At 46.5% G+C, this 576,716-nt stretch overlaps 25 protein-coding genes, 1 non-coding gene and 3 pseudogenes across 38 annotated transcripts in view; 16 read left to right on the plus strand and 13 right to left on the minus strand.

Moving 5' to 3' along the window:
- Positions 1-12,194: 12,194 nt before the first annotated feature.
- On the plus strand, positions 12,195-17,187 carry LOC144485685 (uncharacterized). Of its 3 annotated transcripts, none has more exons than XM_078203798.1 (2): positions 12,195-12,369; positions 13,772-17,187. In XM_078203798.1, the coding sequence occupies exon 2, from the start codon at positions 14,130-14,132 to the stop codon at positions 14,886-14,888; it is 759 nt and encodes a 252-aa protein (XP_078059924.1). In that variant the 5' UTR covers positions 12,195-12,369; positions 13,772-14,129; the 3' UTR covers positions 14,889-17,187. The 3 variants fall into 3 exon arrangements, with proteins under 3 accessions (XP_078059924.1, XP_078059925.1, XP_078059923.1); XM_078203799.1 differs by having other exon boundaries at positions 12,195-12,289; positions 13,519-17,187; XM_078203797.1 differs by having other exon boundaries at positions 12,195-12,289.
- Positions 16,718-87,780, plus strand: LOC144485652 (uncharacterized). Its single transcript, XM_078203751.1, has 4 exons — positions 16,718-16,864; positions 24,548-25,216; positions 39,863-40,440; positions 87,339-87,780. The coding sequence occupies exons 1-4, from the start codon at positions 16,718-16,720 to the stop codon at positions 87,778-87,780; spliced, it is 1,836 nt and encodes a 611-aa protein (XP_078059877.1).
- LOC144485689 (uncharacterized) lies at positions 52,154-311,158 on the minus strand. Of its 3 annotated transcripts, none has more exons than XM_078203804.1 (2): positions 311,061-311,148; positions 52,154-53,694 (listed from the first exon to the last, which is right to left on the minus strand). In XM_078203804.1, the coding sequence occupies exon 2, from the start codon at positions 53,341-53,343 to the stop codon at positions 52,837-52,839; it is 507 nt and encodes a 168-aa protein (XP_078059930.1). In that variant the 5' UTR covers positions 53,344-53,694; positions 311,061-311,148; the 3' UTR covers positions 52,154-52,836. The 3 variants fall into 3 exon arrangements, 2 of the variants coding, with proteins under 2 accessions (XP_078059930.1, XP_078059929.1); XM_078203803.1 differs by lacking the exon at positions 311,061-311,148 and adding an exon at positions 57,267-57,344; XR_013496184.1 differs by lacking the exon at positions 52,154-53,694 and adding an exon at positions 203,154-203,370 and having other exon boundaries at positions 311,061-311,158.
- On the minus strand, positions 60,902-67,554 carry LOC144485673 (uncharacterized). The gene is made up of 2 exons (XM_078203770.1): positions 67,479-67,554; positions 60,902-63,449 (listed from the first exon to the last, which is right to left on the minus strand). Exon 2 carries the CDS (start codon positions 63,264-63,266, stop codon positions 62,061-62,063), a length of 1,206 nt encoding a protein of 401 aa, XP_078059896.1. The 5' UTR covers positions 63,267-63,449; positions 67,479-67,554; the 3' UTR covers positions 60,902-62,060.
- Positions 68,283-79,272, minus strand: LOC144485692 (uncharacterized). Its single transcript, XM_078203807.1, has 4 exons — positions 79,198-79,272; positions 78,735-78,822; positions 74,003-74,827; positions 68,283-69,817 (listed from the first exon to the last, which is right to left on the minus strand). The coding sequence occupies exons 3-4, from the start codon at positions 74,716-74,718 to the stop codon at positions 69,160-69,162; spliced, it is 1,374 nt and encodes a 457-aa protein (XP_078059933.1). The 5' UTR covers positions 74,719-74,827; positions 78,735-78,822; positions 79,198-79,272; the 3' UTR covers positions 68,283-69,159.
- LOC144485684 (uncharacterized) lies at positions 80,295-90,650 on the minus strand. 2 transcript variants are annotated; one of them, XM_078203794.1, is made up of 3 exons: positions 90,491-90,650; positions 85,885-86,009; positions 80,295-81,534 (listed from the first exon to the last, which is right to left on the minus strand). In XM_078203794.1, the coding sequence occupies exon 3, from the start codon at positions 81,174-81,176 to the stop codon at positions 80,364-80,366; it is 813 nt and encodes a 270-aa protein (XP_078059920.1). In that variant the 5' UTR covers positions 81,177-81,534; positions 85,885-86,009; positions 90,491-90,650; the 3' UTR covers positions 80,295-80,363. The 2 variants fall into 2 exon arrangements, with proteins under 2 accessions (XP_078059920.1, XP_078059921.1); XM_078203795.1 differs by lacking the exon at positions 85,885-86,009.
- LOC144485679 (uncharacterized) lies at positions 89,478-92,761 on the plus strand. Its single transcript, XM_078203788.1, has 2 exons — positions 89,478-89,877; positions 91,336-92,761. The coding sequence occupies exon 2, from the start codon at positions 91,694-91,696 to the stop codon at positions 92,672-92,674; it is 981 nt and encodes a 326-aa protein (XP_078059914.1). The 5' UTR covers positions 89,478-89,877; positions 91,336-91,693; the 3' UTR covers positions 92,675-92,761.
- LOC144485687 (uncharacterized) lies at positions 100,123-101,183 on the plus strand. The gene has a single exon (XM_078203801.1). The coding sequence runs from the start codon at positions 100,511-100,513 to the stop codon at positions 101,180-101,182; it is 672 nt and encodes a 223-aa protein (XP_078059927.1). The 5' UTR covers positions 100,123-100,510; the 3' UTR covers position 101,183.
- On the plus strand, positions 109,930-147,982 carry LOC144485654 (uncharacterized). Its single transcript, XM_078203752.1, is given in 5 exon segments — positions 109,930-110,600; positions 124,569-124,934; positions 130,875-131,160; positions 144,015-144,033; positions 147,456-147,982. Coding segments are annotated over 5 exon segments (1,869 nt in total).
- LOC144485655 (uncharacterized) lies at positions 154,316-155,389 on the minus strand (annotated as a pseudogene).
- On the plus strand, positions 186,003-202,923 carry LOC144485656 (uncharacterized). Its single transcript, XM_078203753.1, has 3 exons — positions 186,003-186,916; positions 195,815-196,454; positions 201,863-202,923. Exons 1-3 carry the CDS (start codon positions 186,234-186,236, stop codon positions 202,763-202,765), a joined length of 2,226 nt encoding a protein of 741 aa, XP_078059879.1. The 5' UTR covers positions 186,003-186,233; the 3' UTR covers positions 202,766-202,923.
- On the plus strand, positions 209,224-226,301 carry LOC144485657 (uncharacterized). The gene is made up of 2 exons (XM_078203755.1): positions 209,224-210,146; positions 225,965-226,301. Exons 1-2 carry the CDS (start codon positions 209,224-209,226, stop codon positions 226,299-226,301), a joined length of 1,260 nt encoding a protein of 419 aa, XP_078059881.1.
- LOC144485694 (uncharacterized) lies at positions 218,896-220,035 on the minus strand (annotated as a pseudogene).
- On the minus strand, positions 230,536-233,500 carry LOC144485681 (uncharacterized). Its single transcript, XM_078203792.1, has 3 exons — positions 233,399-233,500; positions 232,594-232,691; positions 230,536-231,670 (listed from the first exon to the last, which is right to left on the minus strand). The coding sequence occupies exon 3, from the start codon at positions 231,561-231,563 to the stop codon at positions 230,694-230,696; it is 870 nt and encodes a 289-aa protein (XP_078059918.1). The 5' UTR covers positions 231,564-231,670; positions 232,594-232,691; positions 233,399-233,500; the 3' UTR covers positions 230,536-230,693.
- LOC144485658 (uncharacterized) lies at positions 233,231-250,376 on the plus strand. Its single transcript, XM_078203756.1, has 4 exons — positions 233,231-233,314; positions 238,423-238,728; positions 240,052-240,866; positions 249,422-250,376. The coding sequence occupies exons 1-4, from the start codon at positions 233,231-233,233 to the stop codon at positions 250,374-250,376; spliced, it is 2,160 nt and encodes a 719-aa protein (XP_078059882.1).
- Positions 266,585-270,625, plus strand: LOC144485651 (uncharacterized; annotated as a pseudogene).
- LOC144485691 (uncharacterized) lies at positions 291,160-294,294 on the minus strand. Of its 2 annotated transcripts, none has more exons than XM_078203805.1 (2): positions 294,203-294,294; positions 291,160-292,705 (listed from the first exon to the last, which is right to left on the minus strand). In XM_078203805.1, exon 2 carries the CDS (start codon positions 291,804-291,806, stop codon positions 291,399-291,401), a length of 408 nt encoding a protein of 135 aa, XP_078059931.1. In that variant the 5' UTR covers positions 291,807-292,705; positions 294,203-294,294; the 3' UTR covers positions 291,160-291,398. The 2 variants fall into 2 exon arrangements, with proteins under 2 accessions (XP_078059931.1, XP_078059932.1); XM_078203806.1 differs by lacking the exon at positions 294,203-294,294 and adding an exon at positions 293,633-293,681.
- LOC144485688 (uncharacterized) lies at positions 308,502-310,624 on the minus strand. The gene is made up of 2 exons (XM_078203802.1): positions 310,297-310,624; positions 308,502-309,857 (listed from the first exon to the last, which is right to left on the minus strand). The coding sequence occupies exon 2, from the start codon at positions 309,533-309,535 to the stop codon at positions 309,002-309,004; it is 534 nt and encodes a 177-aa protein (XP_078059928.1). The 5' UTR covers positions 309,536-309,857; positions 310,297-310,624; the 3' UTR covers positions 308,502-309,001.
- LOC144485680 (dehydrogenase/reductase SDR family member 1-like) lies at positions 310,947-333,525 on the plus strand. Of its 3 annotated transcripts, none has more exons than XM_078203791.1 (9): positions 310,947-310,994; positions 317,511-317,667; positions 321,135-321,278; positions 321,934-322,013; positions 324,609-324,741; positions 325,736-325,879; positions 327,628-327,697; positions 330,690-330,770; positions 332,379-333,525. In XM_078203791.1, the coding sequence occupies exons 2-9, from the start codon at positions 317,518-317,520 to the stop codon at positions 332,513-332,515; spliced, it is 939 nt and encodes a 312-aa protein (XP_078059917.1). In that variant the 5' UTR covers positions 310,947-310,994; positions 317,511-317,517; the 3' UTR covers positions 332,516-333,525. The 3 variants fall into 3 exon arrangements, with proteins under 3 accessions (XP_078059917.1, XP_078059915.1, XP_078059916.1); XM_078203789.1 differs by having other exon boundaries at positions 310,966-311,093; XM_078203790.1 differs by having other exon boundaries at positions 310,974-311,093; positions 317,514-317,667.
- A 31,157-nt stretch (positions 333,526-364,682) lies between these two features.
- Positions 364,683-364,755, minus strand: trnar-acg (transfer RNA arginine (anticodon ACG)). The gene has a single exon. It is a non-coding gene; the product is annotated as a tRNA-Arg (tRNA).
- A 16,488-nt stretch (positions 364,756-381,243) lies between these two features.
- On the plus strand, positions 381,244-421,085 carry LOC144485659 (uncharacterized). The gene is made up of 7 exons (XM_078203757.1): positions 381,244-381,255; positions 383,693-384,520; positions 417,960-418,015; positions 418,299-418,799; positions 418,968-419,250; positions 419,392-419,486; positions 420,800-421,085. Exons 1-7 carry the CDS (start codon positions 381,244-381,246, stop codon positions 421,083-421,085), a joined length of 2,061 nt encoding a protein of 686 aa, XP_078059883.1.
- LOC144485674 (uncharacterized) lies at positions 391,798-409,034 on the minus strand. Of its 5 annotated transcripts, XM_078203775.1 has the most exons (4): positions 408,963-409,025; positions 401,919-402,011; positions 396,294-396,405; positions 391,798-393,326 (listed from the first exon to the last, which is right to left on the minus strand). In XM_078203775.1, the coding sequence occupies exon 4, from the start codon at positions 392,974-392,976 to the stop codon at positions 391,798-391,800; it is 1,179 nt and encodes a 392-aa protein (XP_078059901.1). In that variant the 5' UTR covers positions 392,977-393,326; positions 396,294-396,405; positions 401,919-402,011; positions 408,963-409,025. The 5 variants fall into 5 exon arrangements, with proteins under 5 accessions (XP_078059901.1, XP_078059898.1, XP_078059900.1 ...); XM_078203772.1 differs by lacking the exon at positions 401,919-402,011 and having other exon boundaries at positions 408,963-409,034; XM_078203774.1 differs by lacking the exon at positions 401,919-402,011 and having other exon boundaries at positions 408,936-408,997.
- A 3,824-nt stretch (positions 421,086-424,909) lies between the features above and the next one.
- Positions 424,910-454,563, plus strand: LOC144485660 (uncharacterized). The gene is made up of 4 exons (XM_078203758.1): positions 424,910-425,130; positions 433,887-434,690; positions 447,024-447,241; positions 454,514-454,563. The coding sequence occupies exons 1-4, from the start codon at positions 424,910-424,912 to the stop codon at positions 454,561-454,563; spliced, it is 1,293 nt and encodes a 430-aa protein (XP_078059884.1).
- A 228-nt stretch (positions 454,564-454,791) lies between these two features.
- Positions 454,792-456,263, plus strand: LOC144485661 (uncharacterized). The gene is made up of 2 exons (XM_078203759.1): positions 454,792-455,174; positions 455,313-456,263. The coding sequence occupies exons 1-2, from the start codon at positions 454,792-454,794 to the stop codon at positions 456,058-456,060; spliced, it is 1,131 nt and encodes a 376-aa protein (XP_078059885.1). The 3' UTR covers positions 456,061-456,263.
- A 50,515-nt stretch (positions 456,264-506,778) lies between these two features.
- Positions 506,779-516,628, plus strand: LOC144485663 (uncharacterized). The gene is given in 3 exon segments (XM_078203760.1): positions 506,779-507,732; positions 516,088-516,494; positions 516,496-516,628. Coding segments are annotated over 3 exon segments (1,425 nt in total). The 5' UTR covers positions 506,779-506,847.
- Positions 516,629-524,629: 8,001 nt separating this feature from the next.
- On the minus strand, positions 524,630-538,926 carry LOC144485664 (uncharacterized). Its single transcript, XM_078203761.1, has 3 exons — positions 538,847-538,926; positions 536,025-537,424; positions 524,630-525,218 (listed from the first exon to the last, which is right to left on the minus strand). Exons 2-3 carry the CDS (start codon positions 537,233-537,235, stop codon positions 524,630-524,632), a joined length of 1,800 nt encoding a protein of 599 aa, XP_078059887.1. The 5' UTR covers positions 537,236-537,424; positions 538,847-538,926.
- A 208-nt stretch (positions 538,927-539,134) lies between these two features.
- On the plus strand, positions 539,135-541,442 carry LOC144485671 (uncharacterized). Its single transcript, XM_078203767.1, has 2 exons — positions 539,135-539,184; positions 539,753-541,442. The coding sequence occupies exon 2, from the start codon at positions 539,814-539,816 to the stop codon at positions 541,158-541,160; it is 1,347 nt and encodes a 448-aa protein (XP_078059893.1). The 5' UTR covers positions 539,135-539,184; positions 539,753-539,813; the 3' UTR covers positions 541,161-541,442.
- A 19,319-nt stretch (positions 541,443-560,761) lies between these two features.
- Positions 560,762-561,487, minus strand: LOC144485665 (uncharacterized). Its single transcript, XM_078203763.1, has one exon. The coding sequence runs from the start codon at positions 561,485-561,487 to the stop codon at positions 560,762-560,764; it is 726 nt and encodes a 241-aa protein (XP_078059889.1).
- Positions 561,488-564,681: 3,194 nt separating this feature from the next.
- Positions 564,682-576,716, plus strand: part of LOC144485666 (uncharacterized) — a 41,620-nt gene continuing 29,585 nt past the window's right edge. The window contains exons 1-5 of the mRNA XM_078203764.1: positions 564,682-564,738; positions 567,702-568,154; positions 568,317-568,568; positions 568,653-569,531; positions 571,246-571,265. Coding sequence (XP_078059890.1) covers positions 564,682-564,738; positions 567,702-568,154; positions 568,317-568,568; positions 568,653-569,531; positions 571,246-571,265 — 1,661 coding nt within the window. The remainder of the gene's footprint in view (positions 564,739-567,701; positions 568,155-568,316; positions 568,569-568,652; positions 569,532-571,245; positions 571,266-576,716) is intronic.

Genomic DNA, 576,716 nt, shown 5'->3' on the forward strand with positions numbered 1-576,716 from the left:
TTGTGAACAGAACTCCCACTCACCTGATGAAGGGGCAGCGCTCCGAAAGTTTTAGTGGCTTGTGCTACCAAATAAACCTGTTGGACTTTAACCTGGTGTTGTGAGACCTCTTACTGTGTTTACCCCAGTCCAACGCCGGCATCTCCACATCTTGATGACAGAAGCCAGAGGGTAGTTGTAGAAAGTTGTTGTTCAAACTGGAGAACTGTGACCAGCGATGTGCCTTAGGGATTGGTGCTGGGTCCACTGTTACTTGTCATTTACATTAATGATTTGGATTAGAAATAAGGAGGCTTGGTTAGTAAGTTTGCGGATGACACCAAGATTGGTGGCATAGTGGACAGTGAAGAAGGTTATCTCCGATTGCAACAGGATCTTATCAATTGGGCCAGTGGGCTGACGAATGGCAGATGCAGTTTAATTTAGACAAATGCGAGGTGATGCATTTTGGTAGATTGAACCAGGGCAGGATTTACTGAGTTAATGGTAGGGCATTGGGGAGAGTTATGGAACATAGAGATCTCGGGGTACATGTTCATAGCTCCTTGAAAGTGGAGTCACAGGTGGACAGAGTGGTGAAAAAGGCATTCAACATGCCTGGTTTCATTGGTCAGAACATTGAATGCAGGAGTTGGGACGTCTGTTGAAGTTGTACAAGACATTGGTAAGGCCACACTTGGAATGCTGTGTACAGTTCTGGTCACTCTATTATAGAAAGGATATTATTAAACTAGAAAGACTGCAGAAGAGATTTACTAGGATGCTACCGGGACTTGATGGGTTGAGTTCTAATGAGAGGCTTGATGGACTGGGACTTTTTTCTCTGGAGCGTAGAAGGCTGAGGGGTGATCTTATAGAGGTCTATAAAATAATGAGGGGCACAGATCAGGCAGAAAGTCAATATCTTTTCCCAAAGACAGGGGAGTCTAAAAGTAGAGCACACAGGTTTAAGATGAGAGTGGAGGGATACAAAAGGGTACAGAGGGGCAGTTTCTTTCACACAGAGGGCGGTGAGTGTCTGGAACAAGCTGCCAGAGGTATTAGTAGAGGCGGGTACAATTTTGTCTTTTAAAAAGCGATTAGACAGTTACATGGGTAAAATGGGTACAGAGGGATCTGGGCCAAATGCGGGCAATTGGGACTAGCTTCGGGGTTTAAAAAAAGGGCAGCATGGACAAGTTGGGCCGAATGGCCTGTTTCCATGCTGTCAACCTCTATGATTCTGTGGACACAGAGGGATTTGGGCCAAACATGGGCAATAGGGACTAGCTTAGTGGTTTCAAAAAAAGGGGGCAGCATGGACAAGTTGGGCTGAAGGGCTATGCTGTAAACCTCTGTGACTCTGTGACCTCAATGACTGAACTGTGTTCATTGGGGTGAGTTTCTGTTGATAAACTTCAGAGGCTAATGTTTTTGATAATCAAATTAGTCATCTTTATGTTAATGAAGTTTGTAATATATATAAATGACTTGGAAGAAAATGCTCTGATTAGCAAGTTTGCAGCAGATGATACTAAGCTTGGTGGAGTTGCGGATAGTGATGAAGATTGTCAGAAAATACAGCAGGATATAGATAAGCTGGAAAAATTTGGAATACTGTGTCCAATTCTGGTCACCACACTACCAGAAGGACGTGAAGGCTTTGGAGAGAGTACAGAAAAAGTTTGCCAGGATGTTATCTGGTATGGAGGGTATTAGCTATAAGGAAAGATTGAATAAACTGGGATTGTTCTACTTGGAAAGACAGAGGGCGACTTGATAGAAGTTTATAAAATTATGAGTGGTATAGATAGAGTGAATAGTTGGAAGCTTTTTCCCAGGGCAGAAATGACAATTACAAGGGGGCACAAGTTCAAGATAAGGGGGGAAAAGATTCAGTGGAGATGTGCGGAGGAACTCTTTTACACAGAGGTTGGGGGCCTGGAATGCATTGCCAAGTGAGGTGGTTGAGGCAGTTATGTTAGTCACACTTAAGAACTTATCTTGATAGGCATATGAACAAATGAGGAATAGAGAGATATAAGCAGTTGGTCTCGATAGGACAATGTGATTGGCGCAGGCTTGGAGGGCCGAAGGGTCTGTTCCTGTGCAGTACTATTCTTTGTTCTTTAAACATGCTGCATTGAGTCTTTTTAATATCTTATTATGGACTGGCTTCAGATATCAGACGAACCAACTGTGCACCAGCACTCACACACTAAGGAGAGATCATTCACCTGTACCATGTATGGGAATGGATTCACTCTGTCATCCACTCAGCTGAGACACCAGCGAGTTCACAAGAAACTACAATGATTGAATTCTGCTGTTAATCACATCCAGGAGCGCACAATGCTTATTGGGATTGTAAAATAAAAGCAGAAATACTACAGTTGTTGGAAAGCTGAAATAAAACCAGAAAATGCTAAAATAAAATCAACAGGTCTGGCAGCATCCATGGAGCGAGAAACAGAGTTAACGTGAACTCTGGGTGAACTCTGAAGAGCCAAATGGACTTGAAATATTAACAGATAATGTCAGACCGCTGTTTTTTTTCCAGCACTTTTCTGGTTTTATTATTGCTTATCATGGTCTGTTTCTGCTGAAGTTAATAAACTCCAGACCACTTATGAATGCTAATATTCTGGGTAAAAGTCAAGTAAATAAGCTTTGTATTTAAACACATTGTAAGGTGAGTTTTTACTATCCCAAACACGGGTTAGTTCATCTTGAAGCAATCTCCTTCCTCACTGTCTCCTCAACTCCAACAAACAGTGCAAGGAGGTTATGAACTTTTTTTTCTTTTTTTGTGTGTGAACTACCACAAAATTTGGAATCAAATATCGAATATTTGGGCACATCACAGGCATCAGCACACCCAGAGTGCAATGGGATAGCCTCGTCCTGGACAAACCACCTGCTTGATCATGGTTTCACCCCTGCCAGGTCCCTGGAGAGGGAGCATGCAGTGTCCACAGGCGCGGTTGACGCCTCCCGTGCCCGTTGGCACCGCAGGGGTTGGGGTGTGTTATTGACCCTGATAATCACATTTTAATTTGATGCCTTTAAGTTTCATTTGTACTTTGATTTTTGTTCGGGCTGTTTCCCCCTCCTTTTGGGGAGCTGTCCCTTTTACTTTGTCCTCACTTAATTTGAGTTTGTTCATTTGGTTTGATCTAAAAAGAGGTCACCCCTGCCAGGTTGTGGATTTAGTTGTGGACTCCAAAGAAAATATGGCGCGGGTGAGGGTGAATTGTGCCCATCAGGGAAGTTGGTTCAGGTTTAGGGGTTTCCATATGATATAAATACTGATTTTGTAATGCGCTTCTCCATTGGGAATTCGAACCGAATACGAATGTTTAAACTGTCCATCATCAACCTGAGTCATCAATGCCGGCGGGTTTACCCAGCGTCCCCCGCGCTGTAGAATGTCCTCTATCAGTGAGTGCAGGTGCGCAGGCGCAGTGTGCACTCTGACCATGCTCAGTGTCAGTCATGGTACCAGGGAAGGTTCGGGAGGAGACAGCGAGCACAGGGTCGGAATGGAAACCGCGGCACCAACTTCTGGCCCAGGCCGCAGGCCCCGGCTTTACTGCGGGGACAGGCCCAGGGGGGGGGGGAGCGCTGGAGCCGGCGGCTGGACACTGGGGAGGATTTGGAAACACTTTGTGGATCCGCAAACCCTTCAGAATCATTGTCAGCTCCCTGGTTTGCAGCTGCGGGGTTTCTCCCTCCCTCCCTCCCGGGAACAGGCCCAGGTTAACGGCCCCATCCTGGCTCAGCCACTGGAGGATGGTTCACATCAGAGGATGGGGGAGGGGGACAATAAATAAGAGGTTACACTTTGGCTTCAAATCAATGAGGACTCGGATCTCTGGGAAGGAAGGAAACCCTGGGAGGTGGGCGGGGAGGATTCACAAACACCCGCTGGAGGCCCCAACACCTCCAATAAGACCCATTGGTTTTACTGTCAGTCAGCAGACAGGAGCTGGAGAACTGAACCCAGACAGAGGAGAGGGAGGGAGAAAACTGGGAGTGGAGGAAAGAAATGGTGAGATGGGTTTGGATTTCAGCCCAGGGAGGAGGGAGAATGTGTGGGACGGGGATTTACAGATTTGGGGGAATGAGAGAGGAAAAAAAGTTCCAGAGAAACTAGAATTGTCTGTTCAGAATTTCATAGAAATCATAGAAACCCTACAGTACAGAAAGAGGCCATTCGGCCCATTGAGTCTGCACCGACCACAATCCCACCCAGGCCCTACCCCCAAATCCCTACATATTTACCCACTAATCCCTCTAAACTACACATCTCAGGACACGAAGGGCAATTTTTTTTTTTGCATGGCCAATCAACCTAACCCGCACATCTTTGGACTGAATTTCTATCTCGATTGACTGTGACGATTTTTGTTAACTCCTTTTACAGGTGAGGTGAGGAAACATCACATAAAAATCAGACTGAGTATCGATTTATTAGGACCTGAATATCCTGAGACTTTGAATGTGGAAGGAGAAATGTTTGTCTGTTCTGCCTGGAGGAGAAGATTTCAAACATCAGTGTGACTGGAAAAGCACTGAGACACACACACACCCGAGTGAGAGTGTTCCAGTGAACTGACTGTGGAAAAAGCTTAAACCAGTTACACAGCCTGAAAAAACATCACACCATTCACAGCTGGGAGAAACTGTACATATGTTCTGTGTGTGGACAAGACTTCAACTGATCATCCAACCTGGAGAGACACAAGGACACTGGCACTATGGAGAAACCTTGGAAATGTGGGAAGGGATTCAATTATCCTTCCCATCTCGAAACTCATCGTCGCAGTCACACAGGAGAGAGACCGTTCATCTGCTGTGTGTGTGGAAAAGGTTTTGTTCAGTCACAACACCTGCAGTCACACCAACGCTCTCATTCCAATAAGAGACATTTAAAATGTTCCAACTGTGAGAAGAGCTTTAAGAGCAAAAAGCACTTGAAACAACACCAACACACACACACTGGAGAGAGGCCATTCATCTGCTCTGTGTGTGGGAAGGGATTCACTCAGTCAGCCACCCTGATGAGACACCAGCAGACTCACACAGGAAAAAGGCCGTTCACCTGCTCAGTGTGTGGGAAAGGATTCATTCAGTCATCCACTCTGCTGAGGCATCAGCGAGTTCACACTGGGGAGAGGCCGTTCCCTTGCTCCAAGTGTGGGAAGGAATTCACTCGGTTAGACACTCTCAGTTTGCATCAACATGTTCACACTGAAAAATTACTTTTTAAACATTACGAATGAGAGAAAAGTGAGTTGCAGACACACCAATGCATTCGTGTTGAAGAGTGGATGCTCACCTGCTCTGTCTGTGGGAAGGGACTTATTCAGTCACCACACCTATTGAGACATCAGTAAGTTTCTGTGCAAGGGTGGGATTCTGTCAATCACTTCCATTGTGTGTTTCTGCTCATGTTAAACTCCAACCCTGTTCTAGGAGTTATTGATATTCTAGATAAATGTCACTAAGTCAGTTTTTATGGAAATGCGCAGTGCTGTGTTAATATTTCTCCAATGGAAGAGGAGACTTGATGTCCTGCTACCAGCTTCATTTTGGGGCCTTTTCTCATTTCGAACTCTAGATTATTTCAGTTCTCACGCCTTTGGTTATTCTCATGGACAATTCTAAGCTCCCATATTTTCCAGAGTGTCTTTCCTGGCGCTGGGATCCAGGGAAGTTATCGGTCACAGTCCTGTGATCAAAAAAGCCAAAAACAAGTCTGCTTGGACTTCACCCCTGTCCCAAAACATCTCTCTCTTCTTTGATGTGTGAATGGAACATGATGCCTGCAAACCTGGTTTAAATTGAAATCGTCTCAGCAAATTTAACAGGAGCCTGCAGGCTGATGAGTCAGTGTCACACGGTCAGTGTGTTCCTGTGCCGCTCTGTATTTAACAGGAGCCTGCAGGCTGATGAGACTGTGTTACACTGTCAGTGTGTTCCTGTGCCGCTCTGTATTTAACAGGAGCCTGCAGGCTGATGAGACTGTGTTACACTGTCAGTGTGTTCCTGTGCCGCTCTGTATTTAACAGGAGCCTGCAGGCTGATGAGTCAGTGTCACACGGTCAGTGTGTTCCTGTGCCGCTCTGTATTTAACAGGAGCCTGCAGGCTGATGAGACTGTGTTACATTGTCAGTGTGTTCCTGTGCAGCTCTATTTAACAGGAGCCTGCAGGCTGATGAGACTGTGTTACACTGTCAGTGTGTTCCTGCACTTCTCTGTTTTTAACAAGAGCCTGCAGGCCTCTGAAACAGTGTTAACTGTCAGTGTGCTGATGTACTGCTCTGTACTTAACAGTAGCCTGCAGACTAATGAGACTCTTACACTGTCAGTGTGCTGCTAGAACAACAAAGAACAGTTCAGCACAGGAAACAGGCCCTTCGGCCCTCCAAGCCTGTGCCGCTCCTTGGTCCAACTAGACCAATCGTTTGTATCCCTCCATTCCCAGGCTGCTCATGTGACTATCCAGGTAAGTCTTAAACGATGTCAGCGTGCCTGCCTCCACCACCCTACTTGGCAGCGCATTCCAGGCCCCCACCACCCTCTGTGTAAAAAATGTCCCTCTGATGTCTGAGTTATACCTCGCCCCTCTCACCTTGAGCCCATGACCCCTCGTGATCGTCACCTCCGACCTGGGAAAAAGCTTCCCACTGTTCACCCTATCTATACCCTTCATAATCTTGTATACCTCTATTAGATCTCCCCTCATTCTCCGTCTTTCCAAGGAGAACAACCCCAGTCTACCCAATCTCTCCTCATAGCTTAGACCCTCCATACCAGGCAACATCCTGGTAAACTTTCTCTGCACTCTCTCCAATGCCTCCACGTCCTTCTGGTAGTGCGGCGACCAGAACTGGACGCAGTACTCCAAATGTGGCCTAACCAGCGTTCTATACAGCTGCATCATCAGACTCCAGCTTTTATACTCTATACCCCGTCCTATAAAGGCAAGCATACCATATGCCTTCTTCACCACCTTCTCCACCTGTGTTGCCACCTTCAAGGATTTGTGGACTTGCACACCTAGGTCCCTCTGTGTTTCTATACTCCTGATGACTCTGCCATTTATTGTATAACTCCTCCCTACATTATTTCTTCCAAAATGCATCACTTCGCATTTATCCGGATTAAACTCCATCTGCCACCTCTCCGCCCAATTTTCCAGCCTATCTATATCCTGCTGTATTGCCCGACAATGCTCTTCGCTATCCGCAATTCCAGTCATCTTTATGTCATCCGCAAACTTGCTGATTACACCAGTTACACCTTCTTCCAAATCATTTATATATATCACAAATAGCAGAGGTCCCAGTACAGAGCCCTGCGGAACACCACTGGTCACAGACCTCCAGCCGGAAAAAGACCCTTCGACCACTACCCTCTGTCTCCTATGGCCAAGCCAGTTCTCCACCCATCTTGCCACTTCTCCTTGTATCCCATGAGCCTTAACCTTCTTAACCAACCTGCCATGTGGGACTTTGTCAAATGCCTTACTGAAATCCATATAGACGACATCCACGGCCCTTCCTTCATCAACCGTTTTTGTCACTGATGTACTGCTGTACTGCTCTGTATTTAACAGGAGCCTGTAGGCTTATGAGGCTGTGTTACACTGTCAGTGTGTTCCTGTACTGCTCTGTATTTAACAGGAGCCTGCAGGCTGATGAGGCTCTTATACGGTCAGTGTGCTCCTGTACTGTGGAGCCTTTGCTGTTATGAAATGTGGATGAATAGTAATGAGCCTCACATCCTTGCTCATGTTGCTGTGGTTGTGTAGAAAAGGAGTGTGTAAAGGGCTGGTATTTGTGTGGAGGTGTGAACAAAGGAAATGGTATCTGTTTGTGACAGTGACACGTTCTTGTGCTCACACTCAGAACAATGCACAGATATCATTCTGGTTACAGTTTGAACAGGGTCAGATCACAACTGTAGTGAACAATTTAAACATAAATATCTCCAGTGTAACTGCAGCTTGTTCGATCAGAGCTGGGGAGGAGAGAGTTCTGAATCCACTGTATTATCTCTGTTCTCCAGACTGGGTAAATTTTAAGTCGAATGATATTTCATTCAAGGAACAGGCTCACAGCCAATAGGCTGAATTGCTGTGTAACTTGCATTAAAAAATCATAAAATTCAGGTACAGACTAACTAATCATGTTAAACACATGGAAACTGTGACAATCCAGTGATAATAACAATTAACAAATTCATCAGGTAACAGGAAAGTGGTAGACAGGATATTACAGAAGGAATATTGAATTAGATTGTTAAAATTACAGACCAATACACCATTACAGGCTCGGAGATGCATATAAATTTCATATAAAAGGCAGGCAGTGGCGTAGTGATATTGTCGCTGGACTAGTAATCAAGAGTCCCAGGTAATACTTTGGGGACCAGGGTTCGAATCCCACCACGGCAGGTGGTGAAATCTGAATTCAATAAAAATCTGGAGTTAAAAGTCTCATGACCAGGAAACTGTTGTCGATTGTTGTAAAAAAACCCCATCTGGTTCACTAATGTGTTTAGGGAAGGAAATCTGCCGTCCTTACCTGGTCTGGCACATCTTTGACTCCAGATCCACAGCAATGTGGTTGACTCTTAAATGCCCTCTGCAATGGCCCAGCAAACTACTCAGTTCAAGGGTAATTAGGGTGGGTAATAAATGCTGGCCAAGTCAGTGACATCCACATCCCATGAATGAATTTAAAAAAAGTACTTCACTGAGTACTGGAACCATGTGAGGAATTACTCTGTCTGTATTATTGCAGTGCTGTTAATAAAGTCAATAAAAGACAATCTGTTGTTGGGAATTTGATTACCTGGTGTCTGAAACCACAAGGCTCAATATTTAGAGTCAATAAGATGAACAAAGAAACACATCAGGGCCAAATACTCCAGCTGGATATTCAAGGAGAAAGTCTGTTATCTAATACCCTGAGTGGACAGAACAGAGAAAGATCCCAACTGTAAAGAACCCTCAAATTATTTATAAATAGTTTTCTAATGTTGACAGATTTCAACAGTCAGTTTCTATCACTATTTTCAGACTGTAAAGTTAAACCTGCCGTTTTACTTTTGATGTGGAGATGCCGGCGTTGGACTGGGGTGAACATGGTAAGAAGTCTCACAACACCAGGTTAAAGTCCAACAGGTTTATTTGGTCTTTAACCTGGTGTTGTGAGACTTCTTACCATTTTACTTTCAGTCAGGAACAGATCCCAGTTTTACACCAATCTCTGATTTGACATCATGTTTCCAGCATTCTTCCTGACTCTAAACATAGTTGTAAAGGAGCTTCTGTTCCATATCTAGGAGCTCTAAACCATGGAAGAGAGTGGCTTTCTTACACACATCAAGATTAACCCACACATTTAGTCTTCAATATGATTAAAAGCAGAATCTAATTCTTGCAGTCATTTGTGAACTTGCTGGTGTGTCACAGGGTGTGATGACTGATTGAATCCCTTCCCACACATTGAGCAGGTGAACGGCCTCTCCCCAGTGTGAACTCACTGGTGCCTCAGCAGATGGGATGACTGAGTGAATCCCTTCCCACATACGGAGCAGGTGAATGGCCTCCCCTTAGTATGAACTTGTTGGTGCACCAGACTGTCTGATGACTGAATGAATTCATTAGCACACACTGAGCAGGTGAATGGCCTCTCTCCAATGTGAACTCGCTGGTGCAACAGAAGCTGGTATGACTGAGTGAATCCCTTCCCACACTCAGAGCAGATGAATGGTCTGTTCCCAGTGTGAACTCGCTGGTGTGTCACAAGGTGGGATGTCTGAGTGAATCCCTTCCCACACACACAGCAAATAAATGGCCTCTCCTCAGTGTGAACTCGCTGGTGGGGTTGAGTGAATCCCTTTTCACACACACAGCAAGTGAATGGCCTCACCCCAGTGTGACGTCACTGGTGCATTAGCAAGTCAAATGACTGAACAAATCTCTTCCCACACTCAGAGCAGATGAACAGTCTCTTTCCCAGTGTGAAGTCGCTGGTGTATTTGCAGATACTTCTTGCTTTTCAAGCTCTTCTCGCAGTCAGAACATTTAAAAAGTCTCTGATCACTGTGTACATGTTGATGTTCAGTGAGCTGGCATGACTGAGTGAATCCGTTGCCACACACAGGCCTGGTGAATGCGCTCTCCTCAGTGTGAACTTGCTCATGAGCCAGGAGGTCATATGAGTCCTTCCCACATGTGGAACATCTGAACGGCCTCTCCTGGGTATGAACTGGCTGGCGTGTCAACAGACTGGATAACTGAGTAAATCCATCTCCACACATGGAGAAGGTGAAAGGTCCCTCCCCAGTGTGACTGCATTGATCATGTCCCAGTTTAAAAGGGAAAATTAATCCCATCCCACAATCACCATATGTCCACGCTTTCTCCGTGATTCAATTATTAATTTGTCTCTCCAGGTTGGATGATCAGTTGGAGCCTCACACAGAACACATGTACATTTCTCCGCACTGTGAATGGTATGATGTTTTTTCAGGCTGTGTAACTGGTTAAAGCTCTTTCCACAGTCAGTTCACTGGAACACTCTCACTCAGGTGAGTGTGTGTCTCAGTGCTTTTTCAGTCACACTGACGTTTAAAATCTTTCCCCACAGATAGAACAGACAAACATTTCTCCTTCCACATTCAGAAGTCGATGATATTCAGGTCCTGATGAATCGAGTGATTCTGTCAGATTTTGACATGATGTTTGTTCTGACTTTCCCATCTGGAACTTCTCTCCCTCGAACTCCCTGCAAAAGGAGTTTACAGAAGTTATCAGTGTAAGTACAGGACAGAAATTCAGAGCTAACAATTCTGTGCCCCACACACGCTTTTCCCTCTCTGCTCATTGCTCCAGATTCAGTTTCTAGCCTTCTCCTGATTCTTTTCTTCTCTCCAGATTCTCTCCCCTCCTGTCCTCAAACTGGTGACACTGGCTGTGGATCAATCCCACTCCGTCACTCTCATTCTAACAAATAATGCAGCTCACAACAATTTAACGAAGGGTCATCTGGACTCAAAACGTTGGCTCTTTTCTCTCTGGTGTGGAGATGCTGGCGTTGGACTGGGGTAAACACAGTAAAAAGGGGTAGGGCCTGGGTGGGATTGTGGTCGGTGCAGACTCGATGGGCGAATGGCCTCCTTCTGCACTGTAGGGTTTCTATGATTCTATGAAGTCTCACAACACCAGGTTAAAGTCCAACAGGTTTATTTGGTAGCAAAATCCACTGGCTTTTGGAGCGCTGCTCCTTCGTCAGGTAAGTGGGAGTTCTGTTCACAAACAGGGCATATAAAGACACAAACTCAATTTACAAAATAATGGTTGGAATGCGAATCTTTATAGGTAATCAAGTCTTAAAGGTACAGACAATGAGAGTGGAGAGAGCGTTAAGCACAGGTTAAAGAGATGTGTATTATCTCCAGACAGGACAGTTAGTGAGATTTTGCAAGCCCAGGTAAGTCGTGGGGGTTACAGATAGTGTGACATGAACCCAAGATCCCGGTTGAGGCCGTCCTCATGTGTGCGGAACTTGGCTATCAGTGCTGAACAGAGACTGATATCCAAGTTCCGCACACATGAGGACGGCCTCAATCGGGATCTTGTCACATTATCTGTAACCCCCACGACTTGCCTGGGCCTTGAAGACTTGATTACCTATAAAGATTCGCATTCCAACCATTATTTTGTAAATTGAGTTTGTGTCTTTATATGCCCTGTTTGTGAACAGAACTCCCACTTACCTGACGAAGGAGCAGCGCTCTGAAAGCTAGTGGATTTTGCTGCCAAATAAACCTGTTGGACTTTAACCTGGTGTGAGACTTCTTACTGTCTTTCCACTCTACACAGATACTGTCAGACCTGCTGAGATTTTCAGCATTTTGTGTTTTTGTTTCAGATTCCAGCATCCGCAGTATTTTGCTTTTATCAATTTATATTTAATGACTTCATTACTGATTTTAAACATGCGGAAATATTCACCTTTTCCCAGTTGGGTCTTTGGTTGAAGTTGCTGCTGGGCTGAAGCCGGAAGCGGCAGAGTGAGATTCCAGAACAATGAGAGTGGGCGGGGCTGGAGGACCGAGCGGGAGCGGCTGGTCCTCCAACCAATCGGAGTGAAGGAGGGGCGGGGTCGTAGTCTGACTGATGGTGCCCGCTGCGCAGGCGTGGAGTGGACGCTGTAGGCGAATGGAATGGAGGCGGTGTCGTGGTGTTTGTGAGGAGACATGAGCTCCGGACAGGAGAGGAACAGAGCCGGTGAGTGGACTGGGAAGTTTCATAAACACCTTCTGGAGGATTCACAATCCAAATAAGAAGCTATCAGTTCTACGTTGTCAGTAAGAGACGCTACGACTTTTTTTAATGACAGACCCGGGACACGGCCGCCATCTTGGTGGCAGCAATGCGCATGCGCAGTGACTCTGTCTGTAGAAGGTGAGAATCATGAGTGGATTTTAGGACTGAAGAGAGGTAGAAATGTCACGGCTGTTATATTGTTGGAGAGGGTGGAGCAAAATAGAAGGTCAGTGAAAGTAGATCAGGAGAGATTTAACAAATATGTCATGGACACAAGACAACGGAAGTGCTAATGGTAGTGTTAAAGACTAAGGCAGTCTTAATAGTGGCGTAAAGGTCAGTTTGCAGACTGTGTTCATCAACGAATAAAGGTTAATGTTCTCTCAAAGCAAAACATGCAAAGACGTTAGAGACTGGTGCTTGGGCGGGGAGGTAGTGGAGGGAAGGAGGAGCTTGAAAAAGTATATATCAAAATGGATTTCCGCTAGGACAAGAGGTATGGCCTTCCTTGGGTAAGGAGACCAAAATTGCACACACTACTCTAGGTGAGGATTTACCATTGCACTGTAAAATTGTAGTAAGACGTTTTTACTTAAATCCGTATGCACTTAGGAAATATGAGTATGATCAAACAAGTAGCATGGTATTACAAAAGCAAAATTGTGCTTGATAAGGTTCTTTGGGTTTTTTGAGGCTGTGACTCATCGGGTAGATGAAGGGCGACCAGTGGGTGTTGTGTACTTGGATTTCAAAAAGACATGAGACAAAAGGCATGCTGAAGGTCCACCGTCAATAACTCCAGGAGCCTAGTGCACCAAACTGGGATGGCACTGTGCTCTGAGCACGCTCAGTGAGGTTGGTGGAGGTGGACTGAGGAGGAACAGGTGGCTCAGATAGTAGGAGGAGATTTTGGTGCAGGGGAGGAATTGGAGCTGTGGGTCGGCTGGGAAGCTTCAGAAACACGTGATGTATGGAACTTGCAATAAGAATATCAAATTCCTGAGTTTACAGCGCTGGGGCTTTATGGGGACAGGCCCAGGTTAACAGTTACCATCCTAGTTTGATGACTGGCAGAGCGCATGCACAACTTTCTTGGTGTGGGAGTAGAGAGTGGGTGGGACTTCATGGTCCCAGTGATCGGAGAGATAATTATTCACTCATTGATTTTATTCTCATTCTTCACTCAGCAGCTGGAGAATTGAACCCAGGCAGAATAAAGGAAAGGAGAAAACTGGGAGGAGAAAGGAAATGATGGAGATTGCACTGAAATCCAGTGAATCACATTGGGAGGAGGGACAGTTTGTGGAATGTGATTTACTTTGTGAGTTGTGTCAGCAACTTGGAGAACAAGAGAGGAAAAAATATTCCAAAGAAAGTAGAGTTGTCAGTTTTGCATTTATGCCTGCACTTTCAGTGAATCATTTGTGTAATCTCCTTTTACAGGGCATTCACACTGGAGAATTTTCAGACAGGAAATCCAAACCAAACATCACATTGAGATCTGACAGAGTCACTCGATTCATCAGGACCTGAATATCTTCGGCCTTTGAATATGGATGGAGAAATGTTTTTCTGTTCTATCTGTGGGAAAAGATTTCAAACATCAGTGTGACTGGAAAAGCACCGACACAGACACACCCGAGTGAGAGTGTTCCAGTGAACTGACTGTGAAAAGAGCTTTAACCAGTTACACAGCCTGAAAAAAAATCACACCATTCACAGCGAGGAGAAACGATACATGTGTTCTGTGTGTGGATGAGGCCTCAGCTGATCATCCAACCTGGAGAGACACCAGGGCACCATGGAGAAACCGTGGAAATGTGGGGACTGTGGGAAGGGGTTTAGTTGTCCATCCCACCTAGAAACTCATCGACGCAGTCACACTGGGGAGAGGCCGTTCATCTGCTCCAACTGTGGGAAGGGATTCACTCAGCCATCCAGCCTTGTGTCACACCAACGAATTCACACTGAGGAGAAACCTTTCAAATGCTTTGACTGTGGGAAAAGCTTTAGGAGCTCTGGGTGTTTAATTCAACATCAGGGACTTCACACAGGAGAGAGACCGTTCATCTGCTCCATGTGTGGGAAGAGATTTGCGTCTTCATCGCAACATTCAAAACACCTCCGAGTGCACACGGGGGAAAGACCGTTCACCTGTTCTGAATGTGGGAAGAGATTCAGGTGTTCATCCAACTTCACTGAACATCTCCGTGTGCACACAGGAGAGAGACCATTCACATGCTCTGAGTGTGGGAAGGGATTCACTTGTTCATCCCACCTTGCTGAACACAATCGTGTTCACAGTGGAGAGAAACCATTTGTCTGTTCCACGTGTGGGAAAGGATTCACTACGTCATCCCAGCATCTGACACACCAGCAGGTTCACACTGGGGAGAGACCGTTCAGCTGCTCCACGTGTGGGAAGAAATTTAGTCGTTCATCCACCCTGCAGAGACACCAGCGGGTTCACACTGGGGAGAGACCGTTCTCCTGCTCCGAGTGTGGGAAGGGACTCACTCAGTCATCCCACCTGCTGAGACATCAGCAAATTCACAAGTAATTACAGGGGTTGGATTCTGCTGTTAGTCACCAGTAAGAGACACTCTAACTACCGGCCCTTGACATTCAATGGTGTTACCATCACTGATTTCCTCACTGTCAACATCCTTGGGGTTACCATTGACCAGAAACTCGCCACATAAACACAATGACTACAAGAGCAGGTCAGAAGCGAGTAACTCACCTCCTGACTCCCCAAAGCCTGTCCACCATCTACAAGTCAGGAGTGTGATGGAATGCTCCCCACTTGCCTGTATGGGTGCAGCTCCAACAACACTCAAGAAGCTCGACACCATCCAGGACAAAGCAGCCCGCTTGATTGGCACCACATCTACCAACATCCACTCTCTCCACCACTGACACTCAGTAGCAGCAGTGTGTACTATCTACAAGATGCACTGCAGCAATTCACCAAAGATCCTTCGACAGCACCTTCAAAACCCACGACTACTTCCATCTAGAAGGACAAGGGCAGCAGATGCATGGGAACACCCCCACCTGCAAGTTCCCCTCCCAGTCACTCACCATCCTGACTTGGAAATATAATCGCCGTTCCTTCGCAGTCACTGGGTCAAAACCGTGGAATTCCCTCCATAACGGCATTGTGGGTCAACCCACAATAGGTGGATTGGCTATGCTAAATCACCCCTTAGTGTCAGGGGGATTAGCAGGGTTATGGGAATAGGGCCTGGGTGGGATTGTTGTTGGAACAGACACGATGGGCCGAATGGCCGCCTTCTGTATTGTAGGAATTCTATGATTCTATGAATCCATAGCATGTGGACTACAGTGATTCAAGAAGGCAGCGCAGCTCCACCTTCTCAAGGCAAATACGAATTGGGCAATAAATGCTGCCCAGCCAGTGATGCCCATGTGCCACGAATGAATTTTAAAAATCAGACCCAGGACTGAACTATGTTCAATCTGACTGAATTCTGAGTTTCTGAACATTGGGTTTGGTGTCCAATGAATCACTTTTGTTTCCATCATTTTATCCCAACTCCTTGATTTCTCCAAGATGAGAGGAGACTAATTCATTTCCTGTTACTGGGATAGAAAGCTGACAAATCCCCTGGATCATACGGTCTGCATTCCAGGATCTGGGAAGAGGTGACTGCACTGATACTCGAAGCACTGCCAGTGATTTTCCAAAATTCTCTAGATTCTGCAGTGGTACCAATGGATTGGAAAGTGGAAAATGTAATCCCAATAATAAAAGCAGGAGAAAGGAAACAGGGGATGACAGGCTATTTAGCCTGACATCAGTCATCAGGAAAATATTGGAATCTATCATGAAGGAAGTGGTAAAAATACAATTAGAAAAGTAGAACATGATTGGACAAAGTCAATATTGGTTTATGAAAGAATTTGACAAATCCAGTAGGATTTGTTGAGGATGTAACTAACAGGTTAGATAAAGGGGAACCAGAGAATATTGTATGATTGAATTTCTAAAAGCTATTTGATAGGGTGCCAAACACAAGGTTGTTGCACAGGATAAGGGCTCAGGTCACTGGGGGTGAAATATTAGCATTGGTAAAGGAGTTGTTAAAGGACAAAGAGAAGGGATTGATGTGTCATTTTCAGGTCGGCAGGCTCTTATTATGGGGACAGCACAAGAAGCAGGACAGGAGTTTATTAACAATCCATATTCATGACTTATTTCAAGAGACCAAGTCCAATGTGTTGAAGTTTCCCGATGGGAGACTGTCTCAGGGCAAACAACATCAAGGTGGTCAATACAAATGACACACGGACCCCGTAAAATATATCCTCACAATCTTCTGCACTGCGGACCATCTCTCTGGAGAAAACACTGTGGTGACCGGCATGTGTGGAGGCAGCACTGAAATTTGGTTCAGTTTCAAGGACCATCATCACCAAACTCTCAACATCCGAGGTATCGAGAGGAAGATCAGAAGTGGAGCGGTGGCAGAGCAAGACCAGAGGTGGAGCAGCAGCAGAGGAAGACCAGAGGTAGATTGGCTGCAGAGTTCACCCCCCGCCCCCACCCCACGCCACGAGCACTATAAAACAACATCATAAACTGCCAGTTCTACGGATGTCCATGTTGATCCCACGTCTGTCAGTAGAAGATCCACAGAAAACAATAAAATCATTGACAGCTTCGACACACTCAAACCAGGAGGAGTCTACCCCAACATTCTCCCTGTTCTCTGAATGGGGTAACTATACACTGTAGTTAATAAAGTCAGTAAAAGACAATCTGTTGTTGGGAGTTTGATTATCTGGTGTCTGAAACCACAAGATTCAATATTTAGAGTCAACAAGATGAACAAGGAAACACATCAGGGCCCAATACTCCAGCTGGATATTCACAAGAGAAAGTCTGTTATCTAACACCTCGAGTGGACAGAACAGAGAAAGATCCCAACTGAAAGAAATCCTCCAACTATTTGTGAATATCTTTCAAATGCTGACAGGTTTCAATTCACAGCTTCCATTATGCTGAATCAATGGGAGGTGAGAGAGCGGTTATCCTGGAACTATTAAAAAAACTAACTAGAGTACTCAGCATCTCAAAGGGACTGCAGAGTATTTCAAACTGTGTAGTCATGCTATAGTTCACGACCTTGATTTGCAGAGATAGAATTCGGACTGGATATTTTGGAATGTTGTAGAGACATTGATCTAACAATCGTGAAATAACAGCTCATGAGGAGACACATCATGTCAATGCCAGCTTATTTTCAAAGAATTATGCAATTAGTCCCAATATTGTTCCCCTTCATAAAAACACGCATATTTCTCCTTTCAATTCTCTTTTTGAAAAATCTGAGTTAACAAAAAACAATATCGGAAGAGTTGCAGAAGCCTCTGCAGTATTCATGGACATTTTTAAAATTAACAAGTTTCTTGACCCAATAACATGAACAGTCAGGTGGGAATTTTCTCCCAAAAATTTTGGAAGAAAAACTATTCAATTATGCAGTTGATTTCATAGCATTTCAAGGATCATAGAATCCTACAGAGCAGAAGAAGCCCATTCAGCCCATCGAGTCTGCACTGACCACAATCCCGCACTGACCACAATCCCACCCAGACCCTATCCCCGTAACCCCATGCATTTACCCTAGCTAGTTCCCCTGGCAATTTTTAGCATAGCCAATCCACCTAACCCGCACATCTTTGGATTGTGGAAGGAAACCCATGCAGATACGGGGAGAATGTACAGACTCCACACAGATCGTGACCCAAGCCGGGAATCGAACCCGGTTCCCTGGTGCTGTGAGACAGCAGTGCTAGCCACCCTGCCGCCCCTCAATGTTGGTCTTGGAAACAGGGCAATGCTGACCCAGCAGAATGTCAGTTCTGGAATGTAAGTGGTCAGTTACCCTATTGACAGCAGCACAGTCACACCAGAAAGAGACCATTCAGGTACATTATGTGTGCAAATGGATTTATTCAGTTTCCCCTCCTATTAACATACAAGCTTTAAAAGTTCGAAGGAATTGATCAACCATGAGTTCATTCTTATTGTCAAGTCCGTGTGTGTGTGTGTGGAGAGGGGGTGGATGGTAAATCAATCAGTTTGTTACACCAGCTGACAGTCCAAGGAGTTCATCTTGATGTGCGGGTTAGGTTGATTGACCAAGTTAAAAATTGCCCCTTAGAATCCTGAGATGCGTAGGTTAGAGGGATTAGCGGGTAAAATATGTGGGGGTAGGGCCTGGGTGGGATTGTGGTCGGTGCAGACTCGATGGGCCGAATGGCCTCCTTCTGCACTGTAGGGTTTCTATGATTTCTATGATCTTCAGGTGTGGACGTTTGTTCCGCGATTAATTAAACTCAGGACAGAACTGTGGTGCCTGTTGACATTAGCTGCTGTATTATTTTCATTTTATACCTTGGTGCTTTGGCTTCAGTTGTAATTGAATCACAAAACATAATTTTTTTAAAGCAATAACATACCTCAATGGTGGCTATCTTACCCAGCATTCACAGTGAATCAGAATATGATCTATCCTTACAACAGACTTTGCGCATGCGTACTGTAGATCCAAAGTGCATGCGCAGTGGATGTTGCTCCCGCAGTAGCAGGAGGGCGGTTATATCGGCTCCGGGTTTCCAGGGAAACGGCTTATTCTGGAGGGTAATGCAGGCGGCGGGGTGGGTGGGGAGGCTTCATAAGCACCCAGTGGAGACAGGAGAACCCGAATAATAACTGCTCAGTGCCGCGTTCCTACCATTCGGGGCCGCGACCGCAGATGCCGAGTTGGAGGCCCCGAGTTGATGGAGGCCATCTTTCTCGGGGCGATGGGCAATAGTGCGCATGCGCGCTGCTCCCTGTCAGCAGGAGGAGAGAATGTTGTGAATTTCTCTCCTGGACTGACAGGGATGGACTTTGGAAACTCCTTTTACAGGGAGTTAGAAGGGGAGGATTTACACACAGAAAACTCAACCCAAGAGAAATGTTTCTCACTTAATTTCTATTCTTGACTGACAGTGATGATCTTTTTTTTTACAGGAAATTTGATGACAAAATTTGAAGGGAAACTCAAACCAGACATCAGATCAAAACCTGACAGAGTCACTCCATTCATCAGATCCTGATTGTAAATGTGTCTGTAGAAAAAGATTCAAACATCTGTGTGGCTGGACACAGGGAACAATAATGTCATGGAAGGATTTGCAAAAAAAGATGCAATGTTTTAAATTGAGTTGTTTAACCGGGAGCCTGTGTGGGTCAGTGTTTTAAAGTTTATTTATTAGTATCACAAGTAGGCTTAGCCTACATTAACACTGCAAGTTGCTGTAAAATTCCTCTAGTTGTCACACTCCGGCACTTGTTCGGGTCAATGCACCTAACCAGCAAGCCTTTCTGACTGTGGGAGGAAACCCATGCAGACATGGGGAGAACGTGCAGACTCCACACACACAGTCACCCAAGCCATGAATTGAACCCACTGTGAGGCAGCAGTGCTAACCACTGCAGCCCCATGGTGAGGACATGGTGATAGGTGAGTGTGTGGGACTTGATGCAGAGGATAGGGGTTTATATACACCAAAGTTTTTCATGGGTTAAATGAGGGACGCTGACAGTCAAGTCTAAAGAAAATAAAGGAATGAATGAAAGTTCTAGAAACCTCAGCTGAGACAGGGATTTAGCGAAACTCAAGTTGGTAATGAATAGATGAGGCTGTCCGGTCAAGTCAAGAGGGAATGCATGAAATTTTCAGAAACAATACTAATATTCTGATGCAGCGAATGGTAATGACCTGAAACTCTATGTTCTAAAAAACTCAATCAAATTTGTGAGACATGATTTTCCACTCACAAAGCCATGCTGTCCCTAATCAGTCCTTGCGTCTCTAAATGCCTGTAGATCCTGTCTCTCAAAATACCTTTGAGCAACTTACCCACTACAGATGTGAGGCTCACCCACCGGCCTGTAATTCCCAGGCTTTTCCCTGCAGCCCTTCTTAAACAAAGGCACAACATTTGCCACCCTCCAATCTTCAGGCACCTCACCTGTGACTATCGATGATTCAAATATCTCTGCTAATGGACCCACAATTTCCTCCCTAGCCTTCCAAAATGTCCTGGGATACACTCCATCAGGTCCCAGGGAATTATCTCCCTTGATGAACTTTCAGACTTCCAGCACCACCTTCTCTGTTATATGTACACTCCTCAAGACATCACTATTCATTTCCCCAAGTTCCCTAACATCCATGCTTTTCTCACCAACGGATTTCTCAAAGGATTGTGAATGAAGTCCAGTCCATTGCGCAAACCTGCCTCCCATCCATTGACTCTGTGTACACATCCGGCTGCCTCGGAAAAGCAGCCAGCATAATCAACCCTCGCACCCCGGACATTCTCTCTTCCACCTATTTCCTTTGGGAAATGAAACAAAAGTCTGAGCTCACGTACCAACCAACTCAAGAATAGCTTCTTCCCTGTTGCCATCAGTCTTTTGATTGGACCTACCCCGCACAAAGTTGATCTTTCTGTCCACCTTAGCTATGACTGTAACACTAAGAACATAAGAAATAGGAGCAGGAGTAGGCCATCTGGCCCTTCGAGCCTGCCCCGCCATTCAACAAGATCATGGCTGATCTGAAGCGAATCAGTTCCACTTACCCGCCTGCTCCCCATAACCCCTAATTCCCTTATCGATCAGAAAACTATCTACCCGTGATTTAAACATATTCAACGAGGAAGCCTCCACCACTTCAATGGGCAGAAAATTCCAGAGATTCACTACATCCTGCACTCTCTCCTTTCCTTCTCTATGAACTGTATGCCTTGTCTTGATAGTGTGCAAGAAACAATTTTTTTCACTGTATACTAGTACATGTGACAATAATAAATCTAATCAAATGCATCCTCTGATCTTGTGGAAGGGTGGGGAAGAAATTGCAGAGGCTCTTGCAGAGATATTTGCTTCATCCCTTTCCACTGGTGAAGTTCTGGAAGACTAGAGTGTGGCTCATGTTGTTCCATTGTTTAAGAAGGGTTGCAAAGCGAAGCCTGGTAATTACAGGCCGGTGAGCCTGATAACAGTGGCGGGTAAGTTACTGGAGAGGATTCTGACCAACCTTTGGATAGTCAAGGTCTGGTGAGGGAGAGTTGTCAGAGATCCTGGGTACCAGCAACTTTAGGCATTCTTAGTCGACTTGAGTACAAACAGCACTGGACACCACGCATAATCCAATGTGGGGCCTTTAATGACTTGTGCACAAGGAGAAACCCTGTGCAGCTGTCCCGCAAGTGGTTCTGATGTTACAGAAAAATAACTTGGCAATAATAGTCAATTACAGCAAATCAGAAACCAGGAATGTTTCCAATCCTTCATTGATGGACATATTTGCCAATTAAATCCTCGCTTTTTGCCCTTTCGCATTCGATGAAAAATTGACTTCTGCTAATCCTTTATTTGCATAGCATATCCCCATATCTCGCCTTTGGTATTTGTTATGGAGAAATCTGGCCTTGCTCACCCTCTGGTGAAGGCCGAAAAGCAGAATGTTCTGGGGCCTACGTAGGTGAAGATTATCCTGTTCATGCTGAAATAGCAGACACTGACTCCTTTGAAGGTCTGCAAGCCGATAAACATTTTCACTCGCTGTTGAAGAGAAGGCAGGAAACTTTAATCTGAGCATTTCCACATAGTCAGCACTGCTTCGTGCATGTGTTAGAGTGGGCCAAGGCTGAGGCAGCTGTCCTATATATATTTATAGAGAGAGAATAGACTAACATTTCGAGTCTGGATGACCCTTTGTCAGAGCTCTGATGAAGGGTCATCCAGACTTTAAATGTTGGCTCCATTCTCTCTCCACAGATGCTGTCAGACCTGCTGACATTTTCCAGCATTTTCTGTTTTTGTTTCAGATTCCAGCATCCGCAACATTTTGCTTTTATCTGTATTTATATATCCAAATGTGCTATGTGAACAAAATGGACCGTTACTAACCGAAATATAAAGCATCATGTGATTTAGCTGACTTGACCATATTCCTATAGTTATTCAGTCATTAAAGACACAGTCATGGAGCATTAAACTTGCCGAGCAGGGCCCCTTGTATCAACACACAGGCAGCTGCTTTGTGAGACTGCCAGCAGTACAGACAAGTCAGAGATAAGAATGTCCTGAGAAGAGAGATTCATTGTGAAGGCTCAGGGACGGTTGATAAGATGTAGGAATTCTATGAGTCTGATGAACATTCTAATTCTAATGGTAACTAGTGGCGTGCCACAGGGATCGGTACTGGGGCCTCAACTATTTAACATTTATATAGATGATCTGGAGGAGGGGACTGAGTGCAGGGTAACAAAGTTTGCAGACGACACAAAGATAAGTGGAAAAGTGAATCGTGTGGAGGGCGTAGAAGGTCTGCAGAGAGATTTGGACAGGCTGAGTGAGTGGGCAAGGATCTGGCAGATGGAGTATAACGTTAACAGATGTGAGGTTATTCACTTTGGAAGAAATAATAGCAAATTGGATTATTATCTAAATGGAAAGAAATTACAACATGCTGCTGTGCAGAGGGACCTGGGGGTCCTTGTGCATGAGACGCAAAAACCCAGTCTGCAGGTGCAACTGGTGATCAAGAAGACAAATGGGATGTTGGCCTATATCGCAAGGGGGATAGAATATAAAACCAGAGGTCATAGAAGTCATAGAAACCCTACAGTACAGAAAGAGGCCATTCGGCCCATCGAGTCTGCACCGACCACAATCCCACCCAGACCCTACCCCCATATCCCTACATATTTTACCCGCTAATCCCTCTAATCTACGCATCCCAGGACACTAAGGGGCAATTTTAGCATGGCCAATCAACCTAACCCGCACATCTTTGGACTGTGGGAGGAAACCGGAGCAAACCCACGCAGACACGAGGAGAATGTGCAAACTCCACACAGACAGTGACCCAAGCCGGGAATCGAACCCAGGTCCCTGGAGCTGTGAAGCAGCAGTGCTAACCACTGTGCTACCGTGCCACCCAGAGATGTCTTGCTGCATCTGTACAGGGCATTGGTGAGGCCGCAGCTGGAATACTGTGTGCAGTATTGGTCCCCTTATTTGCGGAAGGATATATTGGCCTTGGAGGGAGTGCAGAGAAGGTTCACCAGGTTGATACCAGAGATGAGGGGTGTTGATTATAAGGAGAGACTGAGCAGATTGGGTTTGTACTCGTTGGAATTTAGAAGGCTGAGGGGGGATCTGATAGAGACTTATAAGATAATGAAGGGGCTGGATAGGGTAGAGGTGGAGAGATTCTTTCCACTTAGAAAGGAAACTGGAACTAGAGGGCACAGCCTCAAAATAAAGGGGGGTCAGTTCAGGACAGAGTTGAGGAGGAACTTCTTCTCTCAGAGGGTGGTGAATCTCTGGAATTCTCTGCCCACTGAAGTGGTGGAGGCTACCTCGTTGAATATGTTTAAATCATGGATAGATGGATTCCTGATCGGTAAGGGAATTAGGGGTTATGGGGATCAGGCGGGTAAGTGGAACTGATCCACTTCAGATCAGCCATGATCTTATTGAATGGCAGGGCAGGCTCGAGGGGCTAGATGGTCTACTCCTGTTCCTATTTCTTACGTTCTTATGTTCTTTCCTCTCTCATTCCCCGAAAGCTGTGAATCTCCATCCCACACACTCTCCCTCCATTCTCACTCTGCTGTATCTAATATTCACCCGCCCAATTCTCCTGAAGGTGCTGATTGAGGCTGATTGGCAGATCCATGCTCACTGCTTCCTGTCCACCACACACAAATCATAAGAAACAGGAGCTGCAGTTGGCCATTCAGCCCATCGAACTGCCTCAACCATTCATTGAGAATTGGCTGATCTACCGCAGAATCATTTCCCACGCTATCCCCCAGATAGAGAGAGAATAGACCCAATGTTTCGAGTCTGGAGAGAGGAAAGAATGTTCCATAGAAACTAGAATTTCTATCCTGCACTGACACTGATGATCTCTGTAAACTTGTTTTCCAGGATATTGAAAGAGGAATCACAGGCCGAAATCTCAAACGTCACATCTCGATATGACAGAACAGTCTTCAACTGAAGAGAGAGGCAAGCACACCTGCACCATGGAGAAACCATGGAAATGTGCGGACTGTGGGAAGAGATACAGAGTCCCATCTCTGCTGGAAGCTCATCGGCGCAGCCACACTGGGGAGAGACCATTCACCTGCTCTCAATGTGGGAAGGGATTCATTCGGGTATCCAACCTGCAGAGACACCAGCGAGTTCACACTGGGGAGAGACCGTTCACCTGCTCTCAGTGTGAGAAGGGGTTCACTGATATTTCCACCCTGCGGAAACACCAGCGAGTTCACACTGGGGAGAGGCCGTTCACCTGCTCTCAGTGTGGGAAAGGGTTCAGTCAATCATCCCACCTGCAGAGACACCAGCAAGTTCACACTGGGGAGAGACCATTCACCTGCTCTCAGTGTGGGAAGGGATTCACTGATTTATTCACCCTGCGGAGACACCAGCGAGTTCACACTGGGGAGAGACTGTTCACCAGACTGTTCACCTGCTCTCAGTGTGAGAAGGGATTCAGTCAGTTATCCAACCTGCGGATACACCAGCGAGTTCACACTGGGGAGAGACCATTCACCTGCTCTCAGTGCGGGAAGGGGTTCAGTCGATTATCCACCCTGTGGATACACCAGCGAGTTCACACTGGAGAGAGACCATTTACCTGCTCTCAGTGTGGGAAGGGTTTCAGTCAGTTATCCAACCTGCAGACACACCAGCGAGTTCACACTGGGGAGAGGCCGTTCACCTGCTCTCAGTGTGGGAAGGGATTCAGAGTTTCATCCCAGCTGCTGAAACACCAGCGAGTTCATGAGTGATTCCAGGGGTTGGATTCTGCTGTTATTGTTTCTGCTCTCAATTACATCCAGGACTGCATTTTGTTCATTCTCACAGTTGGTCAATGGGGAGGGTCGGAGGGTTTCTTTCTGCTGGACTGGCCGGTCTCATGACTTTGCCTCCAGTGGGATGATGCTCTATGAATCTTGTTGCAAATACCTGGTTTCAAATTTCACACGGATCACAGAGTGACAGGGTGTGAGGAAGTTCAAAGATAATTAGTAAGGATTTCTGTTTGAAACCCCCCAAATGCCCATCCAATTTCCTTTGTAATTTTTTTGTCTCCAGTTCCTCCACCCTCGTAGGCAGCGAGTTCCAGCTCATTACCATTCGCTGCATCAAAATATTCTTCCTCACATCCCCCCCTGCATCTCTGATCCAAAACCATAAATCTGTGACCCCCTCGTCCTTGTCCCGTCAGCTAATGGGAACAGCTTTTTTTTGTCCAGCTTATCTAAACCTGTCAGAATCTTGTCCACCTCTATCAAATCTCCCCTCAACCTCATTTTCTCCAAGAGGAACAACCCCAGCCTGACATTGACAATAAAGGACAAACAAACAGAAATACCTGAAATCAAATGGGAATGTTTAATTTCTGTTTTAAAGAAATCATGAATATATTGTCCCGTACAATAAAGGGATTTGAATAACTCAGCTTGGGTGCAGTTGAATGAAATGTACCAATCTCGTATCCACCCACAGTCTAGAAGAAGTGTGGAATGTGTAGCTGGAAATCCCTCCCTAACAGCACTGTGGGTGTACTTACACCTCAGGCATTGTAACAGTTCAGGAAGGCAGTGTTGGCGCTGATCGTGGCCGAAGCAGCTACATACAGCCACATATTCTGTTATAACTGAAGGACTGCAGATTAAATGTGAGGCATTATGGGACTGGACTATCTTGACCACATTCCTGTGACTGCTCAGTTTCTGCAATCATGAACCATTAAAGCTGCTTAGCAGGGCTCTGAAAGAGGACCTGGTGAGAATATTTACTCAGAATGAGCTAGAATTAAACTTATTCCAGGACCAGCTGGTGTTCAGTGGCTGAGATTCCTGAATCTGTAAAAAGGGGGTCTGACCAATCAACAAACAGTGGTCGGTAGTTAGTTAAGAAGCGTTCTCATGCATTGTTTAAATTATTTTATCATAAATTTGTGATCAGACCTGTGAGGGACTTGTAACCCAATAGTTGTTGAATTGACGGTAAACTCCAAGTAGCACTGGACTGAAAAGGGGGTCTGACCAAGAAGTGAAGTGATCTCAGCCATTGTTTAAATTACATCATTGTTGGCCAACTTCCCCTTTGTGATGTCACAGTGGAGCCATCCTTGAATCAGCCAATAGGAATCTCTCCGCGCCGCGGTGACGTCTCCGGGTTCCAATCGCAGGCCCGGGCGCGCCGACCCGGGAGCCCCGCCCCCACCTATTGTTCCCCTCCCCCTACACCACATCGAGCCAAGGTTTCCAGGCAACCGGCTGGCGGCTCCAGCCAGAGCGAGAAGCTGCTCGGTGATCTCCCCCTCCCCCCGGCCGGGGACTGCGCATGTCCAAGGGAGAAGGAAGCTGTGAATTGCAGGGCAGGTCCCACCCCCTGACCTTCTGAGGTGTTGACTAATAGGAAGAGTTGGAGGACCGGAAGGACTCTGGTCCTCCAGCTGATCAGAGCGCCGGCTTTGTGTGAATGAAGATTGAGCTTCAGACAGACTGAAACTCCCTCCCGTCGCCAACATCTGTGAGTGGGAAAGATTGGATTGTCCAGCCAGTCCGCCATATTGGCCGTTCGCTTTGCGTGTTGGCCAGTATAGTGTGCTCCAGGCAGGGGGCGGGCAGAGGATAAGGAGTTCAAGGCGGGCTTAATGCGCGCCTTGCGGTGAGCTTTTGGAAATGTGGCCGCTGGGAGGAACGCCTTGGTCGGCGTGAAGTTTCTGTTTCAAGTGCTTGGGTTCGTGACTTGTGCAAGAACTTTTTGTTTCGGCTGGGGCTTGTTGAATGCTGCTCTCGCTGGGATTCCTGTGCCTTGAAAGGCGTGGCGCAGGTAGATGCAATCTCGGAAGACCCAAGCCAGGGAGGAGCCATTTGGGAACTATGGTTTCGGAAGGTTCAGCCGCGGAAGGTGTGACCCCAGACGGTGCAGCCCCAGTGGGTGTGATTTTGGAAGATCTGGCCCGGAGTGGTGGACTTTGGAGGACTGTAGTTGAGCGTTGTCGACTTCGGACGGTGGAATGTTGATGGGCGAAGCTCTGGAAGGCGGTGCCTCCGAAATGTTTCACAATTGTATGGTTGTTCATGGATTGTTTGTTATTGTAATATGTGGTTTTCCTGTTATGATAGTTGGTGGTTTGTTCCGGCCCCCGTCTATTTTCTTGTGTTATTTGTGGCCTGGGGGGCATCCCCCCCTGGATGGAGTCACCCCCGGGGGGTGTGACATCCACTTGGGGAAAGTTCTGGGTGGTGAAGCCCCGGACATAGTAACACCAGAGGGATTTTATTCTCCGGGAGAAAATTTGGGAAGGCAGGCCGAACTGAGTACCCTGGAGAGACTCTCCCACCGCCCCGGCTGAAATTCCGGAAGGGATTCCGGATTGAGTAGGCGGGGTGGTTTCCCCCATTTCCCCATCCGGCTGAACATCCGTAAGGTGTAACCCCCGGATATGAGTACCACTGGAGGGTTGCATCCCCCGGCAGGTGGACAAACCCAGGAGACAGTGCCCTTATGCTTCAGTGTTTATTTTTTGTTGTGTTCAGTTGTAGTGTTGTGTTAATGTTTGTAGATTTGTAGATTATGATTTGTAAATGGAGCTGTATTTTGAGGGCAATGCCCTGGAAAACTGTAATTGATGATGAACCCTTCCGAAATGGAAGGTAGTAATTGATAAATGGATGGTGTTTAGCCATCGGTAATGTATTTTTCATGGATTGTTTGTTATTGTAATATGCGGTTTTCCTGTTCTGGTAGTTGGTGGTTTGTTCCGGCCCCCGTCTATTTTCTTGCGTTATTTGTGGCCTGGGGGGCATCCCCCCCCTGGATAGAGTCACCCCCGGGGGGTGTGACATCCACTTGGGGAAAGTTCTGGGTGGTGAAGCCCCGGACATAGTAACACCAGAGGGATTTTTATTCTCCGGGAGAAAAATTGGGAAGGCAGGCCCGAACTGAGTACCCTGGAGAGACTCTCCCACCGCCCCGGCTGAAATTCCGGAAGGGATTCCGGATTGAGTCGGCGGGGTGGTTTCCCCCATTTCCCCCCTCCGGCTGAACATCCGTAAGGTGTAACCCCCGGATATGAGTACCACTGGAGGGTTGCATCCCCCGGCAGGTGGACAAACCCAGGGGACGGTGCCCTTATGCTTCAGTGTTTATTTTTTGTTGTGTACAGTTGTAGTGTTGTGTTAATGTTTGTAGATTTGTAGATTATGATTTGTAAATGGAGGTGTATTTTGAGGGCAATGCCCTGGAAAACTGTAATTGACAATGAACCCTTCTGAAATGGAAGGTAGTAACTGATAAATGGATGGCGTTAGCCATTGGTAATGTATTTTTTCACATTTGTTCTTTGTGTATTTGTAATTGTTTTGTATTAACGTATTTGTAATGAACAAAAAGAAACCAACATCTGTGAGTAAAACACTTTCTTTTCTCCCCCTTTCCATTTCTTTTCTCATTCTGGGGGAAATTGGGGACTTGCAGCAACTGAAGGGAAAGGAAGTGAGTCCAGGGAGCGGCAGACTCTGGAAAGGTTGGCCCAGGTCTCTCTCTCTCTTAAACCAGAAAATGATCCATTTCTGCCCACTGTTTGCTGTTAGCCAATCTTCTATCCACGCCAATATGTTATCCCCGCAGCATGAATTTTTATTTGCTGCAATAACCTTTGATGTGGCACCTCATCAAATATCTTCTGGAAATCTAAGTACAACGCATCCACCGGTTTCCCTTTATCCAATTCCCGATGGGGAATTTTAGAAAATTGAACAACACACCAACTATCTCACTCTGTTAAGACCCGAGAATGAAGCCCAGCAGAACCCGAGGACTCATCAGCCCACAGCTCCAACAGTTTGCTGAGGACCACTTCCCTGGGAATTGTGCTTATTCAGAGTTCATCCCACACTTCTGTTTTCTGATTTCCAGCTGTTTCTGAGTTTTAACTGTATCCTCTATTGTGAACACCGAGGCAAAATACTTGTTCAATTCATCTCCCAGCTCCTTATTTTTCATTATCAATTCCTGGACTCACTTTCTGTTAGACAGTTAAGAAATGAGGTCGAGCAAGTGACTGAAGTGTCAGTCAGGGAGCACTATTGGGAGCACCAATAGTTTCAAAATAGTTCTGGAAAAAGATAGGACAGGTCCACAGGGCCACTTTTGTGGGCATTAGGCAGGATCTAGCAGATGTCGATTAGGTGAGTTTGTTTGAAGGGAAAGGAATGACTGGCAAATGGAAGGTTTTAAAAGTGTGATATCAAGAGTCCAGGGGCAGTATATTCCTGTGTGGACTCGCTGGTGTCTCTGCAGGTCGGATAACTGACTGAATGCTTTCCCACATTGAGAGCAGGTGAATGGCCTCTCCCCAGTGTGGCTGCGCCGATGAGCTTCCAGCTTATATGGGGCTCTGTATCTCTTCCCACAGTCCACACATTTCCATGGTTTCTCCATGGTGCAGGTGTCCTTACCGTTAGAATCCTGAACCCCACACTGGATGGTTGTTTTATTAAATACTTTTTATTTATTAATCATCTGTTGAAGAAAATATTAATTTGTTTTGAAAAATCATTTTATAGCATTTGTGAAAATGCCCATTAAAATAGCAATTCTCCCAAAGTATTTCATAGAATCCCTACAGTGCTGAAGGAGGTTATTCGGCCCATCGAGTCTGCACCAACAACAATCCCACCTAAGCCGTCTTCCCATAACCCCACATATGTAACCTGCTAATCCCTCGAACCTGCTCATCCCAGGACACTAAGGGGCAATTTAGCATAGCCAATGCACCTAACTGGCATATCTTTGGACGATGGGAGGAAACCGGAGCATCTGGAGAAAACCCACGCAGACATGGGGAGAACGGGCAGACTCCACACGGACAGTGACCCAAGTTGGGAATCGAACCCAGGTCCCTGGAGCTGTGAGGCAGCAGTGCTAACCACTGTGCTGCCGTCATTGCTGATGAGAATTTTAATTCACTGACTTGGGAATTAATTCTTGGGAATAGTCATTCTGAAAATGACCATTAAAATGTGTTTTAATTTACCACATAATGCCAGATTTCAGTTTGCATTTCAAAATTGAATGGAGAATGTCTGGGAGCAAATGGTAAAATGAGGTTTGAGACACCAGCTGCAATTATTTTCTGTGACTGATGATACCTTTGTGCCTGTGCAGGAGGTAATTCCCCTGGTGCTGTGGCACAAATAAAATGGAGCCTTTCCTCGGAACAGGCCCATGTTAATGGTCACCGCGGTGTTTCATTGGTGAGCAGAGCACATGTGACTATTGTGGTAACAACAGAGTCAGTGGGGCTGCACGTTCCCTGACTTGGAAGGAAAATAATTGACTCCTTGATTGTACTCTCAATCTGCACATGGTCTGGAGGACTGAATCCAGCTGGAGGGAGAGGGAGCTGAGCTCAGAGTGGAGATGGGGCAATGAGTTTGATTTCAGCTCAGGGACAAGAGAGAGTGTGTGGGATGGGGATTACAGCTCAAGATAAATGAGATGGAGAAATGTTTCGTGGAAACTGAAATTGTCAGTTCTGAAGCAGTTTTTTAAAACTCTTTTTGCAGGAAACTTGATGAGGAGGATTTACAGACAGGAAACTTAAACTAAATTTCAGGTCAAGTTCTGACAGAGCCATTTGATTCATCATGACCTGAATATGATTGCTTTTGACAGTGGAGGGAAAAATCATTCCCTGTTTTGTCAGTGGAAGAAAATTTCAAAATTCAATGTGACAGATAAAGAACTGAGACACACACACACACACCCAAGTGAGAGTGCTCCAGTGAACTGACTGTGGATAGAGTTTTAACCAGTTACACAGCCTGAAAAACATCACACCATTCACAGTGGGGAGAAACCATACACATGGTGTGTATGTGGATGAGGCTTCAACTAATCATCCAACCTGGAGAGACAGAAGGACAACAGCACCGTGGACAAACCGTGGAAATGTGAGGATTGTGGTAAAGGATTCAATTATCCATCCCGGTTGGAAACCCATCGACACAGTCACATTGGGGCTGGGAAAATGAAGAAACCATGGAAATGTGATGATTGTGGTAAAGGATTCAATTATCCATACTTGCTGGAAAACCATAGACACAGTCACACTGGAGAGCGGCCATTCATCTGTTCTGTGTGTGGGAAAGGATTCACTACCTCATCCCACCTGCTGTTACACCAGCGAACTCACACTGAGGAGAGGCCATTCAGCTGCTCCACCTGTGGAAAGCGGTTCTCATGTTCATCCAACCTCAGTGCACATCAGCGAGTTCACACTGGGGAGAGATCGTTCACCTGCTCCTTGTGTGGGAAGGATTTTGCTGGGCCATCTGGTCTTTGGTCACACCAGCGAATTCACACAGGAGAGAAGCCATTCACCTGTTCTGTGTGTGGTAAGAGATTCACTCTGTCATCTAACCTGCTGTCACACCAGCGAGTTCACACAGAGGAGAGACCGTTCAGCTGCACTTCCTGTGGAAAGAGGTTCAGGTCTTCATCCAACCTCAGTGCACACAGGCGAGTTCACACTGGGGAAAGGCCGTTTACCTGTTCCACGTGTGGGAGGGAATTCACCAATTCATCTGGCCTCCTGTCACATCAGCGAATTCACACGGAGGAGAAGCCATTTATTTGCACATACTGTGGAAAGAGTTTCAGGCAGTTATCAATCCTCACTGCTCATCAACGCACTCACACAGGGGAGAGACCATTCACTTGCTCCATGTGTGGGAAGGGATTCACTCAGTCTGGCAGCCTGCATTTACATGAGCTCACCCACACTGGGGAGAGGCCATTCACCTGCTCTGTGTGTGGGAAGGGATACACTCGGTCATCCCACTTGCTGACACATCTGCAAGTTCACAATTGCCTCCAGGAGTTGGATTTTGCAGTTACTGCAGCTGTTAATCACATCCAGGATTGATAGTCTGACAATATTTGGTTTGTTTCTGCTGACATTAACGATCCCTACAACTGGCTGAAGTTTAATATTCTGAAATGTCACTGATTTTCAGGGCTGCTGTGTCCCTTTTTAAAAGCACCATCTGTGATTTTTTTTAAATTCAGGAACTCTCAACAGGAACTTGTTTCTCATAAGTTTATGAACTTTTCCTGCAATCTTAAATTGATGTTTGGTGCAAACTGTACAATTCAGTGTCTGAAAGGTTCCACTGCTTAAGATTTCCAATTAGAAAATGCTGACAATTCTTACTGACTTGCACATTATTCACAGTGACACTTCCCCGATCACATTTAATTATCAAGGAACATAAAACAATGCACAGATACTTGTTAGAACTGAACTTGAATATTGCTGAAAAGAGAGACCTGTTGCTGAATCTCTTCATCATGCACTCATCAGGACAAACAGAAGAATGCCAAATTTCAAATGATCACAATTGGTGGACTCTCATTGACTTGAAGCATCACCATGGAGAAATCAATAGAAGACTGTAGGTTTCTCAAGCTTCTGGGAAATTCAAAAAAGGTGCAAGACTTGAAAATTCTCCTTTTGTTTGCAGGGAAAGGATCGCTGCATATAAATGTAAGTTGCTTCTCACAACTACAACTGAGCCGTATTATGAACTCGACTGATTATCTTCAGTTGATTATGAGTGTAGCTATTGACACACTCAGGATTGTTCAGCAAGTGCTGCCCAATCTGTATTCACAGTAAACATTGTATTTTTGGTTTGGTGAGTGTTTCCTGCTGAAAAAATCACTACCTATTCTGACAGAATCAAACAGCATGTTCCTTGATTTATCAGCCACTCACTGGGATGTACAGCCCAGTACCCGGCACTGCACTGGCAAAGATATTCATACCCAGCCTTGCTCATTTGTGTGGGAGGCTGAATGCCTTTTTGGTGCTGGCAGCTAATTAGTGGAAAGTATCACTCGTGTAACCACGACATAGTCGCAGAACGAAACAGATTAGTGTTCCCTCTGTATTGTGCAGCCTTGTGATTGTGCTAAAGGCCATCACTTTCAGATCTGAAAAGTGCCTGGGTCAAGGTCAAATTACCCTCTCTCAAATCTGAAGCAACAGGTGAAGCAAATCATTTCACACTGAAACACATCTTCAACGTTGCGGTAGTTTGTTCAGTTACACACTTGGTGGTCACGTGACTCTGGTTGTAGCATTCCTGAGCCTCATTGGAGGGATTCCTCACATGAGCCGAGTTTGAGGAGAGTATCTCTGGCCTCCAGTGATGCAGCCGCTGAATCTATTCCTGGAAAAACCACATTTGGAATATTGTGATAATGCTGTCTGAATCCATCAGGACAATTTTGTATTCAAGTGGGGGGGTGGATAATGTTCACTGTTCTTTATTTGGTTCTGGGGGATAATGTTCACTGCTTTATATTCGGATCTGGGAGATAATGTTCACTGTTTTATATTCGGGTCTTGGGGGGGGGGTAATGTTCATTGTTTTATATTTGGGTCTGGGGGATAATGTTCACTGTTTTATATTCGGTTTGGGGGATAATGTTCACTGTTTTATATTCAGGTCTGGGGGGAGAATGTTCACTGTTTTATATTCGGGTCTGGGAGATAATGTTCACTGCTTTATATTCGGGTCTGGGGGGGTTAATGTTCACTGTTTTATATTCGGGTCTGGGGGGGATAATGTTCACTTTTATATTCGGGTCTGGGGGGGATAATGTTCACTGTTTTATATTCGGGTCTGGGGGATAATGTTCGCTGTTTTATATTCGGGTCTGGGAGATAATGTTCACTGTTTTATATTCGGGTCTGGGGGATAATGTTCACTGTTTTATATTCGGGTCTGGGGGGGATAATGTTCATTGTTTTATATTCGGGTCTGGGGGATAATGTTCACTGTTTTATATTCGGGTCTGGGAGATAATGTTCACTGTTTTATATTCGGGTCTGGGGGATAATGTTCACTGTTTTATATTCGGGTCTGGGGGGGATAATGTTCACTGTTTTATATTCGGGTCTGGGAGATAATGTTCACTGTTTTATATTCAGGTCTGGGGGATAATGTTCACTGTTTTATATTTGGGTCTGGGGGGGATAATGTTCACTGTCTGGGGTTTGTTCGCTCGGGTTGATTCTGCTGACGGTGCATTCTCGGTTGTCAGAGCTCTCATTAAAAGCCCTAATTTCCAATCAGTGACTCAGTTGTCTCTGATGGGATGGGGAATCAGAGTGGGGGTAATGTGCTCATGAACAGCGATGGGTTGGAATGAGTATAAAATAAACCCGGACTGCACCAGGTAATTGTGAGAACATTAAAACCATCACAAAAAATCATAGCACCATGTTGGAAAACAGAATACTTTGGCTCAATCTTTGATCAATTTTGTTTGATTCAATATTTTGAGTGGCTTGTTGGATTGCTGGTTATTTTCTAACGGCAGCTCAACACCATCATTTTGACCATAACTCGGCCCTGGTGACTGCTGCATTTTTCCAGCACCTTCTGTTTTAATTTTAAGTGGAACCTTAATATCTGCTTAGTACACAGGCCAGTTTATCTTTCCAGGGGTGAGTGTGTCTGAGAGGTATGCAACTGGAAAACATTTTCCATTCATCTCCTATCTTGCTGCAGTATATAGATATTGTTCTCACTCTGCCAGCAGGGCTGTGGGATTAATTGGATAGATCTTAAAGACAGCCCGACTGGGCAGGATGAGCCAAATGGTTTCCATCTGTGATGTATCATTCCATAAAACATTCAGCATCAGGAGAAAGAAAATGAAAGAAACCAATCTCTGTGGGATTTACCCAACCTGTGTGAGCACCTTCAGGGGAGCAGAGAGAGCCCTTCCATACCCTTGACTTTCTTGTGGATCAAAACCTCAGCTTTGAATATATTCAATGACCTGCCTCCAATCCTCACTGGTGAAGACAGAGTTCCAAAGATCAACAACCCGCTGAGAGAAAAGATCTCTCTTCATCTTCATCTTAAACCAGTGGGAAAAGTTTTTAAAACTCGGGGTATTCCCACAGGAGAGCACTGGTTTAAATCAATTTTAGAAGTAGAGAATGGCAGCGCACAAATTCCGAGGAATGCATTTTTAAAAATTAATTGATCTTCATTGAACAAGATAATTTCGTACTATCGTCTTTGACAATGACGCCGTTAATTCCCAGGTGCCCTTGCGGGTGTGAAAGTGTCCTCTTCATTCCACAGGAGCCTATTGCGCAGGCGCAGTGCTATGTCTCGCGCGTGCGCAGTGTCACTTTGCCCGGAGTCCTGCGAGTGCGGGAGACGCTTTTATCCCCAAGTGAGTCGGTGGGGCTGCGGGAGAAATGGAACCGGGAGTCGGGGGAGAGAGGGAGTGAGCTATGGCTTCACAAACATCCGCTGTAGGCCGCACGGCCCGAATAAGATCCTGCAGGTCTCGGGTTTACAGCTCCCAGGCGTTTATCCCGGGAACAGGCCCCGGTTATCGGCCGCCATCTTGTTTCAGCGGGGAAGGAGAGCGCATGCGCTGCTGTCGGTTATGGGTCACAATGGGCGTGGTTTCAGGGGCTGGTTCAGAACCTCGATCTTCAGAGGGACAATAGGTAGCAGGGCGCATGCGCAGCTATCCAAGAACAGGAGCCAGTCATTCGGACCATCGAGCCTGCTGCATCATTCAATAAGATCATGTCTACTTTGCTATCCCCAGCCCTTCCATACCCTTGACTTTCTTGTGGATCAAAACCTCAGCTTTGAATATATTCAATGACCTGCCTCCAATCCTCACTGGTGAAGACAGAGTTCCAAAGATCAACAACCCGCTGAGAGAAAAGATCTCTCTTCATCTTCATCTTAAATTTGAGATCCTTTATTTTTACTTGATTTCCACACCAGAGGAAACATCCTCTCAGCATCTACCTTGTCAAGCACCTTATATCATATGAATCATAGAATCCCTACAGTGCAGAAGCAGGCCATTCGGCCCATCGAGTCTGTACCGATCGCAATCCCACCCAGGCCCCATCCCCACAACCCCATGCATTTGACACTAGGGTCAATTTAGCATGGCCAATCCACTTGACCCACACATCTTTGAACTGTGGGATGAAACCGGAGCACCTGGACGAAACCCACACAGACATGGACAGAAAATGTGCAAACTCCACACAGACAGTGACCCAAGGCTGGAATTGAACCTGGGACCCTGGCACTGTGAGGCAGCAGTACTAACCACCATGCCGCCCTTAAATTCCCAGATGTTTCAATAACTTCTCAGTCTTTTAAACTCCAATGAGTACAGGCCCCAGCTGCTCAACCTGAAAGATAAAACTCCTCATTTCAGGAATCAACCAACTGGATCTTCCCTGAACTGCCTCCACTGCAATTTTGTCCCAGCTAAAGTAATTCTGTGCCAGGTTAAAGGAGGAGAGAATGTTTTGAATTTCTGTTCTGGACAGATGTTGATGGATTTTGGAAACTCCTTTTACAGGGGGTTAGAAGGGGAGGATTTACTCGCAGCAAACTCAGACCAAAAGAAATGTTTGACTGTCTTGAATTTCTAACCTTGAATTACACCGATAACTTTCCTCATTTACAGGGACACGATTTGAAGATTGCAACATTTTTCCCGGACACCAATCTCTCTGAGATCTTTTCAGCTGCAGCAGATTTTAAAATTGAAAACAGTGAAATTGTCTTGAGGTGAGTGTTAGTGAGCATTAATTTAAATTTAGAGCATGCTCTGATTCCATGGATTCGGGCTATTATGACGCCTTCACCATGGATGGGGAGGCAATGGTGCAGTGATAGTGTTATTGGATTAGTAATACAGGGATCCAGGCAATACACTGTGAACCCTGGGTTCGAATCCCACAACGGCAGATGTTGAAATTTGAATTCAGTACAAATCTAGAACTAGAAGTCCATTGATGACAATTGTCGTAAAAATCCATCCAATTTAATAATGTCCTTTTAAAGAAGGAAATTACCACTTCCCCCAGCAATGCAAGCCACTCAGTTCAAGGGCAATGAGTTGTAGGCAATAGATGCTGATGCAGCCAACACATAGAGTCATAGAGCAATACAGCACGGAAACAGGCCCTTCGGCCCAACTGATCCATGCCAACCATGGTGCCCTCCCAGCTAGTCCCAATTGCCCATGTTTGGCTCATATCCCTCTAATCCTTTCCAATTCATGTACTTATCCAAATGCTTTTTAAATGTTTAAACCTGCTGTTTAAACCTGCCTCAACCACTTTCTCTGGCAGCTCATTCCATGTACACACCACCCTCTGCATGAAGAAGTTGCCCCTCAGGTCTCTTTTAATCTTTCCCCTCTCATCTTAAACCTATGCCCTCCAGTTTTCAATTCCCCTACCCTGGCAAAAAGACTATGTGGGTTCATCCTACCAATGCCCCCCATGATTTAATACACCTCAATATAGTCACCCCACATTCTCCTACATTCGAAGGAATAAAGCCCTTGCCTGTCCAACCTCTCGTGATCACTTAGGCCCATTAGTCCCAGCAACATCCTCATAAATCTTCTTTGCACTTTTTCCAGTTTATCAATGTCTTTCCTATAACAGGGTTACAAAAACTGTACACAATACTCCAAGTGCAGCCTCACCAACGAATAATACAGCTATAACAGAATGTCCCAACTCCTATACTCAGTGCCCTGACTGATGAAGGCCAGTGTGCTAAATGCCTTCTTCACCACTCTGTCTACCTGTGACATCACTTTCAACGAACTATGTACTTGTGCTCCTGGGTCCCTCTGTACTCCTGGGTTCCTCTGTTCCTCAACACTCCCCAGGGCCTTACCATTTACTGTATAAGTCCTACCCTGGTTTGACTTTCCAAAATGCAACACTCACACTCAAGACCATAAGACATAGGAGCAGAATTAGGCCAATTGGCCCATCGAGTCTGCTCCACCATTCAATCATGGCTGATATTTTTCTCATCACCATTCTTCTGCCTTTTTCCCATCACCCCTGATCCTCTTATTAATCAAGAACCTATATATCTCTGTTTTAAAGACACTCAATGACCTGGCCTCCACAGCCTTCTGCGGCAAAAAGTTCCACAAATTCACCACTCTCTGGCCGAAGAAATTCCTCCTTATCTCTGTTTTAAAGGATTGTCCCTTTAGCCTGAGGTTGTGCCTCTGTACTCTGTATTATCTGTACTAAAATCCATTTGCCAATCATCGACCCACTTCCCTAACCGATCAACTGATCAAGATCCCCCTATAATTTTTGATAACCTTCTTCGCTATCAGCGATACCTCCTAATTTAGTATCATCTGCAAACTTGCTAACCATGCCTTGTACATCCATGAATGAATATTTTAACGGCCATCCATTTCTCTGTTTCACCTCTGCCCTCCCTGATCAGCTCTCTGACATTGTCTACCTTCCTCTGCCTCTAATAATGGGTGTATTTTAACGATTATTTTGGCAAGCTATGTCTTGATGTTTTTACCACTTCACAACTCTATTCACTGCTGATTTACCAGCTTAGTCTTACAATGTTCAGGAATTGTTTCTCTTCCACTGGAGATCATTTCCCTTCCACTTCTGAGCTTATATTGACCAACAAAATCAGATACATTTTTATTCCCTGTAATTCATTCTGCCCACCCTGAAACGTTAATCTTCTTTCTGTCTAAAAGGATGGTCTCTTTCCAAATGTTCACAATTAAAGGGCAGGAGATGGCTGACATTTAAGGGGACAGAAGGTTAATATAGGACAGAGATATGTCTAGTGTTATTATATGGTACCCAGATTAAATATATTATTTATGTTTCTGTAATAAAATACATTTATTATTATTTCTTGCATTGTAATATAATGCTGCAGCGATGTTATACATTTCGAGCCATAACGTCATTACAGCACAGAAGGAATCCATTTGGTAACTCGAGTCCATGCTGACTCTCTGTATAACATTCCAGTCCCATTCCCACTCTATATCCCCATTCTCCTGAAAGTTTATTTCCTTGAAGTGCCCATCCACTTTCATTTTTAAATAGAATCCTGTTCTGAATTTCTATCCTGCACTGACACTGATGATATGTGTAAACTCATTTTACAGGATATTGAAAGAGGAATCACAGGCCGAAATCTCAAATGTCACATCAGATCTGACAGAGTCATATCCCTTGGGAGCTGAATATCATCGGACTTTGAATCTAGAAGGAGAAATGATTGTCCAGTCTGTTGATTTGAAAAGATTTCAAACATCAGTGTGACTGGAAAAGCACCAACACACTGCCACACTCGAGTGAGTGTGTTCCAGCGCACAAACTAAAGAGCTTTAACCAGTTACACAGCCTGAATAAATATCACATCATTCACAGCAGGGAGTGACTGTACCCTTGTTCTGTGTGTGGATGAGGCTTCAACTGATTGTCCACCCAAGACAGAGGCAAGGATACCTGCACCATGGAGAAACCATGGAAATGTGCGGACTGTGGGAAGAGATACAGAGTCCCATCAGAGCTGGAAGCTCATCGGCGCAGCCACACTGGGGAGAGACCATTCACGTGTTCTCAGTGTGGGGAGGGATTCACTCATTTATCCAGCCTGCGCAAACACCAGCGAGTTCACACTGGGGAGAGACCGTTCACCTGCTCTCAGTGTGAGAAGGGATTCACTCGGTCATCCCACCTGCAGACACACCAGCGAGTTCACACTGGGGAGAGGCCATTCACCTGCTCTCAATGTGGGAAGGGATTCACTCGGTCATCCCACCTGCAGACACACCAGCGAGTTCACACTGGGGAGAGGCCATTCACCTGCTCTCAATGTGGGAAGGGATTCACTCGGACATCCCACCTGCAGACACACCAGCGAGTTCACACTGGAGAGAGGCCGTTCACCTGTTCTCAGTGTGGGGAGAGATTCACTCAGTCATCTGCCCTGCGGAGACACCAGCGAGTTCACACTGGGGAGAGGCCATTCACCTGCTCTGAGTGTGGGGAGGGATTCACTCGGACATCCCACCTGTTGAGACACCAGCGAGTTCACGAGTGATTCCAGGGGTTGGATTCTGCTGTTATTGTTTCTGCTCTCAATTACATCCAGGACTGCATTTTGTTCATTCTCACAGTTGGTCAATGGGGAGGGTCGGAGGGTTTCTTTCTGCTGGACTGGCCGGTCTCACAACTGCCTCCAGTGGGCTGATGCTCTTTGAGTCTTGTTGCGAATACCCGGTTTTAAATTTCACACGGATCACAGAGTGACAGGGTGTGAGGAAGTTAAGAGTCACTATTTCTGTTTGAAACCCCCTCAAACGCCCATCCCATTTCCTTTGTAATTGTTTATTGTCTCCACTTCCTCCACCCTCGTAGGCAGCGAGTTCCAGGTCATTACCATTCGCTGCATCAAAATATTCTTCCTCACATCCCCCCTTCCTCTCTGACCCAAAACCATAAATCTGTGTCCCCCCTCGTCCTTGTCCCGTCAGCTAATGGGAACAGCTTTTCTTTGTCCACCTTATCTAAACCTGTCAGAATCTTGTCCACCTCTATCAAATCTCACCTCAACCTCCTTTGCTCCAAGAGGAACAACCTCAGCCTGGCATTTGCAATAAAGTACAAACTAACAGAATATGTTAATCCCTGAAATCAAATGGGAATGTTTAATTTCTGTTTTAAAGATATTGTGAATATATTGTCCTGGACAATAAAGGAATTGGAATAACTCACCTTGGGTGTGTTGAATGGAATATATCAATCTGGAACCCACCAACAGTTAGTGAAAGTCTGGAATGTGTAGCTGGAAATCCCTCCCTAACAGCACTGTGGGTGTACCTACACCTCAGGCATTGTAGCAGTTCAAGAAGGCAGTGTTGGCGCTGATCGTGGCCAAGGCAGCTACATACAGCCACATATTCTGTTATAATTGAAGGACTGCAGATTGAATGTGAGGCATTATGGGACTGGACTATCTTGACCACATTCCTGTGACTGCTCAGTTTCTGCAATCATGGACCATTAAAGCTGCTCAGCAGGGCCCTGACAGAGGACCTGGTGAGAATATTTACTCAGAATGAGCTCGAATTAAACTGGGGCGGCACGGTGGTACAGTGGTTAGCACTGCTGCCTCAAAGCGCCAGGGACTCGGGTTTGATTCCCAGCTTGGATCACTGTCTGTGTAGAGTTTGCACATTCTCCACGTGTCTGTGTAGGTTTCCTCCGGGTGCTCCGGTTTCCTCGCACAGTACAAAGATGTGTGGGTTAGGTGGATTGGCCATGCTAAATTGCCCCTTTGTGTCAGGGGGACTAGCTAGCGTAAATGAATGGGGTTATGGGGACAGTGTCGGTGGGATTGTGGTTGGTGCAGACTTGATGGGCCGAATGGCCTCCTTCTGCACTGGAGAGATTCTATGAGATTATTGCAGGACCGGCTGGTGTTCAGCGGCTGAGGAACCTGGAATCTGTAAAAATGGGGTCTGACTAATCAACAAACGGGGGTAGGTAGCTGACTAAGAAGTTAAGAAGTGTTCTCAGGCATGTTTAAATTATTTTATCATAAATTTGTGATAAGAACTGTGAGGGACTTGTGACCTGATAGTTGGTGAAGTGACGGTATACTCCAAGTAGCACTGGACTGAAAAGCAGATCTCTGAGAGTAGATTCTAATGGTTATAATCCTACCCAAGCATGGCCAGTGAAAAATCAGAGTGGGGACCGGACAGGTCTCTTACCTGCCATTTGGAAACTAAGAACAAGAAACTTATCGATTAAAATTATGAGAGAATAGAGGCAACCTTTCGAGTCTGGATGACACTTCATAAAAGCTCTTATAAAGGGTCATCCAGATTCGAAACATTGGCTCTATTCTCTCTCCACAGATGCTGTTAGACCTGCTGAGATTTTCCAGCATTTTCTGTTTTTGTTTCAGATTCCAGCATCCGCAGTATTTTACTTTTTTGATAAAATGATTAGTTCTGATTGGAATCCCCACAACTCTACCGCAAAACAGAGGGAGTGGTGGCAAAGGGAGAAAAAGGATCAGGATGATAAAGTCTGGGTTCTGATTCTCCGAGCCCATGTTGAATGAACAAAATGAGTGAATCAGTTTATAAAGAACAGAAGTTACCCATCCCTAACAAAAACTGATCAAATTAAATAGGTTGAGGAATATAACAAAAAAATTAATAGATGAAGTTTAAAACCATTTGTTTTGTTTTAATCTTGTGTAAAGTGATGTAATTGTGTGCCAAGTTTTTGCTGCTCACTCCCCATCCCTTTAGGTTCTGTAGAAAAGTTAACCCTTTCAGCAGACAGTTCATTTGTTTTTAAATCACTTGAAAACTCGTGTCTATTTTAGTTCATAATTGAAGATTTATGGGAATTGGCTAAGATGGGCTTTTTACATGTTTTAAGTATAAAAAAGTGGTCTTGAGAAGGCAATTTGGTAGAGAGAGGTGGAGGGAGAGATGTTTACAGAGAGGTGTGGAGAGCTGTTGGTTTTACAAGTTATCCATGTTTTTGGAGCAGTCACTTCATGTCCTGGTCTGAGAGGGATGGAGAGAAGTCTGTTCAATTGTTAAAGTTAAACTTTCTCTATTAACTGTTAATCAACACTCTGTTTTTTATCTTTCTGACTTGTTACATTTTTAATGATTAATAAACTTTCTGAATTCACCATTTAAAGTATTCTTTCTTGCCATATGGTTAAGTCACTGGAACCTGGTGTGATTTACGATTAGGGAGGTTATTGTAAACAAGAGAACCTCATAAATCTTAGTTCAAATAAATCAAAGTTCTGACAAATGGAATGTTATCCTTTATTATTCCGGACAAATGTGAGGTAATGCATTTTGGAAGGTCTAATACAGATAGGAAATATACAGTAAATGACAGAACCCTTAAGGGTATTGATAGGCAAAGGGATCTGGGTGTACAGGTACACAGGTCACTGAAAGTGGCAATGCAGATGGAGAAGGTAGTCAAGGAGGCATACGGCATGCTTGCCTTCATCGGCCGGGGTATTGAGTTTAAAAATTGGCAAGTCAGGTTGCAGCTTTATAGAAGCTTAGTTAGGCCGCACTTGGAATATAGTGTTCAATTCTGGTTGCCACACTACCAGAAGGATGTGGAGGCTTTGGAGAGGGTGCAGAAAAGATTTACCAGGATGTTGTCTGGTATGGAGCGCATTAGCTATGAGGAGAGGTTGGAGAAACTTAGTTTGTTCTCACTGGAGTGACAGAGGTTGAGGGGGGACCTGATAGAAGTCTACAAGATTGAGAGGCATGGACGGAGTGGATAGTCAGAAGCTTTTTCCCAGGGTGGAAGGTTTAAAGGAGATGTTCGAGGCAGATTTTTTACAGAATAGCGGGTGTTTGGAACTCGTTGGCAGGGGAGGTAATGGAAGCGGATACAGTAGTGACTTTTAAGGAGCGTCTTGACAAATACATGAATAGGATGGGAATATATATGGTCCCCGGAAGGGTAGGAGGTTTTAGTTAAGTTGGGCAGCATGGTCGGTGCAGACTTGGAGGGCTGAAGGGCAGAATTTTGCCTTTATACTAATTCTTGTTGGATAAGGACATCAAAAGTATCGGGTATAACACGAGAACGCAACACAAACAGATCAGCCATGATCTAAATAAACGGTGGAGCCGACTCAAAGGGCCAAATGGCCGACTTCTGCTCCGATGTCGAATGTTGGTCACAAATTCCTGAGAATTGTGAAACAAGACTGGAAGATTCGCCTTGCTTGTGTTAGTGGGAAAATGTCCAGGAGAACCGTCTCTGTGAAGGACAGTTCTGGGATTAAAGGTTGCCAGACTGGAAAAGGAGGAGTAAAGAATCACTTTGGGCTGGTTTTTGGAGAAAGTATGTCAACATTCCAAGGCAGAGTAAAATATATCCATTGAGTGGATATTTAATGGTGTTAAGAGTAAAAGGGCAAAGTTTAATTGTACAGTTTAAGGGCGATGTTCCCTATAAAAAAGTGTTTAGTCATTGTTGCCTCCAGTTTGTTGGAGTAAACATCAGAAAACTTGAAGTTTTGTCATGTGAATCTTTAATTTGTTTACCGAACAGTTCATTTAAAGCCACACGTTTCGACTTCCCATTTGAGCCTGGGGCACCTTTCTGTCTCTCTATTGCTCGTGTTAATGACAGCCAGGCGACGGAGCTGAGGGCTGAATTTAGCCAAGAATAATGGGGCCTGCGCCCCAGTCAGGACACTGCCATGGGCGTCGCACTAATAGAGAGACAGGAAGCTGCTGGAGGACTGAGTGGGAAATGGGCCTCCAACCAATTGTTATATCAGTCATTCAGAACTAAAGAGAAACCTGTCTCTTTAAATACATATACAGGGAAGAGGCTGCACTGAAATCTGTTCCTTTTAACCTGCACAAAAGCAGGAGGCTGAGATTGACGGGCTGCAGGAGTCCATTCAGCCCGTCATGTCCCTGCTATCTCTTTGCAAGAACTCTCTGATTCATCCAACTGCTCTGTTCTTTCCCCACAGCCCTGCAAATTCTTCCCTTTCAAGTCTTTACCCTTTGGGAATATACTATTGAATCTTTCAAGCAGATCTGAACAACTCGCTGTGTCAAAAAATAAAATCCCATCTCCCCCTCTGGCTCCTTTGCCAATTACCTTAGAGGGACTCACTTTCTGTTAAAGAGCCTGCCAACCCCTCTCACCCACTTTCCCTAAAGTGCATCAATCTCATCAGGAAAAGTCCAGCAAAATCAAATATTTTTACTGATAAAAGTTTATTAATGAAACAGAACATGGTTAAAACAAACAGAAAATGACTTGAGGATCAAAGACAACCAGAGTAAAAGGATGTTCACAACGTTCTGGACCCAAATGGTTTATCTTTAATTCATATGTAGCCTGTTCCCTGCCCTCTTTGTGGTAAAGGCAGAATTCTCTGGATAGTAAATTTAAAAAGAAGTTTATTGAATGAAAAAGGTTTACTGAATACGGTGGTACAGTGGTTACTGCTGCCTCACAGTGCCAGGGACCCGGGTTCAATTCCCGGCTTGGGTCACTGTCTGTGCGGAGTCTGCACATTCTCCCCATGTCTGCATGGGTTTCCTCCCCGTCCTCCGGTTTCCTCCCACAGCCCAATGATGTGAAGGTTAGGTGGATTGGCCATGCTAAATTCTCATTCAGTGTACCTGAACAGGCGCCAGAGTGTGGCAACTAGGGGAATTTCACAGTAGCTTCATTGCAGCGTGAATGTAAGCTGACTTGTGACTAATAAATAAACTTTAAGACATTGACTTTTACAGCTTCATGCGGGTGATCAGTCTGTAGAAGAGTAACCCTCTCTGGCTCCTTCTTTGACAGTAATTTCCTTGGAACTCAGCCTTGGGAGGCTTCAGAATTTGGTTCACAAGGAAAACCTTCAGAACCTCTACTTTTATCCCCAAAGTGACCGTTACTGGTGGCACGGTAGCACAGTGGTTAGCACTGCTGCTTCACAGCTCCAGGGTCCCGGGTTCGATTCCCGGCTCGGGTCACTGTCTGTGTGGAGTTTGCACATTCTCCTCATGTCTGCGTGGGTTTCCTCCGGGTGCTCCGGTTTCCTCCCACAGTCCAAAGATGTGCGGGTTAGGTTGATTGGCCAGGTTAAAAATTGCCCCTTAGAGTCCTGGGATGCGTAGGTTAGAGGGATTAGTGGGTAAAATATGTGGGGTGGGATTGTGGTCGGTGCAGACTCGATGGGCCGAATGGCCTCCTTCTGCACTGTCGGGTTTCTATGATTACCACACGTCAGAGTTGGGCCTGTTGTAACATGACAATTGGTCAATTTGGTCTCCAGATTAATTGAATTGGATCCGCAATTACTGACACCACTTTCTCTTATTATCTTAGACAGGAATACAAGAGAACTGGTTCATACTATCCCTTTATCTGATTCTATACAATACCCTTATTCACACAGTTTCAAATGTTGAGGCTAATCAGAGCTTGAAGATCTCTCTCGCCAGTACACTATGCCAGCTGCGGCACAGTGGTTAGCATTGCTGCCTCACAGCGCCAGGGATCGATTCTCGGCTTGGGTCACTGTCCATGTGGTGTCTGCATGTTCTCCCCGTGTCTGCCTGGGTTTCCTCCAGCTGCTCCTGTTTCCTTCCCCAGTCTGAAAGACGGGCTGGTTCAGTGCATTGGCCATGCTACATTCTCCCTCAGAGTAACCCGAACAGGCACCAGAGTGTGGTGACTAGGGGATTTTCACAGTCACTTCATTGCAGTGTTAATGTGAGCCTACTTGTGACACAAATAAATAAACTTTAAAAATGTATCTTCATTGCACATTCGTTACATACACAACAATTAAGATTTTACATTTTAAAAGCAAATAAAAACTCAGTCTTTTACTATAACGACTGATTCATTAATTGTAACTCAATTCAGGGTCACTGCTTATTCAATCACCATGATGCCCCCTCCGTGGCCAATTCCTGAACGCCCCCCCGTGCACATCCACCCTCCTTGGCAGAGATTCACCCCCCGCCGTCCCCCCCGATCACCCTCCCCCCCCATACAAAGCTCCCCCCTTGGCATCCACCCTCCTTGCATAAGCCTCCAGTCATTATAAATACCCCTCCACTAAGCCCCACCCCCACCCATCCCCTTGGCACTGCCCATGGTACATTTATGGTACTCAACTGGGCACTGCCAGGGTGCCAGGAGGGTACTGAATGTGGCACTGCCCCATGGGCACTGCCCCTGACCACCATGGTGGCTTCAATGGCCTCCGATCCCACCCCCCCCCCACACCCCCAGTGTGGCCCAAGCACCTGGTCCCCGCTGGTGAAGACCAGTAGTGATTCTCGCCGATGTGACGTCTCGCCAGTGAGGGGGGGAAGCAGCCATGCTGAACCCACCAATCACATTGTAATGTAGGCAACTCTGTGCAAATAACCTTCACTCACTTTCTGGGAATGAAGCCGGCAAAACACGGGCCGGGAAGATAGCAATCCTTTAGTCTCGCACGCTATCCTCCTGGCTCACCGGTCTAATCGAGCGGCGAGTCAAGCCGGTAAGATCGCCCCCTGTATCTTTCTTTCACACTCAGACTGAACAATCAGCCTTATTCTTGAGGCAGATTTCACAGAATATAATGTCCTCTCGCTGATCAAAATGAAAGAAGAAATTCTTAGTTTAAACAATTCCTGCTCGCTACACAGATTCCACAAGCATTGAGGTGAATACAGTGTGGTCACAACAAAATGACAACAATACAGTTCAGTAACAACAAACTTTTTTAAACTTCATCTTTTTTTAATTATATTCCTCAACCTAATTATTTTAATTTGATCAGTTTTTGTTAGGGATGGGTAACTTCTGTTCTTTATAAACTGATTCACTCATTTTGTTAATTCTGCATGGGCTCGGAGAATCAGAACCCAGACTTTATCATCCTTATCCTTTTTCTCCTTCTGCCACCACTCCCTCTGTTTTGCGAGAGGGTCGTGGGGATTCCAATCAGACTGAATCATTTTATCATAAAAGTAAAATACTGCGGATACTGGAATCTGAATAAAAACAGAAAATGATGGAAAGTCTCAACAGGTCTGACAGCATCTGTGGAGAGAGAATAGAGCCAATGTTTCAAGACTGGATGACCCTTCATAAGAGATCTTCTGAAGTGTAATCCAGACTCAATGTTGGCTCTATTCTCTTCTCATTGTATCGATATGTTTCTTGTTCTTAGTTTCCAAATGGCAGGTAAGCTCTGGTTTTTCACTGGCCATGCTCGGGTAGGATTATAACTATTAGAAGCTATGCTCAGAGGTCCACTTTTCAATCCAGTGCTACTTGGAGTATACCGTCACTTCACCGATTATCGGGTCACAAATTTATGATAAAATAATTTAAATAATGCCTGAGAATGCTTCTTCACCAACTACCTATCACCGTGTGTTGATTGGTCAGACCCACTTTTTACAGATTCGGGAATCTCAGCCGCTGAACACCAGCCGATCCTGGAATAAGTTTAATTCTAACTCATTCTGAGTAAATATTCTCACCAGGTCCTCTGGCGGGGCCCTGCTAAGCAGCTTTAATGGTCCGTGATTGCAGAAACTGAGCAGTCACAGGAATGTGGTCAAGATAGTCCAGTCCCACAATGCCTCACATTCAACCTGCTGTCCTTCAATTCTAACAGAATATGTGGCTGTATGTAGCTGCCTCGGACATGGTCAACCCCAACACTGCCTTCTTGAACTGCTACAATGCCTGAGGTGTAAGTACACCCACAGTGCTGTTAGGGAGGGATTTCTCGCTACACATTCCAGACATTCACTGGACTGTAGGTGGATACCAGATTGATATATTCCATTCAACCACACCCAAGGTGAGTTATTCAAATTTCTTTATTGTCCAAGACAATATATTCACAATATCTTTAAAACAGAAATTAAACATTCTCATTTGGTTTCAGGTATTAACATATTCTGTTAGTTTGTTCTTTATTGTCAATGTCAGGCTGGGGTTGTTCCCCTTGGAGCAAAGGAGGTTGAGGGGAGATTTGATAGAGGTGGACAAGTTTCTGACAGGTTTAGATAAGGTGGACAAAGAAAAGCTGTTCCCATTAGCTGATGGGACAAGGATGAGGGGGGTGCAGATTTTGGTTCAGAGATGCAGGGGGGGATGTGAGGAAGAATATTTTGATGCAGCGAATGGTAATGACCTGGAACTCGCTGCCTACGAGGGTGGAGGAAGTGGAGACAATAAACAATTACAAAGGAAATTGGATGAGCATTTGGGGGGCTTTCAAACAGAAATGCTGACTAAATATCTCTTAACTTCCAGCCTGGGCTCGATTCCCGGCTTGGGTCACTTGTGTGTGGAGTTTGCACATTCTCATCGTGTCTGCATGTGTTTCCTCCGGGTGCTCTGGTTTCCTCCCACAGTCCAAAGATGTGCAGGTTAGGTGGATTGGCCATGATAAATTGCCCCTTAGTGTTAGGGGGACCAGCTAAGGTAAATGCATGGGGTTATGGGGATAGGGCCTGGGTGGGATTGTGGTCTGTGCAGTCAATGGGCCAAATGGCCTCCTTCTGCACCGTCGGGATTCTATGATTCCTAACACCCTGTCACTCTGTGACCCGTGTGAAATTTAAAACCAGGTATTCGCAACAAGACTCAGAGGGTATCAGTCCACTGGAGGCAAAGTCATGAGACCGGCCAGTCCAGCAAAAAGAAACCCTCCGACCCTCCCCATTGACCAACTGTGAGAATGAACAAAGCGCAGTCCTGGATGTAATTGAGAGCAGAAACAATAACAGCAGAATCCAACCCCGAATATCACTCATGAACGCGTTGGTGTCTCAGCAGGGCAAATGAAGCTCTGAATCCCTTCCCACACTGAGAGCAGGTAAAGGGCCTCTCCCCAGTGTGAACTCGCTGGTGTGTCCGCAGGTTGGATAACTGAGTGAATCCCTTCCCACACTGCGAGCAGGTTGCGAATACCTGGTTTTAAATTTCACAAGGATCCCAGAGTGACCGGGTGTTAGGATTCATAGAATCCCGACGGTGCAGAAGGAGGCCATTCGGCCCATTGACTCTGCACAGACCACAATCCCACCCAGGCCCTATCCCCATAACCCCATGCATTTACCTTAGCTGGTCCCCCTGACACTAAGGTGCAATTTAGCGTGGCCAATCCACCTAACCTGGTTTCTCCCCGGTGTGAACTCGCTGGTGTCTCTGCAGGATGGATGAGTGACTGAATCCCTTCGCACACACATAGCAGGTGAACAGTCTCTCCCCAGTGTGACTGCGTCGATGAGTTTCCAGATCAGATGGGACTTTGAATCCCTTCCCATAGTCCCCACAGTTTCTCCATGGTGCGGGTGTCCTTGTGACTCTACAAGTTAAACAATCAGTTAAATCTCACACAGAACAGTCTCTCCCGCTGTGAATGCTGTTATATTTTTTCAGGCTGTGTAACTGGTGAAAGCTCTTTCCACACTCAGTGCACTGGAACACTCTCACTCGAGGGTGTGTTTGTGTCTCGGGGTTTTTCCAGCCACACTGATGTTTAAAATCTTTTGAAGCAGAAAGAACATGGAAACATTTCTCCTTCTAGAGTCAAAGGTCGATAATATTCCAGTCTTGATTATATGATATATTATATTATTATGATTATATTATTCAGATTCTATGATTCCGATTTAAAAACAAATGAACTGTCTGCTGAAAGGGTTAACTTTTCTACAGAACCTAAAGGGGTGGGAAGTGAGCAGCAAAAACTTGGCACACAATTACATCACTTTACACAAGTTTAAAACAAAACAAATGATTTTAAACTTCATCTATTAATTTTTTTTGTTATATTCCTCAACCTATTTACTTTAATTTGATCAGTTTTTGTCAGGGATGGTAACTTCTGTTCTTTATAAACTGATCCACCTATTTTGTTTATTCGACATGGGCTCGGGAATCAGAACCCTGACTTTATCATCCTTATCCTTTTTCTCCTTCTGCCACCACTCCCTCTGTTTTGCGGGAGGGTCGTGGGGATTCCAATCAGAACTAATCATTTTATCATAAAATACTGCAGATACTGGAATCTTAAAAATAACAGAAAATGCTGGAAAATCTCAGCAGGTCTGACAGTATCTGCGGAGAGAGAATAGAGCCAATGTTTCGAGTCTGGATGACCCTTTATAAGAGCTCTTATGAAGTGTCATCCAGACTCGAAAGATTGGCTCTATTCTCTAATCATTTTAATCGATAAGTTTCTTGTTCTTAGTTTCCAAATGGCAGGTAAGAGACCAGCCCGGTCCCCACTTGAGCTCTGATTTGTCACTGGCCATGCTTGGGTAAGATTATAATCATTGGAATCTACTCTCTGAGATCTGCTTTTCAGTCCAGTGCTACTTGGAGTGTACCATCACTTCACCGACTATCAGGTCACAAGTCCCTCACAGTTCTTATCACACATTTATGATAAAATAATTTAAACACACCTGAAAACGCTTCTTAACGTCTTAACCTCCCCCCGTTTGTTGATTCGTCAGACCCCTTTTTCACAGATTCCAGGTTTCTCAGCCACTGAACACCAGCCGGTCCTGCAATAATCTGATTGAATCTCTATAGTGCAGAAGTAGGCCATTCGGCCCATCAAGTCTGCACCAACCACAATCCCACCGACCCTATCTCCATAACCCCATGCATTTACCCCAGCTAGTCCCCCTGACACTAAGAGGCAACTTAGCATGCCCAATGCACTTAACCTGCACTTCTTTGGACTGTGGGAGGAAACCGGAGCACCCGGAGGAAACCTACACAGACATGGGGAGAACGTGCAAACTCCACACAGTGATCTAAGCTGGAAATCGAACCCGGGCCCCTGGCGCTGTGATGCAGCACTGGTAACCACTGTGCCACCGTGCTGCCCCAGTTAATTTTAACTCATTCTGAGTAAATATTCTCACCAGGTCCTCTGTTGGGGCCCTGCTAAGCAGCTTTAATGGTCCGTGATTGCAGAAACTGAGCAGTCACAGGAATGTGGTCAAGATAATCCAGTCCCATAATGCCTTACATTCAATCTACAGTCCTTCAATTATAACAGAATATGTGGCTGTATGTAGCTGCCTCGGCCGTGGTCAACCCCAACACTGCCTTCCTGAACTGCTACAATGCCTGAGGTGTAGGTACACCCACAGTGCTGTTAGGGAGGGATTTCCAGCTACACATTCCAGTCTTTCACGAGACTGTAGGTGGATATCAGATTGATATATTCCATTCACCCACACCCAAGTTGAGTTATTCCAATTCCTTTATTGTCCAGGACAATATATTCACAATAACTTAAAACAGAAATTAAACATTCCCATTTGATTTCAGGTATTAACATATTCTGTTAGTTTGTTCTTTATTGTCGATGTCAGGCTGGAGTTGTTCCTCTTGGAGCAAAGGAGGTTGAAGGGAGATTTGATAGAGGTGGACAAGATTCTGACAGGTTTAGACAAGGTGGACAAAGAAAAGCTGTTCCCATTAGCCGACGGGACAAGGATGAGGGGGACACAGATTTATGGTTTTGGGTCAGAGATGCAGGGGGGGAAGTGAGGAAGAATATTTTGATGCAGCGAATGGTAATGACCTGGAACTCGCTGCCTATGAGGGTGGAGGAAGTGGAGTCAATAAACAATTACAAAGGGAATTGGATGGGCATCTGGGGGGTTTCAAACAGAAATAGTGACTCTTAACTTCCTAACACCCTGTCACTCTGTGATCCTTGTGAAATTTGAAACCATGTATTCGCAACAAGACTCAAAGAGCATCAGCCCACAGGAGGCAATGTTGTGAGACCGGCCAGTCCAGCAGAAAGAAACCCTCTGACCCTCCCCATTGACCAACTGTGAGAATGAACAAAATGCAGTCCTGGATGTAACTGAGAGCAGAAACAATAACAGCAGAATCCAACCCCTGGAATCACTCGTGAACCCGTTGGTGTCTCAGCAGCTGGGATAAAAGACTGAATCTCTTCTCACACACAGAGCACGTGAACGGCCTCTCCCCAATGTGAATTCGCTGGTGTGTCAGCAGGCTGGATGAATCACAGAATCCCTTCCTACACTGAGAGCAGGTGAATGGCCTCTCCCCAGTATGAAATCGCTGGTGTCTCTGCAGGTGGGATGACTGAGTGAATCCCTCCCCACATCGAGAGCAGGTAAAGGGCCTCTCCCCAGTGTGAACTCGTTGGTGTTTCCGCAGGGTGGATGAACAAGCGAATCCCTTCCCACACTGAGAGCAGGTGAATGGTCTCTCCCCAGTGTGAACTCGCTGGTGTCTCTTCATGTTGGATGAGTGAGTGAATCCCTCCCCACACTGAGAGCAGGTGAATGGCCTCTCCCCAGTGTGGCTGCGCCGATGAGCTTCCAGCAGAGAGGGGGCTCTGTATCTCTTCCCACAGTCCCCACATTTCCATGGTTTCTCCATGGTGCAGGTGTCCTTGCCTCTCCCTTGGGTGGACAATCAGTTGACGCCTCGTCCACACACAGAACACGTGTACAGACTCTCCCTGCTGTGAATGGTGTGATATTTATTCAGGCTGTGTGACTGGTTAAAGCTCTTTAGTCAGTGCACTGGAACACTCTCACTCGAGTGTGGCAGTGTGTTGGTGCTTTTCCAGTCACACTGATGTTTGAAATCTTTTCAATTCAACAGACCGGACAATCATTTCTCCTTCGAGATTCAAAGTCCGATGATATTCAGCTCCCATGGAATATGACTCTGTCACGTCTAGATGTGACGTTTGAGATTTCGGCCTGTGATTCCTCTTTCAATATCCTGTAAAACAAGTTTATAAAAGTCATCACTGTCAGTACAGGATAGAAATTCAGAACAGACAATTCTAGTTTCTATGGAACATTCTTTCCTATTTCAGTCCCAAAAAGCTGTAAATCTCCATCCCACACACTCTCCCTCCATTCTCACTCTGCTGTATCTAATATTCACCCTCCCAATTCTCCTGAAGGTGCTGATTGAGGCTGATTGACAGATCCGTGCTCACTGCTTCCTGTCCTGGACACTGAGACCATAACAAATAGGAGCTGCAGTCGGCCATTTGGCTCATCGAGCCTTTTAAACTATTCAATGAGATAATTCGTTCATCTACCTCAGCATCATTCTCCCCACACTAAACCCATATCCCTTGATCTCCTCAATATCCAGAAACCAATCAATCTCTCTCTTGAAAATAGTTGATGACTGAGGCTTCACTGTCCTCAGGGGTTGAGAATTCCAAATCTTCACCACATCCTTGAGTGAAGAAATCCCCTCACATCTTAGCTTTTGCTCCATCTTCTTGTCTGTTCCCCATAACTCTTGACACCCTTGTCAGTCAAAGATCTGTCTAACTGGAATATATTCAATGATCCTCAGCCTCCACTGGTCCCTGTGGAAGAGAAATCCAAAACCTCACAACCCTCTGAGGGAAGGGATGTCTGGAAATATATAACGTAGCTACAGTTCCATATTACAAGATATTCAGATCCCAACAAATATGACTCTGTCTAGATGTGACGGTTGAGATTTTTGCCTGCGATTCCTCGTTCAATATCCTGTGAAATGAGTTTGCAAAAGTCATCACAGTCAGTATAGGATAGAAATTCAGAGCAGACATTTCTAGTTTCTCTGGAACATTCTTTCATATTTCATTCCCAAAAAGTTGTAAATCTCCATCCATATCTATGGATTCTATTTACAAATGAAAGTGGATGGGCACTTGAAGGAAATAAACTTTCAGGAGAACGGGGATATCGAGTGGGAATGGGACTGGAATGTTATACAGAGAGTCAGCATGGACTCGAGTTGCCAAATGGATTCCTTCTGTGCTGTAATCATTTTATGACTGGAAATGTATAACATTGCTACAGCCTTATATTACAATGCAAGAAATAATAATGAATGTATTTTTTTACAGAAACATAAATAATATATCTAATCTGGGTAGACATATCTCTGTCCTATATTAATGTACTGTACCACTTAAATGTCAGCCATCTCCTGGGGAAAGCTGCCCTTTAATTATGAACATGATGAAAAAGACCATCCTTTTCGCCAGACAAATAAATGTGTCAAGCTGAGGGAGCAAAGGATGTTCACCAGGCTGATTCAGGGAATCACAGGACTGATGTAGGAGGAGTGATTGACTAGGTTCGGATTGTTTTTGTTGGAGTTCATATGAATGAGGGGGAATCTCATAGAGACTTATAAAATTCTAACAGGTCGAGACAGGATAGATGCAGGGAGGATGTTCCCGATGGAGTCCAGAACCGGGGGTCACAGTCTGAGGATTCAGGGCAGACCATTTAGGACGGAGGTGAGGAGACATTTCTTCACCCAAAGAGAGGTCACCCTGTGGAATTTATTACCACAGGAAGTAGTTGATGCCAAAACATTGAATGTATTCAAGAGGCGGCTGGATATAGCACTTGGGGCAAATGGGATCACAGGTTATGGGGAAAAAGCAGGATTAGGCTATTGAGTTGGATGATCAGCCATGGTTGTAATGAATGGCGGAGCAGGCTCGAAGGGCCAAATGGCCTCCTCCTGCTTCTACCTTCTATGTTTCTATATCAATGTCTTCAAGAGAGAGAGAGAGAGACCTGGGCCAACCTTTCCAGAGTCTGCAGCCTCCCTGGATTCACTTCCTTTCCCTTCAGTTGCTGCAAGTCCCCAATTTCCCCCAGAATGAGAAAAGAAATGGAAAGGGGGAGAAAAGAAAGTGTTTTACTCACAGATGTTGCCCTCTTTTAGGTCAAAACAAATAAACAAACTCAAGTTAAATCAGGACAAAGTAAAAGGGGCAGCTCCCCAAAAGGAGGAGGAACAGCCCGAACAAAAATCAAAGTACAAAGGAAACTTAAAAACATCAAATTAAAATGTGATTATTAGGGTCAAAGTACAAAGGAAACTTAAAAACATCAAATTAAAATGTGATTATTAGGGTCAATAACGCACCCCAACCCCTGCAGTGCCCAACGGGCACGGAAGGCGTCAATCGCGCCCGTGGACACCGCATGCTCCCTCTCCAGGGGCACCCGGCCGCGAACGTAGCTGCAGTAGAGGGGAAAACAGTCAGGATGGACGGCCCCCTCGATCGCCCGGTGCCTGGACATGTAAATGGCGCGTTTCGCCAATCCCAGGAGCAGGTTCACGAGGAGGTCGCCATCCCGACCCCAACAAAAAGAGAGTGCAACCTAAGACACAAAACATAGACATGGTCCACGGACTCCACAAGGCCACAGAAGGGGCAAGCTTCATAGCCCGTGAACCAGTGAATCCTACGGTTGTGCGGAACTGCTGCATGCATCACCCTTCACCCCAGGTCCCCGATGTAATTGGGGCAATCCCTCCGTAGAGGACCTCTACGGAAACAAGGCCCGCCAAGGTGTATCTGGGCGACAGGCGAGGAGGCGGTAGTGGAAGGTGTGCAGCAGCAGCCCGCACAGGAGACGCCTCCGCGCGGTAGAAAAAGACACGGAGGTGGAGAGAATGTTTATCCTTCTACCCTGACCTTGACCCGGGAGCCGTAAAGGTTGGTGAGAGTCATAGCGGACATGCCAAATTTCCTTAGTCTTCTGGGAAAGTTGGTGGGGCTTACTTATCTACAGTGTAATTTTTCGTTAGAGAGAAGAAGGTTAAGAGGTGACTTAATAGAAGCGTACAAGATGATCAGAGGATTAGATAGGGTGGACAGTGAGAGCCTTTTTCCTCGGATGGTGATATCTAGCACGAGGGGTCATAGCTTTAAGTTGAGGGGTGATAGATATAGGACAGATGTCAGAGGTAGGTTCTTCACTCAGAGAGTAGTAAGGGCGTGGAATGCCCTGCCTACAGCAGTAGTGGACTCACCAACATTAAGGGCATTTAAATGGTCATTGGATAAACATATGGATGATATTGGAATAGTGTAGGTTAGATGGGCTTTGGATTGGTTTCACAGGTCAGCGCAACATTGAGGGCTGAAGGGCCTGTACTGCGCTGTAATGTTCTATGCTATCAGATCTGCAGAGATTTTCCAGCATTTTCTGTTTTTATTTCCCTTTCTTTTTCCTTCTCTGTCACCGCTCTGTCTCATCAATAAGACATTGGGACTCAAAGGGTTGATGCAGTTTGATGGACAAGTTGTCTCTATTCTGAACACTGGGGAACAAGCTCCTCCCACTCATTGACAACATTGCCCTCCACAAACTTGCACATGCGCACTGCTGCATATTGCCCCCAATAAAGATGGCAAACGTTAACCCCGGACGAACATGAGGAGCTGCAGCCCTGCTCGGTACAAACTGGGTCCGGGAAGTTCTCTTCCGCGGTTTGCGGCTTACACAACATGCTTACGCAGCGTTTCCACCCACCCGGGCGATCCATTGCTCTCTCCGTACCGCCAATCACCTCTAACAGATTTCCGAGCCCAAAACAAACGCCGTTTTCCATCGCCATTACTCACACTGCGCATGCTCGAGTTAAAGTTGGCCCCGCCCCTCGTTCGCTCCTATTGGTTGGAGGACCGACCGCTCCAGATCGGTCCTCCAGCACTGCCCCCTCTTCCCATTGGTCCGCGCTGCCGTCAATCAGCCGGGCATTGTGACGGTGACTTGCTGTTTGTCCAATAATCACAGTGACAGAGTCTCAGTGTAACAATGACACACACAGGCTCCAATACAATCAGAGTGGGGATGGAGCACAGAGACAACACAGCAAAGCACTGACTTACTCTGAGTGTAACAATGACACACACAGGCTCCAATACAATCAGAGTGGGGATGGAGCACAGAGACAACACAGCAAAGCACTGACTTACTCTGAGTGTGACAATGACACACACAGGCTCCAATACAATCAGAGTGGAGATGGAGCACAGAGACAACACAGCAAAGCACTGACTTCAAATCAGAAAATGCTGCAAAACCTCAGCAGGTCTGACAGCAACTGTGGAGAGGGATTCCAGACAACTCTTCAAGTCTGGATGACCCTTCGTCATGGATTGGCTTGATTTACTTTGGATTGACTGACTCTGAGTGTGACAAACACAGTGTTTGTTCCAATAATAAGAGTCAAGCTGCAGTGTGTTAGTGAATACAGTATTGGATCTAATGTAATGATAGTACAGACGGTTTAGAATCCCTACAGTGCAGGAGGCCATTGAGTTTATACCAACAGTGATCCCACCCAGTCCACCCATGTAGATATCCTGCTAATCCCCGACACTAAGGGCCAATTTAGCATGGCCAATCAATCTAATCTGCACATTTTTGGAGTGTGGGAGGAAACAAGAGTACCTGGAGGTAACCCACACAGATACAGGGAGAATGTAGGTCGGTCCATGGGAGATGGACCCCCTTCCGGAGGAGCTCAGGCCTTTCACCTGTAGCAGGACCAACCGCCTCTGCTTGGGGGCCCATCTCTGCCCCGCCAAAGAATCCTGGCCGATGAACTGGCGGGAGCTGGAGGCCAAGGTCTCCGCCCACCTGAATCGCTGGACAGGACTGCTCCGAGTGCTGTCCTCCGGGGCGCGAGTTCTCGTCATAAACCAGTTGCTCGCCTCCATGCTGTGATACCGGCTGGTCCCTTTGACCCCTCCCCCTGGCTTTGTCACCAATCTCCAGAAAACCCTCCTGCGGTTCTTCTGGGACAACCGACTGCACTGGATCTCTGCCGCAGTTCTGCATCTCCCGCTTGCGGAGGGCAGTCACACAGGTGGCGACCTTCCGCCTTCAGACCCTGCAGAGGTACCTTTACGTTGAGTCTTCTTCACGATGGTGTGCCATGGCGACGTATTTCTTCCATCAGTTGCACGGCCTGAATTATGACGTGCAGCTCCTGCATATAAATCTGGGACGTTTCGACCGCCCTGCAGGAGTTGCCTGTCTTTTACTAGGACCTCCTCACTGTCTGGAACACGCTTGCCTCGTGACGCAGCTCTCCCCCGTCAGGAGTAGCGGCTGTCGTGCGAGAGCCGCTGCTCAGGAATCTGCTCCTCCAGCTGTATAACTTCAGGTGGCTGGCGGAGAGGAGGGCTGTGGACGCCGGAGGGACCAGGATCGGGGATGTGCTGGATGGCAGAGGAGCAGGCTGGATGAACCCCCACATGCTGGCTGAGTGTGCGGGGGTGCCCGTTTGGCACACGGCCAAAGCCATCCAAGATCTTAGGACGGTTGTGCTCGGCCCCGAATGTGCACATGGTCTCGAGGCGGCGCAGGCGTGCGGTGGGATCCCGCCTGAGCATTCCCCTGTTCAGACAGAATTCCACATTGGCCCAAAGCCTATGCCCCCCCTCCCGGAACAGGATGTGCTGCATCACGGAAATGTCCTCCGTGCCTTTTTCCACTGCGCGGAGGCGTTTCCTGTGCGGGCTGCTGCTGCACACCTTCCACTACCGCCTCCTCGCCTGTCGCCCGGATACACCTTGGCGGGCCTTGCCGCCGGGCGGCCAAGATCCCCAGTGGAGGGACCTCTACGGAGGGATCTCCCTCAATTATCTTGGGGACCTGGGATGGAGGGTGATGCATGCAGCAGTTCCACACAACCGTACGTTTCACGGGCTCTCAAGTTTGCCCTTTCTGTGGCCTTGTGGAGTCCGTGGACCACGTCTACGTTTTGTGTCTTAGGCTGCACTCCCTTTTTGTTTTCCTGAAGAATCTTTTATTTATGTTTTGTTTGCACTTCAGTCCCATGTTCCTGATCTACGGACACCCGGTGCGGAGAGGGGAGGGTCGGGATGGCGACCTCTTCGTGAACCTGCTCCTGGGCCTGGTGAAAGGCGCCATTAACAGGTCCAGGCAGCAGGCGATCGAGGGGGCCGTCCATCCTGACTGTCTGCCCCTCTACCGCGGGTACGTTCGTGGCCGGATGTCCCTGGAGAGGGAGCATGCGGTGTCCACGGGCGCAGTTGACGCCTTCCGCGGCCATTGGGCACCGCAGGAGCTGGGGTGCATTATAGACCCCGATAATCACATTTTGATTTGATGTTTTAAGTTTCCTTTGCACTTTGTTTCTGTTCGGGCTGTTCCCCCTCCTTTTGGGGAGCTGCCCCTTTTACTTTGTCCCTGAGTTAATTTGAGTTTGTTTATTTGGTTTGCCCTAAAAGAGGCACAGGGAAAATGTGCAGACTCCACACAGTCAGCTGAGGCACGAATTGAACCTAGGTTCCTGGCGCTGTGAGGCAGCAATGCTGACCACTGTGCTGCCAGGCTGCCTGTGTTTTGAGAAATCTCATTAAAATCTGGAACTCAGATGGGGATATGGGTTGGTGTTTGGTGGGAATCAGATTTACAGAATTTCAGAATGGATTCCTGTAATAGCAGCAATCCAATTGCTATATGTTGGTAAGACTGAGGGAAGTATTTAAAGTGGAGACCATCGGTGTGTTTAAAGGTCGTGATGGAATTTATGAACTGAGAAAATATGTGAGAGCAAAGAAATCAATCTCGAAAATTGTAGTCACTTCACGGTGTTCCAGGAGAAGTGGCGTCTGGTTGTGGAGATGTCAGGTTTTACACAGCACATGGTCATTCTGAATGGAGAATCTCTGAGTTGTACAATTCACATCATTCAGGGGCCAGATTGTCTGCTCAGAAAGAGGAAGGTTTCTGTGACACCAATGAAAAGCAACACACGGACTCACAGACACCCTCACACACACAGAGTCTCACACCCTGCAAATTATCTCCTGTCACTTTATTGTTTTTAGTCTTTTTGAAATAAATCCTGAATGAACTATAAAATCATACATAAGTACTTGTTGAGATTCCCCTGAAAGGCATCGACACTGTTCATTTCACTCCCTGTAGTTGTGATTTCCATATTCTCGCCACTCTTTGTGAAGAGAAATTTATCCTGGATTTCCGATTGGATTTCTTAGTGACTGTTTCATATTGATTGTCTCCAGTTTCCCAGTAACTTCACTGCAGTGTTAATCTAAGCCTACTTGTGACTAATAAATAAACTTTACTTTTTGCTCTTCCCCACAAGAGGAAACACTATTTCTGTATCTAAGCATTTTATAAATTTGAGGACCTCTGCTCAGGTTACCCCTCAGCCTTCATTTCTCAAGAAAGAAGAACTAGCCTGTCAATCCTTTCCTGATAAAAAAACCACACACGTTTTGAAAATCATTTATGGGATGTGGGCATTGCTGGCTTGGCCAGCATTTATGGCTAATCCCTGATTGCCCTTGAGAAGGTGGTGGTGAGCTGCCTTCTACATTAAAATCTCATCATTAAAATCTTCTCTGCACCCTTTCCAGTGCCTGGATAGGGATATTTTTTAATAATACGGTGACCAGAATGGTATGCAGTAGTCAGGAAGATTCTTGATCAGAGAGTCACAGATTTTCCCAAAGTGGTTTGAGCTTATCCATGGTTTTAAATTAGATTCTTAGGAAGTAACAATTTAAAAATGATGCATAATAAACAGGGGGAAAAAAACAAGACCCATGGCAGGTGAGTAACCGAGGCCCCAGCACTGATCCTGCGTTACCCAAATAGTCACTGCCTGCCAGTTGGAAAAAGACCCGTTTAATCCTACTCTTTGTTTCCTGTCTGCCAATCAGTTTTCTACCCATCTCAGTACAACAGCCCCAATCCCATGTGCTTTACTTTTTGTGAAGAAGTTGCCGAGTTGGCGGACGGGGGGAATCGGGTTCACGTTATCTATCTCAGGGCATAATCATCAACAACTTGTATTTACACAGAGTGTTGTGGGGCTGGAGGAGGTTACTGAGATACTGAGGAACTTTTTAAAGTTCATTTTTACGGAATGTAGGCGTCACTTGCTGGGCCAGCATTTCTTTCCCATCCCTAACTGCCCTCCATTTCAGAGGGCATTTGAGAGTCAACCACATTGCTGGTCTGGAGTCACATGTAGGCCAGACCAGGTAAGGGCGGCAGGTTTCCTTTTCTAAAGGGCGTTACTGAATCAAATGGGTTTTTACGACAATTGATTAAAGGTTGAGGTTTGTCATTAGACTTTTAATTGAAGATTTTAATTGAATACAACTTTCACCATCGACTGTAGTGGAATTTGAACCTGGGTCCCCAGAGCCTTACCCTGAGTCCAGTGATAATTCCACTGTGCCGCTGCCTCCCCTATTCATCCAATTGTTATTGTTTATCTCAGGGCGCAGAAACAACAGAATCCAACGTTGCCGGTCACACATGAAGTCGTCTATGTTTCAGCAGGCTGTAATACTGATTAAATCCCTTCCCACACATGGAGCAGTTGAAAGGTTTTGCCCCAGTGTGAACTCGCTGGTGTCTCTGCAGGCGGGATGGATCAGTGAATCCCTTCCCACACAGGGAGCAGGTGAAGGGTTCTGTCGCAGTGTGAGCTCGCTGGTGTTTCAGCATATAGGATGAATCAGTGAATCCCTTCCCACACACAGAGCAGGTGAACGGCTTCTCCCCGGTGTGAATGCGTTGGTGTCTCAGCAGGCCAGACGACTGAGCGAATCCCTTTCCACACACAGAGCACAGGAACGGCCTCTCCCCGGTGTGAATGCGATTGTGTTTCAGCAGATCATCACTTCTTTTAAAGGTCTTATTGCATTCTGAGCATTGAAAAGGTCTCTTGTCAGAGTGAATGTGTTGGTGTTGATTGCAGTAGGAAAACTGAGCAAATCTTTTGCCGCAAATGGAGCAGGAGAACGGCTTCTCCCCTGTGTGAATGCGGCGGTGTCTCCGGAGGCTGGATGACTCCGTGAAAGCCTTCCCACACACGGAGCAGATGAATGCCTTCTCCCCGGTGTGAATACGCCGGTGACTCAGCAGATGCTGCAAACAAGTAAATGTTTTCCCACACACAGGGCAAACGTATGGCCTCTCCCCAGTGTGAGTGCCCTGGTGTCTCAGCAGACTAATCCTTCTTTTGAAGGTCTTCTCACATTTAAAGCATTTAAAATGTCTCTTCTGAAAATGAATCTGTTGGTGAACGGTGCAGTGGGAGGACTGAGTGAATCTCTTCCCACACTGGGAGCAGCTGAATGGCCTGTCCTTGGTGTGAACTTGTTGGTGCTCAGTGAGATGCACTGAGTCGCTGAATGACTCCCCACAGTGAGAGCAGCTGAACGGTCTCTCGTGTGTGTGAAGGAGCTGGTGCTCTGCAAGGCGGGAGGACTGGCTGAACCTCTTCCCGCAGTGGGAGCAGCTGAACGGTCTCTCGTCAGTGTGAAGGAGCTGGTGTTGGGCCTGTTCCTCAGAGGTTTCAATGCTTTGCCCAGAGTCAGAGCTTTGAAGAGGCTTCTGAATAATGTGATCGAGTTGGTGAGCCAGCAGGTTGGACGAACACATGAATTTCTTCCCACACACGGAGCAGGTGAATGAACTCTCACTGTTGCGAGCTCGCTGTCGTGTCAGCATGTTTTCCAGCTGTATCAATCCCTTCCCACAGGAGGAGCAAGGAAACAGATTCTCACCAGTTTCCAACTGAGATGGTCAATTAAATCCCTTCAGATGTACAAATCTTCAGATCCCAATGAACCGATTGACTCTGTCTGACGTGAGATTGGTTTGTCCAGACTGCAAATCCTCCTCTTCTATTTCCTGCAAAATAAGTTTACAAAGAATTACGTGGCTGGCACGGTGGCACAGTGGTTAGTCCTCCTGCCTCACAGCGCCAGGACCTGGGTTCGATTCCGGCCTTGGTTACCTGTCTGTGTGGAGTTTACACAGTAAGGAGTCTAACAACACCAGGTTAAAGTCCAACAGGTTTATTTGGTAGCAAACGCCACTAGCTTTCGGAGCGCTGCTGTGTGGAGTTTGCACATTCTCCACTTGTCTGCGTGGGTTTCCTCCGGGTGCTCCGGTTTTCTCCCACAGTCCAAAGATATTCAGGTTAGGTGGATTGGCCATGCTAAATTATCCATTTTCTCCCAGGGTGTGTAGGTTGGGGAGATTAGTGGGGTAAATAAGTTGGGTTATGTTGTTGGGGCCTTGGTGGGATGCTCTGTCGGAGAGTTGATTTGATGGGCCAAATAGCCTCCTTCCGAACTGTGGAATTCTATGAATATATCTATCCTGGACTGACAGTGATGACTTTTGTAAATTCCCTTTACAGGGTATTGGAAAGGAGGATTTACAGCAAGAAAACACAAACCAAACATCACGTTGAGATCTGACAGTCACTCGGATCATTAGGAGCTGATTGTTATTGTCTTTGAACAGGGAAGGAGAATTGTTTGTTCTGTCTGTGACAATACACAAACAGGCCATTCGGTTTATCGAGTCTGTACTGGAGTTTATCCTCCACATGAGTCTCCTCTCATTCTGATCACCACATCTCAGCTGTTCAGTTGATTTTTCCAATCCCTTTTTTCTCATAGGCTCGTATATTTTCCTTTTGAAAGCATCTAAAGTATTTGTGTCAACCACTTCCAGTCGCAGTGAGTTCCAAATTCTAACAACTGTCTGAAGAAAGAAACATCTCCTATTTTCCTGTTTGATTTATTTGTTGTCTGTTCATGGTTCCCAGTAATGGAAGAACCAACAAGTGGAAACATTCCATTCACATCTACCTACTTGTCCCATTCAGAAAGCCCGTATCAGAAGAGACAACATTTTCTCTTGGTTTGAGCTTGTTGTGTGTAAATCCTCCCTTTCTAACCCCCTGTAAAAAAAAAAGTGTTCAAAATCCATCACGATAGAAAATCCAGGTACAAGTAATTCAGAAAGCTATTATTTGTTATGAGGGGAATGGAGTAAAAGCAGTGAAGTTATGTTTCAGTTGCACACAGTGAGTCTGTATCTGGAGCAATGTCTACATTATCGATTTCCTTATTTAAGGAAAAATATAAATGCATTAGAAGTTCATAGTAGGTTTAGTAGACTAATACCTGGAATAGGTGGATTGTCTGATGAGGAGCAGTGAGACAGTCTCTGCTCGAGTTTAGCTTTTGCTCGAGTTTAAAAGAGTAAGAGGCAACTTAATTTAAACCTTTCACATCCTGAAAAGTCTTGGATGTGGAGAGGTTCATAGAGTCATAGAGGTTTACAGCATGGAAACAGGCCCTTGTCCATGCCGCCCCTTTTTTTAACCCCGAAGCTAGTCCCAATTGTCCGCATTTGGCCCATATCCCTCTAAACCCTTCTTACCCATGTAACTGTCTAAACGCTTTTCAAAAGACAAAATTGTACCTGCCTCTACTACTACCTCTGGCAGTTTGTTCAAGACACTCCCCACCCTCTGTATGAAAATATTGCCGCTCTGGACTCTTTTTATCTCTCCCCTTAAACCTATGAACTCTAGTTTTAGACTCGCCTATCTTTGGGAAAAGATATTGACTATCTAGCTGATCTATGCCCCTCATTATTTTATAGACCGCTATAAGATCATCCCTATGCCTCCTGCGCTCCAGAAAAAAAAGTCCCAGTCTATCCAGTCTCACCTTATAACCATCAAGTCCCGCTAGCATCCTACTAAATCTTTTCTGCACTCTTTCTCATTTAATACCATCCTTTCTATAATAGGGTGACCAGAATTGCACACAGTATTCCAAGTGTGGCCTTACCAATGTCTTGTACAACTTCAACAAGATGTATCCTGTATTCAATGTTCTGACCAATGAAACCAAGCATGCCGAATGCCTTCTTCACCACTCTGTCCACCTGTGACTCCACTTTCAAGGAGCTATGAATCTGTTCCCCTAGATGTCTTTGTTCTATAACTCTCCCCAATGCCCTACCATTAACTGAGTAAGTCCTGCCCTGGTTTGATCTACCAAAATGCATCACTTTGCATTTATCTAAATTAAACTCCATCTGGCATTCATCAGCCCACTGGCCCAATTGATCAATATTCCGTTGCAATCAGGGATAATCTTCTTCACTGTCCACTATGCCACAATCCTGGTGTGTACAAACTTACTAACCGTGCCTCCTAAATTCTCATCCACATCATTCATATAAATGATAAAAAGCAGTGGGTGCAACACCAATCCATGAGGCACACCGCTGGTCACAGGCCTCCAGTTTGAAAAACAATCCTCTACAACCATCCTGTCTTCTGTCATGAAGGGGCAGTGCTCTGAAAGCTTGTGGCTTGTGCTACCAAATAAACCTGTTGGACTTTAACCTGGTGTTGTGCGACTTTTTCTGTCATCAAGCCAATTTTGTACCTATTTGGCCACCTCACCCTGGATCCCGTGAGATTTAACCTTATGCAACAACTTACCATGTGGTATCTTGTCAAAGGCCGTGCTAAAGGTCATGCAGAGAAGATCAACTGCACTGCCCTCATCTACCTTCTTGGTTACCCCTTCAAAAAACTCAATCAATTTTGTGAGATATGATTTTGCACTCCAAAGCCATGCTGTCTCTAAATGCCACTCACATGACTGTCTCTAATCAGTCCTTGTGTCTCTAAATGCCGTAGATTCTGTCTCTCAAAATACCTTCTAAAAACTTGTTAGAACTGTTGTTTACTCTTATGGGAGAATCTTGGGGTCACGATTCATAAAACAGTGCTGCCCATAGAGACAGAGATGAGATGTTTTTCTCTCAGTGGGTCATGACTCTTTGGATCTCCGTTCCTCAAAAGTGGAAGTAGAGCCTGATTTCAATTCGATATATCTCTTGGGGCTAAAGGGATATTATGGGATGGGGGATGGGATGAGGGTATTGAATTTGAGGATCAGCCATGACTATAATGAATGGCAGGGAATGCTCAAAGAGCTGAATGGTCTACTTCTGCTTCTATGTAAACATGAGGAGCCTGGGGCTGAAGTGTAACCAAAAGACTATAAGACATAGGAGCAGAATTGGGCCATTCGGCCCATTGAGTCTGCTCCACCATTCAATCATGGCTGATATTTTTCTCATCCCCATTCTCCTACCTTTTCCCCATAACCCCTGATCTGCTTATTAATCAACAACCTATCTATCTCTGTCTTAAAGACACTCAATGACCTGGCCTCCACAGCCTTCTGCAACAAAGAGTTCCACAGATTCACCACTCTCTGGCTGAAGAAATTCCTCCTCATCGGTTTTAAAGGATCATCCCCTTAGTCTGAGGTTATACCCTCTGGTTCTAGTTTTTCCTACTACTGGAAACATCCTCTCCACGTCCACTCTGTCCAGGCCTCGCCGTATCCTGTAAGTTTCAATAAATTCCTCCTCAACCTTCTAAACTCCAACGAGTACAAAAGCTGTGTAACCGCTTCATGTCAGTACTCTGGGATGCAACTCCTCACACTGAATATGTACATGACCCATAAACTTCTCTCGGCTGCAAACGTGAGGTGCAGCCTGGGAGTGGGTGAAGCTGTTTGAAAATCTATTGCTCATTGTTGGTATGCATAAATACCCGAAGGGTACACTAGGACCCGGGGGGAGCAGAAACACAAAGGCCCGCCCACTCACGGTTGCGTCACCAAGACACCAACGCATGCGCTCTGCTCCCCGCTGAATCAAGATGGCGGCCGTTAACCTGAGGTTCGTCTCGGGAAAAAGACCCGAAGCTGCAATCACGGGACCTACGGGCTCATATTCGATGTTTGAGGCCTTCACCAGATATTTAGAAACCCTCTACGTCCATCCGCCGGTTCCATTGCTCCCTCTCTATTTCTGAATCCTTACCGGCTGCTGATGAGACACAGGAACTTCTCTCCAATTGCTGTCACCCGCACTGTGAACGCCGTTGCTTACTGCGCATGTGCATCTCTCCGACGCAGTGAATAGGGAACGCTTCCTATTGGTCCGGGCCCTCATTCACTCCGATTGGTTGGAGGACCAGCCGCTCCCGCTCGGTCCTCCAGTCCCGCCCCTCATTCACTCCGATTGGTTGGGGGACCAGCCCCGCCCCCTCTTCCTATTGGTCCGGAGCTGCCGTCAATCAGTACCCAAACATTGTGATGTGGAGCATGCGCAGTGTCATTGCTGTCCTTGGCGCTTGTTTGTCCCGGAGAAGCGGAGTCAGCGTTAGGCGGTGGCTGGGAGGATTTGGAAACACTTTGTGGATCCGCAAACCCTTCAGAATCATTGTCAGCTCCCTGGTTTGCAGCTGCGGGGCTTCTCCCTCCCTCCCTCCCGGGAACAGGCCCAGGTTAACGGCCCCATCCTGGCTCAGCCACTGGAGGATGGTTCACATCAGAGGATGGGGGAGGGGGACAATAAATAAGAGGTTACACTTTGGCCTCAAATCAATGAGGACTCTGATCTCTGGGAAGGAAGGAAACCCTGGGAGGTGGGCGGGGAGGATTCACAAACACCCGCTGGAGGCCCCAACACCCCCAATAAGAGCCATTGGTTTTATTGTCAGTCTGCAGACAGGAGCTGGAGAACTGAATCCATGATGTGGAGATGCCGGCGTTGACTGGGGTAAACACAGTAAGAAGTTTAACAACACCAGGTTAAAGTCCAACAGGTTTATTTGGTCGCAAATGCCACTAGCTTTTGGAGCGCTGCCCCTTCGTCAGGTGGAGTGGAGAAATGCTCACTAATAGGGTATACAGAGACACAAACTCAATTTACAGAATAATGATTGGAATGCAGTCTTTACAGATCATCAAGTCTTAAAGGTACAAACAATGTGAATGGAGGGAGCATTAAGCACACGTTAAAGAGATGTGTATTGTCTCCAGACAGGACAGCCAGTGAGATTCTGCAAGTCCAGACAAGCTGTTCGGGTCAATGCGTCTAACCAGCACGTCTTTCAGAATGTGGGAGGAAACCGGAGCACCTGGAGGAAACCCACGCAGACACGGGGAGAATGTGCAAACTCCACACAGACAGTGACCCAAGCCGGCAATCAAATCTGGGTCCCTGGCGCTGTGAAGCAGCAGTGCTAACCACTGTGCTACCGTGCCTCCCAAAACATTAAATCTGTTTCTCTCGCCAGAGGTGCTGTCAGACCCACGTGTTTTTACAGCACTTCCTGTTTGTATTTATGAGTTCAAGAGTCAGGCCAGAAGGAAATTTAAAGACAGTTTGGCCCGGTGGGCGAATGGAAGAGAGGGAAGGAGCAGAGACAGCTGATCAGATTGTCTCAATCTTGGTGACAAAGAAGCTCCATGAGCTCCTCACACTTGTTGGAGGTGAGGATGGAGGAGACGGGAGAGGGGGAAGCCCTTCAAATGGAACTAACATGTTTGAGGTATTAAAAGCATTCATCACACTGTGTTGAACATAAAGCTTGTGTATTTAAGTTCCACCCAAAATATAAACCTTCCAACTGGGCTAGGATTTATCAGCAGAAACAGACACCAATGAAAATAGTCAGGACCTTGACGTGATTAAGAGCAAAATCCGGTCCTTGCAGTCACTCGTGAACACGCTGGTGTTTCAGCAGGTGAGGTGACTGAGTGAATCCCTTCCCACACACGGAGCAGGTGAATGGCCTGTCCCCAGTGTGAATTTGCTGGTGCTTTACCAGGTTGGATGATTGACTGAATCTCTTACCACACTCAGAGCAGGTGAACGGCCTCTCTCCGGTGTGACCTCGCTGGTGTTTTAGGAGGTTGAATGATTGAGTGAATCTCTTCCCACACTCGAAGCAGATAAATGGCCTCTCCCCATTATGAATTCTCTGGTGTTTCAGCAGGTCGGATGAATCAGTGAATCCCTTCCCACAATCAGAGCAGGTGAACGTCCTCTCTCCAATGTGAACTCGCTGGTGTTTCAGCAGGATAGAAGAGGTAGGGAATCCCTTCCCACACTCAGAGCATCTGAATGGTCTCTCTCTAGTGTGAACTCTCTGGTGTGTCAGCAGGATTGATGAGGTAGCAAATCCCTTCCCACACTCATGACAGTTGAATGGCCTCTCCCCAGTGTGAACCCACCGGTGTTTCAGCAGATGGGATGAACAAATGAATCCCATCCCACACTTGGAGCAGGTGAACGGTCTCTCCCCAGTGTGAACTCGTCGGTGTGTCAACAAGATGGATGAGGTAGTGAATCCCTTCCCACACTCAGAGCAGGTGAATGGTCTCTCTCCAGTGTGATTGTGTCGATGAGTTTTCAGTTCAGATGGAAATCTGAATCTCTTCCCACAGTCTCCACATTTCCATTGTTTCTCCCTGTTGTGACTGCATTTATGTTTCAACAGGCCAGATGATCGGCTGAATGTTCGTCCACACACAGAACACGTGTACGGTTTCTCTCCACTGTTAACCGTGCTTTCCCCTTCCATGTTTGAAACCCAATGATATTCAGATTACACTAATTTAGGCGATAGCGTCAGATCCTGATGCGATGTTTGGTTTGAGTTTTCTCCCTTCCACTCCTGCACTTCTAATATCCTGTAAAAAAAAAGTCCAAAGTTAAAAATTGAAGCAAATATTTCTCTTGGTTTGAGTTTACTGTGTGTAAATCCTCCCCTTCTCACCCTCTGGAAAAGGAGACTCCAAAATCCATCAATGTCAGTCCAGGATAGAAATTCACATTTTCTCACAGGGACAGTGATAACCGTGCCTGTGTCCTGCCCCCGAGAAAGATGACAGCCATTAACCCAAGTCTATCAGTGTTTCTCCTTCACTATTTCATGTGATGTGGGTTTTATTGCCAAGACCAGAATTTATTTCCTGCCCCTGAGGAGGGCAGTTAGAGACTGAATCGCATGTTGACAAGTCTATGGAAAGACAGCAGATTCCCATGAATAAACAGGATGGGTTTTTAAAATTGTTCACAGCTGTAATGGTTACTCAAGTGAAATTATATTCCAGATTTTCCAGCGTTTTGTGAATTCTATTTAAACCCCCCCAGCTCCATGATGGGACTTGAACCCCTGTCCCCAGAACATGAGGCTGTGTCACTGATATTACCACCACCTCCCCGATTGTAGAGGTGCTGCAATTACCCCCCGGGTCGGTGCAAACTCGGGCCCGGGGGTTCCTTATTCTGGGTTTGAGGCCTCCTCCACTGGCTGTTTCTGAAGCCTCTGCACCCACTTCCCCGCCTCCCTGCAGCTCCAGCACCCACACTGCGCATGGGCCAGTCCGAATCCGCACAGCGCATGCTCCACTCAGAATCAGGTACTGCGCCTGCGCAGGCGGCTGCTATTGTGACAATACGGCACATTCTCTCTCGCTGCGAATGCTGGGTAAGAGGACCGCCATAGGAAGGAGATAATGTTCAACACAAAATTGTATTTTGTCATCCAATTACGATCAGAACTACAGGGTTAATATATAAAATTATTAAATAAATTGATACATCTACCAATGTGCATGGTGGGATTGTTACTGGACGAGTATTCCAGAGACCCAGGGTCCTTTTATAGTCTACCCCACTCTGTTGTAGGTTGCAGCAAGATATAGTTGGGTTGGTCACATGGGCAGAACAGTGATAGACTTCGAAATATATCACCATTCCTTCACAGTCACTGGGTCAAAATCCTGGAATTCCCTCCCGAACCGCATTGTAGGTAAACCCACAGCACATATACTGCAGCGATTCAAGAAGGTAGCTCACCACCACCTTCTCAAGGGCAACTAGGGATGGCCAGTGAGCGACGCCCATGTCCCACAAATTAATAAAAAAAATATGGTATTTAATCTTGATAAGTGCGAAGTAATGCACTTTGGAATAAGTAACAAGACAAAGAAATAATGAATGAATGGAAGGACACGAGGTAAAATCAGAGGAGCAGATGGGGATCTTGGGGTACTTATTCACTTAAGGTAACAGAGCAGCTGAATAGAATAGATAAGAAGGCATATGAGACACTTGCTTTTATCAGTCATGGCATACAGTATAAGAACAAGGAGATAATGTTGGAGCTGTACTGAATGTTGGTTAGTCCACAGCTGGAGTATTGTGTGCAGTTCTTGTCACCTCACTATAGGAAGGATGTGATTGCACTGGAGGGGGTACAGAGGAGATTCACCAGGATGTTGCCTGGGATGGAACATTTGAGCTATAAGGAGACTGGATAGGTTTAGAGTGTTTAGAGCAGAAAAGGCTGAGGGGGACATGACTGTGGTGAATAAGATTATGAAGGATATGGACCGGGTGAGTAGAACCCTTGGTTGAGAGGTCAATCATGAGGGGACATAGTTTTAGGGTACCTGGCAAGAGATTCAGAGGGAAGTTGAGAAAAAAAAAATCAGAGGGTGGTGGGAATCTGGAATAAACTGCCTGGGAAGGTAGTGGAGGCTGGAAACGTAACAACCTTTAAAAAGTATTTGGATGAGCACTTGAAATATTATAGCATTCAGATAAGGATATGGGACAAGTGCTGGAAAATGGGATTAGCATGGGAGTTAGTGGTAGCTATTGGTGGTGCAGACTCGATGGGTCGAAGGGTGTTTTCTGCACTGTATGACTATGACTGTAAATCTCACTCAGTCTCTTTCACTCGAACAGTCTTTGTCTCTATCTATTTCCCTCTTTTGGTCTTTGTTCTATTTGCTCACTGTCTTTGTGCAACTAAATTTCACTGGATTGATTCCTGAGATGAGGCGGTTGTCCTTGGAGGGCATTCAGTGGGATGAGTCTGTCCTCTCTGAAATTCACAACAATGAGAAGTGATATAATTGAAAAGGGAGGGAAAAGGAAGGATCAGGAAAGCAGCAAACACTTGATGTTGTTCCAGGAAAAGTGGGGTCTGGTGGTGTGGATGTCAGGTTTTACACAGCACACGGTCAGCCTGTGGATTCACCCAGGATGAAGAATCTCTGAATGATTCTGTTCAAATCACCCAGAGAGGAACCTTTGAGACAAACCACCTAAGAAGGAGCAGCACATAAAGATATCCAAACACAGAGATCCAAACACACTCTCTCTCCCCGTCTCTTACACAGAAATGGGCAAACATAGAGACACACCCACAACCAGACAGACATCTTCATTCATAGACACACACCCACACAGATAATTCCAGCCCTATCACGTGGAGAATACAGCCCATTCTGACTAATACTGGAGATGAAATAACAGTGTCTTTACAAACCACAATGTTTGAGAAATTTAAGTAACCATTACCCTCCAGGGACTGTGAGAGTTCTGATTACCCATTTCCACTCCTTTCTCTAAACTTGAGTCTACGTTGAACAACATCTGGAACAGCAGCAATGACAAATCACGAACACTGAGCTGCCTCTTGTCAGCCTGGGTGAAGAGCCCTGCTGGGGGATAGTGTAAATTACAGAACAACATCCCTGGGTAATCAGTGTCTCTTGGTTCTGGAATTACAGAAGATGCTAATTCCCCTCACATTGATGGTCCAGTTAATGAAGAGAATTCTAAGACAGGTTTCAAGCATAAAGAATATAATGTTGTTTTGACTCTGTCATCCTGGCCTCATTCATTACTGCTCCAATGTCCTGGGAAATGTGCTGCACCACATCCAGCAGGTACCACAGACACTATTCATCTTTTTCAAAATGTGGATTCGAATCCGGGTCCCCAGAACATTAGCTGGGTTTCTGGATTAATAGTCTATCGATAATACCATTAGGCATCGCCTCCCCCAAATTTGTTCCCTTTGGAACAAAGAAGCTGAAATGGAGATTTCATGGATCTGTTCAAGATTATCGGGGTGGGGACGGGTGGTTTGATAGAGCAGGTCGGGAGAAACTGTTCCACTGATGCGGGTCAGTAACCAGAGGACTGGGATTGAAGATAATTAAAGAAAGACAGACTGGCATTAATATCGCACATTTCCCGACCAGCAGGAATCACAATGAGATCATTGTTATAATGAAGGCTGAATGGCCGAATGCTGCTCCTACGGCTTATGGTCTATTCCTTAGTTCCCTCGAAACGGGGATAATCCCAGCCTCCCAAATGAAGATGCAGTCATTCAAAAATTAAAACAAAGTTGATTTTTAAAATTTTTTAAATCCAGAATACTAATATCTAAATCTGCACTGGATATTGTTAACATCAGACCCCAATAAATATAGTTCAGTTCTGGATGTGATTAACAGCAAACTCCAATCTGACTGGTGTGTCAGCACGTTGGATGACTGATTGAATCCTTTCCCACACTTGAAGCAGATGAATGGTTTCTCCCCAGTGTGAACTCGCTGGTTTACAGTGAGAGGAGATGATTGTCTGAACTCAGTCCCACAGTGAAAGCATCCGAACGGACTCGAGTGTGAACCCGTTGATGGGTCATCAAGTTCCCAAAACTTTTAAAGCACTTTCCACAGTCTGGGCATTTAAAAGGTCTCTCGTCAGTGTGAATCCGTTGATGGCAGATCAGGTTCGAAGAGTTAGCGAATTTCTTCCCACATTTGGAGCAGGTGAACGGGTTATCCTCAGTGTGAATCCGCTGGTGTGTCAACAGTTCTGTTGATGTAATGAATGCCTTCTCACACTCAGAGCAGGTGAATGGTCTCTCTCCAGAGTGAATTCGCTGGTGAATCAGAAGGTGAAACGACCGGCTGAATTTCTTCCCACACTCGGAGCAGGTGAATGGTCTCTCCCCAGTGTGAACTCGCTGGTGTGTCACCAGGTGGGTTGACTGAGTGAATCCCATTTTGCACTCGGAGCAGGTGAATGGTCTCTCCCCAGTGTGAACTCGCTGGTGTGACACCAGGTGGGCTGACTGAGTGAATCCCACCTTGCACACAGAGCAGGTGAATGGTCTCTCCCCAGTGTGAATTCGCTGGTGTCTCACCAGGTGGGACAACTGAGTGAATCCCTTCCCACACTCGGAGCAGGTGAACGGTCTCTCCCCAGTGTGACACCGTCGATGAATTTCCAGCTCTGATGGGGAACTGAATCCCTTGCCACAATACTCACATTTCCACAATTTCTCTCCGTTGTGACTGCATTTATGTTTTGACAGGCCAGATAAACGGCTGAATCCTCGTCCACACACGGAACACGTGTACAGTTTCTCCCCACTGTGAGCGGTGCTTTTTCCTTCCATGTTCAAAATCCAATGATACGCATATTACGATAAATTGGGCGACTCTGTCTGATCCTGATGTGATGTTTGGTTTCAGTTTTCCGACTGCAAATCCTCACCTTTGAATATGCTGTGAAATTGATTTAAAAAAGAAAAAAAGAGAGTGAGAGAGAACCCACAAAAACACAAAGGCAGGTTGTGAAATTGAGCTGAATGAATCTGGTAATTTGTGGGGCCGGCACTGGGAAAAAGAGACCAAGAAAACTGATGGATTGTCACAAAAACCCAACTGGTTCACTAATGTCCTTCAGGGAAGGGAACCTTTGAGCCAGTCTGAACCTATACAAGACCAGAGCTTCAATGTGAAGAGGCAGCGGATGGGCGGGATTAAGAGATGTGGGAGGAGAAGAGGTGAAGGAGTGGATACATCTACAACCAGACAGAAACTCCCAAACCCTCAACCTCCACCATTTAGAAAGACCAGGTTCACAGGTGAATGTGAACATCATCACCTCAAAGTCACACAGCATCGCGACTGGACTGAGATCCTGTCCTGGATTAGGAGAAGTTTCCTCCATTTAAAGAGTGAGAAACATGAAACAATTGTCTTCAGTCCACGCTACAAACTCCACCCCGTGGACACTGACACCATCCCACTCTGATGCTGAAGCAGGCTGTTTACAACCAGGTTCAAATATTTATTTTCTAAGTCTGACTTTGCAGGGTCGACAAGGCTGTTTCCCGTGCCAAGGCCTATGCCTGGTCTGCCCATTTCCATACCTTTTTAGTAACTTTGTACCAGTTGGGTATAACTGAGTGGCTTGCTGTGTCATATCAGAGGGAATTTAAGATTCAACCACATTGCAGATCTGGAGATACATGTAGGCCAGACCAGGTGAAGATGGCAGATTTGTTTTTCCCTAAACAGCACTAGTGAACCCAATGGGCTTTAATGATAATCAATAATGGTTTTTTGCTCATCATTAGCTTTTCAAATTTAAACTTTTATTAAATGTAAATTCCACCACCTGCCGTGGCAGGATTTGAACCTCGGTTCCCAGAACATTACCCTGGGTCTCACCCCCTCGATGCCCTTCCAACCACACACCTGTCCCATCTCCAAGAATGGGTTTCCATCGGTGAGGGGGCTGGGACCTCACACTGCATACTTCTTTGAAAACATGTATTGATATCCTCATAGCTATTTCTAAAATTATTAAAATGGGAGAAATAGCTGAATCTGTGAGTGTCTCTGACCCCTGAACAAATGGAGCAATCTGGGAGACACAAAGAAACTCACACCTCATTCTCCCAAAAGCGACATTTTGATTCTGGATCATGTGAAACACAATTGTTCTCTGTGATCTCTGCACTGTAAATCTTTCCTTTCTCTGTCCATCTTCTATGTATGAATGTATCCATCATTATGAAGTGCTTCAAAAGGTTAGTCATGGCACAAATCAGTCCGGCCTCCCAGACTGCCTGGATCCACTACAGTTCACTACTGCCACAACAGGTCCACAGCAGACACCACCTCCCTGGCCCTGCACTCAACCCTGGAACCACCTGGATAACAAAGCACCTATTTCAGACTCCTGTGTATTGACTACAGCTCAGCCTTCAACACCATTATTCCTACGAAACACATCTCCAAATTCCGTGGCCTGGGGCTTAGCTCCTCTCTCTACGACTGGATCCAAGACTTCCGAACACACAGACTGCAATCAGTAAGAATAAGCAACAACACCTCCTCCACAATCATCCTCAACACCGGTGCCCCAGAATGCTGTGTCCTCAGCCCGTTACTATACTCCTTATACACCTATGACTGTGTGGCCAAATTCCCCCGCAACTTGATTTTCATGTTTGCTGATGACACCACCGCAGTGAGTCATTTCTCAAACAATGATGAGACAGAGACAGGAATGAGACAGAGAATCTGGTGAACTGGTGACAATAATCTCTCCCTCAATGTCAACAAAATGAAGGAGATAGTCATCAACTTCAGGAATCGTAAAGGAGAACATGCCCCTGTCTACATCAACAGGGATGAAGTGGAAATGGTCGAGAGCTGAGTTTCTAGGTGACCAGATCCCAACAACCTGTCCCGGTCCCTCCATGCCAATGCTACAATTACGAAAGCCCACCAATGTCTCTGCTTTCTCAGGAAGCTAAGGAAATTTGGCATGTCCGTTATGACTTTCAACAACTTTTATAGATACACCATAGAAAGCATTCTTTCTGGTTGTATCACAGCTTGGCGTGGTTCCTGCTCTGTCCAAGAACGCAAGAAACTACAATGGGTCATGACCGAAGCCTAGTCCATCACGCAAACCAGCCTCCCAACCATTGACTCTGTCTACACTTACCGCAACCTCAGAAAAGCAGCCAGTATAATCAATGACCCCACACACCCCGGACATTCTCTCTTCCAACTTCTTCCATCGGGAAAAAGATACAAAAGTCTGAGGTCCCGTACCAATCGACTCAATAACAGCTTCTTCCCTGCTGCTGTCAGACTTTTGAATGGACTTACCTTACATTAAGTTGATCTTTCTCTACACCCTAGCTATGACTGTAACACAACATTCTGCACTCTCTCCTTTCTTCCTCTATCTATGGTATGCAAGAAACAATACTTTTCACTTCATACTAATACATGGTGGCACAGTGGTTAGCACTGCTGCCTCACAGCACTGGGGACCCAGATTCGATTCCCAGCTTGGCTCACTGTCTGTGTGGAGTTTGAATATTCTCCCTGTGTCTGCATGGGTTTCTTCCGGAAGCTCTGGTTTCCTCCCACAGTCCAAAGATGTGCAGGTGAGGTTAATTGGCCGTGCTAAAATTCTCCCTCTGAACAGGTGCCAGAGTGTGGCGACGAGGGGATTTTTACAGGACCTTCATCGCAGTCTGAATGTAAGCCTACTTGTGACTAATAAATAAACTTTGTGTGACAATAATAAATCAAATCAAATGGTGCAACATTGAGTTACCACATTTGGAGTGTCTGTGAGTAAACTAAAGTTAATTCTCACTTAGAGTCATAGAGGTTTACAGCATGGAAACAGGCCCTTCGGCCCAACTTGTCCATGCCACCCCTTTTTTTAAACCCCTAAGCTAGTCCCAATTGCCCGCATTTGGCCCATATCCCTCTATAGCCATCGTACCCATTTCCTTCCCTAAAGGACATTAGTGAACATACATACGGATGTATGAATTACGAGCAGGAGTAAGCCTTGAAGTATTGGGCCGTATGCCACTGCTTATAAAGGACGAATCAAATCAAAAACATCTTTCTGGTCACAGACAGATGTGAGATGAGAAATCAATGTGGAATAAGTTACCTTCCACCCCTCCTGTAGATAACATATCCCCCTAACATGGCTCACCCTGGCCCTGTCTTAGTGTTGTTTCTGAAAATTTCATGCATTCCCTCCTGACTTGACTGGACAGCCTCATCTATTCATTACCAACTTGAGTTTCGCTAAATCCCTGTCTCAGCTGAGGTTTCTAGAACTTTCATTCATTCCTTTATTTTCTTTAGACTTGACTGTCAGTGTCCCTCATTTAACCCATGAAAAACGTTGCTGTATATAAACCCCTGTCCTCTGCATCAAGTCCCACACACTCACCCATCACCATGTCCTCACCATGGGGCTGCAGTGGTTAGCACTGCTGCCTCACAGTGGGTTCAATTCATGGCTTGGGTGACTGTGTGTGTGGAGTCTGCACATTCTTCCCATGTCTGCATGGGTTTCCTCCCACAGTCAGGAAGGCTTGCTGGTTAGGTGCATTGACCCGAACAAGTGCCGGAGTGTGACAACTAGAGGAATTTTACAGGAACTTGCAGTGTTAATATAGGCTAAGCCTACTTGTGACACTAATAAATAAAGTTTAAAACACTGACCCACACAGGCTCCCAGTTAAACAACTCAATTTAAAACATTGCATCTTTTTTTGCAAATCCTTCCATGACATTATTGTTCCGTATTTCCAGTCACACAGATGTTTGAATCTTTTTCTACAGACACACTTACAATCAGGTTCTGATGAATGGAGTGACTCTGGCAGGTTTTGATCTGATGTCTGGTTTGAGTTTCCCTTCAAATTTTGTCGTCAAATTTCCTGTAAAAAAAGATCATCACTGTCAGTCAAGAATAGAAATTAAGTGAGAAACATTTCTCTTGGGTTGAGTTTTGTGTGTGTAAATCCTCCCCTTCTAACTCCCTGTAAAAGGAGTTTCCAAAGTCCATCCCTGTCAGTCCAGGAGAGAAATTCACAACATTCTCTCCTCCTGCTGACAGGGAGCAGCGCGCATGCGCGCTATTGCCCATCGCTCCGAGAAAGATGGTCTCCGTCAACTCGGGGCCTCCAAATCAGGCATCTGTGGTCGCGGCCCCGAATGGTTGGAACGCGGCACTGAGCAGTTATTATTCGGGTTCTCCTGTCTCCACTGGGTGCTTATGAAGCCCCCCCCATCCACCCCACCGCCTGCATTACCCTCCAGAATAAGCCGTTTCCCTGGAAACCCGGAGCCGATATAACCGCCCTGCTGCTACTGCGGCAGCAACATCCACTGCGCATGCACTTTGGATCTACAATGCGCGTGCGCAAAGTCTGTTGTAAGGATAGATCATATTCTGATTCACTGTGAATGCTGGGTAAGATAGCCACCATTGAAGTATGTTATTGCATATTAAAAAATTATGTTTTGTGATTCAATTACAACTGAAGCCAAAGCACCAAGGTATAAAATGCAAATAACTAATACAGCAGCTAATGTCAACAGGCACCACAGCTCTGTCCTGAGTTTAATTAATAGCGGAACAAACGTCTACATCTGAAGATGAACTCCTTGGAGTGTCAGCTGGTGTAACAAACTGATTGATTTACCATCCACCCCCTCTCCACACACACACACACACACACACACACACACACGGACTTGAAAATAAGAATGAACTCATGGTTGATCAAATCCTTTGAACTTTTAAATATGTTAACAGAAGGGGAAAATGAATAAATCCATTTACACACACAACATACCTGAATGGTCTCTTTCTGGTGTGGCTGTGCTGCTGTAAATAGGATAACTGACCACTTACATTCCAGAACTGACTGGGTCAGCACTGCCCTATTTCCAAGACCAACATTGAGGGGCAGCTGTTTCACAGCGCCTGGGACCCGGGTTCAATTCCCAGCTTGGGTCACTATCTGTGTGGAGTTTGCACGTTCTCCCTGTGTCTATGTGTGTTTCCTCTGGGTGCATTCACCATTGTTCTTCCTGACTCTAAACACAGTTGTGAAGGAGCTTCTGTTCCGTGTCTCGGAGCTCTGAACCATGGAAAAGAACGACTGGGACACATTTCTTACACTCCTCAGGATTCACCCACACGGGGACTTTGTTGTCAGTGAAAAGTGACGAAAAAGAACAAAGTGCTGTTTGTCCCTCTCAGCGTGACCCTGAAGGACTGTGTCAAGAATGAAGTTCTGTTCCTACTGTATGATCCTCCCTCAGATTTCCCTTTCTGAGCTCCAGCCTGGTGACGTTAAACACTCAAATGGAAAAGACAAAAATTGACAACAATGATTCAATCAAATGTCTATTTCACATTTATTCAGAATATCAAACCTCAACAGAAGAAAAAAGTCAGAGTGAACATGATTCAGACCTGGATATGATTAACAGCATCAATAAGTGTAGAATCCAAACCTTGCAGTCGTTTGTGAACTCGCTGGTGTGTTAGCAGGTGGGATGACTGAATAAATCCCTTTCCACAGACGTTACAGGTGAATGGCCTCTCCCCAGTGTGAACTCGCTGGTGATTCAATAGATTGGATGAACGAGTGAATCCCTTCCCACACACGGAGCAAGTGAATGGCCTCTCCTCACTGTGAACCTGCTGGTGTGTCAGAAGGTTGTATGAACGGGTGAATTTCTTCCCACATCCAGAGCAGGTGAACGGTCTATCCCCTGTATGGAGCTGCTGGTGTATCAGAAGATTGGATGAATTAATGAATCCCTTCCCACAGTCTGAGCAGGTGAAGGGCCTCTCCCCAGTGTGAATTCTCTGGTGGTTCAGTAGGCCAGATGGGCGGCTGAATCCCTTCCCCCACACACAGCAGGTGAATGGCCTCTCCCCAGTGTGAGTATATTGGTGCGTCAGCAGATCTTTTTTGCATTTAAAACTCTTCTCACAGTCAGAACATGGAGACAGTCTCTCATCAGTGTGAACAACTTGGTGTGTCACAATGTGGGATGAGCGAGTGAATCCTTTCCCACAGACAGGGCAGGTGAACGGCCTCTCCCCAGTGTGAACCCGTTGGTGAGTCAGAAGGTTGTATGAATGGGTGAACCCCTTCCCACAAACAGAGCAGGTGAACGGTCTCTCTCCAGTGTGACTGCGCCGATGAACTTCCAGTTGTGATGGGAAACCGAATCCTTTCCCGCACTCCACACATTTCCACGGTTTCTCCATGGTGCTGGTGCCCTTGTGTTTCTCCAGGTTGGATGATCAGTTCAAGCCTCATCCACACACACAACACACACGTAGTTTCACCCTGCTGTGAACTGTGATGTTTTTTCAGGCTGTGTAACTGGTTAAAGATCTATCCACATGCAGTTCACTGGAACACTCTCACTCGGGTGTGTGTTTGTCTCGATGCTTTTCCAGTCACAGTGATGTTTAATTTCTTTGCCCACAGGCAGAACAGACAAATATTTCTCTTTCCAAATTCAAAGACCGATGATATTCAGCTCTGAAGGAACTGAATGACTTTGCCAGTTATGATGTTCGGTTTGAGTTTTCTGTCTGCCATTCTTTCACTTCCAATATCCTGTAAAAACAGTTCAGAAAAGTCATCACTGTCAGAACAGGATAGAAACTCTGAACAGACAATTCTAGTTTGTCAGAAACATTTTTTCCTCTCTTGTTCCCCCAAATCTGTAAATCTCCGTCCCACACACTCTCCCTCCTCCCTGGGCTGAAATCCAAACCCATCTCACCATCTCTTTCCTCCACTCCCAGTTTTCTCCCTCCCTCTCCTCTGTCTGGGTTCAGTTCTCCAGCTCCTGTCTGCAGACTGACAATAAAACCAATGGGTCTTACTGGGGGTGTTGGGGCCTCCAGCGGGTGTTTGTGAATCCTCCCCGCCCACCTCCCAGGGTTTCCTTCCTTCCCAGAGATCAGAGTCCTCATTGATTTGAGGCCAAAGTGTAACCTCTTATTTATTGTCCCTCTCCCCCATCCTCTGATGTGAACCATCCTCCAGTGGCTGAGCCAGGATGGGGCCGTTAACCTGGGCCTGTTCCCGGGAGGGAGGGAGAAGCCCCGCAGCTGCAAACCAGGGAGCTGACAATGATTCTGAAGGGTTTGCGGATCCACAAAGTGTTTCCAAATCCTCCCAGCCACCGCCTAACGCTGACTCCGCTTCTCCGGGACAAACAAGCGCCAAGGACAGCAATGACACTGCGCATGCTCCACATCACAATGCCCGGGGACTGATTGACGGCAGCTCGGACCAATAGGAAGAGGGGGCGGGGCTGGAGGACCGAGCGGGAGCGGCTGGTCCTCCAACCAATCGGAGTGAATGGGGGGCGCGACCTGAAGCATGCGCAGTGCCGGTAATGGCGACGGATGGATGGTTTTGACTCGGAACCGAGATCAATACGAGGTAGAGGGCGGCGTGCGGGGAATGATAAATGTGGCGGGTGGGTGGAGAGACTTTGTAAACATGTTGTTCAAACCCAAACCCCGGAAATGAACTTCCCGGTTCCCCCCCTTTGTACCCAATGGAGCGGCAGCTTGTAGTGTTAGACCCGGGCTGACTGCCGCCATTGAGGCTGCATGTGGGAGACCGGCAGGGATTGTGATCGGAGAGTGAAGCCCTGACGTCACAATGGAATGGGTGAGGGTGTGACATCACAATGGAATGGGTGAGAGTGTGACATCACAATGGAATGGGTGAGAGTGTGACGTCACAATGGAATGGGTGGGAGTGTGACGTCACAATGGAATGGGTCGGAGTGTGAGGTCACAATGGAATGGGAAAAGATATTGACTATCTCGCTGATCTATGCCCCTCATTATTTTATAGACCGCTATAAGGTCACTACAAAGCCTCCTACGCTCCAGAGAAAAAAGTCGCAGTCTATCCAGCCTTATAACTCAAACCATCAAGTCCCGGTAGCATCCTAGTAAATCTTTTCTGCACGTTTTCTTGTTTAATAATATCCTTTCTACAATAGGGTGACCAGAACTGGACACAGTATTCCAAGTGTGGCCTTACCAATGTCTTTTACAACTTCAACAAGACGTCCCAACTCCTGTATTCAATGTTCTGACCAATGAAACCAAGCATGCTGAATGCCTTCTTCACCATTCTGTCCACCTGTGACTCCGTTTTCAAGGAGCTATGAACCTGTACTCCTGGATCTCTTTATTCTATAGCTCTCTTCAAGTCCCACCATTAACTGAGTAAGTCCTGCCCTGGTTCGATCCACCAAAATGCATCACCTTGCATTTATCTAAATTTAACTCCATCTACCATTCATCAGCCCACTGGCCCAATTGACCAGGATCCTGTTGCAATCCTAGATAACCTTCACTGTCCAATATGCCACCAATCTTGGTGTCATCTGCAAAATTAATAACAATGCCTCCTATATTCCCATCCAAATCATGAATATAAATGGCAAATAACAGAGGACCCAGCACCGATCCGTGAGGCACACTGCTGGTCACAAGCCTCCAGTTTGAAAAACAACCCTCCACAACCACCCTCTATCTTCTGTCATCAAGCCCATTTTGTATCCATTTGGCTACCGTACCCTGGCTCCTGTGAGATTTAACCTTCTGCGACAACCTACCATGTGGTACCTTGTCGAAGGCCTTGCTAAAGTCCATGTAGACAACATCAACTGCACTGCCCTCATCTACCTTCTTGGTTACCCCTTCAAAAATATAATATCAAGGGTAAGACTCTTAGCAGTGTAGAGGATCAGAAGGACCTTGGGGTCCGGGTCCATAGGACTCTTAAATCGGCCTCGCAGGTAGAGGAGGTGGTTAAGAAGGCGTATGGTGTGCTGGCCTTCATCAATCGAGGGATTGAGTTTAGGAGTTGGGAGATAATGATGCAGCTTCATAAGACCCTCGTCAGACCCCACTTGGAGGACTGTGCTCAGTTCTGGTCACCTCATTACAGGAGGGATGTGTAAATGATTGCAAGGGTGCAGAGAAGATTTACAAGGATGTTGCCTGGATTGGTTGGCATGCCTTATGAGGATAGGTTGAGGGAGCTCGGTCTTTTCTCCTTGGAGAGTCGAAGGATGAGAGGTGACCTGATCGAGGTGTACAAGATGTTGAGAGGTATAGATCGAGTGGATTCTCGGAGGCTTTTTCCCAGGGCTGAAATGGCTGCTATGAGAGGATACAGGTTTAAGGTCCTGGGGAGTAGCTACAGAGGAGATGTCAGGGGTAAGTTCTTCACTCAGAGGGTGATGGGTAGTGGAATCGGCTGCCGTCAGGGTGGTGGAGGCAAACTCGATAGGGTCTTTTAAGAGACTTCTGGATGAGTACATGGGACTTAATAGGATTGAGGGTTATAGGTAAGCCTATATATAAGCCTAGGTAGGTAGGGACATGACCGGCGCAACTTGTGGGCCGAAGGGCCTGTTTGTGCTGTATTTTTTTCTATGTTCTAAGTTCTAAAAAACTCAATCAAATTTGTGAGACATGATTTTCCACTCACAAAGCCATGCTGTCCCTAATCAGTCCTTGCGTCTCTAAATGCCTGTAGATCCTGTCTCTCAAAATTCCTTCAAGCAACTCAGCCACTACAGATGTGAGGCTCACCCACCGGCCTGTAGTTCCCAGGCTTTTCCCTGCAGCCCTTCTCAAACAAAGGCACAACATTTGCCACCGTCCAATCTTCAGGCACCTCACCTGTGACTATCGATGATTCAAATATCTCTGCTAGGGGACCCACAATTTCCTCCCTAGCCTCCCACAATGTCCTGGGATCCACTTCATCAGGTCCCGGGGATTTATCTACCTTGATGCACTTTAAGACTTCCAGCACCTCCTTCTCTGTTACATGTGCACTCCTGAAGACATCACTATTTATTTCCTCAAGTTCCCTAACATCCATGCTTTTCTCAACAAAGGATTCCTCAAAGGATTGTGAATGAAGCCCAGTCCATCACCCAAACCTGCCTCCCATCCATTGACTCTGTGTACACATCCGGGTGCCTCGGAAAAGCAGCCAGCATAATCAACCCTCGCACCCCGGACATTCACGCTTCCACCTATTTCCTTTGGGAAATGAAACAAAAGTCTGAGCTCACGTACCAACCAACTCAAGAACAGCTTCTTCCCTGTTGCCATCAGACTTTTGAATGGACCTACCCCGCACTAAGTTGATCTTTCTGTCCACCTTAGCTATGACTGTAACACTACATCCTGCACTCTCTCCTTTCCTTCTCTATGAACTGTATGCCTTGTCTTGATAGTGTGCAAGAAACAATTCTTTTCACTGTATACTAGTACATGTGACAGTAATAAATCTAATCAAGTGCATCCTCTGATCTTGTGGGAGTCTGGGGAAGAAATTGCAGAGGCTCTTGCAGAAATATTTGCTTCATCCCTTTCCACTGGTGAAGTTCTGGAAGACTAGAGTGTGGCTAATGTTATTCCATTGTTGGAGAAGGGTTGCAAAGAGAAGCCTGGTAATTACAGGCCGGTGAACCTGACAACAGTGGCGGGTAAGTTACTGGAGAGGATTTGGCCAACCTTTGGGTAATCAAGGTCTGGTTAGGGAGAGTTGTCAGAGATCCTGGGTACCAGCAACTTTAAGCATTCTTAGTCAACTTGAGTACAAACAGCACTGGACACCAGGCATAATCCAATGTGGGCCCTTTAATAACTTGTGCACAAGGAGAAACCCTGTGCAGCTGTCCCGCAAGTGGTTCTGATGTTACAGAAAAATAACTTGGCAATAATAGTCAATTACAGCAAATCAGAAACCAGGAATGTTTCTAATCCTTCATTGACGGACATATTCGCCAATTAAATCCTAGCTTTTCGCCCTTTCGCGTTCAAAATTGACTTCTGCTAATCTTTTATTTGCATAGCATATCCCCATATCTCGCCTTTGGTATTTGTTATGGAGAAATCTGGTCTTGCTCACCCTCTGGTGAAGGCCGAAAAGCAGAATGTTCTGGGGCCTACGTCAGTGAAGATTAGCCTGTTCATGCTGAAATAGCAGACACTGACTCCTTTGAAGGTCTGCAAGCCGATAAACATTTTCACTCGCTGTTAAAGAGAAGGCAGGAAACTTTAATCTGAGCATTTCCACATAGTCAGCACTGCTTCGTGCATGTGTTAGAGTGGGCCAAGGCTGAGGCAGCTGTCGTATATATATTTATAGAGTGAGAATAGACTAACATTTCGAGTCTGGATGACCCTTTGTCAGAACTCTGATGAAGGGTCATCCAGACTTTAAACGTTGGCTCTATTCTCTCTCCACAGATGCTGTCAGACCTGCTGACATTTTCCAGCATTTTCTGTTTTTGTTTCAGATTCCAGCATCCGCAATATTTTGCTTTTATATATATTTATATATCCAAATGTGCTATGTTAACAAAATGGGCAGTTACTAACCGAAATATAAAGCATCATGTGATTTAGCTGACTTGACCATATTCCTATAGTTATTCAGTCATTAAAGACACAGTCATGGAGCATTAAACTTGCCTCGCAGGGCCCCTCGTATCAACACACAGGCAGCTGCTTTGTGAGACTGCGAGCAGCACAGACAAGTCAGAGATAAGAGTGTCCTGAGAAGAGAGATTCATTGTGAAGGCTCAGGGACAGTTGATAAGATGTATTAATTCTATGATTCTCATGAACATTTTTTCCCCTCTCATTCCCAAAAGCTGTAAATCTCCATCCCACACACTCTCCCTCCATTCTCACTCTGCTGTATCTAATATTCACCCTCCCAATTCTCCTGAAGGTGCTGATTGAGGCTGATTGACAGATCCATGCTCACTGCTTCCTGTCCACGACTCAGAAATCATAATAGGAGCTGCAGTTGGCCATTCAGCCCATTGAACTGCCTCAACCATTCATTGAGAATTGGCTGATCTACCGCAGCATCATTTCCCACGCTATCCACCAGATAGAGAGAGAATAGAGCCAATGTTCTGAGTCTGGAGAGAGGAAAGAATGTTCCATAGAAACTAGAATTGTGTGTTCTGAATTTCTATCCTGCACTGACACTGATGACTTCTGTAAACTTGTTTTACAGGATATTGAAAGAGGAATCACAGGCTGAAATCTCAAACGTCACATCTAGATCTGACAGAGTCATATTCCTTGGGACCTGAATATCATCGGCCTTTGTATCTTGAAGGAGAAATTGTTGTCTGGTCTGTCAGTTTGAAAAGATTTCAAACATTAGTGTGACTGGAAAAGCACCAACACACGGCCACACTCGAGTGAGAGTCTTCCAGTTCACAGACTCAAGAGCTTTAACCAGTTACATAGCCTGAATAAATATCACACCATTCACAGCGGGGAGAGACTGGACACGTGTTCTGTGTGTGGACGAGGCTTCAACTGATTGTCCACCCAAGAGAGAGGCAAGGACACCTGCACCATGGAGAAACCATGGAAATGTGCGGACTGTGGGAAGGGATACGGAGCCCCTTCAGAGCTGGAAGTTCATCGGCGCAGCCACACTGGGGAGAAGCCATTCACCTGCTCTCAGTGTGAGAAGGGATTCAGTCAGTTATCCAACCTGCAGAGACACCAGCGAGTTCACACTGGGGAGAGACTGTTCACCTGCTCTCAGTGTGGGAAGGGATTCACTAATTTATCCACCCTGCGTAGACACCAGCGAGTTCACACTGGGGAGAGGCCGTTCACCTGCTCTCAGTGTGGGAAGGGATTCAAAGTTTCATCCCGGCTGCTGAGACACCAGCGAGTTCACACTGGGGAGAGACCGTTCTCCTGCTCTGTGTGTGAGAAGATATTCAGTCTTTTATCCCAGCTGCTGAGACACCAAAAAGTTCACGAGTGATTCCAGGGGTTGGATTCTGCTGTTATTGTTTCTGCTCTCAATTACATCCAGGACTGCATTTTGTTCATTCTCACAGTTGGTCAATGGGGAGGGTCAGAGGGTTTCTTTCTGCTGGACTGGCCGGTCTCATGACTTTGTCTCCAGTGGGCTGATGCTCTTTGAGTCTTGTTGCGAATACCTGGTTTCAGATTTCACACGGATCACAGAGTGACAGGGTGTTAGGAAGTTCAGAGTCACTATTTCTGTTTGAAACCTCCCAATGCCCATCCAATTTCCTTTGTAATTGTTTATTGTCTCCACTTCCTCCACCCTCGTAGGCAGCGAGTTCCAGGTCATTACCATTCGCTGCATCAAAATATTCTTCCTCACATCCCTCCTGCATCTCTGACCCAAAACCATAAATCTGTGTCCCCCTCGTCCTTGTCCGTCAGCTAATGGGAACAGCTTTTCTTTGTCCACCTTATCTAAACCTGTCAGAATCTTGTCCACCTCTATCAAATCTCCCCTCAACCTCCTTTTCTCCAAGAGGAACAACCCCCAGCCTGACATTGACAATAAAGAACAAACTAACAGAATATGTTAATACCTGAAATCAAATGGGAATGTTTAATTTCTGTTTTAAAGAAATCATGAATATATTGTCCCGTACAATAAAGGGATTTGAATAACTCAGCTTGGGTGCAGTTGAATGAAATGTATCAATCTCGTATCCACCCACAGTCTAGAGGAAGTGTGGAATGTGTAGCTGGAAATCCCTCCCTAACAGTACTGTGGGTGTACTTACACCTCAGGCATTGTAGCAGTTCAGGAAGGCAGTGTTGGTGCTGATCGTGGCCGAGGCAGCTACAGACAGCCACATATCCTGTTATAACTGAAGGACTGCAGATTAAATGCGAGGCATTGTGGGACATGACTATCTTGACCACATTCCTGTGACTGCTCAGTTTCTGCAATCATGAACCATTAAAGCTGCTTAGCAGGGCTCTGAAAGAGGACCTGGTGAGAATATTTACTCATAATGAGTTAGAATTAAACTTATCCCAGGACCGGCTGGTGTTCAGTGGCTGAGATTCCTGAATGTGTAAAAAGGGGGTCTGATCAATCAACAAACAGTGGTAGGTAGTTAGTTAAGAAGCGTTCTCATGCATTATTTGAATTATTTTATCATAAATTTGTGATCAGAACTGTGAGGGACTTGTAACCCAATAGTTGTTGAATTGACGGTAAACTCCAAGTAGCACTGGACTGAAAAGGGGGTCTGACCAAGAAGTGAAGTGATCTCAAGGCATTGTTTAAATTACATCATCATTGGCCAACTTCCCCTTTGTGACGTCACAGTGGAGCCATCCTTGAATCAGCCAATGGGAATCACTGTGCTCCGCGGTGACGTCTCCGGGTTCCAGTGCGCAGGCCCGGGCGCGCGGACCCGGGAGCCCCGCCCCCACCCATTGTTCCCCTCCCCCTACACCACATCGAGCCACGGTTTCCAGGCAACCGGCTGGCGGCTCCGGCCAGAGCGAGAAGCCGCTCGGTGAGCTCCCCCTCCCCCCGGCCCGGGACTGCGCAGGTCCAAGGGAGGGGGAAGCTGTGAATTGCAGGGCAGATCCTGCCCCCTGACCTTCTGAGGTGTTGATTAATAGGAAGAGTTGGAGGACCGGAAGGACTCTGGTTCTCCAGCTGATCAGAGCGCGGGCTTTGCGTGAATGAAGATTGAGCTTCAGACAGACTGAAACTTCCTCCTGTCTCCAACATCAGAGAGGTTGTTTCTGTCGTGAAGTGGTTGTCATGTTTGCCTGACACGCAAAAGGTCCCCGGGTCAGAACCGGGCAGGAATGTTAATTTGTTAATTCCAGCATCTGAAAGTGGGAAGGGGGAGGAAGGTGAGCTGTTGCCTGCCTGCCTGCTGTCGTCTGGCCTGCCTGTCGTCTGGCCTGCCTGTCTTCCGTCCGTCCGCCCACTGGAGGGTGCTCTCTCCCTGGAGGGAGAGAGGACACGGAGTGACTTTCTTTCTTTTTTCTTTCCATCTCTGGGAGGGAGGACTGCACGTTTCAACATCGAGGGACTGAGTGGTTGGGCTGGTGCCCTCATCATCAGAAGGTCGGTGCCTGAAAGGGATGGGGGGGTGAAGTAAATTCAGACTGTTTTTTCCATCGGCGGGCGGGCGGGCGAAGACACCCCGGACTTGAACTGTTTGCGCCCAAAAGGGCTGGAGGAGTAAAGTCCCCCACCCACTGCTGCTGCCCCCAACACCGGCACCCCCTCCCCTCTTTCCCCCTGACTGGGGCACCGGCCCCCCCTCCGTGCCTTGTCCCTCGTCCTCCCTCCTGCTCCTCCGACCTCCTCTCTCCTCTCTCGCTCCGGGGAGAGAGCACCTAGATCCCCATCCACCTACCCTACCCTCCCTTATTTTTCCCTCCTCTTATACGCCCTGCCGTGGCAGAGCCTTCTCGGCCCACCTATGCGGGCGTGGCAGCTACCAGAGCCCCCGCCGCTCCCAAGGCCCTGCCACCTTTTTCGTTGCTCACGCGGCAGCTCGGGGTTAAGTGCTACGCCCACCCCGACATGTCCATCGAGGCCTGTGTCAAGGCAATGGCTGGGGTTGTCGGCCCCTCAGCCATTGTCGCGGCCTCTAAGATGTACGGCCGGGCCGTATTCTTTTTGAAGGCCACCCACCCGCCACATTTATCATTCCCCGCGCGCCGCCCTCTACCTTGTATTGTTCTCGCTTCCAAGTTGAAACCGTCCGTCCGCCGCCGCCATTACCCGCACTGCGCATGCTTCAGGTCCCGCCCCTCATTCACTCCGATTGGTTGGAGGACCAGCCGCTCCCGCTCGGTCCTCCAGCCCCGCCCCCTCTTCCTATTGGTCCGGAGCTGGCGTCAATCAGCTCCCGGGCATTGTGATGTGGAGCATGCGCAGTGTCATTGCTGTCCTTGGCGCTTGTTTGTCCCGGAGAAGCGGAGTCAGCGTTAGGCGGTGGCTGGGAGGATTTGGAAACACTTTGTGGATCCGCAAACCCTTCAGAATCATTGTCAGCTCCCTGGTTTGCAGCTGCGGGGCTTCTCCCTCCCTCCCTCCCGGGAACAGGCCCAGGTTAACGGCCCCATCCTGGCTCAGCCACTGGAGGATGGTTCACATCAGAGGATGGGGGAGGGGGACAATAAATAAGAGGTTCCACTTTGGCCTCAAATCAATGAGGACTCTGATCTCTGGGAAGGAAGGAAACCCTGGGAGTTGGGCGGGAAGGATTCACAAACACCCGCTGGAGGCCCCAACATCCCCAATAAGACCCATTGGTTTTATTGTCAGTCTGCAGACAGGAGCTGGAGAACTGAACCCAGACAGAGGAGAGGGAGGGAGAAAACTGGGAGTGGAGGAAAGAAATGGTGAGATGGGTTTGGATTTCAGCCCAGGGAGGAGGGAGAGTGTGTGGGACGGAGATTTACAGATTTGGGGGAACAAGAGAGGAAAAAATGTTCCAGACGAACTAGAATTGTCTGTTCAGAGTTTCTATCGTGTTCTGACAGTGATGACTTTTCTAAACTGTTTTTACAGGATATTGGAAGTGAAAGATTGGCAGACAGAAAATTCAAACCGGACATCACATCTGACAAAGTCATTCAGTTCCTTCGGAGCTGAATATCATTGGTCTTTGAATATAGAAAGAGAAATATTTGTCTGTTCTGCCTGTGGGCAAAGAAATTAAACATCAGTGTGACCGGAAAAGCATCGAGACAAACACACACCCGAGTGAGAGTGTTCCAGTGAACTGAATGTGGAAAGAGCTTTAACCAGTTACACAGCCTGAAAAAACATCACAGTTCACAGCAGGGTGAAACTACGTGTATGTTGTGTGTGTGGATGAGGCTTGAACTGATCATCCAACCTGGAGAAACACAAGGACACCCGCACCATGGAGAAACCGTGGAAATGTGTGGATTGTGGGAAGGGATTCGGTTTCACATCACAACTGGAAGTTCATCGGCGCAGTCACACTGGGGAGAGACCGTTCACCTGCTCCGTCTGTGGGAAGGGATTCACCCATTCATACAACCTTCTGACTCACCAACGGGTTCACACTGGGGAGAGGCCGTTCACCTGCCCTGTGTGTGGGAAGGGATTCACTCGCTCATCCCACATTGTGACACACCAACTTGTTCACACTGATGAGAGAATGTTTACATGTTCTGACTGTGAGAAGAGTTTTAAATGCAAAAAGGATCTGCTGACACACCAACGAATTCACACTGGGGAGAGACCGTTCACCTGCTCTGTGTGTGGGAAAGGATTCATTCAGTCATCCCACTTGCAGACACATCAACTTGTTCACTCTGATAACAAACTTTTTAATTGTTCCCACTGTGAGAAGAGCTTTAAAAATAAAAAGGATCTGCTAACGCACCAATATGCTCACACTGGGGAGAGGCCATTCACCTGCTGTGTGTGTGGGAAGGGATTCAGCCGTCCATCTGCCCTATTGAACCACCAGAGAATTCACAGTGAGGAGAGGCCCTTCACCTGCTCAGACTGTGGGAAGGGATTCACTCGTTCACCCAACTTATTGAATCACCAGCGAGTTCACACTGGGGAGAGGCCGTTCACCTGCTCTGTGTGTGGGAAGGGATTCAGTCAGTCATCCAACCTGCTGACACACCAGAAAGTTCACAGTGCGGAGAGGCCATTTACCTGCTCTGTCTGTGGGAAGGGATTTTCTCATTTATCTTATCTTCTGAAACACCAGCGAGTTCACACTGGGGAGAGGCCGTTCACCTGTAATGTCTGTGGAAAGGGATTTATTCAGTCATCCCACCTGCTAACACACCAGCGAGTTCACAAACGACTGCAAGGTTTGGATTCTACTCTTAATGATGCTGTTAATCATATCCAGGACTGAATCGTGTTCACTCTGACAGTCTTCATCCGTTGAGGTTTAATATTCTGAATAAATATGAAATAGACCAGCTTTGTTTTTTAAAATTGTTGTCGATTTTTGTCTTTCCCACCTGACCCCACATCACCAGGCTGGAGCTCAGAAAGGACAATCGGGGGAGGGTCATATGGCAAACAGGACGCAGTCCTTCAGGGTCACAGAGAGGGACAAACAGCACTTTGCTCTTCCTCATCTCTCTTCACGACAGCAAAGTACCCGTGTGGTTTAATCCTGAGATGTGCAAGAACCTCAGTCGCTCCCTTCTATGTTTCAGCGCTCCTAGACCAGGAACAGAAGTTCCTTTACAACTGTGTTTAGAGTCAGGAAGAACAACAGTGAATGCTGGTAGGATGCTGCTAAATCAGAGATTGGTGCAAAACTCGGACCTGTTCCTGACTGAGAGTGAAACGGCAGGATTAGATTTCCAGACTGAAAATGCAGAAAAGTCTAAAATATTTTAATGTGTTTGTGTCAGTGCCAGTTTATTGAACAGAAACCAGTTTAAAATAAATTGGTTAAAGTCTGCATTAAAGTAGCAGCTGGAGAGTTCAAAGGAACCTGTTATCTGCTGGGACAATTAGACAACAATTTGATTCCCAGATAAAAAGGAGTTACAGCGTGTCCAAGAATTCCCAGTTTTATTGATGAGGCTTCCCACACACTGTCCTTTTAAATAAACCTCACTCCTATCAACCTTTAACCATTATAAACAGAATAGAGAGAAGAGTGAAGCTGTGCCTGTCCCTTTAACTGGAAACTGAACAGCATCAAGCCCCAACTGTCCCTTTAAGAATGAATGATGTGTTCAGCTGAAGATTCCTATTGGTAGTTTTCTGGGTGATCTCCTTATTTTGGATTATTCTCAGTGATCCTCAGTTGTGTGAACCTCTTCTCACTCACTTAATATCTCTCCTCTCTGTCAGATACTCACTTAATATCTCTCCCCTCTGTCAGGTACTCACTTAATATCTCTCCTCTCTGTCAGATACTCAATATCTCTCCTCTCTGTCAGGTACTCACTTAATATCTCTCCTCTCTGTCAGATACTCAATATCTCTCCTCTCTGTCAGATACTCAATATCTCTCCTCTCTGTCAGATACTCAATATCTCTCCTCTCTGTCAGATACTCAATATCTCTCCTCTCTGTCAGATACTCACTTAATATCTCTCCTCTCTGTCAGGTACTCACTTAATATCTCTCCTCTCTGTCAGATACTCAATATCTCTCCTCTCTGTCAGGTACTCAGTTAATATCTCTCCTCTCTGTCAGATACTGACTCACTTAACATCGCTCTCCTCTCAGACACTCATTTCACTTACCTTCCACCTCTACACTCAATTAAACACGCTCCTTTCACTCCCTTACCTCTCTCTCAAATACTGTCTCAGTCACGTAACCTCTATCTTTCTCTCAGACACTCATTCATTTAACTTTTTTATGTCAGATAGTGCTGAAACTCACTTAATTTTTTTATTCTCTGGTTATCTCTCTCTAAAAAAGCACCAAACACCTTCAATCTCTCTTCTCTGTCTGAGACAACATCGAATTTACAGAGACTCAATCTTCTCTCTCTGTTTTTTTTATTCATATGTGGGACACAGGTGCCGCTGACTGGCCAGCATTTATTACCCATCCCTAGTTGCCCTTGTTCAGAGGGCAGCTGAGAGTCAACCACATTGCTGTGGCCCTGGAGTCACATGTAGACCAGACCGGGTAAAGACAGCAGATTTCCTTCCCTAAAGGACATTAGCGAACCAGATGGGTTTTTCTGACAATGGTTTCATGGTCATCACTCGATTCTTAATTCCAGATGTTTTGAATTGAATTCAAATTCCACCATCTGCCATGGCGGTATTCGAATCTGGGTCCCCAGAAAATTTGCTGAGTTTCTGCATTAACATCTAGCGATAATACCACGAGGCCATTGTCTCCCCACTTCTCTCTCCCACTTCCTCTGACAGGCCCTGACTCACTCTCATTTTCTGATCACCCTCTTTGGGGGAAACTCATTCCTTTCTATAATTTCCCCTCATCTCTCCCAGTGATGACCCTCAGTCCATCTCCCAATTCATTGACTGTTAAAAACCCAAATAATCTTTGTTTATTGTTTAACATGGGAATGGAGATGAATGTAATGCTGAGAGCGGCAGCAATCTGTGTGGTTGTTCTTGATGCTGTCAGAGTGAGTTCACCCTCACAGACAGGAAGAATATTCACGGTGATAACATCTCAAACTGATGTCGCCTGTTTCACTCTCAGGAAATACAACTTCCTGTTTCTCTGCTGCCAGTTGCAAACCGCGCATCTCACTTCTGGGCAAAAAATAAATCCAGGGGCCACAATCTGGTGAGAACATGTATCAGTGCGGCCTATATCCATCCACAGAGACAGGGCAGAGTCACACAGGATCACATTGCAGTGACATTTACAAATGAGTCTGTTATTTCTGTTCAGAGTCTCCATTCCCGGATATAACGAGCTGTATTTGTGGATCAGTCACTGAGTTCCCTCTGCTCCCCATAGCTGGGGACTGATAGCCTGCTCCCTTATATTGTATATCATTCTCTCTGTATTGCTTGTTTCCTCTGTTTCTCAGCTTTTATCTCTGACCACCTCATCTTTCTGTTTTTTAAAATCTCTCTCAATGTTTCTGTCTTTCTGTCTCTCCTCTGGATCTCTCTCAGTCTCTGTGTGTTCCTATTTAACCGAGATGTTCAGCATCATGAAGGGTTTCTGATTGATTATAGAAGGAAAAACAGGGAAAAAAGCAGAAAAACTCAGCAAGTCAGAGAGAAACAGTTAACATTTTGAGTCCATATGATTCTTCAGGGCAGGAAAAACATGGGCTTTTCTGTCTTAGATCAGGGTACGTGATGGGGAGGTTTAATAGAGATGTTTAAAATGACAAACGATTTATGATAGTGTCAATGGAGAGGAACTGTTTCCCAGAAGCAGGAGGGTCTGTCGATGGGGAGAAACTTTCCCAGGTGCAGAAGGGTCTGTCGATGGGGAGAAACTTTCCCAGGTGCAGAAGGGTCTGTCGATGGGGAGAAACTTTCCCAGGTGCAGAAGGGTCTTTCGATGGAGAGAATCTATTTCCCAGGTATTGGAGGGTCTGTCGATCGGAAGAAACTGTTTCCCAGGTGCAGGAGAGTCTGTACACAGAGGGGATACAGAGATTTAACATTATTGACAACTTAACTGGAGAGGGTGATGAGGATGATTTTTTACACAATAATTTGATGCAATCTGGAATGTACAAACTGACAGGTGCGAGAAGCAGATTTCAAGTAAAGTTTATTGGTCACAAGTAAGGCTTACATTAACACTGCAATGAAGTTCTGTGAAATTCCCCGTGTCACCACAGTCCGGCACCTGTTTGGGTCAATGCATCTAACTAGCACGTCTTTCAGAATGTGGGAGGAAACCGGAGCACCCGGAAGAAACACACGCAGACACGGGGAGAACGTGCAAACTCCACACAGTGACTCAAGCCGGGAATTGAACCCGGCGCTGTGAAGCAGCAGTGCTAACCACTGTGCCGCCGTGCTGCCCAGCCACCGTGCTGCCCAATTTAATAGTAAATTTCAAAGAGAATTGGATAAATACTTGCAGAGGGAATTTGGCAGAACGATGGTAAATGGGATTAATTGACAGTTCACTCGTCTTTGTGACATTCTGAATGTTTCTCTCCTGAGGTTTTAACATTTGATCTTTTCACAATGTGTCTCAAACAGAAGATCAAAACATTGGGTTTGATGAGCTGTCAGATCTGTTTCCCATGTGACTGTAACTCAAGAATTGCAGATAAGCATGAGAAGGAACTGATTATTTTCAGTTCCTCTCACAGGTACACCTCAATATCAGAAATCTCTGGAGTTCCCCATGTCCTCATTATTCTCCCCTTGAGCATAACAGCTCTCAGTCAAGTAGAGTCAGTAACACATGTCTCTGCCATGATGTTTGCATTCCTATTTTACCACTCACCTCCCAGTGACACTCAGCATAACACACAAACCTCAAACTATCATTGCCCCCTTACATCTTGTCCTCCTCTTACAAGCAAATATTTGTTGGGCCTCTTGTCTCCCTTAATGTCAGGTTACCTGCAGGCAAAATGACCTCAGCGACACTGGAACCGATCTTTGTGATTATCATTGTTACACCAGATTCCAATCAGCCCCAGGACCTGCAGTTGTAAAATGCAGTAACATTTTAATATCAGGCAGGTTATTGTCAAATAGTAAGTGGCAGAGTGACAAATAACAGAATTGGAATATATTATATCAATAGACCATGACTCACTCGCTATCAAATGAGACCCAAACTTTGGTTATGGTGCACGAGATATTGACTGTATTATCATTACATTGGATCCCCGGGCCTAGAATACCCGACGCTAAAATGCCACCCTGACTACCTTCCATGGGAGTTCACCTCTGTTAGCCTGACAGCAGTTTACGTCCCACCCCATGCAGGCGTGAAGACGCCATTGGATGAAATATACACCACCACAAATAGCCTTGAGACGAGGCCTTGTCCTGAGGCCTTGTTCATCGTAGCCGAAACTTCAATCAGGCCAAGCTCAAGGGTGTTCTACCAAGGTACCTGCAACACATCTCCTGTTCCATCAGAGGCCCAAACATCCTAGACCACTGCTATACAAATATCAAAAATGCCTACTGCTCTATCACCAGCCCACACCTTGGAAAATCAAGTCTGTGCTCCTGCTCCCAGCTTAAAAGCAAAAACTGAAATGGGAGAATCTGCCAAAGAAAGTCGTGCAATATTGGTCTGAGGAATCGGATGATCTCCTACTAGACTGCTTAGAGTCAGTAGATTGGTCAGTATTTAAAAACTCTGTGACCAGCCTGAATGAGTCCTCCACTACAGTAACTGACTCATTAGTAAGCGTGTAGAAGACTGTGTGCCAAAGAAGCAAATCCATGTGTTTCCCAACCAGAAACCATGGATGAACAGGGATATCCACTGTCTGCTGAAGTTTAGATCTGAGACGTTCATGTCAGGCGACACTGACCTATACAAGACAGCCAGATATGATCTATGAAGATCCATCAAAGATGCCAAAAGACAGTACCGGATCAAGCTAGAATCCCAGGCTATCCACATGGATTCCCGTCGACTATGGCAAGGTCTGCAAGACATAAAAGGCTACGAGATTAAGGCAGGTAAAATCACCGGCTCCAATGCACCCCTCCCCACTGAGCTTCACACATTCTATGCCCGTTGTGAGCAAGAGGTCAGCGAGAGCACGCCCTCCATCCCAGAAGCCTCGAATGATTCTGTATGTTAGGTCACCAGTGCAGACATCAGAGTAGCCTTCTCAAAAGTCAACCCATGGAAAGCAACTGGCCCAGACGGGGTACCCCAATGAGCACTGAGGTCCTGCGTGGATCAGCTGGCAAGGGTATTCACAGACATCTTCAACCTCTCATTACAACAATCTAAGGTCCCTACCTGCTTCAAGAAGAGGACCATCATCCCGATACCAAAGAAAAGCCAGGGCAGCGTGCCTTAATGACTATCATCCGGTGGCTCTGACAAACCATCTTTTTGTGATTCATGCACAAGGACACCCAGGTCCCTTTGCGCAGCAGCATGCTGCAATTTATTACCATTTAAATGCATGGTTGGGGACCCCGCGCACCCCCGACATTCTCTCTCTCACCTTCTTCCATCGGGAGGGGGATGCAGAGGTCTTGGGGTCGCGTGCCGACCGACTCGAGAGCAGCTTCTTCCCGTGCTGCTGTCGGACTTTTGGGTGGGCCTATCTTGCATTGGGTTGGTCTTTCTCTGCACCCTAGCTGTGGCTGTGGCACTGCATTCTGCGCTCTCTCATTTCCTTCTCTATGAACGGTATGTTTTGTCTTTATAGCGCAGAAGAAACAATACTTTTCATTGTATGCTAAAACATGTGACAATTAAAAAAAATAGTCCATTTTGCTGTTATTCCTACCAAAATGGATGACCTCACATTTACCAACATTGTACTCGATTTCTGTTGGCAAAATAGGTTGCATGCTTACTTTTTAATTATACAATGTTCAGAGCACTAAATTTGACACACAGAATCATAGAATCCCTGTAGTGCAGAAGGAGGCCATTCGGCCCATCAAGCCTGCACCGACAACGATCCCATCCAGGCCCTATTCCTGTAATCTCATGCCCCAACATGAAAGGGGCAATTTATCATGGCTAATCCACCTAACCTGCACATCTTTGGACTGTGGGAGGAAACCCACGCAGACACGGGGAGAATGTGCAAACTCCACACAGTAACCTGAGGCTGGAATTGAACCCAGGTCCTTGGCGCTGTGAGGCAGCAGTGCTGACCACATGTGACCAATAACCAAGGACATGGCAGACATGACCAGTGTGTGAATTGCTGATGAATGGTCTTGTCCCTGTTGTTCCAATCTGTGTCCACAAAGGTACAATCCAATGGCAGAGCCATTGCCCAGCATTCACTGCGGGAGCTGCTGCGCAGGCGCACTGTTAGGTTGTGATTGGAGCATGCGCGGTGCGGGTGCTGCAGCTTGATGGAAGGGCGAGGCGGTCGTGTGGCTTTCGCAACGGGTGAAATAAAACACCCAGTGTGGATGGGGAACGGAGCCGGTGGGTGGAGAGATTTCATTAACACCGGACTCAGCTCGCAAAGTTCGAGTAAAAATCTAACGGTCCCCAATTTGGACAGAGAGGATTGTTCGGTAGTTCTCTCGGTGTGGGGCCTGGCTCACCGATCGCCATCTTTATAAGGGGCAATGTTCCGGTAAGGACGCTGCCATCTTTATAGGGGGCAATACCAGTAGCAGGAGAGAACTTTATGCATTTCTATGTTAAAAGCAAAATACTGAGGGTGCTAGAAATCTGAAATAAAAACCGAAAATGGTGGATTGCTACCCTTGGCTGACAGTAATGCATTTACAGGATACGCAAAAGAGAGAATTCACAATTCAAAACATTGCATCTAGATTCAGTCGATTCATCAAGATCATTGACCTTTGCATGTGCAAAGAAGCTGTTCTGTCTGTGGGAAATGATTTCAGCTATCAATGCGTCTGGTATTTGAAAATAAGAATGATAATTTCAAAATCAAGATTCCGCTTGACTGGAAATCATGGCAAAGTACTGCAGATGCTGAAATCTGACGAAGGGTCATCCTGACTCGAAAAGTTGGTTCTATTCTCTGTCCATGGATGCTGTTAGACCTGCTGAGAGTTTCCAGCATTTTTTGCTTTTGTTGTGACTGGGAATCAATGTGGGTGAGCAGGCACTGAGATCTTGGGGCTAACTGGACTTGCTGTCATAGAGTCACACAGCACAGAAAGAGATTCTTCAGCCCATAAGGGAACAAGCGAAGAAAAGATGTTCCACAGAATCAGAATTGTCTATTCAGAATTTCTGTCCTGTACTTACGAGGATTAATTTTATAAACTCCTTTTACAGGCTCTGAGAAAGGGAGGAATTCCAAACAACAACATCAAAACAAACATGACATCCAACATCTACTCACTTGATTCATCAGCGCTTGAATATTGTGGACCTTTGAATGTGGAATGAGAAATGTTTCTCTGTTTCTGTCTGAGGATTTCAAACTGAAAGTTTTGAAACAATTGACTGGAAAAGCACCGAGTGAGAGTGTTCCAGTGAACTGACTGTGGAAAGAGCTTTAACCAGTTATACAGCCTGATAGAACATCACAGCATTCACAGCACGGAGAAACCATACAGGTTTCAACTGATTGTCCAACTTGGAGAGTCACAAGGACACTGGCACCATGGAGAAACTGTGGAAATCTGGGGACTGTGGGAAGGGCTTCAATTACCCAACGCTGAAAACACATTACCATTGTCACACTGGGGAGACACCATTCACCTGCTCTGTCTGTGGGAAGCGATTCACTCAGTCATCCCATCTCACTGACCATCAACTTGTACACAGTGATCAGAGACCTTTTAAATGTTCTGATTGTGAGAAGAGGTTTAAAAGCAAGAAGCATCTGGTAGCACATCAGCTTGTTCATACTGGGGAGAGGCCGTTCCTCTGCTCTGTGTGTGGGAAGAGATTCAATCGGTCATCCCACCTTCTGACACATCAGCAAGTTCACACTGGGGAGAGACCATTCCTCTGCTCTGTGTGTGGTAAAGGATTCATTCAGTCATCCCAACTTCTGAGACATCAGCGAGTTCACACTGGGGAGAGGCCATTTACCTGCTCTGAGTGTGGGAAAGGATTCAGTCAGTTTTCTGACCTTCTGGTACACCAACGGGTTCACACTGGGGAGAGGCCATTCACCTGTTCTGTGTGTCGGAACAGCTTTGCTCAGTCATCTACTCTTCAGAGACACCAACGAGTTCATACTGGAGAGAGGCCATTCACCTGCTCTGAGTGTGAGAAGGGATTCATTCAGTTATCCGACCTTCTGAGACACCAGCGAGTTCACAAATGATTGTAGAATTTGGAGTTTGTCATTGTTGCTTTTAGAGACATCCAGGACTGAACATGTGGCTGTGTAAGCTGAGGTGTGTAAGAAATGTGTCCCAGCCACGCTCTTCCATGGTTCAGAGCTCTTAGAGACAGAACAGAAGCTCCTTTACAACTGGGTTTAGAGTCAGGAAGAACAACGGTGAATATTGGAAATGTGATGTCAAGTCAGAGATTGGTGTTAAATTGGGATCTGTTCCAGACTGAGACTCTGACAATAAATAGAAATGTGGAATGAACATTTAAAATGTTTGTGTGATATTCTTGATCAGACAATAACAGCACTCTACATTTTTATTGTCTCTTTAACACAGTAAATGTGAGAACTGACACTGTTTTCAGATGATGTCATTGATGGGAATATGTTCATGAGAAATAAGAGGCCAAGCCTCTGGAGACACCAGAGGTAAGTGTGGGAATGGGAAGCGAAGATATTATCAGTGATTCTCTGACTCTGATTGAAGAGAGAATAGTTTTAAAGTTTACTTATTTATTAGTGTCACAAGTAGACGTACATTAACACTGCAATGAAGTTACTATGAAAATCCCCTGGTCGCCACATTCCTGCACCTGTTCAGGTACACTGAGGAGAATTTAACATGGTCAATGCACCCTAACCAGCACATCTTTTGGACTGTGGGAGGCAACCAGAACATCCGGAGGAAACTCACGCAGACAAGGGGAGAATGTGCAGACTCTGCACAGACAGTGACCCAAGCCGAGAATCATACCCGGGTCTCTGGTGCTTGTGGCAGCAGTGCTAGCCACCGTACCACCCATATAGATCCAGGAGAGAGCAGCCCCACCCAGCTGCACAACAGTGGAGAGGGATGGAGCAGGATGATGTGGGCGACCTTGTCAAAGGCTGCAAATAGGTCGAGGATGAGAAGGGAGAGTTTATCTTTGTCGCAGTCACATAGGATGTCAGTGCGGACTTTGATAAGAGCTGTTTCAGTAATGTGGCAAGGCAGAAACCTGATTGAAGAATTCAAATATGGAGTTCTGGGAAAGATGGCCTTGGGTTTTGGGACATGACAAAACATTCAGTGTGAATGAGGGGGCGGGGCTGGAACACCAATGAGAGCGGCGGGTCCTCCAACCAATCGGAGTGAATGAGGGGGCGGGGCTGGAGGACCGAGCGCGAGCAGCGAGTCCTCCAACCAATCGGAGTAAATGAGGGGCGGGGCTGGAGGACCGAGCGAGAGCGGCTCGTCTTCCAACCAATCGGAGTGAATGAGGGGCGGGGCTGACGGCGAGTTGCACTGTGGTGATCTGGAGCATGCGCAGTGCCGATCACTGAGGATTGAGGCGGTTGTGGAAATATTCAGTCCACGCGATAAAACGGGTAAATCAGGAATGAGTGATGGAGCCGGTGGGTGGGCGGGCTTGGAGGCTTTATAAAAATCCCGTGTACGCCTCAAGTCCCCAATAGGAAGCTCGGATTCGATATTTGAACCGTTGACAACTGCTCGGGCTTTTTCCCCGATTCAGGCCCGGGTGAACGACCGCCATCTTGACAGTGTGTCGCCGAGCGCACGCGCAGACAGAGGGAGCTCCAGGCTCAGCCCCGCCCCTCATTCAGTCTGATTGGTCGGAGGACCAGCCACTCCAGCTCGGTCCTCCAGCCCCGCCCCCTCTTCCTATTGGTCAGAACTGCCGTCAATCAGTCCCCGGGCATTGTGAGCTGGAACAAACCCTTCAGAATCATTGTCAGCTCCCTGGTTTGCAGCTGCGGGGCTTCTCCCTCCCTCCCGGGAACAGGCCCAGGTTAACGGCCCCATCCTGGCTCAGCCACTGGAGGATGGTTCACATCAGAGGATGGGGGAGGGGGACAATAAGTTATACAATCCCGACAGTGCAGAAGGAGGCCATTCGGCCCAGTGAGTCTGCACCGACCACAACCCCATCCCTCACTGTTTGTATGTTCCCACAATTCTGGGAGACGCCAGCCTTACACAGCCTGACCTCAGTTCTGGCAAGACCCAGAGTTGCTGAGCAGAAACTGATAGCCAAGTTTCGCACACATGAGGACGGCCTCAACCGGGATCTTGGGTTCATGTCACACTATCTGTAACCCCCACGACTTGCCTGGACTTGCAAAATCTCACAAATTGTCCTGTCTGGAGACAATACACATCTCTTTAACCTGTGCTTAACCCTCTCTCCACTCGCATTGTCTGTACCTTTAAGACTTGATTACCTGTAAAGACTCGCATTCCAATCATTATTCTGTAAATTGAGTTTGTGTCTTTTTATGCCCTGTTTGTAATCAGAACTCCCACTCACCTGACGAAGGGGCAGCGCTCCGAAAGCTAGTGGCGTTTGCTACCAAATAAACCTGTTCGACCTTAACCTGGTGTTGTGAGACTTCTTACTGTTTTTACACCAGTCCAACGCCAGTATCTCCACATCATGACATTTAAGGGGACAGTAAAAAAAAAAAAAAAAAAAGACGGGTGGCACTTGAATCCCAGGGGGACCAATATCCTGGCGGGAAGGTTGGCTAAGGCTACTGGTGAGACTTTAAACTAGAAAGGTTGGGGGGAGGGAATCGAAATGAGGGGACTGAGAGCGAGGAGGTTAGCTCGCAAATAGATAAGGAATGTAGACAGGGTAAGAGGGAGGTTAGACGAGTGAGGGAGAAGGGAAGTGCTCAGGCTGAAGGTCTGAGATGTGTCTATTTTAATGCCAGGAGTGTAGTGAATAAAGTGGATGAGCTTGGAGCGTGGATTGCTGCTTCGAATTGTGATGTGGTGGCCATTACGGAGACTTGGATGTCTCAGGGACAGGACTGGGTGCTTCAGGTGCCGGGTTTTAGATGTTTCAGGAAGGACAGGGAGGGAGGCAAGAGAGGGGGGGGAGTGGCACTGTTGATCAGGGATAGTGTCACGGCTGTAGAGAAGGTGGACGCCGTGGAGGGACTGACTACGGAATCTCTGTGGGTGGAGGTTAGGAACAGGAAGGGGTCGGTAACTTTGCTGGGTGTTTTCTATAGGCCGCCCAATAGTAACAGAGATGTTGAGGAGCAGATGGGGAAACAGATCCTGGAGAGATGTAGGAATAACAGAGTTGTCGTGATGGGAGATTTTAATTTCCCAAACATAGATTGGAATATCCCTAGGGCTAGGGGTTTGGATGGAGAGGAGTTTGTTAGGTGTGTCCAGGAGAGTTTCCTGACACAGTATGTGGATAAGCCTACTAGAGGAGAGGCTGTTCTTGATCTGGTGCTGGCTAATGAACCTGGACAGGTGGAGGATCTCTCGGTGGGTGAGCATCTTGGGGATAGCGATCATAATTCTATCTCCTTCACGATAGCATTGGAAAGAGATAGGGTCAGGCAGGCTAGGAAAGTGTTTCTCTGGAGTAAAGGGAAATACAGTGTCATCAGGGAGGAAATTAGACGGGTAAATTGGAAGGAGGCATTCTTGGGGAAAAGTGCCGAAGGAAAGTGGAGGATTTTCAAGGAATGTTTGTCTGGAGCTCTGCATGACAACGTTCCGATGAGACAGGGGGGTGTTGGTAGGGTACGGGAACCGTGGTGCACGAAGGTTGTGATGAACCTGGTAAATAAGAAAAGAGAGGCGTACAGAAGGTTCAGAGAGCTAGGAGGTGTTAAGGATTTAGAGGAGTATACGCGATGTAGGAAGGAGCTTAAGAAGGAAATTAGGAGAGCGAGAAGGGGTCATGAGAAGACCTTGGCGGGTAAGATTAAGGAGAATCCCAAGGCTTTCTACAAATATGTCAAGAGTAAAAGGATGAGATGTGAAGGCATAGGACCCTTAAAAGGTGAAGGGGGAAAAGTTTGTGCGGAACCGTTAGAAATGGCGGAGGTGCTTAATGAATACTTTACCTCGGTATTCACGGTGGAAAGGGATCTGGGTGGTTGTACTGCTGGATTGCGGAGGACAGAAAGGATCGAGCATGTGGACATAAAGAAAGAGGATGTGTTGGAACTATTGAATGGCATCAAGGTTGGTAAGTCGCCGGGACCGGATGGGATGTACCCCAGGTTACTGTGGGAGGCGAGGGAGGAGATTGCGGAGCCTTTGGCGATGATCTTTGCATCGTCGATGGAGACGGGAGAGGTTCCGGAGGATTGGAGGATTGCGGATGTGGTCCCTATATTCAAGAAAGGGAACAGGGACAGCCCGGGAAATTACCGACCGGTGAGTCTAACCTCAGTGGTTGGTAAGTTGATGGAGAGGATCCTGAGAGACAGGATTTATGATCATCTAGAGAAGTTTAGTATGATCAACAGTAGGCAGCACGGCTTTGTCAGGGGCAGGTCGTGCCTTACGAGCCTGGTTGAGTTCTTTGAAAATGTGACCAAGCACATTGACGAAGGAAGAGCGGTGGATGTGGTCTATATGGACTTCAGCAAAGCGTTCGATAAGGTCCCCCATGCAAGACTTCTTGAGAAAGTGAGAGGGCATGGGATCCAAGGGGCTGTTGCCTTGTGGATCCAGAACTGGCTTGCCTGCAGAAGGCAGAGAGTGGCTGTGGAGGGGTCTTTCTCTGCATGGAGGTCAGTGACCAGTGGAGTGCCCCAGGGATCTGTTCTGGGACCCTTGCTGTTTGTCATTTTCATAAATGACCTGGATGAGGAAGTGGAGGGATGGGTTGGTAAGTTTGCTGACGACACCAAGGTAGGTGGTGTTGTGGATAGTTTGGAGGGATGTCAGAAGTTGCAGCGAGACATAGATAGAATGCAGGACTGGGCGGAGAAGTGGCAGATGGACTTCAACCCGGATAAGTGTGTGGTGATCCATTTTGGCAGATCCAATGGGATGGAGCAGCAGTATAAAATGAAGGGTACCATTCTTAGCAGTGTAGAGGATCAGAGGGACCTTGGGGTCCGGGTCCATAGGACTCTTAAATCGGCCTCGCAGGTGGAGGATGCGGTCAAGAAGGCGTATGGCGTACTAGCCTTCATTAATCGAGGGATTGAGTTTAGGAGTCGGGAGATAATGCTGCAGCTTTATAGGACCCTGGTTAGACCCCACTTGGAGTACTGCGCGCAGTTCTGGTCACCTCATTACAGGAAAGATGTTGAAGCCATTGAAAGGGTGCAGAGGAGATTTACAAGGATGTTGCCTGGATTGGGGGGCATGCCTTATGAGGATAGGTTGAGGGAGCTTGGTCTCTTCTCCCTGGAGAGACGAAGGATGAGAGGTGACCTGATAGAGGTTTACAAGATGTTGAGGGGTCTGGATAGGGTGGACTCTCAGAGGCTATTTCCAAGGGCTGAAATGGTTGCTACGAGAGGACACAGGTTTAAGGTGCTGGGGGGTAGGTACAGGGGGGATGTCAGGGGTAAGTTTTTCACTCAGAGGGTGGTGGGTGAGTGGAATCGGCTGACGTCGGTGGTGGTGGAGGCAAACTCGTTGGGGTCTTTTAAGAGACTTCTGGATGAGTACATGGGATTTAATGGGATTGAGGGCTATAGATAGGCCTAGAGGTGGGGATGTGATCGGCGCAACTTGTGGGCCGAAGGGCCTGTTTGTGCTGTGGCTTTCTATGTAAATTAATATAGGACAGATGTAGGACACTGCGGGCGTGCGGTGGACTGAAAGGATTGAGTATGTGGACTTTAAGAAAGAGGTTGTGCTGGAATCTTTGAATGGCATCAAGATAGATAAGTCGCCGGGTCCGGATGGGATGTACCCCAGGTTACTGTGGGAGGCGAGCGAAGAGATTGCAGAGCCTCTGGCGATGATCTTTGCGTCGTCGATGGAGACGGGAGAGGTGCCGGAGGATTGGAGGATTGCGGATGTGGTTCCTATTTTCAAGAAGGGGAATAGGGATAGCCCAGGTAATTACCGACCGGTGAGTCTAACCTCAGTCGTTGGTAAACTGATGGAGAAGATCCTGAGGGACAGGATATATGAGCATTTAGAGAGGTTTAGTATGCTCAAGAATACTCAGCACGGCTTTGTCAAGGGCAGATCGTGCCTTATGAGCCTGGTGGAGTTCTTCGAAAATGTGACTAAACACATTGACGAAGGGAAGGCGGTAGATGTGGTTTATATGTATTTTAGCAAGGCGTTCGATAAGGTCCCCTATGCAAGGCTTCCAGAAAAAGTAAGAGGGCATGGGATCCAAGGGGCTGCTGCCCGGTGGATCCAGAACTGGCTTGCCCAAAGGAGGCAGAGAGTGGGTATAGATGGGTATTTTTCTCAATGGAGGTCGGTCACCAGTGGTGTGCCCCAGGGATCTGTTCTGGGATTCTTGCTGTTTGTCATTTTCATAAATGACCTGGATGAGGAAGCGGAGGGATGGGTTGGTAAGTTTGCCGATGACACGAAGGTTGGTGGGGTTGTGGATAGTCTGGAGGGATGTCAGAAGTTACAGAGGGACATTGATAGGATGCAAGACTGGGCGGACAAGTGGCAGATGGACTTCAACCCAGATAAATGCGTCGTGGTCCATTTTGGTAGGTCAAATGGGATGAAGGAGTACAATATAAAGGGAAAGACTCTTAGTACTGGAGAGGATCAGAAGGACCTTGGGGTCCGGATCCATAGGACTCTAAAATCGGCCCCACAGGTGGAGGAGGTGGTTAAGAAGGCATAAGGTGTGCTGGCATTTATCAATCGAGGGTTTGAGTTTAGGAGTCCGGGGATAATGATGCAGCTATATAAGACCCTCGTCAGACCCCACTTGGAGTACTGTGCTCAGTTCTGGTCGCCTCACTATAGGAAGGATGTGGAAAAGATTGAAAGGGTGCAGAGGAGATTTACAAGGATGTTGCTTGGATTGAGTGGCATGCCTTATGAGGATAGGCTGAGGGAGCTCGGTCTTTTCTCCTTGGAGAGACGAAGGATGAGAGGAGACCTAATAGAGGTGTATAAGATGTTGAGAGGCATAGATCGGGTGGACTCTCAGAGGCTTTTTCCCAGGGTGGAAATATCTGCTACGCGAGGACACAGGTTTAGGGTCTGGGGGGTAGGTACAGGGGAGATGTTAGGGGTAGGTTTTTCACACAGAGGGTGGTGGGCGAGTGGAATCGGCTGCCGTCAGTGGTTGTGGAGGCGAACTCAATAGGGTCTTTTAAGAGACTCCTGGATGAGTACATGGGTCCTAATAGGATGGAGGGTTGTTGGTAGGTCTAGAAGGTAGGGATGTGTTCGGCACAACTTGTGGGCCGAAGGGCCTGTTTGTGCTGTAGTTTTTCTATGTTTCTATATGTCTAGTGTATATGGTACCCAGATTAGATATTTATGTTGCTGTAATAAAATACATTTATTATTATTTCTTGCATTGTAATATAAGGCTGCAGCGATGTTATACATTTCCAGTCATAAAGTCATTACAGCACAGAAGGAATCCATTTGGTAACTCGAGTCCATTCTGACTCTCTGCATAACATTCCAGTCCCATTCTCACTCTATATCCCATTCTCCTGAAAGTTTATTTCCTTCAAGTGCCCATCCACTTTCATTTTTAAATAGAATCCATAGATATGGATGGAGATTTACAACTTTTTGGGAATGAAATAGGAAAGAATGTTCCATAGAAACTAGAATTGTCTGCTCTGAATTTCTATCCTATACTGACTGTGATGACTTTTACAAACTCATTTCATCGGATTTTGAAGGAGGAATCACAGGCAAAAATCTCAATCGTCACGTCTAGACAGAGTCATATTCCTTGGGATCTGAATATCTTGTAATATGGAACTGTAGCTCCGTTATATATTTCCAGAAATCTCTTCCCTCAGAGGGTTGTTAGTCATTTGGATTTCTCTTCCACAGGGACCAGTGGAGGCTGAGGATCATTGAATATATTCCAATTAGACAGATTTTTGACTGACAAGGGTGTTGAGGGTTATGGGGAACAGACAAGAAGATGGAGCAAAAGCTAAGATGTGAGGGGATTTCTTCACTCAAGGATCTGGTGAAGCTTTGGAATTCTCAACCCCTGAGGACAGTGAAGCCTCAGTCATCAACTATTTTCAAGAGAGAGATTGATTGGTTTCTAGATATTGAAGATATCAAGGGATATGGGTTTAGTGTGGGGAGAATGATGCTGAGGTAGATGAACGAATTATCTCATTGAATAGTTTAAAAGGCTCGATGGGCCAAATGGCCGACTGCAGCTCCTATTTGTAATGGTCTCTGTGTCCAGGACAGGAAGCAGTGAGCATGGATCTGTTAATCAGCCTCAATCAGCACCTTCAGGAGAATTGGGAGGGTGAATATTAGATACAGCAGAGTGAGAATGGAGGGAGAGTGTGTGGGATGGAGATTTACAGCTTTTTGGGACTGAAATAGGAAAGAATGTTCCATAGAAATTGGAATTGTCTGTTCTGAATTTCTATCCTGTACTGACACTGATGACTTTTATAAACTTGTTTTACAGGATATTGAAAGAGGAATCACAGACTGAAATCTCAAACGTCACATCGAGATCTGACAGAGTCATATTCCTTGGGAGCTGAATATCATCGGCCTTTGAATCTGGAAGGAGAAATGATTGTCCAGTCTGTTGATTTGAAAAGATTTCAAACATCAGTGTGACTGGAAAAGCACGAACACACTGCCACACTCGAGTGAGAGTGTTCCAATGCACTGACTAAAGAGCTTTAACCAGTTACACAGTCTGAATAAGTATCGCAACATTCACAGCGGGGAGAGACTGTAATCTTGTTGTGAGTGAAGACGAGGCTTCAACTGATTGTCCACCCAAGAGAGCGGCAAGGACACCTGCACCATGGAGAAACCATGGAAATGTGGGGACTGTGGGAAGAGATCCAGAGCCCCATCAGAGCTGGAAGCTCATCAGCGCAGCCACACTGGGGAGAGACCATTCACCTGCTCTCAGTGTGGGGAGGGATTCACTCAGTCATCCAGCCTGCAGACACACCAGCGAGCTCACACTGGGGAGAGGCCATTCACCTGCCCTCAGTGTGGGAAGGGATTCGCTTGTTCATCCAACCTGCGGGCACACAAGTGGGTTCACACTGGGGAGAGGCTGTTCACCTGCTCTCAGTGTGGGAAGGGATTCACTCGGCCTTCCAACCTGCGGACACATGAGCACATTCATTCTGGGGAGAGGCCATTCACCTGCTCTCAGTGTGGGAAGGGGTTCACTCGGTCACATGACCTGCAGAAACACCAGCGAGTCCACACTGGGGAGAGGCCATTCACCTGCTCTCAGTGTGGGAAGGGATTCACTCAGTCATCCCACCTGCACAAACACCATCGTGTTCACACTGGGGAGAGGCCGTTCACCTGCCCTCAGTGTGGGAAGGGATTCTGTGATTCATCCAGTCTGCGGATACACCAGCGAGTTCACACTGGGGAGAGGCCGTTCACCTGCTCTGTGTGTGAGAAGAGATTCAGTCTTTCATCCCACCTGCGGAGACACCAGCGAGTTCACAAGTGATTCGAGGGGTTGGATTCTGCTGTTATTGTTTCTGCTCTCAATTACAGCCAGGACTGCATTTTGTTCATTCTCACAGTTGGTCAATGGGGAGGGTCGGAGGGTTTCTTTCTGCTGGACTGGCCGGTCTCATGACTTTGCCTCCAGTGAGCTGATGCTCTTTGAGACTTGTTGCGAATACCTGGTTTCAAATTTCACACGGATCACAGAGTGACAGGGTGTTAGGAAGTTAAGAGTCACTATTTCTGTTTGAAACCCCCTCAAATGCCCCTCCAATTTCCTTTGTAATTGTTTATTGTCTCCACTTCCTCCTCCCTCGTAGGCAGCGAGTTCCAGGTCATTACCATTCGCTGCATCAAAATTTTCTTCCTCACATCCCTCCCCTGCATCTCTGACCCAAAACCATAAATCGGTGACGCCCCTCGTCCTTGTTCCATCAGCGAATGGGAACAGCTTTTCTTTGTCCACCTTATCTAAACCTGTCAGAATCTTGTCCACCTCTATCAAATCTCCCCTCAACCTCCTTTGCTCCAAGAGGAACAACCCCAACCTGACATCGACAATAAAGAACAAACTAACAGAATATGTTAATACCTGAAATCAAATGGGATTGTTGAATTTCAGTTTTAACGATATTGTAAATATCTTGTCCTGGACAATAAAGGAATTGGAATAACTCACCTTGGGGGGGGTGTGGTTGAATGGAATATATCAATCTGCTATCCACCTATAGTTAGTGAAAATCTGGAATGTGTAGCTGGAAATCCCTCCTTATGGGTGTACTTACACCTGAGGCATTGTAGCAGTTTAAGAAGGCAGTGTTGGGGTTGACCATGGCCGAGGCAGCTACATACAGCCACATATTCTGTTACAATTGAAGGACAGTGAGAGTTTTAACAACACCAGGTTAAAGTCCAACAGGTTTATTTGGTAGCAAATGCCATTAGCTTTCAGAGCGCTGCTCCTTCATCAGTTGGAGTGGAAATCTGCTCCCAAACAGGGCACAGAGACACAAAATCAATTTACAGAATACTGATTAGAATGTGAATCTCAACAGCCAACCAGGTCTTAAAGATACAGACAATGTGAGTGGAGGGAGCATTAAGCACAGGTTAAAGAGATGTGTATTATCTGCAGACAGGACAACCAGTGAGATTCAGCAAGTCCAGGAGGCAAGCTGTGGGGGTTACTGATAGTGTGACATAAAGCCAATTTATCTTTCAAGGGGTGAGTGTCTCTGAGAGGTATGCAACTGGAAAACATTTTCCATTCACCTCCTGCGTTGCTGCAGTATATGGATATTGTTCTCACTCTGCCAGCAGGGCTGTGGGATTAATTATTCAGATCTTAAAGACAGCCCGACTGGGCAGGATGTGCCAAATGGTTTCCATCTGTGATGTATCGTTCCACAAAACAGAATATTCAGCATAGAACAGTACAGCACAGAACAGGCCCTTCGGCCCACGATGTTGTGCCGAGCTTTATCTGAAACCAAGATCAAGCTATCCCACTCCCTATCATCCTGGTGTGCTCCATGTGCCTATCCAATAACCGCTTAAATGTTCCTAAAGTGTCTGACTCCACTATCACTGCAGGCAGTCCATTCCACACCCCAACCACTCTCTGCGTAAAGAACCTACCTCTGATATCCTTCCTATATCTCCCACCACGAACCCTATAGTTATGCCCCCTTGTAATAGCTCCATCCACCCGAGGAAATTGTCTTTCAACATTCACTCTATCCCCTTCATCATTTTATAAACCTCTATTTAGTCTCCCCTCAGCCTCCTCCGCTCCAGAGAGAACAGGCCTAGCTCCCTCAACCTTTCCTCATAAGACCTACCCTCCAAACCAGGCAGCATCCTGGTAAATCTCCTCTGCACTCTTTCCAGCGCTTCCACATCCTTCTTATAGTGAGGTGACCAGAACTGCACACAATATTCCAAATGTGGTCTCACCAAGGTCCTGTACAGTTGCAGCATAACCCCACGGCTCTTAAACTCCAACCCCCTGTTAATAAAAGCTAACACACTATAGGCCTTCTTCACAGCTCTATCCACTTGAGTGGCAACCTTTAGAGATCTGTGGATATGGACCCCAAGATCTCTCTGTTCCTCCACAGTCTTCAGAACCCTACCTTTGACCCTGTAATCCACAGTTAAATTAGTCCTACCAAAATGAATCACCTCACATTTATCAGGGTTAAACTCCATTTGCCATTTTTCAGCCCAGCTTTGCATCCTATCTATGTCTCTTTGCAGCCGACAACAGCCCTCCACCTCATCCACTACTCCACCAATCTTGGTGTCATCACCAAATTTACTGATCCACCCTTCAAACCCCTCCTCTAAGTCATTAATAAAAATCACAAAGAGCAGAGGACCAAGCACTGATCCCTGTGGCACTCCGCTAGCAACCTGCCTCCAATCCGAAAATTTTCCATCCACCACCACCCTCTGTCTTCGATTAGACAGCCAGTTACCTATCCAATCGGCCAACTTTCCCTCTATCTCACACCTCCTCACTTTCATCATAAGCCGACCGTGGGGGATCTTATCAAACGCCTTACTAAAATCCATGTATATGACATCAACTGCTCTACCTTCATCAACACACTTAGTTACCTCCTCAAAAAATTCAATCAAATGTGTGAGGCACGACTTGCTCTTCACGAATCCGTGCTGACTATCCCGGATTAATCCGCATCTTTCTAAATGGTCTAAATAAAGGGTCTGAAGGCAGAGCTGGTTAAGCCACACAAAATAAGGGACATTTGATATTTTGATCTTTGATTTGTTTTGAATTATTGTTATTGCATATTGTTATGATCCTGGTTGGGACTGTTGAGAGAGAAATTTGAACACCCAGTGAGTAACAAAGAATTACGCCACAAAATTCTATGCATGTAAACAAAAACAAACTTTATTGGATATGAAAAACAAAAGAAAATTAAAAACCAATACGACAAACAGAACACTGTAGTTTAGAAAGACTACATTATAAACTCAGTTCTACTTTTTAACTTCTACCCCCAAGATTTCCCTTCTAAACGATATCTTGAAGGTTCATTCAGTTCTGTTCCTGTGAACATATGGAAGGTACGTCAAAGCTCCCCAGAATTCACTTTAATTCTCCTCAGTATTCCAGCTATTTTCCAAGATTTCATGGGGGTCTTTTCATTAACTTTTGACTGAACAACCCTCCAACTTTCCTTCAAGGTCTCAAAACTATGGAACTCCTCAGTCCAAGCCTGAGCTTCACTGCCTTCTTGCTGAGGGATTTAAACATTCGGAACAGCCCTGGTCCCTCATGATCCTCGAGGCTTCTAGTCCCACAGCTGGTTCACAGCTCCCGCTCCCACAGCTGGTTCACAGCTCCCACTCCCACAGCTGGTTCACAGTGGGAGTGTCATTGGCCGAGTAATGCAGAGACCCAGCAAAGGATCCGGGGACAGGCAGCTGGTGGGATTTGAATTCAGTGAATCAATCTGGAATTATATAAAGTTAGTCTCAGTAACGGTGACCATGAAACTATCATCGATTGTTGTAAAAACCTGTCCGGTTCACCCTATTAATGCTCCCTATTAGGGAAGGAAATCTGCCATCCTTACCCGGTCTGGCCTACATGTGAATCCAGACCCACACAGCGATGTGGGTGACTCTTAACTGCCCCTCTGAAATGGCCGAGCAAGTCACTCCGTTCAGGGGCAATTAGGAGCTGAGCAACGTGTGCTGGGGCTTTGCCAGCAGTGTCCACATCCCAGGAAAGAATAAAGAATATTCCACGGAAAGTGATGGGTGATTTGAAATGAATTGAAAGTAGGTCAGGAGGTGCTCGTATCGTCCAGAGCTGCTTTTCAATGGATCCTCCTGTTTAAAATAAAAACACATCAGTGTGCCCCTTTCCCAGACACACTGACCTTGGAATATCACAATGCTGTTTTTAAACATTCCTATGTTAAAGAATCAGTCATTTAGAATTGTGAAACAGACAGAAATTAAATGTTCCATTTTTCCTGGGATCCTCCTGTGCCTGGCACCGGTGTCCTGAACAAGGTTATTAACATTCTCTGGGTTAAAGGTTCCTCCTGGTTCTTGCTGTCTGTTGTGTCCTTTGTCACAGTCGGTACCAGGACATTTCTATTGAAAGGTTGTTAAGAAATTCCAGTGAATTCCAGCCCCTTGTGTAACGTTCCATTTGGTGTGCGTCAGATTCAGAGATGTCCACGTGTGTGTGAAAAGGGTTCTGGGTAAGGGTTTTAACCCTTCTTTCCCCGTTAGTAACAATGAGCCCTGTATTCAATTCTAAAGTATAAAGTCCTCATTAGATATCAATTCTACCTGTTATCTACATTTCACCAACCAGTCTATATTTTCATCACAGGACTGCAGTGGGAGCACCGTCAACATCTTACTGACTGGATCGATTTTATCGAGGAGGTGACGAAGGTGATCGATGAGGGTAGAGCAGTGGATGTTGTGAACATGGATTTTAGTGAGGCTTTCGACAAGGTCCCTCATGGTCGGCTCATCCAGAAGATTAAGATGCATGGGATTCACGGTCACTTGGCCACTTGGATTCAGAATTGACTTGCCCATAGAAGTCAGGGAGTAGTGGTGGAGGGTGTTTTTCTGACTGGAGGTCCATGACTAGTGGTGTTCTGCAGGGATCCGTACTGGGACCTGCGCTATTTGTGATATATATAAATAACTTGGATGAAAACGTGGATGGGTGGGTTAGTAAGCTTGCAGATGACACAAAACTAGATGGAGTTGTAGATAATGTCAAAGGTTGTCAAAGGATACAGTGGGATGTAGATCAGCTGTAGATATGAGTGGAGAAATGGCAGATGGATTTTAATCCGGGCAAGTGTGAGGTGCTGCACTTTGGGAGATCAAATATTAAGGATAAGTATGCAGTTCATGTACAGAGGTCTTGGGGTTCAAGTCCAGAGCTCCCTGAAATTAGCCACACAAATATTTATCGGTAAAGAAGGCATATGGCATGCTGGCCTTTATTGAGTACAAGAGTCAGCGTGTCATGTTGCAGCTTTATAAAACTTTGTTTGGGCCGCACTTAGAATATTGTGTTCAATTCTGGTCGCCACATTACAGAAAGGATGCAGAGGTTTTGATGAGGGTGCAGAAGAGGTTTCCCAGGATGCTGCCTGGATTGGAGGGTGTGAGCGACTGACAAACGAGGGTTGTTTTCTCGAGAGCGGTGGAGGGTGAGGGGAGATCTGATAGCAGTCTATAAAATGAGAGACATAGAATCTTTTCCCTCAGAGTTGATATGTCTAATACCAGGGAGCATGCACTTAAGGTGAGATGGGGAAAGTTCAAAGGAGATGTGAGAGGTAAGGTTTTTACACAGAGAGTGGTAGGTGTCTGGAATGCGCTGCTCGGAGTGGTGGTGGAGGCAGATACGATAGGGGCGTTTAAGGGGGTTTTAAATAAGCACATGAATATGCAAGGAATAGAGGAATATGGACCAAGGGCAGGCAGAAAGGAAGAGTTTAATTTGACATCATGTTCGACACAACATGGTGGGCTGAAGGGTCTGTTCCTGTGCTGTACTGTTCTATGTTCTATTTGTGATCTCCATTTAGAAAAAGGAAACAGAGGCACTGGAGAAGGGGCAAGAAAGATTCACAAGAATAATCCCAGAACTGTCATCACTTCTGAACTCACTGGTGTTTCACCAAGTTTGCTGACTGAGTGAATCCCTTCCCAGTCAGAGCAGGTGACCAGCCTCTGCCTGGTGTGAACTCACTGGTGGGACATTAGTTCCCGAGAGCTTTTGAAGCCGCGCCCACATTTAAAGGGTCTCTCCTGGGTGTGATGATGTTGTGTCTGGGCAGGCTGGATAACTGAGTAAATCCTTTCGCACACACCGAGCAGGTGAATGGTTTCTCCCCGGTGTGAACTCACTGGTGTTTCAGCAGTGTTGGTGATATTCTAAACCTCCTTGAACAGTGAGAGCAGCTGAACGGCTTCTCCCCGGTGTGAATGTGCTCGGGGATCATCAGTTCCTGAGAGCTTCTGAAGCCGGCCTCTCAGGCAGAGCATTTAAAGGGTCTCTCCTTGGAGTGAGTGGCTTTGTGTCTCAGCAAGCTGGATGAAGCAGTGAATCGCTTCCCACACACAGAGCAGGGGAATGGTCTCTCCCCGGTGTGAACTCGCTGATGTATCCGCAGGTTGGATGACGTTTTAAACCTCTTTGAGCAGTGAGAGCAGCTGAACGGTCTCTCCTCAGTGTGAGTGCGCTGGTGGGACACCAGATCCTGAGAGCTTTTGAATCCGCTCCCACAGTCAGTGCATTTAAAGGGTCTCTCATTGGTGTGAGTGAGATTGTGTGTGTGCAGGTGGAATGACTGAGTGAATTCCTTCCCACACACAGAGCAGGTGAATGGTCTCTCCCCAGTGTGAACTCGCTGGTGTCTCTGCAGGTTGGATGAAGTTCTAAATCTCTTTGTGCAGTGAGAGCAGCTGAACGGTCTCTCCTCAGTGTGAATGCGCTGGTGGGACATCAGTTCTCGAGAACGTTTGAATCCACTCCCACAGTCAGAGCATTTAAAGGGTCTCTCCTGGGTATGAGTGACCTTGTGTTTCTGCAGGCTGCATAAATGAATAAATCCCATCCCACACACAGAGCAGGTGAACGGTCTCTCCCCAGTGTGACTGCGTTGATGAATTTCCAGCTCAGATGGGAACCTGAATCCCTTCCCACAGTCTCCACATTTCCATGGTTTCTCCATGGTGCGGGTGTCCTTGTGACTCTCCAGGTTAAACAATCAGTTAAATCTCACACAGAACACGGGTACAGTCTCTCCCCACTGTGAATGCTGCGATGTATTTTCAGGCTGTGTAACTGGTTAAAGCTCTTTCCACACTCAGTGCACTGGAACACTCTCACTCGGGTGTGTGTATCTCAGTGCATTTCTAGTCACAGTGATGTTTACAATCTTTTGAAGCCAAGAGGCCAAACAAACATTTCTCCTGCTCGATTCAAAGGCCGATGATATTCAGGTCCCAAGAAATCGAGTCACTCTGTCAGATCTAGATGTGATGTTGGAGATTTCTGTCTGATTTCTCCTTGTCTAATATCCTGTAAGTCAATTTAGAAAAAACATCGCAATTCAGAATACGATCGAAATTCAAATCTACATTTCTAGTTTCTATGGAGCATTCATTAAAGACACAGTCATGGAGCATTAAACTTGCCGAGCAGGGCCTCCCGTATCAGCACACAGGCAGCTGCTTTGTGAGACTGCCAGCAGTACAGACAAGTCAGAGATAAGGGTGTCCTCAGAAGTGGGATTCATTGTGAAAGCTCAGGGACGGTTGATAAGATGCAGCAATTCTATGATTCTAATGAACATTCTTTCCTCTCCCATTCCCCAAAAGCCGTGAATCTCCATCCCACACACTCTCCCTCCATTCTCACTCTGCTGTATCTAATATTCACCCTCCCAATTCTCCTGAAGGTGCTGATTGAGGCTGATTGACAGATCCATGCTCACTGCTTCCTGTCCAGCACAGAAATCAGAACAAATAGGAGCTGCAGTCAGCATTCGGCCCATCGAGTCTGCTCAACCATTCATTGAGATTATTGGTTGATCTACCTCTGCATTATTTTCCCCACACTGTCCCCCATATCCATCGATATCTTCAATATCTGGAAACCTATCAATCCCTCTCTTGAAAAATCTTGATGACTGAGGCTCTATAGTCCTCTGGGGTAGAGTATCCAAAACATCACCACATCCTTGAGTGAAGAAATCCTTCCTCATCTGAGCTTTCTCTCCATTTTCCAGCCTGTTCCCAATAATTATTGACTCCCTTGTCATTCAAAAACTGTCTAACTCATCCTTGAATATATTCAATCCCTCCACTGGTCCCTATGGAAGAGAAATCTAGATACTAACAATTCTCTGAGGGAAGAGATTGTTGGAAATATATAATATAGCTGCAGTCCAAAATTACACAGCCAGATATAATAAGTGTATTTTATTACAGAGCTATAAATAATATATCTAATCTGTACCATATAACAACAGGGGAGCTGATAGCCTTGTGGTATTATCGCTAGACTATTAATCCAGAAACTTAGCTAATGCTCTGGGGACTCAGGTTCGAATCCTGCCACGGCAGATGGTGGAATTTGAATTTAAGGGAAGGAAATCTGCCGTCCTTACCCAGTCTGGCCTACATGTGACTCCAGAGCCACAGCAATGTGGTTGACTCTCAACCATCCTCCGAAATGGGCCAGCGAGCCATTCAGTTCAAGGGCAATTAGGGATGGGCAATAAATGCTGGCCCAGCCGGCAATGCCCGTGTCCCAAGGATGAATAAAAAAAACCCAACATCAGACATTTCTCTGTCCTATATTAGTTTACTGTCCCCTTTAATATATATCAGAAATTAGATGGGCACATGAAGGAAATAAAGTTGCAGGGGAAAGGGAATATAGAAAGGGAATGGGACTGACTGGATTGTTCTACAAAGAGTCGGGATGGACTCGAGTTACTGAATGGACTCCTTCTGCGCTGTAATGACTCGATGAGTGGAAATATATAACATAGCTTCAGTGCTACATTACAAGATGAGAAATAATAATAAATGTACTTTGTTACAGAACCATAAATAATATACTAAATCTACAATATAACAACACTAAGCATATCTCTGTCCTATATTAATTTATTGTTCTATTAAATGTCAGCCATCCCCTGGGGAAACCAGCCCTTTAATTGTGAACATTAGGAAAGGGACCATCCTTTCAACCAGACAAATCAATGTGTCAAGCTGAGGGAGCAAAGGATGTCAATGTCTTTAAGAGAGAGAGAGAGACCTGGGCCAACCTTTCCAGAGTCTGCAGCCTCCCTGGATTCACTTCCTTTCCCTTCAGTTGCTGCAAGTCCCCAATTTCCCCCAGAATGAAAAAAGAAATGGAAAGGGGGATAAAAGAAAGTGTTTTACTCACAGATGTGGGAGACAGAAGGAAGTTTGAGTCTGTCTATAGCTCAATCTTCATTCGGCGAGAACAGCAGCAGCAGCTTTCCGGGTGAACAAGCTCATTGTCTGGTTTCCGCATTCAGACAATGGGGGGGCTCTGGTTGGCTGCAGGAGAAAGGTACTTCCGGTCCTCCAACTCTTCCCATTGGTCAATACCTCTGCGTGCTGGTGGGAAGGGGCGGGCAGCCCTCCGCACATGCGCATCTGCCCCTCTCCCTTGGACATGCGCAGTCCTGGGCTGAGGGGAGGGGGAGATCACCGAGCGGGTTCTCGCTCTGGCCGGAGCCGCCAGCCGGTTGCCTGGAAACCTTGGCTCGAGGAGGTGCAAGGGGAGGTGAACAATGGGTGGGTGCGGGGCTCCCGCGTCCGCTCGCCGAGCCTGCGCACTGGAACCCCAGGACGTCATCGCGGAGCAGGCTGATGTCTATTGGCTGATTCAGGCAGGGCTCCGTTGTGACGTCACCGTGGGGACGTTGTCCAATGAGCTTCAGAGTGAAACTTCCTCCTCTGGGCAACATCTGGGAGGAAATCAATGTTTCCCCCTTTCCATTTCTTTTCTCATTCTGGGGGAAATTGGGGACTTGCAGCAACTGAAGGGAAAGGAAGTGAATCCAGTCTGTACATTCCACACATTGTTAGTCCAGTCAGATAGACATATATCTGTCTGGCCGCCTGCATGGAGATTTTCAGTTCTCTGTGTCCAGGACAAGCGATTCCCTTCTTTTTGAGGTCTGCCCTTTTGATCTGTCCCTCATTTAATTTAATTTGGTTTACTTGTTTTGCCAAAAAGATGAACAGAATAGTTAATGATTTATTTCAAGTTTAATTGTTTTGCCAAAAAGATTAACAGAATGTTTATTTGTCCCTCAGTTGATTTGATTTAGTTTAATTGTTTTACCGAAAAGATTGACAGGAAGCAGTGAGCACGGATCTGTCAATCAGCCTGAATCAGCACCTTCAGGAAAATTGGAAGGATGAATATTAGATACAGCAGAGTGAGAATGGAGGGAGAGTGTGTGGGATCGAGATTTACAGCCTTTGTGGAATGAGAGAGGAAAGAATGTTCTATAGAAACTAGAATTATCTGTTCTGAATTACTATCTTGTACTGAGTGATGACTTTTGTAAACTCCTTTTACAGGATATCAGGTGATGAGGATTTACAGACAGAAATCTCAAACCAAACGTCCCGTCCTCACTCAATTCATCAGGATCTGATTATCATTGGCCTTTGAATCCAGAAGAAGAAATGTTTCTCTGTACCGTCTGCTTCAGAAAGTTTTAAACATCGATGGGAGTGGCAAATCACCGAGACACACACATACTCGAATGAGAGTGTTCCAGTGCACTGACTGTGGAAAGAGCTTTAACTAGTTACACAGCCTGAAAAAATATTATAGCATTCACAGCGGGAGAGACTTTACTCATGTTCTGTGTGTGGATGAGGTCTCAACTTTGAATCAAAACAATTCTGTGATTTATTCATTCGTGGGACATGGGCATCGCTGGCTGGCCAGGACAAGCCCTCCGAATACACAGGATCTGCTCGGATGAGGAGGATCGCAACAGACACCTCCAGACACTGAAAGATGCCCTCATAAGAACAGGATATGGCGCTCGACTCATCGATCAACAGTTCCGACGCGCCACAGCGAAAAACCGCACCGACCTCCTCAGAAGACAAACACGGGACACGGTGGACAGAGTACCCTTCGTCATCCAGTACTTCCCCTGAGCGGAGATGCTACGGCATCTCCTCCGGAGCCTTCAACATGTCATTGATGAAGACGAACATCTCGCCAAGGCCATCCCCACACCCCCACTTCTTGCCTTCAAACAACCGCACAACCTCAAACAGACCATTGTCCGCAGCAAACTACCTCGCCTCCAGGAGAACAGTGACCACGACACCACACAACCCTGCCACAGCAACCTCTGCAAGACGTGCCGGATCATCGACACGGATGCCATCATCTCACGTGAGAACACCATCTACCAGGTACACAGTACATACTCTTGCAACTCGGCCAACATTGTCTACCTGATACGCTGCAGGAAAGGATGTCCCGAGGCATGGTACATTAGGGAGACCATGCAGACGCTATGACAACGGATGAATGAACACCGCTCGACAATCACCAGGCAAGACTGTTCTCTTCTGTGGGGGAGCACTTCAGCAGTCACGGGCATTCAGCCTTGGATCTTCAGGTAAGCGTTCTCCAAGGCGGCCTTCACGACACATGACAGCGCAGAGTCGCTGAGCAGAAACTGATAGCCAAGTTCCGCACACATAAGGACGGCCTAAACCGGGATGTTGGATTTATGTCACATTATCAGTAACCCCCACAGCTTGCCTCCTGGACTTGCAGAATTTCACTAGCTGTTCTGTCTGGAGACAATACACATCTCTTTAACCTGTGTTGAATGCTCCCTCCACCCACATTGTCTGTACATTTAAGACCTGGCTGGCTGTAGAGATTCGCATTCTAATCAGTATTGTGTAACTTGATTTCTGTGTCTGTTTGCACTGTTTGAGAACAGATATCCACTCCATCTGATGAAGGAGCTGTGCTCCGAAAGCTTATGGTATTTGCGACCAAATAAACCTGTTGGACTTTAACCTGGTGTTGTGAGACTTCTTACTGTGCTTACCCCAGTCCAACGCCGGCATCTCCACATCAGCATTTATTACCCATCCCTCGTTGAGTCAGAAGGTTTTGTTTTAGTTTAGTTAGGGCATCATGATCGGTACATCATAGAGTATATATGGGAGAAGGAAAGCAGAGGGATTCAATGTAGAAGTATTGAACAATCTGGAATCAGTGCTTATAAGAACATAAGAACTAGGAGCAGGAGTAGGCCCTCTGGCCCCTCGAGCCTGCTCTGCCATTCAATAAGATCACGGCTGATCTTTTTGTGGACTCAGCTCCACTTACCAGCCCGCTCACCATAACCCTTAATTCCTTTACTTTTCAAAAATTTATCTATCTTTGGCTTAAAAACATTCAACGAGGTATTTATTTTGTTTGAGACTCTCCCACTCGTGAAAATATCTCACCATCTACCCTGTCAAGCCCCCTCAGGATCTTATATGTTTCAATGACCCCTTTGTCTTCAAAACTTCAAGGAAAACAGACCTTGACAATTTACTTCCTCTTGATAGGACAACCCTCCCATCCAGGTATTAGCCTGGTGAATGTCCTTTGGCCTAAGTCCAATATTACTATATCCTTGTTTAGGTAAGGGGATCAAAACTGTATGCACTATTCCAGGTGAGGCATCACCAACACACTGTACAGTTGCAACAAAACCTCCCTGTTTTTAAACTCCAACCCCTTTGCAATAAATGCCAAAATGCCATTTTCCTTCTTACCTAGTGTGGGACCTGCCTGCTAGCTTTTTGTGATTCATGCACAAGAACACCAAGATCCAGCTGTACTTCGCTCACCGGCAGCCTCTCTCCATTTAGATAATCTCCCTGTTGATTCCTCCGACTGAAATACATGACCTCACACTTTAAACTCCATTTGCCATGTTTTGAAGACAGAGGGGTGACTTTATTGCATCTTCCCCAACTCTTGACTCATCTTTCCCAGGCCCTATCCCTGTAGCCCCACATTTTCACCCCACTAATCCACCTAATCTCCATCTATAGGGACACAAAGGGGCAATTTAGCATGGCCAATCAATCTAACCCACACATCTTTGGACTGTGGGAAGAATCTGGAGCACTCAGAAATCCACACAGACATGGAGAGAATGCACATACTCCACACAGACTGTCACCCAAGGCTGGGATTGAACCCGGGTCCCTGGCACTGTGAAGCAGCAGTGCTAACCACTGTGCTGCCGTGGCGCCCTTTTTAAATAAACTACAAGTACAGATTTCTCTCAATCTACCCTCCTTCTTACATCCTCAAACAATTCAAGCAAATTTGTCAAACATGATTTATCTTTCATAGAAGCATGTTGACGAGGTTTGATTATATTCAGCTTTCCTAAATGATTAGCTATTTGCTCTTTGATTGTTGACTCCAGCGTCTTGCCAATAATAGATGTTAAATTAACTGACCTATAGTTCTCTGCCTTCTGCCTTCTCCCTTTTTGACCAAGGTCGTCACATTGGCTGATTGCCAATCTTCTGATACTCTCCCGGAATCTAGCGAGTTCCGAAAAATTTCAACAAAATTCTCCACAATCTCTTCAGCAACCTCCATTAAAAAGTTAGCGTGCAGTTCATTGGGTCCTGGTGACTTGTCCACCCTTAGCCACTGAAGGGAAAGGAAGTGAGCCCAGTCTGTATATTTCAGACATTTTTGGTCCAGTCATATTGACATATATGTGTCTGGCAGCCTGCATGGAGATTTTCAACTCTCTGTGTCCAGGACAGGAAGCAGTGAGCATGGATCTGTCAATCAGCCTGAATCAGCACCTTCAGGAGAATTGGGAGGGTGAATATTAGATACAGCAGAGTGAGAATGGAGGGAGGGTGTGTGGGATGGAGATTTACAGCTTTTGAGGAATGAGAGAGGAAAGAATATTCCATAGAAACTAGAATTGTCTGTTCTGAATTTCTATCCTGTACTGACATTGATGACTTTTGCAAACTCATTTTGCAGGATATTGAAAGAGGAATCGCAGGCAAAAATCTCAACTGTCATGTCTAGATCTGACAGAGTCATATTCCTTGGGATCTGAATATCATTGGCCTTTGAATCTAGAAGGAGAAATGATTGTCCAATCTGTCGATTTGAATAGGTTTCAAATGTCAGTGTGACTGGAAAAGCAGCAACACACTGCCACACTCGAGTGAGAGTGTTCCAGTGCCCTGACTAAAGGGCTTTAACCAGTTACACCGCCTCAATAAATATCACACCATTCACAGTGGGGAGAGACTGTATTCGTGTTCAGTGTGTGGACAAGGCTTTAACTGATTGTCCAAATAAGACAGAGGCAAGGACACCTGTACCATGGAGAAACCATGGAAATGTGCGGACTGTGGGAAGAGATACAGATCTTCATCTCTGCTGGATGCTCATCGCCGCATCCACACTGGGGAGAGGCCATTCATCTGCTCTCAGTGTGGGAAGGGATTCACTCTGTCATCCAGCCTGCAGAGACACCAGCGAGTTCACACCGGGGAGAGGCCGTTCACCTGCTCTCAGTGTGGGGAGGGATTTACTGAGTCTTCCAACCTGCGGAGGCACCAGCGAGTTCACACTGGGGAGAGGCCATTCACCTGCCCTCAGTGTGGGAAGGGATTCACTCAGTTATCCGATCTGCAGAGACACCAGCGAATTCACACTGGGGAGAGGCCCTCCACCTCTGCCGGTAGCTGTAGTTTTTTTTTTTCTCTCACTTACCTTATAAGTACTCGCCTCGGGGTATCGGCCTCAGTGTTCCTCTGGGAGCGGACCTGCGGGGTGGAGACTGTGAGCGGTGAGAGAGAGAGCGCGGACTGTGAGTAAATTCTGGGGTTTTTTTTGTCTAATTTTCGGGAGGTTTTTTGTAATTAACGGAAACCGGAAGGCCGCATCGCGAAGCCTGCCGGTAGCTGTAGTTTTTTTTTCTCTCACTTACCTTATAAGTACTCGCCTCGGGGTATCGGCCTCAGTGTTCCTCTGGGAGCGGACCTGCGGGGTGGAGACTGTGAGCGGTGAGAGAGAGAGCGCGGACTGTGAGTAAATTCTGGGGTTTTTTTTGTCTAATTTTCGGGAGGTTTTTTGTAATTAACGGAAACCGGAAGGCCGCATCGCGAAGCCTGCCGGTAGCTGTAGTTTTTTTTTTCTCTCACTTACCTTATAAGTACTCGCCTCGGGGTATCGGCCTCAGTGTTCCTCTGGGAGCGGACCTGCGGGGTGGAGACTGTGAGCGGTGAGAGAGAGAGCGCGGACTGTGAGTAAATTCTGGGGTTTTTTTTGTCTAATTTTCGGGAGGTTTTTTGTAATTAACGGAAACCGGAAGGCCGCATCGCGAAGCCTGCCGGTAGCTGTAGTTTTTTTTTCTCTCACTTACCTTATAAGTACTCGCCTCGGGGTATCGGCCTCAGTGTTCCTCTGGGAGCGGACCTGCGGGGTGGAGACTGTGAGCGGTGAGAGAGAGAGCGCGGACTGTGAGTAAATTCTGGGGTTTTTTTTGTCTAATTTTCGGGAGGTTTTTTGTAATTAACGGAAACCGGAAGGCCGCATCGCGAAGCCTGCCGGTAGCTGTAGTTTTTTTTTTCTCTCGGGCCCCTAGCCCTATAAATTGGTGCAGAGGAGATACCCGATCCTCTACACTGGTAGAGGATCCCACCCTTCCATCCTCCTCTAACCTAATTATAAGTGTGGGGAAGTTTTTTGTTTTCTTTTTTTCTTGCTGGTAATGGCTTCAGGGATGGCAGTTCAGGCAGTATGCTGCATCTCCTGTGGGATGTATGTGGTGAGGAAATCCAGTAGTGTTTCAGGAGATTTTAGTTGTAAGAAGTGCATTAGATTGCAGCTTCTGGAGGAGCGTGTAAAGGAGATGGAGGGGGAGTTAGAGGAACTCCGCATAATTCGGGAGGCGGAGGTGGAAGTTGATAGGAGTTATAGAGAAATAGTAACTCCTAGAAATGAGGCTTGGGTCAATGCCAGGAGGAGGGGTAAGAAGCAATCGGGAAGACAATCCCCTGGGGCGGTTCCCCTCCATAATAGGTTTTCGGTGCTGGAGGCTACAGTTGAGGAGGAATCAACTGAGCATAGAGAGCAGATCTCTGGGGGTGAGCCGAGTGAGAAAGCTCAGGTGGTTAGGGGCTGTAAAAGACTGGGCCTTGTGATTGGGGACTCCACAATTAAGGGGACAGATAGGAGGGTCGGAACTAAAGGTAGGGACTCAGGGTTGGTGTGTTGCCTACCAGGGGCTGGGGTCCGGGATGTGTCTGACAGGGTATTCAGGACTCTTAGGGGGGAGGGAGATAAACCACAAGTTATTGTACATGTGGGGACACACGACATAGGGAGGATAGGGGAAGGGGATATTAGGCAGGGATTTATGGAGTTGGGGTGGAAACTAAAGGCCAAGACTGACAGAGTGGTTATCTCTGGACTCTTGCCTGTACCACGGGATAGTTTAGAGAGGAATAGGGAGAGGGAAGGTTTGAATTCATGGCTGAGGGGATGGTGCAGGAGGGAGGGGTTCAGGTACTTAAGCAATTGGGGCTCGTACTGGGGAAGGTGTGACCTCTATGAGAAGGATGGTCTACACCTTAATCAGAAGGGGACCAATATCCTGGGGGGTAAATTTGCTAAGGCCATGCAGGGAGGTTTAAACTGATTCGGGGGGGGGGAGGGATCCTGAGTAGTGGGGCTGAAAGTGAGGGATGCATGGATGGGGACTGCAATGCACGGCATTGCAGAGGTGGGGTGGAGCAGGGTTTGAAATGTGTATACTTCAATGCCAGGAGTATTCGCAATAAAGTGGGTGAACTTGCAGCGTGGATCAGTACCTGGGACTTCGATGTTGTGGCTATTTCAGAGACATGGATAGAGCAGGGGCAGGAATGGATGCTGCAGGTCCCGGGGTTCAAATGTTTTAGTCGAAGTAGGGAAGGAGGTAGAAGAGGGGGAGGGGTAGCATTATTGGTCAGAGATTGTATCACAGTGTCAGAGAGGAGGTTTGATGAGGACTTATCTGTTGAGGTAGTATGGGCGGAGATTAGAAATAGGAGAGGAGAGGTCACCCTGTTGGGAGTCTTTTATAGACCTCCTAAAAGTTCTAGAGAGGTTGAGGAAAGGATTGCGGAGTCAATCCTGCTTAGGAGTGAAAGTAATAGGGCAATTGTTATGGGGGATTTTAACTTGACTAATATTGACTGGAATTGTTATAGCTCTAGCTCGTTAGAGGGGTCAGTTTTTGTTCAAAGCGTGCAGGAAGGTTTTTTGACTCAGTATGTAGACAGGCCAACTAGAGGTGAGGCTATATTGGATCTGGTGCTGGGAAATGAGCCAGACCAGGTGCTAGACTTGGAAGTTGGTGTGCATTTTGGTGATAGTGACCACAATTCGGTTACGTTCACCTTAGTGATGGAAAGGGATAGGCATGAACCTCGGGCCAGTGGTTTTAGCTGGGGGAAGGGTAATTATGAGGCTATTAGGAGAGAATTAGGAAACATAGGTTGGACTAGGAGATTACAGGGACTGGGAACGTCCGACATGTGGAGTTTTTTCAAGGAGCAGCTACTGCGAGTCTGTGATAGGTATGTCCCTGTCAGGCAAGGAGGAATTGGTAGGGCTAGGGAACCGTGGTGCACCAAAAAAGTTTCTTTGTTGGTTAAAAAGAAAAAGGAGGCTTATGTTCGGATGAGACGTGAGCACTCGGGTAGTGCACTAGAAAGCTTTAGATTGGCTAAGAGGGAGTTGAAGAGCGAGCTTAGAAGGGCTAAAAGGGGACATGAGAAGACTTTGGCGGATAGGGTTAAAGAGAATCCTAAGGCGTTCTATAGGTATGTCAAGAACAGAAGGTTGGTTAGGGCAAGTTTAGGGCCAGTTATAGATGGCAGAGGGAAGTTATGTGTGGAACCGGAGGAGATTGGTGAAGCATTGAACCAATATTTCTCTTCGGTGTTCACGTAAGGGGACATGAATATAGCTGAGGAGGACACTGGGTTGCAGGGGAGTAGAATAGACAGTATTACAGTTGATAAGGAGGATGTGCAGGATATTCTGGAGGGTCTGAAAATAGATAAATCCCCTGGTCCGGATGGGATTTATCCAAGGATTCTCTGGGAGGCAAGAGAAGTGATTGCAGAGCCTCTGGCTCTGATCTTCAGGTCGTCGTTGGCCTCTGGTATAGTACCAGAAGATTGGAGGTTAGCGAATGTTGTCCCATTGTTTAAGAAGGGGAACAGAGACTTCCCCGGGAATTATAGACCGGTGAGTCTCACTTCTGTTGTCGGCAAGATGTTGGAAAAAATTATAAGGGATAGGATTTATAGTTATTTGGAGAGTAATGAATTGATAGGTGATAGTCAGCATGGTTTTGTGGCAGGTAGGTCGTGCCTTACTAACCTTATTGAGTTTTTTGAGAAAGTGACCAAGGAGGTGGATGGGGGCAAGGCAGTGGACGTGGTATATATGGATTTTAGTAAGGCGTTTGATAAGGTTCACCATGGTAGGCTTCTGCAGAAAATGCAGATGTATGGGATTGGGGGTGATCTAGGAAATTGGATCAGGAATTGGCTAGCGGATAGGAAACAGAGGGTGGTGGTTGATAGTAAATATTCATCATGGAGTGCGGTTACAAGTGGTGTACCTCAGGGATCTGTTTTGGGGCCACTGCTGTTTGTAATATTTATTAATGATCTGGATGAGGGTATAGTTGGGTGGATTAGCAAATTTGCTGATGACACCAAAGTCGGTGGTGTGGTAGACAGTGAGGAAGGGTGTCGTAGTTTGCAGGAAGACTTAGACAGGTTGCAAAGTTGGGCCGAGAGGTGGCAGATGGAGTTTAATGCGGAGAAGTGTGAGGTAATTCACTTTGGTAGGAATAACAGATGTGTTGAGTATAGGGCTAACGGGAGGACTTTGAATAGTGTGGAGGAGCAGAGGGATCTAGGTGTATGTGTGCATAGATCCCTGAAAGTTGGGAATCAAGTAGATAAGGTTGTTAAGAAGGCATATGGTGTCTTGGCGTTTATTGGTAGGGGGATTGAATTTAGGAGTCGTAGCGTTATGTTGCAACTGTACACAACTCTGGTGCGGCCGCACTTGGAGTACTGTGTGCAGTTCTGGTCCCCACATTAGAACATAGAACATAGAACATTACAGCGCAGAACAGGCCCTTCGGCCCACGATGTTGCACCGACCAGTTAAAAAAAAAACTGTGACCCTCCAACCTAAACCAATTTCTTTTCGTCCATGAACCTATCTACGGATCTCTTAAACGCCCCCAAACTAGGCGCATTTACTACTGATGCTGGCAGGGCATTCCAATCCCTCACCACCCTCTGGGTAAAGAACCTACCCCTGACATCGGTTCTATAACTACCCCCCCTCAATTTAAAGCCATGCCCCCTCGTGCTGGATTTCTCCATCAGAGGAAAAAGGCTATCACTATCCACCCTATCTAAACCTCTAATCATCTTATATGTTTCAATAAGATCCCCTCTTAGCCGCCGCCTTTCCAGCGAAAACAATCCCAAATCCCTCAGCCTCTCCTCATAGGATCTCCCCTCCATACCAGGCAACATCCTGGTAAACCTCCTCTGCACCCTCTCCAAAGCCTCCACATCCTTCCTGTAATGTGGGGACCAGAACTGCACACAGTACTCCAAGTGCGGCCGCACCAGAGTTGTGTACAGTTGCAACATAACGCTACGACTCCTAAATTCAATCCCCCTACCAATAAACGCCAAGACACCATATGCCTTCTTAACAACCTTATCTACTTGATTCCCAACTTTCAGGGATCTATGCACACATACACCTAGATCCCTCTGCTCCTCCACACTATTCAAAGTCCTCCCGTTAGCCCTATACTCAACACATCTGTTATTCCTACCAAAGTGAATTACCTCACACTTCTCCGCATTAAACTCCATCCGCCACCTCTCGGCCCAACTTTGCAACCTGTCTAAGTCTTCCTGCAAACTACGACACCCTTCCTCACTGTCTACCACACCACCGACTTTGGTGTCATCAGCAAATTTGCTAATCCACCCAACTATACCCTCATCCAGATCATTAATAAATATTACAAACAGCAGTGGCCCCAAAACAGATCCCTGAGGTACACCACTTGTAACAGGAAGGATGTGGAGGCTTTGGAGAGGGTGCAGAGGAGGTTTACCAGGATGTTGCCTGGTATGGAGGGGAGATCCTATGAGGAGAGGCTGAGGGATTTGGGATTGTTTTCGCTGGAAAGGCGGCGGCTAAGAGGGGATCTTATTGAAACATATAAGATGATTAGAGGTTTAGATAGGGTGGATAGTGATAGCCTTTTTCCTCTGATGGAGAAATCCAGCACGAGGGGGCATGGCTTTAAATTGAGGGGGGGTAGTTATAGAACCGATGTCAGGGGTAGGTTCTTTACCCAGAGGGTGGTGAGGGATTGGAATGCCCTGCCAGCATCAGTTGTAAATGCGCCTAGTTTGGGGGCGTTTAAGAGATCCGTAGATAGGTTCATGGACGAAAAGAAATTGGTTTAGGTTGGAGGGTCACAGTTTTTTTTTTTTTAACTGGTCGGTGCAACATCGTGGGCCGAAGGGCCTGTTCTGCGCTGTAATGTTCTATGTTCTATGTTCTACCTGCTCTCAGTGTGGGAAGGGATTCGCTCAGTTATCCAATCTGCAGAGACACCAGCGAATTCACACTGGGGAGAGGCCATTCATCTGCTCTCAGTGTGGGAAGGGATTCACTCAGTTATCCGATCTGCAGACACACCAGCGAATTCACACTGGAGAGAGGCCGTTCACCTGCTCTCAGTGTGGGGAGGGATTTGCTCGGTCATCCAGCTGGTGGAGACACCAGCGAGTTCACACTGGGGAGAGGCCGTTTACCTGCCCTCAGTGTGGGAAGGGATTCAGAGTTTCATTCTTGCTGCTGAGACACCAACAAGTTCATGAGTGATTACATGAGTGTTTGGATTCTCCTGCTATTGTTTCTGCTCTCAATTACATCCAGGACTGGATTTTGTTCATCCTCACAGTTGGTCAATGGGGAGGGTCGGAGGGTTTCTTTCTGCTGGACTGGTAGGTCTCACGACTTTGCCTCCAGTGGGCTGAAGCTCTTTGAGTCTTGTTGCGAATACCTGGTTTCAAATTTCACAAGGATCACAGAGTGACAGGGTGTGAGGAAGTTCAGAGATATTTAGTCACTATTTCTGTTTGAAACCTCCCAATGCCCATCCAATTTCCTTTGTAATTGTTTATTGTCTCCAGTTCCTCTACCCTCGAAGGCAGCAAGTTCCAGGTCATTACCATTCGCTGCATCAAAATATTCTTCCTCACATCCCCCCCTGGATCTCTGGCCCAAAACCTTAAATCTGTGTCTCTCTCGTCCTTGTCCCATTTGCTAATGGGAACAGCTTTTCTTTGTCCACCTTATCTAAACCTGTCAGAATCTTGTCCACCTCTGTCAAATCTCCCCTCAACCTCCTTTGCTCCAAGAGGAACAACCCCAGCCTGACATTGACAATAAAGGACAAACTAACAGAATATGTTAATACCTGAAATCAAATGGGAATGTTTAATTTCTGTTTTAAAGATATTGTGAATATATTGTCCTGGACAATAAAGGAATTGGAATAACTCACCTTGGGAGTGGGTGAATGGAATATATCAATCTGGTATCCACCTACAGTCCAGTGAAAGTCTGGAATGTGTAGCTGGAAATCGCTCCCTAACAGCACTGTGGGTGTACTTACACCTCAGGCATTGTAGCAGTTCAGGAAGGCAGTGTTGGGGTTGACCACGGCCGAGGCAGCTACATAGAATCATAGAAACCCTACAGTACAGAAAGAGGCAATTCGGCCCATCGAGTCTGAACCGACCACAATCCCACCCAGGCCCTACCCCCATATCCCTACAGATTTACCCACTAATCCCTCTAACCTACGCATCTCAGGACACTAAGGGCAATTTTTTTTTAGCATGGCCAATCAACCTAACCCGCACATCTTTGGACTGTGAGAGGAAATCGGAGCACCCGCAGGAAACCTACGCAGACACGAGGAGAATGTGCAAACTCCACACAGACAGTGACCCAAGCCGGGAATCGAACCCAGGTCCCTGGAGCTGTGAAGCAGCAGTGCTAACCACTGTGCTACCGTGCCGCCCTTACATACAGCCACATATTCTGTTATAATTGAAGGACTGCAGATTGAATGTGAGGCATTATGGGACTGGACTATCTTGACCACATTCCTGTGACTGCTCAGTTTCTGCAATCACGGACCATTAAAGCTGCTCAGCAGGGCCCCGTTTATCAGCACACAGGCAGCTGCACTGAGTAACCGACTGCTAACGGAATAGGCTGGGATGTGGTGGAGATCAGAAAGTCCTGAGTATAGTGAGTCATTGTGATGTCACAAGGTCAGTTGTTATAAGGTGTCTGGTCCACATGATGAGATGGTCCAGAGCTGTCCATGAGCTGATCGCACAGCCACATGATGCCTAATTGTTAGCTTGATTGGATATGTCTGAAATCGATTCATATTGTGATTAGTTTGTAACCAGCCGGAATGGGCTGCAATAAATGGATGAGAATGTGTGATTTTCTATGTTCAGGGGAGAGGTTGCATGGTGAGACCAGCGACTTGCTCCCCGCCGCTGTAAAATAAAGACCATTTGATGATTGGAACAGACCTGGGTGTCGAGCGATTTGTCTTCAATCATTCTTCACTAACGCAGCCAAGTTTTAGACCATAAGATATATGAACAGAATTAAGCCACTCGGCCCATCGAGTCTGCTCCACCATTCAATTATAGCTGATATTTTTCTCATCCCCATTCTCCTGCCTTTTCCCCATAACCCCTGATCTCCTCATTAATCAAGAACCTATCTCTCTCTGTCTTAAATCCACTCAATGATGGCCTCCATAGCCTTCTGTGGTGATGAATTCCATAGATTCACCTCCCTGTGGCTGAAGAAATTCCTCCTCATCTTGGTTCTAAAGGGTCGTCCCTCTACTCTGAGGTTGTGCCCTCGGATTCTAGTCTCTTCTACTAATGGAAACATCTTCCCCATGTCTGCTCTATCCAGGCCTGACAGTATTCTGTAAGGATTCATATTGTTGGTTCATTTTTGTTTCTGGGTCCAGAGGGGCAATTGTTTCATACATAGGGTGGTGAGTGTCTGGAACAAGGTGCCAGAGGTAGTCATAAAGGTGGGTAAAATTTTGACTTTTAAATGCATTTAGACAGTTACATGGGTAAGATGGGTACAGAGGGACAGGGGCCAAATGCGGGCAATTGGGACTGGCTTAGTGGTTAAATAAAAGGGTGGCTTGGACAAGTTGGGCCGAAGGGCCTGTTTCCATGCTGTAAACCTCGATGACTCTCTGATCTGTGTTTGTTAACTGTATTTAAACCTCTGAATGGATGTTGTTAAGTTAGAAATTAAATTGTTTCCTTTCATTGTAAGTATTGTTCAGCTGTTAATTGTTTGCGTTGTTAGTGTTGTATTTAAACTGTTGTGAATAAAATTTATTTTATTAAAAAATCCCTATTTTCTCATCACTCCTGGAGCAAAGTCTCCTCTCCTCACATTTTTGCCAGAAAGAAAAAATGCTGGTGTCTAGTCTGGCTTCCTAATAAAACATGGAGTTCCAGTCTGGTATCCTAACAATGGTTACAGAGTGACCAAGGCTGGGAACTAAATATTGCAGAGTTTTTGACACTTTGAAAAGACAGAAAGCTCGGAAAAGGAGGTGGGGTAGCTCTGTTAATGAAGGATGACATTAGTACAGTAGTGAGAGATGTCCTTAGCTCGAAAGAGCAACACAAAGAATCAGACTGGGTCGAGGTGAGAAATAGCACAGGAAAGAGGTGGGAGTGGTCCCTCAGCCTCCTCACAGTAGTTACCAGTAGGACAGGGTGTACAAGACACTGATACAGACTCCCTCAGAATATGTGACAGGCAATGGCCTGAAGAGTAAGAAAACATTTTGAAATGATCAAGGCACTAACACAGACCTCCACAGACAAATGGACGTTGAGACAATGAAAATGGACTAAAAGCTAAAGGAATTTTGGATTGGGACAATTGAAGGCTCGGGAGAAATAATACTTCATAACATTTATCCACAAGATGGATCCAGGTGAATGGAGAGCTGGAGAATCTTTTATGTCCACACAATCTACTGCATTGATTAAATGTACTGACTATAACTCAGAGTGGATCCCTCTCTCCGGGAATCTTGTTTGTGGGGTGTAGGGAGAAAGGGAGGAATGTTGTCCGCCCACACCCTGTAGGCTGGGGATGTAACACCACACTAAATTGTGCTCTGGAAATTTCCAGTGCCCCCCATGAACCCAAACAGGTGGCATCCCATGTGACCACCCAGGAGCCTCAATACCAGTAACGCCCACTGCCCAGTGACCAACTCCAGTTTCTGCTTCCACCCCCCAGACACCCCAATGACGTGCAGACTTTCGGCAATAACCCACATCCGACCTCCTCACAGGGAGCGAGTGACCATAGCCGATGATCCAAAGGGGAACTTACTGAGATCCCTGCTTCCTGACAGAAAGTGCATCCTGAAGCTGTCGGAACATCTACTGGAGTTGAGGAAAGAGACCTGCGCTGCAATGAATGTAATAATCCTGGCAGCCTTAGGGTGGAGTCAATCTTTATTTTGTGTTGATTTATTCATAGAGTGAAACATTACAGATATATCTCCTAATTCCAGGCACCGTCACTAACTGTCCCTTTAAATATCTTCAAGTAAGCATCCAATCAATGACCTCCACATGTGTGAAGTTAACATTAATCAATACAATAGAGTCAGAACATCAAGAAAGGCTCCAATCAGTGTGATCGCTCTGGTGTCCCAGCAGCTCGGAGGACAAAGTGAATCCCAAAGTGAATCCCAAAGTGAATTCACTTTTACCATTATCCATCTGAAGCCAATGGACTCCATTTTCCCTGTCCTGATGTGACACTGAATCTTCTTAGGTTTGAAGAAGAAACTTAACCTTAGAGCATTGGGTGGTACAGTGGCACAGTGGTTAGCACTGCTGCCTCAAAGCACCAGGGATTTGGATTCGATTCCCAGCTTGGGTCACTGTCTGTGTGGGGTTTGCACATTTTCCCCGTGTCTGTGTGGATTTCCTGTGGGTGCTCCGGTTTCCTCCCACAGTCCAAAGATGTGCTGCTTATGTTGACTGGCCATGTAAAATTGACCCTAGTGTCAGGAGGATTAGCAGGTTAAATATGTGGAGTTATGGAGATAGGGCCTGGATGGGATTGTGGTTGGTGCAGACTCGATGGGCTGAATGGCCTTCTTCTGCACTGTAGAATTCTACGATTCTATGAGATCACAAACTAAAAGTTAAATTTATTTATTAGTCACAAGTGAGGCTTACATTAACACTGCAAAGAAGTTACAGTGAAATTCCCCGAGTTGCCACAGTCCGGCACCTGTTTGGGTCAATGCACCTAAACAGCGCATCTTTCAGACTGTGGGAGGAAACCGGAGCACCCGGAGGGAACCCACACAGACACGGGGAGAACGTGCACACTCCACATAGACAGTGACCCAAGCCAGGAATTGAACCCGGGTCCCTGGTGCTGTGAGGCAGCAGTGCAGACAGACAGTCGAGAAATCATCAATTCCACTCCCACCCGGAGCTTTGGGGATATATTTATACATTATCTCATTTCACAATAAAACCCACACACTGAGTTTCAGATATGCTTCTGTTATTATTTTGGTGCCCAGCAGGTGGTCTCAGTGTGTACGTGCGCACGCATGTGCAGAACGATAGAAACTAGAAGCAGGAGTAGGCCATTCGACTCTTCAAGCCTGCTCCACCATTCATTTTGATCATGGCTGATCATCAAATTCAATATCCTGATTCCCCCCTTCCTCCCATATCCCTTGATCCCTTTTGCCCCATGAGCGATATCTAATTACTTCTTGAAATCATATATGCGTGTCTGTGAATGTATTTATGCATCTGTGAGTTTGTCTGTATCTAGAATCATGGACAATTGACTCACCTGATGAAGGAGCAGTGCTCCGAAAGCTCGTGATAACAAATAAACCTGTTGGATTTTAACCTGGTGATGTGAGACTTCTAACTAGAATCATAGAATCCAACAGTGCAGAAGGAGGCCATTCGGCCCATTGAGTTTTCACCGGCCACAAGCCCATCCATGTCCCATCCCCTTAACGCCATGCATTTACCCTAGCTAGTCCCCCCTGACACTAAGGGGCAATTTAACATGGTCAATCCACCTAACCCGCCCATCTTTGATCTGTGGGAGGAAACTGGAGCACCCGGAGGGAACCCACGCAGACACGGGGAGAATGTGCAAACTCAACACAGGCAGTGACCCGAAACTTGAATCAAACCCAGGTCCCTGGCGCTGTGAGGCAGCGGTGCTAAGCACTATGCCACAGTGCAGTAATCCAGGGAACTGGATTAATTGTTGGATAACACAGTAATATGTTACAGAGCAGAAATCCAGGGGAACTGGATTCATTGTTGGATTACACAGTGATATGTTACAGAGCAGTAATCCAGGGGAACTGGATTCATTGTTGGATTACACAGTGATATGTTACAGAGCAGTAATCCAGGGGAACTGGATTCATTGTTGGATTACACAGTGATATGTTACAGAGCAGAAATCCAGGGGAACTGGATTCATTGTTGGATTACACAGTGATATGTTACAGAGCAGCAATCCAGGGGAACTGGATTAATTGTTGGATTTCACAGTGATATGTTACAGAGTAGAAATCCAGGGGAACTGGATTCATTGTTGGATTACACAGTGATATGTTACAGAGCAGTAATCCAGGAGAACTGGATTAATTGTTGGATTTCACAGTGATATGTTACAGAGTCTTAAAATCTGAAATAAAACAGTCAATGCCACAAATAGTCAACAGGCCCAGCAGCTTCTATGAAGGCAGAAACAGAGTGAAACATGCAGCCAGACATCCATATGAATGAGGAGCAGCAGTGGACCATTGGGCCCCTCTGCTGCAGCATTTGACAAGATCCCGACTGATCTGATTGTGGCCAGAACTCCATTTTTCTGTCCCCCCCGCCCCCCCCCCCTCAACCATCTGACTCTCTTGTCAATCGGGAATCCATTTATTCAGCCTGAAAAATATTCAATGACTCTGTCTCCACTCCTCTCTGGGGAAGAGAATTCCACAGACCAAAGACCCTCTGAGAGAGAGAGAAAAATCTAGTTCTCTCTGTCCCTAACGTCTCAAGTTCAATGCGCTCTCCAGAGCCACACAAAGAAAATCAGGATAAAAGCAAATTACAGTGAATGGTGGAATCTGAAACCAAAAGAGAAAATGCTGGAAAATCTCAGCAGGTCTGGCAGCATCTGTCAGGAGAGAAAAGTGCTGACGTTTCGAGTCCAGATGACCCTTTGTCAAAGACTGACCTCTGAAGAATTGAGAGAGGGAGGAGACAAAATGAAAGATCTGCAAACTGAAAATGTCTCATGGCCCAAGACCAAAGCGAGTGGTAATGGGACAAGTAAAGACACAAAAGATGTTCTGGATGAGGTGTGAATAGCTGGTGAGTGATAGTCTGAATGTAAAGTAAACAAGAGGGAAATGAGGTGAAAAAAGCAGCAACGAAACACAGATCACAATGGGGGGAGAAATGGTGGTGTAAAATTGTTGAGTTCAGTTTTGTTCTGAAGGCTGTAAAGTGTCTCTTTTAGTTGCGAGAAATAATATTATATTTCCCAGTTCCGATGACAGGTCACACTGAGTCTGTTTCTCTCTCCACAGAGGCTGCCTGACTTGTTGAGTATTTCCAGCCAAAAAAGAAAACGCTGGAAAATCTCAGCAGGTCTGGCAGCATCTGTAAGGAGACAAAAAGAGCTGAGGTTTCGAGTCCAGGTGACCCTTTTGAGAAAAGCAGCAATTTGCTTTCATTCATGAATATTTCCAGCGTTTTCCGTTTGATGTCAACCAGACAATGTGTAAGAATTGTCACACCTGGAACAGATGTCTCTTACTCAGGACACCCCAGCTCGGGTCTGGGTGGCCGGGGAGGGGGGGAGGGTGGGGGGTGGGGGGAGGGGGGGGCGGGGTGGGTGGGTAACGTTCACAATTTTATATTTGTGTCTGGTGTGAATAATCCCTTAGATTAAACGGAGAAGTTTTTTTAAACTGAGAGTAGCTGCATTTGGGCGCTGACTTTAAACAACATTAACAAGCCCGGGCTGCTGGAGAAACATTTTGGGATTTGTGAGCAGTCAGTTCCGGCTGGTTTGAAGTGAAATCCTGTCGGTGCTGCGGCAAATCTGAACTCAAACCAGACAAACTGGAACCGCTGGGTTAGAGATTCCGGGTGTTGGGATGTGGAGGCTGGGGGAGGGGGAGATGGCGGTAAAACTCTGAGCCTGACTTTAGACAGGGTGAGCGGGGTAAAGGGGAGGAATGACAGAGTTAATGTGGGAGTCAGGGACAATAGCAGAAGGTGGGAAGCTCTGGAAAGGAGCAATCAGGGTAAAGGCCATCAAAGAATGCTTGTTTAAGATAAAAGCAAAATACTGCGGGTGCTGGAATCTGAAACAGAAACAGAAAATGCTGGAAATCTCAGCATCTGTGGAGAGAGAATAGAGTCAATGCTTCCAGTCTGGATGATCACAGATGCTGTCAGACCTGCTGAGGTTTTCCAGCACTTTCTGCTTTTGATTAACTGAAGGTTCAGCAGGGAAAGAAGCAGCGAACTGAACACACTGAACCCAGGGGAAGGGGGTGACCCAGGATAAGGGACAGGCGCAGCTCAGTGAGGCTCTGCAATGTCCATCAACGCATCCACATTGAGAGCTGAGAGCGCCAAGGGGGAGGGGAAGGAGAAACTATTTGGGGCACAGCAGGAGGTCACCCCTCCCCCCACTCTGTAGTTCCACAGACCTCCCACACCTGGACAGGGTTGGCTCAAGGTGCAGGAAGCTGCAAGCTGAGAGGCTGAGCTGTGAACTGGGCCGGGTTGGGGGTTTGAGTGACAGTCCTGGGGCTATATCAGGACAGGAACTGCCACAGATTCCCCCTTTTTCCTGGGACGTTTCACTGGAGCTGTGTTGGTGAGTGTTTGTAATCTCTGTCTCACTGTCTCGGTAATGGGGGTGGGTTGTAGATTGCTGTGAGTGTTAGACTAAATAACCTCTCCTCATGCTGCCAGTTCCAGTCTGCATACTCCATTTCTCAGTCCAGTCTGCTGCTCTGTCTCTGTCTCTCTGTACTTTGCTGCAGTGCTCCACATTCTGAGCAACATCCAGCCCATTGTTATCACCCGAAATTTGCAGCAAACTACCATCACTGTGGCACAGCGGTTAGCACTGCTGCCTCACTGAGTTCGATTCCAGCGGTGGGTGACTGTGTGGAGTTTGCTCAGGAAGAAGTCTCATAACACCAAGTTAAAGTCCAATAAGTTTATTTGGAATCAAAGTAAATTATTGTGGATGCTGGAATTTGAAACCAAAAGAGAAATTGCTGGAAAATCTCAGCAGATATGGCAGGCTCTGTAAGGAGAGAAAAGAACTGATGCTTCGAGTCCACATCACCCTTTATCAAAGCTTTGACAAAGAGTCATCTGGACTCGAAATGTCAGTTCTTTTCTCTCCTTACAGATGTTGCCAAACCTGCTGAGATTTTCCAGCATTTTCTCTTGGTTATTTGGAATCACGAGCTTGCAGAGCACTGCTCCTTCATCAGCGCTCTGAAAGCTTGTGGTTCCAAATAAACCTGTTGGTCTTTAATCTTGTATTTTGAGACTACTGGGGTGAGCACCACCCCAGTTCAGCGCTGGCATCTCCACCTCATGTGTGGAGTTTGCACAATCTTCCTCTGGGTGCTCCGGTTTTTTCTCATAGCCCAAAGATGTGCAGGTTAGGTAAATTTGTCCCTTGGTGTCCGAGATATGTAGTGTCTAATTTGATTTATTATTGTCGCATGTTCTGGGATACAGTGAAAAGTATTATTTCTTGCGTGCTATACAGAAAAAAACGTAAATTGATGGAGTACATAGGGGGAAAGGAAAAGAGTCGGGTGCAGAATATATTGTCGCAGTTGCAGTACAGACTCGACGGATCGAATGGCCTCTTTCTGCACTGTAAGGATTCTATGATTAGTGAATTCCAGCGAACAACTTTTGAATGGAGGGGTTTCTGAGGCGCCGAGCATTGTGGGAATTATGACCGCCATTAGTCAGTGACTGACTCTAAATGTTTAATTGCCGACTGAGGGTAGGTCAGCAACCTGAGCCCTCAATTCTGTTTGTGACTCTCACAGGCTGCCTGGCCTGATGAATATCTCCAGTATTTATTTTCTTTGTCCCAGAAACAGACTCTACAGAGTTTTGTTTCTGTTTTATAAGTTCGAGTTTAAAAACACAGTTAGGAGCTGGCATGATTCAGGCTGTCTGTTGGATGCAGAACTCAGTTCCTGGCCCCCCCGTGTGGGTTTCTTTTATTGTTGCTTCAGTCTGAAGTCTATTCATAACTTGCCTCTGTGGGTTCTCTCTCAATCCTGCTGCGTTTTTCCAGCACCTTCTCTTTTAATTTTAAGTGGAACATTAATATCTGCTTAGTACACAGGCCAATTAATCACAAATTCAGAGGAATGTATTTTTAAAAATTAATTAATCTTAATTGCACAAGATAGTTTTCTATTATGTCTTTGATTGATAATGGCGCCGTTAATTCCCAGGTACGCCTGCGGGTGGGAAAGTGTCCTCTTCATTCCACAGCAGCCTATTGCGCAGGCGCAGTGCTGTATCTGGAGCATGCGTAGTGCCACTTTGCTCGGAGCCCTGCGAGTGCGGGGGACGCTTTTTCCAGCGGGTGAGAGTCAGTATGGCGGAGGGAGGAATGGAGTCGGGGTGGGGAGGGAGCGGAGGCTTCACGAATGCCCGCTCCAGGTTGCAAGGCCCGGATAAGACCATGCCGGTTCCGGGTTTGCAGCTCCCGGGTTTTTTTGCCCAGGAACAGGCCCCGGTTTTCGGCCGCCATCTTGTTTCAGCGGCGAAGGAGAGCGCATGCGCTGCTGTCGGTGACGGGTCACAATGGGCGTGGTTTCAGGGGCTGGTTCAGAACCTCGATCTTCAGAGGGACGATAGGTAGCAGGGCGCATGGGCAGCTATCCAAGTACATCGGAATAAGAATTCGGAACAGGAGCCAGTCATTCGGCCCATCGAGCCTGCTGCATCATTCAATAAGATCATGTCTACTTTGGAGAGGCTGGATAGACTGGGACTTTTTTTCTCTGGAGCATAGGAGGCTGAGGGGTGATCTTAGAGAGGTTTATAAAATAATGAGGGGCACAGATCAGCTAGATAGTCAAAGCTAGGGCAGTCTAAAACTAGAGGGCATAGGTTTAAGGTGAGAGGGGAGAGATACGAAAGTGTCCAGAGGAGCAATTTGTTCACACAGAGGGTCATAGAGTCAGAGAAGTCTACAGCATGGAAACAGGCCCTTCGGCCCAATTTGTCCATGCCGTCTTTATTTTAAAATCCCAATTGCCCGCATTTGTCCCATATCCCTCTATACCCATCGTACCCAAGTAACTATCTAAATTCTTTTTAAAAGACAAAATTGTACCCGCCTCTACTACTACCTCTGGCAGCTTGTTCCAGACACTCACCACCCTCTGTGTGAAAAAATTGTCCCTCTGGACACTTTTGTATCTCTCCCCTCTCAACTTAAACCTATGCCCTCTAGTTTTAGACTCCCCTACCTTTGGGAAAATATATTGACTATCTAGCTGATCTATGCCCCTCATTATTTTATAGACCTCTAAAAGATCACCCCTCAGCTTCCTATGCTCCAGAGAAAAGTCCCAGTCTATCCAGCCTCTCCTTATAATTCAATCCATCAAGTCCCGGTAGCATCCTAGTAAATCTTGTCTGCACTCTTTCTAGTTTGATAATATCCTTTCTATAATAGGGTGACCAGAATTGCACACAGTATTCCAAGTGTGGCCTTACCAATGTCTTGTACAACTTCAACAAGATGTCCCAACTCCCGTATTCATTGTCCTGACCAATGAAACCAAGCATGCTGAATGCCTTCTTCACCACTCTGTCCACCTGTGACTCCACTTTCAAGGAGCTATGAACATGTACCCTTAGATCTCTTTGTTCTGTAACTCTCCCCAACTCCCTATCATTAACTGAGTAAGTCCTGCCCTGGTTCAATCTACCAAAATGCATCACCTCGCATTTGTCTAAATTAAACTCCATCTGCCATTCGTCAGCCCACTGGCCCAATTGATCAAGATCCCGTTGTAATTGGATAGGGTAGTGAGTGTCTGGAACAAGCTGCCAGAGGTAGTAGTAGAAGCAGGTACAAATTTGTCTTTTAAAAAGCATTTAGATAGTTACATGCGTATGATGGGTAGAGAGGGATATGGGCCAAATGCGGGCAATTGGGACCAGATTAGGGGTTTTAAAAAAAGGCGGCATGGACAAGTTGGGCCAAAGGGCCGTTTTCCATGCTGTAAATCTCTATGACTTTGCTACCCCCACCCCGTCCATACCCATGAGTTTCTTGTGGTTCAGAACTTCAGCTTTGAATATATTCAATGACCTGCCTCCAATCCTCACTGGTGAAGACAGAGTTCCAAAGATCAACAACCCGCTGAGAGAAAAGATCTCTCTTCATCTTAACCTTAAATCCTTTATTTTTACTTGATTCCCACACCAAAGGAGCATCCTCTCAGCATCTACGTTGTCAAGCACCTTATATCATATGAATCATAGAATCCCTACAGTGCAGAATGATGCCATTTGGCCCATCAAGTCTGTATCGACCACAATCCCACCCAGGCCCCATCCCCACAACCCCCTGATTTTACACTGCTAATCCCCCTGACACGAGGGTCAATTTAGCATAGCCAATCCACCTAACCTGTACATCTTTGGACTGTGGGACGAAACCGGAGCACCCTGAGGAAACCCACACAGACATGGGAAAAATGTGCAAACTCCACAAAGACAGTGACCCTAGGCCGGAATTGAACCTGGGACCCTGGTGCTGTGAGGCAGCAGTGCTAACCCCTGTGCCACCCTTAAATTCCCAGATGTTTCAATGAGATTATTTCTCAGTCTTCTAAACTCCAAAGAGTACAGGCTCCAGCTGCTCAACCTGAAAGATAAAACTCCTCATTTCAGGAATCAACCAACTGGATCTTCTCTGAACTGCCTCCACTGCAATTTTGTCCCACTAAAGTAATTCTGTGCAGATAACAGGAGAGAATGTTTTGAATTTCTGCCCTGTACAGACGCTGATGGATTTTGGAAACTCCTTTTACAGGGGGTTAGAAGGGAAAGATTTACACACAGCAAACTCAGACCAAAAGAAATGTTTGTCTGTCCTGAATTTCTAACCTTGAATTACACCTATAATTTTCATCATTTACAGGGAGAAGATTTGAAGATTGCAATATTTTTCCCGGACACCAATCTCTCTGAGATCTTTGCAGACGTAGGCTCCAGCAGATTTAAAATGTTGAAAACAGTGAAATGGTTTAGGGGTGAGTGTTAGTGAGCATTAATTTAAATTTAGAGCATGCTCTGATTCCATGGATCTCGGGCTATTGTGGCTCCTTTACCATGGATGGGCAGGCAATGGTGCAGTGATAATGTTATTGGATTAGTAATACAGGGATCCAGGGCAATGCACTGTGAACCCTGGGTTCGAATCTCACATTGGCAGATGTTGAAATTTGAATTCAGTAAAAATCTAGAATGAGAAGTCCATTGATGACAATTGTTGTAAAAATCCATCTGATTTAATAATGTCCTTTAAAGAAGGAAATTACCACATCCCCCAGCAATGCAAGCAATGAGACTTCAAGGGCAATGAGTTATGGGCAATAGATGCTGATGCAGCCAGCACATAGAGTCATAGAGCAATACAGCACGGAAACAGGCCCTTGGGCCCAACTGATCCATGCCAACCATGGTGCCCTCCCAGCTAGTCCCAATATCCCAATATGGGCGTTTGGCCCATATCCCTCTAATCTTTTCCAATCCATGTACTTATCCGAATGCTTTTTAAATGTTGCTATTAAACCTGCCTCAACCACTTTCTCTGGCAGCTCATTCCATGTACGCACCACCCTCTGCATGAAGAAGTTGCCCCTCAGGTCCCTTTTAACCTTTCCCCCTCACCTTAAACGTATGCCCTCCAGTTTTCAATTTCCCTACCCTGGGAATAAGAATGTGGGTTCATCCAATCTATCCCCTCATTATTTAATACACCTCAATATGGTCACCCCACATTCTCCTGCGTCCCAAGGAATAAAGCCCGAGCCTGGCCAACCACTCCCTATAACTCAGGCCCATTAGTCCCGGCAACATCCTCATAAATCTTCTTTGCAATCTTTACAGTTTATCAATGTCTTTCCTACAACAAGGTTACAAAAAATTTACACAATACTCCAAGTGCAGCCTCACCAACAACTCATACAACTATAACATAATGTCCCAACTCCTATGCTCAGTGCTCTGACTGATGAAGGCCAGTGTGCTAAATGCCTTCTTCACCATTCTGTCTGCCTGTGACGCCACTTTCAATGAACTATGTACTTGTACTCCTGGGTTCCTCTGTTCCTCAACACTCCCCAGGGCCTTACCATTCACTGTATAAGTCCTCCCCTGGTTTGACTTTCCAAACTGCAACACTCACACTTAAGACCATAAGACATAGGAGCAGAATTAGACCACTCGGCCCATCGAGTCTGCTCCGCCATTCAATCATGGCTGATATTTTTCTCATCCCCATTCTCCTGCCTTTTTCCTATAACCCCTGATCCCCTTATTAATCAAGAACCTATATATCTTTGTCTTAAAGACAGTCAATGACCTGGCCTCCACAGCCTTCTGCGGCAAAGAGTTCCACAAATTCACCACTCTCTGGCTGAAGAAATTCCTCCTTATCTCTGTTTTAAAGGATCATCCCTTTAGCCTGAGGTTGTGCCTCTGTACTCTATTATCTGTACTGAAATCCATTTGCCAATCATCAGCCCACTTCTCGAACTGATCAACTGATCAAGATCCCCCTGTAATATTTGATAACCTTCTCCACTATCAGCGATACCTCCGAATTCAGTATCGTCTGCAAACTTGCTAACCATGCTTTTTATTAATTTTTAAACGGCCATCCATTTCTCTGTTTCACCTCTGCCCTCCCTGATCAGCTCTCTGCCATTGTCTACCTTCCTCTACCTCTTATAATGGGTGTATTTTAACTATTATTTCCGCAAGCTATGTCTTGATGAGGTTTTTAACCACTTTACAACTCTGTTCACTGCTGATTTATCAGCTTAGTCTTACAATGTTCAGGAATTGTTTCTCTTCCCCTGGAGATCATTTCCCTTCCACTTCTGAGCTTATATTAACCAACAAAATCTGAGACATTTTTATTCCCTGTAATTCATTCTGCCCACCCTGAAACGTTAATCTTCTTTCTGTCCAGAAGGTTGGTCTCTTTCCTCATGTTCACATCAAAGGGCAGCTTTCCCCAGGAGATGGCTGACATTTAAGGGGACAGTAAATTAATATAGGACAGAGATATGTCTAGTGTTATTATATGGTACCCAGATTAGATATATTATTTATGTTTCTGTAATAAAATACATTTATTATTATTTCTTGCATTGTAATATAAGGCTGCAGCGATGTTATACATTTCCAGTCATGAAGTCATTACAGCACAGAAGGAATCCATTTGGTAACTCGAATCCATGCTGACTCTCTGTATAACATTCCAGTCCCATTCCCACTCTATATCCCCATTCTCCTGGAAGTTTATTTCCTTCAAGTGCCCATCCACTTTCATTTTTAAATAGAATCCATAGATATGGATGGAGATTTACAACTTTTTGGGAATGAAATAGGAAAGAATGTTCCATCGAAACTAGAATTGTCTGCTCTGAATTTCTATCCTATACTGACTGTGATGACTTTTGCAAACTCATTTCACAGGATATTGAACGAGGAATCACAGGCAAAAATCTCAACTGTCACATCTAGAAAGAGTCATATTCCTTGGGATCTGAATATCTTGTAATATGGAACTGTAGCTACGTTATATATTTCCAGACATCTCTTCCCTCAGAGGGTTGTTGGTCTTTTGGATTTCTCTTCCACAGGGACCAGTGGAGGCTGAGGATCATTGAATATATTCCAGTTAGACAGATCTTTGACTGACAAGGGTGTCAAGGGTTATGGGGAACAGACAAGAAGATGAGCAAAAGCTAAGATGTGGGGGGACTTCTTCACTGAAAAATGTGGTAAAGCTTTGGAATTCTCAACCCCTGAGGACAGTGAAACCTCAGTCATCAACTATTTTCAAGAAAGAGATTGATTGGTTTCTAGATATTGAAGATATCAAGGGATATGGGTTTAGTGTGGGGAGAATGATGCTGAGGTAGATGAACAAATTATCTCATTGAATAGTTTAAAAGGCTCGATGGGCCAAATGGCCGACTGCAGCTCCTATTTGTTATGGTCTCTGTGGCCAGGACAGGAAGCAGTGAGCATTGATCTGTCAATCAGCCTCAATCAGCACCTTCAGGAGAATTGGGAGGGTGAATATTAGATACAGCAGAGTGAGAATGGAGGGAGAGTGTGTGGGATGGAGATTTACAGCTTTTGAGGAATGGGAGAGGAAAGAATGTTCCATAGAAACTAGAATTGTCTGTTCTGAATTTCTATCCTGCACTGACACTGATGACTTTTGTAAACTCGTTTTACAGGATATTGAAAGAGGAATCACAGGCCGAAATCTCAAACATCACGTCTAGATCTGACAGAGTCATATTCCATGGGAGCTGAATATCATCGGACTTTGAATCTAGAAGGAGAAATGTTTGTCCGGTCTGTTGATTTGAAAAGATTTCAAACATCAGTGTGACTGGGAAAGCACCAACACACTGCCACACTCGAGTGAGTGTGTTCCAGTGCACTGACTAAAGAGCTTTAACCAGTTACACAGCCTGAATAAATATCACACCATTCACAGCAGGGAGAGACTGTACTCGTGTTCTGTATGTGGACGAGGCTTCAACTGATTGTCCACCCAAGACAGCGGCAAGGACACCTGCACCATGGAGAAACCATGGAAATGTGCGGACTGTGGGAAGAGATACAGATACCCATCAGTGCTGGAAGCTCATTGGCGCAGCCACACTGGGGAGAGGCCATTCACGTGCTCTCAGTGTGGGAAGGGATTCACTTGGTCATCCGATCTGCGGGCACATGAGCGCATTCATACTGGGGAGAGGCCATTCACCTGCCCTCTGTGTGGGAAGGGATTCACTCAGTCAACCCACCTGCGGGTACACCAGCGAGTTCACACTGGGGAGAAACCGTTCACCTGCTCTCAGTGTGGAAAGGGATTCACTCAGTCATCCCACCTGCAGAGACACCAGCGAGTTCACACTGGGGAGAAACCGTTCACCTGCTCACAGTGTGGGAAGGGATTCTGTGATTCTACCAGCCTGCGGAGACACCAGCGAGTTCACACTGGGGAGAGGCCATTCACCTGCTCTCAGTGTGGGAAGGGATTCACTCGGTCATCCCACCTGCAGAGACACTACCTAGTTCACACTGGGGAGAGACCCTTCATCTGCTCTCAGTGTGGGAAGGGATTCACTCAGTCCTCCCACCTGTTGAGACACCAACAAGTTCACGAGTGATTCCAGGGTTTGGATTCTGCTGTTATTGTTTCTGCTCTCAATTACATCCAGGACTGCATTTTGTTCATTCTCACAGTTGGTCAATGGGGAGGGTCGGGGGGTTTCTTTCTGCTGGACTGGCCGGTGTCATGACTTTGTCTCCAGTGGCTGATGCTCTTTGAGTCTTGTTGCAAATCCCTGGTTTCAAATTTCACACGGATCAGAGTGACAGGATGTTAGGAAGTTAAGAAATAGTCACTATTTCTGTTTGAAACTCCCCTAGATGCCCATCCAATTTCCTTTGTAATTGTTTATTGTCTCCACTTCCTCCAGCCTCTTAGGCAGCGAGTTCCAGGTCATTACCTTTCACTGCATCAGAATATTCTCCCTCACATCTCCCCCCCCTCCCCACCCCCCACTCCCCCCACTGCATCTCTGACCCAAAACCATAAATCTGTGTCCCCCTCGTCCTTGTCCCATCAGCTAATGGGAACAGCTTTTCTTTGTCCGCCTTATCTGAACCTGTCAGAATCTTGTCCACCTCGATCAAATCTCCCCTCAACCTCCTTTTCTCCAAGAGGAACCCCAGCCTGACATTGACAATAAAGAACAAACTAACAGAATATGTTAATACCTGAAATCAAATTGGATTGTTGAATTTCTGTTTTAAAGATATTGTGAATATATTGTCCTGGACAATAAAGGAATTGGAATAACTCACCTTGGGTGTGGTTGAATGGAATATATCAATCTGGTATCCACCTACAGTCTAGTGAAAGTCTGGAATGTGTAGCTGGAAATCCCTCCCTAACAGCACTGTGGGTGTACTTACACCTCAGGCATTGTAGCAGTTCAGGAAGGCAGTGTTGGGGTTGACCTTGGCTGAGGTAGCTACATACAGCCACATATTCTGTTATAATTGAAGGACAGCAGATTGAATGTGAGGCATTATGGGACTGGACTATCTTGACCACATTCCTGTGACTGCTCAGTTTCTACAATCACGGACCATTAAAGCTACTTAGCAGGGCCCCAACACAGGACTTGGTGAGAATATTTACTCAGAATGAGTTAGAATTAAACTAGGGCGGCACGGTGGCACAGTGATTAGCACTGCTGCCTCACAGCGCCAGGGACCCGGGTTTGATTCCCAATGGGTCACTGTCTGTGTGGAGTTTGCACATTCTCCCCGTGTCTGCGTGGGTTTCCTCTGGGTGCTCTGGTTTCCTCCCACAGTCCAAAGATGTGTGGGTTAGGTGGATTGGCTGTGCTAAATTGCCCCTTAGTGTCAGGGGGACTAGCTAGGGTAAATGCATGGGGTTATGGGGATAGGGTCGGTGGGATTGTGGTTGGTGCAGACTTGATGGGCTGAATGGCCTCCTTCTGCACTGTAGAGATTCTATGAGATTATTGCAGGACCGGCTGGTGTTCGGCAGCTGAGAAACCTGGAATCTGTAAAAATGGGCTCTGACTAATCAACAAACGGGGGTAGGGAGCTGACTAAGAAGTTAAGAAGCGTTCTCAGGCATGCTTAAATTATTTTATCATAAATCTGTGATAAGAACTGTGAGGGACTTGTGACCTGATAGTCGGTGAAGTGACGGTATACTCCAAGTAGCACTGGACTGAAAAGCAGACCTCTGAGAGTAGATTCTAATGGTTATAATCCTACCCAAGCATGGCCAGTGAAAAATCAGAGCTCAAGTGGGGATCGGACAGGTCTCTTACCTGCCAGTTGGAAACTAAGAACAAGAAACTTATCGATTAAAATGATTAGAGAATAGAGCCAATCTTTCAAGTCTGGATGACACTTCAGAAGAACTCTTATAAAGGGTCATCCAGACTCGAAACATTGACTCTATTCTCGCTCCATAGATGCTGTCGGACCTGCTGAGATTTTTCAGCATTTTCTGTTTTTGTTTCAGATTCCAGCATCCGCAGTATTTTACTTTTATGATAAAATGATTTGGTCTGATTGGAATCCCCACGATCCTCCCGCAAAACAGAGGGAGTGGTGGCAAAGGGAGAAAAAGGGTAAGGATGATAAAGTCTGGGTTCTGATTCTCCGAGACCAAGTAGAATTAACAAAATGAGTGAACCAGTTGATCAAGAATAGAAGTTACCCATCCCTAACAAAAACTGATCAAATTAAAATAATTAGGTTGGTGAATATAACAAAAAAAATTAATGGGTGAAGTTTAAAATCAAGTTTGTTTTGTTGTTAGGGAAGTTTTTTAAACTTGTGTAAAGTGTCAAGTTTTTTCTGCTCACTCCCCACCCCTTTAGGTTCTGCAGAAAAGTTAACCCTTTCAGCAGACAGTTCATTTGTTTTTAAATCGCACGAAAACTCGTGTCTATTTTAGTTTATAATTGAAGATTTATGGGAATTGGCTAAGATGGGCTTTTGACATTTTTAAAGTATAAAAAAGTGATCTTGGGAAAGGATTCACTGCTTCATCTTACCTGCTGACACATCAACGTGTTCACACTGATGAGAGACCTTTTAAATGCTCAGACTGTGGGAAGTGCTTTAAAAGATCTGGTGCACTGATATGCGCCATCAATGTGCTCTCACTGACGAGAGGCCATTCAGATGCAGACACTGTGGGACTGGGTTCAGACAATCATATAACCTCACTGTACATCAGCGAGTTCACACTGGGGAGAGGCCGTTCACCTGCTCTGATTGTGGCCAGGGATTCTCTCAGTCATCCAACCTTCTGAAACACCAACGAATCCACAATTAACCATAGTGATCGGATTCTGCTGTTAATCACATTCAGGACTTAAATGTGTTCATTAGGTCTGTTTCTGCTGGAGTTGATGAAATCCAACCCAGTTATAGGGGTTAATATTCTGGATAAAAGTCAAATAAATTAGCTTTGTGTTCAATACTGTGCATTGAATCTTTTCAATAACATCAACATAAATGAATTCCTTTTGAAATATATGGATAAAAGCAAATTACTGCGGATGCTAGAATCTGAAAACAAAAGAGAAAATGCTGGAAAATCTCAGCAGGTCTGGCAGCATCTGTAAGGAGAGAAAAGAGCTGATGTTTCAAGTCCAGATTACCCTTTTGTCAAAGCTCAAAACACCAGCTTTGACAAAGGGTCATCTGGACTCAAAACATCAGCTCTTTTCTCTACTTACAGATGCTGCCAGACCTGCTGAGATTTCTCCTCTGGTTCCTTTTGAAATATCTCCCTTTGTTCTTCCTCCATCTTCACCTCCCACAAATGCTCATGGAGGAGAAACTCATGATCTTCTTTGTTGCTAAGTTTGAGACAATTCAATCAGCTGCCCCTGCTGCTTCCCTCCCTTTCCATAGTCCTTCAGGTGCAGAAAGAGGCCATTCAGCCCAGCAAGTCTGCACCAATGCTCTGAAAGAACATCTTACCCAGCCCCCTTTACCGCCCCCCCCCCCCCCCCCCCCCCCATCCTGTCCCAATAACCCCAGGCGCACTTTCCATGCCTACTGCACCTAAGCTACACATCTTGGGACAACAGGCAATTGAACATGGCCAATCCACCTGACCTGCACATCTTTAGCTTGTGGGAGGAAACTGGACATCCGAAGGAAACGCATGCAGACCTGGGGAGAACATGCAAACTCCACACAGACAGTGACCCAAGCTGGGAATCGAACCTGGGTCCTTGACACTTTGAGGCAGCAAACTAATTGACTAGACAAAATCTCCTTTAATGTTCCCCTTTATCTTAGCTCTGAACTCACATCTTACTCTAGTTTCTCTCACCTTCTCTCATGTCCTCTTAGACCTCAGGGTGGTGCAAGCAGGCATTTAAGACGCATTTAGATGAACACCTGAAATGCTATAGCATAAAAGGGTACAGACCAAGTGAAGTGCTGGGTGATGGGATTGGAATGGAATGGTGTTTGATGACCAATGCAGACACGATTGGCTGAAAGGCCTCTTTCTGCGCTATCAAACTCTATGAGGAAGGAGGGTTGTTGATGTGCTGTCTGGGTGGGTGATATTTGGAGGAGCTGTCTCCCTAGGACTGAACTAAAGCATTTCATAGCAATGTGAGCCTTATAAGGAGCTCTTGGCGACACATAAAATCTCCTCACTCTGCTGAGCGACACTTTTGTATCTATTTCAGGCAGTGTGGAGAAAGACCCTGAGTGCACAGCTCAGGAATTTTAATAGCCAGGTAATGTGAACTCACTCACAAATCACATATGCCACATTGGAAGTTGAGATACATTTGTCCATGTTCAAATTTTAACTACTGTTCATAGAATTTTAGAATCCCTGCTGTTCAGAAGAGGCTATTCAGCCTATCGAGTCTGCATTGACTCTCTGACAGAGTATCTCACCCAGGCCCTCTCCTCTGCTCTATCCCTCCAACCCCACATATTGACCATGGCTAATCCATCTGACCTATATATCTTTGGACTGTGGGAGGAAACCAGAGCATCCAAAGGAAACCCATACAGACACGGGGAGAGTGTGACAGACAGACAGTCACAGACAGTCAAGCTGGATTTGAACACGGGTCCCTGGAGCTGTGTGGCATAACTGCTGTGCCACTCTTTTTGCTGCTTAACGCTCAGTAACAACATATGGAAGCCCTGGTCAGAGCTGATTGTGTACTGAGGTTATCAATGGGTTTTGAATGTAAATTCACACACAATGAAGATCAGAATCATGTGAGTTTTTTCCTGCTCCACCGTCTGAACCAATAACCGTCTGCACCTATTTACCAAATATAAAAATGCTTTATGAAATGAGCAGTTTCCAATAAAATGAGTAAAACCCGAAACCAAAGACCACCAGCATCTCATTCACTTCATTTAACAAAGTGGAATGTGTTTAATCTACTTTGATGACTGTTTTTATCCAGAACGTCACTGACACAGAATATTAGAACATGTTTTTATTTGATGGTGGGCTAATATAACTATCAGGGGATTTGATATAAACCCTGTCAAACATTACATTTTCAATCCAGCTTTTCAAAGAGAGAATACAGTCGGCATCAGCTTCGACTTATCGACAGTCAGTGAAAACAGAATGTCAGTGAGGCAGTCACACACTGAGACCACACACGAGTCAGAGCCTTTCTACAATATGCTTATTTTCGAAATAAAGAACTTATAAACTTCCCAAGGCAGCTTCTCCTGCAAGTGCAGGAGATGTAACAGCTGCACTTTCACCTCCTCCCTACTCACCATCCAGGGGTTACACAAATGTGCCTCAATCCCAAATGTGTCAAATAGTTTGAAATTACATTTTGGAAATGGAGGAAGGGAGATTTATTTAAAATAAATTGACACAATACATTTTATATATAGATTCTAAGTTAAAAGATTTAATATCTCCACTGTATGTGGCATCTGTGCTATCTTATCCATGTAATGAAGTAAACACGACAAAATTCAACAAAATACAAAAGGTATTGTTACTGAGAGAATACATCATCAATATTTGATTTAATTTATTATTGTTGCATGTACTGGATACAGTGAAAAGTATTGTTTCTTATGTACTAGACAAACAAAGCATACTGTTCATAGAGTACAGAAGGGAAAAGGAAAGGATACGGTGCAGAATATAGTGCTGTGGTTACAGATATGGTGAATGGAAAGATCAGCATATATGGTAGGTCCATTCAAAATTCTGATGCAGCAAGGAAGTTGTTCTTGAGTCAGTTGGCAGGTGTTTTCAGACTTTTGTATCTTTTTCTTGACAGAAGCAGGTGGAAGAGAGAAGGTCCGGGGTGTGAGGAGTTCTTGATTATGCTGGCTGCTTTCTGAGGCAGTGGGAAGTGTAGAGAGAGTCAATGGATGGGAGACTGGTTTGCGTGATGGACTGGGGTACGTTCAGAACACACAACCCTTTGTAATATTACTATGTGAATACATCACTAATAAAGGAGTTAGTGAGAGTGAAAGAGAAGGCTCTGAAAATCAAAGAGTAGCTCTTGAGAAAATCTCAAACCAGTCATTTAAAAATATATATTTTGATGCCCGAAGTAGAACCTTTCAGGCACAGAATTGTAGATTTTCCACCAAAGAACAATTTAGGATTAAAGTAAAAGTTTATAATTTTGTTGTAACAGAATTCCTGTTGAAAGTTCTTGAATTAAAAGAAATGGTGTTGTCAAAAATGGACCCTGAAGCCCTGAAAATTGGTGACATCGCCAGAATATTAAACCCCAGCCAGTCATATCAGCAGGAACAAAACCACGTATCAATACTAAACAAGATAAACAGCAGCAGTAACAGCAGAATCCAACCCCTGCAGTCACTAATGAACTTGTTGATGTCTCAAGAATCATTGTGACTGAGTGAATCCCTTCCCACACACAGAGCAGTTGAATGGTCTCTTAGTGTGAGTGCATTGGTGAGCCAGCAGGTTGAACCCCAGACACGGAGCAAGTGAACGGCCTCTGCCCAGTGTGAACTCGCTGGTGAGCAGTGAGGTTGGATGACCGATTGAATCCTTTCCCACACACGGAGCAGATGAATGGCCTCTCTCCAGTGTGAACTCGCTGGTGTAAAACAAGATTGGATTACTGCCTGAAATTCTTTCCACAGTCAGTGCAGCTGAATGGCTTCTCCTCAGTGTGAATTCGTTGGTGTCTCAGCAGGGTGGGTAAAACTGTGAATCCCTTCCCACACATGGAACAAGTAAATGGTCTCTCCCCAGTGTGAATCCATTGGTGTGCAACGAGAGAGGTTGCCTGTCTGAAACTCTTTCCACAGTCAGTGCAGCTGAATGGCTTCTCCTCAGTGTGAATTCGTTGGTGTCTCAGCAGGGTGGGTAAAACTGTGAATCCCTTCCCACACATGGAACAAGTAAATGGTCTCTCCCCAGTGTGAATCCGTTGGTGTGCAACGAGAGAGGTTGCCTGTCTGAAACTCTTTCCACAGGAAGTGCAGCTGAATGGCTTTTGAGTGTGAATCCGCTGGTGTGACAGCAGGTGGGATGACCCAGTGAATCCCTCCCCACACATGGAGCAGGTAAAAGGCCTCTCCCCAGTGTGAACTCGCTGGTGTAATGTGAAGTTGGATGACTGAGTGAATCTCTTTCCACACTCAGGGCAGGTGAACAGTCCCTCCCCAGTGTGGGTGCGTTGGTGTGCCGTGAGTGCTGAAGAATGCCTGAACCTCTTTCCACAGGGAGTGCAGCTGAATGGCTTCTCCTCGGTGTGAATTCGCTGGTGTGACAAAAGGCCAGATAACTGAGTGAAAGCCTTCCCACACACAGAGCAGGTGAATGCCCTCTTCCCCGTGTGAACTCGCTGGTGTAATGATAGGTTGGATGACTGAGTGAATCCTTTCCCACATATAGAACAGGTGAATGGCCTCTCCCCAGTGTGAGTGCGTTGATGGTTTTCCAGCAGGGATGGATAATTGAATCCTTTCCCACAATCTTCACATCTCCACCGTTTCTCCATGGTACCGGTATCCGTGTGTCTCTCCAGGTTGGACAATCAGTTCAAGTCTTGTCCAAACATTGAACAAATGTATGGTTTTTCCTCACCTTGTATTTTGCAATGTTTTCTCAAGCTGAATAACTGGTTAAAGCTCTTTCCACAGTCAGTTCACTGGAACACTCACTCGGGTGTGTGTGTGTGTGTCTCGGTGCTTTTCCAGTCACTGATGTTTGAAATGTGTTCTTTTAGAACAGTTGATCATTTATCCTTCCACATTCAAAGACCGATGATATTCAGATCCTGATGAATGGAGTTACTCAACCAGAGCTTGATCTGACGTTTCACATCTGCAAATCCTTCTCTTCTGATCTCCTGTAGAAACAGTTCACAAACTCCGCTTCTCCGGGACAAACAAGCGCCAAGGCCAGCAATGACACTGCGCATGCTCCACATCACAATGCCCGGGGACTGATTGACGGCAGGCGCGGGCCAATAGAATGAGGGGGCGGGGCTGGAGGACCGAGCGGCAGCGGCTGGTCCTCCAGCCAATCGGAGTGAATGTGGGGCGGCCAGGTCGGGAGTGGAGCATGCGCGGGAATGGTAAGGCGGTTGTGAGCCTGGCAATGCAGCGTGCGGTCTGAGCATGCTCAGTGTCAGTCATGGTGCAGGGGAGATTGTGAGCACAGGGTAGGAATGGAAACCACGGCTGCACTGGAAACAGCATCAACTTCTGGCCTAGGCCGCGAGCCCCGCCTTTCCCGCGGGGACAGGACCAAGGGGGGCGGGCTCGCTCGCTGCCTTCTTACGATTGTGAATCAGAGAGGCGGAGCTTCCTCCTCGGTAATGGGCCTGGGTTACCTAGGCAACCATCATGGGAGACGAAGTGGGTCCGGTTCAGATGTCCTGTCAGGGTGGCCATCTTGGTGAAGGTACAGTGAGTAGGCGGAGCTTCTCCCCGTTGCAAGGTGCGGGTTACCCAGGCAACTGGCTGTAGCCATCTTGGAGCGGGACAGAGACTGGGATTGACAAATTGGGGGAGAGAATATTCCAGAGAAACGAGAATTGTCTGCTCTGAATTTCTATCCTGTACTCATTGTGAACACTCTTTTCAAACCATTTTCCAGGGGAGGATTTACACAAATTAAAATGAACATCAAAATCTGACAGAGATTCATTAGGAGCTGAATATCATCGACCTCTGCATGAGGAACGAGAAATGTTTGTCTGTTCTGTCTGTGGGAAAAGATTTCAAACATCAGTGTGACTGGAAAAGCACCGAGACACACACATGAGTGAGAGTGTTCGAGTGAGCTAACTATGGAAAGAGCTTCAACCAGTTACACAGCCTGAAAAACATCACACCATTCACAGCGAGGAGAAACTGTACATGTGTTGTGTGTGTGAACGAGGCTTCAACTGGTCGTCCAACCTGGAGAGACACAAGGGCACCGGCACCATGAAGAAACTGTGGAAATGTGGGGACTGTGAGAAGGGATTCAATTATCCATCCCGGCTGGAAATCCATCAACACAGTCACACTGGGAACAGCATCACAGAGAGACCGCGGAAATGTGAGGATTGTGGTGAAGGATTCTATTATCCATGTCTGCTGGAAGTCCATTGTAAGAAGTTTAACAACACCAGGTTAAAGTCCAACAGGTTTATTTGGTAGCAAAAGCCACACAAGCTTTCGAGGCTCTGAGCCCCTTCTTCAGGTGAGTGGGAATTCTGTTCACAAACAGAACTTATAAAGACACAGACTCAATTTACATGAATAATGGTTGGAATGCGAATACTTACAACTAATCCAGTCTTTAAGAAACAAAACAATGGGAGTGGAGAGAGCATCAAGACAGGCTAAAAAGATGTGTATTGTCTCCAGACAAGACAGCCAGTGAAACTCTGCAGGTCCACGCAACTGTGGGAGTTACAAATAGTGTGACATAAACCCAATATCCCGGTTGAGGCCGTCCTTGTGTGTGCGGAACTTGGCTATCAGTTTCTGCTCAGCGACTCTGCGCTGTCGTGTGTCGCGAAGGCCGCCTTGGAGAACGCTTACCCGAATATCAGAGGCCGAATGCCCGTGACCGCTGAAGTGCTCCCCAACAGGAAGAGAACAGTCTTGCCTGGTGATTGTCGAGCGGTGTTCATTCATCCGTTGTCGCAGCGTCTGCATAGTTTCCCCAATGTACCATGCCTCGGGACATCCTTTCTTGCAGCGTATCAGGTAGACAACGTTGGCCGAGTTGCAAGAGTATGTACCGTGTACCTGGTGGATGGTGTTCTCACGTGAGACGATGGCATCTGTGTCGATGATCCGGCACGTCTTGCAGAGGTTGCTGTGGCAGGGTTGTGTGGTGTCTTGGTCACTGTTCTCCTGAAGGCTGGGTAGTTTGCTGCGGACAATGGTCTGTTTGAGGTTGTGCGGTTGTTTGAAGGCAAGAAGTGGGGGTGTGGGGATGGCCTTGGCGAGATGTTCGTCTTCATCAATGACATGTTGAAGGCTCCGGAGGAGTCCATTGACGCAGTCATGCTGGGGAGAAGCTATTCACCTCTTGTGTGTGGAAAAGGATTTATTAAGGCAGCGAGCCTCGTGTCACACCTGCGAATTCACACTGAGGAAAGACCGTATGGCTGCACATACTGTGAAAGGAGGTTTAAACAGTCATCTACCCTCACTGCACATCAGCAAATTCACACTGGGATGAGACCATTCAGCTTCTCCGTGGAAAGAGATTCACCCAGTCCTCCATCCTGTTAATATACCAACACACTCGCACTGGGGAGAAGCAATTCATCTGCTCCATATGTGAGAAAGGATTTACTCAGTCATCTGGCCTTTGGTCACACCACAGAGTTCACACTGAGGAGAGGCCATACCCCTGCTCAGTCTGTGGGAAGGAATTTACTCAGTTATCTCACCCTGCTAACACACCAGAGAAATCACACTGGGAAGAAGCCATACAGCTGCACTTCTTGTGGGAAGAGCTTCAGGTCTTCATCCAACCTCAGTGCACAGAAACCTGTTCTCGCTGGGGAGAAATCATTCACCTGCTCGGAGTGTGGGATGGAATTCACTCAGTCAGCCAAACTGGTGGTACATAAGAGAATTCACACTGAGGAGAAACCATTTAGCTGCACCTCCTGTGGAAAGAGCTTTGGGCAGTTATCCACACTCACTGCACAGCAACGCACTCACACTGGGGAGAGGCCATTCACCTGCACTGTGTGGGGGAAGGGATTCACTCAGTCAGCCAGCCTCATGTTACACCAGTAAGTTCACACTGAGGGGAGGCTGTTCAACTGCACTCACTGTGGAAATAAATTCAGGCAGTCTTCCGACCTCACTGCACACCAGTGAATTCACACCAGGAAAAACATCATTCAACTGCTCCCTGTGTGGGAAGGGCTTCACTCGGTCATCTGGGCTTTGGTCACACCAGCGAGTTCGCACTGGGGAGAAGCCATTCGGCTGAACTCATTGTGAAAAGAGTTCCAGATCTTCATCTGATCTGAATGTACAAAGCGAGTTCACACTGGGGAGAGGTCGTTTACCTGCTGTGTGTGTGGAAAGGGTTTCACTCGGTCAGCCAATCTGCAGACACACCAGAGCGTTCACAAGTGACTGCAGGAGTTGGATTATATTGTTATTTGCTGTTAAGCACACCTAGGATTGTTAGTCTATTTTTTATTTGGTTTGTTTCTGCTGGTGTTAACAGCCCTATCGCAGACAGAACTGTAATATTGTGGAAAGAGCTTGATTTTTGGGGCTGCTGAGTCCCTATTTAAAAGCACCATCTGTGATCTTTCTCTCTAACTCAAGAACTCTCAACAGGTATGAGTTTGCAATAAAATGATCAACCTCCACTTGAATTCCATGTTGATCGTTGATGCAAAATCTACAACTCAGTGTTGAAATGTTCCATCTCCAATTATTAAATGCTGATTAATCTTTGCTGACGATTCTCACTGACTTAAATATTCTTTACAATGGGAACTCTATTACATTATCAAGGTACATTGAACAAAACAGAAAAATATTTCACAGTCACATCAGTAAAATCTTCATCAATCAACACTGATACTGATGAAACTTGGAAGTCGCTGAGTTCTCTCATTTCTGACACAGCAGTGGCAACATTTGGTAAAAGTTGCAAAGATGGTTTGAGACCCACTCAGCAGAGATGACATCTGTCATTGAAGCGAAAAGCAAAGTCTACCTGAAGTACAACATCAACCGAAAAGCTGGAACACTGTGTCACTTGAATGTAGCCAGGACAAATATGTAAAAAACAGGGAGCGATTGTGCAAGTAATCATTTGATCAGCCTATTTCAAGAAATACAAATTGTCTGTGGCAACAGAAATCTCTGTGCGGTGTATGATGGGATCAGGAGAGTAGTTGGCCTTCCCATCATCAAAGTTGCTCCCCTGAAATTGTCACTTGAGCTGGAAAAGGCTATTGGTTGCAGACCTACCTCAGTTGACCTTTCTCTACACCCTAGCTATGACTGTATCATGACATTCTGCACTCTCTCCTTTCCAATGTACAGTATGCTTTGTCTGTATAGCGCACAAGAAACAATATTTTTCGCTGTATACTAATACATGTGACAATAAATTAAACAGACCGCACAGAGAAACTAACTTTATAACAATCAGGATAGAATTAAACACAATGCTATGTTGGGATGCCCTGTGGTTGTGAAAGGCTCTGTAGAAATGTAAGTTTATAAATTGAAGATTTCTGTTCTCTGATCTTGTTATCTGGAACTGAATTGATTTCAGCCACCCCCATCTTGTCATTTATTAAATTCACTTTGGTTCAGACAAGACTTTAACCAATTAAGACAAAGGCAGAATTCTCTGGATAGTAAATTTAAAAAGAAGTTTATTCATGAAAAAGGTTCACTGAACCACTTTAAGACATTGGCTTTTATAACTTGATGTGGGTGATCAGTCTGGAAGGTTAACCCTCTCTGGCTCCTTCTTTGACAGGACTTTTTGTGGAATTCAGCCTCGGGAGTCTGGCTCCTTCTTTGACAGGAATTTCCTTGAAACTCAGCCTCGGGACTCTTCAGTATTTGGCCAGCAGGGAAGACCTTTGGAACCTCTACTTTTATCCCCCTACATCAGAGTTGGGCCTGTTTAACATGCCAATTGGTCAATTTGATGAGATTAATTCAATTGAATCCCCAATATTTACACCACCTTTTCTCTTCATCTGAGTCAGGAATACAACATGATTGTTTCAGACTATCCCTTTACCTGATTCCATACAATCCCTTGTTCATACAGTTTCAAATATTGAAGAGTTTGAAGATCTCTCTCGCCAGTACATTTATCTTCATTGCACATTTACATACACAGCAATAAGCTTTTACATTTTGGAGGTATTCCCCAATAAAGGTTAATAGCTCTGGGTCGATTCCTATGTGGACCACCTCAGTTTCCACCTGCGCCTCCCCCCCACCACCATCTGCCGGGCCCGTGGGCTCTCCGGGGCCTAGTGCTGGGTCCGGCGACGCGGATGCCTGGGATCATGGGCACGAGCATGGGGGGGTGGGCGACCCCGAGCCGGCAAAACTGGCGACGCCGCCACCTCGGGGGGACATGACGGGGGACAGGGGGGGTGCGGCAAGGTGAAGAGGGGCGGAGGGCGAGGGGCCTCACCTGCCCGAGGACAGGTTAACAAAAAGAGACAGGGCCCCTCGGGCACCGCGGTGTTCGAGGTCTGCGTGCCCCTCCCCCCTTGTGAGTCATCTCCTGCCGTGCCCCCACCTGTCTTTGTGCCTTGTCCCCAGAAAAAAGGGGGCAAGGCACAGCACAAAACTAAACGCGTGCTGCCTCAGTCCCCCGTCGAGGAGTCCCCGGGACCGGGTGGCAGCGGGGCCCCCGCGGCTCCGTTCCACCCGGTCGATTACAACCTGGACTTCTTTAGCATGTCGGGGGACTGGGGCGACACCCCAATGTTCGTGTCCCTATCATCAGGTGGTCCACGGGAGGAGGCCAAGTGGGTGACAGCCAGGAAGGGTGAAGCTCGGGTGATTGAGAGCACCCTGGTGGATGTGCCCCTACACAACAAGTACTCCTGCCTGAGTACTGTTGGGGGGGGACAGCCCACCTGGGGGAAGCAGCACTGGCCGGGCCTCCGGAGTGGAGTCCGGCCCTGTAACTCAGAGGGCTAAAGAAAAGAGGGGAAGGCAGTATTAATCGGGGACTCGGCAGTCAGGGGGACGGACAGGCGATTTTGGGGAGGCAGGCGGGAGTCTCGGATGGTGGTCTGCCTCCCTGGGGCTGGGATTCAGGATGTCGCTGGGCAAGTCCCAGAAATCCTGAGGGGGGAGGGAGAGGAGCCGGAGGTAGCGGTACATATTGGTACCGCTGATGTGGGTAGGAAGGGGGAAGGGGTCATGAAAAGAGAGTATAGGGAATTAGGGAGACAGCTGAGGAGGAGGAAAGCAAAGGTAGCAATCTCAGGATTGCTGCCTGTGCCATGGGAAGGCGAGGACAGGAATGGAGTGAGGTGGAGGATGAATGTGTGGCTGAGGGACTGGTGCAGGGGGCAGGGATTCAGGTTCCTGGACCATTGGGACCTCTTCAGGGGCAGGTGTGACCTGTACACAAAAAACGGGTGGCACTTGAATCCCAGGGGGACCAATATCCTGGCAGGAAGGTTGGCTAAGGCTACTGGGGAGAGTTTAAACTCGATAGGTTGGGGGGAGGGGATCAGAGTGAGGAAGTTAGCTCGCAAACAGAGAAGGGTTATAGGCAGTGCAAGAGGGAGGATGGACGGGGGATAGAGAAGGGGAGAGCTCAGACCAAAGGATTGAGATGTGTTTACTTTAATGCCAGGAGTATAGTGAATAAAGGGGATGAGCTCAGAGCGTGGATCGATGCCTGGAAGTATGATGTGGTGGCCATTACGGAGACTTGGATGTCTCAGGGACAGGACTGGATACTCCAGGTGCCGGGATTCAGATGTTTCAGGTAGGACAGGGAGGGAGGCAAGAGAGGGGGTGGAGTGGCACTGCTGATCAGGGATAGTGTCACAGCTGTAGAGAAGGTGTATGCTGTGGAGGGATTGTCCACCGAGTCTCTGTGGGTGGAAGTTCAGAGTGCGAAGGGGCCGGTCACTTTGCTGGGAGTTTTCTATAGGCCGCCCAATAGTAACAGGGAGGTGGAGGAGCAGATAGGGAAACAGATCCTGGAGAGATGCAGTAATAGCAGAGCTGTTGTGATGGGAGACTTTAATTTCCCAAACATAGATTGGAATATCCCGAGGGTAAGGGGATTGGATGGGGAAGAGTTCGTTAGGTGTGTTCAGGAGGGTTTTCTGACACAGGATGTGGACAAGCCTACAAGAGGAGAGGCTGTACTTGATCTGATACTGACCAATGAACCTGGACAGGTGTCAGATCTCAGTGGGAGAGCATCTTGGGGATAGCGATCATAACTCTATCTCCTTTAGGCTTGCATTGGAAAAAGAGAGGATCAGGCAAGCTAGGAAAGTGTTTATATGGAGTAAGGGGAAATATGAAGACATTAGACAGCAAATTAGAGGAGTAAATTGGAAGGAGGTATTCTCAGGGAAATGTACTGAAGAGAGGTGGCAGTTTTTCAAGGAATGTCTGTCTAGAGTTCGACAGAACAACGTTCCGAGCAGACAGGGAGGTGTTGGTCGGTTAAAGGAACTGTGGTGCACGAAAGCTGTGCGGGACCTAGTCGAGAAGAAAAGGAAAGCGTACAAAAGACTCAGAGCTTGGCGAAGATAGGGATTTAGAAGAGTATACGACTTGTAGGAAGGGACTAAAGAAGGAAATTAGGAGAGCCAGAAGGGGTCACGAGAAGGCCCTGGCAGGTAGGATTAAGGAGAACCCTAAGGCGTTCTATAAATATGTGAAGAGTAAAAGGATGAGACGTGACGGAATAGGGCCTATAAAAGGTGAAGGTGGGAAAATCTGTACGGAACCAGTAGAAATGGCAGAGGTGCTCAATGAGTATTTTGCCTCGGTTTTCACAGAGGAGAAGGACCTGGGTGGATGTACTGCGGGCTTGTGGTGGACTGAAAAGATTGAGTATGTGGACTTTAAGAGGTTGTGCTGGAATCTTTGAATGGCATCAAGATAGATAAGTCGCCGGGTCCGGATGGGATGTACCCCAGGTTACTCGGTCTGGGGAGGTTTGTTGCTGGCTTTAAAAAGGGATTGCCTTGGAGGTTTCAGCCTCACTGTTCCACAGAGAGAGCTGTGGGTAAGCGAGAGTGTTTTTTAGTGGAGATTTATTTTTTTTTTCAGTTAATTTTGTGCGTAAAATCGGAGGGTTTTTTTTTCAAAACCGGAAGTAGGCCTGGGGAGGTTTGTTGCTGGCTTTAAAAGACAGGCAGCACTTACGAGCGGGCAGTGGAGCAAGTGAAGCAGAGTGGGAGCTGGCAGGGCTTTGGCTCAGAGGGCTTAGGCGGTAAGGGCGAGGCAGGGCAAGTTATTTTTATCCAAACATATATAGGAAAAGGGTAACTATGAATGATAGGCCAGTTCTGTGCTTCCGCTGTGGGATGTGGGAGTTCCTGGAAACACCGAGCCTCCCGGAGGACCACATTTGTGCCAGGTGCGTGGAACTGCAGCTCCTGAGGGACCGTGTCACGGAACTGGAGCTGCAGATTGCTGACCTTGGCCTCGTCAGGGAGAATGAGAGAATAATTGACACGAGTTATAGGGAACTAGTTACACCGGGGCATCGGGAGGAAGACACGTGGGTCACAGTTAGGAGGAGTAAAGGTCAGAAGGGTAATGTACCAGAGAGTACTCCAGTGGCTGTCTCTCATAATAGGAAGGGCTCGGCGACAGGTGTGAGAGGGGAGGGGAGTGAGCAATTAGTGGAGGGGTCACCCGTGGTTGTCCCCCTCCAAAACAAGTATATTGTTTTGGATAGTGTGGAGGAGGATGACTCTCCAGGGGTAAGCCACAGTGACCAGGTCACTGGCACAGAGTCAGGCTCTGTGGCCCAGAAAGGAAAGAGAGGGATTAGGAGAGAAATAGTGGTGGGGGATGCGTCGGTTAGAGGCACGGACAGGCAATTCTGTGGGTGCAAACGGGACTCCAGGATGGTAGTCTGCCTACCTGGTGCTGGGGTAATGGATGTCTCCAAGTGGATAGGAGGCATCTTAAAAAGCGGAAGATAAAGAAACGGATGTCATTGTACACACTGGTGCAAATGACGTAGATAGGAAGCACAGGGGGATCCTACGAGAGCAATTCAGGGAGTTGGGAAATAGACTAAAAAGTAGGGCCTCCAGGGTGGCCATCTCTGGGCTGCTCCCAATGCCTCGTGCCAGTGAGGCTAAGAATAGGGAGTCAGTACAATTGAATGCTTGGCTAAAGGACTGGTCCAGGAGGGAGGGCTTCATTTTCCTAGATCAATGGGAAGTTCAGGAGAGGATGGCACCTGTACAAGGAGGACGGGTCACAACTAAGTTGGAAGGGCACGAATATCCTGGCTGGGAGTTTTGCTAGTGCAGTTCGGGGGGGGGGGGGGTTTAAACTAGTATGGCAGGGGGGTGGGGATCAAAATATTAGGTCTACAAGTGTCGAGGCTGGGGACGAGCTTGGGGCTGGGACAAGGCTGGCAAAGAAGAAGTGCACTCTGGGGGAGGATGACCTCACTGGGCCTGGAGGTCTGGAGTGCTTATACTTAAATGCAAGGAGCGTAGCAGGTAAGACAGACAAACTTAGGGCCTTAATGCTCACAAGGAATTTGGATGTGGTTGCAGTGACAGAGACTTGGTTGAAAGAGGGACAGGACTGGCAGCTGAACATTCCGGGGTACAAGTGTTTTAGGTGAGACAGAGGAGGGGCCAAAAGAGGTGGGGGAGTAGCAGTATTAGTTAGAGAGCATATTACAGCAGTGCAGAAGGAGGACAATTCAGAGGGGTTGTGTAACAAGTCACTCTGGGTGGAGCTTAGAAACAGGAAGGGTGCAGTCACTATGTTGGGGGTATACTACAGGCCCCCCAACAGCCCAAGGGAAGTGGAAGAACGGATATGTCAGGAGATACTGGATAGGTGCAGGAAAAATAGGGTTGTTGTAGTGGGAGACTTCAATTTCCCTGGTATAGACTGGAAATCGCTGAGAGCAGGGACTCTGAATGGGGAGGAATTTGTAAAATGCGTACAGGAGAGTTCTTTGGAACAATATGTAGATAGCCCGACTCGAGAGGGGGCTATACTGGACCTAGTACTGGGGAATGAGCCCGGTCAGGTCTTCAAAGTTTCGGTAGGGGAACATGTGACAAATAGTGACCACAATTGTTAGCTTTAGGATAGCGATGGAAAAGGATGAGTGGTGTCCCAAGGGTAAGGTGTTGGATTGGGGGAAGGCTAACTTTAGTGGGATTAGGCAGAAATTGGCAGCTCTTGATTGGGAGAGGCTGTTTGAGGGTAAATCCACATCTGGCATGTGGGAGTCTTTTAAGGAACAGTTGTTAGGGCTACAGGACAGGCATGTGCCCGTAAAAAAGGATAGGATTCAAGAACCGTGGATAACCAGGGAAATTGAGGGACTGGTCAAAAAGAAAAGAGGCGTATGTTAGGTCCAGGCAGCTAAAAACGGAGGGAGCTCTGGAGGAATACAAAGAAAGTAGGAAAGAACTCAAACGGGGAATTAGAAGGGCAAAAAGGGGTCACGAAATGTCCTTGGCAGACAGGATTAAGGAGAATCCCAAGGCATTTTATTCATACGTTAGGAACAAAAGGGTTGTCAGGGGAAAAAAAAATTGGACCTCTCAGGGACAAAAGTGGGGAATTATGCTTGGAGCCCAAAGAAGTCGGGGAGATCCGAAATGAATACTTTGCGTCGGTATTCACAAAGGAGAGGGATGTGTTGACTGGGAGTGTCTGAGGGGAGTGTTGAACCGTTGGAGAAAATCTCCATTACAAGGGAGGAAGTGTTAGGTTTGTTAGAGAATATAAAGACTGACAAATCCCCAGGGCCTGATGGAATCTATCCAAGGCTGCTCAGGGAGACGAGAGATGAAATCGCTGGGCCTCTGACGCAAATCTTTGTCTCGTCACTGGACACAGGTGAGGTCCCAGAGGATAGCTAATGTGGTCCCGTTATTTAACCCAGGTAATTATAGGCCGGTGAGCTTGACATCCGTGGTGGGGAAGTTGTTGAAGAAGTGACTGGAATGGTTGACGGGGGAAGGGCCGTGGATGTCATCTATATGGACTTCAGTAAAGCGTTTGACAAAGTCCCTCATGGTAGGCTGGTGAAAAAGATTGGATCTCATGGGATAAAGGGGGAGGTGGCTAGATGGATGGAGAACTGGCTTGGTCACAGAAGACAGAGGGTGGTAGTGGAAGGGTCTTTTTCCGGCTGGATGCCTGTGACTCGTGGTGTTCCGCAGGGCTCTGTATTGGGACCTCTGCTGTTTGTGATTTATATAAACGATCTGGAAGAAGGTGTAACTGGGGTGATCAGTAAGTTTGCGGACGACACAAAATTGGCAGGACTTGCAGATAGTGAGGAGCATTGTCAGAGGCTACAGAAGGATATAGATAGGCTGGAAATTTGGGCAAAGAAATGGCAGATGGAGTTCAATCCTGATGAATGCGAAGTGATGCATTTTGGTAGAAATAATGTAGGGAGGAGCTATACGATAAATGGCAGAACCATAAAGGGTGTAGATACGCAGAGGGACCTGGGTGTGCAAGGCCACAGATCCTTGAAGGTGACGTCACAGGTGGAGAAGGTGGTGAAGGCAGCATACGGCATGCTTGCCTTTATAGGACAGGGCATAGAGTATAAAGGTTGGGGTCTGATGTTGCAGATGTATAGAACATTGGTTCGGCCGCATTTGGAATACTGCGTCCAGTTCTGGTCGCCACACTACCAGAAGGACGTGGAGGCTTTGGAGAGAGTCCAGAGGAGGTTTACCAGGATGTTGCCTGGTATGGAGCGGCTTAGTTATGAGGAGAGATTGGATAAACTGGGGTTGTTCTCCCTGGAAAGACGGAGGATGTGGGGAGACTTAATAGAGGTGTATAAAAGGCATAGATAGGGTGAACGGTGGGAAACTTTTTCCCCCGAGGGGTCATAGATTCAAGGTGAAAGGGGGGGGGGGGGGCGGGCGGGGGGAGGAGGTTTAACACAGATATCAGAAGGACATATTTTACACAGAGGGTGGTGGGGGCCTGGAATGCGCTGCCAGGCAAGGTGGTGGAGGTGGACACACTGGGAACGTTTAAGACTTATCTAGATAGCCATTCAGACGGAATTCCACATTGGCCCAAAAACCTCAACCCCCCCTCCCTGGGTGAGGTGCCCCACAGCCTGAGCCGCCTCGCGGAAATGTCCTCCGTGCCTTTTTCTACCGCGTGGAGGCGTTTCCTGTGCGGGCTGCTGCTGCACACCTTCCAGTACCACACCCTCGCCCGGATACACCTTGGCGGGCCTTGTTGCCATGGGCAGCGGAGGTCCCCAGTGGAGGTCCCTCTACGGAGAGATCTCCCCCAATTACGTCGGGGACCTGGGGTGGAGGGTGATGCATGCAGCAGTTCCGCACAACCGTAGGATTCACTGGTTCACGGGCTCCAAAGACTGCCCTTTCTGTGGCCTTGTGGAGTCCGTGGACCATGTCTATGCTGTGTGTCTTAGGCTGCACTCCTTTTATGTTTTCCTAAAGAACCTTTTATTGATGTTTTGTCTGCACTTCAGTCCCACGCTCCTGATCTACGGACACCCGGTGCGGAGAGGAGAGGGTCGGGATGGCGACCTCCTCATGAACCTGCTCCTGGGCCTGGCGAAACACACCATTTACCGGTCCAGGCAACAGGCGATCGAGTGGGCCGTCCATCCTGACTGTCTGTCCCTCTACCGCAGCTACGTTCACGGCCAGGTGTCCCTGGAGAGGGAGCATGCGGTGTCCACGGGCGCGGTTGACACTTTCCGCGCCCGTTGAGCACCGCAGAGGTTGGGGTGCATTATTGACCCTAATAATCACATTTTAAATTGATCTTTAAGTTTCCTTTGTACTTTGATTTCTGTTCGGGCTGTTCCCCCTCCTTTTGGGGAGCTGCCCCGTTTACTTTGTCCTGACTTAACCTGAGTTTGTTTATTTGGTTTGACCTTAAAAGAGGGCAACATCTGTGAGTAACACACTTTCTTGGAGCTTGCTTGCTGGAGACGCCCGTTTTCTATTGTTTCTGCAGAATTGTTGGCTTCCTGCAAGGAAGAAGGGAGGAGGGAAGGGGAGGAAGGTGAGCTATCGCCTGCCTGCGGTCCGCTGGAGGGTGCTCTCTCCCTGGAGGGAGAGAGGGAAAGAGGACACGGAGACACACTCTTTCTTTACTTTTTTCCACCTACGGGAGGGAAGACTGCACCGGGGGGGGGGGGGGGGGGGGAAGACACCCTGGACTTAGTTTGCGCCCAAGAGAGCTGGAAGAGTAAAGTCCCCCTCCCCACTGCTGCTGCCCCCAACACCGGCACTCCCTCCCTCCTGACTGGGGCACCAGCCCTCCTCAGTGCCCTCTCCCTCGGGTACGATCTGCACCTGCGTCTGTGCAGATTGCCACTTTACCGAAACCCGGAATGGCGGTGATCCGCTTTGCGCCCAAAACAGGTGCAATGGCGATTTAAATTGAATGAATGAACTGCCCGCCCAACTTTCCCCCTTCACCACCGCGTTTGCCAATCCGGAACCGCACCGTAATGGACCTGCTCAATAAAAGTCTGAATCGGGTTCTCCAGCTTCTGAAGGGCACGTTCAGTGTTTCCAACGGCTCTGACTCAGATCAGTGGTGTGGGGGGGGGGCGGGGGGGGGGGGGGGGGGGGGGAGGAGAAGAGGGTCAGATCATTCTCTGGTTTGGGGGGGGGGGGGTGGGGGGTAAGAGGAGGAGGAGGACGATCAGTCTGGGTACGGGGGGGGGAGAAGAGAGAGAAAGTGGGTTGACTGATGTGTGGGTAATGGGGAGGGGTTTGATTCTTTACTCAGTGGTTGGGGTGTGGAATGGACTACCTGCTGTGATAGTGGAGTCAGACACTTTAGGAACATTTAAGCGGTTATTGGATAGGCTCATGGAGCACACCAGGATGATAGAGAGTGGGATAGCTTGATTTTGGACAAAGCTCAGCACAACATCAAGGGCCGAAGGGCCTGTACTGTACTATGTTCTGTGTGTTCCATGTAATCCGAGGTTGTCCTCCTCGCTATTTACCACACCACCAATGACAATTTGTTCAATTCTATCACACACCCATCCCTGCTTTCTGTACCTACATTGTCCTTCCACACAGTGAACACAGATGCAAAATACTCATTTAGTACCTCAAATACATCTTCCGGCTCCACACCAAAGTTGTCTAATGGGCAATTGGTTCCTAACCAACCTACTCTTTTCCCGATTACCCTCTTGCCCTTAAAATATAAATAAAAGATCTTGTGATTTTTTCTTTAGTTCTAACCTTCTGTGGCAACGCACTGCCTCAATAAGACATTGGGACTCAGAGTGTTGATGCAGTTTGATGGACAAGTTGTCTCCATTCTGAACAATGGGGAACAAGCCCCTCCCATTCACTGACAATTTGCCCCTTACAAAGATGGTGATCACCCATCCACACATCGCCATCTTTATTGGGGGCAGTCATTAAGATCTTAGGGATCTTTGACCCGCTTGATGCAAATGAGGGAACTGGTGAATTTTCTTTCTGCACTGTAAAGAAGCGGTGATGCGAGTTCCTGACTGATGGGGAAAGATCACAGACAGCAGTTCTTAAAGGGAAATGGCAATCCTGAAAACACAATCAGCTCTAGATCCAGAATATTAAACTCCAGCCCAGTTACAGGGATTATTATCAGCAGAAACAAACCTCAAATGTCAGAATGAATGTGGCTCACTCCTGGATGTGATTAACAGCAGCAGCTACAGCAGAATCCACTCCCTGCACTCACTCGTGAAGTCGCTGGTGTGTCACCAGGTGGGAGGAGGTAGTGAATCCCTTCCCACACTCTGAGCAGGTGAATGGTCTCTCCCCAGCGTGAAGTCGCTGATGTGCTTTGAGGCTGGATCAATGTCTGAAGCTCTTTCCACAGTCAGTGCAGCTGAACAGCCTCTCCTTAGTGTGAACTCTCTGGTGTCACAAGGTTGGATGAATTAATGAATCGCTTCCCACACGGAGCAGGTGAACGGCCTCTCCCCAGTATGAACTCTCCAGTGTAGTTGTCGGTTACACATCTGGACGAATCCCTTCCCACACACAGCAAGTGTACGTTCTCTCAGTGTGAACTCGCTGGTGTAATGTTAGGCGGGATGATTGAGTAAATTCCTTCCAACACATGGGGCAGTTGAAGGGTCTCTCCCCAGTGTGGGTGTGTCGATGAGTTTCCAGTTTGGATGGGCAAGTGAATGCTTTCCCACAGTCCCCACATATCCACGGTTTTTCTCTGGTGTCAGTATCATCATGTCTCTCCATATTGAGTGATAAGTTGAAGCCTCGTCCACACAGAACACATGCACAGATTCACATTGCTGTGAATGGTGTGATGTTTTTACAGGCTGTTCACTGGAAAACTCTCATTCGGTTGTGTGTGTGTCTCTCAGTGCTTTTCCAGTCACGCTGAGTCCAGTCATCTTTTCCCACACTCCACATTCAAAGGCTGATGGTGTTCAGGTGCTGGTGAATTGAGCAACTGTTAAATCTTGGTGTGAAACTTGATTCCATTTTGCTGACTGTAAATCTTCCCCTTCAAATATCCTGCAAAAGGAGTTTACAAAACTACTGTCAGTCCAGGATAGAAATTCTGATCAGACAAGTCTAATTTCAAAGGGAACAACTTTTCTGTTCTTGTTCCCCAAAACAGTAAATCTATGTCCCACACACTCTCCCTCCTCCCTGAGTTGAGGGCAGCACGGTGGCACAGTGGTTAGCACTGCTGCCTCACAGCACCAAGGACCCAAGTTTGATTCCCAGCTTGGGTCACAGTCTGTTTGCACATTCTCCCCATGTCTGCATGGGTTTTCACCAAGTGCTCTGGTTTCCTCCCACAGTCCAAACAGGTGCAGGTTAGGTGAATTGGCTATGCCAAATTACCCCTAGTGTCAGGGGGACTAGCTCAGGTAAATGCATTGGCTAATGGGGATAGGGCGTGGACGGGATTGTGGTCAGTGCAGACTCGATGGGCCGAATGGCCTCCTTCTGCACTGTCGGATTCTAGGAGATCGAAATGAAATGTTGCATATTTTTCATTCATCCTCACAACTAATTTTTCCAAATCACTCCAAGGCCTTTTCTTCCCTATCTCTGGAATCACCTCCAGCATTGCTCCAATTCTGGCTTCCTGCACATTCCCTATTTTAATCACTCCACCATTAGTGACTAGACCTTCAGTGCACAGGGATGACTTCTCAAAGAATTCCTACAGTGCAGAAGGAAAGCATTTGGCCCATCAAGTCTGCACCAACTCTGAATATTTTACCCCTGATCTATACCTGTAACCCATGTTTTTACCCCACTAATCCACCTTACCTGTACATCTTTGTACACGGAGGGGCAATATAGCATGGCCAATTCCTCTGAGCGTCACATCTTTGTACAGTGGGAGGAAACCAGAGCACCCAGAGGAAACCCACACAATCACAGGGATAACGTGCAAACTCCACCCAGACAGTGACCCAAGGCTGGAATCGAACCTGGGTCCTTGGAGCTGAGAGGCAGTGTTAACCACCCTGATATTAATGGTGTTTTATCAATAGAAGTTGTTGTTGGCTGTAACCCTAAATTCCGGTTTTCAACAACAGTTTGTTATGAAATCAATCTGATTTTTTTTGTCCCCTGTGGGTTATTCATTTGGTTTCACCCCCAAGAAATACGGTGGCTGTGCATGCGTTGTTCCAAATTACCCTCAATAAAGATGGCAGATGCGCAGGCACTTTGCAGTACGTGGATCCCTATAAAGATGGTGGATATTAACTCGGTCCTGAAGCCTCCGGAAGGCCCAAGGAATTTGCTTTGCTAATTGAGGCCAACATCGGGTGTTTATAAAGCCTCACCACCCACCCACCAACTCCATTTATGTTTCCAGTTTTATTTCGGGCTCTGCATCCGCACTCAGTCTTTGTAAACACGTTCCTCTTAGAGTGAAGGGCAAGGCTGGCAGAAGTCGGGAACCCTGGATGACTCGGGATATTGAGGCCCTGGTCAAGAAGAAGAAAGAGGCAGATGACATGCATAGGGAGCTGGGATCAAGTGAATCCCTTGGCGTATAGGGGATGTAGGAGTAGAGTTAAGCGATAAATCAGGAGGGCAAAAAGGGGACAGAAGATTGTTTTGGCAGATAAGGCAAAGGAGAATCCAAAGAGCTTCTACAAATACATAAAGGGCAAAAGAGTAACAAGGGAGAGAGGAGGGCCTCTTAAGGATCAACAAGGTCACCTATGTGAGGATCCACAAGAGATGGGTGAGATCCTATAATGAATATTTCTCATCAGTATTTACTGTTGAGAAAAGCATGGAACTTGGGGAAATAGTGATGTCTTGAGGAGCGTACATATTACAGAGAAGGAGGTGCTCGAAGTCTTAAAGTGCATCAAGGTGGATAAATCCCCAGGACCTGAAGAAGTGTATCCCAGAACATTGTGTGAGGCGAGGGAGGAAATTGCAGTTCCCCGAGCTGAGATATTTGAATCATCGATAGTCACGGGTGAGGTGCCTGAAGATTGGAGTGTGGCAAATGTTGTGCCTTTGTTTAAAAAGGGCTGCAGGGAAAAGCCTGGGAACTACAGGCCAGTGAGCCTCACATCTGTGGTGGGTAAATTGTTGGAAGGTATTTTGATCCACAGGCATTTAGAGACGCAAGGACTGATTAGGGACAGTTCTGCATAGCTTTGAGTGGAAAATCATGTCTCACAAACTTGACTGAGTTTTTTTGAAGGGGTAACCAAGAAGGTAGGTGAGGGGAGTGCAGTTGATGTTATCGACAAAGACTTTAAGCAAGGCCTTTGACAAGGTACCACACGGTAGGTTGCTACACAAGGTTAAATCTCACGGGATCCAGGGTGAGGTGTCTAATTGGATACAAAATTGGCTTCTTGACAGAATAAGTAGTCTCACAACACCAGGTTAAAGTCCAACAGGTTTATTTGGTAGCCAATACCACAAGCTTTCGGAGCACTGCTCCTTCGTCAGATGGAGCAGTGCTCCGAAAGCTTATGGTATTTGCTACCAAATAAACCTGTTGGACTTTAACCTGGTGTTGTGAGACTTCTTATTGTGTTCATCCCAGTCCAACGCCGGCACCTCCACATCATGACTTCTTGACAGAAGCCAGAGGATGGGTTGTAGTGAATTGTTTTTCAAACGGGAGGACTGTGACCAGCGGTGTGCCTCAGGGATCAGTGCTGGGTCCACTGTTATTTGTCATTTATATTCATGATTTGGATGAGAATATGGGCAGCGTGGTTAGTAAGTTTGCAGATGACACTAAGATTAGTGGCATAATGGACAGTGAAGAGTTATCTTGATCAATTGGACCAGTGGGCTGACGAATGGCAGATGGAGTTTAATTTGGATAAATGCGAGGTGATGCATCTTGGTAGATCGAACCAGGGCAGGACTTACTCAGTTCAGGAGAGTTATAGAACAAAGATCATGGGGTACAGGTTCATAGCTCCTTGAAAGTGGAGTCACAGATGGACAGAGTGGTGAAGAAGGCATTTGGCATGCTTGGTTTCATTGGTCAGAACATTGAATGCAGAAGTTGGCACAATTTGTTGAAGTTGTACAAGACATTGGTAAGACCACATTTGGAATACTGTGTACAGTTCTGGTCACCCTATTATAGGAAGGATAATATTAAACTAGAAAGTGTGCAGAGAAGTTTTACGAGGATGCTACCAGGACTTGGTGTGAATGACAAGGAGGCGCTGGATAGAGGGAGGGGAGGGGAGGGTCGGGAAGGCAGGCCCCAGCTCCCCCACTCTCAGGGCACTGAGCTGCACCTGCCTCCCCACAGGCAGCACTAACTCCAGGCCCAAGTGGGCAGGAGGCGGTGAAGCGGATCCTTATCTGGGAGGCACTGACACATTTCCCCCAGGGCTGTGCAGGGCAGGGTATCTCAGTGCAGGGGGCCCCGCTCTCTCTGAGCCACAGCCCAAGGCACTGACCAGTGCTTCCACACCAACCTAACCTGCTGGCACCAGAGGACCTGCAATTTTCTCCCGAGCCTCCCACTCCATCAAGTCCTGGGGATTTATCTACCTTGATGTACTTTAAGACTTCCAGCACCTCCTTCTCTGCAGCACTATTTTAACCTCAATGAATATAAAATAACATTGTTAGCTATTGAGATAAATTAATTTTAAAAAATAAACACAAATTGCAAATTGATGATCTGCTATGTTAAATTCTCCTGTGGGACTACAGAGATTTAGAAACTTTTACTTTATCTCCTCTCTCTCCCCTTGACTCTGGCTGGATTCAATCACAGTCACTGATTCCTCTCGTTCTGTCCCTTCCTGATTCTGAATATTCATTGTTTTACAGAATGATACAGCACAGATGGAAACCATTCAGCTCAGTATGCCTGGAAGATCTATCCAATAAATTCAATAGCCCTGTTGGAAAAGTCAGAACAATAAGGCCACACTTGGAATACTGTGTGCAGTTTTGGTCACCCTATTATAGAAAGGGTATTATTAAACTAGAGAGAGTGCAGAAGAGATTGACTGGGGTGCTACCGGACTTGATGGTTTGAGTTATAAGGAGAGGCTGGGACTTGTTTTTCTGGAGCGTAGGAGGCTGAGGGGTGACCTTATAGAGGTCTATAAAATAATGAGGGGCACAGATCAGCGAGATAGTCAATATATTTTCCCAAAGGTAGGAGAGTCTAAAACTAGAGGGCATAGGTTTAAGGTGAGAGGGGAGAGAAACAAAAGTGTCCAAAGGGGCAGTTTGTTCACACAGAGGGTGGTGAGTGTCTGGAACAAGCTGCCAGAGGTAGTCGTGGAGGTGGGTACAATTTTATCTTTTAAAAAGCATTGAGACAGTTACATGGGTACGATGGGTACAGAGGGATATGGGCCAAATGCGGGCAATTGGGATTAGCTTAGGGGTTTTAAAAAGTGCAGCATGAACAAGTTGGGCCGAAGGGCCTGTTTCCAGGCTGTAAACCTCTGACTCTATAAAAATCTCCATTTAAAACCCGCTCGCTCGAGCTCCTTACCGCCTGCCGCAGGCACTGCGCATGCTCCAGCTCCCAAACCAGGATGGGGCCGTTAACCTGGGCCTGTTCCCGGGAGGGAGGGAGAAGCCCCGCAGCTGCAAACCAGGGAGCTGACAATGATTCTGAACGGTTTGCGAATCCTCCCCAATCTCCAACCGCCGGCTCCGCTGCTGCGATGTTGACTCCGCCCCCACCAGGTTTTATCTGAGCGTTGGTCCTCCAGCCCCGCCCCTCATTCACTCCGATTGGTTGGAGGACCAGCCACTCCCGCTCGGTCCTCCAGCCCCGCCCCCTCTTCCCATTGGTTCGGAGCTGCCGACAATCAGTCCCCGGGCATTGTGATGTGGAGCATGCGCAGTGTCATTGCTGTCCTTGGCGGTTGTTTGTCCCGGAGAAGCGGAGTCAGCGTTAGGCGGTGGCTGGGAGGATTTGGAAACACTTTGTGGATCCGCAAACCCTTCAGAATCATTGTCAGCTCCCTGGTTTGCAGCTGCGGGGCTTCTCCCTCCCTCCCTCCCTCCCGGGAACAGGCCCAGGTTAACGGCCCCATCCTGGCTCAGCCACTGGAGGATGGTTCACACCAGAGGATGGGGGAGGGGGACAATAAATAAGAGGTTACACTTTGGCCTCAAATCAATGAGGACTCTGATCTCTGGGAAGGAAGGAAACCCTGGGAGGTGGGCGGGGAGGATTCACAAACACCCGCTGGAGACCCAACACCCCCAATAAGACCCATTGGTTTTATTGTCAGTCTGCAGACAGGAGCTGGAGAACTGAACCCAGACAGAGGAGAGGGAGGGAGAAAACTGGGAGTGGAGGAAAGAAATGGTTTGGATTTCAGCCCAGGGAGGAGGGAGAATGTGTGGGACGGGGATTTACAGATTTGGGGGAATGAGAGAGGAAAAAAAGTTCCAGAGAAACTAGAATTGTCTGTTCAGAATTTCATAGAAATCATAGAAACCCTACAGTACAGAAAGAGGCCATTCGGCCCATTGAGTCTGCACCGACCACAATCCCACCCAGGCCCTACCCCCAAATCCCTACATATTTACCCACTAATCCCTCTAAACTACACATCTCAGGACACGAAGGGCAATTTTTTTTTTTGCATGGCCAATCAACCTAACCCGCACATCTTTGGACTGAATTTCTATCTCGATTGACTGTGACGATTTTTGTTAACTCCTTTTACAGGTGAGGTGAGGAAACATCACATAAAAATCAGACTGAGTATCGATTTATTAGGACCTGAATATCCTGAGACTTTGAATGTGGAAGGAGAAATGTTTGTCTGTTCTGCCTGGAGGAGAAAATTTCAAACATCAGTGTGACTGGAAAAGCACTGAGACACACACACACCCGAGTGAGAGTGTTCCAGTGAACTGACTGTGGAAAAAGCTTAAACCAGTTACACAGCCTGAAAAAACATCACACCATTCACAGCTGGGAGAAACTGTACATATGTTCTGTGTGTGGACAAGACTTCAACTGATCATCCAACCTGGAGAGACACAAGGACACTGGCACTATGGAGAAACCTTGGAAATGTGAGGACTGTGGGAAGGGATTCAATTATCCTTCCCATCTCGAAACTCATCGTCGCAGTCACACAGGAGAGAGACCGTTCATCTGCTGTGTGTGTGGAAAAGGTTTTGTTCAGTCACAACACCTGCAGTCACACCAACGCTCTCATTCCAATAAGAGACATTTAAAATGTTCCAACTGTGAGAAGAGCTTTAAGAGCAAAAAGCACTTGAAACAACACCAACACACACACACTGGAGAGAGGCCATTCATCTGCTCTGTGTGTGGGAAGGGATTCACTCAGTCAGCCACCCTGATGAGACATCAGCAGACTCACACAGGAAAAAGGCCGTTCACCTGCTCAGTGTGTGGGAAAGGATTCATTCAGTCATCCACTCTGCTGAGGCATCAGCGAGTTCACACTGGGGAGAGGCCGTTCCCTTGCTCCAAGTGTGGGAAGGAATTCACTCGGTGAGACACTCTCAGTTTGCATCAACATGTTCACACTGAAAAATTTCTTTTTAAACATTACGAATGAGAGAAGAGTGAGTTGCAGACACACCAATGCATTCGTGTTGAAGAGTGGATGCTCACCTGCTCTGTCTGTGGGAAGGGACTTATTCAGTCACCACAGCTATTGAGACATCAGTAAGTTTCTGTGCAAGGGTGGGATTCTGTCAATCACTTCCATTGTGTGTTTCTGCTCATGTTAAACTCCAACCCTGTTCTAGGAGTTATTGATATTCTAGATAAATGTCACTAAGTCAGTTTTTATGGAAATGCGCAGTGCTGTGTTAATATTTCTCCAATGGAAGAGGAGACTTGATGTCCTGCTACCAGCTTCATTTTCTCATTTCGAACTCGAGATTATTTCAGTTCTCACGCCTTTGGTTATTCTCATGGACAATTCTCAGCTCCCATATTTTCCAGAGTGTCTTTCCTGGCGCTGGGATCCAGGGAAGTTATCGGTCACAGTCCTGTGATCAAAAAAGCCAAAAACAAGTCTGCTTGGACTTCACCCCTGTCCCAAAACATCTCTCTCTTCTTTGACATGTGAATGGAACATGATGCCTGCAAACCTGGTTTAAATTGAAATCGTCTCAGCAAATTTAACAGGAACCTGCAGGCTGATGAGACTGTGTTACACTGTCAGTGTGTTCCTGCACTTCTCTGTTTTTAACAAGAGCCTGCAGGCCTCTGAAACAGTGTTAACTGTCAGTGTGCTGATGTACTGCTCTGTACTCAACAGTAGCCTGCAGACTAATGAGACTCTTACACTGTCAGTGTGCTGCTAGAACAACAAAGAACAGTTCAGCACAGGAAACAGGCCCTTCGGCCCTCCAAGCCTGTGCCGCTCCTTGGTCCAACTAGACCAATCGTTTGTATCCCTCCATTCCCAGGCTGCTCATGTGACTATCCAGGTAAGTCTTAAACGATGTCAGCGTGCTTGCCTCCACCACCCTACTTGGCAGCGCATTCCAGGCCCCCACCACCCTCTGTGTAAAAAATGTCCCTCTGATATCTGAGTTATACTTCGCCCCTCTCACCTTGAGCCCATGACCCCTCGTGATCGTCACCTCCGACCTGGGAAAAAGCTTCCCACTGTTCACCCTATCTATACCCTTCATAATCTTGTATACCTCTATTAGATCTCCCCTCATTCTCCGTCTTTCCAAGGAGAACAACCCCAGTCTACCCAATCTCTCCTCATAGCTAAGACCCTCCATACCAGGCAACATCCTGGTAAACTTTCTCTGCACTCTCTCCAATGCCTCCACGTCCTTCTGGTAGTGCGGCGACCAGAACTGGACGCAGTACTCCAAATGTGGCCTAACCAGCGTTCTATACAGCTGCATCATCAGACTCCAGCTTTTATACTCTATACCCCATCCTATAAAGGCAAGCATACCATATGCCTTCTTCACCACCTTCTCCACCTGTGTTGCCACCTTCAAGGATTTGTGGACTTGCACACCTAGGTCCCTCTGTGTTTCTATACTCCTGATGACTCTGCCATTTATTGTATAACTCCTCCCTACATTATTTCTTCCAAAATGCATCACTTCGCATTTATCCGGATTAAACTCCATCTGCCACCTCTCCGCCCAATTTTCCAGCCTATCTATATCCTGCTGTATTGCCCGACAATGCTCTTCGCTATCCGCAATTCCAGTCATCTTCGTGTCATCCGCAAACTTGCTGATTACACCAGTTACACCTTCTTCCAAATCATTTATATATATCACAAATAGCAGAGGTCCCAGTACAGAGCCCTGCGGAACACCACTGGTCACAAACCTCCAGCCGGAAAAAGACCCTTCGACCACTACCCTCTGTCTCCTATGGCCAAGCCAGTTCTCCACCCATCTTGCCACTTCTCCTTGTATCCCATGAGCCTTAACCTTCTTAACCAACCTGCCATGTGGGACTTTGTCAAATGCCTTACTGAAATCCATATAGACAACATCCACGGCCCTTCCTTCATCAACCGTTTTTGTCACTGATGTACTGCTGTACTGCTCTGTATTTAACAGGAGCCTGTAGGCTTATGAGGCTGTGTTACACTGTCAGTGTGTTCCTGTACTGCTCTGTATTTAACAGGAGCCTGCAGGCTTATGAGGCTGTGTTACACTGTCAGTGTGTTCCTGTACTGCTCTGTATTTAACAGGAGCCTGCAGGCTGATGAGGCTCTTATACGGTCAGTGTGCTCCTGTACTGTGGAGCCTTTGCTGTTATGAAATGTGGATGAATAGTAATGAGCCTCACATCCTTGCTCATGTTGCTGTGGTTGTGTAGAAAAGGAGTGTGTAAAGGGCTGGTATTTGTGTGGAGGTGTGAACGAAGGAAATGGTATCTGTTTGTGACAGTGACACGTTCTTGTGCTCACACTCAGAACAATGCACAGATATCATTCTGGTTACAGTTTGAACAGGGTCAGATCACAACTGTAGTGAACAATTTAAACATAAATATCTCCAGTGTAACTGCAGCTTGTTCGATCAGAGCTGGGGAGGAGAGAGTTCTGAATCCACTGTATTATCTCTGTTCTCCAGACTGGGTAAATTTTAAGTCAAATGATATTTCATTCAAGGAACAGGCTCACAGCCAATAGGCTGAATTGCTGTGTAACTTGCATTAAAAAATCATAAAATTCAGGTACAGACTAACTAATCATGTTAAACACATGGAAACTGTGACAATCCAGTGATAATAACAATTAACAAATTCATCAGGTAACAGGAAAGTGGTAGACAGGATATTACAGAAGGAATATTGAATTAGATTGTTAAAATTACAGACCAATACACCATTACAGGCTCGGAGATGCAGATAAATTTCATATAAAAGGCAGGCAGTGGCGTAGTGATATTGTCGCTGGACTAGTAATCAAGAGTCCCAGGTAATACTTTGGGGACCAGGGTTCGAATCCCACCACGGCAGGTGGTGAAATCTGAATTCAATAAAAATCTGGAGTTAAAAGTCTAATGACCAGGAAACTGTTGTCGATTGTTGTAAAAAAAACCCATCTGGTTCACTAATGTGTTTAGGGAAGGAAATCTGCCGTCCTTACCTGGTCTGGCACATCTTTGACTCCAGATCCACAGCAACGTGGTTGACTCTTAAATGCCCTCTGCAATGGCCTAGCAATCCGCTCAGGTCAAGGGTAATTAGGGTGGGTACTAAATGCTGGCCAAGCCAGTGACATCCACATCCCATGAATGAATTTTTAAAAAGTACTTCACTGAGTACTGGAACCATGTGAGGAATTACTCTGTCTGTATTATTGCAGTGCTGTTAATAAAGTCAATAAAAGACAATCTGTTGTTGGGAATTTGATTACCTGGTGTCTGAAACCACAAGGCTCAATATTTAGAGTCAATAAGATGAACAAAGAAACACATCAGGGCCAAATACTCCAGCTGGATATTCAAGGAGAAAGTCTGTTATCTAATACCCTGAGTGGACAGAACAGAGAAAGATCCCAACTGTAAAGAACCCTCAAATTATTTATAAATAGTTTTCTAATGTTGACAGATTTCAACAGTCAGTTTCTATCACTATTTTCAGACTGTAAAGTTAAACCTGCCGTTTTACTTTTGATGTGGAGATGCCGGCGTTGGACTGGGGTGAACATGGTAAGAAGTCTCACAACACCAGGTTAAAGTCCAACAGGTTTATTTGGTCTTTAACCTGGTGTTGTGAGACTTCTTACCATTTTACTTTCAGTCAGGAACAGATCCCAGTTTTACACCAATCTCTGATTTGACATCATGTTTCCAGCAATCTTCCTGACTCTAAACATAGTTGTAAAGGAGCTTCTGTTCCATATCTAGGAGCTCTAAACCATGGAAGAGAGTGGCTTTCTTACACACATCAAGATTAACCCACACATTTAGTCTTCAATATGATTAAAAGCAGAATCTAATTCTTGCAGTCATTTGTGAACTTGCTGGTGTGTCACAGGGTGTGATGACTGAGTGAATCCCTTCCCACACATTGAGCAGGTGAACGGCCTCTCCCCAGTGTGAACTCACTGGTGCCTCAGCAGATGGGATGACTGAGTGAATCCCTTCCCACATACGGAGCAGGTGAATGGCCTCCCCTTAGTATGAACTTGTTGGTGCACCAGACTGTCTGATGACTGAATGAATTCATTAGCACACACTGAGCAGGTGAATGGCCTCTCTCCAATGTGAACTCGCTGGTGCAACAGAAGCTGGTATGACTGAGTGAATCCCTTCCCACACTCAGAGCAGATGAATGGTCTGTTCCCAGTGTGAACTCGCTGGTGTGTCACAAGGTGGGATGTCTGAGTGAATCCCTTCCCACACACACAGCAAATAAATGGCCTCTCCTCAGTGTGAACTCGCTGGTGGGGTTGAGTGAATCCCTTTTCACACACACAGCAAGTGAATGGCCTCACCCCAGTGTGACGTCACTGGTGCATTAGCAAGTCAAATGACTGAACAAATCTCTTCCCACACTCAGAGCAGATGAACAGTCTCTTTCCCAGTGTGAAGTCGCTGGTGTATTTGCAGATACTTCTTGCTTTTAAAGCTCTTCTCGCAGTCAGAACATTTAAAAAGTCTCTGATCACTGTGTACATGTTGATGTTCAGTGAGCTGGCATGACTGAGTGAATCCGTTGCCACACACAGGCCTGGTGAATGCGCTCTCCTCAGTGTGAACTTGCTCATGAGCCAGGAGGTCATATGAGTCCTTCCCACATGTGGAACATCTGAACGGCCTCTCCTGGGTATGAACTGGCTGGCGTGTCAACAGACTGGATAACTGAGTAAATCCATCTCCACACATGGAGAAGGTGAAAGGTCCCTCCCCAGTGTGACTGCATTGATCATGTCCCAGTTTAAAAGGGAAAATTAATCCCATCCCACAATCACCATATGTCCATGCTTTCTCCGTGATTCAATTATTAATTTGTCTCTCCAGGTTGGATGATCAGTTGGAGCCTCACACAGAACACATGTACATTTCTCCGCACTGTGAATGGTATGATGTTTTTTCAGGCTGTGTAACTGGTTAAAGCTCTTTCCACAGTCAGTTCACTGGAACACTCTCACTCAGGTGTGTGTGTGTCTCAGTGCTTTTTCAGTCACACTGACGTTTAAAATCTTTCCCCACAGATAGAACAGACAAACATTTCTCCTTCCACATTCAGAGGTTGATGATATTCAGGTCCTGATGAATCAAGTGACTGTCAGATTTTGACATGATGTTTGTTCTGACTTTCCCATCTGGAACTTCTCTCCCTCGAACTCCCTGCAAAAGGAGTTTACAGAAGTTATCAGTGTAAGTACAGGACAGAAATTCAGAGCTAACAATTCTGTGCCCCACACACGCTTTTCCCTCTCTGCTCATTGCTCCAGATTCAGTTTCTAGTCTTCTCCTGATTCTTTTCTTCTCTCCAGATTCTCTCCCCTCCTGTCCTCAAACTGGTGACACTGGCTGTGGATCAATCCCACTCCGTCACTCTCATTCTAACAAATAATGCAGCTCACAACAATTTAACGAAGGGTCATCTGGACTCAAAACGTTGGCTCTTTTCTCTCTGGTGTGGAGATGCTGGCGTTGGACTGGGGTAAACACAGTAAAAAGGGGTAGGGCCTGGGTGGGATTGTGGTCGGTGCAGACTCGATGGGCCGAATGGCCTCCTTCTGCACTGTAGGGTTTCTATGATTCTATGAAGTCTCACAACACCAAGTTAAAGTCCAACAGGTTTATTTGGTAGCAAAATCCACTGGCTTTCGGAGCGCTGCTTCTTCGTCAGGTAAGTGGGAGTTCTGTTCACAAACAGGGCATATAAAGACACAAACTCAATTTACAAAATAATGGTTGGAATGCGAATCTTTATAGGTAATCAAGTCTTAAAGGTACAGACAATGAGAGTGGAGAGAGCGTTAAGCACAGGTTAAAGAGATGTGTATTATCTCCAGACAGGACAGTTAGTGAGAATTTGCAAGCCCAGGTAAGTCGTGGGGGTTAGAGATAATGTGACATGAACCCAAGATCCCGATTGAGGCCGTCCTCATGTGTGCGGAACTTGGCTATCAGTGCTGAACAGAGACTGATATCCAAGTTCCGCACACATGAGGACGGCCTCAATCGGGATCTTGTCACATTATCTGTAACCCCCACGACTTGCCTGGGCCTTGAAGACTTGATTACCTATAAAGATTCGCATTCCAACCATTATTTTGTAAATTGAGTTTGTGTCTTTATATGCCCTGTTTGTGAACAGAACTCCCACTTACCTGACGAAGGAGCAGCGCTCTGAAAGCTAGTGGATTTTGCTGCCAAATAAACCTGTTGGACTTTAACCTGGTGTGAGACTTCTTACTGTCTTTCCACTCTACACAGATACTGTCAGACCTGCTGAGATTTTCAGCATTTTGTGTTTTTGTTTCAGATTCCAGCATCCGCAGTATTTTGCTTTTATCAATTTATATTTAATGACTTCATTACTGATTTTAAACATGCGGAAATATTCACCTTTTCCCAGTTGGGTCTTTGGTTGAAGTTGCTGCTGGGCTGAAGCCGGAAGCGGCAGAGTGAGATTCCAGAACAATGAGAGTGGGCGGGGCTGGAGGACCGAGCGGGAGCGGCTGGTCCTCCAACCAATCGGAGTGAAGGAGGGGCGGGGTCGTAGTCTGACTGATGGTGCCCGCTGCGCAGGCGTGGAGTGGACGCTGTAGGCGAATGGAATGGAGGCGGTGTCGTGGTGTTTGTGAGGAGACATGAGCTCCGGACAGGAGAGGAACAGAGCCGGTGAGTGGACTGGGAAGTTTCATAAACACCTTCTGGAGGATTCACAATCCAAATAAGAAGCTATCAGTTCTACGTTGTCAGTAAGAGACGCTACGACTTTTTTTAATGACAGACCCGGGACACGGCCGCCATCTTGGTGGTAGAAATGCGCATGCGCAGTGACCCTGTCTGTAGAAGGTGAGAATCATGAGTGGATTTTAGGACTGAAGAGAGGTAGAAATGTCACGGCTGTTATATTGTTGGAGAGGGTGGAGCAAAATAGAAGGTCAGTGAAAGTAGATCAGGAGAGATTTAACAAATATGTCATGGACACAAGACAACGGAAGTGCTAATGGTAGTGTTAAAGACTAAGGCAGTCTTAATAGTGGCGTAAAGGTCAGTTTGCAGACTGTGTTCATCAACGAATAAAGGTTAATGTTCTCTCAAAGCAAAACATGCGAAGACGTTAGAGACTGGTGCTTGGGCGGGGAGGTAGTGGAGGGAAGGATGAGCTTGAAAAAGTATATATCAAAATGGATTTCCGCTAGGACAAGAGGTATGGCCTTCCTTGGGTAAGGAGACCAAAATTGCACACACTACTCTAGGTGAGGATTTACCATTGCACTGTAAAATTGTAGTAAGACTTTTTTACTTAATTCCGTATGCACTTAGGAAATATGAGTATGATCAAACAAGTAGCATGGTATTACAAAAGCAAAATTGTGCTTGATAAGGTTCTTTGGGTTTTTTGAGGCTGTGACTCATCGGGTAGATGAAGGGCGACCAGTGGGTGTTGTGTACTTGGATTTCAAAAAGACATGAGACAAAAGGCATGCTGAAGGTCCACCGTCAATAACTCCAGGAGCCTAGTGCACCAAACTGGGATGGCACTGTGCTCTGAGCACGCTCAGTGAGGTTGGTGGAGGTGGACTGAGGAGGAACAGGTGGCTCAGATAGTAGGAGCAGATTTTGGTGCAGGGGAGGAATTGGAGCTGTGGGTCGGCTGGGAAGCTTCAGAAACACGTGATGTATGGAACTCGCAATAAGAATATCAAATTCCTGAGTTTACAGCGCTGGGGCTTTATGGGGACAGGCCCAGGTTAACAGTTACCATCCTAGTTTGATGACTGGCAGAGCGCATGCACAACTTTCTTGGTGTGGGAGTAGAGAGTGGGTGGGACTTCATGGTCCCAGTGATCGGAGAGATAATTATTCACTCATTGATTTTATTCTCATTCTTCACTCAGCAGCTGGAGAATTGAACCCAGGCAGAATAAAGGAAAGGAGAAAACTGGGAGGAGAAAGGAAATGATGGAGATTGCACTGAAATCCAGTGAATCACATTGGGAGGAGGGACAGTTTGTGGAATGTGATTTACTTTGTGAGTTGTGTCAGCAACTTGGAGAACAAGAGAGGAAAAAATATTCCAAAGAAACTAGAGTTGTCAGTTTTGGATTTATGCCTGCACTTTCAGTGAATCATTTGTGTAATGTCCTTTTACAGGGCATTCACACTGGAGAATTTTCAGACAGGAAATCCAAACCAAACATCACATTGAGATCTGACAGAGTCACTCGATTCATTAGGACCTGAATATCTTCGGCCTTTGAATATGGATGGAGAAATGTTTTTCTGTTCTATCTGTGGGAAAAGATTTCAAACATCAGTGTGACTGGAAAAGCACCGACACAGACACACCCGAGTGAGAGTGTTCCAGTGAACTGACTGTGAAAAGAGCTTTAACCAGTTACACAGCCTGAAAAAAAATCACACCATTCACAGCGAGGAGAAACGATACATGTGTTCTGTGTGTGGATGAGGCCTCAGCTGATCATCCAACCTGGAGAGACACCAGGGCACCATGGAGAAACCGTGGAAATGTGGGGACTGTGGGAAGGGGTTTAGTTGTCCATCCCACCTAGAAACTCATCGACGCAGTCACACTGGGGAGAGGCCATTCATCTGCTCCAACTGTGGGAAGGGATTCACTCAGCCATCCAGCCTTGTGTCACACCAACGAATTCACACTGAGGAGAAACCTTTCAAATGCTTTGACTGTGGGAAAAGCTTTAGGAGCTCTGGGTGTTTAATTCAACATCAGGGACTTCACACAGGAGAGAGACCGTTCATCTGCTCCATGTGTGGGAAGAGATTTGCGTCTTCATCGCAACATTCAAAACACCTCCGAGTGCACACGGGGGAAAGACCATTCACCTGTTCTGAGTGTGGGAAGAGATTCAGGTGTTCATCCAACTTCACTGAACATCTCCGTGTGCACACAGGAGAGAGACCATTCACATGCTCTGAGTGTGGGAAGGGATTCACTTGTTCATCCCACCTTGCTGAACACAATCGTGTTCACAGTGGAGAGAAACCATTTGTCTGTTCCACGTGTGGGAAAGGATTCACTACGTCATCCCAGCATCTGACACACCAGCAGGTTCACACTGGGGAGAGACCGTTCAGCTGCTCCACGTGTGGGAAGAAATTTAGTCGTTCATCCACCCTGCAGAGACACCAGCGGGTTCACACTGGGGAGAGACCGTTCTCCTGCTCCGAGTGTGGGAAGGGACTCACTCAGTCATCCCACCTGCTGAGACATCAGCAAATTCACAAGTGATTACAGGGGTTGGATTCTGCTGTTAGTCACCAGTAAGAGACACTCTAACTACCGGCCCTTGACATTCAATGGTGTTACCATCACTGATTTCCTCACTGTCAACATCCTTGGGGTTACCATTGACCAGAAACTCGCCACATAAACACAATGACTACAAGAGCAGGTCAGAAGCGAGTAACTCACCTCCTGACTCCCCAAAGCCTGTCCACCATCTACAAGTCAGGAGTGTGATGGAATGCTCCCCACTTGCCTGTATGGGTGCAGCTCCAACAACACTCAAGAAGCTCGACACCATCCAGGACAAAGCAGCCCGCTTGATTGGCACCACATCTACCAACATCCACTCTCTCCACCACTGACACTCAGTAGCAGCAGTGTGTACTATCTACAAGATGCACTGCAGCAATTCACCAAAGATCCTTCGACAGCACCTTCAAAACCCACGACTACTTCCATCTAGAAGGACAAGGGCAGCAGATGCATGGGAACACCCCCACCTGCAAGTTCCCCTCCCAGTCACTCACCATCCTGACTTGGAAATATAATCGCCGTTCCTTCGCAGTCACTGGGTCAAAACCGTGGAATTCCCTCCATAACGGCATTGTGGGTCAACCCACAATAGGTGGATTGGCTATGCTAAATCACCCCTTAGTGTCAGGGGGATTAGCAGGGTTATGGGAATAGGGCCTGGGTGGGATTGTTGTTGGAACAGACACGATGGGCCGAATGGACGCCTTCTGTATTGTAGGAATTCTATGATTCTATGAATCCATAGCATGTGGACTACAGTGATTCAAGAAGGCAGCGCAGCTCCACCTTCTCAAGGCAAATACGAATTGGGCAATAAATGCTGCCCAGCCAGTGATGCCCATGTGCCACGAATGAATTTTAAAAATCAGACCCAGGACTGAACTATGTTCAATCTGACTGAATTCTGAGTTTCTGAACATTGGGTTTGGTGTCCAATGAATCACTTTTGTTTCCATCATTTTATCCCAACTCCTTGATTTCTCCAAGATGAGAGGAGACTAATTCATCTCCTGTTACTGGGATAGAAAGCTGACAAATCCCCTGGATCATACGGTCTGCATTCCAGGATCTGGGAAGAGGTGACTGCACTGATACTCGAAGCACTGCCAGTGATTTTCCAAAATTCTCTAGATTCTGCAGTGGTACCAATGGATTGGAAAGTGGAAAATGTAATCCCAATAATAAAAGCAGGAGAAAGGAAACAGGGGATGACAGGCTATTTAGCCTGACATCAGTCATCAGGAAAATATTGGCATCTATCATGAAGGAAGTGGTAAAAATACAATTAGAAAAGTAGAACATGATTGGACAAAGTTAACATTGGTTTATGAAAGAATTTGACAAATCCAGTAGGATTTGTTGAGGATGTAACTAACAGGTTAGATAAAGGGGAACCAGAGAATATTGTATGATTGAATTTCTAAAAGCTATTTGATAAGGTGCCGTACACAAGGTTGTTGCACAGGATAAGGGCTCAGGTCACTGGGGGAAATATTAGCATTGGTAAAGGAGTTGTTAAAGGACAAAGAGAAGGGATTGATGTGTCATTTTCAGGTCGGCAGGCTCTTATTATGGGGACAGCACAAGAAGCAGGACAGGAGTTTATTAACAATCCATATTCATGACTTATTTCAAGAGACCAAGTCCAATGTGTTGAAGTTTCCCGATGGGAGACTGTCTCAGGGCAAACAACATCAAGGTGGTCAATACAAATGATACACGGACCCCGTAAAATATATCCTCACAATCTTCTGCACTGCGGACCATCTCTCTGGAGAAAACACTGTGGTGACCGGCATGTGTGGAGGCAGCACTGAAATTTGGTTCAGTTTCAAGGACCATCATCACCAAACTCTCAACATCCGAGGTATCGAGAGGAAGATCAGAAGTGGAGCGGTGGCAGAGCAAGACCAGAGGTGGAGCAGCAGCAGAGGAAGACCAGAGGTAGATTGGCTGCAGAGTTCACCCCCCGCCCCCACCCCACGCCACGAGCACTATAAAACAACATCATAAACTGCCAGTTCTACGGATGTCCATGTTGATCCCACGTCTGTCAGTAGAGGATCCACAGAAAACAATAAAATCATTGACAGCTTCGACACACTCAAACCAGGAGGAGTCTACCCCAACATTCTCCCTGTTCTCTGAATGGGGTAACTGTACACTGTAGTTAATAAAGTCAGTAAAAGACAATCTGTTGTTGAGAGCTTGATTATCTGGTGTCTGAAACCACAAGATTCAATATTTAGAGTCAACAAGATGAACAAGGAAACAGATCAGGGCCCAATACTCCAGCTGGATATTCACAGGAGAAAGTCTGTTATCTAACACCTCGAGTGGACAGAACAGAGAAAGATCCCAACTGAAAGAAATCCTCCAACTATTTGTGAATATCTTTCAAATGCTGACAGGTTTCAATTCACAGTTTCCATTATGCTGAATCAATGGAAGCTGAGAGAGCGGTTATCCTGGAACTATTAAAAAAACTAACTAGAGTACTCAGCATCTCAAAGGGACTGCAGAGTATTTCAAACTGTGTCGTCATGCTGTAGTTCACGACCTTGATTTGCGGAAATAGAATTCGGACTGGATATTTTGGAATGTTGGAGAGACATTGATCTAACAATCGTGAAATAACATAGCTCATGAGGAGACACATCATGTCAATGCCAGCTTATTTTCAAAGAATTATGCAATTAGTCCCAATATTGTTCCCCTTCATAAAAACACGCATATTTCTCCTTTCAATTCTCTTTTTGAAAAATCTGAGTTAACAAAAAACAATATCGGAAGAGTTGCAGAAGCCTCTGCAGTATTCATGGACATTTTTAAAATTAACAAGTTTCTTGACCCAATAACATGAACAGTCAGGTGGGGATTTTCTCCCAAAAATTTTGGAAGAAAAACTATTCAATTATGCAGTTGATTTCATAGCATTTCAAGGATCATAGAATCCTACAGAGCAGAAGAAGCCCATTCAGCCCATCGAGTCTGCACTGACCACAATCCCGCACTGACCACAATCCCACCCAGACCCTATCCCCGTAACCCCATGCATTTACCCTAGCTAGTTCCCCTGGCAATTTTTAGCATAGCCAATCCACCTAACCCGCACATCTTTGGATTGTGGAAGGAAACCCATGCAGATACGGGGAGAATGTACAGACTCCACACAGATCGTGACCCAAGCCGGGAATCGAACCCGGTTCCCTGGCGCTGTGAGACAGCAGTGCTAGCCACCCTGCCGCCCCTCAATGTTGGTCTTGGAAACAGGGCAATGCTGACCCAGCAGAATGTCAGTTCTGGAATGTAAGTGGTCAGTTACCCTATTGACAGCAGCACAGTCACACCAGAAAGAGACCATTCAGGTACATTATGTGTGCAAATGGATTTATTCAGTTTCCCCTCCTATTAACATACAAGCTTTAAAAGTTCGAAGGAATTGATCAACCATGAGTTCATTCTTATTGTCAAGTCCGTGTGTGTGTGTGTGGAGAGGGGGTGGATGGTAAATCAATCAGTTTGTTACACCAGCTGACAGTCCAAGGAGTTCATCTTGATGTGCGGGTTAGGTTGATTGACCAAGTTAAAAATTGCCCCTTAGAATCCTGAGATGCATAGGTTAGAGGGATTAGCGGGTAAAATATGTGGGGGTAGGGCCTGGGTGGGATTGTGGTCGGTGCAGACTCGATGGGCCGAATGGCCTCCTTCTGCACTGTAGGGTTTCTATGATTTCTATGATCTTCAGGTGTGGACGTTTGTTCCGCGATTAATTAAACTCAGGACAGAACTGTGGTGCCTGTTGACATTAGCTGCTGTATTAGTTATTTTCATTTTATACCTTGGTGCTTTGGCTTCAGTTGTAATTGAATCACAAAACATAATTTTTTTAAAGCAATAACATACCTCAATGGTGGCTATCTTACCCAGCATTCACAGTGAATCGGAATATGATCTATCCTTACAACAGACCTTGCGCATGCGTACTGTAGATCCAAAGTGCATGCGCAGTGGATGTTGCTCCCGCAGTAGCAGGAGGGCGGTTATATCGGCTCCGGGTTTCCAGGGAAACGGCTTATTATGGAGGGTAATGCAGGCGGCGGGGTGGATGGGGAGACTTCATAAGCACCCAGTGGAGACAGGAGAACCCGAATAATAACTGCTCAGTGCCGCGTTCCAACCATTCGGGGCCGCGACCGCAGATGCCGAGTTGGAGGCCCCGAGTTGACGGAGGCCATCTTTCTCGGGGCGATGGGCAATAGTGCGCATGCGCGGTTCTCCCTGTCAGCAGGAGGAGAGAATGTTGTGAATTTCTCTCCTGGACTGACAGGGATGGACTTTGGAAACTCCTTTTACAGGGAGTTAGAAGGGGAGGATTTACACACAGAAAACTCAACCCAAGAGAAATGTTTCTCACTTAATTTCTATTCTTGACTGACAGTGATGATCTTTTTTTACAGGAAATTTGACGACAAAATTTGAAGGGAAACTCAAACCAGACATCAGATCAAAACCTGCCAGAGTCACTCCATTCATCAGAACCTGATTGTAAGTGTGTCTGTAGAAAAAGATTCAAACATCTGTGTGACTGGAAATAGGAAACAATAATGTCATGGAAGGATTTGCAAAAAAAGATGCAATGTTTTAAATTGAGTTGTTTAACCGGGAGCCTGTGTGGGTCAGTGTTTTAAACTTTATTTATTAGTGTCACAAGTAGGCTTAGCCTATATTAACACTGCAAGTTCCTGTAAAATTCCTCTAGTTGTCACACTCCGGCACTTGTTCGGGTCAATGCACCTAACCAGCAAGCCTTTCTGACTGTGGGAGGAAAACCATGCAGACATGGGGAGAACGTGCAGACTCCACACACACAGTCACCCAAGCCATGAATTGAACCCACTGTGAGGCAGCAGTGCTAACCACTGCAGCCCCATGGTGAGGACATGGTGATAGGTGAGTGTGTGGGACTTGATGCAGAGGACAGGGGTTTATATACACCAAAGTTTTTCATGGGTTAAATGAGGGACGCTGACAGTCAAGTCTAAAGAAAATAAAGGAATGAATGAAAGTTCTAGAAACCTCAGCTGAGACAGGGATTTAGCGAAACTCAAGTTGGTAATGAATAGATGAGGCTGTCCAGTCAAGTCAGGAGGGAATGCATGAAATTTTCAGAAACAACACTAAGACAGGGCCAGTGTGAGCCATGTTAGGGGGATATGTTATCTACAGGAGGGGCGGAAGGTAACTTATTCCACATTGATTTCTCATCTCACATCTGTCTGTGACCAGAAAGATGTTTTTGATTTGATTCGTCCTTTATAAGCAGTGGCATACGACCCAATACTTCAAGGCTTACTCCTGCTCGTAATTCATACATCCGTATGTATGTTCACTAATGTCCTTTAGGGAAGGAAATGGGTACGATGGCTATAGAGGGATATGGGCCAAATGCGGGCAATTGGGACTAGCTTAGGGGTTTAAAAAAAGGGGTGGCATGGACAAGTTGGGCCGAAGGGCCTGTTTCCATGCTGTAAACCTCTATGACTCTAAGTGAGAATTAACTTTAGTTTACTCACAGACACTCCAAATGTGGAAACTCAATGTTGCGCCATTTGATTTGATTTATTATTGTCACACAAAGTTTATTTATTAGTTACAAGTAGGCTTACATTCAGACTGCGATGAAGGTCCTGTGAAAATCCCCTCGTCGCCACACTCTAGCACCTGTTCAGAGGGAGAATTGAGGGAGAATTTTAGCATGGCCAATTAACCTAACCTGCACATCTTTGGAGTGTGGGAGGAAACCGGAGCACCCGGAAGAAACCCACGCAGACACAGGGAGAACATGCAAACTCCACACAGACAGTGAGCCAAGCCGGGAATCGAATCTGGGTCCCTGGTGCTGTGAGGCAGCAGTGCTAACCACTGTGCCACCATGTAATAGTATGAAGTGAAAAGTATTGTTTCTTGCACGCCATACAGATAAAGCATACCGTAGATAGAGAACGAAAGGAGAGTGTGCAGAATGTTGTGTTACAGTCAGAGCTAGGGTGTAGAGAAAGATAAACTTAAAGGAGGTCCATTCAAAAGTTTGATGGCAGCAGGGGCGAAGCTGTTCTTGAGTCGATTGGTACGGGACCTCAGACTTTTGTATCTTTTTCCCGAGGGAAGAAGTTGGAAGAGAGAATGTCTGGGATGTGTGGGGTTCATTGATTATACTGGCTGCTTTTCCGAGGTCGCGGTAAGTGTAGACAGAGTCAAGGGGTGGGAGGCTGGTTTGCGTGATGGACTAGGCTTCAGTCATGACCCATTGTAGTTTCTTGTGTTCTTGGATAGAGCAGGAGCCACGCCAAGCTGTGATACAACCAGAAAGAATGCTTTCTATGGTGTATCTATAAAAGTTGGTGAAAATCGTCACGGACATGCCAAATTTCCTTAGCCTCCTGAGAAAGCAGAGGCATTGGTGGGCTTTCTTAGTTGTAGCATTGGCATGGAGGGACCAGGACAGGTTGTTGGTATCTGGTCACCTAGAAACTCAGCTCTCGACCATTTCCACTTCATCTCTGTTGATGTAGACAGGGGCATGTCCCCAACTACGCTTCCTGAAGGCGATGACTATCTCCTTCATTTTGTTGACATTGAGGGAGAGATTATTGTCACCGCACCAGTTCACCAGATTCTCTATCTCATTCCTGTTCTCTGTCTCATCATTGTTTGAGATCCGACCCACTGCGGTGGTGTCATCAGCAATCATGAAAATCAAGTTGGGGGGGAATTTGGCCACTCAGCCATAGGTGTATAAGGAGTATAGTAAGGGGCTGAGGACACAGCCTTGTTGGGCACCAGTGTTGAGGATGATCGTGGAGGAGGTGTTGTTGCCTATTCTTACTGATCTGAGTGTTAGGAAGTCTTGGACCCAGTCGTAGAGAGGAGCTAAGGCCAGGCCACGGAATTTGGAGATGTGTTTCGTAGGAATAATGGTGTTGAAGGCTGAGCTGTAGTCAATAAATAGGAGTCTGAAATGGGTGCTTTGTTATCTTGGTGGTTCCAGGGTTGAGTGCAGGGTCAGGGAGATGGTGTCTGCTGTGGACCTGTTGCGGCGGTAGTGAACTGTAGTGGATCCAGGCAGTCTGGGAGACCGGACTGATTTGTGCCATGACTAACCTTTCGAAGCACTTCGTAATGATGGATGCATTAATACATAGAAGATGGACAGAGAAAGGAAAGATTTACAGTGCAGAGATCACAGAGAACAATTGTGTTTCACATGATCCAGAATCAAAATGTCGCTTCTGGGAGAATGAGGTGTGAGTTTCTTTGTGTCTCCCAGATTGCTCCATTTGTTCAGGGGTCAGAAACACTCTCAGATTCAGCTATTTCTCCCATTTTAATAATTTTAGAAATAGCTATGAGGATATCAATACATGTTTTCAAAGAAGTATGCAGTGTGTGGTCCCAGCCCCCTCACCGATGGAAACCCATTCTTGGAGATGGAACAGGTGTGTGGTTGGAAGGGCATCGGGGGTGGGGGGTGAGACCCAGAGTAATGTTCTGGGAACTGAGGTTCAAATCCTGCCATGGCAGGTGGTGGAATTTACATTGAATACAAGTTTGAATTTGAAAGGCTAATGATGAGCAAAAAAATCATTATTGATTATCATAAAAGCCCATTGGGTTCACTGGTGCTGTTTAGGGAAAAACAAATCTGCCATCTTCACCTGGTCTGGCCTACATGTATCTCCAGATCTGCAATGTGGTTGAATCTTAAATTCCCTCTGATATGGCACAGCAAGCCTCTCAGTTATACCCAACTGGTACAAAGTTACTAAAAAGGTATGGAAATGGGCAGACCAGGCATGGGCCTTGACACGGGAAACGGCCTTGTCGACCCTGCAAAGTCAGATTTAGAAAATAAATATTTGAAGCTGGTTGTAAACAGCCTGCTTCAGCACCAGAGTGGGATGCTGTCAGTGTCCACGGGGTGGAGTTTGTAGCACGGACTGAAGACAATCGTTTCATGTTTCTCACTCTTTAAATGGAGGAAACTTCTCCGAATCCAGGACAGGATCTCAGTCCAGTCGCGATGCTGTGTGACTTTGAGGTGATGATGTTCACATTCACCTGTGAACCTGGTCTTTCTAAATGGTGGAGGTTGAGGGTTTGGGAGTTTCTATCTGGTTGTAGATGTATCCACTCCTTCACCTCTTCTCCTCCCACATCTCTTAATCCCGCCCATCCGCTGCCTCTTCACATTGAAGCTCTGGTCTTGTATAGGTTCAGACTGGCTCAAAGGTTCCCTTCCCTGAAGGACATTAGTGAACCAGTTGGGTTTTTATGACAATCCATCAGTTTTCTTGGTCTCTTTTTCCCAGTGCCGGCCCCACAAATTACCAGATTCATTCAGCTCCATTTCACAACCTGCCTTGGTGATTTTGTGGGTTTTCTCTCACTCTCTTTTCTTTTTTAAATCAATTTCACAGCATATTCAAAGGTGAGGATTTGCAGTCAGAAAACTGAAACCAAACATCACATCAGGATCAGACAGAGTCGCCCAATTTATCGTAATATGCGTATCATTGGATTTTGAACATGGAAGGAAAAAGCACCGCTCACAGTGGGGAGAAACTGTACACGTGTTCCGTGTGTGGACGAGGATTCAGCCGTTTATCTGGCCTGTCAAAACATAAATGCAGTCACGGTGGGGAGAAATTGTGGAAATGTGAGTGTTGTGGCAAGGGATTCAGTTCCCCATCAGAGCTGGAAATTCATCGACGGTGTCACACTGGGGAGAGACCGTTCACCTGCTCCGAGTGTGGGAAAGGATTCACTCAGTTGTCCCACCTGGTGAGACACCAGCGAATTCACACTGGGGAGAGACCTTTCACCTGCTCTGTGTGCAAGGTGGGATTCACTCAGTCAGCCCACCTGGTGTCACACCAGCGAGTTCACACGGGAGAGAGACCATTCACCTGCTCCGAGTGCAAAATGGGATTCACTCAGTCAACCCACCTGGTGACACACCAGCGAGTTCACACTGGGGAGAGACCATTCACCTGCTCCGAGTGTGGGAAGAAATTCAGCCGGTCGTTTCACCTTCTGATTCACCAGCGAATTCACTCTGGAGAGAGACCATTCACCTGCTCTGAGTGTGAGAAGGCATTCATTACATCAACAGAACTGTTGACACACCAGCGGATTCACACTGAGGATAACCCGTTCACCTGCTCCAAATGTGGGAAGGAATTCGCTAACTCTTCGAACCTGATCTGCCATCAACGGATTCACACTGACGAGAGACCCTTTAAATGCCCAGACTGTGGAAAGTGCTTTAAAAGTTTTGGGAACTTGATGACCCATCAACGGGTTCACACTCGAGTCCGTTCAGATGCTTTCACTGTGGGACTGAGTTCAGACAATCATCTCCTCTCACTGTAAACCAGCGAGTTCACACTGGGGAGAAACCATTCATCTGCTTCAAGTATGGGAAAGGATTCAATCAGTCATCCAACGTGCTGACACACCAGCCAGATTGGAGTTTGCTGTTAATCACATCCAGAACTGAACTATATTTATTGGGGTCTGATGTTAACAATATCCAGTGCAGATTTAGATATTAGTATTCTGGGTTAAAAATAAAAAAACATCAACTTTGTTTTAATTTTTGAATGACTGCATCTTCATTTGGGAGGCTGGGATTATCCCCGTTTCGAGGGAACTAAGGAATAGACCATAAGCCGTAGGAGCAGCATTCGGCCATTCAGCCTTCATTATAACAATGATCCCATTGTGATTCCTGCTGGTTGGGAAATGTGCGATATTGATGCCAGTCTGTCTTTCTTTAATTATCTTCAATCCCAGTCCTCTGGTTACTGACCCGCATCAGTGGAACAGTTTCTTCCGATCTGCTCTATCAAACCACCCGTCCCCACCCCGATCATCTTGAACAGATCCATGAAATCTCCATTTCAGCTTCTTTGTTCTAAAGGGAACACATTTGGGGGAGGCGATGTCTAATGGTATTATCGATAGACTATTAATCCAGAAACCCAGCTAATGTTCTGGGGACCTGGATTCGAATCCACATGTTGAAAAAGATGAACAGTGTCTGTGGTACCTGCTGGATGTGGTGCAGCACATTTCCCAGGACATTGGAGCAGTAATGAATGAGGCCAGGATGACAGATTCGAAACAACATTATATTCTTTATGCTTGAAACCTGTCTTAGAATTCTCTTCATTAACTGGACCATCAATGTGAGGGGAATTAGCATCTTCTGTAATTCCAGAACCCAGAGACACTGATTACCCAAGGATGTTGTTCTGTAATTTACACTATCCCCCAGCAGGGCTCTTCACCCAGGCTGACAAGAGGCAGCTCAGTGTTAGTGATTTGTCACTGCTGCTGTCCCAGATGTTGTTCAATATAGATTCAAGTTTAGAGAAAGGAGTGGAAATGGGTAATCCGAACTGCTCACTGTCCCTGACGGGTAATGGTTACTTGAATTTCTCAAACATCGTAGTTTGTAAAGCCACTGTTATTTCATCTCCAGTATTAGTCAGAATGGGCTATATTCTCCACATGATAGGGCTGGAATTATCTGTGTGGGTGTGTGTCTATGAATGAAGATGTCTGTTTGGTTGTGGGTATGTCTCTATGTTTGCCCATGTCTGTGTAAGAGACAGGGAGAGAGAGTGTGTTTGGATCTCTGTGTTTGGATATCTTTATGTGCTGCTTCTTCTTAGGTGCTTCCTCTCAAAGGTTCCTCTCCGGGTGATTTGAATAGAATCATTCAGAGATTCTGCATCCTGGGTGAATCCACAGGCTGACCATATGCTGTGTAAAACCTGACATCCACACCACCAGACCCCACTTTTCCTGGAACAACATCAAGTGTTTGCTGCTTTCCTGATCCTTCCTTTTCCCTCCCTTTTCAATTATATCACTTCTCATTATTCTGAATTTCAGAGAGGACAGACTCATCCCACTGAATGTCCTCCAAGGACAACCACCTCATCTCAGGAATCAATCCAGTGAAATTTAGTTGCACAAAGACAGTGAGCAAATAGAACAAAGACCAAAAGAGTGAAATAGAGACACAGACAGAGACTGTTAGAGTGAAAGAGACTGAGTGAGATTTACAGTCAGAGTCATACAGTGCAGAAAACACCCTTCGACCCATCGAGTCTGCACCAACAATAGCTACCACTAAACCCCATGCTAATCCCATTTTCCAGCACCTGTCCCAGATCCTTATCTGAATGCTATAATATTTCAAGTGCTCATCCAAATACTTTTTAAAGGTTGTTAAGTTTCCAGCCTCCACTACCTTCCCAGGCAGTTTATTACAGATTCCCACCACCCTCTGATTTTTTTTTTCTCAACTTCCCTCTGAATCTCTTGTCAGGCACCCTAAAACTATGTCCCCTCATGATTGACCCCCTCAACCAAGGGTTCTACTCACCCGATCCATATCCTTCATAATCTTATACACCACAATCATGTCCCCCTCAGCTTTCTCTGCTCTGAAGTAAACACTCCAAACCTATCCAGTCTCCTTATAGCTCAAATGTTCCATCCCAGGCAACATCCTGGTGAATCTCCTCTGTACCCCCTCCAGTGCAATCACATCCTTCCTGGAGTGAGGTGACTCGAACTGCACACGGTACTCCAGCTGTGGCCTAACCAACATTCTGTACAGCTCCAACATTATCTCTTTGTTCTTATACTGTATGCCACGACTGATAAAAGCAAGTGTCTCATATGCCTTCTTATCTATTCTATTCAGCTGCTCTGTTACCTTAAGTGAATAAGTACCCCAAGATCCCCATCTGCTCCTCTGATTTTACCTCGTGTCCTTCCATTCATTAATTATTTCTTTGTCTTGTTACTTCTTCCAAAGTGCATCACTTCGCACTTATCAAGATTAAATACCATATTTTTTTTATTCATTTGTGGGACATGGGCGTCGCTAGTTGGCCATCCCGAGTTGCCCTTAAGAAGGTGGTGGTGAGCTACCTTCTTGAATCACTGCAGCTCGTGTGCTGTGGGTTTACCTACAATGTGGTTAGGGAGGGAATTCCAGGATTTTGTCCCAGCGACTGTGACGGAATGGTGATATATTTTGAAGTCGACCACTGTTCTGCCCATGTGACCAACCCAACTATATTGTGCTGCAACCTACGACAGAGTGGGGAAGACTCTAAAAGGACCCTGGGTCTCTGGAATGCTCATCCAGTAACAATTCCACCACGCACATTGGTAGATGTATCAATTGGTTGAATAATTTTATATATTAACCCTGTAGTTCTGATCGTAATTGGATGACAAAGCACAATTTTGTGTTGAACATTATCTCCTTCCTATGGCGGTCCTCTTACCCAGCATTCGCAGCGAGAGAGAATGTGCCGTATTGTCACAATAGCAGCCGCCTGCGCAGGCGCAGTACCTGATTCTGAGTGGAGCATGCGCTGTGCGGATTCGGACTGGCCCATGCGCAGTGTGGGTGCTGGAGCTGCAGGGAGGCGGGGAAGTGGGTGCAGAGGCTTCAGAAACAGTTAGTGGAGGAGGCCTCAAAACCCAGAATAAGGAACCCCCGGGCCCAAGTTTGCACCGACCCGGGGGGTAATTGCAGCAGCTCTAAAATCGGGGAGGTGGTGGTAATATCAGTGACACAGCCTCATGTTCTGGGGATGGGTTCAAGTCCCATCATGGAGCTGGGGGGGTTTAAATAGAATTCACAAAACGCTGGAAAATCTGGAATATAATTTCACTTGAGTAACCATTACAGCTGTGAACAATTTTAAAAACCCATCCTGTTTATTCATGGGAATCTGCTGTCTCTCCATAGACTTGTCAACATGCGATTCAGTCTCTAACTGCCCTCCTCAGGGGCAGGAAATAAATGCTGGTCTTGGCAATAAAACCACATCACATGAAATAGTGAAGGAGAAACACTGATAGACTTGGGTTAATGGATGTCATCTTTCTCGGGAGCAGGACACAGGCACGGTTATCACTGTCCCTGTGAGAAAATGTGAATTTCTATCCTGGACTGACATTGATAGATTTTGGAGTCTCCTTTTCCAGAGGGTGAGAAGGGGAGGATTTACACACAGTAAACTCAAACCAAGTTTGCTTCAATTTTTAACTTTGGACTTTTTCTTACAGGATATTAGAAGCGCAGGAGTGGAAGGGAGAAAACTCAAACCAAACATCGCATCAGGATCCGACGCTATCGCCTAAATTAGTGTAATCTGAATATCATTGGGTTTTGAACATGGAAGGGGAAAGCACGGTTAACAGTGGAGAGAAACTGTACACGTGTTCTGTGTGTGGACGAACATTCAGCCGATCATCTGGCCTGTTGAAACATAAATGCAGTCACAACAGGGAGAAACAATGGAAATGTGGAGACTGTGGGAAGAGATTCAGATTTCCATCTGAACTGAAAACTCATCGACACAATCACACTGGAGAGAGACGACACAAAACTGGCAGGACTTGCAGATAGTGAGGAACATTGTCAGAGGCTACAGAAGGATATAGATAGGCTGGAAATTTGGGCAAGGAAATGGCAGATGGAGTTCAATCCTGATAAATGAGAAGTGATGCATTTTGGTGGGAATAATGTAGGGAGGAGCTACACGATAAATGGAAGAACCATAAAGGGTGTAGAGTCGCAGAGGGACCTGGGTGTGCAAGTCCACAGATCTTTGAAGGTGACGTCACAGGTGGAGAAGGTGGTGAAGAAGGCATATGGCATGCTTGCCTTTATAGGAGGGGGCATAGAGTATAAGAGTTGGGGTCTGATGTTGCAGATGTATAGAACGTTGGTTCGGCCGCATTTGGAATACTGCGTCCAGTTCTGGTCGCCACACTACCAGAAGGACGTGGAGGCTTTGGAGAGAGTACAGAGGAGGTTTACCAGGATGTTGCCTGGTATGGAGGGGCTTGGTTATGAGGAGAGATTGGGGAAACTGGGGTTGTTCTCCTTGGAAAGACGGAGGATGAGGGGAGACTTAATAGAGGTGTATAAAATTATGAAAGGCATAGATAGGGTGAACGGTGGGAAGCTTTTCCCCGGGTCGGTGGTGACGTTCACGAGGGGTCATAGGTTCAAGGTGAAGGGGGGGAGGTTTAACACAGATATCAGAAGGACATATTTCACACAGAGGGTCGTGGGGGCCTGGAATGTGTTGCCGGGCAAGGTGGTGAAGGCGGACACACTGGGAACGTTTAAGACTTATCTAGACAGCTATATGAACGGAGTGGGAATGGAGGGATACAAAAGAGTGGTCTAGTTTGGACCAGGGAGCGGCGCGGGCTAATTGTTCCTTGTTTCTCGTTTCAAGGCTTCATTCTATGATCATCTTGCTGGTGCCAGTACAGAGCGAGACTGCGGATAGTTGGGAACCTGTCTCGGGGGCAGGGAATTCATATGGTGTTTGTGGAAGTGGAAATGACTAGGGTTGGGAAGCATTTTCCGATCAGGGCCATTGTGATCTCCTGGACTCGTTTCGATCGCCTCAGGGGGTCGGAGAGGAATTTCCCAGATTCTTTTTCCCCATATTGGCCCTGGGGTTTTCACTCTGGGTTTTCGCCTCTCCCTGGAGATCACATGGTCTGGAATGGGGGGGTGGGGGTGAGTTAATAGGTTGTGATGAACAAAGCATCGTAGCTGTGAGGGACAGCTCGGTGGATAGGATATTGGTATGTAGATAGGCTGGAAAATTGGCCGGGGATCCTGGATTCAGGATTCAATCCTGGACCGGGGAGCGGCGCGGGCTTGGAGGGCCGAAGGGCCTGTTCCTGTGCTGTATTGTTCTTTGTTCTTGAGACCATTCACCTGCTCTGAGTGTGGGAAGGGATTCACTACCTCATCCATCTTGCTGACACACCGGCGAGTTCACACTGGGGAGAGACCGTTCACCTGCTCCAAGTGTGGGATGGGATTCATTTGTTCATCGCATCTGCTGAAACACTGGTGGGTTCACACTGGGGAGAGGCCATTCAACTGTCATGAGTGTGGGAAGGGATTCGCTACCTCATCAATCCTGCTGACACACCAGAGAGTTCACACTAGAGAGAGACCATTCAGATGCTCTGATTGTGGGAAGGGATTCCCTACCTCTTCTATCCTGCTGAAACACCAGCGAGTTCACACTGGAGAGAGCCCGTTCACCTGCTCTGAGTGTGGAAAGGGATTCACTGATTCATCCGACCTGCTGAAACACCAGAGAATTCATAATGGGGAGAGGCCATTTATCTGCTCCGAATGTGGAAAGGGATTTACCCAGTCATTCAACCTCCTAAAACACCAGCGAGGTCACACCGGAGAGAAGCCGTTCACCTGCTCTGAGTGTGGGAAGGGCTTCAGTCAGTCATTCATCTTGTTGAAACACCAGCGAGTTCACACTGGGGAGAGGCCATTCACTTGCTCCAGTTGTGGGAAGGGATTTATTGATTCATCCACCCTGCAGAGACACCAGCGAGTTCACACCGGGGAGAGACCATTCACCTGCTCTGATTGTGGTAAGAGATTCAGTCAATCATCCAACCTGGTAAAGCACCAGCGAATTCACACTGGGGACAAGCCATTCACCTGCTCCGTGTGTGGGAAGGGATTCACTCAGTCACCTCACTTGCTGAAACACCAGCGTGTTCACGAGCGACTGCAAGGACTGGATTTTGCTCTTAATCACATCAAGGTCCTGACTATTTTCATTGGTGTCTGTTTCTGCTGATAAATCCTAGCCCAGCTGGAAGGTTTATATTTTGGGTGGAACTCAAATACACAAGCTTTATGTTCAACACAGTGTGATGAATGCTTTTAATACCTCAAACATGTTAGTTCCATTTGAAGGGCTTCCCCCTCTCCCGTCTCCTCCATCCTCACCTCCAACAAGTGTGAGGAGCTCATGGAGCTTCTTTGTCACCAAGATTGAGACAATCTGATCAGCTGTCTCTGCTCCTTCCCTCTCTTCCATTCGCCCACCGGGCTAAACTGTCTTTAAATTTCCTTCTGGCCTGACTCTTGAACTCATAAATACAAACAGGAAGTGCTGTAAAAACACGCGGGTCTGACAGCACCTCTGGCGAGAGAAACAGATTTAATGTTTTGGGAGGCACGGTAGCACAGTGGTTAGCACTGCTGCTTCACAGCGCCAGGGACCCAGATTTGATTGCCGGCTTGGGTCACTGTCTGTGTGGAGTTTGCACATTCTCCCCGTGTCTGCGTGGGTTTCCTCCAGGTGCTCCGGTTTCCTCCCACATTCTGAAAGACGTGCTGGTTAGACGCATTGACCCGAACAGCTTGTCTGGACTTGCAGAATCTCACTGGCTGTCCTGTCTGGAGACAATACACATCTCTTTAACGTGTGCTTAATGCTCCCTCCATTCACATTGTTTGTACCTTTAAGACTTGAATATCTGTAAAGACTGCATTCCAATCATTATTCTGTAAATTGAGTTTGTGTCTCTGTATGCCCTGTTTGTGAGCATTTCTCCACTCCACCTGACGAAGGGGCAGCGCTCCAAAAGCTAGTGGCATTTGCGACCAAATAAACCTGTTGGACTTTAACCTGGTGTTGTTAAACTTCTTACTGTGTTTACCCCAGTCAACGCCGGCATCTCCACATCATGGATTCAGTTCTCCAGCTCCTGTCTGCAGACTGACAATAAAACCAATGGGTCTTATTGGGGGTGTTGGGGCCTCCAGCGGGTGTTTGTGAATCCTCCCCGCCCACCTCCCAGGGTTTCCTTCCTTCCCAGAGATCAGAGTCCTCATTGATTTGAGGCCAAAGTGTAACCTCTTATTTATTGTCCCCCTCCCCCATCCTCTGATGTGAACCATCCTCCAGTGGCTGAGCCAGGATGGGGCCGTTAACCTGGGCCTGTTCCCGGGAGGGAGGGAGGGAGAAGCCCCGCAGCTGCAAACCAGGGAGCTGACAATGATTCTGAAGGGTTTGCGGATCCACAAAGTGTTTCCAAATCCTCCCAGCCACCGCCTAACGCTGACTCCGCTTCTCCGGGACAAACAACCGCCAAGGACAGCAATGACACTGCGCATGCTCCACATCACAATGCCCGGCACTGATTGACGGCAGCTCCGGACCAATAGGAAGAGGGGGCGGGGCTGGAGGACTGAGCGGGAGCGGCTGGTCCTCCGACCAATCAGAGTGAATGAGGGGCGGGACCTGAAGCATGCGCAGTGCGGGTAATGGCGACGGACAGACGGATGGTTTTAACTTGGAAGCGAGATCAATACGAGGTAGAGGGCGGCGTGCGAGGAATGATAAATGTGGCGGGTGGGTGGAGAGGCTTTGTAAACATGTTGTTCAAACCCAAACCCCGGAAATGAACTTCCCGGTTCCCCCCCTTTGTACCAAATGGAGCGGCAGCTTGTAGTGTTAGACCCGGGCTGACTGCCGCCATTGAGGCTGCATGTGGGAGGCCGGCAGGGATTGTGATCGGAGAGTGAAGCCCTGACGTCACAATGGAATGGGTGACAGTGTGACGTCACAATGGAATGGGTGGGAGTGTGAGGTCACAATGGAATGGGTGAGAGTGTGATGTCACAATGGAATGGGTGAGAGTGTGACGTCACAATGGAATGGGTGAGAGTGTGATGTCACAATGGAATGGGTGAGGGTTCCAGATGAGCTGAGACTGGGCTGGAGTCGGGCGATGGCACTGACATGTGGCCTGGTGGCGCAGTGGTTAGTGCAGCTGCCTAACAGCGCCAGGGACCCGGGTTCAATTCCAGCCTCGGGTCACTGTCTGTGCAGAGTTTCTACATTCTCCCTGTGTCTGTGTGGGTTTCCTCCAGGTGTTCCGGTTTCCTTCCACAGTCTAAAGATGTGCAGGTTAGACAGATTGGCCATGATAAATTAACCCTTGGCATCAGGGGGATTCACAGTAAGAAGTTTAACAACACCAGGTTAAAGTCCAACAGGTTTATTTGGTAGCAAAAGCCACACAAGCTTTCGAGGCTCTGAGCCCCTTCTTCAGGTGAGTGGGAATTCTGTTCACAAACAGAACTTATAAGACACAGACTCAATTTACATGAATAATGGTTGGAATGCGAATACTTACAACCAATCCAGTCTTTAAGAAACAAAACAATGGGAGTGGAGAGAGCATCAAGACAGGCTAAAAAGATGTGTATTGTCTCCAGACAAGACAGCCAGTGAAACTCTGCAGGTCCACGCAACTGTGGGAGTTACAAATAGTGTGACATAAATTCTGATTCTAGGATCGCATGATAAAGACTCAGGAGGAAAAAAGCAGAAATATTTATGTGAAATAGTGTGACATAAACCCAATATCCCGGTTGAGGCCGTCCTTGTGTGTGCGGAACCTGGCTATCAGTTTCTGCTCCGCGACTCTGCGCTGTCGTGTGTCGCGAAGGCCGCCTTGGAGAACGCTTACCCGAATATCAGAGGCCGAATGCCCGTGACCGCTGAAGTGCTCCCCAACAGGAAGAGAACAGTCTTGCCTGGTGATTGTCGAGCGGTGTTCATTCATCCGTTGTCGCAGCGTCTGCATGGTCTCCCCAATGTACCATGCCTCGGGACATCCTTTCTTGCAGCGTATCAGGTAGACAACGTTGGCCGAGTTGCAAGAGTATGTACCGTGTACCTGGTGGATGGTGTTCTCACGTGAGATGATGGCATCTGTGTCGATGATCCGGCACGTCTTGCAGAGGTTGCTGTGGCAGGGTTGTGTGGTGTCTTGGTCACTGTTCTCCTGAAGGCTGGGTAGTTTGCTGCGGACAATGGTCTGTTTGAGGTTGTGCGGTTGTTTGAAGGCAAGAAGTGGGGGTGTGGGGATGGCCTTGGCGAGATGTTCGTCTTCATCAATGACATGTTGAAGGCTCCGGAGGAGATGCCGTAGCTTCTCCGCTCCGGGGAAGTACTGGACAACGAAGGGTACTCTGTCCACTGTGTCCCGTGTTTGTCTTCTGAGGAGGTCGGTGCGGTTTTTCGCTGTGGCGCGTTGGAACTGTTGATCAATGAGTCTAGCGCCATATCCTGTTCTTATGAGGGCATCTTTCAGCGTCTGGAGGTGTCTGTTGCGATCCTCCTCATCCGAGCAGATCCTGTGTATACGGAGGGCTTGTCCGTAGGGGATGGCTTCTTTAACGTGTTTAGGGTGGAAGCTGGAGAAGTGGAGCATCGTGAGGTTATCCGTGGGCTTGCGGTACAGTGAGGTGCTGAGGTGACCGTCCTTAATGGAGATGCGCGTGTCCAAGAATGCAACCGATTCCGGAGAGTAGTCTATGGTGAACCATAGACTACTCTCCGGAATCGGTTGCATTCTTGGACACGCGCATCTCCATTAAGGACGGTCACCTCAGCACCTCACTGTACCGCAAGCCCACGGATAACCTCACGATGCTCCACTTCTCCAGCTTCCACCCTAAACACGTTAAAGAAGCCATCCCCTACGGACAAGCCCTCCGTATACACAGGATCTGCTCGGATGAGGATGATCGCAACAGACACCTCCAGACGCTGAAAGATGCCCTCATAAGAACAGGATATGGCGCTAGACTCATTGATCAACAGTTCCAACGCGCCACAGCGAAAAACCGCACCGACCTCCTCAGAAGACAAACACGGGACACAGTGGACAGAGTACCCTTCGTTGTCCAGTACTTCCCCGGAGCGGAGAAGCTACGGCATCTCCTCCGGAGCCTTCAACATGTCATTGATGAAGACGAACATCTCGCCAAGGCCATCCCCACACCCCCACTTCTTGCCTTCAAACAACCGCACAACCTCAAACAGACCATTGTCCGCAGCAAACTACCCAGCCTTCAGGAGAACAGTGACCAAGACACCACACAACCCTGCCACAGCAACCTCTGCAAGACGTGCCGGATCATCGACACAGATGCCATCATCTCACGTGAGAACACCATCCACCAGGTACACGGTACATACTCTTGCAACTCGGCCAACGTTGTCTACCTGATACGCTGCAAGAAAGGATGTCCCGAGGCATGGTACATTGGGGAGACCATGCAGACGCTGCGACAACGGATGAATGAACACCGCTCGACAATCACCAGGCAAGACTGTTCTCTTCCTGTTGGGGAGCACTTCAGCGGTCACGGGCATTCGGCCTCTGATATTCGGGTAAGCGTTCTCCAAGGCGGCCTTCGCGACACACGACAGCGCAGAGTCGCGGAGCAGAAACTGATAGCCAGGTTCCGCACACACAAGGACGGCCTCAACCGGGATATTGGGTTTATGTCACACTATTTCACATAAATATTTCTGCTTTTTTCCTCCTGAGTCTTTATCATGCGATCCTAGAATCAGAATTTATGTCACACTATTTGTAACTCCCACAGTTGCGTGGACCTGCAGAGTTTCACTGGCTGTCTTGTCTGGAGACAATACACATCTTTTTAGCCTGTCTTGATGCTCTCTCCACTCCCATTGTTTTGTTTCTTAAAGACTGGATTGGTTGTAAGTATTCGCATTCCAACCATTATTCATGTAAATTGAGTCTGTGTCTTATAAGTTCTGTTTGTGAACAGAATTCCCACTCACCTGAAGAAGGGGCTCAGAGCCTCGAAAGCTTGTGTGGCTTTTGCTACCAAATAAACCTGTTGGACTTTAACCTGGTGTTGTTAAACTTCTTACTGTGTTTACCCCAGTCCAACGCCGGCATCTCCACATCATCAGGGGGATTAACAGGTAAATATGTGGATAGGGCCTGGATGGGATTGTTGTCGGTGCAGGCTCGATGGGCTGAATGGCCTCCTCCTACAATGTATTTTATGATTCATTACTGTTAATTAATTAATTACTTTGAATGAAGGTGGTCTTGATGATGATGTGGACGTGGTTGGAAGCTCATATTGGGATGAACTATTTCACCCTGGTTGTGAACAGCCTGGTTCAGCCTCAGACAGTAAGTAATCTCACAACACCAGGTTAAAATCCAACAGGTTAATTTGCTGGCATAAGCCACAGGATTTTGGAGCGCTGCTCTTCATCAGGTGAGTGGGAGTTCTATTCACAAACAGGGCACAGAGACACAAACTCAATTTACAAAATAATGGTTGGAATGTGAGTCTTTACAGGTAATCAAGTCTTAAAGGTACAGACAATGTGAGTGGAGAGAGGGTGAAGCACAGGTTAAAGAGATGTGTATTGTCTCCAGCCAGGACAGTTAGTGAGATTTTGCAAGCCCAGGCAATTTGTGGGGGTTACAGATAGTGTGAGTTACAGATAGTGTGACATGAACCCAAGATCCCGGTTGAGGCCGTCCTCATGTGTGATTGACAGATCCATGCTCACTGCTTCTTGCCCTGGATGCAGAGAGCTGAAAATTTCCATGCAGGCTGCCAGACAAATAAATGTCTACATTACTGGAGTAAAAATGTGTGGAATATACAGACCGAATTCACTTCATTCCCTTCAGTTGCTGCAAGTCCCCAATTTCCCCAGAATGAGAAAAGAAATGGAAAGGGGGAAACATTGATTTCCTCCCAGATGTTGTCCAGAAGAGGAAGTTTCAATCTGAAGCTCATTGGACAACTTCCGCATTGTGACGTCACAATGGAGCCTGCCTGAATCAGCGAATAGGAATCTCTCTTCCTACATCAAGAGCTGATGTTTCTTGTCTCGATGACCCTTTGTCAAAGCTCTGAAACATCAGTTCTTTTCTCTCCATCCAGATGCTGCCAGACCTGCTGAGAATGGGGAGAGAGTGTGTGGGATGGAGATTTACAGCTTTTGGGGAATGAGAGAGGAAAGAATGTTCCATAGAAATTGTCTGTTCTGAATTTCTATGCTGTACTGACACTGATGACTTTTGTAAACTCGTTTTACAGGATATTGAAAGAGGAATCACAGGCCGAAATCTCGAACGTCATGTCTAGACGTGACAGAGTCATATTCCTTGGGACCTCAATATCATCGGACTTTGAATCCAGAAGGAGAAATGATTGTCCAGTCTGTCGATTTGAAAAGATTTGAAATGTCAGTGTGAGTGAAAAAGCATCAACACACTGCCACACTTGAATGAGAGTGTTCCAATGCACTGACTAAAGAGCTTTAACCAGTTACACAGTCTGAATAAATATCACACCATTCACAGCGGGGAGAGACTGTAATCTTGTTCTGAGTGTGGGCGAAGTTTCAACTAATTGTCCAGTCAAGAGAGAGGTAAGGACACCTGCACCATGGATAAACCATGGAAATGTGGGGACTGTGGGAAGGGATACAGAGCCCCATCTAAGCTGGAAGCTCATCGACGTAGCCACACTGGGGAGAGACCATTCACCTGCTCTCAATGTGGGAAGGGATTCACTCGATTATCCCTCCTGCAGAGACACCAGCGAGTTCACACTGGAGAGAGGCCATTTTCCTGCTCTCAATGTGAGAAGGGATTCAGTCAGTTATCCGACCTGCAGAGACACCAGCGAGTTCACACTGGGGAGAGGCCGTTCACCTGCTCTCAGTGTGGGAAGGGATTCACTCAATTATCCACCCTGCGGACACATGAACGAGTTCACACTGGGGAGAGGCCATTCACCTGCTCTCAGTGTGGGAAAGGATTCATTCTGTTATCCAGCCTGCGGATACACCAGCGAGTTCACACTGGGGAGAAACCATTCACCTGCTCTCAGTGTGGGAAGAGATTCACTCAGTCAGCCGACCTGCAGAGACACCAGCTACGTCACACAAGGGAGAGGCCGTTCACCTGCTCTCAGTGTGGGAAGGGATTCATTCTGTTATCCAGCCTGCGAATACACCAGCGAGTTCACACTGGGGAGAAACCATTCATCTGCTCTCAGTGTGGGAAGGGATTCACTAACTCATCTGATCTGCGGACACACCAGCGAGTTCACACAGGGGAGAGGCCGTTCACCTGCTCTCAGTGTGGGAAGGGATTCACTCAGTCATCCCACCTGCAGAGACACCAGCGAGTTCACACTGGGGAGAGACCATTCAACTGTTCTCAGTGTGGGAAGGGATTCACTCAGTCATCCAACTTGCAGACACACCAGCGAGTTCACACTGGGGAGAGGCCATTCACCTGCTCTCAGTGTGGGAAGGGATTCAGAGTTTCATCCCACCTGCTGAGACACCAGCGAGTTCACGAGTGATTCCAGAGGTTGGATTCTGCTGTTATTGTTTCTGCTCTCAATTACATCCAGGACTGCATTTTGTTCATTCTCACAGTTGGTCAATGGGGAGGGTCAGAGGGTTTTTTTCTGCTGGACTGGCCGGTCTCATGACTTTGCCTCCAGTGGGCTGATGCTCTTTGAGTCTTGTTGCGAATACCTGGTTTTTAGATTTCACACGGATCACAGAGTGACAGGGTGTGAGGAAGTTATAGAGGTTTACAACATGGAAACAGGCCCTTCAGCCCAACTTGTCCATTCCGCTCAGTTTTTACCACTAAGCTAGTCCCAATTGCCCGTATTTTGCCCATATCCCTCTATACCCATCTTACCCGTGTAACTGTCTAAATGCTTTTGAAAAGACAGTATTGTACCCACCTCTACCACTGCCTCTGGCAACTCGTTCCAGACACTCACCACGACCTGAGTGAAAAACTGCCCCTCTGGACCTTTTTGTATCTCTCTCCTCTCACCTTAAACCTCAAACTAAGAACAAGAAATGTATCGATAAAATGATTAGAGAACAGAGCCAACGTTTTGAGTCTGGATGATGCTTCATGAGAGCTGTTATGAAGGGTCATCCAGGATTGAAACTTTGGCTCCATTCTTCACAGGTGCTGTCAGACCCGCTGAGATTTTCCAGCATTTTGTGTTTTTGTTTCAGATTCCAGTATCTGCAGTATTTTACTCTTCTGATGAAATGATTAGTTCTGATTGGAATCCCCATGACCCTCCTTCAAAACAGAGGGAGTGGTGGCAGAAGGAGAAAAATGGTCAGGATGATAAAGTCTGGGTTCTGATTCTCCGAGCCCATGTAGAATTAACAAAATGAGTGAACCAGTTTATAAAGAACAGAAGTTACCCATCCCTAACAAAAACTGATCAAATTAAAATAATTAGGTTGAGGAAGAGAACAAAAGAATTCATAGATAAAGTTTAAAATCAACTTTGTTTTGTTGTTAGAGAAGTTTTTAAAAATTATGTAAAGTGATGTAACTGTGTGCCAAGTTTCTTCTCTCACTCCCCACCCCTTTCGGTTCTGTAGAAAAGTTAACCCTTTCAGCAGACAGTTGATTTAGTCATGGAGTCATAGAGGTTTCCAGCTTGGAAACGGGCCCTTCAGCCCAACTTGTCCATGCCGCCCCTTTTTTAACCCCTGTGCTCATCCCAATTGTCCACGTTTGGCCCATATCCCTCGACACCCATCTTACCCATGTAACTGTCTAAACGCTTTTTAAAAGACAAAATTGTACCTGCCTCTACTACTACCTCTGGCACCTTTTTCCAGACACTCACCACCCTCTGTGTGAAACAAGTGCCCCACTGGACCCTTCTGTATCTCTCCCCTCTCACCTTAAACCTATGCCCTCTAGTTTTAGACTCCCCTACCTTTGGGAAAAGATATTGACTATCTAGCTGATCTATGCCCCTCATTATTTTATAGACCTCTATAAGTTCACCCCTAAGCCTCCTACATTCCAGGGAAAAAAGTCCCAGTCTATCCAGCCTCTCTTTATAACTCAAATCATCAAGTCCCGGTAGCATCCTAATAAATCTTTTCTGCAGTCTTTCTAGTTTAATAATATCCTTTCTATCATAGGGTGACCAGAACTGTACACAGTATTCCAAGTGTGGCCTTACCAATGTCTTGTAAAACTTCAACAAGACATTCCAACTCCTGTATTCAATGTTCTGACCAACATGCAGAATGCCTTCTTCACCACTCTGTCCACCTGCAACTCCATTTTCAAGGAGCTATGTACCTGTACCCCTAGATTTCTGTTCTGTAACTCTCCCCAACACCCTACCATTAACTGAGTAAGTCCTGTCCTGGTTCGATCGCCCAAAATGTATTACCTCGCATTTATCTAAATTAAACTCCATCTGCCATTCGTCAGCCCACTGGTCCAATTGATCAAGATCGCGCTACAATCCTAGATAGCCTTCTCCACTGTCCACGATGCCACCAACTTTGGTGTCATCTGAAAACTTACTAACCATGCCTCCTACATTCTCACCCAAATCATTAATATAAATGACAAATAACAGTGGACCCAGCACCGATCCTTGAGGCACACCGCTGGTCACAGGCTCCAGTTTGAAAAACATCCTTCTACAACCACCCTCTGTCTTCTGTCATCAAGCCAGTTTTGTATCCATTTGGCTAACTCACCCTGGATTTCATTAGATTTAACCTTAAGCAACAATCTACCACGCGGTACCTTGTCAAAGGCCTTTCTAAAGTCCATGTAGACAGCATCACCTGTACTGCCCTCATCTACCTTCTTGGTTACCCCTTCAAAAAACTCAATCAAATTTGTGAGACATGATTTTCCACTCACAAAGCCATGCTGACCGTCCCTAATCAGTCCTTGTGTCTCCAAATGCTTGTAGATCCTGTCTCTCAAATACCTTCTGACAACTTACAGATGTGAATCACACCGCCCTTTAGTTCCCAGGCTTTTCCCTGCAGCCCTTTTTAAACAAAGGCTCCACATTTGCCACCCTCCAATCTTTAGGCACCTCACCTGTGACTATCGATGATTCAAATATCTCTGCTAGGAGACCCGCAATTTCCTCCCTCGCCTCCCACAGTGTTCTGGGATACACTTCATCAGGTCCCGGGGATTTATCTACCTTGATGCGCTTTATGACTTCCAGCATCTCCTTCTCTGTTATAAGTACACTTCTCAAGACATCACTTTATTTCCCCAAGTTCCCTAACATCCATGCTTTTCTCAGCAATAAATAATGATGAAAAATATTCATTTATGATCTCACCCATCTCTTGTGGATCCGCACATAGATGACCTTGTTGATCCTTAAGAGGCCCTACTCTCTACCTAGTTACTCTTTGGCACTTTATGTATTTATAGAACCTCTTTGGATTATTCTTTGCCTTATCTGCCAAAACAATCTCGTGTCCCCTTTTTGCCCTCCTGATTTCTCTCTTAATTCTACTCCTACACCCTCTATATTCTTCAAGGGATCCCAGCTGCCTATGCATGTCATGTGCCTCCTTCTTCTTGATGAGGGCCTCAATATCTCGAGTCATCCAGGGTTCCTGACTTCTACCAGCCTTGCCCTTCACTCTAAGAGCAATGTGCTTATCCTGAACACTGGTTAAAACACTTTTGAAAGCCTCCCACTTTCCAGACGTCCCTTTGCCTTCCCACAGACTCCCCCAGTTAACTGTCGAAAGTTCCTGCCTGATACCATCAACATTGGCCTTGCCCTAATTTAGAATTTTAACTTTTGGACCTGACCAATCATTTTCCATTGGTATCTTAAAACTAATGGAATTATGGTCACTGGTCCCAAAGTGATCCCTCACTCACACTTCTATCACCTGCCCTTCCTTATTTCCCAAGAGGAGGTGAAGTTTTGCCCCTCTCTAGTCAGGCCATCCACATACTGAATGAGAAATTCCTCCTGAATACACTCAACAAATTTCTCCCCATCCAAGCCTCGAATACTATGTCTGTCCCAGTCAATGTTGGGAAAGTTAAAATCCCCGACTATTACCACCCTATTTTTCTTGGAACTATCTGTAATCTCCTTACATATTTGCTCCTCAATTTCCCACCGACTATTTGGGGGCCTATAGTACAACCCTATCAAAGTGATTTCCCCCTTCTTATTTCTCAGTTCACCCCTTTTGACTCAGTGGGCGAACCCTCGGATATGTCCCCTCTCAGTACTGCCGTGATGTTTTCCTGAATCAAAAGTGCAACTCCCCCTCCTTTCTTTTCTCCTGTTCTATCTTTCCTATGGCATCTTGTTTTTAACTTGTTTTTAAATCACCCAGAAACTCGTGTCTATTTTAGTTTATAATTGTGGATTTATTGGAGCCAGTTAAATGTGGAAATTTTAAGCGTAGCCTGGAGGAATTTGGAATAACTGAGAATTTTATATTGTTGTCACCTCAACCCCAGGTAAAGAACAAAGAGATTGCAGGTGGTAACGTGTTTGGGATTTTAAATTAACAAAGATTAGATGTTGCTGATAAAATGGCTTAAAAAGGGTTAAGTTATAATGAAGGATCTTGGATCTTATTTTAATCAAGGAGTTGTGAGCTTGTAGTGCTCTATCACTTTAAGAAGCTATCGCTGCGAGAGAGAATGCTGAGGATTCATTGACTGAAATTTACGAGCTGTGAGAATCTGTGTGTTTCATTTTGTTTTCTGTGGATGTTTGTAGATGTGTTTTATTATTGTTTTGGGCTACATTTGTTAAGTTTTATCTTTCTGGGGAATTAACCTTACCTTGAGTCTTTGATTAAAGGCATTTTTGGAAGTTTTAAAAACAGAATCACAAGAACGCTTAAGTAATTAATTTTGGTTATTGTTGTTGTAAAGCACATGCTAAGTTTCTCTGTTTGTGTATGGATGATATTTGTGGGTTGAATGCTTCAGGCTTTGAGTTTTTCTGTCTGTGATTTAAATCAAACATTTAAAAAAGGAAGTGTAATTAATAAAATGTTTTTTTTCAAAAGTTATGAACTTGGAGCCATATTTACTGGACAGAGACATCTTTCCAGGATATTTTACTAAACATGCAGGAATTTTAATCCGGATAAAACTCACATGTGAGAATGAGAGTTTTAATTTGTAATGGTTATTTAAAATTTGGTACATATGAAACGACTCTGACCAATCCTGTGTTGGATTGATCTTGGGTTAAACTTCCTGTCAGGTCCAAAGATTTATTCCTGACACAATTAACACAATGAAAAGGAAAATTCTGGAATTGGATACTGAAGAACAGAGTTTAAAAGGAGAGATTATTAAATAGAAATGATTCCCAGACCGTGTGATCGTTAGGTTGGAACAAAGGAAGGTTGCTGACATCCATTTGAGAACTTTTAATCCACCCCTTTTCAAACTCAGTCTATGTACAAAGAAAACCCCAAGGATGGTAGATAAGGGGGTCTGGAAAACATCATGATGGGGGCACCTATCTGTTCATGAGATGCTGACAAAGCCCCATGATGCCCAGATACTAATTTAATTGCACCTCTAATGTATGTAATCTATCACCATTCTGATTGGATTGTGTCCAGCTGGGATGGACTAAGTAACTGCATAAGAATTGATCATATTCTTTATTGGGTGGAGTTGCACGTGGTCAGCCCCTGTGGCTTCTCCCCGCTGGCCTAGCTCAATAAACTGTTTGTCGATTGAATCAGGTTTGAGTGTTGAATGATTCTTCTGAGTTCATTCCCCCCAACACACTGGGTACATTACCACTTCATCCTCGGGAGTGGCCTGATAGGCCGTGGTCCAGACTACATGTGGCCCTTGGGGGACCTTTCATGAATCACATGTTTTTGCTTGTTGTAGATGCACATTCAAAATGCTTGGAAGCACAGATCATGAGTAATATTACAGGGCAATTAGGACTAGCTTATTGGTAAAAACTGGGCGGCATAGACAAGTTGGGCTGAAGGGCCTGTTTCCATGCTGTAAACCTCTATGACTCTAACTACCTTTTTTGTGGCCTGAAGTTCCCACAATTGGAAAGCAGCCAGATTAGTTAAATAGACAGCATTAATTGTGAGACAATTAAATAATAAATGATTCATTAATATATATGTTATAAAGGCTGGAAATATAAATTTGAACACAAGTTTATAACTTTTAGAATTGTAAACACATTAAGAATGGTTAAAATGCTGTGGGAATTACCAGATGTTCCCTTCCCATGCTGACAGAATAAAGAAAGATGAAAGGACTTGTTAACCTTGACTGGAGGGAATGAATCGGCTCCTGTTCAAGATGTCTCAACATTGAATGACTGATGTGAACCAATTATTGGTTGACACTCAGGCTACCCCAAGCTAAGAGATATCGTTTGAGAGAAAGAATTGTCTTAAAATTAAGACAATGTGCGCAATTAGCTAAAAACCAAACCAATGTCATTATTGACAAGTTATAGACCAATTGGCTCATTCCCAACAATTAGCTGAGGATGGCTTTCTACATTTTGAAAGTATAAAAAGGGGGATTCGAGAAACCAATTTGGTAGAAGTTTTTAAAAGTTAACTTTGTTTATAGTTTGTTTATTAGTGTCACACATAGACTTACATTAACATTGCAATGAAGTTACTCTGAAAATTCCCCAGTCGCCACACTCTGGCGCCTGTTCGGGTAAACTGAGGGAGAATTTAGCATGGCCAATGTACCCAACCAGCACGTCTTTTCGACTGTGGGAGGAAACTGGAGCACCCGGAGGAAACCTGCACTTTACTGTTCAAAAATCTATCTATCCTTGCCTTAAAAACATTCAATGAGGTAGCCTCAACTGCTTCACTGGGCAGGGAATTCCACAGATTCACAACCCTTTCTGTGAAGAAGTTCCTCCTCAACTCAGTCCTAAATCTGCTTCCCTTATTTTGAGGCTGTGTCTCCTAGTTGTAGGTTAGGGGGATGAGCAGGGTAAATACTTGGGGTTATGGGACAGGTCTGGATGGGATTGCCCTGTGTGTCAGGGGGATTATATGAGGTTACAAGGATAAGGCCTGTGTGGGATTGTTATCAGTGCAGACCTGATGGGCCAAATGGCCTCCTTCTGCACTGAAAGGATTCTATGATTTCAGAGAATTGTGAAATTGGAGATTACTGAGATAGGGAGGGATAAGGTCATGGAGGAATTTGAAAATAAGGATGTGAATTTTAAAATTGAAACATGACTTGACTTAAAGCCGATGTCGGCTTTATGGATGAATAGGATTTGGATGAATAGGATTTGGATGAATAGGATTTGGATGAATAGGATTTGGTGTGAGAAAGCAGACGGGCGGCAGAGTTTTGGATGATCTCACGTTTCTATGTGGGGAGTGGGGTGAATGTGAGAGGCTGCTCAGAAATGTATTGGAATCATCAAGACTAAAGGTAACAGATGGAGTGGGGTGGAGACTGTGGACATTATGGAGATTGAAATATTTGGTATCAGTGATGGGATGGATATGTGGTCAGAAACTCATCCTGTTGTTAAATCTGACAGCAAGGCCTGAATTTTTCATCCATTGGGCACACTCACACGGGAGTGCCTGGAAACGGGTGCAATCAGCCCTGGAAATCGGCCCCGGAAAGTGATCTCATGCTGGCTGGCTGATTAACGGGCAGTCAGTGTGAAACGTGCACTGGGAAAGGCTCAGTGCTGCCAGGGAGGGAGGTAAGGGGACGGGGAGGGAGGGAAGGGGACGGGCACTGAGGAAAGCGAGGGTGCTGTTGGTATTTCCAATACACTCCCTCAGGGGGACAGCTGCTGCGGAGCCTGTCTCTCAGCTACAGCCCTGGAAAAAATAAACTGTGATGGAGCTCCTCACACTTGTTGGAGGTGAGGATGGAGGAGATGGGGAGAGGGAGAACCCTTCAAAAGGAATTAACTTCTGTTAGCAGTATTTAAAAGACGCAAGACACTGTGTTTAACACAAAGCTGATTTATTTGACTCTTATCCAGAATATTTACACCTATAACCGGCCTGGTGTTCATTAATATCAGCAGGACCAGACTCCAGTGAATAATCTTCAATCCTGCAGGTGATTCACAGCGGCAAATGTTGTTCCTCTGTTTAAGAAAGGGAATAGAAATGACCCTGGTAATTATAGACCGGTTAGTCTGACTTCGGTGGTTGGTAAATTGATGGAAAAGGTCCTTAGGGATGGGATTTACGACCATTTGGAGAGATGCGGATTAATCCGGGATAGTCAGCACGGATTTGTGAAGGGCAAATCGTGCCTCACAAATTTGATAGAATTTTTTGAGGAGGTAACTAGGTGTGTTGATGAAGGTAGGGCGGTTGATGTCATATACATGGATTTTAGTAAGGCGTTTGATAAGGTCCCCCATGGTCGGCTTATGATGAAAGTAAGGAGGTGTGGGATAGAGGGAAAGTTGGCCGATTGGATAGGTAACTGGCTGTCTGATCGAAGACAGAGGGTGGTGGTGGATGGAACATTTTCGGACTGGAGGCAGGTTGCTAGCGGAGTGCCGCAGGGATCGGTGCTTGGTCCTCTGCTCTTTGTGATTTTTATTAATGACTTAGAGGAGGGGGCTGAAGGGTGGATCAGTAAATTTGCTGATGACACCAAGATTGGTGGAGTAGTGGATGAGGTGGAGGGGTGTTGTAGGCTGCAAAGAGACATAGATAGGATGCAAAGCTGGGCTGAAAAATGGCAAATGGAGTTTAACCCTGATAAATGTGAGGTGATTCATTTTGGTAGGACTAATTTAAATGTGGATTACAGGGTCAAAGGTAGGGTTCTGAAGACTGTGGAGGAACAGAGAGATCTTGGGGTCCATATCCACAGATCTCTAAAGGTTGCCACTCAAGTGGATAGAGCTGTGAAGAAGGCATATAGTGTGTTAGCTTTTATTAACAGGGGGTTGGAGTTTAAGAGCCGTGGGGTTATGCTGCAACTGTACAGGACCTTGGTGAGACCGCATTTGGAATATTGCGTGCAGTTCTGGTCACCTCACTATAAGAAGGATGTGGAAGCGCTGGAAAGAGTGCAGAGGAGATTTACCAGGATGCTGCCTGGTTTGGAGTGTCGGTCTTATGAGGAAAGGTTGAGGGAGCTGGGGCTGTTCTCTCTGGAGCGGAGGAGATTGAGGGGAGACTTAATAGAGGTTTATAAAATGATGAAGGGGATAGATCGAGTGAACGTTCAAAGACTATTTCCTCGGGTGGATGGAGCTATTACGAGGGGGCATAACTATAGGGTTCATGGTGGGAGATATAGGAAGGATATCAGAGGTAGGTTCTTCACGCAGAGAGTGGTTGGGGTGTGGAATGGACTGCCTGCAGTGATAGTGGAGTCAGACACATTAGGAACATTTAAGTGGTTATTGGATAGGCACATGGAGCACACCAGGATGGTAGGGAGTGGGATAGCTTGATCTTGGTTTCAGATGAAGGTCGGCACAACATCGTGGGCCGAAGGGCATGTTCTGTGCTGTACTGTTCTATGTTCTAAAACCCAATCACTATAGTTACTTGTGGCCTCGCTGGTGTCTCAGCAGATGGGATGACTGAGTGAATCCCCTCCCACACACAGAGCAGGAGAACGGTTTCTCCCCGGTGTGAATGCGCCGGTGTTTCAGCAGATTGGATGAGTGATTGAATCCCTTCCCGCACTCAGAGCAGGTGAGCGGCCTCTCCCCAGTGTGAATTCTCTGGTGTACAGTGAGCTGAGATGATTTCCTGAATCCAGTCCCACAGTGAGAGCATCTGAACGGTCTCTCGTCAGTGTGAATACGTTGATGGGTCACCAGTTCCCCAGAACTTTTAAAGCACTTCCCACAATCCAGGCATTTAAATGGTCTCTCGTCAGCGTGAACCCGTTGATGGGATGTCAGCTCCACAGAACTTTTAAAGCACTTCTCACAGTTCAGGCATTTAAAAGGTCTCTCATCAGTGTGAACTCGCTGATGTTTCAGTCGGTGAGATGACTGAGTGAATCCCTTCCCACACACAGAGCAGGTGAATGGCCTTTCCCCAGTGTGACCATGTTGGTGTCCTAACAGATTGGATAACTGAGTGAATCCCTTCCCACACTCAGAACATGTGAATGGTCTCTCCCCATTGTGATCTCGCTGGTGTTTTAGCAGACTGGATGACTGAGTGAATCCCTTCCCACACTGAGGGCAGGTGAATGGTCTCTCCCCAGTGTGACTGCGTCGATGAGTTTCCAGGTCAGATGGATAACTAAACGCTTTCCCACAATCCCCACATTTCCACAGCTTCTCCCCAGTGTGACTGTGCTTGTGTCTCGACAGGCCAGATGATCAACTGAAGCCTCGTCCACACACACAACACGTGTATGGTTTCTCCTCACTGTGAACAGTGCTTTTTCCTTCCATGTTTAATATTCAATGATATTCAGGTTACGATAAATTGTACACCTCTGTCAGCTCCTGGTGTGATGTTTGGTTTCAGTTTCCTGACTGTAAATCCTCCTCTTCAAAAACCCTGTGAAATTGATTTAAAACAAAAAAACAGGAGTGAGAGAGAACCCACAAAAACACAAAGGCAGCTTGTGAAATTGAGCTGAATGAATCTGGTCATTTGTCTGATACTAATGAACAGTGCTGGATTATCATAAAAACCCAACTGATTCACTAATGTCCATCAGGGAAAGGAACCTACCACCCAGTTTGGGGTCTGTACAGACTCAGGCCTCTACTTAAGGAGAGTACAAGACAGTGGGAGAGAATGGGGAGTAATGCAAGAGGTGAGGTTGTGGGGGGGGTGGGGGAGGTGCTGGTGATGGCAGGAGGAGAGGGATTTTACACATCTATAACTCAGCTGGAGCTTTGACAGAATCTCCCAAACCCTCAACTTCCACCACCTGGAAGGACCAGGATCACAAGTGTGAATGAACACCTCTAAATTCACCTTCAAGTCTCACACACTGGGGGATTTTCACAGTAACTTCATCGCAGTGTTAATATAAACCTACTCGTGACATGAATAAATAAACTTTTTTAAAAAGCGTTAAACACACTGTCCTGACTTGTCTGCCATCCAGTGCTGGATGAACAGATATTTTATATATTGGGAAGACTGAAGCCACTGGTTTCAGTCTTTGCTACAAACTTCACTCCCCAGCCACCGACTCCATCTCTCTCCCTGATAATTGTCCAAGGCTGAACATGATTGTTCACAGCCATGGTGACATGTTTCACCTCAGGAATTAGGAGTCGGCCATTCGGTCCGTCAGGTCTTTCACTTCAGTCACTGTTTCAAGTCTGGATGACCCTTCTCCAAACAGTCATTCAGACTCGGAACGTTGGCTCTATTCTCTCTCCAAAGATGCTGTCAGACATGCTGAGATTTTCCAGCACTTTCTGTTTTTTGTTAAACATTCACTTGATTGCAGTTTGCTGTGGGTAAATCCTCCCCTTCTAACCCATGTAAAATAAGTTTCCAAAACCCATCACTCTCAGTCCAGGATAGAAATTCACAACATTGTGTCTGCCTGCTTTCCGGCTCAGGATTACTTAAGCTGGGACACATTTTCATTGGAAGCAGATGAGAAAATGTTCACTAGGCTGACTCCTGTGATGAGGGGGTTTGGCTTCTGAGGAAAGGTGGAACAGGTTGGGTCTTTACCCATTGGAATTCAGAAGAATGAGTGGTGATCTTGGTGAAGCATATTAGATCCTGGGGGAGCTTGACCGGGTAGATTCTGAGAGGATGTTTCCCCTCATGGGGTAATATCGAATTATGAAACAGTTAAAAAATAAGAGGTCTCTCAGTTTACACCATGAGGAGAAACATATTCTCTATGAAGATCATTAGTCTTTGGAAATCCCTTCGCCAGTAAGTAGGAGGCTTGGTCATTGAATACATTTCAGGCTGTGTTAAGTTGATAAGATATTGGAGCAGAATGAGGGCATTTGGCCCATCGAGTCTGCTCCGCTGATATGCTCCTCATTCCCATTTTCCTGCCTACTCCCTATAACCAGTTAAAAATCTGTCTAACTCCTCCTTAAATTTACTCACTGTCCCAGCATCCACCACACTTCGGGGCAGCGAATTCCAGATTCACAACCCTTTGGGAGAAGTAGTTTCTCCTCAACTCTGTTTTACGTTTGCTGCCCCTTATCCTAAGACTATGACCTCTCGTCCTCGAATGCCCCACAAGAGGAAGCATCCACTCCACGTCTACTTTCATCACCTTGTGTACCTCGATTTGATCTCCCCTCATTCTTCTAAATTCCAGAGAGTATAGGCCTATCTCTCTTCATACGACAAACCCTTCATCTCTGGAATCAATCTAGTGAACCTCCTCTGAACTGCCTCCAATGCCACTACACCTTTCCTCAAATAAAGGGACCAAAACTATGCACAATACTCCAGGTGTGGCCTCACCAATGCCTTGTATAGTTCCTTACATTTATATTCTAATCCTTTAGCTATAAATGCCAACATTCCATTCACTTTCTTTACAATCTGCTGTACCTGCATGCTGGCTTCCTGTGACGGGTGAACGAGGACACCCAGATCCTTCTGCACTGGAGCACCCCGAAGTCGCTCCCCATTTAGATAATAAATCGCCTTCCCAACACTCCAGCCCAGGCAACATGCTGGTGACTCTCCTCTGTACCCTTTCTCGTGCAATCACATCCTTCCTATCGTGTTCCTCAGTGTTCCTCTGTCTGTCTGATTCTGTCAGTTGATGTTTCTGAGATTCACCTTGGGACACTCTCCTACATTAAAGGTCTGATATAAATCAAAGTTATTTTTAAATCACATTGTAACAGACTGGGGAAGTCAGGATTAAAACAATATCTGGGTAAATGGAGTTTGGTCACAGGGCGGCACGGTAGCACAGTGGTTAGCACTGCTGCTTCACAGCTCCAGGGTTCCGGGTTCGATTCCCGGCTCGGGTCACTGTCTGTGTGGAGTTTGCACATTCTCCTCGTGTCTGCGTGGGTTTCCTCCGGGTGCTCCGGTTTCCTCCCACAGTCCAAAGATGTGCGGGTTAGGTTGATTGGCCAGGTTAAAAATTGCCCCTTCGAGTCCTGGGATGTGTAGGTTAGAGGGATTAGCGGGTAAATATGTGGGGGTAGGGCCTGGGTGGGATTGTGGTCGGTGCAGACTCGATGGGCCGAATGGCCTCCTTCTGCACTGTAGGGTTTCTATGATTCTATGAGATCAGCCGTGACCCCAGTCAATAAGAGAACAGGCTCGAGGGGGATAAATGATTTCCTCCTGTTCCCAATAAACTTGGGCTCAAACACCAGCTGATGAATGGAAAGTGATGGGAGAACTGGGGGGGAAGACACTTCACCAGAAACCAGCACTGGGGCAGAGTTAAAGAGTAGGACAGTCCTGTGGACAGACTACTCAGGAAATGGAATAGGTTGTTCAGCCCTTCAAGTCTGCTCTGTTATTCAATTAGACCCTGGTTGATCCATTAGTCTATCTGAACTTGAACAAATACCTGAATTGTTAACTCAAGCTGGTTACAGCAGTTATTAACAGCAGCAGAAACACACCATAGCTATCAGAATGCACATGGGTCAGTGCAGGATGTGATTACCTGTTCAATAACTGGGGAATCTTGTGAACTCGCTGGTGTCTCATTAGGTTTTGTGACTGTTTGAATCCCTTCCCACACACGGAGCAGGTGAATGGCCTCTCCCCGGTGTGAACTCGCTGGTGTGTCAGGAGATCAGATGAGTTAGTGAATCCCTTCCCACACACGGAGCAGGTGAAAGGCCTTTCCCCAGTGTGAGCACGCTTGTGTTTCAGCAGGTGAGATGAACTGCTGAATCCCTTCATACACACAGAGCAGGTGAATGGCCGCTCCCCAGTGTGAAGTCGCTGGTGAGTGCGAAGGTTGAACATTCGACTAAAACTCTTCCCACACGCGGTGCAGATGAACAGACTCTTCCCAGTGTGATTGCGCTGATGTGCTTCCAGCTGGGATGGAGAACTGAATTCCTTCCCACAGTCCCCACATTCCCATGGGTTCTCTATGGTGTAGATGTCCTTGTGTTTCTCCAGGTTGGATGATTTAATGTGTGTATATTTCAAATATCCTGTCAAAGGAGTTTAGAAACATCACTATCAATACAAGATCGAAATTCAGAACAGACATTTCTACTTTCTGTGGAACATCGTTTCCTCACTTGTTCCTGTGCAGCAGTAAATCCTCATCCTGAACACTTTCCCTCCTCCCTGTCCTGCAGCCAACTCCCACACTGACCAACCAGCTCATATTTCAATGGATTGTCCCGTGTTTGAGTCCAGTGTGCCAGGCTGCATGGTATATGGGTGCTGTTTCACCCATAAGATAGATGTGTGCAGCACCCTCTTCCAGCTGTTCTGGCTGCCAACCAGCCCATGTCCACCCTCGCAGTTCCAGCAGCACCGCGCACAATACTGCTCACCTGCTCTAACAGACTCATGAAGGATGTCCTTTCGTTTTCTCTGAGAGAGTTGGTCAGCCTGGCAAACCCAGTGTGAAATATCTTCACAAATCTTTTCTCCCACCCTCTATTCTGGATGGGTTCAGTTCTCTTTTGAATAGAGTGAAAATAAAATCAATTATTTTCTCTGCTGATCACTGCAGGGAGCTGCAGCTTTTTACTGGGGGTGTTGGGGCCTCCAGCGGGTGTTTGTGAATCCTCCCCGCCCACCTCCCAGGGTTTCCTTCCTTCCCAGAGATCAGAGTCCTCATTGATTTGAGGCCAAAGTGTAACCTCTTATTTATTGTCCCCCTCCCCCATCCTCTGATGTGAACCATCCTCCAGTGGCTGAGCCAGGATGGGGCCGTTAACCTGGGCCTGTTCCCGGGAGGGAGGGAGGGAGGGAGAAGCCCCGCAGCTGCAAACCAGGGAGCTGACAATGATTCTGAAGGGTTTGCGGATCCACAAAGTGTTTCCAAATCCTCGCAGCCACCGCCTGACGCTGACTCCGCTTCTCCGGGACAAAGGACTCTCGCTCCCGAGGCGAACAAAGGAATTGCGCATGCTCCACATTCAGATCGAGTGTCCGGCCTCATCAGCCGGACCGGACTGCGCATGTGCCAGTTCACAATGCCCCGGGGAGGGTGATTGACGGCAACTCCGGACCAATAGGAGGAGGGAGGCGGGCCTGGACTACCGTGGGGGAGCAGCTGGTCCTCCAACCAATCAGCGTGAAAGAGGGGCTCCGACGGAAGCATGCGCATTACGGGTAATGGCGACGGCGAATGCTTATGACCTCGGATCCGTAATCGCCGATCGGTGGGTACGATTGAACCGGCGAGTAGACGGAAAGGCTTCAGAAACCGGTTGTGCGGATCTGTAAACTCCCCCTAAAATTCACCAGTTCCCCCATTTGCATCGAGCGGGTCAAAGATCCCTGAGATCGGCCCACGCGTTAACGACCTCCATCTTTATTGGGGGCAATACGCGGCGGTGCGCATGGGTGATCACCATCTGTTTTTTATGTTTGCATTATTTAGTTTATAAAAACAATGGCATCATCCAGCCAATAAAAACATGATAATACATATCTGGACAAGTTGTTCCAATTGACTACAACATTGTGGTGCTAATTATGTATACAGCCATGAACAGAACTGGGCCAGCTGGCATTTCCAATGCAAATTGTCATGTAATTGCAACATGGAAGATGTCTAAAATTGAATTTGCAAAGTAATGACAGCATTGTTATTCATAGTATGAATATGGAAAATAAAAGACCTGTTTCAGCAAACCTTCAGGTGAGGTAATTTAGGAAGTGCTAATCACCATCTTTGGAAGGAAGGATTTGCAGTTGGAAAACTCAAACTAAACATCACATCAGAATCTGATGGAGTCACTCAATTTATCCAAATCTGAAATCATTGGGTTGTAAATGTGGAAGGAGAAAGTACCATTCACAGTGGGGAGAAACCGTCCGTGTGTTGTGTGTGTGGATGAGGCTTCATCTGATTGTGGAACCTGGAGAGACACAGGACACCCACAGCATGAAGAAACTGTGGAAATGTGAGGCCTGTGGGAAGGGATTCAGTTACTCAGTTATACTGGAAACTCATCAGTGCGTTCACACTGGGGAGAGGCCATTTACCTGCACCGAGTGTGGGAAGAGCTTCGCAAATTCAACCAACCTGCTGAGACACCAGCTCGTTCACACTGGGGAGAGGCCGTTCACTTGCACTGAATGAGGGAAGGGATTCACTCATTCATCATATCTGTTGAGACACCAACCAGTTCACACTGCAGAGAGACCTTTTAAATGCATGGACTGTGTGAAGTGCTGCAAAACCTCTGGGAACTGAAGCACCATCAGCATGTTTCACACTGGGGAGAGGCCGTTCAGGTGCTCTCACTGTGGGACTGGGTTCACACAATCATCTGACCTCACTGTACACCAGCGGATTCACACTGGGGAGAGGCCGTTCACCTGTAAAGAGTGTGGGAAGGGATTTGCTCAGATGTCCACTCTGCTGACACACCAGTGGATTCACACTGGAAAGGGACCATTCACCTGCCCTGAGTGTGGAAAGAGATTCATTAATTCATCCCACCTGCTAACGCACCAGCAGATCCACACTGATGAGACTGAACTGCGGAAAGTGCAACAAAAGTTCTGGGGAACTGCTGTCCCATCAATGAGTCCACACTGACGAGAGACAATTCAAGTGTTGTCATTTTGGTCTGAGTTCAGGTAACCTCATCCCACTGTACACCAGTGCATTGACACTGAGGAGAGAATGTTCACTCCCTCTGAATGTGGGAAGAGAGTCACTCATTCGTCCCATCCGCTGAGATCCAGTGATTTCAGAAATAACTACATTAATTGTATTTTACTTTTAATCACAACCAGTACTGAATCGCATTCTTTGGGGTCTGTTTCTACTGCTGATGATAAACTCCAGGCCAGTTGTATGTTTTTAATCTTCTGGTTAAAAGTTAAATAAATCAGCTTTATGTTAAGCTGAGCGTCAATCTTTTTGATATCGGCAATATGTTAGGAGTTTTTGAGATGCTCTGCCCATTCCCTCTTTCCTCCATCCTCACTTCCAATAACAAGTGTAAGCAGCTCATAGAGCTTCTTTAAGATTGAGAACATCCAATGAATTACCTCTACTACTTCCAACAGCCCACCAGAAAAATACTGCTTCTAAAGTTCCTCATTGTCTGAGCTCTGAACCTGCATCTTCCTCTGGGTTCTGTCACCATTTAATTGGGACCATCAGTGGAGGTGTTTTTAACCCAGCATTCCCCATGGTTGAGAGTATCCCCTTTCCACAGCACAGGAGAGCAATGGGCAGGCCTGGTTCTGCCCTGTGCTTGGAGCATCCGCAGTGTCAGCCATGACAATGAACAGACGTTTCTCTCTCGGATCCACGATGGGTAAAAGGTGGGATGGTGGGAGCAATGGATTTGGTGGGTGGATAGAGATTCTCCAGAAACATGTTGTGTAAACTACAAATCCCAAATGAGAAGCTACTGAGTGGACACAAGGGGAATTATCCTGGTGACAAAGCTGGAGCAGGAGGAGAGAATGTTGTGAATTTCTATCCTGGATGGATTTCGAAAACTCCTTTGACGGGGTTAGAAGGGGAGGATTTACACACGGCAATCTCAAACTAAAGAAAGGTTCATCTCTACAGGGTGGCACAGTGGTTAGCACTGCTGCCTCACTGTCTGTGTGGAGTTTGCACATTCCACCTGTGACTTTAGGGGTTTTCTCCAGGTGCTCTGTTTTCGTCCCACAGTCAAAAGATGTGCAGGTTAGAGGATTAGCGGGGTAAACGTGTGCAGTTGCTGGCGGTGGGCCTGGGTAAGATGTTCTTTTGCAGAGTCAGTGCAGACTCGTTGGGCTGAATGGCCTCCTTCTACACTGTAGGGGATTCTATGATTCTTCGGATACAGGTCTTCAAATGGGATGGACAGGTAGATATGGACAGAATGTTTCCACTGTGATACACAGTAAATAGTAGTAAATCCAACCACTTACACCCAGGCACCAAATCCAGAGACCACTTCCACCATGACATCAAACTCAAGGACCACTTACAACGAGACACCAAATTTAAGCAGCAATAAAAGGACATCTAAGCAAGCAGCCAATGTCACAATAAAATAAAGCTGTTTACAAACTGCGGAGAACATGTTCTAAAAAAATACATTTCTTAAAGGCACACGAGCGTCACTTTCTTGAAAACATAAAGGGCGCAATCTTCCCCAACAAAAGTTCTATTTGTCAAAAGAGTCTGACGAGTTTGGCACTGCAATCTTCCCAAACTCTGTCAATTTCTTTAGCAATTGGGAGATTTGTGTCCATGGGGGAGCGGGTGGTGTAGAGCTTTTGCATGCCAGGGAAGCCATCAAAATCAACGATGACAATTGCAAAGATCAGAACATTTCAAAGGCTCTCACATGCAGTACGTGTGGTGGAGTTTTAATAAACAGGATTCCAAAAGGGTTAATTGAGCCAGAAAATAACAGATTTCTTCTGCAATATCGTTCTACAATGGGTGGTTCACAGGAACTCCAGATGTGTGTAAAGTGAAACACATTGACGAAGGGAAAGCGGTAGATGCGGTTTATATGGATTTCAGCAAGGCGTTCGATAAGGTCCCCCATGCAAGGCTTCTAGAAAAAGTGAGAGGGCATGGGATCCAAGGGGCTGCTGCCCTGTGGATCCAGAACTGGCTTGCCCAAAGGAGGCAGAGAGTGGGTATAGATGGGTCTTTTTCTAAATGGAGGTCGGTCACCAGTGGTGTGCCGCAGGGATCAGTTCTGGGACCCTTGCTGTTTGTCATTTTCATAAATGACTTGGATGAGGAAGTGGAGGGATGGGTTGGTAAGTTTGCCGACGACACGAAGGTTGGTGGGGTTGTGGATAGTCTGGAGGGATGTCAGACGTTACAGAGGGACATAGATAGGATGCAGGACTGGGCGGAGAAGTGGCAGATGGGCTTCAACCCAGATAAATGCGTAGTGGTCCATTTTGGCAGGTCAAATCGGATGAAGGAGTACAATATAAAGGGAAAGACTCTTAGTACTGTAAAGGATCAGAAGGACCTTGGGGTCCGGGTCCATAGGACTCTAAAATCGGCCCCGCATGTGGAGGAGGTGGTTAAGAAGGCGTATGGTGTGCTGGCCTTTATCAATCGAGGGATTGAGTTTAGCAGTCCGGGGATAATGATGCAGCTATATAAGACCCTCGTCAGACCCCACTTGGAGTACCGTGCTCAGTTCTGGTCGCCTCATTACAGGAAGGATGTGGAAAAGATTGAAAGGGTGCAGAGGAGATTTACAAGGATGTTGCCTGGATTGAGTGGCATGCCTTATGAGGATAGGCTGAGGGAGCTCGGTCTTTTCTCCTTGGAGAGACGTAGGATGAGAGGAGACCTAATAGAGGTATATAAGATGTTGAGAGGCATAGATAGGGTGGACTCTCAGAGGCTTTTTCCCAGGGTGGAAATGGCTGCTACGACAGGACACAGGTTTAAGGTGCTGGGGTGTAGGCACAGGGGAAATGTTAGGGGGAAGTTTTTCATACAGAGGGTGGTGGGTGAGTGGAATCGGCTGCCGTCAGTGGTGGCGGAGGCAAACTCAATAGGGTCTTTTAAGAGACTCCTGGATGAGTAGATGGGACTTAATAGGATGGAGTGTTATGATGGAGTGTTATAGGTAGGCCTAAAAGGTAGGGATATGTTCGGCACAACTTGTGGGCCGAAGGGCCTGTTTTGTGCTGTAGTTTTCTATGTTTTCTATTACAGTTCAATTTGTCACACCCAAAAGTAGAACACTCAAACAGAACAAGCTTGTGGTTTCTTTTCTTCTTCTCCTGTCTGAGAGAAGAAGCAAAAACCGTGTTAAATATTAATCTCTGAGCTCGATATCCAGGTCAAAGCTTCTGGTGTAAGATTTCTTATGAGTTTAGGGGCAGCCAGTGGCGAAGTAATATTGAACAAGTAATCCAGAAACCCAAAGTCATGTTCTGGGGACCTGGGTTCAAATCCCACCATGGCAGCTGGTGGAATTTGAATTCAATAACAAAAAAATCCAGAAATAAACTTTTAATGAAACCAATGCCGATTGTCATAAAAAAACTCTTGTCCTTTAGGAAAGGAAATCTGCCACCCTTACCCGGTATGTTCCATGTGTGACTCCAGATCCACAGCGATGTGGGTCTTTAAATGGTCCAGCAAGCCATTCAGTTCAAGGGCAATTAGGTTTGAGCAATGAGTATGGACAGAGTAAATAGTCAGAAACCCTTCCCACTCAAGAGAGCACCAAGAAGTAGGGCACAGATTCAAAGTATTTAGCAAAGGAGTAAGAGTGATGTGAGTAAAAATGTTTCACTCAGAGGTTGGTTGGAGTCTGGAACAAATTCACTGAGAAGGTCGTGGAGGCAGGTTCTATCAAGGTATTGAAAAGAAAATTCGATTGCTATCCGAAAAGAAAGAATGTGCAATGTTACGGGAATAAGGCAGGGAAGTAGGACTGGGTACAATGCCCTTTCAGAGACTCAGGACAGACTCAATGGGCTGAATGGTGTCCTTCTGCACTGTGAGGATTCTGTGTTTCTGTCAGCACAGACCCCACATCATCAGCATTGGAACTGAAACTCCCATCATTACATCAACACCAGAACCACGATGAATTTCAGAAAACTGGGAAATCTTCCAAAAGGCAATGACACCAACAGGTGGGTTTAACCAAGCACCCAATGTCTTCAATAGATTGATAGGATTGATGAAAGTTCAGAGTTTAATCCGGGAGAAGATGAATCAGAGAACAGAAATAATCTTGAGCAAGAAAAGGCCCAAATAATGGCACTGTCAAAAACAGGAGATCAATCATTCTCCTCTTATTATTGGAGAAATCCAAAACACTGTGTTTGAATCAAAGCTGATTTAATCAACATTTACAAACAACATCACTGCATACACCAGCTTTCATGCTTATTAATATCAGCAGCAACAAACTCCAACTGTCAGAATGAACATGGTTCAGTCCTGGATGCGATTAACAGCAGATTCTAAATCCAATCCCTTCAGTTACTTGTGAACTCGCTGGTGCCTCAGCAGTGTGGATGAACGACTGAATCTCTTTCCACACACTGAGCAAGGAAATGGCCTCTCCCCGGTGTGAACTCGCTGGTGTGTCAGCAGGGTGGACAACTGAGTGAATCCCTTCCCACACACTGAGCAGGTGAACGGCCTCTCCCCAGTGTGACTCCGCTGGTGATTAAGTAGGTTGGACATCCAAGTGAAGCCTTTCCCACAGAAAAAGCAGGTGAAGGGTCTCTCCCTGGTGTGAGTGAGTTGGTGCATCAGCAGATCCGTCTGGCTTTTAAAGTACTTCTCACAGTCAGGACATTTAAACAGCCTCTTATCAGTATGAACAAGTTGGTGTGTCAGTAGGTCGAATGAACGGGTAAATCCCTTCCCACACACGGAGCAGGGGAACAGTCTCTCCCCAGTGTGAGTGCGTTTATGGTTCAACAGATCATTTTTCCTTTTATAGTTTTTCTCACAGTCAGAACATTGGAAAGGTCTCTCCTCACTGTGGATTCGATGGTGTGACAGGAGGTGGGATGAGTTTGTGAAGTCTTTCCCACAGACGGAGCAGGTGAATGGTCTCTCCCCAGTGTGAACACGCCGGTGTCTTAGAAGGTGGGATGATTTAGTGAATTCTTTCTGACGCACAGAGCAAGTGAATGGCCTCTCCCCAGTGTGACTGCGGTGATGAATATGTAACTCAGATGGGCAATCAAATCCCTTCCCACAGTCTCCACATTTCCACGGTTTCTCCCCAGTGGGACAGCACTTGTGTTTTGACAGGTTTGATGAGCGACTGAAACCTCGTCCACACACAGAACATGTAAACACCTTCTCCCCATTGTGAACGGTGCTTTTTGATTCCATGTTCAGAAGTCGATGATGTTCAGGCCCTGATGATTTGGGTGTCTGTCAGATCCTGATGTGATGTTTGATCTGAGTTTCCCACCTACAAATCCTCCTCTTCCAATATGCTGTAAAATTAATTCAAAAAGGAGAAAAAAACAGTGATAAACACAAAGGTAGGTTGTGAAATTCAGCTGAATGAATCCGGTAATTTGTGGAGCCGGCACAAGGAAAAAGTGACTCCGGAAGCTGCTGGATTGTGATTAAAAACTCAAATGGTTTGCTAATGTCCTTCAATTCAGGAAACCTGCCACCCAGTCCAGATCTACACAAGAATTCAACCTTAATGGGAGGAGAAAGATAGAGATGAAACAGGGAGGGAATGAACGGTAAGGACTTTATACATCTACAACTGGCCAAGAACTTTGACAGAACCTGCCAAACCACAACCTTCACCAACTCAAAGGATGCAGGAAAACTATCACCTCCAAATGTCGCTTTCAATCTCAAAACAACTTGTAATCCTGAGGTAACCTGTAACCTCCTGCATTTAAGGGGCAATTTAGCCTGGTCAATCCACCTAACCTGCCCACCTTTGGGGTGTGGGAGGAAACCGGAGCACCTAAAGGAAACTCATGCAGTCACAGATATAACGTGCAAACTCCACACAGTCACCCAAAGCTGGAATTGAACCCGGGTCCCTGGTGCTGTGAAACAGCAGTGTTGACCACTGTGCCACCCTGTGCCACTGTACTATATTGCTCAGAAATAAGTTTTAGGATTTTGGCCGAGTGATTGTGAAGGCAGAGCAGTAAACTACCAAGTCACAATAGTGTGTGATTCTGAAGAGTAAATGCAGGTAGTGGGGTTTCCATGCACAAACTGCCCTAATCCATATTGGAGAAGAGGTTTGTAGTTTTGGAAGCTGCTGTCAAAGGAGTTTTAGCCAATTGCTGGTAATTCCAGTAATGTCCATGTTCCAGTTATTAATTTGAAAATTTTCTAAATGAAAATTTAATGAAAATCCCTGACAGAACTACTTTTTCCTTACTTGAAACACAGCTTTAAATGGTCCGTTTGTTTCTAGATTCAGTTCCATGAGCAACGCCTTCAACTAAACAAAATCAAAACACTGCAGCTGCTGGAAATCTGAAATGAAAAGAGAAAACGTTGGAAATACTCATCAGCATCTATAGAGACAGAAATAGAGTTAATGTTTGCAGTCACTGATGCTCCTCTAATAAAACACATACCAATAGCTGCTGTTTAATGGGGCCGTGGATCGCACAATCCCCTGTGCCCCAGAAACAGCTCTATCCATCACACACATTTCCCATTATGACACTTCTATGTCAAGAGGGCGAGCTGTTTAAAAGTCGTCAAGTTCCATTTTTGCGTGTTGATGTTCATTAAAGATACGGATCGACTTCCCCCTCATTATGTATCAATTTCAGATACTTTGGTCGAGAATTTCCATTCCCCTACTTCCTGGTGGATAATGGATGCCTTGAGCACTTCGATTACAGTACATTTGATTCCTAATTTTATTAACTGCACCCCATCCCTAATTTTCACATCGCAGCAGAAAAAGCTACTGTTCACAAATGAGGAGTTTCGATGGCGTGCGTTTTACCCACCATTCCTCGCGGTGGGGAATGTCCCCTATCCACAGCACGGGAGAGTTGTGCATGCGCAGTGAAGCAGTGTTTGACGCGTGCGTAGCGTGGACAATGGCAATGGAGAGGGACGTTCCTCTGTCTCATCAACAACCGGTAAGGATGCGGATACATGGAGGGAGGATTGGAACCAGCAGATGGACGGAGAGGGTTTCTAAATATCTGGTGAAGGTCTCAAACCTCTAATAGTAATCCGCAGGTCCCGTGTTTGCAGCTTCAGGTCTTTTTCCCGAGACGAGGCGAGGTTAACAGCCGCCATCTTGATTCAGCAGGGAGCGGAGCGCATGCGCTGGTGTCTTGGTGACGCAACAGAGAGTGGGTGGGGCTTAGGCATTTTCTGCTCCCAACCGGGTCCGAGTGACCGGAATGCAGAGCAAACTGAGCAACAGGTTTTAAACAGCTTCACCCACTCCCAGGCTGCAGCTAATGTTTGCAGCCGAGAGGAATCCATGGGCCATGTATATACTCCAGAAGTTGTTTATTCCTGTTTGGCGCAAGAGTGGTAAGGGAATTGTGGCCAAGCCATGGCTTACAAGGGAAATTAGAGATAGTATCAGATTCAAGGAAGAAGCATTCAAATCGGCAAGAAAAAGCAATAGGCCCGAGGATTGGGAGCAGCTTAAAATTCAGCAAAGGAAGGCCAAGGGATTGATTAAGAAGGGAAAAATGGAGTATGAAAGTAAGCGAGCAGGGAACACAAAAACTGACTGTAAAAGTTTCTATAGATATGTAAAGAGAAGAAGATTGACAAAGACAAATGTTAGAAATGGGAGAATTCATAACGGGGAATAAAGAAATGGCTGAGGGATTAAATTGGTACTTTGCTTCAGTCTTCACAAAGGAAGACGTGAATAATGTATCAGAAGTGCTGAGAGAAACATGTTTTAGTCAGGGGCTGAAGGAAATCAGCATCAGTTGAGAGGTTTTTGGGGAAATTGATGGGATTGAAGGTGGATAAATCTCCAGGTCCAGATAAACTTCATCCCAGAGTACTTAAGGAAGTGGTCCTGGAAATAGTAGATACGTTGGTGGTTATTTTCCCAAATTCTTTGGAATCGGTAATAGTTCCGACAGATTGGAGGGTAGCTAATGTAAACCCACTATTCAAAAAGGGAGGGAGAGAGAAAACAGGGAACTATAGACCAGTGAGCCTAACATTAGTACTGGGGAAGTTGCTGGTGTCTATTATCAAGGATTTCACAACTCGGCATTTGGAAGGCAGTGGTATAATCAGACAAAGACAGCATGGATTTACAAAAGGGAAATCATGCTTGACGAATCTATTGGAATTTTGTAAGGATGTAAGGAGTAGAGTTGACCGAGGAGAACCAGTGGATGTAGTTTATTTAGACTTTCAGAAGGCTTTCGACAAGGTCTCACATAACAGACTGCTATGTAAAGTTAAAGGACATGGGATTGCAGGTCATGTCTTGAGATGGATAGAAAGCTGGTTCGCAGATAAGAAGCGAAGAGTTGGCATAAATGAGTCTTTTTCTGATTGGCAGTCAGTGACTAGTGGGGTTTGGCAGGGATCTGTGCTTGGACCCCAACTCTTCACATTATATATTAATGATTTGGAAGAGGGAACGGAATGTATTATCTCCAAGTTTGCAGATAATACAAAGTTGGGTGGGAGGGTGAGCTGTGAGGAGGCTGCAGAGATGCTTTAGCGTGATTTGGACAGGCGGAGTGTGTGGGCATCTGCATGGCAGATGCAGTATAATGTGGATAGATGTGAGATTATCCACTTTGGTAGCAATAATAGGAAGACAGATTATTACTTGAATAGGTGTAAATTGAGGGAGGTGTATCCTCAACAAGATGTTTGATTCCTCGTGCATCACTCGCTGAAAGTAAGCGTGCAGGTACAGTAGGCAGTAAAGAATGCAAATGATATGTAGGCCTTCATAGCAAGAGGATTTGAGTATAGGGATAGGGATGTTTTGCTGCAGTTCTATAGGGCGTTGGTGAGGCCACACCTGGAGTATTGTGTACAGTTTTGGTGTCCTTATCTGAGGAAGGATGTCCTTGTTATAGAGGGAGTGCAGCGAAGGTTTACCAGGCTGATTCCTGGGATGGCAAGTCAGTCATATGAGGAGAAACTAAATCGGTTAGGATTATATTCACTGGAGTTTGGAAGAGTGGGATCTCATAGAAACTTAAAAATTCTAACAGGGTTAGATCGGGTAGATACAGAAAGAATGTTCCCAATGGTGGGGGGAGTCCAGAACTCGGGGTCATAGTTTGAGGATAAGGGGTAAACCTTTTAGAACTGAGGTGAGGAGAAATTTCTTCACCCAGAGAGTGATGAATGTGTGGAATTCACGGCCACAGAATATAGATCAAGGGATATGGGGGAACGGGAGTGGAGTGGGGTGGGGGGGTGGATTAGGATATTGAATTTGATGATCAACCATGACCATAATGAATGGCGGAGCAAGCTCGAAGGGCTGAATGACCTACTCCCACTTCTAGATTCTATGTTTCAGTGAGAGAAGTTGCCTGAAGCGGTGGCAAAATATTTGGTTACATTTCAGCCCCAGACTCCTCATGTTTACATAGAAACATACTAGAAAATAGAAGTGGGGAGGAGGCTATTCGGCCCTTCGAGCCTGCTCCGCCGTTCATTATGGTCACGGCTGATCATCAAATTCAATATTGTAATCCCGCCTCCCCCCCCACCCCCACCCCCCGGATCCCTTGATCCCCAAGAAATGTATCTAATTCCTTATGGAAATCAGACTCTACTTCTACTTTTGAGGAAGGGACTTCCAAAGATTCAAGACTCTCTGAATGAAAAAAATCTTCTCATCTCTGTCTTCAATGGGCTGCACTGTTTGTTAAACAGTGACCCCTGGATTCTCCCATAAGAGTAAACATCCTCTCCACATCCAAGACCTTTCAGAATCTTGAAGGTTTAAATTAAGTTGCCTCTTTTTTAAAGTTGAGCAGAAGCTAAACTTGAGCAGAGACAGTCTCTGGTGTTATTATATGGGACAGATTTACTTCTGGTCCTGTAATAAATGCATTTATTATTTCCAGTCTTGTAATATAGTCCTGTAGCTACGTTATATATTTCCAGTCATAGAGTCATTCCAGCACAGAAGGAGTCCATTGGATAACTCGAGTTCATACCGACTCTCTCAGTAATTTCATAGTTTTTCAGTTTTTTTGTGATTTTCACAGTGACTTCATTGCAGTGTTAATGTCAGCATCCTTGTGACACTAATTAATAAATTACCAAAACTAAACTATAAACTGTCTGCCGAGCAATTCTGTCCGTCTGGAGTGGGTCCCATTCTGTAACCCTGCAGCACCCATCCAATCTCATTTAGAAATTATTGATCCCCTCGGCTTGACTACCCCCACAGGCAGCAAGTTCAAGATCATCATCAATCGCAACCCCCTGTATCTTAACCAACTGGAGCCATCCGATCCATTAAATATATTTTTAGTTCAATCATAGCAGAGATATTTGTATCATCGATAGTCACAGGTGAGGTGCCTGAAGATTGGAGGGTGGCAAATGTTGAGCCTTTGTTTAAAAAGGGCTGCAGGGAAAAGCCGGGAACTGCAGGCCAGTGAGCCTCACATCTGTGGTGGGTAAGTTGTTGGAAGGTATTTTGAGAGACAGGATCTACAGGCATTTAGAGATGCAATGACTGATTAGGGACAGTCAGCATGGCTTTGTGAGTGGTGAAGAAGGCATTCAGCATGCTTGGTTTCATTGGTCAGAACATTGAATACAGGAGTTGGGACGACTTGTTGAAGTTGTACAAGACATTGGTAAGGCCACACTTGGAATGCTGTGTACAGTTCTGGTCACCCTATTATAGAAATGATATTATTAAACTAGAAAGAGTGCAGAAAAGAATTATTACGTTGCTACCAGGACTTGATGGTTTGAGTTATAAGGCTGGATAGACTGGGACTTTTTGTCTGGAGCATAGGAGGCTGAGGGGTGATCTTACCGAGGTCTATAAAATAATGAGGGGCATAGATCAGCTAGATAGTCAATATCTTTTCCCGAAGTAGGGGAGTCTAAAACTAGAGGGCATAGGTTTAAGGTGAGAGGGGCAATTTTTTCACACAGAGGGTGGTGAGTGTCTGGAACAAGCTGCCAGAGATAGTAGTAGAGGCGGGTACAATTTTGACTTTTAAAAAGCATTTAGACAGTTACATGGGTATGATGGGTTTAGAGGGATATGGGCCAAATGCGGGCAATTGGGACTAGCTTAAGGGTTTAAGAAAAAAGGCGGCATGCTGTAAACCTCTGTGACACTGTAGAGACTGTCTGGCAGCCTGCATGGAGATTTTCAGCTCTCTGTGTCCAGGACAGGAAGCAGTGAGCATGGATCTGTCAATCAGCCTCAATCAGCACCTTCAGGAGAATTGGGAGGGTGAATATTAGATACAGCAGAGTGAGAATGGAGGGAGAGTGTGTGGGATGGAGATTCACAGCTTTGGGGGAATGAGAGAGGAAAGAATGTTCCATAGAAACTAGAATTCTCTGTTCTGAATTTCGATCCTGTACTGACTGTGATGACTTTTGTAAACTCCTTTTACAGGATATCAGAAGGTGAGGGTTTACAGACAGAAATCTCAAACCAAACGTCACGTCAACATCTGACAGAGTCACTCAATTCAATGGGACCTGAATATCATCAGCCTTTGAATCTAGGAGAAATGTTTTTCTGTTCTGTCTGCTTCAGGAGATTTTAAATATCAGTGTGACTGGAAAAGCACCGAGACACACACACCCGGGTGAGAGTGTTCCAGTGCACTGAGTGTGGAAAACGCTTCAGTTGCACAGCCTGAAAAAACATCACAACATTCACAGTGGGGAGAGACTGTACCCGTGTTCTGTGTGTGGACGAGGCTTCAACTGATTGTCCGACCTGGAGAGTCACAAGGACACCTGCACCATGGAGAAACGGTGGAAATGTGGGGACTGTGGGAAGGGATTTAGATACCCTTCTCACCTGGAAACTCATCGACGCAGCCACACTGGGGAGAGACCGTTCACCTGTTCTCAGTGTGGGAATGGATTCAGTCGATTATCCACCCTGCAGACACACCAGAGAGTTCACAATGAGGAAAGGCCATTCATCTGCTTTCATTGTGGGAAGAGATTCACTCAGTCATCCAGCCTGCAGACACACCAGCGAGTTCACAATGAGGAGAGACCGTTCATCTGCTCTCAGTGTGGGAAGGGATTCAGTCAGTCATCCAGCCTGCGGACACACCAGCGAGTTCACACTAGGGAGAGGCCGTTCACCTGCTTTCAGTGTGGGAATGGGTTCACTCAGTTATCCCATCTGAAGACACACCAACGGTTTCACACTGGGGAGAGGCCGTTCACCTGCCCTCAGTGCGAGAAGGGATTTGCTCAGTTATCCACTCTTCAGACACACCAGCGAGTTCACACCAAGGAGAGACCGTTCACCTGCTCTCAGTGTGGGAAAGGATTCACTCAGTTATCCGACCTGCGGAGACACCAGCGAGTTCACATGTGATTCCAGGGGTTGGATTCTGCTGTTATTGTTTCTGCTCTCAATTACATCCAGGACTGCATTTTGTTCATTCTCACAGTTGGTCAATGGGGAGGGTCGGAGGGTTTCTTTCTGCTGGACTGGCCGGTCTCACCACTTTGCCTCCAGTGGCTGATAATCTTTTAACCTTGTTTTGAATATCTGGCTTTGGATTTCTCAAGGATCACAGAGTGAAAGGGTGTTTGGAAGTTTAAAGATATTTTGTTCACAATACTGTTTGGAAGGCTCGCAAAGCACGCAGAGGGAGTAGTGAGCATGAGGAACTGAAAGAGATTAGTATTCGTGAAAAAGTAGCACTGGAGAAATTAATGGAGTTGGAAGTGAATAAATCCCCAAAAAGCTGATGATCGACATCCCAGAGTGTTGGAAGAGGTGGCTGTGGAGATAGTGGATACATTGGTGGTCATCTTTCCAAATTCTATAGGTTGTGTCTTGCAGAGGTTGCTGTGGCAGGGTTGTGTGGTGTCATGGTCACTGTTCTCCTGAAGGCTGGGTAGTTTGCTGCGGACAATGGTCTGTTTGAGGTTGTGCGGTTGTTTGAAGGCAAGAAGTGGGGGTGTGGGGATGGCCTTGGCGAGATGTTTGTCTTCATCAATGACATGTCATTGATCAGAACTGAATCCAGACAGAGGGAGGGAGGGAGAAAACTGGGAATGGAGGAAAAGAATGTTGGAGATGATGAGATGGGTTTGGATTTCAGCCCAGGGAGGAGGGAGAGTGTGTGGGACGGGGATTTACAGGTTTGGGGGAACAAGCGGAAAAAATGTTCCAGAGAAACTAGAATTGTCTGTTCAGAATTTCTATCCTGGACTGACAGTAGTTTTGTTATCTTCTTTTGCAGGATATTTGAAGGGGAAGATTTACAGACTGGAAACTCAAATCAAATTTCATACGAATATTTTACAATCATTCGATTTATCAGCACCTAAACTCAATTAGCCTTTGAATGTGGAAGGAAAAATGTTTGTTCTGCCTGTGGGAAAATATTTCAAACATCAGTGTGACTGGAGAAGCATCGAGACACATGCACACACTGGAGTGAGACTGTTCCAGTGAACTGACTGTGGAAAGAGCTTTACCCAGTTACGCAGCCTGAAAAACATCACACCATTCACTGTCGGGTGAAACCACACACGTGTTCTGTGTGGACAAGGATTTAACAGATCATCCAACCTGGAGCGACACAAAGACACCAGCACCATGGAGAAACTGTGGAAATGTGAAGATTGTGGAAAAGTTTGTAAAACCCCATCTCAGCTGGAAATTCATCGACGCAGTCACACTGGGGAGAGACCATTCATCTGCTGTATGTGTGGTAAAGGATTCGCTCAGTCATTTAGCCTGGTGTCACACCAGCGAGTTCACACTGAGGACAGACCGTTTAAATGCTCTGACTGTGGGAACAGTTTTAAGAGTTCTGAGGGTTTAATTCACCATCAACGGGTTCACACTGGCGAGAGACCATTCAATTGCTCTCAATGTGGGAAGAACTTCAGGCAAGTATCTCACCTCACTGAACACCTACGTGTTCACACTGGGGAGAAACCCTTCACCTGCTCCATGTGTGGGAAGGGATTCACTTGTGCTTCCCACCTCACTGAACACAAGCGTGTTCACACTGGGGAGAGACCATTCAGCTGCTCTCAGTGTGGGAAACATTTCAGGCAGTATTCCACCCTCACTGAACACAAGCGTGTTCACACTGGGGAGAGACCGTTTGTTTGCTCCTTTTGTGGGAAAGGATTTGTTAAATCATCCCATCTTCTTAGACACCAGCGCATCCACACTGGAGAGAGACCATTCACCTGCGCTGAGTGTGGGAAGGGATTCACTACAACATCTCACCTCAGTGAACACCAGAGTCTTCACACTGGGGAGAAACCTTTCACCTGCTCCCTGTGTGGCAAGGGATTCACATGTTTATCCTACCTCAGAAGACACAAAATTGTTCACTCCGATGAGAGACCCTGTAAATGTTCTGACTGTGGGAAGAGGTTTAAAAGCAGAAATGAACTGATGAAACACCAGCCTCTTCACACAGGGGAGAGGCCGTTTGCTTGCTCTGTGTGTGGGAAGGGATTCACTCAGTCATCACAGCTCAGCAACCATCAGCTTGTTCATACTGATAAGAGACTGTTTAAATGCTCTGACTGTGGAAAGAGCTTTAAAAGTGCAGGGAATCTGCAGAGACACCAAACCACTCCCACTGAGAGGGGCTGTTCAGCTGCTCTTCATCTGGGAACTGATTTACTACTTCATCCCAAATCACTGATCACCTGAGGGTTCACACTGGTGGGAGGCCATTCCTCTGATTTGAGTGTGGGAAGGGATTCACTGTCATCCAGCCTGCTAAAACACCGGTGCACTCCCACTGAGGGAGCATGTTCACCTGCTCCGTGTGTGACAGGGGATTCAATCAGTTCAGCAGCTTTATTTCACATCAACTTGTTCAGACCGAAAAATAAATGGTTTTGATGTTCTGATTGTGACGAGATTTAAAAGTGCAATGGATCTGCTGCAACACAAGCACAACACTGAGCAGAGGCAGTTTACCTGCTCCATGTGTGGGAAGGGATTCACTCAGTCATTGTATCTCAGTAAATATCAACTTGTTCACAATGAGAAGAGACTGTTTAAATGCTTGGACTGTGAGAAGAGGTTTAAAAGCTCCCTCCCTAACAGCACCGTGTACCTGTACCACAGGGATTGCAGTGATTGAAGAAGGCAGCTCACCACCACCTTCACAGAGTAATGAGGAAGGGGCAATAAATGCTGGCCTGAGCATTTGAAAAATGGAAAGAAGTCATCGGTGATTTTTCACTCAGTTATTAAGAAGCAACAGTTTAGATATGATACATAAAAGACATAAAACCTGTAATAGGTAAGATCCCGGATGAAGGAAATACTGATCTCCGCTAATCGCTGGAGGTGATATTCTCCTCGGAAGGGTTTACTGATCCCGGATCAGGGGGATACTGATCTCCGTGTCTGGAGGTGATATTCTCCTCGGAATGGTTTACTGATCCCGGATCAGAAGGATGCCGATCTCCTGTCTCAGTCACCTTTAGCCACTTTGAAAAGCTCTTTGTTGTTTGAAGTGATTTCCCCACACAAAATTCCATTTATGTAGCTTATTTCTGTGGCGGCGGGGGAGGGGGGGGCGCGGGGTGGTGGTGTGGTGGCTCGTGTTGGTGTTTATGTCAATCATTTATTTAATTATCATTTGCAAGGGACAGATGTTCAGTGAATTCCCTGCTATTTCCATTCGAGTCAGAGAGGTTTACAGCATGGAAACAGGCCCTTTGGCCCAACTTGTTCATGTCGCCCCTTTTTTTAACCACAAAGCCAGTCCCAATTGCCCGCATTTGGCCCACATCCCTCTATATCCATCTTACCCATGTAACCACTTTTTAAAACACAAAATTGTACCCGCCTCTACTACTAATCTGGCAGCTTGTTCCAGATGCTTACCATCCTCTGTGAAAAAATTGCCCCTCTGGACCCTCTTGTATCTCTCCTCTCTCACTTTAAACCTATGCCCTCTAGTTTTAGACTCCCCTACCTTTGGGAAAAAATATCGACTATCGAGCTGATCTGTGCCCCTCATTATTTTATAGACCTCTATAAGATCACCCCTCAGCCTCCTTCGCTCCAGAGAAAAAAGTCACAGTTTATCCAGCCTCTCCTTATATCTCAAACCATCAAATCTCAGTAGCATCCTACTAAATCTTTTCTGCACTCTTCCTAGTTTAATAATATCCTTTCTATAATAGGGTGACCAGAACTGTACACAGTATTCCAAGTGTGGCCTTACCAATGTCTTATACAACTTCAATAAGATGTCTCAACTCCTGGATTCAATGTTCTGACCAATGAAACCAAGCATGCCGAATGCCTTCTTCACCACTCTGTCCACCTGTGACTCCACTTTCAAGGAGCTATGAACCTGTACCCCTAGATCTCTTTGTTCTATAACTCTCCCCAATGCCCAACCATTAACTGAGTAAGTCCTGCCCTGTTTTGATCTATCAAAATGCATCACTTCACATTTATCTAAATTAAACTCCATCTGCCATTCGTCAGCCCATTGGAAGTCTCTTCAGTCACTTTGTGGTTCATTGCTTGCTGCGACATCCTGTTTAACCTTTATGTAGTGAGTTTACATATTGGCCATGATCACCCCACCCTATCAAGCTTGTCTTGGCCATGATCACCCCATCCTATCAAGTTTGTCTTGTTTCAGATCTGTGCTAGAGACACGTTTTTGGCTGGGATAAACGGTCTACACTGTCTGAGAAATTCAACACATTTAACACTTATTAAGTGGCAATTGTTTCCTGATTTCCCCATCCTTATTCACTTCTTACAAATGATTTCTGATTAACTCAGTAATTCCTAAACTACGAGCTTGTTTTAATTTCTTGATTACATATCGTCGCTACTCGAATGATCAGAATCAGCAATACAAACCCTTGAGCTTCCAGCAAGACTAAATGTAAAATATGGTACAAGTACATTTTTCACTCAGTAATTAGAACATTTCACTTTTCTCAGCACAGCAGCTGGCAGCATTTTAGATTCAGTACCAATTGTTCACTTCTCTTCTAGCTGGGTCATCCAGACTGGAAACGTTGGCTCTATTCTCTCTCCACAGAAGCTATCAGACCTGCCGAGATTTTTCAGCATTGTCAGTTTTTGAATTTCTTGATATCAGCTGGTCCAGTGATTATTGGCACAGTATCGCGCTGTTTTTACACATTTTTCCTGGCTATTTTCAAGTGACACAGTGTTCCAGCTGTTGGGTTTATGTTGTACCATCAAGTAGGCTTCGCTTTTTGCTTCAATGACACGTCATCTCTGCTGAATGGATCTCAAACCAGTCTTTGTTGTGTGTGGGGTCATCTGGACTCGAAATGTCAGCTCTTTTCTCTCCTTACAGATGCTGCCAGGCTTGCTGACATTTTCCAGCATTTTCTCTTTTGGTTTGTTGTGTGTTCCACCTTACCAAATGTTGCTGCTGCTGTGTCAGAAATTATTGAACTCAGCGACTTTCCAGTTGCATCAATATCAATGTTGATTGTTAAAGTTTTAATTGATGTGTCTGTAAAATATTTCACTATTTTGTTCACTGTTCCTTGATAATTTCATTTCAGAATGGGAGTGTCACTGTGAAGAACGTGTTAATCAGTAATTGTCAGCAAGGATTAATCAGCACTTTCTAATTGGAGATGTTAATTAATGGACCCTTTTAAACATTGACTTCTGGATTTTGTATCAATTTAGGATTGAAGTAAAAGTTTATAATTTTATTGTAAACCAGTTCCTGAATTCTTGAATTTAGGAGAAAGATCACAAAATGTGTGTTTAAAAAGGGACATTGCAGCCCCGAAAATCAGTAACATCTCCAGAATATTAAACTCCAGCCATAGAGTTTGTTAACATCAGCAAAATCAAACCAGATATTGTCAGATTATCAATCCTGAATGTGATAAACAGCAGCAATAACAACAGCAGAATCCAATCCCTTCAGTCACTTGTGAACTCGCTGATGTCTCCACTCTTTAGCTGCCTCAGTGAATCCCTTCCCCCACACACACAGCAGATAAATGGCCTATCCCCGGTATGAATTCACTGGTGTATCATCAAGTTGGAGACTTTGTAAATCCCTTCCCACATATAGAGCAGATAACTGACCTCTCCCCAGTGTGACCTCGCTGGTGTTCAATGAGGTTGGATGAAGATCTGAAATTCTTCCCACAGGAACTGCAGTTGAATGGCCTCTCCTGAGTGTGAACTTCCTGGTGGTATTGGAGGCTGGATAACTGGGCAAATTCCACCCCACACACGGAGCAGGTGTACACCTTCTCCCTGGTGTGAATTTGCTGGTGCGCAGTGATGTTGGCTGAGGACCTGAACCTCTTTCCACAGTGAATGCAGATAAATGGCTTCTCCTCAGTGTGAATAAGTTGGTGTGTCAGCAGGTGGGATGAATTGGTGAATCCTTTCCCACACTCGGAGCAGATGAATGGTCTCTCCTGAGTGAACTTGCTGGTGTAATGTGAGGCCGGCTAATTGAGTGAATCCCTTCCCACATACAGAGCAGGTGAACAGCTTCTCCCCAGTGTGAATGCGTTGGTGATTTCTCAGCAGGGATGGGGAATAGAATCCTTTACCACAGTCCTCACATTTCCACGATTTCTCCAATGTGGCTGCATCAGTGGATTTCCAGATGGGATGGATAATTGAATCCTTTACCACAATCCTCACATTTCCAAGGTTTCTCCACACAGCCAGAGCTCTTCTGTCTCTCCAGGTTGGACAGTCAGCGCTGTTCACATACAGAATAGTTTACTATTGAGTCCCCCGCTGTCACTGGCACAATGTTTTTTTTTCAGGTTGTGAAACTAATCAAAACTCACTTCACTGCAACACCCAGGTGTATATCTCGGTGCTTTTTCTAATCACACTGATGTTTGGAAAGTTTTTCCACAGATTGAATCTGGAAAATGAAGTTTTTCTCCATCCTAAGGCTGATGATATTCAGATCCTGATGAATAATATGAGGGTATCAGATCTTGATGTGATGTTTGATTTGAATTTCCTGTCTGCAAATGTTCTCCTTTTAATATCCTGTAAAAGGAATTTTAAAATGTAACCAGTGTCAGTCCAGTATGAAGAACATAGAACAGTACAGCACAGAACAGGCCCTTCGGCCCACGATGTTGTGCCGAGCTTTATCTGAAACCAAGATCAAGCTATCCCACTCCCTATCATCCTGGTGTGCTCCATGTGCCTATCCAATAACCGCTTAAATGTTCCTAAAGTGTCTGACTCCACTATCACTGCAAGCAGTCCATTCCACACCCCTACCACTCTCTGCGTAAAGAACCTACCTCTGATATCCTTCCTATATCTCCCACCATGAACCCTATAGTTATGCCCCCTTGTAATAACTCCATCCACCCGAGGAAATAGTCTTTGAACGTTCACTCTATCTATCCCCTTCATCATTTTATAAACCTCTATTAAGTCTCCCCTCAGCTTCCTCCGCTCCAGAGAGGACAGCCCTAGCTCCCTCAACCTTTGCTCATAAGATCTACCCTCCAAACCAGGCAGCATCCTGGTAAATCTCCTCTGCATTCTTTCCAGTGCTTCCACATCCTTCTTATAGTGAGGTGACCAGAACTGCACACAATATTCCAAATGTGGTCTCACCAAGGTCCTGTACAGTTGCAGCATAACCCCACGGCTCTTAAACTCCAACCCCCTGTTAATAAAAGCTAACACACTATAGGCCTTCTTCACAGCTCGATCCACTTGAGTGGCAACCTTTAGAGATCTGTGGATATGGACCCCAAGATCTCTCTATTCCTCCACAGTCTTCAGAACCCTACCTTTGACCCTGTAATCCACATTTAAATTAGTCCTACCAAAATGAATCACCTCACATTTATCAGGGTTAAACTCCATTTGCCATTTTTCAGCCCAGCTTTGCATCCTATCTATGTCTCTTTGCAGCCTACAACAGCCCCCCACCTCATCCATTACTCCACCAATCTTGGTGTCATCAGCAAATTTACTGATCCACCCTTCAGCCCCCTCCTCTAAGTCATTAATAAAAATCACAAAGAGCAGAGGACCAAGCACTGATCCCTGTGGCACTCCGCTAGCAACCTGCCTCCAGTCCGAAAATCTTCCATCCACCACCACCCTCTGTCTTCGATCAGATATGATGTGGGCTATCCAATTGGCCAACTATTAAGATGCAGAACAGACAATTCTAGCTTCTCTGGAACATGTTTCTGTCTGTTGTTCCCCCATAATCAGTAAATGCCCATCCCACACTCCCTGGGCTGAAATCGAAATAAAGTTATGGATAATTATTTCTGTAAGCTTTTGACAAATTTGGTATCGACTGATGTCCACAGAGATGTGCAGGTTAGGTGGATTGGCCATGCTAAATTGCCCTTTGGTGTTGGGGGAGGGGGTGGGGGCTAGCAAGGTGAATGCATGGGGTTGTGGGGATGGGGCCTGGGTGCAGACTCGATGGGCCAAATGGCCTCCTTCTGCACTGTAGGGATTTTATGATTCCAGAGTAACAGACCTTGTGTCCAGAACTGACTGCCTGGAGATTTTCTTAGAGGAGTCAAACCGCCTGGTTATTGATCCCTCTCACAAGAGGAAAGGTTTCCTGCAAAACATGTCCCTCAGAATTGGTAAACTTCAGTCAGGTTCTCCCGCCCCCCCAATGCTGAGAATCCAGATTGCACTAAACACGCGCACGCCCCCCGACATTGACCTCTCCCGGGTACCTCACAATAAGAAGTTTAACAACACCAGGTTAAAGTCCAACAGGTTTATTTGGTAGCAAAAGCCACACCTGGAGATTTTGCTACCAAATAAACCTGTTGGACTTTAACCTGGTGTTGTTAAACTTCTTACCGTGTTTACCCCAGTCCAACGCCGGCATCTCCACATCATGACTACCTCACAATGCCCGGGGAGTGATTGACAGCAGCTTGGGACCGATAGGGAGAGAGGGCGGGGTTGGAGGACCGATCGGAGCGGCTGGTCCTCCAACCAATCAGAGTGAATGAGGGGGCGGGGCTTGGCTGTGAGTGAAGCATGCGCAGTCTAGTTAATGGCGACGAAGACAAGCTTTTGTTCTTTGGATCTGCCATCCGTAACCGAGAGAATGGCGAGACGAAGGGAACCACGGATCAGGTGAGTGACTGGATACGTAACGTAAACACGTTACACAAACCGCAAATGCGGAAAAAATATCCCACCGTTTCCCGTGAACCGTTGCCTCCTCCCTGCAGCAGGGGCCGCAGCTTTCTCACAGAGCTGGGTTTCGCGGCCGCTATCTTTATCCAGGCATTAGCAGCAGAGCGCATGCGCGGCTCCATCTTTGTTCGGGGCAGTAGCAGCAGAATGTGTGTATCGCCGCCACCTTTGTTGGGGGCAACAATTTTGATTATCTCCAAGTGAGAATCTCCATCAACCTGTTTCACTCTGTCACTCCCAGTTTCTTACTGATGAGGCAGAACAATGATATATATCCAGGGCAGTCACCATTATTTGTATTTATATTGTGCATGAATAGAATTAAACTTTTAAACACATTTCAGAGAAATGTTATGAAATAACAATTGACATTGAGCCACATGACGAGATATTAGGTTTTAAGGAGAATCTTAACTGAGAAAAATAGGGTGGCGAATCAGAGAGGTTTAAGGAGGAAATTCCAGAGCTTCTGAAATAGGCAAAATCAGTAATGATGGAACGATTAAAATCGGGACTGCTCAAGTGGTCAAAATTAGATGAGTGCTGAGATCTCAGAGGATATGTGCCTGGAGGAGATTACAGAGATTGGGATGATTGCTACCATGGAGGAAAACAAGGATAAGAAATTTACAATCTTGGTGCATCTTAAAATTAAGCATTGTAGATCAGTGAGCATTTGTTTGTAGATCAGCATTCGTCAATATATGTGCCATGGGTAGCACAGTGGTTAGCACTGCTGCCTCACAGCGCCAGGGACCTGGGTTTGATTCCCGGCTTGGGTCACTGTCTGTCTGCGTGGAGCTTGCATGTTCTCCCCGTGCCTGCGTGGGTTTCCTCCGGGTGCTCAGGTTTCCTCCCACAGTCTGAAAGACGTGTTGGTTGACTACCCAAACAGGCGCCGGAGTGTGGCGACGAGGGGAATTTCACAGTAACTTCATTGTAATGTAAATGAAAGCCTTACTTGTGACGAATAAATAAACTTGAGCTTTAACTTTAATATTTAAATGGGGGACATTTCTGCTCATCCAGCCTTGGATGTCAGACAAGTTCGGATGCTATGTAGCTTGGAGGGGAACTTGCAGGTGATGGTGTCCACATACTCTTGCTGCCCTGGTCCATCCAGGTGGTGGAGGTTGAGGGCTTAGGAGATTGTGGTTCAGTTCTAGGTCTATAGAATGCCTCCCATTTGCCCCTGTCTCTTGCTACTTTCTCTCTGTCTCTCTCTCTGTCTCTCTTGTAACGTAGATTTCTCTGGCCCAGGGTGCTACATCATTCAATATGATGATGACATGTGGTTGAAAGGCAGATCAGCTTCGACAGGCTGAATGGCCTCCTCCTGCTCCTATTTCTTGTGTTCTTGCAGAGAACTTGTAGACTCAGAGAACTTGTGTTCTTGTAGACTCAGACCAGAGGCAGGCTTTCTTCCCTGAAGGACAGTAGTGAGCATTTCACTTCTGACAAAGGACCAAACAGGTTTCATGGTCACTTTTTCCTTGTGCCAACCCCATAAATGACCAGATTCATTCAGCTCAATTTCACAACCTGCCTTTTGTGAGTTCTTTCTCATCCCCTTTTTTCTGTTTAAAATCAATTTCAGATTATCTGAAGTGGAGGATTTCCAATCAGAAAACTCAAACCAAACATCCCATCAGGATCAGATGGAGTCACCCAATTTATTGTCAGCTGAATATTTGTGAATTTTGAACATGGAAGGAAAAAGCACTGTTCACAGTGGGGAGAAACGGTGGGAATGTGGGGAGGGATTCAGTTCCCCATCGGAACTGGAAACTCATCAGCCCAGACACACCAGGGAGAGGTCATTCACTTGCTCCAAGTGTGGGAAGGGATTCTCTCGCTCATCCAGCCTGCTGCAACACCAGCGAGTTCACACTGGAGAGAGACCTTTCAATTGTTCCAACTGTGGGAAGGGATTCGCTCAGTCAGGCAACCTGCTGAGACACCAGCGAGTTCACACTGGGAAGAGACCATTCACTTGCTCAGAGTGTGGGAAAGGATTCGCTCGGTCCTCTGACTTGATGGTGCACCAGCGAGTTCACACTGACGAGAGACCATTTAAATGTCCAGACTGTGGGAAGTGCTATAAAAGTTCCCGGGACCTGATACTCCATCAACGTGCTCACAGTGACGAGAGGCCATTCAGATGCTCTCATTGTGGGACTGGGTTCAAACAATCATCTCAACTCACTGAGCACCAGCGTACTCACACCGGGGAGAGGCCATTCACCTGCTCTGTGTGTGGGAATGGGTTCAGTCGGTCATCTAACCTGCAGACACACCAGCGAATTCACACTGGGGAGAGACCTTTCACCTGTTCTGAGTGTGGGAAGGGATTCACTCAATTATCCACTCTGCTGAATCACCAGAGTGTTCACAATGAGAAGAGACCATTTCAATGTCCAGACTGCAGGAAGTGCTACAAAAGTTCCCGGCAACTGCTCCACCATCAACGAGTTCACACTGAGGAGAGACCTTTTAAATGCCCAGACTGTGAGAAATGCTTTAAAAGTTCTGGGGAACTGATGCGCCATCAACGTGTTCACACTGACGAGAAACCATTCAGGTGCTCTCACTGTGACGCTGGGTTCAAGACATCATCTGACCTCACTGTACATCAGCGAGTTCACACTGGGGAGAAACCATTCACCTGCTCCCAGTGTGGGAAGGGATTCACTCAGTCATCCTCCCTGCTGACACACCAGCGAGTTCACACCAGGGAAAGGCCGTTCACCTGCCCCAAGTGTGGGAAGAGATTCGCTCAGTCATCCAACCTTCTGAGACACCAGCGAATTCACAAATAATTTCAATAAATTAGCTTTGTGTTAACAGTGTTTAATCTTTTAACACCTTTAACATATGTTATTTCCTTTTGAAGGGTTCTCACGCTCCCCTGTCTCTTCCAACCTCACCTCCAAGTGTGAGGAGCTCATGGAGCTTCTTTGTGAGATTGGGACAATCTGATCAGCTGCCTCTGCTGCTTCCCTCCCTTCCACAAGCTCACCGGGACAAACCGTGTCTAAAGTTCCATCTTGCTCAAGCCCAGAACCTACAGCTTTCTCCAGTTTCTCTCCTATCTCCCTTCATGCCCTCTGCATCTTGTCCATGAGACCCACCTTGTGCTCCATCAATCCTATTCTCACTAAACTGCTGATCATCCAACTTCCCCACATTAGGTGATATTGTTGACAGTTCTCTCTTTTCTCTCATACTGTCTCTCTCACTTTCAAATCCACTGTCATCACCAATCCTAAAAAAACACTCAATCCCAAGTCTTTGCCAACTGCTACCCCATCTCCAACCTCTCTTTCCTCTCCAAAGGCCCTGCACTAGGTGTCCCCCAAGTGTTTATCCTTTGCCCCTCCTGTTTCTCATCTACATGCCGCCACTGGGTGACATAATACAGATAGATTGTTGCCTATCTTCTTCCTACTCAGCTTCTCTGAGCTGTGAACCGGGCAGCTGAAAGCTGATACTTATTAACTTTTTCTGGACACAGCCCCTTGTACATGATCAATGGTGTTCCTGAACTCTGGTTCGCATGATCAGTCTCTGATTGATTTAATTCCATCTACAGGTCCAGGCAGAGGGCGATCGAAAGGGTCTTCAACCTGACTGTCTGCCCCCTCTACCACAGCTATATTCGTGGCCAGGTGTCCCTGGAAAGGGAGCATGCAGTGTCTGAGGGCACCACTGAAGCCTTCCATGCCCGCTGGGCACTGCAGGGACTGGGGTGTGTTATTGACCCCTTTAATCACATTTTAATTTGATGTTTTAAGTTTCCTTTCCGCTTTGTTTTTTGTTTTGGGCGGTTCCCCTCCTTTTAGGGAGCTGCCCCTTTTTGAGTTGTCCCGAAGTTAAGTTGATTTTGTTTATTTGGTTGGACACAAAAAAGATGTCCCTGATTGATGTCGGTGGTGTGTAATCAGTTTCTGATTGGTTTCTTCATGGTGATGGTCATCTACCGATCATTTCCTGCAGCCTCCTGACTGGCCCTCTAATGTATCAGTTACTTTCGGAGTCTGCCCCATGTTATAACCTTTCCATTTTTTTGCAGAAAACCTTTCCTCTTGTTAGAGGGGTTAATAACCAGGCGGTTTGGCTCCTCAAAGAAAATCTCCACGCAGTCAGTTCCGGACACAAGGTCTGTTACTCTAGAATCATAAAATCCCTACAGTGCAGAAGGAGGCCATGTGGCCCATCAAGTCTGCACCCAGGCTCCATCCCCACAACCCCATGCATTCACCTTGCTAGCCCCCCGCTCCCCCCACCCCCCCATCACCAAAGGGCGATTTAGCATAATTATCCATAACTTTATTTGGATTTCAGCCCAGGGAGGGGGGAGTGTGTGTGGGATGGGTATTTACAGATTTGGGGGAACAACAGACAGAAACATGTTCCAGAGAAGCTAAAAAGAAAAAAGAGGCATACATGAGGTCCAGGCAGCTAAAAACAGATGGAGCACTGGAGGAATACAGAGAAAGGAGAAAATAACTCAAACGGGGAGTTAGAAGGGCAAAAAGGGGTCACGAAATGTCCTTGGCATACAGGATTAAGGAGAATCCTAAGGCATTTTATACATACGTTAGCAACAAGAGGGTTGTTAGGGAGAGAATCGGACCTCTCAGGGACAAAGGAGGGGAATCATGCTTCGAACCAAAGGAAGTCGATGAGATCCTAAACGAATACTTTGCATCAGTATTCACAAAGGAGAGGGACATGTTGACTGGTATTGTCTCAGAGAGATGTGTTGACCCGTTAGAAAAAATCTCAATTACAAGGGAGGGAGTGTTAGGTTTTTTAGGAAACATTAAGACAGACAAATTCCAGGGCCAGATGGCATCTATCCTAGACTCCTCAGGGAGGCAAGAGATGAAATTGCTGGGCCTCTAACAGAAATCTTTGTCTCTTCACTGGACACAGGTGAGGCGCCAGAGGATTGGAGGATAGCAAATGTGGTCCCGTTATTTCAGAAGGGTAGCAAGAATAACCCGGGTAATTATAGGCCGGTGAGCTTGACGTCCGTGGTAGGGAAATTGTTGGAGAAGATTCTTAGAGACAGGATATATGCGCATTTAGAACTGAATAATCTCATTGTCGAAAGACAGCATGGTTTTGCATGAGGGAGGTCATGCCTCACAAATTTGGTTGAGTTTTTTGAGGAGGTGACAAAAACGATTGAGGAGGGAAGGGCCGTGGATGTCGTCTACGTGGATTTTAGTATAGCGTCTGACAAGGTCCCTCATGGCAGGCTGGTGCAAAAGGTTAAATCTCACAGGATAAAAGGTGAGCTAGCTAGATGGGTGGAGAACTGGCTTAGCCATAGAAGTCATGATGTGGAGATGCCGGCGTTGGACTGGGGTAAACACAGTAAGAAGTTTCACAACACCAGGTTAAAGTCCAACAGGTTTATTTGGTAGCAAAAGCCACACTTTTGGTACCCCATCTCCAACCTCTCTTTCCTCTCCAAAGCCCCTGCACTAGTTTCCCCCAAGAGTTTATCCTTTGCCCCTCCTGTTTCTCATCTACATGCCACCACTGGGTGACATAATACAGATAGACTGTTGTCTATCTTCTTCCTACTCAGCTTCTCTGAGCTGTGAACCGGGCAGCTGTGTGGCTTTTGCTACCAAATAAACCTGTTGGACTTTAACCTGGTGTTGTTAAACCTCTTACTGTGTTTAGCCATAGAAGACAGAGGGTAGCAGTGGAGGGGTCTTTTTCCGGTTGGAGGTCTGTGACTAGTGGTGTTCCGCAGGGCTCTGTACTGCTGTTTGTGATATATATAAATGATTTGGAGGAAGATGTAGCTGGCGTGATCAGTAAGTTTGCGGACGACACGAAGATTGCTGGAGTTGCGGATAGTGATGAACATTGTCAGAGAATACAGCAGGATATAGATAGGCTGGAACATTGGGCGGAGAAATGGCAGATGGAATTTAATCCAGATAAATGCAAAGTGATGCATTTCAGTAGATCTAATGTAAGGGGGAGCTATACAATAAATGGCAGAACCATCAGGAGTATAGACACACAGAGGGACCTGGGTGTACAAGTCCACAGATCCATGTAGGTGGCAGCACAGGTGGAGAGGATGGTGAAGAAGGCATATTGTATGCTTGCCTTTATTGGATGGGGCATAGAATATAAAAGTTGGCGTATGATGTTGCAGCTGTATAGAATGTTGGTTAGGCCACATTTGGAATACTGCGTCCAGTTCTGGTCGCCACACTACCAGAAGGACGTGGAGGCTTTGGAGAGAGTGCAGAAAAGGTTTACCAGGATGTTGCCTGGTATGGAGGGTCTTAGCTATGAGAAGAGATTGGGTAAACTGGGGATGTTCCCCCTGGAAAGACAGAGGATGAGGGGTGGCCTAATAGAGGTGTATAAAATTATGAAGGGTATAGATAGGGTGAACGGTGGGAAGCCTTTTTCCAGGTCAGAGGTGACGAACACAAGGGGTCACGGGTTCAAGGTGAGGGGGGCAACGTTCAACACAGATGTCAGGGGGACGTATTTTACACAGAGGGTGGTGGGGGCCTGGAATGCACTGCCAAGCAAGGCGATTGAGGCAGACACGCTGGGATCGTTAAGACTTATCTAGATAGCCACATGAACAGACTGGGAATAGAAGGATACAAACGAATGGTCTAGTTGGGCACTTGAGCGGCGCTGGCTTGGAGGGCCGAAGGGCCTGTTCCTGTGCTGTATTGTTCTTTGTTCTTTGTCTAATTGATGTGTAGTAATCCTGTAGAGTTCTCATTGGGGCAGGTGACTATCAGTATATTTTGGTTAAAGAAAGTGCTTGCTGGTTTTTGTAGTGGTTGCCAGAGCTTGGAACACAGTTAATTAAAAGGACACAAAGTGACACACAGCCTTAAACTAATACAGAAATTACAAAGTTACTTCAGATCTAAAATCCAAAGAAAGTGGCATCAAATCAGTGTGTGAAAGGTGAGAGAGCAGGAAACACAAATACAGTATGATACATTCAATTGATAAATGTTCAAAAGTAATTAGTCAGAATAACCACTACGCTATGAAAACTGATTGGAGAACTAAAATCTTTAATTTTTCAAATCAAAGACGGTTATATAGTCTGAAGGAAAGTGACTGCTTCTTTTAAGATATTACAAGTTAAAAGGATACATTAATTTACGACACAGTGCTGAAGGTTTGAAACTTCACAGCTGGTTTCTTCACACAATATGGCCTCTAACTCAAGTATAACTGTTGTTGTCAATGGCTGAGGGGTTAACAGTTCCAGACCTCAGCTCATCCAGAGTTGATGGGATCCACAGGACTCTGTAATTAAAGTATAAAAGTGTAGCTTTACACCGGCCTCGGGTCATGTGATGTATTTCACTTGTCAAATAAGAACGCAGTTACAGACAAAGCCAGTTACATGATACTAATGTATTACAATTCAGCAGAATATCACAGCAGATTAATTGATTAATAAGCTTCAATTACTTGATCATTACACATAGCTAAGCTACAAACTATTAAACATGACCGTTCCTACAGTCAAACAGTCCAGTCGAGAAACAGGCTGACACAGTCATACTTTGAATCATATCTTACTGTTAATGTCTCACAGGAACAAGGAGCAGGATTCGGCTATTTGGTCCCTTGAGTCTGCTCCACCATTTAATCAGATCAGGGCTGATCTGATAGTAACCTTAAATCTGCATCCTGCCTACCCCCAATAATCTATCGCCCACTTGCTTGCCAAGAATCTATCTACATCTGCCTTAAAAATTTTCAAATATTTTGCTTCCACCGCCTTTTCAGAGGCGTTCCAGAGGTTCACGACCCTCTGAAAGAAAATATTTCACTTCATCTCCGTTTTAAATGTGCGAACCCTTATTTTTAAACAGGGACCCCGAGCTCTAGATTCTCACAGAAGAGGAAACATCCTTTCCACATCAACCTGTCAAGAACCTTCAGGATCTTCTATGTTTCGATCAAATTTATCTTACTCTTCTAAACTCCAGCAGACACAAACCTAGCCTGTCCAAGCTTTACCCATAATCCATACATTTCCAGCATTAGTCTGGTCAATCGACTGCTTCCAATGTATTTACATCCTTGCTTAAACAAGATGACCAATCCTGTACACCGTACTCCAGATGTGGTCTCACTGGTGCTCTGGATAACTGAAGCATAATCTCCATATTTATGTAATCAATTCCCCTCACAATAAATGAGAGCTTTCCTAATTACTTGCTTTACCTGCTTACTAGCTTTTCGTGATTCATGCAAAGAACAGCACAGGAACAGGCCCTTCGGCCAACGCTGATCACATTGTCCTATCGAGACCAACCACTTATATCCCTCTATTCCCCGGCTGTTCATGTGTCTATCCAGATAAGACTTAAATGTTGCTCATGTATCTGCCTCAACCACCTCACTTGGCAGCGCATTCCAGGCCCCACCATCCTCTGTGTAAAAACCTTCCCCCAACATCTCCACTGAACCTTTCCCCTTTATCTTGAGCTTGTGCCGCCTTGTAATTGTCATTTCTGCCCTGGGAAAAAGCTCCCAACTGTTCACCCTATCCACACCCCTCATAATTTTATAAACGTCTATCAGGTCGAGCCTCAGCCTCCATCTTTCCAGGGAGAACAATCCCAGTTTATTCAATCTCTCGAACACTCAGAACCCTCTGCATCTCAGAGCTCTACAATCTCTCACCATTTAGATAATATGCTTCCCTTTTATCCTTCCTGCCAAAATGTTCTGTCCTACCAGCAGTTCAGACCTGAGTAGAGGGAGCAGCACAGAGGTGGACAGTGCAAGTGAGTCTTCCTGGGAGTCCTCAAGTTGAAATTCTTTTTTATTCATTCGTGGGAAATGGGCATTGCTGGATGGCCAGCATTTATGGCCCAGTCCTAGTTGCCCTTAAACTGAGTGACTTGCGAGGCCATTTCAGAGGGAGTCACATGTAGGCCAGACCGGGTAAGGATAGCAGATTTCCTTCCCTAAAGGGCATTAGTGAACCAGATGGGTTTTTTACGATAATCAACAATAGTTTTATGGTCATCAGTAAATTCTTAATTCCAGATTTTTTTCATTGAATTCAAATTCCACCAACTGATGTGGTGGGATTCGAAACCCGGTCCCCAAATCATTAGCTGAGTTTCTGGATTAATAGTTCAGCAATAATACCACCAGTCATCACCTCCCCTAAATCAACATGGAGTGTAGGAGAACAAGTCAGGAGCAGCACTGGGCACCCTAAACCTGAGATTCCAACCTGGTTACTCTGTAACATGAGACTATAAGCATGCTGAACAGCAGAAGCAGCATGTTCCAGGCAGGGCCAAGCAACGGATCAGATCAGAGCTGCAGTCCCCCCACATCCAGTCGTGAATGGTGGACAATTAAACAAATCACAGAGAGAGAAAGCTCCACAAATATCACCATCCTCAATGATTGGGGCAACAGTGGATCAGTGCAAACAACTGTGATTTATCGTTTGTGATCGTGGATGTGTTACTGATGCCTTCCCTGGATTCCGATGCCAGGAAAGACACTCTGGAAGGTATGGGGAGCTGGGACTTGTCCATGAGAGTAACTGAAGGTATGAGAACTGAAATAATATAGAGTTAGAAACGAGAAAAGGGCACAGAAATGCAACAAGACATTGATTAATCTGTTCTTATCCTGGAGAAATGAAGGTGCCGGCTTTGTGTCTGAAACAATATTAGTTCAGTTGACATTTATCCAGAGTATTAAACTCCAGCCCAGTTATAGCGATCACTAACATCAGCAAAAACAAACTCCAACTGTCAGAATGAACACGGTTCAGTCCTGGATGTGATTAACAGCCGCAATAACAACAGAATCCAACCCCTCCAGACATTTGTCAATTTAGAAGATGGGTTGACTGAGTGAATCCCATCTCACACTCAGAGAAGGTGAACAGTCTCTCTCCATTGTGAGTGTGTTGGTGTCTCAGCAGGTGGGATGAGTGAGAAAATCCCTTCCCACACTCAGAGCAAGCGAACGGTTTCTCCCCGGTGTGAATGTGCTGGTGTGTTTGCAGGTTGGATGAGCGAGTGAATCCCTTTCCACAGTCGGAGCAGGTGAACGGTCTCTCCCCGGAGTGAACTTGCTGGTGTCTCAGCAGAACACTGGAGGTCTTAAAGCTCTTCTCACATTCAGAACATTTGAAAGGTTTCTTATCCGAGTGAACAAGTTGGTGTGATCTGAGGCTGGTTAAATAAATGAATCCTTTTCCACACAAGGAGCAGGTGAACGACCTCTCCCCAGTGTGAACTCGCTGGTGTTTCTGGAGGCTGGATAACAGAGTGAATCCCTTCCCACACACTGTACATCTGAGTGGCCTCTCCTCATTGTGAACTCGCTGGTGTATCAGCAGATCACTTGTGGTTTTATAACTCTTCTCACATTCAGTACATTTGAAAGGTCTGTTATCAGTGTGAACCAGTCGGTGTGTAGCGAGGTGAGATGATCGTGTGAATCCCTTCCCACACACAGAGCAGGTGAACGGCCTTTCCCCAGTATGAGTGCGTTTGTGTTCAATGAGATTCTGTGATCGTTTAAATAACTTCCCACAGTAAGAGCAGCAGAACCGTTTCTCGGTGTGAATAGATTGGTGCGTGACCAGGTCCTCAGAGCTTTTAGAGTTGTGATCACCGTCAGAGTGGTTAAAAAGCCTCTCTTCAATGTGAACTTGCTGGTGGGTCAGCAGGTGGGATGACTGAATGAATCCTTTCCCGCACACGGAGCAGGTGAATGGTCTCTCCCCAGTGTGACTGCGCCGATGCATTTCCAGCAGCGATGGGTAACTGAATCCCTTCCCACAGTCCCCACATTTCCATGGTTTCTCCATGGTGCGGGTGTTCTTGTCTGTTCAAGCCTTGTCCACACACAACATGTGTATTGCTTCTAAGTAAGGCTATTAAGGGTTATGGGACAAGGCAGAAAATTGGATTGTCATATCAGATCAGTCGTGATCTCATTGAATGGAGGAGCAGACCCGATGAGTCCAATGGCCTAATTCTGATCCTAATTCTTATGATCTTATTGTTCTCTGCTGTGAATGGTGTGATGTTTTTTTCAGGCTGTGTAACTGGTTAAAGCTCTTTCCAGTCAGTTCACTCTCACTCAGGTGTGTGTCTCAGTGCTTTTCCCGTCACACTGATGTTTGAAATTGTTCCCCACCGCCAGAACAGACAAACATTTCTCCTTCCACATTTAAAGGTAGATGATATTCAGGTTCTGATGAATTGAGTGACTCTGTCAGATCTTGATGTGATGTTTGGTTTCCATTTCCCATCTGCAATTCATCGCCCTTGTGGACCTTGTAAAAGACATTGACAGAGTCAGTATCACTGTCAGTACAGGATAGAAATTCACAACAAACAATTCTAGTTTCCATGGAATATTATTTCAAATCTTGTTTCCCCAAATCTTGTGGTCCAATCGAACTTCCATCTGAACTAAACCAGAACTTTGTTTCCAGTGTTTGTGAGACACTCTGTACCCTGAGTTGTGGAAGATATCGAGTGTTTCAGTCGACACTGTCTGCTCCCTCTCCAGGACCACACGAGCATGGACAAGAAAGTTAAAGTTTATTTTTATTAGTCACAAGTAAGGCTGACAGTAACACTGTAATGAAGTTACTGTGAAACCACAGAAGAGGGGCCCACAGCCAAGTTACCCTCTGCTGAACTACAAATTACTGTTTTAACCAGCCCCAAGAGCAGGTCCAGGAAAAGATCCTCTGACCTCCCCAGTCTCCTCCACACTGGGCAGCCAATGAACAGGAGCGTGGGGCTGAACAGAATTGTAACTAAAAGTGGAGAAGCAGCTCCTTCAGGGGTTGCAATCTCTCACACTGAATATGTACATGGCTCATGGATTTCTCGAGGCTGCAAATTAATTTAAAGAGGAGAAAAAACAGTGATAAACACAAAGGTAGGTTGTGAAATTGAGCTGAATGAATCTGGTAATTTGTGGAGCCGGCACAAGGAAGAAGTGACTCCGGAAGCTGCTGGATTGTGATTAAAAACCCAAATGGTTTGTTAATGTCCTTCAATGCAGGAAACCTGCCACCCAGTCCAGATCTACACAAGAATTCAGCCTCAATGAGAGGAGAAAGATAGAGATGAAACAGGGAGGGAATGAACGGTAAGGACTTTATACATCTACAACTGGACAAGAACTGACAGAACCTGCCAAACCACAACCTTCACCAACTCAAAGGACGCAGGAAAACTATCACCTCCAAATGTCGCTTTCAATCTCAAAACAACTTGTAATCCTGAGGTAACCTGTAACCTCCTGCATTTAAGGGGCAATTTAGCATAGCTAATCCACCTAACCTGTACACCTTTGGGGTGTGGGAGGAAACCGGAGCACTTGAAGGAAACTCATGCAGTCACAGAGAGAATGTGCAAACTCCACACAGACAGTCACCCAAAGCTGGAATCGAACTTGGATCCCTGGTGCTGTGAGACAACAGTGCTGACCGCTGTGCCACCCTGAGCCACTGTACTGTGTTGCTCGGAAATAAGTTTTAGGATTTTGGCCGAGTGATTGTGAAGGCAGAGCAGTATACTACCAAGTCAGAATAGTGCGTGATTCTGAAGAGTAAATGCAGGTAGTGGGGTTTCCATGCACAAACTGCCCTTATCCATGTTGGAGGAGAGGTTTGTAGTTTTGGAAGGTGCGGCCAAAGGAGGTTTAGCCAATTGCTGGTAATTCTAGTAATGTACATGTTCCAGTTGTGAACTCGCTGGTGCCTCAGCAGTGTGGATGAACGACTGAATCCCTTCCCACACACTGAAAAATTTGAAATTTTTCTAAATGTAAATTTAATGAAAATCCCTGACAGAACGACTTTTTCCTTACTTGAAACACAGCTTTAAATGGTCCATTTGTTTCTAGACTCAGTTCCATGAGCAACGCCTTCAACTAAACAAAATCAAAACACTGCAGCTGCTGGAAATCTGAAATGAAAAGAGAAAACGTTGTAAATACTCATCAGGTTAGACAGCATCTATGGAGACAGAAACAGAGTTAATGTTTGCAGCCACTGACGCTTCTCTAATAAAACACATACCAATAGCTGCTGTTTAATGGGGCCGTGGATCCCACAATCCCCTGTGCCCCAGAAACAGCTCTATCCACCACACACATTTCCCATTATGACACTTCTATGTCAAGAGGGCAAGCTGTTTAAAAGTCATCAAGTTCCATTTTTGCGTGTTGATGTTCATTAAAGATACGGCAGTGGGCTGACGAATGGCAGATGGAATTTAGACAAATGTGAGGTGATGCATTTTGGTAGATTGAACCAGGGCAGGACTTACTCAGTTAACGGTAGGGCGTTGGGGAGAGTTACAGAGCAAAGATATCTAGGGGTACATGTTCATAGCTCCTTGAAAGTGGAGTCACAGGTGGACAGAGTGGTGAAGAAGGCATTCGGCATGCTTGGTTTCATTGGTCAGAACATTGAATACAGGAGTTGGAATGTCTTGTTGAAGTTGTACAAGACATTGGTAAGGCCACACTTGGAATACTGTGTGCAATTCTGGTCACCCTATTATAGAAAGGATATGATTAAACTAGAAAGAGTGCAGAAAAGATTTACTGCAATGCTACCGGGACCTGATGGTTTGAGTTCCAAGGAGAGGCTGGATAGACTGGGACTTTTTTGTCTGGAGCGTAGGAGGCTGAGGGGTGATCTTATAGAGGTCTGTAAAATGATGAGGGGCACAGATCAGCTAGATGGTCAATATCTTTTCCCAAAGGTAGGGGAGTCTAAAACTAGAGGGCATAGGTTTAAGGTGAGAAGGGAGAAATACAAAAGTTTCAGAGGGGCAATTTTTTCACACAGAGGGTGGTAGGTGGCTGGAACAAGCTGCCAGAGATAGTAGTAGAGGTGGGTACAATTTTGTCTTTGAAAAAGCATTTAGATAGTTACATGGGTAAGATGGGTATAGAGGGATATGGGCCAAATGCGGGCAATTGGGATTAGCTTAGGGGTTTTTTTAAAAATGGGCGGCATGGACAAGTTGGGCCGAAGGGCCTGTTTCCATGCTGTAAACCTCTATGACTTCCCCCTTATTATGTATCAATTTCAGATATTTCGGTCGAGAATTTCCATTCCCTTACTTTTTGGTGGATAAGGAATGCCTTGAGTACTTAGATTACAGTATAATTTGATTCCTAATGACTGCATCACTGTCCCTAATTTTCACATCGCAGCAGAAAAAGCTCACTGTTCACAAATGAGGCGTCTCGATGGCGTGCGCTTTACCCACCATTCCTCGCGGTAGTGAATGTCCCCTATCCACAGCACGGGAGAGAGCTGCGCATCCGCAGTCAGGCAGTGTGTGGCGCATGCGCAGCGTGAATGATGGCAATGGGGAGAGACATTCCTTTGTCTCATCAGCAACCGGTAAGGATGCGGATACATGGAGGGAGGATTGGAACCGGCAGATGGACGGAGAGGATTTCTAAATATCTGCTGAAGGTCTCAAACCTCTAATAGTAATCCGCAGGTCCCGTGTTTACAGCTTCAGGTCTTTTTCCCGGGACGAGGCTCAGGTTAACAGCCGCCATCTTGATTCAGCAGGGAGCGGAGCGCCTGCGCTGGGATCTTTGTGACGCAACAGTGAGTGGGTGGGGCTTCAGCGTTTTATGCTCCCAACCGGGTCCTAGTGACCGGATCGCACAGCAGATTGAGCAACAGGTTTTCAACAGCTTCACCCACTCCCAGGGAACATTGGAGTATGGAAGTAAGCTGGCAGGGAACATAAAAACTGACTGTAAAAGTTTCTATAGATATGTAAAGAGAAGAAGATTGACAAAAACGAATGTTAGAAATGGGAGAATTCATAACGGGGAATAAAGAAATGGCTGAGGAATTAAATTTGTACTTTGCTTCAGTTTTCACAAAGGAAGATGTGAATAATGTACCAGAAGGGCTGAAAGAAACATGTTTTAGTCAGGGGCTGAAGGAAATCAGCATCAGTTGAGAAATGGTTTTGGGGAAATTGATGGGATTGAAGGTGGATAAATCTCCAGGTCCAGATAATCTTCATCCCAGAGTACTTAAGGAAGTGGTCCTGGAAATAGTGGTTATTTTTCAAAATTCTTTGGAATCGGTAATAGTTCCTACAGATTGGAGGGTAGCTAATGTAAACCCACTGTTCAAAAAGGGAGGGAGAGAGAAAACAGGGAACTATAGACCAGTGAGCCTAACATTGGTACTGGGGAAGTTGCTGGTGTCTATTATCAAGGATTTCACAACTCGGCATTTGGAAGGCAGTGGTATAATCAGACAAAGACAGCATGGATTTACAAAAGGGAATCATGTTTGACGAATCTATTGGCATTTTGTAAGGATGTAAGTAGTAGAGTTGGCCGAGAAGAACCAGTGGATGTGGTTTATTTTAGACTTTCAGAAGGCTTTCGACAAGGTCTCACATAACAGACTGCTATGTAAAATTAAAGGACATGGTATTGCAGGGAATGTCTTGAGATGGATAGAAAGCTGGTTCGCAGATAAGAAGCGAAGCGTTGGCATAAATGAGTCTTTTTCTGATTGGCAGTCAGTGATTAGTGGGGTTTGGCAGGGATCTGTGCGAGGACTCCAACTCTTCACATTATATATTAATGATTTGGAAGAGGGAACTGAATGTATTATCTCCAAATTTGCAGATAATACAAAGTTGGGTGGGAGGGTGAGCTGTGAGGAGGCTGCAGAGATGCTTTAGCGTGATTTGGACAGACTGAGTGTGTGGGCATCAGCATTGCAGTTGTAGTATAGTGATGATAAATGTGAGTTTATTCACTTTGGCAGCAATAATAGGAAGACAGATTATTACTTGAATAGGTGTAAATTGAGGGAGGTGTATACTCAACAAGATGTTGGATTCCTCGTGCATCACTCACTGAAAGTAAGTGCTCAGGTACAGCAGGCAGTAAAGAAGGCAAATGGTATGTTGGCCTTCATAGCAAGAGGATTTGAGTATAGGGATAGGGATGTTTTGCTGCAGTTGTATAGGGTGTTGGTGAGGCCACACCTGGAGTATTGTGTACAGTTTTGGTGTCCTTATCTAAGGAAGGATGTCCTTGTGAGAGAAGGAATACAGCAAAGGTTTACCAGGCTGATTCCTGGGATGGCAAGTCTACCAAATGAGGAGAAACGAAATTGGTTAAGATTATATTCACTGGAGTTTAGAAGAGTGGGGTCTCATAGAAACTTAAAAATTCTAACAGGGTTAGATCGGGTAGATACAGAAAGAATGTTCCCAATGGTGGGGGGAGTCCAGAACTCAGGGTCATAGTTTGAGGATAAGGGGTAAACCTTTTAGAACTGAGGTGAGGAGAAATTTCTTCACCCAGAGGGTGATGAATGTGTGGAATTCACTGCCACAGAATATAGATCAAGGGATATGGGGGAACAGGAGGGGGTGGGGGTGGGGGGGGATTAGGATATTGAATTTGATGATCAACCATGACCATAATGAATGGTGGAGCAAGCTCGAAGGGCTGAATGACCTACTCCCACTTCTAGATTCTATGTTTCAGTGTGGAAAGTTGCCTGAAGCGGTGGCAAAATATTTGGTTACACTTCAGGCTCCTCATGTTTACATAGAAACATACTAGAAAATACAAGTGGGGAGGAGGCCACTCGGCCCTTTGAGCTTGCTCCGCTGTTCATTATGGTCATGGCTGATCATCAAATTCAACATTGTAATCCCGCCTCCCCCCACCCCCATCCCCCGTATCCCTTGATCCCCAAGGAATGTATCTAATTCCTTATTGAAATCAGACTCTACTTCTACTTTTGAGGAAGGGACTTCCAAAGATTCAAGACTCTCTGAATGAAAAAAATCTTCTCAGCTCTGTCTTCAATGGGCAGCACTGTTTTTTAAACAGTGACCCCCAGATTCTCCCATAAGAGTAAACATCCTCTCCACATCCAAGATCTTTCAGAATCTCGAAGGTTTAAATTAAGTTGCCTCTTACTCTTTTAAAGTCGAGCAGAAGCTAAACTTGAGCAGAGACAGTCTCTGGTGTTGTTGTATGGGACAGATTTACTTCTGGTCCTGTAATAAATGCATTTATTATTTCCAGTCTTGTAATATAGTCCTGTCGCTACGTTATATATTTCCAGTCATAGAGTCATTCCAGCACAGAAGGAGTCCATTGGACAACTCGAGTCCATACCGACTCTCACAGTAATTTCATAGTTTTTCATGATTTTCACAGTGACTTCATTGCAGTGTTAATGTCAGCATCCTTGTGACACTAATTAATAAATTATCAAAAATAAACTATAAACTGTCTGTCGAGCAATTCTGTCCGTCTGGAGTGGGTCCCATTCTGTAACCCTGCAGCACACATCCAATCACATTGAGAAATTATTGATCATCTCTGCTTGACTACCCCCACAGGCAGCAAGTTCAAGATCATCATCAGTCGCAACCCCCTGTATCTTCACCAACTGGAGCCATCCGATCCATTAAATATATTTTTAGTTCAGTCATAGCAGAGATATTTGTATCATCGATAGTCACAGGTGAGGTGCCTGAAGATTGGAGGGTGGCAAATGTTGTGCCTTTGTTTAAAAAGGGCTGCAGGGAAAAGCCTGGGAACTGCAGGCCAGTGAGCCTCACAGCTGTGGTGGGCAAGTTGTTGGAAGGTATTTTGAGAGACAGGATCTACAGGCATTTAGGGATGCAAGGACTGATTAGGGATAGTCAGCATGGCTTTGTGAGTGGTGAAGAAGGCATTCGGCATGCTTGGTTTCATTGGTCAGAACATTGAATACAGGAGTTGGGACGACTTGTTGAAGTTGTACAAGACATTGGTAAAGCAACACTTGGAATACTGTGTACAGTTCTGGTCACCCTATTATAGAAAGGATATTATTAAACTAGAAAGAGTGCAGAAAAGACTTATTAGGATGCTACCGGGACTTGATGGATTGAGTTATAAGGAGAGGCTGGATAGACTGGGACTTTTTTGTCTGGAGCGTAGGAGGCTGAGGGGTGATTTTATAGAGGTTTATAAAATAATGAGGGGCACAGATCAGCGAGATAGTCAATATCTTTTCCCAAAGTAGGGGAGTCTAAAACTAGAGTCCATAGGTTTAAGGTGAGATGGGCAATTTTTTCACACAGAGGGTGGTGAGTTACTGGAACAAGCTGCCAGAGGTAGTAGTAGAGGAAGGTACAATTTTGACTTTTAAAAAGCATTTAGACAGTTATTATGGGTAAGATGGGTTTAGAGGGATATGGGCCAAATGCGGGCAATTGGGACTGGCTTAAGGGTTTAAAGAAAAAAGGCGGCATGGACAAATTGGGCTGAAGGGCCTGTTTCCATGCTGTAAACCTCTATGACTTTAAATAGACTGGCAGTCTGCATGGAGATTTTCAGCTCTCTGTGTCCAGTGAGCATGGATCTGTCAATCAGCACTTTCAAGAGAATATGGAGGGTGAATATTAGATACAGCAGAGTGAGAATGGAGGGAGAGTGTGTGGGATGGAGATTTACAGCTTTTGGGGAATGGAAGAGGAAAGAATGTTCCATTGAAACTAGAATTGTCTGTTCTGAATTTCTATCCTGTATTGACTGTGATGACTTTTGTAAACTCCTTTTACAGGCTATCAGAAGGTGAGGATTTACAGACAGAAATCTCGAACCAAACATCACGTCAACATCTGACAGAGTCACTCAATTCAATGGGACCTGAATATCATCGGCCTTTGAATCTAGAAGGAGAAATGTTTCTCTGTTCTGTCTGCTTCAGGAGATTTTAAACATCAGTGAGACTGGAAAGCGCCGAATCTCACACACCAGAGTGAGAGTGTTCCAGTGCACTGTGTGGAAAACGCTTCAGTTGCACAGCCTGAAAAAACATCGCAGCATTCACAGCGGGGAGAGACTGTACCCGTGTTCTGTGTATGGACGAGGCTTCAACTGATTGTCCGACCTGGAGAGTCACAAGGACACCTGCACCATGGAAAAACGGTGGAAATGTGGGGACTGTGGGAAGAGATTTAGATACCCTTCTCATCTGGAAACTCATCGACGCAGCCACACTGGGGAGAGACCGTTCACCTGTTCTCAGTGTGGGAATGGATTCAGTCGATTATCCACCCTGCAGACACACCAGAGAGTTCACAATGAGGAAAGGCCATTCATCTGCTTTCATTGTGGGAAGAGATTCACTCAGTCATCCGCCCTGCAGACACACCAGCGAGTTCACAATGAGGAGCGACCATTCATCTGCTCTCAGTGTGGGAAGGGATTCAGTCAGTCATCCAGCCTGCGGACACACCAGCGAGTTCACACGAGGGAGAGGCCGTTTACCTGCTCTCTGTGTGGGAAGGGATTCACTCAGTTATCCCATCTGAAGACACACCAACGGTTTCACACTGGGGAGAGGCCGTTCACCTGCCCTCAGTGCGGGAAGGCATTTGCTCAGTTATCCACTCTGCAAACACACCAGCGAGTTCACACCAAGGAGAGACCGTTCACCTGCTCTCAGTGTGGGAAAGGATTCACTCAGTTATCCAATCTGCGGAGACACCAGCGAGTTCACATGTGATTCCAGGGGTTGGATTCTGCTGTTATTGTTTCTGCTCTCAATTACATCCAGGACTGCATTTTGTTCATTCTCACAGTTGGTCAATGGGGAGGGTCGGAGGGTTTCTTTCTGCTGGACTGGCCGGTCTCACCACTTTGCCTCCAGTGGGCTGATAATCTTTTAACCTTGTTGCGAATATCTGGCTTTGGATTTCTCAAGGATCACAGAGTGAAAGAGCGTTAGGAAGTTAAAAGATATTTTGTTCACAATTATGTTTGGAAGCCTCGCAAAGCACGCAGAGGGAGTAGTGAGCATGAGGAACTGAAAGAGATTAGTATTCGTGAAAAAGTAGCACTGGAGAAATTAATGGGGTTGGAAGTGAATAAATCCCCAAACAGCTGCTGATCTACATCCCAGAGTTGGAAGAGGTGGCTGTGGAGATAGTGGATACATTGGTGGTCATCTTTCCAAATTCTATAGATTGTGGAATGGTTGCTGCAGATTGGAAGGTGGTAAATGTAACCCCACTGTTTAAGGAGGGAGAGAGAAAACGGGGAACCACAGACCCATCAGCCTGACATCAGCCGGAGGGAAAATGCTACAATCTATTGTACAGGATGTGATAACAGATGAATATGCACATTCAGAATAGGGGTACGTCCCTCGAGCCTGCTCCACCATTCAATACATACACAGCTGATCTGATTGTAACCTCAACTTCACATTCCCACCGACCCCCCAATGAGCTTCAGACTAAAACTCCCTCCTCTGGGCAACATCTGGAAGAAATCAATGTTTCCCCCTTTCCATTTCTTTTCTCATTCTGGGGGGAATTGGGGACTTGCAGCAACTGAAGGGAAAGGAAGTGAATCCAGGGAGGCTGCAGACTCTGGAAAGGTTGGCCCAGGTCTCTCTCTCTTAAAGATATTGACATCCTTTGCTCCCTCAGCTTGACACATTTATTTGTCTGGCTAAAAGGATGGTCTCTTTCCGAATGTTAACAATTAAAGGGTTGTTTCCCCAGGAAATGGCTGACATTTCAGGGGACAATGTAGTCAGGTAGGTGATGTCTCTGTTATGACTCGTGTTATATTTACATACTCTATATTTATGATTTTCTGGTACAGTAGGTTTATTATATTTCTAATCTTGCAGTATACTACTCGTCCTGCACCTGAATGCAGGGCTGCCAGATGAGGGAGTGGTGGATGGAACTTTGCAAAATGTATTCTGTTTATTTTCTTACAAGTCAATACATTTTAATTTTTAACATCACAGGTTTTGTTTTTATCTTCACACAGGCCAAAACCTCCTCCTGTCTCCAACACCTGTGAGTAAAACACCTTATTTTTCTCCCCCTTTCCATTTCTTTTCTCATTCAGGAGGAAATTGGGGACTTGCAGCAACTGAAGGGAAAGGAAGTGAATCCAGGGAGGCTGCAGACTCTGGAAAGGTTGGCCCAGGTCTCTCTCTCTCTCTCTCTTAAAGACATTGACATAATTTCCTCTCTCAGCTTGACACATGTATTTGTCAGGCTAAAAGGATGGTCTCTTTTCTAATGTTCACGGGCTGGTTTCCCCAGGAGATAGAAACCTGCTCGACCATCCATTATGATCATGGCCGATCATCCCTCCCAATATCCCTTCAGCGCCGAGAACTCTATCTAATTTCTTCTTGAAATCACACAATGTCTTGGCTTCAGCTACTTTCTGTGGGAGTGAATTCCACACATTCACCATTCTCTGGGTGAAGAAATTTCTCACTTCAGTCCTGAAAGGTTGACCCCTTATCCTCAACTCCCCCACCATCAGGAACATCGAGAGATGGCTGACATTTAAGGGGACAGTAAATATAGGACAGACATCTGTCTAATGTTGTTACATGGTACATAATTGGTTCTGTAACAAAATACATTTATTATTTCTAGTTTTGTAATATAGTACTTTAGCGACATTATATATTTCCATTATACATTCACAGCACAGGTGTCCATTCAGTAACTCGAGTCCATGCCGACTTTCTGTCGGACAATACAGTCAGTCCCACTCCTCCTCTATAGCCCTGTTCCCCTGCAAGTTTATTTCCTTCAGATGCCCAACCCAATTTATTTGAAATTATTCTTCTCCACTTCCACCACTGGTGTGATTTTCTGATTATGCCCATCGCTGTCTAAATAAAGTTCTTCCTCACACACCCCCTACTCTATCTCAAATTAAAAGATACAGCACTCTCGATCAAACATTTTCTGGACAGTTAATTGTGCATCTGAAGAGATATATGTACATTTACTGAATTAAAATGTTTGGGTGTCTGACTCCAGGACCTTGTATCGATAGATCAACATGACTCACTGATTCAGGAGAATTGGGAGGGTGAATGTTAGACACATCAGAGTGAGAATGGAGGGACAGTGTGTGGGACGGAGATTTACAGCTTTTGGGATTTTAAAAAATGTATTAGTGTCACAAGTAGGCTAACATTAACACTGCAATGAAGTTACTGCGAAAATCCCCAAGTCGCCACACTGTTTGGGTACACCAAGGGAGAATTTAGCATGGCCAATCCACCTAACCCGTGGATTGTGGGAGGAAACTGGAGCACCTGAAGGAAACCCATGCAGTCACGGGGAGAATGTGCAGACTCCACACATCACATCAACATCTGACAGAGTCACTCAATTCACCGGGACCTGAATATCATCAGCCTTTGAATGTAGGAGAAATGTTTGTCTATTTTGTCTGCAACAGAAAATTTTAAACTGGAAAAGCACCTGGACGCACAGAGATCCGAGTGAGAATGTTTCAGCTTTAACTAGTTACACAGTTTTTCAAAACATTACCCTTTGGAGTCGGGAAAGACGCTCTCCGTGTTCTGTGTTTGTGGACACCTCAGTTGGTTCTTGAACGTGGAGAGTCACAAGGACACCTGCCCCATGGAGAAACCTTGGGAATGTGGGAAGGGATTCGTTACCCCATCAAGACTGGAAAGTCACCAACGCGTTCACACTGGGGAAAGGCCATTTACTTGCCCTGATTGTGGGAAGGGAGTCACTCAGTTATCCCACCTGTGGACACACCAGTGAATTCACACTGGGGAGAGGCCTTTTATCTGCACTGAATGTGGGAAGGGATTCACTCAGTCATCCAACCTGCTCGGACACCAGCGAGTTCACACTGGAGAGAGGCCATTCACCTGCACTGAGTGTGAAAAGGGATTCAGAGATTCATCCACTCTGCAGAAACACCAGAGAGTTCACACTGGGGAAAGACCATTCACTTGCTTTGATTATGGGAAGCAATTCCAAGATTCCTCCAGCCAGGTGAGACACCATCAATTTTATACGGGGAGAGGCCGCTCACCTGCTCTGACTGTGGGAAGGGATTCACTCAGTTATCCACCCTGCAGACACACCAGCGAGTTCACAATTGCTTACATGAGGTGGATTCTTCTGTTAATCACATCCAGGACTGAACCATGTTCATTCTGACAGTTGGTGACGTGGGAGGGTCGGAGGGTTTCTTTGAGTCTGGGAGAGCACATTTCCACTGAATGATCCACAAAAACTGATGAAGGACATTTATTTACTCCAGGAGAGTAAATAGTGTTTTCCCCCGACTACATGCAGTTCTACAATAAACGCAGAAAGAACTGGAAAAATGCAGCCGGTCTGGCAGCATCTGTGGAGAAGAATTTTGTAGAACAGAAGCAAAAGGCGAGGTAATGGTTGTTGTAAAGAAGTGAGTGTTCAGGACAGAATAATGAACATCTCTGTCTGAAACAAAAAAACCATGAAAACAAGTTCAGGGGGTGAAGTTGTTGAACTCAATGTTGAGTCCAGAAGGCTGTAAAGTGCCTCATCGGAAGATGAGGGGCTGTTTGTCCAGCTTGTGTTGGGCTTCTCCGGAACATTGCAGCAGGTCGAGGACAGAAATGTGAGCGTGAGAGCAAGGTGGTGAATTCTAATGGCAAGCGGAAGGTCAGGGTCATGCTTGTGGACTGAGCGGAGGTGTTCCACAAAGAGGGCAGGGAACAGGCTACAGATGAATTCAAGAGAAACCATTTGTGTCCAGAACATTGTGAAGATCCTTTTACTCTGGTTGTCTTTGATCCTCAAGTCATTTTCTGTTTGTTTTAACCATGTTCTGTTTCATTGATAAACTTTTATCAGTAAAAATATTTGATTGTTCTGGACTTTTCCTGGTGAGATTGATGCACTTTAGGGAAAGTGGGTGAGAGGGGTTGGCAGGCTCTTTAACAGAAAGTGAGTCCCTCTAAGCTAATTGGCAAAGGAGCCAGAGGGGGAGAGATTTTATTTTTTTGACAAAGCGAGTTGTTCTGATCTGCCTGAAAGCAGATTCAATAGAATCTTTCCAAAGGGCAAAGACTTGAAAGGGAAGAATTTGCAGGACTGTGGGGACAGATCAGTGTGGTAGGATGAATCAGACAGTCCTTTCAAAGAGATAGCAGGGGCACGATGGGCTGAATGGACTCCTGCATCCTGTCAATCTCAGCCTCCTGCTTCTGTGCAGGTTAAAAGGGACAGATTTCAGTGCAACCTCTTCCCTGTATATGTATTTAAAGAGACAGGTTTCTCTTTAGCTCTGAGTGACTGATATAACAATTGTTTGGAGGCCCATTTCCCACTCAGTCCTCCAGCACCTTCCTGTCTCTCTATTATTGCGACGCTCATGGCAGTTTCCCAACTGGAGTGCAGGCCCCATTATTCTCAGCTAAATTCAGCCCTCAGCTCCGTCGCCTGGCTGTCATTGACACGAGCAATAGAGAGACAGAAAGGTGCCCCAGGCTCAAATGGGAAATTGAAACGTGTGGCTTTAAATGAAATGTTAGGATCTCTGTAACGATCAACAATTTAATAAAAATGAATTCTGAACCCAGTAAACAAATTAAAGAATCACATGATAAAACTTCAAGTTTTCTGATGTTTATTCCAACAAACTGGAAGCAACAATGATTAAACACTTTTTCATCGGGAACATAGCCCTTAAACTGTAAAATTAAACTTTGTCCTTTTACTCTTAACACCATTAAATATCCACTCAATGGATATATTTTACCCTGCCTTGGAATGTTGACACTCTTTCTCCAAAAACCAGCCCAAAGTGATTCTTTACTCCCCAAAGGGTTTATTTCCATTGTTTTCCTTTTCCAGTCTGGCAACCTTTAATTCCAGAACTGTCCTTCACAGTGATGGTTCTCCTGGACATTTTCCCGCTAACACAAGCAAGGCGAATCTTCCAGCCTTGTTTCACAATCCTCAGAAATCTGTGACCAACATTCGACATCGGAGCAGAAGTCGGCCATTTGGCCCTTTGAGTCTGCTCCACCGTTTATTTAGATCACGGCTGATCTACTTGTGTAGAGTTCCACATTCCCGTTCTACACCTGATACTTTTGACGCCCTTATCCAACAAGAATTGGTATAAAGGCAAAATTCTGCTGTTGTTGGAATCTGAAACAAAAACTGAAAATGCTGGACAATCTCAGCAAGTCTGACAGCATCTGTAAAGAGAGAATAGAGACAACATTTTGAGTCAGGATTACTCTTTATCAGAGGTGAAGACAAGGAAAATCTGACAACATTTATCCTGTCAGGGTCAAGAATTGGGAAGCAATCTATTAAACCTCCTCTGAACCACTTTCAATGCATTTGTATCATTTCTTAAATAGGAAACAAAGCTGCACCGAGTGTTCAAGATGCAGTCTCAGCAACGCCCTGTATAACTGAAGTACAACATCTTTACTTCTTTGTTCAATTTCTCTCGTAATAGAACAAAGAACAAAGAAAATTACAGCACAGGAACAGACCCTTCGGCCCTCCAAGCCTGCACCGAACATGCTGCCCGACTTAGCTAAAAAACCCTCCCCTTCCGGGGACCATATCCCTCTATTCCCATCCTATTCATGTACTTGTCAAGATGTCCCTTAAAAGTCACTGCCATATCCGCTTCCACTACCTCCTCCGCCAACGAGTTCCAGGCACCCACTACTCTCTGTGTAAAAAATCTGCCTCATACATCTCCTTTAAACCTTGCACCTCGCACCTTAAACCTACGCCCCCTAGTAATTGACTCTTCCACCCTGGGAAAAAGCTTCTGAATACCCACTCTGTCCATTCCTCTCATAACCGTGTAGTCTTCTATCAGGTCTCCCCTCAATCCCCGTCGCTCCAGTGAGAACAAACCAAGTTTTTTCAACCTCTCCTCATAGCTAACGCGCTCCATACCAGGCAACATCCTGGTAAATATTTTCTGTACCCTCTCCAAAGCCTCCACATCCTTCTGGTAGTGTGATGACCAGAATTGAACACTGTATTCTAAGTGTGGCCTAACTAAGGTTCTATAAAGCTGCAACATGACTTGACAATTTTTAAACTCAATGCCCTGCAAGCATGCCATATGCCTTCTTGACTACCTTCTCCACCTGCATTGCCACTTTCAGTGACCTGTGTACCTGTAGGTCACTATTAATACTCCTAAGGGTTCTGCCATTTACTGTATATTTCCGATCTGTATTAGACCTTCCAAAATGCATTACCTCACATTTGTCCGGAATAATAAAGGATCACATTCCATTTGTCAGAACTTTGATTTATTTGAACTAAGATTTATGGGGGTTCTCTTGTTTACAATAACCTCCCCGATCGTAAATCACACCAGGTTCCAGTGACTTAACCATATGGCAAGAAAGAATACTTTAAATGGTGAATTCAGGAAGTTTATTAATCATTAAAAACGTAACAAGTCAGAAACATAATAAACAGAGTGTTGATTAACAGTTAATGGAGAAAGTTTAACATTAACAATTGAACAGACTTCTCTCCATCCCTCTCAGACCAGGACATGAAGTGACCGCTCCAAAAACATGGATAACTTGTGAAACCAACAGCTCTCAACACCTCTCTGTAAACATCTCTCCCTCCACCTCTCTCCCAAATTGCCTTCTCAAGACCACTTTTTTATACTTTAAAAATGTCAAAAGACCATCTTAGCCAATTCCCATAAATCTTCAATTATAAACTAAAATAGACACGAGTTTCCTGGCAATTTAAAAATGAACTGTCTGCTGAAAGGGTTAACTTTTCTACAGAACCTAAAGGGGTGGGAAGTGAGCAGCAAAAACTTGGCACACAATTACATCACTTTACACAAGTTTAAAACAAAACAAATGATTTTAAACTTCATCTACTAATTTTTTTGTTATATTCCTCAACCTATTTAATTTGATCAGTTTTTGTTAGGGATGGGTAACTTCTGTTCTTTATAAACTGGTTCACTCATTTTGTTAATTCTACATGGGCTCAGAGAATCAGAACCCAGACTTTATCATCCTTATCCTTTTTCTCCCTTTGCCACCACTCCCTCTGTGTTGCGGGAGGGTCATGGGGATTCCAATCAGACCGAATCATTTTATCATAAAAGTAAAATACTGCGGATGCTGGAATCTGAAACAAAAACAGAAAATGCTGCAAGATCTCAACAGGTCTGGCAGCATCTGTGGAGCGAGAATAGAGCCAATATTTCGAGTCTGGATGTCCCTTTATAAGAGCTCTTACGAAGTGTCATCCAGACCCGAAAGATTGGCTCTATTCTCTAATCATTTTAATCGATAAGTTTCTTGTTCTTAGTTCCCGGGTTCCTGGCGCTGTGAGGCAGCAGTGCTAACCACTGTACCACCGTGCCGCCCCAGTTTAATTCTAACTCATTCTGAGTAAATATTCTCACCAAGTGCTCTGTTGGGGCCCTGCTAAGCAGCTTTAATGGTCCGTGATTGCAGAAACTGAGCAGTCACAGGAATGTGGTCAAGATAGTCCAGTCCCATAATGCCTCACATTCAATCTGCAGTCCTTCAATTATAACAGGATATGTGGCTGTCTGTAGCTGCCTCGGCCATGGTCAACCCCAACACTGCCTTCCTGAACTGCTACAATGCCTGAGGTGTAAGTACACCCACAGTGCTGTTAGGGAAGGATTTCCAGCTACACATTCCAAAACTTTCACTGGACTGTAGGTGGATATCAGATTGATATATTCCATTCAACCACACACCCCGCAAGGTGAGTTATTCCAATTCCTTTATTGTCCAGGACAAGATATTTACAATATCTTTAAAACAGAAATTAAACATTCCCATTTGATTTCAGGTATTAACATATTCTGTTAGTTTGTTCTTTATTGTCAATGTCAGGCTGAGGTTTTTCCTCTTGGAGGAAAGGAGGTTGAGGGGAGATTTGATAGAGGTGTACAAGACTCTGACAGATCTAGATAAGGTGGACAAAGAAAAGCTGTTCCCATTAGCTGACGGGACAAGGATGAGGGGGACACAGATTTAAAGTTTTGAATCAGAGATGCGAGGGGGGCGGTAGTGCGGAAGAATATTCTGATGCAGCGAATGGTAATGACCTGGAACTCGCTGCCGACGAGGGTGGAGGAAGTGGAGACAATAAACAATTACAAAGGAAATTGGATGGGCATCTGGGGGAGTTTTAAACAGAAATAGTGACTATTTCTTAACTTCCCAACACCCGGTCACTCTGTGATCCTTGTGAAATTTGAAACCAGGTATTCGCAACAAGACTCAAAGAGCATCAGCCCACTGGAGGCAAAGTCATGAGACCGGCCAGTCCAGCAGAAAGAAACCCCCTGACCCTCCCCATTGACCAACTGTGAGAATGAACAAAATGCAGTCCTGGATGTAACTGAGAGCAGAAACAATAACAGCAGAATCCAACCCTGGAATCACTCATGAACTCGCTGGTGTTTCTGCAGGTGGGATAACCGAGTGAATCCCTTCCCACACTGAGAGCAGGTGAATGGCCTCTCCCCAGTGTGAACTCGCTGGTGTGTCTGCAGGTGGGATGACCGAGTGAATCCCTTCCCACACTGAGAGCAGCTGAATGGCCTCTCCCCAGTGTGAACTCGCTGGTGTGTCAGCAGGCTGGATGAATCACAGAATCCCTTCTCACACTGAGAGCAGGTGAACGGTCTCTCTCCAGTGTGAACTCGCTGGTGTATCCGCAGGTGGGTCGACTGAGTGAATCCCTTCCCACACTGAGGGCAGGTGAATGGCCTCTCCCCAGTATGAATGCGCTCATGTGCCCGCAGATCGGATGACCAAGTGAATCCCTTCCCACACTGAGAGCAGGTGAATGGCCTCTCCCCAGAGTGAACTCGCTGGTGTGTCAGCAGGCGGGATGACAGAGTGAATCCCTTCCCACACTGAGAGCAGGTGAATGGCCTCTCTCCAGTGTGAACTCGCTGGTGTCTCTGCAGGCTGGATGACTGAGTGAATCCCTTCCCACACTGAGAGCAGGTGAATGGTCTCTCCCCAGTGTGACTGCGCCGATGAGCTTCCAGCTCTGATGGGACTCTGTATCTCTTCCCACAGTCCACACATTTCCATGGTTTCTCCATGGTGCAGGTGTCCTTGCCTCTCTCTTGGGTGGACAATCAATTGAAGCCTCGTCCACATACAGAACACGAGTACCGTCTCCCCCTGCTGTGAATGGTGTGATATTTATTCAGACTGTGTAACTGGTTAAAGCTCTTTAGTCCATGCGCTGGAACACACTCACTCGAGTGTGGCAGTGTGTTGGTGCTTTTCCAGTCACACTGATGTTTGAAATCTTTTCAAATCAACAGACCGGACAACCATTTTTCCTTCTAGATTCAAAGTCCAATGATATTCAGCTCCCAAGGAATATGACTCTGTCAGATCTGACATGACGTTTGAGATTTCGGGCTGTGATTCCTCTTTCAATATCCTGTGAAATGAGTTTACACATATCATCAGTGTCAGTACAGGATAGAAATTCAGAACAGGATTCTATTTAAAAATGAAAGTGGATGGGCACTTGAAGGAAATAAACTTTCAGGAGAATGGGGATATAGAGTGGGAATGGGACTGGAATGTTATACAGAGAGTCAGCATGGACTCGAGTTACCAAATGGATTCCTTCTGTGCTGTAATGACTTTATGATTGGAAATGTATAACATTGCTACAGTATTATATTACAATGCAAGAAATAATAATAAATGTATTTTATTACAGAAACATAAATAATATATCTAATCTGGGTACCATATAATAACACTAGACATATCTCTGTTCTATATTAATTTACTGTGCCCTGAAGTGTCAGCCATCTCCTGCCCTTTAATTGTGAACATGAGGAAAGAGACCATCCTTTTAGACAGAAAGAAGATTAACGTTTCAGGGTGGGCAGAATGAATTACAGGGAATAAAAATGTATCAGATTTTGTTGGTCAATATAAGCTCAGAATGGGGGAGGTGGCTAGATGGGTGGAGAACTGCCTTGGTCACAGAAGACAGAGGGTGGTAGTGGAAGGCTCTTTTTCCGGCTGGAGGCCTGTGACTAGTGGTGTTCCGCCAGGCTCTGTATTGGGACCTCTGCTGTTTGTGATTTATATAAACGATCTGGAAGAAGGTGTAACTGGGGTGATCAGTAAGTTTGCGGACGACACAAAATTGGCAGGACTTGCAGATAGTGAGGAGCATTGTCAGAAGCTACAGAAGGATATAGATAGGCTGGAAATTTGGGCAAGGAAATGGCAGATGGAGTTCAATCCTGATAAATGCGAAGTGATGCATTTTGGTAGAAATAATGTAGGGAGGAGCTATACGATAAATGGCAGAACCATAAAGGGTGTAGATACGCAGAGGGACCTGGGTGTGCAAGTCCACAAATCCTTGAAGGTGACGTCACAGGTGGAGAAGGTGGTGAAGAAAGCATATGGCATGCTTGCCTTTATAGGATGGGGCATAGAGTACAAAAGTTGGGGTCTGATGTTGCAGATGTATAGAACATTGGTTCGGCCGCATTTGGATGAATTTGGTCGCCACACTACCAGAAGGACGTGGAAGCTTTGGAGAGAGTACAGAGGAGGTTTACCAGGATGTTGCCTGGTATGGAGGGGCTTAGTTATGAGGAGAGATTGGGTAAACTGGGGTTGTTTTCCCTGGTAAGACGGAGGATGAGGGGAGACTTAATAGGTGTATAAAATTATGAAAGGCATAGATAGGGTGAACGGTGGGAAGCTTTTCCCCAGGTCGGTGGTGACGTTCACGAGGGGTCATAGGTTCAAGGTGAAGGGGGGGGAGGTTTAACACAGATATCAGAAGGACATATTTTACACAGAGGGTGGTGGGGGCCTGGAATACGCTGCCAGGCAAGGTGGTGGAGGCGGACACACTGGAAACGTTTAAGACTTATCTAGATAGCCATATGAACGGAGTGGGAATGGAGGGATACAAAAGAATGGTCTAGTTGGGCCAGGGAGCGGCATGGGCTTGGAGGGCCGAAGGGCCTGTTCCTGTGCTGTATTTTTCTTTGTTGTTAGAAGTGGAAGGGAAATGATCTCCAGTGGAAGAGAAACAATTCCTGAACATTGTAAGACTAAACTGGTAAATCAGCAGTGAATAGAGTTGTGAAGTGGTAAAGACCTCATCAAGACATAGCTTGCGGAAATAATAGTTAAAATACACCCATTATTAGAGGCAGAGGAAGGTAGACAATGGCAGAGAGCTGATCAGGGAGGGCAGAGGTCAAACAGAGAAATGGATGGCCGTTTAAAAATTCATAAAAAGCATGGTTAGCAAGTTTGCAGACAATACTAAATTAGGAGGTATCGCTGATAGTGACGAAGGTTATCAAATATTACAGGGGGATCTTGATCAGTTGATCAGTTAGGGAAGTGGGCCAATGATTGGCAAATGGATTTCAGTACAGATAATACAGAGTACAGAGGCACAACCTCAGGCTAAAGGGACGATCCTTTAAAACAGAGATAAGGAGGAATTTCTTCAGCCAGAGAGTGGTGAATTTGTGGAACTCTTTGCCGCAGAAGGCTGTGAAGGCCAGGTCATTGACTGTCTTTAAGACAGAGATAGATAGGTTCTTGATTAATAAGGGGATCAGGGGTTATGGGAAAAAGGCAGGAGAATGAGGATGAGAAAAATATCTGCCATGATTGAATGGCGGAGCAGACTCGATGGGCCGAGTGGCCTAATTCTGCTCCTATGTCTTATGGTCTTAAGTGTGAGTGTTGCATTTTGGAAAGTCAAATCAGGGTAGAACTTATACAGTGAATGGTAAGGCCCTGGGGAGTGTTGGGGAACAGAGGAACCGAGGAGTACAAGTATATAGTTTGTTGAAAGTGGCATCACAGGTAGACAAAGTGGTGAAGAAGGCATTTAGCACACTGGCCTTCATCGTCAGGGCACTGAGTATAGGAGTTGGGACATTATGTTATAGTTGTATGAGTCGTTGGTGAGGCTGCACTTGGAGTATTGTGTACAGTTTTTGTAACCCTGTTGTAGGAAAGACATTGATAAACTGTAAAGAGTGCAAAGAAGATTTATGAGGATGTTGCCGGGACTAATGGGCCTGAGTGATCGCGAGAGGTTGGACAGGCTCGGGTTTATTCCTTCGAACGTAGGAGAATGTGGGGTGACTATAATGAAGTGTATTAAATAATGAGGGGCATAGATTGGATGAACCCACATTGTCTTTTTGCCAGGGTTGGGGAATTGAAAACTCGAGGGCATAGGTTTAAGGTGAGAGAGGAAAGATTAAAAGGGACCTGAGGGGCAACGTCTTCATGCAGAGGGTGGTGCGTACATGGAATGAGCTGCCAGAGAAAGTGGTTGAGGCAGGTTCAAACAGCAGGTTTAAACATTTAAAAGGCATTTGGATAAGTACATGAATTGGAAAGGATTAGAGGGATATGAGCCAAACATGGGCAATTGGGACTAGCTGGGAGGGCACCATGGTTGGCATGGATCAGTTGGGCCCAAGGGCTGTTTCCGTGCTGTATTGCTCTATGACTCTATGTGTTGGCTGCGTCAGCATCTATTGCCCATAACTCATTGCCCTTGAACTGAGTGGCTTGCATTGCTGGGGGATGTGGTAATTTCCTTCTTTAAAGGACATTATGAAATTGGATGAATTTTTACAACAATTGTCATCAATGGGCTTCTAATTCTAGATTTTTACTGAATTCAAATTTCAACATCTGGCCATTGTGGGATTCGAACCCAGGGTTCACAGTGTATTGCCCTGGATCCCTGTATTACTAGTCCAATGACACTATCACTGCACCATTGGCAAAGGAGCCACAATAGCCCGAGATCCATGGAATCAGAGCATGCTCTAAATTTAATTTAATGCTCAGTAACACTCACCCCAAAACAATTTCACTGTTTTCAACATTTTAAATCTGCTGGAGTCTACATCTGCAAAGATCTCAGAGAGATTGGTGTCCGGGCAAAATGTTGCAATCTTCAAATCTTCTCCCTGTAAATGAGGAAAGTTATCGGTGTAATTCAAGGTTTGTAATTCAGGACAGACAAACATTTCTTTTGGTCTGAGTTTGCTGTGAGTAAATCCTCCCCTTCTAACCCCCTGTAAAAGGAGTTTCCAAAATCCATCAGCATCTGTCCAGAACAGAAATTCAAAACATCCTCTCCTGTTACCTGCACAGAATTACTTTAGCTGGGACAAAATTGCAGTGGAGGCAGTTCAGAGAAGATCCAGTTGGTTGATTCCTTTCAGGTTGAGCAGCTGGGGCCTGTACTCTTTGGAGTTTAGAAGACTGAGAAATAATCTTAATGAAACATCTGGGAATTTAAGGGTGGCACAGGAGTTAGCACTGCTGCCTCACAGCACCAGGGTCCCAGGTTCAATTCCAGCCTTGGGTCACTGTCTTTGTGGAGTTTGCACATTTTCCCCATGTCTGTGTGAGTTTCCTCCGGGTGCTCTGGTTTCCTCCCACAGTCCAAAGATGTACGGGTTAGGTTGATTGACTGTGCTAAATTGACCCTCGTGTCAGGGGGATTAGCAATGTAAAAGCAGGGGGTTGTGGGGATGGGGCCTGGGTGGGATTGTGGTCGATACAGACTTGATGGGCTGAATGGCCTCCTCCTGCACTGTAGGGATTCTATGATTCATATGATATAAGGTGCTTGACAACGTAGATGCTGAGAGGATGCTTCCTTTGGTGTGGGAATCAAGGAAAAATAAAGGATTTAAGGTTAAGATGGAGAGATCTTTTTTCTCAGTGGCCTGTTGATCTTTGGAACTCTGTCTTCACCAGTGAGGATTGGAGGCAGGTCATTGAATATATTCAAAGCTGAGGTTCTGAACCACAAGAAACTCATGGGTATGGATGGGGTGGGGGTAGCAAAGTCATAGAGATTTACAGCATGGAAAACGGCCCTTTGGCCCAACTTGTCCATGCCGCCTTTTTTTAAAACCCCTAAACTGGTCCCAATTGCCCGCATTTGGCCCATATCCCTCTCTACCCATCATACGCATGTAACTATCTAAATGCTTTTTAAAAGACAAAATTGTACCTACTTCTACTACTACCTCTGGCAGCTTGTTCCAGACACTCACCACGCTATCGAATTACAATGGGATCTTGATCAATTGGACCAGTGGGCTGACGAATGGCAAATGGAGTTTAATTTAGACAAATGCGAGGTGATGCATTTTGGTAGATTGAACCAGGGCAGGACTTACTCAGTTAATGATAGGGAGTTGGGTAGAGTTACAGAACAAAGAGACCTAGGGGTACATGTTCATAGCTCCTTGAAAGTGGAGTCACACGTGGACAGACTGGTGAAGGCGGCATTCAGCATGCTTGGTTTCATCGGTCAGAACATTGAATACAGGTTTTGGGACGTCTTGTTGAAGTTGTACAAGACATTGGTAAGGCCACACTTGGAATACTGTGTGCAATTCTGGTCACCCTAGTATAGAAAGGATATTATTAAACTAGAAAGAGTGCAGAAAACATTTACGAGGATGCTACCGGGACTTGATGGATTGAATTATAAGGAGAGGCTGGATAGACTGGGACTTTTCTCTGGAGCATAGGAAGCTGAGGGGTGATCTTTTAGAGGTCTATAAAATAATGAGGGACATAGATCAGCTGGTCAATATCTTTTCCCAAAGGTAGGGGAGTCTAAAACTAGAGGGCATAGGTTTAAGTTGAGAGGGGAGAGATACAAAAGTGTCCAGAGGGACATTTTTTTCACACAGAGGGTGATGAGTGTCTGGAACAAGCTGCCAGAGGTAGTAGTAGAGGTGTGTACAATTTTGTCTTTTAAAAAGCATTTAGACAGTTACTTGGGTACGATGGGTATAGAGGGATATGGGACAAATGCGGGCAATTGGGATTTTAATATAAAGACGGCATGGACAAGGAGGGCCGAAGGGCCTGTTTCCATGCTGTAGACTTCACTGACTCTATGACTCTCTGTGTGAACAAATTGCTCCTCTGGGCACTTTCGTATCGCTCCCCTCTCACCTTAAACCCTTGCCCTCTAGTTTTAGACTGCCCCACCTTTGGGAAAAGCTATTGACTATCGAGCTGATCTGTGCCCCTCATTATTTTATAGACCTCTATAAGATCACCCCTCAGCCTCCTACGCTCCAGAGAAAAGTTCCTGTCTATCCTACCTCTCCTGAGAACTCAAACCATCAAATCCCGGTAGCATCCTAGTAAATCTTTTCTGCACTCTTTCTAGTTTAATAATATCCTTTCTATAATAGGGTGACCAAAGAACAATACAGCACAGGAACAGGCCCTTCGGCCCTCCAAGCCCGTGCCACTCCCTGGTCCAAACTAGACCATTCTTTTGTATCCCTCCATTCCCACTCCGTTCATGTGGCTATCTAGATAAGTCTGAAATGTTCCCAGTGTGTCCGCCTCCACCACCTTGCCCGGCATTGCTCCTCTGGGCACTTTCGTATCGCTCCCCTCTCACCTTAAACCCTTGCCCTCTAGTTTTAGACTCCCCTACCTTTGGGAAAAGATATTGACCATCTAGCTGATCTGTGCCCCTCATTATTTTATAAACCTCTCTAAGATCACCCCTCAGCCTCCTATGCTCCAGAGAAAAAAGTCCCAGTCTATCCAGCCTCTCCAAAGTAGACATGATCTTATTGAATGATGCAGCAGGCTCAATGGGCCGAATGATTTCTCGAGGAATTAAGGGCTATGGGGAGAGAGCGGGTAAATGGAGTTGAAATCAACCATGATTGAATGGTGGAGTGGACTCGATGGGCCGAATGGCCTTACTTCCGCTCCTATGTCTTATGGTCTTATGACGGGCTCCTGTTTCGAATTCTTATTCCGATGTTCTTGGATAGCTGCGCATGCGCCCTGCTCCCTATTGTCCCTCTGAAGATAGAGGTTCTGAACCAGCCCCTGAAACCACGCCCATTGTGACCCCCGACGGCAGCGCATGCGCTCTCCTTCCCCGCTGAAACAAGATGGCGACCGAAAACCGGAGCCTGTTCGCGGGAAAAAACACCGGGAGCTGCAAACCCGGAACCGGCATGGTCTTATTCAGGCCTTGCAACCTGGAGGGGGCATTTCTGAAGCCTCCGCTCCCTCCCCACCCCGACTCCATTCCTCCCTCCGCCACACTGACTCTCACCCGCTGGAAAAAGCTTCCCCTGCACTCGCAGGGCTCCGAGCAAAGTGGCACTGCGCACACTCCAGATTCAGCACTGCGCCTGCGCAATAGGCTCCTGTGGAATGAAGAGGACACTTTCCCACCCGCAGGCGTACTTGGGAATTAACGGCGCCATTGTCAAAGACATAATAGAAAACTATCTGGTGCAATTGAGATGAATTAATTTTTAAAATACATTCCTCTGAATTTGTGATTAATTGGCCTGTGTACTAAGCAGATATTAATGTTCCACTTAAAATTAAAAGAGAAGGTGCAGGAAAAACGCAACAGGATTGAGAGAGAACCCACAGAGGCAAGTTATGAATAGAGTTCAGACTGAAACAACAATAAAAAAACCCACACGGGGGACCAGGAACTGAGTTCTGCATCCAACAGACAGCCTGATTTATGCCAGCTCCTAACTGTGTTTCTAAACTCGAACCTATAAAACAGTAACACAGAAACAAAACTCTGTAGAGATTGTTTCTGGGACAAAGAAAATAATTACTGGAGATAGTCATCAGGCCAGACAGCCTGTGAGAGTCACAAACAGAATTGAGGGTTCAGGTTGCTGACCTGCCCTCAGTCTGCAATTAAACATTTAGAGTTAGTCACTGACTAATGGCGGTCACAATTCCCACAATGGCGCCTCAGAAACCCCTCCATTCAAAAGTTGTTCGCCGGAATTCACTAATCATAGAATCCTTACAGTGCAGAAAGAGGCCATTCGATCCATCGAGTCTGTACTGCAACGGCAACAATATATTCTGCACCCTACTCTTTTCCTTTCCCCCTATGTACTCTATCAATTTACTTTTTTTCTGTATAGCACGCAGGAAATAATACTTTTCACTGTATCCCAGAACATGCGACAATAATAAATCAAATTAGACACTACATATCTTGGACACCAAGGGACAAATTTACTAACCTGCACATCTTTGGGCTATGAGAGAAAAAACGGAGCACCCAGAGGAAGATTGTGCAAACTCCACACATGAGGTGGAGATGCCAACGCTGAACTGGGGTAAGCACCATAAGAAGCCTCACAACACAAGGTTAAAGACCAACAGGTTTATTTGGAACCACAAGCTTTCAGAGCGCTGATGAAGGAGCAGTGCTCTGAAAGCTCGTGATTCCAAATAACCAAAAGAGAAAATGCTGGAAAATCTCAGCAGGTTTGGCAACATCTGTAAGGACAGAAAAGAGCTTACATTTCGAGACCAGATGACTCTTTGTCAAAGCTTTGACAAAGGGTCATGTGGATTCGAAGCATCAGCTCTTTTCTCTCCTGACAGATCCTGCCATATCTGCTGAGATTTTCCAGCAATTTCTCTTTTGGTCTCAAATTCCAGCATCCGCAGTCATTTGCTTTGATTCCAAATAAACTTATTGGACTTTAACCTGGTGTTATGAGACATCTTACTGTGCAAACTCCACAGAGACAGTCACCCACCGCTGGAATCGAACCCAGACTCAGTGAGGCAGCAGTGCTAACCGCTGTGCCACAGTGAAGGGAGTTTGCCGCAAATTTCGGGTGACAACAATGGGCTGGATGTTGCTCAGAATGTGGAGCACTGCAGCAAAGTACAGACAGACAGAGACAGAGCAGCAAACTGGACTGAGAAATGGAGTCTGCAGACTGGAACTGGCAGCATGAGGAGAGGTTATTTAGTCTAACACTCACAGCAATCTACAATCCACCCCCATTACCGAGACAGTGAGACAGAGATTACAAACACTCACCAACACAGCTCCACTGAAACGTCCCAGGAAAAAGAGGGAATCTGTGGCAGTTCCTGTCCTGAAATAGCCCCAGGACTGTCACTCAAACCCCCAACCCGGCTCAGTTCACAGCTCAGCCTCTCAGCTTGCAGCTTCCTGCACCTTGAGCCAACCCTGCCCAGGTGTGGGAGGGATGTCGAACTACAGAGTGGGAGGAGGGGTGACCTCCTGCTGTGCCCCAAATAGTTTCTCCTTCCCCTCCCCCTTGGCGCTCTCAGCTCTCAATGTGGATGTGTTGATGGACATTGCAGAGCCTCACTGAGCTTATCCTGGGTCACCCCCTCCCCCTGGGTTCAGTGTGTTCAGTTCGTTGCTTCTTTCCCTGCTGAACCTTCAGTTAATCAAAAACAGAAAGTGCTGGAAAACCTCAGCAGGTCTGATCGCATCTGTGATCACAGATGCTGTCAGACCTGCTGAGATTTTCCAGCATTTTCTGTTTCAGATTCCAGCATCCGCAGTATTTTGCTTTTATCTTCGTTTAAACAAGCATTCTTTGATGGCCTTTACCCCCATTGCTCCTTTCCAGAGCTTCCCACCTTCTGCTATTGTCCCTGACTCCCACATTAACTGTCATTCCTCCCCTTTATCCCGCTCACATCCCGCTCGAAACTCAGGCTCAGAGTTTTCCCGCCATCTCCCCCTCCCCCAGCCTCCACATCCCAACACCCGGAATCTCTAACCCAGCGGTTCCAGTTTATCTGGTTTGAGTTCAGATTTGCCGCAGCACCGACAGGATTTCACTTCAAACCAGCCGGAACTGACTGCTCACAAATCCCAAAATGTTTCTCCAGCAGCCCGGGCTTGTTAATGTTGTTTGAAGTCAGCGCCCAAATGCAGTTACTCTCCTCAGTTTAAAAAACTTCTCCGTTTAATGTAAGGTATTATTCGCACCAGACACAAATATAAAATTGTGAACGTTACCCCCCCCCCCCCCCCCTCTCCCCTCCCCCCACCCCCCGGCCACCCAGACCCGAGCTGGGGTGTCCTGAGTAAGAGACATCTGTTCCAGGTGTGACAATTCTTACACATTCTCTGGTTGACATCAAACGGAAAACGCTGGAAATATTCATGAATGAAAGCAAATTGCTGCTTTTGTCAAAAGGGTCACCTGGACTCGAAACCTCAGCTCTTTTTGTCTCCTTACAGATGCTGCATTTTCTCTTTTGGCTGGAAATACTCAACAGGTCAGGCAGCCTCTGTGGAGAGAGAAACAGACTCAGTGTGACCTGTCATCGGAACTGGGAAATATAATATTATTTCTCGCAACTGAAAGAGACACTTTACAGCCTTCAGAACAAAACTGAGCTCAACAATTTTACACCACAATCTCTGCCCCCATTGTGTTCTGTGTTTCGTTGCTGCTTTTTTCACCTCATTTTCCTCTTGTTTTCTTTACTTTACATTCAGACTATCGCTCACCGGCTATTCACACCTCATCCAGAACATCTTTTGTGTCTTTACTTGTCCCAGTACCACTCGCTTTGGTCTTGGGCCGTGAAACATTTTGTCAGTTTGCAGATCTTTCATTTTGTCTCCTCCACCTCCCTCTCTCAATTCTTCAGAGGTCAGTCTTTGGCAAAGGGTCATCTGGACTCGAAACGTCAGCACTTTTCTCCCCTGACAGATGCTGCCAGACCTGCTGAGATTTTCCAGCATTTTCTCTTTTGGTTTCAGATTCCATCATTCACTGTAATTTGCTTTTATCCTGATTTTCCCTGTGTGGCTCTGGAGAGCACTTGAGACGTTAGGGACAGAGAAAACGAGATTTTTCACTCTCTCTCAGAGGGTCTTTGGTCTGTGGAATTCTCTTCCCCAGAGAGCAGTGGAGGCAGAGTCAATGAATATTTTTAAGGCTGAATAAATGGATTATTGATTGACAAGAGAGTCAGAGGATTTGGGGGTGGGGGGGGGGGGCGGCATGCGGGGGGGGGGGGGGAGAGGGGGGAGACAGAAAAATGGAGTTCTGGCCACAATCAGATCAGTCGGGATCTTGTCAAATGCTGGAGTAGAGGGGCCCAATGGTCCACTGCTGCTCCTCATTCATATGGATGTTTAGCTGTATGTTTCACTCTGTTTTTACCTCCATAGAAGCTGCTGGGCCTGTTGACTATTTGTGGCATTGACTGTTTTATTTCAGATTTTAAGACTCTGTAACATATCACTGTGTAATCCAACAATTAATCCAGTTCCCCTGGATTTCTGCTCTGTAACATATCACTGTGTAATCCAACAATTAATCCAGTTCTCCTGGATTACTGCGTTGTGGTATAGTGGTTAGCACCGCTGCCTCACAGCACCAGGGACCCGGGTTCGATTCAAGTTTTGGGTCACTGTTGAGTTTATTTGTTGAGTTTGCACATTCTCCCCGTGTCTGCGTGGGTTCCCTCTGGATGCTCCAGTTTTCTCCCACAGTCCAAAGATGGATGGATTATGTGGATTGGCCATGCTAAATTGCCCCTTAGTGTCGGGGGAACTAGCTAGGGTAAATGCATGGCGTTAAGGGGATAGGGCCTGGATAGGATTGTGGTCGGTGCAAACTCAATGGGCCGAATGGCCTCCTTCTGCACTGTTGGATTCTATGATTTTAGTTAGAAGTCTCACAACACCAGGTTAAAATCCAACAGGTTTATTTGGTATCACAAGCTTTCGGAGCACTGCTCCTTCATCAGGTGAGTCAATCGTCCATGATTCTAGATACAGACAAACTCACAGATGCACAAATACATTCACAGACACGCATATATGATTTCAAGAAGTAATTAGATATAGATCATGGGGCTAAAGGGATCAAGGGATATGGGAGGAAGGGGGGATCAGGATATTGAATTCGATGGTCAGCCATGATCAAAATGAATGGCGGAGCAGGCTCGAAGAGTCGAATGGCCTCCACCTGCTTCTCGTTTCTATCCTTCTATGGACACACACGCACACGCATGCACACACATGCACGCACGCACACACACACACTCAATCTCAGACACTCTCACAAAGACAGAGACAGACTGAGACCATGAAGGGTTGATGTTAGTCTCAGTCTAATCCACCTGCTGGGCACCAAACTAATAACAGAAGCAAATCTGAAACTCAGTGTGTGGGTTTTATTGTGAAATGAGATAATTTATAAATATATCCCCATAGCTCCGGGTGGGAGTGGAATTGATGATTTCTTGACTGTCTGTCTGCACTGCTGCCTCACAGCACCAGGGACCTGATTTAATTCCCGGCTTGGGTCACTGTCTGTGCAGAGTCTGCACGTTCTCCCCGTGTCTGTGTGGGTTCCCTCCGGGTGCTCTGGTTTCCTCCCACCGTCTGAAAGATGTGCTGTTTAGGTGCATTGACCCGAACAGGTGCCGGACTGTGGCGATGAGGGGAATTTCACAGTAACTTCATTGCAGTGTTAATGTTAGCCTTACTTGTGACTAATAAATAAATTTAACTTTTAACTTTAATTTTGTGATCTCATAGAATCGTAGAATCTTACAGTGCAGAAGAAGGCCATTCAGCCCATCGAGTCTGCACCAACCACAATCCCACCCAGGCCCTATCCCGGTAACCCCACATATTTAACCTGCTAATCCTCCTGACACTAGGGTCAATTTTGCATGGCCAGTCAACCTAAGCAGCACATCTTTGGACTGTGGGAGGAAACCTGAGCACCGGGAGGAAACCCACTCAGACACGGGAAGAACATACTGACTCCGCACAGAAGTGACCCAAGCCAGGAATTGAACTCAGGTCCCTGGCGCTGTGAGGCAGTAGTGCTAACCACTGTACCACCATGCCGCCCTCATCTCCTTGAACAAATAGTAAATTGTAGAGATTATAAAGTTTGAATTGTAATATCTAATGGTGTAAAGTATCTGGGAGCAGAGTGGATGTGATAAAGGCTGGAATACAGACTGTGGGAATGAGGGTGAAACTGCTGTGCAGAGTGAATGGTTCTTGTTGTAGGGAGGGATGGGAGGAGGGAGAGAGGGATGGAAGGTGAGAGGGAGGGATGGAGAAAGGGAGGGAGTGTGAGGTGGATGGAGGGAGAGAGGAATGAATGGGGGTGAATGTGAGAAGCTGAAGTTTACATTTGAAGAAGTTCCCAGTCTCTCTGATCTCCAGTCTCCAGCTGAACTGGGGAAGCTTTTGCACAGACTGTGCTGCTGCTGTTTCCCCTCCTGTCCACCAGGGGTCGCTGTAGGCCTCCCAGCTGCTGCTCCTCTTGCCCACTCCAGCCCACCTCACTGGAGCCCCGGGCCATTCTTGCCATCCTGCCAGGTCACGGGTACTGACGCCAATAGTAAAGTTTATTTATGAGTCACAACTAGGTTTACATTCACACTGTAATGAAGTTACTGTGAAAATCCCCTGGTCGCCACACTCCGGCACCTGTTCGGGGACACTGAGGGAGAATTCAGCTTGGCCAATGCACCTAACCAGCACATCTTTTGGTCTGTGGGAGGAAACCGGAGCACCCGGAGGAAATCCACACAGATACAGGGAAAGTGTGCAAACTCCACACAGTGACCCAAGCCGGGAATCGAACCCAAACCCCTGTGAGGCAGCAGTGCTAACCACTGTGCCACTGTACGACCCAGTGCTCTAAGGTTAAGTTTCTTCTTCAAACCTAAGATTCAGTGTCACATCAAGGCGGAGGAAAGGGAGTCCATTGGCTTCAGATGGATAATGATAAAAGTTAATATCCCAATTTATTCACTTTATTCCTTCAAGCTGAGGTTTACAAAGTGAAAATTCCGCTGTTTATAGCAGTGACTAAATAAGCAATGACCCAGCACATAGCTAGTAATGCAGAATTTATCCCATAGGCAGCTCCTTGGCTCATTGTCTGCTGATGTGTCATCCAGAGCTGTTTTCCTGGCAGTTTGTGTCAGTAGCAGGCTGCCGTTACCATCCACTCTTGGGCAGGGTGAGGAGACAGCTCCGACACCGACCTCAGCTGGAATGGGGATTGAACCAGACATTAGTCCGCAGGCCAGCAATGCTGCAGGAATTGCAAAGGGGCTGCACAGAGGTCCAGAATTAGAAGAGGGGGTTGTGGAGATGGAGGAAGCGTCTGCAAGACATGGGGACATTTTGGATTATCTCAAAATTACAGAATGTGGGAGACCAGTCAGGAATGTGTTGAAATTGTCAAGTCTGGCGGTAATGTGTGGATGTGGGATTCAGCAGCAGATGAAGGGCTGCACGGTGGAACAGTGGTTAGCACTGCTGCCTGACAGCACTGGGTTTCTGTGTCTGAGTTTCCTCTGGGTGCTTCCGTTTCCTCCTACATTCCAAAGATGTGCAGGTTAGGTGGATTGGCCATGTTAAATTATCCGTTAGCATCCAAAGATGTGTAGGTTAGGGGGGTTAGCAGGGTAAATGCACAAGGGTACAGGGCCCATCGAGTCTGCACCGACTCTCCAACAGAGCATCTTACCCAGGCCCTATCCCCGTAGCCCCACATATTTATCCCGCTATTCCACTGTGTTACTTGTTCATTACAATAGGGACCAGAGTCTGAGGTTATAAATGGGTGAGTTTACTCCAATAGTAATTCTTTCGACATCTGCCAAGTTTACAGCTATTAACATCCCACCTATCAAATAGCTCCAGCCTACATATGAGAGAACCAACATTCAGAGCTTTCACATCCTCATCCTGAAGTTACAAAACAGACTTTAGTCATCGGCCTGCTGATACATCGGCACATTCACACAGGGGTGGATTGGACTGTCATCTGTTTATTGTTCATCTTTAGTTCAATACAGTTTCTGAGTGATTTAAATTTAAAACAAGGTCTGCAGGCGTGAAGATTTATTGACACATGAATGAGAGATGCTGTGGGGCATTCAACAAGTCCAACCGGGCTGATTTACATCAGATAAATTCCAACTATCAGTATAAACATAATTTAGTTGGGATGTAATTAACAGCAGCAATAACAGCAGAATCACACCCCTGTGATCACTGGTGAACTCGCTGGTGTCTCACCAGGTTGTATGACTGGGTGAATCTCTTTCCACACATTGAACAAGTGAACGGCTTCTCCTCACTGTGAACTTGTTGGTGTCTCAGCAGAATGGATGACCGGGTGAATCCTTTCCCACACTCAGTGCAGGTGAACGGTTTGTCCTCAGAGTGATTTCGCTGGTGTGCGAGCAGAAGTTTTCTGCTTTTAAAGCTCTTCTCACAGTCAGAACATCTGAACGGTCTCTCATTTGTGTGAACAAGTTGGTGTGAAGTGAGAGAAGATAAACAAGTGAATCTCTTCCCACACACAGGGCAGGTGAACGGCCTCTCCCCAGTGTGAATTCGCTGGTGTACAGTGAGGTCGCCTGATCGCCTGAAGCCAGTCCCGCAGTGAGAACACATGAATGGTCTCTCGTCAGAGTGAGCACGTTGATGGTGATGCAGTTCCTCAGAACTTTTATAGCCTTTCCCGCAGTCTGGACATTTAAACAGTCTCTCTTCACTGTGAACTCGTTGGTGTTTCTGCAGGTTGGATGTTCGGTTAAATCCTTTCCCACATTCAGAGCAGGTGAATGGCCTCTCTCCAGTGTGAATGCGCTCATGTGCCACAAGGTGGAATGATGTCCTGAACCCCTTCTGGCAGTGGGAGCAGCTGAACGGTGTGGAACCGGTGTGAATGTACTGGTGCTCCCGCAGTGTGCGTGGAGTTTTAAAACTCTTTCCACACTCAGTGCATTTAAACTCTTTCCTGTCGGTGTGAACTCGCTGGTGTCTCTGCAGGGCAGAGAAATCTGTGAATCCCTTCCCACACACGGAGCAGGTGAAAGGCCTCTCCCCTGTGTGAATGTGCCGATGTATCAGCAGGGCCGATGACTGAGTAAATCCTTTTCCACATTCGGAGCAGGTGAACTGCCTCTCCCTGCTGTGAATGCACTGGTGAATCAACAGGCCAGCCGTCTGAGTGAATCCCTTCCCACACACAGGGCAGGTAAAAGGTCTCTCTCCAGTGTGAGTGCGTCGGTGATTTTCCAGGTCAACTGGGGAATTGAATCCTTTCCCACAGTCTCCACATTTATACGGTCTCTCCCTGATGTGACTGCGCTTGTGTCTTGACAGGCCAGACGATCGTTTGAAGCCTTGTCCACACACATGTGTATGTTTTCTCCCCACTGTGAATGGTGCTTTTTTCTTCCATGTTTAATGGCCTATGATATTTAGATCCTGATGAATCGAGGCACTCTGTCTGATCTTGATGTGATCCTTGATTTACAATTGTCTGTAATTCCTCACCTTCTAATCCCCTGAAAAATGAATTGAAAACAGAAAGAGGGAAACATAAGAGACAAGCCATTATAACACAAAGGCAAGATGTGAAATTGAGCTGAATGAATCTGGTAAATTGTGGGATTAGGAATAGGAAAAAGGATATGAAAGCTGCTGGATTGTCATAAAGCTTCAAACTGTTTACCAGTGCACTGAGGGAAAGGAACCCTTCACCCTTCAGAGCCCACAACAAAAATCCAGCCTTTCTGTGTGAAGAGGGAGAGGTCGGGAGGAGGGTGACGGAGAGAGACTTTATACATCAGCAACTCAACCAGCATTTTGGCAGAATCTCCCAAACCCACAATCTTTCCCACCTGGAAGTACCAGAGCAGCTGGGACATGGGAAAACTACACAACTCCCTGACTTGGACAAATATCACTATCCCTTCAATGTGACTGGGTTAAAATCCTAATACTGTTGCATTGTGGGAGCACCTTTACTATATGGACTGCAGAGGTTTAAGAAAAAGGCCAACTATCACCATCACAAAGGATAACTGGTGATTGGTAACATATCACTGTCAGTGCAGGATAGTAATTCAGGACAGATACCTGAGCCTTGTCAGTAACGTCCACATCCTAAGAAGTTTTATTTTTTTGCAAGTCTATCTGAAACTTGCAATGAAACAAAACCCACGACCACTACAATCTACAAGGACAAGGACAGTGGACAGATGGGAAACCACCATTTGGAATTCCCCCTCCAAGCCACTCACCATCTTGATTTGGAAATATGTCGCTTTCCTTCACTGTCATTGGATCAAAATCTTGGAATTCCCTCCCTAACGTCACTGTGGGTGTACCTACCACATGGATTGCAGCGATTCAAGAAGGCAGCTCACCAACAACTTTTCAAGGGCAATTAGGGATGGGAAATAAGTGCTGGTCTAATCAATGACACCCACCTCCATTGAATGATTTTGAGAAGTGACCTGGAATATCCATGAGAATACAATCCTACAATTATTCAGTGAAATACTTCACTCAGTCACACCATTTTCTGAGTTTACATTTGACTGGAGCTCTTGGATTCCGCTGTAATTGCTGCTGCTTGTGGAAGACTTTGGGACATTTACAATTCTCCACCTCTTACCACTCCCTTTCTTTCTGATGGATAATGAAAGATCTATGCATAGATTTCAGTATAACTTGGTTCCTCTTTTAATTAATTTATCGAACCCGCCCCCGTCCCCCAATCTACACACAATAGTAAAAACATCACGAGCTACTAATAATGACTTTCAATGGCAGAGCCCTGACCCAGCATTCCCCGCGGTGCTGAATGTCCCCTATTCACACCAGAGGCAGGCACCGCACAGGCGCATTAACCCCTCATATTGGAGCGTGCGCACTGTCAGTAATGGCGATGGGGTTGGGCTGTTTTTGCCTCTTTGCAGGGGGGAAGAAAGAGAAAACTCTGATGGAGCGGGTTCTGGATAGGGAGAGTTTCTAAACAATTGGTGAGTGCCTCAAACCGCGATTGAGACTCTGCCGCTCCCGTGTTTGCAGCTCCGGGTCTTTTCCCCTCCGAGGCCCAAGTCCAGGCTGACGGCCGCCATCTTGGTTCAACGAGGAGCGCATGCGGCTGGTTATTCTTGACGCAACAGTATGGGGGCGGGGCTAAGGTTATTCTCTTCACACCGGGTCCTAGTGTCCGATACAGCCACCAGAATTTGAGTTTTTTCAACATTTTCACCCACTCTCAAGCTGCAGCTGATGTTTTGCAGCCGCGAGGAATCCATGAACCATGTTTATATTCAGTGTGAGAGGTTGCAGACCTTGAAGGAGCTGCCTCTCCCCTTTTAATTACACTTCTTTTCTGCCCCACACTCCTATTCGTTGGCTGCCCAGTGTGGAGCAGGCTAGGGAGGTCAGAGGATCTTTTCCTGGACCTGCTCTTGGGGCTGGTTAAAACAGTAATTTGTAGATCAGCAGGAGGTAACTTGGCTGTCGGCTGCTCTTCCGTGGTCTTGTCCATGCTCGAATGGTCCTGGAGAGGGAGTGTGCGGTGTTGACTGGAACACTCGATACCTTCCACAACTCAGGGTACAGAGTGTCTCATAGACACTGGAAACAAATTTCTGGTTTAGTTGAGATGGAAGTTTGATTGGACCACAAGATTGGAGAAACAAGAGAGAAAAGAATGTTCTGTGGAAACTAGAAATGCTTGTTCTGAATTTCTATCCTGTACTGACAGTGATACTGACTCTGCCAATGGAGTTGAGGATTATATCAGATCAACCATGATCTCATTGAATGGTGGAGCATTCCGGGTACACAGGTACACAGACGGGAAACTGAAAACAAACATCACATCAAAATCTGAAAAAGTCACTCCATTCATCACAACATGAATATCATCGACCTTTAAATGTGAAAGATTTCAAACATCAGTGTGACTGGAAAAGCACAGAACAAACATACACCCAAGTTCCAGTGAGCTGACTGTGGAAACAGCTTTAACCAGTTACACAGCCTGAAAAAAACATCACACTATTCACAGCAGCGAGCCAAAGGATGGGAAGACCTAGGATCAGAGTTAGGCCATTGGGCCCATCGAGTCTGCTCCACCATTCAATGAGATCATGGTTGATCTGATATAATCCTCAACCCCACTTTCCTGCCTTATCCCCATGACCCTTGATTCCCTTACTGAGAAAGAATACGCAAGTTCTTTGTGTGGGCAAGGCTTGAACAGATCATTTAACCAAGAGAGACACAAGGATACTGGCACCATGGAGAAACCATGGAACAAAGAACAAAGAAAACTACAGCACAGGAACAGGCCCTTCGGCCCTCCAAGCCTGCACCGACCATGCTGCCCAACTAAACTAAAATCCCCTACCCTTCCGGGGACCATATCCCTCTATTCCCATCCTATTCATGTATTTGTCCAGACGCCCCTTAAAACTCACTATCGTATCTGCTTCCACTACCTCCCCCGGCATCGAGTTCCAGGCACCCACCACCCTGTGTGTAAAAAAACTTGAAAATGTGGTGACTGTGGGAAGGGATTCAATTATCCATCTCTGCTGGAAATGCATCGCCGCAGTCACATTGGGGAGAGACCATTCACCTGCTCTGTGTGCAGGAAGGGATTCATTCAATCATCCCATCTGCTGACCCACCAGCACGTTCACATTGAAGAGAGGCTTTGACAGTGATAACAATTCTAAAAGCTCTGAGGATCTGTCAAGCACCAGATCATTCACATTGTGAGACAGTTCAGTTGCTCGCATTGTGGGAAGCTATTTAAACAATCACAGAACCTCACTGAACACGAACACACTCACACTGGGGAGAGGCCATTCACCTGCTCTGTGTGAGGGAACGGATTCACATGATCATCCCACCTCACTACACACCGACTGGTTCACATTGATAACAGACCTTTCAAATGTACGGAATTTGAGAAGCGTTATAAAACCACAAGTGATCTGCTGATACACCAGCGAGTTCACAATGAGGAGAGGCCATTCAGATGTACAGTGTGTGGGAAGGAATTCACTCTGTTATCCAGCCTCCAGAAACACCGCGAGTTCACATTGGGGAGAGGTCATTCACCTATTCCTTGTGTGGAAAAGGATTCATTTATTTAACCAGCCTCAGATCACACCAACTCGTTCACTTGGATAAGAAACCTTTCAAATGTTCTGAATGTGGGAAGAGCTTTAAGACCTCCAGTATTCTGCTGAGACACTAGCAAGTTCGCAGGGAGAGACTGTTCACCTGCTCCGACTGTGGAAAGGGATTCACTCGCTCATCCAACCTGCGAACACACCAGCACATTCACACCAGGGAGAAACCGTTCACTTGCTCTGAGTGCGGGAAGGGATTTTCTCACTCATCCCACCTGCTGAGACACCAACACACTCACAATGTAGAGAGACCGTTCACCTTCTCTGAGTGTGAGATGGGATTCACTCAGTCAACCCACCATCTTACCCACCAGAAAGTTGACAAGTGTCTGCAGGGGTGGATTCTGCTGTTATTGCTGCTGGTGATGACATCCAGGACTGAACCATGTTCATTCATCGCTATAACTGGGCTGGAGATTAATATTCTGGATAAATGTCAGATGAACTAATATTGTTTCAGACACAATGCGGGGACCTTCATTTGTTCAGGATAAGAACAGATTAATCAATGTCTTGTTACCAATTGCTGCTTTTTTGTGGCCTTTGTCTTTTCTAACTCTCAATTATTTCAGTTCTCATACCTTCAGTTACTCTCATGGACAAGTTCCAGCTCCCATCCCTTCCAGAGTGTCTTTCCTGGTCTCGGAATCCAAGGAACATATCAATAACATATCTGTGATCACCAAAGACAAAACAGTTAAATGCACTGATCCGCTTCTTTCCCCAGTCACTGAGGATGGGGATATCTGTGGAGCTTTCTCTCTCTGTGATTTGTTTAATTGTCCCCCACCATTCACGGGTAGATGTGGGGGGACTGCAGCTCTGATCTGATCCGTTGTTTGTGGATTGTTTGGTCCTGCCTAGAACATGCTGCTTCTGTTGTTTAGTGTGCTTATAGTAAAGTGTTACCAGTCACCAGATTGGAATCTCAGCTTTAGGGTGCCTGGTGCTGCTCCTGACATGTCCTCCTACACTCCATGTTGAACCAGAATGGTCCCTTGGCTTGATGGTGATGGTAGAGTGAGGGATGTGCCGGGCCATGAGTTTACAAATAGTGGTTGAATATTGTGATGCTGATGACCCACAGCACCTCATGGATGTGCAGTTTTGATCTATGTCTATTCTGAATCTATCCCGTGCCACACGAGATGATGGAGGGTTCAGATCACAAGGATTAGGAGCAGGTGTCGGCCATTTGGCCCCTCAAACTTGCTCCACAATTCAATAAGAATCATGGCTGATCTGACTGTGGCCTTCACTCCACTTTCCTGCTGCTCCATAATCCTTGACTCCTTGTTAATACTCTGTCTAACTCAGCCTTGAATATGTTCAATGACCCACAGCCTCCATTGCTCTCTGGGGACGAAAATTCCACAGCCTAATGACCCTCAGAGAAGAAATTTCCCTGATATCTGCCTGAAATGGGAGAGCCTTATCTTTAAAGTGTGACTCCTGCTTCGAGATTCCTCACAAAAACAAAACATTCTCTCGGCATCCACCCTGACAAGATCCCTCAGAATCTCATGTTTCAGTCAGGTCACCTCTCATTCTTCTAAATTCCATTGAGTATAGACCCAACTTGCTCAACTTTCCCCAGAAGACAAACTCCTTCATCCAAGCAATCAGTCTAGTGAATCTCCCCTGAACTGTCTCCAATGCACCTGTATCACTGTTCAAGCAAGGAGACCAAATCTGAACACAGTACTCTTGGTGCAGTTTCACCAATTCTTTGTATAGTTGTAGCAAGACTTTGTTACTTTTATATTCCATCTCCCTTACAGAAAACCTTCCTAACAACTTGCTGTTCCTGCTTGTTACTTTTCTGCGATTCTTTTAGAATTTCACCCAGATCCCTCAGTCCTGCAGCATTCTACACTCTATTTAGATTATATAGTTTTTTCCTATTCTTCCTGCTAAAGTCAATATCCTTATATGTTCCCATATCATACTCTGCTAAGATTTTTCCCTACTCACTTACCTATTTATATACCTTTGCAGATTCTTTGTATCCTCCTCACAACATGCTTTCCTATCTATCTCCGTGTCAACCTGTTGCTTGATTGGACTGTGAGACTGTAGGAAAGGTCAGTTTGTAGTTTAGTGATGTGTAATGATCAAATAATTGAATTATATTAATCATTTAACCTGATGTGATATTCTGCTTAATTGTAATCAGTGTAAGATATGAGAATCTTGTGACTGGCTCTTTGTCTGTAGCTGCATCCTTATTTGACAAGTGAAATACATCACATACCCTTGGATAATTATAGAGCAAGTGCTGTGAAACCCATGAAGTCTTGGTGAGGTAAGGTCTGGAGCCATTAGCTTCCCAGCCATTGACAACTAACAGTTATATTTGAGTTAGAGGCCCTGTTACATTGAAACATACATAGAAACTAGAAGCAGGAGTAGGCCATTCAGCCCTTCGAGCCTGCTCCGCCATTTATTATGATCATGGCTGATCATCAAATTCAATATCCCGGTCCCCCCCGCCAAATATCCCTTTAGGCCCAAGAGCTATATCTAATTCCTTCTTCAAATCACAAAACATTTTAGCCTCAATTATTTTCTGTGGTAGTGAATTCTACAGATGCACCACCCTCTGGGTGAAGAAATTTCTCAACTCAGTCCTAAAAGGTTTACCCCTTATCCTCAAACTATGACCCCTAATTCTGGACCCCCCCCCACCATTGGGAACATTCTTTCTGAATCTACCCTGTTTAACCCTGTTAGATTTTTATAAGTTTCTATGAGATCCCCTGTCAATAAACCATCACACCTGCAATACTTTGTTTTAAATTTATATCATTTAGAGACTGCTGAAATAAAGATGAACAATAAACAGATCACAGTGCATTCCTGCAGCTCTACATTGACAGGAGAAAGTCTGTTCTGTAACTCCAGGATGAGGCAGTGTAAGCTCTGAATGTTGGTAATCACAGGCAGGCTTGAGCTGTTTGATAGATGAGTTGTTCATAGCTGTTAACTTGCAGATATTGAAGGAATTACTCTGAAAGTAAACTCGATAATTTATAAGCTCAGACTCTGCTCCTTGCTGTAATGAATACTCAGCATCCATTAGTGCTAATTTACAGTGAATCACTGAGTATCCTGGGATCTTTGTTACTTGTTTTGTGAAATATCTCTCCCCATTAGTGTTGAACTGCTGGATAACTCTGATTGCATTTAGACATGTCTAGAAAGAGACAATTTGCCCAGATTTAACTGCAATTTGTAACCAATAAACAATGTTTATATTCTGACTTGTAGACTGGTGATTTGTGAAGAAAGATTTAATTCACTCACTCAGCAGTTTGAGGGAAATCAGACTGAGGTTTAATGTAATAAGAAATAGGAGCAGGAAGAGGCCATTCAGCCCTTTGAGTTTGTTCAGCTATTCACTGAGATCAAGGTTGATAATCTACCTCAACCCCACCTCCCCGCACTGTCCCCATATCGCTTAACTTCTCTTTATACCCAAATATTTATCAATCTTTGTCTTAATTATACCCAATGCCGAGCATCCACTGCTCCCTGGGGTAGAGAATTCTAGACATTCACAACTGAGTGAAGAATTTTCTCCTCAATTCAATCTAAATGATTGACCCCTTATTCTGAGACTGTGACCCAGTGTTCCAGGTTCCGCAGTCAGGGGAAACATTTTCACACCATCGAACCTCTCAGGCCCATGAAGAATCATATACTCTGATCAGATCACCTCTCATTTTTCTCACCACCATTAATTTGATCCGAGTCTGATTTTATCGGTAAAAGCAAAATACTGCGGATGCTGGAATCTGAAACAAAAATAGAAAATGCTGGAAAATCTCAGCAGGTCTGACAGCATCTGTGGGGAGAGAATAGAGCCAACATGTCGAGTCTGGATGACTGTCTGTCAGAGCTGACGAAGGGTCATCCAGACTTGAAACGTTTTTTTGTTTTTGATTTTATAAGTACCCTGTTACCAAGTCCCAAACAATAAGATTTCTAATATTTCACCTACAACTGATGTGAACTGGTCTAAATTCCCCATTTTCTCTCCTACTTTCTGGACTAGTGAGGTTAATGTTTGCTGACTTCCGATCCTTGGGAACTGTTCGAGAGTTTAAGGAATTCTGGAAGATCAAACTAATGCATCCACTATTTCTGAAGCTCCCTCTTTTAAATCCCCAAGATGCAGGTTGTCTGGTCCGGGGAATTTGTCACCATTTAGTCCCATTAATTTCTCCAGTCTCTATTTCTATAAGACCCTCATTCTTATTGGACAAGGGACTGTGTCACCGGTCTCCAAAGCCACCACAGCTTTGGACTTGTGCAGCTCCCACCATTGATCGATCAAACCCATTTTGATGGGAATTAAATGGCTAGTTTCATTTTTTAAAACTTTTATTCACATTGCACTTGTCAGAAAGGATCATTTAATTAACAACTTTTCTGTAAAGTTCCATAAAATGAGGTTGGAACATGTCTGTCCAGTTTTTCATTATTATTGACATTTGATGAACAGCATTACAACTCGAACGATATTGTATTGGTGACTAATGTTTAAAAATGGCTCTTCCTTGTATTAAAGTTCCCGCCCCCTTGCACTAACCCCTTGGTTCCCCATTATTAGAATTTCTCTTTTGTCTTCTACCATGAAGACAGATAGATACAAAGTATTTGTTGCATTTCTCTGCCATTTCCTTGTTCCCCATTATATTTTGACTTTTATCTGCCTCTCATAGAGAATGTTTACTTTCACTCACTTCTTCCTATCCACATACCTACAGAAACATTTAAAAATCTACTTTCTAAACTCTTACTGGTCTGCACCCAAAGAGGGAATTGAGCTCAGAAGCGATTTTAAAACAGTTTATTGAGAAGTAACAGTTAAAACAAGATGTGTGAGTTAAATAGATAGGAAAAGCACCTGACCTGTGACAGGTGAGAGAGATTTACAGATCCCAGAGGACAAGCAGACGGATGAAGCCAAGTGAATGTTGATGTCCATAACTGGTGCCTATGGAAGGTTCACTTCAATGAGCCTGATTGTGGGTGTTGGGGAGAAGCCAGTCAATTTGAAATCTCCTTGCTCTTGAGGGCCTGTTTTAACCTTTACATGTAGTTAGTTACCATAAGAGCCAATGGTATCAGGATTAAAAATGTCTTGCTTCAGGGCCTGTGCGAGAGACAGGTCCTTGGCAGGGAGAAAGGCTTGTCCTGTGTTTGTCAGCCAGCAAGCTTTCTTCAGAAGACAAAGGGAAGGCTCTTTGTATAATATTCCATCAGTATCCAAAGATTTTATAAGGCTATTAGATGGTGATTTCTTACAACCTGTTACTTGGATTTGACTTTTCTCCATTCCTGAGCTGAGGGGATTTCTGTACCAGATGGGATGGGTGAAATTTGGGAACTCTCGATTCTCCACCAATTCCCATTCCCCTTCTTTCTGGGGGATACTGGAGGTGTCACTGTGTGTAGGTCAGTAAGAATTCTCAGCAAGGATTAATCAGCACTTTCTAATTGGAGATGTTCATCAGTGGAACCTCTCAGACACTGAATTGTAGAATTCGGGCCAAAGATCAATAGGACGGCACAGTGGTTCGCACTGCTGCCTCACAGCGCCAGGACCCGGGTTCGATTCCTGATTTAGGTCACTATCAGTGCGGACTCTGCACATTCTCCCCGTGTCTGCATGGGTTTCCTCCAGGTGCTCTGGTTTCCTCACAGTCCGAAAGATGTGCTGGTTAGGTGCATTGGCCATGCTGAATTCTCCCTCAGTGTAACCCGGACAGGCGACTAGTGTGGCGACTGGGGGATTTTCACAGTAACTTCATTGCAGTGTTAATGTAAGCCTACTTGTGACACTAATAAATAAACTTCACTTAAACAATTTGAGATTGAAGTAAAAGTTCTGAATCTTGTTGTAAACTAATTTCAGATGGACCGCGGTAACTGCAGCCCCAGGAGCACAACCACCTCTAGATCCAGAATATTAAACTCCAGCCCAGTTACCGGCTGTATTAACATCAGCAGAAACAAACTCCAGCTGTCAGAATGAAAGGGCCCGGTTGTCATTAAGAGCAGCAATAACAGCAGAATCCAACCCCTGCCCTCACTTGTGAACTCGCTGGTGTTTCAGCAGCTGAGATGAATCAATGAATCCCTTCCCACACTCGGAGCAGGTGAACGGCCTCTCCCCGGTGTGAACTCGTTCATGTCTCAGCAGTTGGCATGAATCAGTGAATCCCTTCCCACACTCGGAGCAGGTGAATGGCCTCTCCCCAGTGTGAGCTCGCTGGTGTACAGTGAGACTGCCTGAGTGTCTGAAACTCTTTCCACAGTCAGTGCAGCTGAATGGCCTCTCCCCAGTGTGAACTCGCTGGTGTTTCAGCAGGGTGGATGAAAGCCTAAAGCTCATTCCACAGTCAGTGCAACTGAATGGTTTCTCCCCGGAGTGAACTCGCTGGTGTGCCACTAGGTTAGAGGAATTAATGAATCCCTTCCCACACACGGAGCAGGTGAACGGCCTCTCCCCAGTGTGAACCCGCCGGTGTAACGCTAGATTGTATGACTGAATGAACCTTTTCCCACACACACAGCAGCTGAACGGCCTCTCCCCAGTGTGAACACGCTGATGTAATGCTAGGTTGGATGACTGAGTGAAATCCTTCCCACACATGGAGCAGGTGAAGGGTCTCTCCCCAGTGTGGGTGCGTCGATGAGTTTCCAGTTTGGATGGGCAAGTGAATGCTTTCCCACAGTCGCCACATATCCACGGTTTCTCTGTGGTGTCAGTATCATCATGTCTCTCCATGTTGATGATCAGTTGAAGCCTGGTCCACACACACAACACGTGTACAGTTTCTCCTCGCTGTGAATGGTGATGTATTTTCAGGCTGTGTAACTGGTTAAAGCTCTTTTCACAGTCAGTTCACTGGAACACTCTCACTGTGTGTCTCGGTGCTTTTCCAGTCACACCGATGTTTGAAATCTTTTCCCATAGACAGAACAAACAAACATTTCTCCTTCCACTTTCCAACTATGATGATATCCAGGTCCTATGAATCGAGTGATTCTGTCAGATCTTGATGTGAGGTCTGGATTGAGATTCCCATCTGCAATCCTCAACTTCTAACACCTGTAAAAACCATCAATAAAAGTCATCACTAACAGTCCAGGATAGAAATTCTGAACAGACAATTCTAGTTTCTCTGGAATTCTTTCCTCTCGAACCCCCACAGTTGCAGATCCCCATCCCACACACTCTCCCTCCTCCCTGAACTGAAATCCAAATAAATTGACAGATAATTATTTCAGTTTCCTCTTAAAAATGTGTACAACTCGAGATGGTATTTTCGATGATTCACTTCATTCATAACACATGAGAAAACATTAATCTGAATCACCCTGACCCGATCAGTCAGAATAGCAGATGTTAACTTTGTGTCCAGAACTGACTGTTTAGAGATTTGATGAGAAATTGTGAAGAGGGTTTCTCTAAACCTCCCTCTCTAACTAAGTTAAACCTGGTTTCAGTCTCATGGCCCATTCTGCTTTCTGGTTCTCTTCCTGCTGACTAATTAACCTCAATTAAATATCAAGAATACTGAAGCCACTGTTTTTGGTCCCCCTTCCAAGTCTTGTTCCTTTGCAATCCACTCAATCCCTCTTCCTGGCAAATGTCTGAAATTAAGCTAGTTTGTTCATAACCTCGGTGTCCCATTTGATCCCAAGTTTCTGGGACCACCTATTTCCACCTCGGTAACATCACATGACCTCAGCTCTACCTCAGTGCATCTGCTGCTCAAACCCTCATTCAGGCCATTGTTACCTCCAAACTCAACTGTTCCATCGCACTCTTGCAGGTCTCCCACATTTTACCCGTGGAAACGTGAAGTCATCCAAAAGTCTGCCAACCCTTTCCTAATTAACAGCAAGTCCCTGATCACCCCTGTCCTCCCTGACTTGCCTTGGCTCCCAGTCATGAAACACCTTGATTGTTTTGTTTTCAAATCGTTCCATGGCTTCAGCCCTCCCGATCTCTGTAATCTTCCCACAAACATCCGAGATATCAGTGCTGCTCTTGTACATTCCCTACTGTAATTGCTCCACTACTGGTGGTCGTGTCTTCAGGTCTTCAGCCCCAGGATCTGAATTCCCTTCCTACACCTCTCTGTCTCTCCCTCACTTTCCTCCTTTAAGCCTCTTTTAAACTCACCTCTTTGTCCAAGTTTTTGGTTATCTGTCCTAATATCTCCTGATGTATCTGGGAATCTCACTTTGTTTTATAATGTTCCTTAAAGTTTATTTATCAGTCACCAGTAAGACTTACATTAACACTGCAATGAAGTTACTGTGAAATTCCCCTAGTCGTCACACTCCAGCACCTGTTTGGGTCAATGCACCTAAGCCGCACATCTTTCCGACTGTGGGAGGAAACCATAGTACCCGAAGGAAACCCACGCACACACGGGGGAGAATGTGCAAACTCCACACAGTGACCCAAGCCGGGAATCGAATCCTGGCGCTGTGAGGCAGCAGTGCTAACCACTGTGCCACTTGTGTGAAGTGCACTGGGATGATTTATGATATTATAAATAGAAGTTGTTGTTGGCTATAACTCTGACCTCCTGTTTTACAACAACCCACTGATTTCACAGTAAACTCTATCTCTGATGTTTTGTTTGCTGAGGATTATCCATTTGGTTTTGCCCTGAATAAAGATGGCCGATGTTAACATCTGAGGATTTTGCCTCACAAATTGAGGGATTAAAGTTTAATTATTAGTGTCACAAGTAGGTTTACATTAACACTGCAATGAAGTTACTGTGAAAATCGCCTAGTCGCCACACTCCGGCACCTGTTCGGGTCAATGCACCCTAACCAGCATGTCTTTCAGACTGTGGGAGGAAACCGGAGCACCCGGAGGAAACCCACGCAGACACGGGGAGAATGTGCAGACTCCGCACAGACAGTGACCCAGGCTGGGAGTTGAACCCGGGTCCCTGGCGCTGTGAAGCAGCAGTGCTAACCACTGTGTCACCCTGACCCGAGATCCGGCATCTGGCCGACACCGGGTGTTTATGAAGCCTCACCGCCCGGATCCATTTATGTTTCCGGTTTTCTTTCGGGCTCTGGATCCGCGCCATTTAAAATTCCCATTGAAAACCCGCCGGCTCGAGCTCCTTCCCGCCTGCGGATCCACAAAGTGTTTCCAAATCCTCCCAGCCACCGCCTAACGCTGACTCCGCTTCTCCGGGACAAACAAGCGCCAAGGACAGCAATGACACTGCGCATGCTCACATCACAATGCCCGGGGGCTGATTTAGGGCAGCTCCGGGCCAATAGGAAGAGGGGGCGGGGCTGGGGGACCGAGTGGGAGCAGCTGGTCCTCCAACCAATCGGAGTGAATGAGGGGCGGGGTTGGAGGACCCAGCGGGAGCGGCTGGTCATCCAGCCAATGAGAGTAAATGAGGGGCGGGTCCAGGCTGGGAGTGGAGCATGCGCAAAGATGATCAGGCGCTGGGGAGCCTGGGAACGCACTGCGCAGGTGTGGTGAGCACAGTAAGAAGTCACAACACCAGGTGAAAGTCCAACAGGTTTATTTGGAATCAGGAGCTTTCGGAGCTCCGCCCCTTTATCAGGTGACTCACCCAGTCCAACACCGGCACCTCCACATCAGGTGGTGTGGGTGTGCGCTCTGAGCATGCTCAGTGTCAGTCATGGTGTTGGTGAGGGTTCTGGAGGAGATTGTGAGCACAGGGTGGGAATGGAAACCACGGCTGTACTGGAAACAGCACCAACTTCTGGCCCAGGCCTCAGGCCCCGGCTTTACCGCAGGGACAGCGCTGAAGCGGTTGGACATTGGGGAGGATTTGGAAACACTTTGTGGATCCGCAAACCCTTCAGAATCATTGTCAGCTCCCTGGTTTGCAGCTGCGGGGCTTCTCCCTCCCTCCCTCCCGGGAACAGGCCCAGGTTAACGGCCCCATCCTGGCTCAGCCACTGGAGGATGGTTCACATCAGAGGATGGGGGAGGGGGACAATAAATAAGAGGTTACACTTTGGCCTCAAATCAATGAGGACTCTGATCTCTGGGAAGGAAGGAAACCCTGGGAGGTGGGCGGGGAGGATTCACAAACACCCGCTGGAGGCCCCAACACCCCCAATAAGACCCATGGGCTGTAAGCCTGTTTCTTGAATGAAATATCATTCGATTTAAAAAGTTACCCAGTCTGGAGAACAGAGATAATACAGTGGATTCAGAGCTCTCTCCTCCCCAGCTCTGATCGAACAAGCTGCAGCTATACTGGAGATATTTATATTTAAATTGCTCACTACAGTTGTGATCTGACCCTGTTCAAACCATAACCAGAATGATATCTGTGCATTGTTCTGAGTGTGAGCACAAGGTTGTGTCACTCACAGATACCATTTCCTTGGTTCACATCTCCACACAAAGACCAGCTCTTTACACATCCCCCTTTCTACACAATCACAGCAACATGAGCAAGGATATGAGTCTCATTACTTTTCACCCACATTTCATAACAGCAAAGGCTCCACAGTACAGGAGCACACTGACCGTATAAGAGTCTAATCAGCCTGCAGGTTCCTGTTAAATACAAAGCTGTACAGGAACACACTGACAGTGTTACACTGTCTCATCAGCCTGCAGGCTCCTGTTAAATACAGAGCAGTACAGGAGCACAGACAGTGTAAGAGTCATAAGAACATAAGAAATAGGAGCAGGAGTAGGCCATCTAGCCCCTCGAGCCTGCCCCGCCATTCAATAAAATCATGACTGATCTGAAGTGGATCAGTTCCACTTCCCCGCCTGATCCCTATAACCCCTAATTCCCTTACCGATCAGAAATCCATCTATCCGTGATTTAAACATATTCAACGAGGAAGCCTCCACCACTTCAGTGGACAGAGAATTCCAGAGATTCACCACCCTCTGAGAGAAGAAGTTCCTCCTCAACTCTGTCCTAAACTGACCCCCCTTTATTTTGAGGCTGTGCCCTCTAGTTCTAGCTTCCTTTCTCAGTGGAAAGAATCTCTCCACCTCTTCCCTATCCAGCCCCTTCATTATCTTATAGGTCTCTATAAGATCCCCCCTCAGCCTTCTAAATTCCAACGAGTACAAACCCAATCTGCTCAGTCTCTCCTCATAATCAACACCCCTCATCTCTGGTATCAACCTGGTGAACCTTCTCTGCACTCCCTCCAAGGCCAATATATCCTTCCGCAAATAAGGGGACCAATACTGCACACAGTATTCCAGCTGCGGCCTCACCAATGCCCTGTACAGATGCAGCAAGACATCTCTGCTTTTATATTCTATCCCCCTTGCGATATAGGCCAACATCCCATTTGCCTTCTTGATCACCTGTTGCACCTGCAGACTGGGTTTTTGCATCTCATGCACAAGGACCCCCAGGTCCCTTTGCACAGTAGCATGTTGTAATTTTTTCCATTTAGATAATAATCCAATTTGCTATTATTTCTTCCAAAGTGAATAACCTCGCATTTGTTAACGTTATACTCCATCTGCCAGATCCTCGCCCACTCACTCAGCCTGTCCAAATCTCTTTGCAGACCTTCTACACCCTCCACACGATTCACTTTTCCACTTATCTTTGTGTCGTCTGCAAACTTTGTTACCCTACACTCAGTCCCCTCCTCCAGATCGTCTATATAAATGGTAAATAGTTGAGGCCCCAGTACCGATCCCTGCGGCACGCCACTAGTTACCATCCGCCAACCAGAAAAGCACCCATTTATTCCGACTCTCTGCTTCCTGTCGGATAGCCAATCCCCAATCCACGCTAACACCCTACCCCCAACTCCGTGTGACCCAATCTTCTTCAGCAACCTTTTGTGAGGCACCTTATCAAACGCCTTTTGGAAATCCAAAAACACTGCATCCACCGGTTCCCCTCTGTCAACCGCACTAGTCACATCTTCATAAAGTCTCATGAGCCTGCAGGCTCCTGTTAAATACAGAGCTGTACAGGAACACACTGACAGTGTTACACTGTCTCATCAGCCTGCAGGCTCCTGTTAAATTTGCTGAGACGATTTCAATTTAAACCAGGTTTGCAGGCATCATGTTCCATTCACATGTCAAAGAAGAGAGAGATGTTTTGGGACAGGGGTGAAGTCCAAGAGTCAAAAACAACAAGCAAACTTGGTTTTCGCTTTATTGATCACAGGACTGTGACCGATAACTTCCCTGGATCCCAGCGCCAGGAGAGACACTCTGGAAAATATGGGGAGCTGAGAATTGTCCATGAGAATAACCGAAGGCGTGAGAACGGAAATAACCTAGAGTTCGAAATGAGAAAAGGCCCCAAAATGAAGCTGGTAGCAGGACATCAATTTGTCTCCTCTTACATTGGAGAAATATTAACACAGCACTGAGCATTTCCATAAAAACTGACTTAGTGACATTTATCTAGAATATCAATAACTCCTATAACAGGGTTGGAGTTTAACATGAGCAGAAACACACAATGGAAGTGATTGACAGAATCCCACCCTTGCACAAAAACTCACTGATGTCTCAATAGGTGTTGTGACTGAATAAGTCCCTTCCCACTGACAGAGCAGATGAATGCATTGGTGTGTCTGCAACTCACTCTTCTCTCATTCGTAATGTTTAAAAAGTAATTTTTCAGTGTGAACATGCTGATGCAAACTGAGCGTGTCTAACCGAGTGAATTCCTTCCCACACTTGGAGCAAGGGAACGGCCTCTCCCCAGTGTGAACTCGCAGATGCCTCAGCAGGGTGGATGACTGAATGAATCCTTTCCCACACACTGAGCAGGTGAACGGCCTTTTTCCTGTGTGAGTCTGCTGGTGTCTAATCAGGGTGGCTGACTGAGTGAATCCCTTCCCACACACAGAACAGATGAACGGCCTCTCTCCAGTGTGAGTGTGTTGGTGTTGTTTCAAGTGCTTTTTGCTCTTAAAGCTCTTCTCACAGTTGGAACATTTTAAATGTCTCTTATTGGAATGAGAGCGTTGGTGTGACTGCAGGTGTTGTGACTGAAGAAAACCTTTTCCACACACACAGCAGATGAACGGTCTCTCTCCTGTGTGACTGCGACGATGAGTTTCGAGATGGGAAGGATAATTGAATCCCTTCCCACAGTCCTCGCATTTCCACGGTTTCTCCATAGTGCCAGTGTCCTTGTGTCTCTCCACGTTGAATGATCAGTTGAAGCCTCAGAACACATGTACAGTTTCTCCCAGATGTGAATGGTGTGATGTTTTTTCAGGCTGTGTAACTGGTTTAAGCTCTTTCCACAGTCAGTTCACTGGAACACTCTCACTTGGGTGTGTGTGTCTCAGTGCTTTTCCAGTCACACTGATGTTTGAAATCTTCTCCTCCAGGCAGAACAGACAAACATTTCTCCTTCCACATTCAAAGTCTCAGGATATTCAGGTCCTAATAAATCGATACTCAGTCTGATTTTTATGTGATGTTTCCTCACCTCACCTGTAAAAGGAGTTTACAAAAATTGTCACGGTCAATCAGATAGAAACTCTGAACAGACAATTCTAATTTCTCTAAAACATTTTTTCCTCTCTTGTTCCCCCAAATCTGTAAATCCCCGTCCCACACACTCTCCCTCCTCCCTGGGCTGAAATCCAAACCCATCTCACCATTTCTTTCCTCCACTCCCAGTTTTCTCCCTCCCTCCTCTGTCTGGGTTCAGTTCTGATGTGGAGATGCCGGCGTTGGACTGGGGTAAACACAGTAAGAAGTTTAACAACACCAGGTTAAAGTCCAACAGGTTTATTTGGTAGCAAAAGCCACACAAGCTTTCGAAGCTCTAAGCCCCTTCTTCAGGTGAGTGGGAATTCTGTTCACAAACAGAGCTTATAAAGACACAGACTCAATTTACATGAATAATGGTTGGAATGCGAATACTTACAACTAATCAAGTCTTTAAGAAACAAAACAATGGGAGTGGAGAGAGCATCAAGACAGGTTCAGTTCTCCAGCTCCTGTCTGCAGACTGACAATAAAACCAATGGGTCTTATTGGGGGTGTTGGGGCCTCCAGCGGGTGTTTGTGAATCCTCCCCGCCCACCTCCCAGGGTTTCCTCCCTTCCCAGAGATCAGAGTCCTCATTGATTTGAGGCCAAAGTGTAACCTCTTATTTATTGTCCCCCTCCCCCATCCTCTGATGTGAACCATCCTCCAGTGGCTGAGCCAGGATGGGGCCGTTAACCTGGGCCTGTTCCCGGGAGGGAGAAGCCCCGCAGCTGCAAACCAGGGAGCTGACAATGATTCTGAAGGGTTTGCGGATCCACAAAGTGTTTCCAAATCCTCCCAGCCACCGCCTAACGCTGACTCCGCTTCTCCGGGACAAACAAGCGCCAAGGACAGCAATGACACTGCGCATGCTCCACATCACAATGCCCGGGGGCTGATTGACGGCAGTTCCGGACCAATAGGAAGAGGGGACGGGGCTGGAGGACCGAGCGGCAGCGGCTGGTCCTCCAACCAATCGGAGTGAATGGGGGCGGGGCTACGAGTTCCGGATCCACTGCATGCCCATTAAGCAACGGCGTTCGCCGTGTGGGTGAAAGCGATTGGAGAGAAGTTCCTGTGTCTCATCAGCAGCCGGTAAGGATGCAGAAACATGGAGGGAGCAATGGAACCGGCGGATGGACGTAGAGGGTTTCTAAATACCTGTTGAAGGCCTCAAACATCGAATATGAGCCCGTAGGTCCCGTGTTTGCAGCTTCAGGTCTTTTTCCAGAGATGAAGCTCAGGTTAACGGCCGCCATCTTGATTGAGCAGGGAGCAGAGCGCATGCGCTGTTTTATTGGTGACGCAACCGTGAGTGGGCGGGTCTTTGTGTTTCTGCTCCCACCGGGTTAAAATGCATACCAACAATGAGCATCAGATTTTCAAACAGCTTCACGGGGCGGCACGGTGGCACAGTGGTTAGCACTGCTGCTTCACAGCTCCAGGGAACTGGGTTCGATTCCCGGCTCGGGTCACTGTCTGTGTGGAGTTTGCACATTCTCCTCGTGTCTGCGTGGGTTTTCTCCAGGTGCTCCGGTTTCCTCCCACAGTCCAGAGATGTGTGGGCTAGGTTGATTGGCCATTCTAAATTGCCCCTTAGTGTCCCGGGATGCATAGGTTAGAGGGGTTAGTGGGTAAATATGGCGGGATATGTGGATAGGGCCTGGGTGGGATTGTGGTCAGTGCAGACTCGATGGGCCGAATGGCCTCTTTTGCAATGTAGGATTCTATGATTCACCCACTCCCAGGCTGCACCTGACGTTTGCAGCCGAGGGAAGTTTATGAGTCATAGAATCATATTGCGAAATATTTACCCACTAACCCCTCTAACCTATGCATCCCGGGACACTAAGGGGCAATTTAGAATGGCCAATCCACCTAGCCTACACATCTTTGGACTGTGGAGGAAACCGGAGCACCCGGAGAAAACCCACGCAGACACGAGGAGAATGTGCAAACTCCACACAGAGATTGGAGACTAGCCAATGTTGCTCCTTTGTTTAAGAAGAGTAGCAAGAATAATCCGGGTAATTACAGGTCGGTGAGCCTTACATCAGTGGTAGGGAAATTATGGGAGAGGATTCTCCGGACAGGATTTACTCCCACTTGGAAATAAGTGAACCTATTAGCGAGAGGCAACATGGTTTTGTGAAGGGGAGGTCGTATCTCACTAACTTGATCGAGTTTTTCGAGGAAGTGACAAAGATGATTGATGAGGGTAGGGCAGTGGATGTTGTCTACATCGACTTCAGTAAGGCCTTTGACAAGATCCCTCATGGCAGACTGGTGCAGAAGGTGAAGTCGCATGGGATCAGAGGTGAGCTGGCAAGGTGGCTACAGAACTGGCTCGGTCATAGAAGACAGAGGGTAGCAGTGGAAGGGTGCGTTTTTGAATTGAGAGCTGTGACAAGTGGCGTTCCTCAGGGATCAGTGCTGGGACCTTTGCTGTTTCTAATATATATAAATGATTTGGAGGAAAGCGTAACTGGTTTGATTAGTAAGTTTGCGGATGACACAAAGGTTTGTGGATTTGCTGATAGCGATGAGGACCATCAGAGGATACAGCAGGATATAGATTGGTTGGAGACTTAGATGGAGAAATGGCAGATGGAGTTTAATCCGGACAAATGTGAGGTCATGCATTTTGGAAGGTCTAATACAGATAGGAAATATATAGTAAATGGCAGAACCCTTAAGAGTATTGATAGATGGAGGGATCTCAGTGTACAGGTACACAGGTCACTGAAAGTGGCAATGCAGGTGGAGAAGGTAGTCAAGAAGGCATACGGCATGCTTGCCTTCATCAGCTGGGGCATTGAGTTTAAAAATTGGCAAGTCATGTTGTAGTTTTATAGAACCTTAGTTAGGCCGCACTTGGAATATAGTGTTCAATTCTGGTTGCCATACTACCAGAAGGATGTGGAGGCTTTGGAGAGGGTACAGAAAAGATTTACCAGGATGTTGCTTGGCATGGAGGGCATTAGCTATGAGGAGAGGTTGGAGAAACTTGGTTTGTTCTCACTGGAACGACGGAGGTTGAGGGGGGGCGACCTAATAAAAGTTTACAAGATTATGAGGGGCATGGACAGAGTGGATAGTCAGAAGCTTTTTCTCAGGGTGGAAGAGTCAATTCTAGGGGGCACAGGTTTAAGGTGCAAGAGGCAATGTTTAAAGGAGATGCACTTGGCACGTTTTTGACACAGAGGGTGGTGGGTGCCTGGAACTCGCTGTCGGGGGAGGTCGTGGAAGCAGATACGATCGTGACTTTTAAGGGGCATCTGGACAAATACATGAAAGGGATGGGAATAGAGGGATACGGTCCCCGGAAAGGTAGGAGGTTTTAGTTCAGTCGGGCAGCATGGTCGGTGCAGCCTTGGAGGGCCGAAGGGCCTGTTCCTATGCTGTAATTTTCTTTGTCCTTTGTATCGGGGTGCACTGGGTCACTGTCAGGTCGGGGTCTTCTTTCGGAGGATCTCGAGTCCTGCAAGTAAATTTAAAAGAGCAGTGTTAGTGATTGTTCGGCTGTGAGAGTGTATTTTTCGGAGTGAGGCGACTGTGGAAGGTTGTGCTTGGAGCCTGCAGGAGGTTGCAGCTCTCCGGCTCAGAGGAGTTGGGAGGAGAGAGGCTTCCAGTCACAGGGATGTCGGTCTGGTCATTGGGGACCAACAGAGTGAAGGTCCCGGCTCCCGCGGCATTTCCCTGGGCTCTAGGAGTCCTCCGAATGTCGGCCCAGGCGTCTGGGGCATTTTCCTGGTCTCTGGAAGCCGCTGTGGAGGAATCCCCGGATCTGGGGCTGCAGCGCCGGCTGCTACTGCTGCTGCTCACATGGGCAGCTGCTCCGGGGCAATTCCACGTCCGTCAAATCGGGTGTCTCCAGGGTCCGAAGAATCACCAAATCTGTAAGAATTTGAATGAAAGCATTGTTAGAGACTTTAAAAGAGTCAGAATGAAGTTTCAGAAGCATAGAACAAGAGTAAAAGAATTAGAAGGTATGCTGGGCACAGCTTGCAAGAAGTCGCCTCACTCTGGCGCCATCTTGGAACCGAGGGTACAATTTAGCACGGCCAATCCACCTAACCAGCACATCTTAAATATAGGAGGGAACCAGAGCACCCGGAGGAAACCCATACAGACACAGGAGAACGTACAAACTCCGCACAGACAGTGACCCGAGCCGGGAAGCAAATCCGGGTCCCTGGCGCTGTGAGGCAGTAATGCCAACCACTGTGCCACCGCGTCGCCCATTCGTGGGACAACAATCAGGAACAACACCTTTCACTTTATACCAATACATGTGACAATAATAAATCTTAGCACGGCACGGTGGCACAGAGGTAGAGGTCTCGGGTCATGTCTTTCTAGGCGCCCTGCAGACACAGTTGATGGGGAACACTTGAGGGTGAGTCAGGTGGACTTGAAATGTGCACCCATGTTCCCCCCCCCCCCTTGTTTCCTTCCCCCACTCCTCCTGTTTCCCCCACCCCTCCAAAGCTGTTGCCAGGGCTTTTCCAGCACTTTTCTGCTTGTGTTACGTTGGGGTGTGGGCAGAGAGTGCAGAGAGAGAGAGGGCAGACGTGCAGAGAGAGAGGGCAGAGGGCTGGCGTGCAGAGAGAGAGAGCAGTGGGCAGAGACTGCAGAGAGAGAGGGCAGAGGGCTGGCGTGCAGAGAGAGAGGGCAGAGGGCTGGCGTGCAGAGAGAGAGAGCAGTGGGCAGAGAGTGCAGAGAGAGAGGGCAGAGGGCTGGCGTGCAGAGAGAGAGAGCAGTGGGCAGAGAGTGCAGAGAGAGAGGGCAGAGGGCTGGCGTGCAGAGAGAGAGGGCAGTGGGCAGAGAGTGCAGAGAGAGAGAGAGGACAGACATGCAGAAAGAGAGAGGGCAGAGAGTGCAAACTCCGCAATAAGGGACTCAATCTCCCAGATTGCTCAATGAGAGAGTCTTATCAGGGTGTGCAAAGGTCGCAGACTGAGAGAGAGACAGGACGAGCCAGGCACTGTTAACTGCGGACACTGACTGTCAGAGGTGAGAGCCGTCCTAAAGTTTATTTATTAGTCACAAGTAAGACTTACATTAACACTGCAATGAAGTTACTGTGAAAATCCCCTAGTCACTACACTCGGGCGCCCGTTCCAGTAACACTGAGGGAGAATTTAGCATTGCCGTTTAGCAGTACCAAACCGGTCTGTGGGGGTGGGGGGAGTGGGGAATGATGGGCAGTACCAAACCGGTTTGGGGGGGAAGCGGGAAATGATAGGCAGTACCAAACCAGTCGGGGGGGTGGGGTGGGAGGGGGAAAAGATTAGACACTGGCTCAATGGAAGAAGCCAGAGAGTGGTTGTGGAGGATTGCTTCTCTGAGTGGAGGCCTGTGACTAGTGGTGTGCACAGTAAGAAGTTTAACAACACCAGGTTAAAGTCCAACAGGTTTATTTGGTAGCAAAAGCCACACAGGTGTGGCTTTTGCTACCAAATAAACCTGTTGGACTTTAACCTGGTGTTGTTAAACTTCTTACTGTGTTTACCCCAGTCCAACGCCGGCATCTCCACATCATGACTAGTGGTGTGCCACAGGGATCGGTGTTGGGTCCATTGTTGTTTGTCATCTATATCAATGATCTGGATTATAATTTGCTAAATTGGATCAGCAAGTTTGCTGATGATACAAAGATTGGAGGTGTAGTGGACAGTGAGGAAGGTTTTCAAAGTTTGCAGAGGTATTTGGACCAACTAGAAAAATTGTCTGAAAAATGGCAAATGGAATTTAACGCAGACAAGTGTGAGATATTGCACTTTGGAAGGACAAACCAAAGAAGAACGTACAGGGTAAATGGTAGGACTCTGAAGAGTGCAGTTGAACAGAGGGATCTGTGAATACAGGTACAGAATTCCTTAAAAGTGACGTCACAGGTGGATAGGGTCGTAAAGAGTGCCTTTGGTACATTGGCCTTTATAAATCGGAGTATCGAGTATAAAAGTTGGAGAGTTATGGTAAGGTTATATAAGGCACTGGTGAGGCCGAATTTAGAGTATTGTGTGCAGTTTTCAGAGAATCACAGAAACCCGACAGTACAGAAAGAGGCCATTCAGCCCATCGAGTCTGCACCGACCACAATCCCACCCAGGGCCCACCCCCATATCCCTACATATTTACCCGCTAATGCCTCTAACCTACGCATCTCAGGACACTAAGGGCAATTTTTAGCATGGCCAATCAACCTGACCCGCACATCTTTGGACTGTGGGAGGAAACCGGAGCACCCGGAGGAAACCCACGCAGACACGAGGAGAATGTGCAAACTCCACACAGACAGTGACCCGAGCCGGGAATCGAACCCAGTTCCCTGGAGCTGTGAAGCAGCAGTGCTAACCACTGTGCTACCGTGCCGCCAAGTTACAGGAAGGATGTAAATAAGGTTGAAAGAGTGCAGAGAAGGTTCACAAGGATGTTGCCGGGACTTGAGAAGCTGAGTTACAGAGAGAGATTGAATAGGTTAGGACTTTATTCCCTGGAGCGTAGATGAGGGGAGATTTGATAGAGGTGTATAAGATTTTGATGGGTATGGATAGAGTGAATGCAAGCAGGCTTTTTCCACTGAGGCTACGGGAGAAAAAAACCAGAGGGCATGGGTTAAGGGTGAAAGGAGAAAAGTTGAAAGGGAATATTAGGGGGGGCTTCTTCATGCAGAGAGTGGTGGGAGTGTGGAATGCGCTGCCGGATAAAGTGGTAAATGCGGGGTCACTTTTAACATTTAAGAAAAACTTGGACGGGTTCATGGATGAGAGGGGTGTGGAGGGATATGGTCCAAGTGCAGGTCAGTGGGACTAGGCAAAAAATGGTTCGGCACAGACAAGAAGGGCCAAAAGGCCTGTTTCTGAGCTGTAATTTTCTATGGTTCCATGGTTCTAAGATGGGCAGTACCAAACCAGTCTAGGAGGGGGGGAGGTGGGAAAGATGGGCAGTACCAAATCGGTCTGCGGGGGAGCGGGGAATGATAGGCAGTACCAAACTGGTTTTGGGGGAGGGGGGGAGCGGGAAATGATGGGCAGTACCAAACCGGTCGGTGGGCGAGTGGGGAAAGATGGCCAGTACCAAACCAGTCTGGGGGGTGGGGAGCGGGGAATGATGGGCAGTACCAAACTGGTCGGTGGGGGGCGGGGGGAGCGGGGAATGATGGGCAGTACCAAACCGATTGGGGGGGGGAGCGGGGAACGATGGGCAGTACCAAACCGGTCGGTGGGGGGGAGCGGAGAATGATGGACAGAACCAAACCGGTCTTGGTTGGGAGAGAGCTGGTGGGTGGAATGGGCAGTACCAAACCATTCGAATTGTGAGGGGGGTAATGATGGACAATACCATATTGGCCGAAGAGCCGGGGGAGATGGCAGGTGGTGGAATTGACGGGCTGGTCAAAATGTGAGGTGAGGTGGGAGGGAATGCTGGACTGTGCCAAACCAGTTTGAGTGGGGGAGGGGGGAATGTTGATCTGTACCCAACTGGTCAAAGTGTGGCCTGAGGGTTCTTGATGGTTTACACTCTGGGGGGGACATTAATGAGCTGCGACTCAGCCGCTGAGTGAGGATCTGGTTCTAACCCCCGAACCCCTTCCTCCTCCTCCAGTAGGAAGATGGCCGGGGCGCTGCTGGGCCGCGTGTGCATTGTGACTGGAGCTTCCCGGGGCATCGGGAAAGGCATCGCCCTGCAGCTGGGAGAGGCCGGGGCCACCGTCTACATCACCGGCCGTAACATGGACACGCTGCAGACGGCGGCCAAGGAGGTGAGGCTGGGGTGGGGGGGGCGGGGGCGGGGGGGAGGGGGAGGGGGTGGTGGGCTGGGGTGGGGTGGGGGGGGGGAGGGGGTGGTGGTGGGGGGAGGCGGTGGTGGTGGGGGGAGGCGGTGGGTGGGGGGGCAGGGGGGCGGTAGGTGGTGGGTGGGAGGCGGTGGGTGGGGGGCGCCGGGGGACAGACGCGGGACTCGAGCGGCGGCTGAAGAGGAACTATTTTTTGAAAACAGGTGCCTTCCCGACCTCAAAGCTTTCGGTGGCCAGGGGGATGCAGTCTGGGGCAGGCGGCACCCATTTTGTGCACGGCAGGATTCCACGAGGAGCGGGGCCGCCGCCGCGTGACGGTGATGGTGCGGGAGGAGGCCACTTGGCCCGTCGTGTTCCATGCTGGCTCTGCATAGGCGCAATTTAGCACGTCCAATCCCCCTAACCTGCACATCTTTGGACACAGAGGGGCAATTTAAGATGGCAAATCCACCTAACCTACTCATCTTTTGGACTGTGGGAGTTAGAGGTCGTGCCTTACAAATTTGGTGGAGTTTTTTGAGGAAGTGACAAAAACGGTTGACGAAGGAAGGGCCGTGGATGTCGTCTATATGGATTTCAGTAAGGCATTTGACAAAGTCCCACATGGCAGGTTCGTTAAGAAGGTTAAGGCTCATGGGATACAAGGAGAAGTGGCTAGATGGGTGGAGAACTGGCTTGGCCACAGGAGACAGAGGGTAGCGGTCGAAGGGTCTTTTTCCGGCTGGAGGTCTGTGACCAGTGGTGTTCCGCAGGGCTCTGTACTGGGACCTCTGCTATTTGTGATATATATAAATGATTTGGAAGAACTGGTGTTATCAGCAAGTTTGCGGATGACACGAAGATGGCTGGACTTGCGGATAGCGATGAGCATTGTCGGGCAATACAGCAGGATATAGATAGGCTGGAAAATTGGGCGGAGAGGTGGCAGATGGAATTTAATCCGGATAAATGCGAAGTGATGCATTTTGGAAGAAATAATGTAGGGAGGAGTTATACAATAAATGGCAGAGTCATCAGGAGTATAGAAACACAGAGGGACCTAGGTGTGCAAGTCCACAAATCCTTGAAGGTGGCAACACAGGTGGAGAAGGTGGTGAAGAAGGCATATGGTATGCTTGCCTTTATAGGACGGGGTATGGAGTATAAAAGCTGGAGTATGATTTTGCAGCTGTATAGAACGCTGGTTAGGCCACATTTGGAATACTGTGTCCAGTTCTGGTCGCCGCACTACCAGAAGGACGTGGAGGCGTTAGAGAGAGTGCAGAGAAGGTTTACCAGGATGTTGCCTGGTACAGAGGGTCTTAGCTATGAGGAGAGATTGGGTAAACTGGGGTTGTTCTCCCTGGAAAGACAGAGAATGAGGGGAGATCTAATAGAGGTGTACAGGATTATGAAGGGGATAGAAATCATCATAGAAACCCTACAGTGCAGAAGGAGGCCATTCGGCCCATCAAGTCTGCACTGACCACAATCCCACCCAGGCCCTACCCCCACATATTTTACCTGCTAATCCCTCTAACCTACGCATCTCTGGACTCTAAGGGGCAATTTTTAACCTGGCCAATCAACCTAACCCGCACATCTTTGGACTAGATCGGGTGAACGGTGAGAGGGGTCACAGGCTCAAGGTGAGAGGGGCGAAGTATAACTCAGATATCAGAGGGACGTTTTTTTACACAGAGGGTGGTGGGGGCCTGGAATGCGCTGCCAAGTGGGGTGGTGGAGGCAGACACGCTGACATCGTTTAAAACTTACCTGGATAGTCACATGAGCAGCCTGGGAATGGAGGGATACAAGCGATTGGTCTAGTTGGACCAAGGAGCGGCACAGGCTTGGAGGGCCGAAGGGCCTGTTTCCTGTGCTCTACTGTTCTTTGTTCTTTTGTTCTTTCTTTAAGCAGAGCACCCAGAGGAAACCCACGCAGACACTGGGAGAACGTGCAGACTCTGCACAGACTGACCCGAATGTAGGCCAAGGAATGTAGGCATAGGACCATCACCTGCATCCCAGGAAGCAGTCCAGTGAACCTCAGTTGCACTCCTATGTCCTTCCTCTGGTAAGGAGAGCGAGACTGCGCACTCTGCTCCAGATGTGGCCACGGCAGTGTCCTGTTTAACAGGAAGGTGTTTGACTCTGAAGGCAGCAGCTTACATTCCCTCGCCGATGGGTCTGTGGCTGTAAACCTTTTGGACAACCGACCCACCGAGTCCTCACCCTGTCTGCAATTTTATACTGTTGTCAAATGCATTGGCCATTTTGTAGAGCGGGAAATGTCACGGTGTCAAATGCGACGGCCGTTGGTGCGGCAACAATAATCTCTCCCTCAATATCAACAAAACGAAGGAGATTGTCATCGGCTTCAAGAAGCGTAAAGGAGAACATGTCCCTGTCTACATCAATGGGAATGAAGTAGAAAGGATCGAGAGCTTCAAGCTTTTAGGTGTCCAGATCACCAACAACCTGTCCTGGTCCCCCCATGCCGACACTACAGTTAAGAAAGTCCACCAACGCCTCTACTTTCTCAGAAGACAAAGGAAATTTGGCATGTCAGCGACAATTCTCACCAATTTTTACAGATGTACCATAGAAAGTATTCTTTCTGGTTGTATCACAGCTTGGTATGGGGCTCCTGCGCTGCCCAAGACCACAAGGAACTACAAAAGGTCATGGATGTAGCCCAATCCATCATGCAAACCAGTGACTCCCATCCATTGACTCTGTCTACACTTCCCGCTGCCTCGGCAAAGCAGCCGGCATAATTAAGGACCCCACGCACCCCGGACATTCTCTCTTCCACCTCCTTCAGTCGGGAAAAGATACAAAAGTCTGAGGTCACGTACCAACCGACTCAAGAACAGCTTCTCCCCTGCTGCTGTCAGACTTTTGAATGGACTTACCTTGCATTAAGTTGATCTTTCTCTCAACCCTCGCTATGACTGTAACACGACATTGTGCACTCTCTCCTTTCCTTCTCTATGAATGGTATGCTTTGTCTATATAGCGCACAAGAAACAATACTTTTTACTGTATACTAATACACGTGACAATAAATTGAATCAAATCATTTTGTAGAGCAGGAAATGTCCTGCTGTCGAATGTGGCGGCCATTTTGCAAATTCCTTGGAGACGAAGTGCATCGTGGGATTTTTGCAGTGCGGTCCCCGTCACTTTGCAGAGAAAAAAAGAGAAGCCGGGCGGAAAGGCCATGACCGCCGCTGGCGGGGAACCTCGGCGGCCAAGGGGCGAAGAAAAACAGTTTTACGCTGCTGTCAGTAGTGGGGGAGGGGAGGGTGGGGGGAAGGGGAAAGATAGATGTCTCGGGAACGTCACCGTAAGGTCAGTAGGTGGGGGTTAGTGTGTGACCGGGCTGCTGAGATGCTCCCCCCCCCCCCCCCCTATCGCAGAGTCCCTCACTCTGTCCTTTCCCCCGGCAGGTGGAGGCGCGGGGAGGCCGCTGCGTGCCGGTGGTGTGCGACTCTACCAGCGAGGAGCAGATCCGCTCGCTCTTTGGCCGGGTCGAGCAGGAACAGGGAGGCCGGCTGGACATTCTGGTCAACAACGCCTACGCGGCGGTGGAGGTAGGGCTGAAATTCCGGGCTGGGGACCCGCATGGTGCTGGCGACTCAACGATTCGATTGACCCGGGTGCTGAGTATATACTCAAGGGAATCGAGGGGTGAGCAAACCGAGGGGGAAGGCAAGCGGGGGACTTAAAGATTTCACTGGGGCCGAGAGGGAGGGGGAGAGAGAAAGAGAAACTTTTTCTTCTGGCTGGAGTTTGGGGGGGGTCAGATAGAATCCATCGAATCCCTACAAAGCAGAAGGAGACCATTCGGCCCATTAAGGCTGCACTGACCACAATCCCACCCAGGCCCTATCCCCGTAACCCCACATATTTACTGTGCTAATCCCCCTGATAGTAAGGGGCAATTTAGCATGGCCAATCCACCTAACCTGCACATCTTTGTACTGTGGGAGGAAACCGGAGCACCCGGAGGAAACCCACGCAGACACGGGGAGAATGTGCAACTCCACACACACACTGACCCAAGCCGGGAATAAAAGTTGGGTCCCTAGAGCTGTGAGGTCGCAGTGCTAACCACTGTCGATAGGATCCGGAACAAGCCAGGACAGGACGTGGCAAATGAAGCCTGGCCCATTGCAGAAGGGGGTAGGTGGGATGCCTGTCTGCGCCCTCGTTTGAGGGGTTTTAATCTTCCCTTTTCCTCCCTAGTCAATTATTTCTGACCATGAGAAGAAATTCTGGGAGATGCCACCTTCGTTCTGGGATGTGGTCAATGATGCAGGTCTGCGGTGAGTACGGCAGCTGAGGTCCAGCTGTCTCTCTCTCTCGCTGTCTCTCTCTCTCTCCCCCACCCCCTCCCCCCCATCTACATGAGGAACATCTGCTGTCTTACCCCTGCCCTCCCACCAACCTGAGCTTCCAGGTTGAGCTTCCCCGATCCGATTAGGGAACTTCAGACCAGAAGACACTGGAGCAGAATTAGGCCTTTTGGCCCATTGAGTTTGCTCCGCTATTCGATCGTGGCTGATAAGTTTCTCTACACCCATTCTCCCGCCTATTCCCCTGTAACCTTTGACACCCCTCCACTCCTTACCACCTTCCCTGTACACTTCCCGCTGCCTCGGCAAAGCAGCCGGCATAATGAAGGACCCCACGCACCCCGGACATTCTCTCTTCCACCTTCCGTCAGGAAAAAGATACAAAAGTCTGAGGTCACGGACCAACCGACTGAAGAACAGCTTCTTCCCTGCTGCTGTCAGACTTTGAATGGACTTCCCTTGTATTAAGTTGCTCTTTCTCTACACCGTAGCTATGACTGTAACACTACATTCTGCACTCTCTCCTATCCTTCTCTATGAACGGTATGCTTTGCCTATATAGCGCGCAAGAAACAATACTTTTCACTGTATGTTAATACACGTGACAATAATAAATCGAATCAAATCAAAAACCGATCAAGAACCTATCTATCTCTGTCTTAAATACACTCAGCGACCTGGCCTCCTCTGTGGCAATGAATTCCACAGGTTCACCACTCTCTCCAGCTGAAGAAATCTGTCTTCCAAAGGGTTGTCCCTTTCATCTGAGGCTGTTCCTCTTATCTGAGTCTCTCCGACCAATGGGAACATCTTCCCCACGTCCGCTTTAACCAGGTCTCTCAGTATTCTGTAAGTTTCAATGAGAACCCTCCGCGCCCTCCCCATCCTTCTAAATTCCATCGAGTACAGACCCAGAGTCCTTGAATGCTCCTCGTACGACAATCCTTCCACTCCCAGGATCGTTCGCGTGAAGCTCCACTAGGTGAGGGGGCCACTTCGACACCTGTTCACTCCCCCTCCCCTGACCTTGTCCACCCCTCCCCCTCCCCTGCTCGTTGATGTACATAGAGTCATCGCGTTTCATCTGCACAGAAAGGCCTACGGTGCAGAAGGAGGCCATTCGGCCCTTCGAGTCTACACCGACCACAATCCCACCCAGGCCCTATCCCCATAACTCCACATACTTACCCAGCTAATCCCTCTAACCTACACATCTTTGGACGCTAAGGGATAATTTAGCATGGCCAATCCACCTAACCCGCACATCTTTCGGACTGTGGGAAGAAACTGGAGCACGCGGAGAAAACCCACGCAGATACGGGCTGAGAACGTGTAAACTCCGCACAGACAGTGACCCGAGCAGGGAATCAAACCCAGGTCCCTGGAGCTGTGAGGCAGCAGTGCTAACCACTGTGCCACCGTGCTGCCCAGGGAAGAGTAGAACAAGAGTAAAAGATAGTATTAGAGGTGAATGGTAGGACCTTAGGGAGTATCGTGGAACAGAGGGACCTTGGAGTTCAGGTGCATGGTTCTCTAAGGGTGAAGTTACAGATAGATAGGGCAGTGAAGAAGACCTTTGGCATGCTGGCCTTCATCAGTCAGGGCATTGAGTGTAGAAGTTAGGAAGTTGTGTTGCAGTTGTACAGGACGTTGGTGAGGCCGCACCTGGAGTATTGTGTTCAGTTTTGGTCATCTTGCTATAGAAAAGATGTTGTTAAACTGGAGAGAGTGCAGAAGAGGTTTACAAGGATGTTGCCAGGACTCGAGGGACTGAGTTATAGACAGAGATTGGACAGGCCTGGACTTTTTTTCTTTGGAACATAGTAGACTGAGGGATGATTTTAGAGAGGTGCAGAGGATCATGAGAGGCATGGATAGGGTGAACGCACTCAGTCCTTTTCCCAGAGTTGGGGAATTGAGAACTAGAGAGTTTAAGTTTAAGTTAAGAGGGGAAAGAATTAATGGGAACCTGAGGAGCAGCTTTTTTACACAGAGGGTGGTACGTATGTGGAATGAGCTGCTGGAGGAAGTGGTTGAGGCAGGGACATTGTCAACATTTAAAAGGCATTTGGACAGATACATGGATAGGAAAGGTTTAGAGGGATATGGGCCAAATGCAGGCAAATGGGGTTAGCTTACATGGGCTTTTTGGTCAACACGGACCAGTTTGGGCCGAAGGGCCTGTCTCCGTGCTGTAGATTCTATGACTCTAGAGGGCATGCTGGGTACAGCTCACAAGAAGTTGCCATCTTGGATCGAGTCTGGCTGTCCTCGTACCCACGCCATGGATTTCCTTTTCCAAGGGGAAGAAACTGCAATGACATCCTCCCCTCCCGGTGGTGGCGCTGTGGAGTACTGGACCCAGGGCTCCGAGTGGGAGCGGAGGCAGTCACTGACCTTTCTCACCCTCTGGACACCAGGGGTGAGATCCTGGCCCCACGTGCGGAGATGGGGGGGGTGGAGATTGGGATGCGATGAGGGGAGTGCGGTAGTGGAAGAGGTCTCACTGCCGTAGTGTGTCCCAACACCTCCCCCCTCCCCAACCACACTTGCTTTGTTGTGCAGGGGCCACTATATCTGCTCGGTGTACGCAGCCCGGATGATGGTGGAGGCGAAGCAGGGCCTGATTGTCATCGTGTCGTCCATGGGCGGCCTGCGCTACATCTTCAACGTGGCTTACGGAGTCGGCAAGGCAGCGGTGAGTGGCAGGGCAGTGCGGGTAAACGGGCCGAAGGGCAAAGGTCACTCATTCACTTTGAGTTGCTGTATCTCACACTCTCTTTGCCTGGCTCTCTGGCTCTCTCTCTCTGGCTCTCTCGCTCTCGCTCTGGCTCTCTCGCTCTCTCTCTCTGGCTCTCTCGCTCTCGCTCTGGCTCTCTCTCTGGCTCTCTCGCTCTCTCTCTCTGGCTCTCTCGCTCTCGCTCTGGCTCTCTCTCTGGCTCTCTCTCTGGCTCTCTCGCTCTCTCTCTCTCTGGCTCTCTGGCTCTCTCACTTTCTCTCTCTGGTTCTTTCTCTCTGGCTCTCTGGCTCTTTCTCTCTGGCTCTCTGGCTCTTGCTCTCTGGCTCTCTGGCTCTTTCTCTCTGGCTCTTTCTCTCTGGCTCTTTCTCTCTGGCTCTTTCTCTCTGGCTCTTTCTCTCTGGCTCTTTCTCTCTGGCTCTTTCTCTCTGGCTCTGGCTCTCTGGCTCTTTCTCTCTGGCTCTTTCTCTCTGGCTCTCTGGCTCTTTCTCTCTGGCTCTTTCTCTCTGGCTCTTTCTCTCTGGCTCTCTCTCTCTCTGGCTCTCTCTCTCTGGCTCTCTCTCTCTCTGGCTCTCTCTCTCTCTGGCTCTCTCTCTCTCTGGCTCTCTCTCTCTCTGGCTCTCTCTCTCTCTGGCTCTCTCTCTCTCTGGCTCTCTCTCTCTCTGGCTCTCTCTCTCTGGCTCCCTCTCTCTGGCTCTCTTGCTCTCACTCTCTCTCTCAGGTTCGCTCTTGCTCTCTCTCCCTCTGACTCTCTGGCTCTGGCTCTCTGGCTCTGGCTCTCTTGCTCTGGCTCTCTCTCTCAGGTTCGCTCTCGCTCTCTCTCCCTCTGGCTCTCTGGCTCTGGCTCTCTCGCTCTGGCTGGCTCTGTCTGCCTGCCCCCTGCCCCCCCACCCCCTCCTCCTCTGCCCCTCCCCCCCCCTCTCTCTCTCACACAGTTCTCTCTCTCTCTCTGCAGTGTGATCGAATGGCAGCAGACTGTGCGTTGGAGTTGCGGAAACACGGAGTGTCATACGTGTCCCTCTGGCCGGGAGCCGTGCGCACCGAGACCATGACTGACTTGGTTATTAACACGGAGAACAAATCCAAAGGACAGCAACGGGTGAGTGAGACAGCGAGGAGGAGGCCATTCAGCCCCTTCTCCAGCCTGTTACACAGGAACACAGAACGGGAAGAAGGAAATTGAGAGAAAGGACATTGGGAGAGTGTAACCTGAAGAGGGAATGGAGGGAGAGTGAGTGGGATGGGAAGGAGGGAGCCAGTGGGTGAGGGAAGGATGGTGAGGGAGAGCGAGAGTGTGAACAGGTGGATGAGGGAGAGGGAGGTTCAAGTCCATAGCTTCCTGAAAGCGGCCACACCAGTCAATAGGGGGTAAAGAAGGCGTACGGCATGCTTGCCTTTATAAGTCGGGGCATTGAATACAAGAGTTAGGATGTCATGTTGCAGCTTTATAAAACTTTGGTTCGGAACCACTTATAGGATATTGCGTTCAATTCTGGTCGCCACATTACAGGAAGGATGCAGAGGATTTGGAGAGGGTGCAGAAGAGGTTTAACATGACGCTGCCTGGATTAGAGGGTACGAGATATAAGGAGCGGCTGGACAAACTAAGAACTAATGTTTATTTATTAGTGTCACAAGTAAGGCTTACATTAACAGCGCAATGAAGTTACTGTGAAAATCCCCCCGTCGCCACACTCCAGCGTCTGTTCGGGAACACTGAGGGAGAATTTAGCACGGCCAATGCACCTAATCAGCACATCTTTCGGATGGTGGGAGGAAACCGGAGCACCCGGAGGAAACCCATGCAGACACGGAGGGTGGGAGCGGCGAGAACATGAAGGCTCAGCACAGACAGTGACCCAAACCTGGGTCCCTGGCGCTGTGAGGCAGCAGTGTGAACCACTGTGCCCTCCCTCGCGTTGTGTGGGATTCTAGGGCTGGGTGGGATTGTTGTTGGTACAGGTTCGATGGGCTGAATGGCCTCCTCCTGCACTGTAGGATTCTATGAACATAAGAACTAGGAGCAGGAGTAGGCCATCTGGCCCCTCGAGCCTGCTCCGCCATTCAATAAGATCAGGCTGATCTTTTCGTGGACTCAGCTCCACTTACCCGCCCGCTCACCATAACCCTTAATCTCTTTAATGTTCAAAAATTTATCTATCCTTGCCTTAAAAACATTCAATGAGGTAGCCCCAACTGCTTCACTGGGCAGGGAATTCCACAGATTCACAACCTTTGTGTGAAGAAGTTCCTCCTCAACTCAGTCCAAAATTTGCTTCCCCTTATTTTGAGGCTGTGTCTCCTCGTTCTAGTTTCACCCGCCAGTGGAAACAACTAGGGTTGTTTTCTCTGGAGCGGCAGAGGCTGAGGGGAGACCTGATGGAAGTCTATAAAATAATGAGAGACATAGATAGGGTTGACAGTCAGAATGTTTTTCCCACAGTTGAAATGTGTAATACTCGGGGACATGCACTTCAGGAGAGAGGGGGAATGTTCAAAGGGGATGTGAGGGGCAAATATTTTTAAACAGAGAGTGGTAGGTGTCTGGAACACGCTGCCAGGGATGGTGGTGGAGGCAGATACGATAGGGGCGTTTAAGGGGCTTTTAAATAAGCACATGAATATGCAAAGAATAGAGGGATATGGACCAAGGGCAGGCAGAAAGGAATAGTTTAATTTGGTGTCATGTTCGACACAACATCGTGAGCTGAAGGGCCTGTTCCTGTGCTGTGCTGTTCTACGTTCTATGAGAGAGAGGTGGGTGAGGGAGAGAAGGTTGGACAGAGTAACACGATTTAGTTGTGACAGCGGGGGAGTCCCTGAACTCTCCATGTTGTCCGTTTGCAGGTGGCGGACATGTTCACCGCTGGTGAGACCCCGGAGATGAGCGGGAAATGTATCGTCGCCCTCGCTACAGGTGGGTAAACGCTTCTCCCCACCCCCCTCAGCACTCCACGGCGAACGGCCTTCTCCTTTCCTGACGGGACCCCCACATCGATACTCTGGCCATGGGGGCGGGGGGGGGGGGGGGGGGGGAGAGGCCCGGTCTCGGAACGAGAGGAGGCAGCCATTTTGTGTCTGAGCTGAGGAGAAATGCCTTTGCTCGGAGGCCGGTGAATCTTTGGAATTCTCAACTCCCCGGGGCTGGCCGTGGATGGTCCTCCATCGTCCGGACACGTCTGAGGCCGGGGCGGACAGATTCCCGGTCTCTCGGGGGGTGGGGGGCGTGGGCGGGGAAAGGGGTGGGAGGCCTCGTGGCATAAGAACATAGGCGGCACAATGGTTAGCACTGCTGCCTCACAGCGCCAGGGACCTGGGTTCAATTCCCGGCTTGGGTCACTGTCTGTGCAGAGTCTGCACGTTCTCTCCGTGTCTGCGTGCATTTGCTCCGGGTGCTCCGGCTTCCTCCCACAGTCCAAAGATGTGCGGCTTAAGTGGATTGGCCAACCTAAACTGTCCCTTAGTGTCACAGAGATTAGTACGGTAAATATGTGGGGTTATGGGGATAGGGCCTTGGTGGGATTGTTGTCAGTACAGGCTCGATGGGCCGAATGGCCTCCTCCTGCACTGTAGGGATTCCATGAACATAAGAACTAGGAGCAGGAGTCGGCCATCTGGCCCCTCGAGTCTGCTCCGCCATTCAACAAGATCATGGCTGATCTTTTCGTGGACTCAGCTCCACTTACCCACCCGCTCACCATAACCCTTAATTCCTTCACTGTTCAAAAATTTATCTATCCTTGCCTTAAAAACATTCAATGAGGTAGCCTCAACTGCTTCACTGGGCAGGGAATTCCACAGATTCACAACCCTTTGTGTGAAGAAGTTCCTCCTCAACTCAGTCCTAAATCTGCCCACCCTTATTTTGAGGCTATGCCCCCTAATTCTAGTTTCACCCGCCAGTGGAATCAACTTCCCTGCTTCTATCTTATCTATTCCCTTCATAATCTTATATGTTTCTGTAAGATCTCCCCTCGTTCTTCTGAATTCCAATGAGTACAGTCCCAGTCTATTTGGTCTCTCCTCAAAAGCCAACCCTCTCAACTCCGGAATCAATCTAGATTCAACCTAAGGATGTGATTGCACTGGAGAGGGTGCAGAGGAGATTCACTTGGTTGATTCTGGAGTTGAAATGGTTGGGCCTCTCTCGCTCGGTCTAAGGCTGCAGGATCCAGTCCCACTTCGACACTCGATAGTCACTGAAGGCCTGTTCGTGGCACGTTTGATTTGATTTATTATTGTCACAGGTATTGGGATACAGTGCAAAGTATTGTTTCTTGCGCGCTATACAGACAAAGCATACTGTTCATAGAGAAGGAAAGGACAGGGTGCAGAATGTAGTGTTACAGTCATAGCTAGGGTGTAGAGAAAGATCAACTTAATGCAAGGTCGGTCCATTCAAAAGTCTGATGGCAGCAGGGAAGAAGCTGTTCTCGGGTCGGTTGGTACGTGATCTCAGACTTTTGTATCTTTTTCCTGACAGAAGAAGGTGGAAGAGAGAATGTCCGGGCTGCGTGGGGTCCTTAATAATGCTGGCTGCTTTTCCGAGGCAATGGGAAGTGTAGACAGAGTCAATGGATGGGAGGCTGGTTTGCGTGATTCACAACGTTTTGTAGTTCCTTATGGTTTTGGGCAGAGCAGGAACCCATACCAAGCTGTGATACATCCGGAAAGGATGCTTCCTATGGTGCATCTGTAAAAGTTGGTGAGAGTCGTAGCTGACATGCCAAATTTCCATAAAGTAGAGAAAGTAGAGGTGTTGGTGGGGCTTTCTTAACTATAGTGTCAGCATGGGGGGGGGGAACCAGGACAGGTTGTTTATGATCTGGACACCTAAAAACTTGAAGCTCTCGACCCTTTCTACTTCGTCACCATTGATGTAGACAGGGGCATGTTCTCCTTTATGCTTCCTGAAGTTGATGACAATCTCCTTCATTTTGTTGACATTGAGGGAGAGATTATTGTTGCCGCAACAATTCACCAGATTCTCGATCTCATTCCTGTACTCTGTCTCATCATTGTTTGAGATCCGACCCACTACGGTGGTGTTGTCAGCATATCTGAAAATTGAGTTGGAGGGTAGTTTGGCCGCACAGTCACAGGTGTGTAAGGAGTATAGTAGGGGGCTGAGAACACAGCCTTGTGGGGCACCGGTGTTGAGGATGATCATGGAGGAGTTGTAAGGTCAGCCAGTAAATCCTTTCCGACACGCGTCAGGGCAGCCAGTACGAGGAGTGGGAGTGTTTCCTGTTCAGCGACCGCGCAGAGAACAACAGCCGATCGCTGAGGTAGCTCACCCTGCGCCATCACAGACTGATGGACACCCACCATCGCCGATCCCCACTTAGGGCCCAGTAACTGGAGGCGAAAGGGAAGGCGATAGCCGAGTGGTATTATCGCTGGACTATTCATCCAGAAACTCAGCTGATGTTCTGGGGACCCGGGTTCGAATCCCACCACGACAGATGGTGGAATTTGAATTCAATAAAAAAAATATCTGGAATTAAGAATCTATTGATGACGGTGAAACCATTGTCGAAAAAACCCCATCTGGTTCACTAATGTCCTTTAGGAAAGGAAGTCTGCCGTCATCTGACCCCTTAGTGTACAAAGATGTGCAAGTTAGGTGGATTGTCCATGCTAAATTGTTCCTTAGTGTCAGGGGGATTAGCAGGGTAAATGTGTGGGGTTGTGGGGATAGGGCCTGGGTGGGATTGTGGTCGGTGCAGACTCGATGGGCTGAATGGCCTCTTTCTGTACTGTTGGATTCTATGAAGTCGTCCAGACGGAGGGAGTGGGCGGATGGCATTTCTGACCCCGCACTCACCTGGGGTGACCTCTCCCATTGGGACCCCACCCTCCTCACGTCTCTCACTCTGCCTCCCCCTCCCCTCCCGTCCCCTCCCCAGATAAGGACCTGATGAAGAAATCTGGCAAGGTGCTCATGACCTGTGACCTCGCTGCGCAGTACGGGATCAGGGACGTGAATGGTGAGTACGTTCCCGCCAACTTGCTCTCTCTGACACCTTTGTGGCTTTGCCGGGGGTAAAGGGCAGGGAATCCCTGCCAGGGATGAGGTAGGGAGCATCCTGAGGCAGACTGAGGACGGCAGGGTGAGGCCGTGGGGGGATTGAGGAAAGAGAGGCGGGGGATGGAGAGGCGGGGGGTTGGAGGGGAGAGCTTCCAATTGTTGTTGGTCTGGCCGAAGAACAGGGCCGGGGGGTCATGGGTGGTGATCTCGGGGGTCAGGATTGGTGATCTCGGGGGTTGGGCTTGGCGAGCCTGGGGTCAGGAGTCGGGAGGTGGTCAGCTCGGGGTCAGGAGTCAGGGGGTGGTCAGCTCGGGGTCAGGGGTTGGTAAGCTCGGGGTCAGGGGTTGGTAAGCTCGGGGTCAGGGGTTGGTAAGCTCGGGGTCAGGGGTTGGTAAGCTCGGGGTCAGGGGTTGGTAAGCTCGGGGTCAGGGGTTGGTAAGCTCGGGGTCAGGGGTTGGTAAGCTCGGGGTCAGGGGTTGGTAAGCTCGGGGTCAGGGGTTGGTAAGCTCGGGGTCAGAGGTTGGTAAGCTCGGGGTCAGGGGTTGGTAAGCTCGGGGTTGGGGATTGGTAAGCTCGGGGTCGGGGGATTGGTCAGCTCGGGGTCGGGGGGTGGTCAGCTCGGGGTCAGGGGTTGGTAAGCTCGGGGTCAGGGGTTGGTAAGCTCGGGGTCAGGGGTTGGTAAGCTCGGGGTCGGGGTTGGTAAGCTCGGGGTTGGGGATTGGTAAGCTCGGGGTCGGGGGGTGGTCAGCTCGGGGTCAGGGGTCGGGGGTGGTCAGCTCGGGGTCGGGGGGTGGTCAGCTCGGGGTCAGGGGTCGGGGGGTGGTCAGCTCCGTGTCATGGTCGGGGTTGGTGATCTCGGGTCGGGGTTGGTGATCTCGGGGGTCGGGGTGCGGTGGTCTTCGGGGGTCGGGGTGTGGTGGTCTCCGGGGGTCGGGGTGGTGGTGATCTCCGGGGGGTCAGGGGTGGTGACCCCAGGAGTCGGGGGTGGAGATCTTGGGGGTCGGATCTCAGGGGGAGTTTCCTGATGGGGTCAGCACGATTATCTTGTGGGGGAGGGTGTATTTCCGGTAGATTTGCATTGGGGACACCAGGGTTCAGGTAATCCTGGCATTAACCAGTCCATCTCTCTCTCTCTCCCTCTCTCTCTCCGCCTCTGTCTCTCTCTCTCTCTCTCTGCCTCTGTCTCTCTCTCTCTCTCTCCGCCTCTGTCTCTCTCTCTCTCCGCCTCTGTCTCTCTCTCTCTCTCCGCCTCTCTCTCTCTCTCTCCGCCTCTGTCTCTCTCTCTCTCTCCGCCTCTGTCTCTCTCTCTCTCTCCGCCTCTGTCTCTCTCTCTCTCTCCGCCTGTCTCTCTCTCTCTCTCTCCGCCTCTGCCTCTCTCTCTCTCCGCCTCTGTCTCTCTCTCTCTCTCCGTTTCTGTGTGTCTCTCTCTCTCCGCCTCTGTGTCTCTCTCTCTCTCCGCCTCTGTGTGTCTCTCTCTCTCTCTCTCCGCCTCTGTCTCTCCCTCTCTCCGCCTCTGTCTCTCCCCCTCTCCGCCTCTGCTTCTCCCCCTCTCTCTCTCCCTCCGCAGGCCGTGCTCTGGTGGACTATTGCTCCCTCAAGTTCATTCTGCAGCAGCTGCCGAGCCTTTCCTGGCTCTCCACCTTCATCCCGGGATTCATCAGGATTCCCAAGTGGGTCCTTACCCTGACCTCCAGTAAATTTTAAACCTCCCCATGACCCTCCACCTCTTCCCTTCCTCTCCCTCGCCCCCCCCCCCCCCCCCCCCCACCCCCACCCCCCACCCAGGAGCGCTGGGCATTTCCCCGGTGAACCAGTCTCCTCACCCAATCTGGCTTTGGCCACTAACCCGCCCACAGCCTCAGGCCTCCTGGTGCTTTCAGCCCCCACCCCGATTCCCGGGTGTCACCCTCGGGAGCCTTGGGTGACACAGAACAGGACAGGCCCTTCGGCCCATCACATTGTGCTGGACGTGATGTCAATTTAAACCAGTCCATTCTACCTGCCCTCAATCCCTATCCCGCTATTCCGTGCATATTCCTAGAATTATACAGCGCGCTCTGGCACAAGGGACCAAGAAAGTTACAACACAGGAACAGGCCCTTCGACCCTCCAAGCCTGCGCCGATCATGATGTCTGCTTAACCTAAAACCGTATGCACTGAGGGAATCCATATCCTTCCATTCCCATCCTACTCATGTATTCGTCTAGTTGCCCCTTAAATGCCGCTATTGTACCTGCTCCCACCACCTCCCCGGGCAGCGCCTTCCAGACATTCACCACCCTCTGTGTAAAAAACATGCCTCGCACATCTCCTCTAAACTTTTCCCCACGCACCTTAAACCTATGTCCCCTAGTCTTAGAATCCCTGCTGCACAGAAGGAGGCCATTCAACCCATCGAGTCTGAATTGACAACAATCCCACCCAGGCCCTATCCCCGTAACCCCACATATTTACCCCGCTAATCCCCCTGAGACTAAGGGGCAATTTAGCATGGCCAATCCTCCTAACCTGCACATCTTTGGATACTCGGGGACAATTTAGCATGGCCAATCCACTTAACCTGCACATCTTTGGAGTGTGGGAGTACTTGACTTTTCTGCCCTAGGAAAGAGCATCTGACTATCCACTCTGTCCATGCCCCTCATAATCCTCTATCAGGTTGCCCTCTCAGGTTCTGTCGTCCCAGTGAGAACAAACCAAGTTAATCCAACCTCTCTTCATAGCTAATGACCTGATAGAGGTTTACAAGATGTTGAGGGGTCTGGATAGGGTGGACTCTCAGAGGCTATTTCCAAGGGCTGAAATGGTTGCTACGAGAGGACACAGGTTTAAGGTGCTGGGGGGTAGGTACAGGGGGGATGTCAGGGGTAAGTTTTTCACTCAGAGGGTGGTGGGTGAGTGGAATCGGCTGACGTCGGTGGTGGTGGAGGCAAACTCGTTGGGGTCTTTTAAGAGACTTCTGGATGAGTACATGGGATTTAATGGGATTGAGGGCTATAGATAGGCCTAGAGGTGGGGATGTGATCGGCGCAACTTGTGGGCCGAAGGGCCTGTTTGTGCTGTGGCTTTCTATGTTCTATGTTCTATGTTCTAACAGTGGTTAGCACTGCTGTCTCACAGCGCCAGGGACCCAGGTTCGATTCCTGGCTTGGGTCACTGTCTGTGCGGAGTCTGCACATTCTCCCCACTTCTGCGTGAGTTTCCTCTGGGTGCTCTGGTTTCCTCCCACAGTCCAAAGATGTGCAGGTTAGGTGGATTGGCCATGCTAAATTGCCCCTTAGTGTCAGGGGGATTAGCAGAGTAAATACGTGGGGTTACGGGAATAGGGCCCAGGTGGGATTGTGGTCAGTACAGACTCAATGGGCTGAATGGTCTCCTTCTGCACTGTAGGGATTCAGTGATTGAGAAGAGGCCCTTTGGCCCATCGAGTCCGCACCAACACATTAGAAACACCTGAACTCCCACCTAATCCCATCTGCCAGCACTTGGCCCATAGCCCTGAATGTTATGAATGTTAAAGGGTGTGAGGCACCCCGTCTCCACCACCCTCCCAGGCAGCACATTCCAGACCCTCACCACCCTCTGAGTAAAAATGTTTTTCCTCACATCCGCTCGAAACCTCCTGCCTCTCACCTTGAACCTTTCTCCCCTCGTGACTGACCCTTCAACTCAGGGGAACAGCTGCTCCTTATCCTCTCTGTCCATTCCCCTCCTAATCTTGAATACCTCAATCAGGTCGTCCCTCAGTCTTCTCTGCTCCAATGAAAGCAACTCAAGCCGATCCAACCTCTCTTCATAACTTAATTATTCCATCCCAGGCAGCATCCTGGTGAATCTCCTCTGCACCCCCTCCAGTGCATTCACATCCTATAATGTGGTGACCAGAACTGCACTCAATACTCCAGCTGTGGCCTCCTACAACGATACAACTCCATCATGACCTCACTGCTTTTGTAATCCATGCCTTGAAAGATAAAGGTAAGTGTCCCATGTCTTTTTCACCACCCTACCAACATGCCCTTCCAGCTTCAGAGATCTGTGGACAAACACGACAAGGTCTCTTTGCTCCTCAGAACTGCCTGGTGTCCTACCATTCATTGAGTACTTTCTTGTCAACTTACTCCTTCCAAAGTGCATCACCTCACACTTTTCAGGGTTAAATTCCATCTGCCACTTATCTGCCCATTTGACCATTCCGTCTATATCATTTTGTAGCCCAAGACACTCAACCTCACTGTTAACCAATCTTAACCAAACTGTTAGCCAATCTTTGTGTCTTCCGTAAACTTACTAATCCTACCCCCCCTCCCCTCCATAGTCATCAATGTCATTTATATAAATGACGAATAATAGGGGGCCCAACACAGATCCCTGTGATACACCACTGGATACTGGCTTCCAGTCACTAAAAGAAGTTAAACAACACCAGGTTAATGTCCAACAGGTTTATTTGGTAGCAAAAGCCACACAAGCTTTCGGAGCTGCAAGCCCCTTCTTCAGGTGAGTGGGAATTCTGTTCACAAACAGAGCATATAAAGACACAAACTCAATTTACATGAATAATGGTTGGAATGCGAATACTTACAACTAATCAAGTCTTTAAGAAACAAAACAACGTGAGTGGAGAGAGCATCAAGACAGGCTAAAAAGATGTGTATTGTCTCCAGACAAGACAGCCAGTGAAACTCTGCAGGCCCAAGCAACTGTGGAGGTTACAAATAGTGTGACATGAACCCAATATCCCGGTTCAGGCCGTCCTCGTGTGTGTGGAACTTGTCTTTATATGCTCTGTTTGTGAACAGAATTCCCACTCACCTGAAGAAGGGGCTTGGAGCTCCGAAAGCTTGTGTGGCTTTTGCTACCAAATAAACCTGTTGGACTTTAACCTGGTGTTGTTAAACTTCTTACTGTGTTTACCCCAGTCCAACGCCGGCATCTCCACATCATTCCAGTCACTAAAGCAGCCTTCAGTCATCACCCTCTGTCTCCTACAACTGAGTCACTTTTGAATCCACTTTATCAGATTACCCTGTATCCCATGTGCAGTTACCTTCTTTACAAGCCTCCCATGTGGGACCTTGTCAAAGGATTTGCTGAAATCCATATAAACTACATCAACTGCATTACCGTCATCTACACACCTGGTCGTCACCTCAAAAATTTCAATCGCATTTGTTAGGCATGACCTCCCTCTGACCAAGCCATGCTGACTATCCCTGATCAAGCTTTGCCTCTCCAAATGGATGCTCTCCTTCAGAATTTCCTCCAATAATTTCCCTACCATTGACGTGAGACTCACTGGTCTATACAAAACAACAAAGAAAATTACAGCACAGGAACAGGCCCTCCAAGCCTGCACCAACCATACTGCCTGTCTGAACTAACACCCCGTACCCTACTGGGGACCATATCCCTCTATTCCCATCCTGTTCATGTATTTGTCAAGACGCCCCTTAAAAGTCACTACCTCCCCTGGCAGCGGGTTCCAGGCACCCACTACTCTCTGTGTAAAAACACTGCCTCATACATCTCCTTTAAACCTTGCCCCTCGCACCTTAAACCTGTTCCCCCTAGTAATTGACTCTTCCACCCTGGGAAAAAGCTTCTGACTACCCACTCTGTCCATGCCCCTCATAATCTTGTAGACTTCTATCAGGTCCCCCCTCAACCTCCGTCGTTCCAGTGAGAACAAAGCAAGTTTCTCCAACCTCTCCTCATAGCCAATGCCCTCCATACCAGGCAACATCCTGGTAAATCTTTTTTGTACTCTCTCTAAAGCCTCCACATCCTTCTGATAGTGTGGCGACCAGAATTGAACGTTATATTCCAAATGCGGCCTAACTAAGGTGCTATAAGGTTATAGTTCCCTGGTTTATCCTCCAACCCTTCCTAAATAGCTGAACCACATTAACTGTTCGTGTTCATATTCATGTGCTTATCTAAAAACCCCTTAAACGCCCCTATTGTATCTGCCTCCACTACCACCCCTGGCAGCGCGTTCCAGACACCTACCACTGTGTAAAAAAAAAAACTTGTGCCTCACATCTCCTTTAACTTTCTCCCACTCTCACCTTCAGTGATTGGACATGATACTAGGCGGAGAAATTTTGATTGGGTAACTAAACCCCCCCACTACCCAACTCCGGTAGAGTCGAATCCCATCCACTCCCCCCGCCCCTAACTTCACCCGATCCACACTGGCGATGGTGTTGGGGAAAGTGGCAGGGGGGGACATAAGAACATAACTAGGAGCAGGAGTCGGCCATCTGGCCCCTCGAGCCTGCTCCACCATTCAATAAGATCATGGCTGATCTGTTTGTGGCCTTAGCTCCACTTACCCACCCGCTCACCATAACCCTTAATTCCTTTACTGTTCAACACTTTATCCTTGCCTTAAAAACATTCAATGAGGGAGCCTCAACTGCTTCACTGGGCAGGGAATTCCGCAGATTCACAACGCTTTGTGTGAAGAAGTTCCTCCTCAACTCAGTCCTAAATCTGCTCCCCTTATTTTGAGGCCATGCCCCCTACTTCTAGTTTCACCCGCCAGTGGAAACAACTTCCCCGCTTCTATCTTATCTATTCCCTTCATAATCTTATATGTTTCTATAAGATCTCCCCTCATTCTTCTGAATTCCAATGAGTATAGCCCCAGTCTACTCAGTCTCTCCTCATAAGCCAACCCTCTCAACTCTGGAATCAACCGAGTGAATCTCCTCTGCACCCCCTCCTGTGCCAGTATATCCTTTCTCAAGTAAGGAGACCAAACCTGTACACAGTGCTCCAGGTGTGGCCTCACCGGTACCTTGTACAGCTGCAACGGCAGGTGGAACAATCATTGCAGCAGTCCACTATGCGTGTTTGCTTGCTCGCTATCTCTGTCCGATCGACCTCCTGTGTTTGCCCTCCACCTGGTGGTGTCAACTCCTCAGGGCGTCTTGGAGGTGGGCGTACCCACTCGGTGGATAGCTCCAGTCAAGCCCTTGCCCTCACCCCCCCCCCACCCCGCCCCCAACCCGTCCCCCCCTCCCCGCCCCCAACCCATCCCTCCCTCCCCTGACGTGACCCTCACAAAGCAGCCACCGCAGTCTTGACTGGACCTGGAGGGTCACCCGACGCTGGCTTCCCATGGAGGAGTACCCCCGGGCTGGGGAGTGGGATGCAGAAACCAACGCAGGGATAGAACGTGAATGGCCTTCCCTGGTTGCCCCCGCCAGACTCTTTCTTTCCTCTCCCCCAGCCCAACTCTCTCTCCACAACTGCTATCCTTCACCCCCCCACATCTGCACCGGTCGCGCTCTGTGTGTGGGCACTGACACTCGAGACTGCCTGGCTGAGCTGAGAATGATGACGGGTTTTTTGGCAATAAAAGGATCTTTTGTAAACCTTTGCGATTGCCTCAGTGTGTGTCTGTGTGTGTGAGAGAGTGATTTTTGTGAGTGTGTGTGTGTGTGTGCACACAAACATCTCTGCCTCTCCTGGCTCCGTGGGTCTCTCACATATGCCTTGAAGTTGGAAGGTGGCCTCCTCAAGTTGACCGTTCGATCCAGTGCCAAGGAAGCGTTTGTACTGTTGGAGGGGGAGCGAGTCTCACAAGGGACGGTGATCCCACGGCTGCGATTGGAAAAAGAGTCTGTGTGGGGAAGAGATTGCCGCAATGTCCTGGAGTCAACACCTTCCAAACCTGCCACCTTGACTGTCTAGAAGGACAAGAGGTAGCAGACACATGGAGAACACCACCCACCTGCAAGTTCCCCCTCTGAGCCCCACTCACTGTCCCGACTTGGAAATATATCAGCCGTTCCTTCACTGTGGCTGGGGTACAAACCCTGGAACTCCCTCCCTAATGGCACTGTGGGTGTTACCCACACCACACGGGGACTGCAGTGGGTTCGAGAAGGGTGGTTCTCCCACCACCATCTCGAGGGGCAATTGGGGATGGGCGATAAACACTGGGCCCGGCCACTGATGCCCGCGTCCGCAAACACATTGTTAAAAATATCACCAAAATGTTAAATTGGCATTTTATTGGATGGTGCTGTTCGCAAATTGGCTGCTGCCATTTTCCCCACACGGTCAGGTTATTTTTTTTAAATGAGCATTTTCCTGACAATGGTTCTGAATCTACACCGGGCAAGAAATATACGCCATGGTAAATTGTCCCTTAGTGTCCAAAGATATGCAGGTTAGGTAGATTGGCCATGGTAAATTGCCTCTTAATGTCCAAAGATGTGTGGGTTAGGGGGATTGGCTATGCTAAATTGTCCCTTACTGTCTAAAGATGTGTGGGTTAGGGGATTGGCCATGATAAATTGTCCCTTAGTGTCCAAAGATGTGTGGGTTAGGGAATTGGCCATGTTAAATTGTCCCTTCGTGTCCAAAGATGTGTAGTTTAGGTGGATTGGCTATGCTAAACTGCCCCTTAGTGTCCAAAGATGTGTGGGTTAGGGGGATTGGTCATGCTAAATTGTCCCTTAATTGGTTGGGGGAATTCAAGGTTGCGGCGAGAAGGCAGGAAAGTAGAGTTAGCGAGCATTCAGATGGGCCACGAGCTAATTCGAGGGGGCAGCAGGCTGGAAGGGCTGAATGGCCTCTGCTCCTATTTCTTACGGGCAAAGGAGAGATTGCAGAAACTGGGGTTGTATTCGCCGGAATGGAGAAGGGTAAGTGTTGATTAAAGTTTACAAGCTTCAGGGGAACTGATTAGGGTTAGATAGAGGGTGCTATCTCTGCTATTTGGTGACTGAAGGTTGGACAGGCGTGGACAGAGCCTAAGTGTTCGAACTAGACCTAACGGGAGAAAAATTGGGAAATGCTTGGATGCACAAGAGCAACTGATGCTGGGTCAATTATTAATCTTAAGTCTTGCAACGGAGAGATTGGTATCCATGGACATGGGGCGAAGGTGGCGTATGGAATTAGTTACAATCAACTCCAAGCTCACCGAATGCAGGAAATAGGCCGGAGAAGGGACTGAATGGCCGCCTCCTGTTCCTGTGTAACAGGCTGGAGAAGGGGCTGAATGGCCTCCTCCTGTTCCTGTGTAACAGGCTGGAGAAGGGGCTGAATGGGGCCTCCTCCTGTTCCTGTGTAACAGGCTGGAGAAGGGGCTGAATGTGCCCCCCCCCCCCCCCCCGCCCTATTACTGTGTAACAGGCTGAAGAAGGGGCTGATTGGGACCTACTCCTGTTCCTGATACTAAAGGGCAATTTAGCATCGCCAATCCACCTAACCTGCATACCTTTAGACAATAAAGGGGCAATTTAACATGGCCAATCCACCACCATTGGGAACATTCTTTCTGAATCTAACCTGTTAGAATTTTATAAGTTTCTATGAGATCCCCTCTCATTCTTTTAAACTCCAGTGAATATAATCCTAACTGACTTACTCTCTCCTCATATGACAGACCTGCCATTCCCAGGAATCAGCTGGTAAACCTTGGCTGCTCTCCCGCTATAGCAAGGACATTCTTCCTCAGATAAGGACACCAAAACTGCACACAATACTCCAGGCGTGGCCTCAACAACGCCCTGTACAATTGCAGCAAAACATCCCTATCCTTGTACTCAAATCCTCTCGCTATGAAGGCCAACATACCATTTGCCTTCTTTACTGTCTGCTGAACCTGCGGGCTTTCAGCGACTGATGCACGAGGATTCCATGGTCTCGCTGAGTATCCACCTCTCCAAATTTACACCCATTCAGGTGATAATCTGTCTTCCTATTATTGCTATCAAAGTAGATAACCTCACATTTATCCACATTATACTGCAGATGCTATGAGGAGAAATTTCTTCACCCAGAGAGTGGTGAATGTGTGGAATTCACTCCCACAGAAAGTAGTTGAGGCCAAAACATTGTGATTTCAAGAAGAAATTAGATATAGCTCTTGGGGCTAAAGGGATCGAGGGGTATAGGGGGGGGTATGGGAGGGGGGGTGCGGGGGGGGGGGGGTATGGGAGGGGGGGTGCGGGGGGGGGGGGTATGGGAGGGGGGGTGCGGGGGGGGGGTATGGGAGAGGGGGTGCGGGGGGGGGGTATGGGGGGGTGCGGGGGGGTATATGGGGGGGGTACGGGGGCGGGGGGAATCAGGATATTGAATTCGATGATCAGCCATGACCAAAATGAATGGTGGAGCGGGCTTGACGGGCCAAATGGCCGACTTGGCAGCACGGTAACACAGTGGTTAGCACTGCTGCCTCACAGTGCCAGGGACCCGGGTTCGATTCCCAGCTTGGGTCACTGTCCATGTGGTGTCTGCATGTTCTCCCCGTGTTTGCCTGGGTTTCCTCCAGCTGCTCCTGTATCCATACCCAGTCTGAAAGACGTGCTGGTTAGGGTGCATTGGCCATGCTAAATTCTCCCTCAGTGTAACCCGAACAGGCGCTGGAGTGTGGCAACTGGGGGATTTTCACAGTAACTTAATTGCAGTGTTAATGTGAGCCTACTTGTGACACAAATAAATAAACTTTAAAAATTTATCTTCATTGCACATTCGTTACATACACAGCAATTAAGCTTTTACATTTTAACAGCAAATAAAAACTCAGTCTTTTACTATAACGACTGATTTATTAATTGTTACTCAATTAAGGGTCACTGCTTATTCAATCACCATGATGCCCCCTCCGTGGCCAATTCCTGAACGCCCCCCCGTGCACATCCACTCCCCTTGGCAGAGATTCACCCCCCCCCCCCCACCCCCGCGATCACCCTCCCCCATGCAAAGCTCCCCCCTTGGCGTCCACCCTCCTTGCATAAGCCCCCAGTCATTATAAATATCCCTCCACTAAGCCCCACCCTCACCCATCCCCTTGGCACTGCCCATGGTACACTTATGGTGCTCAACTGGGCACTGCCAGGTTGCCAGGAGGGTACTGAATGTGGCGTTGCTCAATGGGCACTGCCCCTGACCACCATGGTGGCTTCAATGGCCTCCGATCCCACACACACAGCCCCCCCCACACAACACACCCAGTGTGGCCCAAGCACCTGGTCCCCGCTGGTGAAGACCAGTAGTGATTCTCGGCGATGTGACGTCTTGCCAGCGAGGGGGGGAAGCAGCCATGCTGAACCCACCAATCACATTGTAATGTAGGCAACTCTGTGCAAATAGCCTTCACTCCCTTTCTGGGAATGAAGCCGGCAAAACACGGCCCGGGAAGATAGCAATCCTTTAGTCTCGCACGCTATCTTCCTGGCTCACCGGTCTAATCGAGCGGCGAGTCGAGCCGGTAAGATCGCCCCCTGTATCTTTCTTTCACACTCAGACTGAACAATCAGCCTTATTCTTGAGGCAGATTTCACAGAATATAATGTCCTCTCGCTGATCAAAATCAAAGAAGAAATTCTTAGTTTAAACAATTCCTGCTCACTACACAGATTCCACAAGCATTGAGGTGAATACAGTGTGGTAACAACAAAATGACAACAATACAGTTCAGTAACAACACAAACTTAATTTAAACTTCATCTTTTTTTTGTTATATTCCTCAACCTAATTATTTTAATTTGATCAGTTTTTGTTAGGGATGGGTAACTTCTGTTCTTTATAAACTGGTTCACTCATTTTGTTAATTCTACATGGGCTCGGAGAATGAGAACCCAGACTTTATCATCCTTATCCTTTTTCTCCCTTTGCCACCACTCCCCCTGTCTTGCGGGAGGGTCGTGGGGATTCCAATCAGAACTAATCATTTTATCATAAAAGTTAAATACTGCGGATGCTGGAATCTGAAACAAAAACAGAAAATGCTGGAAAATCTCAGCAGGTCTGACAGTATCTGTGGAGAGAGAATAGAGCCAATGTTTCGAGTCTGGATGACCCTTTATAAGGGCTCTTCTAAAGTGTCATTCAGGATCGAAAGCTTGGCTCTATTCTCTAATCATTTTATCGATAAGTTTCTTGTTCTTAGTTTCCAAATGGCAGGTAAGAGACCTGTCCGGTCCTCACTCGAGCTCTGATTTTTCACTGGCCATGCTTGGGTAAGATTATAACATTAGAATCTACTCTCAGAGATCTGCTTTTCAATCCAGTGCTACTTGGAGTGTACCGTCACTTCACCGACTATCGGGTCACAAATTTATGATAAAATAATTTAAATAATGCCTGAGAATGTTTCTTAACCAACTACCTATCATCGTTTGTTGATTGATCAGACCCACGTTTTACAGATTCAAGTATCTCAGCCGCTGAACACCTGCCGATCCTGGAATAAGTTTAATTCTAACTCATTCTGAGTAAATATTCTCACCAGGTCCTCTGTTGGGGCCCTGCTTAGCAGCTTTAATGGTCCGTGATTGCAGAAACTGAGCAGTCACAGGAATGTGGTCAAGGTAGTCCAGTCCCATAATGCCTCACATTCAATCTGCTGTCCTTCAATTATAACAGAATATGTGGCTGTATGTAGCTGCCTCGACCATGGTCAACCCCAACACTGCCTTCCTGAACTGCTACAATGCCTGAGGTGTAAGTACACCCACAGTGCTGTTAGGGAGGGATTTCCAGCTACACATTCCTGACACGATTCTGATAGGTTTCGATAAGGTGCACAAAGGAAAGCTGTTCCCATCTGCTGATGGGACAAGGACGAGGGGGACACAGATTGAAGGTTTTGGGTCAGAGATGCGAGGGAGGGGAACGTGAGGAAGAATATTTTGATGCAGTGAATGGTAATAGAACATAGAACATAGAACATTACAGCGCAGAACAGGCCCTTCGGCCCACGATGTTGCACCGACCAGTTAAAAAAAAACTGTGACCCTCCAACCTAAACCAATTTCTTTTCGTCCATGAACCTATCTACGGATCTCTTAAACGCCCCCAAACTAGGCGCATTTACTACTGATGCTGGCAGGGCATTCCAATCCCTCACCACCCTCTGGGTAAAGAACCTACCCCTGACATCGGTTCTATAACTACCCCCCCTCAATTTAAAGCCATGCCCCCTCGTGCTGGATTTCTCCATCAGAGGAAAAAGGCTATCACTATCCACCCTATCTAAACCTCTAATCATCTTATATGTTTCAATAAGATCCCCTCTTAGCCGCCGCCTTTCCAGCGAAAACAATCCCAAATCCCTCAGCCTCTCCTCATAGGATCTCTCCTCCATACCAGGCAACATCCTGGTAAACCTCCTCTGCACCCTCTCCAAAGCCTCCACATCCTTCCTGTAATGTGGGGACCAGAACTGCACACAGTACTCCAAGTGCGGCCGCACCAGAGTTGTGTACAGTTGCAACATAACGCTACGACTCCTAAATTCAATCCCCCTACCAATAAACGCCAAGACACCATATGCCTTCTTAACAACCTTATCTACTTGATTCCCAACTTTCAGGGATCTATGCACACATACACCTAGATCCCTCTGCTCCTCCACACTATTCAAAGTCCTCCCGTTAGCCCTATACTCAACACATCTGTTATTCCTACCAAAGTGAATTACCTCACACTTCTCCGCATTAAACTCCATCCGCCACCTCTCGGCCCAACTTTGCAACCTGTCTAAGTCTTCCTGCAAACTACGACACCCTTCCTCACTGTCTACCACACCACCGACTTTGGTGTCATCAGCAAATTTGCTAATCCACCCAACTATACCCTCATCCAGATCATTAATAAATATTACAAACAGCAGTGGCCCCAAAACAGATGGGCTGGAACTTGCTGCCCACGAGGGTGGCGGAAGTGGAGACAATAAACAATTACAAAGGAAATTTGGTGGGGATTTGGGGTTTTCAAACAGAAATGCTGACTAAATATCTCTGAAGTTCCGAGCACCAGCCACTGGAGGCAAAGTCGTGAGACCGGCCAGTCCAGCAGAAAGAAACCCTCCGACCCTCCCCATTGACCAACCGTGAGAATGAACAAAATGCAGTCCTGGATGTAATTGAGAGCAGAAACAATAACAGCAGAATCCAACCACTGTCATCACTCGTGAACTTGTTGGTGTCTCAGCAGCTGGGATGAAACTCTGAATCCCTTCCCACACTGAGAGCAGGTGAATGGCCTCTCCCCAGTGTGAACTCGCTGATGTGTCCGCAGGCTGGATGAGTTAGTGAATCCCTTCTCACACTGAGAACAAGTGAATGGTCTCTCCCCAGTGTGAACTCGCTGGTGTCTCCGCAGGTGGGATGACTGAGTAAATCCCTTCCCACACACAGAGCAGGTGAACGGTCTCTCCCCAGTGTGAACTTGCTGGTGTCTCCACAAGATGGATGACTGAGTGAATCCCTTCCCACACACAGAGCAGGTGAATGATCTCTCCCCAGTGTGAACTCGCTGGTGTCTCACCAGGTTGGATGACGTTCTAAATCTCTTTGAGCAGTGAGAGCAGCCGAACGGTCTGTCCACAGTGTGAATGCGCTGGTGGAGCATCAGTGCCCGAGAGCTTTTGAATCCGCTCCCACAGTCAGAGCATTTAAAGGGTCTCTCATTGGTGTGAGTGAGATTGTGTCTCAACAGGTGGGACAACCGAATGAATCCCTTTGAGCAGTGAGAGCAGCTGAACGGTCTCTCCTCAGTGTGAATGCGCTGGTGGGACATCAGATGCCGAGAGCTTTTGAATCCACTCCCACAATCAGAGCATTTAAAGAGTCTCTCATTGCTGTGAGTGAGATTGTGACTCAGTAGGTGGGATAACTGACTGAATCCCTCCCCACACACAGAGCAGCTGAATGGTCTCTCCCCAGTGTGAACTCGCTGGTGTCTCAGCAGTCTGTATGACAAACTGAATCCTTTCCCACACACAGAGCAGGTGAATGGTCCCTCCCTTGTGTGACTGCGTCGATGAGTTTCCAGCTGAGATGGGTGCTTGAATCCCTTCCCACAGTCCCCACATTTCCTCATGGTGCGGGTGTCCTTGTGACTCTCCAGGTTAAACAATCAGTTAAATCTCACACAGAACATGGGTACAGTCTCTCCCCGCTGTGAATGCTGCGATGTATTTTCAGGCTGTGTTACTGGTTAAAGCTCTTTCCACAGTCAGTGCACTGGAGTACGCTCACTCGGGTGTGTGTGCATCCTGGAGCTTTTCCAGTCACACTGATGTTTAAAGCGTTCTGAAGCAGAAAGAACAGAGAAACATTTCTCCTTCTAGATTCAAAGGCTGCTAATATTCAGGTCCCGATGAATCGAGTGACTCTGTCAGAAGATGATGTGTAGTTTGGATTGAGATTTCTGTCTGTAAATACTCCTCTTCTGATGTCCTGCAAAACGAGTTTACAAAAATAATGACTGTCAGTACAGGATAGAAATTAAGAACTGACAATTTCAGTAGAACATTCTTTCCTCTCTCATTCCCCAAAAGCTGTGAATCTCCATCCCACACACTCTCCCTCCATTCTCACTCTGCTGTATCCAATATTCACCCTCCCAATTCTCCTGAAGGTGCTGATTGAGGCTGATTGACAGATCCATGCTCACTGCTTCCTGTCCTGGACACAGAGACCTGGAAATCTCCATGCAGGCTGCCAGACAGATGTATGTCTGTATGACTTGACTAAAAATGTGTGGAATATACAGACTGGGCTCCCTTCCTTTCCCTTCAGTAGCGAAGGATGGACAAGTCGCCAGGACCCAATGAACTGCACGCTCGGCTTTTAATGGAGTTTGCTGAAGAGATAGTGGACACTTTGGTTGCAATTTTTCGCAGCTCGCTAAATTTTGGGAGGATATTGAAGATTGGAAAACAGCCAATGTGACTACCTTGTGCAAAAAGGGGGAAAGGCAGAAGGCAGGGTTAATTTAACCTTGTTAATTTAACATCTGTTGTTGGCAAGATACTGGAGTCAATAAGCAAAGAGGAAAGAGCTAATCATTTAGGAAAGCTGAATATAATCAAACCTCGTCAAGATTCTTTTATGAAACATAAAGGATGTTTGACAACTTCGCTTGAATTTTTTGAGAATGTAATAGGGGAGTGTAGATTGAGAGCAATCTGTAGATGGAGTGTATTTCGATAGGGTGGCACAGTGTTTACCACTATTGCATCACAGCACCAGGGACCCGGATTCAATTGCGGCCCTGGGTGAGTCTGTGTGGAGTATGCACATTCTCCCTGTGTCTGCGTGGGTTTCCTCCGAGTGCTCCAGGCTCTCCCCAATGATGTGTGGGTTAGGTTGAGTGGCCATGCTAAATTGCCCCTTTGTGTCCCAATAGATGTGGATTAGGGGGATTAGTGGGGTAAAAATGTGGTGTTATGGGGATAGGGCCTGGGAAAGATGTTCTGTCGGAGAGTCAGTGCGGACTCGATGGGCCAAATGGTCTCCTTCTGCACTCTAGGGATTCCATGATTCTATGATTTCCAAAAGGCATTTGACAAGGCGCTGCATAAGAGACTGGCCTATAAAGTAAAGGTCCATGGAATTGGTGGAAGTGTATTAGATGGATTGAAAACTGGCCGTCACATAGAAAACAGAGAGTTGGAATAAATGGGTCATTTTCAGAGTGGAAAGATGTAACTCGTGGAGTACCACAGGGATCAGTTCTTGGCTCGCAATTGTTCATTATTCAATTAATGACCTGGAGGAAGGAACAGAATGTAAGGTTTCCAAATGATACGAAGATAGGCGGAAGGACATGTTGTGATGAGGATATTTTGATTCTGCAATGGGATATAGATAGATTGGGTGACAAAAACCTGGCAAATGGAGTTTAATGTGGAGAAGTGGGAGGTCATGTATTTCAGTGGGAGAAATCAAAAGGGAGATTATCTACATGGAGAGGCGCTGCAGGTGAGTGAAGTACAGAGGGATCTAGATGTTCTTGCACATGAATCACAAAAAGCTAGCAGGCAGGTCCCACAGTTGGTAAGAAGAAAAATGGAATTTTGACCTTTATTGCAAAGGGGTTAGAGTTTAAAAATAGGGGGGGTTGTGTTGGTGAGGCCTCACCTGGAATACTGCGTAGTTTTGATCTTCTTACTTAAACAAGGATACAGTAACATTGGATGTAGTCCAAAGGAGATTCACCAGGCAAATTCCTGGGTGAGAGGGTTGTCCTATCAAGAGAGAATAAATTGTCTAGGTCTGTATTCCTTGAAGCTTTGAAGTCAAAGAGGTGACTTTATTGAGACATAAGATCCTGAGGGGGCTTGACAGGATAGATGGTGAGATATTTTAACAAGTGCAAAAGTCTCGAACAAGCTAAATGGTCGGTCATTTAAAACTGAGGTGCACAGAAATTTCTTCCCCCACAGGGTGGTGAATCTCTGGAATTCTCTCCCCCACAGGTGGAGGCTAGACCACGATAAGTATTTAAAGTGCAGGTGGATAAATAGTTGATAGATCGAGGAATAGATGGCTATGGGAAAAGGCACACAAAAGGAGGTGAAGCCGGCATAGATCAGCCATGAAGGGCCTGGTGGCCACTCCTGCGTCTATTTCTCGTGATCAGTTGCTGCAAGTCAACAGTTTCCCCCCCAGAATGAAAAAAGGAATGGAAGGGGGGAGAAAAGAAAGTGTTTTACTCACAGATGTTGAAGACAGAAGGAAGTTTGAGTCTGAAGCTCAATCTTCATTCAGAGAGAGAGCAGCAGTTCGTTTTGCTGGGCTGGAGTGAGCAGCTGAACAAGCTCATTGTGCACTTCCGCATTCAGACAATGGAGGAGCTTTGATTGGCTGGAGGACCAGAGTCCTTGCGGTCCTCCAGAATGCCCATTGGTCAGAGCCTGTGAGAGGCAGCGACCAGAGCAGAATCCTTCCGGTCTTCCAGAGTTCCCATTGGTCAATCCCCCGCAGACGGACAATGAGGGGCGGAGCCCCACGTGGGGGTGGGCGGGACTTTGCCCTCCAGTTGTGCTGAGCTGTTGTCCAATGGGAAAGGCTGGAAGATGGTCAATGGACAATGGTCAGTGCGCCGGCTTTGTCCCGGGCCCCGCCCCACACCCGCACATGCGCATTCCCCCCAAACCCGCACATGCGCATGTTTGATTCACCGCCCCTCACCAGCTCTGGCCAATGAGAAGAATTGGAGGACCGGAAGGCCACAGGTCTCCCAGCCAATCAGAGCGTGGGTTTTTGTGTGAATGAAGATGGGGCATCAGAGAGGCAGAAACGTCCTCCTGTTCCAACATCTGTGAGTAAAACACTTTTTCTCCCCCTTTCCATTTCTTTTCTCATTCTGGGGGAAATTGGGGACTTGCAGCAACTGAAGGGAAAGGAAGTGAATCCAGGGAGGCTGCAGACTCTGGGAAGGTTGGCCCAGGTCTCTCTCTCTCTCTTAAAGACATTGACATCCTTTGCTCCCTCAGCTGACACATTTATTTGTCTGGCTGAAAAGATGGTCTCTTTCCTAATGCTCACAAGTAAAGGGCTGGTTTCCCCAGAAAATATCTGACATTTAAGGGGACTGTAAATTAATATAGGTTAGAGATATGTTCAGTGTTGTCATATGGCAAGATTAGACATGTATGGATCTGCAATAATGTACATTTATTATTATTTCTAATCTGGTAATATCGTACGGTCGTGTGACATTAGTGTTTCTTTACAAATTTTTTTCTCTCAAAATCATGATCCTGCTGTTGTAAATGAACCTTTTCAACTTTTTATACATTATGGCACCGGCTTGTCTACAAAGAGTCCTTTATTTGCTCCTTAAGTGGCTTATATCGAGGTTGTTTGTTTTTACTTTGGGATTTGAGAAAAAAAATTGGTTGCAGGTCAGGTGACAGAAGTTCTTTCATTTTCAGTTCTAAGCTGCAGTTTAGTTTTAGAAGTGAGATAACCGACTGAATCCCATCTCACACTCAGAGCAAGTGAATGGCCTTTCCCCAGTGTGAATTCGCTGGTGTTTCAGCAGATCAGATGAAGTAGTGAAGGTCTTCCCACACTCGGAGCAGGTGAATGGCCTCTCCTTGGTGTGAACCCGCTGGTGTCTCAGCAGGTGGGATGAATGAGTGAATCCCTTACCACAATCACAGCAGGTGAACCTCCTCTCCCAGTGTGACTGCGTCGATGAATTTCCAGCTGAGACGGGGATTTGAATCCCTTCCCACAATCCCCACATTTCCACGGTTTCTCCATGGTGCGGGTGTCCCTGTCTCCAGGTTTGTTGTTCAGCCGAGGTGGCCACACAAAGCGTCTGTACAATCTCTTCCTGGTGTAAATGGTGATGGTCTTTCAAACTATGTAACTGTCACTGGAACAGTCTCACCCAGATGTTTGTGTCTTGCTGCTTTTCCAGTCACACTGATGTTTAAAACTTTCTGAAGCAAACAGAACAAAAAGACATTTCTCCTTCTAGATTCAAAGGCTAATGATATTCAGATCCTGATAATCGAGTGACTCTGTCAATTCTTCACTTGATGTTTGATTTGAATTTTGTGTCTGCAAATCCTCCCCCTTTGAAGATCCTGTAAAAGAGGTTATAAATTTCATCACTGTCAGTTAAGGATAGAATCTACAATTGGCAGTTGTTAATTTCTATCTTGTTCCCTGAAAGCTGTAAATAACTGTCCCACACTCTCCCTGCATTACCTGGAGTATTGTGTGGAGCTTTTGTCTCCTTACTAAAGGAAGGATACACTTGCAATAGAGGGAGTGGAGCAAGGGTTCATTCGACAAATCCCTGGAAGGGTGGAAGTTTCCTCGGACGAGACTGGGCCTCTATTCTCTCAAAGTTTCGAAGAATGAGGGCTGATCTTCTATAACTCAACTGAGTTGAGGAGGAACTTCTTCACACAAAGGTTGTGAATCTGTGTAAGTCCCTGCCCAGTGAAGCAGTTGAGGCTACCTCATTGAATGTGTTTAAGGCAAGGATAGATAAATTTTTGAACAGTAAAGGAATAAGGGTTATGGGGAGCGGGCAGGTAAGTGGAGCTGAGTCCACAAAAAAATCAGCCATGATCTTATTGAATGGCGGAGCAGGCTCAAGGGGCCAGATGGCCTACTCCTGCTCCTAGTTCTTATGTTCTTATAATAACTCTAGATGTATCAATGTTGTTATGATCCTTATGAGTACAATAACCTTAAAATTAACAAATTCCCAGACAAACCCAATGGAATAAACAAAGGGAAAGATTTCACCTTCTAATAAATCTTGCAATAATCAAATTAAAATCAACATCAATGAATCATGCATTAACAGACAAACAGTATTTAAATAGACAGGATAAATTTGTCTTTAAATATCTCAGACAATAAAACAGGTTCCACAAAATCACAAACATTTCCCCCTCACCATATTTGTCTCTAATTCCAGTTCCAGAGAATTTCTCTGTCTCTGTATTTCCCAGGGGGAGAAAGAAAGTGTTTTCCTCACAGATGTTGTCCAGAGGATGAGGTTGGAGTCTGTGGTGAAGTTTGAGTCTGTGTGTGAAGTTTGAGTCTGTAGTGTGAAGTTTGAGTCTGTGTGTGAAGTTTGAGTCTGTGTGTGAAGTTTGAGTCTGTGGTGAAGTTTGAGTCTGTGTGTGAAGTTTGAGTCTGTAGTGTGAAGTTTGAGTCTGTGGTGAAGTTTGAGTCTGTGGTGAAGTTTGAGTCTGTGTGTGAAGTTTGAGTCTGTGGTGAAGCTACAAACAGAAGCTGTTCTGTTTCAAATCAAACTGCGGTACTTGGAAGAATTTGATGGGAAGAGATTTTGCAAAGTCCCCTCCCCCACTCCCTCAGCTGGCAGCCCAGCGCGCAGGCGCAGAGAGCACTGCTGAACCGAGCTGTCCGGAGCAGGCGCAGAGAGCGCTGCTGAGCCGAGCTGTCCGGAGCAGGCGCAGAGAGCGCTGCTGAGCCGAGCTGTCCGGAGCAGGCGCAGAGAGCGCTGCTGAGCCCAGCTGTCCGGAGCAGGCGCAGTGCGGCTGCCGCCAGCGGTCCGCTCTCGATCTCTTTTTGGAGCAGCAGCCGCCGTAGAGAGAGGGGGGAGGGGGAGATCACCGAGCGGCTTCTCGCTCTGGCCGGAGCCGCCAGCCGGTTGCCTGGAAACCTTGGCTCAATGTGGTGCAGAGGGAGGGAGAACAATGGGTGGGGGCGGGGCTCCCGGGTCCGCGAGCCGGGCCTGCGCCATGGAACCCCGACACGTCACTGAGGAGCCGAGTAATTCCTATTGGCTGATTCCGGCAGCGCTCCATTGTGACGTCTCAATGCGGAAGTTGGCCACTGAGCTTCAGGTTAAAGCTTCCACTTCGATTTGAAAAGACTTCGGCCATCAGTGAGTGGAAAAGCAGCAACACACTGCCACACCCGAGTGAGAGTGTTCCAGTGCCCTGACTACAGAGCTTTAACCAGTTACACAGCCTGAATAAATATCACACCATTCACAGCAGGGAGAGACTGTACCCGTGTTCTGTGTGTGGACAAGGCGTCAACTGATTGGCCACCCAAGGGAGAGGCAAGGACACCTGCACCATGGAGAAACCATGGAAATGTGCAGACTGTGGAAAGAGATACAGATATCCCTCTCTGCTGGATGCTCATCGGCGCAGCCACACTGGGGAGAGGCCATTCATCTGCTTTCAGTGTGGGGAGGGATTCGCAGGCTGCAGTCACACCAGCGAGTTCACACTGGAGAGAGACCGTTCACCTGCTCTCAGTGTGGAAAGGGATTCATTGTGTTATCCACTTTGCAGAGACACCAGCGAATTCACACTAGGGAGAGGCTGTTTATCTGCTCTCGGTGTGGGAAGGGGTTCAGTCAGTTTTCCAACCTGCAGACACACCAGCGAGTTCACACCGGGGAGAGGCCATTCATCTGCTCTCGTTGTGGGAAGAGATTCACTCGGTCATGCGACCAGTGGACACATCAGCACATTCACACCGGGGAGAGGCCATTCACCTGCTCTCAGTGTGGGAAGGGATTCACTCGGTCATCCGACCTGCGGACACACCAACACGTTCACACCGGGGAGAGGCCATTCACCTGCTCTCAGTGTGGGAAGACATTCACTCGGTCATCCGTCCTGCGGAGACACCAGCGAGTTCACACTGGGGAGAGACCATTTACCTGCTCTCAGTGTGGGAAGAGTTTCAGTCAGTTATCCACCCAGCAGAAACACCAGCAAATTCACACTGGAGAGAGGCCGTTCACCTGCTCTCAGTGTGGGAAGAGATTCACTCAGTCATCCCACCTGCAGAGACACCAGCGAGTTCACACTGAGGAGAGGCCATTTACTTGCTCTCAGTGTGGGAAGGGTTTCAGTCAGTTATCCAACCTGCAGAGACACCAGCGAATTCACATGGGGAGAGACCATTCACCTGCTCTCAGTGTGGGAAGGAATTCACTCAGTTATCCCACCTGTTGAGATATTAGTGAAGTTACACTGGGGAGAAACTGTCCACCTGCTCAGTGTATAAAAAGTGTTCAGAATTTCATCACGGCTGCTGAGGCACCAACAAGTGCACGGGGGTTGGATTCTGCTGTTATTGTTTCTGCTCTCAGTTACATCCAGGACTGCATTTTGTTCATTCTCACAGTTAGTCAATGGGGAGGGTCAGAGGGTTTCTTTCTGCTGGACTGGCCGGTCTCACAACTTTCCCTCCAGTGGGCTGATGCTCTTTGAGTCTTGTTGTGAATACCTGGTTTCAAATTTCACAAGAATCACAGAGTGACCGGGTGTGAGGAAGTTCAGAGATATTTAGTCAGCATTTCTGTTTGAAACTCCCCCAATGCCCATCCAATTCCCTTTGTAATTGTTTATTGTCTCCACTTCCTCCACCCTCGTAGGCAGCGAGTTCCAGGTCATTACCATTCGCTGCATCAACATTTTCTTCCTCACATCCCTCCCTACATCTCTGACCTGAACCTTTAAATCTGTGTCCCCCTTGTCCTTGTCCCATCAGCTAATGGGAACAGCTTTTCTTTGTCCACCTTATCTAAACCTGTCAGAATCTTGTCCACCTCTATCAAATCTCCCCTCAACCTCCTTTGCTCCAAGGGAAACAACCCCAGCCTGACATTGACAATAAAGAACAAACTAACAGAATATGTTAGAACCTGAAACCAAATGGGAATGTTTAATTCCTGTTTTAATGATATTGTGAATATATTGTCCTGGACAATAAAGGAATTGGAATAACTCACCTTGGGTGTGGTTGAATGGAATATATCAATCTGGTATCCACCTACAGTCCAGTGAATGTCTGGAATATGTAGCTGGAAATCCCTCCCTAACAGCACTGTGGGCTTACTTACACCTCAGGCATTGTAACAGTTCAGGAAGGCAGTGTTGGCGCTGATCGTGGCCAAGGCAGCTACATACAGCCACATATTCTGTTATAATTGAAGGACTGCAGATTGAATGTGAGGCATTATGGGACTGGACTATCTTGACCACATTCCTGTGACTGCTCAGTTTCTGCAATCACGGACCATTAAAGCTGCTTAGTGCCCAACAGAGGACCTGGTGAGAATATTTACTCAGAATGAGTTAGAATTAAACTTATTCCAGGACCGGCTGGTGTTCAGCGGCTGAGATACCCGAATCTGTGAAGAGAAGGTCTGACCAATCAACAAACAGTGGGAGATAGTTGGTTAAGAAGTTAAAAAGCGTTCTCAGGCATTGTTTAAATTATTTTATCCCAAATTTGTGATAAGAACTTTGAGGGACTTGTGACCCGTTAGTCGGTGAAGTAACGGTATACTCCAAATAGCACTGGACTGAAAAGCAGATCTCTGAGTAGATTCTAATGGTTATAAACTGACTCAAGCATGGCCAGTGAAAAAATCAGAGCTCGAGTGAGGACTGGACAGGTCTCTTACCTGCTAATTGGAAACTAAGAACAAGAAACGTATCGATAAAATTATTAGAGAATACAGCCAACGTTTCGAGTCTGGAAGACACTTCATAACCGCTCTTATGAAGTGTCATCCATACTTTAAACATTGGCTCTATTCTCTCTCCACAGATGCTGTCAGACCTGCTGAGATTTTCCAGCATTTTCTGTTTTTGTTTCAGATTCCAGCATCCGCAGTATTGAACTTTTATGATGAAATTATTAGTTCTGATTGGAATCCCTACGACCTTCCTGCAAAACAGAGGGAGTGGTGGCAAAAGGGGAAAAAGGATAAGGATGATAAAGTCTGGGTTCTGATTCTCCGAGCCCATGTAGAATCAACAAAATGAGTGAAGCAGTTTATAAAGAACAGAAGTTATCCATCCCTAAAAAAACTGATCAAATTAAAATAATTAGGTTATGGAATATAACAAAGAAATGAAGAGCTGAAGTTTACAATCTAGTTTGTTTTGATTTTTATACTTGTGTAAAGTGGTATTATTGTGTGCCAATTTTTTTCTGCTCACTCCCCATCCCTTTAGGTTCTGTAGAAAAGTTAACCCTTTCAGCAGACAATTCATTTGTTTTCAAATCATCTGAAAACTCATGTCTATTTTAGTTTATAATTGAAGATTTATGGGAATTGGCTAAGATGGGCTTTCAACATTTTTCTATTCTTTCTCTATTCACTGTTAATCAACACTCTGTTTTATCTTTCTGACTTGTTACATTTTTAATGATTAATAAACTTTCTGAATTCACGATTTAAAGCGTTCTTTCTTGCCACATGGTTAAGTCACTGGAACCTGGTGTGATTTACGATTGGGGAGGTTATTGTAAACAAGAGAACCCCCATAAACCTTAGTTCAAATAAATCAAAGTTCTGACAAATGGAATGTTATCCTTTATTATGAGAGAAATTGAACACAGGAGTAAAGATGTTCTGCTTTAGTTATGATGTGGAGATGCCGACGTTGGACTGGGGTAAACACAGTAAGAAGTTTAACAACACCAGGTTAAAGTCCAACAGGTTTATTTGCTACCAGATAAACCTGTTGGACTTTAACCTGTGTTGTTTAAGACCATAAGACCATAAGACATAGGAGCGGAAGTAAGGCCATTCGGCCCATCGAGTCCACTCCACCATTCAATCATGGTTGATTTCAACTCCATTTACCCGCTCTCTCCCCATAGCCCTTAATTCCTCGAGAAATCAAGAATTTATCAATTTCTGTCTTGAAGACGCTCAACGTCTCGGCCTCCACAGCCCTCTGTGGCAATGAATTCCACAGACCTACCACTCTCTGGCTGAAGAAATTTCTCCTCATCTCTGTTCCCTTTTATTCTAAGGCTGTGCCCCCGCGTCCTAGTCTCCCCTGCTAATGGAAACAACTTCCCTACGTCCATCCTATCTAAGCCGTTCATTATCTTGTAAGTCTCTATCAGATCTCCCCTCAACCTCCTAAACTCCAATGAATATAATCCCATTTAACTTCTTACTATGCTTCAGTTATACAGGGCATTACGGAGACTGCATCTTGAATACTGGGTGCAGCTTTGTCTCCTATTTAAGAAATGATACAAATGCATTGAAAGTGGTTCAGAGGAGGTTTAATAGATTGCTTCCCAATTCTTGACCCTCACAGTATAAATTATGTCCGATTTTCCTTGTCTTCAGCTCTGACAAAGGGTCATCCTGACTCCAAATGTTGTCTCTATTCTCTCTCTGCAGATGCTGTCAGACTTGCTGAGATTGTCCAGCATTTTCTGTTTCTGTTTCACATTCCAACAACAGCAGAATTTTGCCTTTATCCCAATTCTTGTTGGATAAGGGCATCAAAAATATCGGGTGTAGAACGAGAATGTGGAACTCCACACAAACAGATCAGCCATGACCTAAATAAATGGGGGAGCAGACTCAAAGGGCCAAATGACCTACATCTGCTCCGATGTCGAATGTTGGTCACAGATTCCTGAGGATTGTGAAACAAGGCTGGAAGATTCGCCTTGCTTGTGTTAGTGGGAAAATGTCCAGGAGAACCATCACTGTGAAGGACAGTTCTGGGATTAAAGGTTGCCAGACTGGAAAAGGAAAACAATGGAAATAAACCCTTGAGGAGTAAAGAATCACTTTGGACTGGTTTTTGGAGAAAGAGTGTGAACATTCCAAGGCAGAATAAAATATAACGGTTGAGTGGGATATTTAATGGTGTTAAGAGTAAAAGGGCAAAGTTTAATTTTAAGTTTAAGAGCAATGTTCCCTATAAAAAAGTGTTTAATCATTGTTGCTTCCAGTTTGTTGGAATAAACGCCAGAAACTTGAAGTTTTGTCGTGTGATTCTTTAATTTACTCACTGGGCTTAGAATTCTTTTTTTTAAATTGTTGATCGTTACAGAGATCCTAACAGTTCATTTAAAGCCCCGAGTTTTGATTTCCCATTTGAGCCTGGGACACCTTTCTGTCTCTCTGTTGCTAGTGTCAATGACAGCCAGGTGACGGAGCTGAGGGCAGTATTTAGCTGAGAATAATGAGGCCTGCGCCCCAGTTGGGAAACTGCCCTGGGCGCCGCACTAATAGAGAGACAGGAAGGTGCTGGAGGACTGACTGGGAAATGGGCCTCCAACCAATTGTTATATCAGTCACTCAGAGCTAAAGAGAAACCTGTCTCTTTAAATACACATACAGGGAAGAGGCTGCACTGAAATCTGTCCCTTTCAACCTGCACAAAAGCAGGAGGCTGAGATTGACATGCTGCAGGAGGAGTCCATTCAGCCCATCGTGCCCCTGCTATCTCTTTGAAAGGACTGTCTGATTCATCCTACCACTCTGATCTGTCCCCACAGCCCTGCAAATTCTTCCCTTTCAAGTCTTTACCCTTTGGAAAGATTCTATTGAATCTGCTTTCAGGCAGATCAGAACAACTCACTGTGTCAAAAAATAAAATAAAATCTCATCTCCCCCTCTGGCCCCTTTGCCAATTACCTTAGAGGGACTCACTTTCTGTTAAAGAGCCTGCCAACCCCTCTCACCCACTTTCCCGAAAGTGCATCAATCTCAGCAGGAAAAGTCCAGAACAATCAAACACCTTTACTGATGAAAGTTTATTAATGAAACAGAACTTGGTTAAAAACAAACAGAAAATGACTTGAGGATCAAAGACAACCAGAGTAAAAGGATGTTCACAACGTTCTGGACCCAAATGGTTTCTCTTTAATTCATCTGTAGCCTGTTCCCTGCCCTCTTTGTGCTAAAGGCAGAATTCTCTGGATAGTAAATTTTAAAAGAAGTTTATTGAATGAAAAAGTTTTACTGAACAACTTTAAGATATTGACTTTTACAACTTTGTGTGGGTGATTGGTCCATAGAAGCATAACCCTCTCTGGCTCCTTTCACAGGAATTATTGTGGAACTCGGGAGTCTGGCTCCTTCTCTGACAGTAATTTCCTTGGAACTCAGCCTCGGGAGTTTTCAGTATTTGGCTCGCAAGGAAGACCTTCAGAACCTCTACTTTTATCCACAAAGTGACGATGACCTCACGTCAGAGTTGGGCCTGTTGTATCATGACAATTGGACAATTTGATCACAAGATTAATTTAACTGGATCCTCAATTACTGACACCACCTTCTCTCATTATCTTAGACAGGAATACAATAGAACTGGTTCATACTAACCCTTTATCTGATTCGATACAATCCCTTATTCTCACAGTTTCAAATGTTGAGGCTAATCAGAGCTTGAAGGTCTCTCTCGCCAGGACATTTATCCTTATTGCACATTCTTTACATCCACAGCAATTAAACTCTTACAGCAAATAAAACTCAATCTTTTACTATAACGACTGATTCATTGATTAACTATAACTCAATTAAGGCTCATAACTTTCTCATCTGTTAATGACTGGTCGCTATTAAATAGCTACCAGATGGGGCAGATGTTTAAGGCTGGGAACACACAAAGCAAGTGTGGAATACAAGGAAAGTAGAAAGAAACTTAAGCAAGGAGTAAGGAGGGCTAAAAGGGGTCACGAAAAAGCATTGGCCAGCAGGATTAAGTAAAATCCCAAGGCTTTTTATACATATATAAAGAGCAAGAGAGTAGCCAGGGAGAGGGTTGGCCCACTCAAGGACAAGGGAGGGAATCTATGCGCGGAGCCAGAGGAAATGAGTGAGGTAATAAATGAGTACTTTGCGTCAGTATTCACCAAAGAGAAGGACTTGGTGGATGATGAGTCTGGGAAAGGATGTGTAGATAGTTTGAGTCATGTTGAGATCAAAAAGGAGGAGGTATTGGGGTTCTTGAGAAACATTAAGGTAGACAAGTCCCCAGGGCCTGATGGGATATACCCCAGAATACTGAGGGAGGCAAGTGAAGAAATTGCTGGGGTCTTGAGAGAAATCTTTCTATCCTTACTGGCGACAGGGGAGGTCCCAGAGGAGTGGAGAATAGCCAATGTTGTTTCTTTGTTTAAGAAGGGTAGCAAGAATAATCCAGGTAATTACAGGCCGGTGAGCCTTACATCAGTGATAGGGAAATTATTGGAGAGGATTCTTCGAGACAGGATTTATTCCCACTTGGAAATAAGTGGATGTATTCGTGAAAGGCAACATGGTTTTGTGAAGGGGAGGTCGTGTCTCACGAACTTGGTCGAGTTTTTGGGGAAGTGACGAAGATGATTGATGAGGGTAGGGCAGTGGATGTTGTCTACATGGACTTCAGTCAGGCCTTTGACAAGGTCCCTCATGGTAGACTGGTGCAGAAGAAGTCGCATGGGATCAGAGTTGAGCTGGCAAGGTGGATACAAAACTGGCTCGGTCAAAGAAGACAGAGGGTGGTGCGTTTCTGAATGGAGGGCTGTGACAAGTGGCGTTCCTCAGGGATCAGTGCTGGGACCTTTGCTGTTTGTAATACATATAAATGATTTGGAGGAAAATGTAACTGGTTTGATTAGTAAGTTTGCAGACGACACAAAGGTTGGTGGATTTGGGGATAGCGATGAGGACCATCAGAGGATACAGCAGGATATAGATCAGTTGGAGACTTGGGTGGAGAAATGGCAGATGGAGTTTAATCCGGACAAATGTGAGGTAATGTATTTTGGAAGGTCTAATACAGATAGGAAATATACAGTAAATGGCAGAATGCTTAAGAGTATTGATAGACAAAGGGATCTGGGTGTACAAGTACACAGGTCACTGAAAGTTGCAATGCAGGTGGAGAAGGAGTCAAGAAGGCATACGGCATGCTTGCCTTCATCGGCCGGGGCATTGAGTTTAATAATTGGCAAGTCATGTTGCAGCGTTACAGAAGCTTAGTTAGGCCACACTTGGAATCGAGTGTTCAATTCTGGTCGCCACACTATCAGAAGGATGTGGAGGCTTTGGAGAGGGTACAGAAAAGATTTACCAGGATGTTGCCTGGCATGGAGGGCATTAGCTATGAGGAGAGGTTGGAGAAACTTTGTTTGTTCTCACTGGAACAACGGAGGTTGAGCGGCGACCTGATAGAAGTCTACAAGATTATGAGGGACATGGACAGAGTGGATAGTCAGAAGCCTTTTCCCAGGGTGGAAGAGTCAATTACTTGGGGGAACAGGTTTAAGGTGCGAAGGGCAACGTTTAAAGGAGATGTATGAGGCAGATTTTTTACAGAGAGTAGTGGGTGCCTGGGACTCGTTGCCGGGAGAGGTAGTGGAAGCGGATACAGTAGTGACTTTTAAGGGGCGTCTTGACAAATACATGAAGAGGATGGGAATAGAGGCATATGGTCCCTGGAAGGGTAGGGGGTTTTAATTTCATCCGGCAGTGCGGTCGGTGCAGGCTTGGAGGGCCAAAGGGCCTGTCCCTGTGCTGTAACTTTCTTTGTTCTAAATAAAGTAATATTTAATGAACACATTTGGTTCGTACAATGTGGTTGACTCTCAACTGCCCTCTGAACAAGGGCATCTAGGGATGGGCAATAAATATTGGCCAGCCAGCGACGCCCATGTCCCACAACTGAATAAGGTTAATACAAGATATACTGGTTCGAAAAGACACTTGCTGCAAGCCAATAACTTTCCTTCTTACACGAACTGAGCAATCAACCTTATTCTTGAGCCAGATGTGACAGAATATAATGTCCCCCAACTGATCAAATTCATAGAAGAAATTCTTAGTTCAGACAATTCCTGCTGGCTATGCAGCTTCCACAAGCATGTAGGTGAATCCAACATTAATTTTAAAAATAAAGCTCCAGTCACATGTTCGAATTTAACATGGCTTCCTTGACCTTGTTGCTGAGAATGTTTGAAGAGGCAGCAGGGGCACAATGGGTCACACGGCCTCCTTTTGTGCTCTCTGCTCCTCATTTGCATTTGAAGTGGTAAATATCTGGACTACTTCCCACGAGCGGCTGAAGCAGAGATAATGGAATGTTTCCAAAAGGAAATTGGACGGGCATTTCAGGGAAATCAATCCGCAGGGACACGGAGAGAGATCAGGGGAACAGTTTGGTCGAAAGAGAGCTGGCATGGACTCAATGGGATGAATGGCCCCATTCCCAATCCTAATGCCTGTCTGATCTAAAGAAAGAAATTTCAGCTGCTCCAGTCTTTCCAACTCACTGAAGTCCCTCATCCCCAGAGCCATTCTTGTAAATTTCCTCTGCACCCTCTCTAAGAACTTAACATCTTTCCTAAAGTGAGGGGCCCATATACAGGGTTCCATTCCAGAGGGATAGAATTGAAAAGCAGGGAGGTTCTGTTCAACTTGTTTAGAACCAGGGTTAGACCACACTGGGAGCACTGTCAACATCTGTGATCTCCATTTAGAAGAAGGAAATAGAGGCACTGGAGAAGGAGCAACAAAGATTCACAAAAATAATCCCAGAACTGAGAGCATTTAACCCTCAGGAAAGGCTGGGGCTGCTTTTCTCTGGAAAAGAGAAGACTGAAGGGTGACCTGATGGAAGTCTTTAAGATTATGAAGGGGTTCAATAATCCAACAGGGATTTCAGTGAGAAACCTCTTTACCAGCGAGTGGTGAGAATGTGGAACTCACCACCACAGCGAGTGGTTGAGGTGAACAGCATGAATACATTGAAGGGGAAGCTGGACACATACATGAGGGAGAGAGGAATAGAAGGATATGCTGATGGGGGGAGATGAAGAGGGGTGGGTGGAGGCTCATGTGGAGCAGAAATACTGACACAGACCAATTGGGCCGACTGGCCTGGCCCTGTGCTGTAGACTCAATGGAACAGAGACAAATGTATTTATTTTAGGTCTACCTGTAGTGGTAGGAAAAACATTATTTACTATCCAGGATAAAATAAATGTTCTTCATCAGTTTGTGTGGGTCATTTCAGTGGAAATGTGCTCTCCCAGGCTCAGAGAGCATCAACCCATTGGAAGCAAAATTGTGAGACCGGCCAGTCCAGCAGAAAGAAACCCTCCGACCCTCCACTTCACCTACTGTCAGAATGAACATGGTTCAGTCCTGGATGTGATTAACAGCAGCAATAACAGCAGAATCCAACCCCTGTCATCACTTGTGAACTCGCTGGTGTCTCAGCAGGAGGGATGAACTGGTGAATTTCTTCCCACACACAGCAGCTGTGAATGGACTGGTGGATCATCAGTTCCTGAGAGCTTTTGAAACCATTCCCACAGTCAGAGCATTTAAAGGGTCTCTCCTGGGTGTGAGCGACATTGTGCCTCAGCAGCTGGGGTATCGAGTGAATCCTTCCGCACACACAGAGCAGGTGAATGGTCTCCCAGTGTGAACCCGCTGGTGTCTCCTCAGTGTGCATGCCCTTCCAAACCTCTTTGTGCAGTGAGAGCAGCTGAACGGTCTCTCCCCAGTGTGAATGCGCTGGTGGGACATCAGATGCTCAGCAATTTTGAAGCCACTCCCACAGTCGGAGCATTTAAAGGGTCTTTCCTGGGAGTGAGTGACTTTGTGTCTGTGCAGGCTGGATAACCGAGTGAATCTGTCCCCACACTCGGTGCAGGTGAATGGTCTCTCCCCGCTGTGAACTTGCTGGTGAGTCAGCAGGGTGGATGACTGAGTGAATCCCTTCCCACACACAGAGCAGATGAACGGTCTCTCCCCGGTGTGAACTTGCTGGTGTCTCTGCAGTGTGGATGACCTCTTAAACCTCTTTGTGCAGAGAGAGCAGCTGAACGGTCTGTCCTCAGTGTGAATGCGCTGGTGGGACACCAGTTCCCCAGAAATTTTGAATTCACTCCCACAGTCCGAGCATTTAAAGGGCCTCTCACTGGTGTGAGTGACTTTATGACTCAGCAGGTTGGGTAAATTAGTGAATCCCTTCCCACACACAGAGCAGGTGAAAGGCCTCTCTCCGGTGTGAACTCGCTGGTGTGTCAGCAGGGCAGATAACTGCGTGAATCCCTTCCCACAGTCAGAGCAAGTGAATGGTCTCTCCCCGGAGTGAACTCGCTGGTGGTTCCGCAGGTTTGATGATGATCTAAATCTCATTGTGCAGAGAGAGCAGCTGAACGGTCTGTCCTCAGTGTGAATGCGCTGGTGGGACATCAGATCCCGAGAACTTTTGAAGCAACTCTCACAGTCAGAGCATTTAAAGGGTCTCTCATTGGTGTGAGTGACTTTGTGCGTCAGCAGGGCGGATGACCGAAAGAATCCCTTCCCACACACATTGCAGGTGAACGGTCTCTCCCCAGTGTGAATTCGCTGGTGTGCCCGCAGTTCGGAGGACCGAGAGAATCCCTTCCCACACATGGAGCAGCTGAACGGTCTCTCCCCGGCGTGAACTCGCTGATGTCTCCGCAGTGTGGATGACCATTTAAATTTCATTGTGCAGTGAGAGCAGCTGAACAGTCTCTCCTCACTGTGAATGCGCTGGTGGGACACCAGTTCTCCAGAGCTTTTGAATCCGCTCCCACAGTCAGAGCATTTAAAGGGTCTCTCATTGGTGTGAGTGAGATTGTGACTCAGCAGGTGGGAGAACTTAATGTATCCCTTCCCACACACTGAGCAAGTGAAGGGTCTCTCCCGAGTGTGACTGCGTTGATGAATTTCCAAATCACAGGGCAACATGAATCCTTGTCCACAATCGTCACATTTCCACAGTTTCTCCATGATGCGGGTGTCCTTGTGACTCTCCAGGTTTGATGATCAGTTGAATCCTTGTCCACACAGAACACGTGTACGATCTCTCTTCACTGTAAATGGTGCAATGTTGTTTCAGCCTGTGTAACTGGTTAAAGCTCTTTCCACTATCAGTGGACTGGAACACTCTCACTCAGGTGTATTCCAGTCACACTGATGTTTAAAATCTCCTTAAGCAAACAGATCAGACAAACATTGCTTTTCTAGATTCAAAGGTCGATGATATTCAGGTCCCAATAAATCGAATGGCTCTGTCAAATCTTGATGTGATGTTTAGTTTGAAATTTCTGTCTATAAATCCTCACCTCCTGATATCTATGAAAGGAATTTACAACAGACATCACTGTCAGTACAGGATAGAAATTCAGAACAGACAATTCTAGTTTCTATGGAACATTCTTTCCTCTCTCATTCTCCAAAATCTGTCAATCTCCATCCCACACACTCTCCCTCAATTCTCACTCTGCTCTCCTGAGTATACAACCTCCCAAGTCTATTGAAGGTGCTGATTCAGGCTGATTAACAGATCCATGCTGACCACTTTCTGCATTGGACACAGAGATCTGAAAATCTACGTGTAACGACCGGCCTACACGCTAGAAATTAAAATCTGTGCCATATGCGGGACCGGATAACTGGATTGGGAGAAAGAGAAGGATGTGGGGAAGAATTTTATTTTGGTGCAGAAAGGTCATTACCTGGAACCCGCTGCCTCAGAGGGTTGTGGAAGTGCAAATGATCCATGATTAATCTTCAAGCTGACAGCCACGTTAAAGTGTTACATTTGGACATCAATGAGCAGACTGATGATGTGAGTAATGCACTGTATTACCTGGTTACAGATACATGAAGAATGTGAGGAGGATTTTTATTTAGACAGCGAGTGGTGACCTGGAAGTTAAAAATTCAACAAGTCCCCAATTTCCCCCAGAATGCAAAAGAAACGCAAAAGCGGAGCAAAGCAACTGTTTTACTCACAGATGTTGGCCTCTTTTAGGTCAAAAGGAGCTCACAAACTATTTTTCAAATTGACATCGAGCCAGCCAGGAGTTGAACCTGGAATCTTCTGATCCGTAGTCAGACGCGTTATCCATTGCGCCACTGGCCCACACTCTCACAGATGTTGGAGAGCCAGGAGGAAGTTTGAGTCTGTGTCTGAAGCTCAATCTTCATTCAGAGAGAGAGCAGCAGCAGCTTTGCTGGGCAGGAATGAGCAGCTGAACAAGCTCATTGTCCACTTCCGCATTCAGACAATCATAGAATCATAGAAACCCTACAGTGCAGAAGGAGGCCATTTGGCCCATCGAGTCTGCACCGACCACAATCCCACCCAGGCCCTACCCCCACACATTTTACCCACTAATCCCTCAAACCTACACATCTCAGGACTCTAAGGGGCAATTTTTAACCTGGCCAATCAACCTAACCCGCACATCTTTGGACTGTGGGAGGAAACCGGAGCACCCGGAGGAAACCCACGCAGACACGAGGAGAATGTGCAAACTCCACACAGACAGTGACCCGAGCCGGGAATCAAACCCAGGACCCTGGAGCTGTGAAGCAGCAGTGCTAACCACTGTGCTACCGTGCCGCCCATATGGGGGAGCTCTGATTGGCTGGAGGACCAGAGTCCTTCCGGTCCTCCAGAGTTCCCATTGGTCAACATCTCAGGGGTGGGCACTCCACCGCACATGCGCAGCTTCCTCTCTCCCTTGGACATGCGCAGCCCCGGGGCATGGGGGAGTGGGCAGATTCAATCTTCCTCCTGTCTCCAACAGTGTTGTGTGTGTGTAGCAGCACTGAATTTGCTGCTGCAAATCATCAACATTTCTTTGCATGTGAAAGCACTGGTTGAAAGAACTGAGCAGTTTTCTCTCCCTTGAGTATTGGTGGTTCAGTGGTAGAATTCTCACCTGCCCCGCGGGAGGCCTGGGTTCGTATTCCTGGCCAATGCAAAGCCTTAAAAGAGGCCAACATCTGTGAGTGAAACACTTTCTTTTCCTCCCCTTTCCATTTCTTTTCTCATTCTGGGGGAAATTGGGAACTTGCAGCAACTGAAGGGAAAGGAAGTGAATCCAGTCGGTATGTTCCACACATTGTTAGCCCAGTAATTTAGACAAATATCTGTCTGGCAGCCTGCAGGGAGATTTTCAGCTCCCTGTGTCCAGGACAGGAAGCAGTGAGCATGGATCTGTCAATCAGCCTCAATCAGCACCTTCAGGAGAATTGGGAGGGTGAATATTAGATACAGCAGAGTGAGAATGGAGGGAGAGTGTGTGGAATGGAGATTTACAGCTTTTCGGGAATGAGAGAGGAAAGAATGTTCCATAGAAACTAGAATAGTCTGTTCTGAATTTCTATCCTGCACTGACATTGATGAATTTTCCAAACTCGTTTACAGGATATCAGAAGGTGAGGATTGACAGACAGAGGATTGAAACAAACGTCACATCAGCATCTGACACCCTCACTCAATTCATCGGACCTGAATATTATCGGCCTTTGAATCTGGAAGGAGAAATGTTTCTCTGTTCTGTCTGTGTCAACAGGCCTTTAATATCAATGTGACTGGAAAAGCACCAAGGCACAGACACACCCGAGTGAGAGTGTTCCAGTGAACTGAGTGTGGAAAGAGCTTTAACCAGTTACACAGACTGAAAATACATCGCAGCATTCACAGCGGGGAGAGACTGTACCCGTGTTCTGTGTGAGATTTAACTGATTGTTTAACCTGGAGAGTCACAAGGACACCCGCACCATGGAGAAACCGTGGAAATGTGGGGACTGTGGGAAGAGATACAGAGCCCCCTGTAAACTGGAAATTCATCGACGCAGTCACACCGGGGAGAGGCCATTCATCTGCTCTGTGTGTGGGAAAGGATTTACGCAGTTATCTAACCTGTCAAAACACAAAGTCACTCACAGCCAGGAGAGACCCTTTAAATGCTCTGACTGTGGGAGTGGTTTCAAAAGCTCTCGGGAACTGATTATCCACCAGCGCATTCACACTGGGGAGAGACCATTCAGCTGCTCTCACTGCGCAAAGAAATTTAGAGCATCATCCCACCTGTGGATACACCAGCGAGTTCACACTGGGGAGAGACCGTTCACCTGCTCTGTGTGTGGGAAGGGATTCACTCAGTCATCCAGCCTGCAGAACCACAATCTCACTCACACCAATGAGAGACCGTTTAAATGCTCTGACTGTGGGCGTGATTTCAAAAGCTCTCGGGAACTGATGATTCACCAGCGCACTCACACTGGGGAGAGACCGTTCAGCTGCTCTCACTGCTCAAAGAGATTTAGAACATCATCCCACCTGCGGATACACCAGCGAGTTCACACTGGGGAGAGACCATTCACTTGCTGTGTGTGTGGGAAGGGATTCACTCAGTCACCAGCCTGCGGGCACACCAGCAAGTTCACAAGTGATGACAGGTTGGATTCTGCTGTTATTCCTGCCATTAATCACATCCAGGACTGAACCATGTTTATTCTTATAGTTGGTGAAGTGGAAGGGTAGGAGAGATTCTTTCTGCTGGACTGGCCGATCGCACGACTTTGCTTCCAGTGGGCTAATGCTCTTTGAGCCTGGGAGAGCACATTGCCACTGAAATGATCCACAAAAGCTGATGAAGGACATTTATTTTATCCTGGATAGTAAATAGTGTTTTTCCCCCCACTACAGGTAGATCTGAAATAAATACAGAAAGGACTGGAAAAACGCAGCAGGTCTGGCAGCATCTCTGGAGAGAGAAACAGAGTTAACATTTCACACTACTGGATTGGGAATCAATCTAGTAAATCTCCTCTGAACTGCTTCCATGGTATTTATAAAATGGGGCAGCACGGCAGCACAGTGGTTAGCACTGCTGCATCATAACACCAGGGACCCAGGTTCAATTCCAGCCTGGGTCACTGTCTGTGTGGAGTTTGCACGTTCTCCCCATGTCTGTGTGGGTTTCATCCGGGTGCTCCTGTTTCCTCCCACAGTCCAAAGATGTGCGGGTTAGGTGGATTGGCCATGATAAATTGACCCTTGTGTCAGGGGGATTAGCAGGGTAAATGTGTGGGGTTATGGGAATAGGGCCTGGGTGGGATGCTGTTTGGTACAGACTCGATGGGCAGAATGGCCTCTGTCTGTACTGCAGGGATCCTACGATCCTTTGTTTAATTGGAGACAAAACTGCACCCAGTGTTCAAGATGCAGTCTCAGCAACGCCCTGTATAACTGAAGCAGAACATCTTTACTTCAATGTTCAATTTCTCTCAGAATAAAGGATAGCATTCCATTTGTGAGAATGTTGATTTATTTGAACTAAGACTTATGAGGTTCTCTTGTTTACAATAACTCCATAACTGTAAATCACACCAGGTTCCAGTGACTTAACCATGTGGCTCGAAAGAATACTTTAAATGGTGAATTCAGGAAGTTTATTAACCATTAAAAATGTAACAAGTCAGAAAGATAAAAAAGGAAAGTATCGATTAACAGTAAAAGGAGAAAGCTCAGCTTTAACAATTGAATGTATGAACTTATGAAATGTTATGGGGAGAAGCAGGAACTAGGGATGAGGAGCATATCAACCATGATCGAATGATTCGATGGGCCGAATGGCCTAATTCTGCTCCAAGATCTTATGAACAGATTTCTCTCTATCCTTTTCAGACCAGGACATGAAGTGATGGCTCCGAAAACATGGATAACTTGTAAAATCAACAGCTCCCAACACCTCTCTGTAGGGCACAGTGGTTTGCACTGCTGCCTCACAGCGCCAGGGACCTGGGTTCGACTCCCGGCTTGGGTCACAGTATGCACATTCTCCCCGTGTCTGCGTGGGTTTCCTTCGGGTGCTCCGGTTTCCTCCCACAGTCCGAAAGACATGCTGGTTTTCAGAGTAACTTCAATGCAGTGTTAATGTAAGCCGACTTGTGACACTAATAAATGAAGTTCCTGGGAAAATCTCCCAGTCACCGCACTCTGGCATCTGTTCGGGTAACACTGAGGGAGAATTTAGCATGGTCAATGCACCTAACCAGCACATCTTTCGGACTGTGGGAGGAAACCAGAGCACCCGGAAGAAAACCAGGCAGACACAGGAACAACGTGCAAAGTCCACAGAGTCACCCAAGCCGGGAATCAAACCCAGGTCTCTGGTGCTGTGAGGCAGCAGTGCTAACCAGTGTGCCACCAGGCCATCCTAACAAGTCTTGTCATGTTTTTTCTATTCTGTTGGCATCAGAAGGCAATATCTTATAATTCCCGCAGCATTTTAACCATTCTTATGTTTATAATTCTAAAAGTTAAAAACTTTTGTGTTCAAATTTACATTTCCGTCCTAACAACTGTATTAATGAATCATTTATTCTTTAATTGTCTCTCAATTCAGGCTGTCCATTTAACTAATCTCCTGCTTTACAATTGTGGGAACTTCAGTCCACAAATAAGGTAGTCGAATGCATTGTTAAAAGCAGAATGTTCTTTATATAAATAAATAACAAAGTTTAAAAATCATTGGCAAACAAAAGGAAACAGGAGCATTGGAACCAGCCTGGACTTGCAGACTGAAACCCCACCCAAAGCCCGCACGTGCTCAGAAGGGAGAGAGGCTGAGAAGAACACTCTGTAACACTTCTCCTCCCCTTAAATTTCAATCCCCCATCAGGACAGAAATACAACAAAGTAATGTCTTTAACAATACGGAAGTCTGTCAGGAGCTTTGTGGTTGCATTGCGACCTGTACAATACCACTGGTAAATCTTGTAATGGTGTTTCTGGAATGGGAGGTGAAGAGGTAGTTTGAGAATCTGTACATGAACATTCCTCTTCCACTCCCACAGCAGAGTCAACTGGCAAAGCTGGAACCATTTCCTGGTGAACATCCACAGCAGCATGACCCTCTGCCATGTTCTCAGTAATGGTTGCTGACTCTGAAACTGTTCCTGACTCGGGGTCACACCGCAAGCGAATATGATACTGGACCACTTTGGTTTAAAATTATTCCCGGTAACCACCTTTGGTTACTCCCAAAGTTTCTGATGTAAACCTGATCACCCGGTTTGAACTGCCTCTCTTTGGCGTGGCAGTCGTGTCCCTCCTTCTGCTTCTCTTGTCTCCTGCTCACTTTTGCTCTGAGATCTGGATGAAGCAGATCCAGATGAGACTTCAACCTTCGACCAAAAAATTCCACAGGAGAGTCCGGTTGTGGATTGTGGTGTGATGCGAAACTGGAACAAAAATCTTGAGAGCTTGTTCCTAAAGTATCGCCTGCCATTCTTTTTAATCCCTCCTTCAGACTTTGAACAGCTCTTTCTGCGAGACCATTTGTACAGTAAGAAGTTTAACAACACCAGGTTAAAGTCCAACAGGTTCATTTGTTAGCAAATGCCACGAGCTAACAAATGCATTTGCTAACAAATAAACCTATTGGACTTTAACCTGTTGTTGTTAAACTTCTGACTGTGTTTACCCCAGTCCAACGCCAGCATCTCCACATCATGAAGACCATTTGTAGCCAGATGAAATGGTGCAGTACGCACATGACGTAGACCATTCCTTTACAGGAATTCCTGAAACACCTCACTTGTAAACAGAGTGTTGTTATCTGAAACAAGCCAATCTGGTAACCCAGGGCAAGTGAAAATTTGACAGAGCTTCTCTGTTGTCACAGGAGCTGGAATATTACTCATGATCTGTGCTTCCAACCATTTTGAATGCACATTTACAATGACCAAACACATGTGATTCATGAAAGGCCCCCCAAAGGCCACATTTAGTCTGGACCACGGCCTATCAGGCCACTCCCAAGGATGAAGTGGTAATGTACCCAGTGTGTTGTGCCTGATTCAATCGACAAACAGTTTATTGAGCTAGGCCAGCGGGGAGAAGCCACAGGGACTGACCATGTGCAACTCCATCCAACACAGAATATCATCAATTCTTATCCAGTTACTCAGCTCATCCTGGCTGGACATAATCCAATCAGAATGGTGATAGATTACATACATTATAGGTTCAATAAAATTAGTATCTGGGCATCATGGGGCTTTGTGATAATCTCATGGACAGGTGCCCCCATCATGATGCTTTCCAGACCCCCCTTGGGGGGGTCTTTCTTGGGCTTTCTTTGTCCATAGACTCCCTTAGTTAGAAATGGGGTGAATTAAAAGTTCTCAAATGGACGTCAGCACCCTTCCTTTGTTTTAATCTAATGACCACATGGTCTGGGAATCATTTCTATTTCATGCTCTCTCTTTTTAAACTCTTTTCTTCAGTATCCAATTCCAGAATTTTCCTTTTCTTTGTGTTACTTGCGTCAGGAATAAATCTTTGGACCTGACAGGAAGTTTAACCCAAGATCAATCCAACACAGGATTGGTCAGAATCACTTCACATGTGTCAAATTTTAAATAACCATTACAAATTAAAACTCTCATTCTCACATGGGTGAATTGTATCCGGATTAAAATTCCCACATGTTTAGTAAAATATCCTGGAATCTTGTCTCTGGCCAGTAAATATGGCTCCAGGTTCATAACTTCTGAACAAAAAACGTTTTATTGATCACACTTCCTTTTTTAAAAATCTGTTTGATTTAAATCACAGACAGAAAACCTCAAAGCTTGAAGCATTCAACCCACAAATATCATCCACACACAAACTGAGAAACTTAACATGTGCTTTACAACAACAATAACCAAAATTAATTACTTAAGCGTTCTTGTGATCCTGTTTTTAAACTTCCAAAAATGCCTTTAATTAAAGATTCAAGATCAGGTTAATCCACCAGAAAGATAAACCTTAACAAATGTAGCCCAAAACAATGATAAAACACATCTACAAACATCCACATAAAACAAACAAAACACACAGATTCTCACAGCTCGTAAATTTCAAACAATGAATCCTCAGCATTCTCTCTCGCAGCTATAGCTTCTTAAAGCGACAGAGCACTACAAGCTCACAACTCCTTGATTAAAATAAGATACAAGATCCTTCATTATAACTTAACCTTTTTTAAGTCAACTTACAAGGACTGATTTTAGAGACAACATCTTTGTTGATTTAAAATCCCAAACATGTTACACCCAAACACCGGCAAAATCTTTGTTCTTTATCTGGGGATAAAATTCTCAGTTATTCCAAATTCCTCCAGGCTGTGCTTAATATTTCCACATTTAACTTATTCCCAGAAATCCTCAATTATAAACTAAAATAGACACATGAGTTTCCGGGCAGTCTCAGGAATATGGTCAAGATAGTCCAGTCCCACAATGCCTCACATTCAATCTGCAGCCCTTCAATTATAACAGAATATGTGGCTGTATGTAGCTGCCTTGGCCATGGTCAACCCCAACCCCAAGGGTGCCTTCTTGAACTGCTGCAATGCCTGAGGAGTACGTACACCCACAGTGCTGTTAGGAAGGGACTTCCATAGAAACATAGAAAAACTACAGCACAATACCAGCCCTTCAGCCCACAAAGTCGTGCCGAACATGTCCCTACCTTAGCGATTACTAGGCTTACCTATAACCCTCTATCTTACTAAGTTCCATGTACTTATCTAAAAGTCTCTTAAAAGACCCTATCGAATCCGCCTCCACCACCCACCACCCTCTGAGTGAAAAACTTACCCCTGACATCTCCTCTGTACCTACTCCCCAGCACCTTAAACCTGTGTCCTCTTGTGACAACCATTTCAGCCCTGGGAAAAAGTCTCTGACTATCCACTCGATCAATACCTCTCAACATCTTATACACCTCTATCAGGTCACTCCTCATCCTTCATCTCTCCAAGGAGAAAAGACTGAGCTCACTCAACCTATCCTCATAAGGCATGCTCCCCAACCCAGGCAACATCCTTGTAAATCTCCTCTGCACCCTTTCTATGATTTCCACATCCTTCTGTAATGAGGCGACCAGAACTGAGCACAGTACTCCAAGTGTGGTCTGACTAGGGTCTTATATAGCTGCAACATTATCTCACGACTCCTAAGCTCAATTCCTCGATTGATGAAGGCCAGTACACCATACGCCTTCTTAATCACAGCCTCAACCTGCACAGCTGCTTTGAGCGTCCTATGAACTCGGACCCCAAGATCCTTCTGATCTTCCACTCTGCCAAGAGTCCTACCATTAATATTATATTCTGCCATCGTATTTGATCTGCCAATATGAACTACCTCACACTTATCTGGGTTGAACTCCATCTGCCACTTCTCCACCCAGTCTTGCATCCTATCAATGTCTCGCTGCAACTTCTGACATCCCTCCACACTATCCACAAAGAGCACTCTGGGGGAGGACGACCTCACTGAGCCTGGGGGTCTGGAGTGCTTATACTTCAATGCAAGGAGCGTAGCAGGTAAAACAGACGAACTTGGGGCCTTAATGCGCACGAGGAATTTGGATGTGGTTGCGGTGACGGAGACTTGGTTGAAAGAGGGACAGGACTGGCAGCTGAATATTCCAGGGTACAAGTGTTTTAGGCGAGACAGAGGAGGGGCCAAAAGAGGTGGGGGAGTAGCGGTATTGGTTGGAGAGCATATTACAGCGGTGCAGAGGGAGGACAATTCGGAGGAGTCGTGTAGCGAGTCACTCTGGGTGGAGCTTAGAAACAGGAAAGGCGCAGTCACTATGTTGGGGGTGTACTACAGGCCCCCCAACAGCCCAAGGGAAGTGGAAGAATGGATATGTCAGGAGATACTGGATAGGTGCAGGAAATATAGGGTTGTTGTAGTGGGAGACTTCAATTTCCCTGGTATAGACTGGAAATCGCTGAGGGCAGGGACTCTGGATGGTGAGGCATTTGTAAAATGTGTACAGGAGGGTTCGTTGGAACAATATGTGGACAGCCCAACTAGAGAGGGGGCTATACTGGACCTGGTGCTGGGGAATGAGCCCGGTCAGGTCTTCAAAGTTTTGGTCGGGGAACATGTGGCAAATAGTGACCACAATTCTGTTAGCTTTAGGATAGTGATGGAAAAGGATGAGTGGTGTCCCAAGGGTAAGGTGTTGGATTGGGGGAAGGCTAACTTTATTGGGATCAGGCAGAAATTGGCAGCTCTTGATTGGGAGAGGCTGTTTGAGGGTAAATCCACATCTGGTATGTGGCAGTCTTTTAAGGAACGGTTGTTAGGGCTACAGGACAAGCATGTGCCTGTAAAAAAGAAGGATAGGAAGGGTAGGATTAGAGAACCGTGGATAACCAGGGAAATTGAGGGACTGGTCAAAAGGAAAAGAGAGGCGTATGTTAGGTCCAAGCAGCTAAAAACGGAGGGAGCTCTGGAGGAGTATAATGAAAGTAGGAAAATACTCAAACGGGGAATTAGAAGAGCAAAAAGGGGTCACGAAATGTTCTTGGCAGACAGGATTAAGGAGAATCCCAAGGCATTTTATTCATATGTTAGGAACAAAAGGGTTGTTAGGGAAAAAATCGGACCTCTCAGGGACAAAAGTGGGGACTTATGCTTGGAGCCCAAAGAGGTAGGGGAGATCCTAAATGAATACTTTGCGTCGGTATTCACTAAGGAGAGGGATGTGTTGACTGGGAGTGTCTCGGAGGGGAGTGTTGAACCGTTGGAGAAAATCTCCATTACAAAGGAGGAAGTGTTAGGTTTGTTAGAGAATATAAAGACTGACAAATCCCCAGGGCCTGATGGAATCTATCCAAGGCTGCTCAGGGAGACGAGAGGTGAAATAGTTGGGCCTCTGACGCAAATCTTTGTCTCGTCACTGGACACAGGTGAGGTCCCAGAGGATTGGAGGATAGCCAATGTGGTCCCGTTATTTAAGAAGGGTAGGAAGGATAACCCGGGTAATTATAGGCCGGTGAGCTTGACGTCCGTGGTGGGGAAGTTGTTGGAGAAGATTCTTAAAGATAGGATGTATGCGCATATAGAAAGGAATAAACTCATTAACGATAGTCAACATGGTTTTGTGAGAGGGAGGTCATGCCTCACGAACCTGGTGGTGTTTTTTGAAGAAGTGACCAAAATGGTTGACGAAGGAAGGGCCGTGGATGTTGTCTATATGGACTTTAGTAAAGCATTTGACAAAGTCCCTCATGGTAGGCTAGTGAAAAAGGTTGGATCTCATGGGATAAAGGGGGAGGTGGCTAGATGGGTGGAGAACTGGCTTGGTCATAGAAGACAGAGGGTGGTAGTGGAAGGGTCTTTTTCCGGCTGGAGGCCTGTGACTAGTGGTGTACCGCAGGGCTCTGTATTGGGACCTCTGCTGTTTGTGATTTATATAAATGATCTGGAAGAAGGAGTAACTGGGGTGATCAGTAAGTTTGCGGACGACACAAAACTGGCAGGACTTGCAGATAGTGAGGAACATTGTCAGAGGCTACAGAAGGATATAGATAGGCTGGAAATTTGGGCAAGGAAATGGCAGATGGAGTTCAATCCTGATAAATGCGAAGTGATGCATTTTGGTGGGAATAATGTAGGGAGGAGCTACACGATAAATGGAAGAACCATAAAGGGTGTAGAGACGCAGAGGGACCTGGGTGTGCAAGTCCACAGATCTTTGAAGGTGACGTCACAGGTGGAGAAGGTGGTGAAGAAGGCATATGGCATGCTTGCCTTTATAGGACGGGGCAGAGAGTATAAAAGTTGGGGTCTGATGTTGCAGATGTATAGAACGTTGGTTCGGCCGCATTTGGAATACTGCGTCCAGTTCTGGTCGCCACACTACCAGAAGGACGTGGAGGCTTTGGAGAGAGTACAGAGGAGGTTTACCAGGATGTTGCCTGGTATGGAGGGGCTTGGTTATGAGGAGAGATTGGGGAAATTGGGGTTGTTCTCCTTGGAAAGACGGAGGATGAGGGGAGACTTAATAGAGGTGTATAAAATTATGAAAGGCATAGATAGGGTGAACGGTGGGAAGCTTTTCCCCGGGTCGGTGGTGACGTTCACGAGGGGTCATAGGTTCAAGGTGAAGGGGGGGAGGTTTAACACAGATATCAGAAGGACATATTTCACACAGAGGGTCGTGGGGGCCTGGAATGTGTTGCCGGGCAAGGTGGTGGAGGCGGACACACTGGGAACGTTTAAGACTTATCTAGACAGCTATATGAACGGAGTGGGAATGGAGGGATACAAAAGAGTGGTCTAGTTTGGACCAGGGAGCGGCGCGGGCTAATTGTTCCTGGTTTCTCGTTTCAAGGCTTCATTCTACGATCATCTTGCTGGTGCCAGTACAGAGTGAGACTGCGGATAGTTGGGAACCTGTCTCGGGGGCAGGGAATTCATATGGTGTTCGTGGAAGTGGAAATGACTAGGGTTGGGAAGCATTTTCCGATCGGGGCCATTGTGATCTCCTGGACTCGTTTCGATCGCCTCAGGGGGTCGGAGAGGAATTTCCCAGATTTTTTTTCCCCATATTGGCCCTGGGGTTTTTCACTCTGGGTTTTCGCCTCTCCCTGGAGATCACATGGTCTGGAATGGGGGGGTGGGGGTAAGTTAATAGGTTGTAATGAACAAAGCATCGTAGCTGTGAGGGACAGCTCGGTGGATAGGATATTGGTATGTAGATAGGCTGGAAAATTGGGCGGGGAGCCTGGATTCAGGATTCAATCCTGGACCGGGGAGCGGCGCGGGCTTGGAGGGCCGAAGGGCCTGTTCCTGTGCTGTATTGTTCTTTGTTCTTTGTTCTTTGTATCCACAACACCTCCAACCTTTGTGTCATCAGCAAACTTACCAACCCATCCCTCCACTTCCTCATCCAGGTCATTTATAAAAATCACAAAGAGTAAGGTTCCCAGAACAGATCCCTGGGGCACTCCACTGGTGACCGACCTCCCTGCAGAATATGACCCGTCTATAACCACTCTTTGCCTTCTGTGGGCAAGCCAGTTCTGGATCCACAAAGCAATGTCCCCTTGGATCCCATGCCCCCTCACTTTCTCAATAAGCCTTGCATGGGGCACCTTATCAAGTTTCCAGTTACTGAGAGAGACAAGAGATGAAATTTCTGGGCCTCTCACAAAAATCTTTGTTTCTTCATTGGACACAGGTGAGGTTCCAGAGGATTGGAGGATAGCAAATGTGGCCCCGTTATTTAACAAGGGTAGCAAGGATAACCCGGGTAATTATAGGCTAGTGAACTTGACGTCCGTGGTAGGGAAATTGTTGGAGAAGATTCTTAGAGATAGGATCTATACACATTTAGAACTGAATAATCTCATTAGCGATTGTACAAGGGAGGTCAGGCCTCACAAATTTGGTTGCGTTTTTTGAGGAGGTGACAAAAATGATTAACGAGGGAAGGGCCGTGGATGTCGTCTCCGTGGAATTTAGTGAAGCATTTGACAAGGTCCCTCATGGCAGGTGGTGCAAAAGGTTAAATCTCACGGGATCAAAGGTGAACTAGCTACATGAGTACAGAACTGGCTTGGCCATAGAAGACAGAGGGTAGCAGTGGAGGGGTCTTTTTCTGATTGGAGATCTGTGACTAGTGGTGTTCCACAGGGCTCTGTACTGGGATCTCTGCTGTTTGTGATATATATAAATGATTTGGAAGAAGATGTAGCGAGTCTGATTACTAAGTTTGCGGACGACACAATGATTGCTGGAGTTGTGGATTGTGATGAACATTGTCAGAGAATACAGCAGGATATAGATAGGCTGGAAAATTGGGCGGAGAAATGGCAGATGGAACTTAATCCAGATAAATGTGAAGTGATGCATTTTGGTAGATCTAATGCGGGGGGAGCTATACAATAAATGGCAGAACCATCAGGAGTATAGACACACAGAGGGATCTGGGTGTGCAAGTCCACGATCCTTGAAGGTGGCAGCACAGGTGGAAAGGGGGGTGAAGAAGGCATATGGCATGCTTGCCTTTATTGGGGCATAGAGTATAAAAGTTGGCATATGATGTTGCAGTTATATAGAACGTTGGTTAGGCCACATTTGGAGTACTGCGTCCAGTTCTGGTCGCCACACTACCAGAAGGATGTGGAGGCTTTGGAGAGAATACAGAAAAGGTTTACCAGGATGTTGCCTGGTATGGAGGGTATTCGCTATGAGGAGAGATTGAGTAAACTAGGGTTGTTCTCCCTGGAAAGACGGAGGTTGAGGGCGACCTAATAGAAGTTTACAAAATTATGAAGGGCATAGATAGGGTGAACAGTTGGAAGCTTTTTCCCAGGTCAGAAATGACAAACACAAGGGGTCACAAGTTCAAGGTAAGGGGGGCAAGGTTCAATACAGATATGCGGGGGACGTATTTTACACAGAGGGTGGTGGGGGCCTGGAATGCACTACCAAGCAAGGTGGTTGAGGCAGACACGCTAGGATCATTTAAGACTTATCTAGATAACCACATGAACAGACTGGGAATAGAGGAATACAAACGGATGGTCTAGTTAGGAACACATGATCAGCGCAGGCTTGGAGGGCCGAAGTGCCTGTTCCTGTGCTGTATTGTTCTTTGTTCTTTAAAATAGACACATGAGTTTCCGGGCAGTCACAGGAATATGGTCAAGATAGTCCAGTCCCACAATGCCTCACATTCAATCTGCAGTCCTTCAATTATAACAGAATATGTGGCTGTATGTAGCTGCCTCGGCCATGGTCAACCCCAACCCCAAGGGTGCCTTCTTGAACTGCTGCAATGCCTGAGGAGTACGTACACCCACAGTGCTGTTAGGAAGGGACTTCCAGCTACACATTCCAGACTTTCACTGGACTGTAGGTGGATACCAGATTGATATATTCCATTCAACCACTCCCAAGGTGAGTTATTCCAATTCCTTTATTGTCCAGGACAATATATTCACAATATCTTTAAAACAGAAATTAAACATTCCCATTTGATTTCAGATATTAACATATTCTGTTAGTTTGTTCTTTAGTGTCAATGTCAGGCTGGGCTTGTTCCTCTTGGAGAAAAGGAGGTTGAGGGAAGATTTGATAGAGGTGGACAAGATTCTGACAGGTTTAGATAAGGTGGACAAAGAAAAGCTGTTCCTATTAGCTGATGGGACAAGGACTAGGGGGGGACACAGATTTATGGTTTTGGGTCAGAGATGCAAGGGGAGGAGTGGGGGAGGAGTGGGGGGGGGGGGGGGGGTGGGGGGGAGATGTGAGGAAGAATATTCTGATGCAGCGAATGGTAATGACCTGGAACTCGCTGCCTACGAGGGTGGAGGAAGTGGAGACAATAAACAATTAAAAAGGAAATTGGATGGGCATTTGGGATGTTCCAAACAGAACGAAGAACAAAGAAAATTACAGCACAGAAACAAGCCCTTTGGCCCTCCAAGCCTGTAGCAACCATGCTGCCCGTCTGAACTAAAACCCCCTACCTTTACGGGGACCATATCCCTCTATTCCTATGCATTTCATATATTTGTCAAGACACATCTTAAAAGTCACGATCATATCTGCTTCCACTACCTTCCCCGGCAACGAGTTCCAGGCACCCACCACCCTCTGTGTAAAAAACCTGCCTGGCACATCTCCTTTAAACCTTGCCCCTCGCACCTTAAACCTATGCCCCCTAGTAATTGACTCTTCCAACCTGGGAAAAAGCTTCAGATTATCCACTCTGTCCATGTCCCTCATAATCTTGTAAACTTCTATCAGGTCGCCCCCCTCAACCTCTGTCGTTCCAGTGAGAACAAACCAAGTTTCTCCAACCTCTCCTCATAGCTAATGCCCTCCACACCAGACAACATCCTGATAAATATTTTCCGTACCCTCTCCAAAGCCTCCACATCCTCTGGTAGTGTGGTGACCAGAATTGAACACTAGATTCCAAGTGCGGTCTAACTAAGGTTCTATAAAGCTGCAACATGACTTACCAATTTTTAAACTCAATGCCCCGGCCGATGAAGGCAAGCATGCCGTATGCCTTCTTGACGACCTTCTCCACCTGCATTGCCACTTTCAATGACCTGTGTACCTGTACACCCAGATCCTTCTGCCTATCAATACTCTTAAGGGTTCTGCCAATAACTTTTTTTTTTAACTGGTCGGTGCAACATCGTGGGCCGAAGGGCCTGTTCTGCGCTGTAATGTTCTATGTTCTATGTTCTATGTATACTTTCCATCTGTATTAGACCTTCCAAAATGCATTACCTCACATTTGTCCGGATTAAACTTCATCTGCCATCTCTCCGCCCAAGTCTCCAACTGATCTATATCCTGCTGTATCCTCTGCCGGTCCCCATCGCTATCCGCAATTCCACCAACCTTTGTGTCGTCCACAAACTTACCAATCAAACCAGTTACATTTTCCTCCAAATCATTTATATATATATTACAAACAGCAAAAGTCCCAGCACTGATCGCTAAGGAATGTCACTTGTCACAGCCCTCCATTCAGAAATGTACCTTTGCACTGCCAACCTCTGTTTCCTTCTGACTAAATATCTCTAAACTTCCTAACACCCTGTCACTCTGTGATCCTTGTGACATTTGAAACCAGGTATTCGCAAAAAGACTCAAAGAATATCAGCCCACTGGAGACTGAGACCAGCCAGTCCAGCACAAAGAAACCCTCTGACCCTTCCCATTGACCAACTGTGAGAATGAACAAAATGCAGTCCTGGATGCAACTGAAAGCAGAAACAATAACAGCAGAATCCAACCCCTGGAATCACTCGTGAACTTGCTGGTGTCTCAGCAGCCGGGATGAAACGCTGAAACCCTTCCCACACTGAGGGCAGGTAAACGGCCTCTCCCCAGTGTGAACTCGCTGGTGTCGCTGCAGGCTGGATAACTGAGTGAATCCCTTCCCACACTGAGAGCAGGTGAATGGCCTCTCCCCAGTGTGAACCCGCTGGTGTGTCCGCAGGTTAGATGAACAAGTGAATCCCTCCCCACAATGAGAGCAGATGAACAGCCTCTCCCCAGTGTGAACTCGCTGGTGTGTCCGCAGGCTGGATAACTGAGTGAATCCCTTCCCACACTGAGAGCAGGTGAACGGCCTCTCTCCAGTGTGAACTCGCTGGTGTCTCTGCAGGCTGGATAACTGAATGAATCCCTTCCCACACTGAGAGCAAGTGAATGGCCTCTCCCCAGTGTGAACTCGCTGGTGTGTCTGCAGGTGGGATGACTGCGTGAATCCCTTCCCACATTCAGAGCAGGTGAATGGCCTCTCCCCAGTGTGAACTCGCTCGTGTGTCCGCAGGCTGGATAACTGAATGAATCCCTTCTCACACTGAGAGCAGGTGAATGGTCTCTCCCCAGTGTGGCTGCGCCGATGAGCTGCCAGCAGAGATGGGGCTCTGTATCTCTTCCCACAGTCCGCACATTTCCACGGTTTCTCCATGGTGCAGGTGTCCTTGCCTCTCTCTTGGGTGGACAATTAGTTGAAACTTCGTCCACACACAGAACAAGATTACAGTCTCTACCCGCTGTGAATGGTGTGATATTTATTCAGACTGTGTAACTGGTTAAAGCTCTTTAGTCAGTGCATTGGAACACTCTCTCTCAAGTGTGACAGTGTGTTGATGCTTTTTCACTCACACTGACATTTCAAATCTTTTCAAATCGACAGACTGGACAATCATTTCTCCTTCTAGATTCAAAGTCCGATGATATTGAGGTCCCAAGGAATAAGACTCTGTCAGATCGAGACATGACGTTTGAGGTTTCAGCCTGTGATTCCTCTTTCAATATCCTGTAAAATGAGTTTCCAAAAGTCATCAGTGTCAGTACAGGATAGAAATTCAGAACAGACTATTTCTATGGAACATTCTTTCCTCTCTCATTCCCCAAAAGCTGTAAATCTCCATCCCACACACTCTCTCCCCATTCTCAGCAGGTCTGGCAGCATCTGTATGGAGAGAAAAGAACTGATGTTTCAGAGCTTTGACAAAGGGTCATCGAGACAAGAAACATCAGCTCTTTTCTCTCCTTACAGATGCTGCCAGACCTGCTGAGATTTTCCAGCATTTTCTCTCTTGGTTTCAGATTCCAGCATCCGCAGTAATTTGCTTTTATAAGGCTGCAGATACCTCCTCCCAAGTAACATGCGTGTGCCCAAGACATCACCACTTGTTTCCCTTATTTCTTTAGCACCCATGGTGCTCTCCACAGTAAACACAGAGGAGAAGTATTCATTAAAAATCTCACCCATCTCCTGTGGCTCCACACACAGATGGCCATACTGATTTTTAAGGGGATCTATTCTCTCTCTAGCCACCCTTTTACTCTTAATATAGCTATAGAACCTCTTGGAATTTTCTTTAATCTTACCTGCCAGATCCATATCATAACCTTTTTTGTCCTCCTGATTTCCCTCTTCAGTATTTTCTTACACTTTTTATAGTCAGAGTGATTCACTTGTCCCCGATTGCCTAAACCCAATGTATGCTTCCTTCTTTTACCTGACCAGAGCCTCAATGTCCCTTGTCTGCCAGAGATCCCTAAATTTACCATTCTTTCCCTGCATCTTAACAGGAATATACTGCCCCTGGACTCTTGATATCACACTTTTAAAACCTCCCATTTGCCAGTCATTCCTTTCCCTTCATTGATCTCGCTTCCAAACTAAAACCGGCCGTCTGCCATTACCCGCACTGATGTGGAGATGCCGGCGTTGGACTGGGGTAAACACAGTAAGAAGTCAAACAACACCAGGTTAAAGTCCAACAGGGTTATTTGGTTCACCCGCACTGCGCATGCTTCAGGTCCCGCCCCTCATTCATTCCGATTGGTTGGAGGACCAGCCGCTCCCTCTCGGTCCTCCAGCCCCACCCCCTCTTCCTATTGGTCCGGAGCTGCCGTCAATCAGTTCCCGGGCATTGTGATGTGGAGCATGCGCAGTGTCATTGCTGTCCTTGGCGCTTGTTTGTCCCGGAGAAGCGGAGTCAGCGTTAGGCGGTGGCTGGGAGGATTTGGAAACACTTTGTGGATCCGCAAACCCTTCAGAATCATTGTCAGCTCCCTGGTTTGCAGCTGCGGGGCTTCTCCCTCCCTCCCGGGAACAGGCCCAGGTTAACGGCCCCATCCTGGCTCAGCCACTGGAGGATGGTTCACATCAGAGGATGGGGGAGAGGGACAATAAATAAGAGGTTACACTTTGACCTCAAATCAATGAGGACTCTGATCTCTGGGAAGGAAGGAAACCCTGGGAGGTGGGCGGGGAGGATTCACAAACACCCGCTGGAGGACCCAACACACCCAATAAGACCCATTGGTTTTATTGTCAGTCTGCAGACAGGAGCTGGAGAACTGAACCCAGTAAGAGTTTTAACAACACCAGGTTGAAGTCCAACAGGTTTATTTGGTAGCAAACACCATTAGCTACCATTAGGTGTTTGCTACCAAATAAACCTGTTGGACTTTAACCTGGTGTTAAAACTCTTACTGTGTTCTCCCCAGTCCAACGCCGGCATCTCCACATCAGAACTGAACCCAGACAGAGGAGAGGGAGGGAGCAAACTGGGAGTGGAGAAAATAAATGGTGAGATGGGTTTGGATTTCAACCCAGGGAGGAGGGAGAGTGTGTGGGACAGGAATTTATTGATTTGGGGAACAAGAGAGGAAGAAATATTCCAGAGAATTAGAATTGCCTGTTCAGAATTTCTATCCTGGACTGACAGTGATTAATTTTGTAAACTCCTTTTACAGGTGAGGTGAAGAAACATCACATCAAAATCAGACAGAGTCTCGATTCACTTGGACTTAAATATCCTCAGACTTTGAACGTGGAAGGAGAAATGTTTGTCTTCTGTCTGGAGGAGAAGATTTCAAACATGAGTGCGACTGAAAAAGCACCAAGATACACGCACACCCGAGTGAGAGTGTTTCAGTGAGTTGACTGTGGAAAGAGCTTTATCCAGTTACGCAGCCTGAAAAAACATCACACCATTCACAGCAAGGAGAAACTGTACACGTGTTCTGTGTGTGGATGAGGCTTCAACTGATCGTTTAACCTGGAGAAACATAAGGACACCAGTATCATGGAGAAACCGTGGAAATGTGGGGACTGTGGGAAAGGATTCAGTTACCCTTCCCTGCTGGAAAATCATCGGCGCAGTCACACTGGTGAGAGACCGTTCACCTGTTCTGTCTGTGGGGAGGGATTCATTCAGTCATCTGGCCTTTGGTCTCACCAGAGAATTCACACTGAGGAAAAGCCATTCGCCTGCACCTCCTGTGGGAAGAGGTTCAGGCATTCTTCAGCACTCACTGTGCACCAACGCAGTCACACTGGGGAGAGACCATTCATCTGCTCCGACTGTGGGAAGGGATTCACTCAGTCATTCCACCTGCTGTCACACCAGCGAGTTCATACTGGGGAGAGGCCGTTCACCTGCTCCGACTGTGGGAAGGGATTCACTGGGTCATCCCACTTACTGTCACATCAGCGAGTTCACATTGAGGAGAAGCCATTCAGCTGCACTGACTGTGGACGGAGTTTCAGACAGGCATCCTCCCTCGTTGCACACCAGCGAATTCACACTGGGGAGAGACCGTTTACTTGCTTTGTGTGTGGCAAGGGATTCACAGTTTTACCCACGCTGCTGAGACACCAGAAAATTCACACTGAAGAGAAGCCATTCAGCTGCACTGACTGTGGAAAGAATTTCAGGCAGTCATCCAACCTCACTGCTCACCGACGCACTCACACTGCAGAAAGACCATTCACATGCTCCGTGTGTGGGAAGGGATTCAATCGGTCATCCAACCTCTCTGCTCACCAGCGAGTTCACACAGGGGAGAGGCCATTCACTTGCTCCGTGTGTGGGAAGGGATTCGCAAAGTCTTTCAACCTGCTGGCTCACCAACGCACTCACACTAAGGCCATTCAACTGCTCTGTGTGTGGGAAGGGATTCACTCAGTCACAATGGCTCCTGAGACATCAACAAGTTCACAAGTGACTGCAGGGGTTGGATTTTGCTGTTTTTGCTGCTGTTCAGTATTGACAGTCTGACAATATTTTATTTCTGCTGATGTTAACAAACCCTATAACTAGCTGGAATTTAATATTCTGGAAGTGTCACTGATTTTCAGGGCTGCAATGTCACTTTTTAAAAGCACCACCAGTGATCTTCCCCCTTAATTGAAGAACTCTCAACAGGAACCTGTTTAGAATAAAGTTAAGAACTTTTGCTTCAATTCTAATTTGATCTTTGGGCAAAATCTACAATTCATTCTCTGAAAGATCCATCTGCAGGGCACAAAGTGTTTATTTTCAATGCTTGTATTGAGATTTTCTGGAAAGCTACTCTTTGATTTTTAAGGGCTATTTTTTGGTTTCCAGGGGATCGTTTTCCATTCTCAGTAACTCCTTTATTACTGATGTAGTCACGTAGTAACATTACCTTTTGTGTTTCTGTTAGTTTACTTCTTTGAATAAGATAACACAAATACTGAAGACTGTGTATATATTAAATCTTTTAAATTGGAATCTATGAATGATATTTTTTGTTAACTTATTTGAAAAATACTCCCATACTCTCTTTCCAAAATGAGAATTCTAACTATTTGACACAAGGTAACTGAATCAGATGTTTACTGGTTCAGACGGTGGAGCAGGAAAAGTCTCTCCCGATTCTGATCTTCATTGTGTGTGGATTTACATTGATAACCCATCAATAACCTCACTCCACCAGCTGAGATCAGCTCTGACCGGGGATTCTGTATGTTGTCTGTGAACGTTAAACTGCAAATAAAAGCAGTTTAGAATATGGACCTGGATGAATGGATCTCAATTTCTAATGTGACGACCCAAGTGATTGGTAAGTATGTTCACAATATCTGGTTACTCAAATTCCTGAGCTGTATACCCCACCTTCTGAGATACATAAAAATAATCGAGACTTGTTCAGCAGAATGGGGAAAGGTCTGCCGATGGTTGGATCATTCCTTTTGAGGCTCACACTGCTATGAAACTAGTTCTGTAGCAGGAAGACACAACTCCTCCACACATCACTGATAGGCTGCTGAGTCTTTTCTCAAAATAGGTGGCAAAGCTGTTCCTCCAGTTTGAGACTCTGTCTCTGCAGATGTAGCAACACCGGGAGAGTCAGAATCTGTGATTGGAGGAGATGGTCCTTACAGTTTCTGTCTCTCCCATGTACAGGATGATTTATTTTCTTCCAGTAGTTCCTCCTAAGACAGAATTTCTGCGGGCCTTTTGGCAAGTCATGTTGCAGCTTTATAGAACCTCAGTTAGGCCGCACTTGGAATACAGTGTTCAATTCTGGTCGCCACACTACCAGAAAGATGTGGAGGCTTTGGAGAGGGTGGAGAGGGTACAGAAAAGATCTACCAGGATGTTGCCTGGCATGGAGGGCATTAGCTATGAGGAGAGGTTGGAGAAACTTGGTTTGTTCTCACTGGAACGACGCAGGTTGAGGGCGATCTGGCAAAGTCTACAAGATTGTGAGGGGCTTGGGCAGAGTGGATAGTCAGAAGCTTTTTCCCAGGGTAGAAGAGTCAATTACTAGGGGGCATAGATTTAAGGTGCGAGGGGCAAGGTTTAAAGGAGGCAGGTTTGTTACCCAAAGGGTGGTGGGTGCCTGGAACTCGCTGCCGGGGGAGGTAGTGGAAGCAGATACGATAGTGAGTTTTAAGGGGCGTCTTAACAAATACAGGAATAGGATGGGAATGGAGGGATATGGTCCCCAGAGGGGGTTTCAGTTCAGTCGGGCAGTGTAGTTGGTGCAGGCTTGGAGGGCCAAAGGGGGTGTTCCTGTGCTGTAATTTTCTTTGTTTTCTTTTGAGAGTGAATTCACCCTCCACAGCCGTTCATTTTGAACCCTGGTTTGAAATATTCTCACTCTGAGTTTAAGGCTTCTTGGCGTAATACACACATTTAGATCTTACCACCAAACACCAATTCATATCCTCATCCGTGTCCCAGATTTAAATGTGGTTGTTCAAACTAGAAAACATATATAATTTGACTCTTTTTAAACCTGATTCACCACACCCTGCCACACTAACTACAAGAGATTGTGTTTGAGACCATTTGTTCCATTGAAGTCTGGGTTGTTCTCAATGATGACAATTTTAACCTCCATAACCTGTCCTAACCCTTCTGCCCTCCAGGGGGCTCTGTTTTTCTGATGGTGACATTCCCTGTTTACCCAGTCAGCCCTTGAATTGTTTGTGAATCCAGTCACATGTCGGTTAGACTGGATCAGGGCGGCAGATTTCCTTCCTTAAAGGGCATTAGAGAACCAGATGTGTTTTTACAACAATTAATTCATGCTCATCAATATTTTTATTGAAACGTGGTGGGATTCAAACCCAGGTCCCAAAAGCATTATAATAAATAGAGAAAATGCTGGATAAACTCAGCAGGTCGGTTCTTTTCAGAACTCCAGCATCTGCTGGATTTTGCTTTACCTCCAAATCATTCTCCTGGATTACTCCTGCTCTGGCTCTAATTCCAGTCAGCTCAGACAACAAAAACAGGTTTCACAAAATCACAAACATTTAAAAAAGGAGGTAGTCAAAAGGCAGGTAACTATAGGCCGGTTAGCTTAACTTCTGTCGGAGGGAAAATGCTTGGATCTATCATCAGGGAAAAAATAGCGAGACATCTGGATATAAATTGTCCCATTGGTAAGACACAGCATGGGTTCATGAAGGGCAGGTCATGTTTGACTAATTTGGTGGAATTATTTGAGAACATTACATGTGCAGTGGACAATGGGGAACCTGTGGATGTGGTGTATCTGGATTTCCAGAAGGCATTTGACAAGGTGCCACACCAAAGACTGCTGCATAAGATAAAGGTACACAGTGTTACGGGTAATGTATTAGCATGGATAGAGGATTGGTTAACTAACAGAAAGCAAAGAGTGGGGGTAAATGGGTGTTTTTCTGGTTGGCGATCAGTGACTAGTGGTGTGCCTCAGGGATCAGTGTTGGGACCGCAATTGTTTACGATTTACATAGATGATTTGGAGTTGGGGACCAAGTGTAGTGTGTCAAAATTCGCAGATGACACTAAGAGCAAAGTGTGCAGAGGACGCTGAAAGTCTGCAAAGGGATATAGATAATCTAAGTGAGTGGGCAAGGGTCTGGCAGATGGAGTACAATGTTGGTAAATGTGAGGTCATCCATTTTGGTAGGAATAACAGCAAAATTGACTATTATTTAAATGGGAAAAAATTGCAGCGTGCTACTGTGCAGAGGCCAAGCTGATTGGAGGAGGGAAAGCAATTCCTCCTCCAAGACTTGATCTCATTTGCATCTTAGCCAAAAGGCCGAGATACTGCTTTTAAAAATTGCTTCATATGAAACATATGAAGCTTCAATGTAACCTAATGACCTCAAACAAACCTCTGCAAGACGTGCCGGATCATTGACACGGATGCCATCATCTCACGTGAGAACACCATCTACCAGGTACACGGTACCTACTCTTGCAACTCGGCCAACATTGTCTCCCTGATACGCTGCAGGAAAGGATGTCCCGAGGCATGGTACATTGGGGAAACCATGCAGACGCTACGACAACGGATGAATGAACACCGCTCGACAATCACCAGGCAAGACTGTTCTCTTCCTCTGGGGGAGCACTTCAGCAGTCACGGGCATTCAGCCTTGGATCTTCAGGTAAGCGTTCTCCAAGGCGGCCTTCACGACACACCACAGCGCAGAGTCGCTGAGCAGAAACTGATAGCCAAGTTCCGCACACATGAGGACGGCCTAAACCGGGATGTTGGATTAATGTCACATTATCAGTAACCCCCACAGCTTGCCTCCTGGGCTTGTAGAATCTCACTAGCTGTTCTGTCTGGAGACAATACACATTTCTTTAACCTGTGTTTAATGTTCCCTCCACCCACATTGTCTGTCCCTTTAAGACCTGGCTGGCTGGAGGATTCGCATTCTAATCAGTATTCTGCAACTTGATTTTGTCTGTTTGCACCGTTTGAGAGCACATTTCCACTCCATCTGACGAAGGAGCAGTGCTCCGAAAGCTTATGGTATTTGCTACCAAATAAACCTGTTGGACTTTAACCTGGTGTTGTGAGACTTCTTATGCTGTGCAGAGGGACAGGGGTGTCCTTGTGCAGGAATCTCAAAGAGTTGGTTTGCAGGTGCAACAGGTAATTAAGAAGGCAAATGGAATTTTGTCCTTCATTGCTAGAGGGATGGAGTTTAAAAACAGTGAGATTATGTTGCAGCTGTATAAGGTGCTGGTGAGGCCACACCTGGAGTACTGTGTACAGTTTTGGTCTCCTTACTTGAGAAAGGATATACTGGCACTGGAGGGGGTGCAGAGGAGATTCACGAGGTTGATTCTGGAGTTGAGAGGGTTGGCTTATGAGGAGAGACTGAGTAAATTGGGGCTATGCTCATTGGAATTCAGAAGAATGAGGGGAGATCTTATAGAAACATATAAGATTATGAAGGGAATAGATTAGAAGCAGGGAAGTTGTTTCCACTGGCAGGTGAAACTAGAACTTGGGGGCATAGCCTCAAAATAAGGGGAAGCAGATTTAGGACTGAGTTGAGGAGGAACTTCTTCAAACAAAGGGTTGTGAATCTGTGGAATTCCCTGCCCAGTGAAGCAGTTGGGGCTACCTCATTGAATGTTTTTAAGGCAAGAATAGATAAATTATTGAACAGTAAAGGAATTAAGGGCTATGGTGAGCGGGCGTGTAAGTGGAGCTGAGTCCACAAAAAGATCAGCCATGAGGCTCGAGGGGCCAGATGGCCTACTCCTGCTCCTAGTTCTTATGTTCTTCCCACAATCCCCACATTTCCATGGCATCTCCCTGTGACTGCAATCATGTTCCAAAAGGCCAGATGATTGGTTGAAGCTTTCACCACACCTGACTAAACCTCTGACTAACCTGACTAAAACTGAGGATAAAGTATTGGTGTCTGTAAGGGCTGAAACAATACCCTTGGCTTCCTTGTAGATCTGTGGCACCAAGTTCAAGACTGCTTCATGAATCATCCTCTTGGCCTCGAGCTTGTCAACTGCCCATGAGAATCTCATGTTTCAGAATGTTCACTGCTCATTCTTCCAAACCCAATGAGTATTGGTGCAACCCTTCCCCAAAAGACAACGAGTTGGATTCTGCGAGGTCAAAGGATTTTTGTGTGGTGCACCCCCCGGCCTGCTACGATTCCTGTGGTGGGTGGGATGGGAGAATTCTCCCCTACACCTTCACAACCTTTCCTCAAAAGGCAACACCTTCATCTTAGGAATGGGCCTGGTGAACTTTCTCTGAACTCATTCCAATGAAAGCATGTCATTCCATCAGTAGGGAGACCAAAACCGTACACAGTATTCCAGCTGCTATCTCAGCAATGTCCTGTGTAGGTGCAGCAAGTTCCCTTTTTCAAACTCCACCCCCTTGCAGTAAAGTCCAACACTCCATTTGCCTTCTTCTTTACTTGCTGTACCTTCATCCTATTTTTTCACGATTCATGTACAAGGACACCCAGATTTCTCTCTACGGCAGTATTCTTCAGTTTCTGTATATTTAAACAATTTTTTGCTTCTCTATTCTTCCTGCCAAAGTGGAAAAGCTCCCACTTTCCCACACTATACTCCATCTGCCATTTTTCTGTCCATTCAGGTAACTTATCTGTGTCCCTTACAGATTTTTTGTCACAACCTCACAACTTGCTTTTCTACCTATCTTTGTATCATCAATTCTGGCTTCATCCAAGTCATTGATCAAGGTGGCTGTTTTTCTCTCTCTCAGTTGTGGGTGATATTTCTCTCTATTCTCCTGGAAACTGAATGAATCTTGTTCCAAACTGGGTTCAATATCAGACATTTCAGGGAGTCAGGAATCATTCGCCCCTGAACCTACACTGGTAAAACCCCAGGCAGTTCCTCAGTAAGGATTTTTCTGGTTCCTCACCATATATTAGTCAGGATACTGAAACCCAGCTTTTCTTGCAGTCCACTCCTGGAGGTCCCACTCCCTGAGCCTACAACATTCAGCAGTGTCAGTGCTGAAGTTTCACAGTGGGAGTGATTCCCAGAGTAACTGTCAATCAGATCACCATTGATGTCCAGGTTTGTGTAGTTTTAGTTATCCTGATGTCTAACACACACACATCAATAAAACAGGGAATTCCTGCAAACAAACTGCAGCTTCTTCTCTATCTGGAAATCCAATGTTTGTTGAATAATTGTCCCAGTGGTTAACAGGCTCCTGTGAACTCATCCAACTCGTATTTTAATACTGACTTTAACAAATATATTTTAAATAGGTTTATTTTAAATGAGTTAAAACCAGCCTTAAAATGGTATATATAGTATAACAACCATGGTACTTTTCAGACTGGAAACTTTAACCTGCTGTTTCACTTTCATTTAGGAGCAGATCCCAGTTTTACACCAATCTCTGATTCATGTATCCAGCATTCACCGTCATTCTAAAAACAGAAGTTGCTGCAAAATCTCAGTAAGTCTGACAGAATCTGTAAAGACAGGAACAGTTAATGTTTCCAGTTGAATGTGACTCTTCTTCAGTGTCAAAACATTAGTTCTGTTTCTCTCTCCAGAGATGCTGTCAGACCTGCTGAATTTTTACAGCACTTCTTGTTTTTATTTACGAGTTCAGGACTCAGACAAGACAATCCACAATACAAATCTTACAACTGGGCCAGGGTTTATTAACATCAGCAGAAACAGACACCAATGAAAATGGTTGGGACCTCGATGAGATTAACAGCAAAATCCAGTCCTTGCAGTCACTCGTGAACCTGATGGTGTTTCAGCAGGTGAGGTGACTGAGTGAATCCCTTCCCACACACGGAGCAGGTGAATGGCCTGTCCCCAGTGTGAATTCGCTGGTGCTTTACCAGGTTGGATGATTGACTGAATCCCTTGCCACAATCAGAGGAGGTGAATGGTCTCTCCCCGGTGTGAACTCGCTGGTGCCTCCGCAGACTGGATGAATCAATAAATCCCTTCCCACAACTGGAGCAAGTGAATGGCCTCTCTCCAGTGTGACTTGGCTGGTGTTTTAGCAGGTTGAATGACTGAGTAAATCCCTTCCCACACTCGGAGCAGATAAATGGCCTCTCCCTATTATGAATTCTCTGGTGTTTCAGCATGTCGGATGAATCAGTGAATCCCTTCCCACAATCAGAGCATCCTCCCCATTGACCAACTGTGAGAATGAACAAAATGCAGTCCTGGATGGAATTGAGAGCAGAAACAATAACAGCAGAATCCAACCCCTGTCATCACTCGTGAACTCGTTGGTGTCTCAGCAGGTGGGATGAAAGACTGAATCCCTTCCCACACTGAGAGCCGGTGAATGGCCTCTCCCCAGTGTGAACTCGCTGGTGCATCCGCAGGCTGGATGAATCACAGAATCCCTTCCCACACTGAGAGCAGGTGAACGGCCTCTCCCCAGTGTGAATTCGCTGGTGTATCTGCAGGTGGGATGACCGAGTGAATCCCTTCCCACACTGAGAGCAGGTGAACGGCCTCTCCCCAGTGTGAATTCGCTGGTGTCTCAGCAGGTGGGATGACCAAGTGAATCCCTTCCCACACTGAGAGCAGGTGAACGGCCTCTCCCCAGTGTGAACTTGCTGGTGTCTCAGCAGGCGGGATGACCGAGTGAATCCCTCCCCACACTGAGAGCAGGTGAATGGCCTCTCCCCAGTGTGAACTCGCTGGTGTCTCTGCAGCTGGTTTGACCAAGTGAATCCCTTCCCACACTGAGAGCAGGTGAATGGCCTCACCCCAGTGTGAACTCGCTGGTGTCTCAGCAGGCTGGATGAATCACAGAATCCCTTCCCACACTGAGAGCAGGTGAATGGCCTCTCCCCAGTGTGAACTCGCTGGTGTCTCAGCAGGCTGGATGAATCACAGAATCCCTTCTCACACTGAGAGCAGGTGAATGGCCTCTCCCCAGTGTGAACTCGCTGGTGTCTCAGCAGGCTGGATGGATCACAGAATCCCTTCTCACACTGAGAGCAGGTGAACGGTCTCTCCCCAGTGTGAACTCGCTGGTGTCTCTGGAGGCTGGATGACCAAGTGAATCCCTCCCCACACTGAGAGCAGGTGAACGGCCTCTCCACAGTGTGAACTCGCTGGTGAGTGCGCAGGGTGGATAAATGAGAGAAACCCTTCCCACACTGAGAGCAGGTGAATGGCCTCTCCCCAGTGTGAACTCGCTGGTGTTTCTGCAGGATGGATAACCGAGTGAATCCCTTCCCACACTGAGAGCAGGTGAACGGCCTCTCCCCAGTGTGAACTCGCTGGTGTGACTGCAGGATGGATGACCGAGTGAATCCCTTCCCACACTGAGAGCAGGTGAATGGTCTCTCCCCAGTGTGGTTGCGCCGATGAGCTTCCAGCAGGGATGGGAGTCTGTATCTCTTCCCACAGTCCGCACATTTCCATGGTTTCTCCATGGTGCAGGTGTCCTTGCCTCTCCCTTGGGTGGACAATCAGTTGAAGCCTTGTCCACACACAGGACACTGGTACAGTCTCTCCCCGCTGTGAATGGTGTGATATTTATTCAGGCTGTGTAACTGGTTAAAGCTCTTTAGTCCGTGCACTGGAACACTCTCACTCGAGTGTGGCCGTGTGTTGGTGCTTTTCCAGTCACACTGATGTTTGAAATCTTTTCAAATCAACAGACTGGACAACCATTTCTCCTTCTAGATTCAAAGGCCGATGATATTCAGCTCCCATGGAATATGACTCTGTCAGATCTGACGTAACGTTTGAGATTTCGGCCTGTGATTCCTCTTTCAATATCCTGTAAAACAAGTTTACAAAAGTCATCAGTGTCAGTACAGGATAGAAATTCAGAACAGACAATTCTAGTTTCTATCGAACATTCTTTCCTATTTCAGTCCCAAGAAGCTGTAAATCTCCATCCCACACACTCTCCCTCGATTCTCACTCTGCTGTATCTAATATTCACCCTCCCAATTCTCCTGAAGGTGCTGATTGAGGCTGATTGACAGATCCGTGCTCACTGCTTCCTGTCCTGGACACAGAGACCATAACAAATAGGAGCTGCAGTCGGCTATTTGGCTCATCGAGCCTTTTAAACTATTCAATGAGATAATTTGTTCATCTACCTCAGCATCATTCTCCCCACACTAAACCCATATCCCTTGATATCCTCAATATCTAGAAACCAATCAATCTCTCTCTTGAAAGTAGTTGATGACTGAGGTTTCACTGTCCTCAGGGATTGAGAATTCCAAAGCTTTACCACATCCTTGAGTGAAGAAATCCCCCCACATCTTAGCTTTTGCTCCATCTTCTTATCTGTTCCCCATAACCCTTGACACCCTTGTCAGTCAAAGATCTGTCTAACTGGAATATATTCAATGATCCTCAGCCTCCACTGGTCCCTGTAGAAGAGAAATCCAAAAGACTAACAGCCCTCTGAGGGAAGAGACGTCTGGAAATATATATATATACAGGGGGATCTTCATCAGTTGATCGGTTAAGGAAGTGGGCCGATGATTGGCAAATGGATTTCAGTACAAATAATACAGAGCACAGAGGCACAACCTCAGGCTAAAGGGACGATCCTTTAAAACAGAGATAAGGAGGAATTTCTTCAGCCAGAGAGTGGGGAATTTGTGGAACTCTTTGCCGCAGAAGGCTGTGGAGGCCGGGTCATTGACTGTCTTTAAGACAGAGATAGATAGGTTCTTGATTAATAAGGGGATCAGGGGTGATGGCAAAAAGGCAGGAGAATGGGGATGAGAAAAATATCTGCCATGATTGAATGGCAGAGCAGACTCGATGGGCCAAGTGGCCTAATTCTGCTCCTATGTCTTATGGTCTTAAGTGTGAGTGTTGCATTTTGGAAAGTCAAACCAGGGTAGGACTTATACAGTGAATGGTAAGGCCCTGGGGAGTGTTGAGGAACAGAGGAACCCAGGAGTACAAGTATATCGTTCGTTGAAAGTGATGTCACAGGTAGACAGAGTGGTGAAGAAGGCATTTAGCACACTGGCCTTCATCAGTCAGGGCACTGAGTATAGGAGTTGGGACATTATGTTATCGTTGTATGAGTCGTTGGTGAGGCTGCACTTGGAGTATTGTGTACAGTTTTTGTAACCCTGTTATAGGAAAGACATTGATAAACTGGAAAGAGTGCAAAGAAGATTTATGAGGATGTTGCCGGGACTAATGGGCCTGAGTGATCGCGAGAGGTTGGACAGGCGAGGGCTTTATTCCTTCGAATGTAGGGTAACTATATTGAGGTGTATTAAATAATGGGGGGCATAGATAGGATGAACCCACATTGTCTTTTTGCCAGGGTCGGGGAATTGAAAACTAGAGGGCATAGATTTAATATGAGAGGGGAAAGATTAAAAGGGACCTGAGGGACAACTTCTTCATGCAGAGGGTGGTGTGTACATGGAATGAGCTGCCAGAGAAAGTGGTTGAATGTTCAAACAGCAGGTTTAAACATTTAAAAAGCATTTGGATAAGTACATATCCCTCTAATCCTTTCCAATTCATGAGCCAAACACGGGCAATTGGGACTAGCTGGGAGGGCACCATGGTTGGCATGGATCAGTTGGGCCTAAGGGCCTGTTTCCGTGCTGTATTGCTCTGTGACTCTGTGCGCTGGCTGCATCAGCATCTACTGCCCATAACTCATTGCCCTTGAACTGAGTGGTTTGCATTGCTGGGGGATAAACAAAAGAACAAAGAACAATACAGCACAGGAACAGGCCCTTCGGCCCTCCAAGCCCGCGCCGCTCCCCGGTCCAGGATTGAATCCTGAATCCAGGATCCCCGCCCAATTTTCCAGCCTATCTACATACCAATATCCTATCCACCGAGCTGTCCCTCACAGCTATGATGCTTTGTTCATCACAACCTATGAACTCACCCCCACCCCCCCATTCCAGACCATGTGATCTCCAGGGAGAGGCGAAAACCCAGAGTGAAAACCCCAGGGCCAATATGGGGAAAAAACAAATCTGGGAAATTCCTCTCCGACCCCCTGAGGCGATCGAAACGAGTCCAGGAGATCACACTGGCCCTGATCGGAAAATGCTTCCCAACCCTATTCATTTCCACTTCCACGAACACCATATGAATTCCCTGCCCCCGAGACAGGTTCCCAACTATCCGCAGTCTCGCTCTGTACTGGCACCAGCAAGATGATCATAGAATGAAGCCTTGAAACGAGAAACAAGGAACAATTAGCCCGTGCCGCTCCCTGGTCCAAACGAGACCACTCATTTGTATCCCTCCATTCCCACTCCGTTCATATAGCTGTCTAGATAAGTCTTAAACGTTCCCAGTGTGTCCGCCTCCACCACCTTGCCCGGCAACACATTCCAGGCCCCCACGACCCTCTGTGTAAAATATGTCCTTCTGATATCTGTGTTAAACCTCCCCCCCTTCACCTTGAACCTATGACCCCTCGTGAATGTCACCACCGTGGTAGATGTGGTAGATTTCCTTCTTTAAAGGACATTATTAAATCAGATGGATTTTTACAACAATTGTCATCAATGGACTTCTAATTCTAGATTTTTACTGAATTCAAATTTCAACATCTGCCACTGTGAGATTCGAACTCAGGGTTCACAGTGCATTGCCCTGGATCCCTGTATTACTAATCCAATCACACTATCACTGCACCATTGCCTCCTCATCCATGGTAAAGGAGTCACAGTAGCCCGAGATCCATGGAATCAGAGCATGCTCTAAATTTAACTTAATGCTCAGTAGCACTCACCCCAAAACCATTTCACTGTTTTCAACATTTTAAATCCGCTGGAGTCTACATCTGCAAAGATCTCAGAGAGATTGGTGTCCGGGAAAAATGTTGCAATCTTCAAATCTTGTCCCTGTAAATGAGGAAAGTTATAGGTGTAATTCAAGGTTAGAAATTCAAGACAGACAAACATTTCTTTTGGTCGGAGTTTGCTGTGTGTAAATCTTTCCCTTCTAACCCCCTGTAAAGGGAGTTTCCAAAATCCATCAGCATCTGTCCAGAACAGAAATTCCAAACATTCCCTCCTCCTTTAACCTGGCACAGAATTACTTTAGCTGGGACAAAATTGCAGTGGAGGCAGTTCAGAGAAGATCCAGTTGGTTGATTCCTGAAATGAGGAGTTTTATCTTTCAGGTTGAGCAGCTTGGGCCTGTACTCTTTGGAGTTTTGAACACTGAGAAGTAATCCTATTGAAATATCTGGGAATTTAAGGGCGGCACGGTGGCGAGCACTGCTGCCTCACAGCGCCAGGGTCCCAGGTTCAATTCCGGCCTTGGGTCACTGTCTGTGTGGGTTTCCTCCAGGTGCTCTGGTTTCCTCCCACAGTCCAAAGACTGTGGTTCGGTGGATTGGCTATGCTAAATTGACCCTCGTGTCAAATGCATGGGGTTGTGGGGATGGGGCTTGGGTGGGATTGTGGTCGGCACAGACTCGATGGGCCAAATGGCCTGCTTCTGCACTGTAGGGATTCTGTGATTCATATGATATAAGGTGCTTGACAAGGTAGATGCTGAGAGGATGTTTCCTCAGGTGTGGGAATCAAGTAAAAATAAAGGATCTCAAATTTAAGATGAAGATGAAAAGAGATCTTTTCTCTCAGCGGGTTGTTGATCTTTGGAACTCTGTCTTCACCAGTGAGGATTGGAGGCAGGTCATTGAATATATTCAAAGCTGAGGTTTTGATCCACAAGGGTACGGACGGGCTGGGGGTAGCAAAGTAGACATGATCTTATTGAATGATGCAGCAGGCTCGATGGGCCGAATGACGGGCTCCTGTTTCGAATTCTTATTCCGATGTTCTTGGATAGCTGCGCATGCGCCCTACTACCTATTGTCCCTCTGAAGATAGAGGTTCTGAACCAGCCCCCGAAACCACGCCCATTGTGACCCGTCACAGACAGCAGCGCATGTGCCCTCCTTCCCCGCTGAAACAAGATGGTGGCCGATAACCGGGGCCTGTTCCCGGGATAAAAGCCTGGGAGCTGTAAACCCGGGACCTGCAGGGTCTGATTCGGGCCGTGCAGCCTACAGCGGATGTTTGTGAAGCCTCCGCTCGCTCCCTCCCTACCCCAACTCCCGGCTCCACTTCTCCCGCAGCCCAACCGACTCACCCACTGAAAAAAGCGTCTCCCGCATTCAGGACTCTGAGCAGTGACACTGCGCATGCCCCAGATACAGCACTGCGCCTGCGCAATAGGCTCCTGTGGAATGACTATAGAACATTACAGCGCAGTACAGGCCCTTCGGCCCTCAATGTTGCACCGACCTGTGAAACGAATCTAAACCCATCCAACCTACACTATTCCAATCTCATCCATATGTTTATCCAATGACCCTTAAATTCCCTTCATGTTGACGAGTCCACTACTGTTGCAGGCAGGGCATTCCACACCCTTACTACTCTCTGAGTAAAGAATCTACCTCTGACATCTGATCTATATCTATCACCCCTCAATTTAAAGCTATGCCCCCTCGTGCTAGCCATCATCATCCGAGGAAAAAGGCTTACACTGTCCAACCTATCTAATCCTCTGATCATCTTGAATGCCTCTATTAAGTCACCTCTTAAACTTCTTCTCTCCAACGAAAAAAGCCTCAAGTCACTCAGCCTTTCCTCATAAGACCTTCCCACCATACCAGGCAACATCCTGGTAAATCTCCTCTGCACCCTTTCCAATGCTTCCACATCCTTCCTATAATGCGGCGACCAGAACTGTACGCAATAGTCCAAGTGCGGCCGCACCAGAGTTTTGTACAGCTGCAACATGACAGCATGGCTCCGAAACTCAATCCCTCTTCTAATAAAAGCTAACACACTGTACGCCTTCTTAGCAACCCTATCAATCTGGGTGCCAACTTTCAGGGATCTATGCACATGGACATCGAGATCTCTCTGCTCATCCACACTACCAAGTATCTTACCATTAGCCCAGTACTCTGTATTCCTGTTACTCCTTCCAAAGTGAATCACCTCACACTTTTCCACATCAAACTCCATTTGCCACCTCTCAGCCCAGCACTGCAGCTTATCTATGTCCCTCTGTAACCTGCAACATCCTTCCACACTGTCCTCAACTCCACCGACTTTAGTGTCATCCGCAAATTTACTAACCCATCCTTCTACGCCCTCATCCAGACCATTTATAAAAATGACAAACAAAAGTGGCCCCAAAACAGATCCTTGCGGTACACTAGTAACTGAACTCCAGGATGAACATTTCCCATCAACCACCACCCTCTGTCTTCTTACAGCTCGCCAATTTCTGATCCAAATCTCAAAATCACCCTCAATCCCATGCCTCCGTATTTTCTGCAATAGCCTACCGTGGGGAACTTTATCAAATGCTTTACTTAAATCCATAAACACCACATCAACTGCTTTACCCTCATCCACCTCTTTGGTCACCTTCTCAAAGAACTCAATAAGGTTTGTGAAGCACGACCTTCCCTTCACAAAACCGTGCTGACTATCCCTAATCAAATTATTAATTTCGAGATGATTATAAATCCTATCTCTTCTAATCCTTTCCAAAACTTTGCCCACAACAGAAGTAAGGCTCACTGGTCTATAATTACCAGGGTTGTCTCTACTCCCCTTCTTGAACAAGGGGACAACATTTGCTATTCTCCAGTCTTCTGGCACTATTCCTGTAGACAATGACATAAAAATCAAAGCCAAAGGCTCTGCAATCTCCTCCCTAGCTTCCCAGCGAATGCTAGGATAAATCCCATCCGGCCCAGGGGACTTATCTATTTTCACACTTTCCAGAATTGCTAACACCTCCTCCTTATGAACCTCAATCCCGTCTAGTCCAATCGCCTGTATCTCAGTATTCTCTTCGACAACATTGTCTTTTTCCTGTGTGAATACTGACGAAAAATATTCATTTAGCGCCTCTCCTATCTCTTCAGACTCCACGCACAACTTCCCACTACTGTCCTTGACTGGCCCTAATCTTACCCTAGTCATTCTTTTATTCCTGACATACCTGTAGAAAGCGTTAGGATTTTCCTTGATCCTACCTGCCAAAGACTTCTCATGTCCCCTCCTGGCTCTTCTTAGCTCTCTCTTCAGCTCCTTCCTGGCGAACTTGTAACTCTCAAGCGCCCTTACTGAGCCTTCACGTCTCATCTTTACATAAGTCTCCTTCTTCCTCTTCACAAGAGATTCAACTTCTTTAGTAAACCACGGTTCCCCCGCTCGACCACTACCTCCTTGCCTGACAGGTACATACTTATCAAGGACACGCAGTAGCTGTTCATTGAACAAGCTCCACATTTCAATTGTGCCCATCCCCTACAGATTTCTTCCCCATCCTGTGCATCCTAAATCTCGCCTAATCGCATCATAATTTCCTTTCCCCCAGCTATAATACTTGCCCTGCGGTGTATACCTATCCCTTTCCATTGCTAAAGTAAACGTAACCGAATTGTGGTCACTATCACCAAAGTGCTCACCTACCTCCAAATCTAACACCTGGCCTGGTTCATTACCCAGTACCAAATCCAATGTGGCCTCGCCTCTTGTTGGCCTATCTACATACTGTGTCAGCAAACCCTCCTGCACACATTGGACAAAAACTGACCCATCTAAAGTACTCGAACTATAGCATTTCCAGTCAATATTTGTAAAATTAAAGTCCCCCATAACAACTGCCCTGTTACTTTCGCTCCTATCCAGAATCATCTTTGCAATCTTTTCCTCTACATCTCTGGAACTTTTCGGAGACCTATAGAAAACTCCCATCAGGGTGACCTCTCCTTTCCTGTTTCTAACCTCAGCCCATACTACCTCAGTAGACGAGTCCTCATCAAACATCCTTTCTGCCACCGTAATACTGTCCTTGACTAACAATGCCGCACCTCCTCCTCTTTTACCACCTTCCCTGATCTTACTGAAACATCTAAACCCCGGAACCTGCAACAACCATGCCTGTCCCTGCTCTATCCATGTCCCCGAAATGGCCACAACATCGAAGTCCCAGGTACCAGCCCATGCTGCAAGTTCACCCACGTTATTCCGGATGCTCCTGGCATTGAAGTAGACACACTTCAAAGCACCTTCCTGCCTGCCGGTACACTCCTGCGACCTTGAAATCTTATTCATCACCTCACCACTCACATCCTCCTGTACACTGGAGCAGAAATCCAGGTTCCCACCCCCCTGCCGAATTAGTTTAAACCCTCCCGAAGAGCATTAGCAAATTTCCCCCCCAGGATATTAGTACCCCTCTGGTCCAGGTGAAGACCATCCCGTTTGTAGAGGTCCCACCTACCCCAGAATGAGCGCCAATTATCCAGGTATCTAAATCCTTCCCTCCTGCACCATTCCTGTAGCCACGTGTTCAACTGCTCTCTCTCCCTATTCCTCTCCTCACTAGCACGTGGCACGGGTAACAAACCAGAGATAACAACTCTATTTGTTCTCGCTCTAAGCTTCCACCCTAACTCCCTGAATTTCTGCCTTACATCCCCATCTCTTTTCCTACCTATGTCATTGGTGCCTGTGTGGACCACAACTTGGGGCTGGTCCCCTTCCCCCTTAAGGATCTTGAAAACACGATCCGAGACATCAAAGACCCTGGCACCTGGGAGGCAACACACCAGCCGCGAGTCCCTCTCGCTCTCACAGAATCTCCGATCTGTCCCCCTAACTATGCAGTTCCCAATGACTAATGCTCTACTCCTCCCCCCCTTTCCCTTCTGAGCAACAGGGACAGACTCTGTGCCAGAGATCTGTACCCCATGGCTTACCCCTGGTAAGTCGCCCTCCCCAACAGTATCCAAAACGGTATACTTGTTATACAGAGGAACGGCCACAGGGGATCGCTGCACTGTCTGCTTCTTACCCTTTCTAACAGTCACCCAAGTATCCTCATTCCTAGGAGTATGAACCTCCCTGTAGCTTTTATCTATAACTGTCTCTGCCTCCCGAATGATCCTGAGTTCATCCAGTTCCAACTCCAGATCCCTAACACGGTCTTCAAGGAGCTGGAATTGGGTGCACTTCCTGCAGGTGTACTCAGCTGGGACACTAATGGTGTCCCTCACCTCACACATCCCACAGGAGGAACATTGCACTGCCTGCACTGACATCCCTGCTAACTTCCCGAACTAATAAACGAAAGAGAAAAGAAGAAAAAGAAAAAGAAAGCTCACCTGCTCTCACACCGAGTCTTTTTTTTTAGGTTAGAGGAGGAGGGAGGGTGGGAGACTCTATACACGTGTAGAGTCTCGGGTTACCTCCCCGTTCAAATTTAGTGGGCAAAAAAAAAAACGTCCCAGGTCTCCCTACGGCTGACTTCCAGTTTCCTGTTTCTCAGGAAAAAAACAACTCCGAAAAAAGTAAGTAAAAATAAATTCAGCTTATCTTATCTTCCAGTTCTGCCCTCCAAAAATCACTCCCCTCTCTGCCCGCTTCACCGGAAGAATAGGGCAAGTTCACAACCGCAGGGGCACCTGGGAATGAACAGCGCCATTGTCAATCAAAGACATAATAGAAAATTATCTTGTGCAATTGAGATCAATTAATTTTTTAAAATACATTCCTCTAAATTTGTGCACTGCCATTCTCTATTTCTAAAATTGATTTAAACCAGTGCTCTCCTGTGGGAATACCCCGAGTTTTTAAAACATTTCTCACTGGTTTCTCCCCTCCCCCCCGCCCCCCGCTCTCCTGAAGGTGCTCATACTGATTGGGTAAATCCCCCAGAAACTGGTTTATTTCACTTTCTTTCTCCTGAGACTGAATATTCTGTTTTATGCAATGATACATCACAGATGGAAACCATTTGGCTCACGTTTCCATGCTGTAAACCTCTGTGACTTTATCCTGCCCAGCCAGGCTCTCTTTAAGATCGATCCAATTAATTCCACAGCCCTGCTGGCAGAGTCAGAACAATGTATATTTACTGCAGCAATGCAGGAGGTAAATAGAGAATGTTTTTAGTTGTATATTTCTCAGACACACTCACCGCTGGAAAGATCAATCGGCCGGTGTACCAAGCAAATATTAAGGTTCCACTTAAAATTAAAACAGAAGGTGCAGAAAAAAAGCAGCAGTTACCAGGGCCGAGTTTATGGTCAAAATGATGGTGCTGAGCTGCCTTTAGAAAATAACCAGCAATCCAACAAGTCACTCACAATATTGAATCAAACAAAATTGATCAAAGATTCAGATAAAGTATTCTGTTTTCCAACATGATGCTGTGATATTTTGTGATGGTTTCAATGTTCTCAAAACTACTTGGTGTAGTCCTGGTTTATTTTATACTCACTGCCACCCATCGCTGTTCATGAAGCACATTACCCCCACTCTGATTCTCCATCCCTTCAGAGACAACTCAGTCACTGACTGGAAATTAGGGCTTTTAATGACAGCTCTGACAGCCTGGAATGCACCGTGAGGCAGAATCAACCCGAGCTCACAAACCCCAGACAGTGAACATTATCCCCCCCCAGACCTGAATATAAAACAGTGAACATTATCCCCCCCAGACCAGAATATAAAACAGTGAACATTATCCCCCCCAGACCTGAATATAAAACAGTGAACATTATCCCCCCCAGACCTGAATATAAAACAGTGAACATTATCCCCCCCAGACCCGAATATAAAACAGTGAACATTATCCCCCCCAGACCCGAATATAAAACAGTGAACATTATCGCCCAGACCTGAATATAAAACAATGAACATTATCCCCCCCAGACCCGAATATAAAACAGTGAACATTATCCCCCAGACCTGAATATAAAACAGTGAACATTATCCCCCCCCCAGACCCGAATATAAAACAGTGAACATTATCCCCCAGACCCGAATATAAAACAGTGAACATTATCCCCCCCAGACCCGAATATAAAACAGTGAACATTATCCCCCAGACCCGAATATAAAACAGTGAACATTATCCCCCAGACCCGAATATAAAACAGTGAACATTATCCCCCCCCAGACCCGAATATAAAACAGTGAACATTATCCCCCAGACCCGAATATAAAACAGTGAACATTATCCCCCCCCAGACCCGAATATAAAACAGTGAACATTATCCCCCCAGACCGAATATAAAACAGTGAACATTATCCCCCCAGACCCGAATATAAAACAGTGAACATTATCCCCCAGACCCGAATATAAAACAGTGAACATTATCCCCCCCAGACCTGAATATAAAACAGTGAACATTATCCCCCCCAGACCCGAATATAAAACAGTGAACATTATCCCCCCCAGACCTAAATATAAAACAGTGAACATTATCCCCCCCAGACCTGAATATAAAACAGTGAACATTATCCCCCAGACCCGAATATAAAACAGTGAACATTATCCCCCAGACCCAAATATAAAACAGTGAACATTATCCCCCCCAGACCCAAATATAAAAGTGAACATTATCCCCCCCCAGACCCGAATATAAAACAGTGAACATTATCCCCCCCAGACCCAAATATAAAAGTGAACATTATCCCCCCCAGACCCGAATATAAAACAGTGAACATTATCCCCCAGACCCGAATATAAAACAGTGAACATTATCCCCCCCAGACCCGAATATAAAACAGTGAACATTATCCCCCAGACCCGAATATAAAACAGTGAACATTATCCCCCCCAGACCCGAATATAAAACAGTGAACATTCTCCCCCAGACCCGAATATAAAACAGTGAACATTCTCCCCCAGACCCGAATATAAAACAGTGAACATTATCCCCCAGACCCGAATATAAAACAGTGAACATTATCCCCCAGACCCGAATATAAAAGTGAACATTATCCCCCCCAGACCCGAATATAAAACAGTGAACATTATCCCCCCCAGACCCGAATATAAAACAGTGAACATTATCCCCCAGACCCGAATATAAAACAGTGAACATTATCCCCCCCAGACCTGAATATAAAACAGTGAACATTATCCCCCCCAGACCTGAATATAAAACAGTGAACATTATCCCCCAGACCCGAATATAAAACAGTGAACATTATCCCCCCCAGACCCGAATATAAAACAGTGAACATTATCCCCCCCAGACCCCGAATATAAAACAGTGAACATTATCCCCCCCAGACCTGAATATAAAACAGTGAACATTATCCCCCCAGACCCGAATATAAAACAGTGAACATTATCCCCCAGACCCGAATATAAAACAGTGAACATTATCCCCCCCCAGACCCGAATATAAAACAGTGAACATTATCCCCCAGACCCGAATATAAAACAGTGAACATTATCCCCCAGACCCGAATATAAAACAGTGAACATTATCCCCCAGACCCGAATATAAAACAGTGAACATTATCCCCCCCAGACCTGAATATAAAACAGTGAACATTATCCCCCCCAGACCCGAATATAAAACAGTGAACATTATCCCCCAGAACCGAATATAAAACAGTGAACATTATCCCCCAGACCCGAATATAAAACAGTGAACATTATCCCCCCCAGACCCGAATATAAAACAGTGAACATTATCCCGCAGACCCGAATATAAAACAATGAACATTATCCCCCAGACCCGAATATAAAACAGTGAAGATTATTGACCCAGACCTGAAGAGAAAAGAGTGAATATTATAGCCCAGACTCGAGTATAAAACAGAGAACATTATCCCCCCCAGACCCGAAAATAAAACAATGAACATTATCCCCCCCAGATTTGAATATAAAATGGTGAACATTACAGTGCCGGCTCGCCCAGTAAATGGCTGACAGAATAAAACAGCATGTTCCTTGATTTGTTCATAATAGGTAGTGATTTTCTTTTCAGCAGCCCACACTCACAAAACCAAAAATACCATGTTTACTGTGATTACAGATTGGGCAGCACTTGCTGAACAATCCTGAGTGTGCTAATAGCTACACTCAATCAATTGAAGATAATCAGTCGAGTTCATAATATGGCTCAGTTATATTTGCGAGAAGTGACATACATATATATATGCAGCGATCCTTTCCCTGCAAACAAAAGCCTTGTACCTTTTTTGAATTTCCCAGAAGCTTGAGAAACCTACAGTCTCCTATTGGTTTCTCCGTGGCAAAGCTTCAAGTCAATGAGAGTCCACCAATTAGCACCCTTTTCTCCTGTAGTATAAATTGCAATCATTTAAAATTTGGCATTCTTCCGTTTGTCCTGATGAGTGCATGCTGAAAAGATTCAGCAACATGTCTCTCTTGTCAGCAATATTCAAGTTCAGTACCAACAAGTATCTGTGCATTGTTTTATGTTCCTTAACAATTTAATGTGATCGTGGAAGTGTCACTGTGAAGAATGTGTAAGTCAGTAAGAATTGTCAGCATTTTCTCATTGGAAATCTTAATCAGTGGAATCTTTCAGACACTGAATTGTAGTTTGTACCAAACGTCAATTTCAGATTGAAGGAAAATGTATTATAAACAAGTTCCTGTTGAGAGTTCCTGAATAAAACAAACAAAAAAATCACAGATAGTACGTTTAAAAGGGGACACAACAGCCCTGAAAATCAGTGACATCTCAGAATATTAAAGCAGAATTCCAATTGTAGGGATTGTTAATGTCAGCAGAAACAAACCAATATTGTCAGAATATCAATCCTGAATGTGATTAACAGCAGCAGTAACTGCAAAACCTAACTCCTGCTGACAATTGTGAACTTGCAGATGTGTCAGCAAGTGGGATGACCGAGTGTATCCCTTCCCACACAGAGCAAGTGAATGGCCTCTCCTCAGTGTGGGTGAGATCATGTAAATGCAGGCTGCCAGACTGAGTGAATCACTTCCCACACATGGAGCAAGTGAATGGTCTCTCCCCAGTGTGAGTGCGTTGATGAGCAGTGAGAATTGATAACTGCCTGAAACTCTTTCCACAGTATGTGCAAATAAATGGCTTCTCCTCAGTGTGAATTCGCTGATGTGACAGGAGGCCGGATGAATTGGTGAATTCCCTCCCACACGTGGACAGGTGAACGGCCTTTCCCCAGTGTGAACTCGCTTGTGTGCACTGAGGTTGGATGAAGACCTGAACCTCTTTCCACAGGAAGTGCAGCTGAACGGTCTCTCCTCTGTGTGAACTCGCTGGTGTGACAGCAGGTTAGATGACAGAGTGAATTTCTACCACACACAGAACAGGTGAATGTCTTCTCCCCTGTGTGAATTCGCTGGTGTGACCAAAGACCGGATGGTCCAGCAAAATCCTTCCCACACAAGGAGCAGGTGAATGATCTCTCCCCAGTGTGAACTCGCTGATGTGCACCGAGGTTGGATGAATATGAGGACCCCTTTCCACAGGTGGAGCAGCTGTACGGCCTCTCCTCAGTGTGAATTTGCTGGTGTAAGAGCAGGTGGGATGAGGTAGTGAATCCTTTCCCACACACGGAGCAGGTGAATGGCCTCTCTCCAGTGTGACTGTGTCTGTGGTTTTCCAGCAAGTATGGATAATTGAATTCTTTACCACAATCCTCACATTTCCACGGTGCAGGTGACTTTGTGTCTCTCCAGGTTGGATGATCAATTGAAGCCTCATCCCATACGGTTTCTTCTCACTGTGAATAGTGTGATTTTTTTCAGGCTGTGTAACCGGTTAAAGCTCTTTTCAGTCAGTTCACTGGAACACTCTCACTTGGGGGTGTGAGTCTCGGGTCTTTTTCTGCCACATTGAATTTTTAAAATTTTCTTCCACTGACAAAACAGGCAATGATTTCTCCCTCCACTGTAAAAAGCAATCATACTGAGGTCATGATGAATCAAATGGTTCTGTAGACCTTGACCTAAAGTTTAGTTTGAGTTTCCTATCCTCTTCTAGTTCCCTGCAAAAAGAGCTTAAAAAACGAATTCATAACAGACAATTCGAGTTTCCATGGAACACTTCTTCATCTCATTTATCTTGAGCTGTAATCCCCATCCCACACACTCTCCCTTGTCCCTGGTCTAAATCAAACTCCTTGCCCCATCTCCACCATTTCATGTCTCCACTCTGAGACCAGCTCCCTCTGCCTTGTCACTCTGGCTGGATTCAGTTCTCCAGATCATGTGCAGATTGACTGTACAACCAAGGAGTCAATTATTTTCTTTTAAGGTCAGGGGACATGAAGTCCCACCGACTCTGTTGTTACCACAATGGCCACACTTCCCCTGCTCACCACTGAAACAACACGGTGACCGTTAACACGGACCTGTTCCGAGGAAAGGCTCCATTTTATTTGTGCCACAGCACCAGGGGAATTACCTCCTGCACAGGCACAAAGGTATCATCAGTCACAGGGAGTAATGGCAGCTGGTGTCTCAAACCTCATTTTAACATTTGCTCCCAGACATTCTAAATTACATTTGAAATACAAACTGACTTCTGGCATTATGGAGTAAATTAAAACATAATCATTTTCAGAATGACCATTCCCGAGAATCAATTCCCAAATCAGTAATATTAAAATTCTCATCAGAAATACATTGGAAAAACGGCTATTTTAATGGACATTTTCACAAACGCTATAAAAATGATTTTTCAAAACAAATTAATATTTTCTTCAACAGATGAATAATAATTTAATAAAACAACCACCCAGTGTGGGGTTCAGGATTCTAACTCAGGGTTTCTGAGCTCCAGGAACCACTAACTGAACCAGCCGGGAATTGTCTCCACAAAACTTCCCCAACTCCCTCCCGGGAAAAAGCTGCAAACCCGGGAGCTGCAGCTTTTTACTGGGGGTGTTGGGGCCTCCAGCGGGTGTTTGTGAATCCTCCCCGCCCACCTCCCAGGGTTTCCTTCCTTCCCAGAGATCAGAGTCCTCATTGATTTGAGGCCAAAGTGTAACCTCTTATTTATTGTCCCCCTCCCCCATCCTCTGATGTGAACCATCCTCCAGTGGCTGAGCCAGGATGGGGCCGTTAACCTGGGCCTGTTCCCGGGAGGGAGAAGCCCCGCAGCTGCAAACCAGGGAGCTGACAATGATTCTGAAGGGTTTGCGGATCCACAAAGTGTTTCCAAATCCTCCCAGCCACCGCCTAACGCTGACTCCGCTTCTCCGGGACAAACAAGCGCCAAGGACAGCAATGACACTGCGCATGCTCCACATCACAATGCCCGGGAGCTGATTGACGGCAGCTCCGGACCAATAGGAGGAGGGGGAGGGGCTGGAGGACCGAGCGGGAACGGCTGGTCCTCCAACCAGTCAGTCTGATTGGGGGGGGGGGGGGGGCTGAGCCTGGAGCTCCCTCTGTCTGCGCGTGCGCTCGGCCACACACTGTCAAGATGGCGGTCGTTCACCCGGGCCTGAATCGGGGGAAAAGCCCGAACAACTTTTCAACGGTTCAAATATCGAATCCGAGCTTCCCATTGGGGGCTTGCGGCCTACACGGGACTTTTATGAAGCCTCCAAGTCCGCCCACCCACCGGCTCCATCACTCATTCCTGATTTACCCGGTGTTATCGCCCGGACTGAATATTTCCGCAACCGCCTCAATCCCCAGTGATCGGCACTGCGCATGCTCCAGATTACCACAGTGCAACTCGCCCTCAGCCGCGCCCCTCATTCACTCCGATTGGTTGGAGGACCAGCCGCTCTCGCTCGGTCCTCCAGCCCCGCCCCTCATTCACTCCGATTGGTTGGAGGACCAGCCGCTCTCGCTCGGTCCTCCAGCCCCGCCCCTCAATCACTCCGATTGGTTGGAGGACCAGCCGCTCTCGCTCGGTCCTCCAGCCCCGCCCCCTCATTCACTCCGATTGGTTGGAGGACCAGCGGCTCTCGCTCGGTCCTCCAGCCCCGCCCCCTCATTCATTCTGAATGTTTTGTCTTCTCCCAAAACCCAAGGCCATCTTTCCCAGAACTACATTTTTGAATTCTCCAATCAGGTTTCTGCCTTGTCACATTACTGAAACAGCTCTTATCAAAGTCCGCACTGACATCCTATGTGATTGCAACAAAAATGAACTTTCCCTTTTTATCCTCGACCTATTTGCAGCCTTTGGCAAGGTCGCCCACATCATTCTGCTCCATCCCTCTCCACTGTCGTCCAGCTGGGTGGGGCTACTCTCTCCTGGTTCTACATGGACGGCACGGTGGTACAGTGGTTAGCACTGCCGTCTCAAGCACCAGGGACTCGGGTTCGATTCTGGGTCACTGTCTGTGCAGAGTCGGCACATTCTTGTCTGTGTGGGTTTCCTCCGGATGTTCTGGTTTCCTCCACAGTCCAAAAGATGTACTGGTTAGCATTGACCATGCCAAATTCTCCCTCAGTGTACCCAAACAGGCGCAGGAATGTGGCGACTGGGGGATTTTCATAGTAACTTCATCGCAATGTTAATGTAAGCCTACTTGTGAAACTAATAAAGAAATATTAAACTTTAAACCTATTCTTCTCTCTTCAATCAGAGTCAGAGAATCACTTATAATATCTTCCCTTCCCATTCCCACACTTACCTCTGGTGTCTCCAGAGGCTTGGCCTCTCATTTCTTATCAACATATTCCCATCAGTGACATCATCTGAAAACAGTGTCAGTTTTCACATTTACTCTGTTAAAGAGACAATATAAATGTAGAGTGTTGTTATTGTCTGATAATGATAGATCAGGAATATCACAAACATTTTAAATGTTCATTCCACATTTCTATTTATTCTCAGAGTCTCAGTCAGGAACAGATCCCAATTTAACACCAATCTCTGACTTCACATCACATTTCCAATATTCACCATTGTTCTTCCTGACTCTAAACCCAGTTGTAAAGGAGTTTCTGTTCTGCCTCCAGGACCACTGAACCATGGAAGAGCGTGGCTGGGACACATTTCTTACACACCTCAGGTTACACAGCCACATGTTCAGTCCTGGATGTCTCTAAAAGCAGCAAAGACAAATTCCAAATCCTACAATCATTTGTGAACTTGCTGGTGTCTCAGAAGGTCGGATAACTGAATGAATCCCTTCCCACACTCAGAGCAGGTGAATGGCCTCTCTCCAGTATGAACTCGTTGGTGTCTCTGAAGAGTAGATGACTGAGCAAAGCTGTTCCGACACACAGAACAGGTGAATGGCCTCTCCCCAGTGTGAACTCCTTGGTGTACCAGAAGGTCGGACAACTGACTGAATCCCTTCCCACACTCAGAGCAGGTGAATGGCCTCTCCCCAGTGTGAACTCGCTGATGTCTCAGAAGTTGGGATGACTGAATGAATCCTTTACCACATACAGAGCAGAGGAATGGTCTCTCCCCAGTGTGAACTTGCTGATGTGTCAGAAGGTGGGATGACCGATTGAATCTCTTCCCACACACAGAGCAGAGGAACGGCCTCTCCCCAGTGTGAACAAGCTGATGTGCTACCAGATGCTTCTTGCTTTTAAACGTCTTCACACAATCAGAGCATTTAAAAGGTCTCTGATCACTGTGTACAAGTTGATGGTCAGTGAGGTGGGATGACTGAGTGAATTGCTTCCCACAGACAGAGCAGGTGAATGGTGGCTCATCAGTGTGACAATGATAACGTTTTCTCAGCTTTGGGTAATTGAAGCCCTTCCCACAGTCCCCACATTTCCACAGTTTCTCCATGATGCCAGTGTCCTTGTGACTCTCCAGATTGGACAATCAGTTGAAACCTTGTCCAAACTGTACAGTTTCTCCTTGCTGTGAATGCTGTGATGTTTTATCAGGCTGTATAACTGGTTAAAGCTCTTTCCACAGTCAGTTCACTGGAACACTCTCACTCAGTGCTTTTCCAGTCAATTGTTTCAAAACTTCCAGTTTGAAATCCTCAGACAGAACAAAGAAACATTTCTCATTCCACATTCAAAGGTCCACAATATTCAAGTGCTGATGAATCAAGTGAGTAGATGTTGGATGTCATGTTTGGTTTGATGTTCTTGTTTGGAATTCCTCCCTTTCTCATAGCCTGTAAGAGTTTATAAAATTAATCCTCGGAAGTACAGGACAGAAATTCTGAATAGACAATTCTGATTCTGTGGAACATTTTTTCCTCACTTGTTCACTTATGGGCTGAAGGATCTCTTTCTGTGCTGTGTGACTCTATGACAGCAAGTCCAGTTAGCCCCAAGACCTCAGTGCCTGCTCACCCACATTGATTCCCAGTCACAACAAAAGCAGAAAATGCTGGAAACTCTCAGCAGGTCTGACAGCATCTGTGGACAGAGAATAGAGCCAACTTTTCGAGTCAGGATGACCCTTCGTCAGATTTCAGCATCTGCAGTACTTTGCCATGATTTCCAGTCAAGCGGAATCTTGATTTTGAAATTATCATTCTTATTTTCAAATACCAGACGCATTGATAGCTGAAATCATTTCCCACAGACAGAACAGCTTCTTTACACATTCAAAGGTCAATGATCTTGATGAATCGACTGAATCTAGATGCAATGTTTTGAATTGTGAATTCTCTCTTTTGCGTATCCTGTAAATGCATTACTGTCAGCCAAGGGTAGCAATCCACCATTTTCGGTTTTTATTTCAGATTTCTAGCACCCTCAGTATTTTGCTTTTAACATAGAAATGCATAAAGTTCTCTCCTGCGACTGGTATTGCCCCCTATAAAGATGGCAGCGTCCTTACCGGAACATTGCCCCTTATAAAGATGGCGATCGGCGAGCCAGGCCCCACACCGAGAGAACTACCGAACAATCCTCTCGGTCCAAATGGGGGACCGTTAGATTTTTACTCGAACTTTGCGAGCCGAGTCCGGTGTTAATGAAATCTCTCCACCCACCGGCTCTGTTCCCCATCCACACTCGGTGTTTTATTTCACCCGTTGCAAAAGCCACACGAGCTCCTCACGCTTCCGTCAAGCTGCAGCACCTGCATTGCGCATGCTCCAATCACAGCCTGACAGTGCGCATGCGCAGCAGCTCCCGCAGTGAATGCTGGGCAATGGCTCTGCCATTGGATTGTCCCTTTGTGGACACAGATTGGAACAACAGGGACAAGACCATTCATCAGCAATTCACACACTGGTCATGTCTGCCATGTCCTTGGTTATTGGTCGCATGTGGTCAGCACTGCTGCCTCACAGCGCCAGGGACCTGGGTTCAATTCCAGCCTCAGGTTACTGTGTGGAGTTTGCACATTCTCCCTGTGTCTGCGTGGGTTTCTTCCCACAGTTGAGAGATGTGCAGGTTAGGTGGATTGGCCATGGTAAATTGCCCCTTTTGTGTCAGGGCATAAGGTTATTGGGATAGGGCCTGGGTGGGATTGTTGTCGGTGCAGGCTTGATGGGCCGAATGGCCTCCTTCTGCACTGTAGGGATTCTATGATTCTGTGTGTCAAATTTAGTGCTCTGAACATTGCATAATTAAAAAGTAAGCATGCAACCTATTTTGCCAACAGAAATCGAGTACAATGTTGGTAAATGTGAGGTCATCCATTTTGGTAGGAATAACAGCAAAATGGACTATTATTGAAATGGTAAAGAATTGCAGCATTCTGCTGTGCAGAGGAACCTGGATGTCCTTGTGCATGAATCACAAAAAGTTGCTTTGTCAGAGCCACAGGATGATAGTCATTAAGGCACGCTGCCTGGTTTTTCTTTGGCTACATTCACAACCTTTTGTAGTTCCTTGCGGTCTTGGGCAGAGCAGGAGTCATACCAAGCCATGATACAATCAGAAAGAATGCTTTCTATGGTGCATCTGTAAAAGTTGGTGAGAGTCGTAGCTGACATGCCAAATTTCTTTAGTCTTCTGAGAAAGTAGAGGCATTGGTGGGCTTTCTTAACTATAATGTCAGCATGGGGGGACCAGGACAGGTTGTTGGTGATCTGGACACCTAAAAGCTTGAAGCTCTTGACCCTTTCTATTTCGTCCCCATTGATGTAGACAGGGGCATGTTCTCCTTTACGCTTCCTGAAGTCAATGACAATCTCCTTTGTTTTGTTGACATTGAGGTAGAGATTATTGTTGCCACACCAGTTCACCAGATTCTCTATCTCACTCCTGTACAGGTAGCAGGTAGGGGCATTAGATTGTTGGAAAGAGAGGTTGAAGATGTCTGTGAATACCCTTGCCAGCTGGTCTGCGCAGGACCTGAGTGCTCATCCGGGTACCCTGTCTGGGCCAGTTGCTTTCCATGGGTTGACTTTTGAGAAGGCTGCTCTGATGTCTGCACTGGTGACCTCGGATACATGTTCATCGGAAGCTTCTGGGATGGGGGGCGTGCTCTCACTGACCTCTTGCTCATAACGGGCATAGAATGTGTTGACTTCAGTGGGGAGGGGTGCATTGGAGCTGGTAATTTTGCCTGCGATCAACTCATAGCCTTTTATGCCTTGCAGACCATGCCATAGTCGGCAGGAGTCCATGTGGGACTCTAGCTTGGTCCGGTACTGTCTTTTGGCATCTTTGATACCTGGCTATCTTATATCGATGATGTGGAGATGCTGGCGTTGGACTGGAGTAGGCACGGTAAGGAGTCTCACAACACCAAGTTAAAGTGCAACAGGTTGAATTGGTAGCACAAGCTTTCGGAGTGTCACTCTTTCTTCATCTGAAGGAGTGACACTCCAAAAGCTTGTGCTACCAAATAAACCTGTTGCACTTTAACCTGCTGTTGTGAGACTTCTTACTGTCTTGTATAGGTCAGAGTCGCCTGACATGAACGCCTCAGATCTGGACTTCAGCAGACAGTGGCTCTCCCTGTTCATCCATGGTTTCCAGTTGGGAAACATGTGGATTTGCTTCTTTGGCACACAGTCTTCTACACGCTTACTAATGAGTCAGTTATTGTAGTGGTGTACTCATTCAGGCTGGTCGCAGTTTTTAAATACTATTCAGTCTATTGGCGCTAAGCAGTCCAGTAGGAGATCATCCGATTCCTCAGACCAGCATTGCACGACGTTCTTTGACAGATTCTTCTATTTCAGATTTTGCTTTTAAGCAGGAGAGCACAGCCGTGATTTGCCAAGATGTGGGCTGGCGATAGAGTGGTAGGCATGTTTGATATTTGTATAGCAGTGGTCTAGGATGTTTGGGCCTCTGATGGAACGGGAGATGTGTTGCTGGTATCTTAGTAGAACGCCCTTGAGCTTGGTCTGATTGAAGTTTCAGCTAAGATGAACAAGGCCTCAGGAGGTTTCGTCTCAAGACTATTTGTGGTAGTGTATATTTCGTCCAGCGTGGTCTTCACGTCTGCATGGGGTGGGAAGTAAACTGCTGTCAGGCTAAGAGGTGAACTCCCATGGAAGGTAATAGGGGTGGCATTTTAGCATCAGGTATTCTCGGTCCAGGGGTCCAATGTAATGATAATACACTCAGTATCTAGTGCACCATAACCAAAGTTTGGGTCTCATTTGATAGCGAGTGAGTCATGGTCTATTGATATAATAGATTCCAATTCTGTTATGTGTCACTCTGCCACTAACTATTTGACAATAACCTGCCTGTTATTTCAATTTTGCTGTATTTTACAACTGCAGCTCCTGGGGCTGATTGGAATCTGATGTAACAATAATAATCACAAAGATCGGTTCCAATGTCTGAGGTCATTTTGCCTGCAGGTAATCTGACATTAAGAGAGACAAGAGGCTCAACAAACATTTGATTGTAATAGGAGGACAAGGTGTAAGGGAGCAATGATATTTTGAGGTTTCTGTGTTATGCCGAGTGTCACTGGGAGGTGAGTGGTAAAATAGGAATGCAGACATCATGGCAGAGGCATGTGTTACTGATTCTGCTTGACTGAGAGCTGTTATACTCAAGGGGAGAATAATGAGGACATGGGGAACTCCAGAGATTTCTGATATCTGCGCTTTATCTGTTCGAGGAACTGAAAATATTCAGTTCCTTCTCATGGTTATCTGCAATTCTTAAGTTACACAGTCACATGGGAAACAGACCTGACAGCTCATCAAACCCAATGTTTTGCTCTTCTGTTTGAGACACATTGTGATTGAAAAGATCAAATGTTAACACCTCAGGAGAGAAACATTCAGAATGTCACAAAGATGAATGAATTGTCCAATTAATCCCATTCACCATAACTCTGTCAATTTACCCTCTGCAGGTATTTATCCAATTCCCTTTGAAATTTACTATCAAACCTGATTCTAGCACCTGTCAGTTTGCATTCCAGATTAAATCAAATTGTGTAAAAACTTATCCTCATCACGCCCTCCAGTAATGTTGTCAATTATGTTAAATCCGTGCGTCCTCTGCTTAGAGACCCTCCTGCACCTGGGAAACAGTTTCTTCCTATTGACAGACCCTCCAATATCTGGGAAATAGATTCTCCCCATCGACAGACCTTCCTGCACCTGAGAAATAGATTCTCTCCATCGACAGACCCTCCTGCTTCTGGGAAACAGTTCCTCTCCATTGACACTATCATAAGTCGTTTGAGCCAAATGGTTTCCATCTGTGATGTATCATTCCATAAAACAGAATATTCAGCATCAGAAGAAAGAAAGTGAAAGAAACCAGTCTCTGTGGGATTTATCCAACCAGTGTGAGCACCTTCAGGGGAGCAGAGAGAGAGGGAAACCAGTGGGAAAAGTTTTTAAAACTCGGAGTATTCCCACAGGAGAGCACTGGTTTAAATCAATTTTAGAAATAGAGAATGGCAGCGCACAAATTCCGAGGAATGCATTTTTAAAAATTAATTTATCTTAATTGCACAAGATAATTTTCTATTATCGTCTTTGACAATGACGCCGTTAATTCCCAGGTGCCCCTGCGGGTGTGAAAGTGTCCTATTCATTCCACAGGAGCCTATTGCGCAGGCGCAATGCTATATCTGGAGCGTGCGCACTGTCGCTTTGCTCGGAGTCTTCCGAGTGTGGGAGTTGGAACATTTTTCTGCGGGTGAGTCGGTTGGGCTGTGGGAGAAATGGAGCCGGGAGTCGGGTAGGGAGGGAGCTATGGCTTCCAAACATCCGTTGTAGGCCGCACGGCCTGAATAAGTCCCTGCAGATCCCGGGTTTGCAGCTGCCAGGCTTTTATCCCGGGAACAGGCCCCGGTTATCGGCCGCCATCTTGTTTCAGCGGGGACGGAGGGCGCACGCGCTGCTGTCGGTGGCGGGTCACAATGGGCGTGGTTTCAGGGGCTGGTTCAGAACCTCGATCTTCAGAGGGTCAATAGGCAGCAGGGCGCATGCGCAGCTACCCAAGAACATCAGAATAAGAATTCGGAACAGGAGCCCGTCATTCGGCCCATCGAGCCTGCTGCATCATTCAATAAGATCATGTCTACTTTGCTACCCCCACCCCGTCCATTCCCTTGACTTTCTTGTGGATCAAAACCTCAGCTTTGAATATATTCAATGACCTGCCTCCAATCCTCACTGGTGAAGACAGAGTTCCAAAGATCAACAACCCGCTGAGAGAAAAGATCTCTCTTCATCTTAAATTTGAGATCCTTTATCCTTTACGGTAGCACAGTGGTTAGCACTGCTGCTTCACAGCTCCAGGGTCCCGGGTTTGATTCCCGGCTCGGGTCACTGTCTGTGTGGAGTTTGCCCCAAGGTTTTCCACAAACAGCAGCAATGACAGCAAAATCCAACCACTCCAGTCAAATGTAAACTCGGAAGCTGGTGTGACTGAGTGAAGTATTTATTTGAGTAACTGTCAGGATTGTTTTCTCATGGATATTCCAAGTCATTTTTAAAATCATTCAATGGATTCTAGTCGTTGGCGAGACTAGCATTTATTGCCCTTGAAAAGGTGGTGGTGAGCTGCCTTCTTGAATCGCTGCAGTCTATGTGGTGTAGGTACATCCATAGTGTTGTTAGGGAGGGAATTCCAGGGTTTTGATCCAATGACAGTGAAGGAACAGTGACATATTTCCAAGTCAAGATGGTGAGTGGTTTGGAGGGGGACTTACAGGTAGTGGTTTTCCCATCTGTCCACTGTCCTTGTCCTCCTAGATTGTAGCGGTCATGGGTTTTGTTTCCTTGTTTTCCTTTCATCTGTGGAATTTGCTACCCCAAAGTGCGGTGGATGCTGGGCAGTGAGTAATTTAAGGAGGAGTTGGACAGATTTTTAATTGGTTATGGGTTGAAAGGTTATGGGGAGAAGGCAGGAAAATGGGGATGAGGAGCATATCAGCCAGGATTGAATGGCAGAGCGGACTTGAGGGGCGGAATGGCCTAATTCTGCTCCTATATCTTATGAATGTATGAACTTGCAGGTTTCATACAGATTTGCAAAAAAAATAAAAAATTATTTGAAAGTGGACATTACTGACAAGACCCAGGTATCTGCCCTGAATTACTATCACAGACAGTGATATGTTACCAATCACCAATTGTCCTTTGTGATGGTGATAGTTGGCCTTCTTCTTGAACCTCTGCAGTCCATATAGTAAAGGTGCTCCCATAATGCAAGAGTATTAGAATTTTAACCCAGTCACATTGAAGGGACAGTGATATTTGTCCAAGTCAGGGAGTTGTGTGGTTTTCCCACGTCCCAGCTGCTCTGGTACTTCCAGGTGGGGAAGATTGTGGGTTTAGGAGATTCTGCCAAAATCCTGGTTGAGTTGCTGATGTATAAAATCTCTCTCCGTCACCCTCCTCCCTACCTCTCCCTCTTCACGCATAAAGGCTGAATTCTTGTTGTTGGCTCTGAAGAGGTGGAGGGTTCCTTTCCCTCAGTGCATTGGTGAACAGTTTGAGGCTTTGTCACAATCCAGCAGCTTTCATATCCACTATTTCCTAGTTCCAATCCCACAATTTACCAGATTAGTTCAACTCAGTTTCACATTTTGTCTTTGTATATTTATGGCTTGTCTCTCATGTTTCCCTCTTTCTGTTTTCAATTCATTTTTCAGGGGATTAGAAGGTGAAGAATTACAGAAAATTGTAAATCAAGGATCACATCAAGATCAGACAGAGAACTTTGATTCACCAGGATCTAAACATCATCGGCCTTTGAACATGGAAGAAAAAAGCACGGTTCACAGAGAGGAGACACTGTACATGTGTTCTGTGTGTGGACAAGGCTTCAATCGATCATCTGGCCTGTCGAGACACAAGCGCAGTCACACCAGGGAGAGACCGTATAAATGTGGAGACTGTGGGAAAGGATTCAATTACCCAGTTGACCTGAAAAATCACCAACGCACTCACACTGGAGAGAGACCTTTTACCTGCCCTGTGTGTGGGAAGGGATTCACTCAGTCAGCTGGCCTGTTGATTCACCAGCGCATTCACAGCAGGGAGAGGCAGTTCACCTGCTCCGAATGTGGAAAAGGATTTACTCAGTCATCGGCCCTGCTGATGCATTGGCACACTCACACAGGGGAGAGGCCATTCACCTGCTCTGAGTGTGGGAAGGGATTCACAGATTTCTCTGCCCTGCAGAGACACCAGCGGGTTCACACCGACAGGAGAGAGTTTAAATGCACTGAGTGTGGAAAGAGTTTTAAAACTCCACGCACACTCCGGGAGCACCAGTACATTCACACCGGTTCCACACCGTTCAGCTGTTCCCACTGCCAGAAGGGGTTCAGGACATCATTCCACCTTGTGGCACATGAGCGCATTCACACTGGAGAGAGGCCATTCACCTGCTCTGAATGTGGGAAGGGATTTAACCGATCATCCAACCTGCAGAAACACCAACGAGTTCACAGTGAAGAGAGACCGTTTAAATGTCCAGACTGCGGGAAGGACTATAAAAGTTCTGAGGAACTACGTCACCATCAACGTGTTCACAGTGAACAGAGACCATTCACGTGTTCTCACTGCGGGACTGGCTTCAGGCGATCAGGCGACCTCACTGTACACCAGCGAATTCACACTGGGGCGAGGCCGTGCACCTGCCCTGTGTGTGGGAAGGGATTCACTTGTTTATCCTCTCTCACTTCACACCAACTTGTTCACACAAATGAGAGACCGTTCAAATGTTCTGACTGTGAGAAGAGCTTTAAAAGCAGAAAACTTCTGCTCGCACACCAGCGAAATCACTCTGAGGACAAACCGTTCACCTGCACTGAGTGTGGGAAAGGATTCACCCGGTCATCCATTCTGCTGAGGCACCAACAAGTTCACAGTGAGGAGAAGCCGTTCACTTGTTCAAAGTGTGGAAAGGGATTCACCCAGTCATACAACCTGGTGAGACACCAGCGAGTTCACCAGTGATCACAGGGGTGTGATTCTGCTGTTATTACTGCTGTTAATTACATCCCAGACTGAATTATGTTTATTCTGATAGTTGGAGTTTATCTGATGTAAATCAGCCCTGTTGGACTTGTAGAATGCCCCACAGCATCTCTCATTCATGTGTCAATAAATCTTCACACCTGCAGACCTTGTTTTAAATTTAAATCACTCAGAAACTGTATTGAACTAAAGATGAACAATAAACAGATCACAGTCCAATCCACCCCTGTGTGAATGTGCTGATGTATCAGCAGGCCGATGACTAAAGTCTGTTTTGTAACTTCAGGATGAGGATGTGAAAGCTCTGACTGTTGGTTCTCTCATATGTAGACTGGAGCTATTTGATAGGCAGGATGTTAATAGCTGTAAACTTGTCAGATGTCGAAAGAATTACTATTGGAGTAAACTCACCCATTTATAACCTCAGACTCTGGTCCCTATTGTGATGAACAGGTAACACAGTGGAATAGCAGGTGGGTTCGGGCCGTCCAGGGAGGGACGGGCCCAAGGGAGGGTCGGGAGAACACCCCCAGTTAGCGGCGTCTCCGTCGTGTGTAGCACACCACGAGGTGGTGGGGTTACCGATCATGGTGGGAGAACCGGAGGCCATAGTGTCAGAGGGGCATCAGCCCCAGGTAGGGCAGATGTGCCCGGTAAGGCAGCGCAAGTATGGTCCCCCAGTGGGACAGGCAGAAAGGGGACCGATAGAGGGGGATATAACAATTCCCCATGGGGCACACGCGCTCAGGGGGATGGTGACCCACATTCCAAGGTTGACCAGGGCGGGAGACCCGTCATTACATTTTATGGAGGTGCAGCAGGCAGCCGACATAAATGACTGTGAGGAGGTGGAAAGAGTAAAACTATTACTGATGACCCTCGACTCATATCTATGTAAGGCAGTGACCTCCAGGGAAGGGGGAAGACCTGCAACATGGGTAGCGGCACAGACAGCGGTTCTGGAGGCCATGGGGTTAAACCAGGGTAGTCCCTTCACGAGGGTGTGGGAGACAAAGCAGCAAGTCACAGAGTCCCCGGACATGTTCGCAGACAGGCTGTGGATGGTGTATGAGGGACTGTGTGGAACTCCTTTAGACAGGCAGAATTTGGATGAGGGAACAGCCCACTGGCTGAAAACACTTGTAGCAAACTGTCTCCCGCGAGTTAGGGCAAAGGCCGAGCATTGGTTCGACCCAATGGACCCGAACCTTAAAGAGGTGGAGGTAATTAGAAAACTCACCCTTGCATACCGCAATGGGGAGAAGGGTGAGGAGAAGCCTTCTCAGGGCAAGGTGCACGAAATTGCACCAGCACTCCTCAAGAGAAGGGAGTGGAAGCAGGAAGGCAGTCGGATTCAGACAAGAGACCGGTGTGCTACGGGTGTGGGAAGCCCGGGCACGACAGGAGGGAGTGCAGAAACCCGAATAGGTCAGTGGGGGAAAGGGCCCCGGTAGCAGCCAACCCAGCCCCGCTGGTAGGTGTACCTGGGCAGGGGACTATAGATGTTAAAGATCTGCTGGCATATTTACAATCCAAAGCAGCAGAACCCGGACAGGCGGCCATGGCAACCGGCCAGAGAGCACCCGTGTCCGAAACCCAAGCACCCCTATGACTACCAACGAAGCAGCCCACCTTTTTATGCCCACTAGAGTATGGCCCATGCGGGAGACCCTGGGTCAGGATGAGAGTAAGAAGTTTAACAACACCAGGTTAAAGTCCAACAGGTTTATTTGGTAGCAAAAGCCACACAAGCTTTTGCTACCAAATAAACCTGTTGGACTTTAACCTGGTGTTGTTAAACTTCTTACTGTGTTTACCCCAGTCCAACGCCGGCATCTCCACATCAGGATGAGAGTCCAGGATGTAGTCGGAAGTTACCTGCTGGACACAGGTGCTTCCAGTACTATTGTCCACACGGACAACCCCCGAACATCCCCCCTATCCAGCGGGGCGCCCTACAGTCTTGTTGGCTTTACGGGGAACGAGAAGGCTGGTGTTTTCTCGATTCCTTTGTCCATCAGGTTAGGGCCACTCCAGGTGCAGTGGAAATGCGTCCTGATGAGCTGGGAACAAGAGGGTGAAGGGATTTTGGGCGCTGATTTTATAGTGGCACACCAGGTCCTGGTGGATCTGAGAAACCACTGTCTGTGGGGCATAACAGGGGAGGGGGCTGGGAAGGAGGTCATGGTGATAGAGGAAGCACACGAGAAGGGGGCCCTGTGTGTGGTAAAGCCCAAGGAGGGGTATGATTTAGAGGCCCTAGTAAGAAATACCCCGGAGGAATATCAAGGGTATGTAAAAGGAAATCTAGCCGCCTTCGCGACCCATAAGCATGATTGTGGGAGGGTCACCGGGACAGAGTAAGGATAGACGGGGATCCCATGACCCGACCCCAAAAACAGTATAACTTCCCCCGGGAAGCGGAGGCTGATTTAGAAATCGCCCTAAGTTCGCTGGCCAGGCAAGGCATTTTGAGGCCAATCGCCACCCACGTGAACTCGCCACTCTGGCCAGTAAGGAAGCCAGATAATTCATGGAGGGCGAGTGTGGATTATAGGGTCCTCAATAAAAACATTCCGGCTTGCGCCCCAACGGTGGCAGCCGTAGCAGACCTGTTAGGAGAGATCCCAGCGTCAGCATCTGTATTTACAGTGCTGGACATTTCTAATGGCTTCTGGTCCATCCCAGTCAGGCAGGAGGACCAATATAGGTTTGCGTTTATGTTTAAGGGGCAGCAGTATACGTGGAGCTGCCTCCCACAAGGGTTCCACAACAGCCCCAGCATTTTCCACCAATGCATGGTGGAATGTCTGAAAGGATTTAGTGAGCCCCACAGACTCAACCAGTATGTGGATGACATTTTACTGTTTCCGGACAGTAGTGAGGAACATGGCCCCCTGGTCGACGAGCTGTTGCAGTTGCTCTGTAGGAGCGGGTTGAAAGTCAACCCAAAGAAAGCACAGATCGGGTTGCGGGAGGTCAAGTTCCTGGGATTGACCCTCAGGGCCGGGGAAAGGGAGGTAAATAGGGACAAGTTTGCCAAAAAGCTGTTAGAGCAGCTTAAGCAGGTGCACTGGCAGGCAGTCAGTAACATGGGGGCCCAGCACCACAGGAACAGACTGCTGCTGGAGCCCCGCATGAATCACGAGTGGGCCATAGGGGACCAGGTGATGGTCCGCAATTTTGCAAGGGTAGGGGCATTTGAACCCTCGTACGCTGGCACATATAGTATTGTGGATAAAGCCAACCCCCTGGTATACGCTTTCCAGCTCTCCCGCAGAGTCAAGTGGTTCCATGTGAACCACTGCAAACTGTTCGACCCCAATAGGGCAGGCAAGAGCAAGAGGGGGCCGAGAGCTAGGGAGTTGATGGGTGAACAGGCCCCGGTGAATATAGAGACGGTAGGGGAGATGACCGACCCCCCCATTAGTCAGCCTGTTGCAATGTGCTGTCCCTGCCCAACAGTACAAGAGGTAGTGTCCACCATGAGGCCAACGGTGATACAGGCACCCAGCCCGTGCAGTGAGGGACATTCCGAGCACCCGCTCACAGGTCGGGCGAACTGTCTCAGAGAGGCGGAGGTCATAGAAACCGAGGAAATGGAGGTATCACCATTAGCATGGGAACCGCCGGGGGGACGTAGGAGCTGTCGGGTCTCCAAGCCCCCGGTAAGGTGGCCCCATCGTACCTAACACCCGGGACCCGGGCCCAAAGTAGAAGGGCCAGGGAAGAGAGTGGTGGGAACAGGGCACTGCAGAGCACTGCTGGAGTGAACCCAGTCCCCGCAGGGAGAGTAGAGGGATCCCAGAACCCCTTAGCAGAAGGGGAGACAAGGGGCAGTCAGGCCCGTCGACAGGAGGAAGTCTGGCCTGGGCCGTTGGGCCAAACAGATGGACGGCCCCAGCTTAGCGGGGACCAGTTTTGAATTGGCCACCCGGAGACCGGTGGCGTTGTATATAGCATTGTGTTCTGTTTGAGTTTAATTCGTGTTTGGGAGTGTGTAGATTCTATCAGGGTATGGGATCACAGGAGTGTCTAATCCGGGAACTTCGGCTGTATCAATGGACACCGGGCACTAGGACCCTGAGGAGTCGGGCTGCGTAAAACAGGATCACAGCCGGCAATTTCAAAACACATATTGCAATTTCAAAGCGGTCGCCGCTACCATCGGCCGAATGGCTCCTTTCCATTTTTTGATGGATTGCAGGAAGGGTGGATAGCGAGGTGAAGGCGAGGAGGTGTTTCTGTTTTGTCTTGCAGGTGGGTCACCCAGCTGTACGGGTGATGGCGATGATGTGCCTCAGGATGGGCATGGCGCGTCGTGGGGACACGAAGGAATCCATGGTGTACGGGTGCTCTGGGGGCAGGGCACCCCTCGTAACGACCGGGCAAGGGAACCAGTAGTGGATAGCCAGGCTGGATACTCCCATAAGGGGAGATGGCCTGGATGGCTGGGGTCAAACTCGGCCAGGTTCTCCAGCCACAGGAGCTTCAAATACGGGGAAGCTTCCGTACCCTGTGCAGAGATACAGGTGGCAACCGACCGGGTTAGGGTGACTGAGGGCAGGCGGGTGTGCTTGGCCTGTGAGGGGAATGTTCCTTTGGGGAGATGGTGGTGGCTCAGGAAACTGAGTCTGGACATGAGGAATCGATCCTCGGACTGGGAAAGACTGGACAATGACACCTACCGGATCATCACGGGGTCACCAGGAGAGATCACTGTATGGTGGGAGAAGTGGTGGGCTTACAACCAGAGACTGTATTTGTGCCTATGGGGGTCTGCCAAGGTATGTCCAGTAGGGGCATCGACCACCTTCATGAGGTGGTGGCAGGACTCCGGAAGCGGGATGAATTGGGACCGCAGGGGGCAAGCGTGTGTGACTCCCAGGTCAGGGATGACAGTGAAAGCTACCGAACTGCCGGTTCAGGTAAAGAAGCCTACCCAGTACCGGTGAATTGTGGGAAGTCGAACCATACAATTTTGGGGGTGGTCGTGAGAATCCCAGTCATGGGAACCTCGGCACAACCAGCCCCACTGTACCGAGTGGAGAATGTGGGAGTCGTTCGTGGTTGGGGGGGGGGGGGGGGGGGGGTACATGTTCACTATGGGAAGGTCCCACCCTATGTCATAGTGCGGGAGCAGACTGTGACAGGCATTGACCTTTTGGGTTGCCGGAGCCGGGGAGCACAAGTAATCCGGTGTCCCCAGCACATGGACGCCGAGGCTAGGCCTCAGTGTGGGTTCAGGACTGTTGGGGCAGAGCCTATAAATTGCACCATGGAGACGATGGCCGCAGGCCACGTCCCTCCACAGGTGGCATATACAGGGAGTGGGACGTACGGTGTCACCACCAGTGCCCAGCGGTATCAGCACGGACCACGGCAGTGGTGCCCGGTACCGCACAGCAGCTTCTGCTTTAAACCCAGGGCAGACGTCCATGTGACACAACAGCGAATATTGCCCAACCTTCCTCGGTTCACCTCTCAGTACGTGAAAACGTAACAAATTTACATCAATTTGTGGCCGATTTTTGGTCTGATATTCCCCCAGTCAAAGAGAAATGAAAGAAGTTGCTGGCAGCAGGGGAGCTGTCACATAAACACTTCTTCTCCCTGGAGCAGAAGACGCTGGATATCGCCAGGGAAATTGAGAACATTAAATCTCCAAATTGGTGAGACCTGGAATCCTGGATTGTAGTTCCAGCCTGGGGTCCGCATCATTTCCCATTTACTTATTGTCTGCCAGATGATAATTGTCGTGAACTTGTTGTTCACAAATTGTAAGTTTAGAAGATGGAGAAGGATGGCCAAACTCCAACAACTAATGAATCGAGCGGCCAGACGCCGCCAGAACGAAGTCCCGTTAGTGTGACACAGCCGTATCCCATGATCTTTTGTCTATAAGTTATGTTCCCTTCGTTTTAAGGAACTGTTGTTATGTATCAATGCGTGATTTTTTTTGTTCTTGTCTGTATACTGTTTTTATCTGTAATTGATGTGCTTTAAGGGTTTAGTTTAATGATTAAGGGGACCTTCGGGGTTCATAACTTCGCAGGTTGGCAAAGGGGTGCTTACAGTCCTGGAGGCTGCAGGAGTTGCCCATGTTTTAAATCGACACAGTCCGAGCGAGTCCCGATGTATCGTAGGGGCATCTGTAAGTTTCAGGGCAATCCTCCATATTATAAAAGGACTCAGGAGAAACCTGACAGTTTAAAAGTGGCCAACTCTGGCTGCTGGCTGATAAAAACCCCCAGAAGGCTCGGCAGGACAAACATAACCTGTCGGTGGACTGTGCTAAGAGAAAAAAAGGTGTGAGCCCCCTGAATATGTAAGTGGCCAAAAAGGCAGATCCACCAGTGATCGAATCATCAGAAGGACAAAGGACAGTAAACAGACCAGCAGGGAGTCCATGACCACAGAAATCGGCCCATCCACAGAAGAGATTGAAATAACGACCCACGAGGGAGGGGGGGGGGGGGGGGGTCAAGGCAGTTCCAGCCTTTTGTGTGTGGGCTTGACTAAATTAAACTGAAACTGCCGGTGATCGAAAGCCCCATTGTCCTTGAAAATCACCTATTGGGGCAGGGAAGGTGTTTTTGTTAAATTGAGCTGAGATTCAAACAAGCAGAACCAAGCTCTCTTCCAGAATCACAAGCAGGGAGACAGACAAGCAGAACCAAGCTCTCTTCCAGAATCACAAGCAGGGAGACAGACAAGCAGAACCAAGCTCTCTTCCAGAATCACAAGCAGGGAGACAGACAAGCAGAACCAAGCTCTCTTCCAGAATCACAAGCAGGGAGACAGACAAGCAGAACCAAGCTCTCTTCCAGAATCACAAGCAGGGAGACAGACAAGCAGAACCAAGCTCTCTTCCAGAATCGCAAGCAGTGACACAGACAAGCAGAACCAAGCTCTCTTCCAGAATCGCAAGCAGGGACACAGACAAGCAGAACCAAGCTCTCTTCCAGAATCGCAAGCAGTGACACAGACAAGCAGGACCAAGCTCTCTTCCAGAATCACAAGCAGTGACACAGACAAGCAGAACCAAGCTCTCTTCCAGAATCGCAAGCAGGGACACAGACAAGCAGGACCGAGCTCTCTTCAGTTCCGACCCTGCACTAAGACATTCGAGCTGACCACAAAGGAACCCCTTTTAGAATTGTGAGTATCCCAGCCAACCTTGCGAAGCTCCCGAGGATAGGATAGAGGTTGAGGCAAGGGGAGGGGTGGTGTATTGTAATTTTAAACTTCAGTAATACGTTGTACCCATTAGCATTTCTCCCATAGTGTAGTATAAAGTATAAGTTTTATTCACGTGTGGTGGGGTATTGAAGAGGTTGATTTTATTGTTAAATAAATCACTGTCAGTTTTGAAACTCATTTGGAGTTTGTCTTGCCTCTTGTTCTCTCATCAGTGCACTCTGACGAGGTCACAGTTTCAATATCCCTTACCATAAATCCGGAGTCTGGAACCGAGGGTGATCTGAGCGATTCGAACCCGCTCACTCAAGGGAGACTGCTGGTCAGGAGATAAAGAACAGAGTCTCTCTGTTCTCTCTCTTGGAGACCTACTCGAGTGGAGTGGGTGCAGGGTGGCCGTTGTCCCACCGACAAGGGAGAGAATCACTCAGGCCTTGGTGGCGGTTTTGGGATGGCTGTGTGATATAAGTATCAGGTTACCGGTCAGGTATAAACGGTGAGCCTGGTTCAGCGCTCTCTCCTGTGGACTTGCCCCAGTGCAGCATTCCCCGGCCTTTGAAATTTCAAGGCCTGTAAGAGAGAGACACTCGCAGCTATCGGCAGACCCTCAAACATCGGCCTGTAAGTGGAGTAACAAGGAAGATCCCGCTACATCCCTCCCTCCAATAAGAACCATTCACTGAGCACAGCAGTTTCAGCCTCATTCCCACAGTCTGTATTCCAGCCTTTATCACATCCACTCTGCTCCCAGATATTTTACACCATTAGATATTACAATTCAAACTTTATAATCTCTACAATTTACTATTTGTTCAAGGAGATGAGGGCAGCATGGTGGCACAGTGGTTAGCACTACTGCCTCACAGCGCCAGGGACCTGAGTTTAATTCCTGGCTTGGGTCACTGTCTGTGCGGAGTCTGCACATTCTCCCTGTGTCTGCGTGGGTTTCCTCCGGGTGCTCCGGTTTCCTCCCACAGTCCAAAGATGTGCTGCTTAGGTTGACTGGCCATGCAAAATTGACCCTAGTGTCAGGAGGATTAGCAGGTTAAATATGTGGAGTTACGGGGGTAGGGCCTGGGTGGGATTGTGGTTGGTGCAGACTCGATGGGCTGAATGGCCTCCTTCTGCACTGTAAGATTCTACGATTCTATGAGTTCACAAAATTAAAGTTAAAAGTTAAATTTATTTATTAGTCACAAGTAAGGCTTACATTAACACTGCAATAAAGTTACTGTGAAATTCCCCTAGTCGCCACACTCCAGCACCTGTTTGGGTCAATGCACCTAAATAGCACATCTTTCAGATGGTGGGAGGAAACTGGAGCACCCGGAGGGAACCCACACAGACACGGGGAGAACGTGCAGACTCCACACAGACAGTGACCCAAGCTGGGAATTGAACCCGGGTCCCTGGCACTGTGAGGCAGCAGTGCAGACAGACAGTCAAGAAATCATCAATTCCACTCCCACCCGGAGTTATGGGGATATATTTAGAGTAACAGTTTTAACAACACCAGGTTAAAGTCCAACAGGTTTATTTGATAGCAAATACCATTAGCTTTTGGAGCGCTGCTCCTTCGTCAGATGGAGTGGAAATCTGCTCTCAAACAGGGCACAGAGACACAAAATCAAGTTACAGAATACTGATTAGAATGCAAATCTCTACAGCCAACCAGTTCTTAAAGATACAGACAATGTGAGTGGAGGGAGCATTAAGCACAGGTTAAAGAGATGTGTATTGTCTCCAGACAGGACAGCCAGCAAGTCCAGGAGGCAAGCTGTGGGGGTTACTGATAGTGTGACATAAAGCCAACATCCCGGCTTAGGCCGTCCTCATGTGTGCGAAACTTGGCTATCAGTTTCTGCTCAGTGACTCTGCGCTGTCGTGTGTCGTGAAGGCCGCCTTGGAGAATGCTTACCCAAAGATCAGAGGCTGAATGCCCATGACGCACTTCAGCGGTCACGGGCATTTGTCAGGAGAGAAAAGTGCTGACGTTTCGAGTCCAGATGACCCTTTGTCAAAGACTGACCTCTGAAGAATTGAGAGAGGGAGGTGGAGAAGAACAAAATGAAAGATCTGCAAAATGACAAAATGTTTCACGGCCCAAGACCAAAACGAGTGGTAATTGAACAAGTAAAGACACAAAAGATGTTCTGGATGAGGTGTGAATAGCCGGTGAGCGATAGTCTGAATGTAAAGTAAAGAAAACAATTGGGAAATGAGGTGAAAAAAGCAGCAACGAAACACAGATCACAATGGGGGCAGAGATTGTGGTGTAAAATTGTTGAGCTCAGTTTTGTTCTAAAGGCTGTAAAGTGTCTCTTTCAGTTGCGAGAAATAATAATATATTTCCCAGTTCCGATGACAGGTCACATTCAGTCTGTTTCTCTCTCCACAGAGGCTGCCTGACTTGTTGAGTATTTCCAGCCAAAAGAGAAAACGCTGGAAAATCTCAGCAGGTCTGGCAGCATCTGTAAGGAGACAAAAAGAGCTGACATTTCGAGTCCAAGTGACCCTTTTGACAAAAGCAGCAATTTGCTGTGAACTGGGCGGCGTTGAGGTTTTGAGTGACGGTCCTGGGGCGATATCAGGACAGGAACAGCCACAGATTCCCCCTTTTCCCTGGGACATTTCACTGGAGCTGCGTTGGTGAGTGTTTGTAATCTCTGTCTCACTGTCTCGGTAATGGGGGCAATTTCCAGCGTTTTCCGTTTGATGTCAACCAGAGAATGTGTAAGAATTGTCACACCTGGAACAGATGTCTCTTACTCAGGACACCCCAGCTCGGGTCTGGTTGGGGAGGGGGGGGGGGGGAGGGGGGGGGGCGGGGGTAACGTTCACAATTTTGTGTTTATGTCTGGTGCGAATAATACTTTGGATTAAACGGAGAAGTTTTTTAAACTGAGGAGAGTAACTGCATTTGGGCGCTGACTTTAAACAACATTAACAAGCCCGGGCTGCTGGAGAAACATTTTGGGATTTGTGAGCAGTCAGTTCCGGCTGGTTTGAAGTGAAATCCTGTCGGTGCTGCGGCAAATCTGAACTCAAACCAGACAAACTGGAACCGCTGGGTTAGAGATTCCGGGTGTTGGGATGTGGAGGCTGGGGGAGGGGGAGATGGCGCTAAAACTCTGAGCCTGAGTTTAGACAGGGTGAGCGGGGTAAAGGGGAGGAATGACAGAGTTAATGTGGGAGTCAGGGACAATAGCAGAAGGTGGGAAGCTCTGGAAAGGAGCAATGGGGGTAAAGGCCATCAAAGAATGCTTGTTTAAATGAAGATAAAAGCAAAATACTGCGGATGCTGGAATCTGAAACATAAACAGAAAATGCTGGAAAATCTCAGCAGGTCTGACAGCATCTGTGGAGAGAGAATGGAGTTAATGCTTCCAGTCTGGATGATCACAGATGTGATCAGACCTGCTGAGGTTTTCCAGCACTTTCTGTTTTTGATTAACTGAAGGTTCAGCAGGGAAAGAAGCAGCGAACTGAACACACTGAACCCAGGGGGAGGGGGTGACCCAGGATAAGCTCAGTGAGGCTCTGCAATGTCCATCAACACATCCAAATTCAGACCTTAGAGAGCCAAGGGGGAGGGGAAGGAGAAACTATTTGGGGCACAGCAGGTGGTCACCCGTCCCCCCACTCTGTGGTTCCACATCCCTCCCACACCTGGTCAGGGTTGGCTCAAGGTGCAGGAAGCTGCAAGCTGAGAGGCTGAGCTGTGAACTGGGCCGGGTTGGGGGGTTGAGTGACAGTCCTGGGGCTATTTCAGGACAGAAACTGCCACAGATTCCCTCTTTTTCCTGGGACGTTTCAGTGGAGCTGTGTTGGTGAGTGTTTGTAATCTCTGTCTCACTGTCTCGGTAATGGGGGTGGGTTGTAGATTGCTGTGGGTGTTAGACTAAATAACCTCTCCCTATGCTGCCAGTTCCAGTCTGCAGACTCCATTTCTCAGTCCAGTCTGCTGCTCTGTCTCTGTCTCTCTGTACTTTGCTGCAGTGCTCCACATTCTGAGCAACATCCAGTCCATTGTTATCACCCGAAATTACCTTCACTGTGGCACAGTGGTTCGCACTGCTGCCTCACTGAGTCTGGGTTCGATTCCAGCGGTGGGTGAATGTCTCTGTGGAGTTTGCACAGTAAGAAGTCTCAGAACACCAGGTTAAAGTCCAATAAGTTTATTTGGAATCAAAGCAAATTACTGCGGATGCTGGAATTTGAAAGTATGTTCTGTGGAACATCGTTTCCTCACTTGTTCCTGTAAAGCAGTAAATCCTCATCCTGAACACTTTCCCTCCTCCCTGTCCTGCAACCAACTCCCACACTGACCAACCAGCTCATATTTCAATGGATTGTCCCATGACTCCAGTGTGCCAGGCTGCATGGCGTATGGGCGCTGTTTCACCCATAAGATGGATGTGTGCAGCACCCTCTTCCAACTGTTCTGGCTGCCAACCAGCCCCTGTCCACCCACACAGTTCCAGCAGCACCGCACACAATACTGCTCACCTGCTTCGACAGACTCATGAAGAATGTCCTTTCATTTTCTCAGAGAGTTGGTCAGCCTGGCAAACCCAGTGTGAAATATCTTCACAAATCTTTTCTCCCACCCTCTATTCTGGCTGGGTTTAATTCTCTTTTGTACAGAGTGAAAATAAAATCAATTATTTTCTCTCCTGGTCACTGCAGGGAGCTGCAGCTTCTTATTGGGGGTGTTGGGGCCTCCAGCGGGTGTTTGTGAATCCTCCCCGCCCACCTCCCAGGGTTTCCTTCCTTCCCAGAGATCAGAGTCCTCATTGATTTGAGGCCAAAGTGTAACCTCTTATTTATTGTCCCCCTCCCCCATCCTCTGATGTGAACCATCCTCCAGTGGCTGAGCCAGGATGGGGCCGTTAACCTGGGCCTGTTCCCGGGAGGGAGGGAGGGAGAAGCCCCGCAGCTGCAAACCAGGGAGCTGACAATGATTCTGAAGGGTTTGCGGATCCACAAAGTGTTTCCAAATCCTCCCAGCCACCGCCTAACGCTGACTCCGCTTCTCCGGGACAAACAAGCGCCAAGGACAGCAATGACACTGCGCATGCTCCACATCACAATGCCCGGGGACTGATTGACGGCAGCTCCGGACCAATAGGAAGAGGGGGCGGGACTGGAGGACCGAGCGGGAGCGGCTGGTCCTCCAACCAATCGGAGTGAATGAGGGGCGGGACCTGAAGCATGCGCAGTGCGGGTCATGGCGACGGACGGTTTAGAAAATTGAACATCAACGATCTCCCTCTGTTAAGACCCGAGAATGAAGCCCAGCAGGACCCGAGAATGAAGCCCAGCAGGACCCGAGAATGGAGCCCAGCAGGACCCGAGGACCCATCAGCCCAGCAGGACCCGAGAATGGAGCCCAGCAGGACCCGAGGACTCATCAGCCCACAGCTCCAACAGTTTGCTGAGGACCACTTCCCTGGGAATTGTCCTTTTTCAGAGTTCATCCCACACTTCTGTTTTCTGATTTCCAGCTGTTTCTGAGTTTTAACTGTATCCTCTATTGTGAACACCGAGGCAAAATACCTGTTCAATTCATCTCCCAGCTCCTCATTTTTCATCATCAATTCCTGGACTCACTTTCTATTAGACAGTTAAGAAATGAGGTGGAGCAAGTGACTGAAGTGTCAGTCAGGGAGCACTATTGGGAGCACCAATAGTTTCAAAATAGTTCTGGAAAAAGATAGGACAGGTCCACAGGTCAAGGCCCTAAACTGGAGCAGGGCCACTTTTGTGGGCATTAGGCAGGATCTAGCAGATGTTGATTCGGTGAGTTTGTTTGAAGGGAAAGGAATGACTGGCAAATGGGAGGTTTTAAAAGTGTGATGTCAAGAATCCAGGGTCAGTATATTCCTGTTCAGATGAAGGGAAAGAATGGTAAATTTAGGGATCTCTGGCAGACAAGGGACATTGAGGCTCTGGTCAGGTAAAAGAAGGAAGCATACATTGGGTTTAGGCAATCGGGGACAAGTGAATCACTCTGATAAAAAGTGTAAGAAAATACTGAAGAGGGAAATCAGGAGGACAAAAAGAGGGTATGATATGGATCTGGCAGGTAAGATTAAAGAAAATTCCAAGAGGTTCTATCGCTATATTAAGAGTAAAAGGGTGGTTAGAGAGAGAATAGATCCCCTTAAAAATCAGTATGGCCATCTGTGTGTGGAGCCACAGGAGATGGGTGAGATTTTTAATGAATACTTCTCCTCTGTGTTTACTGCGGAGAGCACCATGGGTGCGAAAGAAATAAGGGAAACAAGTGGTGATGTCTTGGGCACACGCATGTTACTTGGGAGGAGGTATCTGCAGCCTTATAAAAGCAAATTACTGCGGATGCTGGAATCTGAAACCAAGAGAGAAAATGCTGGAAAATCTCAGCAGGTCTGGCAGCATCTGTAAGGAGAGAAAAGAGCTGATGTTTCTTGTCTAGACGACCCTTTGTCAAAGCTCTGAAACATCAGTTCTTTTCTCTCCATACAGATGCTGCCAGACCTGCTGAGAATGGGGAGAGAGTGTGTGGGATGGAGATTTACAGCTTTTGGGGAATGAGAGAGGAAAGAATGTTCCATAGAAATTGTCTGTTCTGAATTTCTATCCTGTACTGACACTGATGACTTTTGGAAACTCATTTTCCAGGATATTGAAAGAGGAATCACAGGCTGAAATCTCAAACGTCACGTCTGGACGTGACAGAATCATATTCCTTGGGACCTCAATATCATCGGACTTTGAATCCAGAAGGAGAAATGATTGTCCAGTCTGTCGATTTGAAAAGATTTGAAATGTCAGTGTGAGTGAAAAAGCATCAACACACTGCCACACTTGAATGAGAGTGTTCCAATGCACTGACTAAAGAGCTTTAACCAATTACACAGTCTGAATAAATATCACACCATTCACAGCGGGTAGAGACTGTAATCTTGTTCTGTGTGTGGACGAAGTTTCAACGAATTGTCCACCCAAGAGAGAGGTAAGGACACCTGCACCACGGAGAAACCATGGAAATGTGTGGACTGTGGGAAAAGATACAGAGCCCCATGTCTGCTGGAAGCTCATCTGCGCAGCCACACTGGGGAGAGGCCGTTCATCTGCTCTCAGTGTGAGAAGGGATTTAATCAGTTACCCAACTTACGGGCACACCAGCGAGTTCACACTGGCGAGAGGCCGTTCACCTGCTCTCAGTGTGGGAAGGGATTCATTCAGTTATCCAACCTGCAAAAACACCAGCGAGTTCACACTGGGGAGAGACCATTCACCTGCTCTCAGTGTGGGAAGGGATTCACTCAGTCATCCAGCCTGCGGAGACACCAGCGAGTTCACACTGAGGAGAGGCCGTTCACCTGCTCTCAGTGTGGGAAGGGATTCACTCGGTTATCCCACCTGCAGAGCCACCAGCGAGTTCACACTGGGGAGAGGCCATTCACCTGCTCTCAGTGTGGGAAGGGATTCATTCAGTTATCCAACCTGCAAAAACACCAGCGAGTTCACACTGGGGAGAGGCCGTTCACCTGCTCTCAGTGTGGGAAGGGATTCACTCAGTCATCCAGCCTGCGGAGACACCAGCGAGTTCACACTGAGGAGAGGCCATTCACCTGCTCTCAGTGTGGGAAGGGATTTACTCAGTTATCCCACCTGCAGAGCCACCAGCGAGTTCACACTGGAGAGAACCCCCCATTCACCTGCTCTCAGTGTGGGAAGGGATTCACTCAGTCATCCCACCTGCAGACACACCAGCGAGTTCACACTGGGGAGAGGCCGTTCACCTGCTCTCAATGTGGGAAGGGTTTCAGAGTTTCATACCGGCTGCTGAGACACCAGCAAGTTCACGAGTGATTCCAGGGGTTGGATTCTGCTGTTATTGTTTCTGCTCTCAGTTGCATCCAGGACTGCATTTTGTTCATTCTCACAGTTGGTCAATGGGAAGGGTCAGAGGGTTTCTTTGTGCTGGACTGGCTGGTCTCAGCCTCCAGTGGGCTGATGCTCTTTGAGTATTTTTGCGAATACCTGGTTTCAAATGTCACAAGGATCACAGAGTGACAGGGTGTTAGGAAGTTTAGAGATATTTAGTCAGAAGAAAACAGAGGTTGGCAGTGCAAAGGTACATTTCTGAATGGAGGGCTGTGACAAGTGACATTCCTCAGGGATCAGTGCTGGGACCTTTGCTGTTTGTAATATATATAAATGATTTGGAGGAAAATGTAAGTGGTTTGATTGGTAAGTTTGTGGACGACACAAAGGTTGGTGGAATTGCAGATAGCAATGGGGACCGGCAGAGGATACAGCAGGATATAGATCAGTTGGAGACTTGGGCGGAGAGATGGCAGATGAAGTTTAATCCGGACAAATGTGAGGTAATGCATTTTGGAAGGTCTAATACAGATGGGAAATATACAGTAAATGCAGAACCCTTAAGAATATTCATAGGTAGAGGGATCTGGGTGTACAGGTGCACAGGTTATTGAAAGTGGCAATGAGGTGGAGAAGATAATCAAGAAGGCATATGGCATGCTTGCCTTCATCGGCCGGGGCATTGAGTTTAAAAATTGGCAAGTCATGTTGCAGCTTTATTGAACCTTAGTTAGACCGCACTTGGAACCTCGTGTTCAATTCTGGTCACCACACTACCAGAAGGATGTGGAGGCTTTGGAGAGGGTACGGAAAATATTTAACAGGATGTTGCCTGGTGTGGAGGGCATTAGCTATGAGGAGAGGTTGGAGAAACTTGGTTTGTTCTCACTGGAGCAATGGAGGTTGAGGGGCGACCTGATAGAAGTCTACAAGATTCTGAGGGTCATGGACAGAGTGGATAATCAGAAGCTTTTTCCCAGGTTGGAAGAGTCAATTACTAGAAAGACAGGTTTAAGGTGCGAGGGGCAAGGTTTAAAGGAGATGTACAAGGCAGGTTTTTTACACAGAGGGTGGTGGGTGCCTGGAACTCGTTGCCGGGGAAGGTAGTGGAAGCAGATACGATAGTGACTTTTAAGATGTGTCTTGACAAATATATAAATAGCATAGGAATAGAGGGATATGGTCCCTGGAAAGGTAGGGGGTTTTAGTTCAGACGGGCAGCATGGTTGCTACAGGCTTGGAGGGCCAAAGGGCTTGTTTCTGTGCTGTAATTTTCTTTGTTCTGTTTGGAACATCCCAAATGCTCATCCAATTTCCTTTTTAATTGTTTATTTTCTCCACTTCCTCCACCCTCGTAGGCAGCGAGTTCCAGGTCATTACCATTCACTGCATCAGAATATTCTTCCTCACAGCTCCCCCCCCCGCCCCGTCCCTTGCATCTCTGACCCAAAACAAGAAATCTGTGTCCCCCTCGTCCTTGTCCCTTCAGCTAATGGGAACAGCTTTTCTTTGTCCACCTTATCTAAACCTGTCAGAATCTTGTCCACCTCTATCAAATCTCCCCTCAACCTCCTTTGCTCCAAGGGGAACAACCCCAGCCTGACATTGACAATAAAGAACAAACTAATAGAATATGTTACTGTCTGAAATCAAATGGGAATGTTTAATTTCTGTTTTAAAGATATTGTGGATATATTGTCCTGGACAATAAAGGAATTGGAATAACTCACCTTGGGTGTGGGTGAATGGAATATTTCAATCTGATATCCACCAACAGTCTAGTGAAAGTCTGGAATATGTACAAAGAACAATACAGCACAGGAACAGGCCCTTCGGCCCTTCAAGCCTGCACCGATCATGCGTTCCTAACTAGACCATCCGTTTGTATCCCTCTATTCCCAGTCTGTTCATGTGGCTATCTAGATAAGTCTTAAATGATCCTAGCGTGTCTGCCTCAACCACCTTGCTTGGTAGTGCATTCCAGGCCCCCACCACCCTCTGTGTAAAATACGTCCCCCGCATATCTGTATTGAACCTTGCCCCCCTTACCTTGAACTTGTGACCCCTTGTGTTTGTCATTTCTGACCTGGGAAAAAGCTTCCAACTGTTCACCCTATCTATGCCCTTCATAATTTTATAAACTTCTATTAGGCCGCCCCTCAACCTCTGTCTTTCCAGGGAGAACAACCCTAGTTTACTCAATCTCTCCTCATAGCTAATACCCTCCATACCAGGCAACATCCTGGTAAACCTTTTCTGCACACTCTCCAAAGCCTCCACGTCCTTCTGGTAGTGTGGCGACTGGAACTGGACGCAGTATTCCAAATGTGGCCGAACCAATGTTCTATATAACTGCAACATCATGTGCCAACTTTTATACTCTATGCCCCATCCAATAAAAGCAAGCATGCCATATGCCTTCTTCACCCCCCTTTCCACCTGTGTTGCCACCTTTAAGGTTCTGTGGACTTGCACATCCAGATCCCTCTGCATGTCTATACTCCTGATGGTTCTGCCATTTATTGTATAGCTCCCCCTGATTTGGATCTACTAAAATGCATCACTTCGCATTTATCTCGATTAAATTCCATCTGCCATTTCTCCGCCCAATTTTCCAGCCTATCTACATCCTGATGTATTCTCTGACAATGTTCATCACTATCCGCAACTCCAGCAATCTTTGTGTCGTCCGCAAACTTACTAATCAGACCAGCGACATCTTTTTCCAAATCATTTATATATATCACAAACAGCAGAGGTCCCAGTACACGGCCCTGTGGAACACCACTAGTCACAGACCTCCAATCAGAAAAAGACCCCTCCACTGCTACCCTCTGTCTTCTATGGCCAAGCCAGTTCTGTACCCATCTCGCTAGTTTGCCTTTGATCCCGTGAGATTTAACCTTTTGCACCAGCCTGCCATGAGGGACCTTGTCAAATGCTTTACTAAAATCCATGCAGACGACATCCACGGCCCTTCCCTCGTCAGTCATTTTTGTCACCTCCTCAAAAATCTCAACCGAATTTGTGAGGCATGACTTCCCTTGCACAAAACCATGTTGTCTATCGCTAATGAGATTATTCAGTTCTAAATGTGTACAGATCCTATCTCTAAGAATCTTCTCCAACAACTTCACCATCACGGACGTCAAGTTCACTGGCCTATAATCACCCGGGTTATCCTTGCTACCCTTCTTAAATAACGGGACCACATTTGCTATTCTCCAATCCTCTGGGACCTCACCTGTGTCCAATGAAGAAACAAAGATTTCTGTTAGAGGCCCAGCAATTTCATCTCTTGTCTCTCTCAGTAACTGGAAGTCCCTTCCTAACAGCAATGTGGGTGTACGTACACCTTAGGCATTGCAACAGTTCAAGAAGGCACCCTTGGGGTTGACCATGGCCAAGGCAGCTACATACAGCCACATATTGTGTTATAATTGAAGGACTGCAGATTGAATGTGAGGCATTGTGGGACTGGACTATCTTGACCATATTCCTGTGACTGCCCGGAAATTCATGTGTCTGTTTTAGTTTATAATTGAGGATTTCTGGGAATAAGTTAATTGTGGAAATATTAAGCATAGCCTGGAGGAATTTGGAATAACTGAGAGTTTTATCCCCAGGTAAAGAACAAAGATTTTGCTGGTGGTAATGTGTTTGGGATTTTAAATCACCAAAGACAAGATGTTGCCTCTAAAATCAGTCATTGTAGGTTAGCTTAAAAAAGGTGAAGTTATCATGAAGGATCTTGTATCTTATTTTAATCAGGGAGTTGTGAGCTTGTAGTGCTCTGTAGCTTTAAGAAGCTACAGCTGCGAGAGAGAATGCTGAGGATTCATTGTTTGAAATTTACGAGCTGTGAGAATCTGTGTTTTGTTTGTTTTATGTGGATGTTTGTAGATGTGTTTTATCATTGTTTTGGGCTACATTTGTTCAGGTTTATCTTTCTGGAGAATTAACCTTACCTTGAGTCTTTAATTAAAGGCATTTCTGGAAGTTTAAAAACAGGATCACAAGAACGCTTAAGTAATTCATCCTGCTGATTGTTGTTGTAAAGCACATGTTAAGTTTCTCTGTTTGTGTGTGGATGATATTTGTGGGATGAACGCTTCAAGCTTTGAGGTTTTCTGTCTGTGATTTAAATCAAACAGATTTTTAAAAAAGGAAGTGTGATCAATAAAACCTTTTTTTGTTCAGAAGTTATGAACCTGGAGCCATATTTACTGGCCAGAGACAGGTTTCCAGGATATTTTACTAAACATGTGGGAATTTTAATCCGGATACAATTCACCCTTGTGAGAATGAGAGTTTTAATTTGTAATGGTTATTTAAAATTTGACACATGTGAAATGATTCTGACCAATCCTGTGTTGGATTGATCTTGGGTTAAACTTCCTGTCAGGTCCAAAGATTTATTCCTAACGCAAGTAACACAAAGAAAAGGAAAATTCTGGAATTGGATACTGAAGAAAAGAGTTTAAAAAGAGAGAGTATTAAATAGAAATGTTCCCAGACCATGTGGTCATTAGATTAAAACAAAGGAAGAGTGCTGACGTCCATTTGAGAACTTTTAATCCGCCCCATTTCTAACTAAGGAAGTCTATGTACAAAGAAAGCCCAAGAAAGACCCCCCCAAGGGGGGGTCTGGAAAGCATCATGATGGGGGCACCTGTCCATGAGATGATCACAAAGCCCCATAATGCCCAGATACTAATTTTATTGAGCCTATAATGTATGTAATCTATCACCATTCTGATTGGATTGTGTCCAGCCGGGATGGGCTGAGTAACTGGATAAGAATTGACGATATTCTTTGTTGGGTGGAGTTGCACATGGTCAGCCCCTGTGGCTTCTCCCCGCTGGCCTAGCTCAATAAACTGTTTGTCGATAGAATCAGGCACAACACACTGGGTACATTCCCACTTCATCCTTGGGAGTGGCCTGATAGGCTGTGGTCCAGAATAAATGTGGCCTTTGAGGGGCCTTTCATGAATCACATGTGTTTGGTCGTTGTAAATGTGCATTCAAAATGGTTGGAAGCACAGATCATGAGTAATATTCCAGCTCCTGTGACAATAGAGAAGCTCTGTCAAATTTTCACAAGCCCTGGGTTACCAGATTGGCTTGTTTCAGATAACGACACTCTGTTAACAAGTGAGGTGTTTCAGGAATTCCTGTAAAGGAATGGTCTACGCCGTGTGCGTACTGCACGGTAGCGCAGTGGTTAGCACTGCTGCTTCACAGCTCCAGGGACCTGGGTTCGATTCCTGGCTTGGGTCACTGTCTGTGTGGAGTTTGCACATTCTCCTCATGTCTGCGTGGGTTTCCTCCGGGTGTTCCGGTTTCCTCCCACAGTCCAAAGATGTGCGGGTTAGGTTGATTGGCTATGCTACAAATTGCCCCTTAGTGTCCTGAGATGCATAGGTTAGAGGGATTAGTTGGGTAAATATGTAGGGATATGGGAGTAGGCCCTGGGTGGGATTGTGGTCAGTGCAGACTCGATGGGCCGAATGGCCTCTTTCTGTACAGTATGGTTTCTATTTCATTTCACTGTTTCATCTGGCTACAAATGGTCTTCATGATGTGGAGATGCCGGCGTTGGACTGGGGTAAACACAGTAAGAAGTTTAACAACACCAGGTTAAAGTCCACCAGGTTTATTTGTTCGCAAATGCATTTGTTAGCTCGTGGCATTTGCTAACAAATAAACCTGTTGGACTTTAACCTGGTGTTGTTAAACTTCTTACTGTACAAATGGTCTCACAGAAAAAGCTGTTCAAACTCTGAAGGAGGGATTGAAGAGAATGGCAGGCGATACTTTAAGAACAAGCTCTCAAGATTTTTGTTCCAGTTTCGCATCACACCACAATCCACAACCGGACTCTCTCCTGTGGAATTTTTAGGTAGAAGGTTGAATTCTCATCTGGATCTGCTTCATCCAGATCTCAGAGCAAAAGTGAGCAGGAGACAAGAGAAGCAGAAGGAGGGACAGGACTACCGCGCCAAAGAGAGGCAGTTCAAACCGGGTGATCAGGTTTACATCAGAAACTTTGGGAGTAACTAAAGGTGGTTACCGGGAATAATTTTAAACCAAAGTGGTCCAGTATCTTGGGTGGTGAGACTGTAAAACGGAAGAGTTGTTCGCAGACACCAAGACCATATTCGCTTGCGGTGTGACCCCGAGTCAGGAACAGTTTCAGAGTCAGCAACCATTACTGAGAACATGGCAGAGGGTCATGCTGCTGTGGATGTTCACCAGGAAATGGTTCCAGCTTTGCCAGTTGACTCTGCTGTGGGAGTGGAAGAGGAATGTTCATGTACAGATTCTCAAACTACCTCTTCACCTCCCATTCCAGAAACACCATTACAAGATTTACCAGTGGTATTGTACAGGTCGCAATGCAACCACAAAGCTCCTGACAGACTTCCGTATTGTTAAAGACATTACTTTGTTGTATTTCTGTCCTGATGGGGGATTGAAATTTAAGGGGAGGAGAAGTGTTACAGAGTGTTCTTCTCAGCCTCTCTCCCTTCTGACCACGTGCGGGCTTTGGGCGGGGTTTCAGTCTGCAAGTCCAGGCTGGTTCCAATGCTCCTGTTTCCTTTTGTTTGCCAATGATTTTTACACTTTGTTATTTATTTATATAAAGAACATCCTGCTTTTAACAATGCATTCGACTACCTTATTTGTGGACTGAAGTTCCCAATTTGTAAAGCAGGAGATTAGTTAAATGGACAGCCTGAATTGAGAGACAATTAAAGAATAAATTATTCATTAATACAGATGTTAGGCTGGAAATGTAAATTTGAACACAAAAGAGTGGCCCGGTGGCACACTGGTTAGCTCTGCTGCCTCAGCGCCAGGGACCTGGGTTTGATTCCCGGCTTGAGAGACTCTGTGGACTTTGCATGTTGTTCCCGTGTCTGCCTGGTTTTCTTCCGGATGCTCTGGTTTCCTCCCACAGTCCGAAAGATGTGCTGGTTAGGTGCATTGGCCATGCTAAATTCTCCCTCAGTGTAACCCAAACAGATGCCAGAGTGCGGTGACTCGGGGATTTTCCCAGGAACTTCATTTATTCGTGTCACAAGTCGGCTTACGTTAACATTGCAATGAAGTTACTGTGAAAATCCCCGAGTCACCACACGAAGGTGCCTGTTCGGGTACACGGAGGGAGAATTTAGCATGGCCAATGCACCTAACCAGCATGTCTTTCAGGCTGTGGGAGGAAACCGGAGCACCCGGAGGGAGCCCACGCAGACACGGGGAGAATGTGCATACTGTGATTCAAGTCGGGAGTCGAACCCAGGTCCCGGCGCTGTGAGGCAGCAGTGCAAACCACTGTGCCCTACAGAGAGGTGTTGGGAGCTGTTGATTTTACAAGTTATCCATGTTTTCGGAGCCATCACTTCATGTCCTGGTCTGAGAAGGATAGAGAGAAGTCTGTTCATAAGATATAGGAGCAGAATTAGACCATTTGGCCCATCGAGTCTGCTCCGTCATTCGATCAAGGCTGATATGCTCCTCATCCCCATGTTCCTGCTTCTCCCGATAACCTTTCATAAGTTCATATGTTCAATTGTTAAAGCTAAAGTTTCTCCTTTTACTGTTAATCGATACTTTCCTTTTTTATCTTTGACTTGTTACATTTTTAATGGTTAATAAACTTACTGAATTCACCGTTTAAAGTATTCTTTCGAGCCACATGGTTAAGTCACTGGAACCTGGTGTGATTTACAGTTATGGAGGTTATTGTAAACAAGAGAACCCCATAAATCTTAGTTCAAATAAATCAAAGTTCTCACAAATGGAATGCTGTCCTTTATTCTGAGAAATTGAACATAATATCTACTTCTATGCTTCAGTTATACAGGGCGTTGCTGAAACTGCATCTTGAACACTGGTGCAGTTTTTGTCTCCAATTAAACAAAGGATCGTAGGATCCCTGCAGTACAGACGGAGGCCGTTCTGCCCATTGAGTCTGTACCAAACAGCATCCCACCCAGGCCCTATTCCCATAACCCCACACATTTACCCTGCTAATCCCCCTGACACAAGGGTCAATTTTAGCATAGCCAATCAACCTAACCCGCACACCTTTGGACCGTGGGAGGAAACAGGAGCACCCGCAGGAAACCCACGCAGACACGGGGAGAACGTACAAACTCCACACAGACAGTGAATCGGACCAGGGACCCAGGAATTGAACCTGGGTCCCTGGCGCTGTGAGGCAACAGTGCTAACCACTGTGCCACCGTGCTGCCCCATTTTATAAATACTATGGAAGCAGTTCAGAGGAGGTTTACTAGATTGACTCCCATCCAGTAGTGCGAAATGTTAACTCTGTTTCTCTCTCCACAGATGCTGCCAGACCTGCTGCGTTTTTCCAGTTCTTTCTGTATTTATTTTAGATCTATCTGTAGTGGTAGGAAAAACACTATTTACCATCCAGGATTAAATAAATGTCCTTCATCAGCTTTTGTGGATCATTTCAGTGGAAATGTGCTCTCCCAGGCTCAAAGAGCATCAGCCCACTGGAAGCAAAGTTGTGAGACCGGCCAATCCAGCAGAAAGAAACCCTCCGACCCTCCCACTTCACCAACTGTCAGAATGAACATGGTTCAGTCCTGGATGTGATCAACAGCAGCAATAACAGCAGAATCCAACCCCTGTCATCACTTGTGAACTCGCTGGTGTCTCAGCAGGCTGGATGACTGAGTGAATCCCTTCCCACACACACAGCAGGTGAACGGTCTCTCCCCAGTGTGAACTCGCTGGTGTTCCTGCAGGTTGGATGACGTTCTAAATCTCTTTGTGCAGTGAGAGCAGCTGAACGGTCTCTCCTCAGTGTGAATGCGCTGGTGGATCATCAGGTCCCCAGAACGTTTGAAACTACTTCCACAGTCAGAGCATTTAAAGGGTCTCTCCTGGGTATGAGTGAGATTGTGACTCAGCAGGCTGGATGAATGAGTGAATCCCTTCCCACACACAGAGCAGGTGAACGGTCTCTCCCTGGTGTGAATTCGCTGGTGCTCCCGCAGGTGGGATGATGTTCTAAATGTCTTTGTGCAGTGAGAGCAGCTGAACGGTCTCTCCCCAGTGTGAATCCGCTGGTGGATCATCAGTTCCCGAGAGCTTTTGAAACCACTTCCACAGTCAGAGCATTTAAAGGGTCTCTCATTGCTGTGAGTGACTTTGTGTTTTGACAGATTGGATAACTGCATAAATCCTTTCCCACACACCAAGCAGGTGAATGGTCTCTCTCCAGTGTGAACGCGCTGGTGTCTCTGCAGATCGGGTAAATGAGCGAATCCGTTCCCACACTCAAAGCAGATGAATGCTCTTTCTCCAGTGTGAACCAGTCGATGTCGCTGCAGATGATATAACCGAGTGAATCCCTTCCCACACACAGAACAGGTGTACGGCTTCTCTCCAGTGTGAATACGTCGATGGGTTTGCAGCTCAGAGGGGGTTTTACAACCCTTCCCACAGTCCCCACATTTCCACGGTTTCTCCATGGTGCAGGTATCCTCGTGTTGCTCCAGGTTTGACCAGCAGTTGAAGTCTCACACGGAACAAGATTATGGTGCCCTGCTGTGATGGGGCAATATTGTTTACGGCTCTGTGACTGGGAAGCTCTTTCCACAGTCAATCCACGGGAAAATCTCAGTTGATTGTGTGTGTGTGTGTCAGTCCTGTTCCAGTCACACTGATGTTTAAAGACTGCTAAAGCAGGCAGAACAGATAAACATTTCTCCTTCTGGGTTCAAAGGCCGATAGCATTCAGGTCCCGATGAATTGAGTGAGTTTGTCAGATGTTGACGTGATGTTTGATTCGAGATTTCTGTCTGTAAAATCCTCACCTTCTGATATCCTGTAAAAGGAGTTAACAAAATTCATCATTTCAATACAGGATAGAAATTCAGAACAGACAATTCTCGTTTCTATGGAATATTCTTTCCTCTCTCATTCTTCAAAAGCTGTAAATCTCCATCCCACACACTCTCCCTCCATTCTCACTCTGCTGTATCTAATATTCACCCTCCCAATTCTCCTGAAGGTGCTGATTGAGGCTGATTGGCAGATCCATGCTCACTGCTTCCTGTCCTGGACACAGAGCTGAAAATCTTCAAGCTGACAGTCACATTAAAGTTTTACATTTGGACATAAAGCAGACTGATGGTATGTGTAATACACTGTATTACCTGGATACAGATACATAAAGAATGTGAGTAAGATCTGCATTTAGGCAGCGAGTGGTGACCTGGAAGTTAAAAATTACTCCAGAATGAGAAAAGAAATGGAAAGGGGGAGAAAAGAAAGTGTTTTACTCACAGATGTTGAAGACAGGAGGAAGGTTGAGTCTGTCTGAAGCTCAATCTTCATTCAGAGAGAGAGCAGCAGCAGCTTTGCTGGGCAGGAATGAGCAGCTGAACAAGCTCATTGTCCAACTTCCGCATTCAGACAATGGGGGAGCTCTGATTGGCTCACCTGAAGAAGGGGCTTGCAGCTCCGAAAGCTTGTGTGGCTTTTGCTACCAAATAAACCTGTTGGACTTTAACCTGGTGTTGTTCAACTTCTTACTGTGGCTGAAGGACCAGAGAACGTCCAGTCCTCCAACTTTCGATTGGTCAACACCTCGGCATGAACGTCAGGGGGTGGGCACTCCCCCGCACATGCGCAGCTTCCTCTCCACCTTGGATATGCGCAGTCCCGGGCCGGGGAGGAGGGGGAGCTCACCGAGCGGCTTTTTGCTCTGGCCGGAGCCACCAGCCGGTTGCCTGGAAACCTTGGCTCGAGGGGGAGGGGAACAATGGGTGGGGGCGGGGCTCCCGAGTCCCCCCGGCGGAGATCCCACCCCCTGACCTTGGGGGAGTGAAGATGTGGAGATGCCGGCGTTGGACTGGGGTGAACACAGTAAGAAGTCTCACAACACCAGGTTAAAGTCCAACAGGTTTATTTGTTCGCAAATGCATTTATTAGCTCGTGGCATTTGCGAACAAATAAACCTGTTGGACTTTAACCTGGTGTTGTGAGACTTCTTACTTGGGGGAGTGGACAGAGTAAAACCTCCTCCTGTCTCCAACATCTGTGAGTAAAACACTTTCTTTTCTCCCCCTTTCCATTTCTTTTCTCATTCTGGGGGAAAATGGGAACTTGCAGCAACTGAAGGGAAAGGAAGTGAATCCAGTCTGTACATTCCACACATTGTTAGTCCAGTCAGATAGACATATATCTGTCTGGCCGCCTGCATGGAGATTTCCAGCTCTCTGTGTCCTTACCCCAGTCCAACGCCGGCATCTCCACATCATGACTCTCCAGGACAGGAAGCAGTGAGCATGGATCTCTCAATCAGCACCTTCAGGAGAATTGGGAGGGTGAATATTAGTTACAACAGAGTGAGAATGGAGGGAGAGTGTGTGGGATGGAGATTTACAGCTCTAGGGGAATGAGAGAGGAAAGAATGCTCCATAGAAACTAGAATTGTCTGTTCTTAATTTGTTTCCTGCACTGACATTGGTGAATTTTTCAAACTCGTTTACAGGATATGAGAAGGTGAGGATTGATAGACCAAAATCTTGAAACAAACATCACATCAGCATCTGACACCCTCACTCAATTCATCGGACCTGAATATTATCGGCCTTTGAATCTAGAAGGAGAAATCATAGAAACCCTACAGTACAGAAAGAGGCCATTCGGCCCATCGAGTCTGCACCGACCACAATCCCATCCAGGCCCTACCCCCATATCCCTACATATTTTACCCACTAATCCCTCTAACCTCAGGACACTAAGGGGCAATTTTATCATGGCCAATCAACCTAACCCGCACATCTTTGGACTGTGGGAGGAAACCGGAGCACCCGGAGGAAACCCACGCAGACACGAGGAGAATGTGCAAACTCCACACAGACAGTGACCCAAGCCGGGAATCGAACCCAGATCCCTGGAGCTGTGAAGCAGCAGTGCTAACCACTGTGCTACCGTGCCGCCCAATGTTTCTCTGTTCTGTCTGCGTCAACAGGTCTTTAATATGAATGTAACTGGAAAAGCACCAAGGCACTGACACACCCGAGTGAGAGTGTTCCAGTGCACTGAATGGGGAAAGAGCTTTAACCAGTTACACAGCCTGAAAATACATCGCAGCATTCACAGTGGGGAGAGACTGTACCCGTGTTCTGTGTGAGATTTAACTGATTGTTTAACCTGGAGAGTCACAAGGACACCCGCACCATGGAGAAACCGTGGAAATGTGGGGACTGTGGGAAGGGATTCAAAGCTCCATCTGATCTGGAAACTCATCGACGCAGTCACACCGGGGAGAGACCATTTACCTGCTCTGTGTGTGGGAAGGGATTCACTCACTCATCCAACCTGCGGACATACCAGCGAGTTCACACTGGGGAGAAACCATTCACCTGCTCTCTGTGTGGGAAGGGATTCACTCGGGTATCCAACCTGCGGACACACCAGCGAGTTCCCTCTGGGGAGAGGCTGTTCAGCTGCCCTCAGTGTGGGAAGGGATTCAGTCAGTCATCCACCCTGCGGGCACACGAACGAGTTCACACTGGGGAGAGACCGTTCACCTGCTCTCAATGTGGGAAGGGATTCAGAGTTTCATCCCAGCTGCTGAGACACCAACAAGTGATCTTCGGGGTTGGATTCTGCTGTTATTGTTTCTGCTCTCAATTACATCCAGGACTGCATTTTGTTCATTCTCACAGTTGGTCAATGGGGAGGGTCGGGGGGTTTATTTCTGCTGGACTGGCCGGTCTCATGACTTTGCCTCCAGTGGGCTGATGCTGTTTTGAACCTTGTTGTGAATACCCGGTTTCAATTTTCACACGGATCACAGAGTAACAGGGTGTTAGGAATCGTAGAATCCCTACGGTGCAGAAGAGGCCATTCGGCCCATTGAGCCTACACCAACCACAATCCCACCCAGGCCCTATCCCCATAACCCCATGCATTTACCCTAGCTAGTCCCTCTAACACTAAGGGGCAATTTGCCATGGCCAATCCACCTAACCCACATATCTTTGGACTGTGGGAGGCAAACGGGGCACCCGGAGGAAAGACATGCAGACACAGGGAGAATGTGCAAAGTCCACACAGACAGTGACCAAAGCCAGGAATTGAACCCAGGCCAGCAGTTAAGAGATATTTATTCAGCATTTTTGTTTGGAACACCCCAAATGCCCATCCAATTTCCTTTGTAATTGTTTATTGTCTCCACTTCCTCCACCCTCGTAGGCAGCGAGTTCCAGGTCATTACCATTCGCAGCTTCGAAATATTCTTCCCACATCACCCCCCGCCCCCGCATCTCTGACCCAAAACCTTAAATCTGTGTCCCCCCTTGTCCTTGTCCCATCAGCTAATGGGAACAGCTTTTCTTTGTCCACCTTATCTAAACCTGTCAGAATCTTGTCCACCTCTATCAAATCTCCCCTCAACCTCCTTTGCTCCAAGGGGAACAACCCCAGCCTGACATTGACAATAAAGAACAAACTAACAGAATATGTTAATACCTGAAATCAAATGGGAATGTTTAATTTCTGTTTTAAAGATATTGTGAATATATTGTCCTGGAGAACAAAGAAATTGGAATAACTCACTTTGGGTGTGGTTGAATGGAATCATAGAAATCATAGAAACCCTACAGCACAGAAAGAGGCCATTCGGCCCATCGAGTCTGCACCGACCACAATCCTACCCAGGCCCTACCCCCATTTCCCTGCTATTTTACCTGCTAATCCCTCTAATCTACGCATCCCAGGACACTAAGGGGCAATTTTAACATGGCCAATCAACCTAACCCGCACATCTTTGGACTGTGGGAGGAAACCGGAGCACCCGGAGGAAACCCACGCAGACACGAGGAGAATGTGCAAACTCCACACAGACAGTGACCCGAGCCGGGATTCGAACCCAGGTCCCTGGAGCTGTGAAGCAGCAGTGCTAACCACTGTGCTACCGAATATATCAATGTGGAATCCTGGTTCATTCCAGTGAAAGTCTGGAATGTGTCGATCATAGAAATCATAGAAACCCTACAGTACAGAAAGAGGCCATTCGGCCCATCGAGTCTGCACCGACCACAATCCCACCCAGGCCCTACCCCCATATCCCTACATATTTTACCCGCTAATCCCTCTAATCTATGCATCCCAGGACACTAAGGGCCAATTTTAGCATGGCCAATCAACCTAACCCGCACATCTTTGGACTGTGGGAGGAAACCGGAGCACCCGGAGGAAACCCATGCAGACACGAGGAGAATGTGCAAACTCCACACAGACAGTGACCCAAACCGGGAATCGAACCCAAGTCCCTGGAGCTGTGAAGCAGCAGTGCTAACCACTGTGCTACCGTGCCGCCCACGATATTCATCGATGGGATGAATAAGTTGATCACTTTCTCTGGGAGATATTTACATCCTTGTCCATTGTTCGAGGGGGTTCAGGACAACCTGGGACTAAAAGATTAATGTATCAGAATAGGTTAATTTAGAGTATATAGAATATATAGAACTTAGAATATATTAGAGAATATAGGATATCAGAAGGACGTATTTTACACAGAGGGTGGTGGGGGCCTGGAATGCGCTGCTGGGCAAGGTGGTGGAGGCAGACACACTGGGAACGTTTTAGACTTATCTAGATAGCCACATGAACGGAGTGGGAATGAAGGGATACAAAAGAATGGTCTAGTTTGGACCAGGGAGTGGCGCGGGCTTGGAGGGCCGAAGGGCCTGTTCCTGTGCTGTTTTGTTCTTTGTTCTTTTTTAATCACAAAGTACCTGGAGTTACAAAGATACTGTTTGCATAGAAATACATATAACCATTGTTAGAGAATTTAAACATGTATTTTTGAAAACATATATTCTGTATTAAAATCATACACCTTGGCTAATGACACTCTAAGGCATGATGGTATATAGCAAGGTAAGAAGAACCACATTCTTTGAAAACAATACAGCTACTGAGTGAAGCAACAAAAAAAACTCTTATCAGTGTTGGCTCTAGACAGTACAAGCTTCCCAGACAATTGAATGAATAAGAGCATACCGTTTTCCGATAAAGAGTTGCTAAGAGAGTTTCCGATAAGGAGTTGCTCGGACACAGTGGAAAAGCACTTTTGAATTTATGGACCGATGTATTCTCATGCTGCCAGAGAGTGACATGTTATTGGCCAAGGTAAATCTAGACGAATAATGATTGGCTGATGTCTGGCTGGGTGAGCAAAGTGGGTGGGGAAATGATTTTTGAAAGTTGTATAATTGTAATATTGGAAGCAATGGGATTTAGAATAGTTTGGCTGCCCCAAATTATTCTCTGATGCCCCTGGACCAGGCCTGGGCAATAAAGCACGTATTCAACAGAATTACTGTCTCTGTGAGCTCTTTGTATTAGCTGAGTTGTAAATCAGTGAAAGCCAGCATAATACTTGGTCTCTGAAACGTTTCGACATCCATGAACTTTTTAAAAAAGAAATCCACATTTGAAAGCCGGCCACGACACGAAATATCAGCACCATAACAAGGGGAGATAAGAAAGACAGACACTCACTTTGATCTTTTCATCAGCACATCTGAGAGTTAAGAATGTGTGACATGATTTTGGGATACCGGAGTGAGTGTGCAGATGTGATTTGTTACATGTGAAAAATAGCAAGCCTAAATTCATGGTGAGATGGAGTGAAGAGCGGGTTCCAAACACACACAGCTACTTGAGACACAGCAGGAGATGAAATGGTTAATGTGGCCAGGGCATTGAGACAACATTGTGACATCATCAAGGCATTGACACACACTCCAGAGAAACTGAGTTCAAAACAATCAGGATCCAATTAAACACAATACACATGGACAGAAAGTGAGGAAAATTAAAGTAAAATGGATCATATAATGGATTGGGACAATTAAGGACTTGGGAGAAATAATACTGAGTAAGAACTGTCCAAAAGTTGGATAGGGGTAAAGAGAGCAGGAGAATCTTTTACATCTTTTATGGACTAGTAACCCAGAACTGACAGCGCTCCTTCAGGAGTAGGAAAGATCGAGTAGATGTGACCCCAGGCGGGACAGGAACAGAACTGGAAAATAACGGAGTGGAATTGAAATTGTCGAAATGACTGGACTAACAATGTGTGGAATGTACAGACTGGGGAACAATGGGTGGGGGCGGGGCTCCCGGGTCCGTGCGCCTGAACCCGGAGACGTCACCGCGGAGCAGAGTGATTGCTATTGGCTGATTGAGGCAGGGCTCCATTGTGCCGTCACAATGACTCAGAGGGGCGTTCCCAGCACGCAGTGTCACATTGGCAGCAATATCACTGGTTACAGAAGCAGCACACTGCGGATTGGACACCAGCTCAGCGCGGCTGGCGGTCAAAGCCCCGCCCACCCCACGTGGGCTCGGGTTCCGCCCCCTCATTGTCTACATGCAGGAGATTGACCAATGGGAACGTGTGAAGGACCGGATGGGCGCTGGGCCTCCAGCCAATCAGAGTCCGGGTCTTGTGTCCATGCGTGCACCGAGCTTCTTCCATTGTTCTCCAGCTAAACTGCTGCTCCTCTCTCACTGAATGCAGATTGAGCTGCAGACAGACTCAAACTTCCTCCTGTCTCCCAACATCGTGAGTAAAACACGTTCTTTTCTCCCCCTTTCCATTTCTTTTCTCATTCTGGGGGGAATTGGGGACTTACAGGAACTGAAGTCAAGGAAGTGAATCCAGGAAGGTGCAGACTCTGGAAAGGTTGGCCCAGGTCCTTCGAGCCTGTTCTGCCATTCATTATGATCATGGCTGATTGTCAAATTCAATATTGAGATCCCGCTTCACCCCCCACCCCATCCCCCGCGACATCCATGTCTCTTGATCCCTTTAGCCCCAAGAGCTATGTTCAACTTCTTCTTGAAATCACACAACATTTGTCTCTCAACTACTTTTCTGTGGTAGTGAATTCCACACATTCACCACTCTGGGTGAAGAAATTTCTCCTCACCTCATCCGAAAAGGTTCACCCCTTATCCTCAAACTATGAGCCCTAGTTCTGGCCTGCCCCACGAGCGGGAACAATTTTGAATCTACCCTGTCTAATCCTGTGAGAGGTTTATACGTTTCTATGAGATTCCACTCATTCTTCTAAACTCCAATGAATATAATCCTAACCACCTTAGTCTATCCTCATATGATAGACCTGCTATCCCAGGAATCAGCCTGATAAACTTTCACTGGACTCCCTCTTGTGTAAGACACACCCTTCCTCACAAAAGGAGACCAAAACCATAAAAGGATAGCAAAACTACATACAATACTCCAGGCGTAACTCAAGGGCAGCATAGTGGCACAGTGGTGAGCACTGCTGCCTCACAGTGCCAGAAACTTGGGTTTGATTCCCAGTTTGGGTCACTATCTTTGTGAAGTTTGCACATTCTCCCCGTGTCTGTGTGGGTTTCCTCCATCTGCTCCAGTTTCCTCCCATGGTCCAAATATGTACGGGTTAGGCTGCTTGGCCCTGCTAAATTGACCTTAGTTTCGGGAAGGGATTAGCAGGGTAAATATATGGGGTTATGGGGAGAGGGCCTGGGTGGGAATGTGGTTGGTGTAGACTCGATGGGCCAAATGGCCTGCTTTTGTACTGTAGGGATTCTATGAAGTCCATGTCAACTCTCTGTGGAGTTATTCTCCCCCACCACCCCACCCCCACCCTCGCATGCCGACCCTATAGTTAAGAAAGCCCACCAATCCTCTACTTTCTCAGAAGACGAAGGAAATTTGGCATGTCAGTTACAACTCTCACCAACCTTTACAGATGCACCATTGAAAGCATTCTGTCTGGCTGTATCATAGCTTGGTATGGCTCCTGCTCTGTCCAAGACCGCAAGAAACGACAAAAGATCGTGAATGCAGCCCAATCCATCACGCAAACCAGCCTCCCATGCATTGACTCTGTCTACACTTCCCACTGCCTCAGCAAAGCAGCCAGCATAATTAAGGACCCCATGCATCCTAGACATACTTTCTTCCACCCCCTTCCGTGGGGAAAAAAATACAAAAGTCTGAGGTCACGTACCAACGAATTCAAGAACAGCTTCTTCCCTGCTGCCATCAGACTTTTGAATGGACCTATCTTGCATTAAGTTGATCTTTCTCCACACCCTAGCTATCACTATAACATTACATGCTGCACGCTCTCATTTCCTTCTCTATGAACGGTATGCTTTGTCTGTATAGCGCGGAAGAAACAATACTTTTCATTGTATACTAATACATGTCACAATAATAAATCAAATCAAATCAAAATATTCAATGACCCTCAGCCTCCAGTGATCCCTGTGGAAGGGAAATACAAAGACTAATGACTCTAACGAGTGACTGGAAATATCTAAGGTAGCTCCAGTATATTAGTCTGTCTGAAGCTCAAGCTGCATTCAGAGAGAGAAAGGAACAGCAGCTTTGCTGGTCGAACAATAATGAGGAGATGCCAGCGTTGGACTGGGGTGGGCACAGTAAGACGTCTCACAACACCAGGTTAAAGTCCAACAGATTTATCTGGTAGCACGAGCTTTCGGAGCGATGCTCCTCGACTTATCTGATGAAGGAGCTCCGAAAGCTCATGCTATCAAATAAACCTGTTGGACTTTAACCTGGTGTTGTGTGACTTCTTATTGAGTCTAACAATGAGGAAATCATGCGGCCATGCACACGAGGCTAGAACTCTGATTGGCTGGAGGACCTGCGTCCATCCGGTCCTCCACACGTTACCATTGGTCAATCTCCCGCATGTAGACAATGAGGGGGCGGAACCCGAGCCCACGTGGGGGTGGGCGGGGCTTTGACCGCCAGCCGCGCTGAGCTGGTGTCCAATCCGCAGTGTTTTGCTTCTGTAACCAGTGATATTGCTGCCAATGGGACACTGTGTGCTGGGAACGCCCCTCTGAGTCATTGTGACGGCACAATGGAGCCCTGCCTGAATCAGCCAATAGCAATCACTCTGCTGGACTACCCTGAGGCAGCAAGTTCAAGATCCTCATCAAACACAACCCCCTGTATCTTAACCAACTGAAACAATCCTATCCGTTAAACACATTGTTAGTCCAGTCGTATAGACATATATCTGTCTGGCAGCCTGCATGGAGATTTTCAGCTCTCTGTCCAGGACAGGAAGCGGTGAGCATTGGAGGTGGTGGCATAGTGGTGTTGTCACGGACCCAGAGTAACGCACTGGGGACCGGGTTCAAATCCCATCACAGCAGGTGGTGAAATTTGAATTTAGGGCGACACGGTGGTACAGTGGTTAGCATTGCGGCCTCACAGCACCAGGGACCGGGGTTCAATTCCAGCCTCGGGTCTGTGTGGAGTTTGCACATTCTTCCCGTGTCTGTGGGGGTTTCCTCTGGGTGCTCCAGTTCTTCCCACAGTCCGAAGATGTGCGGGTCAGGTGGATTGGCAATGCTAACTTGACTTTAGTGTCAGGGGATGAGCGGGGTAAATACATGGGGATAGGACCTGGGATAGTGGTCGGTGCAGATTCGGTGGGCTGAATGGCCTCCTTCTGCACTGTGGAGATTCTATGATTCTAATTGATTCTATGATCTGTCAATCAGCACCTTCAGGAGAATTGGGAGGGGGAATATTAGATGTAGCAGATTGAGAATGGAGGGAGAGTGTGTGGGATGGAGATTCACAGCTTTTGGGGAATGAGAGAAGAAACAATATTATAGAGAAAGTAGAATTGCCGATTCTGAATTTCTATCCTGCACTGACAGTGATTATTTTTGTAAATTCCTTTCACAGGATACCAGAAGGTGAGGATTTACAGACAGAAATCTCAAACCAAACATTAAGTCAAGATCTCTCAGAGTCACTCGATTCATTGGGACCTGAATGCTATCGGCCTTTAACTCTCCAAGGAGAAATGTTTCTCTCTTCTGTCTACTTCTAAAGACTTTAAACATCAGTGTGACTGGGATGTTACTGAGAGACACACACATCCGAGTGAGAGTGTTCCATTGCACTGGCTGACCGTGGAAAAATTCAACTGATTGTTTAACCTGGAGAATCTCAAGGACACCATGGAGAAACCGTGGAAATGTGGGGACTGTGGGAAGGGATTCAGGTTCCCATTTCAGCTGGAAATTCATCGACGCAGTCACACTGGGGAGAGACCATTCACCTGCTCTGTGTGTGGGAAGGGATTCACTCAGTTATCCAGGCTGCAGACACACAATCTCACTCACACCCGGGACAGACCCTTTAAATGCCCTGACTGTGGGAGTGGTTTCAAAAGCACTGCAGAACTTGTAACCCACCAGCGCGTTCACACTGGGGAGAGACCGTTCAACTGCTCTTACTGCTCAAAGGGATTTAAAAGGTTATACACTCTGCAGAGACACCAGCGAGTTCACACTGGGGAGAGACCATTCACCTGCTCTGTGTGTGGGAAGGGATTCGCACAGTCATCCAGCCTGCTGAGTCACAATATAACCCACACCAATGAGAGACCCTTTAAATGCTCTGACTGTGGGAGCAGCTTCAAACGTGCTGCGGATCTGAGGGACCACTGGCGCATTCACACTGAGGAGAGTCCGTTCAGCTGTTCTCACTGCACTAAAAAATTTAGAACATCATCCACACTGCGGAAACATGAACGAGTTCACACCGGGGAGACACCTTTCACCTGCACCATGTGTGGGAAGGGATTCACTCAGTTAAGCCATCTCTGGAGACACCAGCGAGTTCACACGGGGGAAAGGCCATTTACCTGCACTGTGTGTGGGCAGGGATTCACTCAGTTAAACAATCTCCTGAGACACCAGCGAGTTCACACAGGGGAGAGGCCATTCACCTGCACCATGTGTGGGCAGGGATTCACTCAGTCATCCGACCTGCGGATACACCAGCGAGTTCACACTGGGGAGAGACCGTTCACCTGCTCTGTGTGTGGGAAAGGATTCAATGATTCATCCACCCTGCGGGCACACCAACATATTCACACCGGGGAGAGGCCATTCAAATGCTCTCTGTGTGGGAAGGGATACGTTCACTCTTCCGACCTGCAGACACACCAGCGAATTCACACTGGGGAGAAACCGTTCAGTTGCTCTCACTGCACAAAGAGGTTTAATAGGTCATCCGACCTGCTGGCACACCAGCGAGTTCATACTGGGGAGAAACCGTTCAGTTGTTCTCATTGCACAAAGAGGTTTCATCGGTCATCTGACCTGCTGAAACACCAGCCAGTTCACACTGGGGAGAAACCGTTCACCTGCTCCGTGTGTGGGAAGGGATTCACTCAGTCATCCAGCCTACGGGTACACCAGCGGGTTCACACCAGGGAGTGACTGCTCACCTGCTCTGTGTGTGGGAAGGGATTCACTCAGTCAGCAAACTTGGTGAGACACAGCAAGTTCACAAATGATTATAGTTCTGGGATTATTCTTGTGAATCTTTATTGCGCCTTTTCCGTTGTCTCTATTTCCTTTTCTAAATGGAGATCACAAATGTTGACGGTGCTCCCAGTGTAGTCTTGTGATGAAAATATAGACTGGTTGGTGAAATGTAGATAACAGGTAGAATTGATATCTAATGAGGACTTTATACTTTAGAATTGAATACAGGGCTCATTGTTACTAACGGGTAAAGAAGGGTTAAAACCCTTACCCAGAACCCTTTTCACACACACGTGGACATCTCTGAATCTGACACACACCAAATGGAACGTTATACAAGGGGCTGGAATTCACTGGAATTTCTCAACAACCTTTCAATAGAAATGTCCTGGTACAGACTGTGACAAAGGACACAACAGACAGCAAGAACCAGGAGGAACCTTTATCCCAGGGAATGTTAATGATCTTGTTCAGGACACCAGTGCCAGGCTTGTATCTATCTTTATGAGCACATAAAACAGTCCAAAGATGTGTGGGTTAGGTGGATTGGCCGTGCCAAATTGACCCTAGTGTTAGGAGATTAGCAGAGTAAATGTGTAGGATTACGGGAATAGGGCTTTGGTGGGATTGTGGTCAGTACAGACTCGATGGACCAAATGGCCTCCTTCTGCACTGTAGGGATCCTATGATTCTGTGAATACTATTAGACATGTTTCAGATGGTGATTATCTGTGTTAGTCTGCATTTATAAACCCATTAAATTCTGTTGTGGACTGAACAATATCTGCACAGTGTCAAAATACAAACGTTTCTTTCCTCTCATTGCATCCTAAACTACAACAGTTCTGATTTCCTGAAACATTTCAGGCTGAGGTCAGAGTGAAGATAATTTAGCTGCAACATCGAGGTTCAGATAATGTTCAGCAACAAACTGCAACCATGCAGATGTCCCTCACCCGAAATGAGAAAGTTTGATTAATGTTCCTGCCCGGTTTCAAACGTTCGCGTGTTGGGCGAGCGTGATAACCAGTACACTACAGAAACAACTAACTGCACCCGGGAGCCAATCGGCCTGTCTGCAATGTTCAACTCTCCTGTGTTGCTGCAGGGTCTGATGGTTCGACTGAGAACCCCTGTCACTTGATACAAGAAGACAACCGTTAATTTCCACCTAATGTCTCAACCTATCGTGAACTTCAAAATTTAAAAGCGTTCATCCAACAAATGTCTAAGGGAGCAATGATTTCTGCTCAATCATTAATGCATCATTCTCACCTTCGAATAATTTCAGCCAATTTTACCCAGTACTTGTTTCATTGAATCACAGAATTCCTACAGTGCAGAAAAGACCATTCTGCCCATTGAGTCTGCACCGACCCTCTGACAGAGGCCCCTCCACCACCCTATCGCATAACACCACACTTTTCTCATGGCTAATCTTGCTCACCTGAGGGGCAATTTAGCACGGCCAATCCACCGAACCTGTGCATCAGTATTCAACATTTAAAATCAATACACTTATTTAACAGATATGTCCTCATTCTGAACTGAACATCTCTGAATATGCAACATTGAATTGCAAATATGACTGACCAACAAAAGAAATCACGTCATTGGGTAATACACATCCCATGGTGCTTATTTGAGATTGGTCACAGTAAGCTTTTAACCAAAGTAAAATATCTTTTAGAAACATAGAAAAACGACAGCACAATACAGGCCCTTCAGCCCACAAAGTTGTGCCGAACATGTCCCTACCTTAGTGATTACTAGGCTTACCTATAACCCTCTATCTTACTAAGTTCCATGTACTTATCTAAAAGTCTCTTAAAAGACCCTATCGAATCCGCCTCCACCACCGTTGCTGACAGCCCGTTCCACACACCCACCAACCTCTGAGTGAAAAACTTACCCCTGACATCTCTGTACCTACTCCCCAGCACCTCTTGTGGCAACCATTTCAGCCCTGGGAAAAAGCCTCTGACTATCCACTCGATCAATACCTCTCAACATCTTATACACCTCTATCAGGTCACCCCTCATCCTTCATCTCTCCAAGGAGAAAAAGCCGAGCTCACTCAACCTATCCTCATAAGGCATGCTCCCCAACCCAGGCAACATCCTTGTAAATCTCCTCTGCACCCTTTCTATGGCTTCCACATCCTTCCTGTAATGAGGCGACCAGAACTGAGCACAGTACTCCAAATGTGGTCTGACCAGGGTCCTATATAGCTGCAACATTATCTCACGACTCCTGAGCTCAATTCCTCGATTGATGAAGGCCAGTACACCATCCGCCTTCTTAACCACAGCCTCAACCTGCACAGCTGCTTTGAGCGTCCTATGAACTCGGACCCCAAGATCCTTCTGATCTTCCTCTCTGCCAAGAGTCCTACCATTAACATTATATTCCGCCATCCTATTTGACCTGCCAAAATGAACCACCTCACAACTTATCTGGGTTGAACTCCATCTGCCATTTCTCCGCCCAGTCTTGCATCCTATCAATGTCTCGCTGCAACTTCTGACATCCCTCCACACTATCCACAACACCTCCAACCTTTGTGTCATCAGCAAACTTACCAACCCATCCCTCCACTTCCTCATCCAGGTCATTTATAAAAATCACAAAGAGTAAGGGTCCCAGAACCGATCCCTGGGGCACTCCACTGGTGACTGACCTCCATGCAGAATATGACCCATCTATAATCACTCTTTGCCTTCTGTGGGCAAGCCATTTCTGGATCCACAAAACAATGTCCCCTTGGATCCCATGCCCCCTCACTTTCTCACTTTTAAGGGAAGAGATTTAACAATGATCTGTTCGTTATACTTGAAATCACTTTATTCTGGGTGTGAAACATTCTGGCGCCTAAATCCCGTTCATCTATAGGAAAGTCTAGCAGAACTGCACTGAGCCTCGATTTCCTCATCTGCCTGAGTGGTTTTTCCAATTTCCTTATTATGATGAATGATTTTAAAAAGATGGTTTTGCACATTGTGCGCCATTTCCTCCAGTTCAGTTGAATTCTGTTCCTACATCTTATGGTCTTGACCTTCAACTTCTTCAACAAAAGTTGACTAGTTAACATTAAATTCTACAGAATATTTTCATTAAATGAGTTTAAGATAATTCATTGAAAAACTAACAATTTCTCATTAAATTGTACAAAACATTTTAATGGGTTTAAGTTACTTTTTAAAAGTTGGGAATTTTCCATATTAATACTATCGAAAATTTACTTCTCAAAATGGTGAAAGTAGTTTCTAAAAAGGTGACCAATACTTGTCAAATTCTGTAGAAGAATTTCTGTTAAACATGTTGGTGGATTCTGTCCAATCGATTATAGAATGGAACCATTGGGTGTATTTCAGATTGATTGATTTCCCTGTCAAAACACTAATATCAACAAGAACAAAGAAAATTACAGCACAGGAACAGGCCCTTCATCTCTCCAAGCCTGCACCGAACATGCTGACTGACTGAACTAAAACCCCCTACCCTTCCGGGGACCATATCCCTCTATTCTCATCCTATTCATGTATTTGCCAGATGCCCCTTAAAAGTCACTATTGTATCTGCTTCCACTACTTCCACCGGCAGCAAGTTCCAGGCACTCACCACCCTCTGTGTAAAAAAACTTGCCTCGAACATCTTCAAACCTTGCCCCTCACACCTGTCAAATATCTTCTCCTGGGAACTCTGATTTGGAGCTAAGCAGACTCAATTTTAATTTCAAGCATTTAAAATGGAAATTACCTGATGTTTAAGGGAAAGTACAAAGTTGATAATGCCTGGAATCAAACAGAAATGTTCGGTTTCTGTTTAAAGGTACTATGAGAATATTTGATGATTTATTTGACTCGAAAGATTCTCCAGAACTCCTGAAAGTGTAGTTTAAAGCAATCCATACATTTGGGTGTTTATGAGCATTTGAGTGAAAGGGAAGTCTAGATGAGATGAATGAGGTGGCAGTTTTCTCTTGGAGATATTTATTTCTTTGTCTATGAACAATTTGAGAGAACTGACTTTCATAATCTGGCCACCACCTGACACAGGAGGAATTAAGCAATGATACTGAGATGAAGAACCCCTTTAATCTGACTTTTGACTTTCTTCTGAAGATTCTGACAGAATTGTTGAATGGTGCATCCTTTATAAGACAGTGAAATCCAGGATGATGATTGGTAAAATACACAGCACAATCCCAAAAGACCTGATAAGCCTTCCACAAATGCAAGACAATGATTTGTGGGAGATGGCAGAGAGATTCCAACAAGCCTGACAAAAGAACACTGTCTGGTTTAAAATAGAATGAGAGACAACATTTAACAGGGAGGGAAATGTATGAAGATGGCTTATGAATGTGAGACTCCAACAGAGGATTAAAGATGGAATTGGAACAGTGATGTGAGATTACAGAGGTGGTTTGTAAATTGTGAATGAACTAACACCCAAGAGTACACTATGCAGCTGCACTGAAGAATGGAGTGTGGCATGGTGGCACAGTGGTTAGCATTGCTGCCTCACAGCGCCAAGGACCCGGGTTCAATTCCGGCCTCGGGTCACTCTCTGTGCGGAGTTTGCACATTTTCTCCATCTCTGTGTGGGTTTCCTCTGAATCCTCCAGTTTCCTCCCAAAGTCCAAAAATGTGTGGGTTAGTTTGATTGGCCATAGTAAATTGCCCCTTAGTGTCAGGGGGACTAACTGGGTAAATACTTGGGGTTATGGGGATAGGGCCTGGATGGGATTGTGGTCTGTGCAGACTCGATGGGCCACATGGCTTCCTTCTGCACTGTAATGATTCTATGATTCAAATGGGACTTGTTCAGCTACTTGACCAACAGCGCGACATAAAATGGTTAATATGGCCTGAAGAGTGAGAAATCATTTTGAAATGATCAAGGCACTGACACAGACTCCAGAGAAACTGGATTGACGATTGGCTGTCAGACAGAAGGCAGAGAGTTGGGATAAAAGGTTCTTTCTCAGAATGGCAACCGGTGACAAGTGGTGTCCCGCAGGGTTCAGTGTTGGGGCCACAGCTGTTCTCTTTATATATTAACGATCTAGATGACGGGACTGGGAGCATTCTGGCCAAGTTTGCCGATGATACAAAGATAGGTGGAGGGGCAGGTAGTATTGAGGAGGTGGGGAGGCTGCAGAAAGATTTAGACAGTTTAGGAGAGTGGTCCAAGAAGTGGCTGATGAAATTCAACGTGGGCAAGTGCGAGGTCGTACACTTTGGAAAAAAGAATAGAGGCATGGACTATTTTCTAAACGGTGACAAAATTCATAATGCTAAAGTGCAAAGGGACTTGGGAGTCCTAGTCCAGGATTCTCTAAAGGTAAACTTGCAGGTTGAGTCCGTAATTAAGAAAGCAAATGTAATGTTGTCATTTATCTCAAGAGGCTTGGAATACAAAAGCAGGGATGTACTTCTGAGGCTTTATAAAGCACTGGTTAGGCCCCATTTGGAGTACTGTGAGCAATTTTGGGCCCCACACCTCAGGAAGGACATACTGGCACTGGAGCGGGTCCAGCGGAGATTCACACGGATGATCCCAGGAATGGTAGGCCTGACATACGATGAACGTCTGAGGATTGTGGGATTATATTCATTGGAGTTTAGGAGGTTGAGGGGAGATCTAATAGAAACTTACAAGATAATGAACGGCTTAGATAGGATGGACGTAGGGAAGTTGTTTCCATTAACAGGGGAGACTAGGACGCGGGGGCACAGCCTTAGAATAAAAGGGAGTCACTTTAGAACAGAGATGAGGAGAAATTTCTTCAGCCAGAGAGTGGTGGGTCTGTGGAATTCATTGCCACAGAGGGCTGTGGAGGCCGAGACGTTGAGCGTCTTCAAGACAGAAATTGATAAATTCTTGATTTCTCAAGGAATTAAGGGCTATGGGGAGAGAGCGGGTAAATTGAGTTGAAATCAACCATGATTGAATGGTGGAGTGGACTCGATGGGCCGAATGGCCTTACTTCCGCTCCTATGTCTTATGGTCTTATGGTAAGAACGAATTAAATGGAATTTTCGATGAGGTCAAATGAAGGCGAGGGAGAAATTATACTTAATCAGAATTAATTACAAGATGGATACGGGTAAAGGGACAGCTTGAGAATTTTTTCAGTCTATGAAATTTGTAAGGGAATTATATGTTATCACTGCTTTTATATCCGATTATACCACTTCAATTATATCTAAAAATTAGTTATGAGAAGAAGATTGTAAAGGGAAAGGAAATTGGCTACCTTGGACTAGGTCAATGAACAAAAGGGGGAAATGCCAGAGTGAATGAATAGATTGAGTAAAAGGGGTGATAGATGTAACACCCCTGCATTAGAGTAAAATCACATGTTAATCAAATGCTCAACATCAAGGTTCTAATATCAGCAAGGTTGTTTACTTGTTTGAGGAACAAAAAGTTTCTAGATTACAGACAAGGCTTGGGTGAAGTTTTAATAATAAACCTACATAGGAATTTTAGAACAATGTTTTGTGTTCTGACTAACAGTACAGCATTGATATCTGTATTGCAGCTGAGAGCAGTGTTAGAATGCTCAGTGGGATTGGTGAATGAACTTGGGCTTTGCAGGTTGGACTCTAGATGTGAAGGTACTGAATTGATTTTGGGAAATCGCCTTTGGTTCAGGAATCTGAGGAAAATTCATATTTCAACAGGGGTGGTCGCCCAATTGAGGTGATGAAAGTCACTTGTGTAGTTCATCATTGTACCTTTTCTTAAAATAAACTTTCAAATCATTTGCTATTTCAGAGGCTTTTCTTGATAGTTAAGTCCCTTTCAAATTAATGCAGTTAGAGGGTCAATTTGGAACTGAGTAACTAGGCACTTGCAACCATATCAAATTGAGTCTAAATATTATTAGCATGTCCTTTTAAAACTGACAGAAGAGCTCTAGAAAGTTCAAGAAAGATTCACAAGGATGTTAGCAGAGCTGAGTGTGTTTAAGTCAAAGGATAGATTGAACAGGCTGGGGATAATTTCTCCAGGAAAGAGAAGGCTGACCTGATAGAGACTTTAATGGGTATGATAGGGTTGACATCATCAAGTCATCACTGTGATTTCAGGACAGAAATCCAGAACTGACAATTCTTGTTGTCACAGAAAATCCTTCTTCATCTCAAACTATAAATCTCTGTCTCCACAGACTCCCTCCTTCCTAAAGTAAAGTTTATTTATTAGTCACAAGTAAGGCTTACATTAACACTGCAATGAAGTTACTGTGAAATTCTCCTAATCGCCACATTCCAGCGCCTGTTCGGGTCAATGCACCTAACCAGCACGTCTTTCAGACTGTGGGAGGAAACTGGAGCACCTGGAGGAAACTCATGCAGGCCTATTGATACGATTGATTGTAACACTAATTCATCCTACAATCCTCTTCCTTCTTTTTCCCCAATTCTCCTCCCTGAAGGTGCTGACTCTCGGTTTCAGTTTCACACTCACCTATTACCCTCCCCAATACGTCACCCAGGTGTCTAAATCTTTCCACCTGAAGTTAACAAACTGCTTTGTAAAGGGGACACCCCAATCCAATCCAGCGACTCCCCACATGTACTTTGTGTCAGGGTGGGGTCACTGCGCCCCCCACTCCCACTTTCCATCACAGTCCCAGGAGTTTAGAGACTGGGATCCGCATGAGTAATGGCGGCCGCAGCTCCCACAATCGCCCACGATGGAGAAACCACTCTATCCAGCATACGGGCGGGCCGTATGAGACTGCGCATGTCCAGAGGAGAGGGGCAGCTGCGCATGTGCAAAGAGAGCTCACCCCCTGACCTTCATGCTGAGGTGTTGACCAATGGAAAGGGTTGGAGGACCGGAAGGACTCTGGTCCTCCAGCAATCAGAGGCGGGCTTTGTGTGAATGAAATGGAGATGCAGTCAGACAAAATCTTCCTTCTGTCTCTAATATCTGTGAGTAAAACACTTTCTTTTCTCATTCTGGGGAAAATTGGGGACTTGCAGCAACTGAAGGCAAAGGAAGTGAATCCAGTCTGTACATTCCACACATTGTTAGTCCAGTCAGATAGACATATATCTGTCTGGCAGCCTGCATGGAGATTTCCAGCTCTCTGTGTCCAGGACAGGAAGCAGTGAGCGTGGATCTGTCAATCAGCCTCAATCAGCACCTTCAGGAGAATTGGGAGGGTGAATATTAGATACAGCAGAGTGAGAATGGAGGGAGAGTGTGTGGGATGGAGATTCATGACTTTTGGGGAATAAGAGAGGAAAGAATGTTCCATAGAAACTAGAATTGTCTGTTCTGAATTTCTATCCTGTAATGATACTGATGATTTTTATAAACGTCTTTTACAGAATATCAAAAGGTGAAGATTTATAGACAGAAATCTCAAACCAAACGTCACATCAATATCTGACAGAGTCACTCAATTCATCAAGTCCTGAACATCATCAGCCTTTGTATCTAGAAGGAGAAACATTTCTCTGTTCTTTTTGCTTCTGGAGATTTTAAACATCAGCGTGACTGAGAATTTACCAAGTTTCACGCACACACCTGAGTGAGAGTGTTCCAGTGCACTGACTGTCGAAAGAGCTTTAACCAGTGAAAAAAACATTGCGGCATTCACAGCGGGGAGAGACTGTACCCATGTTCTGTGTGAGATTCAACATTGTTTAACCTGGAGAGTCACAAGGACACCCGCACCATGGAGAAACCGTGGAAATGTGGGGATTGTGGGAAAAGATTCAGGTTCCCATCTCAGCTGGAAACTCATCGACGCAGTCACACTGGGGAGCGGCCGTTCACCTGCTCTGTGTGTGGGAAGGGATTCTCTGATTCATCCAACCTGCAGACACACCAGCGAGTTCACACAGGGGAGAGACCATTCCCCTGTTCTGATTGTGGTACCGGATTTACTCAATTATGCCATCTGCAGTCACACCAGCAAATTCACACTGTGGAGAGACCATTTACCTGTCCTGTGTGTGGGAAAGGATTCTCTCACTGTCCCCATCTGCAGACACACCAGCGAGTACATTCCGGGGAGAGGCCGTTCAACTGTCCTGTGTGTGGGGAAGGATTCACTTGGTTATCCAGCATGCGCAGACACAAAGTCAGTCACACCAATGAGAGACCCTATAAATGCTCTGACTGTGGAAGAGATTTTAAAAGTTCTCAGGTTCTGATGTCCCACCAGCGCATTCACACTGAGGACAGACCGTTCAGCTGCTCTCACTGCTCAAAGAGGTTCAGAAAGTCATCCAACCTGCGGGTACACCAGCAGGTTCACATCAGGGAGTGGCCATTTACCTGCTCTGAGTGTGGGAAAGGATTCAGTACATCATCCCAACTGCTGACACACCAGCGAGTTCACACCGGGGAGAGACCATTCACCTGCTCTGAATGTGGGAAGGGATTCACTCAGTTGCCCAATCTCCAGAGACACAAAGTCAGTCACACCAATGAGAGACCCTTTAAATGCTCTGACTGTGGGAGCGGCTTCAGAAGCTCTCAAGATCTGATGTCCCACCTGCGCATTCACACTGAGGAGAGACCGTTCAGCTGCTCTCACTGCTCAAAGAGATTTAGAACATCATCCTATCTGCTGACACACCAACGAGTTCACACTGGGGAGAAACCATTCACTTGCTCTGACTGTGGGAAGGGATTCACTCAGTTAACCAATCTGCGGACACACCAGCGAGTTCACACTGGGGAGAGGCCATACAACTGTTCTCAGTGCGGGAAGGGATTCACTCAGTCATCCCATCTGCTGAGACACCAGCGAGTTCACAAGTGATCACAGGGGTTGGATGCTGCTGTTAATCACATCCAGGACTGGGTAAGATTGGGGGTGAGTTAATAGGTTGTGATGAACAAAGCATCGTAGCTGTGAGGGACAGCTCGGTGGATAGGATATTGGTATGTAGATAGGCTGGAAAATTGGGCGGGGATCCTGGCCTCAGGATTCAATCCTGGACTGGGGAGCGGCGCGGGCTTGGAGGGCCGAAGGGCCTGTTCCTGTGCTGTATTGTTCTTTGTTCTTTGTTCCTCTCTCCCTTGGACATGCGCAGCCCCGGGGCATGGGGGAGTGGACAGATTCAATCTTCCTCCTCTCTCCAACAGTGTTGTGTGTAGCAGCATTGAATTTGCTGCTGCAAATCATCAACATTTCTTTGCATGTGAAAGCACTGGTTGAAAGAACTGAGCAGTTTTCTCTCCCTTGAGTATTGGTGGTTCAGTGGTAGAATTCTCGCCTGCCCCGCGGGAGGCCTGGGTTCGTATTCCTGGCCAATGCAAAGCCTTAAAAGAGGCCAACATCTTTTCCTCCCCTTTCCATTTCTTTTCTCATTCTGGGGGAAATTGGGAACTTGCAGCAACTGAAGGGAAAGGAAGTGAATCCAGTCTGTACATTCCACACATTGTTAGCCCAGTCAGATAGACAAATATCTGTCTGGCAGCCTGCATGGAGATTTTCAGCTCTCTGTGTCCAGGAGAGGAAGCAGTGAGCATGGATCTGTCAATCAGCCTCAATCAGCACCTTCAGGAGAATTGGGAGGGTGAATATTAGATACAGCAGAGTGAGAATGGAGGGAGAGTGTGGGATGGAGATTTACAGCTTTTCGGGAATGAGAGAGGAAAGAATGTTCCATAGAAACTAGAATAGTCTGTTCTGAATTTCTATCCTGTGCTGACATTGATGAATTTTTCAAACTCGTTTACAGGATATGAGAAGGTGAGGATTGACAGACCAAAATCTTGAAACAAACATCACATCAGCATCTGACACCCTCACTCAATTCATCGGACCTGAATATTATCGGCCTTTGAATCTAGAAGGAGAAATGTTTCTCTGTTCTGTCTGCGTCAACAGGCCTTTAATATCAATGTGACTGGAAAAGCACCAAGATACAGATACACCCGAGTGAGTGTGTTCCAGTGCACTGAGTGTGGAAAGAGCTTTAACCAGTTACACAGCCTGAAAGTACATCGCAGCATTCACAGCGGGGAGAGACTGTACCCGTGTTCTGTGTGAGATTTAACTGATTGTTTAACCTGGAGAGTCACAAGGACACCCGCACCATGGAGAAACCGTGGAAATGTGGGGACTGTGGGAAGAGATACAGAGCCCCCTGTAAACTGGAAATTCATCGACGCAGTCACACCGAGGAGAGGCCATTCATCTGCTCTGTGTGTGGGCAGAGATTCACTCGGTTATCTCATCTGCAGCGACATCAGCAGGTTCACACTGGAGAAAGAGCGTTCATCTGCTTTGAGTGTGGGAACGGATTCGCTCATTTACCCGATCTGCAGAGACACCAGCGCGTTCACACTGGAGAGAGACCATTCACCTGCTTGGTGTGTGGGAAAGGATTTATGCAGTTATCCAATCTGTCAAAGCACAAAGTCACTCACAGCAATGAGAGACCCTTTAAATGCTCTGACTGTGGGCGTGATTTCAAAAGCTCTCGGGAACTGATGATTCACCAGCGCGTTCATACTGGGGAGAGACCGTTCAGCTGCTTGGTGTGTGGGAAAGGATTTACGCAGTTATCTAACCTGTCAAAACACAAAGTCACTCACAGCCAGGAGAGACCCTTTAAATGCTCTGACTGTGGGAGTGGTTTCAAAAGCTCTCGGGAACTGATTATCCACCAGCGCATTCACACTGGGGAGAGACCATTCAGCTGCTCTCACTGCGCAAAGAAATTTAGAGCATCATCCCACCTGCGGATACACCAGCGAGTTCACACTGGGGAGAGACCGTTCACCTGCTCTGTGTGTGGGAAGGGATTCACTCAGTCATCCAGCCTGCAGAACCACAATCTCACTCACACCAATGAGAGACCGTTTAAATGCTCTGACTGTGGGCGTGATTTCAAAAGCTCTCGGGAACTGATGATTCACCAGCGCATTCACACTGGGGAGAGACCGTTCAGCTGCTCTCACTGCTCAAAGAGATTTAGAACATCATCCCACCTGCAGATACACCAGCGAGTTCACACTGGGGAGTGACCGTTCACTTGCTGTGTGTGTGGGAAGGGATTCACTCAGTCATCCAGCCTGCGGACACACCAGCGAGTTCACAAGTGATGACGGGTTGGATTCTGCTGTTATTCCTGCCATTAATCACATCCAGGACTGAACCATGTTTATTCTTATAGTTGGTGAAGTGGAAGGGTAGGAGAGATTCTTTCTGCTGGACTGGCCGATCGCACGACTTTGCTTCCAGTGGGCTAATGCTCTTTGAGCCTGGGAGAGCACATTGCCACTGAAATGATCCACAAAAGCTGATGAAGGACATTTATTTTATCCTGGATAGTAAATAGTGTTTTTCCCCCCACTACAGGTAGATCTGAAATAAATACAGAAAGGACTGGAAAAACGCAGCAGGTCTGGCAGCATCTCTGGAGAGAGAAACAGAGTTAACATTTCACACTACTGGATTGGGAATCAATCTAGTAAATCTCCTCTGAACTGCTTCCATGGTATTTATAAAATGGGGCAGCACGGCAGCACAGTGGTTAGCACTGCTGCATCATAACACCAAGGACCCAGGTTCAATTCCAGCCTGGGTCACTGTCTGTGTGGAGTTTGCACGTTCTCCCCATGTCTGTGTGGGTTTCATCCGGGTGCTCCGGTTTCCTCCCACAGTCCAAAGATGTGCGGGTTAGGTGGATTGGCCATGATAAATTGACCCTTGTGTCGGGGGGATTAGCAGGGTAAATGTGTGGGGTTATGGGAATAGGGTCTGGGTGGGATGCTGTTTGGTACGGACTCGATGGGCAGAATGGCCTCTGTCTGTACTGCAGGGATCCTACAATCCTTTGTTTAATTGGAGACAAAGCTGCACCCGATGTTCAAGATGCAGTCTCAGCAACGCCCTGTATAACTGAAGCAGAACATCTTTACTTCTATGTTCAATTTCTCTCGTAATAAAGAATAGCATTCCATTTGTGAGAACTTTGATTTATTTGAACTAAGATTTATGGAGTTCTCTTGTTTACAATAACTCCATAACTGTAAATCACACCAGGTTCCAGTGACTTAACCATGTGGCTCGAAAGAATACTTTAAATGGTGAATTCAGGAAGTTTATTAACCATTAGAAATGTAACAAGTCAGAAAGATAAAAAAGGAAAGTATCGATTAACAGTAAAAGGAGAAAGCTCAGCTTTAACAATTGAATGTATGAACTTATGAAATGTTATGGGGAGAAGCAGGAACTAGGGATGAGGAGCATATCAGCCATGATCGAATGATTCGATGGGCCGAATGGCCTAATTCTGCTCCAAGATCTTATGAACAGATTTCTCTCTATCCTTTTCAGACCAGGACATGAAGTGATGGCTCCGAAAACATGGATAACTTGTAAAATCAACAGCTCCCAACACCTCTCTGTAGGACACAGTGGTTTGCACTGCTGCCTCACAGCACTAGGGACCTGGGTTCGACTCCCGGCTTGGGTCACAGTATGCACATTCTCCCCGTGTCTGCGTGGGTTTCCTTCGGGTGCTCCGGTTTCCTCCCACAGTCCGAAAGACATGCTGGTTTTCAGAGTAACTTCAATGCAGTGTTAATGTAAGCCGACTTGTGACACTAATAAATGAAGTTCCTGGGAAAATCCCCCAGTCACCGCACTCTGGCATCTGTTCGGGTACACTGAGGGAGAATTTAGCATGGTCAATGCACCTAACCAGCACATCTTTCGGACTGTGGGAGGAAACCAGAGCTCCCGGAAGAAAACCAGGCAGACACGGGAACAACGTGCAAACTCCACAGAGTCACCCAAGCCGGGAATCAAACCCAGGTCCCTGGCGCTGTGAGGCAGCAGAGCTAACCAGTGTGCCACCGGGCCACCCTAACAAGTCTTGTTGTCTGTTTTTTCTATTCTGTTGGCTTCAGAAGGGAACATTTTATAATTCTCACAGCATTTTAACCATTCTTTATATCATTATAATTCTAAACGTTATAAACTTTTGTGTTCAAATTTACATTTCCAGCCTAACATCTGTATTAATGAATCATTTATTCTTTAATTGTCTCTGAATTCAGGCTGTTCATTTAACTAATCTCCTGCTTTACAATTGTGGGAACTTCAGTCACAAATAAGGTAGTCGAATGCATTGTTAAAAGCAGGATGTTCTTTATATAAATAAATAACAAAGTTTAAAAATCATTGGCAAACAAAAGGAAACAGGAGCATTGGAACCAGCCTGGACTTGCAGACTGAAACCCCACCCAAAGCCTGCACGTGCTCAGAAGGGAGAGAGGTTGTGAAGAACACTCTGTAACACTTCTCCCCTTAAATTTCAATCCCCCATCAGGACAGAAATACAACAAAGTAATGTCTTTAACAATACGGATGTCTGTCAGGAGCTTTGTGGTTGCATTGCGACCTGTACAATACCACTGGTAAATCTTGTAATGGTGTTTCTGGAATGGGAGGTGAAGAGGTAGTTTGAGAATCTGTACATGAACATTCCTCTTCCACTCCCACAGCAGAGTCAACTGGCAAAGCTGGAACCATTTCCCGGTGAACATCCACAGCAGCATGACCCTCTGCCATGTTCTCAGTAATGGTTGCTGACTCTGAAACTGTTCCTGACTCGGGGTCACACCGCAAGCGAATATGGTCTTGGTGTCTGCGAACAACTCTTCCGTTTTACAGTCTCACCACCCAAGATACTGGACCACTTTGGTTTAAAATTATTCCTGGTAACCACCTTTGGTTACTCCCAAAGTTTCTGATGTAAACCTGATCACCCGGTTTGAACTGCCTCTCTTTGGCGTGGCAGTCGTGTCCCTCCTTCTGCTTCTCTTGTCTCCTGCTCACTTTTGCTCTGAGATCTGGATGAAGCAGATCCAGATGAGACTTCAACCTTCGACCAAAAAATTCCACAGGAGAGTCCGGTTGTGGATTGTGGTGTGATGCGAAACTGGAACAAAAATCTTGAGAGCTTGTTCCTAAAGTATCGCCTGCCATTCTTTTCAATCCCTCCTTCAGACTTTGAACAGCTCTTTCTGCGAGACCATTTGTACAGTAAGAAGTTTAACAACACCAGGTTAAAGTCCAACAGGTTCATTTGTTAGCAAATGCCACGAGCTAACAAATGCATTTGCTAACAAATAAACCTATTGGACTTTAACCTGTTGTTGTTAAACTTCTGACTGTGTTTACCCCAGTCCAACGCCGGCATCTCCACATCATGAAGACCATTTGTAGCCAGATGAAATGGTGCAGTACACACATGGCGTTGACCATTCCTTTACAGGAATTCCTGAAACACCTCACTAGTTAACAGAGTGTCGTTATCTGAAACAAGCCAATCTGGTAACCCAGGGCTTGTGAAAATTTGACAGAGCTTCTCTATTGTCACAGGAGCTGGAATATTACTCATGATCTGTGCTTCCAACCATTTTGAATGCACATTTACAATGACCAAACACATGTGATTCATGAAAGGCCCCCCAAAGGCCACATTTAGTCTGGACCACGGCCTATCAGGCCACTCCCAAGGATGAAGTGGTAATGTACCCAGTGTGTTGTGCCTGATTCAATCGACAAACAGTTTATTGTGTTACGCCAGCGGGGAGAAGCCACAGGGGCTGACCATGTGCAACTCCACCCAACAAAGAATATCATCAATTCTTATCCAGTTACTCAGCTCATCCTGGCTGGACATAATCCAATCAGAATGGTGATAGATTACATACATTATAGGCTCAATAAAATTAGTATCTGGGCATTATGGGGCTTTGTGATCATCTCATGGACAGGTGCCCTCATCATGATGCTTTCCAGACCCCCCCTTCGGGGGGGGGGGGGTCTTTCTTGGGTTTTCTTTGTACATAGACTCCCTTAGTTAGAAATGGGGTGGATTAAAAGTTCTCAAATGGACGTCAGCACCCTTCCTTTACAAAGAACAAAGAACAATACAGCACAGGAACAGGCCCTTCGGCCCTCCAAGCCCGCGCCGCTCCCCGGTCCAGGATTGAATCCTGAATCCAGGATCCCCGCCCAATTTTCCAGCCTATCTACATACCAATATCCTATCCACCGAGCTGTCCCTCACAGCTACGATGCTTTGTTCATTACAACCTATTAACTTACCCCCACCCCCCCATTCCAGACCATGTGATCTCCAGGGAGAGGCGAAAACCCAGAGTGAAAAACCCCAGGGCCAATATGGGGAAAGAAAATCTGGGAAATTCCTCTCCGACTCCCTGAGGCGATCGAAACGAGTCCAGGAGATCACAATGGCCCCGATCGGAAAATGCTTCCCAACCCTAGTCATTTCCACCTTTGTTTTAATCGAATGACCACATGGTCTGGGAATCATTTCTATTTAATGCTCTCTCTTTTTAAACTCTTTTCTTCAGTATCCAATTCCAGAATTTTCCTTTTCTTTGTGTTACTTGCGTCAGGAGTAAATCTTTGGACCTGACAGGAAGTTTAACCCAAGATCAATCCAACACAGGATTGGTCAGAATCATTTCACATGTGTCAAATTTTAAATAACCATTACAAATTAAAACTCTCATTCTCACATGGGTGAATTGTATCCGGATTAAAATTCCCACATGTTTAGTAAAATATCCTGGAATCCTGTCTCTGGACAGTAAATATGGCTCCAGGTTCATAACTTCTGAACAAAAAAAGTTTTATTGATCACACTTCCTTTTTTAAAAACCTGTTTGATTTAAATCACAGACAGAAAACCTCAAAGCTTGAAGCATTCATCCCACAAATATCATCCACACACAAACAGAGAAACTTAGCATGTGCTTTACAACAACAACAACCAAAATTAATTACTGAAGTGTTCTTGTGATTCTGTTTTTAAACTTCCAAAAATGCCTTTAATTAAAAACTCAAGGTGAGGTTAATTCCTCAGAAAGATAAACCTTAACAAATGTAGCCCAAAACAATGATAAAACATATCTACAAACATCCACAGAAAACAAACAAAACACACAGATTCTCACAGCTCGTAAATTTCAAACAATGAATCTTCAGCATTCTCTCTCGCAGCTGTAGCTTCTTAAAGCGACAGAGCACTACAAGCTCACAACTCCTTGATTAAAATAAGATACAAGATCCTTCATTATAACTGAACCTTTTTAAAGCCAACCGACAAGGACTGATTTTAGAGGCAACATCTTTGTTGATTTAAAATCCCAAACACGTTATAGCCAAACACCGGCAAAATCTTTGTTCTTTATCTGGGGATAAAATTCTCAGTTATTCCAAATTCCTCCAAGCGATGCTTAATATTTCCGCATTTAACTTATTCCCAGAAATCCTCAATTATAAACTAAAATAGACACGTGTTTCCGGGCAGTCACAGGAATGTGGTCAAGATAGTCCAGTCCCACAATGCCTCACATTCAATCTGCAGTCCTTCAATTATAACAGAATATGTGGCTGTATGTAGCTGCCTCGGCCGTGGTCAACCCCAACACTGCCTTTGCTTTCAAAGTCCGATGATATTGAGGTCCCAAGGAATAAGACTCTGTCAGATCTAGACGTGACGTTTGAGATTTCAGCCTGTGATTCCTCTTTCAATATCCTGGAAAATAAGTTTCCAAAAGTCATCAGTGTCAGTACAGGATAGAAATTCAGAACAGACAATTTCTATGGAACATTCTTTCCTCTCTCATTCCCCAGAAGCTGTAAATCTCCATTCCACACACTCTCTCCCCATTCTCAGCAGGTCTGGCAGCATCTGTATGGAGAGAAAAGAACTGATGTTTCAGAGCTTTGACAAAGGGTCATCGAGACAAGAAACATCAGCTCTTTTCTCTCCTTACAGATGCTGCCAGACCTGCTGAGATTTTCCAGCATTTTCTCTCTTGGTTTCAGATTCCAGCATCCGCAGTAATTTGCTTTTATAAGGCTGCAGATACCTCCTCCCAAGTAACATGCGTGTGCCCAAGACATCACCACTTGTTTCCCTTATTTCTTTCGCACCCATGGTGCTCTCCGCAGTAAACACAGAGGAGAAGTATTCATTAAAAATCTCACCCATCTCCTGTGGCTCCACACACAGATGGCCATACTGATTTTTAAGGGGATCTATTCTCTCTCTAGCCACCCTTTTACTCTTAATATAGCTATAGAACCTCTTGGAATTTTCTTTAATCTTACCTGCCAGATCCATATCAGACCCTCTTTCTGTCCTCCTGATTTCCCTCTTCAGTATTTTCTTACACTTTTTATAGTCAGAGTGATTCACTTGTCCCCGATTGCCTAAACCCAATGTACGCTTCCTTCTTTTACCTGACCAGAGCCTCAATGTCCCTTGTCTGCCAGAGATCCCTAAATTTACCATTCTTTCCCTGCATCTTAACAGGAATATACTGCCCCTGGTCTCTTGATATCACACTTTTAAAACCTCCCATTTGCCAGTCATTCCTTTCCCTTCATTGATCTCGCTTCCAAACTAAAACCGGCCGTCTGCCATTACCCGCACTGATGGGGAGATGCCGGCGTTGGAATGGGGTCAACACGGTAAGAACTCGAACAACACCAGGTTAAAGTCCAACAGGGTTATTTGGTTCACCCGCACTGCGCATGCTTCAGGTCCCGCCCCTCATTCACTCCGATTGGTTGGAGGACCAGCCGCTACCGCTCGGTCCTCCAGCCCCGCCCCCTCGTCCTATTGGTCCGGAGCTGCCGTCAATCAGCCCCCGGGCATTATGATGTGGAGCATGCGCAGTGTCATTGCTGTCCTTGGCGCTTGTTTGTCCCGGAGAAGCGGAGTCAGCGTTAGGCGGTGGCTGGGAGGATTTGGAAACACTTTGTGGATCCGCAAACCCTTCAGAATCATTGTCAGCTCCCTGGTTTGCAGCTGCGGGGCTTCTCCCTCCCTCCCTCCCGGGAACAGGCCCAGGTTAACGGCCCCATCCTGGCTCAGCCACTGGAGGATGGTTCACATCAGAGGATGGGGGAGGGGGACAATAAATAAGAGGTTACACTTTGGCCTCAAATCAATGAGGACTCTGATCTCTGGGAAGGAAGGAAACCCTGGGAGGTGGGCGGGGAGGATTCACAAACACCCGCTGGAGGCTCCAACACCCCCAATAAGAAGCTGCAGCTCCCGGGTTTGCAGCTTTTTCCCGGGAGGGAGTTGGGGAAGTTTTGTGGAGACAATTCCCGGCTGGTTCAGTTCGTGGTTCCTGGAGCTCAGAAACCCTGAGTTAGAATCCTGAACCCCACACTGGGTGGTTGTTTTATGAAATACTTTTTATTTATTAATCATTAAAATATTAATTTGTTTTGAAAAATCATTTTATCGCATTTGTGAAAATGCCCATTGAAATAGCAATTCTCCCAAAGTATTTCATAGAATCCCTACAGTGCTGAAGGAGGTTATTCGGCCCATTGAGTCTGCACCGACAACATTCCCACCTAAGCCCTATTCCCATAACCCCACATATGTAACCTGCTAATCCCTCGAACCTACTCATCCCAGGACACTAAGGGGCAATTTAGCATAGCCAATGCACCTAACTGGCATACCTTTGGACGATGGGAGGAAACCGGAGCGTCTGGAGTAAACCCACGCAGACATGGGGAGAACGGGCAGACTCCACACAGACAGTGACCCAAGTTGGGAATCGAACCCAGGTCCCTGAAGCTGTGAGGCAGCAGTGCTAACCACTGTGCTGCCTACATTGCTGATGAGAATTTTAATTTACTGATTTAGGAATTAATTCTTGGGAATAGTCATTCTGAAAATGACCATTAAAATGTGTTTAATTTACCCACTTTGCCAGATTTCAGTTCACATTTCAAAATTGAATTGAGAATGTCTGGGAGCAAATGGTAAAATGAGGTTTGAGACACCAGCTGCAATTATTTTCTGTGACTGATGATACCTTTGTTCCTGTGCAGGAGGTAATTCCGCTGCTGTTGTGGCACAAATAAAATGGAGCTTTTCCAAGGAACGGGCCCATGTTAATGGTCATCGTGGTGTTTCATTGGTGAGCAGAGCACGTGTGCCCATTGTGGTAACAACAGAGTCAGTGGGGCTGCACGTCCCCTGACTTGGAAGTAAAATAATTGACTCCTTGATTGTACTCTCAATCTGCACATGGCCTGCAGGACTGAATCCAGCTGGAGGGAGAGGGAGCTGGGCTCAGAGTGGAGATGGGGCAATGATTTTGATTTCAGCTCAGGGACAAGAGAGAGTGTGTGGGATGGGGATTACAGCTCAAGATAAATGAGACAGAGAAATGTTTCGTGGAAACTGAAATTGTCTGTTCTGAAGCAGTTTTTTAAAACTCTTTGTGCAGGGAACTAGAAGAGGAAGATTCACAGACAGGAAACTCAAACTAAACTTCACATCAAAGTCTGACAGAGCCATTCGATTCATCATGACCTAAATATGATTGCTTTTGACAGTGGAGGGATAGTTTGTTCCCTGTTTTTTCAGTGGAAGAAAATTTCAAAATTCAATGTGACAGAAAAAGAACTGAGACACACACATACACCCAAGTGAGAGTGCTCCAGTGAACTGACTGTGGATAGAGCTTTAACCAGTTACATAGCCTGAAAAACATCACACCATGGTCTGTATGTGGATGAGGCTTCAACTAATCATCCAACCTGGAGAGACAGAAGGATACCAGCACCATGGACAAACCGTGGAAATGTGAGGATTGTGGTAAAGGATTCAGTTATCCATCCTGGTTGGAAACCCATCGACACGGTCGCATTGGGGCTGGGAAAATGGAGAAACCATGGAAATGTGATGATTGTGATAAAGGATTCAATTATCTGTACTTGCTGGAAAACCATAGACACAGTCACACTGGAGAGAGGCCATTCATCTGTTCTGTGTGTGGGAAAGGATTCACTACCTCATCCCACCTGCTGTTACACCAGCGAACTCACACTGAGGAGAGGCCGTTCAGCTGCTCCACCTGTGGAAAGGGGTTCTCACGTTCATCCAACCTCAGTGCACATCAGCGAGTTCACACTGGGGAGAGATTGTTCACCTTCTCCTTGTGTGGGAAGGATTTTGCTGGGCCATCCAGTCTTTGGACACAACAGCGAATTCACACAGGATTTATATAATATATATAAATGATTTGGAGGAAAATGTAACTGGATTGATAGGTAAGTTTGCGGACGACACAAAGGTTGGTGGATTTGCGGATAGTGATGAGGACCATCAGAGGATACAGCAGGATATAGACCAGTTGGAGACTTGGGTGGAGAGATGGCAGATGGAGTTTAATCCGGACAAATGTGAGGTAATGCAGTTTGGAAGGTCTAATACAGATAGGAAATATACAGTAAATGGCAGAACCTTGAACAATATTGATAGGCAAAGGGACCTGGGTGTACAGGTACACAGATTACTGAAAGTGGCAATGCAGGTGGAGAAGGTCGTCAAGAAGGTATATGGCATGCTTACTTTCATTGGCTGGGGCATTGAGTTTAAAAATTGGCAAGTCATGTTGCAGCTTTATAGAACCTTAGTTAGGCTGCACTTGGAATATAGTGTTCAATTCTGGTCGCCACACTACCAGAACGATGTGGAGGCTTTGGAGAGGGTCCAGAAAAGATTTACCAGGATGTTGCCTGGTATGGAGGGCATTAGCTATGAGGAGAGGTTGGAGAAACTTGGTTTGTTCTCACTTGAGCGATGGAGGTTGAGGGGAGACCCGATAGAAGTCTACAAGATTATGAGAGGCATGGAAAGAGTGGATAGTCAGAAGCTTTTTCCCAGGGTGGAAGAGTCAATTACTGGGGGGAATAGGTTTAAGGTGCGAGGGGTAAAGTTTAAAAGAGATGTACGAGGCAGATGTTTTACACAGAGAGTGGTGGGTGCCTGGTATTCATTGCCGGGGGAGGTAGTGGAAGCAGATACGGTTTTGACTTTTAAGCGGCGTCTTGACAAGTCCATGAATGAGATGGGAATAGAGGGATATGGTCCCTGGAAGGGTCGTGGGTTTTAGTTAAGTCGGGCAGTATGGTTGGTGCAGGCTTGGAGGGCCGAAGGGCCTGTTCCTGTGCTGCAATTTTCTTTGTTCTTAGTACACAGGCCAATTTATCTTTCTAGGGGTGAGTGTGTCTGAGAGGTATGCAACTGGAAAACATTTTCCATTCACCTCCTGCATTGCTGCAGTATAAATAGATGTTGTTCTCACTCTGCCAGCAGGGCTGTGGGATTAATTGGACAGATCTTAAAGACAGCCCGACTGGGCAGGATGAGCCAAGTGGTTTCCATCTGTGATGTATCATTCCATAAAACACAATATTGAGCATCAGGAGAAAGAAAGTGAAAGAAACCAGTCTCTGTGGGATTTCCCCAACCAGTATGAGCACCTTCAGGAGAGCAGAGAGAGGAGAGGAAACCAGTGGGAAAAGTTTTTAAAATTCAGGGTATTCCCATAGGAGAGCACTGGTTTAAATCAATTTTAGAAATAGAGAATGGCAGCGCACAAATTCCGAGGAATGCATTTTTAAAAATTAATTGATCTTAATTGCACAAGATAATTTTCTATTATTGTCTTTGATTGACAATGACGTCTTTAATTCCCAGGTGCCCCTGCGGGTGTGAAAGTGTCCTATTCATTCCACAGGAGCCTATTGCGCAGGCGCGATGCTATATCTGGAGCGTGCGCAGTGTCACTTTGCCCAGAGCCCTATGAATGCGGGAGATGCTTTTTTCAGCAGGTGAGTCGGTGGGGCTGCGGGAGAAATGGAGCCGGGAGTCGGGGTAGGGAGGGAGCTCTGGCTTCACAAACATCCGCTGTAGGCCGCACGGCCCGAATAAGACCCTGCAGGTCCCGGGTTTACAGCTCCCAGGCTTTAATCCCGGGAACAGGCCCCGGTTATCGGCTGCCATCTTGTTTCAGCGGGGAAGGAGAGCGCATGCGCTGCTGTCGGTGGCGGGTCACAATGGGCGTGGTTTCAGGGGCTGGTTCAGAACCTCTATCTTCAGAGGGACAATAGAATCATAGAAACCCTACAGCACAGAAAGAGGCCATTCGGCCCATCGAGTCTGCACCGACCACAATCCCACCCAGGCCCTACCCCCATATCCCTACATATTTTACCCGCTAATCCCTCTAATCTACGCATCCCAAGATACTAAGGGGCAATTTATTTAGCATAGCCAATCGACCTAACCCGCACATCTTTGGACTGTGGGAGGAAACCGGAGCACCCGGAGGAAACCCACGCAGAGAGGGGTGGGTCGGGATGGTGACCTCCTCGTGAACCTGGGCCTGGCGAAGCGCGCCATTTATAGGTCCAGGCAGCGGGCGATCGAGGGGGCTGTCCATCCTGACTGTCTGCCCCTCTACCGTGGCTACGTTCGCGGCCAGGTGTCCCTGGAGAGGGAACATGCGATGTCCATGGGCGCGGTTGACGCCTTCCGCCCCCGTTGGGCACCGCAGGGGTTGGGGTGCATTATCGACCCTAATAATCACATTATGATTTGATGTTTTTAAGTTTCCTTTGTACTTTGATTTTTGTTCGGGCTGCTCCCCCTCCTTTTGGGGAGCTGCCCCTTTTACTTTGTCCTGATTTAACTTGAGTTTGTTTCTTTGGTTTGACCTTAAAAAAGGCCAACATCTGTGAGTAAAACACTTTTTCTTTTCTCCCCCTTTCCATTTCTTTTCTCATTCTGGGGGAAATTGGGGACTTGCAGCAACTGAAGGGAAAGGAAGTGAATCCAGTTGGTATGTTCCACACATTGTTAGTCCAGTCAGATAGACATATATCTGTCTGGCAGCCTGCATGGAGATTTCCAGCTCTCTGTGTCCAGGACAGGAAGCAGTGAGCATGGATCTATCAATCAGCCTCAATCAGAGGGTGAATATTAGATACAGCAGAGTGAGAATGGAGGGAGAGTGTGTGGGATGGAGATTTGCAGTTCTTGGGGAATGAGAGTGGAAATAATGTTCCATAGAAACTAGAATTGTCTGTTCTGAATTTCTATCCTGTACTGACAGTGATAACCTTTGTAAACTCCTTTTACAGGACATCAGAAGTTGAGGATTTTACAGACAGAAATCTCAAACCAAACATCACATCAACATCCGACAGAGTCACTCAATTCATCGGGACCTGAATATCTTCAGTCTTTGAATCCAGAAGGAGAAATGTTTCTCTGTTCTATCGGCTTCAGCAGTCTTTAAACATCAGTGTGACTGGAACAGGACTGACACACACACACACACACACACACACACACACACACACACACAAAATCAACTGAGATTTTCCCATGCAGTGACTGTGGAAAGAGCTTCCCAGTTACACAGCCTGAAAAAATATTGCACCATCACAGCAGGGCACTATAATCTTGTTCTGTGTGAGACTTCAACTGATGGTCAAACCTGGAGCAACACAAGGACACCTGCAACATGGAGAAACTGTGGAAATGTGGGGACTGTGGGAAGGGTTGCAAAACCCCCTCTGAGCTGCAAACTCATCGACGTATTCACACTGGAGAGAAGCCGTACACCTGTTCTGTGTGTGGGCAGAGATTCACTCGGTTATATCATCTGCAGCGACATCGACTAGTTCACACTGGAGGAAGAGCATTCATCTGCTTTGAGTGTGGGAACGGATTCGCTCATTTACCCGATCTGCAGAGACACCAGCGCGTTCACACTGGAGAGAGACCATTCACCTGCTTGGTGTGTGGGAAAGGATTTATGCAGTTATCCAATCTGTCAAAACACAAAGTCACTCACAGCAATGAGAGACCCTTTAAATGCTCTGACTGTGGAAGTGGTTTCAAAAGCTCTCGGGAACTGATGATCCACCAGCGGATTCACACTGGGGAGAGACCGTTCAGCTGCTCTCACTGCACAAAGACATTTAGAACATCATCCCACCTGCGGGAGCACCAGCGAATTCACACCAGGGAGAGACCGTTCACCTGCTCTGTGTGTGGGAAGGCATTCACTCATTCATCCAGCCTGCTGAGTCACAATCTCACTCACGCCCAGGAGAGACCCTTTAAATGCTCTGACTGTGGCAGTGGTTTCAAAAGTTCTCGGGATCTGGTTATCCACCAGCGCATTCACACTGAGGAGAGACCGTTCAGCTGCTCTCACTGCACAAAGAGATTTAGAACATCATCCAACCTGCAGGAACACCAGCGAGTTCACACTGGGGAGAGACCGTTCACCTGCTGTTTGTGTGGGAAGGGATTCACTCAGTCATCCAGCCTGCGGAGACACCAACGAGTTCACGAATGATGACAGGGGTTGGATGCTGCTATTAATCACATCCAGGACTGAACCATGTTCATTCTGACAGTTGGTGAAGTGGGAGGGTCGGAGGGTTTCTTTCTGCTGGACTGGCCGGTCTCACAATTTTGCTTCCAGTGGGCTGATGCTCTTTGAGCCTGGGAGAGCACATTTCCACTGAAATGATCCACAAAAGCTGATGAAGGACATTTATTTATCCTGGATAGTAAATAGTGTTTTTCCTACCACTACAGGTAGATCTGAAATAAATACAGAAAGGACTGCAAAAATGCATTAGGTCTGGCAACATTTATGGAGAAAGAAACAGAGTTAATATTTCACACTACTGGATTGGGAATCAATCTAGTAAATCTCCTCTGAACTGCTTCCATGGTATTTATAAAATGGGACAGCACGGCAGCACAGTGGTTAGCATTGCTGCCTCACAATGCCAGGGACCCGGGTTCAATTCCAGCCCGGGTCACTGTCTGTGTGGAGTTTGCACATTCTCCCCGTGTCTGCGTGGGTTTCCTCCGGGTGCTCCGGTTTCCTCCCACAGTCCAAAGATGTGTGGGTTAGGTTGATTTGGCTGTGCTAAATTGACCTTTAGTGTCAGGCGGACTGGCTGGACTAAATGCATGTGGTTATGGGAATAGGGCCTGGATGGGATGGTGTTTGGTACAGACTCGATGGACAGAACGGCCTCTGTCTGTACTGTCGGGATTCTACAATCCTTTGTTTAATAGGAGACAAAAACTGTACCCAGTGTTCAAGATGCAGTTTCAGCAACGCCCTGTATAACTGAAGCATAATGTCTTTACTTCAATGTTTAATTTCTCTTGTAAGACCATAAGACATAGGAGCGGAAGTAAGGCCATTCGGCCCATCGAGTCCACTCCACCATTCAATCATGGTTGATTTCAACTCCATTTACCCGCGCTCTCCCCATAGCCCTTAATTCCTCGAGAAATCAAGAATTTATCAATTTCTGTCTTGAAGACGCTCAAAGTCTCGGCCTCCACAGCCCTCTGTGGCAATGAATTCCACAGACCTACCACTCTCTGGCTGAAGAAATTTCTCCTCATCTCTGTTCTAAAGTGACTCCCTTTTATTCTAAGGCTGTGCCCCCGCGTCCTAGTCTCCCCTGCTAATGGAAACAACTTCCCTACGTCCATCCTATCTAAGCCGTTCATTATCTTGTAAGTTTCTATTAGATCTCCCCTCAACCTCCTAAACTCCAATGAATATAATCCCACGATCCTCAGACGTTCATCGTATGTCAGGCCTACCATTCCTGGGATCATCCGTGTGAATTTCCGCTGGACCCGCTCCAGTGCCAGTATGTCCTTCCTGAGGTGTGGGGCCCAAAATTGCTCACAGTACTCCAAATGGGGCCTAACCAGTGTTTTATAAAGCCTCAGAAGTACATCCCTGCTTGTAATAAAGGATTGCATTCCATATGTAAGAATTTTGATTTGTTTGAACTAAGATTTATGGGGTTCTCTTGTTTACAACAACCTCCCTAATCATAACTCACCCAGGTTCCAGTGACTTAACCATATGGCAAGAAAGAACACTTTAAATGGTGAATTCAGAAAGTTTATTCACCATTAAAAATGTAACAAGTCAGAAAGATAAAAAAGCAAAGTATCGATCAACAGTAAAGGAGAAAGCTTAACTTTAACTTCTCTCCATCCCTCTCAGACCAGGACATGAAGTGGTGGCTCTGAAAACACGGATAACTTGTAAAATCAACAGCTCCCAACACCTCTCTGTAGGACACAAAGAACAAAGAACAATACAGCACAGGAACAGGCCCTTCGGCCCTCCAAGCCCATGCTGCTCCCTGGTCCAAACTAGACCATTCTTTTGTATCCCTCCATTCCCACTCCGTTCATATGGCTATCTAGATAAGTCTTAAACGTTCCCAGTGTGTCCGCCTCCACCACCTTGCCTGGCAGCGCATTCCAGGCCCCCACCACCCTCTGTGTAAAATATGTCCTTCTGGTATCCGTGTTAAACCTCCCCTCCTTCACCTTGAACCTATGACCCCTCGTGAACGACCTGGGGAAAAGCTTCCCACCGTTCACCCTATCTATGCCTTTCATAATTTTATACACCTCTATTAAGTCTCCCCTCATCCTCCATCTTTCCAGGGAGAACAACCCCAGTTTACCCAATCTCTCCTCTTAACTAAGCCCCTCCATACCAGGCAACATCCTGGTAAACCTCCTCTGTACTCTCTCCAAAGCCTCCACATCCTTCTGGTAGTGTGGCGACCAGAACTGGACGCAGTATTCCAAATGCGGCCGAACCAACGTTCTATACATCTGCAACATCAGACCCCAACTTTTATACTCTATGCCCCGTCCTATAAAGGCAAGCATGCCATATGCCTTCTTCACCACCTTCTCCACCTGTGACGTTACCTTCAAGGATCTGTGGACTTGCACACCCAGGTCCCTCTGCGTATCTACAACCTTTATGGTTCTGCCATTTATCGTATAGCTCCTCCCTACATTATTTCTACCAAAATGCATCACTTCGCATTCATCAGGATTGAACTCCATCTGCCATTTCTTTGCCCAAATTTCCAGCCTATCTATATCCTTCTGTAGCTTCTGACAATGCTCCTCACTATCTGCAAGTCCTGCCAATTTTGTGTCGTCCGCAAACTTACTGATCACCCCAGTTACACCTTCTTCCAGATCGTTTATATAAATCACAAACAGCAGAGGTCCCAATACAGAGCCCTGCGGAACACCACTAGTCACAGGCCTCCAGCCGGAAAAAGACCCTTCCACTACCACCCTCTGTCTTCTGTGACCAAGCCAGTTCTCCACCCATCTAGCCACCTCCCCCTTTATCCCATGAGATCCAAGCTTTTTCACCAGCCTACCATGAGGGACTTTGTCAAATGCTTTACTAAAGTCCATATAGACGATATCCACGGCCCTTCCCTCGTCAACCATTCTGGTCACTTCTTCATAAAACTCCACCAGATTAGTGAGGCATGACCTCCCTCTCACAAAACCATGCTGACTATCGTTAATGAGTTTATTCCTTTCTAAATGCGCATACATCTTATCTCTAAGAATCTTCAACAACTTCCCCACCACGGACGTCAAGCTCACCGGCCTATAATTACCCGGGTTATCCTTCCTACCCTTCTTAAATAACGGGACCACATTAGCTATCCTCCAATCCTCTGGGACCTCAACTGTGTCCAGTGACGAGACAAAGATTTGCGTCAGAGGCCCAGCGATTTCATCACAGTGGTTAGCACTGCTGCCTCACAGCACCAGAGACCCGGGTTTGAGTTCCGCCTGGGTCACCGTCTGTACAGAGTCTGCATATTCTCCCCCTGTCTGTGTGGGTTTTCTCCCACAGACCGAAGGACTTGTTGGTTAGGTACATTGAGCATGCTAAATTCTCCCTCAGTTTACCCGAACAGGCGCCAGGGTGTGGTGACTGGGGGATTTTCAGACTAACTTCATTGCAGTGTGAATGTGTGACACCAATAAATAAACTTAAAAAAACCTTGAACTTTTAAAAACTTTTGCCAGATTGGTTTCTTGAATCCCCTTTTTTATACTTTCAAAATGTAGAAAGCCCAGCTCAGCCAATTGTTGGGAATTAGCCAATTGGTCTATAACTTGTCAATAATGAAACTGGTTTGGTTTTTAGCTAGTTGCGCACATTGTCTGAAATTTAAAACTATTCTTTCTCTCAACCGGTATCTCTTAGCTTGGGGTAGCCTGAGCGTCGACCAATAATTGGTTAACATCAGTCATTCAATGTTGAGACATCTTGAACAGGAGCCAATTCATTCCCTCCAGTCAATGTTAACAATGTTTTAAAGTTTATTTATCAGTGTCACAAGTAGGCTGACATTAACACTGCAATGAAGTTACTGGGAAAATCCCCCGAGTCGCAACACTCTGGCATCTGTTCGGTTACACTGAGGGAGAATTTAGCATAGCCAATCCACCTAACCAGCACGTCTTTTGGACTGTGGGAACAAAAAGGAGCACCGGAGGAAACCCACGCAGACACGGGGCGAACGTACAGACTCCGCACAGTCACCCAAGCCGGGAATCGAACCCAGGTCCCTGGCGCTGTGAGGCAGCAGTGCTAATCACTGTGGCACCGCGCCATGCTAACAAGTCTTGTTATCTGTTTTTTTAGTCTGTTGTCCTCCAGAAGGAAACATCATATAATCCCCACAACATTTTTACCATTCTTAATGTTTATAATTCTAAACATTATAAACTTTTGTGTTCAAATTTACATTTCCAGCCTAACATCTGTATTAATGAATCATTTATTCTTTAATTGTCTCTCAATTCAGGCTGTCCATTTAACTAATCTCCTGCTTTACAATTGTGGGAACTTCAGTCCACAGATAAGGTCGTCAAATGCATTGTTAAAAGCAGGATGTTCTTTATATAAATAAATATCAAAGTTTAAAAATCATTGGCAAACAAAAGGAAACAGGAGCATTGGAACCAGCCTGGACTTGCAGACTGAAACCCCGCCCAAAGCCCGCACGTGCTCAGAAGGGAGAAAGGTTGAGAAGAACACTCTGTAACACTTCTCCTCCCCTTAAATTTCAATCCCCCATCAGGACAGAAATACAACAAAGTAATGTCTTTAACGATACGGAAGTCTGTCAGGAGCTTTGTGGTTGCATTGCGACCTGTACAATACCACTGGTAAATCTTGTAATGGTGTTTCTGGAATGGGAGGTGAAGAGGTAGTTTGAGAATCTGTACATGAACATTCCTCTTCCACTCCCACAGCAGAGTCAACTGGCAAAGCTGGAACCATTTCCTGGTGAACATCCACAGCAGCATGACCCTCTGCCATGTTCTCAGTAACGGTTGTGGACTCTGAAACTGTTCCTGACTCGGGGTCACACCACAAGTGAATATGGTCTTGGTGGCTATGCTTACAATTTCCACATTTAACTGGTTCCCATGAATCCTCAAATATAAAGCAAAATAGACATAAGTTTCCAGGCGTTTTAAAAACAAATGAACTGTCTGCTGAATTGGCTAAGGTAGACTGGGAGAGCAGGCTGGCAGGTAGGATAGCTGAGGAACAGTGGAGGATTTTTAAGGAGATCCTTTCCAGTTCTCAGCAAAAATATATTCCAGCAAAAAACAAGGATTGTAAGAAAAGGGAGAACCAGCCGTGGATAACGAAGGAAATAAAGGAGAGTATTAAAATAAAAACAGCTGCGTACAGAGTGGCCAAAAATAGTGGAGAAACAAGTGATTGGGAAAAATTTAAGAAACAACAAAGAGAGACGAAGAAAGCGATAAAGAAAGGAAGGATAGACTATGAAGCGAGGCTAGCAATTAATATAAAAAATGACAGTAAAAGTTTTTATAAATATATAAAAAGGAATAGAGTGACTAGAGTGAATGTTGGACCCTTGGAGGACGAGAGGGGGGAGTTAATAGTGGGAAATGAGGATATGGCTGAGTCTTTAAATAAGTTTTTTGTGTCGGTCTTCACGGTGGAGGACACAAATAGTTTGCCAAATATTAACGATAGAGGGTTGGCAGCAGGAGAAATACTTAATACAATTAATGTTACCAGAGAGGCAGTGCTGGGTAGACTAATGGGACTGAAGGTGGACAAGTCCCCGGGTCCGGATGGAATGCATCCCAGGGTATTGAAAGAAATGTCAGAGGTAATAGTGGATGCGTTAGTGATTATTTATCAAAACTCGTTGCATTCTGGGGTAGTGCCGGTTGATTGGAAAATGGCTAATGTTACGCCGCTGTTTAAAAAAGGAAGGAGACAAAAGGCGGGTAACTATAGGCCGGTCAGCTTAACGTCTGTAGTAGGGAAAATGCTGGAATCCATTATTAAAGAGGAGATAGCAGGGCATCTGGATAGAAATGGTTCGATCAATCAGACGCAGCATGGATTCATGAGGGGAAAGTCGTGCTTGACGAACATGTTGGATTTTTATGAAGATGTGACTAGGGCGGTTGATGGAGGAGAACCGGTGGATGCGGTGTTTTTGGATTTCCAAAAGGCGTTTGATAAGGTGCCCCATAAAAGGCTGCTGAAGAAGATTAGGGCACACGGAGTTGGGAGTAGTGTGTTAAAGTGGATTGGGGACTGGCTATCCGACAGGAAGCAAAGAGTCGGAATAAATGGGTGTTTTTCCGGTTGGAGGAAGGTAACTAGTGGCGTGCCGCAGGGATCGGTACTCGGGCCGCAACTATTTACCATTTATATAGATGATCTGGAGGAGGGGACAGAGTGTAGGGTAACGAAGTTTGCAGACGACACAAAGATAAGTGGAAAAGTGAATCGTGTGGAGGACGGAGAAGATCTGCAGAGAGATTTGGACAGGCTGAGTGAGTGGGCGAGGATATGGCAAATGGAGTATAACATTGATAAATGTGAGGTTATACACTTTGGAGGAAATAATAACAAATGGGATTACTATCTCAATGGAAACAAATTAAAACATGCTACCGTGCAAAGGGACCTGGGGGTCCTTGTGCACGAGACACAAAAGCCCAGTCTGCAGGTACAACAGGTGATCAAGAAGGCAAATGGGATGTTGGCCTATATCGCGAGGGGGATAGAATATAAAAGCAGGGATGTCTTGATGCACCTGTACAGGGCATTGGTGAGGCCGCAGCTGGAATACTGTGTGCAGTATTGGTCCCCTTATATGAGGAAGGATATATTGGCATTGGAGGGAGTGCAGAGGAGGTTCACCAGGTTGATACCGGAGATGAGGGGTTTGGATTATGAGGAGAGGCTGAGGAGATTGGGTTTGTACTCGTTGGAGTTTAGAAGGGTGAGGGGGGATCTTATGGAGACTTATAAGGTAATGCGGGGGCTGGATAGGGTGGAGGCGGAGAGATTCTTTCCACTTAGTAAGGAAGTTAAAACTAGAGGACACAGCCTCAAAATAAAGGGGGGTCGGTTTAAGACAGAGTTGAGGAGGAACTTCTTCTCCCAGAGGGTGGTGAATCTCTGGAATTCTCTGCCCACTGAGGCGGTGGAGGCTACCTCGCTGAATATGTTTAAAGTGCGGATGGATGGATTCCTGATCGGTAAGGGAATTAAGGGTTATGGGGATCAGGCGGGTAAGTGGTACTGATCCACGTCAGATCAGCCATGATCTTATTGAATGGCGGGGCAGGCTCGAGGGGCTAGATGGCCTACTCCTGCTCCTATTTCTTATGTTCTTATGAAAGGGTTAACTTTTCTACAGAACCTAAAGGGGTGGGGAGTGAGCAGAAAAAACTTGGCACACAATTACATCACTTTACATAATTTAAAAAATCTTCTCGAACAACAAAACAATCTTAATTTTAAACTTCATCTATTATTCTTTTTGTTTTCTTCCTCAACCGAATTATTTTAATTTGATCAGTTTTTGTTAGGGATGGGTAACTTCTGTTCTTTATAAACTGATTCACTCGTTTTGTTGATTCTACATGGGCTCAGAGAATCAGAACCCAGACTTTATCATCCTTATCCTTTTTCTCCTTTTGCCACCACTCCCTCTGTTTTGCGGGAGGGTCGTGGGGATTCCAATCAGAACTAATCATTTTATCATAAAAGTAAAATACTGCGGATGCTGGAATCTGAAACAAAAACAGAAAATGCTGGAAAATCTCAGCAGGTCTGACAGTATCTGTGGAGAGAGAATAGAGCCAATGTTTCCAGTCTGGATGACCCTTCATAAGAGCTCTTCTGAAGTGTCATCCAGACTCAAAACATTGGCTCTATTCTCTTATCATTGTATCGATAGGTTTCTTAGTTTTCGTTTCCAAATGGCAGGTAAGAGACCTGTCCAGTCCCCACTCAAGCTCTAATTTTTCACTGGCTGTGCTTGGGTAAGATTATAACCATTTATAGAAACCCTACAGTGCAGAAGGAGGCCATTCGGCCCATCGAGTCTGCACCGACCACAATCCCACCCAGGCCCTACCCCCACATATTTTACCCGCTAATCCCTCTAATCTACACATCCCAGGATTCTAAGGGGCAATTTTTTAAACTGGCCAATCAACCTAACCCGCACATCTTTGGACTGTGGGAGGAAACCGGAGCACCCGGAGGAAACCCACGCAGACACGAGGAGAATGTGCAAACTCCACACAGACAGTGACCTGAGCCGGGAATCGAACCCGGGACCCTGGAGCTGTGAAGCAGCAGTGCTAACCACTGTGCTACCGTGCCGCCCTATTAGAATCTACTCTCAGAAGTCCGCTTTTCAGTCCAGTGCTCCTTGGAGAATACCGTCACTTCACCGACTATCAGGTCATAAATAAATGATAAAATAATTCAGATAATGCCTGGGAACACTCTGAACCAACTACCTATCATCGTTTGTTGATTGGTCAGACCCCCGTTTTACAGATTCCTGTGTCTCAGCCGCTGAACACCAGCCGGTCCTGGAATAAGTTTCATTCTAACTCATTCTGAGTAAATATTCTCACCAGCTCCTCTGTTGGGGCCCTGCTAAGCAGCTTTAATGGTCCGTGATTGCAGAAACTGAGCAGTCACAGGAATGTGGTCAAGATAGTCCAGTCCCATAATGCCTCATGTTCAATCTGCAGTCCTTTAATTATAACAGAATATGTGGCTGTCTGTAGCTGCCTCGGCCACAATCAGCGCCAACACTGCCTTCCTGAACTGTTACAATGCCTGAGGTGTAAGTACACCCACAGTGCTGTTAGGGAGGGATTTCCAGCTACACATTCCAGACATTCACTGGACTGTAGGTGGATATCAGATTGATATATTCTATTCAACCACACCCAAGGTGAGTTATTCCAATTCCTTTATTGTCCAGGACAACATATTCACAATATCTTTAAAACAGAAATTAAACAATCCCATTTAATTTCAGGTATTAACATATTCTGTTAGTTTGTTCTTTATTGTCAATGTCAGGCTGGGGTTGTTCTCCTTGGAGCAAAGGAGGTTGAGGGGAGATTTGATAGAGGTGGACAAGATTCTGACAGGTTTAGATAAGGTGGACAAAGAAAAGCTGTTCCCATTAGTTGATGGGACAAGGACGAGGGGAGTGCAGATTTTGGTTCAGAGATGTGGAATGGGGATGGGGGGAGGCGGGGGGCAATGTGAGGAAGAATATTTTGATGCAGTGAATGGTAATGACCTGGAACTCGCTGCCTACGAGGGTGGAGGAAGTGGAGACAATAAACAATTACATAGGGAATTGGATGAGAATTTGGGGGGCTTTCAAACAGAAATGCTGACTAAATATCTCTGAACTTCCGAGCACCAGCCACTGGAGGCAAAGTCGTGAGACCGGCCAGTCCAGCAGAAAGAAACCCTCCAACCCTCCCCATTGACCAACTGTGAGAATGAACAAAATGCAGTCCTGGATGTAATTGAGAGCAGAAACAATAACAGCAGAATCCAACCCCTGGAATCACTCGTGAACTTGTTGGTGTCTCAGCAGCTGGGATGAAACTCTGAATCCCTTCCCACACTGAGAGCAGGTGAATGGCTTCTCCCCAGTGTGAACTCGCTGGTGTGTCCGCAGGCTGGATAATTGAGTGAATCCCTTCTCACACTGAGAGCAGGTGAACGGCCTCTCCCCAGTGTGACTGCGTCGATGAATTTCCAGCCGAGATGGGCACATGTATCCCTTCCCACAGTCCCCACATTTCCATGCTTTCTCCATGGTGCGGGTCCATGTGACTCTGTAGTTTAAACAATCAGTTAAATCTCACACAGACCATGGGTACAATCTCTCCCCGCTGTGAATGCTGCGATGTATTTTCAAGCTCTTTCCACACTCAGTGCACTGGAACACTCTCACTTGGGTGTGTGTGTCACTGTGCTTTTCCAGTCACACAGATGCTTAAAATCTTCTAAAGCAGACAGAACAGAGAATCATTTCTCCTTCTAGATTCAAAGGTCAGTGATATTCAGGTCCCAATAAATTGAGTGACTGTCAGATGTTGATGTGATGTTTGGTTTGAGATTTCTGTCTGTAAATCCTCACCTGATATTCTTTAAAAGGAATTTACAAAGTTCATCAGTGTCAGTACAGGATAGAAATTCAGAACAGACAATTCTAGTTTCTATGAAACATTCTTTCCTCTCTCATTCTCCAAAAGCTGTGAATCTCCATCCCACACACTCTCCCTCCATTCTCACTCTGCTGTATCTAATATTCACCCTCCCAATTCTCCTGAAGGTGCTGATTGAGGCAGATTAACAGATCCATGCTCACTGCTTCCTGTCTTGGACATAGAGAGCTCAGAATCTCCATGCAGGCTGCCAGACAGATCTATGTCTATCTGACTGGACTAACAATGTGTGGAATGTACCGACTGGATTCACTTCCTTTCCCTTCAGTGGCTAAGGGTGGACAAGTCACCAGGACCCAATGAACTGCACGCTAGCTTTTTAATGGAGGTTGCTGAAGAGATAGTGGAGAATTTTATTGAAATTTTTCGTAACTTGCTAGATTCCGGGAGAGTATCAGAAGATTGGTAATCGGTCAATGTGACTACCTTGGTCAAAAAGGGAGAAAGGCAGAAGGCAGGGAACTAGAGGCCAGTTAATTTAATATCTATTATTGGCAAGACACTAGAGTCAATAATCAAAGAGCAAATAGCTAATCATTCAGGAAAGCTGAATATCATCAAACCTCGTCAACATGGTTCTATGAAAGATAAATCATGTTTGACAAATTTGCTTGAATTGTTTGAGGATGTGAGAAGGAGGGTAGATCGAGAGAAATCTGTACTTGTAGTTTATTTAAAAAGGGCGCCACGGCAGCACAGTGGTTAGCACTGCTGCTTCACAGTGCCAGGGACCCGGGTTCAATCCCGGCCTTGGGTGACAGTCTGTGTGGAGTATGCGCATTCTCTCCATGTCTGTGTGGATTTCTGAGTCCTCCAGGTTCATCCCACAGTCCAAAGATGTGCGGGTTAGATTGATTGGCCATGCTAAATTGCCCCTTTGTGTCCCATAGATGTAGATTAGGTGGATTAGCGGGGTAAAAATGTAGGGCTACAGGGATAGGGCCTGGGAAAGATGAGTCAAGAGTTGGGGAAGATGTAATAAAGTCACCCCTCTGTCTTCAAAACCTGGCAAATGGAGTTTAAAGTGGGGAAGTGTGAGGTCATGTATTTCAGTCAGAGGAATCAACAGGGAGATTATCTAAATGGAGAGAGGCTGCCGGTGAGTGAAGTACAGCGGGATCTTGGTATTCTTGTGCATGAATCACAAAAAGCTAGCAGGCAGGTTCACACAATAGGTAAAAAGGAAAATGGCATTTTGGCTTTTATTGTAAAGGGGTTGGAGTTTAAAAACAGGGACGTTTTGTTGCAACTGTACAGTGTGTTGGTGAGGCCTCACCTGGGATAATGCATACAGTTTTGATCCCCTTCCCTAAACAAGGATATAGTAATATTGGACATAGTCCAAAGGAAATTCACCAGGCTAATTCCTGGATGGAAGGGTTGTCCTATCAAGAGGGAGTAAATTGTCAAGGTCTGTGTTCCTTGAAGCTTTGAAGACAAAGGGGTTATTGAAACATATAAGATCCTGAGGGGGCTCGACAGGGTAGATGGTGAGATATTTGGCACACAATTACATCACTTTACACAAGTTTAAAACAAAACAAATGATTTTAAACTTCATCTATTAATTTTTTTTGTTCTTTTTTTTGTTATATCCCGGCTCAGGTTGCTGTCTGTGTGGAGTTTGCACATTCTCCCTGTGTCTGCGTGGATTTCCTCCGGGTGCTCCGGTTTCCTCCCACAGTCCAAAGATGTGCGGGCGAGGTTGATTGGCCATTCTAAACTGCATAGGTTAGAGGGGTTAGTGGGTAAATATGTAGGGATATGTGGATAGGGCCTGGGTGGGATTGTGGTTGGTGCAGACTCGATGGGCCGAATGGCCTCTTTCTGCACTGTAGGATTCTATGATATTCCTCAATCTATTTAATTTGATCAGTTTTTGTCAGGGATGGGTAACTTCTGTTCTTTATAAACTGATTCACTCATTTTGTTTATTCTACATGGGCTCAGAGAATCAGAACCCAGACTTTATCATCCTTATCCTTTCTCTCCCTTTGCCACCACTCCCTCTGTTTTGCGGGAGGGTCGTGGGGATTCCAATCAGAACTAATCATTTTATCATAAAAGTGAAAGACTGCGGATACGGAATCTGAAACAAAAACAGAAAATGCTGGAAAATCTCAGCAGGTCTGACAGTATCTGTGGAGAGAGAATAGAGCCAATGTTTCGAATCTGGATGACCCTTTATAAGAGCTCTTATGAAGTGTCATCCAGACTCGAAAGGTTGGCTCTATTCTCTAATCATTTTAATCGATAAGTTTCTTGTTCTTAGTTTCCAAATAGCAGGTAAGAGACCTGTCCGGTCCCCACTTGAGCTCTGATTTGTCACTGGCCATGCTTGGGTAAGATTATAACGATTAGAATCTACTCTCAGAGGTCTGCTTTTCAGCCCAGTGCTACTTGGAGTATACCGTCACTTCACCAACTATCGGGTCACAAGTCCCTCACAGTTCTTATCACAAATTTATGATAAAATAATTTAAACATGCCTGAGAACGCTTCTTGACTTCTTAGTCAGCTACCTACCACCGTTTGTTGATTAGTCAGACCCCATTTATACAGATTCCAGGTTTCTCAGCTGCTGAACACCAGCCGGTGCTGCAATAATCTCATAGAATCTCCACAGTGCAGGAGGAGGCCATTTGGCCCATCAAGTCTGCACCAACCACAATCCTACCGACCTTATCCCCATAACCCCATGCATTTACCCTAGCTAGTCCCCCTGACACTAAGGGGCAATTTACCATGGCAAATCCACCTAACCCACACATCTTTGTACTGTGGGAGGAAACTGGAGCACCCGGAGGAAACCTACACAGACACGGGGAGAATGTGCAAACTCCACACAGACAGTGACCCAAGCCGGGAATCAAACCCAGGTCCCTGGCGCTGTGAGGCAGCAGTGCTAACCACTGGACCACAATCCTGCCCCAGTTTAATTCTAACTCATTCTGAGTAAATATTCTCACCAGGTCCTCTGGTGGGGCCCTGCTAAGCAGCTTTAATGGTCCGTGATTGGAGAAACTGAGCAGTCACAGGAATGTGGTCAAGATAGTCATGTCCCATAATGCCTCACATTCAATCTGCTGTCCTTCAATTATAACAGAATATGTGGCTGTATGTAGCTGCCTCGGCCATGGTCAACCCCAACACTGCCTTCCTGAACTGCTACAATGCCTGATGTGTAAGTACACCCACAGTGCTGTTAGGGAGGGATTTCCAGCTACACATTCCACACTTCCTCTGGACTGTGGGTGGATACCAGATTGATACATTTCATTCAACTGCACCCAAGCTGAGTTATTCCAATTCCTTTATTGTCCAATATCTTTAAAACAGAAATTAAACATTCCCATTTGATTTCAGGTATTAACATACTCTGTTAGTTTGTTCTTTATTGTCAATGTCAGGCTGGGGTTGTTCCTCTTGGAGCAAAGGAGGTTGAGGGGAGATTTGATAGAGGTGGACAAGATTCTGACAGGTTTAGATAAGGTGGACAAAGAAAAGCTGTTCCCATTAGCTGACGGGACAAGGATGAGGGGGCACAGATTTAAGGTTTTGGGTCAGAGATGCAGCGGGGAGTGGGGGGAGAATATTTTGATGCAGCGAATGGTAATGACCTGGAACTCGCTGCCTACGAGGGTGGAGGAAGTGGAGACAATAAACAATTACAAAGGAAATTGGATGGGCATTTGGGGGAGTTTCAAACAGAAATGCTGACTAAATATCTCTGAACTTCCTAACATCCTGTCACTCTGTGATCCTTGTGAAATTTGAAACTAGGTATTCACAACAAGACTCAAAGAGCATCAGCCCACTGGAGGCCAAGTCGTGAGACCGGCCAGTCCAACAGAAAGAAACCCTCCGACCCTCCCCATTGACCAACTGTGAGAATGAACAAAATGCAGTTCTGGATGTAATTGAGAGCAGAAACAATAACAGCAGAATCCAACCTCTGGAATCACTTGTGAACTCGCTGGTGTTTCAGCAGGTGGGAGGACTGAGTGAATCCTTTCCCACACTGAGAGCAGGTGAATGGCCTCTCCCCAGTGTGAACTCGCTGGTGTGTGCGGAGTTTGGATGAATCACAGAATCCCTTCCCACACTGAGAGCAGGTGAATGGCCTCTCCCCAGTGTGAACTCGCTGGTGTTTCCACAGGCTGGATGAACAAGTGAATCCCTTCCCACACTGAGAGCAGCTGAATGGCCTCTCCCCAGTGTGAACTCGCTGGTGTGACTGCAGGTAGGATGATCGAGTGAATCCATTCCCACACTGAGAGCAGGTGAACGGTCTCTCCCCAGTGTGAACTCGTTGGTGTCTCTGCAGGTGGGATGACCGAGTGAATCCCTTCCCACACAGAGAGCACATGAATGGTCTCTCCCCAGTGTGGCTGCGCTGATGAGTTTCCAGATCTGATGGGGCTCTGTATCTCTTCCCACAGTCCACACATTTCCATGGTTTGTCCATGGTGCAGGTGTACTTGCCTCTCTCTTGGGTGGACAATCAGTTGAAGTCTCGTCCACACTCACAACACGGGTACAGTCTCTCCCCACTGTGAATGATGTGATATTTATTCAGGCTGTGTAACTGGTTAAAGCTCTTCAGTCAGTGCACTGGAACACCCTCACTCGAGTGTGGCAGTGTGTTGCTGCTTTTCCAGTCACACTGACACTTGAAATCTTTTCAAATCGACAAACTGGACAACAATTTCTCCTTCTGGATTCAAAGTCCGATGATATTCAGCTCCCAAGGAATATGACTCTGTCACGTCTAGACGTGACGTTTGAGATTTCGGCCTGTGATTCCTCTTTCAATATCCTGTAAAATGAGTTTACAAAAGTCATCAATGTCAGTACAGGATAGAAATTCAGAACAGACAATTCTAGTTTCTGTAGAACATTCTTTCCTCTCTCATTCCCCAAAAGCTGTAAATTTCCATCCCACACACTCTCCCTCCATTCTCACTCTGCTGTATCGAATATTCACCCTCCCAATTCTCCTGAAGGTGCTGATTGAGGCTGATTGACAGATCCATGCTCACTGCTTCCTGTCCTGGACACACAGACCATAACAAATAGGAGCTGCAGTCGGCCATTTGGTCCATCGAGCCTTTTAAACTATTCAATGAGATAATTTGTTCATCTACCTCAGCATCATTCTCTCCACACTAAACCCATATCCCTTGATATCTTCAATATCCAGAAACCAATCAATCAAACTCTTGAAAGTAGTTGATGACTGAGGCTTCACTGTCCTCAGGGGTTGAGAATTCCAAAGCTTTACCGGATCCTTGAGTGAAGAAATGCACCCACGTATTAGCTTTTGCTTCATCTTCTTGTCTGTTCCCCATAACCTTTGACACCCTTGTCAGTCAAAGATCTGTCTAACTGGAATATATTCAATGATCCTCAGCCTCCACTGGTCCGTGGGGAAGAGAAATCCAAAAGACTAACAACCCTCTGAGGGAAGAGACGTCTGGAAATATATAACGGAGCTACAGTTCCATATTACAAGATATTCAGATTCCAAGGAATATGACTCTGTCTAGACGTGACAGTTGAAATTTTTGCCTGTGATTCCTCGTTCAAAATCCTGTGAAATGAGTTTGCAAAAGTCATCACAGTTAGTATAGGATAGAAATTCAGAACAGACAATTCTAGTTTCTATGGAACATTCTTTCCTATTTCATTCCCAAAAAGTTGTAAATCTCCATCCATATCTATGGATTCTATTTAAAAATGAAAGTGGATGGGCACTTGAAGGAAATAAACTTTCAGGAGAATGGGGATATAGAGTGGGAATGGGACTGGAATGTTATACAGAGAGTCAGCATGGAATCGAGTTACCAAATGGATTCCTTCTGTGCTGTAATGACTTCATGACTGGAAATGTATAACATCACTACAGTATTGTATTACAATGCAAGAAATAATAATAAATATATTTTATTACAGAAACATAAATAAAATATCTCATCTGGGTACCATATAATAACACTAGACATATCTCTGTCCTCTATTAATTTACTGTCCCCTTAAATGTCAGCCATCTCCTGCCCTTTAATTGTGAACATGAGGAAAGAGACCATCCTTTTAGACAGAAAGAAGATTAACGTTTCAGGGTGGGCAGAATGAATTACAGGGAATAAAAATGTCTCAGATTTTGTTGGTCAATATAAGCTCAGAAGTGGAAGGGAAATGATCTTCAGTGGAAGAGAAACAATTCCTGTACATTGTAAGACTGGTAAATCAGCAGTGAATAGAGTTGTGAAGTGGTAAAAACCTCATCAAGACATAGCTTGCGGAAATAATAGTTAAAATACACCCATTATTAGAGGCAGAGGAAGGTAGACAATGGCAGAGAGCTGATCAGGGAGGGCAGAGGTGAAACAGAGAAATGGATGGCCGTTTAAAAATTCATAAAAAGCATGGTTAGCAAGTTTGCAGACGATACTAAATTAGGAGGTGTCGCTGATAGTGAAGAAGGTTATCAAAAATTACAGGGGGATCTTGATCAGTTGGGGAAGTGGGCCGCTGATTGGCAAATGGATTTCAGTACAGATAATACAGAGTACAGAGGCACAACCTCAGGCTAAAGGGACAATCCTTTAAAACAGAGATAAGGAGGAATTTCTTCAGCCAGAGAGTGGTGAATTTGTGGAACTCTGCCGCAGAAGGCTGTGGAGACCAAGTCATTGACTGTCTGTAAGACAGAGATATATAGGTTCTTGATTAATAAGGGGATCAGGGGTTATGGGAAAAAGGCAGGAGAACAGGGGTGAGAAAAATATCAGCCATGATTCAATGGCGGAGCAGACTCGATGGGCCGAGTGGCCTAGTTCTGCTCCTATGTCTTATGGTCTTAAGTGTGAGTGTTGCATTTTGGAAAGTCAAACCAGGGTAGGACTTGTACAGTGAATGGTAAGGCACTGGGGAGTGTTGAGGAACAGAGGAACCTCGGAGAAGTTCATAGTTTGTTGAAAGTGGCAGCACAGGTAGACAGAATGGTGAAGAAGGCATTTAGCACACTGGCCTTCATCAGTCAGGGCACTGAGTATAGGAGTTGGGACATTATGTTATAGTTGTATAAGTCATTGGTGAGGCTGCACTTGGAGTACTGTGTACAGTTTTTGTCACCCTGTTTTAGGAAAGACATTGATAAACTGGAAATAGTGTAAAGAAGATTTATGAGGATGTTGCCGGGACTAATGGGCCTGAGTGATCGCGAGAGGTTGGACAGGCGAGGGCTTTATTCCTTCGAACGTAGGAGAATGTGGGGTGACCATATTGAGGTGTATTAAATCATGGGGGGCATAGACAGGATGAACCCACATTGTTTTTTTGCCAGGGTAAGGGAATTGAAAACTTGAGGGCATAGGTTTAAGGTGAGAGGGGAAAGATTAAAAGGGACCCGAGGGGCAACTTCTTCATGCAGAGGGTGGTGTGTACATGGAATGAGCTGCCAGAGAAAGTGGTTGAGGCAGGTTCAAACAGCAGGTTTAAACATTTAAAAAGCATTTGGATAAGTACATGAATTGGAAAGGATTAGAGGGATATGAGCCAAACATGGGCAATTGGGACTAGCTGGGAGGGCACCATGGTTGGCATGGATCAGTTGGGCCCAAGGGCCTGTTTCCGTGCTGTATTGCTCTATGACTCTATGTGTTGGCTGCGTCAGCATCTATTGCCCATAACTCATTACCCTTGAACTGAGTGGCTTGCATTGCTGGGGGATGTGGTAATTTCCTTCTTTAAAGGACATTATTAAATTGGATGGATTTTTACGACAATTGTCATCAATGGACTTCTAATTCTAGATTTTTACCGAATTCAAATTTCAACATTTGTCACTGTGGGATTCAAACCCAGGGTTCGCAGTGCATTGCCCTGGATCCCTGTATTACTAATCCAATAACTATCACTGCACCATTGCCTCCCCATCCATGGTAAACGAGTCATAATCGCCCGAGATCCATGGAATCAGAGCATGCTCTAAATTTAAATTAATGCTCACGAACACTCACCCCAAAACCACTTCACTGTTTTCACATTTTAAAATCTGCTGCAGCTGAAAAGATCTCGGAGAGATTGGTGTCCGGGAAAAATGTTGCAATCTTCAAATCTTCTCCCTGTAAATGAGAAAAGTTATAGGTGTAATTCAAGGTTAGAAATTCAAGAGAGACAAACATTTCTTTTGGTATGAGTTTGCTGTGTGTAAATCTTTCCCTTCTAACCCCCTGTAAAAGGAGTTTCCAAAATCCATCAGCATCTGTCCAGAACAGAAATTCAAAACATTCTCTCCTCCTACCTGGCACAGAATTATTTTAGCTGGGACAAAATTGCAGTGGAGGCAGTTCAGAGAAGATTCAGTTGGTTGATTCCTGAAATGAGGAGTTTTATCTTTCAGGTTGAGCAGCTGGGGCCTGTACTCTTTGGAGTTTAGAAGACTGAGAAGTAATCTTAATGAAACATCTGGGAATTTAAGGGCGGCACGGTGGCTTGCACTGCTGCCTCACAGCGCCAGGGTCCCAGGTTCAATTCCGGCCTTGGGTCACTGTCTGTATGGAGTTTGCACATTCTCCCCATGTCTGCGTGGGTTTCCTCCGGGTGCTCTGGTTTCCTCCCACAGTCCAAAGATGTGCGGGTGTGGTGGATTGGCCGTGCTAAATTGACCCTAGTGTCAGGGGGATTAGCAGGGTAAATGCATGGGGTTGTGGGGATGAGGCCTGGGTGGGATTGTGATCGGTACAGACTCGTTGGGCCGAATGGCCTCTTTCTGTACTGTCGGGTTTCTACGATTCTATTGTCCCTCTGTCGAGGTTCTGAACCAGCCCCTGAAACCACGCCCATTATGACCCGTCAGACAGCAGCGCATGCGCCCTCCGTCTCCGCTGAAACAAGATGGCGGCCGATAACTGGGGCCTGTTCCCGGGATAAAAGCCTCGGAGCTGCAAACCCGGGACCTGCAGGGTCTTATTCGGGCCTTGCAGCCTACAGCGGGTGTTTGGAAGCCATAGCTCCCTCCCTACCCCGACTCCCGGCTCCATTTCTCCCACAGCCCAACCGACTCACCCGCAGAAAAATGTGCCAACTCCCGCACTCGCAAGACTCCGAGCAGTGACACTGCGCACGCTCCAGATATAGCACTGCGCCTGCGCAATAGGCTCCTGTGGAATGAATAGGACACTTTCACACCCGCAGGGGCACCTGGGAATTAACGGCGTCATTGTCAAAGACGATAATAGAAAATTATCTTGTGCAATTAAGATCAAATAATTTTTAAAAATGCATTCATCGGAATTTGTGCGCTGCCATTCTCCATTTTTAAAATTGAATTAAACCAGTGCTCTCCTGTGGGAATACCTCGAGTTTTAAAAACTTTTCCCACTGGTTTCCTCTCCTCTCTCTGCTCACCTGAAGGTGCTCACACTGGTTGGGTAAATCCCACAGAGACAGGTTTCTTTCACTTTCTTTCTCCTGATGCTGAATATTCTGTTTTATGGAACGATACATCACAGATGGAATCCATTTGGCACATCCTGCCCAGTCGGGCAGTCTTTAAGATCTGTCCAATTAATCCCACAGCCCTGCTGGCAGAGTGAGAACGATATTTATATGTACTGCAGCAATGCAGGAGGTGAATGGAAAATGTTTTCCAGTTGCATACCTCTCAGACACACTCATCCCTCGAAAGATAAACTGGCCTGTGTACTAAGAACAAAGAAAATTACAGCACAGGAACAGGCCCTTCGGCCCTCCAAGCTTGCACCGACCATACTGCCTGACTTAACTAAAACCCACGACCCTTCCAGGGACCATATCCCTCTATTCCCATCTGATTCATGTACTTGTCAAGACGCCCCTTAAAAGTCAATACCGTATCTGCTTCCACTACCTCCCCCGACAATGAATTCCAGGCACCCACCACTCTCTGTGTAAAACATCTGCCTCGTACATCTCTTTTAAACTTTACCCCTCGCACCTTAAACCTATTCCCCTGAGTAATTGACTCTTCCACCCAGGGAAAAAGCTTCTGACTATCCACTCTGTCCATGCCTCTCATAATCTTGTAGACTTCTATCAGGTCTCCCCTCAACCTCCGTCGCTCAAGTGAGAACAAACCAAGTTTCTCCAACCTCTCCTCATAGCTAATGCCCTCCATACCAGGTAACATCATGGTAAATCTTTTCTGGACCCTCTCGAAAGCCTCCACATCCTTCTGGTAGTGTGGCGACCAGAATTGAACACAATATTCCAAGTGCGGCCTAACTAAAGGTTCTATAAAGCTGCAACATGTCTTGCCAATTTTTAAACTCAATGCCCCAGCCGATGAAGGCAAGCATGCCGTATGTCTTCTTGATGACCTTCTCCACCTGCATTGCCACTTTCAGTGATCTGTGCACCCAGATCCCTTTGCCTATCAATATTGTTAAGGGTTCTGCCATTTACTGTATATTTCCAATCTGTATTAGACCTTCCAAAATGCATTACCTCACATGTGTCCGGATTAAACTCCATCTGCCATCTCTCCACCCAAGTCTCCAACCGATCTATATCCTGCTGTATCCTCTGATGGTCCTCATCGCTTTCCGCAAATCCACCAACCTCTGTGTCGTCCGCAAATTTACGAATCAATCCAGTTACATTTTCCTCCAAATCATTTATATATATTATATATATCCTGTGTGAATTCACTGGTGTGACCAAAGACTGGATGGCCCAGCAAAATCCTTCCCACACAAGGAGCAGGTGAACGATCTCTCCCCAGTGTGAACTCGCTGATGTGCACTGAGGTTGGATGAACATGAGAACCCCTTTCCACAGGTGGAGCAGCTGAACGGCCTCTCCTCAGTGTGAGTTCGCTGGTGTAACAGCAGGTGGGATGAGGTAGTGAATCCTTTCCCACACACAGAACAGATGAATGGCCTCTCTCCAGTGTGACTGTGTCTATGGCTTTCCAGCAAGTACGGATAATTGCATCCTTTATCACAATCATCAAATTTCCATGGTTTCTACATTTTCCCAGCCCCAATGTGACCGTGTCGATGGGTTTCCAACCGGGATGGATAATTGAATCCTTTACCACAATCCTCACATTTCCACGGTTTGTCCATGGTGCTGGTGTCCTTCTGTCTCGCCAGGTTGGATGATTAGTTGAAGCCTCATCCACATACAGATCATGGTGTGATGTTTTTCAGGCTGTGTAACTGGTTAAAGCTCTATCCACTGTCAGGTCACTGGAGCACTCTCACTTGGGTGTGTGTGTGTGTGTCTCAGTTCTTTTTCTGTCACATTGAATTTTGAAATTTTCTTCCACTGACAAAACAGGGAATGATTCATGTCTCCACTGTCAAAAGCAATCATATTTAGGTCAGGAAGAATCGAATGGCTCTGTCAGACTTTGATGTGAAGTTTAGTTTGAGTTTCCTGTCTGTGAATCCTCCTCTTCTAGTTCCCTGCAAAAAGAGTTTTAAAAAACTGCTTCAGAACTGACAATTTCAGTTTCCACGAAACATTTCTCCATCTCATTTATCTTGAGCTGTAATCCCCATCCCACACACTCTCTCTTGTCCCTGAGCTGAAATCAAACTCATTGCCCCATCTCCACTCTGAGCCCAGCTCCCTCTCCCTCCAGCTGGATTCAGTCCTCCAGACCATGTACAGATTGAGAGTACAATCAAGGAGTCAATTATTTTCCTTCCAAGGCAGGGGACGTGCAGCCCCACTGACTCTGTTGTTACCACAATGGGCACATGTGCTCTGCTCACCAATGAAACACCACAGTGACCATTAACATGGGCCTGTTCCGAGGAAAGGCTCCATTTTATTTGTGCCACAACAGCAGCGGAATTACCTCCTGCACAGGCACAAAGGTATCATCAGTCACAGAAAATAATTGCAGCTGGTGTCACAAACCTCATTTTACCATTTGCTCTCAGACATTCTCAATTCAATTTTGAAATGCAAACTGAAATCTGGCATTATGGGGTAAATTAAAAACACATTCTAATGGTCATTTTCAGAATGACTATTCCCGAGAACTAATTCCCAAGTCAGTAAATTAAAATTCTCATCAGCAATGTAGGCGGCACAGTGGTTCGCACTGCTGCCTCACAGCTCCAGGGACCTGGGTTCGATTCCCAACTTGGGTCACTGTCCGTGTGGAGTCTGCCCGTTCTTCCCATGTCGGCGTGCGTTTTCTCCAGATGCTCCGGTTTCCTCCCATCGTCCAAAGATGTGCCAGTTAGGTGCATTGGCCATGCTAAATTGCCCCTTAGTGTCCTGGGATGAGTAGGTTCGAGGGATTAGCAGGTTACATATGTGGGGTTACGGGAACAGGGCCGAGGTGGGATTGTTGTCAGTGCAGACTCGATGGGCCGAATAACCTCCTTCAGCACTGCAGGGATTCTATGAGATACATTGAGAGAATTGCTGTTTTAATGGGTATTTTCACAAATGCTATAAAATGATTTTTCAAAACAAATTAATATTTTCTTCAACAGATGATGAATAAATAAAAAGTATTTAATAAAACAACCACTCACTGTGGGGTTCAGGATTCTAACTCGGGGTTTCTGAGCTCCAGGAACCACGAACTGAACCAACCGGGAATTGTCTCCACAAAACTTCCCCAACTCCCTCCCGGGAAAAAGCTGCAAACCCGGGAGCTGCAGCTTTTTACTGGGGGTGTTGGGGCCTCCAGCGGGTGTTTGTGAATCCTCCCCGCCCACCTCCCAGGGTTTCCTTCCTTCCCAGAGATCAGAGTCCTCATTGATTTGAGGCCAAAGTGTAACCTCTTATTTATTGTCCCCCTCCCCCATCCTCTGATGTGAACCATCCTCCAGTGGCTGAGCCAGGATGGGGCCGTTAACCTGGGCCTGTTCCCGGGAGGGAGGGAGGGAGGGAGAAGCCCCGCAGCTGCAAACCAGGGAGCTGACAATGATTCTGAAGGGTTTGCGGATCCACAAAGTGTTTCCAAATCCTCCCAGCCACCGCCTAACGCTGACTCCGCTTCTCCGGGACAAACAAGCGCCAAGGGCAACAATGACACTGCGCATGCTCCACATCACAATGCCCGGGCACTGATTGACGGCAGCTCCGGACCAATAGGAGGAGGGGGCGGGACTGGAGGACCGAGCAGGAGTGGCTGGTCCTCCAACCAATCGGAGTGAATGAGGGGCGGGGCCTGAAGCATGCGCAGTGCGGGTAATGGCGACGGGCAGATGGACGGTTTTAGTTTGGAAGCGAGATCAATACGAGGTACAGGGCGGCGTGCGGGGAATGATAAATGTGGCGAGTGGGTGGAGAGACTTTGTAAACATGTTGTTCAAACCCAAATCCCGGAAATGAACTTCCCGGTCCCCCCCTTTGATCGGAGAGGGAAGCCCTGATGTCACAATGGAATGGGTGAGGGTGTGACGTCACAATGGAATGGGTGAGAGTGTGACATCACAATGGAATGGGTGAGTGTGTGACGTCACAATGGAATGGGTGAGGGTTCCAGATGAGCTGAGACTGGGCTGGAGTTGGGCGATGTCACTGACATGTGGCCCGGTGGCACAGTGGTTAGTGCAGCTGCCTAACAGCGCCAGGGACCCGGGTTCAATTCCAGCCTCGGGTCGCTGTCTGTGCAGAGTTTCCACATTCTCCCCGTGTCTGTGTGGGTTTCCTCCGGGTGTTCCGGTTTCCTTCCACAGTCCAAAGATGTGCCAGTTAGACGGATTGGCCATGATAAATTGCCACTTGGTATCAGGGGGATTAACAGGTAAATATGTGGATAGGGCCTGGAAGGGATTGTTGTCGGTGCAGGCTCGATGGGCTGAATGGCCTCCTTCTACACTGTATTTTATTATTCATTATTATTAATTAATTACTATTCTGATTTACAGCTGTTTCTGAGTTTTAACTGTATCCTCTATTGTGAACACCAAGGCAAAATACTTGTTCAATTCATCTCCCAGCTCCTTATTTTTCATTAGCAATTTCTGGACTTACTTTCTATTAGACAGTTAAGAAATGAGCTGGAGCAAGTGACTGAAGTGTCAGTCAGGGAGCACTATTGGGAGCACCAATAGTTTCAAAATAGTTCTGGAAAAAAATAGGACAGGTCCACAGGTCATGGCCCTAAACTGGAGCAGGGCCACTTTTGTGGGCATTAGGCAGGATCTAGCAGATGTCGATTAGGTGAGTTTGTTTGAAGGGAAAGGAATGACTGGCAATTGGGAGGTTTTGAAAGTGTGATATCAAGAGTCCAGGGGCAGTATATTCCTGTTAAGATGAAGGGAAAGAATGGTAAATTTAGGGATCTCTGTCAGAAAAGGGACATTGAGGCTCTGGTCAGGTAAAAGAAGGAAGCAGACATTGGGTTTAGGCAATCGGGGACAAGTGAATCACTCTGACTGGAAAAAGTGTAAGAAAATACTGAAGAGGGAAATCAGGAGGACAGAAAGAGGGTATGATATGGATCTGGTAGGTAAGATTAAAGAAAATTCCAAGAGGTTCTATAGCTATATTAAGAGTAAAAAGGTGGCTAGAGATAGAAGAGATCCCCTTAAAAATCAGTATGGCCATCTGTGTGTGGAGCCACAGGAGATGGGTGAGATTTTTAATGAATACTTCTCCTCTGTGTTTACTGCGGAGAGCACCATGGGTGCTAAAGAAATAAGGGAAACAAGTAGTGATGTGTTGGGCACACGCATGTTACTTGGGAGGAGGTATCTGCAGCCTTATAAAAGCAAATTACTGCGGATGCTGGAATCGGAAACCAAGAGAGAAAATGCTGGAAAATCTCAGCAGGTCTGGCAGCATCTGTAAGGAGAGAAAAGAGCTGATGTTTCTTGTCTGGATGACCCTTTGTCAAAGCTCTGAAACATCAGTTCTTTTCTCTCCATACAGATGCTGCAAGACCTGCTGAGAATGGGGAGAGAGTGTGTGGGATGGAGATTTACAGCTTTTGGGGAATGAGAGAGGAAAGAATGTTCCATAGAAATTGTCTGTTCTGAATTTCTATCCTGTACTGACACTGATGACTTTTGTAAACTCATTTTACAGGATATTGAAAGAGGAATCACAGGCTGAAATCTGAAACGTCACGTCTCGATCTGACAGAGTCATATACCTTGGGATCTCAATATCATCGGACTTTGAATCCAGAAGGAGAAATGATTGTCCAGTCTGTCGATTTGAAAAGATTTGAAATGTCAGTGTGAGTGAAAAAGCATCGACACACTGCCACACTCGAGTGAGAGTGTTCCAATGCACTGACTAAAGAGCTTTAACCAGTTACACAGTCTGAATAAATATCGCAACATACACAGCGGGTAGAGACTGTAATCTTGTTGTGTGTGTGGACGAAATTTCAACAGATTGTCCACCCAAGAGAGAGGTAAGGACACCTGCACCATGGAGAAACCGTGGAAATGTGCGGACTGTGGGAAGGGATGCAGAACCCCATCTCAGCTGGAAGCTCATCGGCGCAGCCACACTGGGGAGAGGCCGTTCATCTGCTCTCAGTGTGGGAAGGGATTCACTCAGTCATCCCACCTGCAATCACACCAGCTATGTCACACAGGGGAGAAGCCGTTCACCTGCTCTCAGTGTGGGAAGGGATTCACTCAGTCATCCCACCTGCGGACACATGAACGAGTTCACACTGGGGAGAGACCGTTCACCTGCTCTCAGTGTGAGAAGGGATTCACTGATTTATCCCACCTGCAGACACACCAGCGAGTTCACACTGGGGAGAGGCCATTCACCTGCGCTCAGTGTGGGAAGGGATTCACTCGGTCATCCCACCTGCAGAGACACCAACGCATTCACACTGGGGAGAGGCCATTCACCTGTTCTCAGTGTGGGAAGGGATTCACTCAGTCATCCAACCTGCGGACACACAAACGAGTTCACACTGGAGAGAGGCCGTTCACCTGCTCTCAGTGTGGGAAGGGATTCACTGATTTATCCAATCTGCAGACACACCAGCGAGTTCACACTGGGGAGAAACCATTCACCTGCTCTCAGTGTGGGAAGGGATTCACTTGGTTATCCATCCTGCGGACACACCAGCGAGTTCACACTGGGGAGAAACCATTCACCTGCTCTCAGTGTGGGGGGGGATTCACTCGGTTATCGAGTCTGCAGATGCACCAGCGAGTTCACACTGGGGAGAGGCCATTCACCTGCTCTCAGTGTGGGACGGGATTCACTCAGTTATCCAACCTGTGGACACACCAGCGAGTTCACACTGGGGAGAGGCCATTCACGTGCTCTCAGTGTGGGAAGGGTTTCAGCGTTTCATCCCAGCTGCTGAGACACCAGCAAGTTCATGAGTGATGACAGGGGTTGGATTCTGCTGTTATGATTTCTGCTCTCAGCTGCATCCAGGATTGCATTTTGTTCATTCTCACAGTTGGTCAATGGGAAGGGTCAGAGGGTTTCTTTGTGCTGGACTGGCTGGTCTCAGCCTCCAGTGGGTTGATGCTCTTTGAGTCTTTTTGCGAATACCTGGTTTCAAATGTCACAGAGTGACAGGGTGTTAGGAAGTTTAGAGATATTTAGTCAGAAGAAAACAGAGGTTGGCAGTGCAAAGGTACATTTCTGAATGGAGGGCTGTGACAAGTGACATTCCTCAGGGTTCAGTGCTGGGACTTTTGATGTTTGTAATATATATATAAATGATTTGGAGGAAAATGTAACTGGTTTGATTGGTAAGTTTGTGGATGACACAAAGGTTGGTGGAATTGCGGATAGCGATGGGGACCGGCAGAGGATACAGCAGGATATAGATCAGTTGGAGACTTGGGCGGAGAGATGGCAGATGAAGTTTAATCCGGACAAATGAGAGGTAATGCATTTTGGAAGGTCTAATACAGATGGGAAATATACAGTAAATGCAGAACCCTTAAGAGTATTCATAGGCAGAGGGATCTGGGTGTACAGGTGCACAGGTTATTGAAAGTGGCAATGCAGGTGGAGAAGATAATCAAGAAGGCATACGGCATGCTTGCCTTCATCGGCCGGGGCATTGAGTTTAAAAATTGGTAAGTCATGTTGCAGCTTTATAGAACCTTAGTTAGACCGCACTTGGAATCTAGTGTTCAATTCTGGTCACCACACTACCAGAAGGATGTGGAGGCTTTGGAGAGGGTACAGAAAATATTTATCAGGATGTTGCCTGGTGTGGAGAGCATTAGCTATGAGGAGAGGTTGGAGAAACTTGGTTTGTTCTCACTGGAACGACGGAGGTTGAGGGGGGCGACCTGATAGAAGTCTACAAGATTATGAGGGGCATGGACAGAGTGGATAGTCAGACGCTTTTTCCCAGGGTGGAAGAGTCAATTACAAGAGGCATAGGTTTACGGTGCGAGGGGCAAGGTTTAAAGGAGATGTACAAGGCAGGTTTTTTACACAGAGGGTGGTGGGTGCCTGGAACCCGTTGCCGGGGAAGGTAGTGGAAGCAGATACGGCAGTGACTTTTAAGATGTGTCTTGACAAATATATGAATAGCATAGGAATAGAGGGATATGGTCCCGGAAAGGTAGGGGGTTTTAGTTCAGACGGGCAGCATGGTTGCTGCAGGCTTGGAGGGCCAAAGGGCTTGTTTCTGTGCTGTAATTTTCTTTGTTCTTCATTCTGTTTGGAACATCCCAAATGCCCATCCAATTTCCTTTTTAATTGTTTATTGTCTCCACTTCCTCCACCCTCATCGACAGCGAGTTTCAGGTCATTACCATTCGCTGCATCAGAATATTCTTCCTCACATCTCCCCCACTCCCCCCACCCCCACTCCTCCCCCCCCTCCCCCCCCCCCCCCCCCCCCCCCCCCCGGTCCCCTTGCATCTTTGACCCAAAACAAGAAATCTGTGTCCCCCCTCGTCCTTGTCCCATCAGCTAATGGGAACAGCTTTTCTTTGTCGACCTTATCTAAACCTGTCAGAATCTTGTCTACTTCTATCAAATCTCCCCTCAACCTCCTTTGCTCCAAGGGGAACAACCCCAGCCTCACATTGACAATAAAGAACAAACTAACAGAATATGTTACTGTCTGAAATCAAATGGGAATGTTTAATTTCTGTTTTAAAGATATTGTGAATATATTGTCCTGGAGAACAAAGAAATTGGAATGTTCACTGTGGGTGAGGTTGAATGGAATATATCAATGTGGAATCCTGGTTCATTCCAGTGAAAGTCTGGAATGTGTCGATGGGATGAATAAGTTGATCACTTTCTCTGGGAGATATTTACATCCTTGTCCATTGTTAGAGGGGGTTCAGGACAACCTGGGACTAAAAAGACTAATAGATCAGAATAGGTTAATTTAGAGTGAATATATTAGAGAAGAATCACAAAGTACTTGGAGTTACAAAGGTACTGTTTGCATAGAAATACATATAACCATTGTTAGTGAATTTAAACATGTATTTTTGAAAACATATATTCTGTATTGAAATCATACACCTTGGCTAATGACACTCTAAGGCATGATGGTATATGGCAAGGTAAGAAGAACTACATTCTTTGAAAACAATATAGGTACTGAGTGAAGCAAAAAAAAAACTCTGATCAGCGTTGGTTCCAGACAGTACAAGCTTCCCAGACAATTTAATGAATAAGAGCATACCGTTTCCCGATAAAAAATTGCTAGGAGAGTTTTCCGATAAGGAGTTGCTCGGACACAGTGGAAAAGCACTTTTGAATTTATGGACCTATGTATTCTCATGCTGCCAGAGAGTGACATGTTATTGGCCAAGGTAAATAATGTAGACGAATAATGATTGGCTGATGTCTGGCTGGGTGAGCAAAGTGGGTGGGGAAATGATTTTTGAAAGTTGTATAATTGTAATATTGGAAGCAATGGAATTTAGAATAGTTTGGCTGCCCCAAATTATTCTCTGACGCTCCTGGACCAGGCCTGGGCAATAAAGCACGTATTCAACAGAATTACTGTCTCTGTGAGCTCTTTGTATTAGCTGAGTTGTAAATCAGTGAAAGCCAGCGTAATACTTGGTCTCTGAAACGTTTCTACATCCATGAACTTTGTTTTAAAGAAATCCACATTTGAAAGCCCGGCCACTACATGAAATATCAGCACCATAACAGGGGGAGATAAGAAACACAATAAGAAGTTTAACAACACCAGGTTAAAGTCCAACAGGTTTATTTGGTAGCAAAAGCCACACAAGCTTTCGGAGCTCTAAGGCCCTTCTTCAGGTGAGTGGGAATTCTGTTCACAAACAGAGCTTATAAAGACACAGACTCAATTTACATGAATAATGGTTGGAATGCGAATACTTACAACTAATCAGGTCTTTAAGAAACAAAACAATGTGAGTGGAGAGAGCATCAAGACAGGCTAAAAAGATGTGTATTGTCCACATCATGACTACCGGAGATAAGAAAGACAGACACTCACTTTGATCTTTTCATCAATACATCTGAGAGTTAAGAATGTGTGACATGAATTTACGATAATGGAGTGAGTGTGCAGATGTGATTTGTTACATGTGAAAAATAGCAAGCCTAAATTCATGGTGAGATGGAGTGAAGAGCGGGTCCCAAACACACACAGCTACTTGAGACACAGCAGGAGATGAAATGGCTAATGTGGCCAGGGGATTGAGACAACATTGTGACACCATCAAGGCATTGACACACACTCCAGAGAAACTGAGTTCAAAACAATCAGGGTCCAATTAAACACACTGCACATGCTCGCAAAGTGAGGAAAATGAAAGTAAAATGGATCATATAATGGATTGGGACAATTAAGGGCTTGGGAGAAATAATACTGAGTAAGAACTGTCCACAAGTTGGATGGGGGTAAAGAGAGCTGGAGAATCTTTTACATCTTTTATGGACTAGTAACCCAGAACTCACAGCGCTCCTTCAGGAGTCGGAAAGATCGAGTAGATGTGACCCCAGGCGGGACAGGAACAGAACTGGAAAATAACGGAGTGGAATTGAAATTGTCTCAATGACTGAACTAACAATGTGTGGAATGTACAGACTGGGGAACAATGGGTGGGGGCGGGGCTCCCGGGTCCGCGCGCCTGAACCCGGAGACGTCACCGCGGAGCAGAGTGATTGCTATTGGCTGATTGAGGCAATGCTCCATTGTGCCGTCACAATGACTCAGAGGGGCGTTCCCAGCACACACTGTCCCATTGGCAGCAATATCACTGGTTACAGAAGCCGCACACTGCGGATTGGACACCAGCTCAGAGCGGCTGCCGGTCAGAGCCCCGCCCACTCCCACGTCGGCCTGGGCTCCGCCCCCTCATTGTCTACATGCGGCATATTGACCAATGGTTGCCAGGAGGACCGGATGAGCGATGGTCCTCCAGCCAATCAGAGTCCGGGCCTTGTGTCAATGGCCGCGCGGAGCTTCGTCCATTGTTGCTGCTGCTCCTCTCTCTCTGAATGAAGATTGAGCTTCAGACAGACTCAACCTTCCTCCTGTCTCCTACATCTGTGAGTAAAACACTTTCTTTTCTCCCCCTTTCCATTTCTTTTCTCATTTTGCGCTTCAATTTTTAACTTCTGGGTCACCACTCGCTGCCTAAGTAAAGATTCTCCTCACATTCTTTATGTATCTATAACCAGGTAATACAGTGTATTACACACACCATCAGTCTGCTCATTTATATCCAAATGTAAAACTGTAACGTGACTGTCAGCTTGAAGATTTTCAGCTCTCTGTGCCCACAACAGGAAGAAGTCTCACAACACCAGATTAAAGTCCAACAGGTTTATTTGGTAGCACAAAGCCATCGTCACAATGCCACATTTGGTAGAACAGGAAACTTGAGAAACTCGGCATCACCACCAGCAGCAATCAAGCCTCCCCCAGTACCACAGTAGAAAACAGTACCACTGCAGGGAAGTCCATTGTCAACTTGTCGGACACACTTCAACCAGATGACATCGAAGTTCTCAATTTCTGCCCCACCACCAAAATAGACCCCATCAGTCTCGCAGCAGACACAGAGGAATTCATCAGGCAAATGAGGCTGCGGGAGTTCTTCCACAAACCCCAAGAGGCCAACAGCGAACATAATGAGATAGTCAATGAACTGGAACAGCCGATAGAGAGATCCACGGTACAGCAACCGAAGAGGAAAGAGTCGAATTGGACTCCTCTGGAAGGCCGCTGCCCTCGACTTGACATGTATGCCCAAGCCGTCAGGAGGTGCGTCAATGTCAGATTCATCAGTCACACTCATAAGACAGCCCCGAACATCACCCAAGCACAACGCAACGCCATCTGCGCTCTCAAGATCAAGCGCACCATTGTCATCAAACCAGCAGACAAAGGAGGGGCAATCATCATGCTGAACAGAACGATTTACTGCAAAGTGTCCTGACAACTGAACAATGAGGAAAATTACAGACAGTTACCTGCAGATCCGACCAAAGAATACACCCGTCAACTCAACAGACAGATCAAGACATTTGATCCGGACCTTCAGAGCACCCTCCGTGCTCTCATCCCACGTACTCCCCGCATTGGAGATCTCTACTACCTCCCGAAGATACACAAGGCAAACACACCCGGCCGTCCCATCGTATCGGGCAATGGGACCCTGCGCGAGAAACTCTCCGGCTACGTCGAGGGCATCCTGAAACCCATTGTACAAAGAACCCCAGCTTCTATCGTGACACTACGGACTTCCTTCAGAAACAGCACACATGGAGCAGTTGAACCAGCAGCACTCCTCATCACAATGGATGTCTCGGCACTCTACACCAGCATCCCCCACGACGATGGCATTGGTGCAACTGCCTCAGTGCTCAGCGCCAACAACTGCCAATCTCCAGATGCAATTTTACAATCATCCACTTCATCCTGACCACAATGTCTTCACCTTCAACAACCAGTTCTTCATCCAGACACAAAAATAGCCTTGGGGACCAAATTCACACCTCAATATGCCAACATCTTCATGCACAGGTTCGAACAAGACCTCTTCATTGCACAGGACCTTCAGTCGAAGCTGTACACTAGATACATCGATGACATGTTCTTCCTTTGGACTTATGGTGAACAATCACTGAAACAACGATATGATGACATCAACAAGTTCCATCCCACCATCAGACTCACCATGGACTACTCTCCGGAATCGGTTGCATTCTTGGGCACACACATTTTCATCAAGGACGGTCACCTCAGCACTTCACTGTACCGCAAGCCCACGGATAATCTCACGATGCTCCACTTCTCCAGCTTCCACACTAAACACGTTAAAGAAGCCATCCCCTACGGACAAGCCCTCCGTATACACAGGATCTGCTCAGATGAGGAGGATCGCAACAGACACCTCCAGACGCTGAAAGATGCCCTCATAAGAACAGGATATGGCGCTCGACTCATCGATCGACAGTTCCGATGCGCCACGGCGAAAAACTGACCTCCTCAGAAGACAAACACTGGACAGGAGGACAGAGTACCCTTTGTCGTCCAGTACTTCCCTGGAGCGAAGAAGCTATGACATCTTCTCCGGAGCCTTCAACATGTCATTGATGAAGACCAACATCTCGCCAAGGCCATCCCCACACCCCCACTACTTGGCTTCAAACAACCGCACAACCTCAAAAAGACTATTGTCTGCAACAAACTACCCAGCCTTCAGGAGAACAGTGACCATGGCACCACACAACCCTGCAACAGCAACCTCTGCAAGATGTGCCGGATCATCGACATAGATGCTATCATCTCACGTGAGAACACCATCCACCAGGTACACGGTACATACACTTGCAACTCAGCCAACGTTGTCTACCTGATACGCTGCAGGAAAGGATGTCCCGAGGCATGATACATTGGGGAGACCATGCAGACGCTATGACAGCGGATGAATGAACACCGCTCAACAATCACCAGACAAGAGTGTTCTTTTCCTGTTGGGGAACACTTCAGCGGTCACGGGCATTCGGCTTCTGATCTTCGGGTAAGCGTTCTCCAAGGCAGCCTTCACGACACATGACAGTGCAGAGTTGCTGAGCAGAAACTGATAGCCAAGTTCTTCACACATGAGAACGGCCTCAACTTGGATCTTGGGTTCGTGTCATGCTATTTGTAACCCCCACGACTTGCCTGGGCTTGCAAAATCTCACTAACTGTCCTGGCTGGAGACAATACACATCTCTTTAACCTGTGCTTAAACGTCTCTCCACTCACATTGTCTGTACCTTTCAGACTTGATTACCTGTAAAAACTCGCATTCCAACCATTATTTTGTAAATTGAGTTTATGTCTTTATATGCCCTGTTTGTGAACTGAAATCCCACTCACCTGATGAAGGGGCAGCGCTCCGAAAGCTAGTGTCTTGTGCTGCCAAATAAACCTGTTGGACTTTAACCTGGTGTTGTGAGACTTCTTCCTGTGTTTACCCCAGTCCAACGCCGGCATCTCCACATCCAGGATAGGAAGCAGTGAGCATGGATCTGTCAATCAGCCTGAATAGTATATATATTATATATTTCCAGTTATTCATCTCTTGCTGATTAGAATCATTAGTCTTTGGATTTTTCTTCCACAGGGATCAGTGGAAGCTGAGGGTTATTGAAGATATTCGAGGATGAGTTAGGTGGATATTACATTGATAAAGGAGTCAAGCGTTATGGAGAACAAGTGGGAAAATGGAGAGAAAGTTAAGATGAGGAGGGATTTCCTCACTCAAGGATGTGGTGAAGTTTTTGAATTCTGCACCCCAGAGGACTGTGGAGCCTCAGTCATCAAATATTTTCAAGAGAGAGATTGGTAACTTTTGAGGCATTGAGCAACATGGGGGATAGAACATAGAACATAGAAAAGCTACAGCACAAACAGGCCCTTCGGCTCACAAGTTACACCGAACATGTCCCTAGCTACGAGGCTTACCTATAACCCTCTATCTTACTAACTTCCATGATAGTTTGGGAAATAGTGGCGCTATGGAAATAGTGTGAGGTAGACCAGCCAATTCTCAATGAATGGTTGAGGCAGTTCGATGGGCTGAATGGCCAACTGCAGCTCCTGTTTCTTATGATTTGTATGTGGTGGACAGGAAGCAGTGAGCATGGATCTGTCAATCAGCCTCAATCAGCACCTTCAGGAGAATTGGGAGGGTGAATATTAGATACAGCAGAGTGAGAATGGAGGGAGAGTGTGTGGGATGGAGATTCACAGCTTTTGGGGAATGAGAACGGAAAGAATGTTCCATAGAAACTAGAATTGTCTGTTCTGAATTTCTACTTCTATTTCTAACTCATTTTACAGGATATTGAAAGAGGAACCACAGGCTGAAATCTCAAATGTCACGTCTAGATCTGACAGTCATATTCCTTGGGAGCTGAATATCATCGGCCTTTGAATCTAGAAGGAGAAATGATTGTCCAGTCTGTTGATTTGAAAAAAAATTCAAACATCAGTGTGACTGGAAAAGCACCAACACACTGCCACACTCGAGTGAGAGTGTTCCAATGCACTGACTAAAGAGCTTTAACCAGTTACACAGCCTGAATAAATATCACACCATTCACAGTGAGGAAAGACTGTACCAGTGTCCTGTGTGTGGACGAGGCTTCAACTCATTGTCCACCCAAGAGAGAGGAAAGGACACCTGTACCATGGAGAAACCATGGAAATGTGCGGATTGTGGGAAGAGATACAGCGCCCCATCAGAGCTGGAAGCTCATCGGCGCAGTCACACTGGGGAGAGGCCGTTCACCTGCTCTCAGTGTGGGAAGGGATTCGCTCTGTTAGCCACCTTGCAGAAACACCAGCGAGTTCACACTGGAGAGAGACCGTTCACCTGCTCTCAGTGTGAGAAGGAATTCAGTCTGTTAAACACTCTGCGGACACACCAGCGAGTTCACACTGGGGAGAGGCCGTTCACCTGCTCTCAGTGTGGGGAGGGATTCGCTCAGTCATCCACCCTGCGCACTCACCAGCGAGTTCACACTGGAGAGAGACCATTCACCTGCTCTCAGTGTGGGAAGGGATTCACTCGGTTATCGTACATGTGCAGACACCAGCGAGTTCACACTGGGGAGAGACCCTTCACCTGCTCTGTGTGGGGAGGGATTCACTCGATTATACACCCTGTGGACACACCAGCGAATTCACACTGGGGAGAGGCCATTCACCTGCTCCGTGTGTGGGGAGGGATTCACTTGTTCATCCCACCTGCGGAGGCACCAGTGAGTTCACACTGGAGAGAAACCGTTCACCTGCTCTGTGTGTGAGAAGAGATTCAGAGATTCATCCGAGCTGTTGAGACACCAGCGAGTTCACGAGTGATTCCAGTGGTCGATTCTGCTGTTATTGTTTCTGCTCTCAATTATATTGGTCAATGGGGAGGGTCGGAGGGTTTCTTTCTGCTGGACTGGTCGGTCTCACAACTTTGCCTCCAGTGGGCTGATGCTCTTTGAGTCTTGTTGCGAATACCTTGTTTTAAATTTCACAAGGATCACAGAGTGACAGGGTGCTCGGAAGTTCAGAGATATTTAGTCAGCATTTCTGTTTGAAACCCCCCAAATGCCCATCCAATTTCCTTTGTAATTGTTTATTGTCTCCACTTCCTCCACCCTCGTCGGCAACGAGTTCCACGTCATTACCATTCACTGCATCAAAATATTACTCCTCACATGGGCAGCACGGTAGCACAGTGGTTAGCACTGCTGCTTCACAGCTCCAGGGACCTGGGTTCAATTCCCGGCTTGGGTCACTGTCTGTGTGGAGTTTGCACATTCTCCTTGTGTCTGCGTGGGTTTCCTCCGGGTGCTCTGGTTTCCTCCCACAGTCCAAAGATGTGCGGGTTAGTTTGATTGGGCATGCTAAAAATTGCCCCTTAGAGTCCTGAGATGCGTAGGTTAGAGGGATTAGCGGGTAAATGTGTAGGGATATGGGGGTAGGGCCTGGGTGGGATTGTGGTCGGTGCAGACCCGATGGGCCAAATGGCCTCTTTCTGCACTGTAGGGTTTCTCTGATTCTGTGATCCCACCCAAAACTTTAAATTTGCTTGTCATCCTTGTCCCATCAGCTAATAGGAACAGATTTTCTTTGTCCACCTTATCTAAACCTGTCAGAATCTTGTCCACCTCTATCAAATCTCCCCTCAACCTCCTTTGCTCCAAGGGGAACAACCCCAGCCTGACATTGACAATAAAGATCAATCCAACAGAATATGTTACTGTCTGAAATCAAATGGGAATGTTTAATTTCTGTTTGAAAGATATTGTGAATATATTGTCCTGGACAATAAAGGAATTGGAATAACTCACCTTGGGTGTGGTTGAATGGAATATATCAATCTGGAACCCACTTACATTTTAGTGAACGTCTGGAATGTGTCGCTGGAAGTCCCTGCCTAACAGCACTTTGGGTCACCTATACCTCAGGCATTGTAGCAGTTCAAGAAGGCAGTGTTGGGGTTGACCATGGCCGATGCAGCTACATACAGCCACATATTCTGTTATAATTGAAGGACTGTAGTTTGAATGTGAGGCATTATAGGACTGGACTATGGAGTCACAGAGGTTTACACCATGGAAATAGGCCCATCAGCCCAACTTGTCCATGCTGCCTTTTTTTTAAAACCCCTTAGCTAATCCCAATTGCTTGCATTTGGCCCATATCCCTCTATACCCATCTTATCCATGTAACTATCTAAAAGCTTTTTAAAAGACAAAATTGTACCCGCCTCTACTGCTATCTCTGGCAGCTTGTTCCAGACACTCACCACCCTCTGTGTGAAAAAATTACCCCTTTCGACACTTTTGTATCTCTCCCCTCTCACCTTAAACCTATGCCTTCTAGTTTTAGACTCCCCTACTTTTGGGAAAATATATTGACTATCTAGCTGATCTATGCCCCTCATTATTTTATAGAGCTCTATAAGGTCACCCCTCAGCCTCATACGCTCCAGAGAAAAAAGTCTCAGTCTATCCAGCCTCTCCTTATAACTCAAATCATCCAGTCCCAGTTGCATCCTAGTAAATCTTTTCTGCACTATTTCTAGTTTAATAATACCCTTTCTATAATAGGATGACCAGAACTGCACACACTATTCCAAGTGTGGCCTTACCAATGTCTTGTACAACTTCAACAAGACATCCCAACTCCTGTATTCAATGTTCTGACCGATGAAACCAAGCATGTCGAATGCCTTCTTCAGCATTCTGTCCACCTGTGACTCCACTTTCAAGGAGCAATGAACATGTACCCCTCGATCTCTTTGTTCTGTTACTCCCCAATGCCCTACCATTAACTGAGTAAGTCCTGCCCTAGCTCAATCTACCAAAATGCATCACCTCGGGTTTGTCTAAATTAAACTCCATCTGCCATTCGTCAGCCCACTGGCCCGATTGATCAAGATCCTGTTGCAATCGGAGATAACTTTCTTCACTGTCCACTATGCCACCAATCTTGGTGTCATCTGCAAACTTTCTAACCATGCCTCTGATATTCTCGTCCCAATCATTAATATAAATGACAAATAACAGTGGACCCAGTACTGATCCCTGAGGCACACTGCTGGTCACAGTCCTCCAGTTTGAAAAACAACCCTCTACAACCACCCTCTGGCTTCTGTCAAGAAGCCAATTTTGTATCCATTTAGATACCTCACCCTGGATCCCGTGAGATTTTAACCTTATGCAACAACCTACCATGCGGTCCTTTGTCAGAGATCTTGCTAAAGTTCATGTCGACAACATCAACTGCATTGCCCTCATCTATCTTCTTGGTTACCCCTTCAAAAAACTCAATCAAATTTGACCACAGCTCAGTTTCTGCAATCATGGACCATTAAAGCTGCTTCGCAGTGCCCTGACAGAGGACCTGGTGAGAATATTTCCTCATTGAGTTAGAATTAAACTTATTCCAGGACTGGCTGGTGTTCAGTGGCTGAGATACCCGAATCTGTGAAAAGGGGGTCTGACCAATCAACAAACAGTGGTAGGTAGTTGATTAAGAAGTTAAGAAGCGTTCTCAGGCATTGTTTAAATTATTTTACCATAAATTTGTGATGTGAACTGTGAGGGACTATGACCCGATAGTCACTGAAGTGACGGTATACTCCAAGTAGCACTGGACTGAAAAGCGAGAGTAGATTCTAATGAATGGTTATAATCCTACCCTAGCATGGCCAGTGAAAAATCAGAGCTCGAGTGATCAAGAATAATAATGTGATAAGGTGCGAAGGAATAAGATCTCACCGTGTAAAAATCAAGTTGGGATGACATTTGTATCACATAGGAGTCAATGAATGGAATACATTGGGTATTGCATGTCCCCTAGCCTGGCCTGATTGAACACATGAATGGGCTATTGAAACAATAAATCAAGCTTCTGACCTGTGACCACACACTCAAAGAGTGGCACAGGCCTTACATAATTTGAATAATAGGCCACAAAAAGGAGGGGTGGCACGGCAGCACAGTGGTTAGCACTGCAGCCTCACAACACCAGGGACCTGAATTTGACTCCTGGCTTGTGTCACCGTCTGTGTGGAGTTTGCACATTCTCCCCGTGTCTGCGTGGGTTTCATCCAAGTGCACCGGTTTCCTTCCACACTCCAAAGATGTGGGTTAGATTGATTGGCCATGATAAATTGCCCTTTAGTGTCAGGGTGTTATAGGGTAAATAAGTATGGTTATGGGGGTAGGGCCTGGGTGGGATTGTGGTCGGTGCAGATTGGATGGGCCGAATGGCCTCCTTCTGCACTGTAGGGATTCTATGAACCCTCTTGAGTAAGATGATAAAACAACCTGTCCCTTCAATTCTTCCCCCAGACAGGGAATATGACACACCTGTATGTAAGGGTGGCAAGGTGTGGGTACATATCTCAAACCAAACCCCACAGAAAAGGGGAGATAATTGCTGCTGGACATGCTTGGCTTGTATCTCCTAAGCTGCGTTCATCCCTATGCATGGGGGATGGAAGGCATCCAGTAAAATATGCACTCAAAACAAATGTACTTGTGGAGAAGGACAGAAATATTATTTGTATAACATCACTGTCTAGGCACCCGTGCTCAGTGCGGCGGATTGTAGCCAATGGCCTTTTGTGATGGTATGTCCTCTACATAACTCGTCATACATGAAGCTTGTACCTTACAGCTGAGTCATGGCCAATGTCAATAGGAATTATCGCCAGTTAATGATAATATTATGCATGAATTTGGACAAGTTTGGTGGGGAGGTGATGGCCTCGTGATATTATCGCTAGATTACTAATTCAGAACTCAGCTAATGTTCTGGGGACCCAGGTTCAAATCCCACCACAGCAGATAGTGAAATTTAATGAAAAAGATCTGGAAATAAGAATCTCCTGATGACCATGAAACCATTGTCGATTGTCAGAAAAAAAAACATCTGATTCACAATGTCCTTTAGGGAAGGAAATCTGCCATCCTTAACTGGTCTGGCCCACATGTGACTCCACGAATAATTTAAAAAAACTATGTCTGCATTCCCAGCACTCACAATGTACATCTGAATGCCAGACAGCTTGAACCCCCTGTAAACCAATGTTGGAAAGATGCATGGGACATATTTGATGTACATACTAATAGAACATATTATTTGATATAGACACACCCACGGTATTGTGCATCTGCCTTCAATTGAACTGAATAAATTATGCAGGTTTATTGAACAAAATACACACGTTTCTGCACACCTAAGTCAAGACAGGCAACATCTTCATAGGCAGAGTGTGGAAATGACGTATGCTTAAGGCAAACTTCACCAAACATCGGATGAACTTTATTGCCTCAGTTTTCAACTTTGGTGGGATGTTTTTAATGTATGGTCACCCAAAGCATCTGCTGTTTTTACTTTAATGTTACATCCTGTTGTCATACTGCGTCTTTGTACCCTTTTGTTGTTCATTTTAATTGTCTTGTGGCACAGAGTGCGTGCATTGTTCACACAGGTCATTGCTGTGAAGGAACTTATACAGGTACAGATGGGATTGCTGCGTTGGCTGCCGAATCTCAGGGTGGAATGTATAGAAAGTAAAGAGTTAAGATATTCACCAGTCAACTCAGCATTTATTCATGCTGTGAGAACCTGAAGAAGCAGCTGCGCTACAGAAACAAGCTGACCTTCCAGTGCTGGGTTTGTCTATTGTTTCCCAAGCCTGGGAATTGACCAAATCTCCTTTCAGGTTGTTTGTGCCGCACTGTAAAACACGGGGGGCGGGGCTTCGACCCGGGTACGTTGGTCTTCACCTTGGACCGGGATCACGAAAGTTGCCGGGACCTCTCGAGCTCCAGACCAGCTGTCGTTAGATTAGTCCCCGACAGGCAGAAGGCAGTGAGACTCATTGTTTTAATTTCTCTCGTATTATTTACTCTTTTTGAATAAACCATTATAATAGTTGAGAGATTATAATTCTGGTCTGTCTCTTATTTAACATTCACCTGGATCATTGGTGGCACGGTGGCACAGCAGTTAGCTGCCTCACAGCGCCAGGGACCTGAGTTTGATTCCCAGTTTGTGTCACTTGTCTGTGTTCTCCCCGTGTCTGTGTGGGTTTCCTCCGGGTGCTCCAGTTACCTCCCACAGTCTGAAAGACGTGCTGGTTCGGTGCATTGGCTATGCCAAATTCTCCCTCAGCGTCACCGAACAGGTGCAGGAGTGTGGCGACTCGGGGATTTTCACAGTGACTTCATTGCAGTGTTAATGTAAACCTACTTGTGACACTAACCGGAGGAAGCCCATGCAGACATGGGGAGAACATGCAAACTCCATGCAGACAATCACCCAAGGCTGGAATTGAACTCGGTTCCCTGGAGCTGTGAGACAGCGGTGCGAACCACCATGTCAGCCCATGTTTGCGACCAGGTGTCCCTGGAAAGGAAGCATGTGGTGACGACCAACACAAGGTCTTCAGTGGGCACTGTGGGGGCTGGAGAGCTTCATTCCTCCCCAGAACCACATCATCGTTTTACGTTTGTAACTTTTCATTCAGGGTTTAGTTTTTGGCTGTCCCTTTGAAGGATTCTCCCCCCCCCCCCCCCACCCCACCACCCCCCCACCCCCCCAACCACCCCCCCCCCTCCCACCACCCCCCCACCCCCGCCTTCCCATTCATTTAATTTGATTGTTTAATTTGATAATTTGATCCAAATTTCGATGTTAAAAAGAGTACAGAAGGGGAATTCATTATTGACCCCAAATCACAGAGAATATGGAACTTGGTCCATGGTGAGTGGTTGAGGTGAACAGCATGAATACATTGAAGGGAAAGTTAGATACACACATGAGGGACACAGTAACAGAAGGATATGCTGATCGGGAGGAGATGCAGTGGGGTAGGTGGAGGCTGATGTGGAGCAAATTACTGACAGGCCGATTGAGCCGGCTGGCCCGGCCCTGTGCTGGAGACTCAATGGAACAGAGACTCATGTATTTATCTGAGATCTGACTGCAGGATCGATCAAACAAACTCAGGCCAGTCTTAAGGATCATGGTGTTGTGATCTCAGTGAAAACAGTGTGGAGCAGACACAGGATCTCGGTTACAATGAATATTCACCTTCTGAAAGCCCTTGTGTGGCCGGTGCCAATGTGTGTCTGTGAAAGCTGGACTATCAATAAGAGTGATGAGGATCCAATAAAAGTGTTTGAAATGAAAGGACTCAGACGGATATTCCGAGTGTCACGGACGGCAAAGTGGATGAATGAGTGGGTGCTGGAGAAAGCTGGTGTTCACCGGAACCTGTTTGAGGCTCTCACATCCCGGAAGCTCACCTATTTTGGACATAAGAACATAAGAAATAGGAGCAGGAGTCGGCCATCTAGCCCCTCGAGCCTGCCCCGCCATTCAATAAGATCATGGCTGATCTGAAGTGAATCAGTTCCACTTACCCGCCTGCTCCCCATAACCCTTAATTCCCTTATTGATCAGGAATCCATCTACCTGTGATTTAAACATATTTAACGAGGTAGCCTCCACTGCTTCAGTGGGCAGAGAATTCCAGAGATTCACTACCCTCTGAGAGAAGAAGTTCCTCCTCAACTCTGTCCTAAACTGACCCCCCTTTATTTTGAGGCTGTGTCCTCTAGTTCTTGTTTCCTTTCGAAGTGGAAAGAATCTCTCTGCCTCTACCCTGTCGAGCCCCTTCATTATCTTATATGTCTCTATAAGATGTGTTGTGAATAGGGAGGGAGTGTTTGGAAAAAGAGGTAATGTGAGACAGAACACCTGGAAAATGTGTGCAAGGAAGGCCCAAGATGGGTGGATAATATCGGAATGTGGACCGGCCTCTCGATGGGACAGGCAGGGAGAGCAGCTGAGAAATCAGTGGAGAAAGATTGTTCAGAGTGCGGCCAATCCTCAGAACGAGGACGGATGAGCGACAAGACACCTGTAGTGGTAGGAAAAAGACTATTAACTATTCAGGATAAAATTACTGTACTATAAGAAACTAAGAGCAGGCCATTTGAGTCTGCTCCACCATTCAATATGATCATGGCTGATCCTCGATCTCAATGCCATATTCTCCCCATACCGCTTGAAGCCATTAAAATCGAAAACAAAATCTATCTCTTCCTTGAATATATTCAGTGACTTGGATTCCACAGCCTTCTGTGGTAGAGAATTCCACAAGTTCACTGTCCTTTGACTTAAGAATTTTCTCCTCATCTCAGTCTCACGGTGGCACAGTGGCGGCACGGTAGCACAGTGGTTAGCACTGCTGCTTCACAGCTCCAGGGTCCCGGGTTCGATTCCCGGCTCGGGTCACTGTCTGTGTGGAGTTTGCACATTCTCCTCGTGTCTGCGTGGGTTTCCTCCGGGTGCTCCGGTTTCCTCCCACAGTCCAAAGATGTGCGGGCTCGGTTGATTGGCCAGGTTAACAATTGCCCCTTAGAGTCCTAAGATGCGTAGATTAGAGGGATTAGCGGGTAAATATGTGGGGGTAGGGCCTGGGTGGGATTGTGGTTGGTGCAGACTCGATGGGCCGAATGGCCTCCTTCTGCACTGTAGGGTTTCTATTTCTATCTGACATCAGCTTTTGTGGATCATTTCAGTGGAAATGTGCTCTCGCTCAAAGAGAATCAGCCACTGGAATGAAAATTGAGAGCGGCCAGTCCAGTAGCAAGAAACCCTCTGACCCTCCCACTTCACCAACTGTCAGAATGAACATGCCTCAGTCCTGGATGTGATTAACAGCAGCAATAACAATCCCAGTAATCACTTGTGAACTCGCTGGTGTCTCAGCAGGTGGGATGACTGAGTGAATCCCTTCCCACACACAGAGCAGGTAAATGGTCTCTCCCCAGTGTGAACTCGCTGGTGTGTGAGAAGGTTCGATGACCGATTGAATCCCTTCCCACACACAGAGCAGGTAAATGGCTTCTCCCCAGTGTGAACCCACTGGTGTGTCAGCAGAGTAGATAACTCATAGAATCCCATCTCACACTCTGAGCAGGTGAAAGGCCTCTCCCTGTCCCTGCTGTGAATTTGTTGGTGTCTTAGCAGGTTGGCTAACTGAGTGAATCCCTTCCCACAGTTGGAGCAGGTGAACGGTCTCTCCCCAGTGTGAACTCGTTGGTGTGTCAGCAGGGTGGAGGAATCTCCAAATCCTTTCCCACACACGGAGCAGATGAATGGCCTCTCCCCAGTGTGAACTCGCTGATGTGCCAGCAGGTCAGATGAATCTCTAAATCCTTTTCCACACTCTGAGCAGGTGAATGGTCTCTCCCCAGTGTGAACTCGATGGTGCCTCTGCAGACTGGATGACCGAGTGAATCTCTTCCCACAGTCAGAGCAGATGAATTGCCTCTCCTTGGTGTGAACTTGCTGGTGTACCAGCAGGGTGGATGAATCTCTGCATCTTTTCCCACACACTGAGCAGCTGAATGGTCTCATCCCTGTGTGAACTCGATGATGTCTCACTAGGTTGGATGAAATACTGAATTTCTTCCCACACACAGAGCAGGTGAATGGCCTCTCTCCGCTGTGACCTCGCTGGTGTGTAAGCAGGTCGGATGCATTAGTAAATCTCTTCCCACACTGAGAGCAGTTGAATGGTCTTTCCCCGGTGTGACTGCGTCGATGAATTTCCAACTCAGATGGGGACTTGAATCCCTTTCCACAATCCTCACATTTCCACGGTTTCCCCATGGTGTCGGTGTCTGTGTCTCGGTGCTTTTCCAGTCACAGGAATGGTAAAATGGGCGATGGTTTGCCTCATCCTATTAAATCGAGTGACTCTGTCAGATCTTGGTGTGAAGTCAGTTTGAGATTTCTTATGGCAAGTTCTTCCCTTTTAATATCCTGTAAAAGAAGTTTGCAAATGTCATCACTGTCAGGACAGCTCAGAAATTCAGAACAGACAACCAGTCACTGATGGGATACATTCTGCCACATGGATAATTATGGATTGTAACATTGTCATTAAAACATGTGATACCAAAGCCACAGCAATGTGGTTGAATCTTAAGTGCCCACCAAGGGCAACTAGAGATGGGCAATAAATGCTGTCCAACCAGCGACGCCCGTGTCCCACAAGTGAATACAAAAGTGATTGAGTGTAAATAATTTACATTTAAAAATATCTTCTGTCAACGGTGTAAATGCTCATTTATAAATTTATATATGTATATATATATATATATTTACATATTTATAAATGCTCATTTTGTCATTGATTTCCTGAAGCTCCTGTTTTGAGTTTCAGACAGTTCTATGCCAAGTGTTTGAGGTGATTAAAAGTCTTTCATCTTACTCTTTGCATATCGATATTCACTAAAGCTACACAGATTGATTTTCTTCTCATTATAAATATAATTTCAATACTTAAAAGGACAGTCTTTCAGCAATCCCTATTTTCCTTCTTTCTGGTTGATAATTAAGGGTCTGTACACTTGGCGTAATTTATGATTTTGTTCCTAATTTTATCGGTTTCCCCACCCGCCACAATCTCCACAACACAGCAAAAATAATCACTATTCACTAATTGGGATTGTCAATGGCGGGCGTTATACCCAGCATTCCCCGCGGTGCTGAAAGTCCCCTTTCCACACTGCAGGAGAGTCGTGCGCAGGTCCAATGATAATCCAGTTGGAGCATGCGCAGTATGAGTGATGTCTCCTGAGGCAAAGACGCTTCTTTGGTTAACAGGCAGTCGGTAAGGATGCGGAAACCCGGAGTGAGTAACGGAGGCCATTCTGGTTGGGGAGAGTTTGTAAACACCGGGTGAATGCTCTAACCCCCTTTACGAACCTGAAGGTGCCGCGTTTGCAGCTCCGGGTCTTTTTCCCGAAACGAGGCCCCGGTTACTGGCCGCCATCTTGATTCAAAGCCGAGGAGTGCGCATGCGTCTTCATTCAGGTGACGTCACAGAGTGGACGAGGCTTCAGGGTCTCTGTTCCCAACTGGGTCCTAGTGCCCGGGGAACCTTAACTGAGTTAACAGATTTTAAACAGCTTCACCCACTCCCAGGCTGCAGCAAATGTTTGCAGCCCAAAGGAGTCCATGGGCCATGTTTACATTATATTAATATCATATTATAGCCCAAAGATGTGGATTGCCCATATTAAATTGCCTCTTAGTGTCCCAAGATGTGCAGGTTAGATGGGAAATTGTGAGGTTACCAGGATAGGGTGAGGAAGAACACCTGGCTAAGATGCTCTGTGAGAGAGTCGGTGCATACTCAATGGGTCAAATGGCACATTCTGCACTGCAGGGATTCTATATTCAGTGTGAGATGTTGCAGCCCTGTATAGTTACCTGAAGGAGCTGCTCCGCAACCTTTGTTAACACTTTAGCCCCAATCTCCTAGTCTTTGGCTGTGTGGGGGGAAGTTGGGGAGAACAAAGAAAAGTACAGCACAGGAACAGGCCCTTTGGTCGTCCAAGTCCATGCCAATCATGATACCCTAATTTACAAAAAACCTTCTGCCCTTACTCGGTCTGTATCCCTCTGGGCAGCATGGTGACACAGTGGTTAGCACTGCTGCCTTGGAGCTCCAGGGTCACAGGTTTAATTCTGGCCTTGGGTCACTTTCTGTGTGGAGTTTGCACATTCTCTCCGTGTCTGTGTGGGTTTCCTCCGGGTGCTCCGGTTTCCTCCCAAAGTCCAAAGATGTGCGGGTTAGGTTGATTGGTCATGATAAATTGACCCGAGTGTCAGGAGAATTAGTAAAGTAAATGTGTGCGGTTGCGGGAATTGGCCCTGGGTGGGATTTTTTTAAATTAATTTGTGGGACATGGGTGTCACTGGCTGGCCAGCATTTATTGCCCATCCCTAGTTGCCCTTGTTCATAGAACATAGAACATAGAACATTACAGCGCAGAACAGGCCCTTCGGCCCACGATGTTGCACCGACCAGTTAAAAAAAAAACTGTGACCCTCCAACCTAAACCAATTTCTTTTCGTCCATGAACCTATCTACGGATCTCTTAAACGCCCCCAAACTAGGCGCATTTACTACTGATGCTGGCAGGGCATTCCAATCCCTCACCACCCTCTGGGTAAAGAACCTACCCCTGACATCGGTTCTATAACTACCCCCCCTCAATTTAAAGCCATGCCCCCTCGTGCTGGATTTCTCCATCAGAGGAAAAAGGCTATCACTATCCACCCTATCTAAACCTCTAATCATCTTATATGTTTCAATAAGATCCCCTCTTAGCCGCCGCCTTTCCAGCGAAAACAATCCCAAATCCCTCAGCCTCTCCTCATAGGATCTCCCCTCCATACCAGGCAACATCCTGGTAAACCTCCTCTGCACCCTCTCCAAAGCCTCCACATCCTTCCTGTAATGTGGGGACCAGAACTGCACACAGTACTCCAAGTGCGGCCGCACCAGAGTTGTGTACAGTTGCAACATAACGCTACGACTCCTAAATTCAATCCCCCTACCAATAAACGCCAAGACACCATATGCCTTCTTAACAACCTTATCTACTTGATTCCCAACTTTCAGGGATCTATGCACACATACACCTAGATCCCTCTGCTCCTCCACACTATTCAAAGTCCTCCCGTTAGCCCTATACTCAACACATCTGTTATTCCTACCAAAGTGAATTACCTCACACTTCTCCGCATTAAACTCCATCCGCCACCTCTCGGCCCAACTTTGCAACCTGTCTAAGTCTTCCTGCAAACTACGACACCCTTCCTCACTGTCTACCACACCACCGACTTTGGTGTCATCAGCAAATTTGCTAATCCACCCAACTATACCCTCATCCAGATCATTAATAAATATTACAAACAGCAGTGGCCCCAAAACAAAACAGAGGGCAGTTGAGAGTCAACCACATTGCTGTGGCTCTGGAGTCACATGTAGGCCTGACCAGAAAAGGACGGCAGATTTCCTTCCCTAAAAGACATCAGTGAACCAGATGGATTTTTCCGACAGTCGACAATGGTTTCATGGTCATCAGTAGATTCACAGTAGATTCACAGTAGAGTGTCAGGAGAATTAGTAAAGTAAATGTGTGCGGTTGCGGGAATTGGCCCTGGGTGGGATTTTTTAAAATTAATTTGTGGGACATGGCTGTCACTGGCTGGCCAGCATTTATTGCCCATCCCTAGTTGCCATTGTTCAGAGGGCAGTTGAGAGTCAACCACATTGCTGTGGCTCTGGAGTCACATGTAGGCCTGACCAGAAAAGGACGGCAGATTTCCTTCCCTAAAAGACATCAGTGAACCAGATGGATTTTTCCGACAGTCGACAATGGTTTCATGGTCATCAGTAGATTCTTAATTCCAGATATTTTTTGTTGAATTCAAATTCCACCACCTGCCGTGGCAGGATTTGAACGCGGGTCCCCAGAACATTAGCTGAGTTTCTGGATTAATAGTCGAGCGATAATTTCTAATTCCTCCCTATTCAAGTACCCATCCAGATTCCTGTTAAATTTTGCTAATCTGCCTGCTTCCACCACCTATTTGGCAGCATGTTCCAGGCACCTACCACTCTGTGTGAAAAACTTCCACTGCACATGTCCCTTAAACATTCCCCTTCTCATCTTGAACCTTGTAATTGATAATTCCACCCTAAGAAAAAAACCTCTGACTATCCACCCTGTCAATGCCTCTCATAATTTTGTAGACCTCTATCAGGTCTCCCGTCAGCCTCTGTCTTTCCAGCGAAAAATCCTATTCAACCTCTCCTCGCCAACATCCTCGAGACCAGGCAACATCGTGGTGAACCTTCTTTGCACTCTCTCCAGAGCTTCCAGGTCCTTCTGGTAGTATGGTGGCCAGGAATGCATGCAATACTCCAAATGTAGCTTAACCAAGATCAGAGTATCTTCTCCTGGACCTGCTCTTGGGCCAGATTCAAACAACAATTTGTTGAAGCTGAATGAGCAGTGTCCATAGCAATTGGGTGGATGTTGAATATCCTTGCAGTCTCTCCTGGAGAGGGAACATGTGGTGTCCACTGATGCACTTGCTACCTTCCACAACTGATGAGCATCGCAGGATACAAAGTAACTTCAAGACATTGGAAACAACATTCTGGTTTAGTCAGGAAGCTAACCTTTCTTCTTGTTGGTACTTTGTTGCTGATCTTTTTCTTCTTTTAGTTTGTTTGGACCACATATTTGGGGAAATAAACAAGGGAAAAGAATATTCAACAGAAAATTAAATATCTGTTCTGAATTTCTGTCATGTTACAATGATGATTTTTGTAAACTCCTTTTACAGGGTATTAGAAGAGGAAGTTTTGCAAATGTGAAACTCAAACACAACATCACACAAAAATACAACAAAATTGTTCCATTCATCAGAACCTGATTATCATCGACCTTTGAATGGGGAAGCAGAAATGTTTGTTTGTTTTGCAAACATCAGTGTGACTGGAAAAGCACCGAGACACACACACACCCGAGTGAGAGTGTTCCAGTGCACTGAGTGTGGAAAGAGCTTTAACCAGTTACACAGCCTGAAAAAAACATCACAACATTCACAGCCAGGAGAAATCATCACGTGTTCTGTGTGTGGATGAGGCTTTAACTGATCATCCAACCTGGAGATACACAAGGACACCAGCACCATGCAGAAACAGTGGAAATGTGCGGATTGTGGTAAGGGGTTCAGTTACCCGTCCCAGCTTAAAAATCATCAACGCAGTCACACTGGGGAGAGACCATTCACCTGCTCCATGTGTGGGAAGGGATTCATTCAGTCATCCCACCTGCTTTCACATCAGCAAGTTCACCTTGATGAGAGGCTGTTAAACCGCTCGGACTGTGAAAGCAACTTTAAAAGCTCGGAGGACCTGGTCACGCACCAGGTTGTTCACACTGAGAGACAGTTCAGTTGCTCTCACTGTGGGAGGGGGTTCATACGATCACAGAACCTCATTGAACATGAACGCACTCACACTGGGGAGAGGCCGTTCACCTGCTCTGTGTGTGGGAAGGGATTCACGCGATTATCCTACCTCATTACACATCATCTGGTTCACACTAACAACAGACCTTTCAAATGTACTGAATGTGAGAAGAGTTATAAAACCACAAGTGAATTGCTGATACACCAGCGAGTTCACACTGGGGAGAGGCCATTCACCTGCGCTGTGTGTGAGAGAGCATTTGCACGATCATCCCACCTCGCTAAACACCAACTGGTTCACACGGATAAAAGACTTTTCAAATGCTCTGAGTGTGAGAAGACTTACAGAACCACAACTGACCTGCTGACACACCAGCGAGTTCACAATGGGGAGAGGCCATTCAGATGTACAGTGTGTGGGACAGGATTCACTCTGTCATCCAGCCTCCAGAAACACCAGCGAGTTCACACTGGGAAGAGGTCGTTCACCTGCTCCACGTGTGGAAAAGGATTCATTCATTCAGCCAATCTTCTGACACACCAGCGAGTTCACACTGGGGAGAGGCCATTCCTTTGCTCTGACTGTGGGAAGACATTCATCCACTCATCCCACCTTTTGAGACACCAGAAAGTTCACAAATGACAGAAGGATTTGGATTCTGCTGTTATCTTTAAAAATTCATTTTACAGGACATGAGGGTCGCTGACTGAGCCGAGCATTTATCGCCCATCCCTAATTACCCTCCATTGCAGAGGCCATCTCAGAGTCAACCACATTGCTGTGGCTCTGGAATCACATGTAGGCCAGACCAGGTAAGGGCGGCAGATTTCCTTCCCTAAAGGACATTAGTGATCCAGATGGGTTTTTCCGACAATTGTCAATGGTTTCGTGGTCATCAGTTGACTTTTAATTCCAGATTAATCACATCCAAGCCTGAAACATGTTCAGCCTGAGAGCTGGAGTTTCTTCATGCTGATGTTAATAATCTCCATAACTTGCTGCAGTTTAGTATCCGATGTGTGTCAAATGAACTAATATTATTTCAGACACACAGTCGGGTCCTTCATTTCTCCAGGATAAAAGGAGATTATTCGATATCCTGTTACTGACTGCTCCATTTGTGAGTATTTCTTTTCTCCTTTCTCACTGTCTGGATCATTTCAGTTGCGGACCTTCAGCTATTCTCTTGGACCCAGACCCTCCAGAGCATCTCTCCTCACCTGGGGAATCAGTGAAGGTAGTGATAACACACTCGGCCTCAGTAAACACAAAACCCAGTCTTGATGTGCTGGACCCATCATTGAGAATAGGGATGTTTGTGGAGTCTCCTCTTCCTGTGGTTCCACTTTGGGTTGAAGTCAGTGAGGTTTCTGATCTGTGTTCTGTTTTTTATACCAGGAAAACAAATAAACTAATTAACAAGTGAAATCTCCTCAAAACATCATTGTAACAAAAAGACAGAACTTCAAAGAAAATGTATCAAAATTAATTAAAATGTTGTTTAATATAAACCAAAAGTAAATGGGCAGCACAGTGGTTAGCACTGCTGCCTCACAGCGCCAGGGACCTGGGTTCAGTTCTGGCCTTGGGTCACTGTCTGTGTGGAGTTTGCATGTTCTCCCCGTGTCTGTGTGGGTTTCCTCCGCGTGCTCTGGTTTCCTCCCACAGTCCAAAGATGTGCAGAATCGGTTGACTGGCCATGCTAAATTGACCCTAGTGTCAGGGGGATTAGGAGAGTAAATATGTGGGGTTACGGGAATAGGGCTTGGGTGGGATTGTGGTCGGTGCAGCTCGATGGGCCGATGGCCTCCTGCACTGTACGGATTCTATGATTCTTTGACATGAAACAGAATGAGGGTGAAAGGTAACTAATGAGACTAAAATGTCATTACTGGGGGGCCGGGATTGATGATGCAGCCCAGACCCCACAAGAACCCACCAGTCATGGAAGGCCTGAAGTGGCAGTGGACACCACGTGCTCCCTTTCCAAGGCCACCCAGCCGTGAATGTAACCCTGGTACAGAGGCAGACATTTGGGTTGGTGGAACCCCCTCGAGCAGATCAGTGTTTGGGAAATGGATGTCTGTAGAACATGAGGGCAGGGTTACATTGTACAGGAAGAGAAACAGAAACCCAAACAGCACAAGAGGCTGGTTATTGATGATTCTTGTGAGCACTATTCCCAGGGTATTAGCAGGGGATGATTTACAGGTTGGGAACTTATAGCCAAACATCACATTGAGATCGAACAGAATCACGCGATTCATCAGGACCTGAATATCATTAACCTTTCAATGTGGAAGGAGAAATGTTTGTTTGTTCTGTCTGTGGGAAAAGATTTCATAGAAACCCTACAGTGCAGAAGGAGGCCATTCGGCCCATCGACTCTGCACCGACCACAATCCCACCCAGGCCCTACCCCCACATATTTACCCGCTAATCCCTCTAACCTACGCATCTCAGGACTCTAAGGGGCAATTTTTAGCATGGCCAATCAACCTAACCAGCACATCTTTGGACTGTGGGAGGAAACTGGAGCACTCGGAGGAAACCCACACAGACACGAGGAGAATGTGCAAACTCCACACAGACAGTGACCCAAGCTGGGAATCGAACCCAGGTCCCTGGAGCTGTGAAGCAGCAGTGTTAACCACTGTGCTACCGTGCCGCCCTATTTCAAATATCAGTGTGACTGGAAAAGCACCGAGACACAGACACACCCGAGTGAGAGTGTTCCAGTGAACTGAGTGTGGAAAGAGCTTTAACCGGTTACACATCCTGAAAATACATCACAGCATTCACAGCGAGGAGAGACTGTATGCGTGTTGTGTGTGTGGATGAAGCTTTGACTGATCATCCAACCTGAAGAGACACAAGGACACCAGCACCATGGAGAAAGCATGGACATATGGGGATTGAGTGATGTGATTCATTTACCCGTTTCAACTGGGAAATGATCAACACAGTCACACTGAGGAGAGAACTTTCACCTTCTCCATTTGTGGAGATGGATTTACTCAGTTATCCAGTCTGGCGGCACACCAGCAAGTTCATTCGGGGAGAGGCTGTTCAGATGCTCCAGGTGAGGGAAGGAATTTGCTGACTCATCTGAGCTGCTGGCGTATGAGCAAGTTCACACTGAGGAGGGTGCATTCGCCTGCTCTGTGTGTGGGAAAGGGACTCACTCCATCATCCAACCTACTGAGACACCAGTGAGTTCACAAATGAGTGCAGGAGTTGGATTTGGCGAATGCTGCAGTTAGGATTGGACGTGTGGGTGAATCCTGAGGTGTGTAAGAAATGTGTCCCAGCCGCTCTCTTCCATGTTTCAGAGCTCCGAGACATGGAACAAAAGCTCCTTTACAACTGTGTTTAGAGTCAAGAAGAACAACGGTGATTGCTGGAAACATGTTGTCAAATCAGAGATTGGTGTAAAGCTGGGATCTGTTCCTGACTGAGTGAAACGGCAGGTTTAAGTTTCCAGTCTGGAAAAAGTAGAGATTTAAAATGTTAGTGTGAATTCCTGAATCTACCAATGTAAGGCAATGGAAACATCAAGTTACATTTCTGTCTGGAACCTTTAACCATCTCTCACCTTCCATTGACTTCAATGTGATGGAAACTCACTGTTGAAATCTCTCAGCATTTGAAACATGTTTACAAATGATTGGAGGGTTTTTAGTTGAGATCTTTCTTCTGTCCACTTGAGGTGTTAAATAACAGACTTTCTCCTGTGAATATCCAGCTGGAGTTTTGGGCCCTGATGTGTTTCCTTGTTCATCTTGTTGACTCTAAATATTTGAATCTTGTGGTTTCAGACACCAGATAATCAAATTCCCAACAACAGATTGTCTTTTACTGACTTTATTAACTGCACTGCAATAATACAGACAGAGTAATTCCTCACATGGTTCCAGTGCTCAACGAAGTACTGAAATGATAAAATTTATATGCATTTCAGAGCCTGTAACATAGGAATGGTGTATTGGTCTGTAACTTTAATTCAATGTTCCTTCTTTTAATATCATGTCCACCACTTTCCTGTTACCTGATCAATTTGTTTATTGTTATTACAGGATTGTCACATATTTCCATTGTTTGTATCTTTAATTTTATGAATCTTTGACGTAAATTACACAGCAGTTAAGTCTTTGGGCTGTGAGTGTGTTTCTTGAATAAAATCCCATTACATTTTTAAAATAGGAATTCGATCTGGAGAACAGAGATAATGCAGTCGATTCAGAACTCTCTTCTCCTCAGCTCTGATCTAAAAGGCTACGACTCTCATCAACTTTTACAGATGCACCATAGAAAGCATTCTTTCTGGTTATATGACAGCTTGGTATGGCTCCTGCTCTGACCAAGACCGCAAGAAACCACAAAGAGTTGGGAATGTAGTCCAGTCCATCACGCAAACCAGCCTCCCATCCAGTGACTCTGTCTACACTTCCCATGGCCTCAGAAAAGCAGCCAGCATAATCAAGGACCCCACGCACCCCGAACATTCTCTCTTCCAGCTTCTTCCATCAGGAAAAAGATACAAAAGTCTGAGGTCACGTACCAACCGAGTCAAGAACAGCTTTTTCCCTGCTGCCATCAGACTTCTGAATGGTCCTATCACATATTAAGCTGATCTTTCTCCACACCCTAGCTATGACTGTAATATTATATTGGACATCTTCTCCTTTCCTTCTCCCCTTTGTACTTTATGAACAGGATGTTTGTCTGTATAGTTCACAAGAATCAATACTTTTCACTGTATCCCAATACATGTGACAATAAATCAAATCATTCCTTTCCCCCTATGTACTCTATGTACGGTATGCTTTGTCTGTATAGCGTGCAAGAAACAATACTGATACATGTGACTATAATAAATCAAATCAAATTCAGTTTAAACCCGGTTTGCAGACATGACATTCTATTCACATATTGAAGGTGAGTGAGATCCTGTGAGACACACACTGAGCCTAGGAGCTGAAAGTGATTCACAAACTGTGTTTTGTGTTCATTGATCCCAGGAATGTTACCGAAACCTTCCCTGGATCTCGAGGCTGGGAGAGACACTCTGGAAGGTATGGGGAGCTGGGGGGACTTGTCCATGAGAGTAACTGAAGGTATGAGGCTGAAATAATCTCGAGTTAGAAAGGAGAAAAGGTTCAGTCCTGGGTGTGATTCTCAGCAGCAACAGCAGAGTCCAGCTTTGTGGGTAAGATGTGAAGTTTCTGGTGTTTCAGCAGGCGGGATGCCCGAGTAAATCTCTTCTCACACACAGAGCAGGTGAGCAGCTTCTTCCTGGTGTGAACTCGCCGGTGTTTAACCAGGTCGAACGACTGAACAAATCCCTTCCCACACACACAGCAGGTGAAGGGCTTCTCCCCAGTGTGGATGCGTTCATGTCTCTGGAGGCTGGAGGACTCAGGGAAACGCTTCCCACACACGGAGCAGATGAAGGCCTTCTCCCCGGTGTGAACAAGCTGGTGTTTCTGCACGTGGTGTAAACAAGTAAAGGCCCTCCCGCACACATGACAAATGTACGGCCTCTCCCCGGTGTGAACCCGCTCATGTATCACAACATGGGACAAACGAGGGAAACTCTTCCCACACACGAAGCAGGTGAACGGCCTCTCCCCGGTGTGAAGTCGCTTGTGTGCGCGCAGGGCGGATGACTGAGTGAATTTCTTCCCACACACAGAGCAAGAGAATGGCCTCTCCCCAATGTGAATCCGCTTGTGCATCACAAGGTGCGTTGAACGCGTGAATCCCCTCCCACACTCGGAGCAGGTGAACGGCCTTTCTCCGGTGTGAATTCGTTGGTGAATCACAAGGTCAGATGAGCGAGTGTATCCATTCCCACACTCGGAGCAGGTGAATGGTTTCTCCCCCGTGTGAACAAGTTTGTGCCTCAGAAGATGGAATGAATGATTGAATCTCCTCCCACACACAGAGCACGGGAACGGCCTCTCCCCAGTGTGAGTGCATTGGTGTCTCAGGAGACTATTGTTTGTTTTAAGGGTCTTCTCACACTCTGAGCATTTAAAACTTCTCTCATCAGAATGAATGAGCTGGTGCTCAGTGCAGTGGGAGGACTGAGTGAATCTCTTCCCACACTGGGAGCAGCTGAATGGCCTGTCCTTGGTGTGAACTTGTTGGTGCTCAGTGAGATGCACTGAGTCGCTGAATGACTCCCCACAGTGAGAGCAGCTGAACGGTCTCTCGTGTGTGTGAAGGAGCTGGTGCTCTGCAAGGCGGGAGGACTGGCTGAACCTCTTCCCGCAGTGGGAGCAGCTGAACGGTCTCTCGTCAGTGTGAAGGAGCTGGTGTTGGGCCTGTTCCTCAGGCGTCTCAACGCTGTCCCCAGAGTCAGAGCTTTGAAGAGGGTCCTCATCAATGTGATCGAGTTGGTGAGCCAGCAGGTTGGACGAACACATGAACTTCTTCCCACACACGGAGCAGGTGAACGGACTCTCACTATGGCGAGTTCGCTGTCGTGTCAGCATGTTTACCAACTGTATCAATCCCTCCCCACAGGAAGAGCAGGTTTACAGACTCTCACCAGCTTCCTGCTGAGACAGTCAATTAAATCCCTTCAGATGTACAAATCTTCACATCCTGATGAATTGACTTTCCAATTGTGACACAAAGTTTGGTTTGTTTTTCCTGACTGCAAATCCTCCTGTTCCATTACCCTGCAAAATAATTTCACAAAGAATTGCATAGACTATATAATACACAAACAGGCCATTCGGGCAATCTAGTCTGTACGGAGTTTCTACTCTACACGAGTCTCCTCCCATTCTGCTAACCTCGTCTCAGCCTTTCAGCTTCACTTTTCTCTCATTCTCATCTCGTTTCCTTTTGAAAAAATCTAAGTTATCTGTCTCAACTACTTCCAGTGAGTTCCACATTTTAACAACTGTTTGTGAAAAGAAATGTCTCCTGTTTTCCTGTTGGATTTATTAGTCTGGATTGTGCACTGTGAAGATGTGGTGCAGTGGGGAGTGACCCTTCTTCTGAGTCAGAAGCTCTGGTTTCCAGTCCCACTCAGAGTACATGGCCGAGGAAGGTGTGTTCATAATGTGGCCAAACTGTAAATCATTCATAGAATCACTACAGTGCAGAAAGAGGCCATTCGGCCCATCGTGTCTGCACCGAACACAATCCCGCCCTTGCCCCTATCCCCAGGCTAATCCCCCTGATACTAAAGGGCAATTTAGCATGGCCAATGCACCTAACTTGCACATCTTTGGACTGTGGGAGGAAACCAGAGCAACCAGAGGAAACCCACGCAGACACACTGAGAATGTGCAAACTCCACACAGACAGTGACCCGGGCCAGGAATCGAACCTGGATCCCTGGCGCTGTGAGGCAGCAGTGCTAACCACTGTGCCACCATGCTGCCCTTCGAACATACACCAATGATAGACAATAAGAGCGGGAGAGATTCCTGGTCAGTCATATGATGGAAACAATTTGGAGCCTCTCCCATCACTATCCATGGCTCCACGGGTAGCGGATATAAAAGTTTCTGTTGCCACTGCAGCCTGGTTCCTTGTGGGGTCTAGCTGGCCGGTGTGGATGAGATTGGTGCCGACAGCACGGGGTTCAATCCCCATTCTGGCTGGGGTGGATTTGGGTTCTGCCTCTTTGCCCGACCCATGGCGGAGATCCTGACACTTTGGTCAGACCAGCCTTCAGGTAGAGAACACAACAATAAGAAGTTTGTGTGTTCATGGTTCCCAGTATTAGATAGATCAACAAACATTCTGACTGCTAATTCCATTCAGAAGAGACAAATAATTCTCTTGATTTGAGTTTGCTGTGTGTAAACCATCCCCTTGTAAAAGAGTTTCCAAAATCCATCACTCAGTCCGCCTGCTGAAGGGAGCACTGCGCACGCGCGCTGCTGCACTGCTACTGATAAAGATGGCGCTACGCATGCGCTTTTCTACACATTGCCTCCTACAAAGATGGCGGTCGGTATCCGGGTCTTCCAACCGTGGAACCGGCTGCTTCTCATTCCGGGATTGCGGCCTCTATCGAGGATTATCTGAAACATCGGCACACACCCACCGGCTCCAGCTCCCTTCCGCTCTCAGACGTTACTCACCCGCTTGATATTTAACACGACCGCCTCTGTTCTGGTTTTTGTGGCCGACACCACTGATTTCTAAACCTTTCCCTCCGACGCCATCCTTCCCGCTCACCCGGCACTTACTCACTGGCTGCATACACACACTGCGCATGCTCCACATCACAATGCCCGGGGGCTGATTGACGGCAGCTCCGGGCCAATAGGAAGAGGGGGCGTGGCTGGAGGACCGAGCGGGAGCGGCTGGTCCTCCAACCAATCGGAGTGAATAAAGGGCGGGACCTGAAGCATGCGCAGTGCCGGTAATGGCGACGGACAGACGGACGGTTTTAATTTGGAAGCGAGATCAATACGAGGTAGAGAGCGGCGCGCGGGGAATGATAAATGTGGCGGGTGGGTGGAGAGGCTTTGTAAACATGTTGTTCAAATCCAAACCCCGGAAATGTAGTGGGGACTGAACACAATGGGTTCAGTTTTCCCAGTATTTTTTGAAAGAAATTTCTGTTTTTTAGTACTGGATGTCAGACAAGTCAAGATATGAGTTGGAGGGGAACTTGGAGTTGATGATGCTCACATTTACCTGCTATCTTGGTCCTTCGAGGTGGTGGAAGTTGAGGGTTTGGGAGATTCTATCAATGTTCTCATTGAGTTGTAGATGTATAAAATCCCTCTCCTTCATTCCCGATCTCTCCTATTTCTCTCTGTCTTTTCCCATAGTGCCCAGACTGGATGGCAGGTTCCCTTCCCTGAAGGACATTAGGAAATCAATTGGGTGTTTTGACAATCCAGCAGTTTTCATGGTCACTTTTTCCTAGTGCTGTCCCCACAAATTACCAGGTTCATTCAGCTCAATTTCACAACCTGCCTTTGTGTTTTTGTGGGTTCTCTCTCACTCCCTTTTTCTGTTTTAATTCAATTTCACAGGGTATTAGAAGAGGAGGATTTGCAGTTTGGAAACTGAAACCAAGCCTGGTATCAGCACCTTATGGAGTCGGCCAATTTATTGTACCCTGAATATCATTGCATTTTGAACATGGAAGAAAATAGCACTATTCACAGTGGAGAGAAACTGTACACATGTTCTGTGTGTGGACAAGACTTCAGCCAATCATCTGACCTTTCGGAACATAATTGCAGTCACAACAGAGAGAAACTGTGGAAATGTGGGGACTGTGAGAAGGGATTCAAATCCCCATCCTTGCTGGAAATTCATCAACGTAGTCACACAGGGGAGAGGCCATTCACCTGCTCCCACTGTGGGAAAGGATTCACTCAGTCATCCAGTTTACATATACACCAGAGGACTCACACTGAGGAGAGGCCATTCACCTGCTCTCTGTGTGGGAAGGCATTCAATCGGTCATTCAGCCTAGCATTGCACAAGCGAACTCACACGGGGGAGAAACCATTCACCTGCTCTGTGTGTGGGAAGGGATTCAATCAATCATCAAACCTAGCAAAACACCAGCGAATTCACAGTGAGGACAGACCATTCACTTGCGCTGTGTGTGGGAAGGGCTTCAAAGCATCATCCATGCTAACAAAACACCAGCACGTTCACAATGGGGAGAGGCCATTCAGCTGTTCTCAATGTGGGAAGAGATTCGCGCTCTCAGCCAACCTGCTGACACACCAGCGAATTCACACTGGGGAGAGGCCGTTCATCTGCTCCCAGTGTGGGAAGGGATTCACTCAGTCATCCAGCTTACACATACACCAGAGGACCCACACTGGGGAGAGACCATTCAGCTGTTCTGTTTGTGGGAAGGCATTCAGTCAGTCATCTAACCTATCATTACACCAGCGAGTTCACACTGGGGAAAAGCCATTCACTTGCTCCCAGTGTGGGAAGGGATTTGCTCGCTCATCCAACCTCCTGATACACCTGCGAGTTCACACTGGGGAGAGGCCGTTAACTTGCTCCCAGTGTGGGAAGCGATTCACTGACTCATCTCACCTGCTGGCACACCAGCGAACTCACACTGGGGAGAAGCCTTTCAGCTGCTCCCAGTGTGGGAAGGGATTTGCACACTCAGGCAATCTGTGGACACATCAGCGAGTTCACACTGGGGAGAGACCATTCATCTGTTCCCAGTGTGGGAAGGGATTCAGTCAATCATCCAACCTAGCAATACACCAACGGATTCACACTGGGGAGAGGATGTTCACTTGTTCCCAATGTGGGAAGGACTTTGCTCACTCACACACGTTGCAGGGTCACCAACGAGTTCACACTGGGGAGAAGCCGTTCACTTGCTCTGTGTGTGGGAAGGGATTCAGTCAGTCATCAAATCTGCTGAAACACCAGCGAATTCACAAGGAACTATTGTGATTGAATTTTGCTGTGAATCATATTCAGACTGAACCATGTTCATTTGGGTCTGTTTCTGCTGAATTGAAAAGTGACTCCAGCCCTGCTGTAGGTGTTAATATTGTTGGTCTGAGAATGAAGGATTTGGGGTCAGGAAACTCACACAAAACATCAGATCAGGATTGGATGGAGCCACACAATTTATCGTAACATGAAAAGCAGAGATTTTTGAACCTGGAAGGAAACAGCACCGTTTACAACCACAGTCACATTAGCGAGAGACCATGGAAATGTGAGACTGTGAGGAGAGATTCAGTTACCCGTCAGAGCTGGAAACTCAGTGGCGCACTCACACTGGGGGAAGGCCATTCACCCACTCTGAGTGTGGGAAGGGATTCACTCAGTCTTCTGAGCTGATCACATTGGGGAGAAACCATTTAACTGCCCTGAGTTTTGGAAGAGATTCACTCGGTCATCCACACTGCTGAGTCACCAGCGAGTTTACAACTAACCACAGTGATTGGACTTTCCTGTTAATCACATCGAGGACCGAACTATGTTCAATGTAAGTGAACTGGCAAATGAGGTTAAGGAACAGGTCAATAGAGGTGCAGTGGCAGATTTGAAAGGGTTATTTCAGAAAACCCAGAACAGATACATTCCAGTGAAGAAGAAAAATTCCAAGGGGAGGATCCACCATCCGTGGTTCACTAAAAAAGTTAAAGATAGTATAAAACTTAAAGAAAAAAGTAAACAATTGCACAAAGATGGGTGGCAGGTCAGAAAACTAGACAGAATATAAACAGCAAAGAATGATAAAAAGATTAAATAAGGAGAAGAATTGGAGTACGAGAGAAAGGCAGCTAGAAATATAAAGATGGATAGTAAATTAGAAATCTTTGTATCCTCATTGGCTACCGGGGAGGTCCCAGAGGATTGGAGAAAAGCCAATGTTGTTCCTTTGTTTAAGAAGGGTAGCAAGAATAATCCGGGTAATTACAGGCCGGTGAGCCTTACATCAGTGATAGGGAAATTATTGGAGAGGATTCTTCGAGACAGGATTTATTCCCACTTGGAAATAAGTGGACGTATTAGTGAGAGGCAACATGGTTTTGTGAAGGGGAGGTCATGTCTCACGAACTTGATCGAGTATTTCGGGGAAGTGACGAAGATGATTGATGAGGGTAGGGCAGTGGATGTTGTCTACATGGACTTCAGTCAGGCCTTTGACAAGGTCCCTCATGGCAGACTGGTGCAGAAGGTGAAGTCGCATGGGATCAGAGGTGAGCTGGCAAGGTGGGTACAAAACTGGCGTGGTCAAAGAAGACAGAGGGTAGCAGTGGAAGGGTGCATTTCTGAATGGAGGGCTGTGACAAGTGGCGTTCCTCAGGGATCAGTGCTGGGACCTTTGCTGTTTCTAATATATGTAAATGATTTGGAGGAAAATGTAACTGGATTGATTGGTAAGTTTGCGAACGACACAAAGGTTGGTGGATTTGCGGATAGCAATGAGGACCATCAGAGGATACAGCAGGATATAGATCAGTTGGAGACTTGGGTGGAGAAATGGCAGATGGAGTTTAATCCAGACAAATGTGAGGTAATGCATTTTGGAAGGTCTAATATACATAGGAAATATACAGTAAATGGCAGAACCTTTAAGAGTATTGATAGGCAAAGGGATCTGGGTGTACAGGTACACAGGTCACTGAAAGTGGCAATGCAGGTGGAGAAGGTAGTCAAGAAGGCATACAGCATGTTTACCTTCATCGGCCGGGGTATTGAGTTTAAAAATTGGCAAATTATGTTGCAGCTTTATAGAACCTTAGTTAGGCTGCACTTGGAATATAGTGTTCAATTCTGTTCGCCACACTACCAGAAGGATATGGAGGCTTTGGAGAGGGTACAGAAAAGATTTACCAGGATGTTGCCTGGTATGGAGGGCATTATCTATGAGGAAAGGTTGGAGAACCTTGGTTTGTTCTCACTGGAGCGACGGAGGTTGAGGGGCGACCTGATAGAAGTCTACAAGATTATGAGGGTCATGGACAGAGTGGATAGTCAGAAGCTTTTTCCCGGGTGGAAGAGTCAATGACCAGGGGGCACAGGTTTAAGCTGCGAGGGGCAAGGTTTAAAGGAGATGTACGAGGCAGATTTTTTACGCAGAGAGTAGTGGGTGCCTGGAACTCGTTGCCGGGGGAGGGAGTGGAAGCGGATACGATAGTGACTTTTAAGGGGCATCTTGAGTTTTACATGAATCGGATGGAAATAGAGGGATATGGTCCCTGGAAGTGTAGGGGTTTTAGTTCAGTGAGGCAGCATGGTCGGTGCAGGGCCATGGAGGGCAGAAGGGCCTGTTCCTGTGCTGTAATTCTCTTTGTTCTGTAAACATTTCTCTGGATATTTGAATAAAAAAAGAGTTATCCAAGTGAATGTTGGTCCAAGAGAAAGTGATTCCGGGGAATTAATAATGGAAAGTGAGGAGGTGACAGATGAATTCAACAGGTACTTTGTATCAGTCTTCACTATAGTTTAGTACTGTACCCGATAGTATCGAGGATAGAAGTAATATCTTATCGGGGTGTGGAAGGGAGAGAGGAACTCAGGAAAACTGCTGTCACTTATGAAGTGGTACTGAGCAAATAGTTGGAGCTGTCGGCTGACAAATCCCGGACCCTGATGGACTTCATTCTCGGCTCTGAAAAGAAGCAGCTCGTCAGATAAAAGCAAAGTATTGCGGATACTGAAAATCTGAAATAAAAACAGAAAATGCTGGAAAGACTCAGCAGGTCTGGCAGCACCTGTGGAGGGAGAAACAGAGTTGAAATTTTGAGGCCATATGGCTGTTCTTTAGCTGAAGAGGGGTAGAAACGACTGGGGTGAGATAGTTGATGCATTGTTTTTAATTTTCCAAAATTCTCTGGTTTTGGTGAAAGTTCCATTAGATTAGAAAGTAGCAAATGTAACTCCTTTATTCAAAGAAGGAGAGAGACCAAAAGCAGGAAACTACAGGACAGTTAACTTAACATGCCATAGGAAAAATGTTAGAAGCTATTATTAAATATGTTACAGCATGGCAGTGAGAAAAATCCAGGCTATGAAGGAGAGTCAACATGGTTTTGAGAAAGGGAAATCATATTCAACCTATTTTTTCAGTTCTTTGAATGAGTCACATGTGCTGTGGATAAAGGGGAACCAAAGGTGCAGAAAGGTGAATGTACTGAGATTTCCAGAATGCATTTATAAGGTTATTGTGGAAAATGAAAACTCCTAGTGGGGCGGGGGGAATGGTAACATATTGGCACGGAAAGAAGATTGGCGAGTTAATAGGAAACAGGATTGGCATAAATGGGTCTTTTTCTAGTTGACTGGATGTGATGAGTGGTGTGCCACAGGGATCAATGCTGGGACCTCAACCTTTTTACCATTTATATCAATGACTCAGATGAAGGAATTGAAGGTATGGTTGCTAAATTTGCCTGTTCAGGTACACTGAATTTGGGAGAATTTAGCATGGACAATGCACCGAACCAGCACATCTTTCGGAATGTGGGAGGAAACCAGAACATCCGGAGGAAACCCACGCAGACACGGAGAGAACGTGCTGACTCCACAAGACAGTGACCCAAGCCGGGAATCACACCCGGGCCCCTGGCGCTGTGAGGCAGCAGTGCTAGCCACAGTGCCACCATGCCACCCAGTTGGACTGAACAATGTTCATTCTGAGAGTCAGGTTTTGTTTCTGACAGTAATAACCATCCTAACTCAACTGGATAAATATGAAATTAATCAACTTTTTTTCAAAATTATTCTTCTGGATTTTTCCTTTTGGAGAGCGATTACACTATTTCTGCTGTGAAATGAGAACTATTGTCATTCTCCATCCATTTCAGGAAGCCTCATCCAGGATTTTAGCTATTGTGTCTGCATCATTTTTACAAACAGGAAAAGTTTCAATCCACCAGGTAAACATAGCTGTAATTAGCAGGATCTACCAGTCTCCTCTTAGTGTGGAGAGTGGGCCTGTATAATCAAGCTGCAGTGTTTCCCAGGGAACATCAATAATGTGGAACAAGTTAATTGGGACAATGCATTTTGCAGAATCTGATTAGTTTGAACACATGAGGCACAGCTTCAGGTGCTGATGGACATTCTGATGTCTCCTCAGCCACTGATATTGTGATCATGTTGTATAATATTGAGGAGTCAAAAAACAAGAAATACGCCTTGCTTTGATCCATCAAATATACTAATTCCTTTCTAAGCCATCGAGTTGTGACTGAAGTCAAAGTTAAACCATATTTGTGAAAGAAAACTTCATTGTGTCAGATGAGTGAGTCCTTACTTGCTGTGAATGATGAGGGAAAGTTTTCTCTATGGTGCCAACCCTTTTTACCCACAGTCATCTTAGGTCAGTGTCCTGACAAGTTTTTAAATGACATTTAACTGGAGTCTGTCGTACCAGTCCCAACAGTTGTGTTTTGGGTGGATCCCATGGAATCTCCTCTCGAGCAGCTTTCCTGGTGAGTCAGTCTGCTTGGTTATTACCGTCACTCTTCACTAACTCCTGCTGCTGATCCACCTTCACCTGGCAAATAGCAATTTGTCCTGGACATCCAGTAACATTCCCAATCATTCAGAGTTTGGAGTGGTGAGCAGTGGTTTCCTTTCTGCTGTGGAGAAGTTGTGTTTCCTCCCCCAGAGGGGTAGGTTTTCTGAGGGAATTACAACCAACGTAGCTTTCAGAATATTTGATGATTATGTCGGTAACAGTTTGAACGGCTGTGACCGCAATAACCTCAGAGTTCTGGGCTAACTGTTGCGATTATGGTGGATATTTAGTAAGGATACTACAATTGTTGTGGAGAATCAAACACACAGCTCCACTCTGATACAAACCTTGTTCATAAAACCAACACATGATCACATAAACCCCAGTGCAATGTAATAGTTATTTGTCTTTAACAGGTCCATCGGACATGACCCCTTTTGCCTGACTGAGACGTAGGATTCTTTCATACTGAAACATCCCAGCCAAGTAATAATTATGAAGATTCAGGACGTGAACGCTTTTTCTTTGTAATTCCATAATTCAACCATTGGCCCTTTAGGATAATGTCACTGCCGTATTTGGGGTCTGCAGAAATATACAATTAAACTCTGCCAGGCACTTTATGTGCTTAATGGGCACTTTATATCTTCTCAATGAATTAGGCAATCAATCTTTCCACAGGACTGATTGTGTCTGAGAACTATCCGACTGGAAAACCTTTTCCATTAAGGCCTCAGAATACTACAGCAGATATACATTGTTCTGGCTGTGGAATTAATTGGATAGATCTTCCAGAGAGCCAGTACAGAGATAATGAGCCTAATGGTTTCTATTTGTGCTGTATCATTCTGTAAAAGAGTGAATAATCAGCATCAGGGACAGAGAGAGGAACCAGTGACTGTGCGATTGAACCCAGTAAGAAGTCTGACAACACCAGGTTAAAGTCCTACAGGTTTATTTGGTAGCACAAGATTTCGGAGTGTTCCTTCTTCTTCAGGTGAGTGAAGAGTTCTGTTCACAAACAAGGCATACATCGAGACAGACTCAATTTACAAGATGATGGTTGGAATGCGAGTCTTTACAGGTAATCAAGTCTTTACAGGTATAGACAATGTGAGTGGAGAGAGGGTTAAGCACAGGTTAAAGAGATGTGTATTGTCTCCAGCCAGGACAGTTACTGAGATTTTGCAAGTCCAGGCAAGTCGTGGGGGTTACAGATAGTGTGACATGAACCCAAGATCCCGGTTTAGGCCGTCCTCATGTGTGCGGAACTTGGCTATCAGTTTTTGCGCAGCGATTCTGCGTTATCGTGTATTGTGAAGGCCGCCTTGGAGAACGCTTTCCCGAAGATCAGAGGCTGAGTGCCCGTGACTGCTGAAGTGTTTCCCGACAGGAAGAGAACACTCCTGCCTGGTGATTGTCGAGCGGTGTTCATTCACCCGTTGTCGTAACATCTGCATTGTCTCCCCAATGTACCATGCCTCGGGACATCCTTTCCTGCAGCTTATAAGAACATAAGAAATAGGAGCAGGAGTAGGCCATCTAGCCCCTCGAGCCTGCCCCGCCATTCAATACGATCATGGCTGATCTGAAGTGGATCAGTTCCACTTACCCGCCTGGTCCCTATAACCCCTAATTCCCTTACCGATCAGGAATCCATCTCTCCGTGATTTAAACATATTCAACGAGATAGCCTCCACCACTTCAGTGGGCAGAGAATTCCAGAGATTCACCACCTCTGAGAGAAGAAGTTCCTCCTCAACTCTGTCCTAAACTGACCCCCCTTTATTTTGAGGCTGTGCCCTCTAGTTCCAGCTTCCTTTCTAAGTGGAAAGAATCTCTCCACTTCTACCCTATCCAGCCCCTTCATTATTTTATATGCCTCTGTACGATCACCCCTCAACCTTCTAAACTCCAACGAATACAAACCCAATCTGCTCAATCTCTCCTCATAATTTACACCCCTCAACTCCGGTATCAACCTGGTGAACCTTCTCTGCACTCCCTCCAAGGCCAATATATCCTTTCGCAAGTAAGGGGACCAAAACTGCACACAGTATTCCAGCTGCGGCCTCACCAATGCCTTGTACAGATGCAGCAAGACTTCTCTGCTTTTATATTCTATCCCCCTGGTGATAAATACCAACATCCCATTTGCCTTCTTGATCACCTGTTGTACTTGCAGACTGAGTTTTTGCGACTCATGCACAAGGACCCCCAGGTCCCTCTGCACAGTAGCATGTTGTAATTTTTTTCCATTTAAATAATAAACCAATTTACTATTATTTCTTCCAAAGTGGATAACCTCGCATTTGCTAACGTTATACTCCATCTGCCAGATCCTCGCCCACTCACTCAGCCTATTCAAATCTCTCTGCAGACCCTCCACTTCCTCCACGCAATTCACTTTCCCACTCATCTTCGTGTCATCAGCAAACTTTGTTACCCTACACTCAGACCCCTCCTCCAGATCATCTCTGTAAATAGTAAACAGTTGAGGCCCCAGTACCGATCCCTGCGGCACGCCACTAGTCACCATCTGCCAACCAGAAAAGCACCCATTTATTCCAACTCTCTGCTTCCTGTTAGATAGCCAATCCCCAATCCACGCTAACACCCTACCCCCAACTCCGTGTGCCCCAATCTTCTGCAGCAACCTTTTGTGAGGCACCTTATCGAATGCCTTTTGGAAATCCAAAAACACCACATCTACTGGTTCCCCTCCGTCAACCGCACTAGTCACATCTTCATAAAAATCCAGTAAGTTCGTCAAACACGACTTTCCTCTCATGAATCAATGCTGCGTCTGCTTGATCGAACCATTCTTATCCAGATGGCCTGTTATTCCTTCTTTAATGATGGATTCCAGCATTTTCCCAACTACAGACGTTAAGCTAACCGGCCTGTAGTTACCCGCCTTTTGTCTACTTCCTTTTTTAAACAGCGGCGTAACAGTAGCCGTTTTCCAATCAGCTGGAACTACCCTCTGACTGGACCAAAAATGTCTGAAATATACAGACTGGGCTCACTTCCTTTCCCTTCAGTGGCTAAGGGTGGACAAGTCACCAGGATCCAATGAACTGCACGCTAGGCTTTTAATGGAGGTTGCTGAAGAGATTGTGGAGAATTTTGTTGAAATTTTTCGTAACTCCCTAGATTCCGGGAGAGTATCAGAAGATTGGCAATCAGCCAATGTGATGACCTTGGTCAAAAAGGGAGAAGGCAGAAGGCAGGGAACTATAGGTCAGTTAATTTAACATCTATTATTGGCAAGACGCTGGAGTCAATAACCAAAGAGCAAATAGCTAATCATTTAGGAAAGCTGAATATAATCAAACCTCGTCAACATTGTTCTATGAAAGGTAAATCATGTTTGACAAATTTCCTTGAATTGTTTGAGGATGTGAGAAGGAGGGTAGATCAAGAGAAATCTGTACTTGTAGTTTATTTAAAAAGGGCGCCACGGCAGCACAGTGGTTAGCACTGCTGCTTCACAGTGCCAGGGACCCAGGTTCAATCCCGGCCTTGGGTGACAGTCTGTGTGGAGTATGCACATTCTCTCCATGTCTGTGTGGATTTCTGAGTGCTCCAGATTCTTCCCACAGTCCAAAGATGTGTGGGTTAGATTGATTGGCCATGCTAAATTGCCCCTTTGTGTCCCTATAGATGTAGATTAGGTGGATTAGTGGGGTGAAAATGTGGGGCTACAGGGATAGGGCCTGGGAAAGATGAGTCAAGAGTTGGGGAAGATGCAATAAAGTCACCCCTCTGTCTCCAAAACATGGCAAATGGAGTTTAAAGTGTGAGGTCATGTATTTCAGTCAGAGGAATCAACAGGATGATGATCTAAATGGAAAGGGGCTGCCGGTGAGTGAAGTACAGCGGGATCTTGGTGTTCTTGTGCATGAATCACAAAAAGCTGGCAGGCAGGTCCCACATGAGGTAAGAAGGAAAATGGCATTTTGGCTTTTATTGCAAAGGGGTTGGAGTTTAAAAACAGGGAGGTTTTGTTGCAACTGTACAGTGTGTTGGTGATGCCTCACCTGGAATAGTGCATACAGTTTTCATCCCCTTCCATAAACAAGGATACAGTAATATTCAACATAGTCCAAAAGGAAATTCACCAGGCTAATTCCTGGATGGGAGGGTTGTCCTATCAAGAGGGAGGAAATTGTCACGGTCTGTGTTCCTTGAAGTTTTGAAGACAAAGGGGTGATTGAAACATATAAGATCCTGAGGGGGCTTGACAAGGTAGATGGTGAGATATTTTCACGAGTGGGAGAGTCTCAAACAAAATAAATACCTCATTGAATGTTTTTAAGGCAAAGATAGATAAATTTTTGAACAGTAAAGGAATTAAGGGTTATGGTAAGCAAGCAGGTAAGTGGAGCTCAGTCCACGAAAAGATCAGCCGTGATCTTATTGAATGGCAGAGCAGGCTCGAGGGGCCAGATGGCCTACTCCTGCTCCTAGTTCTTATGTTCTTATAAGCACTGATTCCAGATTGTTCAATACTTCTACATTGAATCCCTCTCCTTTCCTTCTCCATATGTACTCTATGATGTACCGATCATGGTGCCCGAACTAAACTAAAACAAAAACCTTCTGACTCATAGAAACCATAGAAACATAGAAACCCTACAGCACAGAAAGAGGCCATTCGGCCCATCGAGTCTGCACTGACCACAATCCCACCCAGGCCCTATCCCCATACCCATGCATATTTTACCCACTAATCCCTCTAACCTACGCATCTCAGGACACTAAGGGCAATTTTAGCATGGCCAATCAACCTAACCCGCACATCTTTGGACTGTGGGAGGAAACCGGAGTACCCGGAGGAAACCCACGCAGACACGAGGAGAATGTGCAAACTCCACACAGACGGTGACCCAAGCCGGGAATCGAACCCAGGTCCCTGGAGCAGTGCTAACCACTGTGCTACCGTGCCGCAACTAGGGATGGGTAATAAATGCTGGCCAGCCAGCGACGCCCATGTCCCACGAATGAGTAAAAGAAATCACAGAATTATTTTGATTCAAAGTTGAGACCTTATCCACACACAGAACACGAGTAGAGTCTCTCCCGCTGTGAATGCTGTAATATTTTTTCAGGCTGTGTAACTAGTTAAAGCTCTTTCCACAGTCAGTGCACTGGAACACTCTCATTCGAGTATGTGTGTGTCTCGGTGATTTGCCACTCCCATTGATGTTTAAAACTTTCTGAAGCAGACGGTACAGAGAAGCATTTCTTCTTCTGGATTCAAAGGCCAATGATAATCAGATCCTGATGAATTGAGTGAGGACGGGACGTTTGCTTTGAGATTTCTGTCACCTGATATCCTGTAAAAGGAGTTTACAAAAGTAATCACTCAGTACAAGATAGAAATTCAGAACAGATAATTCTAGTTTCTAAGGAACATTCTTTCCCCTCTCATTCCACAAAGGCTGTAAATCTCCATCCCACACACTCTCCCTCCATTCTCACTCTGCTGTATCTAATATTCACCCTCCCAATTCTCCTGAAGGTGCTGATTGAGGCTGATTGACAGATCCATGCTCACTGCTTCCTGTCAATCTTTTCGGTAAAACAATTAAACTAAATCAAATCAACTGAGGACAAATAAACATTCTGTTGAATCTTTTTGGCAAAACAATTAAACTTGAAAGAAATCACTAACTATTCTGTTAATCTTTTTGGCAAAACAAGTGGACCAAATTAAATTAAATGTGGGACAGATCAAAATGGGCAGACCTCAAAAAGAAGGGAATCGCCTGCCCTGGACACAGAGAGCTGGAAATCTCCATGCAGGCGGCCAGACAGATATATGTCTATATGACTGGAGTAACAATGTGTGGAATGTACAGACTGGATTCACTTCCTTTACCTTCAGTTGCTGCAAGTTCCCAATTTCCCCCAGAATGAGAAAATAAATGGAAAGGGGGAAAACATTGATTTCCTCCCAGATGGTGCAGAGGAGGGAGTTTCGGTCTGAAGCTCATTGGACAACATCCGCACGGTGACGTCACAACGGAGCCCTGCCTGAATCAACCAATAGACATCAGCCTGCTCCGCGATGACGTCCTGGGGTTCCAGTGCGCAGGCTCGGCGAGCGGACGCGGGAACCCCGCCCCCACCCATGTTCCCCTCCCCCAGCACCTCCTCGAGCCAAGGTTTCCAGGCAACCGGCTGGCGGCTCCGGCCAGAGCGAGAAGCCGCTCGGTGCTCTCCCCCCCACTACCAGGGACTGCGCATGTCCAAGGGAGAGGGGCAATTGCGCATGTGCGGAGATCGGCCCACTCCCCCCCGACGTCAATGCTGAGGTATTGACCAATGGGAAGACTTGGAGGACCGGAAGTAAGTTTCTCCTGCCGCCAACCAGACCTTCCCCATTGTCTGAACGCGGAAACAGGACAATGAGCTTGTTCACCCGGAAAGCTGCTGCTCTCTCTGTGAATGAACACCGCAGGGGTTGGGGTGCATTATTGACCCTGATAACCACATTTTAATTTGATGTTTTTAAGTTTCCTTTGCATTTTGATTTCTGTTCGGGCTGTTCCCCCTCCTTTTTGGGGAGCTGCCCCTTTTACTTTGTCCTGATTTAATTTGAGTTTGTTTACTTGGTTTGACCTAAAAAGAGGTCTCTGTGAATGAACACCGCAGGGGTTGGGGTGCATTATTGACCCTAATAACCACATTTTAATTTGATGTTTTTAAGTTTCCTTTGCATTTTGATTTCTGTTCGGGCTGTTCCCCCTCCTTTTTGGGGAGCTGCCCCTTTTACTTTGTCCTGATTTAATTTGAGTTTGTTTACTTGGTTTGACCTAAAAAGAGGTCTCTGTGAATGAACACCGCAGGGGTTGGGGTGCATTATTGACCCTAATAACCACATTTTAATTTGATGTTTTTAAGTTTCCTTTGCATTTTGATTTCTGTTCGGGCTGTTCCCCCTCCTTTTAGGGGAGCTGCCCCTTTTACTTTGTCCTGATTTAATTTGAGTTTGTTTACTTGGTTTGACCTAAAAAGAGGTCTCTGTGAATGAAGATTGAGTACAGACAGACTCAAACTTCCTCCTGTCTTCAGCATCTGTGAGTAAAACACTTTCTTTTCTCCCCCTTTCCATTTCTTTTCTCATTCTGGGGGGAAATTGGGGAGTTGCAGCAACTGAAGGGAAAGAAAGTGAATCCAGGGACGCTGCAGACTCTGGAAAGGTTGGCCCAGGTCTCTCTCTTTCAAAGACATTGACATCCTTTGCTCCCGCAGCTTGACACATTTATTTGTCTGGCTCAAAGCATGGTCTCTTTCCGAATTAAAGCGCTGGTTTCCCCAGGAGATGACTGACATTTAAGGGGACAATAAATTAATATAGGACAGAGATATGTCTAGTGTTGTTTATGGGACAGATTAGATGTATTATTTATGGTTCTGTAATGAAATACATTTATTATTATGTCTGGTTTTGTAATATAATACTGTAGATATGTTATACATTTCCAGTCTTGGTCATTACAGCACAGAAGGAGTTCATTCAGTAATACAAGTCCATGCCGAATCTCGTTTCAGCTTCATCTCAACTTCGGCTGCATTTGAGATGCTGACCTCCCTCTGGGAGAAAAGGTTTTTCCTCTTGCCCCCTGTAAACCATCTACCAGTCACTTTAAATCTATGCAAAAAAGCAAAATAGTGCGGATGCTGCAATCTGAAAAAAACACACAGAAAATGCTGAAAAATCTCAGCAGGTCTGACAGCATCAGTGGCAAGAGAATGGAGCCAACATTTAAAGTCTGGTTGACCCTTCATCAGACTCTTGACCTCTGACATTTTCAGTGTTATGCCTATGTTCCCTGTTAATCGCTCCTCGACTGTGGGAAACATGTCAGTCCTTTTTACCCTTTCTCGGCCTCTCATAATTTTCAAGTCCTGGTTACATTCAGTCAGTCCCGTTACCCCTCCATATCCCCATTGCAAGTAAATTTGCCAGTTTATTACCTTCTGGTGCCATCTACCTCCACTTCCACATGCTGCTGAAATCAAGTTCTTCCACTCATCCCCCATATATCCAGTAACACAATACTGTGTATTACATGGGTTTTTTAGTCCAGTTAACACATAAAATCGGTGAGCATGGATCTGTTGGTCAGCAAGAATTGGTCCCTTCAGGAGAATTGGGAGGGTGAATATTAGATACAGCAGAGTGAGAATTGAGGGAGAGTGTGTGGGATGGAGATTTACAGCTTTTGGGGAATGAGAAAGGAAAGAATATTCAATAGAAACTAGAATTGTCTGTTCTGAATTTCTATCCTGTACTGACTCTGATTTCTTTTGTAAACTCCTTTTACAGGATATCAGAAGGTGAGGATTTACAGACAAAAGTCAACATTTGACAGAGTCTCCCAATTCATCGGGACCTTAACATCGGCCTTTGAATCTAGGAGGAGGATATTACAGGATATTGAAAGAGGAATCACAGGCCATAATCTCAAACGTCATGTCCAGATCTGACAGAGTCAAATTCCTTTGGACCTGAATATCATCGGCCTTGAGTCTAGAAGGAGGAATGGTTATCCAGTCTGCCGATTTGAAAAGATTTCAAACACCAGTAAGTCTGGAAAAGCACCAACACACTGCCACACTCAAGTGAGAGTATTCCAGTGCACTGAATAAAGAGGTTTAACCAGTTACACAGCCTGAATAAATATCACACCATTCCCAAAGGGAAGAGACTCTACCCGTGTTCTGTGTGTGGATGGAGCTTTAACTGATTGTCCATCTGAGCCATGGAGAAACCATGGAAATGTGCAGACTGTGGGAAGAGATACAGAGCCCCATCAGAGCTGGAAGCTCATCGGCGCAGCCACACTGGGGAGAGACCATTCATCTGCTCTCAGTGTGGGAAGGGATTCACTGAGTCAGGCCACCTGCAGCAACACCAGCGAGTTCACACTGGGGAGAAACCATTCACCTGCTCTCAGTGCGGGAAGGGATTCACTCGGTTATCCAGCCTGCAGACACACCAGCGAGTTCACACTGGGGAGAGGCCGTTCACCTGCTCTCAGTGTGGGAAGAATTACAGTCAATCATCCCACCTGCATTCACACCAGCGAGTTCACACTGGGGAGAGGCCGTATATCTGCATTCAGTGTGGAAAGGAATTCGCTTTGTATTCTGAATGGCGGAGACACCAGCGAGTTCATACTGGGGAGAGGCCGTTCACCTGCTCTGTGTGGGAAGGGATTCATTCAGTCTTCAGACTTGCAGAGACACCAGCGAGTTCACACTGGGGAGAGGCCGTTCACTTGCTCTCAGTGTGGGAAGCGATTCATAGTTTCATCTCAGCTGCTGAAACATCAACAAGTTCACGAGTGATTCCAGGGGTTGGATTCTGCTGTGATTGTTTCTGCTCTCAATTACATCCAGGACTGCATTTTGTTCATTCTCACAGTTGATCAATGGGGAGGGTCAGAGGGTTTCTTTCTGCTGGACTGGCCGGTCTCATGACTTTTCGTCCAGGGGGCCGATGCTCTTTGAGCCTTTTGTGAATACCTGGATTCAGATTTCACAAGGATCACAGAGTGACAGGTTATTTGGAGGTTAAGAGATAATTAGTCAGCATTTCTGTTTGAAACCCCACAAATGTCCATCCAATTTCCTTTGTAATTGTTTATTGTCTCCACTTCCTCCTCCCTCGTAGGCAGCGAGTTCCAGGTCATTACCATTCGCTGCATCAAAATATTCTTCCTCACATCCCCCCTGCATCTCTGATCCAGAACCTTAAATCTGTGTCCTCCTCGTCCTTGTCCCATCAGCTAATGGGAACAGCTTTTCTTTGTCCACCTTATCTAAACCTGTCAGAATCTTGTCCACCTCGATCAAATCTCCCCTCAACCTCCTTTGCTCCAAGGGGAACAACCCCAGCCTGACATTGACAATAAAGAACAAACTAACAGAATATGTTAATACCTGAAATCAAATGGGAATGTTTAATTTCTGTTTTAAAGATATTGTGAATATATTATCCTGGACAATAAAGAAATTGCAATAACTCACCTTGGGTGTGGTTGAATGGAATATATCAATCTGGAATCCACCTACAGTCTCGTGAAAGTCTGGAATGTGTAGCTGGAAATCGCTCCCTAACAGCACTGTGGGTGTACTTACACCTCAGGCATTATAACAGTTCAAGAAGGCAGTGTTGGGGTTGACCATGGCCGAGGCAGCTACAGACAGCCACATATTCTGTTATAATTGAAGGACTGCAGATTGAATGTGAGGCATTATGGGACTGGACTATCTTGACCACATTCCTGTGACTGCTCAGTTACTGCAATCACGGACCATTAAAGCTGCTTAGCAGGGCCCCGACAGAGGAGCTGGTGAGAATATTTACTCAGAATGAGTTAGAATTAAACTTGTTCCAGGACCGGCTGGTGTTCAGCGGCTGAGATACCCGAATCTGTGAAGAGGAGGTCTGACCAATCAACAAACAGTGGCAGATAGTTGGTTAAGAAGTTAATAAGCGTTCTCAGGCATTATTTAAATTATTTTATCCCAAATTTGTGATAAGAACTTTGAGGGACTTGTGACCCGTTAGTCGGTGAAGTAACGGTATACTCCAAATAGCACTGGACTGAAAAGCAGACCTCAGAGTAGATTCTAATGGTTATAAACTGACCCAAGCATGGCCAGTGAAAAATCAGAACTTGAGTGGGGACTGGACAGATCTCTTACCTGCTATTTGGAAACTAAGAACAAGAAACTTATCGATAAAATTATTAGAGAATAGAGCCAACGTTTCGAGTCTGGAAGACACTTCATAACAGCTCTTGTAAAGGGTCATCCATATCTGAAACATTGGCTCTATTCTCTCTCCACAGACGCTGTCAGACCTGCTGACATTTTCCAGCATTTTCTGTTTTTGTTTCAGATTCCAGAATCTGCAGTATTTAACTTTTATGATAAAATGATTAGTTCTGATTGGAATCCCCACGACCCTCCCGCAAAACAGAGGGAGTGGTGGCAAAGGGAGAAAAAGGATAAGGATGATAAAGTCTGGGTTCTGATTCTCCGAGTTCATGGAGAATCAACAAAATGAGTGAACCAGTTTATAAAGAACAGAAGTTACCCATCCCTAACAAAAACTGATCAAATAAAAATAATTAGGTTGTGGAATATAACAAAAAAATTAAGAGCTGAAGTTTACAATCGAGTTTGTTTTGATTTTTATACTTGTGTAAAGTGGGATTATTGTGTGCCAATTTTTTTCTGCTCACTCCCCATCCCTTTAGGTTCTGTAGAAAAGTTAACCCTTTCAGCAGACAGTTCATTTCTTTTCAAATCATCTGAAAACTCGTGTCTATTTTAGTTTATAATTGAAGATTTATGGGAATTGGCTAAGATGGGCTTTTGACATTTTTAAAGTATAAAAAAGTGGTCTTGAGAAGGCAATTTGGTAGAGAGAGGTGGAGGGAGAGATGTTTACAGAGAGGTGTGGAGAGCTGTTGGTTTTACAAGTTATCCACGTTTTCAGAGCCATCACTTCATGTCCTGGTCTGAGAGGGATGGAGAGAAGTCTGTTCAATTGTTAATGTTAAGCTTTCTCTATTAACTGTTAATCGATACTTTGCCTTTTATCATTCTGACTTGTTACATTTTTAATGGTTAATTAACTTTCTGAATTCACCATTTAAATTGTTCTGTCTAGCCACATGGTTGAGACACTGGAACCTGGTGTGATTTACGATGAGGGAGGTTTTTGTAAACAAGAGAACCCCCATAAATCTTAGTTCAAATAAATCAAAGTTCTTACAAATGGAATGCAATCCTTTATTACGAGAGAAATTGAACAGAGAAGTAAAGATGTTCTGCTTCAGTTATACAGGGCGTTGCTGAAACTGCATCTTGAATAGGGGCTGCAGTTTTGTCTCCTATTTAAGAAATGATACAAATGCATTGAGAGTGGTTCAGAGGAGGTTTAATAGATTGCTTCCCAATTCTTGACCCTCACAGGATAAATTTTGTCCAATTTTCCTTGTCTTCACCTCTGACAAAAAGTCATCCTGACTCAAAATGTTGTGTCTATTCTCTCTTTACAGATGATATCAGACTTGCTGAGATTGTCCAGCATTTTCTGTTTTTGTTTCAGATTCCAACAACAGCAGAATTTTGCCTTTATACCAACTGTTGTTGGATAAGGGCATCAAAAATATCGGGTGTGGAACGAGAATGTGGAACGCAACTGTTATGGTGAAATTAAAATGATGGACACAAAATGGTTACCTGGCACACAAAATGGACTCTGGGAAGGGACATTAAAAGGCACTGGCTTTGGGCACAGACAGTTACACAAAGAGTTAAAACCTGCAGTATCTGAATTGCTGCAGGAAGCTGGTCAGACCTGGGGCACTTTAAGACTTGAGATAAGAGCAGACCCAGAACAATGAGCTTGATAAAATCCGCCACTGATGGAGACATGAATACATAAATGTATATATCGAAACCAGTCATTGATAGAGGACATAACTGCATAAATGTATCCATTCTATGTATAATGATGTGTTAACTGTCCATGTCCGTACCTGTCTGCTTGGAACGATGTGTTAATTGTCGATGTCCGTATCTGCCTACTCAACTTGTAACGATGTGTTAACGGCTAATGTCTGTACTATCTATTGTCTAAAAGGTATAAAGATGCTCAACTACCATTGTGTAGTTGAGAAGGTCGCTGCCAAGTACTGCGGAGTACCAATGCTTTCTCCCAAAGCTTTGTCCGAAATAAAACTGTTTTGTTGAACCTCCAAGTCTGACTCCGAAGTGGTAAATTTCCCACAACGCAACACAAACAGATCAGCCATGATGTAAATAAACGGTGGAGCAGACTCAAAGGGCCAAATGGCCAACTTCTGCTCCAATGTCGAATGTTGGTCACAAATTTCTGAGAATTGTGAAACAAGGCTGGAAGATTCACCTTGCTTGTGTTCGTGGGAAAATGTCCAGGAGAACCATCACTGTGAAGGACAGTTCTGGGATTAAAAGGTTGCCAGATTGGAAAAGGAAAACAATGGAAATAAACTCTTGGGGAGTAAAGAATCACTTTGGGCTCATTCTTGGAGAATTGAGTGTGAACATTCCAAGATGGAATAAAATATACCCATTGAGTGCGACATTTGATGGTGTTAAGAGTAAAAGGGCAAAGTTCAATTTTACAGTTTAAGGGTTATGTTCCCGACAAAAAAGTGTTTAGTCATTGTTGCTTCCAGTTTGTTGGAGGAGAAGTCATAAAACTTGAAGTTTTGTCATGTGATTCTTTGATTTACTCATTGAGTTTAGAATTCATTTCTCTAAATTATTGATCATTAGAGATCCTAATAATTCATTCAAAGCCCTGTGTTTTGACTTCCCATTTGAGCCTGGGGCACCTTTCTGTCTCTCTATTGCTCTTGTCAATGACAGCCAGGCGACGGAGCTGAGGGCTGAATTTAGCTGAGAATAATGAGGCCTGCGGCCCAGTTGGAAAACTGCAATGTATGTTGCAGTAATCGAGAGACAGGAAGGTGCTGGAGGACTGAGTGAGAAATGGGCCTCCAACCAATTGTTATATCGGTCACTCAGAGCTAAAGAGAAACTCGTCTCTTTAAATACATATACAGGGAAGAGGCTGCAATGAAATCTGCCCCTTTTAACACGCACAAAAGCTGGAGGATGAGATTGACAGGCTACAGGAGGACTCCATTCAGCCCATCGTCCTCCTGTTATCTCTTTGAAAGAACTCTCTGATTCATCCAACTGCACTGTTTTTTCCCCAAATTCTTCCCACTCAAGTCTTTACCCTTTGGAGGTAAACTATTGAATCTGCTTTCAGGCAGATCAGAACAACTCAGTGTCAAAAAATAAAATCTCATCTCCCCCTCTGGCTCCTTTGCCAATTCCTTAGAGGGATGACTTTCTGTTAAAGAGCCTGCCAACCCCTCTCACCCACTTTCCCTAAAGTGCATCAATCTCATCAGGAAAAGTCCAGAAAAATCAAATATTTTTACTGATAAAAGTTTATTAATGAAACAGAACATGGTTAAAACAAACAGAAAATGACTTGAGGATCAAAGACAACCAGAGTAAAAGGATGTTCACAATGTTCTGGACACAAATGGTTTCTCTTTAATTCATCTGTAGCCTGTTCCCTGCCCTCTTTGTGGAACACCTCCGCTCAGCCCACAAGCATCACCCTGACCTTCAGCTCGCTTGCCATTAGAATTCACCACCTTGCTCTCACACTCACATTTCTGTCCTCGGCCTGCTGCAATGTTCCGGAGAAGCCCAACACAAGCTGGACGAACAGCCCCTCATCTTCCGATGAGGCACTTTACAGCCTTCTGGATTCAACATTTAGGTCAACAACTTCACACCCTGAACTCTCTCCTACATTTCGATTTGTTTTGTTTTGCCGAGTGCCAGTCTACACCTTGTTTTCATGTTTTTTGCTTCCAGACAGAGCTGTCCTTTATTCTGCCATTAACACTTACTGTGGACCAATGCTTTGTTTCTTTACCACAAACATTACCCCTCCCTTTGCCTTGGGTTCCGGGATATTTTTGTCATTTAATCTCACCCACCCCCTAACCAATTCCTGACTTTCCCTTTTGTTCTCCCTGCCCCTCCCCCCTTTCTCAGCAGCATCAAACCCATCACATTTCTCCCTCTCTTTAGTTCTGAAGTAGAGTTTCATTGGACGTGAAACATTATCTCTGTTTCTCTCTCCACAGATGCTGCCAGACCTGCTGTGTTTTTTCAGTTCTTTCTGTATTTATTTTTGATCTACCTGTAGTGGTAGGAAAAACACTATTTACTATCCAGGATAAAATAAATGTCCTCCATCAGCTTTTGTGGATCATTTCAGTGGAAATGTGCTCTCCCAGGCTCAAAGAGCATCAGCCCATTGGAAGCAAAGTTGTGAGACCGGCCAGTCCAGCAGAAAGAAACCCTCCGACCCTCCCACTTCACCAAGTGTCAGAATGAACATGGTTCAGTCCTGGATGTGGTTAACAGCAACAATAACAGCAGAATCCAACTCCTGTCATCACTTGTGAACTCGCTGGTGTCTCTGCAGGGATGTTGACTGAGTGAATCCCTTTCCACATACAGAGCAGGTGAATGGTCTCTCCCCAGTGTGAACTCGAACGTGTACCTGCAGTCTGGATAACTGAGTGAATCCCTTCCCACAGTGAGAGCAGGTAAACAGCCCCTCCCCAGTGTGAACCCGCTGGTGTGTCAGCAGGCTGGATGCCCGGGTGAATCCCTTTCCACACACACAGCAGATAAATGGCCTCTCCCCAATGTGAGTTCGCTGGTGTTCCCGCAGGTTGAATGAATCAGTGAATCCCTTCCCACACACAGAGCAGGTGAATGGTTTCTCCCCAGTGTGAATTCGCTGGTGTCTCTGCAGGTGGGATGATGTTCTAAACCTCTTTGTGCAGTGAGAGCAGCTGAACGGCCTCTCCTCGGTGTGAATGTGCTGGTGGTCCCTCAGATCCTGAGACCTTTTGAATTCACTCCCACAGTCGGAGCATTTAAAGGGTCTCTCACTGGTGTGAACTCGCTGGTGTTCCTGCAGGTTGGATGTTGATCTAAATCTCTTTGAGCATTGAGAGCAGCTGAACGGTTTCTCCTCAGTGTGAATTCGCTCGTGTCTCAGCAGTTCCTGCGACCTTTTGAAGCTGCTCCCACAGTCGGAGCATTTAAAGGGTCTCTCATTGGTGAGAGTGACTTTGTGGTTCAACAACTTGGAGAAATAAGTGAATCCCATGCCACACACAGAGCAGGTGAATGGCCACTCCTCAGTGTGAATACGTCGATGAATTTCCAGCCGAGATGGGAATCTGAATCCCTTCCCACAGTCCCCACATTTCCACGGTTTCTCCATGGTGCGGGTGTCCTTGTGACTCTCCAGGTTAAACAATCAGTTAAACCTCACACAGAACACAGGTACAGTCTCTGCCCACTGTGAATGCTGTGATGTATTTTCAGGCTATATAACTGGTTAAAGCTCTTTCCACAGTCAGTGCACTGGAACACTCTCACTCGGGTGTGTGTGCGTTGGTGCATTTCCAGTCACACTGACGTTTAACGCCTTCTGAAGCAGACAGAACAGAGAAACATTTCTCCTTCTAGATGCAAAGGCCGATGGTATTCAGGTCCAGATGAATTGAGCGACTGTCAAATCTTGACGTGGCATATGGTTTGGGATTCTGTCAATGGATCCTAACCTTCTGATATCCTATAAAAGGAGTTTGCAGCAGACATCAGAGTCACTACGGGATCAAAATTCAGAACAGATAATTCTAGTTTCGATAGAACATTCTTTCCCCACTCATTCCCCTAAATCTGTAAGTTGGTTAAGATATGGGGGTAGTGATTAGTCATGCTCCTGAACTTGCTGCCTGTGAGGGTAGTCAAGCAGAGATGATCAGTAATTTCTCAATGAGATTGGATGGGTGCTGCAGGAGTACAGAATGGGACCCTCTCCAGACTGACAGAATTGCTCGACAGAGAGTCAGCAGGGCCTCGAATTGTCCAATGGACTCCTCCTCTGCTGTAATGACTCTGACTAGAAATATATAACGTAGCTACAGTACTACATTACAAGACAAGAAATAATAATAAATGTACTTTATTATAGATCCATCCAATATTTATCACATAACCACACTGTCATAATTCTGTCCTCAGAGTTTTAAAGCACAGCAAGAGGCCCTTTGACCCATCGTATTTGTGCTAGCTCTCAAGCACCAATCTGTTCTAATCCCACCTTTCACCACTTGGTCAGTAGCAGCCTTATATGTTATGGCACTTCAAGTACTTATCTAAATGCTTCTTAATGTTGAGCGTTCCCACCTCTCTCACCCTTTCAGGCAGTGAGTTCCAGATTCCCACCACCCTCTGGGTGAAAATCTTTTCCCTCAAATCCCCTCTAAATTTCCTGCCCCTCACTTAAATCTATGTCCCTGGATATTGACCCAGCTACTAAAGGTCAGTGGACTGAGGGATCATATTTTTGTACATCTCAATCAGGCCCCCCCCTCAGCCTTCTCTGCTTTAGGGAGACCAATTCGAGCCTAACCAGCCTCTCTTCATGACTGACACGTTCCAGCCCAGGCAACATCCTGGTGAATCTCCTCTGCACCTTCTCCAGTGCAATCACATCCTTCCTAAAGTGTGGCGACCCGAACTGCAAACAGTACTCCAGCATTTTATACACTCAATCATAACCTGCCTGCTGAAATATTTGATGCCTTGGCTAAAAAAGACAAGTATCCCATATCCCTTCTTAACCAGTTCATCAATCTGTCCTGCTGTCTTCGGGGTCCAATGGACATGCACCCCAAGGTCCCTCTGGTCTTCTGTACTTCCTGGCGTCCTATTGTTCATTATCTGTTCCTTTTTTTTAATACTTTTCCAATTCAATCAAATCAAATCCAATTCAGAGTCCCAACAAGTTGAGACACCCCAGATCCAGGCCGACAAGACAGGGCGAGCGACCAAACCACCCTGTCCCGGGCCCGATCCACATGAGCCAAGCTGATTGGAGAAGGGGGAGGCTCCTCCTCCAAGACTTGAACCCATCTGCACCTCAGCCAAAAGGCCGAGATGACGCTTTTAAAAATTGCTTCATATGAAACACATGAAGCCCCAGCGCAACCCAATGACCCCGACCAAGTGCGGCCGACCATGGGCTGCCGACCACACTACACCCGATCTCAGCCAAAAGGCCGAGTTCCTTTGCCTTGTTAGTCCTTCCAAAATGCATCACCTCAGACATTTCAGGGTTAAATCACATTTGCCACTGTTCTGCCCACCGAACCTGCTCGTCCACATCATCCTGTAATCTAAGGTTTTCCTCCTCGCTATTTACCACATCACCAATTTTTGGACCATCAGCAAACTCACTGATCGAACCCCCACATTCATATCCACAGGAAACTCCGCGCGGCCATTGACACAGGGCCCGGACTCTGATTGGCTGGAGGACCAGCGTTCATCCGGTCCTCCAGGCGTTGCCATTGGTCAATCTGCCGCATGTGGACAATGAGGGGGCGGAACCCGAGCCCACGTGGGGGTGGGCGGGGCTCAGCCAGCACACGGGGACTCATCCAGCCCGCCCCTCCGCCATCGAGCACGTCCCCAATTCAGGTCACCCCGGCGTCCACAGCCCTCCTCTCCGCCAGCCACCTGAAGTCATACGGCTGGAGGAGCGGATTCCTGAGCAGCGGCTCTCGCACGAGAGCTGCTACTCCTGACGGGGGAGAGCTGCGTCGCAAGGCGACCTTGTTCCAGACAGTGAGGAGGTCCTGGTAAAAGACGGTGGCTGAGCCAGGATGGGGCCGTTAACCTGGGCCTGTTCCCGGGAGGGAGGGAGGGAGAAGCCCCGCAGCTGCAAACCAGGGAGCTGACAATGATTCTGAAGGGTTTGCGGATCCACAAAGTGTTTCCAAATCCTCCCAGCCACCGCCTAACGCTGACTCCGCTTCTCCGGGACAAACAAGCGCCAAGGACAGCAATGACACTGCGCATGCTCCACATCACAATGCCCCGGGGACAGATTGACGGCTGCTTCGGACCAATAGGAAGAGGGGGCGGGGCTGGAGGATCAAGCAAGAGAGGCTGGTCCTCCATCCAATCGGAGTGAATGAGGGGCGGGTCTGGAGGACCCAACAGGAGCGGCTGGTCCTCCAGCCAATCGGAGTGAATGAGGGGCGGGGCTGAGGCGTCCCCATACAACGCACGGGAAGTAGTTCGCATGCGCAGTAATGTTACAGTCTGGAGCATGCGCATTAAGCAACGGCGTTTGCAGCACGCACAGTGTGGGTGATAGCAATCGGAGCGAAGTTCCTCTGTCTCATCAGCAGCCGGTAAGGATGCGGAAACATAGAGGGAGTAATGGAACCGGCGGATGGACGTAGAGGGTTCCTAAATACCTGGTCAAGGCCTCAAATCTCGAAAATGAGCCCGTCGGTCTGTGTTTGCAGCTTCCGGTCTTTTTCCCGAGCCGAGGCTCAGGTTAACGGCCGCCATCTTGATTCAGCAGGGAGGAGAGCGCATGCGCGGTGTCTTGGTGACGCAACAGCGAGTGGGCGGGGCTTCACGTTTCTGCTTCCCCTCCAGGTCCTAGCTCCCGGTTTTATAGCACAATGAGCAATAGGTTTCTCAACAGCTTCACCCACCCAGGCTGCAGCTGCTGTTTGCAGCCTCGATGAGTCCATGGGCCATGTACATATTCAGTGTGAGAGGTTGCAATCCCTGTATAGTTACCTAAAGCGGTTACACAGCTTTTGGTTACACTTCAGCCCCAGGCTCCTCATGTTTACATAGAAACATGATGTGGAGATGCCGGCGTTGGACTCGGGTGAACACAGTAAGAAGTCTCACAGCACCAGGTTAAAGTCCAACAGGTTTATTTTGTATTTGCTACCAAGTAAACCTGGTGAGACTTCTTACATAGAAACATACACAGAAAATAGAAGCTGGGAGTCGGCCGTTCGGCCCTTCGAGCATGCGCCGCCATTCATTATTGTCATGGCTGATTATCAAATTCAATACCCTGATCCCTGTCGCCCCAAGAGATTTATCTAATTGAAATCAGACTCTACTTCCACTTTTGAAGAACGTGAATTCAAAGATTCATGACCCTCTGAGAGAAAAACTTCTCATCTCTGTTTTCAATGGGCAATGCTGTTTTTTAAAACAGCGACTCCCTCGATTCTCCCCTGAGAGTAAACATCCTCTCCAGATCCAAAAGAGAAAATGCTGGAAAGTCTCAGCAGGTCAGGCAGCACCTTTTCTCCCCCTTTGCTTCCCCTTTCCCCCTTTTTCTCAATTTTGCCTCCCTCCAATCCACCCCCCCCCCCCCCCCCCCACATCTTCATCCATCACAACTTCTTCAGCTTCTCTGCTGTTTGGCCATTCACGCTTTCTATTCTCTCTATGGACTGCCATTAGCATCCTTTCCCCTGGTTCCTGTGGCTTGGACCCATCTTTCATTCCCTCACAGTGTAAACATCTCCCACTTTCTATGCCTTTTTTATGCTTTGACAAAAGGTCATCTGGACTCGAAGCTTCAGCTCTTTTCTCTCCCCCACAGATGCTACCAGACCTGCTGAGATTTTCCAGCATTTTCTCTTTTGGTTTCAGACTCCAGCATCCGCAGTAATTTGCTTTTACCCTTCTCTCCATATCCACCCTGTCAAGAGTTTTCAGAATCTTGAAGGTTTAAATTAAGTTGCCTCTTACTCTTTTGAAGTCGAGCAGAAGCTAAACTCGAGCAGAGACTGTCTCACTGCTCCTCATCAGACAATCCACCTATTCCAGGTGTTAGTCTACTAAACCTACTATGAACTGCTTCTCATAAAGCAGTTAAAGAATAATATGCACTCATATTTTTCCTTAAATAAGGAAACCGATAATGTACACACTGCTCCAGATATGTCTAACCAATGCCCTGTGCAACTGAAACATAACTTCACTGCTTTTACTCAATTCCCCTCATAATAAATAATAGCTTTCTGAATTACTTGTACCTGAGATAATATTGCGATTTTCTATCGTGATGGATTTTGGACACTTTTTCTTAAACAGGGGGTTAGAAAGGGAGGATTTACACACAAGCTCAAACCAAGAGTTGTCTCTTCTGATATGGGCTTTCTGAATGGGATAAGTCGGAGGATGTGAATGGAATGTTTCCACTTGTTGGTGTTTCCAATACTGGGAACCATGAACAGACAACAGAGATGAATAAATCAAACAGGAGGAGATATTTATTTCTTGTTAGAATATGGAACTCACTGCGACTGGAAGTGGTTGAGACAAATACTTTAGATGCTTTAAAAAGGAAACCAGATGAGAACATGAGAGAAAAGGGATTAAAAAGTTGAGTTGAGGTGAGCAGAATGAGAGGAGATTTGTGTGGATTAGAAATTCCAGTACAGATCAGGGCAGGGGTGGGAGGGTGGTGGCGGAGGCAGTGGCACAGTGGAACTATCACTGGACTAGCAATCCAGAGACCCAGGATAATGTTCTGGGGACCTAGGTTCGAATCACCACAGCAGATGGTGAAATTTAAATTCAATTAAAAGTCTGATGATGACCATGAAACCATTGTTGATTGTCGTAAAAGCCCATCTGGTTCACTGATGTCCTTTAAGGATGGAAATCTGCTGGCCTTAACTGGTCTGGCCTACATGTAACCCACAGCAATGTGGTTGACTCTCAAATGCCCTGTGAAATGGAGGGCAGTTGGGGATGGGCAATAAATGCTGTCCCAGTCGGCGACGCCCACACCCCGTTAAAAATGAATTTAAAAATTAGACTGGCCTGTTTGTGTTTTGTGTATCTCATGTATTCATAGAATCTCTACAGTGCAGAAGGAGGCCTTTCAGACCATCCCACCCAGGCATATTCCGTAACCCCACATATTTACCCTGCTTATCTCCCTAACCTACACATCTTGGGACAGAAAGGGGCAACCACCTAACCCACACATCTTTGGAGAGTGGGAGGAAACTGGAGCACCCGGAGGAAACCCACACAGACACGAGGAGAATGCGCAAACTCCAGACAGACAGGTAACCAAGGCCACAATCGAACCCAGGTCCCTGGTGCTGTGAGGCAGGAGTACGAACCACTCTGCCATCCATGTAATTCTTTGTAAACTTATTTTGCAGGAAATTGAAGAGAAGGATCTGCAGTCTGGATGATCGAATCTCACGTCAGACAGAGTCAATCGGTTCATCGGGATCTGAAGATTTGTACATCTGAAGGGATTTAATTGACCATCTCAGTTGGAAACTGGTGAGAATCTGTTTCCTTGCTCCTCCTGTGGGAAGGGATTGATACAGCTGGGAAACATGCTGACACGACAGCGAGCTCGCAATAGTGAGAGTTCATTCATCTGCTCCGTGTGTGGGAAGAAATTCATGTGTTCGTCCAACCTGCTGGCTCACCAACTCGATCACATTGATGAGAAGCCTCTTCAAAGCTCTGACTCTGAGGACAGCGTTGAGACGCCTGAGGAACAGGCCCAACACCAGCTCCTTCACACTGACGAGAGACCGTTCAGCTGCTCCCACTGCGGGAAGAGGTTCAGCCAGTCCTCCCGCCTTGCAGAGCACCAGCTCCTTCACACACACGAGAGACCGTTCAGCTGCTCTCACTGTGGGGAGTCGTTCGGCGACTCAGTGCATCTCACTGAGCATCAACCAGTTCATACCAAGGACAGGCCATTCAGCTGCTCCCAGTGTGGGAAGAGATTCACTCAGTCCTCCCACTGCACCGTTCACCAACTGGTTCATTCTCAGAAGAGACATTTTAAATGTTTTAAATGTGAGAAGACCTTCAAAAGAAGGATTAGTCTGCTGAGACACCAGGACACTCACACTGGGGAGAAGCCGTACCCCTGTTCTGTTTGTGGGAAGAGATTCGCTCATTCATCTCATCTTCTGACACACAAGCGAGTTCACACTGGGGAGAGGCCTTTCCTCTGCTCCCTGCGTGGGAAGGGATTCACTCGATTTTCACACCTTTTGACACACAAGAGTATTCACACTGGAGGGAAACCATTCACCTCCTCAATGTGTAGAAAGGAAGAAGTTCAATCATCTGACCAGCTGACACACCAGCGAGTTCACACTGGGGAGAAGCTGTTCACCTGCTCGGTGTGTGGGAAGGAATTCACTCGGTCTTACTATCTTCTGAGGCACCAGCGAGTTCACACTGGGGAGAGGCCATTCCTCTGCTCCGTGTGTGGGAAGATGTTTCATTGTTCATCCCATCTTGTGATACACGAGCGTGTTCACACAGGGGAGAGGCCTTACGTTTGCCCTGTGTGCGGGAAAGCATTTGCTTCTTTACAACACCTGCTGAAACATCGGCCTGTTCACACCGGGGAGAGGGCGTTCATCTGCTCCGAGTGTGGGAAGGCTTTCACCGAGTCATCCAGCCTCCGGACACACCGCCGCACTCACACAGGGGAGAAGCCGTTCTCTTGCTCCATTTGTGGCAAGAGATTCACCCAGTCATCTGACCTGCTGAGACACCAATACATTCACACAGGGGACAGGCCGTTCACCTGCTCTGTGTGTGGGAAGGGATTCATTGGTTCATCCCGCCTGCAGACACACCAGCGAGTTCACACCGGGGAGAAGCCGTTCACCTGCTCTGTGTGTGGGAAGGGATTCACTCAGGTATCCAGCCTGCAGAGACACCAGCGAGTTCACACTGCGACAGAACCGTTCACCTGCTCTCAGTGTGGGAAGGGATTCACTGATCCATCCCACCTGCAGAGACACCAGCGAGTTCACACTGGGGAGAAGCCGTTCACCTGCTCTGTGTGTGGGAAGGGATACACTCAGGTATCCAACCTGCAGAGACACCAGCGAGTTCACACTGGAGAGAGGCCGTTCCTGTGCTCTGTGTGTGGAAAGGGATTCGCTCAGTCGTCTAGCCTGCTGAGACACCAACGCATTCACACCGGGGAGAAGCCGTTCACCTGCTCTGTGTGTGGGAAGGGATTCACTGATTCATCCTATATGCTGAAACACCAGCGAGCTCACACTGCGACAGAACCGTTCACCTGCTCCCTGTGTGGGAAGGGATTCACTGATCCATCCCGTCTGCAGAGACACCAGCGAGTTCACACTGGGGCAAAACCTTTCAACTGCTCCATGTGTGGGAAGGGATTCACTGATCCATCCCGCCTGCAGAGACACCAGCGAGTTCACACTGGGGCAAAACCGTTCAACTGCTCCATGTGTGGGAAGGGATTTACTCAGTATTACAGCCTGCTGAAACATAGACGACTTCATGTGTGACCGGCAACGTTGGATTCTGTTGTTTCTGCGCCCTGAGATAAACAATAACAATTGGATCAATAGAGGAGGCAGTGGCACAGTGGGATTATCACTGGACTCAGGGTAATGCTCTGGGGACCCAGGTTCGAATCCCACCACAGGCAATGGTGAAATTTGAATTCAATTAAAATCTCGAATTAAAAGTCTAATGACAAACCTTAACCATTGTTGATCGTTGTCAAAACCACTCTGGTTCAGTCATGTCCTTTCGGGAAGGAAACCTGCCATCCTTACTTGGTCTGGCCTACATGTGACTCCAGACCCACAGCAATGTGGTTGACTCTCAAATGCCCTCTGAAATGGAGGGCAGTTAGAGATGGGCAAGAAATGCTGGCCCAGCCAGTGACGCCTATATCCAGTAAAAATTAATTTAAAAAAGTTCCTCAGTATCTCAGTAACCTCCTCCAGCCCCACAACACTCTGTGTAAATACAAGTTGTTGCTGATTATGCCCTGAGATAGAAAATGTGAACCCGATTCCCCTCGTCCACCAACACAGCAACTTCTTCATAAAAATTGAAGCACATGGGATTGGGGCGAATGTATTGAGATTGAAAACTTGTTGGCAGACAGGAAATAGAGTAAGATTAAACAGGTCTTTTTCCAACTGGCAGGCAGTGATTATTGGGGTAATGCAGGATCAGTGCTGAGACCCCAGCTAGTCACCTGCCATGGGTCTGCTGTTTTATTCCCCCTGTTTATTATGCATCATTTCTAAATTGCTGCTTCTTAATATTCTGATTTAAAACCATGGATAAGCTCAAACCACTTTTGGATAACCTGTGACTCCCTGATCAAGAATCTTACCGACCACTGCATGCCATTCTGGTCACCGTATTATAAAAAAGATATCTCTGCACTGGAGAAGGGTACAGAGATGATTTTGAATGATGATACCAGAAATGTAGAAAGCAGCTCACCACCACCTTCTCAAGGTCAATCAGAGGTTAGCAATAAATGCTGGCCAAGCCAGCGATGTCCACATCCCATAAATGATTTTGAAACTGTGTGTTTGGTTATCCATCAGGAAAGGATTGACACGCTCACGCTTTCTTGAAAAATTAAGGCTGAGGAGTAACCTAATAGAGGGCTTCAAAATTATAAAAGGTTTTGAAATAATGTTTCTTCTTTTGGAGAAAGGCAAAACTGGAGACCATCAATACAAGACAGTCGCCAAGAAACCCAATAGGAAATCCAAGATAAATTTCTCCACCCAAAGAGTGGTGAGAATATGGAAATCATGACCACAGGGAGTGAAATGAACAGCATCGATGTCTTTCAGGGAATGCTCAACAAGTATTTGTGTGTGATTTTATAATTCATTCAGGATTTATTTCAAAAAATCTAAGAACAATAAAGTAACAGGAGATATTTTGAGGCATCTGAGAGTCTGTGTGTGTGAGGGTGTCTGTGAGTGTCTGTGTTACTTCTCATTGGTTTCACACCAACCTTCCTCTTTCTGAGCAGACATTCTGGCCCCTGATAAACCCATTGAGTGATTTGAATGGTACAATTCAGAGATTCTTCGTCCAGGGTGAAACCACAGGCTGACTGTGTGCTGTGTAAAACCAGACATCTACACAACCTAATCCCACTTCTCCTGGAACAACGTGAAGTGACTACAATTTTCCAGATTGATTTTTTTGCTCTCAATATTCTTTCAGATAATTCATAAATTCCATGAGTACGTTATCCTTTAACACACCTGTGGTGTCCAGTTTAAATACTTCCCTCAGTCTGACCAACACATAGCAATGGGATTGCCACTATTACAGGAATCCATTCTGTAAATCTGATTCCAAGGTTCTCTGGAGTAATGCAGTGATCCAGACTTTCCCACTTAACACCAATCCATATCCCTATCTGAGTTCCAGATTTTAACATGATTTTTCAAAACACAGGCAGCAGGGTGGCACAGTGATCAGCAACGCCAGGGACCTGAGTTCAATTCTGGGCTCAGGTATTACAAGTAAGCTTACATTAACACTGCAATGAAGTTACTATGAAAATCCCCTAGTCGCCACACTCGGCGCCTGTTTGGGTACACTGAAGGAGAATTTAGCACAGCCAATGCACCTAACCAGCATGTCTTTCAGACTGTGGGAGGAAACCTGAGCACCCGGAGGAAACCCATGCAGATACGGAGAGAACATGCGAACTTCACACAGACAGTCACCCAAGACCGGAATTGAACCGGATCCCTGGCACTCTGAGGTAGCAGTGCTAACCACTGTGCCACAGCTCTCTGTGTGGAGTTTGCACGTTCTCTCTGTGTCTGCATAGGTTTGCTCAGAGTGCTCCAGTTTCCTCCCACACTCCCAAGATGTGCAGGTTAGGTGGATTGGCCATGGCAAATTGCCTCTTAGTGTATGGGTTAGGGGTAAGCCGAGGAAGAGTCGGTGAGACTCGATGGGCTGACTGGCCTCTTTCTCCACTGTAGTGATTCAAGAAGAAACATTGTTTAAGATCTTTGAACCTGATTCAGCATACCTCTCCCTCACAGCACATGAATTTTTCTCTCAGATCAGTTGTTCCTTTATAGTCTGTGTTGTTCTGAATGATGACAGTATTAACCTTATCCAAACCTGCCCTAACCCTCTTGTCGGTTCATTTACTGAAACAAGGGTCTGTTGTTTTAATGGTGACAATCCCTGTCTGCTCAGTTATTCCTTTAACTCAGCCCTACAATTGTTGTGAATTGCTCTCTCATGCTCCCACATTTCAGTGACAAATGTTGATCTGTTTGCTCCGAACCCACTGGGCTCCATCTGTTTAAAGCCACAAACAGAAAGGTCCAGTTTTCTCCTGGAGTTTGACACAGAGCAACTTTTAAAATGAAGGCAGCACTGCTGCCTCACAGCGCCAAAGACCCGGGTTCGATTCCCGGCTTGGGTCACTGTCTGTGTGGAGTTTGCACATTCTCCCTGTGTCTGCGTGAGTTTCCTCCGGTTTCCTCCCACAGTCTGAAAGACGTGTTGGTTAGGTGCATTGACCCGAATAGGTGCCGGAGTGTGGCGACTAGGGAAATTTTACAGTAACTTCATTGCGGTGTTAATGTAAGCCTACTTGTGACTGATAAATAAACTTTACTTTGATGCAGAGTTTCAGCCAATGAGGGAGCTCCAGGCTCTCCCCGCCCCGCCATTCACTCCCATTGGTTGGAGGAACAGCCACTCCCGCTCGGTCCTCCAGCCCCGCCCCTCATTCACTCCGATTGGTTGGAGGACCAGCCGCTCCCGCTCGGTCCTCCAGCCCCGCCCCATCTTCCTATTGGTCCGGAGCTGCCGTCAATCAATCCCCGGGCATTGTGAACGGGAGCATGCGCAGTGCCGATACTGGAGCGATGTTGTTGGAGGGAAATTGACAGCGATTCAGATTCAGAAACTGGAGGTGAGCGGGAGGAATGGGGCCGGTATTTGGGTTTGAGAGGGTAAATAAACACCCTGTGGAGGCTGGGAATCCAGAACTGGCAGCTACAGACCCCCTGTTCGCATTGTTCAACCCCAGTTGCATTTCTACAGCAACTTTCAGGACCACAGGATCTCCGAAAGCATTTTGCAGCCAATGAAGTAGATTTGAAGTGTAATCTAACAGATCATTATATTGTAATGGTTGGATCAGATAACATCTTACATTTACAGACTTGCATTTACATAGCATCTTACACATCCACAGTAAGTCCCAGAACATTTTACAGCCATTCTGAAGTGTAGTCACTGTTGTAATTTAGGAAATGTGGCAGCCAATTTACACACAGCAAGAGCCCACAAACAATGTCTGTTGATGTGTTTTTAGTGATGTTGATTGATAGATATTGGCCTGGACTCGGGATAATTCCCCTGCTCTTCCTCAAAATAGTGGGCATGGGATACTCAGTAATTTGATAAAGTGGATTCAACATTGGCTCAGTTGTAGAAGACAGAGGGTGATGACAGAAGGCTGCTTTAGTAACTGGAGGCCAGGGTCCAGTGGCGAGCCCCTATTATCATTTATATAAATGACATAGATGACTATGTGGGGGATAGGATTGGTAGGTTTGAGGATGATACAAAGATTGGCCAGGTGATCTGCCCAAGACCGCAAGGAACTACAAAAGGTCGTGAATGGAGCCCAATACATCACGCAAACCAGCCTCCCATCCATTGACGCAGCTACACTTTCCGCTGCCTCGGCAAAGCAGCCAGCATAATTAAGGACCCCACGCACCCTGGACATTCTCTCTTCCACCTTCTTCATTCGGGAAAAAGATACAAAAGTCTAAGGTCACGTACCAACTGACTCAAGAACAGCTTCTTCCCTGCTACTGTCTGACTTTTGAATGGACTTACCTTGCATTAAGTTGATCTTTCTCTACGCCCCAGCTATGACTGTAACACTATATTCTGCACTCTCTCGTTTCCTTCTCTATGAATGGTATGTTTTGTCTTATAGCGTGCAAGAAACATGTGACAATAACAAATCAAATCAAATCAAAATCAGTGAGGGTGAGTGTCTTGGGCTACAGGAAGATATGGACAGAATGGTCAAATGGGCAGATAAGTGGTAGGCTGAGTGTGAGGCGATACACTTTTTGGAAGGAGTAATTTGACAAGGAAAAATTCAGTGAACAGCATGACACTAGTAAGCTCTGTGGAACAAAGGGACCTGGGTGTGATTGTCCATAGATCTCTGAGGAGAGAAGTGTATGTTAGTAGGCTGGTGAAAAAGGCATGTAGGACACTTGCCTTTATCAATTGAGGTATAGATTACAAAAGCAAGGAAGTCATGTTGGAGTTGCATAGAACTGTGGTGAGGTCACTGCTAGAATACTGTGTGCAGTTCTGGTCGCCACATTATAAGAAGGATGTGATTGCATTGGAGGGGGTGCAGGGGAGATTCACCAGTGAAGGTGAGTTACAGATGAGAGGGACAGTATCAAAAGAGAGAACCATTGACAATATTAGATAATGTGGGGAAGTTGGGTTATCAGTGGTTTAGAGGGTAAAGGGAGAAGAAGGGAGGTCTCATGGACAAGATGAGCAGTGAGAGGGTTTGATGGGAGGTAGCAGAGGAATTGGAGAAAGATGTGAGTTCAGTACTTGGAGAAAGGGAAATTTCAGAGAGAGTTTTGTCTGGTGGTCCAGTGGAAGGGAGGGAAGCAGCAGAGGCAGCTGATCAGATTGTCTCAATCTTAGAGACAAAGAAGCTCCACGAGCTCCTCACACTTGTTGTTGAAGATGAGGATGGAGGAGACGGGAGAGAGGCCCTTCAAAAGGAGAACCATTCACACATTTTTAAAAAAGACAACAGACAATACATTAACACAAAGACGGTGTATTTGAATTTTGTGCAGAATATTCGCCTCTATAACTGGCCTGAAGTTTATTAACATCAGCAGGTGCAGACCATAATGTGACTGACAACAACATCCAATCTCCAGTTATTTATGAACTTGCTGGTGTCTCAGCAATGCGGATGACTGAGTGAATCTCTTCCCACACTTGGAGCAGGTGAATGGTCTCTCCCCGGTGTGAACCCGCTGATGGACAGTGAGATGAGATGATCGCCTGAACCCAGTCCCACAGTGAGAGCATCTGAATGGTTTCTCGTCAGTGTGAACTTGTTGATGGGACACCAGTTCCTGAGAGGTTTTAAAACATTTCCCACACTTCAGACACTTAAACGGTCTCTCATCAGTGTGGCCTCTTTGGTGTGTAATTAGGATGGATGAATTAACAAATCCCTTCCCACACTGGGAGCAGGTGAATGGTCTCTGCCTCGTGTGAACTTGCTGGTGTGTCAGCAGGGTGGATTTGTGAGTGAATCCCTTTCCACACTCAGAGCAGGTGAATCGTTTCTCCCCGGTGTGAACTCGCTGGTGTGTCAGCAGCGTGGATGACTGAGTGAATCCCATCCCACACACAGAGCAGGTGAATGGTCTCTCCCCAGTGTGAATTAGTTTGTGTTTAATCAGGGTGGATGACTGAGTGAATCCCTTCCCACACAAAGAGCAGGTGAATGGCCTCTGCCCAGTGTGTGTGCGCTGGTGATTTTGCAGGGTGGATAACTTAGTGAATCCCTTCCCGCAGTCCGAGCAGGTGAACGGCCTCTCCCCGGTGTGACCACGCCGATGGGTTTCCAGCTGGGATGGGTAATTGAATCCCTTCCCACAGACCCCACATTTCCACGGCTTCTCCCCATCATGACTGCATTTATGTTTTAACAGGCCAGATGATTGGTTGAAGTCTTGTCCACAAACGGACCACGAGTAAGGTTTCTCCCCACTGTGAACGGTGCTTTTTCCTTCCATGTTCAAAATCCGATGATATTCCGGTCACAAAGAATGAGGCGACTCTGTGAGATCCTGATGTGGAATTTGGTTTCAGTTTCCCAACTGCAAATCCTAATCTTCTAAGACACGATGAAATTGATTTAAAACAGAAAAAAAGGGAGTGAGAGAGAACACACAAAAACAGGTTGTGAAATTGAGCTGAATGAATGGGGTCATTTGTGGGGCCGGCATTAAGAAAAAGTGGCCATGAAAGCTGCTGGATCGTCATAAAAACCCAACTGATTCACTCATGCTTCAGGGAAGGAAACCTGCCACCTGGTCTGGACTGACACATGAACCAATATCTATCGAAGGGGTGAGAGAGGTGGAAGAAGCAGAGGGTGAAGGAGAGGGTTTCTCTACATCTACATCCTGACCAGAACTCTGACAGAATCTCCTAATATCTCAACCTCCACCATTTAGCTGGACCAGGGTAGTAGGTGCATGCGAAGATCATCACCTCCTAGTTCCCCTCCAACTCATACAACATCTTGACTTGTCTGACATCAATTACTGCATGAGCAGAATTTTCCAGCATTTGAATATCGGGAAGACTGGAGTCACTGTCTTCAGTCCCCACTACAAACTTCACCACCCTCACAACTGACTCCGCCCTCTCCATGTTAAATATCTGAATAAGTTGTTCACAACCATGGTGTCTTACTTGAGAAGAGTTTTAGACCACATATCCACATCATCACCAAAATCATCTATTTTCATAGAAATCATAGAAACCCTACAGTGTAGAAACAGGCCATTCGGCCCATCGAGTCTGCACCGACCACAATCCCACCCAGGCCCCACCCCCATATTCCTACACATTTT

This window comes from Mustelus asterias, unplaced genomic scaffold (assembly GCF_964213995.1).
Source record: "Mustelus asterias unplaced genomic scaffold, sMusAst1.hap1.1 HAP1_SCAFFOLD_210, whole genome shotgun sequence".
In the NCBI taxonomy this organism is placed as follows: domain Eukaryota; kingdom Metazoa; phylum Chordata; class Chondrichthyes; order Carcharhiniformes; family Triakidae; genus Mustelus; species Mustelus asterias.

Excerpts from the sequence above, each read along its gene's own strand:
- LOC144485685 (XM_078203798.1), top strand. The coding sequence starts at position 14,130 with ATGGAGAAACCGTGGAAATGTGGGGACTGTGGGAAGGGGTTTAGTTGT.
- LOC144485680 (XM_078203789.1), top strand. Across the intron at positions 325,880-327,627 it reads AATCCAAAGGACAGCAACGG|GTGGCGGACATGTTCACCGC; the intron begins GTGAGTGAGACA and ends GTCCGTTTGCAG. Across the intron at positions 327,698-330,689 it reads TATCGTCGCCCTCGCTACAG|ATAAGGACCTGATGAAGAAA; the intron begins GTGGGTAAACGC and ends TCCCCTCCCCAG.
- LOC144485679 (XM_078203788.1), top strand. The coding sequence starts at position 91,694 with ATGGAGAAACCGTGGAAATGTGTGGATTGTGGGAAGGGATTCGGTTTC.
- LOC144485660 (XM_078203758.1), top strand. The coding sequence starts at position 424,910 with ATGGAGACGATGGCCGCAGGCCACGTCCCTCCACAGGTGGCATATACA. Across the intron at positions 434,691-447,023 it reads AGACACCAGCAAGTTCACGA|TCACACCGGGGAGAGACCAT; the intron begins GTGATTCCAGGG and ends TCATCGACGCAG. Across the intron at positions 447,242-454,513 it reads TCAGTGTGGGAAGGGATTCA|GATACCAGAAGGTGAGGATT; the intron begins GTCAGTCATCCA and ends TTCCTTTCACAG.
- LOC144485674 (XM_078203772.1), bottom strand. The coding sequence starts at position 392,976 with ATGGAGAAACCATGGAAATGTGCGGACTGTGGGAAGAGATACAGACTC.
- LOC144485684 (XM_078203795.1), bottom strand. The coding sequence starts at position 81,176 with ATGGAGAAACCGTGGAAATGTGTGGAGTGCGGGAAAGGATTCGGTTTC.
- LOC144485671 (XM_078203767.1), top strand. The coding sequence starts at position 539,814 with ATGGAGTCGGCCAATTTATTGTACCCTGAATATCATTGCATTTTGAAC.
- LOC144485659 (XM_078203757.1), top strand. Across the intron at positions 418,800-418,967 it reads TTCACCTGCTCTGAGTGTGG|GAAGGGGTTCAGGACATCAT; the intron begins GAAGGGATTCAC and ends TTCCCACTGCCA. Across the intron at positions 419,487-420,799 it reads TGTGGGAAAGGATTCACCCG|GGCAAAGGCCGAGCATTGGT; the intron begins GTCATCCATTCT and ends CCCGCGAGTTAG.
- LOC144485658 (XM_078203756.1), top strand. The coding sequence starts at position 233,231 with ATGCGCAGTGAAGCAGTGTTTGACGCGTGCGTAGCGTGGACAATGGCA. Across the intron at positions 233,315-238,422 it reads CTCTGTCTCATCAACAACCG|TGTGGGAAGGGATTCAGTCA; the intron begins GTAAGGATGCGG and ends ATCTGCTCTCAG. Across the intron at positions 240,867-249,421 it reads GGATTCACTCAGTCATCACA|CCTGCTGCAACACCAGCGAG; the intron begins GCTCAGCAACCA and ends TCGCTCATCCAG.
- LOC144485657 (XM_078203755.1), top strand. The coding sequence starts at position 209,224 with ATGGATAAACCATGGAAATGTGGGGACTGTGGGAAGGGATACAGAGCC. Across the intron at positions 210,147-225,964 it reads AGACACCAGCGAGTTCACGA|CATGTTTCACACTGGGGAGA; the intron begins GTGATTCCAGAG and ends AAGCACCATCAG.
- LOC144485656 (XM_078203753.1), top strand. The coding sequence starts at position 186,234 with ATGGAGAAACCGTGGAAATGTGGGGACTGTGGGAAGGGGTTTAGTTGT. Across the intron at positions 186,917-195,814 it reads GTTCACACTGGGGAGAGACC|ACCGTTCACCTGCTCCGAGT; the intron begins GTTCTCCTGCTC and ends CACTGGGGAGAG. Across the intron at positions 196,455-201,862 it reads ACAATCATCTCCTCTCACTG|TTCACCTGCTCTGAGTGTGG; the intron begins TAAACCAGCGAG and ends TTCTTGAGACCA.
- LOC144485692 (XM_078203807.1), bottom strand. The coding sequence starts at position 74,718 with ATGGAAGGAAAAAGCACCGCTCACAGTGGGGAGAAACTGTACACGTGT. Across the intron at positions 69,818-74,002 it reads ACTGACGAGAGACCTTTTAA|CTGCTCTGAGTGTGGGAAGG; the intron begins ATGCCCAGACTG and ends GAGACCATTCAC.
- LOC144485664 (XM_078203761.1), bottom strand. The coding sequence starts at position 537,235 with ATGCTGACACGACAGCGAACTCGCCATAGTGAGAGTCCGTTCACCTGC. Across the intron at positions 525,219-536,024 it reads CGAGTTCACACCAGGAAGAA|GCAATTCATCTGCTCTGACT; the intron begins GCTGCTCACCTG and ends CACCAAGGAGAG.
- LOC144485652 (XM_078203751.1), top strand. The coding sequence starts at position 16,718 with ATGTGTGGAGGCAGCACTGAAATTTGGTTCAGTTTCAAGGACCATCAT. Across the intron at positions 25,217-39,862 it reads AGCTGCTGAAACACCAGCGA|CCATGGAAATGTGCGGACTG; the intron begins GTTCATGAGTGA and ends ACCATGGAGAAA. Across the intron at positions 40,441-87,338 it reads AGACACCAGCGAGTTCACGA|AGGCAAGGACACCTGCACCA; the intron begins GTGATTCCAGGG and ends CACCCAAGAGAG.
- LOC144485681 (XM_078203792.1), bottom strand. The coding sequence starts at position 231,563 with ATGGAATCAAAAAGCACCGTTCACAATGGGGAGAAGGTGTTTACATGT.
- LOC144485665 (XM_078203763.1), bottom strand. The coding sequence starts at position 561,487 with ATGGGATTCACTTATTTCTCCAAGTTGTTGAACCACAAAGTCACTCTC.
- LOC144485687 (XM_078203801.1), top strand. The coding sequence starts at position 100,511 with ATGGAGAAACTGTGGAAATCTGGGGACTGTGGGAAGGGCTTCAATTAC.
- LOC144485661 (XM_078203759.1), top strand. The coding sequence starts at position 454,792 with ATGGAGAAACCGTGGAAATGTGGGGACTGTGGGAAGGGATTCAGGTTC. Across the intron at positions 455,175-455,312 it reads TGTGGGAAGGGATTCGCACA|CTGTTCTCACTGCACTAAAA; the intron begins GTCATCCAGCCT and ends GAGTCCGTTCAG.
- LOC144485689 (XM_078203804.1), bottom strand. The coding sequence starts at position 53,343 with ATGGAGAAACCATGGAAATGTGGGGACTGTGGGAAGAGATACAGAGCC.
- LOC144485691 (XM_078203805.1), bottom strand. The coding sequence starts at position 291,806 with ATGTGTTCTCACTGCGGGACTGGCTTCAGGCGATCAGGCGACCTCACT.
- LOC144485673 (XM_078203770.1), bottom strand. The coding sequence starts at position 63,266 with ATGCTGACACGACAGCGAGCTCGCAACAGTGAGAGTTCATTCACCTGC.
- LOC144485688 (XM_078203802.1), bottom strand. The coding sequence starts at position 309,535 with ATGGAGAAACCGTGGAAATGCGAGGACTGTGGGAAGGGATTCAATTAT.